This window comes from Cynocephalus volans, chromosome 2, assembly GCF_027409185.1.
Source record: "Cynocephalus volans isolate mCynVol1 chromosome 2, mCynVol1.pri, whole genome shotgun sequence".
NCBI classification, from domain to species: domain Eukaryota; kingdom Metazoa; phylum Chordata; class Mammalia; order Dermoptera; family Cynocephalidae; genus Cynocephalus; species Cynocephalus volans.
The window spans coordinates 34,635,441-35,212,156 of NC_084461.1; the positions used below are offsets into that span (position 1 = coordinate 34,635,441).

At 41.3% G+C, this 576,716-nt stretch overlaps 2 protein-coding genes and 2 pseudogenes across 7 annotated transcripts; 3 read left to right on the forward strand and 1 right to left on the reverse strand.

Moving 5' to 3' along the window:
• Positions 1 to 75,521: 75,521 nt before the first annotated feature.
• EGFLAM (EGF like, fibronectin type III and laminin G domains) lies at positions 75,522 to 251,802 on the forward strand. 4 transcript variants are annotated; one of them, XM_063083884.1, is made up of 23 exons: positions 75,522 to 75,618; positions 139,941 to 140,050; positions 141,128 to 141,211; positions 143,772 to 143,798; positions 150,409 to 150,526; positions 151,807 to 151,942; positions 169,540 to 169,706; positions 200,372 to 200,487; positions 201,081 to 201,375; positions 202,011 to 202,111; positions 203,221 to 203,321; positions 205,313 to 205,457; positions 209,186 to 209,375; positions 215,921 to 216,046; positions 217,253 to 217,496; positions 221,122 to 221,233; positions 225,103 to 225,219; positions 228,638 to 228,818; positions 236,674 to 236,752; positions 239,675 to 239,818; positions 245,728 to 245,811; positions 249,755 to 249,858; positions 250,655 to 251,802. In XM_063083884.1, the coding sequence occupies exons 1-23, from the start codon at positions 75,522 to 75,524 to the stop codon at positions 250,807 to 250,809; spliced, it is 3,033 nt and encodes a 1,010-aa protein (XP_062939954.1). In that variant the 3' UTR covers positions 250,810 to 251,802. The 4 variants fall into 4 exon arrangements, with proteins under 4 accessions (XP_062939954.1, XP_062939967.1, XP_062939975.1 ...); XM_063083897.1 differs by lacking the exon at positions 143,772 to 143,798 and adding an exon at positions 234,175 to 234,198; XM_063083905.1 differs by lacking the exon at positions 143,772 to 143,798 and adding an exon at positions 234,175 to 234,198 and having other exon boundaries at positions 221,125 to 221,233.
• On the forward strand, positions 156,463 to 156,993 carry LOC134371212 (double homeobox protein A-like; annotated as a pseudogene).
• On the forward strand, positions 172,661 to 175,130 carry LOC134369438 (cellular tumor antigen p53-like; annotated as a pseudogene).
• Positions 251,803 to 261,626: 9,824 nt separating the features above from the next.
• LIFR (LIF receptor subunit alpha) lies at positions 261,627 to 332,830 on the reverse strand. Of its 3 annotated transcripts, XR_010022387.1 has the most exons (22): positions 332,550 to 332,830; positions 308,341 to 308,528; positions 308,068 to 308,211; positions 307,014 to 307,125; positions 304,403 to 304,542; positions 299,256 to 299,419; positions 292,776 to 292,950; positions 291,471 to 291,725; positions 288,188 to 288,317; positions 287,221 to 287,390; positions 285,316 to 285,461; positions 283,964 to 284,126; positions 281,774 to 281,844; positions 279,959 to 280,172; positions 277,441 to 277,620; positions 275,324 to 275,425; positions 274,546 to 274,713; positions 271,359 to 271,520; positions 270,283 to 270,376; positions 268,517 to 268,595; positions 265,884 to 268,169; positions 261,627 to 264,704 (listed from the first exon to the last, which is right to left on the reverse strand). XR_010022387.1 is itself a non-coding variant. In XM_063083859.1 (21 exons), the coding sequence occupies exons 3-21, from the start codon at positions 308,207 to 308,209 to the stop codon at positions 267,546 to 267,548; spliced, it is 3,291 nt and encodes a 1,096-aa protein (XP_062939929.1). In that variant the 5' UTR covers positions 308,210 to 308,211; positions 308,341 to 308,528; positions 332,550 to 332,830; the 3' UTR covers positions 261,627 to 267,545. The 3 variants fall into 3 exon arrangements, 2 of the variants coding, with proteins under 2 accessions (XP_062939929.1, XP_062939938.1); XM_063083859.1 differs by having other exon boundaries at positions 261,627 to 268,169; XM_063083868.1 differs by lacking the exon at positions 308,341 to 308,528 and having other exon boundaries at positions 261,627 to 268,169.
• Between the last annotated feature and the right edge of the window lie 243,886 nt (positions 332,831 to 576,716).

The window sequence follows — 576,716 nt, forward strand, 5'->3', positions numbered from 1 at the left end:
GTGGCAACGGCACATTGACTGTTTCTTTCCTTCTAGTTTGGTGTGTTTTACATTTGTCTTTTCCTCGGGAGAGGGGAGAAGAAGGGGAACAAAAAGCACGCGGGCAGTTCTCCACCTCTGAGAACAAGCAGAAGAAAACCACAATTATGCGACTATCAAATAACAAGTCTCTGTGTTTAGTGTCATGGAAATCGCTATGTAGCACTAGATGCCCATGAACTGTCATCCTAAACAGATGCAAAAGCACATTTTCAGTGATTTATAACTAAGGGTAAAAATGCTTTCCTAAATTAATCAGGGTGTTTTTCTACTATAGAACGTTGCACGCAAAAGGATTCTTATTTTTAAAGTTCAGCTGTTTTGAATTATCTATGTTCAAATAGAAAGTTTATGTCATTTTTTGGTTAGATGTCCCTGACTTGGCTGCAATGCAGCCTGGCCTGAGAAATCGCATTTCAGGGACCCAAGGTTCCTGGGCTTAGAACAGTGACTACTCTTCAGGGGACAGTGGGGCTTCTTAGAAAGACCCCAGCCAAGAAACCCCCTTCTGGCCAAGGTCGATCCTGCACCTCATGTCTTTCTGGGGAGGGAGCAAGAGAGGGGGAGGGAAGGCTGCCACAGAAATCCAACCCTGGAAGCTGTCGCCGGGGATTACCCAGCTGAAGCCCCTTGTGACAGGTGGGTGAGCTGAGGAGTCATGGCCTCTGGAGGCTGGTTTCCAGCTCTCAGACTGAGAATCATGAGCATTTGCAGTTCTTAACTCGGGTGTTTAAAGTTTCTCCCCTTGAGAAGTCTGAGCAGGTTGTGTGCTTATAGGACATGTCACACCAACAGCACAGCCTTCGTTTTTCAGAACTCTTGTATTTTTCACATCCTGCCAACACACCCCACTTCTATACCCGTGGAGATCACACACACACAAACTGCTGATAGGAAGACTTAGTAAGGTAGGCCTAGCTTCAGGGCGTGCCTTAGGCTCTGTATGTGCCCAGACCCCTCCATGGGGCAGGCTCGGATCAGGTCCCTTTATATCCTGTCCATGGGTACCTTGGTCTCATTGTGCTTGCTGCTTCAAATCATCACCGCAATATGGGCCACGGGGAAATCTACTTCCTTACTGCTGCTTCTGTCCTGGGGTCCAGACTTGCATTTCCAACTGCCTGACGGACAGCTCCTGGGCTGTCCCCCTGAGCCCCCACTTAGCATGTCTAGAGCTGTCTGTTCCTGGAAGTGCCTCCCCTTGACTTCTTATTTCTTTTAATGTCATCACCATTCTCCTTGTGATTCCAGCTCAAAATGCCAAACTCCTCACCTTTGCCTCCTGCTTCTGTCCCAGCCCCTGGAGCCGGTCAGTCACCTGTATCTCTCACATCCGTCCTCTTCCTAACTCTACCCGTCCTCGCCCCCACGGCAAGATGTAGTGGACGAGCATGAGTTTCAGAGTCAGACGTGGGTTCAAATCCCAGCTCCATTCTTTATTTTCTATGAATGTGGACTCTTAGTTTATTCAAACCTCATCTGTAAAATGGAAACCATAGGTTTGATTTCATAAGATTGATTATGTGTTCAATGAGATAATATAGGTTAAATGCCTAGTACATGGTGGGTGTTCAGTATATAGAATTTCTCTTTCCTCCCACTCTGGCCTTGTTGTTCTCACCAGAGCTAACTGGATAACTTCTTAATTAGTCCTTGCTTCTTTGCTTTCAATCACAAGTACTGATCATATACCCACTATTACTAGGCACTGGACTAGTTACTAGGAAGAAAAACACTGAACACTAAAGTCCACAAGGACTTGCCCCCTGAAGCTTACAATGCAACAGAGAAGGAAGGTAACACTCTCTCCTTCTGGTGATTTATTCTCATTCTTCTACCTGATGGGTCTTGCTAAAGCACAGATCATATGTCATTTTTCTACTCAAGACCGTCAATGGCTGCCCATTTCCCATCTCATGAGATATTTATTCAAGCCCTTCTAAATTAATAAGGCCCTCACCTGCTTTTGCAGGATAATTCTTTTCCACCTCCTTACACATACCCTCCTTTCTGTCCAAGCAGAACTACTCACCAATCCCAATATAGTTGATACTTGTCATTTTTTAAATTACTGATGATGGTAACATCCTTTCTGTTTTGGAGAAATCCCCATGAGTGTGGGCCTTGGTCAAAGGCAGAATCCACTTTATACAGAAGCAGGAGCACAGTCTTTCTCCCCACTCCACAGATACTGGGACTCAGGCAGATGACCCAGGCTCAGCCAGTCCAAAACTTTACCCAAGATTCTGAATTTTGAGGGAGTGACACGGTGTCCAATGAAACACTCAAAGTGTGTCAACAAGACACCTTAATGAAGATATACCATTTACAGAGATATGGGCAGGGTTAAGAAAACTAACAAGAGATGGTAAAGCTTTCCCTCCCCCACCCCACCCCAGGACCAGCAATGCACTTGACATTCAGGTTCACTTATGAAAACAAATGTAGATAAAGACTTAAATACCAAAGCAAAACAAAAAATAGTGGTACTTTTCTAATTTTATCTGCAAATATCTGAGGAATCACATAAGAATGTATTCTCATGTTGCCTGGCCAAGGAGAGAAGGGCATAATTTTAGCCTGGACTGGACTTATCAATATAGGTGCATCTTCTACCAGTGACTTTAGTGCAAGCATCGGAAAGTGATCCCAGTTGCTGGCTTGGTTAGTAGACTAAAGCCACCTAATGACATTAGGTGAGATAAATCTCTTAGCATGAAGTAGAAAAAGAAGTCGAAAGACCTTGAGAGATGAAAATGCTGGACTGGATTTAGCATTTAGTCTGACCAGGGCCTATCCTCTGAGTTTCTGGAGAGGGTCAGAAGGGGCTTCACCAAGGCCTTTGGAAATAACAGTGGACAGAAAACCTGCTGGTTTAGTCCATTTATGTTGCTATAACAGAATTACCTGAGACTGGGTAATTTATAAAGGAAAGAGGTTTATTTGGCGTATGATTCCGGGACAGCTGCATCTGGCACGGGCCTCAGGCTGCTTCTACTCATGGTAGAAAGTGGCAGGCAGCCGGCGGGTACAAGCAGATCACATGGTGAGAGGAAACAGAGAGAGGAAGCAAGAGAGAGAGAGGAGGTGCCAGGGTCTTGTTAAGCAACGAGCTCTTACAGGAACTAATAGAGCGAGAACCCACTCCTTAATCCCCCCTCCCCCAGGGAGAGCATTAATCCATTCAGGAGGAATCTGCCCCCATGACTCAATCAGTTTCCAACACTGCCACATTGGAGATCAAATTTCCACATGAGTTTTGGAGGGGACAACACATCCAAACTCTATCACCTGCCATCTTCGAACGGTACTTGCATGGCTGTTTAATGCAGGCTGGGTATGCTAATGGAAGGTACTACAATTGAAATAGGTTCTCTGTTTCCAGTGGGGTTGAGAGAGCAGGTTGGAGGTAGTGGTGAGGGGCAGAGGAGAAGCACTTACCCGGTGGAGAAAAAAGGGATACGTTGCTAGTGAAAGACAGCAGGGTGGACTTGGTAATGGGATTATTTAGCTAGCAAGGACCTTTGGCAGAAGCTAATTATTTCTGAAGTCCCATGGGTCTATGGATAATTCAAGATCCTGCTTGATTTGTGCAGCTAAAAATCACTTTCAGAGTGAGAGGCTGTGGATTTGTCAAAATTTGCATAGTACCAACATATGGCCAGAAAGGAGGAACATTAAAACACCCACTGCACTCTCAATACTGGATTCCCATGAGGAAATCAGAGGCCTGAGGACTGTGGAAAGGAGAACAGTATTCACATGCGTAGACAATTCAACACCAGAGAGGCATCTGTCCATACTTGACCACTGCCTGCACTTCAGCAAAGTCGAGATGTTCAAATTATTGGGGAGGAACAGTAAATGGAGAACTTGAAGAGCTCAGTTTAACTGGTTAACATGAAAGGTTTTTTCCTTCTTGATTTCACATTTGTGTGTCCAACTAAAATGATCAATTTTAGTGACAGAATTGGGAATTTAGATCTATAAACACGGAAGTGACAGCATGTCCTCTTGATTCACAGCTTATCCACTTCGGGTGGAGTAATACACCTCTCAAGCAAAGAGGACGTGGGTCTGGGCAAATTTCACTTCTTTTAGATTGGACGCATCAGATCTCAAAAAAATTATGGTGACATATCTAGAGAACTTAGGCCACAGTCTTAGAGGCCTCTTCAATATTGATGAAAAAGTAATCCAAAGACAGTTTGCAACGGATGACTCTCCTGTTAGCAGAGTAATGAATGAAATATTATGCTTGGTTCAAGTACTCCAGTACACTGACAAGTGTGGAAAAGTCCATCCTTTTGGAAAACTGGTGGTAAAACAAACATCCCCGGCTCAGCTAATAACTGAAGTATTTTGATAAACTAAATTGAAAAACTAAATCAAAAACTTCTCTCTCAGGTTCTGGTGCCTAATTTGAAAGTTATTGGTAAGGTTTATCCAATATGATATTAAATAAATAAATAGATGCCAGATGTTGTGACCATGTGTCTGACTTAAGCTAAGCCGCAATGGCAGAAAGTAACATTAGATAGACTTCCTGGTCTAGATGATTCCTAGTCAAGATGGTGGAATAGACGGTCCCCAGTGTCACTCTCTCCCACAAATCAACTAATTTACAACTATAAAAAAGCAATGACAGCCAGGCTGGGGCTGATGGAGCTCAGGGGAAGAGGAGGAGAGACCTACAGAGTGCATGAAGGCAGGAGAATCCATGAGGAGAGAAAGAAAAAACCACTCTGACCATTTCGAATCCCCACCGCTTCCAGGCTGGAGCTGCTAAGTGCATGGAGCAGGAGCTGGCAAAAGCCACAGTTGTGCCCTTTAGACGAAGTTGCTTGGAGGCAGCAGGGGAGAAGAGGGCCTTGGTGGTTCCCAGGCCAGCAATAACACTAATAGGGTTCCCATGGACCCACATAGGATTGAGGAGCCACAACAACTGAAAAAAAGGAGCCACTCAGAGACTGGTGAATCATTGCAAGGGACCAGAGTACGGCCCATCCCATGGGAAGTGTTTGGAGCATGGGCGGTGGGGGAGATGGGCCCACTAGGGGAACACAGAGGCACAGCAAAGACAGCTGATCCCCAATCAGCATAGGACCACTCAGAGGAGACTGGTCAGGAATACAGAACTGCAGGGTATACAGTTTGATGAAAAGACTTAGGCCCAGACCAGTGTTTCTACACAATCCAGGTGTACTGGATCTCACAAGAGCCAGAAGTACCTATAAAGTCAACCATTAAACCCTGAGCTGCACAAAAGGCCTTCCCAGGGAATAAGCCACAAAGCAGCAATTTAGCTCAACCACAGAGCTCAAGTACGGATCATCACAGGAAGTTGCCCCATTTTAGAAGTAAGCAAAGGACATCAAATTAGTTCCAGTGCAGAGTTTGAGTGGTGAGAACAGCAAATAATCCAACACAGAACTGAAAGAAAAAACAAAGTACCCACAACCAAAGACAAAGTTTGATAGTAACTAGTAAAGGTCTCATTTCACCAAAGAACACCTATAACACCTAGAAGGACCGGAAGTCCCCTGGGCTACCAAGCCAGAAAGTGGGGAAGGTCAAGGGCCTCAGCCATGCCCCCTGACACCCACAACAAGTCCCGAGGGTGGGGGCTGAGGCCCTTGGCCACACCCCCCAGACACATGCAACCACCCCAGCAACAACCACTGAACCTCCAAAGGAAGTACCCCAGACTCTCCTGAGCCAGGGTGGTGGGGGGGCCTCAGGCCTCAGTCTTGCCCCCCCAACATGAGCAACCAGCCCAGCAGCAACCACTGAGCTGCCGCAGGAAGTGCCCCAGGCTCTCCTGAGCCAGGGCAGTGGGGGCCAAGGGCCTCGGCCACATCCCCCCAACATGTGCAACCAGTCTAGTGATGATCACCAAGCCACAGCAAGAAGGGCCCTGGGTTTCCAAGCTAGGGTGGTGGGAGGTGAGGGCTTTTGCCACACCCCCATAACATCTGCACCCAGCCTGGCAATAACCAAGCCACCACTGGAAACCCCCTGGTCTCCCCTGTGGGAACGTGGGGGGTGCCACAGGCCTCAATCCCACCCCTCCTCCTTCCTCTTTTTTCCATCACATTTCCTTCCCCTTTCCCTTCTCCCCCTCCCTCCCAACTTTTCTGCAGCAACATCATAGAATGTAAAAAAATAATATTAAGAAAAAAAAGAAAGTGACTGTAGATAAAGCCATAGGTGGTACATGAAGAAGTTGGGTGCCAATGAGGAAGGACTCTGCAATAGCACCTCAAGGACCTGATATGACTCATCCTCCCAGTTTTCCAAAGGTGACTGAAGACCATTTGCCATGGCAACTGGGTACTGGGAAAGATATTATTCTGACACTGACTCTAAGCTGATGAATTCTTAGAGATTCAATACAGCATTCCTGGTAAGGGGAGGAAGATATTCATGTAAATTAGTGGTACTTGAAAGATGCAGGGGTGGTGATTCTTCAAAATGAGAATAGTAATATTGTTTATCTCATAGAGATATCGTGATGGTTAAACAAGTTAATACTTGTGTATGGCAAATAATAATCACTTAACAAACATTAGCCACTATTTCCACAATTACTAATAATTCTAAACCCCATTTGACTCTGCATTGGGGTGTGCAGAAGACAAATGATCTTGAAGCATTATTACAGGTTACTTTAAGCTTAATCAGGTAGTGATAAGATTACAGGACCTGGAGAGCAGAAATTAACAGGTATTCTAGAGCTTGGATAAGAGAATGGGAAATACCCCCCACCCAAATACAAGAGCTTTCCACTCAAAATTCCCTTGGGGGTTCAATAGTCTGGGGCATGTCAGCATTTCTCCTCCAAGGTGCAAATCAGTGTACCTTGCGCCTCCTACCAAGAGGCAAAATGCTAGCCAGGCCCCTTTGGGTTTTAAATATTTGTAATGTGCTGCTCTGAACCACTTATCAGCTAATTTAACTTACAGAAAGGCCCTCAAGTAAGAGATATGTCTCTAGGTGGTCCAAACTGGACAGCAAACAGCGATACCACTCAACTTTCTGATTCAGGACATCGATGGTTCTTGAGGTTCTATGAGGAGGAGCCTCTGGCAACCCCCAATAGATCACAGCAAAGGCCCTTAGAGTCTTTGAGCAAAGTTAGACTCTTTTCAGCAAATAACTGTTCTCTTCTGAAGGCCTGCTGTAGAGCCTTGGTGGAAAATGAACTCTTGACCATGAAACACCAGGGGACCATGTTGACCTGGCTGCCCATCATAAACTAGCTCTTAACTGATCCAACTAACCATAAAGTCAGGGGTGCCCAGCAGTGTTCCACTATCAACTGCAAGTGATAGATATGAGGCAAGGCCTGAGCAGGCTCTGAAGGCTTGAGGGAGTTGTACAAGTAGGCGGCTTGTGCCACTAGCTTGCTGGACTCCTGCACCCCTCTCTGATGTCATGGGGAGTCCACTAAGACCAGGCCACTGAAGGAAAACAAGCCATTTTTTTTTTTTTTTTTTTTTTTTTTTTTTTTAGTTTTTAAAGTGACCTTTTCTTTTTTTTTTTTTTTTTTTTTAAATTTTATTTTGTCGATATACATTGTAGCTGATTATTGCTTCCCATCACCAAAACCTCCCTCCCTTCTCCCTCCCCCCCCCCCCGACAATGTCCTTTCTGTTTGCTTGTTGTATCAACTTCAAATAATTGTGGTTGTTATATCTTCTTCCCCCCCCGGTTTGTGTGTGTGTGTGTATGTGTGTGTGTGAATTTATATATTAATTTTTAGCTCCCTCCAATAAGTGAGAACATGTGGTATTTCTCTTTCTGTGCCTGACTTGTTTCACTTAATATAATTCTCTCAAGGTCCATCCATGTTGTTGCAAATGGCAGTATTTCATTCGTTTTTATAGCTGAGTAGTATTCCATTGTGTAGATGTACCACATTTTCCGTATCCACTCATCTGATGATGGGCATTTGGGCTGCTTCCAACTCTTGGCTATTGTAAAGAGTGCTGCAATGAACATTGGGGAACAGGTATACCTTCGACTTGATGATTTCCATTCCTCTGGGTATATTCCCAACAGTGGGATGGCTGGGTCGTATGGTAGATCTATTTGCAATTGTTTAAGGAACCTCCATACCATTTTCCATAGAGGCTGCACCATTTTGCAGTCCCACCAACAATGTATGAGAGTTCCTTTTTCTCCGCAGCCTCGCCAGCATTTATCGTTCACAGTCTTTTGGATTTTAGCCATCCTAACTGGGGTTAGATGGTATCTCAATGTGGTTTTGATTTGCATTTCCCGGATGCTGAGTGATGTTGAGCATTTTTTCATATGTCTGTTGGCCATTTGGATATCTTCCTTAGAGAAATGCCTACTTAGCTCTTTTGCCCATTTTTTAATTGGGTTGCTTGTTTTCTTCTTGTAAAGTTGTTTGAGTTCCTTATATATTCTGGATATTAATCCTTTGTCAGATGTATATTTTGCAAATATTTTCTCCCACTCTGTTGGTTGTCTTTTAACTCTTTTAATTGTTTCTTTTGCTGTGCAGAAGCTTTTTAGTTTGATATAATCCCATTTGTTTATTTTTCCTTTGGTTGCCCGTGCTTTTGGGGTCGTATTCATGAAGTCTGTGCCCAGTCCTATTTCCTGAAGTGTTTCTCCTATGTTTTCTTTAAGAAGTTTTATTGTCTCAGGGTGTATATTTAAATCCTTAATCCATTTTGAGTTGATTTTAGTATACGGTGAGAGGTATGGATCTAGTTTCATTCTCCTGCATATCGATATCCAGTTATCCCAGCACCACTTGCTGAAGAGGCAGTCCCTTCACCACTGAATAGGCTTGGTGCCTTTGTCAAAGATCAGATGGCAGTAAGTGTGTGGGTTGATTTCTGGATTCTCTATTCTATTCCATTGGTCAGTGTGTCTGTTTTTATGCCAGTACCATACTGTTTTGGTTATTATAGCTTTGTAGTATAGCTTAAAGTCAGGTAGTGTTATGCCTCCAGCTTTATTTTTTTTGCTCAGCATTGCTTTGGCTATTCGTGGTCTTTTATTGTTCCATATAAATGTCTGAATAGTTTTTTCCATTTCTGAGAAAAATGTCTTTGGAATTTTGATGGGGATTGCATTGAATTTGTATATCACTTTGGGTAGTATGGACATTTTCACTATGTTGATTCTTCCAATCCAAGAGCATGGAATATCTTTCCATCTTCTTGTATCCTCTCTAATTTCTCTCAGCAGTGGTTTGTAGTTCTCATTATAGAGATTTTTCACATCCTTGGTTAACTCAATTCCTAAGTATTTTATTTTTTTGGTGGCTATTGTAAATGGGCAGGCTTTCTTGATTTCTCCTTCTGCATGTTCACTATTGGAGAAAAGAAATGCTACTGATTTTTGTGTGTTGATTTTGTATCCTGCTACTGTGCTAAAATCATTTATCAATTCCAACAGTTTTTTTGTAGAGGTTTTAGGCTGTCCGATATATAGGATCATGTCATCTGCAAACAGGGACAGTTTGACTTCATCTTTTCCAATCTGGATGCCCTTTATTTCCTTCTCTTCTCTGATTGCTCTGGCTAGTACTTCCAACACTATGTTGAATAGAAGTGGTGAGAGTGGGCATCCTTGTCTAGTGCCTGTTCTTAAAGGAAAAGCTTTCAGCTTTTCCCCATTCAGGATGATATTGGCAGTGGGTTTGGCATATATGGCTTTAATTATGTTGAGATACTTTCCCTCTATACCTAACTTATAGAGGGTCTTTGTCATGAATGAGTGCTGAACTTTATCAAATGCTTTTTCAGCATCTATAGAGATGATCATATGGTCCTTGTGTTTGAGTTTATTAATATGGTGTATCACATTTATTGATTTGCGTATGTTGAACCAACCTTGCATCCCTGGGATGAATCCCACTTGATCGTGATGAATAATTTTTCGTATGTGTTGCTGTATTCTGTTTGCTAGTATTTTAGTGAGGATTTTTGCATCTATATTCATCAAGGATATCGGCCTGTAGTTTTCTTTTTTGGTTATATCTTTACCTGGTTTTGGTATCAGGATGATGTTTGCTTCATAGAATGAGTTTGGGAGATTTGCGTCCGTTTCAATCTTTTGGAATAGTTTGTAAAGAATCGGTGTCAATTCCTCTTTGAATGTTTGGTAAAATTCTGCTGTGAATCCATCTGGTCCTGGGCTTTTCTTTGTTGGGAGCCTTCTGATAACAGCTTCAATCTCCTTTATTGTTATTGGTCTGTTCAAATTTTCTACGTCTTCACGGTTCAGTTTTGGGAGCTTGTGTGTGTCCAGAAATTTATCCATTTCCTCCAGATTTTCAAATTTGTTGGCGTATAGTTGTTTATAGTAGTCTCGAATGATTCCTTGTATTTCAGATGAATCAGTTGTAATATCGCCTTTTTCATTTCTAACTTTTGTTATTTGAGTCTTCTCTCTTCTTTTTTTTGTTAGCCATGCTAATGGTTTGTCAATTTTATTTATCTTTTCAAAAAACCAACTTTTTGATTCATTGATCTTTTGAATTGTTTTTTGGTTTTCAATTTCATTCAGTTCTGCTCTGATCTTAATGATTTCTTTCCGTCTGCTAACTTTAGGATTGGATTGTTCTTGTTTTTCTAGTTCTTTAAGGTGAAGTGTTAGGTTGTTCACTTGCCATCTTTCCATTCTTCTGAAGTGAGCATTTAATGCAATAAATTTTCCCCTCAATACTGCTTTTGCAGTATCCCACAGGTTTTGGTATGATGTATCATTGTTTTCATTAGTTTCAATAAACTTTTTGATTTCCTGCTTGATTTCTTCTTGGACCCATATGTCATTAAGTAGAATGCCGTTTAATTTCCATGTGTTTGTATGGTTTCCAGAGTTTTGTTTGTTATTAATTTCTAGTTTTAATCCATTGTGGTCTGAGAAGATACATGGGATAATTCCAATTTTTTTGAATTTATTGAGACTTGATTTGTGACCTAATATGTGATCTATCCTGGAGAATGATCCATGTGCTGATGAGAAGAATGAATATTCTGAGGTTGTTGGGTGGAATGTTCTGTAGATATCTGCCAATTCTAATTGGTCTAGAGTCTTGTTTAGATCTTGTGTTTCTCTACTGATTCTTTGCCTAGATGATCTGTCTAATATTGACAGTGGAGTGTTCAGGTCCCCTGCTATTATGGTATTAGTGTCTATTACCTTCTTTAGGTCTAATAGAGTTTGTTTTATAAATCTGGCTGCTCCAACATTGGGTGCGTACATATTTATGATTGTTATGTCTTCTTGATGGATCAGTCCTTTTATCATTAAGTAGTGTCCCTCATTGTCTCTTTTTATGGTTTTTAGTTTAAAGTCTATTTTGTCAGATATAAGAATAGCCACTCCAGCTCGTTTTTCTTTTCTGTTTGCATGGTAAATCTTTTTCCATCCTTTCACTCTTAGTCTGTGTGAATCTTTATGGGTGAGGTGGGTCTCTTGTAGGCAGCATATAGTTGGGTCCTCCTTTTTGATCCAGTCAGCCAGTCTGTGTCTTTTAATTGGGGAATTTAAGCCTTTAACATTAAGAGTTGTTATTGAAAGGTGTTGATTTATTCCTAGCATTTTATTGGTTGTTTGGTTGTCTTAGGTGTCTTTTGTTCCTTGCTTTCTGATTTACTGTTTGGTTTCTTTGTTTGTTGGTTCCTTAGGTTGTAGATAGTGTTTTTGTTAGCTTGTTTTCTCTTCATGAATGCCATTTTTATTGTACTAGCGGGTTTAGATTTTTCTTAGGTTTTTATGGCAGTGGTAGTTATTTTTCAGGAACCAAACCCAGTACTCCCTTGAGGATTTCTTGTAAGGGTGGTCTTGTGGTAGTGAACTCCCGCAGTTTTTGTTTGTCTGAGAAATATACTATTTGCCCCTCATTTCGGAAGGATAGCCTTGCAGGGTAGAGTATTCTTGGCTGGCAATCTTTGTCTTTTAGTATTTTGAAAATATCATCCCATTCCTTTCTAGCTTTTAGGGTTTGTGATGAAAAGTCTGATGTTAACCTGATTGGGGCTCCCTTATAGGTGATTTGACGCTTCTCTCTTGCAGCTTTTAAGATTCTCTCTTTGTCTCTGAGTTTTGCCAATTTGACTATGACATGTCTTGGAGAAGGCCTTTTTGGGTTGAATACATTTGGAGATCGTTGAGCTTCCTGGATCTGAAGATCTGTGATTTTTCCTATACCTGGGAAGTTTTCTGCCACTATTTTGTTGAATATGTTTTCAATGGAATCTCCATTTTCCTCCCCTTCTGGAATACCCATGACTCGGATATTTGAGCGCTTGAGGTTGTCTGATATCTCTCTCAGATTTTCTTCCATGTCCTTGATTCTTTTTTCTTTCTTTTTGTCTGCTTGTGTTATTTCAAACAGCCCATCTTCAAGTTCAGAGGTTCTCTCTTCAACTTCGACAAGCCTGCTGGTTAAACTCTCCGTTGTGTTTTTTATTTCGCTGAATAACTTCTTCAGTTCAGCAAGTTCTGCTACATTTTTTTTCAGGACATTGATTTCCTTGTATATTTCCTCTTTCAGATCCTGTATACTTTTCCTCATTTCATCATGATGTCTAGCTGAGTTTTCTTGTATCTCATTCAGTTTCCTTAGAATTATCACTCGAAATTCCTTATCAGTTATTTCAAGGGCTTCTTGTTCTATAGGATCTAGAGTATGAGATTTATTAACTTTTGGTGGTGTACTTTCTTGATTTTTTGTATTTCTGGTGTCTTTTTTTTGGTGTTTATTCATTGTGGCAGGGGGTTTCACAGTCCACCGGTTTGAGACTAATGACTAACTAGGATGTTGCTGTGGTTGCCAATTTGGTATGGCTCCCATCGTGACTGCTCAGTTGGCCTCTAGTGTCTTGTGTGTGTGGTTGCCTCGGGTCTTGGGCTTCTCCGGGGATCCACCTTTCTGGTCAGCTTGTACTCTGCTGGGCTGGTGGATCACGCACCACAGGGTGTGTGATCTCTGTTGAGCTTTCACTTTCTGTACAGGACTTCTCCCCGTTCCGTGTGCTCTGGCCCAGGCTGTTAGATCGTGCAGTGGCGACCCCACCGGGTGTGTGGTTTCTGTCGAGTCTCCGCCTCCCTGGCCGCACGTCTCCCCCCTCTGTGCACACTGTGCTGGGCTGGGGTGTGTCTTCTGCACCCCTCGTCTATCAGCTGGACCTTCAAGACCCTGCTCAGCACCGCCTCGCCCAGGAAGTCTACCAGGTTTCTGCTAGGCACAGACGACCGGTCTCTCTGGGTGCCTTTGTAGCACTGTGTAGATCTTTCTCGGGTCTTGTTCACCTTTGTATCCCCCCAGTATAAACCGAGTCTAGTGCCCGCCTGCAGCCTGCTCTCCGGCAGGTTCTAGCGGACCTGGGAACTCTCCTACCACACTATTCCCAACCAGAAATTCATTAGGCTTTTTTCCAAACTGGTGGTCGCAGAGATGGTATCTGCCTCCCAGTAACAGGAAGTTTACCGGGGCCGGAGTCCAGGGTGTGGTGGAGTGACAGTCGGCCCGCCCGTATTTCCTAGCCCTCCCAACACTGGTCGGGACGCCCCACACCCCCAGCCCTGCCAGAGAACCGCGGAGGGAGTGGGAGAGGAGGCCGGCCCGCAGGGTCTGGAAAGCCCCGCGCCAGGCCAAGCAAATGGGCTCAGTGATGGCCGAGCAGGGCGGAGCTGCCCGCACCTGGGAAAATGGAGGCAGCACTGGGGCAGTGAGTGGCCTGGTGGTGCAGGCGGGAGCCGGGTGGGCAGGGATCACTCACAGAGCTGTGCCAGGGATCACTCACAGTGCTGTGCCAGGTCGGGCGCTCGCTCTGTCTCTGGTTTGTTGCCTTCCGTGTTCTCGGCGCTGCCGCCTCGGGCTGTTCAGTCGCGGCGCCGCTCGGGCGCTCCCAGGAATCTTCTTTAATGCCGGCCTGAAACCTCGAATCCTGAATAGGGCAGCTGGCCGCCTTCAGTGCGGCCCCAGCCTCCGGGATCCTGGCTGCATCCACAGCAGCCCTGGCGCCGTGTTCCCTGTTTCAAGACTCGCTTTTGCAGCTAAGAATCAGTTCTTTTCCTGCTCCACACTTCAAAGCTGTTGCCGGTAAATGAGGCAGCCTCTCCTGCCGGGGGCAAAGTGGCGTTGAGCCCCCACGACCGGCCAGCAGCAGCAGTCCTCCCTTAAGAGATGGCCAGAGGAAGGTCCACAAGTTTCCCGGCTGCCTGAGGCCCAGTGGCCACCTTTTCCACCTCAGCTACTCCGCGCCAGCCGCCGCAGCCGCCGCCATCTTGAAACCCCCCGAATTGGAAAACAAGCCATTGGTTTACAGCTGGTGTATAATGTTCAGGCCCTGGTCACATATGGATTTTGTGGCTTTTAAACCCCACATGTTGTGGCCCTGAAGGATAGTAGAGAAGGAAAGTCTTTCTGGAAGCAAAAATTAAAGCTCTGTAAACTTGTCATTCACTTCCCTGGAGGCAGAGAAGACTTGATTTGTGATGATAAACTAACTCATGAGTAGATGTTGAAGCAACTCACAAGCAGTACTTAATAACTTGTCCAGACGACTTGAGACTGAACTGTGCAAGATGGGAAGATTGGCAATGATGAGGCTGGGTATGCATCCCCTGGGTTGGCCTCAGAATGAGAAAATACTGGTCCTCCACGTTAAGGACCAAGGCGGATCCTTCCCTAGCCACTTTGATGCTTGTTTAATGGGCTTCTAAACTTAGTAACCATAGCAGCAGGTATGGAGGCGCTGCAGGTATACCCTGAGGGGATCAGGTAGTTACCCTCTACTTCTCCAGGTTGATGACACCAAACCCTTTCTGTGACAGAGGAGCTAGTGATTTGTCTTCACTGGAACATATGCTTTTCTGAATTTGCATTTGCTCCTCTTAATAGCATCTGAACGATCTTGCTTCTTCCAGTATTAGCATGAATAGACATACCGAATGACTCATGATATTCCACATTACAGTGCTTTTAGCCAAAAGGAACTCACTTCACAGTGGAAAAAGTAAATGACGGGTGCTCAAGGGACTCCAGTTGTGGTAGATGGAAGTACTCTCTACCCATTTTCAGTGTCTTTCTTTCCTAGAGGATTACACATACACAAGCTGTTAAGCCCATGCAAGGTCACGTGACTTGCTTTGGCTAATAAAGTGTGCTTGCGTGTGAATGGAAGTATGTATCTCTTTCAAGCAGGAGCTTTTGAGCCAGCGTTCGGTTTCCACATTCTACTTTTCCTGTCATGAGACCAGCAATGCTCCAGAAAGTGACTGCTCCATTTGCCTGAGTCCTGGAGTGAAGATGCCAGGATGCAGAGCTGTAACAGTCCCATGCAGAGTGAGTGAGAAAGAAACTTGGTTGCTCGTTACTGCAGTTACTTAGCCCGTGCGGACTGATACTCTCTTCTTACGATGTGTCGCATCACCCCGAAGCAGGGTGCTCCAGAGAGTGGTGAGGTGCTTATGCATATTCAGTTACAGGCAGGTGGGGCGCTGCCCTTCACGTGGACAATAAGCTCAAAACCAATGACCAGGAAGCGTATCGTGCCATTTTCCCCACAACATGATTAGAGAACAGAGGAGTAGATGTGAGGGGCTAGAACCTAAGTACAAAATTTTGCCTCCCATCTCTGCAGCTCCAGCCTCTGTTGTTTTAGAGGTTTGTGTAAACAAGGGAAGAGTATCTCCCCCAGGGGAACCAACAATGGCCACATTGAACTGGAAGCTGAATATGCCACCTGGACATGCTCAGCTCCACATCCACTGGATGAACAGGCAAAAGACGAATTGGCCAGGGTGACTGACCTGGCTATCGCACACACAAAAAAGGTTTGCTGCTCTGCAGTGGAAGTACATATGGGGATCCTGGTTCTTTCCCTCCTAGGATTCTCCTACCCTCTTCAGTGGCTTCAGTGTCCCCAGCTTCAGCTTTCCTGTTCTCCAGCCCAGAAGGCTACAGTTTTCCCCCTGATGCCTCACCTGCAGCCCACCACCGAGCTCCAGGCCGCTAGACACAAAAGTGGGGACTTATTTCAGCCAGCTCCCTTCTTCCCTCTTCCCAGAGTGTCTTCCCCACCAGTCTGTCTGCTGTCCATGGTCCAGTGCCTTCAGGTAGCTACTTTTTTCTTATTATGTTCAGATTTAATAGTTATTTTCTATGGGGCAACCATTCAAAAGAATCTTACTCTATTATTGCTGGAACCCAGGTGGAATTTTGACTGAACGAAATGGGTTGAGTAGAAATGAGCATTACCCAGATATCCTGGATGTGGAAATGCAACTTACTAAACCTTTGTCCCTTTGGGGGTGTTTTATCAATTAGATGTCTATGGGAGATTTGGGGACCAAGGAGATTAGCACAATAGTGGGAAGAAGGAAGTATGCAAATTGTGGGACACCAAAGGGAAGGTTTACACTCTGTATTTGTCTTCTTCAGTTATATAACAGAGGAAATGCCATAAAATTTGGGGGAATTTTCCACTGTGCATGTCCTAGTGGAAATGGGGATTTGACTCTTACTACAGAAGGCACAGTGGGGGCAGATATTTCTTTTCTCCACGTTTTGGAAACTGGAGTGCGCCTGTCTTAGGATCAGCTCAGAAGATATTTCTGTCCAGGATTTAAAATCTTTAAGGATCTTAAACCACAAAAACACAGGCATAGTTTGACATTATTAAAAGTGGAAGCAGCTTAGTTTAGAGTCCAGGCACCAATGGTAGCCTGCTAACCCTACTGTTCCTGTGGTGAGATCTTGGCTGTCCTTTTGACTGTCTATCTTCTCTTGATTCCTGAATATTTTCTGAGCCTGGTTTTCCAGGCTTTTCTTTCATTCTATGAGCTACCGCATAACCTTTCTTTAAAGCTCTTCTTCAAAATGTGTGGTTTCTCTTGTTTGCAATGAGGACACTGTCCGGTACATCAAACAGGATTACACTTTTCCACCATTTTCTGTGCATATAGGCCTGTGCTCATCATTTTTCTTGAAAATTACCTGTCCCTGTCAGTTTCTCACCATCCTTCCCATGCAGGACACGTTCAGCTACTTTTGTTCAGGCCCATTCCCACTCTGCCAAGTGTTGCAGGAGAGCTGGGGCTCCAAACTCCATTCTTAGACTCTCTTGCCAGCTGCCTTGTGGTTGGGCACGGCCAATGGGAGTGCTGACCAGATATTGGAAAGGGAGGCGGGGAGAAGTACACTCGTGCTGCTTCTGGGTGCAGGAGGTATTTCCCTGGTAGATTGTAACAGACCGTTCAATGCTCTGGTGTCTTGGCAGGTGCAGCACGGAGGCTCTTTCCTGCTCCCAGCACCAAAGCTCTGCGGCTTCTCCATGGTCCCAACACTAGCCGCACAGTGCCTCCTTGGCAAACCAGCTCTGTCGTGTGCTGCTTCCCATCAAGGATGTCCCAGTGGTGTGGAGCCCCTCCTCCATGGCTCACTCAAAAGTCCAGCAGCCTTTGTTTTCTTTTGCTTGAAATTGGGGTTCAGGCCAGCTGAGGATTATAATTCTCTAAGTCTTTTCTCACTGCTAACAAATGCCATTAGACATGCAGACTTCCATGTTTTGAACAAAAGTGCAACTAACAGATTATCTGTGATTCTTTTTTCATATGAAATGGGGGAAAATGACCATTTTATTCCTTTGGCTTAGAGAATGTGGGCAATCATGTTCTCAATTTCACAGTTCATTGCATGTACGTTTATTAGATTAGCACTGGTTTAGAAACGCACCATGGACCCTCCCAATAACTTGGCAGTCACTTTTTGATTGCTTTCTGGAATTGTACTGTCTTGTTCTCCCAAGACTCTGACCAAGGTTTAGTGAAGTTAAAACTGAAATGCTGCAGGCATAAATTGAATCTAGCGCAGGCAAGGCTCAAGTTATTACTTTTCTCCACCTGATTATTATTCTGTTTTTCAACAGTGCCGCATCTTGTCTTAGAGGCTCATGTTATAGAAGCAGATCCCCTTTCTAGGCTGGGAGATGAACAACAGCATATATGCCCTGGCTTGGAGGGGAGACCCATTCCATCACTATACCGAATTGAACCCAAAACACCTCAAAATTTAGCCCCAGGAAGCTTGTCTTGTGTTTGACTAAAAAAAGAATTGTCCCCTTGCTAGCTATACAAGGTGTAATTTGAAGGGTACTGGAAAGGTCCAGGCAGAAATGACATTCCCTTATCTTACGTTGCAGCTGATGCATAAATTCCACCAACAATAAGTCACTTCTTCCTTTCCATCTGGTTTTTAAATCACATATTCCTGAAAAGTTTAACACATTGATTCTGCTTTTCTGATCTTATCTAATCCCCCTTCTCTGATCAGACAGTTTTGGCTCCAGAACCTTAACCATTCTTAACCATTACCCTATTTTGCCTCCCTACTGTGGGCAATGTATAACTGAGGAACTCTGGAAACTGTCTGGTGTATAATAAGTCCTCAATCACTGGGAGTTATTACTGTTGTTATTATTATTAGATTTGTTTGCTGGCCAAATGAGTTCATAATAACGACTACTATTTATTGAACACGTACCATGCTAGGGATTATTCTAGGCCCCTGCTTTGTCATCTAATCACTGCGGCCACCCTGTGAAGCAGGTCCAGCCATCGGGGTGGGCAGGTGCTGAGCCGGGGCTAGCAGCACTGGCTCCCATCTCTCTGCTGCTGCGCTGGCCCTTCCCCTCCTAACTCTTTTCCTCTTTCCCTCTTCTCCCATCCTACGTGTCCTGTTCTCATCGCCTTTCATCCTGGGAGCCACTTTCCAGTATCAGTCGTGCTGGCAGTGGGGAGGGGAGAGTGGGGGCCCACATCCCCCATGTTAGGATCTGCCAAGTTCCAACATCATGTCCCAAACGGGTGCAAATCATAACTGTCTGGCATGTACTACAACATTTCCCAAATGCAGAAGTACGTGAAATCAGCTACATAAATTGTGAAAGGTAGTTCAGGAATTCAGTTATGCTACATCATGCATTTTGTTTTTCAAAACAAATGTGTGTATATATATGTGTATGTGTGTGTGAGAGAAAGCAAGAGAGCAAGAGAGAGAGACAGACAGACAGACAGACAGACAGAGAGACAGAGAGAGAGAGAGATCTGTGAGCACCATATAGTGGAGAGAGGCCCCTACCCCATACCAGATCATCCTTCCCACCCCTGACTCCCTGGATTTTCTAGTGAGAAATCTCTGCCTCTTTCCCTTTCTGTAGGGGCTTCCTTCACACACTTCCCATTTTCCTCCCACTCTCATCTGCCCACTTCCCCATCTCCTCTCTCTCCTTTCCTCTCTCCCTTCTTTCCCTGTCTTCCTATTGTCACTTTTCTGCTCCTTTTTGTCTCATCACTCTTTCACTGCTTCTGTCTGATGGCAAATGAAAATGGCAGACAAAAACGCCAAGTCAAAGTTAATTTCTCCCTCCTCCTAATGTTTTTTTCCCAGAGAGTCAGAACATGCATGCACATTTTTTCTCTTCTCACAAGGCTTATACATTTTAAGTTGGAAATGGTGACATGCCATAGCAAACCTTCGATAAGCAGAAGCTATTAACTGAGTTGCTCAATTATATACAAATTTTGTGCTGCCCTATTTTTAGGAGTAAGTTAAATGATAAGAAAACAAGCATAATGAGTTTTAAATGATTACCCTTGAAAAGGAAGCTATTGCTACAAAAATGCTGTATAACAAATAACCCTCAATCCCAGTGGCATAAATAATCATTTATGTGTGCTCACACAGTTGCAGGCCAGCTGAGGGACAGTGGCTGACCCAGGCAAGGCACGGTTGGGCTCTCAGCTGCAGGTTGGGTCCAGTTTTGTCCTATGAGTCTTGCCTCATCCTTGGATTAGTGGAGATTCTTGGATCATGTCCTCTTAGAGGGGAGAAAAGCCCAAGTGTGCAAGCACAATTCAAGTCTCTGTTTATATCACATCTTCTAACATCCCATTGGGCAAAGCCAGTCACATGGCCAAGCCCAAAGTCAAGGGGTGGAGAACTACACTTTGCTTCTAGTAAGTGAACTGCAAAGTCACATGACAAAGGTTGTGAATATGGAGAGGGTGAGGAACTGGGGTCATTACATTTAATCTTCCACATCCCCAGCTGCTGCATTAAAGCCAAGGACAGCCAGCATCCTTGGCTAAAACTTTGACTTTGGTGAAGGGATGCACAAGGTGCCCTCCTGAGGCTGAGGCAGTGAGCTGTGAAGGAAGCAGGCAGAGGAGCAGCTCGTGGGGATGAGACACCAAGTGAACACTCCTTACTTCCCACAGGGGTCATTTCCAGGACACTGTCTGTCTCTTTTCAAAACCTTGAGGCTGTCACTTGTCTACTTGGAGCCTCCATTTTCCATCTGTGGAATAGGCATAGGGCAGGGACGGAGAGAAGGAACTACGTGACCTCAGGACTGCCTTCGGACCTGGAGGGGGTTTTAGTTACACACACACACACACACACACACACACACACACACACACACACACACACACACACACACACACAAAGCTCAGATGGGCTCTTATGGGGCAATCCTCCTCATAAATGCAAGTTCCAGCTTATCTGTCCTCACATTCCCAATATTTCTTCCTCCCCTATTGGATAACCTCAGCTCATAACTTCATAGACAATATAGAAATAATCAAAATAAAATTCCTCATTTTCCACCAGTTCTACCAACTACTCTACTCACTTGCTCTGCCCATGGCTGACAGGAGCGTCCACACCTCACACAACCTGTGAAGGTCATGGAACTCGAGCAAGAAATAGACCTTTGTGTTATGGACGCCACTGAGATTTTGGAGTTATTTGTTATTGTGTATAACCTGGCAAAAGCTGACTAATCTATTTTCCTTTCAGTTTCTCAGACTAGTGCAGACTACAAAGGCAGCTTTGTAATTAAAAGAGTCCATGATCCAGAGTTAAAAGACTTACATTTGACATTAGATCTAACATTGAATTTGTTACCCTGGATAAATCACTGGACTTCTGGACTTCCTTCTCCTTGTTGTTCAATTGGAAATAATAAAATATCATGTTTTTACTGTTCGTTGTTGTTATTTTTATACTAGAACCATTCATAGTCATTACTACCACTTTTGCTCTCTTACTATTGAGCTCTTACCAGGCACTGGGGCTAAACATCCTCCGTGGATTGAATCTTTCTCATGATTTCACGAGATAGGTTAATTATCCCCATTTTACAGATTTGGAACTCAAGGTCTTGCAGTATCAAGTGATATTGCCACGGTCACAGAGCAAACTAGAATAGACAAGATGTTTGCTGAAGCAAGATGTGTTGGATTTAGCAAGGGTTTCAACTACACAATTAGAAAAGAGGGAAAAAGATTCAGAAATCTTGGTTTTCAAAATGGCGGCGGCTGCGGCGGCTGGCGCGGAGTAGCTGAGGTGGAAAAGGTGGCCACTGGGCCTCAGGCAGCCGGGAAACTTGTGGACCTTCCTCTGGCCATCTCTTAAGGGAGGACTGCTGCTGCTGGCCGGTCGTGGGGGCTCAACGCCACTTTGCCCCCGGCAGGAGAGGCTGCCTCATTTACAGGCAACAGCTTTGAAGTGTGGAGCAGGAAAAGAACTGATTCTTAGCTGCAAAAGCGAGTCTTGAAACAGGGAACACGGCGCCAGGGCTGCTGTGGATGCAGCCAGGATCCCGGAGGCTGGGGCCGCACTGAAGGCGGCCAGCTGCCCTATTCAGGATTCGAGGTTTCAGGCCGGCATTAAAGAAGATTCCTGGGAGCGCCCGAGCGGCGCCGCGACTGAACAGCCCGAGGCGGCAGCGCCGAGAACACGGAAGGCAACAAACCAGAGACAGAGCGAGCGCCCGACCTGGCACAGCACTGTGAGTGATCCCTGGCACAGCTCTGTTCGGGGGGTGGATGCCCACGTGGCTCCCGCCTGCACCACCAGGCCACTCACTGCCCCGGTGCTGCCTCCATTTTCCCAGGTGCGGGCAGCTCCGCCCTGCTCGCCCATCACTGAGCCCATTTGCTTGGCCTGGCACGGGGCTTTCCGGACCCTGCGGGCCGGCCTCCTCTCCCACTCCCTCCGCGGTTCTCTGGCAGGGCTGGGGGTGTGGGGCGCCCCGACCAGTGTTGGGAGGGCTAGGAAGTACGGGCGGGCCGACTGTCACTCCACCACACCCTGGACTCCACCCCGGTAAACTTCCTGTTACTGGGAGGCAGATACCATCTCTGCGACCACCAATTTGGAAAAAAGCCTAACGAATTTCTGGTTGGGAATAGTGTGGTAGGAGAGTTCCCAGGTCCGCTTGAACCTGCCGGAGAGCAGGCTGCAGGCGGGCACTAGACTCGGTTTATACTGGGGGGATACAAAGGTGAACAAGACCCGAGAAAGATCTACACAGTGCTACAAAGGCACCCAGAGAGACCGGTCGTCTGTGCCTAGCAGAAACCTGGTAGACTTCCTGGGCGAGGCGGTGCTGAGCAGGGTCTTGAAGGCCCAGCTGATAGACGAGGGGTGCAGAAGACACACCCCAGCCCAGCACAGTGTGCACAGAGGGGGGAGACGTGCGGCCAGGGAGGCGGAGACTCGACAGAAACCACACACACGGTGGGGTCGCCACTGCACGATCTAACAGCCTGGGCCAGAGCACACGGAATGGGGAGAAGTCCTGTACAGAAAGTGAAAGCTCAACAGAGATCACACACCCTGTGGTACGTGATCCACCAGCCCAGCAGAGTACAAGCTGACCAGAAAGGTGGATCCCCGGAGAAGCCCAAGACCCGAGGCAACCACACACACAAGACACTAGAGGCCAACTGAGCAGTCACGGCGGGAGCCATACCAAATTGGCAACCACAGCAACATCCTAGTTAGTCATTAGTCTCAAACCGGTGGACTGTGAAACCCCCTGCCACAATGAATAAACACCAAAAAAAAGACACCAGAAATACAAAAAATCAAGAAAGTACACCACCAAAAGTTAATAAATCTCATACTCTAGATCCTATAGAACAAGAAGCCCTTGAAATAACTGACAAGGAATTTCGAGTGATAATTCTAAGGAAACTGAATGAGATACAAGAAAACTCAGCTAGACATCATGATGAAATGAGGAAAAGTATACAGGATCTGAAAGAGGAAATATACAAGGAAATCAATGTCCTGAAAAAAAAATGTAGCAGAACTTGCTGAACTGAAGAAGTTATTCAGCGAAATAAAAAACACAACGGAGAGTTTAACCAGCAGGCTTGTCGAAGTTGAAGAGAGAACCTCTGAACTTGAAGATGGGCTGTTTGAAATAACACAAGCAGACAAAAAGAAAGAAAAAAGAATCAAGGACATGGAAGAAAATCTGAGAGAGATATCAGACAACCTCAAGCGCTCAAATATCCGAGTCATGGGTATTCCAGAAGGGGAGGAAAATGGAGATTCCATTGAAAACATATTCAACAAAATAGTGGCAGAAAACTTCCCAGGTATAGGAAAAATCACAGATCTTCAGATCCAGGAAGCTCAACGATCTCCAAACGTATTCAACCCAAAAAGGCCTTCTCCAAGACATGTCATAGTCAAATTGGCAAAACTCAGAGACAAAGAGAGAATCTTAAAAGCTGCAAGAGAGAAGCGTCAAATCACCTATAAGGGAGCCCCAATCAGGTTAACATCAGACTTTTCATCACAAACCCTAAAAGCTAGAAAGGAATGGGATGATATTTTCAAAATACTAAAAGACAAAGATTGCCAGCCAAGAATACTCTACCCTGCAAGGCTATCCTTCCGAAATGAGGGGCAAATAGTATATTTCTCAGACAAACAAAAACTGCGGGAGTTCACTACCACAAGACCACCCTTACAAGAAATCCTCAAGGGAGTACTGGGTTTGGTTCCTGAAAAATAACTACCACTGCCATAAAAACCTAAGAAAAATCTAAACCCGCTAGTACAATAAAAATGGCATTCATGAAGAGAAAACAAGCTAACAAAAACACTATCTACAACCTAAGGAACCAACAAACAAAGAAACCAAACAGTAAATCAGAAAGCAAGGAACAAAAGACACCTAAGACAACCAAACAACCAATAAAATGCTAGGAATAAATCAACACCTTTCAATAACAACTCTTAATGTTAAAGGCTTAAATTCCCCAATTAAAAGACACAGACTGGCTGACTGGATCAAAAAGCAGGACCCAACTATATGCTGCCTACAAGAGACCCACCTCACCCATAAAGATTCACACAGACTAAGAGTGAAAGGATGGAAAAAGATTTACCATGCAAACAGAAAAGAAAAACGAGCTGGAGTGGCTATTCTTATATCTGACAAAATAGACTTTAAACTAAAAACCATAAAAAGAGACAATGAGGGACACTACTTAATGATAAAAGGACTGATCCATCAAGAAGACATAACAATCATAAATATGTACGCACCCAATGTTGGAGCAGCCAGATTTATAAAACAAACTCTATTAGACCTAAAGAAGGAAATAGACACTAATACCATAATAGCAGGGGACCTGAACACTCCACTGTCAATATTAGACAGATCATCTAGGCAAAGAATCAGTAGAGAAACACAAGATCTAAACAAGACTCTAGACCAATTGGAATTGGCAGATATCTACAGAACATTCCACCCAACAACCTCAGAATATTCATTCTTCTCATCAGCACATGGATCATTCTCCAGGATAGATCACATATTAGGTCACAAATCAAGTCTCAGTAAATTCAAAAAAATTGGAATTATCCCATGTATCTTCTCAGACCACAATGGATTAAAACTAGAAATTAATAACAAACAAAACTCTGGAAACTATACAAACACATGGAAATTAAACAGCATTCTACTTAATGACATATGGGTCCAAGAAGAAATCAAGCAGGAAATCAAAAAGTTTATTGAAACTAATGAAAACAATGATACATCATACCAAAACCTGTGGGATACTGCAAAAGCAGTATTGAGGGGAAAATTTATTGCATTAAATGCTCACTTCAGAAGAATGGAAAGATGGCAAGTGAACAACCTAACACTTCACCTTAAAGAACTAGAAAAACAAGAACAATCCAATCCTAAAGTTAGCAGACGGAAAGAAATCATTAAGATCAGAGCAGAACTGAATGAAATTGAAAACCAAAAAACAATTCAAAAGATCAACGAATCAAAAAGTTGGTTTTTTGAAAAGATAAATAAAATTGACAAACCATTAGCATGGCTAACAAAAAAAAGAAGAGAGAAGACTCAAATAACAAAAATTAGAAAAGAAAAAGGCGATATTACAACTGATTCATCTGAAATACAAGGAATCATTCGAGACTACTATAAACAACTATACGCCAACAAATTTGAAAATCTGGAGGAAATGGATAAATTTCTGGACACACACAAGCTCCCAAAACTGAACCAAGAAGACGTAGAAAATTTGAACAGACCAATAACAATAAAGGAGATTGAAGCTGTTATCAGAAGGCTCCCAACAAAGAAAAGCCCAGGACCAGATGGATTCACAGCAGAATTTTACCAAACATTCAAAGAGGAATTGACACCGATTCTTTACAAACTATTCCAAAAGATTGAAAAGGACGCAAATCTCCCAAACTCATTCTATGAAGCAAACATCATCCTGATACCAAAACCAGGTAAAGATATAACCCAAAAAGAAAACTACAGGCCAATATCCTTGATGAATATAGATGCAAAAATCCTCACTAAAATACTAGCAAACAGAATACAGCAACACATACGAAAAATTATTCATCACGATCAAGTGGGATTCATCCCAGGGATGCAAGGTTGGTTCAACATACGAAAATCAATAAATGTGATACACCATATTAATAAACTCAAACACAAGGACCATATGATCATCTCTATAGATGCTGAAAAAGCATTTGATAAAGTTCAGCACTCATTCATGACAAAGACCCTCTATAAGTTAGGTATAGAGGGAAAGTATCTCAACATATTTAAAGCCATATATGACAAACCCACTGCCAATATCATCCTGAATGGGGAAAAGCTGAAAGCTTTTCCTTTAAGAACAGGCACTAGACAAGGATGCCCACTCTCACCACTCCTATTCAACATAGTGTTGGAAGTACTAGCCAGAGCAATCAGAGAAGAGAAGGAAATAAAGGGCATCCAGATTGGAAAAGATGAAGTCAAACTGTCCCTGTTTGCAGATGACATGATCCTATATATCAAACAGCCTAAAACCTCTACAAAAAAACTGTTGGAATTGATAAATGATTTCAGCACAGTAGCAGGATACAAAATCAACACACAAAAATCAGTAGCATTTCTTTTCTCCAATAGTGAACATGCAGAAGGAGAAATCAAGAAAGCCTGCCCATTTACAATAGCCACCAAAAAAATAAAATACTTAGGAACTGAGTTAACCAAGGAGGTGAAAAATCTCTATAATGAGAACTACAAACCACTACTGAGAGAAATTAGAGAGGATACAAGAAGATGGAAAGATATTCCATGCTCTTGGATTGGAAGAATCAACATAGTGAAAATGTCCATACTACCCAAAGTGATATACAAATTCAACGCAATCCCCATCAAAATTCCAAAGACATTTTTCTCAGAAATGGAAAAAACTATTCAGACATTTATATGGAACAATAAAAGACCACGAATAGCCAAAGCAATGCTCAGCAAAAAAAATAAAGCTGGAGGCATAACACTACCTGACTTTAAGCTATACTACAAAGCTATAATAACCAAAACAGTATGGTACTGGCATAAAAACAGACACACTGACCAATGGAATAGAATAGAGAATCCAGAAATCAACCCACACACTTACTGCCATCTGATCTTTGACAAAGGCACCAAGCCTATTCACTGGGGAAGGGACTGCCTCTTCAGCAAGTGGTGCTGGGATAACTGGATATCGATATGCAGGAGAATGAAACTAGATCCATACCTCTCACCGTATACTAAAATCAACTCAAAATGGATTAAAGATTTAAATATACACCCTGAGACAATAAAACTTCTTAAAGAAAACATAGGAGAAACACTTCAGGAAATAGGACTGGGCACAGACTTCATGAATACGACCCCAAAAGCACGGGCAACCAAAGGAAAAATAAACAAATGGGATTATATCAAACTAAAAAGCTTCTGCACAGCAAAAGAAACAATTAAAAGAGTTAAAAGACAACCAACAGAGTGGGAGAAAATATTTGCAAAATATACATCTGACAAAGGATTAATATCCAGAATATATAAGGAACTCAAACAACTTTACAAGAAGAAAACAAGCAACCCAATTAAAAAATGGGCAAAAGAGCTAAGCAGGCATTTCTCTAAGGAAGATATCCAAATGGCCAACAGACATATGAAAAAATGCTCAACATCACTCAGCATCCGGGAAATGCAAATCAAAACCACATTGAGATACCATCTAACCCCAGTTAGGATGGCTAAAATCCAAAAGACTATGAACGATAAATGCTGGCGAGGCTGCGAGAAAAAGGAACTCTCATACATTGTTGGTGGGACTGCAAAATGGTGCAGCCTCTATGGAAAATGGTATGGAGGTTCCTTAAACAATTGCAAATAGATCTACCATACGACCCAGCCATCCCACTGTTGGGAATATACCCAGAGGAATGGAAATCATCAAGTCGAAGGTATACCTGTTCCCCAATGTTCATCGCAGCACTCTTTACAATAGCCAAGAGTTGGAACCAGCCCAAATGCCCATCATCAGATGAGTGGATACGGAAAATGTGGTACATCTACACAATGGAATACTACTCAGCTATAAAAACGAATGAAATACTGCCATTTGCAACAACATGGATGGACCTTGAGAGAATTATATTAAGTGAAACAAGTCAGGCACAGAAAGAGAAATACCACATGTTCTCACTTATTGGAGGGAGCTAAAAATTAATATATAAATTCACACACACACATACACACACACACACACAAACCGGGGGGGGGGGGGAGAAGATATAACAACCACAATTATTTGAAGTTGATACAACAAGCAAACAGAAAGGACATTGTTGGGGGGGAGAGGGGGAGGGAGAAGGGAGGGAGGTTGTGGTGATGGGGAGCAATAATCAGCTACAATGTATATTGACAAAATAAAATTTAAAAAAAAAAAAAAGAAAAGAAAAGAGGGAAAAATAAATTTAGAGTAAATTCTAACCTGTAAATTTTAGAAATTTAATATTTTTAAGATTCATTTTCATTAATTAGAATACTGAACACAACAGTATCAAGCATAGGAGAGAACTATACTGTTTGATGGTTTCTGGATTTAAACAACACTTCTCTTGCTTTTTGCCACGAGATGGCGCCCAAGGCCAACAGGCTCTAACAAGCTACCCCTGTCCTGCCCTAAATTAATTCCATGCACAACTTTGCCAGATATGCTGGCAAACGTGCCTTACACCTTGCTCAGACCAGGGGGCCCAGCAGGATGAACTAATCAGTGTTCATTTGGTTTCCAGACGTCTGGACACCTAGACGAACACTGGGACCACATTTGGAATTTTTTCCCATAGGTTGTTAACATTTTTCCAAATCAAGTAAATTCACCTTGGAAACTTTGACTAGGTCTCTTTAGAAACTCCAGAGGTCCCCAACCAGAAATGACACACCTGCCCACCTCCAGCCAAAATGTATTATTACAAATGTTGCCATTTAATACAATAAAATACATATTTAATGTAACTGAAGCTTTTGAGTTTATTGTTACATTAAAAATCCCACTCTATTACTCAAGCATGGCCCGGGGATCCTGGGTAAAATCTGGGAGCTTATTAGAAAAGCAGAATTTCAGGATCTGCTCCTGACCCACTGGATCAGAATCACATTTAAATGAGATTTCCCACACGATACATGTCTCAGAGTTTGAGAAGCACACAAGAGCCACTGTCCCATTGGGATCTTCCTGTAAGTTAAAAAAAAAAAAAAAAAAGTGTTCCTGGTTCCACTTATACCATGTATCTAAAATAGTCAAATTCACAAAATTGAAGGATGCTGTGGGGGAGGGGAAATGGGGATGTATTAATCAACAGGAACAGGTATCAGTCAAACAAGATGACTAAGCTCTAGAGATCTTCCGTACAACATCGTACCTATAATCAACAATAATGTATGGTGCACAAAAATTTATTAAGAGGGTATATCATGTTAAGTGGTCTCACCACGGTTTTTTTTTAAAGTTATTTTCTACAGGCAGATGCAGCCACAAACTTCTGAGCATATTAGGATTTTAGCTCCCTCTAGTACTTTTGGCCAAGGGCTTTGTGCAGAGGTTTAATCTGCAAATTACACATCGACCCTGATTATTGATGGTCATATTCTACATATTCATTCTCTCTCTCTCTCTCTCCCCTCCCTCTGTCCCACCTTGTCCCTCCCTCTTTCCCTCTCTTTATATGGTATATATACCCACAGATCCACCATCACATACACACATATATTTATTCATTCAGAACACAGCAGTTTATCTTGCAAATGAGTTTGCGAAGATCACTTTTCAATTTTCAGCTACTTGGAATATTTATGTCGCATCCATTAGCCTGGTAATCAGGAGTTGGTTATATCCTGAACCCTGGGATACACACGGACGTGCTCACAAACTCACTGAAGAAGTGATGAAATGGCTTCCGCACCCGTCTCTGCCCCACTACCTCCGCATCAACCCAATGTCACTAGCAAATTACTTTCATTGCTTCGAGATCTCGTTTAAAACATAACAACAAAATATTCTTGATGGTTTCTGCTTTACTTCTCATCCTGTTCTCACAAAGCCTTTTCTGTCTGATGCCCAACGTCTGAGGAATTAGGTTAAATCCTTCAGGAAAGCCCTGAGCTGGGCCAAGCTTCCCCTTCAGTTAGTCTCAGGGGCAGTGACCTGTGCGGTTTCATGTGCCATCAACAGAGCCAAGTGTCACCTAAAAGAAGAAGGATTACAGAGGATAAAAAAGGATCTAGAGGAAAACAGAGAAGGAAGCACAGATGGGGAGACAGGAGGGGAAGGAGGAGCAGAGAGAAGGAAGTGTGAGGAAAGTGAGCAAAAGAAAAAAGAAATGCTGATGGTGCAGAACGAAAGTAAATGTTATAATAAATAATAATAACAATATTCCCCATCTCATGAAGGATTCAATCCCAAGTCCTTACGGAGGCTGTAACCTGTCCTCCACACTCCCGCCCTCAAGGATCGTGCCCGCCCCGCCCCCTCGTGGCCACGCCCACCTCGGTCCTGCACCTGCCGCAGCTGCGCCTCCTCCGGGGCTTTGCACCTGCTGCTATTTGTGCTGAAACACGCTCGCCCTGGGTATCTGCATGGCCTGCTTCCTCCCTTCGTGAGATTTCCTACTCAAAATCTCTCCTCCAGGCCGAGCCGTGGCGCAGTCGGGAGAGTGCGGCGCTGGAAGCGCAGTGACGCTCCCGCCGCGGTGTTCGGATCCTATATAGGACTGGCCGGTGCACTCACTGGCTGAGTGCCGGTCACGAAGAAGACAAAAAAAAAAAAAAAATCTCTCCTTTGACTCACCCTACATAAGACTTCGTAAACACATCTCCCCAACCACTTTTTCATTCTATTTTATTTTCCTTTTGGGCCTTATCGCCTCCTGATATCTTACATGTCTGTTTGTTTCCTTGTCTGTCTGACATGCTGGATCAGAATATCAGTTCCAGTAGAGCAGGGACTTTGGTCGCGACTGAGCCTCCAGCACTGAGGACAAAGGAGCACAGCCCAGTAAAGGGCCATGAACATTGGTGGGCTGAACTGAGGACTTGCTGTGTGCCAGGCACTCTTCTAAATGTGTTGCATATACCAACCTGTCTGATCTTTACCATGACCCTGTAAAGTGGGCTTTTTATCGAAGAGGAAACCGAGACACAGAGAGGTGAGGTAACTTGCCCAAGGTATCTTTGTTTTGATTCTTCACAGACTTTCCATTAACAAGTCTCTTTCCAGTAAACAATGCTCTAGAAAAGGGGTCGCAAACTACAGCTCATTGGCCAAATCCGGCCCACTGTCTGTTGTTGCGAAAGTTCTAGTGGAACACAGCCGTGCCCATTTGTTTATGTACTGTTTGTAGCTGTTTTTGCACTGCCACGACAGAGTTGAGAAGTTGGGACAGAAGCCATATGGTTAGCAAAGCCTAGAATATTTAGATCTGGCCCTTTACAGAAGAGGTTTGTGACTGAAGTTCTAGAAGGTAACCCAGTGTGAAAACAAAGCCAACCTCTTTGTGGTCGTCTAGCTGAAGGCAGTGGTCCAATAACTGTGTTCGAGTATGTCTTTTCTATGCATCACATTGAGAGAAAAGAACTCCAGTCTTAGACTCAATAATACGTATTCTCATCTTTGTTCTCTTCCTAATTAGCTGTGTGATTTTAGGGAATCATTTCATGTTCCTGGGTCTGTTTTCCTACATGTTAATATTAATAATGATAATAGTAATAATAATAACAGCCTTCGCTAAATTCCAGGCTCTGCACTTGGCATTTTACTGTAAGGCGAGTGTTTGATACTCTGAGTTGATCATTTGGGCTTTTCACAAATATTCTGACTCTGTCCTGCAGGCACGTGGTAGAATTGTGCATCTACACCCACTTGTACACCTATGTGCACCCCTCACATTCTCTTTACTCATCGTTCTTTCTACAGTGGCAACCAGAAATGGTCCAGAGGGTGGCTCATCTATTGGCTGGGTCTCAGAGTGCAGATGACACAGAGCAGAACCCCTGGTTGAAAACTCATGGAACATAAACATTAAATACACTTTTTTTTAAGCCACTGAGATTTGGGACTTTTGTTACTGAAGCATCAGCTAGCCTATCCTAACTAATAAGACATCAACTAAGATTCGGTTCAGCTCAAATTCTGGAGTTTTAAGAATACAGGGACCTCTTCTTATCCAGGGATAGGATCTTCATTGTTTTTGCCATAGGAAGATGTATCCTGTGATGTGGAGAGGAAGAAGTGATAGGTGACACTGTTAGCCATATCTAGGGTTTTTAGTTAGGGGACAGGGGAGAGGACAGGAGAGGGAAAAGGCTCTTTCTGAGTAAAGATAACAACTCAGTTCACTCTGTTGTTATTTCAGTTATAGTTTTATGCAATCTTATCCCCCAATATCTGCTTTTATGGCCGCTTTAAAGTTCTAACCCTGCTCATTCATTTGGATTAAGGTTCTAAAAGCTCTTATTAAAATGTCTGCATGCACACGCATTCATGGTTTTAGGAAGGGTGGTACATTAAGTTATTTGCCATCATAAATAAAAATCAATACATCACATTTTATTCCCTGGAAGTAAAATGAGTGGGGACTAAGAGAGAGACATTTTGGAAGGGGTCATACAGGAAGGCTCATATGCAGACATTCCCTGGAAATGGAGAACCCAAAGCAGCCAGGGTTCAAGATGCCTGGAGTTGAAGAAGAACTGAAAGAGAAAGAGGGAGAATGAGGAGGGAACAGAACCAAATGTTCATGACCTGAACACAATTTTAATATGTCAATTATACTCAAGATTGGCATAGGTTTTAGTTTTTAAAAAGTAAAAGAAAGATGTTGGGAATATCATCATTTTTGTCAATTCAATAAAAAAAAAATTTAACTTGGCACAAATTTTATTGGCGGGCAATAAAAATTACTGAGTAGTGAGCATGGCATGTAGTCTCCATAAGCCATTTACTTTTCCCCCTTCCTGTTGTCAGAGCACTTTCAGACTGCATGCTTCAGTCTATAGAGCAGAACATCTGATGTGTAAAATGGTCCTCTGGCTCATATTGCTAAACATTCACTACATACAGGCATTGGATGGGATTATTTTTTAAATCAGAGATTATTTTGCATTATTCTAGAATGGGCAACAGGTGTCTATTTTAAGATGAGCCATGGGTCATTCTAAGAAATGGGTGGCCTTTGTGTGACCAGCAAAGCCAAAGTCTAGTGGTAGCCACATTAAAAGTCCTGGTGTCTGAGCAGTAACCATGGGAAGGGCTACCCCTATAAGCAACAGGCACAGCAGATGTGCCCTGAGCGCCTACTCTGTGCCAGGCTTACAGACTCTTCCAGAATGTTGGCCATTGGGTCGCCATGGTGCACAGCTCCTGAGGATGAACCATCCACTTCTGTTAAGGGCTGCAGGGACACTCTTCACATAGAATACAGCATGATTGTGTGCCTAGGAGTTGTACAAAGTGGTGGCCTTCTTGGTCCCTAACCTCTTATGAGCATCTCATCTCCCACACCGTGGAGACTGACAAACTTTTATAATGCCTGGGCCAAGTTTCCAAGGCTAAGTCTTTTGGGGGTCAAGGCGGGGGTGGGGGAGGGGGTCTCACAAGAAGCTAAGCAGGTGGGAGGGGATTGAATCTGACTTTGAACTCACGTTGCATATAGGAGACAAAAAGCCTCTTGGGGTAGAATGGGGAAAAAGGGCTTTGAAAAGTGTCAGAACTCTTTCCTCTGCTGGGCAGAGCCAGATGATGAGGGGATCTTCCTGGGAAAAGTCTCAAGAGTCAGGATGATATATTTCAAGGTGCCCAAAGGAACAGGACATATGGTAACACATTATAGGAGTTTAGAGGGATAAGAGAGTTTTGTGGACTAAATGATACTATTTCTCCCAATGAGCCTTTCTTTATTTTCTTTTACTTTGAGCATATATTGCTTTTATAATCACTGTCTTAGTTCAGGGTGCTATAACAAATTGCCATAGACTGGGAGGCTTAAACAACAGAAATGTATTTCTCAGTTTTGGAGGCTGGAATTCTGAGAATAGGATGCCAGCATGATTGGGTTCTCAGTGAAGACCCTCTTCCTGGTTTGCAGACGGCTATCTTCTCATCATATCCTCACAGGGTGGAGGGCAGAGAAAGACAAAACAAGCCTTCTCCTGGCTCTTCTTATAAAGGCAATAATCTCATTCCTGTGACTCCACCCTCATGACCTAATCACCTCCCAAAGGCCCCATCTCTTAATACTGTCACATTGGGGGTTAGGATTTCTACATATAAATTTTGGGGAGATACAAACATTCAGTCTGTAACATTCAAAGAAGGCAATAGCTATTTCTTTTTGACAAAATTAACTCAAGCATGTTGAAAAAGATAGCAACATAAATACACATCATGAATATATTATTAATTATTTACATTAAGTTCCAATAATGACAGTAATTTTATATATTATAATTTAAAATAATTTATTTATATTAATATTGATGGTCCTAAGAATTAGTGAGCATGCCACAGCCTGAGACATAGTCATCTCTCTCCAGATGTGTGTCTAAGGGTGGGAGAGATTTCCGGCATCCAGACCAGCAGAACATGTGGGCTTCTTGTGTCCAGAAGTTTGGCATGTAATCTTAACATCTGTACTTTGTATATTCAATCCCTTAGTCATTATTAACTGAACTGAAAAGCACAGTTTTGATTTCCAGTACACCTCTGGTTTGAGGCAAGGTTTTTATTACGGAAATTCATTTCCCTGACCCACCAGCATTACTTTGATGTGCTCTAGTTTGAGATTTAGAGACCTAAATGCTACCCAGGTTTCTAAGCTTAAAATCTTTGAAACATTCAATATATCCATTTGAAAATGTGGATTTTCAAATGAATCAGTTTTGCCTTAGTTGTTTGAATTCCTAATACATCTTACCATGTCTGAAGCCCTGGGAAGGTGGGAGTTTTAGCCCACATTATTCTCTGGTGGGGGCAGGATTTTTTTTTTAAATATCAGTGTACACATGAAAAATGTGAAAAAATCATCATTCCATGTCTTTTCTTCCTTGTATGTTCCTCAACATTCTTTCTCCCCATTTCTATGATTCCATAACTGTGTTACTGAAGCTCTGTAAAGTGCTCGAAGATATGGTTTATAGGAAAGATGTCACATAAAATGAAGTTGCCATGTACCCAGCTGTATTATCTCAATGTGAAGCATTTGGGGCATGAGGAACACAGACTTTTCAACAGTGAATGAAAATAAAATGGACAAAATATTTTTCAATTCATTGGAAAGTGATGTCCTGTAGTACCCATGAGGTAGGAAAACGTATCTGTTTCCTCTTCAAGATGAATCAGAAATGCAAAAAAGAAATATTAGGTCTAAAATGATAGCAACTTCTAAATTTGCACCTAAAAGGAAACTTGAATTCATTCAACTTATTCATAGGTGAGAAAACTGATAGCTAGATACAGTAAAAGGCTCATTGAAGATCATCCAGGCAAGCTCAGAAGCTCTTAGCTCCCAGCCAAGTATTTGTTTCAGTAGACTGCATTGTCTTGCCTCGTCTCCAGCAAGGGTTTGCCTTCATGTGAACTCTGTCTTCTGCCAAGAAGTGTTTCACTGCTGCATCAGGATTTCGGTGCCCTCTTGACATAAACCTTAACAGACATAGGCTTCCTTCTAATCGCTATAAGTTGTATAAAGAGCATCGGAAAAAGAAACACCATTCTTTTGGCTAAACCCACATGACGAAAAACAATGAGGAACAATTGAGAAAATTAAGACATTGTATTTTAAGAAGCAGTGAAAGCTTTGATTCATGCTCATGAGCATTTCTAAGCAAATCTTCCAGTTTCCCAATTCTACATCTTCAAAAACTGAAATGGTCTCCAGTTAGATTCCATTTCAAAGTTAAAATTCCAATTTGGTGAAGTTAAGATGAAGATCTGAGTTGACTCTTGTTTTTTGATGACCTAAGTTTCTTACCCATGCCAACTTTTGCCTTTTTTATTTTTTGTGCATTAATGATGCCTTTTTTCTCCCTTGAAGTTTTAACTCCATAAAACATCGTGTTTAACTGTTCTACTTGCCACAGTCTAAACAATTCTCCAAATAAATAGTCCTGCCTAGCACAATACCTCCTCTCAGAAAGCCAGAAACACAGATATGAGGCAAACAAAGTGCGACTGTGTTAAAGTTGTTTAATAGCCGGCCAGCGTGCAGCCCACCAGCAAGGCGAGCAGAGGAGATGGGTGGGTGGACAGAAAGGCGTAGACATCCAAATAAAAAGCAACAATTTTGTCTTCAGAAGCAAAGAAAAAGAACTTCTTTTTTTTTAGAGGATACTTGGGAGAAGAATGCAAAGTGTGATTTAATACTATAGGCTCCAGCATCAGCACTCCTCAGGAAGAAAACTGTCTTATCTGGAAAAGTTAGGCAGATGAATGGCTGTTGCTATGGAGATTGTGAGCTGCCCACAGTGGAGTCTCTGTAATATTTTGGGGTGCCCATGAGAGGGGTGAGGGCATCTTACCTGTCCAGTAAGACCCAAGGAATCTCATTGGTGTGGCCAGTGAATCTTCCCATCCTTGAAATGGTTGCACATCATCTGGAGGTTAATTCTTTACTGGGATTTTGGTTGGGGGAAGGGGAATGTGGAGCTGTCTGGTAAAAATGGCCTGAAGTTAAGGAAGAGAGTTTCTAACAATAAGCCATTGATGATGAAGAATTTCAGAGATGCAGCAGAGAAGATATTAATGGAAACCATGGATGGTTTGTGAGGCGAAGCAGAATGGGATCAGATCAAGTGCCCCCATATGAATAGCATTCTGCCTTTTCATCTTTAGGTTTCTGTGGAAATGTACAGTTCCCAACTCTTGTGTGTGCAAGTCTGTTGAATGTCACTGAAAGAGATGTGCTCCCTCTCCTATTGAGTTCTAGGAAGCACTAACCGGAGGGGTGTTTTGAAATAAAACTATAACCTTTCATTTGGTAAGATTCACTTATTGAAAATGACAGTGACACTAGGCTGTAATACATTGCTGAGTGGTGTTTCAAGGGTGAAAATTGAATTCTTTAAAATTTTGAGGGTCACTCCCAAATTATGCTCTTATTTGAAGGGAAACTTAGATCTTCATTTTTCACTCATTGTTAGAGTATCTTTCCACTTTATCTGATGACAACATTCATCACACAATTCACAACCCTCCACTGGTTTCATATTTCTGATCAAGGCCCAATTTTATAAACCAGAGTTAGTGTCATTGTCTCTCTTGGCAATTTTCAAGTATGAGAGTGCATAAGTGTGCACTGAAAGCCTATGAAATTGTGAATTATTGGATCTCATGCCCAGAGATTTTGATTCAGAAGGTGTGGGACCCAGGAACCTGTATTTGTGACCAATGTTCTAGATGATTCCGATTCTGACGCAGTTGGTCCACTAGCAGCACTTTGAGAAACGCTGCCTGGCCTCAATCCCTTCCAGTCGCTTTCCCCTTCTGATCATCCTGCAAACCCTCAAATCCACCCTGCCAGATAGAACTCTCTAGGGTTCACGTACAGAGGAAACCCAAGTGCCCCAAACTTTTTAAAAAGTTCATCCCACATGGCAACAGCATCCAACGACTTGGCCAATCATTCCAACTCCAACTCTTCCATCCTTTGGAATCTCTCTAATTTCACCTGCTCTAGAATGTCTTCCAGATCAGGCAAAGTGAGAAAGAGATAATAATAGCTTTTCTTTAGGCAAATCACAATCACTTCTTTGGTCCTTTGTTTCATCAACTACAAAATGAGACAGGTGGACAAGATCAATGGTCCTCAAACTTGCTTGAGAGACAGGCTACCTAGAAGTCTTTGTGGAATTCTATAGAATATAGAACTATTTACTTCCAGAATACAAACCAGGAACAATTTTACTGAAAGAAAACTTGGCCACAACTATGACTACATGAGTAGCAGGTTGATTTTCCTAAAGATGGCCATTCTATTCTATATATCCCATCCCACATTTTCTTCTTATAATGTGACTGACATTCCTCTTACTGAGAGGTGAGCTCTATATTCCCTCCCGTTGAATCTTAAGAGGATCTTGTGACTGCTCTGATCCATAGAGTTTTGTAGAAATGATACTTTGTGACCTCCAAGGCTAGGTTATAAAAAGAACACAGCTTTCACCTGCCCCACCACCACCACCTGCAACTGCCTCTCCCAGTGCTTCTACTTGGAACCCAGTCTCCATATGATGAGGCAGCCCAGCTGAAACATGAAGCAAGCGTTCAGGAACCTGTGGCACCCAGGTGTGATGGCTGGATATGGGATGGGGAACTTTTGCTCTGCAAGCATTGGTACAATCTCTTATTGGTTGTACTTGTGCTGAGAGTTTAGTAGTTTTCCATTTATGTCCATTTAGGTGTTTTCCATATCAGGCCCGGTCATCATCATAAGGAAATTGGATTTTATTTTTAATGCAATGGGAAACTGTTGGAGGGTTTTAAGAAGAGGAAAGGCATGCCATTATTTATGTCAAAGATAACTTTGACAGGTTCATGAAGAATGGCTGGTATAGACAAACATGGAAACTGAGAGACATACAGGAGTTATTTTAGGAAATAAATTTTGATGGTTTAAACAAAAGTAGAAATATTGGATATGAAGATTAGTAGATAGATTTGGGATATATTTTGGAGGGAGAGTTGACAGGATTTGCCAGTAGATGTGTTGTGGAGGGTGGTGAGAAAGAAGGATTCTCTTAGCTTTTGATTTGATTATCTGGTTGGAAAGTAGAATGATTCACTGAGATAGTTAAGATAAAGGGAGGAGCAACTTTGGGCTGGGGAGATACAGAAATAAGTAGTTCTGTTTTGAGATCCTATTAGTCATCCAAGCAGATATATCAAATCCAGAGAAGGACACATAAGTCTGGAATTGAAGAGAGAGGTCAAGGCTAGATATGTAAATATAGGCATCATTGCATATTGGTGCTATTTAAAGCCATGGACTGGATGAGATCAGGAAAGAAGGATAGTTAGGAAAGAGAGGTGGGTAGAGGCGAAGCCCTGGATTATCTCTGGTTTTCAAAAGAGAAGTTGGAGCCAGTGTAGGGGAGAAAGAGTAATTAATATCTTTTCCTCACCCATTGCTAGGGTCATGGCTGACACTTCTATACCAAAAGACAGAGTAACAAAAGAAAAGCATAACAGATTTACTTAACCAAAGTTTTACATAACATGGGAGCCTTCAAAAATGAAGATCCACAAACCCAGGGAAAACTGTATTTTTATGCTTAGGTTCGATGAAGAACGGACAGCCACGTAGCAATATAATTGGACAAAAAGGACATGATTTAATGGTAATACACTGAGTGGGGGTGGGCGGGCACCCAGCAAGGCCTGTCTGTACAGATTCTTCGTTGGCTTCCAGGTATAGAGCAGGACACCTGTCACACGAGGGTCTTTTGACCTGCTTTCTGGGGAGGTAGGTCAGAGAACTCCTTTATGCCAGCTGTCACACAGAAAGGCAGGAGAAGGTCAGAGAGTGACCTTCCTGCTTCTGCTAGTTTTATCGATTCCCAAGGTGCCATATTTGGAGCAGTGTTTTCAAGCTCCAGCACCAGCAAAGGAGGCTGAGAAAGATGCCATTGACTTACGAGAATGAGGAGAGGCCAGCATGTCTGTATGCTCATGGGAGTCAATGAATATGGAGAAGAAATTCAGGGGAGGAAGGAAAGAACCACAGAAGCACAGTCCTTAAGAAGGTAAAGGAGGAGCAATCCTGAGCCGAAAATGAGGCTTGGTCTTTGAGAGGCACAGGGAAATCTTCTTAGTGGCCAGAGGGGAGACAGATCACATTTGTGCAGAGGCTGCAGGTTGGTTGATTTGATGTGGGAAGATGAGAGTGTTTGGCTGAGTCTTTTGCTCTAAATCCACTTGTTTGTTCTTATGTCCTTATGGAAAATCTGTTTGTAAATCTCAGTTAGTCCTTGGAGAATCAGAAGTTCAATCTGGCATAACGTGAATTGCAGTTCATTAACTCAGAGCTAAGACTGGCCCCAGATAAATGGTGAGGTAGATAATGCTTATCTTTAGAAATGCGTCCTGCCCCACTCCCTTCACCCTTTCTCCCACCTCCTCATCTCTCTGTTCAATGTTCTCAAAACCTTTGACAATTTAGGTCAAAAAAGAACACAGAAGACAAACTTCTCTATACCAAGCTGTAAGGGCTAAGTGTTACCCTTCCCAGGATTGTTGCCTTTTAGAAGATAGTTATGGGAAAAGAGAAGACAATCCCTAATACAGATTCCCAGCAGAGGAAATTGACGTATGGGGAAGATTTGCGGGGAGTGACTTTCCAAACTCAAATCCCAGTAGGGACAACATTCATCATACAATTACAGGACTGAGAAACAAAACATCAACCAAACCACTGTATGCAAATACTACTACTCACAGATGCTTTCTGTTTTATCTTTCAAGGTATTTAACTGCGACATACTGTGAACCATCCTAACAAAAGGAGGAGGAGGAGGAGGAAGGAATAGAAAGGGGGATGGGAGGGAGAAAAAAAGAAAATTATGCAGCATAGTTTACTGACTCTAGCTGGCTGCATAATAATATCTCACCAATAATTCATTTACGTATTTAGTGGCAACTCTGGTTGGAGTGTTCAAGCGTTGTAGTTATAATGTATTCTAGATCAGAAAGGACTTGTATGAAAGTTGGTTTGCTTATCACCATTAGTCACTGCACTTGTCTTAAATAATAAGGCATAAATTTCAGATAAAGCATTTATGTGTGTTATAGCAGAGACAAAGAAAAGAAATATGACTTAGCTATTTCGTAATAGGGAAAAAAAGCAAAACAATTTTAACAAAAACAATAACAACAGTAATGGCAATAGTAGCAGTGATTATACTGAGCACCCACTTTGTACCTAGCACAGTGTTAGCTAATTAATATTGTCCCATTTAATTATTCACATTTTACTTGTAGATATTTTTGTAAAGCCTGTAATTTCATTAAATAAGTACCCATAAATGTTGGAAATATTGGAAGATCAGAAATAATGTAGCCCTGCAAACTTTTAAAGGCCAAGGGACAGTGATCTTTCACAGTATGAGTGGTCAAGTCCAAAATATGTGTGATCACAGTGTTTTCCACATCAACTGGGCCTTCTCCGCTCAAGCCAAATCAAACAACATACTTGCCCTCTGTGTCTGCCTTTTTATCTCAATTTTACATCTCTGGTTTTTTCCCTAGACACTCCATTGATGGTGAATGCCATGTTTGGCGCTCTTGGCTACTGTTGGAATCCTGCCAACTTAGCCAACTGTGGAGCTCTTTTAATCCTGTTCGTGATGACAATTGTAAAGCCAGGCGACCCCACCAGTTGTTGGGCTCTTTTACCTGCCAGTAATCCTGCACTGACTGGGCCAATCGTCAAGCTAGGGCTGGGTCTGGAGCTCACAGACCCCTCAAGCCCATTCACAGACTGGGTCACAGACCCTTCACATGCCAGGCCAGGTTACCAGACCCTCCACATGCCAGGCTGGTCACCAGACCCCTTCATGCAGGTCTATGAGCTAGGTAACCGGCCAAAAGGTCCTTGGAAGCCATAAGTTGGAAAGCATGGTTGCAAAGAGCAGCGTCTGCCTACGGCAGTTGCCAGCAAAGCCAGGGAACTGCGCATGCGTACCAACTCCCCCCCTCCCATTTGTTTACTGCACCACCCCAAACTGACCCTGAGGCAAGGGAGGCCTCATTAAATTATCCTATTTTCCCAACACTGTGGAATGAAAATAGTTTATAGGTCAAACTATCTTTATAGCAGGAAGTTCTCACTCAGCATAAACCTACAGCCGGCCCCTCACTATTAGCCAGCAACCAACACTGAAGGATATTGTATTTTAGGTATGGCAGCTCTGATGCACAGACGCTGACAGCATCTGAATCACAAAACCTGCTTTTGGATCTCATCTCATCTCTGCTATTCGTTAGCTGTGCAGCCTTGGGGCAAGTTCTTAGCCTCTCTGATGCTCAATTTCCTTATTAGTAAAGTAAGGAAATTCTGTCCTTGTGAGGATCAAATCAGAGAATATATATGAACACTCATACTTTATAATTGAAGAAGATATTAAATTTGTTGATTTTTAGTACCTCTCTGTTTTGGAAGGAAGTGGACTGGCACAGAGAGAGAGAAAGAAAGTAATCAGAGGACTGAGAATTGTTTTGTACATATGGGAAACATCCGATTACTGCTTATAATGATGAATCAGTTTCAATTAAAATAATCACAATAAATAGGTAACAGTTCTCTCTCTCCACCACCCCCAGAACTTTCCAACATCTGCCCCATCAAAATTTTGTAATGAGGTAAGATTGCAGATTACAATATCACCTTCTTGGAAGAAATCCTAATTAGGGGAAAAAGAAAACAACACGGAGCTTTTGGATAATTTAAAAGTTGGACTATCAGTCCCTGAATAATTGAGAGTTGGCTGTTTCTGCAGCATTGCTGCACGCTAGTTAGTGAGCCAGCCAGTCAAGGGGACACGGAGCCAGGCATAGTGTGCCTGCCACTCTCACCAGACCCCAGACACAGGCATGGTATTTGACCATGACTTCTTAGAATCTGAGCTCTGCCACATCCAGGCCAATCTGATCTACATCTGGTGCAGTATACTCTGTGTATACTCATCATGTATGCTTCATACATGTTTAAAATCTAAGCCTGCCGTGCTCTCTAATGACTGAAGGGAAATGGGGCTACCTGTCTGCAAGCATCACTTACTTGAACCAGAATTAAAAAACGTTTCCTCAAGAGTTTCTGAAAAAGTATCAGTGGGATGGTTTTTATGCTGTGGGTTTAGAAACAAGCAATAGTATAATTTATTAATGAAATCTACATTTTATGGGAGTTTATCTGTTTTGCTCCTTTGAATTCTGAATAAGCTGGTATTTGAACTCCCATAAGAATCAGTAAAAAAATTAAAGAGCTCCCATTTTTGTATTGTTCTGGATGCTACTGCAATGGAATAAATAATGCTATCAATCAATGCTTCTGATATAAAGGCCGTTATTTTTTCCACTCTGCAGCAGAACCACATGCCGCGGGGCTCGTTAGTACAGGGCAGGTGCTAACACCATTTGAGAAGAGTGTGGCAGGGAGAACTATGTGCTTTCTGAGAATAAATAGGGCCAGCAACCATCACATGCATTTCCACACCCTTGGCCTTTCTCCTTACTCTAGGATGGAATGGGGTAGTTTTCCCAGAGGCCACTCTGGTCACCTTCCTCACCACACAGGAGGTGAGAACTTAGCCTTCGGCTGAGGGTGAAGCCAGGAGTGGGCACTTTGAATCACTCCAGATATTGGTGGTAGGCTGCAGATCGATGATTTCCTGTGAACCCAGCCCACATCCCTTGTTGGGCTCTGTCGCCACAGTATAACCAGTTAATTCTTTTCATTTATGATTTTTCAGGTTATGGGAGAGTCACCACCTTAAGAAACAGCTAAACAAGTGTTTGGATTGATTTGCTGAAGTCTGTCTTCAGGCATGCAAGAGTATAAGAAGGACTGCAGGGGGCTAGGAACAGGACAGGACACAGGGTCCAGCCATTGGAGGTGGGACAAGACACAGAGTCTGGTTATTTGAGGTGGAGCAAGGGCATTCGCTGTGGAATAATGTCTCTGGTGTTTTGATTTGGGTCTAAATGGGGACTGAAATCCTAATAACAAGGGAAGATGCCTGTTCTTAGAGTGTTGGCCCTGCTGTTTCCACAAATGTTCCTGAGGTCAGAATCACACTCTGTCTGTGAATTCGCCTATAGAAGCACTGCACATTCAGAATGTAAAAGAGTCAATGACCAAAGCACATATTTCTCCTCATTGTGAGAATGTGAAGGACAAAGCTTTAAATTCAGTCTTAAAACTGCTTGACACCCTGACCCACTCTGTCCTGTGACCTGTCACATGATATTTCTTTTAAAACATCAGGTTCTGCAAAAGTGCGGGGCAGGGCAGGAGCATCAGAGGAAGACCGTGGCAGTGGGAGGGGGGCCAAGGACAACCTTGAACATGTGGTGAAAGCCTGAACCTTTGTCCTATGGCTCAGATTTTGAAAAATGTTTTCTTGGTATAAAATGACCAAATTGGGGTAAATTCTTCTTTTGTTTTCAAAGATCATTCCTATAAAATCATTTCCTTTAAAATTCAAGCATCTAGTCCAGTGGTGACCATCTCCCTAGCCAGGATGGTGGGGGGACCTCAGGCTGTGGCCACACCCCCTTGACACCTGCAGCCAGCCCAGTGACAACCACCAAGCCACAGCAAAAAGGGCCCTGGGTTCCTGAGCAGGGATGGTGGGGGATGAGGGCTTTTTCCACACCCCCCTGACATCTGCACCCAGCTTGGCAATGACTAAGCCACCGCTGGAAGCCCCCGGTCTCCCGTGGGGGAATGAGGGGGTGCCACAGGCCTCAATCCCGCCCCTCCTTCCTCCTTCTTCCGTCCTATTTCCTCCCCTTTTCCCCTCTCCCTCTCCTTCCCCCTCCCAACTGCTCCACAATAACATCATAGAATGTAAAAAGTAATATTGATTAAATTACATTTTCTTTAAAAAAAATTTATTAATCATTGAAAAAAAATTCAAGCATCTAGAAAAGAGGCTTATTGTTTATGAAAGAATGTTTTCATTCTGGAATGTGAGATAAGCACCATTTCAGAACTTTCTTCCACTCTCTTGAGTTATGAAGTCTCCCGAGACAGACTGTGTAATTGTTCACCAAACCAGTTCCCTTTTCCTCCTGGACACACAGCTAGGCTGAATTTCCCAGCCTTCCTTGCAGGAAGGTACGACCATGAAACTGAGTTCTGGTCAATGGAATGTGGGCAGAAATGGTGCTCACCACTACTGCCATCACCACCACCAGGCCTGGCCCATAAAACCTCTTTTGCAGTCCTCTGGACTCCCTCTTTTCCTTGTCACTTGTGGGAAGCTGAAGAGCCAGAGAAGAATGGGGGGCTTTAGCCAAAGGGGTCTTTGGATAGAATTCAAGGGATCTGAGACCTTGAATGGGGAAAAATTGTATTTTTATGCTCTCTAGCAAACTGGCATTTAGTATTTCTTCAATTATGAATGAAAGTAACAAACCACAGCAGAATTAACAGTGCTTATGACTTTGACATCAATAGAAGTAACAGGTATTTTCATATCAGGTTATAATTGTTGATAAGATTACAAAATGCTGTGTAGTCATCACCACTGTGCCATTGTGGAGGTTATTTAACCTGCCTCTGGTTCTTATTGTAATGAGGAAGCACCTATATCACAATTTCTTAAGTATTTAGGTAACTGTATTCTAGTATTATTGGTTTTGCAATGCCAAGTTATTCCCTTTATGCAGTTAAATATATTATTCTGAGAGTGGTCCTTAAGCTTTACCAGACCGCCAAGTGGGTTCATAGCCCAAAAAGTTTGAGTCCCTGCCTTGGGGAAATTGGGGCCACAAGACAGAAGATTCCTGGGTTCCCGGCTGACTACTTAGTAGACTCCTCCCCCTCCCAATCCCTCCCAGTCCGTGTCTAACAGAGGCATAAGTGAGAAATAAACAGAGATTTGCAACAGCTTGTTTCAGCAGTTACTCTACTCCTGACATAATCCCATAGGAAGGTAAGTAGGGAGGAAGTTAGCATTTGTGTTGATGGTCACATTCTGAAACTCAGTTTTCTGACTCTAACTGGCAGGCGTTTAGCTGCTGGGCTTTCACCTTTGTGGTCCTCAGAGACCTCTCCCTTATGTCTCATCAAAATGAAAGCTCCTATTCCCCAACATCCTGACACTGAGTACTCCTACAGCTGTAGGAAAGTTCAGCTTGTGAAGGGACTCGCACAACTGAGCTGGTGTGTTCAAAAACAGGATGTTTAATTGTTCATAAAACGGGCATGGAGTTGTATCTGCCTACATACACCAATGCTGTGTAAAAAGACAGCTAAGCAGCTCTGACAAAGAGCACAAAATAGCACTTTATTGTTTTCCTTTCAAAGTTAATATTTCTTTCAATGCAGAAGCCATGGCATCTAAAAGATACACATTTTTTAAAAAAGATTGGTTTTAAAACTAGAAAAACATTCCGATATGACCATCTAATTTGGTAACTAAGTGAGGTAGGAGAGTGTGATTATCAGTAGCCAAGCATATGCTTCTTGTTATACATTTAGCTGGAAATTGCTTTTTTCTTTCCTTTTCTTTTCCTGATTTGTTTAACAGAACATTTTCCCATGGCTGTGTTTTAACAGGTTTGTAATTATGTTCTGAGTATTCACTTGTACATTATTGGAAAGCAATGGGTTTATAAGCCTAATTAGGTTGATAATTATAGAAATTCAAACCAATATCACATCTGTAACATATGCAATTCTTTTTAACCTAACACTATCTGTCAGTAGCTAATGCATTGATATTGTTTGACTTTTTACATAAACATGTGGGCAGACAAAATACTGTAACTAGCCTTCCAAGGTTTTCAACACTTAAGTTTCAAGGAATCACCTAACACACTTAAAATTGGCATCTTACATTTTAATTTTTAAAAAAGATTTTATTTATTGTATGAGTAGATAACATAATACATGCAATATTCAAACAGTACAAAAGAGTATCCAGTGAAAATTTCTCCCCTGTCTTCCAGAAACCTTCAGTTTTCTTCTCTGGAAGCTACCACTATTACCAGTTTCTTATACATCTTTTCAAAGTAGTCTATGTATACATAAATAAATATGTATATATTCATTTTTCTATACAAATATGATATTACTCTGTAAATACTTTTTGAAGTCCAATGCGCTATCCATTGCGCCACAGATGTAAATACTTTTTGGAATCTTTCGTTTTCAACTTAGCAGTAATATCTATATGATCTTTCCCTAGGAATACATAAAGAACTTCCTCCCTTTTCTGTACAGTATTTCATTTTATAAATGTACCATGCTCTGTTTAACCAATCCCTATTAATGGATATTTAGGTTGTTTCCAATCTCTTGCTATTACATTGTTTCAATGAGTGCTTTGCCCAATAATGTCATTTTGCACACATACAGTGTATATCTATTAACCAAATACCAAGGAGCGGAGATATGAGCATTTTTAATCTGATAGATACTATAAAGGATTACAACTGCATAATAATGTCTTTGCAATGACCAATGTTAGACTCCTTCACTGGAGAGCAATTTCCTCAAAGAACTCCAGTGATGCAAGGACCCTACAATTGCATGGCCTCTCTGGTACTAGCTGAAAGTCTATGTAGATACAACAGCCTAGACCTAAAGATGGTGAACAGAAACAAATTTCCAAGATGCAGGGGTGTTTGTGCTTAGGGTAGGGAGGTGAGAGAGGAGTGAGAGAGGTGGGGAGAGGTGGGCTAATGACATTTACAATCAAGGCCAACCCGGCAGAAGATGCCAGGAAATGCACGGGTTAGAGAAGGGGGCTACCTGGCAAAGCTCATTGTGCAATTGCAGCAAGAGAAAGAGAGAACATGGGACCTGGAATTAAAAGACCTAGATTTGAAATCTGCCTCCACCACTTACTAAAGCTGTGTGACGTTGGGTAAGCTGGGATAGCAACACTTATTTCACAAAGTTGTTGTAAGGAATGAAAAGACAATGCATGTGAAAATGCGAGGTAAACAGTAAGAACTTAACAGATGTTAGTGGAATCTTAATAAATTTAGATTTCAACATGTGTAGGCAAGGAGGAGTACTAACTACTGAAAGTACACCAGAACATCAGCTCCTCAAGAGCAGGGCTGTGTCTGGCTTATTTACCGCTATAGCCCTTGTGTTTAGAATTGTGACTGACCCTGTGTAGACACCCAATGAATATGTATTGAATGAATGAAGTTCAGGTCACATCTACAAAACGGGAGAAAAAAATGGAAATGCAGAGAGTCTGGTTAAGGCTAGAGTTTACATAGTTTATAGTTTTGGGAACTTTATGTTTATAATAATAGTTTTAACCATCATGAGGAAAACCTAACAATGTAGGTATTTTATGAAAATGTGTTGATTGAATAAACAAATGAATGCATGAATTTTCCAAAGCACTTTCAGAAATCATTTCATGAAGGGAGTGGGCTCCTCAAACCCTGGAAGAGAAACAGAAAAGAATATTTTTATTTAAAATATTTGTATTACAGTGATTTGAACTACCGACAAAGTGACTCCATATTTTATTTTTCTGTAATTTTAAAACTATATTTTGACCCATGTTTTGTTTGGAATAGGTTAAAGCATTCTAGTTCTCTGCTCTTGGCTACATGATTTTAAAGCCTGCTGTAAGTATGGAAATATATACATGAGAAGATAGTTCCTTAAGCTTCCTCACTGATCAGGCATCAGGTTTTCAAAATTAAATGAGGAAATTTGGGTTACATGATCTTGAATGCCCCTTTCTGCCATAAAATTATAGAATTTTGTGAATGAAAGCACAAAGGATCCTTATGGGACAGTGTCCACATTACACTTGGGAGAATATAGTAAACACCTCACATTTATAGAGTGTTTACTAAAGACCTGGCTTTACGTACCTTGTCTCACTTAATCCTTACAATTCCTGTAAAAGGGTTGTTAGAAATTCTGTCTGGTGTCCAGCAGCTGGAAAGGAGATCTTTCTAAGTGCATAGCATGATTCGAAGCAGCAAAGTTGCCAACAATAACGGGCTTTGTAAAAGTAATTGCTGCCCCAAATCAAAGAACTGTCTTCCACTGAGTTGAAAAGGCTATTAATCTGGGGTGGTCTTCTAACCACAAAGACATGCAGTGATCATGTCATCTTTGACTCTGAAGGACTGGGTTCTCCCTGACACGGAAGCCTGAGTGGTTACGACTTCATGGAACTGGGCTTCTTGGCTTGTCTTTTTCCCCCTCTCTAGAATCGGCCATTTCCTTAATTGGTGACACTATTTCTCCCTTCTGTTTTCTACTTCTGTTGTGAACTGGCTTAAGCAATTTAGCAGCACAGAGTTCCTAGATTCTTTTTATTAGCATTGGGTGTACACCATAGTCAGAGGTGGGTGAGTACTGCAGCTTTCCAAGCCCACAACCACACTACAGGTAATAAAAGCAAGACTCGGATAAACTCTGCTACTATACATTTATTGACAAGCAGGCATAAAGTACATGACTCAATGACTTCAGGTCTCATCCCTTTTAGATGTACCTATCACTCTCTGTTTGAATGGTATATTTGGGGCAAATACAATAATATCCTAGAGTCAGGGTTCACATAACGTTATGGTTGAATTCTACAAACCAGCAGTGGACTTAATACTATTTTGGAATCCAACCTTGAGAACTGTATTAACATGTGAAGAGATTTATATTTTTAAACCCTATTTATTCAAAGACAGGCAGTGCTTTTAACAGTATTCTAGGCCAGAGGTTGGCAAACTATGGCACGCAGGCCAAATACAGCCTCTGTCTATTTTTGTAAGTAAAGTTTTATTGGAATACAGCCATGCCAATTTATTTGCATATTGCCTATGGCTGGTTTTATGCTGTAGTGACAGAGTTGAGTGATTGTGACAGACACTGGATGGCCCACAAAGCCAAAGATACTTACCATAAGGTTCTTTAAAAAAATGTTTGTGACCCCTGCACTAGACAGTCCACGTATGTTAAGCACCATTATTTTCACCAAGGAAAACCCATTTCTAACATCCGTTATGCTAATTAGCAAAACCCCTGGTGTAGATCAGAGATAAAGATTGCTGAAGTGATTACAGTAGCTGCCTCTGAAGTGTGATCTTCTGATCATATACAAGATAACACCCCAGCAACGTGCATGTCCTGTTGGGAGCAAGATAAGACTTTCCAAAGTCTGAGTTTGTGATTAAATATTCATAATCCAGCCTCAATAGGGCAATGGTCATCTCAGAGTATTTATTAAAGCTAACACACATTTATCGAACATTGTCATTTTGAAAATTTAAAAGTGAATTTTAGGCATTATAACATTCCTTTTATTGCTTCTCAAAACCCATTTTTCCTTAATGATTAAATCAAACCTTCAGATACTCTCATATCAATAACAATATCAAGCCCAGAGTTTGAAAAGTGTGTTATCCTATTGGATCCCAATGTAATAACTAAGATAAAGCAGATTTATTATTATTCCCACTTTACAGGATGATAAAAAAAAAAAAAACAGCTAAGGCTTCAGAATATACCTAATCTTCACAGCTGCAGAAGTACAGAGTGATAAAGTGAGACTTGAATTGGAAGCTTTTCATTCACAGGGTCTTACAGTCTCTCCTCTACACCATGGTAACTTCCCAGTAACAACGACTCATTGATCAATTTTTTTGAGAAAATTTAGCAGAGTTTAACTTCCATCAATAGAAATATATTCTCTCTTCAGAAAAAAAAAAATAGCATTCTTATAGAGTCTTCTCGGCAATTTTTCAAATTAATGTTACCTCCTTGCTTTACATTTTTTATTCTTAAAATTGTGGGATTGATTACCAGGGATGGGGAAAATTTCCCAGAGGAATAAAAGGAATGAAAGTAAAGACTTGAAAATGGTTCTGTTTCATCAACTATATAAAATGGGGCCCTACAGAGTCAAAGAAGTATCTGAGGAACCACTGGACTTGACATCTCTAACAATAGCACCATATGACATGCTCAAGTGCTGGCCATAGAATCACATACTTTGGAAGAAGAAACTCATTATTAGGTCAACAAGTTCACTCCACTTCACCCTTACAATGCTTTCTTGTTCTCTCTGCTGTATCTCTTACTGCATGGAGACTTTATTATGGATTGGCCAGGGGTTACTGGAGCTCTGTGGTGTCCCCTCAGCCTTTCCTCAACAACTTTTCTTGGTGACTCTGGCCCTCAGATCTCCATAATCTGTTCCTCCCTATCCAATGGATTTATCTTGGCTGGATTTAAGCCCATAGTTTGGGATGGTGCATTTTGCTTCTTCCATCTGCAGGTTCTGAGTTGAAAATAGAAGAGCCCTTCCCTCCAAGGCAGTCCCTTCCTATACCTTGGGCTCCAGTGGGCCTCTGGGGAAGAAGCAAAAGGGGAAGATATTATAGTCAGGAGAAAGAACATTAGGATATGAGCCTGGGAAGGAAGTTAGACATCATCTCTTCAGACCCCACAGTGATTGTCTACCAGTGAATTGAATCATAAGTCATAACCAAGAGGATTCTAGTAGCAATGGAGTCATTCATTGGATATATTTAAAAAATTCTAAACAACTTTAGGCAACAACTCAACAGCATAAAGAGACAACTTACCAATGAGTTCAAATGTGAGTTCACTGGTAGATATTACAACAGTTGTCACATCAGCAGAAGTCCCACAATGTGTGTTGAGTCTGAAAGAGGTGGCTTCTCATTTCTGAACATGTAGGAATCGTCTGTGTAATTGTTCTAGTTGAAATTTTATGATGCATGGAAACAGCAGTGTCTAGGTCAGGAGCCAGACAAGAATTTCCAAAGTTTGAGTTTGTAATTAAATATTTATAATCTAGCCTCAATAGAGAAGAGGAAAAATCAATGGAATCTTGAATACTGAGTTTGGGTGAGAGGACTTATTTCTCTTTTAAAGATAATCTACTTTTCACATAATAGTAACTTCAGGGTTATATAGTGAGTCATTTAGGATGGTTAGACACATAACCTCAAAACTAGTCTATTTTTTAATCCATGTTATGTATCCATTATGAGTGTTATCCTCACTCTGGGATGCAGGATTACAGAACTGCCACTCTCTGGGACATTGTTGGTCACTGTGGCAGAGAGAACAAGAGCTTTGGAAGGGCTCCAACCAGCAGTTGAAGGCTTCAGCTCCAAAGTGACATGCGCTCTCAAATCATTTGGCTAGCACTGCTCATGCGCCCCAACTCAATCACAAGGGGCTGGTAAATGTAATTCTGTCAAATGTCTGCAAGGCAGAGAGCTGGAAATATTTGACAATTGTACTAAAGACTTTCACATGTTTGGACAGGACAAAATTTGATATGGTATATGTTCAAGATCATCCATGTTCCATGCATGCTTCTGATAATGCTAAGTTGACTTTTTAAAAGTGAACACTCAAAATAGCAAAGGCTCTACTCATTAGTTCTGTGCACTTGGATAGTGACCACTGGAATCTCCTGGGAAGCTTAAAAAAGTACTGATGCTTGAGTCCCACTCTAGAAATTCTAATTTAATTAGCCTGAACTGTTTGTGCATCTGGATTTTTCCTGAGCTCCCCAAAGTGATGCTAAAGTACACCCAGAGTAGAAAGTCACAGGTCTATTTAAGGGTCAGGATTTTAGGGTGATTTTCAACTCCATTTTCTATCTATCTGTGTGGTCTTAAACAAGTCAATTCACTTCTCTGGGTCTCAGTTTATTATCTGTAAAATTAGGGGTGGCATACAATGTCTTCTACAGATCCTTCCAGCCTTAAAAATCTCTCATAGACCACTGACTTCTATTTAGAAAACGTTTTAGAGTTCAGGTTAAAATATAAGAGCAGCCAATTACTTTGTAAATTAATCTGCTTAAGCTCCTATATTTTCAATAATGGAATAAAGGAATTACATTGGAAAGAATTTTTACCAGGTAAGTAGTTGTGTTTTTCCCCCCAAACCAAGAAGCCTGGTCAGATGTGGGGTAAAAGGCACAAAAAAAGAAGAAAACATAGTTACAAAAAAGATAAAAATTTAACTTGATCTCTTGGTTGTATGTGGACTGAGGGTGAACTTTGCTAGCCTAAAATGAAAAAACTGTATTACCTAAGGCTATTCAGATAGAAATAAATTTTAAAAAGCTACTTCCCTCAATTCTTCTTGCTGAAAATGAAAAAGTTAAAGGTTTCACAATTTCTTCACCATGTAATCCTATCTCAGTGCTGTCAGCGTCTTAATAGGGTATTGATTGGCTCACATTCCTGCTATCGTTAAAAAAGCATTATTACTCTGTTGGGCCAAACATGAAAAACTACTTTTAAAGACCTTTTTAAGGTTTTTTTTTTTTGATTTTTCAAAAGCTTCTTTGGGGCTTATTGAGCTTCTCTGGCAGCTGAAATTAACTCTACAACGCTCTTTCTCTGTTTCTGAGACAGCGAATTCATCTGAAGCCACGAGTCATCAATGACTCACCAGAGGGGAAAGATAAGGGGGCCCTTGAGATAAATTAAGGTGGTAATTAGTTACATGGACTACTGTATTTTTAGGTTCTTGCTAAGTGAGAGTATTTTTGCTACCATTGCATTGGAAACTGGTGATAATTATCAATAGTCACTTAAAATATGTGAAATTGATTCCAGTATTAAGGAGTAGAGAATAAGGAGGAAAAAAGATGGATTGTAAAAGTTAAACCAAAGTGCATAAGAGAGCATTATATTGTTTTTCAATTGTTGAAATGCCTGGCAAACCGAAACATGACAAAATCTTCATTTATGGCCCCTCTGTTTTTATTCAACGTCTATATCTCTCTTCAATTACTAAACAACAAGCATCAGAATAATTTTTATTGAATACTTAGAAAAATATTTGATGAACATACACCAAAATGTTATTGCTTTGGGTGATGGTGTAGAGCTTGGGTCTTTTTTTCTTCCTTTGGGAATCTCCGTGTTTCACCAGTTTTCCCCATTAAGCACATGTTCTTTCAGAACTGGCTTTCGTTCCTCACTGTATTCTTGAAAAAATTATTTAACCATTCTGAGCTTCATTCTGCCATTTCAAAATGAAGATACTAATAGTGTCTACCTCAAAGGATCATGGTAAATATGAGGTTAAATCACATGAAATGACTGATAATTGACCATCTTTTGACTTGTGAAAATGGCAATTTGAAATGATTCAACATAAGATTAAGTAAACATTTAGCACTATACCTGACAAATACTAAGCACTTGGGAAACATTGGCTATAAAAGAATGTTAAGGAAATACAGAAAGCACAAATTCAAAAATAGAGAAGACATAATGTAATTTTTTAAAGACAGGTTTATTGAGGTATACATATAGTACACAAGGAGTCTTCAAAAAGTTCTTGGAAAATGTATATTATGAAAAAACTATGCATGGATTTCAATTTTTTTGGTACCCAAATAAACTCATACTAATTTGTTATAACATGTCTCAACAGGATCTAGTTTGAAGCGCTAAGAAGGATTTAAGACATCAGTTTGAAACGAGCCCCTATCAGAGCCTCTATCAAGAATTCTGCTAAAATTGAAGCAAGAACAAACATAAATTTATGGTGAAGCTTGGGCGGTAAAGTCGTTGATCCTTTATGAAAAGTTTATGGATCAATGCCCCAAAGGAATCAACAGTTTACAAAAGGATAACTCATTTTAAGAAGGGATGAGACAATGTTAAAGATGAAGCATCAGTGGCAGACCATCCACATCAATTTGCAAGGAAAAAAATTAACCTTGTTCATGCCCTAATTGAAGAGGACCAACGATTAACAACAGAAACAATAGCCAACACCATAGACATCTCAACTGGTTCAGCTTACACAATTCTGACTGAAAAATAGTACTTGAGCAAACTTTCTGCTCAATGGGTGCCAAAACTGTTGCACCCAGATCAGCTGAGACAGGAGCAGAGCTTTCAGTGGAAATTTTATATAAGCAGGATCAAGATCCTGAAGCATTTCTTGGAAGAATGGTAACAGGAGATGAAATATGGCTTTACAAGTACAATTCTGAAGACAAAGCGCCATCAAGGCCATGGCTACCAGGAGGTGGAAATGGTCCAGTCAAAGCAAAAGTGGACCAGACAAGAGCAAAGGTCAAGGCAACAGTTTTTTGGGATGCTGAGGACATTTTGCTTATTGACTTTCTGGAGGGCCAAAGAATGATAACATCTGCTTATTATGAGAGTGTTTTGAGAAAGCTAGCCAAAGCGTTAGCAGAAAAATGCCCAGGAAAGCTTCACCAGAGAGTCCTTCACCAGCACAGAGTCCTTTGCCACCACTTCAATGCTTCTGCCCATTCCTCTCATCAAAGGCAATTTTGTGAAAGTTTCAATGGGAAATCATTAGGCATCCACCTTCCAGTCCTTATTTGGCTTCTTCTGATTTCTTTTTGTTTCCTAAGCTTAAAAAATCTTTACAGGGCACCCATTTTTCTTCAGTTAATAATGTAAAAAGACTGCATTGAAATGGTTAAATCCCAGAACTCTCAGTTCTTTAGGGACGGACTATCATTATTTTACAAAAAGTGTCTTGAACTTGGTGGAGCTTGCATTGAGAAATAAAGTTTGTATTTTTTGTTTTTATCTTTTAATACCATATTACTACCAACATTTTGAAGTCCCCTCATACAGTTCTATAAATTTTGACAAACACATACAATTGGGTAACCACAACCCTTCCTTAAAAACCTACTGTGCCCACTCATAATCAACTCCCCCTACCCACAGCCCCTGGCAATCACTGACCTCTTCTCTGTCCCTATAGCATTGGCTTTAATATGAATTTTTTCCCCCTTACTTTAATTACTCAAGTGTGTTCATTTGCCTCCTTCCTATGTGAACAGACACCTGCCTCTTCAGGGGCAGGAGGGAAACCTCATCCCTCTGGCCAACCAATAATTCAGTTACTTCAGGGAAAGCCCCTTTTAATTAGCTCTGAAGCATGAAGGATGCTGGGGTTCCAGGGTATGTAGGGGCAGAGGCAGGCACTTGCTGAGGTTTACTTCACTGAGTTCACAAATCTATGTGGACGGAGGCAGGAATGTACTCAGGCAGCTCATTTTGACTACTTTCCCCAGGATCAAACAGGGTTTTGAACTCTATGATTTTTTTGCGGGGGGGGGGAAACAATTTTTATTTTATTTTTAAATTAATTTTTCTCATTGTACATGTTTGTGGGGTACATGCATGTGTTGTATAATGATCCAATCAGAATAGTTAACATCTATCACCTAAACATTTATCATTTCTTTGTGGTTATAATATTCAAGATACTCTTTTCTGCCTATTTTAAAATATACAATACAATATTATTAGCCATTGTCACTCTAGAGCACCAGAACTTATTCTTCCTATCTAACTGTAACTTTGTAAATCTGTACCAGTCTATTGACCTTTCCCTGGCCCCCCCTTCTCCCCTCCTTTTCCCTGCCTCCTGTAACTGCTATTCTATTTCTTTTTTTTTTAACCTTTTTTTTGTGTGTGTCACTTCAACTTTATTTATAAATTGTAACATCCTCTTGCTTTTTTCTTTTCTTCCTTCCTTCCTTCCTTCCTTCCTTCCTTCCTTCCTTCCTTCCTTCCTTCCTTCCTTCCTTCCTTCTTCCTACTAGCATACGCATTATTACAAATTGTGATTTTTCTTTATGTTCTTTACCCGATCTATCACTCCCCAAACCCCTTCTCTCCCTCCCCCTTGTCTCTAGTATCCTTAGATATGTTCTCTTCTTCTGAAAGTTTGACATATTGTTGTAGTCCTTCCTTCCTTTCTTCATTCTTTCCTTCTTTCCTTCCTTCCAACCTCTCTCCATCCCTCCTTCCCTCTCTAGCTCCCTTCCTCCCTTCTTTCCTTTCCTTCTTAGCACCAAGTTATAAGTGAGAACATGCAGTATTTTTCTTTCCTTGTCTGGCTTATTTCACTTAACATGATTTTCTCCAGACTCACCCATGTTGCTGCAAATGGCAGAATTTCACTCTTTTTTATGGCTGAGTAGTATATATATATATACCACATTTTTCTTATCCAGTTGTCCATCAGTGGACGCTTAGGTTGGTTCCATATCTTGGCTATTGTAAATAGAGCTGCAGTGAACATGGGAGTACAGGTATCCCTTCAACATGATGATTTCCATTTCTTCGGATATATGCCCAGTAGTGGGATTGCTGGATCATATGGTAGTTCTATCTATAGTTGTTTGAGGAACTTCCATGCTGTTTTCCATAATGGCTGTGTTTACTTACAGTCCCACCAGCAGTGTAGGCGGGTTCCCCTTTCCCCACATCCTTGCCAGCATTTGTTATTCTCAGTCTTTTTAATAATGGCCCTCCTAACTGGGGTGAGATGATATCTCAGTGTGGTTTTGATTTGCATTTCTCTGATGACTAGTGATGCTGAACATTTTCTCATGTATCTGTTGGCCATCTGTATGTCTTCCTTTCAAAAATGTCTATTCAGATCCGTTGTCCATTTTCTAATTGGGTGATTTGCTTTTTTACTGTGTAGTTGTTTGAGTTCTTTATATATTCCAGATATCAATCCCTTGTCAGATGTATAGCTTGCAAATATTTTCTCCCATTCCATAGGTTGTCTTCCCACTCTGTTGATTGTTTCCCTTGCTGTGCAGAGCTTTTTAGTTTGATATAATCCCATTTATTTTTTCTTTGGTTGTTTGTGCGTTTGAAGTGTTGTTCATAAAGTCTTTGCCCAGTCCTACTTCCTGGAATGTTTCCCCAGTGTTTTCCTTTAGTAATTTTATGGTTTCAGATCTTACATTTAAGTCTTTAATCCATTTTGAGTTGATTTTGGTATAGGGTGAGAGGTACAGGTCCAGTTTAATTCTTCTGCATATGGAAGTTCAATTTTCCTAGCACCATTTATTGAAGAGGCAGTCTTTTCCCCACCGTATGTTCTTGTTGCCTTTGTCAAAGATCAGTTGGCTGTAAGTATGTGGGTTGAATCCCAGGTTTTCTATTCTGTTCCATTGATGAGTGTCTGTTTTTATGCCATTACCATGCTGTTTTGGTTACAATAGCTTTATACTATAATTTGAAGTTGGGTAGTGTTACACCTCCAGCTTTATTTCTTTTTTTGCTCGGGATTGCTTTGGCTATTTGAGGTCTTTTCTTGTTCCATATGAATGTTAGGATTGCTTTTTCTATTTCTGTGAAGAATGTCATTGGTATTTTGATGGGAATTCCATTGAATCTGTTGATGGTTTTGGGTAGAATGGACATTTTCAAGATGTTAATTCATCCCACCCAAGAGTATGGCATGTCTTTTCATCTTTTTGTATCCTCTTTAATTTCTTTAAGTAGTGTTTTGTAGTTCTCATTGCACAGATCCTTCACCTCCTTGGTTAAATTGATTCCTAGGTATTTTATTTTTTTGGTGACTATTGTAAATGGGCTTGCTTTCTTGATTTCTTTTTCTGCTAGTTTGTTACTGGAATATAAAAATGCTACTGATTTTTGGTTGTTGATTTTGTATCCTGAAACATTACTGAAATTGTTAATCAGCTCTAAGAGTTTTTTGGTAGAATCTATAGGAATTTCTATATATAGAAAATGATCATGTTGTTTGCTAACAGGGACAGTTTGATTTCATCCTTTCTATTCTGGATGCCCTTTATAAGTTCCTGTTCTTTTTTTTTTTTTAAAGGTGACTGGTAAGGGCATCTTAATATTTGATTTGGTATTGTCAGCACCACGCTCTCCCAAGTGAGCTAACCAACCATCCCTACATAGGGATCTGAACCCATGGCTTTGGTGTTATCAGCACCACATTCTCCCAAGTGAGCCTTGGGCCGGCCCTAGTTCTGTTCTTTAAAAAAGAAGCTGAAAGATTTTCCTCATTCAGGATGATATTAGTGATTGGTTTGTTATAAATGGCTATTTCTCTTAGATTTTCTTCATTTTTAAAAATTCTTTTTTCCTTTTTTTTTTTTTTTGTCTGCCTGGATTATTTCAAAAAGACCATCTTTGAAGTCTGAAATTCTTCTGCTTGCTCTAGCCTGATCTTCAAGCTTTCTGTCCTGTTTTTTTATTTCATTGAGTGAATCCTTCATTTCTAGGAGCTTTGTAAGATTCTTTTTTGAGGTGTTAATCTCTTTGTAAATTTCTTCCTTCATATCTTGGATATTTTTTTCTTGTTTCATTGTGTTCTCTAATTGATTCTTTTCTCTTTGAGTTTTCTTAAGATCAGCACTCAGAATTCCTTTTCAGGCATCTTAAGGCTTTCCTGCTCTATGGGGATCTGGTACTCGAGAATTACCATAGTCCTTTGCTGGTGTCATATCTTCTTGTTTGTTTGTAGTTCTAGTATCCTTTTGTTGAGGTTTGGTCATCTGGTAGGACATTTGTTTCTTCTGTTACTCTGGAGTGGCCTGTAAAAGGAAGTAATTCCTCCTCTATTTGTAAGTTCTGCTGGTGACTCTTCTTGTATCAATGCAGTTGAGTGTGTGGTAGGCTGCCTTTTCTCCTGTTTGATTGGTAGATGGGCCTTTCCAGGGCTCAGGCATCAGTGCATTGGGGTGGCACACAGGACCCTGCTCACCTGAGCGCCTGCTCAGTCAGTGGGCAGGCCTCTCCAGGGCTTGCATATGCACAGGCAGCTGTGTCAGGGGGCTGCCCAACTCTGTGTTTTTGCTGTTGATTAAAACATATACACCCATTTGTCAGAGGACTTGTTACATAAGGATCAATTCAAATTCCAGATCTCCAAATACAGTTTAACAAAAATCCACCCTCTGTCTCGCTCTCTTTTTAGAAAATGCACAACCTGTGCATATAGGCTAAGCCCTCCTTGCTTGGATTCTAGGGCACTTTTAGCATGATCTAGCTCAAGTTTCACGCTCTTTGAGGTAAGTTTCTTGCCTTCTTGGCATCTCTTCATCATGGTATCACTTCATATGAGTATAATTTGGCACAACATCCAACTGGATGATCTTTATAATCTTGAAATGAGAATGTCACTCCCTGTTACAAGTCTTTAATGTTCCTTCATTGTTCACAGGATGAAATTCGGGCCCCTTAGGCAAACAAACCCTTCATCATCTGACCCCATCCAAATTTGAGCAGTACAGTTAGTAAGTTTGATTTATTTGATACATACAGAACTGAGTATCATCAAGTAGAGAACCTGGAACATTTACAAACATAGGTTACTTGTTAGCTATAAAACAAATCTTAACAAATTCCAAACTGTTGGCATCACAGACAGAAGCTGTTTCACATAGTAGAAAAGGTCATAGGCTTAGAAGCCCACCTTTGTTTGAATCCTGACCACTCCTCTTACTGACCTTGGGCCAGTTACTTAACCTTTGTGTGCCTCAGTTTCCTCATTTGTGAAACTCAAAGGCTGTGGTGAAGAAAGCTGTCATTCCTCAATCATATCACACTTTCCAGGGCTTCTCTGCCTTTGCACTTGCAATTTCTGCTACTGAACATGCCTTCTCCCTGTTTGTCCATCCGGAAATGCCCATCATACTTGGAGTTTCAGAATCAAATCCTTGACTTCCTTAGGTAGCCTCTGGACTCCCTCTGCTTTTTTGAATAGACAGGAAATCCCATTTTGTAGCTTTATTGTATGAAGTTTCTGGGGTCCCTATCTTCCCACTGATCTGTAAACTCCCTGAAGTACAAATAGCATCTAACATTTAACGAGTACTTACTGAGTGCTTATTACAAGCAAAGAATCCTTCTACACTTTTTACATGTATTTATTTATATCTGTAATGACTCTATGAGCTGGATGCTACTATTTTCCTCACTTTACAGAAGAGGAGATTGAGGCAAGAAGGCTATGCTATTTACCTAAATTTACCCAGCTAGGGAGTAGTTAAGATGGAATTCCAGTCTAAAGAATCTAGCTCCAGCGTCCACATTTTTAATTATTATGCTGTATCAAGAATATGATATCATTGACTAAATAAAATTACAGGCAAATGCTTCTCAACCTAATTGTGCATATAAATCACCTGGAGGACCTTGTGAAAATGTAGATTCTGATTCAATAGGTCTAAGGTGGTACTAAGATTCTGCCTTTCTAACAAGTTCCTAGCCTTTGCTACTGGTCTGTATACCACACTTTGAGAAGCAAGGCCCTAGACTAGTGTGTCAAAGCTTTTTGTTGTTGTTTTGTCTCAAGACCCTTTTGCACTCTTAAATATTATCAAAGACACCAAAGAGCTTTTGCTTACATGGGTTATATCTGCCAATATTTACTGTATCGAAAATTAAAACAGAAATTTTAAAAATATTTTAAATATTTAATTAAACCCATATAAAAAATCACTTTAATAAAAAATAAGTATACTTTTCAAAGTAAAAGATTAGTGAGAAAAATGACATTGTTTCACATTTCTGCAAATCTCTCTAATGTCCGGTTTAATAGAAGATAGCTGCATTCTCATATCTGCTTCGTTCAATCCGTTGTGATATGACATAACATGGAGTCTCTGGAAAACTCCACTGTATACTCATGAGAGGATCTGAGCCCAAAACACAGATGACATAATATTATAAGAGTGGTTTTAACCTTAAAGACCCCCTGAAAGGTTCTCAGAGACCCCCTCCAAGAGTCCCCAGACCATACTCTGAGAATCATTGTTCTAGACCACTCTTCAGAATCCTGGGGTACCCTGAAAATTATTGTGCTCATTGCAGAATTAAGCTTTGGTGTTTTGTAAAATTTATGACCTGCCAAATTCTGTGAGGATTCACTTTCTGAATCTAGATTCTGGTTCTTTTTCCAGTTGCAAATTACATCCTCTTCTTCATATTACGATAGTGCATGAGAATGGTCTCAGCACAGATAAGAATCTCTTCTGAAAATCAACAGCCCAAAGGTGCTCCTTTGTCCATATGGAACATTTGATAAAGAAGAATGTCAAAAGGAAAAACACATTTTATTGAGTCCTTGAGTAATTAAAAAAATTTCTTTAGAATAAATCATCTCAATCTAACATATGAATTGACTTTAAGCTAGTATGGTTTTCCTTTATACATATTTACTACAATTTTCATTAAAGTTTTTGTCCAAACATTGTTCTACAATTTTTAAATTAGAAAATATAAACTGTTGGGAAAAATTTGATATATATAAATATCATACATACACTTCTCTTCCCTACTTTTTTATACCGTACTCATATGACTAGATTTCTAAGTTTTCACCACATCTACTCAGGAGAACATTTGAATAGGCTCATTTTCAGCGTCATCAGAACTTCCCTTTGAGCTCTGAAATGTCTCCTTAGAACATTGCTTCTGTTCTGGGTGGGTCTGTATCAACCTGACTCCTCCACCTGTTCATAAGGAGCGATATGCTCGTTGCCAACTTTGTTCATCATCACATTAGGGCTGGGCAGATATCACCCTGTAAGTTCAAGCCTTGAGGCTCCCTTCATGGAAAAATATCTCCTCCAGCTGTAATGCTTTCAATTCAGAGAATCATAGAATCTCAGAAGGGGTCTTTGAGGTTATCTAGACCCTTGCCACTCAAGTGTAGGCTTCAGATTAGCAGCACAGGCATCACCTGGGAGCTAGTTAGAAATGCAAAATCTCAGGAGCCAGACCTACTGAAACAGAATCTTCATTTTAATAAGCTCCCGAGAGATGAGTGTGCACATTACAGTTGAGAAATGCTGCTCCCCAGCAGCCCCCCTGATGCAGAAATCCTGTCTGCAGCTCCTTCCTTCCAGCCACCCACCAAATGCTCTTCAGCCTTCACTTCCAGCTTCAGGATGCCACTCTCTTACTCCAGAACAATGGTTCCCAGTTTTGATTGCACATTAAAAATCACTTGGGGAGCTTTTAAAAATCCCAGAGCTGAGGTCTCACCCCTGATTGATAAAATCAATCTCTGCAGATGGAGCCCAGGCATCGGTATTTTCTGAAGTTCCTCCAAGTGATTCTAAAGTGCAGCTAAGCTTTGAACTGCTGATCAAGAGCCCGTATTTGCATGTAAGGCTATCTACTTCTTTCCTTGCTTTGATTTCCTGTGAAAATGCAAATATGCCCTCAGAAAGGCAAAACTGTTATCTCTCATTTACACTTTGCTTGGAAATAGGTTGTTTTTTTTTTTTTTTTAAATCAGCATAAATAATTTATTGCAAATTCTAATATCATACACTAGTAGGCTTGACAATTCACACAGGAGTATTCTGGGATGGAGAAGCCAGGAATTCAGGAATGAGATGAAAGTGTAAGATGTGAAGGCAGAGTGCTGAGACTTCATGACTGCTGATGACCAGTTCTTGGCCAATAAGCTACCATGGGCAGGAAGGAGCTGGGCCAGGCCCTTTCTCCTGCTTCCTCATTCATGGTCCTGTGGGGTGAGAGAGATGGCGGGGGGTGGGTAAGAAGTCTATAACTGCCAGGATTTGGGGCCCTATCAGCTGAGCATCGGGTCCCCAGTCTAGACCTTGGCCTGATAGGTCTAAGAGAAATTTTGCTAACGTCATGATCTTGCTGGCCTCAAAATCTGCTGGTTGTTTTCCTCAACTCAGCAATCCCTTTGAGTAATAAGCTCTTTTGTGATATCACTGTTTAACAAACTGAAATCCGAACTTTTTTTGCTAGATATAGGAGAAAATAATTTTGTTGACACTTTATCAGTTTTTAAACTGCTACTTTTATTTGGATAGTGTGGCATTAGATTACTTGTTTAGTATTATATAAATCACTTTAACAATAATTCTGAACAGGCTAAACACATAATCAGTCAAAAATTTGGGGAGAAGAGAGAGAATGTCATTTTAAAAGGAAAGTCATATTACTACCCATAGTCTTGTTAATGTGCTATTAATAAAAACATAATGCAAAATAAACCCTTAATAATGAATACATTTGGAGATGGTAACATCTTAGATTCAAATGGGTATCATTCACATTAAAATTTAGTAATTTACAGCTTACAAACTCTCCTTTATGCATATTCATTTTGCAAACTAAATAATTTTGCAAAATAAATAAGTTTGATTAATTTAGACATTTAAGGATAAAATTCCATCACATCTTCTCCCTCCCACTCCCTGCTAGCCTCGCTTTCGAATCTGAATAAACGTATTAGAGTGTTGTTTAATAATGAATCCAACACATTAGACAGATTTATAGATGCTTTAGGGATTTGAAAAGTTGATTTTCAGTTCTTTCAACATCCCAATAGGTAATCTTTAGAGAGAATTTGCTATTAAAGTTTTACTCTTTAGACTAAGCAAGTGTTGCAGGAAGAAGGAATTCTATTTTTGGGTACCCGGAGAGGTACAAAGGTATAAAATATTTCTTTTCTTAATCTTTTATTTTGTTTTTAAATTAATTTTCTTATTGTAGTAAGAACACAAGATATCTACCTCTTAACAGATTTTGAAGTGTACACTACAGCGTTATCTGTAGGTACAATGTTGTACAGCAGGTCTCTGTGGCATATTCCTCTGGCATAACTGAAATTTTTTAAGTGTTGATTAGCATCTCCCAAATTCCTCTCTTCCCAGGCCGTGGCAACTACCATTCTATTCTCTGCTTTGATGAGTTTGACTATTTTAGATACCTCACTTAAGTGGAATCATGCAGCATTTGTCATTTGTGACTGGCTTATTTCATGTCATATACAAGATTTTCTTCAAGGCTGAATAATATTCTGTTGTATGTATGGACCACATTTTCCTTATCCATTCGTCTGCCAATGGACATTTAGGCTATTGCCACATATTGGCTGTCATGACTAGCACTGCAGTGCACACAGGAGTGCTGTTAGAGTATTTCTACTCTTCTGCATGGACCATGCAGTTTGGCTTCCCAAGAACATGTGAGAGACAAAGATAGAGAACATCTTCATAAGAGTATTTTTTCTAAGTGTGCTGTAGATTGAGGCTCCCCACCCCGCCAACCTCAGTGAAGCTTAAATCCTCCCTGTAACTGTTGAGAGTGGGAAATCCTATTACAGTAATTGAAAGGTGGGGCCTTGAAGAGGTGAGTAGGTAGTAGGACTGTGCTGTAGTGAATGGATTAAAAATGGTGGTCATAGGCGTGGTCCTGAGGGCATTAAAAGAAGAGCATATGAGAGGTTAGTGTCTCTGTGCCCTGCCATTTTCTACCATGTGAGACCCCTGGGTCCCTGTTGCCACCACCAATACCCTTACCAGATGTGTTCCCTGGACTTTGGACTTCCCGGCAATGAATTTTATTTTCTTTACAAATTACCCAGTTCCAAGTATTTTGTTATAAGCAACAAAAACAGATTAATACAAAGTGTAATTGTTTTCTTCCATTAAAATATTTGTGTTTTTAATTAAATCTCAATTTTGATATATGTATTCCACTTTTCTTACTGGCTTACATTTTCATTTAAATAACACTTTATCTTTATATTTGAATACACATAAATTGAATTTAAAGCTAACACTTTAGCTTGTGTCCATTCTATTCACAAATTAAAACACTTGGAAAAGCCACCCCATAGTGATGACTTTCCTAAAATTAAAAAAAAAAAAAAAAAATCATGAAAAAATCCCAGTCATCCCCCAGATGAATCTTTTACGTAAATTCAGATTTCTTAAAGAAGGGCACATCTGTAAAGCACCACCAACATGGACAGGTGATTTTGTTTATCTACTTGACTTATTAAAATGCTGACTAGTTAAAATTTGAAACCATGTTATGAAAGGTGTGAGCTAATTCTGTGGACTTTCTGGAATGAAGGTGACAATGATCTTCCTACACTACATCTTCCACTTCTCTTCCTTTCTCCACTCCTAATCTGTTTTCATTACTCAAGGTCTCCTCTTTGTTTTAATTTTTGTCCATATAGTTCTGTATTGCTTGGGAACGCCCAGGTGTGCACAAGCATACTAGCAAGGGTGGGGACATGTGGGTGTGCCCATGCATGTACACATACAGGGGACCTACATACATATACACATACTTTCTTATGCATTAGAAGTAAAGTCATTGTATTGCCAAGTTTGCTTTTTACCCAAATGAAAGTGGATAGCCTGCATTGTGCGTGTGTGTGTTTTTCAATGAAACCCCATGATCATAAAAGTTCTTGGGGCCAAAGAGGGATGAAAGCCTTCCCTGTCTGTTCACCACACATTCTCAGGACTGCCTGCTACATACAAGGCAACATCTCCACATTCTGAGTGTCTTCATGGGTTTCCTATCATCTGGACTCAGTGATCACTTTGGTCTATTCTTTCAGCTCTTGACACCAGAGTCTTAACAGCAGTTCCCTGGGATAAGTGGCTGGGTTCTGGACATGCTTAAGGAGGGTGTGCCTAGGGCTGCCGTGCTCGAACACGGACACAAGAATGTCTGCGCTGGGAATGATCTTGTGCTCCATCAGGTCAGCCCAGGAAACTGATGTCAGAAAGGCAATGTGACTCACCCAGGGACATATAATAAGTAATAAACAAGAAAAACAGGATACAGGAAAAGCAAGCATATTGAACAAATTAAGAAGCACTAAGCTGCAGGAAAATATGGATGGGCCAGATGTTCCCAGGAACGGCTAGGACTAAATGATGTCTCGTACCAGTTGTAGGCATATCCTGTGGGAATTTTCCTATCTAGTAGAATTCTAGGAGAATCCCCATCTAGTATTTCATTATCTTTTGGTTGATATCTTTCATTTTCCCAAACTAAAAACCTTGATTTTCCATCATTTTCAGATCATGTAGAAAGTGTCTGAAGGAAAGCTTCATTTTGGCCCCAAGTCTTCTTTTCTATCCTGTAATAATCCATGAGTTCTTCTAGAGTTTAACTCTGGAGAGGACTTAGCCTGTCTCTGTGATCAGTGTGACAGGTAGGGAACGAAATAAAGCCAGCTTTCACTGGAGGTCAGGTGTGTGGTGTGCACAGTGCCCTGGGTTATCCCATCTGATGGGCACACTCTTTGAAGTGGACATTACTACCTTCCATGCTTGGGGGGAGGAAACCAAAGCGAATTTCTCCTCATCTTTAACTGTTGATCTTCCTTAATATTGTCAATTAATCAAAAAACATGAATCTCAGCCACCTCCTCCTACTTTTGGAGAAGGAACTTCCTATCCCATTCTTATTTCTTGCCACTAGCTCTACCATGCTGACTTGCTACACAACTTCTCTTGCTAAAACCTTCCTCTCACACCCCTCCTCCCCTGGGGCTGGGCACAAACCGAGTCTCCCCCTAATCCAGCTATTTTTCAACTACTTGACACCTTTCATTTGGTGACACTCACTGATCACACCGTACTTTCGAATCCTTCAGTCCCTTCCTCCTTCCCAGTTCCTCCCTTAAGAAACACACAAATAAAAATAAAATCAAACTCATACTGAAAAACTGGCCTTTTGCTTCTTTTCATAGGTTTTTTTCTTGGCATCAGAAAATCCTCATTTACTTGCACCATCGCTGAATAACCCTGCAACTGGGCCAGCATTCCTTTGCTTCCTACGCTCACCTCCCCACACTGCCCCCCCCCCACGCCTCCCGTTTCGCCTGTCTGGATGGGCTGTGTATGTCCCGTTGGAAACAATGAGTCTGCATCTACAGTCTTCACAGAGGCAGGGAATTGCTTTTGTCCTGCCATCTTTTTGTGCCTCTCTGTGTGTGCTACATGTTGCATTTTATTTTACTTATTTATTTATTTTTGGCAATAGACTGTTGCTTTCCAACCTCAGAGTTTTTCTGAGGATAAACCTTTTATCAGACATCGTTTTGTTTTTAACAAGCGACATTTGTCTGTCCTAGGAAAAGTAAAGCAGCTCCTTCATGAAAACTGAGATTGTGAGCCCTAGGACAAATAGAGACATCAATTTATCCAACATCTTCATTTTAGGAAAAAGAAGAATAGTCTAGAGAGGGTGATGGAATCACCAAAGTCCCACTGACAATAGTGACAGGGCTAGAATTAAAGGGCAGGTCTACTCCATGGGGATTTTCTTGCTGCTGTGTTGTTCCATAAACAAGCCTTGTATTTTAAAATTGCATGCTGGCTCTCTAGATGCCCTTCAGTATAGTAAACATTTGCATGTGGCCACTTTGGGTCTCCCTGGTTTTGCTGTGTTGTGTGTGGTTTGCAGTTAGCTGGAGATCACATAACCCTGAAGAACCCCCAGCATCTTCAAGATGAATACCACAGGGTCTCCCTGCATGTTCAGGAACATGCTAGCTCCTTGCTCTCTTTCTTGCATATTTAGTCTGGTAGTGCCAGACAGAATCACATAATTTATGAGGTCTGCTTTTCATGCCAACTTCCTTGTTGGGAGTGATTGTCTCAAGCTCGTCCTTCTCTCCTTTTCCCAAGATGTTCAGGACCTGTATCTCTTCTCTTGGTTTCTGAGTCCCCATCTTTCTTCCTGTCCCACCAAGCACTCCACCTAGACTGCCCTATATACCTTTAAAATTCATTCATATTTTTTAACCCCAATAAATACATTTCTATGATTAAAACCATAGGCAGTAAAAAATAACACAAATCTAATTTCCCCCCATTCATCCCAGGCCCTCCGATCTCCTTCCCACACTCTATTAACGCTTGCACTCTGCTCTGAATCTTGTTTGGGTCACTTGGTTCCATTTCAGCACATGAAACTCTATGCCTATTATTTTTTAAATCAAAGCATAGTGCTCCATTGTATTCCATGATATATTTTGCTAGTCTCTCCTCTAGTAATAGGCATTTTATGGCTTTCAGGGGTTTGCTATTACAAACAATCCATATCCCACATTCTGAAAATTGCCCACCACCAATTTCCCCCTTTTGAATCACTAATAAACTTATACATGCTACCTGCTTAGGCCCTGGAGCTGCTATCCTAGGTGACAGCTAAATTAGCTAATAAATGAGTCCTTACCACTGTGTGAACAGGCACAGTATTACTGGGCCCTTCCTTCCTTTTCAGGAAGAATATATTTATTTTAAAAGGGACTGCCTAGATAAAAGTTCTCTAAACATCTCTCTCCCATGCTTTCTGGAATAGAAGGGCTATAAGTCATAAATAAATCACACTTTTAACCAATAGGAGTATTCCAAATGATAGAAATTCCAAGAAGACTGAGAGACCAGTAGTAAGTGAGATACTTTGGGACAGATGGGCTTTATTGTAAACACATAGGGCTTTGTCCAACACACATAATGCAGGGTGGCTATCTACTCACCTTAGGCCAGGTGAGAAGAGCAGTCCCAGCTTCAGCCTTGAACCTCAGCCTGGCTTCCAGAGGCAGAGGAGAAGATACACTACAGAAGCCGCATACTAGAAACCACATCTCTTCCCTGCAGAGATGCAGCAGCTCATATCTAAATCAGGAGGAAGCATCTAGTTGAAAAGGCTGTGAGCACTGCCTCACATCATACATAAAAATCAATTGCAGATCTAACTGTGGAAGGTAAGCAATAAAGCTTTTCAAAGAAAACATGGAATAATGTCTTGTGACCTTGGGGTAAGTTGCTAGCCATAAATAAAAGAAACTAGTCAATAGTACTACATTAAAACTGGGGTTTCTGTTCATTAAAAGTCATTGAGAGAGAAAAGACAAGACAGCATGGAGAAAATATTATCAATATAAATATTCAACCACGACAAGAACAAAATCCTCTAACTTATATCCAGAATATATAAAGAACTTCTACAAATCAATAATAAATAGGTAGACAACTCAATGGAAAAATGGGCATGAACAGTCACTTCACATGAATAGTCATTTCACAAAATAAGATTTACGATAACCAGTAAACAAGTGAAATGGTGCATGACTTCATTAGTTATCAAGGAAGTGGCAATTAAAAGCACAATGTCACATTACTGACATGCACCAAAAGGGCTAAAATGAAAAGATAAACCACACCAAATGTTGCTGAAATTTTTGAATGGCTAGAACTCGACTTTGGGGGGAGTGCCATTTGCTATAGCCTTTGGAAAATTGCTTGATGATATCTTCCAAACCTAAACGTATGCCTATCATATAACCCAGTAATTCTGCTCACAGGTATATGCAACAGAAATAAAAATGTGTCTGCCAAAGATACATACAAGAATGACCATAGCAGCATTTTGGGTTGTAGCTCCAAACTAGAAACCACTCAAATTTCCATCAGGAATAGAATGGATAAACAAATTATATGATATTTTATAATGGAATACTATACAGCAATGAACATGAATAATCATACAACTTGTTTGAATCTCTTAAACCTAACATTGAGTAAAAGAGGCTAGAAATAAATGATTGCAATACTGCATGATTCTGTTTATATATATAAAGTTCAAAACTAGGCCAAAGGTGTTAGAAGTCAGGAAAATGGCTACCTATTTGGTTGTGGGGTGTTATGATTAGGAGTAATGAAAAAGATTTTAGGGTTCTGGCATTGTTCCATTTTTTTGATCTGGGGCTTATTACATGAGTTTGTTCCATTTGTGATAATCTGTTAATTATACACTTAGAATTTATACATTTTTATATTTCATTTAAAAGTTTACATTAAAAAAAGAGAGGAGAAACATCTGGTTGCCCAACCTAGCTACAGTTCCCCAAGTCATTTCTAATCAATGGTGCTGGAAATTTATGCAGGGGATGGGAGGGCAGAGTTGGGAATACCAGGTAATTTAAGCTGGTAACTCCAGTTCTATTCCTGGCAAATCCTATTATGTAATAAGCATTAGTGAGGTTGGTGGTATATTAGTCTGCTTGGGCTGCCATAACAAAATAATATAGACTGGGTGACTGAAAACACAGAAATTAATTTTCTCAAAGTTCTGGGGGCTGGAAGTCTGAGATCAGGGTGCCAGCATGGTTGGGTTCTGGTGAGGATCCTCTTCCTGGTTTGCAGATGATGGTCACTGTTGGGAAAATAGAATAGTTTGGTCAGGGCCATCACCTTGGGTCCAATTGGGTGTGGTTTTAACACATCCTTTGTAAGCAAATTGTGTGTGGTGGGGGTAGTGCACATGCGCACCAATGTATCTTTTTAGTTTTGTTGCTATACTTGTGTTCTTGAGAGAGAGAGGAGTTTTAGTGAGGCAGGCGGATGGGTGATGGCCTCAGGCGTCGGCCTGGCACAGCCATGCTTTCCAACCTACAGCTTCCAAGGACCTTTTGGCCAGTTACCTAGCTCATAAACCTGGGTGATGGGATCTGGGGACCCAGCCTGGTGTGTGAAGGGTTTGTGACCCAGTCTGTGAATGGGCTTGAGGGGTCTGGAAGCTCCAGACCCAGCCCTAGTGCAACAATCTGCCCAGTCGGCAGGATTACCAGCAGGTAAAAGAGCCTGACAACTGGCAGGATTAAGAGAGCTCTGCAACTGGTGCTGTGAACAGGATTCCAGACATTACCCTTGGCTCCACAACTGGTGAAGTCGTGGATCCCAACAATTGGTGATGGGGGCAGAATTCTGACATTAGCCTTGCAGTGGCTACACAGTCACCTTTTTGCTGTGTTCTAACATGGTGGAGACAGAAAGAGAGGGCTCCCTCTCTCTTCCTCTTCTTATAATGCCACAGTCCGATCAGATTAGGACCCTATCCTTATGACCTCATTTAACCTTAATTACCTCCTAAAGACCCTATATCCAAATTCAGTCACATTGGGTGTTAAGCCTTTGACATATGAATTTGGGGGGGGACACAAATCAGTCCATAGCAGATGGCTATGTATTTTATAGTATATTATCATATATGTTATTATTTGTAAAACAGGGTCTTTGTCACTTGACACAACATGTTGCTTGCACTCTTATTTAAGGCTTCTTTTGTTCTGCTTTATGGAACAATTAGCTGTGCAACTGTCCTCTCTCACCACAATTGCCGTCTTCTTGAAGGCAGAAAATGTTGTACTTTCTCTAATATATTATTTCTGTTCTTAGCACAGAGCTTTACACATAATGGGATTCAATCTCAGTCAATGTTTGTTGCATATGGGGGTAAGGGGAGTGTTTACATTTTTTAGTTATCTATTTTATTTGTGTATTTTAATTAAAAGTAAATTGGAGGTTCAAATTCTCCTCATGCTTCTTCAAAAATATATACTTCTAGAGAGGAAACATGAAGAGGGCTTTGTGGGGGTGCTGGTAATATTCTACTTCTTGATCTGGGTGATAGTCATGAGTGTGTCCACCTTGCTGTAATTCATCAAGTGGTACACTTATTATTTGCATACCTTTATATGTATGTCAATTATAACATGTAACATATAGTATATCATGTATATCATATATATTTCTAGTTTAACACTATGTTGTAAGACACTATGTTGGTGAGAGTTTGTGGAAATAGTCATGCTCATATATTGCTTGCTGGAGTATAAATTAGTACAATCTCCTTGGGAGGAAATTTGGCCAAATTATTGAAATTGAAAAATCATTTACCCTTTGACTGAGCAATGGCCAGTCTAGTAATGAACCCCTGTAGTCTATTAATACATGTGCAAACTCTTATACATTCAATATCATTTACTGCAGTGTTATCTGTAATAATAAAATTGGAAACAGAACAAATAAATTACAAATCACACAATAGAATATTATTCAGCAGTTAGTAAGATGGAGGCAGATCTGTATCTGCTGACTTGGAAAGAGCTTCAGATTAAAAAATGTGTAGAAGATGTTCCTGTTTGAGTTGAATATATGTATATAATTTGCTTATATGTTCATAGAATATCTCTAGAAGGATACCCAAGAAACTGGTAATAGTGGTTGCCTCTGAGAGAGGAAGGGGTGAAAGAAAACTTATTCTTCAATATATATTCACTATATACCCTGCCTGATGCACATTTCAAATTTTATATGTACGTATAACCTCTCATCAATAATAAATTAAATCAAAAGATAAGTCTTTGCCGCTGTCTTTCTTATTCTTAGGGTCTTACCGAACATTCTATAATTGATAAGTTTGCCTTTATTTCTTCTAACAACCTCCAAATCTATGTCATGGAGCAAAGGTCAGACTCTTCTTCCATGATAATGAGGAAAGTAGGCAGGTCACTCTTCTGCTGGTGACCTTATTAATTGAGTTTAGATCTCAAGTGAATTTGAACAGATTTTTTAAAAATAAAACATTCACAGCCTCTTTGCCCTCTTTAGCTCCCCTCCTCCCAGAAGGCAGAAGCTCTTTCACTCTTGAAAGGCAAGTGTTCCATTTGTCTGCAGTCAGATTTACAAGTGCCATAAGCTGGTTGTCAAACTGGAAGGAGTGGGAACCTTGGGGGACATGATCTGAATTGCAAAGGAAGGGAGTAAGTTCTGTCTGACACATGCCCTAGATTTGAAACAAGCAAATATCACAATTTAAGATCTTATCTCAATGGCCTGAGGATCCAGAGTGTTTGGAGGCTCTCAAAAGTGAAATAGAACAGTATCATCAAAGGTAATCCTGCCCAAGGAAGAAACAAGAGGGGCCTCTGAAGAAACCAAAGCTGTTTCCCAACTCACCTCTAGACGTCTGCAAAAGATGGAAGGGAGGCACAGGGCCAGGGATGAGGAGGTAGTGCGGGCACCTGTCGAGGATATCAGCAAGAAGGCTGAAACTTGGGCTTGCAAAATTTGTGCATGTCTTTTAAAAAGCACATTCAGAGCAAAACTGGCTTAGATTAGATGATGTTGTTTTATTTGCTAATTAAGAGAAAACAAAACCTGGAACTTAGTGATTGTTTCTTCCAACCCCATTCATCTGACCAAGATCCACCATTGGCAGAGCTAGGATTAAACACCCAGATCTCCTGATCCTCAGGCCACTGCTGTGTCTGCTCTGCCTTATCTCCTTAGAAGCCTGGTCTGGGGAGCCAGACTGGCTGGATTAGGTCACAATTCTGCCTCTCGGCAGCTGCATGACTTTGGGCAAGTTACTTAGCCTTTTCATGCTTCAATTTTCTCCTCTGTAAAATGAGGAAAATACTAATAACAATACCTACCTGGTGTGGTTGTTATTGGTATTAAAAGACACTTCAAAGAAGGTCTGGTACATTTAAGATATATAATTGCTAGGCATAATATTAATGATTACTGTTACTTCCAATTTCTGCATCAAGGAGAATCATTTTTTAAGTAAGAAAGAGCGGGACCAATATGGGAGGTATCCGCATTTCAACACTTTCTTGGCTCTGGGTGCCACATTAGATCTGATATAAGAAATCACATTCCTGTAAAGAGAGCTGTTCGACAACTTCTGGACGGATGGTGAGGCAGGAACTCTCTGATACAGTGGAGTTCAAACCAGGTGGCAAAACCTACCAAGGATGCTGAGAGCGGATTTCTGCCTGGAGTGGAGATAGGGTCTAGATGGCTTCTAGGGGTCCTGATAATCCTGAGGGTCTATGACACTGCGACCTTTGAGACCAGCAGCCCTGGGGGCAGTCAAGTTGCGGGGCTTCTCCGCCTGGCTTTGTGGTTACCTTGGAAGTGAAGATCATAGTTCTTTCCGACGTTTTTGCTCCAGCTCTGTGTAAAAGGACAAGTTCTGCTGTCACAGCTAAGACTTCCAAATGCTCAAGTTGGAGCGGACTTTGAATTTACGTATGGACAGTTAGTTGCACACCTGAAAATGCCAACATATGAGGAAACATTTTTCAGCTTTGCTGACTGACAAGACTGGGCTCTTACAAACCCTCTAGCCAGGGGATACTTTATTATTAAAAGAGGAGTAGAAATCTTTGGGGGGAGGGGAACACATCCGTCAACACTGTTCCCTCCAGCTCTGCCACCCGTGGGTTAGCAGCGAAGAGCCAGGACGCCCTCAGGTGCAGGGCGGGGCGGAGCTGAGCGCGGTCCCCCCGCGGCGACAGGGGACTCCTCTGCGGGGCACTTCCTAGGGCCTTTGATCTTTCCCCAGGAACTGGCGAGGGCTGCGTTTCCCTCTTACTTTATTCTGTCTTCTTTATTTATTGTATGTATGTTCTTCTCTCGCTGGCTTGGAGGTCAGGACGCCACTATGCGACGGGACTCGTGTCCCAGGTTCTCCCCTCTTCTGCACCACCGCGAAACTTGGCAGAAGGCTCATTTTACTGACTGGGACAGCAAATTCAGAGGAGAAGGGGTCTTCCACCACCCCCCCTTTTTTTGGCTGGGGAGCCAAACGGGAACCCCGATCCTAGACCAGTGGCCAGGACCCCGCCCGGGCCCCCGGGCCATCCGCGGGTGACCCTTCCAGCGGGTCTTCTCGGTCCGCTAGGGGGCTCGAGCTTGCGTCCCTCTCCCAGGCGCCAGGCTGCACCGGGGGCTTCATCTCCTCCCCGGAGGGTCTCAAGTTGCCTTCCTTCCTGTGCCGGGAGGGGACCCCGCGGCCCCGCGCCGGGCCCTGATCTCCACCCGGCGTTTCCGTCCGCGTGGCCCGGCCTCAGCCCTCCATCTGCGCGCCTTAAATCCCATTTATCTTCTTAGCGCCCTAGACCGGCCGCCCCTGCCCCCTGTGCTTACGCGCCCACCCCATCCCCCGGCAATCCCCCAAGTGCGCTGGGTCGACGACAGCAACCTTTGAGGTGCTGGGAAAAGTCGCCGAGCAGCTGGTGAAAGCGACCTACAGGGGCGCGACCGGGGGAGGGTCCGGCCAGGGGTGGGGGAGGCGCCCCAAGATTTCAGGGTCAGGGCCGCGGCACAGGGTCCTGGACCCGCAGTCACCTAACTCCTGCCCTGCGTCCGTAGTGGTGGAAGTCGGCCCCTTTCAGGCCCCCGATCTAGGTCACCAGCGGGGAAGGGCTGAGCTGGGGGTCGCCGGAGGGGGTGAGGGGCGGGCCGTCTCCTCCCGAGGTGGGCGAGGAGTGAATTGTTTCAGGGCCTGCCCCTCTCACTTCCACTCGATTGTAATTCCATCCCTGGGCGGGTCGAGCCTCCCTCCCTCCGGCGGCCAGCCGGTCCCTCCCCGTCGCCCCCGCCCCCCGAAAAGCCCAGTCGCTCGGAGCCGGCTTCAGTCCTGCACGCCGACCTCCCGCGGCTGTCCTGCCTCCTTGGACTTCCCCGTCGTTCCTGACCTAGACCCCTCCTCTCAGCCCCCCACCTGCTCAACCCGGCCCGGGGATCCGCGGGGGCCGCGTCCCCAAGTCCCGGGAGACGCCCTTGCCCCGTGCGTCCCGGACTTGGTGAAACTTTGCAGGCGCCAGCGGCGAAATGGATTTAATCCGAGGCGTCTTGCTCCGGCTCTTACTCCTGGCTTCCAGCCTCGGACCCGGCGCTGTGGCGCTCCGAGCAGCTCTCCGAAAACCAGGTAACGCGCTCAGTCCGCCCGTGGGCACCGCGCCCGGAGCGCCCCTGTCCCGCTCCTTGGCGAGGACGCCGAGCGGGCAATGCACCACCGCTCTCTCCCCTGGCCAGCCTCAGCTTAACCGGCTTCAGCTCTAACCAGAGCTGAGAAGAGACTCGAGCCCCCCCCCCCCCACCTCCCCTTCCCCCTTCAAGCCCAGGCGGTTCCAGGGACATTTGTTTATTAAAAGAATGAACAATTTTCCAGGCACAGTAGAGGTGGTGGGCTCTGTCTTTGGCCACAGAGAGCTAAGAGTTGGGGCAGCGATCATGCCTTCTCAATTACAGGGGATTGCAACTGTGCAGAGGAGTCAAAGAGCTCCTCCTGTGTCTCTAAACATCTTCTTGAATTCATATTGTCCAGAGCCCAGCCATTTCCTGTTAAGTGTCTGAAGGTTTGCCTGGAGTCCCCTCTGCCCATCTCCGGTCCTGCCCACGCACTATGTAGGGATGTGGATTCTGCTGGTAGGATCCCCTTCGCCGGTCCTGTTTGTTCAGAAAGAAGCGCCCAGTGGCGCTCATTTTACCCTGTTTTGAGCTCCTGTCTTTGCTCTGCTGCTTTAGACAAAGATATATGCATTGCAGGCTGTTACAAAGGATTGAGGAAAACTTGAAACCACAATAACTTGCATTTCCTCTGATTTTATAGGTAAAAAGTCTTTGTGTATTTTTGTCTACTTTGATTTGACCCTTGTGAGATTATTCAAAGTAGAACATTCTAAACAGTAAAGTTCTAAAAATTGTTTTCCGAATAACGATTTTTATTCTTCTTTGCTGGGACCATATTTAGCATTCCGCAGAATCTGTTTTTTCTTAGCTTACTTTGTAAGCGAGGTTGTCTTATGGGATTAATTATATCTTGTGAACAATGGAAAACAATATAAGTTTATTTGAATGCAGTCTGCAAAACCTCACAGAAAGTGCAGTTTGTCTTCACAAATGTTTCTATAAGAAAGGCAAACCAGGGGAAATTTATTAGAGGACAAAGAAAATAATCTTGGCAGGTTCCCATATGGCTGCTTAAATATTTTGCTGCTCAAGGTTCTCTATCTGGAAATATGACTTGTTGCCTTTCAGTTCTGAGAGTCACCCTCAGTCTTTGGGCTGTATCTATTATCACCTGTGCCTTGTCACCTGCCTTGAAATTTAGGGTCATTATCATAATGTGCACCACATGTAAATTATGAGCTATTTCATTTCTGCACTGTTCAATTCATTTTGGAGATAGTAGCAGCAGTCCAAGGTAGTATTAAATTAAATTGTTTCTCTTCTTGATTGTGCACGACCGCGCACACACACACATGCACACACACACATGCACACACACACATGCACACACACACACCTTCAAGGATTTCAACGAAGGGCTTCTTTTTAACTTTCCTCCTTAAGATAACCACATCATGATCAATTGGATTTTGCAGGTTTACTCACATAAAACCATCTAGTCACAATTTTTGAACAATGCATGGTTGTATCTATAGTTCTGAAGCATGAACAGAGCATGCAATGTTCTTTTAAGGATAGATTTCAATCCATTTGAGCAGAATTTTTAAAAAATATTTTACAAAAGCCTGCTGTATAAAAGTGCTCATACGGTTCATCGTATATCCTTTCTTATTTTTTGTAGTTCCTCTCCTAAAAATATTTTCTACCTGGCTCACTCAGGGTCTCGTTCTGATATTCATGCCATGTTGGCTTCTTTGGTTTTATTGGAAGCATACATAGGATTTTGATAGCAGAAATTCTACCTTTTAAATACTTTGGCATATTAAATACATCAAATTCAAGGTAGAAAGAGTGTTTAGACTAGGTTTAGCCTAGAAGAGCTTTTCATTACTTTATAATTTTATCCAGACACTGGCTTTCAGATCGGAAAGCTGCTCAGATTAAAATGACAGCTACTTCATAAACTTCAGGGGAAATTTTCCTCCTGGGCTCATTTACATCCCTTGGAAAGACTAGTTTTTGATCCGGAAAATTGGTCCAGATTAAAAACTGAATGTGCCCTGCTTGGCTCTGATGTGAACAGCAACCAGTTAATTTATAATCTTCCCCAGACACCAGCAAATCCTGCTAGTATCCATATGGGAGCTTCTTTGTACTTGTTTTCTCACTAGAAATTGGTCTGTATGCAGCACTCTGAAGGTAGCCTGGCATGCTGGCATGCTGGAGCAGTTCTGTTTTATTTGGATAACCCTCCCCCATCTCATCTCCTCACAGTCCTAAATTTACTTTTCATAAGTACAGCTTTGATAGAGAAGTCTTAGATTCAAAGTCAACCTGAAAATTCCCCATCCCCACATACTTCTGTGAGAAAACCAAGTAGCAGCTTCTAGTATGAGTCTCATCTGGGTCCAACACAAGCAACCTCTTCCTCCACCCAAGACAGCTCATCTTCTGGCATTGAACATTAATAAAGAAATCTCTGCATTTGCCAAGACTCAGATGACAGTTTTCAAGTTAAGTCAAATTAAATCACAATAACTAACACTAATTAAGTGCGTGTTACATTGTTCTAAGAGCTTGACACATACTGATTTATTCAATCAACCCAACAGCCTTGAAAGATAGGTACTATTATTATCCCTGCTTTACTGAAGGGAAAATTGTGACTTAGAGAGGTTAAATATCTCACCCAAGGTCACACAACTAGTAAGTGGAGGAATGGGAATTTAGGCTCTGATATTAAGGCCCAAATACTGAGTCTGAGTCCGTAGCAGCCCTGTTTGCAGAGAGGTATGCAGCCTGTCTGGAGGGCATCTTCCTTCAGGCTGAGGATGAAAGCTCTCATGGGTCAGAGCCCTGGGAGCCAGATTAAAGGGTGTTATCCCTATTGTTTTGTGTGGGGAGCCAAAGATATTCTTACAGTTTTGTACGTAAGATATATCCGGGCTTCCAAAGACAGCAGAGCATGTGTGATACTGACATGGAGTTTGGGAAGCTTTGAGAAGCTAATGTCTACTGAGCTCATCCATAAGAATCAGGGGGATAGGCTTACAGGGCACTAGAACAACTTGCTTTGTCTTGGTGAACTCATAAGGATTAAGGCTTGTGGGGGGGTTGGAGGGTCCACTAGAGTACTTGGAGGTAGAAAAAGGGGCCTTTGAAGAACGGGAGGATATAGGACTCCATCATTTCGCCAGGTCTTCACGGTGTGAAAACACAATTATTTGGACATCCTTCATTCCTTTTTAGACTACAAATAAGAATCATAGATCTGGAAGGAAGTAAAGTATCCTCATTTTGCAACTTGGCTGAGGGCAATTAAGTGACTTGCCGAAGTTAACCTCAGAAGCTAAACTGGGCCTAGTCCAGTCCCCAGATCTTCCACCCTCCTGCGTGGTCTCTAGTCTAGTGCTTCTTCCTAACCCTGAGGGAAAGGAGTGTCCAGACGTCTGCTGGAATCAGCATGTGGTAAGCCACCTATGTTCCCACAGGCAGATTGGTAACACTTGTCCTTATCATTATTTTTTTTTAAGTTGGGTTTATTGAGGTATAACTTATAGACAGTAAGTTCATCCTTTTTAGCTGTACAATTTGATAAATTCTAACCAACGTATGCAGTAATGTAACCACCACCACCACACTCAAGATATATAGAACATTTCCATCACCCAGAAATATTCCCCTGTGTCCCTTTGTAGAAAATCTGCCTCCATTCAGCCCCTGGCCATGACTGATCTGATTTCCGTCCCTACAGTTTGCCATTTCCAGTGTGTCACATGTTGTGTCTACCTTCTTTCACTTAGCATAATGCTTTCAGTAAGTGCCATCTATGTTTTGTTGTGTGTTATCAGTAGCTTATTCCTTTTTTATTGCTTAGTAGTAGTTCATTGTATAGATGATAGATTGCCACGTAGTTTGTTTAATCATTCACTAGTTAAGGGATTTTTGAGTTGTTTTTGGTTTTAGGCTATTATGAATATAGCTGCTACACGCCATTATATGCAGGTCTTTGGATGGATATGTGTTTCCATTTCTCTTGGTAAATGGCAGGAGTGAGATTTACTACATCACACGGCAGTTGTATGTTGAACTTTGTAAGAAAACAGCAAACTGTTTTCCACAGTGGCTGTACTGTTTTCCAAAGTGGCTGTACCGTTTTATGCTTCTATCAGCAATGTATGAATGTTCCAGTTGCTCCAAATCCTGTACAGTACTTGGTATAGTTGATTTTTTGTTTTGGTTTTTGTTTGTTTTAGTTATTCTAATAAGTGTGTAGTGGTCTCTCTTCATAGTTTTAATTTGCATTCCCCTAATGACTAATGATATTAAACATTTTTTTCAGGTGTGTCTTTGCCATCCGAATCTTTACTTTGGCGAAATGACAATTTAAATCTTTTGCTGATTTTGTTTTAACTTGGGATGTTTATTATTGAATTTTAGTGTTCTTTGTACGTTCTGGATGCAATTCCTTTATCAGATATTTGTTTTGTAAATATCTGCTTTCAGTATATGGCTTGTCTTTTCATTTTCTTAATGCTCTCTTTCAAAAAGCAGAAGATTTAAATTTTGATAAAGTCCAATTTATTTATTTTTTAAATGGTTCATGCTGTATTTAAAAGCTTAACCCAGGGTTACAAGGATGTTCCTTAGAAGTTTTTTAGGTTTTTCAATTTAGGCCTCTGATTCATTTTGAGTTAATTTTTGTAGGGGGTGTGGGATATAGGTCAAGGTTTATCAGCTTTATTTTATAGGCACTCATGCTTGGTGTGGTGGCAGGAGGCAGTGTCTCAGAGGCAAAGTGATCTTTGGCTTAGAAGGCTTGTTGTAGCTCTCAGCCCACACTGGCTGGCACCATTAAGGGCTGCTCATATCTTTGATATGGTGCTCTCTCTATAAGGTTCTGTCAGTGTAGTTCTTGGGCCTGACCTTGCCATAGCATGTTTGGGCTTAATGCTAAGTGCTCAGGATAGTTGTAGGGGTCTTGGGCGTTGGGGAACGGGTTGGTTGCTGGGCTAAAGACCAGTGCACTGAATCCAAGAGCCTGAGATTTATTTATTTAGACAAAACTCATGGCAATAATCAACTTTCTGGCACAGAGAGAGGGGCTGGAGAACTGCAAGTGGGTCCTGCCTTGTCTTTCTTCCAGTGTGTTCAATTTGCCTGAGGTCCCAGGGTCAGTGGGAAAAGGTCAAGTCAGGGTTCAGAGTTGAAGGTTTTCCCTGGAGGATCTGAGGGTTCACGGTCATCCTTAGCAAGATGCAGGTCTCTAATATTTTCCTTTCCACTTTCCCAGCATTTCTCTATCTAAAAAAATTAGACTAAAATGAAGATCTAGGGAAATTCAGGAAACAACAACAACCACAAAACAACAACCACCACCAAAAGCCTGGAAGAGAAGAGTTAACTTGTGGACAATGCACCTTGGTGGTTGATGGTGGAGATACATGTCTGTCTAGGTGATTTCTGCTGCTGCTAGTGTGAGGCTGAATGGCTAAGGAGTCAGGGGCCAGGAGCTGAGGGTCATCCTGGTCTGCTTCCCGGTGTCACCCTGATCAACTTGGAGTGCAAAGGAGACTGATTACTTTTTCCCATATAGCTGTCATCCAAGTTCCTTTCCCAAAGTATGTAATTTGGGTGATTCATCTCTTTTGCATGTCCCTCCTGTCCCCTTTCCAGTCAACTGTACTCCATCACAGTTCTGATCCAGATTGTCTTGCTTCTTAGGGAAAAACTGGAGCTCACAAAGGCCACCAGGGATATATATATATAGGGATATATACAAGGATATATACAGAGATACATCTCCAGCATATATATCCTCAGCACCTAGCTACTAGTATTTCATGCAATTCAGGTACTATGGCAGAAACTATTTTCCTCTAATTCTTCATTTCATCAGCCTTCCTCCTCTCCTATTGATTTCTACATTGTTTACAATCCCTATAAATAATGAACCCCCTCTCTTTTTCCCCCAGTGCTCTGTACATTCAGAGAAACTTCTCTAGTAACAAAACATAGAAATGATCCCTGAAAGTATAGTCTTAAGAATTACCTCTCTCTCTCAGTCTCTTTTCTTTCTGTCTTTCCTTTGATTTTCTGTGAGAAAAAGGGACAGAGAAGTCAAGATCAGGGGTAAATGTAGTTTAACCTGAGGCATTACTTGTTTCTCAGAATTTTTTCTCCAGGAAGAATGACTTGGCCAGAAAGGAACTGAGTAGTGTTTTTTGTTTATTTTTTCTTACCCAGAGCCCAGGGCTTTAATAACATTGTAATTCTTTTGGGAATAGTTGTCCATCTGCTCATGAGCTACTACAGCCCAAAAGTGGTCCAGTGATCCTGAGCTAGATTTCTGAAAGACAGGGACTCAAGTGTCTGAGGCTGAGTAGGTGGAACCTTAGCTTCCACAGGACTATCCTGTGAATATTTTGTGTTCTCCTGCCTCCCCCACTGGGCAAGCAGTATTGTAGTTTTTCCCAGATGACGAAATGAATGATGTGATGTCTTGATTGCAGCAGAAAAATCTTTTGAGCCAGCCAAGACCTCTGCCACTTGTCTTTGCCACTGTGTGTCAAGTTGCACATTTTGGAAGTGTACCTGTGTTTCAGGCATAGAAGAAGGGAATAGGTGAGCCTAAATGGCAGTATGTAGAGGAAACCACCCAAGTTCATCTTTGATTCCATCGATTGGAGACCTGTCTTTTGAAGAAGGATGGCAGAGTGTGGCTTCAGCCTCCTGAAATGAGCTAGGAGACATTTGCCTCCTTACAGAACCCCTGGTCTCACGGTGGAAAGAGGGACTCAGGTGAGTCAAATCAAATTCTGCCAGCAGAGGGCGCACTTACCAGCGCTGGCTCTGAGCAGGTCTCCTCAACTTCCTATGTGGATAAGAAATTTTAGAGTGCATCCCAGGCATCTGCCTTTTTAAACAAGAACTTCAGGTGACTCGATGCAGCTGGTTAACAGTCTACACTTTGAGACATGCGAGTTTGGGCTCCCCCTTTACCCACCTTTCCTTGGTCCCTCCAGCTGGGTACTCTGTACTACACTGTCAGTCCCCATTTTGTTCACTGACATGAACCTGTCACTGCTAGCAGCAACACCTTGCTCTGGGCATCTTGCTGTGGGCTCATGGGTATTTTCATCAGAACAACACGTGCTTAGACTCTCAGTTGGCTGCACAAAGGAGGGAAACCCTGCAGTGGCGTTAACAAAAAGCCCTGTGGTATTCTATATAACCAACCCCTCCCCTCTACTCTCTCCCACCTTCCCTTTGCCCCACAGGGCTTGTTCTTTCAGCCTCCAAGGCTGGCTTCTCCTGGCTGAGCAGGAAGGCTTGGTTGAGAGCACACACTTTGATATGCCATGAATTTGGGCTCAGGTTCTGACACTTTTTTATTAGTTACTTGGTGACACTGGGCAGGTTATATAGGGTCTGTAAGCTTCAGTTTCCTTTTCTGTAAAAATAGGATAAGGAAAGAACCTACCATATAGGGTTGCTGGGAAGGTTAAATATGGTTGTGTGTGTACCAGGGCATTAAAAAGGATTAGAAGATTGAGGTTTGAGAGCAATATTTAAGACGTTGGGATTGTTTAATCTGGACAAGGAAAAAAACCTAATATATATATATATATATATATATATATATATATAAATAAATAAATAAATAAATAAATAAAATATATATATATATATATATATATATGTTTCCAGGCATCAGAAGTAATAAACACAGGTATTTATGATTTCATGTACTTTTCATCCTTTTCCATACATGTTGATGTGTGCTTACATGTGATTTAATTTGTATTGAGTTGTAAAATTTTGCAGATAAATTTAATTCACAAATCAGAATGACTCTGTGGTCAACCAGCCTTGATTTTTGGTTTGGAAAATGAAGCTGACAAGTGTATGGGCTTGCTTGAATGGATTACCTTTGCAAAATAATAACCTCTAGGGTGATGGACCATTTCTGCCTGGCAGTCTTGGGGAAGGTTTTGCAGAATGTGGTATGGGGAGCAGCTATTCCTGAAAGAGTATTATCCAGATTGATATGTTACTGGGAGTTAATGAAAGTCTGTGAAGCTAGAAAGCTAAGAAATGGTTCAGGTCTTGCTCAATGATGTGTAAATTGGAGTAATTCAGGAGCCACTTCCAGTGACATAGGGAGACTAGGCTCAGTCCACTTCCTACTAATGATTCTTCCATTTCTTCAGCTGCAAAAAGCCCCTACTTACCCCAGATGACTCCACCAGCATTTTGTTTCGCTTTATTTTCAGAATCAAAGGAAATAATGCAGACTAGTGCTTTGAAAGAGCTGAAGTGCTACATAAGGATAAGATATTATTATCTAACAATAGAGATAGTAATTATTATTACCTTAACCAACCAGATGAAGTAAAGATAGACTTTCTGAGGCTTTGATCTCATTTCCACTCTCTCCCTTCTCCACTCCCCTAAAGACACTTGACAATTCTTTCTTCTTCTGACTCTGCAAATCCTGAGCAATTTAAATTTTAACACTTGTATTTGCTGACAGGGCACCCAAAATCCCGAATCAGATTTAATGCAATGTTAATGCTATTTATTTTTCTTGGTGTAATAGTCTATATTAGCCATTTAATGGTTTACATTGTGCAAAAGGCATTGTATCAGCAGGCACTTTTCTGTAACATCTGGGCAGTTGGAAACATAATACTTAAATACAACCTGAGTTTAAAGCCTTCCATGGACAGATGGCTAATTTTATTGATCTAGTCTTACACTTAGGAATAGATCCCGTGATCCTTTGCTTGTAGTTCTTGGAGCGAGTAGAGAAATAAATAAAATGGGTGATGGCTGTGAATTAGGCACCTGTTATGTGGTCTGTGATTTATTTTTTAAATACTTCAGTATAAATGATGACTATGTGAATTACTTTAATCTCTACCCTAGGGGAGCTTAGTTAGCATTTGAAGTAATTCGGGCTAGAAAGCACCACTCTGACATAAGCATTTATATCTATTTTCAGCTCTTGGTGACTGAGTGGTACCAGTGGCTAAACATATGGAATTTCACTTCTGCCTTAGGCAGGAATCCACACTCCAGGGCTGGTTAGTTTTCATTTAAAGAATTTTACTATGAAGTCTTCTTTCAAAGTGGCTGCTAAAATAGTTAGAATAACGTTTTAAAAAATTCATACTAAAGGGCTTGTTAATTAGGATAAATTATGTTAGATATAATGTTTTCATTAGTGAAATATGTGATTAGCTGGAAGGACATGTACACATGTCCCTTTATGTTTGCATGGGCAGAGTAAGAGTGCAGCAAGCCAAGCAGTTAAGCTACTTTGGAGTGACTGACTAGAGAGTGTTTCTCTCATATAACAGGAGACTCATTTGCCTGGTCCCCTAGATGATTTCCTGATCTTGTCATTAGAATATTGATGTGTCTGCCTCAGCCTGCTGTAACAAACAACTCCAAATCTTGGTGGCTTGACACAAACTTATTTTTCATTTATTCTATGTCCAAAGTGGATGTTCCTGTTTGACAGCACCCCAGGGCTGCTCACCTTCAAATGTTGACTTGAAGATCTGAGTCATTTTATCTTTGATACCTCTATCTTGTAATGCCACCATCCTCAAAATGGACCTCTGTGGTGGCAGGTGAAGAGAAAGAAGACTCGTGTGAGAGATTTTATGTGTCAGATGAGAACAAGGTCTGGTGGCCCCGATTTAACTGTGAGGTCTCTGGGAGATGTAGCTCAGCTGTGTACACAGGAAGAAGATGAATCAGGTATGGCAGACTGTCTCTGGTGCAGTGCTTTGGCATTCCTGAAAGGACAAAGAAGAGACATCACATCAAATGTGTGAGAGCAGGTTGTATGACAATTTTTGTGTCTTCTTGCTCATGGATATGTGTACTGAATATGTGGCAGAATTTGGCCTGGAATTTGCTTCCATTTTAGCATACAACCTGGTTGAAAAGCAAATAGTGACCATCTATTGTTGGAGGTCACCATAATTTAACAAAAGAACCTAAAAACTTGAGCCCTCAAATTGCCTTATGTCAGTTTATAGTGGGGTCTAAAAATATGAATATGGCAAAGAGAAGATGTGCTATATGTTGCTGTATGTTTCCTAAAAAAAGTAAAATTTATCCCTTTTAAAAAGTAACACAATCACCCAGTGGATTAGAGTGAATTTCTAAGGCCCAACAACTAGAACTCTCGTTTTTCCCCCCATAATTTTCTAGAAACTTCTTCTATTTGTGACCCATAACAAAAAGGACTGTTCACAGTAGAATAATTTATTCAGTGAGAGATGATTCTTAAGATACGAAAATCGTTTTTTAGACACCACAGCCAGCTTTGACAAGGATGAAATGGTGTGGACTGATCCCAATGAAAACAAATCGATACATGTGGTTGAACCACTGTCCTTCCATAGAAATGATCTCATTTGATCTCTGTAATCCTTGCCCCAGTGGGAAGTCAGGGCATATGACTTAGCGAAAAGAAAACAGGCATAGCCAGGACACGAACCCAGGTTGTTCAACCCTTAGCCGTTGTTTCTTCCCATCAACCCAGAGATGTTTCTGCAGGTAAAGGATAGGTGTGTGATCACTGCAGTGTGCCTGAGCCTAGCTCTGCAGCCAAGAGGGACCTAGCCAATGAATCATTCTCCTAATCTAGGCTTCACTTGGAAAGGCTCCATGCATATCATGGGACATTCTGTAGAATGACCTGCGACTGTTTTCAGTCATGCTCCTTGTTGGTTGGTATGCAGGGAAACTGGCTAGTTTTGCAAAATATTTGATGACTTCAGGGCTGTTTCCAACTGAGAAGCAGCTATGGCAGCTGGAAGATAGTCCCAGAATCCTCCCAGATGTCTCCTACGGAAGATCCTTTTGGGGTCTCAGGGACCACCCAGATGACTCAGCCTGGCTTTGAAGCTTTCCATCCTTTCACTATTCAGCCATACTTTTTAGTAGCAACTGATATTTGCTAGACCTTCTGTGTGACACATTTCAAGGTTTATCATTCAAGTCTCAAGGCTCTCTGTTAGTTTCTCAAATATCTCTTTGATGTTCTAGGAGCTCTTTATTTAAATAAATAAGCCACTAGGTTGGAAAAAGAAGCATTCGTTTGATAGCTATTTAATTAAATTAAATTAATTTATCTATTTAATGTTTTGTTTTCTTTTTATTGGTTATGAATATTCATTTTAAAGTAATTGATAAGCTTTGGCCACAACCTATATACATAATACCCATCCCTTCAGCTTTGAAGAATTGTGACAAGACACCAATCAGATAGACCTGGATTTGAATTCTACCTTTAAAATTTATTGCTGTTTGATCCCAGATAGTTAGTTTCTTTATATCTTAGATTTCTCATCTGAAATTTAAGGTCCATAATAACTACCATAAGGGTTTTGTGTAGTAGTAAATGAGATAATATGACGACTGGAGATACATCTGAGAAAGTACCTAAACATTTGGTACATAATGGGCACTCCAAAGTTAGTACATATTAATTAGATTCATTATGGTTTATAGAGTTTATATAGTGGTAGAAATGGTAGTTTTTCCATATTTGATGTTATCTCAAATATTGACAACATTAACACAAGTGTGTAATTGAGCTTGGATGCCCATGAAAATGGAAATAAAAAGAATTTTATTTCCTTAATTTCATATTACAGATTCTAGGAGCTTATTTCCCCAAATGATGACTTTTGGTGTCTAGATTAGTCATAAAGTTTATATCATTTATGAAAGAACTGGAGTCAGCTTCAAGTTTAATTAAAACAGCTAACATTTGTTTTGAGCTTTGTACAAAATCAAGAGGAAAGTATCAAGCCACTGTAGCAGTAATAGATTTTAATGTAGCAAATGTATAGCAGCCTACACAAAAATAAGTGTTTTGAAGTTCGAATATTAAAAATATACCTTAGTTATTTTCTTTACTGTGGTATTAAGAGAATAAATGTAAAACATATTTCTATGAGGTCTGCTCTCTCCTTATTTTGATTCAACTATACTTTCTGCCAGAATGGTCTTCGCAAAACTCAGTTCTAATCTTGTCACTCTTGTGTTTAATATTCTTTTCTGGCTTTCTACTGTCTCCAAATTTTAAATTTTAAAGGGCATCTGAAGTCTGTCACAATATGGCCCCAACTTACTTTCCTGTCTTCTTGCTGAATACACGGCCTGTATTCCAACCAAACTAGATTATTTACTACTCCATAGACCTCGTTGCTTTTCCAATGCTGTTTGTTGTCCGCATGTTGATCTGCCCCCTTGGAATGTCCTTCTCCCATCTCTGCCTGAAGAAATACAACAACCCTTCAAAGCATGGCTCAATTGCCCCCTGCTCTGTGAGATCTTAGTGTGTCCTCTCAGCCAGAAGCCATCAACTCTTCTCCCATTTTACCTGGTATTATGTTATCGGTGTACCTGACTCATGTCTTCCATTAGATTTGTAACTATGTCAAGAAAAGCACCATGACTACTTTACTTATTATGTATCCCCTCCATTTCCTGGTGGAATGTCTTGTATGTGACTGTCCTTCACAGATAGCTATGGAATGGAAAATGATGGCCTCGTTTTGGGCAAATATGTTTTCACATCGTGTAATTAATTTGATCCTGCTCCCAGCTCCTGAATTCATTTCCTTCCTCAATACAGCACAATATGGAAAAGGTGTCACTTCCATGTGTCAACATTTTTGCTCAACCTATGCAGACATTTGAAAACCCACACTGCAGTATGATTTAGAGAAGGGAGTGCCCCAGGGAGTCAGTCTGCAGCAGTATGTAATTTAAATCCCACCTACATGCTGCCAAAGGCTATTGGAATTATGGAGTTTTAAGGAGCCTCTGATTGAGTCCATGCTGTGAAATATGTGATTTTCAATAACCAGAGAACAGGAAGAGTTTGAAGTAACGTGGGGCTGCCTCAGACCTGCTTTTTATCATGTCTTCGAGGTTAAGAAGCAAAAGCAATGCCGTTTACTCATACATCAAAAGATAGTGGGTAAGGAGGGGCTAAAATAGTCCAATGTTCTACACCCCTTCTTCTCCTCATCTGTCTTTGAAGTCAAAGGAAAATGAGGCTTGTGTGGGAATGGCATCAGAGGTATGATTAAAAAGACCAAGTTGCAGGAGAAGGGATAAAGCTAGTCCATCTCCCATAATGAGATTAGACCTTGAGGTCATAAGGAAAACAGTACTCCAGTTCTTCAACATTTTTCTTCAGTTTTATTGTGCTGACCCTGGCTTGCTTACAAAGATCAATTCTGCAATCCCTGGAAAGTAAAGCAGCCAAAAGTTAGAGTGTTTGCAAAGATTTTTTCAGTCTGTGTTGTATCAACATGCCTGATAAAATGAAAGTTGCAATGTAGCCCCATTGAAAGCAACCAATTGATTGACCCATTCATCAATTGACCACTTGATATCTATCTCTATATATGTACACACATACACAAAGTAGAGCTGGAAAAAAGCTGCATTATAATAGCAATTAAACTAATTTGCATAATAATAGCAAAATGAACTAAGTAAATGACACGATGCGGAAGTATTGGGGGATGTGTACTGATGTCTGAAATTTACTTTGAAACACATTTTATAAGAGTTAGTCGAGGAGCACAGAGCTAGATGGTGGAATAGGACTCTCCAGTGATGATCTCCCCCAGAAATATCAACTTGAACAACTATCCACACATGAAAATACCTTCACCACAGCCATGGAAAGCAAGTGAAAGATCACAGTGAGAAAAGATGCATTGAAGAGGGTAGAAAGGATAGTTTTACATTGTCTGCATCACCTCTCACCCAACTCCAGACAGCATAGTGCAGAGAGATACCATCTTCTTGAGGAAAAGAGAAGAAAGTAAGCATAGGACTTTGTCTTGGACCCCCATACTGGGCCTGTCACAATAAAACCTAGCACCAGGCAGACCCCTATGGCTCCTGACTTCAGGTTGGTATCTGCAGACTGGGTCTCTAGACCAGCCCCAGAGCCTGTAGCCCCTGTGAGATGGATTTGAGTTCCAGCCTGTGTCACTGCCAAACAACTGTAATGACATTGGGCTCCAAATAACCCACAGTGACAGGTAGGCCTCAGCAGCCATAGGCTTCAAATACACCTCAGTACTGCACCAGCCTTGGTGGCCACAGGAATCCAGCTTGGCACTGCACTGGCTGTGGTGGTCCTGGGCTCAGGGCTTTCCTTAGTGCTGCAATGGCTGCAGCAGTCATGGGCTTACGAAACAAACTGCTTAAAATAACCTGTTATAACAATAAGATGTTTTCTGTAAGCCTCACAGTAACCACAAAACAAAAACCTATAATAGATACACTAAGAACAAATGCATGGAATCAAAGCCTTCTACTAGAGAAAATCATTTAACCACAAAGGAGTTCAATAAGAGAGGAAGAAAGGAAGAAATGATCTACAAAACAACTAGAAAACAATTAACAAAATGGCAATAGTAAGTCCTTACCTATCCATAAGACATACAGTGGCTAAATGGAAACAAAACAAAACAAAACAAAAAACCAAGATCCATCTGTATGCTGCATGGTCATCCAATCTAATCACCTCTTCAAAGGCCCCCAACTTTCAATTACCATAATAGGATTTTTCACCCTCAACAGTTACAGGGGAATAAGCTTCTAATATATGAACTTAGGGGGACACAGTTTAATCAATCCACAGCAAACACAAAAACATTAGAATACTTAAGAATCAATTTAACCAAGGAGGTGAAAGATCTCTGCACTGAAACTATAAAAAACTGATGAAAGAAATTGAAGAAGACACAAATAAATGTAAGGATATACCATGTTCATGGATTGGAAAAATTAATATTGTTGAAATGTTCATACCACCCAAACTGATCTACAGATTCAATGTAATCCCTATCAAAATACCAACACAGAAATAGAAAAAACAATCCTAAAATTCACATAAAACCACAGAAGATCTCAAATAGCCAAAGCCATATTGAGTAAAAAGAAGAAAGCTGGAGGCATCACACTAACTGACTTCAAAATACACTGCAAAGTTACAGTAACTGAAACACTATGGCACAGGTATAAAAAAAAGACACATAGACAAATGGAATAGAATAGAGAGCACAGAAATAAATCCACACATTTATGGGTAACTGATTTTTGACAAAGTACCAAGAACACACAATGAGGAAAAGACAGTCTCTTCAATAAATGGTGCTGGAATAACTGAACAACCTTATGCAGAAGAATGAAATTAGACCCTTGTCTCTCACTGTGTACAAAAATCAACTCAAAATGGACTAAAGACTTAAATGTTAGAAATGAAACTGTGAAACTCCTAGAAGATAGCATAGGGAAAAGCTCTATGATATCAGTCTGGGTGATAATATTTTGGATATGACCTCAAAAGCACAGGCAACAAAAGCAAAAATAGACAAATGGGATTACATCAAACTAAAAAGTTTTTGTACAGGAAAGGAAACAATCAACAGGGTGAAGAGACAACCTACAGAATGGGAGAATATATTTGCAAACTATACATCTGTTAAGGGATTAATATCCAAAATACATACAGAACTCAAAAAACTCAAGAGCAAGAAAACAAATAACCCAATTAAAAATGGGCAAAAGATCTGAATAGACATTTCTCAAAAAAAGACATGCAGATGGCCAACAGGTATATGAAAAAATGTGCAACATCGCTAATTACCAGGGAAATGCAAAGCAAAATCACAATGAGGTATTATCTCATTCCTGTTAGAATGACTATTATTAAAAAGAAAAAAGATAAAGGTATTGGTAAGGATGTGGAAAAAAGGGAACCTTTACACACTGTTGGTGGGAATGTAAATTAATGTGATTATAGCCATTATGGAAAACAGTATGGAGGTTCCTCAAAAAGTAAAAATAGAACTACCATAGGATCCAGCAATCTTACTACTAGGTACATATCTAAAGGAAATAAAATCTGTGTGTCGAAGAGATATCTGAACTCTCATGTTTATTGCTGCATTATTCACAATAGCCAAGATACAGAATTAACCTAAGTCTTCATTAACAGATGAATGTATAAAGAAAATTAGATATATTTGCAGAATGGAATACTATTGAGCTATAAAAAAGTAGAAAATTCTGTCATTTGTGATAACATGGATGAACCTGGAGGGTGTTATGTTAAGTGAAATAAGCCAAGCATAGAAAAACAAATATGTCATGATCTCACTTATATGTGGAATCTAAATAGGTAGTAGAATGGGGGTTACCAAGGGGGGTTTGGGTGGTGGGGAGGGAAGGTTGTAGACATGCTGGGCAAAGGATACATATCTGTGGTTAGATAGGAGAAATAAGTTCAAGAGATCTGTTATACACATGGTGACTGTAGTTAATGATGATATACTGTATGGTATTCTTAAAAACTGCAAAGAGAGTGGATGTTAAGTGTTCTCACCACAAAAATAACTGTGTGAGGCAATGTTTGTTGATCAGTTAGATTAACCATTTCACAATGTATATATACTTCAAAACATCATGTTGTGCAAGATAAATACATACAATTTATGTGTTAATTTTTTAAAAAGTCTAAAAAAGAAGTAAAAACCAACAAGATTCACTGATGAATAGAAAGAGGAATAGATTGTTGGATAGATATGCAATAAAGAAAGGATAAGAAATATTAATGGTAGCATCCAAGTGGTGAGCATCTAAAATTCACTCTAAAATTCTTTTACTTTTCTATATGTTTGAATATTTTTATAATAAAGTATTATGAAAGATGAACTAAGTAGTATTAAGGAAACAAATGACTGCACATTTCTACCCATAAAGAGTGAAGTTGCAGCAGGTTCTGCTCTGCACCTGCATACGGGTGGCTTTGCTATGTTCATCCTGCTCCACACTGTGCATTTACTCTCTGTTCTTCTCTGCCCTGCCCCAGGCTGCACCTGCAAGGACCTGGCCTCACCAGGCTACATCAGCCCAGTCCTTTGCCCTCTGGCTTCTTCTGGTTCAGCCAGTGGAAGGCACTGGAAGGAGATCAGAGGACAGCAGGGGAGAGAATCTGTCCCTATCCCCCAATTCTTCCCTACTTTGGTACTGCTTCACCAGCAGCATCTGTGTTTCTCTGAAACTACAGCTCCTGGCTCTCCATGGCTTTCAGTGCTTACTGGCTCCAGGAACACTATTTCTCCAGTTGCACTTTAGCCCTAGGTGCAGTAACAGCATCTTACTGGCGCTGCTCTCTGGGTGTAGCAATATCCCCAGTGTTCCTTAAAGCTGTTCACACCTCTGTAAGAAGTCTTTTAATTAAAATCTTTTTTTAATTAAGTAAATTCTTTTTCCTGCTGGGATCCTAATTGATACCTTTGGTACTACAGCTTTGTACTATATGCCCTATTTCTACTATTTTCCTCCTTAGGCATAACTGTATGGTTTTGATTTGTATTTAGCTTGCATTCAGAACTCTCTGAGGATCAGGTCTGATTTAGCTTAAGCATGCCTGCTGTAAATTCATGGAGTAACTACAGTGTAATGGAAACCTTGATCTTTTGAGGATGAGCTTATCCTCTGGGCCCAAATCTCCTGGCCATTTGTATATGAGGATACTGAGACTGATGTATTCTTGGCTGTGTGGTGTTGAGAAATTCTGTGAATAAGTTCTAGAGATCTCTTGTACAGCATTGTACCTATAGTCAACAATATTGTATTTTACACTTAAAAATCTATTAAGAGGGTAGATCTGACCACAATCATTCTTACCACAATAAAATAAAAACAAAAATTAAAAAAATATATTGCTCCTGTCACATATATTATGCTAAGTTTTGATGAATGTATTAACTAAATTAAAAGATAAGCTAGCATTGCCAGATAAAATACAGGGTGCCAGTTGAATTTGAATCTCAGATAAACAACAAATACTTTTATTAAAAAAATGTATTGGCTCAAACAAATATTTTGTTTGTGGGACCAATAAATCATTGCATGGGACCAAAATATGCATGGGACCAATAAATACCCCCCCAAATCATTGTTTATCTGAAGTTCCAATTTAACTGGACATTCTGTTTCTGTTTACTAAATCTGGCAACCCTAATCATATCATAATCACAGTAATGTGTCATGTTATGTTTTCTTAATCTCCGTGCCCCTCATACCTGAGGGGAATAGCCATGTGTATGTGGAAGCGCCATAGGGAGGAGACTGTACATGACATTTGGGAGAATACCAATAGGAATTTGAATCTGGATTCCATCATTTACCAGCCAGGTGAAATGGGGCCAGAGAATTCACCTTCTACATGATTTACCTCTCTACTCCAATGAAATGAGTTCACTACGTAAGAAGTGCAGATTTTCTGTACGACTGACCAAATCAGTTTTACTATTCTTGATACAATGTAGCAGCTAAATAAGGTAATGTTATTTTATTATTCGCTTTATTCAAATAAAAATAATTTAAATTGGAAAAATTCTAAGAAAACAGATGTTTCTGGACACATTGAAGTGAAGGGAAGATATTTCTTCATCTCTTGAGAAAGTCCCCCTAAACCAAAACTAACCACTGAAAATCCAGTGAATTTGACCTAAAGGGAATGACCACAACAAGCTTGGACTTTCTCCCACTGCTGTTTAGGTTTAGCTTTTTGCTGATTTTTATGCTCTTGATGTTTCTTAGACTGTGTTCTGAGTTCTTGGCTATGAATATCTTGTACCTCATATTCTACTGATTAGTAGAATTGGCAATGCTTATTACTCAAAGTAAAAAGAATTAATCAGGTCACACACATGGTCATAATTTGGGTACCCCAAAAACAGAACTTAAGACAAAGATTTGAATGAAAATAGTTTATCTGAAAGGTGCAAACAAAACAAACCAAATAAGGGGAATGGGGAAGTAAGACAGGGAGTCAATGGAGGATTTCTTATCAAGCAAGTTACATGGTAGATGGTTAAAGCTTCAACCATGGGAGAAACTTCAGAATATGGTATAGAACACGAGGCTCTAGTACTCCACTGGAGGGGTGAGGGAGCCGGGGTGCTTACACCAATTTTATCAGTCACTGGGGGAGGGCTCCTGGGAGTCTGAGTGTTAACTCTCCAATACTTCCAGCCTGCCAGGTTCATAGGCAGAGAAGTTATCTCTGTCTTCTGAGAAAACACTCAGGTAAAAAGTTGCAGATCCTGGTAGCTGGAGGTGGGCTGGCCAGCCCTGAAGTGGTGAGACCTGAGGGGTTATGGCAGGCAGCAGCAGTTTGGCTGTACCCATAACTGCATAGTTTTATTTGGACACTAAAGACTAAAAGCCATTTCTCATTTTAATAGACAACCATCCCCCCTTCTCCCTGCCCCCCCCTAAAGGTTTATATATATTATGGAAAGAATAGAAGAGATGTTTGGAAACTCCAAATCCTGAATCTCAGTTCTCAGTCCCAACCTTCAATGGAATTTTCAGAGGGGGGGGGGAACCCCCAAAACAAAAACCCCCAACAAAACAAAAACAAACAAATGAACAAAAACTTCATTGCAATACAAAATACAGCCTTTTGATTGAACACCAATTCTCTAGTTGGAGATATTCAGGAAGGTCAACTGCTTGGGTTTTGGATCCGAGAACCACCACCAACCACCAAAAAGCTTTATTCTTTTGTGCTAATTTAGAAGGAAGCCAGTAGAAATTATGGTCTTCATTGCTTACATTATACCCTGTTGTTTAGAACTTGCTTCTAAGTCATCGAATATTACAATGGGGAGGAATTCACATTTACATTTAAAGGCATTGTGCCTTCACAAAACAGTAAATAGCTAACGTTTATACATTTATAGCTTGCCTGCTATGTGCCAAGGACTGGTAGTAACAGCACAGCCTCATAAGGCGGGCATCATACAATCCTAGAATTTTAGCACTAGAAGGGACCTTAGGGGTAATTGTCTAATCCTATATGGCCTAGGGAAGATACATCATGTGCCTAAGGTCATGCAGATAGTTAATGGTAGAATCTACACCAAGTCTTCTGACCTCGGGTCTAGTGCTCTGTCTGCTAGATTCACTACCTCTGTGATGCCCTGAGGTAAATAGAGACTCATGTGGTGCAGCTTCTGTGCTCATTGACTCATTCTTTCCTTTTAAATTTAGTCTTTGCTTCTACATTGAGAGGTAATGAACCCTCAGCCCAGGCTCCTAAGACAATGCCATGTCTTGAGAAACAAGTGACCTCTGAAAAGATTGTCCCTGCTCTCCAGTCACATCAGAGCTACCTTCTTGGCTCCTGTCATTAGCTCCAAACTACAGGGTCTGTGAGAGGCACCACCTTCAAAGACACAGAGACCTGCAGGTAGAGGGGCAGGGGTCAGGTGTAGATGGGAAGAGAGTGCATTTGTACAGTATCAAAATTCCCACCTGGAATTATCTCCACAGAATACTCTGAAGTGAGGTACTCGTGAAGGGGAAGTTGAGGGCAAATTGGTGTCATAGGACTGTGTCAGTGGCTTAGTTAATCACTTGGCTTGCCTCTCGTTGTTGGGGATGACCTTGAGGAATTAATCCACTATGGCAAGGTTCCAGAACACTTTTCAGAAATACAGTTTACAGTCATACCTTGGAGAGCACTGCTATGTATAGAACTGATCCTTTAGATCCAAGGTTAGCAAACTTTTTTTGTAAAGGAACAGATGGTAAATGTTTTATTTCTTTCTATTTCTATTTATTGGGTTTCTTTTGGAACTGCTCAGCTCTGCTGTTGAAGAGCAAAAGCAGTCATAGGTAATACATAATAAATGTGCATGACTGTGCTTCAATAAAACTTTATTTACAAAAACAGGGCAAGGGCCAAATTTGGCCCCTGGGCTGTGGTTGGCTGGCTCCTGCTTTACCGAGCTAGAACCCCAGTCGGCCCTGAGCCCTCAGACAGTGCACACTAGCAGGCCTGCCACTCTCCTTTGTTTGCTTTCTCTGCCATCTCCTCAAATACCACTAACATCATTAACATCCTCTTTTTGTGCTAAAAGTCTTTGGTTCCTGGAAAATAGCTCGCTTCAATTCCCAAACACCAACAATGGGTTATATAATGGTTGAAATGAATGCCGGCCATTAGAGCAAGTCCAGAGGAGTTAGCCTCTGATGATCGTGTGGATCTTGCCCTAATTGTAAATAACACTGAAAAGATAACGATATCACCCGATAAGCTCTCCATCTGATGTAGACAATAGGCAGTAAATGACTGTATCCAAAATACAAAAACAGACAGTCTTATAGACCTGATTATATCCTAGAGCCTTCTTCCGCTCATATTTTAAAAGTAATGGCAACGGCTCTGTTACAAAGAAAAAAATAAGACTCAATTGTTATCAAGAGTAAGTATTTTCATATAATTACAGCAGAAACTCTTTTATCCAGTCTAATTTGGATTAGTTAATAGAAAAAATCAGTTACGGAGATGATTTTCATATAGGATTTTAATACATCTTATTTTCAGTTAAAAAACAGCAATGGGAGGTTTATTTGGCAATGTTTGCACGTAGGGCAAAGGTTTTTTTGTTTTGTTTTGTTTTGTTTTGTTTTTTAAACGAGAGCCCACCAATTGAAGTTCTCGGTCATCCTTCAAGCATAAACTGAAACCATAGAGCATTATCTAAGTGCAGAATGCTTCTAGAGTTCTCCAGCTTTTAGAGTTGCAGCAGTTGTTTGTAGAAATCACCTTTATGGAGTTATTCTAAAGCCGTCACCTGAATTTTTGCAGAAACAGCTTTTGCTTGTTGTACTAGTATTTCATTCCTTTCCAAAATTAAAGGTCATGTGATCAAAACAACAACCCACCAGGAACATCACAACTGACTCTTGGTAAGCCCCCCACGCAGCTGGGGGTGGGAGTGGGCAATGGGAGCCGATGCACCAGGGCCATACAGAGAGGGCACCCCTTGCCAGCCCCCAGCCGTTAGTGTTAATGTGCTTGACAGAGGGAATGAAGGCTAGTGGTTTATTCAGGAAGAATGTCTTTTGCTCACAGCGATTTAGAAAGCTGTTTTGGTTTGGTTTGCTGAAAATCAATTTCCTGCCCTTCTGTTCATACCCGTGTTTTACTCAGGTAATCTCTTCAGAGTAGGCTGTACACAAGCTTCTGCCAAACCCTAATGAAATTGTCAACTAATTTTGCCTTGGTGGAGTTCCAGTCATTGAAACTCTTTCCAGTGAGTAACCTTCTGGTGATCCCTCAAACCTGCATCTTCTGTAATGACACACATATGTAAAAATTATAGTGATCAGCAAACAGAGTTTTTTAAAAACTTAAACATTTATATAGCTTTATTACATGCCAAGTGTATCTCCAGCTCTTGGAAATAACACTTATTCCTCTTAACATCTCTTTCAAGTAGGTATTCTCCATGACCATCTTGCAGATGAAAAGACTGAGCCAGAGAGAGGGATTTGAACCAAGGCGGGCTGGGCTGGAGCCGTTCTTCTTAGACTCTTTTCCTTTCTGCTTCTCTAGAGGGAGGGCTGGGAGCATGACCCAAATGAACACTCTGACACTCAAATCTTTCACATCTTACCATTCACTCCAGTAAGCACAAATGGGAGGTTCTCTGCAAAGCATATCAGGTGGTATCAGCCTGGGGGAGGTAAGGCGAGCACAGCTTCCCCAGTTAGATGAGCATGGTGTTCCTCAAGGAAGAAATGCTTGACTTGGTGGCCATAGTCGGCTTCCAGCCCAGAGTAAGGTCCTGCCAGGGAATGGGAAGCCCTGAGTAAGAGCCTACCAAATCTCTATGATCCTCAGCCATGTCACCCTGAAAGTCCAGCATACTACCTTTTAGGAATATATTGTTATTAGAAAGCTATATCAATGGATTGAATATCTGAGTTTGGGGTACTTTGCCACAAGCACCATCTTGTAACACGTTATACAGATTATAAAATAGTAAGCAAACTTCGCTTCTGAATAGTTACTTTGTACCTATGAAATGATGACCAATGTGTGAACATCCTCAGATCCAGTTTAAACAGACCAAGAAGGGATTAAACACAGCAGGCCTGGCCAGAGCCTACCACAGAGCTCTGGCAAAGTAAGGGACTTGATTGACATAGTAAATGGTATTTGTGGGCTTCAGACAAGAGATGTCTATGAAGGCAATGGTAGAAAATAGGAGATTCACAGATTATGATAATGACAACAGCCTCTATTTGTATGGTGCTTCAGAATTTCCAGACTCTTCTCTATGTTATCACTATGGCTACTGGTGTGATTATTTCTAGGTAATTGATTTCAGGGTCTGATAGACCCATTTCATAATCCTGTCTCCTAGATTTGTGACCTTGGTCAAATTTCTTAATCTTTCTAAGCCTTTGTTTGTTTTTTTTCAAGTGTAAAATGGGGATAAATCATTACCTTTTGGAGTTTTCTGAATTAAGTCATATACTGCCTGTGATGTACCTAGCATAGAGCCTGGTTTGCAGTGGGTTGAATGCAGATTTCCTTTACATATGTGAACGAACTCAGAAAGGTTAATGGGAGTGGCAGAACTAGACCCTAGTCTTCTGACTCTTAGGCTAGTAGTCTTTGTCACACATTGACTGAGGCAGAATATTTCTATTTAATGACTGGTTAGGCAAAGGCACCATTCAGTTGAAACAGACCCCCAACCAATCACAGAAATGGATACATGTTCTGAGTTGAGACTTGGAAGAGAGTATCATTCATGCCCGGAGTGGGGGCAGTGACAAATTAATGTGATTTTGCTAATCACTTATTTGTGTTTACATGTTCATTTATTCATGCAGCAATTGTTTATTTATTTAGCAAGTACCATATGCTAGATATTGTGCTAACTTCTGGGAATAAAGTGTACAAGAAACACAATAATTTCTCTAAAACTCATTAATGCTTTGGAAAATTCCAAAGATATAATGATTCCTGTTGGAAATAGAAATTAGTTTGTAATTTAACTATATTGGATTTAAATCATCTGATTACAGATTACAGAACTAATTATAAAGCTGAAAGGTACATTAGGAACTGCTTTTTCAATATAATTTCTTAATATAGATCTTTATTCATGTAGTTTTATATAAATGAAAATTCACTGCAAAGGTTAGATGGTCTGCAGATCTAAAAAAAAAAAAACTATTAAAGATAAAGATAAAGGGGCTTAAATATGTGGTAAGGCTGTTTTATCGTATTACCCAATTTTCTAGACCTCTTTTGGCACTTTCAATGTAATTAGTAAAATAGCTGTAACTTGGGGTTATGAAAGAAAGACAGTCAGTCTCAAAACTGGAAAATGGAAAAAACATATTGCTGGGAAAGAGTCTCCACTTTGATGGTATCTGCTATGTGTATTATTATTCTCACCTTCTGGTCAAGTAGAAAACCCTCATTTACAATTGTACTTTAACTAGAAAAACTAAATAATTCCATAAAACTTTATAATAACAAAGAATCTGATTGAATAGTTCACATTTAAGCTTTGAGGGTGGAGTTTTGAGCTCCTGAGGTTTCAGTTTACAAGTTGAGAAAATTTAAGGCTCTTATCAATTCTTGGGGAGATCTGGTGTTTTTCAGCTACATATTGAAGCTTAGGACAGCGTAAATGCTAATATTCTTGTGGTAAAACACTCTTAGGGTATGAGAAAGGAAAAGATGACAAATATTTGCTTTTTTTCCTTTTCAAATTCCATAATTCAGTTGTCTAGACAATATTAAATTAACCGACTGTCGGGCAACCCCTCCTTTGGTTGTGTAGACCACATGTGTGAAATTTCTTCAATATTGGGGCAGTCGTGAATGGTTGGGAGAGCACAGTGTTACAAGCAGAGGTCCTGAGTACAAGCCACCCACCTGTGTGTTCAATAACTGGGTTAGTAAAGGTCGTGTGACGAGGGTAACCCTAGGGAAACCCTCAGCAGCTCATCTCGTTATTAATCCCCGGTTCCTCCCCGGGGTTGGGAGGGGGAATAGGAGGGCTTTTTTGGTGGTCTTTAAACTCATGTCTCATGCCAAACGAACCTCTCCGACACCCACTCCTCCTCCAGACTTGCCTTTGTCTTTTATGGTACCACCTTTCTTTCAGTTTTCCAAGCTTGAACCCCTGCAGTCATCTTTAATTCCTTTTCTTTCCTCCTCTACTTGCTGGTTCTTCTTCCTTCTCAACAATGACTCTTTAATTTCCCTCCCTTGCATTTCAGTTTCCAGGTCTTATTTCAGACTCTTTTTACTTGAGGCCTGCATCAAGAGAGTCCTAACTAACTTCCTTCAGTCTTTCTGACTCCTAACCATCTGCATTAGTCAGTGTAAGGGAGTTATGCTGTAGTAACAAACGACCACGAAATCTCAGTGGCTTGAAAGAAAACGTGCTTGTAGTTGATGCTACACAGATTATAGGAATCTGATCTCTGTAGTCCCTTCACTCAGCACAGTGTGGTGTCATCACCGATTATAGGAATCTGATCTCTGTAGCATCTTCACTCAGGGACCCAAGCTCCACTACTTAGAATGTTTTCAGTTTCTGATGCAGGGGGAAGGGGGGTACAGGAGGATCTCACACTGACAAATGTTTTGTCCCCAAAGTGACACACTAACTTCCACTCACAGCCATTGGCCAGAACTAGTCACATGGCAGAAACATGTAGCCCCTCATGTGCTTGGAACAAGTGGAGAGATGAATATTGGGGAGCATTAGAGGGCTTCACCATTCCGTTCTACAACAAAGGCAAGAATTCTACAAAGAAGGCCAGGGGTCTGCCAGGAAGGTCAGGGTCCTCTAAGACAGTCCGTGGTAGTCTCCTCAAAGCACTCCTTGACTTAAAATCTTTCTGCAGTTCCTACTCTCCATCAGCCCAGAATTCAAGGATCTCTAACATTTCTGAATAGTCAATATTTATTAAACACTTCCTGTGTCAGGCCCCTGCTATGTTCTTTATATGCATTATCTTATTTCTCACAGCAATTATTCAGGTAAGCATTATTGTCCCCATTTGACAAATGAAGAAACTGAGGATTAAAATATCTTAATTTGGGTTTCTGCAAAATCAGTCCATAAGGTGAGGACTTGGATGCCAGGAAGCCCAAGGGGAAGGGAGTGTTCTAGCAGCAAGGAAGAAAGGCCAGTAATGTGATCATGAGTGAGTGGCTGCCGTGGGCAGCTGGGGCTCAGTGCAGATGCAGATCCTCTGAGACTGTGGAACAGACCTCTGCACTGCAGGCCGGGAGCTGGGCTAGTTTTCCACCAACTTCCATCTCTCTTTGGTCGAGGGTTGTTCTTGAGATGTTAACTCCTCAGCAGTTTCACCTGCTCTGCCCACAGGCCAAGCGTGGGCTGTTAGCCTCAGTATACTCCTAGGCAGAGGCCACGAAGCTGGAACAGTGCTGATAACCCAAGGGGATATGAGCATTGACAGTGTTTGCTACAGAGCCATGAAGTTATTTGCCCAAGGAATACAGTGAATAAGATTGAACCCAGTGTAGGGAAAGTGAAGATGAATGGTCAGGGTCCCTCAGGGTTTTGGAGCCTTGCCCCGCATTTGATGCAAATATGCACATGCGCCCAGGTGTTCTTGGTTATTGTCTAATGTAATTGCGCATGTGCACCCAGGTGTCCTGGGTTATCAGACAATTATAAAGGACGAGTAGCTCTTATCCACAGGGTCCCTCTCCCTGCCTCTGAGATGCACCGGGTGGGTGTGGTGTGCGGGGAGGCCACTGCTGAGGAGCTGAGGAGCTGAGGACTGAGCTCATGTCATCTGCCAATGGCTCCCGGGATCTTTCCCTATTACCTAGCTCATGGACCTGCATGTGAGGGGTCTGTGACCCAGTCTGTACAACGGGTTTGAAGGGTTTGTGGGCCCTAACCCCTAACCTGAGGATACAAATGGAAAACTTAGTGTAACTGAAATAATGAAACATTTTGGCTTTAGTTATGAGTTGCCTGAACCCTAACAGTAAAATTAGCTACGTTGGCAGGATTCCGACAATTGCCCTAGCCAGACAATTAGCGTAGTTATACTCTCAGTCTTGTTCCAAAACCCACTGTCTGTCCACGCTGACCTCTTACTACTGCTGGAGGTAGCTCCATGCGCCAGCCACAATGGATCACTGACCACTCTCCAAACCATCTTGTCCTTTCCTTTGTCCATCCTTTTGTTCATGCCCTTCCTCCTTCTATTTGGAGTTCCCTTTGCCTCTTGCCTCTTATTCAAATTCTACCCACGCTCTGCTCAGCTCACGTTGCCTCCTCCCTGAAGCCTTCTTTGACCATCAGGAATGCTGCCTCTCTCCTCTAAAACCCTACTGTAGTCAGTTATGCTCCTGTAGCACTTACCCTGACGCGTCTTGCATGACAGGGGTGCATTTACAGGTCTTCCTCTGGATTAGACTCTAGACTCCTTGAGGGCATGGACCATATTTTATTCAGTTGCTTCAAATATTTGGTGGAATAAGGCAGACAAATATGACTATAACTGTGCACACGTATCCATATGCACATGCATTTCACTTCCAGTCTGTATTGGCTGACTTTGCCAAAGGTCACACTGAAGTCTGGATTCTGGGAGGAGTGGCTTTCCATGTCTCTGCTACCTGGGCCACCACCAGCTTCTCCACTCAGCTGACTTCTGGCATCTGTGTAGCACTTGCGGTTTCCTATCCTGAGCAGAGACAGGAGGAGCTGACAGCAGGGTAGTCTCCAGCAGTTTGTGGCAGGTTGTCCTCCACACTTCATATCTGGAAATGTGTCCCTGTCATTAAAAACAGAAGTGGAAGGAAGATGGTTTGCTCAATTCTGGTGACATGACAAGGAGAATGCGATTAACCTTAAGGGAAATTGCCCAGAAACCTGATGCTCCAATCCATATGCCAAGGATTGCTAATGATTAGGAGGTGACAAGAACCTTTGGCTTTGTTTGGTTCAGGACTGGAAAAGGGAAGTGATTGTTAAGTGCTTGCACCTGATATTCAGCGTTGCGCTCTCAAAAGTCTAGGATGAGTGCCCTGCACTGAAGAAGGAAATTCCGCCTCGTTTTCCCTGGCTTTTGTGTTGCTGAAGAACACTTTTAGATTTCCATTGCATACCAGAGCTCTACATCAAGAAATAAGGGCAGAATAGACTGCCCTGGCCTCACCCGTGGAGTAGCTTTCTGTGTTTTGCACCTGTGAGGTTTTCTAACATGGTAATCCCAACCCCTCCTTGTTCACTTGCCTTTCAGCTTTGAAATGCTAAGCCAAAAGAGAAACTTCTGGCCACAGATGCTGAGTCCTTCTGAACAAAGACAGGTGACCCTCCTCCCCTGACAAATACAGAAACAGTATTATTAGTCAAATCCTTAAAAAGAATTTTATCAAATTACTTGCCTCAACAATTTCCTGCACAGCAAATCGTAAGTTATTTATGTAATGGACCAAAGAAAGGCATTTTCTGTTACCTGTTTTAAATGAGCTGCCTTTTGGTTTCATTGACTGCCCCTTTGTTCATTATGGCTAAGAGTTTGTTTGAAGAGTGGCTTTGTCGTGTTTTGCGTGTCTGTCGCCACTGCTTAAACATCTAGAAGGAAAACATTGAAAAAATCAGCTGCCCAGTTGTGCATCTCTTGCAAGTACAGACAACCTAATGGTTTGCTTTTCTCTTCCAGGTTCTGAAATCCATCCCATTTATAAATCATGTTTATTCTCCCATTTGCTGCTCTGCACTAACTCAGCACCCAGGTTGATGAGTTCGTAATTATTCCTGTGTTGAAGTCACAGAAAGATCCTACATATCATAGTGGGGTAGGACCCAACTTAAGTACACTATGCAAAGGTACATGTTGATAGTATAAGAATTTTGTATGTACATGTGTAAGCAGATTGGCTAGGACTGGGGGTGAAGAACTTTCTGGAGGAGTCAAATTCTGTGCCAGTGTTGGAAGGAAAGAACATAGTGGTATAAAGAGTCATAAATATTTATCATTATGACACTAGGTGAAATAAGTTTGAGTTTCTGTGAAGAACCATTAACAATTATTTTTTAAAAAATTTATGTTCTCTTTGTCTTTTCCTCTCACTATTGAACATAAAACAGAGCTTTCTCCTTGTGAAAAGCAGCTCCACTGGAAATCTCCTTTCTTGTTTTCTGTTTTTAGGTTGCCACTTTAATTTTTGCCTTCACGCTTCCGACTCCATGTGTTTTTCATTTCCACTTGGAAGAGTTTGAACTGCTGTTGACTAACAACTTCTAATCTAATAAGTCTTTTTATTTTTAACTTTGTAATTCATCTGGTGTTTCAGACTATGCTTTCTGATCTGGGCTGTATTGTCTTCCCGTGTGGTGTGGTGCAGAGAACTTGGGATTTGAATTAGACCTGGATTTGAGTCCCGGCTCGTTTACCAATCTCAGCTGTGGGATTTTAGACATGACCTTCAACTTTTCTGAAATTCTATTTCCTTGTTTGTAAAATAAATTAAAGGATAACAATACTTACTGCCCACAAAGTCGCAATAAGAATTAGAATCAGTCATATGCATTATATAAATTTTAAGTGGTTTCTTAAAAAAATGATCAGTGCTATAATTGTACTGGCACTGTAGGGAGATCCAGCTGCCAGGAATTCCTCCTTTAAAGTCTTCTTCAATTCCTGAAATACTTTGTGAACAGTTATCCATACGGAAAACAAGTGAAAACATATTTTTCCCTTAGCAGTTGCCCTTTACTAGTCCCCCAAAGTGTCTTTGTATGTGGTTCTTTAAGATAGAAATGGTGGAGTTGTAGGTTTTATGGAGTTATTTCCCAAGGTCAGTGCGTTATATTAGAATTGCACGGGGAGTTCATATCACCTGTGAAAGTCTTTTTTATTATGATTATTCACAAGCCATGGTGTATGTGGTTTGGTGCCTACACGTGACTTTCATTTAGGGAGCCATTTGAAGGAAAAATATTTCTCTTTAGACACTAATATCACACTGCGGGGTTAATATACTGGAATATGCATGTGTAATTGAGGCCTATTAAGGAACAGTAGATTCAGGACTCCTGTCGCACACTCGCTCCAGGTGCTCACTCACTAAACACACTTATCATTGAAGGTTCTTTCTTTTTCTTTTCTTTTTAAAATTACTCGGTCAGACTGCTATTGCTGGATAGCAAGCCACAAGAAAACTCATGACTTCTAAGAGCTATCATTTCTTCTCACCCGTGTCTCTGCAGGGTGGCTGAGGTCAGGCTGATCTAGGCTGGACTCGGCTGTCAGTGCTGTTTCAGGCTGCAGATTCTTCTGGCCTTAACTCCTTATTACAGGTTAAGCTTAGGTCTGCTCCACATATGTCTATTCTGTGACCCAGGCTGAAGGGGCAGCAGCTTCTCTTAGCAATGACAGAGGCACAAGAGTGAAACCCAAGTGTGCAAGAGCATTTCAAGCCTCTTATTGCATTGCATGTGCTATGTCTTATTGGTCAAGGCAAGAAATATCACCAAACTTAAAGACAAGGAGTGGGGAAGTGTATATTCTCTGCTTATCATGAAGCCAAAGCAAATCGTATGGGCAAGCTTAAGGTTAACGGGGCTGGGCAATATGCTCCTTCCATGTTGGACTGAGGAGACTAAATATTTTTTGATCAGTAATCTAATCTGCCCATATGGCCAAGTGCATATAGTTGAGTTCCTTTAAGTAAATACATATGTGTGGTGCGATTCTACAGTGTAAGCGTAGAAGGTCTAATGCCCCTCCACAATGGCCATGCTGAAATGACATAGAAGAGGATGGTCACAGGGTGATGCTCCTGTACAGAATCATTTCCACTGTTAAAAAAGATAGGAAAGGCTGTCAGTTTTACAGGTTTGTCTTGGTTCTAGCTATAATTCTACCATTCCTCTCCCTTTGGAGAAAGCATATTAGAATTTGAATTCAAATGACATTAATGAAAGATTCACTTAAAATCTACCTTGATTCATTTTTAAAATCAAATCACTCTTAAACTTTGGTACTTTAGGTACAATTAGTAATAAATTTCTTGCCAAAAAGCTCATGCTAATGGCCACACACCAGGGCTAAGGAGTACAACTAGATCTCACTACCCACTACCCACTAACCACTGTGTCTGGACAGTTGGCTACAGAATGAAGCTTATGGAATGTTGTAGTGACCAGGGCTTTTTAATTTACTTTTATCAGTTTTAACTTGGAATGGAAAGCATGTTTGTGGTTGTAATCAAAACAGAGATTTTTTGAAGAAATGGGTGTTTTAACATAATATATTTGAAAAAAATGTTTAAATATGTCTGATGAATAAAGTATAGATGGACAAACTGCTGAATAGGGAATGACCAAACAGGACATCCCTTTTCCTGCCTCCAGATATATGTTAGAAGAGACCCACTATTTCACTAAAGGATAGTAAATGATTAAAAATAGAAATTTGACTGAATGTTTAAATTTTAAACTGGCATGGAGAGGTGGATCCTGATGTGAACTTCACCCTTTTATACCTTTACCTCCTCTTGAAATGCACGAAATCATAAATAAGGTTATGGATTGCCAGGCAACCAGTAAGACCTGTCTTCCACATTTCTGGTAGGAAAAAATGCTTAATGTAAAGCGTAATGTATTTCATTGCTAAGCAAACCTCCTTTTTCAGTTGGTAGTGGGTTGAAAGGCCATAGCTCTATACTACCTGTGAAGGCAAATGTCACAGTGTAGGTAAGTACAAGTGGCAATCCTGAAATGCAGAGGAATATGTGTTATATATTTAGGGTTAGTGCTGTTTAAACTGCAAAATACAATCAGAAGCAAGCGCCAGAATAATTGTTAAGGCCGGCCCTTTTGGGGTTTTACCAAATCTCTTTATTCCTGGCTAAACCCAACTCTTCTGGCCATGAAATGCTTTAGAAACAATGTATAGGGGGGAAAAAAAGTGCCCATGGAGTATTGATGGGGTCAGGATTGAAAGAAGGGTGGTCTTTATCCAGTCTCTTTGTGAGAGAAGTCTAGGAGAAAGATAGAAAATGTCTTGACTTTCATTGCTTTAACTATTCTAAACCAAGTTAAAGAATTTTTCTACAGCAAGCAAGCATTAATTTCTGATGGTGATGGTGGTGCTGCTGGTGGTGGTAGAATCAACTTACTGAATACGTAGCCTAGTAAGTTGAATAGTTTAGATTCCAACTGAGGCCAATTTAACTTTGAAGTACATTCTCTTCCATCTAGACCCAGCTGCTTCATAGTGCACTCAGCTGCCTTTCACTTAAAGAGAATGGTATCTTCTTTACAGAAGAATTCCCAGTGAGGAATGTGGAAGGAATGAGGGAAATAGAAGCTCACCATTAGGCAAATACTGCAGTAATAACGGATGCAGGCAAGATTCATCAATGGATGCTAAAATTAGTGGGAAAAGTATTTGAGAGAAACAGGATAATTCATAGTACCAAAGTAGCCTCCACTCAAAGGTAGTTATTAATTATAAGGGGAAAAATAGTAACTTTATGGTAGAAAACATTGCAGATACCACCTCATCCAAGTGATCGAGGTTAACATCACAAGTAATAAGACATATGACATTGTGTATCCTTGACATGATGCACTGCAAAGGGCATGTCACTTCCGTGGTGTTTCTGCCGAAAATGTATGATCTCAATCTAATCATGAGAAAACATCATAAAGCCGAATTGAGGGATATTCTACAAAATAACTGACCAGTACTCTTCAAAAGTGTCAAAGTCATGAAAGATAAAGAAAGACTTAGGAATTGTTATAGTTTGGAGGAGATTAAGGAGATATGACAACTAAATGTAATATGAGATCCTGGATTGGATAAGGACATTAGTAGAAAACCAGGAAAATTTGAACCTATGTTAATTTCCTGGATTTTATCGTTGTATTATGATTATGTAAGATTTAATTTTAGGAGCAGATAGGTGAAGGGCATATAGAAACTCTCTATAGTATTTTTTGTAACTTTTCTATAAGTTTAAAATTATTTCAAAATAAAAAGTTTAGAAAAATAAAGATAATAGTATAGGTTAAATTAATAGAGGCTTGTATCAGTAGACAGTCATCCTTTTACCAAATAAAGGTTGTTATTTACTATTACTTATCCCCAAACATAGAAATTACTAGAATTTTTAAAATGTTTAATCTCTTGGTAATGAATTTCAAATTACATAATTTTGTTTTAGCATTAGACTATCATTTGGATATTTTATTCCTTTTGATTCTGCCCTGTGGATTTTGGAATTTTTCTATAGACTAGGCTATACCAACAATAAATCACATCAGAAATAAAAAGAAACCTTTTAAGAACACTATGTCCTAACCCAAACTTGCTCTCGGAGCATGTCCTCTGCAGTAATTACCTGGTCTTTAAAGTCATGCTTCTCAGGCAAAAAGCTAGCCAGAGTCATTCATTAGTAAGTGTGATTAGCACCAAAGGAATTCCCTTGTGGTTCCTGGACTCTCTATCCAAAAATAAGCACCAGGAGGTATTCCAACAATTTCTGGGCTCTGAAAACCTCTTGCCAAAAATTCAGAGCTATTTCTGGTCACCTCCTACCTCTGGGTCCTCAATCATCTGGTAGAGAGAAGTGGCCAAGGAGAAGACAGCCTGCAGCTGGAATCTGCTCCCCACCAATATCCCAAGGATGGTGTCTCTCTGGTGCGTTTCAGTCAGAGTCAGTGTCATTCAGCCCAAATCCACACAGCATGTAGAGGACACTGTGGGAAGAGTGGCTTTGAGAAAGACAAAGTCTTCTGGCTTGGAAAGACTCAGATGGAAAACATCTCCAATCTTGACAACGTGGATAATAGAGGAGCTGCTGTCTGCTTAGAGAAGGAGGAAGAAGATCCTCAAACATACTAGGTCTGGGACCTTTACTAGCAGTGAGCCTCTTAGATGTTTTTTCTTTTCTGTCTATATAGCAATTGGTATTATTCATGGCTTCAGTTTCAATTAACTGTAACTCCAGCCGAATCTGAGCAATATTAGAGTAATCTTTAGAGATCGTTTCCTAAGTACTCTGTTCCAGGGCTCTTTGAATAGGAGAGATGTGAAACATTCCAGCTTCTTGTACCTATTATCCCCATTTAACAGTTGAGAAAACTGAGGCACAGAAAGGTAAGGAATTACCCTTAATGATTACAGCTAGTGAGTGGTAACAGCAGTTCATGAGCCCGGGCATTATGGTCCAGGGATTGTGCTCTCGGTCACCACAGTGTGCCACCCCTGGACTATGGCTCATATTCTGCAACACAAAAGAAAGAATGTAGGCAATACTGTGCCACCTCAGGTGCCCATTACTGTGAAAAAATGATTCTTTTTCAACAGTATTCACATACCTACTTGTTATCCTTTACCTATATAGCGTGCACGTACTATGTGGCTTACCTAAAGAAGCCAAAGCCCAATAAATATTCAAAATTCAGCACACTGTGGCAAGACAAGTGAGCCTTGGCTGTGACATGCAGATTCTGACAGCCAGACTCCTAGAAAGGTGTTAGACAGGATTCACTCTATGTGTAGGTATTGAGCATCTGTTATGTGCTGGGCACTGTTTGAGGTGCTTGGGATACTTCTGCTGTCATAGAGCTTATATTCTAGAGGGAAGAGAACACTAACACAGTAACACAGGCTATTTTCACAGTAACCTGAAAATAAATACACAAATGTGTATTAGTAGTGCTGTCGAAAAACAAGAAGTACTGCCGAGTAGGGAGGATAAAGGATGCTAGGCAGGGACAGATGTGAGCTGCAGTTTTACATAGGGTGGTCAGGTTGGTCTCATGGGGAAGGTTAAAGAGTTAAAGGAGGTGAGGGAGTTAGAAATATAAAGAACAGCCATTAAACAAGTCCCAAGTTGGGAGTGTGCCTGGCATGTTCCAGGAGCATCAAGTGGACCAGGAAGGCTGGAGCTGAGAGGCAGGAGGAGAGAGAGCGGAGCTGCAAAGAGGGTTGGACTGAGCAAGGTCTTGGGTATGTTTATACTGAGTGAAGTGAGGAGCCACTGAAGGGACTTGAGGAGAGGAGTAACCTGGTTGGATTTTCTTTAAGTGAGGCTGTGGTTGCTTTGTTGGGAATAGACTTTAGGGGATTAAAAATAGAAACAGGGAAACCTGTTAGAAGGGGATTGCAGTAATCCAAGAGAGAGAAGGTGGTTACTTAGTCCAGGGTTGTAGCAGCAGAGGTGGTGAGAAGTGTCTGAATTGGGACTACATTTTGAAGATAAAGCCAACAGGATTTCCTGGCACATCAGATGTGGAATGTGAGTAAAAGAGGAAAGAGCCAAGAGTGACAGCGAGAGTTTTAGCCTCAGCAATGAGAAGGAAGGACTTTACGTGAAATTCCCATGAGGCAGGCAGTGGGTGAAGCAGGTTTGATGGTTGCTGGGAGATCAGGATCCTGGTCTGGATATGTTGTTACATTTGAGATGCTTGTTGGACATCCGTGTGTCAGGAAGGCAGCTGAATATATGAGTCTAGAGTTCAGAGGAGAAACTGTGGTCAAAGTGATGGCATTGAAAGCCAAGCGCGGATGAGATCAGCAGGGAAGGGAGTGTGGGTGCTAAGACACTAAGTCAGAGAGACAGGGAGGAACCAACTGGAGATTCTCAGAGGGAGTGGGGTTAAACCAGGAGGAAACCAGGAGAGTGTTTCCAGAGGACACCTGGAAACCAAGAGAGGAATCCGTGTCAGGAGGAGCAAGTGATCAACTCAGAAATGCTATTGACAGCTTAAGTAAGGTGAGGACAGAGAAGTGGCCATTGGAGTTAGCAGAGATAGAGGACATTGGTGCCTTTGAAGAAAGGCGTTCAGTGGTGTGGTGAGGGTGATGATCTGACCCCAGGGGCTTAAGGGAAATGGGGAGGGGAGGAATTGGAGAGCGTGGGTATAGATGACTCTGTTGGGGAGCGTTGCTGGAAAGGGGAGAGAAGAAATGAATGGTAGTTGCCAGGAGGAAAAGGGCCAGGAGAATTTGTTTTAAGACGGGAGGAATAACAATAGGTTTAAATGATTCGTAGCTCAGGTCCTTTAAATAGCAATATGACATCTTGCAGTGCTAGGGTTATCAGAGAAAACCTAATAAAATATTGCTGCTTAGGTCATGTGGCGCTTGGATGTGGGGTAGCATGGAAACAAGATAAAAATGATAGTGGAAAGGAAGAGAGATATTTGAAGAGTGGTACTTGTTAAGTTCTGTGAATTTGGGGAGAGCCAGCTATGTGTCAACCCAGTGTCTTATGCCAGGCAAGTTCATTGCCCCATGCCTGGTATACACTTGGCATTAATCTCCCTCTCCCCTAACATCCCTAAAAGTCCAGCTTAAGTTTGTGACAGGAAGGGACCAGTCTCAAGTAGGTGTATAGACCTCGTGCCATAGACTGCAGCTCTAAAGTGAGGATTTCTCCGAGATAATAGTGATGGATGTGGCATAGACTTAAGAGTCTGGCAAGCTTAATTCAAATCTCAGCTTGACCACTCTCCTGCTCTGTGACCTTGGGCAAGTCTCTGACCCTCCATTTTCTTAACAATATGGGAACAATTGCAATGGCTAACTGAGAAGGTTGTTAGAAGAATTCAATGAAAAAATAAATATAAACATAAACGTTGGCGCAAAACAAGGAATCAGTAAATTAGTTCCCTGCTCCTTTCCAAAATAGAAATTAACTTTATTTGCATTCCTTGAGTTCATTTTTTCCCAACAGTTCAGAAGCACTTCTTAACTCAGACTTTTGAAGTTTCAGACTTCATTTCTTTAAGAGATTTGTTTTTAAGATGTCTGAGAATCAAAAAAAGAACATCTGGAAGACAAGCCTTTCCTCTGCAGGTTCAAATAACTGTAAAATGGACAATATAGATTTTTCTAAAGCTTCCCTCACACCTGGTAAGAGACAAAGCCTTAGTTATTTCAGCTCCAAGGTAATTTTCTGAACAGGCTGTCAGCGTCTGTGTGAGGATTTCATGAGTAATCTGCACTCTTACTACTCCCTGGCCATCCTTATGCCCTAATAGCCTAGATTCTGCAGAGACTCAGGATCCCAGGATTTAGCGGGAGTCACATAACTCAGTCTGCCCAGCTGCTCGTGAGGCACGATCAGGGGAGGGTTGTCATCTCCAGTTCACAGAGGATGTAAGGAAAGCAATAACTAATTGTGGAAGAGCAGAGTATAGACCCCGTATCCCTGGGATTTACCCAGCACACCCTTTAAGGGACTTTATTAAAGAGAAAAATATTTCCCAAGTCTAACTTCTCTTCTCAAGTCTCCCAACAATACCATAGTGTTCTCATTAGTACTCAATCTGTGAAGGACTGAGGGGAGAGGCAGCTGAGCAGTGTTCTGCAGAGTGCTGACATACCACGAGGAAGTGACAGTTTCACGGGAGTGTACTTGGAAGCCTAGATGGTGTAGCCTACTACACACCTAGGCTAAACGGCATAGCCATTATAATCTTATGGGATCACCATTTGTCATTGACCAAAACGTCATTATGCAAAATTCTCTTGGCAGTGACCTTTCTCTTTGCATAGCTGTCCAATGAAAAAAATAATTTAACACACACACACACACACACACACACACACACACACACACACACACACAAAACCGGGGTGGGGGGGAAGATATAACAACCACAATTACTTGAAGTTGATACGACAAGCAAACAGAAAGGACATTGTTGGGGGGGGAGGGGGGGAGGGAGAAGGGAGGGAGGTTTTGGTGATGGGAAGCAATAATCAGCCACAATGTATATCGACAAAATAAAATTTAAAAAAAAAAAAAAATAAAAATAAATAATTTAAACTGCTTAGGTATTCAGGGAACCCTATGCCGAAGAGTCTACAAATTCGCTTGTCAGGATTTTCTAATATGTTTGGCCCCAGAGTTACATAGCCTCTGGCCTTGCTGCCCAGCTGGCCTGAGGGCATGGCCCCCCTCGACCTTGACTGCTGTCTGATGCTTATCTCATCTGCTCTGACTCTTGGTTCTCAGTCTGTTTTCAGCTTCGTGAGAAGGCCTGGTTATTCCATCCCCACAGTTTTGTGTGGGAAGAAATAGTTTCCCAGAAAAAAATGTTGCTAATGGACGTCCCCTTAGGAATAAATTGACTTCTTCCTCTTCTCTTCAAATAGTCCCTTTTAAAACCTTTCCCCTCTCCCAACTGCTAAATAAAAGACAAAAAGGACAGTCTCTACGATACAGAAGTGGCACAGCCAAAAAGCTCCTGGGGACATTTTAAAATCACCCAGCCCTATGTTTGTCCCTTTTATTCCTTCTTGGGGACGGGTAGCCCTGCCCACCAGTGGGCCCACCTGTGAGCACCCTTGCTACTCTTTCTCTTTTTTCTTGGTAAAGCTCTGGCCGGGTGTCTTCTGCTCATGAGACCCTCCACCTGCTAAGAGAAAAGGACCCCGGCAACTGGGTGTGGTGGAAAGGGCACCAGTTTTGGAACCAGACAGACCAGGATCAGAATCCTGGCTCTGGCATTTTTCTAGCTATGTGACCTTAGACAAGTTATTTACACTCGCTTAGGTTTCCTCATCCCAAAACTAGGATATTTAATGCTTACTTCATAGGGTTGCTGTGAAGCTTAAAAGCAAATTGTATTAGGAACCCAGAATGTAGAGTAGATGCTCAAACCAAAGGTAGCCAAAAGGAAGAAGATGATGATGATTGACTGTAAGGGAAGGAATAGGGGTCAGAGAGTTCCTCAGTGCTTCCCTCTATCAGGCCTACCTCACCCAGATGGACAGACAGAAGAGGACTGGGGGAGAAGAAAGAATCTGGAATGAAGAACCAAGATATGCCCTGGTTTGCATATCATCTGCAGGGTTGCTGTGTTGGGTTGAGCAGGTTGTGCTCTGCATGGCCCAACTGTACAACAGTGTGTGGTGTCCCTGACCACCCAGGGATTCGAAATGTGCTGGTGGTTGCTGCACAGGATTGTGCTAGAGCCAGCTCATACCTACTCACAAGAGCCAATTGTTAAATTTTCAGGGATTTTGTGAGCCAGCTGTTAGACATAAATTACCAAAAGTTAAACTATATAAACATGATCCAGTGCTCAAAACTCATCACTTACTGATCATTTACTACATTTTTGTGGTGTCTCTGTTCTTGGGATGATTTGCATTTAGTATTTGTACCGTACAAATATGTACTGCATAATAGTGTGCTACTGCACATCTCTTCCCAGCTTCATGTTCAATGATAATACAACAGTAACTTAAAATTGGACATGGTGTGAATATTTACACCACAGAAATTGGCAAGCACTAGAAATTGGGGCTTTTTAAAAACTTTTACCAGCCCACCAGTGGGTATAGACAACGTTGAGACAAGCAAACGGCAGTAAAATCATTTCAATCTTCTCTGGCCCACTGCGTGTTGAATATATTTAAGCCCATCACTGGCACTAATATGGAAAAGAAACTGAGTGAGATTTTGCTTCATCCCCAGTAGCCTGAGGTGTGGACTGCTCTGCCCACTCCCTCCCTTTCTGGGTTTGTTTGAGCCCAGTGTACCCGCAAACTGACAGGCCCACAGCCTTTGGCTGTGTATACTCTTGGAAGCTAAGGAACCACTTGGAAAACATGACCTAAAGCCTTGAGTTGAGAACACCGTGTTTGTACCATAAAGCACAAGTGAAGGTTGCAGCCCAGCCTGTGTGGCCAGGGTCAGAGGATGCTCATATTTCAGCCTTGTACTTGCTGCTTCTATTTAGTTGTACTTTTCATTTCCCTGGTACAACATCAAAAGAGGCAGACAGTCCACTTCGGGAAGGTAAATTCAATTCTTTGCAGGACAGGTAAAGTCCAACCTGCCTACACCTTAATGAATGACAATAAATCAACATTACACAGTAACACCAAATGTCGCCACAGGGCATAATGCCAGACTGCAGCATTGACTGGGACAGAGATGGCTCAAATATGCCACAGTGGGGAATTCCAAGTTGCTAATACTGCTCAGAGCCTCGAGGGTTGCCAAGTGCTTGAGGAACACACAAAGCACTGACACTGGATGGCACTTCCTCCCCAGGACAAAAGTTGATTTTAATCTTTTAAAGTGGTTGAACAGATTTGAATGACCTTTCACACATGCTTTTCTCACTCTTATTTCTCCAAATCCCCAAACTGTAATTTTTCTTTCTCTCTATTTTTGATTGTAAGCCACTGTTTTGCTCTGAGGTTGCTTTCTTCAATTAGTAAAGTGGTTAAGAGCAATGGGCTCTGGGGCCAGGCAGTTGGCGTCCAGATCCCTACTCTGTCACTTACGGGCTGTGCCGCCTGGTGCCATAGTTTCTTCATCTGTAGCATGGGAATGGAAATAACAATGGCTACTTCATCGGGTTATTGTGAGGATGAAATGAGTTATATATATCACGTACTGAGTTAAATCACTGAGACCCTGTATCTGAGCCCATAAGGGTTCAAAAAGTGTCTGTTATAATTTTCTTTAGTTATTTCCATATGAAGCTGTTCCTCCCCTGACTTTCGTACAATTTCCTTTCCTCCTTCCTGCCTTCTTCACCTTTTTACTTCCTTCTCTAGGATTATTTTTGTTTGAGTGTTATAATTTAACAACCAAAAAAGTATCAACTTTTCCTAATGCCTTAGCACAAACCCTTCTGGCTTGAATTTGCAGAGGATTTTCCCACATAGCACTGGGTTGCACATACAGTGACATGGGCCCTCCTTAAGATTTCAGTCTTGCAGGCGTTTTATCTGATATGACACTATTTAAATGAATTCAGCCAATAAACTCTTTCCTTCTCACAAGAACTGTCCATGTGTGAGAACCACTGAAGAGGGATCGTAAGCCTTGTGATGGGGCCAGCCCTGGGGAGACTTTCTGGAGGTGCTGGATGCAGGGGTGAGCATCTACCCTCCCCGTCCTTAGTTTCCTGCTGCCCTCCCACCCTCACTGTCTGGCCCCTTGCCTTTCTCTCTGCCACTTGGAACTATGGGTTGGTCACATTTCATATTCAGCAGCCACTGTTGTTTTTTTTTAATTTATTTTTTTTAAATGACAAATAAAAATTGAATGTATTTATGCTGTTCAACATGATGTTTTTGCGAAATGACTAAATCAAGCTAATTAACATGTCCTCAAATACTTATATATTTGTGGTGAGAAAACTTAGATCTACCCTCTCAGCAGTTTGTGAGTATATAACCCATGAACTATAGTCACCGTGATGTATAATATCTCTCTTGAACTTATTCCTCCTATCTAACTGAAATTTTGTAACCTTTAACCAACATCTCTCCATCCCCTGGCAACCACGATTCTACTTTCTGCTTCTATAAGTTCAACTTTCTTAGATTACACACATAAACGAGATTATGTGGTATTTGTCTTTCTGTGCATGGCTTATTTCACTTAATGTAATGGCCTCCAAGTTCATCCACGTTGTCACAGATGACAGGAGTTCCTTCTTTTTTAAGGCTGAATAGTATCCCATTTTTTATATATACCACATTTCCTTTATCCATTCATGCATTGATGGACAAACCTGTCTGGCTTTTGTATTTTTTTGTTTTTTCTGTTATTGGCAGTAGCAGCAGCAAGAATGAAATAAAGACATCTACAAAACATTGAAAAGCCCTTGCACTCCCTCCCTTCCAAGATCTTTACCAAATCACAAACTTGGAGCACAGTTGGCAATGCTAGAATTGCTAATGCTGAGAAAGGAACATAAAAAAGGCAGAGAAAGAAAAGAAAGGGATGTGTACAAAAAGTGCTTGGGCAATTGAGGAACTGAGCAACTGAGAGTAGACTCTACATCCTTAACCATGAAAAAGGGGGCAGTAGAGGGAAAATAAAGAAGAATATGGGACCTATATGTACTACTTATTTAATGAGGTGATTTAATCCAGTGATTAGTGATTGGGAAGGGAAGGGGTCTTCTAGAGTCAGAATGCCTGAGTCCACGTCCAAGCTCCATTCTAGCAAGCTCTGTGACTGTGGTCACTTAATGGCTCAAAGCCTCAGTTTTCTTGTTTATAAAATGGCAATAATAATGGTAACTTTATTCATACAATGAATAAAGTTGTATTGGTTGTTGCAATGATTAAATGCCATAATCTCTGTACAGTGTGGTTACAAGTACTGGCTTTGGAGCTGGTCTGTCCTGGTTCAAATCCTTCATCCTATACTCACCAAATGTGTGATTTTGGAAAAGTCACTCAGTCTCTTTGCACCTCAGATTTTTATCTGTAAAATAGGGATGATGATAATAACACCTAATGATGGGATTAATATATGGGATCAGTAAGAATATATCTGATGTCTAATACATGTCAGATGTTATTCTTCTGTTCTTAGTTGCAGGTACACGCGCCTTGATTTTGTAAAGTGTCCAGCATGTCACCTGACACAGTCAATACTTGGTTATTATTATCAATTATTAAGGTGCTTATTTTTCTCTCATAAAAGTAATACATGCTCTTTAAAGAAAAATTAAAATATACAGAAAAGTAGAAAGAAAAATGAATTAACTTTGCGACAACGACAATGAAACTTTTGATTTTTTCTCAGGGTTTTGTTTTGCATGCTTTTACATTGTACATGCATTCATTTCAGACTGCCTTGTTTAACCGAAACATTCCATGTGTTATTACAAATTTTTGGCAAGCATCTCTTCAGTGATAGGCCATCAAATACATATGAGGGTACTTCAAATAGTTTATGGAAAGATTTGTATCATCTATTAATTCTAATTTCTATGAACTTTTTGAAGTCCTCTTGTATACGTCATCGTAATTAACTTAAACATTCTTGCCTGAATTTATGCTGTTTTTAATTTTTTAAGTATTATAATTATATTAAGATGAATATGCTTGTGCATAAAACTTACTTTTCTTTGGGGTAGAGTGTGAGAAATACAAATACTAGGGCATATTAGTATATACTTCAGAGTCATTGTACATTGGCCAATTACTTTCCAAAAGAATTATACCAAGTAAAACCACCAATCAAAATGTATAAAATCTCTCCTTTTAAAGAATTTAGTTTTACAGGTAAGCCATGACTGTCAGGGTCATTCTTTAATTACTCATGTGTTTTGAATATTTTTCTGTGTGTATTTTAAAATTTTATCTTTTCCAGTAACTTGTCTATTTATGCCTATTGTCCATTTTGCTCTATGTACCATAAAATATTTCTATTTTGTATGGGTTCTTCATATGTTAAATGTTATTAATCTTTTGTCTGTAAATGTTTGTCCCCAGGTAGTTTAACTTTGGTTGTGGTTTTGACAGAAAGGAATTTTTTTTTTTAACATGTTAGTGAGATCTTGACCAAAGTTTATTGATAGTTGCATATTCAATGGTGGGATTCATAGATTAGTTTTCTTGGTCCCTGTTCACACATTGTTTGCAGTCTCTGAGACAGCCACAAGGGTTATGAATTGGCAGGATTCTTTTTCTTTCTTTCTTTCTTTCTTTCTTTCTTTCTTTCTTTCTTTCTTTCTTTCTTTCTTTCTTTCTCTCTCTCTTTCTCTCTTTTTCTCTTTCTCTCTTTCTTTCTTTTTGAGAAATGAGTTTTGAGGTTGGTTTCAATCTCCCATAACAAAGTTGGTCAAAGAAAATGAATGAAAGTTACATATTTAACAAGTTACACAATACATATAAAGATTATACCCTAAAAGAATTATGTAAAGTTAATGTTTTATTAAAATATTTACATCAGTGGTGCTTTGTAGACTGCTCAATAGTCTTTTCTTCTTTTGATTCTTTAAAAATATCAACAAAATTTGTAAACTTTTATCTAGATTGACCAAGAAAAAAAGAGAGAAGACAGAAATTACTAAAATCAGAAATAAGGCAGGGGCGTGGTAGAGCAATTGCTTCTTCTGTGACTCTGGAGTGGGCTTTGAGGAGAGAGACGTCCTCTTCTTTTTCCAGTTGCCACTGGTGACTCTCCTTGTGTCACTGCAGTTGGGTGTCTGGCAAGCCACCTGCACAGTAGCTGTGACTACTGCTGTCACGTCGATCTGCTTTGGAGGCAGCTGTGGCTGTGGCAGTAGCTGTGGTGGGCCAACCACAAGGAAATGGTGTTTTTGGTGTGCTCCTTGCCTGTTTCCAGGTGCAGTGAGCTGGCCCAAAAGAAAATTGTTCTATAACCTGTTTAGTTTGTGTATGATTTCTTTAAGGAAAACTTAAAAGTAATTATGCTTGGGTGGATGGTGGTAAATGGGGACAATCATTTTGTTTTGTGGCTTTACCTATGTATATTTCTCTAATTCTTCAGTCCATCTGGAGTTAAAGTTATATTGGTGTGTGGTATGAATTAAAGGCTAGAAATTGATTTTCTCTTCTAATGTGCTAACCATCTGTCTTATTGTTATTCATTGAATAATTCTTCCATTCCCCATTGATCCAATATGTCTTTCTGATCATAAATTAGGTTTTTACACATTCTAGGGCGATCTGTTCTGTTCTGTTGGTCTTCATGTCCATTCCTATGCCAATGCCATGGTGTTTTAATTATAGTTGACGGGTATTTAAGTCCACTATTTCAAGAGAAAGCCCAGCAGAGCCAGAACAATTATGTGAATGTGAGGATATGGATGATGGATACTTACCAATGCCTAATAGTTTTGCTCCCCTTTCCTATCTTTGAGCCCTGAATGGGCCACAGAGCGATTACTATGAGTTGAAAGGAGATACTCAGAGAGGTAGATGTGTTCCTTTAAGGTCTCCAAGGTATTGGGTCCCCTGGACAGGGCCAAGGTGGGCACCACCATTGTTTTCCTCTCTGACTCTAGTTTTCTGTGTTCCATATGAAACCTCACTGCCCACCAAAGGACATGGTTTTTTCTTCAGACCTTGGCAAAATGTTATTATTAATTCATAATGGTGACCTGTTGAGCTCAGGTGGGGCTGTGTAACTAGCTCTGGTCAATGAAAGGTGACTGGAAGTGACTGTGCCTCTACTGGGAGGAAGCTTGAAGAGTGAACCCATGGTTCACCATGCTCCAGCTAGAAGCTACTCTGTTAGTCTGGGACCCATGGTAGGGACAGTATGGAGGAGAGCAGCAGCCCACCCTCAGTGATTTTGTAGAATGTGTGATAAATAAATCCTTGTTGTAAACCACTGTGTTTACGGTCCTTTGTTATACAGTAGCACAACCTAGCCTATTCTGACTGATAGCAGGAGGCTAGTCAAAATATTTAACAATTGGTATAACATAAACATTTATTAATCAAAACAGATACCAGACAGGATACCATGGGGGTGCCTTGTACCAAGTCTTATCATTCCTTCTCTTTAAGGCGACTTTGCATATCTTAGATCTCATTTACTGGGTATTGCTTCTCTAGCTTAGGTTTTATAGTCCCTAGTGATTGCAGCCACTGTACTTCCTGTCTTCTCTGTTGCTGATGGCATGATTGGCACGTGCAAGAAAACAGACAGCTCTTCCTATCTTACTGTTCAGTTATGCTTATTGGCCTTCTTCAGTGAGATTATGAGTCCTGATACGCATGGCCCATGCTTATGTAATTTCTGTCCCTTCACAGGCTGTGACACCATTCATTCCACCAGTACATAAAATGCGTTTTGTGTTGTAAAAGTACATGTGTGAATTTCCCCATTATACTTTCTTAATTAATCATAACAAACCTCATTGCACCCAACTGAATAGGCCCGACACAGATGATCTGAAACCAGAAGCGTTAGAGGAAATTGGTGTCCCCCCCAACCAGAGGGAGTACTGTAGAGCCTAGTGATTGAGAGGCTGGTTTCTGAGTCCAAACCACCTGGGTTCTTGGCTGCCACCTGTGAGGTGTGTGATTGGGGCAAGTTACTTCATCTCCCTCAGCCTTAGTTTCTTCATCTGCAAATGGGATTCTTGTAAAGATTAGATGAGAAAATATGCATAAAGTGCCCAAGCACAGAATCTGGTCCTTAAAGCAATTATGGTTATTTTTATTTATTTTTATTACTAGTATAGTCTGTGGAGGCCCTGTTCCTTGCTTGGTTGATGAAATTTGGCTTGAACCCTCATTTCAGGGTGTAGAGCAATTCAAAGTTCTCTCGAAGATTTCTGACATGTAGCCTTTTACTTCTTTCTGAGTTCTGAGTCTTTGTGGCTGACTAGTTTCCATCCCTTGTCAAACTCAAACGCTAAGCTCCATGCGTCGCTGCCCGAGGGCCCAGGCTCTGGAGTTGTCCTCGGTTCATGATCTGTCTCGATCACCTTGGAATAGCTACTAAACTTCTCTGTTTCTCAGACTCCTCACCCCTCTGATAGGACAGTAATAGTGCCTACCTCATAGCTGTTGTGAAGACTGATGAATTAACACAACCAAGGCCCGTAGATCTGTAGCAGACAAATAATCAGCAGCCAATAAATTTTGGCTATTATTATTCTTCATTTCCTCATTTTTGTGATTTTGGCAATTTTGATTGGAGATTTGATATCCCCTCCATATTGCAGGCTCAATTCCATCATGTTCTGCTACCTTCCAATGCCCATGTTCTCACAGTGTGTCCCCTACTGCCCCCTGAACACCCTTGAGGCACAAGGTCCGATTCAGCTGCTCCCACTTCTGTCTTCTGGAGAATAACCTGGCCAGGTCCATTTGCCCCTCCACCTCTCGCCTTTTAAGCTTTTACTAAGAAAGGGTGGAAGGCAGGGGAAGACTTGCTGCTTTGGTCAAAGGACAGAATGAGCAGGGTATGCGGTTGATATGACTTGTCCCAGCAGTTACTGCCCCGTGGAGTAAATGTTTGTTCCCTGACACATTCCAGTGGTTATTCCATCACGTAATCCTGGAACTAATTGCAAACATCCATTTTGGAGTGGAGAGGCCTGTAGTCAAATCCTGACTTCTCCACTTTCCATGATCTTGAACATATCAAAAAATGTTTGTCCTCAGTTTCCTCATTTGAAAAGTGGGTGTAATGACACCAGCCTTGCAGAGCTGTTGAAAGTATTGAGAAGAGTAGCTTACATTTCTTGTATGCAGTTGAGAGGGCAGAGCTCTGCTGTCCAGCTGGGTGTCATCTGTTAAGTCATGAGTTACTGAGGCCCGAACTGACCAGGAGAGGAGGGTAGGCAAGAAGAGGATGGAGGTGGGGGGCGTTGGGAGGGAGCTGCGTCCTTTCACCAAGTCTTGTGCCTGACCTGGGGGTCTGTGTCTGTTAAGAAGGGGAATCTTTTTTCTTTTTGCCCAGACATGCCCTGTGGGCTTTGGGGGATAGTGGACTCTCTTTGTAAAATGCCAAACAGTATCAAGCTTAGAGATAGTGCCCATAAGTTATAGCTGTTATCATCCTTAGAAAGTTCATATGCAGAACCTTCTGTCTTTAAAGTATCCAGCTTTTTGCAAAAAGGGAGGTGGTTGGTTTCTTTTCCATTGTTAAATGATGCTTAATCTCTATTCCCCGAAAGACAGAAATTTTTAAGCCTTTTGTGGTTACAAACAAACTTATGTGGCTTATTAATTCCTAAGCTTCATGTTCTAACGCAGTGGCTTTACCAGGAGGGAGACAGAGGGGAAGCCTTGGCAAAACCTTTCTTGCTGCCATCACAGATATTGCAGAGGCCAGATGCTGGCCAGCACAAGGGAAAGGGGGAAGCTGCTTCCTCAGGCAGGTGTAGACCAGACACCAGATGTGCAGCCATATGCTGCCGCAGGCCAGGGTTGGCAGATAGAAACAGGAGAGAAACCCGATCCCAGGAATAGGAGAAAGAACCAAAGCTGCTGTCATCAATGAGTGAGCGGCTTGTTCAGTCACTGCAAATGGGCACTCAGGGAAGATACCAGCTTTCTGCTTCGATTTTCAGGGCTTGGGACAGTTGTGCTTCAGGAGGGAGACAGCCTTGCCTGGTGAAAAGGACCCTGCCTGTGGCAGGAGAGTCTCCTGCTGGGATCATGATGATGAAAGGAAAGACCCTCTTTTTTTTCTTTAGTTGTTTTATTTTGGATTAACTTTAGATTTATGGAAGAGTTATGGTTACCATATAGTGCTTCCATATATCCTTCGTTCAACCTCCTCCAAGATAAACAGATTACATTACCATGATACGTTTATCAAAACTAAGAAATTAACATTGTACAATACTATCAAAAGTATAGTTCTTAGAACTGAGCTGACCAGAGGTGGGAAAGTTGGGGGGCGGGGGGGAGGTTATCAAGAATTGGTAAAAGGCCACAAAAAATGATTACATTGTGTTATGTTGAATATACTAATTTTCCTGATTTGAGCATCACATATTGCACGCAGGTACTGATACTCAACACGGTACCCCACAGATACACATGATCAATTATGTTTCAATAAAAAAAAAAGGTAGAACATCTAAAGCTTATGTACTAAGGTTGATTATATTCCCCTAACACTAGTTTGTAATAAAGGGGACTGACGTATTTTCTTAAAAAAAAAAAATATAGTTCTTATTCAGATTCTGCCGGTTTTCCCACTAATATCCTTTTCTCTATTCCAGCATCCATTCTAGGGTACCATATTGTGGTGTTTTATTTTATTTTTTTTAATCTCCCAAATTACCTAGACCACATTGTATTTTGTTGTCATATATTCTCAGTCTCATCTAATCTGTGGCAGATGTTAAGTATTTCTTTGTCTTTCATGACCTTGACGTGTTCAAAGAGTGTTGGTCAATTATTTTGTTGAATGTCACTCAATTTAGGTTTGTGTAACACTTTCTTGTGATTAGACTGGGGCTGTGCGTTTTTGGCAGGAGTACCACAGAGGTGATGTGCCCTTCTCAACTGATCGTATTGGGAGATACAAGATACCAACTTGGCTTGTCACTGGTGGTGGTAAGCTTGACCAGTTGGTTAAAGTGGAACCTGCTAGTTTCTCCACTGTAAAGTTACTGTTTCTCGCTTTTCATACCTCTTGTTGGAAGGAAGCAAATCACTATATTTAGCCCACACTCCAGGGGAAAGGAATTAAACTCTGTTGTGGACTAACATTTATGTCCCTCCCCAAATTCATATATTGAAAGCTAAACTCCAGTGTGAAGGTGTTTGGAGGTGGGCCTGTGGGAGATAATTAGGTCATGAGGGTGGAGCCCTCATAAATGAGTTTAGTGCTCTTATAAGGAGCTGAAGAGACCAGAGTTCTCCCCTTCTGCCATGTAAGGATACAGCAAGAAGGTGCCATCTATGAGCCAGAAAGCTGGCCCTCACCAGACACTGAATCTGCCAGCACCTTGATCTTGTACATCCCAGCCTCCAGAACTATAAGAAGTACATTTCTGTTGTTTTAAAATTACCCAGTTTATGGTATTTTGTTATAGTAGCCCTAATGGACTAAAACGAGCTTCACCCACTGGAGGGAAAAATATGTCAAAGAATTTACAGACACATTAAAACCACCACAGTAAATAATGAATATTTTTGGTGAGATACTTTGAGACTATGCAAACATCCTGCTTCTCACGTCTTTCCCCACTAATGCAAGTGTTCACCCACGGATTTTGTCTACAGAAATAACCTGGTATTCTAGTGGTGATTCTCTCTTTCCTTGTAAGGACCTTTAGTGTAGTTATAATAACCCCAAAAGGTCACTCATCTAGTGGTGAGCCAGAGGAATTCTAGAGAGGGCTACCTTCTGTGAGAACAGGCCGTCTTCCTTGGGTTATTAGAGATAACTTTATAGAAGGCTGGTTGTGGACATTATGATTTCTGATCTCTGCAGTGTGCTCCTATGTGGTCATGGCTACAGGCCCATGGGGTGTGAGAATTCATATTAGGGGTAAATGTCACTTTAGCCCTTCTTCTGTGCTATTCCTTGCCTTCTTTGGGAATGTGACCTTGTTCAGTATATGTGCTGCCAAAGCGAGCACAATGTGACCTTGTTCAGAATCCTGTTTTCTTCAGCAGACTCCTAACTCCCAGGAGTCTCTGGAGTGAGGCATTCTCTTTAGACCCCCAGATGGGATGACTAGACCCCTGAGCCCAGTCTCAGCAGGTCTCTGTGTAAGACCCGTGCACCATGCACAAATCCCACACGTTGGGATGGCTCACCTCACAAAGACTGTGAGATAGAGACTGTTGCAATAAACATGAGGTTTTATTATTCCAGCATGCTGGGGTCACTTCGTCTCCAGGACAAAAGCGGCCCCCAGTTTACAATACAAGCACCTTTTATACAGTTTTTCCTGAACAGATCTTTATGACAGGATGAGCTGTTGGTTATCTGTGGCACCCTTTAGCAGGCTGGCACCCCGATAGATCTAGATCTGTGGTGCCTTTAGATTTACAGGTGAGCTTTAGCAGGCTGGTACCCCGGATAAGGAACAGCGCTTCTCTTAATCGTATATCTTCCCTGGGGTCTGGCCAGGAGGCTCTTAGATAAGGTACTAGTCAGTTCCTGGAACCGGGTGAGGGCCATTCCCTTCTTGGAATGTTTAGTGTACTTGGGCCCGCCTGCCCCTTTGTACGGCTTCTTTAGAAGCTGCTTAATAGCCCCTTAGAAGCTGCTTTACATCTCAATAGCCCCTTAAAAGCTGCTTAATACCCCCTTAGAAGCTGCTTTACTTAGAATGTCATTAGCAAGCATTTGTCACAAAACTGTGTATGCTAAAATTTATATTTTTCTACAATCCCTACATCTGGTCTGGAGCAAATGGCCTCCAGTCCCAATCAAGACTGTTCTGGTGGTGGAGAGATGACCCATGCTTGCCACCATGATTTCTTTTTCCTAGTGGTCTTTGTGACACCATAGACACCTGGAAGAGCAAATTCAGGTTTTTGGCTAATTCAGGAATGTCAGCACAGATTGATAGGAGGCTGGGTAAGGTCACAGCATTCGGGCTAGGAGGAGGACAGGGATTTGTTCAGTTAGTCATTTGGTCAATCAGGCAGCAAATGCTTATGGAATGACTACTGTGTGCCAGAGGCTGTTGTAAGTACCAAGGATAAAGGGAAACACAAAAGTCCCTGCCCTCATGGAGCTTACATTCGATGGGCTATTGGGGGTGGCATGGAGAGTCGTATCTGGACTGTGTCTGGAGTCATATCTGGAATGGATGAGATCATCTGTAAGAATGGGACTCACAGTGGGCCTCAGTCAGGAGCAGGTGCATATCAGGACTACCTGGAGAGCTTCTTCAAACTTAAGGCAACAGTGTTCTTAACCCAGACATTTAGAAATTTTTAAAATACTCCACAGAGGCATCCTCCCCAGTTGGGAACCACTGCCATTGAGATGTTCACTGAAAGGAATGTGATGTGTGTGGAAGCAACGAAAAGAGTTGGGAGTCACTGTGCAGCTGGAGAAGAGGCCCAGGGTAAAACTGATAGCCACTTCGGCTTCCTGAAATTTGGAAGTGCATGCCAGGTGGTGCATGCTGGCTATGGACACAATCAATCATGGTCTTAGTTTCGCTTCTTCACTAACTACTGTGACCTCCCACAAGATATTTATTTTCTCTTGAGTTCTAATTTCCTCGTCATTAAAATCAGAGGTTAGACTAGACCAGTGGTTCAGAAACCAGTAGCATCAGCATCTCTTGAGAACTTAGAAATGCAAATTCTTGGGCCCCATTCCTGACTTATTGAATTAGACACTCGTGGTAGGGCACAGCAATCTGACATTAAAAATCTTTCAGGTGATTCTGATGCTCTCAAAGTTTGAGAACCACTGGCTCTGACGAATTTGAAACTCCCTTCTAGCTTTAAAGCTTCTACATTGTATTCTTGTTCAGACGCTTTTGCAAGTTTCATAGTCTATGCCTCTTTGTCCTCCCCCAATTGTTAAATGATCTTAATTAAGTCCATTTCCTCTGAGGGAAATGCACATGCATGTGTGTATGCATATGTGCATATGTGTGCACGCATGTGGGTGCAAGTACTGCATGCGTGTGGGTGCAGGTACTTATGTGTATGTGCACATATGTGCGTGTGTGCTAACAGAAAGATGGTGAGTAGAGATTTCCAGCCTTCCTGTTGGCTCTCTTGGATGATGTGTTGAGAAGTGAGCTTTACTCATTGAAAGTGAGAGACCACACTGTGCAGACTCCTGCACAGAGTAGGCACTTTTAACTCTCTAGCTTAACTGGAGTTACGGGCAGAGCTGGATCTAGAAGTTGGTAGTCTAATTTGGCTTAGACTTTGTTGGCACTTTACTGGGTTGCCAAATCCTTGGTGCCATCAGTCTTTCCGGCATCTCTCTCGGTTTCCAACATCTGTCTTCCCTTGAGCTTGCTGTCTACTTCTCAACAGGAACCACTGCTAGAGGCTCTCAGCCTGATCCCTTCTGCCAGAAGTCACCTTCTGGACCAGAAATGTCCTCTGTGAGATTCCCTCACAACCCAGCTGAGCCCAATTTATGAAGCAGTGCGACCCTCAGAGGAAGACCTGCCACTAAGGCTTCTGCATCCAGCACAAGAGTTCAAATGGACACCGCATACTATTTGCATAAAAACTTACAATTCATTAAACAAGCTAGCAAACTATTAGATACAATATTTTCTCTCCTTCTACCATGACAAATATACAATATACTTTCACAATGACCTGAAAAACCAGGTTCACATTTAGATTTCTCAGATTCCTTGAATTTCCACTTTGAGAAGAGGCAACGTGGAGAGAACTGCCGCTGAGCTCTGGTCTTCCCTCCCCTTGCCCCGTCCCTCCCTGAAGGGTACTCATATGCACACGTGCGGGCACCTTAGCCCAGGTGCTAGCTCTGTCCACTGCCCATCCTGGTGAACAGCAATCCATTGGCCACCCTCTCACCTGAGGGCACACACACTGCAGCACAGTTCATTCTCAGAAGGACAGACCCAGGGATGAAGCCACTGAGGGCCAGGAAACAGGCTCGGGACTCTGCATAGGGAATTTGGAGGCTCAGATACTCAGGAAGTGGTCTGCAAGTGGCCTGTCCTCTTGGCCTGGGACTCCATGCTCCATCCTTGAGACTGTTCTGAGTGACTGTCTTCCCTCCCACCTGTAGTATTCTTCAGATACTCCCTTGTGTGGTATTTAGGGAGAGTATCACAGAATGTCAGAGTAGGAGGGACTCTAATTTAGTGATGTCTAATCCAGTCCATTGGTTAGGAAATAAGGAAACTGAGTGTTGGGAAAATAGAATAATTTAATCAGGTCCCCTCACCTTAGGGACAGTTGGGGGAGGTGTGGCACATTATTTGTAAGCAAATTGTGTGTGTCAAGCCGCGACTTGGCTGGCATCTGTCTCAGGTGGCTGAGGTGCAGCCGTACTCTCCTACCTGCAGCTTCCAAGGACCTTTTTGCTGGTTACCTTGCTCATAGACCTGTGTGTGAGGGGTCTGGGAGCTCCAGACCCAGCCCTAGGTCAACAATTGGCCCAGTCGGCAGGATTACAGGCAGGTAAAAGAGCTCCACACTGAGGCACTGTGGAGTGGTGGATTACTTTCTGGAATGCTGGTTTTCAAAGAGAAGCATGATTGTGAGGTGAGTGGTAACTGCCCCACAAAGGTAAGCTGGCAGGGCTCCGGGACTCACTTCCCACTGCTCCTCAGTGCCTGAGAGCTTCAATCCCTGGGTAACTAGAACAAATAATGTTCTGTATCGTCAACCCACATTTTCACTGCCTCCTTGAAGGCACCACCTTGAAAGTGGCTCTATGGGCACATTTTTGGGGTTACATGTTCATAGTGCTGCTTTGGTAATAATAGTTGAAGCAAGCTTCAAAAAGATGGAAATATGGTTTTTGTTTTCCTATTCAGAATTTTCTGCCTATTTTGAGTGATCTGGGCACTTTCCATCGCATCAGTGAATATAACTTGGTTCTTTCCATGAAAATCAGATAACTGAAAAGCTAGCAATGTATTTCTGTCACAGACGATATTTTTGTTTGCATTTTGCAGTGTTTTTATGAATTGGATTACAAAACTAATTGAATCAGAGATGAATTTTGCTCAGGAAGTTGAAGTATTTTATGAAATAAAATTACCATAGGAAATTGACCTAATTATTCAGAAGTTTCTGATGCAAAAGCCTAATACAGTTTTGAAAGCCCTCCAAAGAAGAGAACTCAAGAACACAGTTTCCTCATGGCAAAGAAACACACTTTTTATTGATCTGTCTCTTAAGAAGTACAGCTTTTAGCTTATAAGATCACAGTTTTAGGGTGTACTGTATAAATGTATTATACTAGTTTCAAAGGCCACGTTTCTATAAAACTAGTTTTCTATTATGTAATGTATTTTTCTGTCATTTGTAACTATGGTTGGTGAAATATGAGTGTTATTTTTGTATTTAAGTGCTTAAATCTTCTTTGGCTCACATGCAAATGGCTTATGACTTGGATTTTTTTTTAATATTGATGAAGTGCTGGTATATATATCATAACAGACAAGATCCCAGAAGACTTTGGAGTTACAACCATTATCAAAAACTTTTTGTGTCCTTGGTTTTTGGAGAGTGCAGTTTGGGCTTTACCTGCCCTATCCAAAGAATTGACTCCTGATGACTCAGAGATTACAGAGATGAGAGGAAAATCTGGAGTGGTTTCCCTCTTATCTTTCACTCTGGTAGCTGGAAGAGATCTGGAGGATTTCTTTGATCCACTTATCACAGTTAAGACCACACTCCAATGTCTCCCATCTCTGATGCTGATACCAGGCCATGTGTCCTGACTTCGCCTGGTTGTTTCTCTAGCCTGGTCAGGTCCACCACCCTTTCCTGCCAGGACTTTATCTCTAGTCCAGGGGTGGTGCCACTAGGTGGCTTACTCCTGCCTTTAGCCTACCCCCCCCCATATGCAAATGGGGAGGCTGTGGAAGTTGTGGAGAGGAAAAGTGTATCCCTTAGGATCTGAGATGGCAGATAGTTTCCAGTGCATGCACAGCTCTGAACAGCTAGTAGTGCTGCTCCAGGCACAGGGCTGAGGAGGATTCTGAGGCTTCCAGGAGGAGGAGAGGGTGGATGCAGTGTGACCCATTTGATACAGTGATGCCATTCAGTGGGATTCCAGGAGAGGCTCAGGTTGAAAACAAAGATGATGAGAGGCCCCCCTGACATCTGGGTCCATGGCTGCCCCTGTGTAGGAGAGAGCTGGGCTGGAGAAATAGATGCGGAAGCCAAGCATGTATGTGGTAGTGACTGTCAGGGACGAGGGCGTAGTGGGAGGCCGGGCAGATTCACCAAGAGCACTAATGTGAAGGTGGGCAGAGGAAGAACAGCTCACCTCGCTCCTCATGGTCTCTGCCTCCTTCAGTCAACAGACCTCAGTTTCTTCATCTGTAAAATGGGAATAATGTCTTCTCTATTGCATATTGTTGTGAGGATCTATTGAACTCTGGCAAATGTGGTGGATCGAACAAACATATTTTGAGGATCAAACATGTGAGGATCCTTCAATCCCCACTAAAATGTTTGTGAATTGGGGAAAAGAGCACTCACCAGCAGGACGAGGAAACAGAAGATAACAGCAATAAAACTTGGGAAACGAAAATGCACATGAACAAGGGGCTACAGACTCAGAAACTGAAGAAAGATGATTTCGAGGCCTGCGGCGAGGGGAGGCATTGTCTGGCCGGTGTTTGAGCAGTGCTTTAGCACTTGCAATGGTTTCACCGCTCTCCCTTCCTCTCTTTCTTTCCTCGGGTAGATCTCCCTCTTTTTAAAGAAATAAATGTGCAAGTGGTAAAGACGCTAGTGCATTGTATGGATAAACCCCAGTCCCTTTACTGATGGACAGCTGGGTTGTTTCTAGTAAGAATAAAGAAACGTGCAGATAAAATAAAAGCACAGACTTCCCTGAGGATGACACAGTATCATCAGGATGGTGGTTACCTCTGGAAGTGAGGAAGGGAGAGAAAGGATCGTGGCCTTCCAGCTGTAATTTTATTTAGCTTTATTTTATCTCTTTTTAAAAAAGGATCTGAACATTAAAATAATGTAATAATAATTGTGGCATTATATAAGTGTTAGTTATTTTGAGACAGAGGGAAGAGTCTTCCAGTCAATGTGCAGGGACAGGTGGGTGTGTGTGGAGGTAGCTCGCTTGGAGTCTGGTTCAGAATTTTCATGAGACGAGAAGCCAGGGCCCTGGTCACAGCCTGTCCTTCTCCTCCTGGATTCATGAGACCTTCCCTGGCCATCGTCCCATGAGGCCCAGTGGTGACGTCCCTAGCTTCTGCTGCTATGATGAGGAGCCCAAAGGGACATACAATCAGAATCAGAACTGTCCTAGAGAATCTGGGGCATAAAGAGTGTGGTGCTACTGCTAAGGCTGATGCTAATGTCTTTAATCCTGTCAACATCACCAATGTGGAGCCAGGGGCTAATGTCAGCATTGTGAGCAGCAGCCAATTGTCTAGCTCTTAATCCTGTTTGTGATGCCAATTGTCTAGCTACACAACCACACCAGTTGTCGGGCTCTTTTACCTGCTGGTAATCCTGCACCGACTGGGCTGATTGTTGAGCTAGGGCTGGGTCTGGAGCTCCCAGACCCCTCAAGCCCATTCACAGACTGGATCACAAACCCTTCATATGCCAGGCTGGGTCACCAGACCCCTCACACGCCAGGTTGGGTCACACGCTGGTCTATGAGCTAGGTAACCGGCCAAAAGGTCCTTGGAGCCATAGATTGAGAAGCATGGCTGTGCAGGCAGACACCTGAGGCTGACACCCACAGGCCTGCTTCACAAACTCTCTCTCTCTCTCTCTCTATCTCTCTCTTTGTCTCTCTCCCCAAAGCTCTCACTCTCTCTCTGAAGAACACAAGAATAGTAACAAAACTAAAAAAGATACACTGGGGCACATGCACACTCACTACACACACACACACACACACACACACACACACACACACACACACACACACACACTCTCTCTCTCTCTCTCTCTCTCTCTCTCTCTCTCTCTCTATTTGATTACAGAGGATGCTGAACCACACCCAACTAAACCCGAGGTGAGGACCCTGACCGAACTATTCTATTTTCCTGACAAAGAGCAAAAAAGTTTGGAAAATCCTGTTCTAGATTAAGACCAGCCATCAAAGTAGGGAGGAGCAAGGGGGCTGCATTTTCTGTGTCCTTACAGTATCAGGCCCTCCCCTGAAGATGCTGCAGTCACTGTCAACTGACAGTTCTGTGCGGCTTTGTTTATGGCACTAACAACCTCCTTCCTGGGTGCCTTCATTTTGCTATGACAGAGGATTTGTGATACAGTGTATTATTTAATGCAGGTATGTTACCTTCTGTTGTTGAGAGCTAATAGATCTGCTTCATTAATTGCAAACTATTTTTAGCCTTGCCATTAATGGAGAGAAACAGACTGCAAACATGAGACAGCACCGTTTGCTCGGACTGTCGACTAGTGCCAACTTCACGAAGTGTTATTTCGAGGATTTTTTCTTTAGTAACCAAGGAGTGTGGTTCTACCCACGCCCATGCAAATTTTGGATATAAAAATATTTTTAAAGGTAACTTTCTAAAATTGTAAAAAACAATATAAACGATTTAAAAAGCTTGCCAAATAGAAGAAAAAAAGGGGGGAAAATAGTCCTTAATCTCAGCCATCCTAATGTAATAAGTAGCCTTTTCCTCTTCCCTTCATGTTATTTGTCAAATGAATATATTATATGACTGTAATAATAGTACTGATGGCAATTGAGTATATATATATATATTTTAGTTTAACACTACACCATAATTTTGCTATAGTATGATCCAAGCCTTGTTTTTTAAATAAACTTTTTATTTTGAAATAAGTTTAGATTGATAGGAGAGTTGCAAAGGTGGTAGAGAGAATTCCTCTACACCTTTCACCCAGTTTCTCTTCATGTAACATCTTACATAACCACTATGCATTTGCCAAATCTCAAAAATTAACTAGTGATGGTCCTCACTAGTAACAGTACAATATTATCAACTAAATCACGGACTTTGGATTTTACTGGTTTTCTCACTAATGTCCTCTTTCTGCTCTAGTGTCCAGTCCAATATACTACATTGCATTTAGTTAAATCTCATTTTTTTGTATTTGTCCACCAGTCCATCCAGATGATGCACCATAACTGACCTCCTACCCTGTTTCTAAATATTTGGATTGTTCATGGTTTGTGTGTCATAAGTGGTGCCATGAAGAACATCTTCTTGCGGGTAGCCTTCTCTTCCTTTCAGATTCTTTCCTCTCAGCAGACCCTGATGACACTTCTGGGAACCCCAGGATAGGAACAGACTTATGGCTCTGGCTATCACTGCACATTGCCAAATTGTCTTCCAAAATGCCTGTGTATGTGCTCATTTACACAGCCATAAGTATGTTTTTGAAGGAAGCAAATTCATGTATTCTTGTCAGCATGAGTTACTTTCACTTAAATATTTTGGCTAGCAGTAGGTGGAAACAACATTTCAATTTTTAAAACTGTATTTCTTTGGTAACTAGCAAATCTGAATATTTCCCTATGTGTGACTAGTAGCTATACTTCTTCCTTGGTTGTCTCTTCAATATTTTATTTATTAGGGTCTGAATACTTTTTTAATCAATATGCATGAGTTTTATAATAACAATATCTCTTGGTCTGTCATTTTGCTGCAATTACTTACCCCTCGATCTGTTGTTTTGAATTTTTCGCTTGTAATTTTTGAAGAGCATGATGAAAGTTTTATGATGTAGAATCTATCACCTTTCTCTTGATTTATTTATTTTTAACCTCTTTTAAGCTAAGAAGTTCCTCTGCAAAAATTTTGATTTTAAAATTTAATTATATTTTATAATTTGATTTCCCGTATTTAACCGATTCATCTGGAATATTTTTGGTCTTTGGTCCAAATATCTGACGTGGCCACCTCTCACTCACCAGCTGCAGGTGATGCACCTCCTACTTCATGGACAGTCAAAGCCATCTGCATGTTCCCAGCTCAGGGAATGCCCCCCACCCCCATTGCCCAAGCCAGAATCCTTGGAGACATCCTGACTTCTGCTGTCCTCATCACCCACAACCACTCAACCCCAGAGCCTGGTGGTTCTCTGTGTGTGGTTCTTCCCCTGTCTTTTGGGGGAACAGTATATACGCTCCCATCTCCCCTTTGCGTCATTCCTACTTGTCTGTCAGGCACAGCCAGGTGTGTCCTTGTTATGTGCTACCAAAGTGCCCCGTGCTTCCCAACTCTAGTGCTCCTCACACCTGATTGTAATGTCCTCCTAACTTGTTTGTGGCCCCATGTCTGTCTTTATCATTAATGTGGCCTCATTAGCTGACCCAGTATCTGGTACACAGAGGGAGCTCAGAACGTATTTGTTAGGTGTGTGAAAGAGCAAATAAATTGAGTGGAAGTGCCAATAAAATAGGAGTCACAGCTAACTGTCCAAACAGGGCTTGATTTAAATATTCTCCTAGAGAATATGAAAGTAGCTTATTGGAATTCATGCTTTTTATGGTACCAAGATGTCATGGGTACTGTACATTGGCCTGTTCAACATCCATTTTGCCCTCCTTCTAGGTGTCATTACTTTAATATGAAGACTGGAAAAATAAAAACTACACTTCCCAGACTCTCCTGTAGCCAATATTCTGGATGTAAATTAGTTCCCACCAATTAGATGTACTCTTGGGAGATATGGAAGGCAGGAGCAGGGTAGAGGGCACTTTCCTGCTGCTATTTCTCCAACCAAGCAATGAAAATGAGAACTCATCATTCCAGGGTCCAGCATTAGCTTTGTGGGTGTCTGGAGGCAGTTGTGGCAGCAGTAATGGCAGTGGGGAGGGTGAAGGCAGAGGCCACCTGATGCTGGGTCACCACCATAACGTGCACTCTCCTTCTCTCTCTGTTGATCTATCTATAAAATAGAGCCAATGAAGACTCCTGAAATCCATTTCTCTAGGCTTTCTTCCAATCTCCATGGCTACCTATCTGCTTAAAATACCTAGAGTGTTTTGTATTTTTTGAACTGAACCATTGCAGACATGCAAGAGAAACAAGGACTGTGTATGTAATAAGGTTCTCCTCTAATTGACTCAAGTAGCGTGCCTGCATCAGTTGTAATTTTCCCCAGAGCACAGGGAGCAAGAAATATTCCTAAGACTAAGGATGAAGTTGTGCTAACTAGTTATTTTATGGTTCTGAGAAGGACTGATAAATCATTTCCACTCCCTTTCTTCCCACTTTCCAGCCACCTTTGAGTTGTGTTAGCATAGACCTCCTAACTTAATAATAAAGCCGATCAGTAGTATGTAGTTATACAGGGGAAGCCAAACATGAAACTACATGGAAAAAATATAAGTGAATGATGCAGATCCTTTACATTTCAAGAGTTTTTATAAATCAAGGAGAAAAAAATTAACAATCTAATTGAAAAATGTGCAAAACCCATGAATAGAGGAAGAAAAGTAGCCAAAAAAATTAAAATATTCAACTTTTTTCTTATCAAATTTGTGAAGTTTTTAAAAGACTCTTTTTTAAAAGCTGTTTTAGATTCATAACAAAATTGAGAGGAAGGTACAAAGATATCCCATGTGCCCCCTCTCTGCACACATACGTAGCCTCTCCCTTTATCAACATCCCTAACCAGAGTGGTACATTTGTTACAATTGAGAATCTACCTTGACACATCATTATCCCAGAGTCCACAGTTTCCATTAGGGTTTGTTCTTGGTGTTGTACATTCTATGGGTTTGTACAAATGTATAATGACATGTAGCCACCATTGTAGTAACATACACCATAGTTTCACTGCCCTAAAAGTCTTCTGAACTCTGTTTGTTCATCCTTCTCTACCCCCTAATCCATGGCCACCACTGATGTTTTTACTGTTCTCCATAGTCTTGCCTTTTCCAGAATGTCATACAGTTGGAATTATACAGTTTGTATCCTTTTCAGATTGTCTTTTTTCACTTAATAATAAACATTTAAATTTCTTCCATATCTTTTTATAGCTTGATAGCTCATCCTTTTTTAGTGCTGAATAATATTCCATTGTCTGGATGTACCAGAGTTTACGTATCCATTCACCTACTGGGGGACTTCTTGGTTACTCCCAGGTTTGGACAATTATAAATAAAACTGTTTTGAATATCCATGTGCAGGTTTTTGAGAAGACATAAGTTTTTGACTCCTTTTAGTAAATACCAAGGGTAAAAATGCTGGATCATATGGTAAGAATTTTAGTTAGTAAGAAACTGCCAAACTCTCTTTCAAAGCGGCTGTACCATTTTGCATTCCCACCAGTGATGTATGATAGTTTCGTTGCTGCACATCCTTGTCAGCATTTGGTGTTAGTAGTGTTGTAGATTTTGTCCATTCCAATAGGTGTGTAGTGATCTCTCATTGTTGTTTTAATTTGCATTCCCCTGATGACATATGATGTGAAGCATCATTTCATGTGATTACTTGCCATCTGTAAGTTCTTTGGCCATTTTTTATCAGGTTTTTTTTTTTTTTCCTTATTGATGAATTTTAAGATTTTTTTTTGTCTTAGTTTGTTGAGCTGCTGTAACAAAATACTGTAAACTAGGTGGCTTATGAACAACAGAAATTTATTTCTCACAGTTCTGGAGGCTGAGAAGTCCAAAACCAAGGCACTGACAGATTTGGTGTCTGGTGAAGGCCCACTTCCTGGTTTGTAGATGGTCATCTTCTCACTGTGTCCTCATATAGCAGAAGGGAAGGGAGAGCTCTCTGTGGTCTTTTTTATAGGGACACTAATCCCATTCATGAAGGTGCCACCTTATGACTTAATCACCTCCCAAAGACCCCATCTCCAAATGCCACTTCACTGGGGATAAGATTTCAACATATGAATTTTAGGGGGACACAAACATTCAGTCTACAACATTTATGTATCTTGGATAGTAGCTTTTTATGAGATATATCTTTTGCAAGTATTTTCTCCAAAGCCTGTGGCTTTTCTTTTCACTCTCTTGACAGTGTCTTTTGCAGAACAGAAATTTTTAAGTGGTAATACACAGAGCTGGTGAGGTTGTGTTACTTCTACCTGACATTCTCGTACACCACCATAATCTTCAAAATTGGTTAATTTTCTAGATGTAAGTTTGATTATATTTATGAGAAGTCTTTAAAATATTCATTCTCTTAAGTTAATGGTTTTCAACTGGGGGCACATTTGGCAATGTCTGCAGATCTTGTGTTTCACAGCTGGGTTGGGGAGTGCCACTGTCATCTAGTGGGTAGAGACCAGGGATGCTGCTCAGCAAGACAGCACCTGCTAAAAACTGTCGAGCCCAAAATATCAGTGGTGCCAAGTCTGAGGAACTGTCTTAATACAGGAATTCTGCTTTAGGACTTTACCTCCCCCCAAATAATTGAATGTTCTTAAAGATCATTCTTTTGGGCCGGCCCCGTGGCGCACTCGGGAGAGTGCAGTGCTTGGGAGCGCAGCAGCGGCGCTCCCGCCACGGGTTCGGATCCTATATAGGAATGGCCGGTGTGCTCACTGGCTGAGCGTGGTGCGGATGACAACAAGCCAAGGGTTGCGATCCCCTTACCGGTCACAAAAAGACAAAAAAAAAAAAAAAGATCATTCTTTTAATCTTTTTGGGAGCTAGTAGCTGGTAAAAATTAAAATGTATGAGGGTACTTCAAAAAGTTCATGAAAAGATTAGTATTACCTTTTAATTCTATTTTTCCATGAACTTTCTGAAGTACCCTTGTATATATCCCATAATTTTTATAGGTATCCATCCTAGAAATACCTGCACATGTACACAAAAAGGCACATAAACAGATGTTCTTTCAGCATTATTAACAGTGAAATTTTGGAAACAACATAAATGTCAATCAGTGGAGGAATGGTTAATGTACATGCGTACTCTGTACGGCAGAGTTTTTGGCTATCTGACTTCCCACTACCCTTTGCCTCTGATCCTATCCTCCTCTTGGGTGCCTTCTTTACTGTGGATAGGCTTGGTAGAAGAACAGCTTCCAGGAATCCCCTCATCATGTCATTTCCCAGTTTGGAAACCAGAAAGAATTGATCTTTCCTCTCCTGCCCCTTGGTTGAGCCAAAAGTAAATCATGTGGCCTAAGTTTGGCCAGTCAGGTGGAACTTTAAATCTTGAACCAAGGCAGAGCCAGAAAGATCACTGAAGATTAAATCCCTGAGTGGTGACAGTTGTAGGTACCTGTGGAGCATGTGGGAGCTGCTTCCTGGCCTCACAGTTCTCGCTACGTGACAGCATTGAGCCTGTATTACTTGGTCCATCAGAAAGATCTTGGGTTCTGTTGGCAAAAACATTGATGAGAGGCCCCAGCAGCAGTCCAACAAATAGAAACATTAGATCTTTGTGAATTGCAAACTATCCTAACTGATATGCTGGAGAGTTATATTCAGTAGTTAAAAAGAAAGCTCCTCAGGACATATTAGTAAGTGTAAAATCAAATTGCAGAACATTCATTCACTTAAGGAATGTTTGTTCAACTCTTATTATTTACTAGTCTCTGTACTTTGAGCGGGACAGACCTGGTTCATGGCCTCATGGATCATTATTTAAAATAGCAAAATATTGGCCACGAATTAAGTGCATAACAATTAGTGGACTGATAAACACTGTTTTTTATGGCATATATGTTATATGGAAGCATTTACAGCCATTAAAAATAATGATTTTAATGACAGTAAATATGCTGTATATACTATAAATATCTATATACTAGTAAGTAAAATAACAATTTAAAATTATGAATATATGTGAGTATATACACATAATCATTATATAGTATAGACATAACAATAATAAAGAATACAAATTTTGCACACACACACACACAGACTGAATGAAACAACCTTTAAAAAAAAAATTGCATGTGACCAAAAGGAGGTATATACCAAAATGCTGATAGGACTCGTTTCTGAATGGTAGAATTATATATATATATATTTTGGTATTTTCTAAATGTTGGCAATCTATGTATGTTGTCTTATAATTACTAAATGTATTATTTATAATCATAAAATTATTTAAGATAAGTAGATAGTAAAACAGTTGAAAATTATAAACCCCATTTTATCCTTAACCATATTTTCAAAAAGTTCCCTGATAAGAATATACTGGCTATATAAGCAAACATATCTATATAACATATATATAAAACATATACATTACTGAGTAAGTAAAAATTCATCACCTTGCTTTAATACGTTCCAGACTCCTCGAGTGGAGTCCTAAGTGTTCGGTCTGTGCTACCCTGAGGCTCCTTTTGCTGGCCCCTGACCCATGAGAAGTTAGAGAAAGAACAGAGGGCAACAGTTGGGCTGATTTCTCTCCCAGTGCCAGGCTGGGAGAGAATAGCAAAGTTCTGGTGAGGTCAGCTGAGACAGGTGTGGCATATCAGGCTGCATGTCTGGCCCGCAGATATATTTTTCAGTAATTCTGTAAGAACACGCTCTAAGATCTTGTGTGAGTATACTCAAGGTGGGACGCGTGGAGCTTCTAACACTATCTCTTTTGTTTGGGGGCAGGCAGGGTAGGGCCTCCTCTTCACATCATGCTGGGCGCATTGAACTGTACAGCTTTCAGTATCCGGTGGAAAATGCCAAGGCATCCTGGGAGCCCCATCATGGGGTACACTGTGAGTACATGGGCTCGGGATTTCTGCAGCGGGGGTGTGGGTGACTGTGCATCCTTTACATCCTTGCTTTGTCTGTATATGGCCTTCTTATATCAGCCCTCCCATATTAATAACTGCCCTATTCTCCTTCCGTAAAACTAGAAGAAATGTTTCCCTTTAAGGGTATTTTTAAGTGCCCCAAGCATCCTATCTGAATTAGGATCTATCCAGTCCTTTTTCTGTTCAGCAATGGAAAAACATAAACCAAGTAGAAGACATGGTTCCTGCTATCCAATTGCCTGTAGTCAAATTTGGAGAATAAAGCAGAAACATGGGAAATGATAGGGAATCACTGTGAAATGTTGTCAACAGCTACAAAATAATGTGAAATCTGAGTTAGTGTAGAGGGGTGGACAGGCAAAGTGAGGAAGGCACAGAGAATGTGCTCTTACCTATCAGAGGCTACAAACTGGCCTAATTTCAGTTTACTAAAATGTTTTCTTTGAACTGTGTTTTTAGAAATGAATCAACTTTCAGAAGCCAGGGCATTTCAGGTAAACATTTGGAGTTCTGAAATGTCTGGGCTGCTGGGAGAGCTGGCCACACTGAGTCCACATTCCTATGGGGCACCAAGCCCAGTGGAGCTGAGCTGCCCATTTTAGATGGGGCCTAAGCCCCTCCATAACACCCCAATCCCACCACTCACTACTGTCTCCGTGTCACCAAGGGACAATAGCCATGGATCATAGCCCTTGTCCTGTTGTCTTCTTAAGGTAGGGAAATATATTTCTAGACTCATGTAGTATCAAAAATAGAAGATGAAAGACTACCTGGGAGGGTCAAGATTCGGGGAGAAACAGGAGGAGCCGGGAGAAGCCCTGTCATCCCACCGCACTGATAGGTGCCTTCCTCCTGGCCTCTGCAGGCTTCTGAGTTTGCAACCCCGCCAGGTACTCCGATGTTTGCTCCCACAGAACTAGTGTGTGTGAGGTGAGGTGACGCACCTCAGAACCCACTGCTGGTGTCAGTGCGATCAGAACGTTTGATCACAGAGGACAAGTACGATCTGCTCTCCCCCGATGTCTGCTTCTTTTCAAGGTCTTTTACTCTGAGGTGGGCGCGGATAAAGCACTGCAGGAGCGGTCGCATAGTGTGCCTCTCAGCCAGGACTCCCCGGCCGTGGTGAGTGTCCCCTACCAGGAGTCCCCCAGAAGCACAAGGTGCTTGGGATTTCAGGGATATTCAGGCGGATTGCTAATTTGGTGTGTGTGCTGTTGTCTGTGTAATAATAACTAGTGCTTATGTTGTCCTTTAGAGTTTCCAAGTGTCTTGCATGTCACCTTACCTCTGTAACATGCCCGCTATCCTCTGGAAAGGTAGGCATCTGACAACTCCTGCTGAAAACAGCCCATCCTGGACTCAGCCCTATTTTATCATGCAAGAAAACAGCCATCTTACAGCCACCTTTTCTACCCCTTCTTTTCCTCATGAAGTTCAGTTCTGATTTTTTTTTGAAATCTCAATAAAGCTTTATAAATACATATGACACTATTGTATCTTCCCAACTGCTTGGAGATACAATGCAGAAGAAAATGATGTAATTTGAAATGTGTGTTTAAACAGTCCAAGTTGTTTATTTTTTTGGAAGCCCAGCCCCGTGTCCTGCTACTGGCCAGCTGTTGGCTCCTTGTGAATTTCTTTTCCGTTTCCTGTCAAGGTCTCTCTGAGTGAATTTTCTGCCTCAGGCATCTTCTGTTTCCTTTTCGTTCACTCTCCTCATCCTTCCCCATTTACTACTATTATCTCCAGGCTGGAGCCTTTTGAATTGCTCCACATGGAGTTGGCACCAGTGCCCATAATACTGTTATAGTGGTGCTGCTGGTAGTGGTGGTAATGTTTGTAACTCATACTTAATAAGTGCCCGCTAGGGGCAACACGTAATTTGAAACCTATTTGTCATCCAATATAAGCAGCTATTGCTTACCGGGTGTCTGTTACCTGCCAAGCACTGACCCTCATGCGTCACATTTGTTTTTCCATTTCATCTTCACAACTATGCTATGACCTCATTGTATTGACAAGGATGCCGAGACTCAGAGAGGTGAAGTGACTTTCCCTGAATCATACATTAGTAACAGCATCAGCTGTAAACCCAGGGCTCCCTGACATCTGAGTCCCTGCCCTTGCTGGTTCCACCAAAGCTCTCATGAATCAAAAAGAAGAGAAGCACGTGTTCAGCTTGGTTTTATGTCTCATGACATACTTTTAATCTCAAAATAGACTTTTGCTTAAGCACCCCTTATTAGCCTCAGAAGCCCTCAGCCCCAGCCTCTACGGTTTACTCTATCATAAGAGGGGGAGACTGGTTTGCCCCTATCTAGGAAACCACGAATTGAGATTTTCTTTCCCTTTGACAGCCCAGGAACTTTAAACAATCCCATTGACTCCACCAAGGGGCCACATTGTTCCTAGCAGTGTCCCCAGCCATCCCAGCCTTGTCTCCTTCAGGGCTCAGTGCTCTGCCTGGAACACAGTCCAGTTATTGATGTGCTGGTGATGCCTTGGAGAGAGGACAGTGCCTCTGAAATTGAGATCCTGCCTGTCACATGCAACCTGGGCTGAAAACTGGCATCCTTGTGAAGGTCACTGCAGTCCAAACATAAAACAGAGGGCTGGGAGGGAGACCAATATCCTGGGCCTCTGGCTTAGTACCTCCTGCTGCCTCCATTTACAGGTTGGGTAACTTTGGCCAAAGTCACTTAATTTGTCTAAGCCTCACCTTTTTTCCATGAGAGAGGTATAATAATTATACCATTGTGAGGTCCAAATGGAATCGTATGTGTAAAAGCCTCTGGTAAAATGTAAAAAGCCATGTAGTTGCTGGTTATCATTCCTGATGACTTTTATGTTAAATATACTCTCTCCATTATCTACATCTAGATTTTAGCTTTTGATCATCTTGCTGATTTCAACAAACTTGCATAGTGGCTACTCTATATGACCAGCGCAAGAAAACACACAGTCCCTGTTTGGGCAGCATTCATTCTTGTTGGGAAAACCACATTCACACCAATCAATTAGACAGCAACATAAGACTGGATATCATTAACGCACCTTTTAATAGATGGATGGGGTTTGAGGAGGGTGAAAAGCGAGTGGAAGATGTGGTCAGGAGGTGAAACGTGGAGCTGAGGATTGAAGCAGGGAACTGTCTGAAAAGGTAGACTTGAGGAAGAGGTGTCCCAGCTGGAGGGAGTGGCTTGCACCCAAGGAATGAGCACGCATGTGTGCATGCATTGCTGTGTGTGCATGCGTGGCTGTGTGTGCTTGTTTGGGCAGGGAGAGCTGGGGACTATATGGGATGGAGAGAGACAGTAATGACTAGACATAAAGGCAGAGTCAGCAAGAGATGGGGGGAGTCTGGTATAGCAGAATTGAAACGTGCTGCATCCAGATTCCTGCATTTCAACAAACCAGCTGGGCAACTCTGTACCATATCATTTCGTCCCACAGGGTAAGGATGTTGTGAGTATTTAATGGGGTGATGGTTGTAGAGCCCTCAGCATGAATGATACCTGGCACAGAGGACGACTTAGTAAGTGGTCAGAACCATTCATGTTGCAAAGATGTGTGTTGCTGCCTTGGCTGTACATAGCAGAAGGGGCAGCTGCTCTATGACTTTATTTCAGTCCTGCAAATTTTCTTTCACCTTCATGTTGCTTCTGTTTTTTCTCCTCTCCAGGGACAACCTGATCATCAGGCAATTTTTGTAAGTATGTCTTAGAAAAGTTAAACAACTTTTCAGGTGCATTCAGATTCCTGCATTTCAGCAACCCCTCCAGGCAACTTTACTGGGTCTCGGTTTCCTCACCAACCAAACGGGGATCCTAATAATATCTGTATCATAGGTAGTGTATCCGTGGTTCCCAAACTGATTGCCAGGGTGCTCCAGGGCTCTGCAGCAAGCTCACAGGGGCACAGTGGAATATTTCACATTTTCGAGGAAAACAGTGATGTCTGTGTGACCTACTACTACCAAGTTGTCTGGATATAACTACTTAATCTCCAGCCCAGGATTCAGGGGGTCTCTTTTCATTAAAATATTGATTTTCCTGCATCTCCCTTATATTGATTAAGGCCCAGTGGAGAGTGCTCAGTTCTGTTGTAAGCAGGGACTGCCCAGTGTACAAGGTGAAATTTTAATCATTTAGAAAGAAGCTGCTTTGATCCTTGTGTGTGCTGCTTCCTCTCACATGGCAGAGAAAGATTAAGGGGAACATCTTTAAAGGCTGAAGTAATTTAAACTCTGTTCTAAGACTAGGTAAAACAGATTGGAAAGGAGAGGATATATTTAATCTAGTGAGTAGCACTCCGGGGTAGTTCCCCAACCCCCCGCCCCCCACCTTACTCTAATGATTCTAGATTGTCTTTTCAATAAGACAGGACTGACCACCTAAAAAGAGTTGATTTGATTTTCTGGATTAAATGCCAGACAGGGGAATGGGTTGACAAATGGTTAGTCTGATTTAAATGATAAAATAACCAAAATAATCTGACCGTGAATGTGGAATTATGATGTTTTGTTTGATAATCTGCCTTCTAGAGGCTTCCAATTTGGTTAGCATTTCATACCCACCTTATCTTTTTCTTAGAAGAATATTCTGCAAAAGAACCTCCTAGGAAACAAAATAGTGAAACAAATCAGGACAATTTCGTAGTTTTTTAGAGTTAGAAAAGGATACTTAGACTGATGCTCTCCACACTTTTTGACCATGCATACCATCAGTTAACAAATATTGGAACATGCAACAATATATGTATATTTATGTATTTATAAATTATACATATGCTACTGCAGTAATATATTATGTACATTATACAACCCTGCAGGAATTTAAAGGAGGAGAGAAAACAGAAATAGGAAGTTCTTGGCATCTCCGTAGGTTGTCTTGCTCTCCCTGGGGATGCACCACCACCCTGCTTTGGAGTCCACTGATCTGGTTGACTCAGAACAGTGATTCTATTTGGGTCTTATCCAAGGTTAGAGAGAGAAGACTTAGCCAGGAATCAGAAGATTTACATCTAGTCCCTGCTCTGTCATCAGAGCAAAGGTGACCTTGGGCAAAGTCACTGTGCTTCCCTGAATCTCTCTTTGACTCTAAAATGAAGCCATGGACTAGCTATGGTTCCCACATGGGGGCACCTTTGTCCCCTAGGGGGCATTTGGAGGTATATGTGGACATTTTAATCAAGTGCTTAACAAGCATCGGGGATGCTGACTTTCCTGCAATACACAGAACAGATCCACACGAGGAAGATTTGTCCAGTCCCTGGAGCCTGTGCTGCCCATGCTGGCCCGGCTGCAGCCCGTGGAAATGCTCTCTGACATTTTGTGACCACTCGGAATAGGAATCTCTATACCTCCTCCCTCCACTCTGCTCTGCACAGCCTTCTTAAGGGCCATCGGAGAAAGGATGCTTGAGAGAAGGCACTTTTCTATCTTTCTGGTGCCTTCCATCCAGTGATGCTAGTTTGGTAGCAGAAATTGGGTCTCTTGGCTCCTAGTCCAGTGCTATTCCTGCTTCATGCTTCCTCTCAGCTGTGGTTGTCTGGACTAGTGAATAAGACAATCTCTAGCTTCATTTCTGGAAACAAAAATCTGGATCTCTAGCAGTAGAAGAAAAGAGCAGTACGTAAGAGAGTAAAGACAAGGTCTGAAATCAGGGCAGAGACTTAGTTTCAGAGCCATTCAACATGGTTTCATCAATGCAAAGTGAAAGATATTTAGTAAAGAATAGGCCCATCTTTTCCGGGGCTTCTCTAACGTGGCTACCCAGGTTGTTTTTGTGCATTGCATATAGTCATGTATTAGCACATAAACCTAGCAGTCCAGAAACCCAAAATAACAATGATTCTAACAAGATGTGCATTTAGGTTTCCCTCATGTTACTATCTATACATAACCAGTTCTGGGCTCTTCTGGTGGTTTCCTCCAGTCAGAGACCCAGGCTCCATCCATCCCCCCATTCTGTCAACCCCTTGCACCCTACTCCCCATGGCCCAAAATGGCTCACTGCCACATCCACATTCTAGGACAAGGGGAGGGAGCACACCCCTTGCTTTTAAGAGGTAACTCAGAAATTGGCCTCAGCAGCTTCACTCACATCCTATTGGACAGAATCAGGTCCCGTGCCACACCTACTTGGAAGGGAGGCTGGGAAATGGAGTCTTTGAGTGGCCATCGCCCAACTGAAATGTGAGGATTCTGTCATGAGAAAGGAGAGAATGGATACTAGGGGACATCATCCAGGTCACAGACTGTGAATGGTAGGAATGGGACTGGTGCAGTAGACATGGGAAAGGCAGCTGGACATCTGAAAACAAGGTCCTAGCCTGAGAATTAGATGTGCTCCGTCTGGGAGTCGGGTGGCTGGAAACATAAGTTGAGGCATGGTTCATCAGGGAAATTGGACCCGCTGTTGCCCCCCAGGACAGTTATATAAACTCTCTGGATCTAGTTTCACCATCTGTAAAATGTGGATAATAGGATCAACCTCTTAGGGCTGTTTGAAGATTAAATTAGGCAACGGTGTACAAAGATATTACACATTTCAAAATGCTCTACAAGTGCAAACTATTATGATTACACCAATCTTGAGATGAAAGTTTGTTGTTCCTGGTGGTCTGTGAAGAAGGCAAGAGTCTGGGGAATAGCTCACTTGGTTCACAGTTCGAGCTTTCTCTGGGCTCGGTGAAATGACCAGGCTTGCTTTCTTCTTCTATAGATGTAAATTCACTGATCGCATGACAGAACCAGTGCTGTTGAGAAGACAACAGAGGCAACATTTACAAAGGGTTTGCGTTTCAGAAAGGGCTAGACAAACACAAAGCAGAGCAGCAAAGTGCCCAACTTTACCCCCCTCCAAAAAGGTGGGAGAGGGGCCCGGGGGAGGCTGCTGAATTCACTCTGGCCTCTACTCCAAGAAAGCAATCTCTCTCACTATTTCTCACCATCTGTATAGAAATAAAGTCCAAGAGATAAACATCTTGACTTGTTTTCAAACTTTCACAAGGCAACCAAATAAAGCAAAACACTATTTTTTTCTACTTCGGAAAGAGTATATTCATCATCTTTTCTAGTTTGATACAAGGCTGAGGTGGTGGTCATAAGACATTTAAGGACAGAAATACAAAGATTTGTGGAACTGTGTGCTACTTTACTATGAACTGCAAGGGTTATTGTAAGTCAGTATAGGAGGGATTTCATTTGGAAAGAGAGATGTCAGAGGAGGAAGTGATGGTTTAATCACTGAATCCAGCCCCTGTTTTCATGGCCCCAACCACTCAGTCCCCATGACCCTCACACTGTTTTGTTTTGGTTTTTGTTTTTTGGTGGCTGGCTGGTACAGGGATCCGAACCCTTGACCTTGTTATAACACCGTGCTCTAACCAATTCAGCTGACCCACCAGCTGACCCTCACACTTTTATGCCAACTTGCCAGCATGTCAGCACATGAAAAAACACAGACTGGAAACAGTTGGCTCTGGGACGGTCACCCTCTATCTCTCAGAAGCACCCAGGCTAAAGGTAGAACTTATCTTCCATATCTAATAAAGAATTTAAGTAGTTTTTAATCTATACATGGAACTTCTACAAAGATAATTTTTCTTGGTTTTTAGTGGTTAACATTTAAATTTCTGATACGTTAACTTCCATGTTTATAGGTACAGTAATAATAAGCTGGTGTTTGGTGCTTACGATAAGTATTTTTTTGTTGATTTAAACATTACTTAATATTTTTCATACATGTATTATTCATTAGAACTCAGGCCCTTGGAATCAAACTGAGCAAGGTTCATGTCTCCACTTTGCCTTTTATGAAATATATGTCCTTGAGGAACTTGTGAACTTTTCAGATCATCAGTTTTCTTCTCTGTGAATGAAAGTAAGAGTAGTATCTACCCCACAGAGCTGAAGGAAGAATTAGATAGTGCTGTGTGTGCAAAGATCCATTGTTCCTGGAGCAGAGAAAACACGCCTTAAGTGGTAGTTAATGGTAGCTGGATTTGGTATTGGCTCATAGTTAATACCTACAGTAATCTATGTATGAAACCACATCACCACCCCATACTGCATACAGCATAAGGACTCCCCAGGAGAAAAGGAGCCTAAAGCAAAAAAGGCTGTGAGAGCATTCAGTTGGTCTGAAAGTGTGTTTCTGCTTCCTGAGAAAAGCCTGGAGAGGCAGTGGGGAGAGGAGTGAGAACACGGGTCTTGGATCCCACCTGCTGCCTCCAGTCTCTTAAGCACCCATCCTGACATGAGACCCAGGGACAGCAGACAGAACTAGGATGCGGGGATGCAGGGAAGTAAAGCAGGAGGGGGGCCATGAAAGCAGGTGCAAGTGTTCAGCCGAGACGCCTTGTGAAGCCGCATGTAGGATGGGGGGGTGGTGAGAGGGAGAGAGGGGCAAATTGGAGACAGACACCCTCCAGGAGGCATTAGAAGTAGCCCAAGTAAGGAGTCATAGGGGCCTAAGCTAGGACACTGAAGTGGGAATGGAAGGAGGGAACAGGTCTGAAAGGCGTGGTGGAGGTGGCTGGAGGGAGGTGGCACGAGGAAGCTAGCCCTCTCCCTGCAGTTCCTAACTCCAGGGCCTGGGACAGGGATACCGACGCTGTTAATCAGGGTGGACGGGTCAGTAGTAGAAGCTGGTTTCCTGATGAGATCATCTGTTAATATGGGACATGGCTTGATTTCTCCCCTTCGTTCATTCACTAGATCGTTTATTCATTCATCAAAAAGCATTGCATGAGCATTTGCTATATGTCTGCTAATACTGTGCTAAGCTTTGGGGACATTAGAGGATGAGAACTCGCTTCCTGCCCTCAGGTGGATGGGGAGAAGATGACAGATAAACAGGCACTTGCAAGATAAGATGAGTGGCCTAAGACTGAGGTGCACTGAGGACTCCAGGGAAGCAGAGAGGAGGGGCGCTAACCAGACTGGGGGCTGGGCTCAGGGGAATGAGGTAACGTCTCAGCTGAACTGAGTCATGAAGGATGGGCAGGGGTGAGCAGGCAAGAGCAGGGAGAAGGGCATTTCCCGTAGAGGGAGCGGCAGGTTCAAAGGCCCAGAGGCAAGGAATTGAGTGGCAGAAATTCGAGCCCTGCCAAGTTCCTAAGTATGACTGGAATGTGGAATGCGTGGAGGAGAGGTGGCACAGGTGATGCTAGAAGGATATGGAGGGGGACACAAAGATGCTATTCAAAGGGGATTTTAAAGTGGAAAGTGATATGCTCAGCGTTGGGATTTCGGAAGGTAACTGTAGCACAGCAGCGTGGAGTCTAGATCGCAGGTACAGGCAGCGTTGGTGACAGGGGGCATCAGAGCCCATTGCCATAATTACAAGGACTTGGACTTAGACAGCTGTAAGGATGAAATGGCACAGACATTATGATCATGCAAGATAGTTATATGTCATGCCCATTTTACAGAGGAAGAAACGGGGAATTCAGTTTCAAGGCAACAGCTGGTAATATGTGGCAGAATCAAGATTGGACTGGTTGACTCTGATGCCAGTGTCCTTTCCCCTGCAATGTGCTGCGGCTTCTCACCCAGGGGACCCAGACTCCCACTTACTGTTAGCACTGCAGTCTCAGGGACATACCCCTTTTGCCAAAACCCAAGGTGGAGCAAGTCCTCTTCAGCTGAGCCTTTTTGATCACGGCTGTTTGTTCAGGAGAAGTTCACACACACATTCGTCATCAACCCTAGTGGCTCTCAGTGGAGTTTCTGGATCAGTAGCAGCAACAGGATCACTTAGGAACATGTTAGAAATGCAGATTCTCAGGCCCTTCCCTAGACCTATTAAATCAGAAACTCCAGGGGCCAGGTTCAGCAATTTGTCTTAAGGAAGACTTTCTGGTGATTCTGATGTTGTTTAAAATTTGACAACCAAAATTTGAGTCTCTATTTTATGGGTACAAATCAGGAACTAGTCCCTTAGCATCTGCAATCTGCAGATGAAAGAACTGGGGAATACCAGTCCTGGGAAAGATCACTGCCTGCATGTCAGCAGCCTAGTACTCTGATTAAAGAATTCAGATGTTAAGAGCAACATTTGATAGTACGAATGAGTCCCAGTTCTGAGACAGTGTATAGATTCCAATCAAGGGGATCCTTCAGTCTTAGGAAATATGTTGTGGTGTTTTTCTCTTAGCAAATTTTAAAACAGGGCCAGTTCCAGACGAAGCAAAACAATCTGTGTCCCAAGCAATTTCACAGGGTCCTCAAGAAGTAAACTTCATGGAAATGATATGGTTCGCCCAGAGAGAACTTCTGATCTTTGGCACTTTTCCTGTTTGGTCATTGACAGGAGGAAGTGATCAGAGATTTGAAACCAGGCACTGAGTATCGAGTGAGCGTAGCAGCTTACAGCCAGATCGGCAAAGGGCGGCTCAGCTCTCCTCGGCATGTTACCACTCTGTCCCAAGGTAAAATAGGTTTGAATTCATTAATAATAGTAAAGTGATGGGCTGTTTTGCATTCATTCTGTCATTCAGCAGACATCAGTAAAGACTGTGGGGATTCAGTGGTAAGCCACAGCAAGTGCAGACCCTGCCCTCTCAGAACTTAGCCGGCAGGTTAAGAGACTATCTAATTAGTGTGTCATCACAGACTATGATTAGTGCCACCCACAGCACTGTGGGAACTTAAGACAGAGATGAGGAAAGTAGTCCCTGAGGAGAAGACAACCAAGTGGAGGTCTGACAGGTGAGCAGGAATTAAGAAGGTGAGGAGGGGGGGAGTGGAAGGAGAGATTATAGGCGAAGGGCACCCAGCAAATGCTCATGAGGGGGCAGCAGGCTGGACCCTGGTGCATGAAGGTGGGTGGATCGTGGTCACAGCTTGCAGGCGCTCTTTGTGGAGGAAGGAGCAATGGTAAGCAAGTGACAGCAGGGCATCGCGGTTGCATGGGGCCGTGGAGCACACAGGCCTGTGGCACTTCCTCTGCCCTGAGGCTCAGGGGTGTTTCAGAAAGTCATATCTTTGGCCTGAATGACAAAATATGCATAGGGTTTTGCTAGGAAGAAAAAAGCAGAGAAAGTCTTCCAGGCAGAAGCAACAGCATACACAAAGACTGGGAGGTACAACGAGAGTAACAGTGGGTACTTGAGGTGATGGGATCATGGGTGACCCCTACTTGTTTACACATGAGTGTGTTTCCCAAATGTCCTACCATTGCTACATGTGAGGGTGCTTAAACCAGTTCATGGAAAAATAGAACTGAAAGATAATACAAATCTTTCCATGAACTTTTTGGAGTACCCTCATATTCTGATTATCAAAGGGCAAAACACACACAAAAGAGAGTAAGTGGCCGTGATGCTAAAAAGCATGTATTTTTCCTTGTAGGTAAATATCATCTCCGACATGCTAACAGAGAGGAAAGGTTATCAGGAAGTGGGAGTGTGGTTGGAGGTTTTAAAGGGTACACACCATTGTCTGTTCCAGGGTCAGTGGCCAGGACCCAATTTAGTGGATTTCCAGCCAGGGGTCCTGGGGGAAGAAGGGAGGACCAACCCTCATTCACTCAAACCTTACATGGTGAATCCAGTTGTGGTTATTTTTTCATGTTTGTTTGGTTTGGGTGTTGAGGCTGTCTTGAGCAGAGATGTTTTGGTTATAGGAAGCACATGTGTTTTTATGTATGAAAACTCTTCAGCAGCTGAGACCACCAGCCAAGTCTAGTTGTGTTTGCTGTCCCACCCAGATTCCTGCCTGCCTCCAGCAGCACCCCAGCAGCCACATGTCATTGTGGTTTCTGATTCTGAGGTGGCCCTCTCTTGGAAACCTGGAGAGAGTGGAGGAAGCCCCCCTATTCAGTACTATTCTGTGGAATTCATCAGGTAAGCTTGTGTGTTACATTTAAAAGCCAAATATGTAGACCTCTGATATTCTGAACAGGATGTAAGGCAGGAGTGAGAGTCGTCTCTACTACATGTGTGTTTAAGAGAAGACGGAGGCTTGGAGGCCCCTGTTTATACTCAGGCCAGCACCTGTCCCCACACCACTTTGGTGGTGGGTCATCTGGTAAACCTGCCCCCCCCACCTCTTCCCCATTTTCGTCCCACAGTCAGACACTCTTCTTGGTTCTGAAAACCTTGAGGCACCATTAACAACAAGCCTGCCTGCAATTCAAGCTTGAAAATTGCCCTCCTGCTTTGTAACATTATATCTGAGTTAATATTTGATGATGACTTTTCTCAGGGGAGGGAAAAACCCTTTAAAAACAAGTACAGCCCATTGTTTCCATCACATCTATATTGCCTTGGGACAAGCATCGTGGTTTGGTTTCAACTTTTTTCTCTTATCTACCTCTCAAGTTCTTGTTATTCAGCTTATCAGAGGATAAAGAATGGTTAAAACTTCTTATGGAGCTTACAGATGTAAAAACATTGGTTCTCATTGTTACTGTATAATTTTAAGAAAAGACAGTAAAGAAAACAAAGGCAAACAAGAGGAATTGCCAGTCTAAGGTGTTTCCTCTGAGCTCTGGCTGCAGTGTGACTTTGAACTTAAGTGACGGCTGATGAAGGAATCTGGAAACAATGTCTGGAGTTGGTATTCTCGCCATTACAGGTGACTGGGCTTGTCTCAGGGCTGCTGCTTCATGGATTCTTAAAGAGGCTGGTCCAGCACCTCATTCCTGAGGCTCTCTGAGGCTGGGACAAAGGATTCTGCCAAGATTTGATTAGCTCTCTTTCTGTTTCCTGACTTCCTAGCCTATTCCTTGGGTAGTGGAAACATTTGTTTCTGCAGAGGAGAAATACTGCACTGAGTCTCTTTCATGCTTGAGCACAGAGCGTGTTTCAGGCTGGACTTGTTGAATTGCAAGTGGCAGAAGCTTGAAAGAAGACAGGGCAGTAACGTGGCTCCTGTGATTGCAAAGTCCAGTGGCGAGTCTAAACTGAGGGGAGACTAGATCTGTGTCACATCAGCGTTCTGTCTCCATCTATCTCTCTGCTTTATTGGCTTCATTTTCTGGCAGGCTTTTCCTATATGGTGGCAAAATGTTCACCAGGCGCTCAAGACCTTCAGTCTACTGGCTCCTAGTGACCCACTGGAAAGAGAGTGGCTATTTCTCCAGGGACACAACAAAGTCTTGATATTCACTCTGATTGGCCAGGCTTGGGTCCCATTCCATTCTCTGAACCAGTCACATGGCAGGAGGGAGAGATGGGGGAGGGAAGAATACACTGATTGGTCAGGTACTCGTTGTATTCCAAACTCTGGAACCACTGGTGAGTTATGCAGACATTCAGACCTGGAGGACATGGAGTGAATGTTCAAGAAGGTTGGATCCTCAAAGGAAAACTGTGGTGCAATTACTGGAAAAGGGGAGAACAGATGCTAAGAAAAAAAAAAAAGATGTCCACTGCAAATCCCCAGACCAATGCTCTTCACTAAGGATAATCCACAAACCGGCTGTTGAACATATTTGGTAGGCAAAGCCTGGGATATGCCTAGAATAGAAAAAATTCTAATCCTGGAATTCTAATTCTAATACCAGTTACATGTTCAACGCTGAAACTCCAAAAACTGCAGCTTTGTCATCTGTAAAACTTGTGGCAAAACTTACACGAATAAATTAGCCAATACCAGCAAAGCAAAATGTCATACTTAAAAATTTTGAAAAATGCAACATTTTTAGGGTAGCCTAGTAGTTCGTCTGTGTCACACCTAGCAGCAATGATAGTTATCCTGTGTGCTCAAACATGGATTTTTTAAAACTTGCTCTATGCCTAGAACATTGATAAAAGGTAGAAATTGCAGTTTCTTAACCTGGTGTGCACAACCAAATGTAGAAGATGAGGAATCATTGGATTCAGATTCAGAAGGACCGGGAAGGAGCACTGCCCCCTCTACTTGCCAGCTGTGTGACCCTGTGCAAGTCACATCTGTTCCTGAGCCTCCAGGCCTTTAGTCCCCCCATAGCAGAACCTGAGACAAGGACTTGGGTGCAGGTGGTTTATTTGGAAGCAGGAATGAGAGAGTGGGGAGAATGAAAATATACAAGGGTGTGTTACCAAAGTCACTGCTACAGGCAGTAGGGTCTTGAATGGGGCCTTGATTCCATGGAGATCTTTCTGAAGCCTGCAGAATTCCTCTCGTATCTGCTTATTAAAAAGACAGAAGACATTTGCCCACTGGATTTTGTCCTCCTCCCTTGTCTGAGGGTTACCCCTAGGGGTATAAGTTCCCCCCATTCTAGGCTCTGCTGGCATGTGGATTAAGAACAGGGATCCTGGGATACAAGGACAGTGACAGGAGCACGGTTGTAGGAGGTGAGTCTGAGCTCACATGAAACTGTCCATACCACAGCTCCTGCTGAAATCAGAAGCAGGACAAGGGGAGGCGACACGGGCCCCTGATGTGTTGATTACAAACTTCTTATCTGCAAAACGTGGGCAATAACTCTTTCCGACCTTATAGTGTTTAGTTAGGAGGATCAAGTGAAATCACATACGAGAAAGAGCTTTGTAGACATTAAGAACCTACAAAAGTGTAAGGTGTATATGGGTGTTATGCAACTATATTTAATAATTATAATCCCTTTCCAACAAAAATGTATTTTAACACTCAAAACTGTCCCTAACATAACCGTTAATATATATATACACACACATACATATATGTGTGTATATGTATGTGTGTGTATATACATATATATATACACACACATACATATATGTGTGTATATGTATGTGTGTGTATATACATATGTATATACACACACATACATATATGTGTGTATATGTATGTGTGTGTATATATATATATATATATATTTATCTATCTGTTTACCTCAACAAAATACTTTCACAATGTCCTGGAAGGCAAGCTTCAAATTTATAATTCTTAGACACCTTGGGGTTCCAAATATAACATGGTAGGATGAGAAAAGCCAGCCCTTGGTTATAGCCCCCATACTAGGAATTTTGCCTCTATCTCTTCCATAATATGTGACTTTGATCAAGTTATTCTATCTCAGAACCTCCATTTCCTCATCCATAATATCAAGTGAATGTGACCCTTATTGTAGGGTTATTACTCATATTCTTTGTAAAGTGTTTATACAGAGTAGACATAGTTGACATCAATTTGTATTTGTTTCCTTCCCGCCATGCCACTATTTCCATTTTACAAAAGAAGAAGTTGAGATTCAGTTGCTTACATTGCTTTGCCAAGGTGAATGACTGGTTGGGACAGAATTGAAATTAGAACTGAATTCTTTTGACTTTTAGCCCAATCCTTTTTTTTTTTTAAAAAAAAAAAAAAAAAAAAAAAATCCCATGGCCCTTGTGTTCATGCCCCACCTTCAGGAATGAAAGCGTGGACTCAGCCTGCCCTGAGCTCTGCTGGCTGGGGAAATAGGAAGCCTCGTCTTAGGCTGCTGTTTGTTGTTTTTCCTGAAAGAAAGTCTTTACAGTTTATTGGGGCTTTTAGTGTTTGGCTGCAAAATAAGTCCTTTTGCAAACATCTTATAACAGGTGAGTGCCTGAGGGTACGTGTTTAGAGAGAGCTTTCCTGGGCTCTAAATCAGAAACTGCAATTAGTGTGTGCTACGGTCTGAATGTTTGTGTCCCTCCAAAATTCATATTTTGAAATCCTAACCCTCAATGTGATGGTATTAGGCGGTGGGACCTTTAGGAGATGATTAGGTAATGCAGGCAAAGCCCTCCTAAATGGGATTAGTGCCCTTATAAAAGAGGCATGAAAGAGACCCCTTACCCCTTCCACCATGTGACCATGTGGGAACACAGCAAGAAGGCACCATCTATGCACCAGAAAACAGTCCTTCACCAGATACCGAAATCTACTGGTACCTTGATCTTGAACTTCCCAGACTCCAGAGCTATAAGAAATAAATTTCTGTTGTCTATAAGCTACTCAGTTTACGGTATTTTGTTATAGCAACCCAAATGGACTAAGAGATATGAAAGGCTTTTTGGGGTCTTCTGTTATTCTGTTTTCCCCCGAGAGCTTTTTTTAATATTGAATATTGAATTCTCTTTGCCTGGACACTTCCTGTGCACAGAAACACATGTGACAGGTCTCTATGTGAGCCAAAAGTTTCTTGTTACATCAAAGAGGCAAGCCTTTGGCAGGCCAAGGTTAGGAAGCTGTAGAAATCAGTTTATCCCCAGAGGTTATCCACAGATTTCAACATCTTAATGTGAAGCTCTTGCCTAAATTCTATCACTGGATTATTAGGCTCCAGTCCTTATACATCAGTTGCTCTTTTTGCTTGCTATTCAACGGGGATAATGATATCAAAGGCATTGTTAGGAGATGGTCTAACATAAACTCAGAAAAATACTTGGTGTCCTCGATGAATGCTTAGACACCAGGATTCTTTTCCAACATGGCTCAGGAAAACTCTCTAAACAAGACCATATCAACAAATGGCCAGCGCAGTTGCACAAAATTCATAGAAGATCAATTGAAAATTCTCATTCAATGTCTTCAACCAAAAACCTTACCCAGGTTATGCTACCAAACAAAAGCTTGCTTTGAAAATCAAAACTAAAGAATCAAGAATTTGGATTTGGTTTCAGATTTGGAGAGCAAGACACATACTTCAGAAAAGACCAGACCTTAGGGAGACTTTTAGACTCAAGCCAAGGCCATGAGAAAGACCACCTTGAAGAACAGACTCAAAGTAGGATAGCCAGACAGTGTCATACCAACTACAGCCCCTCTCAATCACACACCCTCATCAAGGCATTTATGAATGAATAACCCTTACCTTGGGATTGATTTCAGAGAACAAGTTGCCAAAGAAATTGGAGTTCCAGAGCTGAGAGTCCAAATTTCGTTTTAAAATAGTATATCTATATTACATGTGCAGTGAAAAAGAAAACCTGAGGAGTCCTTTGAACATGTCCAGGGATAAGGTATCTGAAATAGAGTTTAGGGTATAGAAAGTACGGAAAGCAACTTTCTTATTTCTCTGGAGCCAGAACATGGTGGACACAGAGACAAATTCAATGTACTTGATATCATCAACCTGGGCACCAAATCTCTCTCACAGTCTTCTTGGGAATCTACCCTTCTGCCAAGACTGCAAGCTAAGTTTTCTGGAGATGGTAAGCAGGACTTCAGGAGGCAGAGACTGGTACAAGAGGCACCACACAGTCCTGCTGACCCAGCCTGGTTCCTTAGTTCAGCAGACCTCAAGATGATGAAAGTAAACTTAGTAACAATAATTTTTTAATCATCACAGTAATAGTCATCCAGGCAAAAATTATCACTTGATGTTAAAATGTTAAAGTAAAAGTCTGATGAAGAAGAAGATATATATATATATCTTCTCAAAGAATCTCCTTACACATACTTATAAATCACAAAAGGAAAATTGGTAATTTTGCAGTAGAGAAATCTGGACTCTATGTTAACCAAGTGGCTGAAATTTACTTCCCCTGTAATGGCACAAACCAAAGTGAGGTGCCTCCTGATAAGGTTCACTAAGAAGGATACAGTATCTCTTCCGTAGTATTAATAATGAGGAAGCACAAAACAAACCCCAATCGAGTGACAGTCTACAAAGTAACATCCCTGTACTCTTCAACGGTGGATTGAATAACAACAGTAGGAATGGAGAAAAGGTAGGCTGACGCAGAAAATATTTAGAAAATGCCTCCTGAAGAGTTCTCTTTTAAATGCAGCATGTGCTACCATTATGTTTAAAAAAAAAAAAAAAAAGTAACACAGAGACCTGTTTGTGACTAAGATTGTGTCCATTTTCCTTGGAGAAAATGAGATTTTTTAAATTGTGGTAAAATATATATAACAAAGTTTTTAATCTTTTTAAATGGACAGTTAAGTACATTCACACTGTTGTGAAACATCCCACCATCCATCTCCAGCACCCTCTTCATTTTGCAAAATTGAAACTCTGTATCCATTAAACAGTAAGGCCCCATTTCTCCCTCCTGCAGCCACTGGCAATCACCATTCTACTGTTTGTCTCTGTAAATTTGACTCTTCTGGATACTTCATATAAGTGGGCTCATACAATATGTGTCCTTTTGTGTCTGGCTTATTTCACTCAGCATAATGTCTTCAAGGTTCATTTGTAACATATGATAGAATTTCCTTCCTTTTTAAGGCTGTACATCAGAATAATTTTCCATTGAATGGGCATATTATACATATAATATATTTATATGTATTATACAACACGTGGGTTGTTTCCACAGTTTAGCTATTGTGAATAATGCTGCCATGAACATTGGTGTACAAATATGTTTGACTCCTTTTAATTCTCTTGGTTATATACCCAGAAATGGAATTACTGGACCATATTTTTAAAAATTTTTAAATAATGTTAAAATAAATGTTATGAAGCAAAAAAAAAAAAAAAAAAGTAAATAAAACTTAACTAGCTAATAAAAGATTAACCTGAGAAATTACACTAGACCTGGGTATGAGGGTTCTCACTGCTTATTTGTTAATTTTGATGATATTTTAGTAGACTTTATGTATTTATAATGGTCTCTCTTGAGTCACAGGCTTAGGACAAGCAAATTTTTATTCTTCATTCAGCTTCTACCTCCCCCAAAATGGAGGACACGTCTGGTGGGAGCACCTGAAGGTGTGCTGCCAGTTTCCCATCAGAGAGGAGCTTGGTTTCTGGCTGAGGCAGGCTGAAAGCTTTTAGACCAGAGTAATCGTCATAATCTCCCCCTGAGTTGGCCTGGGGGCTATCATTAACTTCCATGCTAACAGTACATTTTTAATTTTTAAGCAGTGTAGAGAAGATGTGAAGAGGCAAATTCTAAGTAAGTCTCCAGGCTGTAACATATTTTGCAATATTTTAAAAACTTTTACCTGCTTTTTTGAAAGAGAAAAGCCATGCATTTGAGGTGAAGGATCTTTCTTTTCTAAAGTGATGCTGGAAATTTCTTTGTGGGCGGTATGCTTAGTGTTTATTAAAATAAGAACCAAGCATAAATATAGCTACCTATGTTTTGAAATATTTTGGCTATAAATATCTGAGAAACCTTCCTCCTTCTGCCTAAGAATTTCCCCAGGGTAAATGCCTTTCTCATAAGCAAAAAATATATACTATGGTGGCAATGAAAACCAAAGGCTTGGAGAGATGTTTCTTATCACTGATGTCCTAACTGGGGTGCCGTGCCTCTCATATGCTATCTATCAGGTTGGTTAAATGTAAAAAATAGTTTTCATTTGACTTACCTACATTTATTCTGTAGGTGTTATCAGGCACAGGTCTGACTGCCTGCCTTTGAAAACAAACCATTCAAAAATCAAGTGTTGGTGAAAATGGAAGTCAGCTTTTATTCAGGTGACTTGAAGAGAGATGCTAGGCTAACCCGTCTCTTTGGTAAACCCGAAGGCGAGTGGCAGACTAAAGCCGTCTCCAAGATTCATATTTACTGAGGGGTTTTTAAAGAGGCAATTGAGGGAATGGAATGAGGGAAATGAAAAGCAGGAGGGAGTGAGATGTGAGCCACGGGGGCTCTATGCAAGGAGCCAGGTGCAGGGTCTTGCCAAGACTCCATCTGGCTTCTGTTCCCATCTTTGCTGTTATCTCAGAGTCTGGATAGCATGGGCAAATCTGCAAGTTTGCAGCATCTGGCTGGCTGAAAAACAACTTTACATTTATGTAAATAATGTCATCTTGCCCTATATCCAAGGTTCAAAATATCAAATAACCATGGGAAAAGAGGGAACTCAGAGAAATGCATGCCAAGGAAAAAAACTGTCTTTTTAAAATTTGCCTATAGCCCAGATGGTTTTAGGTCCCAACATGGCTTCAGTCCTGCTCACTCCAACATAGGTGTCACCTGATTGGTTAAAATTGCTTCAGAGCTTTGCATCGTTAGCTCCTGGAAAGGGCAAACCAAAGCTTTCAATGACTGTTTTCAATAAAAAATCCACTACTGGCTTATTTCGAGTACATGTGAAAGTTCAAAATATTTCTGTGTAAGAATGCAGGTCAAAAAAATGTTGATCTCTAAATCTCAGCACAAGTCAATTATAGTAATAAATGAGAAGGAGCAATGCTTCCCCTCTTCTTTCTTTCACACTTTTCTGCCTAAATAATTCTCTGGTCTCTTGCACAGATGCGTTCTGTAATAAGACTTGGAAAATTCATCTTCATGCAGAGCTGCTTCTAGGCTGATTGCAATGCCTACATATTGGTTTCACTTGAGAATCTCAAGGTCATGCAACCTGGGTGGGTTTTAGAAATTATTATTCATAAATTGATATTTTTGTCAAAAGTCATCTGTCCTTCTGTCCCATCATCAAGTTACTTAATCTGCAAGCAACAAAAGATCTTAATCAGTTTCCTCACAAAAGTGACCCTGCGAAGGCTGTTATTGAAACGAAGATCAAGTCTGGGATTCAGAATGGAAGCTGAACAGATCATGGATTTTCTTTGAATAGTTCTAAGGGATGATGTGATTTGACTCATGGTCAAGGTCAAAAGCTATGAAGGTAACAGGAGTGTCTCATTCAGAATCGAGACTTACAGCCTGATTCCAATGGTGTCATCTCTGAGTTTTAAGTTTGTCCAGCTCTGAGCTGGCTCTGATCCTAGTGAAGGTGCTTGATTCCAATCCTGTTTCCTTATGTGTAAAGTAAGGCTGGACTGTGTGACACCTAAAATCCTGTGACTCTGATTGTCTATCATCGTGACATAGGTGAGGCAGTATAGACTGGTGGTTTAACACACAGGCTCTGGGCTGCACTCCCTGATGCAAACCTTGCCCCCATCACTTTTAAGCTGTGTGATCTCAGGTGGGTTATTTAACTTCTCTGTGCTTCAGACAGCAGAATGGGGATAATAATTTACTTATCTTATAGGGTTATTGTAGAATTAAATGAGTTGACACACATGAAATGCTTAGAACACTGCCTGGCCCATAATAAAGGCTCAACAGTGCAAACGAGTGCATTATGGCTTTCATGATGGGTCTTTTCTGCTTTCCTCTATAGCCAAGCTGTTTCCTGGCTACACGTTTTTATGCTTTCATTTCTCTGCCAGGATAGTTCTTCTGTCTCATTACTTATCTAGCTCTTGCTCATCCTTCAGGACTCCTCCTTAAGTGTCACTTCCTTTAGAAAGCCTTGCCTGACTACCTTCTTCCACTCCCAGACTGGGCTAGGTATACAGGTACCTGCAACATTTACCTACAGGACTCAGCATACTTATAGTTAACTATATATTCAAGATCTGTCTTCCTCTTGGAACAAGAGCAACATCTGACTTGCTGCCCTCTGTACAATACAGCACCTACCACCAAGTAAACACACGTGTGTCAAATAGGTGCTGGTGAACATCTGGACACTGTAATCATGGGACTGGATCTAGAGAATGCCAACAACCAGCTGGAACTTTGCACGAGCTGCCTGAGCTCTCTAAGCCTTACTTTGCTCAGCTATAAAATGTGGATGATAACAGTGGCTGTGTCAGAAGGGTTGTGAAGGTGAAAACACGTGTCTACACAGCACTCAGAAGGGTGGCTCATGAAGGACTTTTTTATGTTGGTTCTTTTACCCTGAGCACAGGGAAATGTATTGCCACTGTAGCAGTTATTTGTTTTTTAGTGAATAATTTAAGAAATGCTAGCCATAAGTGGTTCTGTGAATCCCTTACCACTAATATCAGAGGCCACAACAGTAGCCAACAACCTACCCCACCAACTGCAGAAATAAAAGCCAGACAAAATCCACGAATTTGCACACACATCCCCACCCCCACCACCGCCTCCCCCAGATGAAAGTTATTTATCCCTACTGTGTTTTCATCACAGAAGAACGATCAGTATGTGGCAAAGCTGCAAATAATACTCAAATGTATATCACTAACTTAAAAGTTCCCAGTGTGATTTTATTTCATATGGAATGCAAACTTGTGTTTTAGAGCTCTTCATAAGAAGTTAGTGAATTGCCAACTTTCTTCATAACATTTTTCTTCAATATATAGCAATAATTGGGCAAATGACTGCACTATTTAAAAGTTATGAAGCCTTGCATTGGTTTTCTAGCCCCCCAAAATTAGAATTGAAAATATTTTAAGAATTGATGTTGTACAATTAGTTAATTTTAGGGGGTATGAAAACAAAAGCAAAAAGAAATCCCCCTTTCTTTTCTAGAAAGTGTTTGGGAAGTGGTGCTATTTAAGTACAAACCTTTCATACCACTAGCAATAGAATTAGATGCAAGCAAGAATGGGCTTGTTTGGATGTCAGCTTAGATTTCATAGGAACAAGTGATGCTTCATGAAAAATTCCTTTTTCTTTCCTTTGGTTTCAAAATTGAAAATCTTAGAACCACCTTCCAGACTGGTGCCTGGTCCCAGTTACTTGAGGTACCCATCAGGTTGCTCCACTCAGGCTCACATGGAAGAGCTACTCTGAATGCTTTTGCAGAAATCTGACCTACAGTTCTACAAATTGATCCCTTAAAGCTTCAATCCCTTCTACCGTGAGCATTTCTTATGCAACTCTTGGCCAGACTGATGGGAGTTGACGTAGATTGAATTATTGTGTAACATCTTTGCGAGCCATTTGTAAACTGTAAGTGAAAAATGTACTCTCCAATTGCGCCCCCACTGGGACAAAGCCAGCTGAGCTTATCATTGCCCCTTTGAATTCATCTGTTTGTCATTCAGTTGGTTTAGACCAATTCATAAATAAAGAAAGAAGGCTGAAAGCCGAAGGTCAAATAATACATCCCTTTTTTATTTTTTAAAACTATGACTACTGAGTGGTTTTGAACATTTCTCTTCAATTCATTGTGGTGTTGGCAAAGCCTGCATAAAACCAAAGTGTAAAATTGACAGATAATCAGATATTCTTCTGAGCATGAGGTTTTCTCTTACCCCTGTTGTGTTCACCCTGAATAATCTATGGGATTGTGTCTCTTCTCTTAGAGCAGCTTGCTTAACCTGCAGTTTGTAGATCTCTGAGGGCTCCCTGGATAGAATTCAAGGGGTCCCTGAACTTTGGTTGGAAAAAAATTACATCCTTAGTTTAACCAACTGAAAAATGTGTCATTTTCTTCCAAAATGAATGTAGACAACACACCGTGATGGTATTAGCAATTCCTGTCACTCTGTCACCATTATTTTTAAAAATTTTTTATCACATTACAATTGTTGTACATATCCCAAAATTCCAATTATATTTGTTACTACTTTGAATTATTATAGTTATCAAATCCATTGCTAGGTTTTGCTATTTAATGTATCAATAAAGAAGTATATATATTAATGTATTATAATATTTTATCATTTTGATAATTGTTTCCAATATAATTGGTTTCGTTTGTGATCCTATGTATTTTATTTTATGCGTTTAAGAAGACTATTCTGAGAAGAGGTTCATAGACTTTATCAGAATGTCAAAATGTGGCACAAGCAAGATTAAAGACTGTTGTCTTAGGTCAGGGGTTGGCAAAATTTTCTCAAAGAATCTGATAGTAAATATTTGTGCTTTGCCAGCCATGTGAACTCTGTCCCAACTACTCAGCACTGCCATTATAGTAGGAAAGCAGCCATCGATAATACCTAAACAAATGGGCATGGTTGTGTTCCAGTAAAACTTTATTCACAAAAACTGGCAGCTGGCTGAAATTTGCAACCACTGCTTTAGGGAATAGATTGAATTCTGGAGATAATTTTAATTCAGCTCAATTATCCTTTATTGGATACCTCCTATGAGCATATATTCATACATGCATGTGTATATTGAGTATTTTATATGTGCAAAGAGTGTGCAAGAGATTGAGGAGTGAATAAGCTATAGCCCCCACCCTTGGACAGTCTACTGGGGAACACAGGTAAGTGTAGTTCACAGAAGTGAGGGTTGCAGGTAGGGGTGAGGACCAGGGGCCTAGAGGGACACAAGCTTGACATCTGACCCAGTTTTGAAGGAGTCTGGGAAGGCTTTTAACAGGAGCTAAGAAGAACACATCATAGATAACCAGGCAAAAGAGGAGGTAGGAAGCAACCTGAAACGCTTAGGCTGGAGGAGGCCAGTTAAGCGATGGCTGGTAGGCAAGAAGAAAATGTTCTTGCAATTATTTAGAGAGCCTGGATCTCTGTGTGGTGAGAGATGGGTAAGCAAGGATCAGACCTAGAAACGCCTTAGAAAAGAGCTCAGTCTTATTCTGAAGGGTGTAGGGAGCTGTGGAAAGTTTTAAGCAGGAAAGGGACTGATAGTATTTGCATTTTGGAAATATCATGCAGACACCTCAAGGAACATGGAGAAGACTAACACAAAGTTGCCATGCTTAATGAGCTCATGCCCAGGTCAGAAGACAGAAATATAAAATTACATTAGAAGGGGATACAATCAGTGTGGTAGTAGGATCAGATTCAAGGCATGGGATAGTCCAGAGGAAAGTCTAATTAATTCTGTTCCTGAGATGACGCTTAGAAGAAACAACATGACAGAAAATATTTAGGAAAGGAGCCATGAAATAATACAAGGTCCTCCAGAAAACATTAAATTGTGGAATGGTAGTTTTGATGTTGAGAGAAAGAGGCCACACATATCTGGTTGTGCTATAATTAGGCTTTTGGTCTACTCTTCAGGCCAGTAGAGGGACTGCCACTGTCAAGGTCATTCTGAATGTTCTGGTATATTCCCTAGAGGACAGTTTTCTGCTCCAACAAATTCCACTCTCAAAAGTCTTTTCCCAGCAGAATGTAACCACTTATAGCTCAGCTTCCTAGTTAATGTCTGTAACCAGCTTGAGCTTCTCACTTCACCTTGGCTCCAACTTTTCTAGAATGGGGTTCTCAAACTGTGAGTGTTCGCTCATCAGAAGAAGGTAGTGAAATCAGTTGAGAGGCTCCTGGTCAACAGTTTTTCAAAAGTAAAATACAATAGAACAGGAAAGAAAATACCAGGGGGTGTCACACATAGTGAAAATATTTTGTGAGACTTGTGTTTCAGTTGTGTGTGTGGCATTTACAGGGTCACAGTGTCCAATGTATGTTATATTGTGGATCATTCAAAAACATTGCTCTGGAGCATGATGTATCTAGAGCATGATGTATCTAGAGCATGATGTATCTAGAGCATGATGTATCTAGAGCATATTTGAAGTTTCACAGGCTTCATTTGTCACTTTCTGGACATTTGATTCAGGCACAAGTAATAGATTCCTCTCAATGGCTAATGAAACCTGTTTTCTTCATTCTTGGGATTTTGGAGCTGAAAATGCTATCTAAGATATTCTAGGGGAAAAACTTCTAGGTCAGTGTATTTCAGATTATGGGCCCCAGCCCTTAGGTGAGTGGTAAAATCGATTTGGTGGGCAGCATTTTTAAAAAAAGGAAAAGAAGAAAAGAAAGGAAAAGGAGAGAAAGAAAAGAGCAATGTGAATAAGGCAGTAAGGATAAGTACTTTTTCTTGAAACATCTCCTGCAGCTTTGTACTCGTATGTAAGTCATACCCATAGTATACATATTTGTATGCATAGGTATATTGTATGAAAATGTATTTCTTACTGTGGGTCGAGGGCAGAGACATTGAACTAAGTCCAGCCTCCTACCCTGTTTGGGAAACCACTTCTCCCCATGATATGGGCACCGGGCCTTTTCAACAGCAGGTGATCCAGAGAATTCGTGTTGAGCTTGTGATCAATTTTTAAAGTCCAGGTTTATGGTGGTGTTTTTATATGTCATACCCATCTTTTGTATATATTCAATGGTCATTCATATCAGGGACCCCCATTATTTACTCTTTTTGGATATCCCACTTGATATTCCGCATGTAGTTAGCGCTTAGTATATTCACACCCCACACAGAGCTGATGTTACAATGGTCTCTCCTCCTCCCAAGGATGCTGTGTTCTTTTTCAGTTATCCATACCCAAATACATTAAAAATCTAACTTATGTTCTTCCTGGTCCTCATGGAATTTTCCTCAGAATTCCAGTTTACACTGACCCATTTAAATACAGCTCTTAAAATATGCCGCTTTGCACTAGCCTCCTACTGATCCTTAGATGTACAACTTTTGTACAGATCCTTAGATGTATGATCTCCCCATTGAGATTTTAAACTCCCTGAGAGTGGAGCTGTGCTTATAGTGCCTTAGTGCCTCCCAGGATGTAACTTCTGTGATGCCTGGTTGATGATCATTAATCCCTTGCCACTTGACTAGCTCAAGGCAGCCACCTATGGGATTTGATGGTACCAGGAAAAATGATTGTCCATGAAGGCTGATACTGGCAATGGGCAACATGATCAAAATATCATAGGGAAGGGAATAAAACAAAGATATACCACCCTGTGTTCTGTGACTTTGGGTAAATTATTTTCCTTCAGCGTCCGTATGGGTAAAATGAGAGACTAGCGCTTTTGGGATCATGATTATCTTTGAGAATCTGATAAAAGCTAAGGGCCCTTTACTTAGAAAAATGAAATGTGCTCACATATAAAATCTTGCATATAATTTCTGAGTCTTCAGACATTTTGGCCAAATGATCTCTAAGGTTCCATGCAGCCCTGTTAACCTTGCTGGATTCTAACACTGCCAATGGTAAGTTCTTCTTCCACCCCAATAAACCAGGGAGTGAGTCTTGATTACTTGAACTGACTAATTGGGTTTTGAGTAGCCACTGCTGACCACATTATATATGCCTCTCTGGAATGCCCCTGCCCAAACGCCTTCCAAAGGTGAGCCACTGATCTCCCGAGGGGTGCCTGACCCAACCCAATCCCACCACTTGGAAAAGTGCACGCCTTGCTGGTGGCTGTCCATCTTTACCTGGGATGGCAGCCCATTGTCAGTCTCCTTCTCTCCCTCTTTCCTTTTCACTGTTGGGGAAACTGTCAGGATAGTGTTGTTGCTATGGTGATTTGACCAGCAACTTTGTAGTTAGGATAAAGTGATTTTCTTTAGTCAAAAAAGATAAAGCTATTGTTGAGGAGGACTTAAGACAATACCTTTGCCTGGTTATCTCTCTCTCTCTCAGCCTCACCTTTGCACATTTTTACCAGAGACTCTAAAAAACCTTCAAATGAAAAACACATGACAAAATCAGAGACAAAACGTTAAAGGTTTTGAACTATTGTTCAGTCTGTATGAGATTTCCTCTCTCACCCTATATAATGAAATTAAAGAGTTTTCTTTCCTGCATTGAATGAACAACAAATATAAAATCATAAAAGATTGTTGCAGATACTTGCAGGAAGCCCGGGGTGAACAACAGCACATTCTGAGAACAGATACGGGTTACTTCCTCTGTAAATATCACAAGGGAGGATTAGCAAAAGATAACAGTAGAGTTTTATCTAAAGATCACATCTTTTCTCACTTTACTTTTAGGTAACCCCTGTGGCTTTCCTCTGTGAAGTGATTTTGTTCTAATTTGAGTTTGTAAATGTGTTTCCTTCTCCTCATGAGGTTTTCTCTTTGATGATAAAGTTGGTTTACATGAACAGTCCATCTTTAGGCAAAGAACATCAGGAAAGAGAAGCCAGCCCTGCTTCACTAGTGCGCATGCCCTGTGAACTCTGCTTTTCCAAACACGTGCATTCTTAGATTTGGGCCCCACACACTCTTCCTCAGCAGGGGAGCCTGAGGCAGCAAGTATTTACCGGGCTTAAGTCCATTTGGCTTTCAACAATTCCTCCTAATGAAAAACCCGGTGAGCACATATTAAAGAAATCTGTGGTTCATCCAGGCACCTCCTTTTAGCAAAATGAGTTTGTTTCCTCACCTGGTAAGTTATCCATCGAGGAAGAACATCAAACTTTTTTGCTTCCTGCCCTTCCTTTAAATTCTGTGAGCAGATCATGTAATGAAAGAACAACTGAGAAGTGGCCATGGGGCAAACTAAAGGATAGAGAATAGCTCCCCACCCACCATCACCCCAATTTTTCATCCAATATCAAGGATCTGCTCGATCTAACCTCATTCCATCAACCCAAGTTGGCCTTACCATTTATCAGCTGTGAGACCTTGGGCAAGTTACTCACCTTTTCAGTGCCTGAGTTTCCCTGTGTGTATAAAAAAGGGGCGAGTGTTTACTGTTAGTACCTACTGCATAGGGAGTAGTGAGAAGTAAATGACTTAAGGAATTAGGACGATGCTTCGTACTTTGAAAGCACGTGGTAAGTGGTAGCTATTATTTGCTATTAACACAAAACATCCACTCCAGTGAGGCCACTCACACTGTCCCCATGCACAATCACTCCCAACTTTTATCTTGCAGTTCTTATTACACAGAATGCTCTTCTTTCTCCCCTCCAACTAGGATGGCCATATATAGCAGCACTATCCAATACGAGCACTATCCAATATGCAGCACGAGCTTATGTGAAAGTTCACGTTTTCTAATAGTGGCATTAAAAAGGTAATAAGAAACAAGTAAAATTAATTTTAATAATACATTTTAACCCTCTGTACCCAAAATACTATCATTTCAACATGTAACCAATATAAAAATTATTAATGAGATGTTTTACATTTTTTTTTAAAATCCAGTGCACATTTTACATTTACAGCACATCTCAATTCAGACTAGCCACATTTTGGGTGCTGACTAGGCAGATGGGTTAGCGGTACCACACTGGTGCTTGCAGATATAGCGGGAGCAGGCAGCAAAGGCTACTAGCTCTGTGAGTGGGTAAGTCTCCTAAATAATGGCTTACACATGCTGAGTGTTTACAGTGTGATGCTGGATACTGCTGAGAATATAATATAACTCACTCAATCTTTATGACAGTACTCTTAAGTAGGTACTTTGTTATTCCCATTTTACATATGGGAAAACTGAGACTTAAAGAAGTTGAATAGCAGCTAGTCAGTAGAAGACCCAAGACTTGAACTTGATGCTGTCCAGCTCCGGAGCTCGTACTCTTAGCCTTAGAGTTGCTTCCCAGATGGGAGCTCTAAGCAAAGGTCTGCCTACTCCATAGGGTCCTCAGAAAGACATGCGAAAATTCAGCAAATTGGCACAGTTGTACAATTTAAGAGTAAGACTGTCCACGAACAGATTCATCTTGGGTTTTCCCATGGCAATTCATGCAATTAGTCACCCTATAATACTTATATTTGTTTATTTTGCAAACAGATTGTGAATAGATGGAATCTGTACTCTCCTGACCTCTGGGGATGGGACTGCCAAAGAGAGGCTTGTTTATGAAACATCTGGAAGGCAGAGTCCTTGAAAATGAACTATGTGAGGATCTTTTCATTATAGTCAAGGCCGTGTGAGGAAAACCAAGTGGTCTTTAAACAGTGTTTAAAACTGACCCTAAAAATGATCTACTTGCTTTTATTGGTGGGGACTTACAAATGATGATTTAAAATCAGGATCACTTTCAGATAGGAAATGTTAACTCATTTTTATGAGTATTGCTTCCAGAGTTCAAATGATGTTAGTTTACACAGCTTCCCTTCCTTCCAGTGTTTCTGAAACTACTTCTTTTTTTTAATCAATAAAGGCCAGATTTTGACAAGAGTTGGACCTTAATCCATGAGCGGATCCAGATGGACTCCATGGTTATCAAGGGCCTTGAACCAGATACCAGATACCAGTTTGCAGTGAGGGCCGTGAATCTGCATGGCCCCAGTCCCCGCAGCTGGCCCAGCGACGCCATCCGAACGCTCCGTGAGTACCTCTGTGGCCTTTCTGCAGGGCAGATGCAGCAGCATTGCTGGCCTTGCTTCATGAGGACTCTCTCTGCTGGGGTTTCTTAGTACCCTGCAGAAACACCTCCTGGAATGGGGCTATCCTCAGGCTTTCCTCCTGCTTTTTTCCCAGCCCTTTGTAAGTTAGAGGGACACAGGCTTTTTCTATGTCCAGGAGGCCAGCAGAAGATTTATTTTGCATCATCCTTGGTGAGTTTAGGGTCAGTTTTCTTTCCCTATCACAGACCAGGTAGCAAAGTGATGTGCAGCCTCCCTGTCCCCCTCCCCCTCCTTTTCATCTTTTCAAAAAACGAGTTCATCTCAGAACCACAGGAGAAAAAATTAAGGCTCCCATACTCATCAGGGTTACTGTTCACCTGCAAATCAAGGATATTTAAGTAACATCAACCCCTCTGAATGATGGTCAGGAAGTATCAAAGAAGTCATTGGAGAGTTGATATATAGCTGGTGGTCCAGCTGGTGATACATGTTCTCATAGTGCCTCTGCAGGGCAGGGGAAGTGTTGGCTGGTGTTTATCAAATTACCTGGGGATTTTGTTAAAAGTCAGATTCTGATTTTGGTCTGGGGTTTAATAAGCTCCCACATGATGTCAAGATCCATACTTCAATTAGCAAGAACTTAGACCACCTTGCCAAGCCCAGCTTAGAAATCTGTGTATTTTGGGGTGTGTGTGTGAACATTTTCATAAACTCCAAACCCTATGTAGTGGGGAGATCTCAGAACTGAAATGTTGTCTCTTTTTTGTTTGAAGATTCAAATCCTTTCAGTTTTGCCAATAAATTCCTCTAGAAGAGCCCTGCTACTACTCCAGGGCCTCTTTACCCAGGAAAGGAGCCCTCAGCACTGGCAGCTGGCTTTCCATTGGCCAACACAAAGCCCTGTTTTTATTTGTTAGTGGATCTGAATAAGATCTTCCCCTCTCCTCTCAAAACACCCACACAGCCGACTTCCAAGGCCACTGCTGTTTCCAAAGGTAGAGATTCACCAGGTTCCCAAGTCCTAAGAATTTTGACTTTTTGAAAACAACTCTTACCCTATCCTTGAATGTTAGGGCTCCTTCCTTCTAATTGGGTTGTTGGGGTATACGGTGAGGCCACACCTCCAAAACACGTGCACACACATGCAACCTACAACTTTGACCACTCAGCAATTGTTTCACTCTTCTTTAGAATTTAGAAGCTATGACTTGCCAGGCACATGCCAAGGGATGAAGCTTCTTCTTTCTAGAAGAAATGTTAACAATCCTATTTCAAAGGCAGGCATCCTTTGATTCTTGCTGGATGAAATCTGTCCTATAATCTTTGGCTAAACTCTGTGATGTATAGCCAAAAATCTGAGTAATGAGCTGGGGGCTAACTGTGCTTTGAACACTTGGTTTGTCTTTTCGGTTGACAACCGAGCAGCACTGAGTGCCTACCCCCTTCCCCTGAGTTGAACTCCTCTGCTCCCAGCTTGTGAGCTGCTCCATGCTCACCTCTTTCCATCTATCCCTTAGTATCCTCTTCTCCAAGGAGTCACGAAAGTAGAAGAGAGATGAGATGTAACAACTCATGTGGACCGTGGGTGTGGGTGTGGAGACTGGAGTTGGGGAAGGACCAGTGGGTTGGGCATCTCTTGTACTTTTCTTTTTTAACTGAAACACTCATTTGGTCTTGGAGTTTCTGATCATTATACCCCCATTGCTAGATCCCAGTTTTCTGGATTAAGGGGATAAGGTATGTGAAAGTGCTTTACAGGTAACGTTTTATTATAACTGGTCTCTTATGTGAAGTAAAATTTTATAATTTCAAAGTAATTGTGTACAGGGGAGGTGGACAAAGCCATGCTAATTCAGTGAAAACTCTCAGTTATGACATATTCTTAACTAAATATAATTTTACTGCTTTTAGATTTATATGGATACTCAGAGTAACAGAAATAGAATTTATGAGATGACCTTTTTCATGAATACATAAGAATGTGCTGATTAGTATTCCATTTGCAGTTTTTCTCTTGATCACTTCTAATGTTTTAGAAAACCCTTTATTCTGGCACATGTTTATATTTCTTATTTTGGTATTGGTTTAGACTATTATTTTGCTTCCAAAACATTTATTTTTTTCTTTTTCTTTCATTTTTGGTAGCTGGCCAGTACACGGATCTGAACCCTTGGTGTTATAACGCTGTGTTCTAACCAACTGAGCTAACTGGCCAGCCCTATGTAGCTTTTCCATACATAAAATTACCTAATTACCAAATAGCGCTATCTTAATTATAATAAATTTCAAATATCAGAACTGCCATGGGAAATGGGAAATGATACTATGAGCCAGGAATTGTGTGGAGCACTTTACCTATGAAATCCACTTAATCCTCACAAAACTCTTCAAAGGGTTACCAAGATTGGTAATTGTAGAGGCAGGGTTTGACCTTGGGTTTGGCTGACTGCAAAACTACTTCCCTCGGTGTGATTGAAATTAAGAAGGTCTTTTCATCTTCTGATACAAAGTACAGGTTGAGTATCCTCTATCCAAAATGCTTGGGACCAGAAGTATTTCAGTTTTCAGATTTTGGGATATTTGTAGAATGCATATTGATTGAGCATCCCTAATCCAAAAATTCAAAATCTGAAATGCTCCAGTGAGCATTTCCTTTGAGCGTAATGTTGGCACTCAGAAAAGTTTGGATTTTGGACCATTTAGGATTTTGGATTTTCAGATTAGAGATGCTCACCCTATAGCATGAGAATGGTTAAGGTTGACACTTAGATAAAGGACAGGGGACAGTCTGTGTACGATATATGGACTAAGGAGGCTTTTACAGGACAGAATAAAACCTCTAAGAGTTTTGTTTGGTTTTTTTTTTTTTTTTTTTTTTTTGCTTTTAAAACTAGTGAGGTCTGTTCCACATACAGAAGTGTGAGTAAAACGTGTATGTGGGCTGAAAGGCAACTCATACCCATTGGTATAGCCCTGGTGGTTTACGGCCAGCAGTGCATTAGATTGGTTGCACCCAAGCCAAGCCAGCTAAATATTCTGAGCAGCACGCTGAGTGAATTTGTGAGGCCAGTACAGTGTTTTTACATATTTGGGCTTTCCCCGTTCTCACTCCTCCCACTCCCCACACCCACGTGCGTGTGCGCCTGATTCGATGCCCGCTTTGCTGCCTGAATAGCCAGCTGCAGAACAGAATGTTCAAGGAGACCCCCAGGCCCAGAGTGCCCAGCGGGAACTCCTAGATCCCACCTGGTCTGACAGTACCACCATTCCCCTGGGCTCTTCTGTAGTCTTAGGCCTAAACCCACTGTCTTTTGAAAGGAAAGAAAACACTTCGGCGCTGCTAACCCGGGAAACGTTTACTTCCCCCTGGGCCTATTGATGCCAGATCCTATCAGTGACTTAATTGCTTAATGGGGCAATTGGAAGACCTTGGTCCTGTTGTGCAGTTAGTTAATGAGAGCCAGGTCCCAGGGTGTTCGTTAACTGTTGCGCAGCTGAAATGAGAGAGAAAGATGGTTTCGATGGTGCTTTCACCAGTGTCGAGAGGTGTGTGCAGTGTCCACATCTTATCTCAGCTCCACAAAGTTACAAGCAGAATGGGAAGAAGGAAGTCAAGACGCTAGTGTCCAGGGTCTCTAAGGAGAAATAGCGTCATTTTGTGACTTTGAATAATATCAGTGCTACCCGGTATTTACTGTCATCCTCTGATGGAAGACTTTCCACACAAATCAGGGCCTGTTTTGTTTTTCTGAGGAAATACAAAAATGACCAAAGTCATGATCTCTCACTCCTTACCCCCAACCTGCTGTATTTTTTTCCTACAATAAAGAAACAGCAGCAACACTATGATTTGCTTTTGATCTTGTAAATTAGCCAGTTGGTGTGCAGCATCAGGGGCTTTGTAGGACAATATTCACCCCATCTGGTGCTCACTCACTGAACCCCAAGCTTAATCAAGAAGGTTGGAGGCAAGTAATAAAGGACATGAGCAGTAAATGATAGAAATGGCAGGAGTAAAAAAGTCATATGCCTTCTTTCTTTTTCCCAAAGACAAAGGAAATTCAATTAAAAATAACTTATATGTGAAAAAGTCCAGAGCCAGCATCCTGGGAGTAGGTAGCTGCTGGGCTCCAGGGACACCAGGCATCCACCTTGAAGCACGTATCACAGGATGTTGACATGATCCCCTGATGAGCAGGAACAACACTGACATGAACTTTTTATTTGCAAGATTCCTACTGTCCACGTGCAACCATTTTTCTAGGGAGTCAACCTAGAAGTGGTTTTGCTGAGTAGTGAGCAGCCAGCCTGCCTTCCGGGCTCCGCCATAGAGGAGCTGCACTCAGATCTCAGCATCGAACCTCCTCCCCCTGTCCCCCACCTTCCCCGCTCCCGCAAAGTCAGGAGACATCTTCAGACTTTGGGAAATTACTTCTTGAAAAGGATGTTCTATGCACCTCGCTGTCCCCACCAGTGGATGATCTGTTACTGTCCCCAGAAGAGGTTGCAAACTGGTTTAACAAAGATCCAGACAGAGCTCTCAGAATGTCAGCTGCCCCCACACCAGCTGCTGCCCCCACACCAGCGACCCCTGCCACAGCTTGGCCCATATCATACTCTGTCTCTTCCCAGAAGACTTACCATGGCAACTATGGTTGTCATCTGGGCTTCTTGCATTCAGGGACAGCCAGGTCTGTCACTTGCACATACTCCCCTGCCCTCAACAAGATGGCTTGGCACCTAGCAAAGACCTGTCTTGTGCAGCTCTGGGTCAACTCCATACCCCCACCAGGCCCCGTGTCCACACCATGGCCATCTACTAGAAGTTGTAGCACATGACACAAGTTGTGAGGTGCTGCCCACACCACGAGCGCTGTTCTGATCGCTGTGGTCTGGCCCCTCCTCGGCATCTCATTGAGTGGAAGGAAATTTGCGTGTGGAGTTTGGATGACAGAAACTCTTTGACGCAGTGTGGTGGTGCCCTGTGAGCTGCCTGAGGTCGGCTCTGACTGTACCACCGTCCACTACAACTGCACATGTAATGGCTCCTGCGCGGCAGTGTGAACCGGTGGCCCATCGTCACCATTACCACACTGGAAGACTCCAGTGGTGACCTGCTGGGATGGTGCAGCTGTGAGGTGCACGTTTGAGCCTGTCCCAGGAGAGACCGGTGCACAGAGGAAGACAGTTTCTGCAAGAAAGGGGAGCCTTGCCCCGAGCTGCCACCAACACCATTTCCTCTCCTTAGCCAAAGAAGAAACCAGTGGGTAGAGAATATTTCACCCTTCAGATCCATGGGTGTGAACACTTCCAGGTCTTCCCAGAGCTATGTGAGGCTTTGGAACTCAGTGATGCCCAGACTGGGAAGGAGCCTCAGCGGGGCTGGGGGAGTACAATTTGCTGATAAGGGGGATGACCAAAGGAGAGACATTTCCTAACCCTCTTTCAAACCAAGCCTTCATTTTACTCCTGTGTTCTCTCTTGGTCATTAGAATGAGCCATGACATTACTATACTACCTTCCCCACCCTGTTCTATTAAGTCTAATTGTGTGGTCTCGGATCCTCAGGGTTGACATAGGGAAATACAAGAGAGGTTTTGGTTTTAGCCATACTCTTATCCCTATAACTCATTTTCTTCTACAGTTTCAGAAACTTCCTCTTCCACTGAGCTGAGACAATCCCATCCTGGCTCAAATCAGTTAAATTTCCACCATAAATCTGATTCTGTGATGTTCCCACGCGTCTCCCATCCCACCCCACTTATCTCCTCTGTACCTTCCTGCGGCTCAGGCACTGCTCTGTCCAGCTGGTGTTGGTTGTGCATCTGTTTACACCCTTTGTCACGCAAGTGTCCATGTGTGAATCTGGCTTCTGCCCAGTTTTCCTTTGAGATTTGGGCCCTTGTTTTTAATTGCTCTCCCCAGAGACCAGCTCCGGTATGCTAGGGTCACGTTGTCACATATGTAGCCACAGAATAGACTTCCTTCGTCCCTAGCCGCAAGTAAGGGCTCCTGCCTAGTAACAGTGCCCCTGAGTGGATTGCAGCTGTGAGCAGAGTGGAAGCAAGTGGAGCTGGAAGCTAGTGGCATGTTCTAGGGATCAGTAGAAGCAACCAAAAAGTTCTCCAAAACCCCCATGACTTATCTTCACCCTCCTGCAGCTTCCATGCAGCCCACTGCCGCTTTTAGTCAGTGACACGAGAAGTCCCCACCAGCCCTTGATCATCTCTTTGCTGTCCCCAAACAGCTGTACCTTTAGACAGAGCAGAATCCAGCAGGCAAGTCCTGGCCTGAGGGCTAGGAAAACTCTTCTCTTACTTCTTTGCTGTGGGAACTACCCAGGGAAGTCACTTCGTCTTTCTAGGCCTGAGATTCCTCATCTCTGAAATGGGTATAGTATGGCTGGGGTAGGTCATATTTTCTACTTCTCAGGAGTGTTTTGAGGAAAGACATGTGGACAGAGTTGCATGTGCTCACTCTTCAAGATGAAGGAGACATTAATAGTAATTACTGTATAATTACTGACGGATGGTGTAACTGACATGGGTGACCACCAGCGGGTTTGTAGCTTTTTCTTTATGACTTCATGCCCTGCGCTATGTTCTTGGCACTTGAAAATGTTGGAGTGCCAGAATTCAGAAACAGAAGTGCAAGAGCAAAAACTTTCCTGACTGAGAGTGGAGGAATGAGAGAAGCCCTAAGTTAGGTCGAATGCAATCATTAGGATGGGTTTTGGTTGTGTAGAAGAGGGAAGACTTTCCCTCTACCCTCTGAGGGTTTGATAAGAGTCTATGAAATCAACTGACAGGCGGAAGATTAACAGGAGACAAGGTATACAAATTTATTACATGCATGGGCATCACATGAAAGGAAAGTGAATACCTGACAACCCAGTGGAGTGAGATGTAGAAGCTTACATACCCTCTTTGTAGGGGAGAGGGGAGGAGGGTGTAGGCAACTTAGGAGAGAGTAAATGATTTGGGGGAAAGATGAAAGGGTCTCAGAAGAATAGGTGATAGCCTGTGACAACGTCTGTCTGGGTGTGGTGTTGACCTCCAATCTCCTCTCCTGTGACAGGAGTTAATCTTCCCTGGTTGATGAGATTCCTGTGAAAGAATTCATGACAATTGTGTTCTTTTTGGAGGATCTGTCTTTAGGCAGATAGATAAGGGGAGTTCAGAGAAAGCCCCTCCCTACATTTGCTGTGCCTCAATTGCCCTCAGTTTGAAGTAGTCAGCATACCAAAGGGCGTATTGTGGGGTGGCATTTTCTAAACTCCTGTTGGTTGGTTAGTATTAAGAGACTCCAGTGATGAGACATCAAAGAATTAAAACTGCAAGGCACAGTAGTGAACTTTTGTAACAATAAAATTTCATATCTCTCGCCACTTAAGCACATCCTAGATTGAGGCAAAAATTAAAAAAAAGAAAAAAAGAAAAACCAGACAGAATTATGGTATTGTGCCTCTATAGTTATTTAAATTTGTTTTTGAGCCCCCCAAAGTTAACCATTTACTTAGGGGTCAGCAAATTTTTCTGTGGAGGCCAAGATAGTAAGTATTTTAGGACTTTCAGGCCAATTCTGTTGTCATAGCATGAAAGCAGCCATAGACAATAAATAAATATGTGACTGTGTTCCAATAAAATTTTATTTATGTACACTGAAATTTGAATTTCTCATAATTTTCATGTGTCATGAAAAAATTATTCTTTTTTAAACTTTTTTTCTAACCATCTAAAAATATACAAACCATTGTTAGCTCATGTACAAAAACAGGTGGCAGACTGGATTTGGCCTGTGGGCCATAGTTTACTGACCTCTGTACTGTATTGCTGGGAATGTTTTTCCCCCAAATTTTAAGGGATTCTCCAGGAAATTTGAGGAATCCCCTCTTTGGTAGCAGTTTCATCCAGCTTGGAAGGCATCAATTAACACATACTAATGGATAGTTCCCTTGATAGAGATCTCTGCGATTTCGTTTTCATGTGCATGTTCTTTAATAAGAGACATGGAGAGCCTGCCTCCCCGCTGCATGGGAACAGGTATGTGCTGCTCTCACAGACAGAGGAAGAGAAGCAGAAAGCTGGGGAAGAGCTTGCTTTGCTGGGCATAACTCCAGGAGCTTGGGGTATGCACATAAAATGGTGAGCTGCACGGATTTGTAAAGCTTCAGAATGTAAGAAGAAAAAGGGAACGGAAAGAGGAACAAATCATTTGTTTCACTCATAGCCTAGATAAACCTGCATCTTAAGTGGGTATTTGTGCATAAACATAACTTCAAATGTGATTTTACATTCAGGGTGCCCTCCACAGTAATCACTCTATTGATTTGCTAATGCCTCGGCGCATGTAAATCTGAGTAACTTTCATTTACACAACTTTATTGGCTCTAAAGGGAATGATTCACTTTGCTGTTTAAATACCTGCTACCTATTTAATTGCTCTTTAGAGGCCTTTGTACATCTTACGTTACCATACGTTTAGTTATAATCAGTACACCGATAATTTTCCCCCCTCTGGCTAAATAGAGAAGAAAGACTAAAGCAATAAGAAAATATAATTTTCCAGAGAAAAGGAACTTATGGTGCTCCAGTTTCTACCAGAGCATCTATAGGCTGTTGTTTTGTGGCAACAGGATGCACAGCTGTATACTATTTATCCCACTCAACAGATTTTTAAACACTAATCTATTGAGGCGATACACACACACATATATACACAAATGTCTAGTTTTCCCTTATTTTCTTATTTATTATTCATTTTGTTCTCTTTCCTTTATGCTCATAATTTCATGGTTAATCTTTTCTGTTCTTTCCTTTGGAGCACTTCTCGCTTTGACACAATTCTCCTTTGGGATTGTTTCTTAGCATCTGCATTCCTGAATCCCTTAGGTTTTTTGATGAAGGAGTAGGGCCACAATTGTGGTTTAGCCCAAAGAGAGGAGGTCTATCAAACCAGCTTACCACAGTGACAGACATACGGGAAGGACACAGTGTATGCTGACTGAGTCTGATGGATCTCATCTGCCTATCAACCAGATAGGAAACAGACATGTACAAACACGTGCAAGTAAGAAGCAAATGCAGGAGAAAACATAGTTTCCCTAATGATCTTAAGTGTCATCAGGCTCCTAAAGGGAATAGAGGCACACACTATTGGGTGATTTGAAGTGAGTTAATGAAGGGACTGTTTGCCAAAGTTCTGACAGGCATCAGGAATTCAAGCAATTAACCAGCATCTTTACTGACAGGGAGGGCCATCGGCAAGAGCTGTGACCTTTAGACGTGTGTCCTGAGACAATCTCATAGGGTAGAAGCTGAAGGAATAAATACTCTGACTCCTTTTCCTCTGTCCTTCTCTCTCCTGCTGGTGCTCCCAAAGGGCAGAACACAACTGGAAACCAGGCAGGGGAGCCACTCAGGGCACTGGCAGAATGGAGAAGGGCAAATGGTGGGTCTGGGGAACAGAAGGAAGGAACCCACCACAAGGAGGAATAGTGTCAACTCACAGAATAAGAGAATGGCACCCATTATGCAGATTCCAAAATATGGATTACCTTTTGATCTTTCACTCTTATAGATTTAGGGCACAGACATCTCATCCGTCTTTGTGTATTTAGTGTATTGCCTTGAACACAGGTGATAATGAGGCCTCACAGCCAAATTTTTGTTGACTAAGCTTCATAAACTCATCGAGCTTGAAAGGATCTGCCTCCATGTTTTGCACATGAGGAAACTGAAGCCCAGAAAGGCTCAGCAGCCTTCTCAAGGTCACTTAGTGGCAGATCCTGGACAAGATCCCAGTTTGGTGATTACTCTTCATACTTGATTCCTTAAATTAGTGGGATTCCTTTTTTCTAAAGAATCTATGGTGTTCAGAAGGCTAGAGAGGGATTCTGGGGGAGGAGAGTGAAAAAGGAAATGAAGTCAGAAAGAGAGAGTTGGTGGGGGCTGAGTAGGACCTTATAAGCCATTAGAAGCCAATGGACTTGGCTTTTTCTCAGAGAAGGATGATAGGACTGGGAGGGTTGGGGGCACTTGACCAGAGGCGTGAAAAGACTCTCAGGTTTAACAAAATCACTCTTACTAAGGGCAAGGGCAAAACCAGGGAAACTAAGAAAACTATTGCAATAATCCCAAAACAGAAATAGCTTATTTGTGGTCTCTAAATTGAAAAAGTTTATTGTGCTCAATAATGCTTATTATTAGAAAAAAAAAAATCAGGCGACCTAAAAAATATTTAAAAATCAAAATGAAATTGATCTCTAATCTCAGCATCTAGACATAACCAGTGTGGACATTTTGGTATATAGTATCCTCAGAATCTTTTTTATCCAATGATGAGATCATAGTACATATGCTTTTTCTGTACAACAAAATACTGTATTCATCTTTAAATTTGAATAAATGTAGACCTACATCATTAATTTTATGACATTGTATTCCATGGTATAGCTCTGCCACATCTATGTAACTAATTCCTCATTGAGAGACATTTACATTGTTTCACTAGTAATAAACAAAGCTGGGACTCTTGATGTGACCTTACTTATCTTTTAGTTTGTGCAAGTTTGCATTTGCCCTTCTGATGCCTCTTCGAAGCAGAGTGGGCCAGCACCGTTATTTCTTGTTTGTAGATGTGCTGACTGACGTGCACAGCCAATCAGCAAAATGGATGGTGTTCAAAACCCAAGTCTTAACCATCAGCCCATGCTGGATAATCTCTTACTAATGCATAATATTTGCATATACATTGAATATATATTTGCATATACATATGATATTTGCATATACATTTTGAGATATAAAAATATTTTTTTCAAAAGAAAAGTTATCTGCTGTAAGGATCTGTCTTTGAGTTTGGCCTTTTGTTGGAATTTTTTGGTGGCCCCAGATTCTCATTCCCACTGGGATGGAAAGCCAGAGGCCTATCTTAGAACATAGATCAGTGCTGCCATTGAACTCCAACCCTAGATCTACCATATTTAAAAATGTAACCATGTCTCCATTTTGGCCCAGTGGAATGCTGCTTGTTATTGGTCTTGAGCACGTGATCATAAAGGGATTCCAGAGGCCAACAGAGGATTCTGAGGTTCACAAACATTAAGGAATGACCAGCTGCAGCAACTCAGAAGTCAGTAGTTCACAAGTCATCCAGCAGATGGCGATAGTCCACACACTTTCAGAGCTGGAAGAGTCCTTCAGAATCAGCCTGGAGTCACCTGAAACGGTTGCGATGGGAGTGAAATAGAGAAGTTCCATTGTGTCGTGTCAGAGGGTGGACTTCTATGGTTAACTAGTCCCCACCAAATGAGAGAGGACAACTAATTCAGATTTCAGTTTTTGCAACCAAAAATAAGTTCACAAACAAAAACTGACAGTTCTTCAGTATTGCGAGGCATTTGTAACATCTTACTTTTATAATCAATGCTGTGTCCTAATGATGCAAAGAAGTGATATAATAAATTTCTTTCTAAAGTAAATGAAATAAAAAGCTGTTAAATTCAGAAAGCAATAGAACAATGAAAATTAGAAGAGTGTGAGAGATAAAAGCTACAAACAAAATTGGCAGGCCCCCACCCCCTTTTTTTCTTTGTACGTCACCACTGATTAAATTAATCTGAAAACTGTTTTGGTCTTGATGCTCAGGAAAGTAAACAGTCCAGTCTGTGAGTCTACGGTGATTATTTCACTTATTTAAGCACTCATTCACACAACTTTTTAAATGTGTATTTAATGCCCGTATATGCCAGGCAATTTCTGAATGCTGTAAACAACATAGACATTGTCCCTGCCCTCATTGAGTGTATATGTGGGACAGTCTGTCTCAGTTGGTAAGTAAATAATTTAAAAAAAGCATATATCACATTCTATTATGTAAATGCTATGATGTCTGTAATGATAAGAGGAAAAGTGAAGGGGAAGAAGGTATAGAAGATGGAAGGAGCTGCTGTTTGGGATAGGCTATCAAAGAAGCTTCTCTTAAAAAGAGAGATTTGAGCAGAATCACTTCATGTGGAGAATGCGGCAAGTGCAAAGGTCCTGGGGTGAGGGTGGGGTTGGGATACTTTAGGAACCATAAAGAGGCTCATGTGGCATGAACATGCTAAGTGAGGAGAAGAATGATAGGTAATGAGGTGAGGAAGTTAGCCAGGTGCCAGGGGCCAGATCATGCCAAACCTTGCAGGTCCTGGTGAAGACTCTGAATTTTATTCTAAGTTTCAAAGGCAAAGATTTTGAAATTTTGAGTAGCAGAATGACATGACTTGACTCACATGATTTTAAACGGGATCACTGTGGCTATAGTGTGGAAATCAACAGAAAGGAAGGGGGACCAATAGGGAGGTGATTTTGTACTGTTTTAAGGAGAACAGATATGAAAAGAGAAGGTAGAGAGCCAAATCAAAATCCTAGCATTTTGGAACTAGGGGATAGTTTAAGGACCTAGCCAGACTTCCACAGATTTCAGATAAGAAACTGAGATTCCAGACTATGTGACTAGTTCTACATCACAAAGGCACCAGGAGTGTTAGATCCACAGGACTCTCTGGCAAGTGCTCCCTGCATTTCCTACCTTGTGTCTGTTACAGAGGCCTGACTTGCATGCATGGTTGGACTCCTTTATGCAAGGGCAGTGTCGCTTCTCGCCACCTGACCCTTAACTTCTTCCACTGGCTGCTTTTTAGAGCAGTGTGAGTGTTGCTTCTATTGTTCCAAGTAGGGACTTTCCATACCAATTCCCTGAGATATTTCCCTAGTTGCAAGTCTCTACCTTTTAAGCCAGAAGTACTGGATTCCTTCTCTGGTTCATTAAGAACATTTTATTCCCATGAATACCTGCTGGGTCCTGCTGCAACCCCCAGCCAGGCTGTGAAAATCCTGTGCAATTACACAGCAGCTCATAGTGGCCTGATTGTGAACCTGATAGAGGTTAAGAAACTTTGAGGACTGGAATCCCAGATCATTCCATTGCAGTAGGCTCCCACAGAATCTTTGCTTCAGGTCTGTCTTGTGTATTTCTTAAAGGTTGCCAGAATGCTTAAGATTATTTTGGGCATAATAGGGTAGTAGTTTCCAACCAGGAGCGATTTTGCCCCCAGGAGAATATTTGGCAATGTCTGGAGACATTTTGGCTTTCACAACTGGGGGAAAGTGCTACTGGCAATTAGTAGGTAGAGACCGGGAAAGCTGCTAAATACTTACAATGCATGAGACAGTCCCCCACAGCAGAGTTATCCAGCCCAAAATGTCAACAGTGCTGAGGTTGAGAAACTCCACTCTAGGACAGAAATAAAATTAGAAAATCTAACCCCTACTCAAAATAAAATGGTAATCAGGCTGGAAAATAAGCTGGCATTCAAAAAAACACCTAAAGTGAAGTATTTCTCAAATTTTTTTGGCTACAACCCACAGTAAGTACATACAATTTACACTGTAGCCCGGTATGCACAAAAGTATACAGAAATACATGTGTGTATGTGCAAATGTCCCACAGAAATATACTCACCCTCGCTAAATGCAGAGCTTTATATTTTTATACCATTTAGTTCCATTTTTTAGGATGTGGTCATGGCCCATTGAATAATTTTTATAATCCACTAATGGGTTTGAAATCTACAGTTTGAATAATACTGAATCTAGTATGTAAGGAAATTGAGTATAGTTTCATATAAGCTATATGAAAGGCATAAAGTAAGGGTGTATTCGGTATGTAAGTCACCAAAAGTCTCAGCCACTAATTCCGCAAATGTTTATTTTTGCCAAACCCTTTTCAAAGAGAACTGAAGGTCCTTGTCCTCCAAAGGTCATGATTCATTCAGTGAAGAGACACGGTTACAACTACCTGTACAGTGATGTGCAGTATAAGGAAGGGCTCTGCAGCCCAGAGGAGGGGTGGGGTTGACTTTGTGGGTCTGGGGACTGGGAGGTGGTTTGGCAAAGGTTTCACAGCAAGGTGACTTCGAGATGGCTGGTAAAGTTTGAGTGGGATTTCCCGCTTTGGGATAGGGGATGAGGAACAAGAGAATCCAGGCACAGTGTTTTCCGGGTTGAGTGTTAAGGGAGGTCTTAGAGGATATCCACAGGCACTGTCCAGAGGCAAAAGGCACAGGGGCACTGAGGTTGTGTTGTGCCCCCGAGCTGGCCACTAGAGTGCCCCCAAAGCAGTGGCAGGAGGTTTCCACAAGGGAGTGCCCAAACCAACCGTCCCAGATCGGTTGGGATTCCGAAGAAGGAAGCACTAAACGCCATGGGGATTAAGCCAAAGCATTGATTAGGGGAACGTAAGAGAGCTGCAGCGCATCCTCACGGCAGACAGCAGAAAAGGGATGTCTTGCCTAGGGATGTCCGCAGCGAGGGTCAGAGGATGGAATTTACATGAGGGTTTAAGGGATTCGGCTCAAGGCTGGGGCCAGTTTCTTTCAGTGTTTTGGGCAACAACTTTGATACCTTTATCAGTGCCTGGGAATGTTCAAGGCTCAGGTCCAGGTTTAAGCCTGCTGGGGGAACCTGCAGCTGGCTGGGTCACAGCGGGGTCAAGGCACTGTGTGAGTTTTGGTCAGGACACAGAAAGAAAGGGGAGAACTGGAGGACCCTACAGAGGCAGAAAGGAGAAGCCCCCTGCTCCTGCACCCTGCCTCCCCTCACTTGCTGCCCTTCATTGCTCACAGGATAAGGTCTCCTCCTCAGTGTGACATTTAAAATCCTCCACTGTCCAGCCCCAGCCAGCCCCTCTTGTTTTATTGCTCCTGGCTTCGTAGTATGAACCCTCCACCCCAGCACATGGTATACCAGCTGTCCGGACTGTCTGCAGAGCCTTTTTGTGTCCTGTTCCTGCCCACCTTGCTCTGCTCAGTAAATTGCAGCTAGCTGGTATTTGCTCAAGGTGTAGGTTTCAAACCACTGCAGAAATTCTTTCATTAGAAAGCAACCCATGGTGAGCCCAGCACATAATTCCGTTTGTTATTCAGACAGCGATTCTCAGTCTTAGCATTTCATGATTTTCTCTCCAATGGAGAATGGCTTTGTGATGCTTCAATGCTTGGAAACCCTCAGCTGCGCCCCTGTTTTCTCCTCTGGCTCCATCTTGGTTTAATCAATATGCCAATACCTATTTGAAAATGAGAAAAGATCACTCTTGTTCTTATTTATTTTGGAAAGGTTTCTTGGGCACAAATTAATTTCATGACCCAGAGAGAGGCTGGCTTGCTGCTGTCACAGACTGTCGATGGAGTTTTCAATTAATCTTGGACATGATGATGGATCAGAATGAAGACTTAAGCCAGGCCTCTTTCCCTGATTTAAGACTGGCTCTACTTGCATGACCATATCACAAAGTAAGAGGGGTTTTCTTCACCGTGGGACACCGATGGGACCCTCCCTAGATTAGTTACCACCGATCTTCTCCGCCTGCAACTAAGCTGCGGTCAACTAGAGCCACGCAGGCTTTTGGAATGTGAGTTTACTTAAGACATTTGAATGTATTTTTCAATCATCGATATTTCACCCATGTGCAAAAATGATTTGAGCAAGCTTACACACATACACAAATGCACACACACCCTTAATTAAAAAGAATGATAAGATAATCAGGAACCAAATAGAGGTAGGAGACATAACGGTATCAAAGCTAGAGATGAGTCAGTCACTTAAGCCCTGGATATTACTAAACTCTGAGCTTCCTATTAACAAAGATAAAAAAGAAATCAGGGCCTTGCAGAGCTCTTAATGTCTGATTGAAGGATGCAAACATTTTTTGGTGAAAATAATTTTTTTCTGGATACAGTTATAGAAAGAAATGACCAAATGAATCATTGTACAAAGAATATTGAGCATTATAATAAGTAGTGACTTTTGTCGTGTTTTATGGAAGATAAGGAAATACTTTTGGGGTGGCTAGATTTTTACTGATCCAATACCTATTTGAAAATGAGAAAAGATCATTCTTAAAAATGAAGACTGTCAATTTGAATTGTTAATGGTGTTTCTGCAGGGATGATCTAACTTGACAGAAGGAAAACCTTAGAAAATTAGAAACATTAATGATTAACATGTTCTTTAGAATTATTCAGCAAATTGCCCATGTATATTTTAGAGACCACTACCTAATATACATTCTGCTATTGGATACCAGAGGGTTTTCTTTTAAACCGTAGTTCAAAGTGGTATTTCTAAAGTATCTCGATTCTTTTTAGCTCAGACGCTCTCTCTGAAGTGAACTCTGCCTCTGCCTTTCTGACTTGTCTATACCCAGCCAGATGCAATCAAGATAAATCACCTCCTGAACTGTATATTTCAACATCGAGTATTTCTTTACTTGCCCAAAACTTGTCTACACAGAAATCACCATCTTGAGTGCTAAAGTTTTTCTTTTTATTGTAAAAATTTTGTCAGTTTATGTCTAGGTATAGATCCCTTAGTTTTAGCTGAAACAGTAGTCCTTTCAAACTATCCTCAGATTTTGTTTTATTTTCCAGGTGTGTTTTATTTTTGTAGTTTTGATTCATATTTCTGTTTTCATCATTCTGGTAAATACCAAAGAAACATCCATAATGTCTTTGGATCTTGTTCGCTATATCTACATCCATATCTTGTTTTCTTTCATATTTTTCATCTCTTTGAAATTTTTCTCAGCACTCTGGAAGAACATCTCAAATTCATTCTCCATATCATTGATTCAAGTTTCTGCGGTATCAGTTTTGTTCCTTATTATCTTTGGTGAGAGTTTTTACTCTTAATAAAATTGGGGCTTTGTTACATTACTTTTTATTAAGAATTATTTTAAGCATAGTGAAAAATGTCAGGGACACCTACGTATCCATAAATTAGGTTTGTCAAATCTTAACAGGACCCACATTTTCTTCAGTGTTACAGAAATGCAACGTTACAGATACAGGGGCAGCCCGTGTACCCCTCCCCAACCCTACTCCCTTCCTTGCTTCTGAGAGGTGCCTGCATTTGGTATTTATGATTCCCCCTACAAGTTTTAGTCCTTTAAAACTTGATGATGTTTATTTGTAGACTATGTGGTATTGTTTTGAATGTTTTAGCATTTCTTACAAATGCTATGACATGCCAAGTATCTTTTTACAACTTATTTTTCTTCACAACCATATGTTTTTGGCATTTATGCAAGCTAAATTATAAAGTTCTAGATCATTCAGTTTCACTCCTGTATTGTGTTCCATTGTATGAATATACCATAGTTTATTCTTTTATTAATTTGATGTTAGAGATAAATAAAGCTACTACAATTTTTTTGCAATTACAAACAATGTTGCAATGAACAATCTTATATATGTTTCCTTGTGCATGTATACAGGAGCTTTTCTTGAGCATGTGCTTAGAAGTGGAATTGCTGGGTTGTAGTGCTTGCATATCTTTAGTTCTACCACCTGTTACAAAATTGTTCCTCCGAGTGTTGGCAGCTATCTCCACCCACACTGACAGTATATTCAAAATTCTTACTCTTCATCTTTGCCAACACTTGGTATTATCAGACTTTGAAATATCAATCTGATGGATGAAAAATAATAAACTATTATTGTTTTAGTCTGCACTTCCCCATTTCTAATGAGGTTAAGTGTAATTTTATAATTTTATTAGTTATCCTGTGAATTGATTATTTATATGCACTGTCCATTTTTATTTATATATACACCTATATATTAATTATATATATAGTATATAGTTATATATATACTTATTTAATAAACAGTAAATATATTAATTTTAATACTAATCCTTAGTTAATAATATGTGTTGCAAATATCCTTTTCTTGTCAGTGACTTATCTTTCATTTCACTTATGGTATCTATTATTGAATAGAAGTATTTTAATTCAATGTAGTTAAACATCTCAATTTTTTCCTTTATGATTTATGCATTCTGATTTTTGTTGTTGTTGTTGTTGATGTTTGTTTTACTGTTTCTTTTTGCCAGGTCATTAGGTGATATCTTATATTTTATTTTAAAAGATTTAAAATTTTGCGTTTCATATTTATGGTATTAATCTACCTAGGATTTACTTTTAGGTATGGAGAACATAATTTAATACTTTTTTCCATATAGATAACCAGTTTCCCCAGCACCACTTATTGAATTGTTCATCCTTTCCCCCAATGACTTGTAATGACATCTTTCTGATATATCAGATGTTCATATATTCATGGATCTGTTTCTGAGTTCTATATTCTGTCAGTTTCTTTATTTATACTTTAGTATCACAAAGTATTAATTTCTACAACCTTATAAAGTCATGATATCTGAGAGGTAATTCCAGTCCACCTTGCTCTTCCTCAAAATTGCCTTATCTTTTCTTGACCCTTTGCTCTTCTCTAGTAGAAATTTTAGAACAAGTATTTCAATTCCGTGTAAAGCCCTAATGGGATTTTAAAAATCAGAATTACATTGAATTTTTAAAGTTAGGATTATATTAAATTTATAAATTAATTTAGGAGGAATTGCCATCTTTATGATCTAGAATCATCCAATCCATGACCATGTTATATCTCATTTGTGTCTTCTTCAAAGTCTTTTAGTGTACTTTAATAATTTTTTTCCATAAAGGTCTTTTATAACTTTTGTTAAATTTATTGCCAAGTCTCTTATATGTGGAAGTCTTTTTAAATTTATTTGATCAAGCTTTTTAATATCATTGTTCAAATCTTATGTATCCTTACTAATTTTTTTGACAGCTTGATCTATCAATGACTAGGAGAAATAGAAGTTTAGAATCATTTTATACGCCTGGTGGTTCTTTTATTATTATTTAATAACCATCTTTATTATTAATAATGCTTCTCATTTTTTTCATAAGATTTACATTTTCCAATAATAATATGGGTACACTAGTTGTCTGTTATCTATTGCCTGGAATATCTATTATGTTCTTACACTTTTGATCTTTCTGTTTTTTGTTTTAGGTACTTTCTGGAAATAGCATGTAGCTCAAAATTTTAAAATCCAGTTTGATAAGCACTGTCTTTTTAAATGACAAATTTACTACATTTACAGTTATTATAATTGTTGACATGTTTTATTTATTTCTACCATCTTAATTTTGCAGTTTCTATTTACTCTGCTTTCTTCATGTTTTTTTTTTAATTGGAGGGAGAATATCTTTGTTTCCGCTCTTTTCCTATTTTCCATAGGATTGACAATATTTTCTTAGTCCCCTTTTTTCTTCTATTGGGATGGAATTATACATTCTTTTGTTTACTATGCACAAATTGTTTATTTTCAGACTTAAGTTAATCAACATCTATCACCCTGATCTCAAACAATAAAAGGATTAGCAGCTTTAATTCGAATCAATTTCTTGTCTTATATGTTACTTCTCTGTATTTTTTCCAGCTTGTTTGGTAGCCACATGTTTAGGTTTTTTTTAACTGTAATGCTTGTTTAGATTTATCCATACCTTTACAGTTCCTTTGAACACCATTCTTTGCATCTTACTCTTTCCTTCTTCATCTTATTGATATATATATATATATATATATATATATATATATATATATTTAATAAATCCTTAAAGATCTGTTAGTGATAAACTTCCTCAGGCATTGTGATCATGTCTGTTTCACTTACTGTTGAGCAATCGTTTAATTGAATATAGAATTTTGTGTTGGCAATTATTTTCTTACAGCACTTTGTCTCAAAGGAGTAAGGCAGAATAAGAGGGTGTAAGCGTCTCTAGTTTGACCACTTTGCCCATCAGAATACCTAAAAGAGAACTGAACCACGATTGGTGCCCACATGTGAAGCCACTTCAAGGACCACAGAAAACCCACAGAAACACTGGTGCTTACTCACATCACAGCGTCAGTCCTCCTGCTGTGTAGCTGAAGGTGCGCATATCTCCCTCCCCACCGGATTGTGAGCCACTGACAAGCTGCATCTCCCCTCTCTTTACCAGCTCAGTCTCCCTGTTCTAGCTCCTAGTTCCCAAATGCAGGATGTGAACTGGGCCCTCTCTTGCAGTGAGCCAATTGGAGACCATACTGTATTTGTCATTTTTGTATTACTTACCCCTCTCTCTCCTACATGATTTGACTTTCACTTTCTGCTTTTCTACTGGATCATTCCCATCGGCATACAAACATGTATTCCCTACTCACAGAAGAGGTTCCTCTTGACCCCTAATGCTCCACCTACCATCTTATTTCTCTGCTAGATTTATTGTGATGTCTATATTCACTGCACCCACTCTTTAAAAACCTCTTATTTACTCTTCGACCTACTCCAATCTGATTCCACCCCCACTACTCATGTGGAGAACACCAATGACTTCCATTTTTTCCAAACGTAAAATTATCTCATGAACCTACCACATGCCATTGAATATTTTTTTAAAATGTTTAAATGATAATGAACATTTTTATATGCCTGACTATTTTCTTTGGTTAAATTTCTAATAGAATTACATAATCAAATAACTCAAACACTTGATATATACTGCCAAATTATGAGAGAATGCTCATTTTTTAAAGCCATACTTTCCTGATACTATGGGCAATATCTTTCTGCCACTAATAGTCAGATGACAATTGCTAACAAACTCCCAGTGAAAATGACTAACGATATACTTAGCGCAACTAATAGATTAAGACTGGAGTCTTTCAGAAGACTTTTATTTTGCATTTACCATGTGCAAAGCACCCTAAAAGAAGATTTGACTCCTATAGAGAAATTCTTTCACTCACTTATCTAACAAATACATATTGAATGCCTGCTGTATGCATAACACTGAATTCCTAACATCAGCCACCATTTCAGTTGTTTAGAAATGTTATAAATGCCTGTATAAATTATACACTGCCCACCCCACCTCCAGTCCTGAAGTATTACTACAGAAGGTTGTCAGTAAATTATTATTCATTATTCTCTAAAGTTACAAAGACTCCACGCTTGACTTTTCCAGCACACCATGATGAAATGTGGCTGTAGGTTTTCCTGCTGTGTTCACAGCCACCTCTCTCATTATGCTTTGCCTCTGGATCTCCCCCATCAGCAGGCAGCAGAGAAGCAGGTGCATAACACCTTGTTTCTGTCCATCTGCTCAACTTTCCACAGCCCCATTATCTTTAGAAAGAGAGACTCTGAGGGAGAAAGATCCAGTGGCTTGTGCTTGTTTGGCTGTTTTATGTTCTTCAAAAGGCGATACCCCACAGCGGTCACACACCATTAGTGCTTCCTCTGTGTGTAGGTGCATAAAGAGAAAGAAGTCAGAGAAGCTTTGAGGTGAGGGCTCTGGAGGTCAGCTGGTGCCTGGGATGCCACTCCTGGGCTATGGTCAAATATGAGTTTCATGAAGCATGAGGAGCAGAAAAGAACAAACATAGCTGCCCATGGCTGCACTTAGTGCTGCTCTCCTCCCGCAGCCCTCCCCACCCCGCCCCATAGAAACATGCTCCTGGACTAGGAGGAGGAAATGATCCAGGCAGATTATTAGGGGGAAAGGGAGGAGGAAGGGAAACCATCAGCGTCCTCGCAGACTCCCCGAGTCCCCGTGAGGCTGGTGTGGAGCAGGCCTTCCTCCCCTAGAACCAGACGCTCACCCTGGTCTTCAGGGGCACAGCTGGCTCTTGCGACTTGCCCATGCAGCAGGCACCCAGCTGCAGTGTTGCCCAAGAGAGGGTCTAACCGAGTGGTTCACTTGCCGCCTTTTTCAGTTAGGAATGTGTTAGCCACTGCAGTTCCAGCCATCACAGCCATGCTCACTGCCCAAGAGAATGTAGAAAGAAGCGAAGCTCCTGTAGACGTCCACTTGCATCTTCTCACCCAGACTCTCATGTGATGCACCAGGATGCAGAGGAGGCTCAGAAATCCAGTGTCAAGCTTTTACAGTGTCCACAGCAGAAGAAGGTGAGAGAGGAAGGAGTTATCAGAGTTGGAATGTCTGCCTTTTGTTCTAAAATGAAGCATAGATTTTCACACCAAGGCCCCTCAGAGGTGGTTGCTCTGGATGTGGTTCTTAGGGTCAGGCGTAGATTCAGGTTCTGTCATTTTTGTCCAGGGTAGCAGGACAGACTTTACTTAAAGCATTTAGCCCAAGCTGAAGCGACTTAATGAAGAAGAGCCACTTGGAACATCAACTCTAGAGGAAGCTCTGAGTATGGATTATTTTCCAGGAAAACTCTGCAGAATGGTTTTCTTAAAATCCTGGAAAGGATTATTAATAGCCTTCTTTGTGTGGTTCTTCTTGTGTCTGGGCTTTTGCTGTTAAGAACCCAGATGAATGCTGCTCCCATATATCTTTATTATGCTTAAACTGTTCCAAAAGTTTATTCTTCCTATGCCCCATACATTTCGTAAGTTCCTACAATGTTCTAGGAGTGGGTGAAGTTTTCGTGGTACAGTGGCAACCAAAATAGATGGTGTTACTTTCCTCAAGGATTTTATACTCTGGTGGGTTACGAAATTTTCACACAAATAAACATGTAATTACAAATTCTTAAAGACATAAAAGAGGAGAGAACTATGAGAACATACAAGAAAGGAACCTGACCTTATCTGGGATTCAGTGAAGACATCTTTAAGAAAGTGATTTTGAGTAGAAATATAAAAGGATCAAAAAGGCAAAGGGATGTGCAGTGAGGGATAAGATTTCCAAGCATAGGGAAGAGCATATGCAAAGGTCCTGAGGCAGAAGAATGCGTGGTATGTCCAAAAAATTGAAAGAGGAACTGATGTGGCTGAAGAGGGTGAAAAGGAATAAATTGGTGTGAGATGAGGCTGGAGCTGACAGGGCCATGTCACATAAGGTCTTGGGGATACCTCGTAGGGACTCAGGCCACGTGTCTGACCTGTCATTACTCCATCTAACCAACCAATTTTTGAGTGTTAACAATGAAGGAGATGACCCAGTTTCTGTCTTAACTTATTGCCTTATGGGGAATCCTTTCTCTCCAACCAGTCTTATTCTGGTGGGTGTTGGAGTTTGGAAGAGACCCAGTGAACAGCACTTTTCCCCTTTGCCCACTTTTGGAGTTAGTTGAAAAATAAGACAACACAGTCAGCAGATGAAGAATCAATGCCATCCTTGTTTCTGATAAAGGCTGGGTCAGAAGACACAGCTTTCTCCAAGAGCCAAACTAGGCTTGCAAACTGCCTTCTGCACGGTCCAGACTATGGGACAGCCCACTTGAGGGAAAGTTTGGGTTGGCACAGGAGTCACACCTGCCCAGGTCACTGCTTCCCACTAGTCTAGATGGAAAGGAAAGGAGAGAGGGACAAAATTGGCCCCAAATTCCTTTTCCCTCCCCAAGGCCGCTTGGTAGGTTAGTTTCCCTCAGTTCCAAAATACTTCCACCCAGCAGCTAAATCACTGTCCCCACCTCTGTAGGGAGGGAAATGTGTTGGGCAAGAATCCAACAGTGCTTAGGGAAACTCTCTTCTCATGACTGGAACTTCAGGAGTGGGAATTAAGCCTTTCCCTCCTCATTGCCGAGAGCTGTAAGAGGGGGACTCAAAATACAACCTAGTCCTTTTGAATGAAGATGGATTCTGATAAATGACCATAGATCACATCTTCTAGGAGGCTTTTAATTTTGAGCACAATGCTACAATCCCCAAAGCATGTAACTTCCATACTGAACTAACTCCTTTTTTCTTTTTCATCCACATAAGTGAAATTCTCCAGTTGTTTCTGTTTCAAGCGTTGCTTGATGTGACAGATGCCCGTAATATGTCTAAATCAAAAATGTGAATTTTAGGGTCACAGAATATTAGTGCTGGAAAGAACCTCACAGATCATGAAATCTAATCCTGTTTCTTATTTTATTGGAAAACATGGGACCTAGAGAGATTAAGTGACTTGTTCAGGGTCACACAGCTGTTTGTGTCCTTCTCCCAATTATTTGGATTCCGTAAGCAGAGATATTTCCAACTACGTCATGTTGATACATCAGAGAAACTCACTATTATAGGAAATTTCTGATGCCTTTAAAAAAATAAAATATGGGATTTTATAAAATGAAAGTCATCCTTTTATCTCTGAACCAAAATTTGTGTTTTGTTTATTAGTTTTTCTAATAGTGGAATAACCCCTGAGCTTGTTTTGCATTCAGTCAGTGGTTTGACTATTCTGGTTCTAATAAATGTCTCCTTTTTAATGTTCTCTTTTTCCAATTAACAAAGTGCCAAGTAGAAAGCGATAAGTTATGCACTTTAATTACAATAACCCCAGGCTACTGGGAGAATTCTTATCACTGGCTTGGACTGTACATTCTGTGCTCACTTAGAAGCAGCGTTGGTAAAAACTTCATGTAAGCCGCAGATGTGAGATCTGAGGTAGTGGGGCCATCAGGAGCAAGAGCAGTGAGCTTTCATTCCAGGTTTCTTTTGAGGCGTGCTGTGCCCAGTCTTCTTTGTGCTGTTTCCTTCCTATTGAAAATGGGAAATGATTATTAGCCTGGATTATTCTGAGAGATAGGAGATAGATAGTGCTGCAGAGGGCATGGAGTGTAGCATCAGGAGTCCAGAATTCTAGATCAGCTCTGCCACTGAATGAGCTTCCTCAGGGTGTGTCACATGGACTCTCTGAGCCTCAGTTTACTCCTCTGTAAGATGAATTGGTTGTGCTAGCTAATCACTGAGATCTTTCTACATAAATTAAAATTTCTTTGACTCTAAGTACTTGCAATTCCATATTCCTTTCCCCACCCTTATTCCATATCCTTTATTTCCCCAAATTGAGTAACCTCTAGTTTCAAAGAAATGTGTTATATAAAGTATCAAAACATAAGCAAGTTTTGCAAACACTGAACAATTTTATGCATTGAATACTATATGTATTATTTTACTTGTCCAAATGGGCAAAGAATCTGGAATCATTTCCATTCTCATCACGGTATTATTTCATACCTGGAGCAATGAATTCACGGTCCTTTTCTCCAAAGAGTTGCCTTCAAGATAGAGAACTTCCCAAGTCAGGTGAAGAGGCAGTAAGAGACCTCAGCCGCCCGTACTCCATCCCCCAACTTCTCTATGTTTTAGGTTCTTACTGAAGTATCTTAGATACTTGATGCCAAAAAATCTGTATGATAGAGTGTTATGGGTATTGAACTAAGGGTCATATGGTTCTGGTTCTGGTCCAAGATCTTCCTCTGATGAGATGCATGACCTTGGTTTTAGGTCACTTCTATGGTCTCAATTTCCACATTTGTGAAATGTTAAGGTTGGATGGGGCAGTGTCCAAGGTCTCTTTCAACTCTAACCTTCTTGTTTTGACTTGGGAAAGGGACAGGATTGGTGGTAGTTTGGGAGAAATGTCTTTGGATTTGGGAAAACTGTAATGATTCCTCTTCAGCTATTCCCCCACTTAAGTAGGCATGGCCAGTTGGGCCGGGACCGACAGGGAGTCCCACCATAGCACAGCACTGTGGGAGAGTCTCTTCTACCTGGTAGAGGGTTTGGCCTTTTGTGAGAATGTGAAGTGGTAGTTAAATGAAGGAAAGGAAAGAACATTAAGAAATCTTTAATATGGCTCCTGCCCTCAAAGGGTTCACAATTGAGTTGGTAAACACAAGGGCAGCATTCCAAGGCCCTTGGAATGTAAATACAATCTTAAACATCCATTGATTTTATCGAGCTATGCAAGCTTGTTCTGAGCTCACCGTATATTCAAAGGTGGATAGCCCCATCCAGAAGATGAAGGAATGTCCTACACATCTTGATGGCTTCATACTTTGAGTCACCATTTCTTCCCAGAAGAGTCTGATGTTCTCTTTTTAAAATATCACTTGATTTTAGTCTTTTGATGGTACACATTCAGCTCTGTCCCCATAGAATGCATGCTGGCTAGAAGGATGGGCAGGCTATATATGAGCAGATAGGAGAGGGGGCAAGTTGTCAATGTGGAGAAGAGCATTAACCAAAATCTTGGGGCAAGGAAATGCAAGGTGCAGTTAGGAGACAACTAGTAGACCAGTTTGTCCATAATATGGCTTTTGAAGAGGAAAAAAAAAAAAGCTGAAAACACAATTTGGATTCAGATTATAAGTGGCATGATATAGTCAAAAGAGAGACCAAGGATAAATTCTAGCCCCATTGTTAGTCTGCATGCTTTTGAGCAAGTTATTTAATCTCTCTGAGTTTATATCTCCAGTTGGCAAAATGGAAGGAGTATTAACACCAGTTTTTGGTGAGCAGCCACCAGACAGACCTTGGCTTGGAGTTAGGTTTGTCCAGTCACAAAGTCTTCTACTTTAGGCAAATCATGTAACCTCCCTTAGCTTCAGTTTACTTATCTACATGGGAGTAATCATACTTAGCTTGCAGGATTATTGTAAGGTTTAAAAATGTATTAAGGACTTCTGGTCAAGATGGCAGAATAGACGGTCCCCAGCATCACTCTCTCCCACAAATCAACCAATTTGGAACTATAAAAAAACAATGATGGCCAAGCTGGGGCTGCTAGAGCTCAGGGGAAATGGATGAGAGACCTACAGAGTTCATGAAGGCAGGAGAAGCCATGATGAGAGAAAGAAAAAACCACTCTGGCCATTTCATGCTGTGGCCACTTTAAGGCTGGAGCTGCTGAGGGCACAGAGCAGGAGCTGGCAAAAGCCACAGCTGTGACCTTTGGATGGAGTAGCTTGGAGGCAGCAGGGAAGAAGAGGGCCTTGGTGGACCCCAGGCCAGTGAGACCAGTAACATGGTTCCCATGGACCCACATAGGAGTAAGGAGCCAGAACAACTGAGAAAAGGAGTCACTCAGAGGTGGGTGAGTCATCACAAGGGACCAGCACATGGGATGTGTTTGGAGCTCAATGGGCCCACCAGGGGAACACTGGGGCACAGCAAAGTTAGCTGACTGGCATCCCACTCAGCAAAGGACCACTCAGAGGAGACTGGTCAAGAATACAGAATTGCATGAGGTGCAGTTTGATGAAAAGACTCAGGCCCAGATCAGAGTTTCTACACAACCCAGGTGTACCAGGTCTCTGGAGAGCCAGAAGTAACTGTAAAGTCAACCATTAAAACCTGAGTTGCACAAAAAGCCTTACTTAGGGAATCAGTAGCAAAGCAGCAATTTAGCTCAACCACAGAGCTCAAGTACTAGCCACCACAGGAAGTTCTCCCATTTTAGAAGTAACAAAGGATAAAAAATTAGTTCCAGCCCAGGCACACTGCCAGTGCCTCAGGACCGCCCAGGGACCTGAGGTATGGATTTGGGCCCCGGTCCCCGATGCCACAACGAGGCACACTGCTAGCGCCTTGAGGCCCGCTTGGGGACCCGAGGCATAGATCCAGGGACCAGACTCCCACCACAACCAGGTACACTGCCAGTGCCTCGGGGCCCATCTGGGGACCTGAGGTATGGAGCTGGGGACCAGACCCCCTTCCCACAGCGCCTTGGGGCCTGCCCAGGGCCCTGAGGCATGGATCAGGGGACCAGACCCCACTCCCACAACCAGGCACACCACCAGCACCACAGAGCATGCCATAAACATCACCTCCATGTAGGTGGCCCACCACAGCTACCACAATAACCACGGCTGCTACAAAAGCGGCTAGATGCCACAACCACCACACAGATGGTCCACCAGCCACTGGAGTGCATTGACAAAGGAGAGCCACCAGCAGAGACCAGAGAAAAGAAGAAGATGTCTCTCTCCACAAAGTTCATTCCAGAGTGACAGAAGAAGCATCTGCTCTATGATAATATTGGGGGACCTGATCACACCTCTCAGCATTGGACAGATCATCTAGGCAACAAATCAACAAAGTAACCATTACTCTTTCAGAGGGAGAGAAGAAATCTAGGGTAATTAGAGGGGAGAGGGGGGAGGGAAAAGGGGATGGGGAAAGATTGGACAAGGGGCATAAAAAAGAAAAAAAATGTATTATGTATGGCACCAAACAGTGCTTGGTAAATAGGAGAGAGGGAATAGGTTTCAGTAATAATAGCAAAAGGGAAAATAAGGAGGAAAAAGAGTTGTTATTGAGATCCTTAAATTCTTGACCTAGGAGGCTAGAATTTATGCGGTAGGCAGTGGGAAGACATTGAAGATGTTCTTTCAGATAAGGAGACATAAGATAAGGAAGAGAATCTTAACACTGATGAGAATATGCATAAGAATGTCAAGAAAGCACAGGGCCAGGGAGAATACTCTGGAGGCGGAGAGCCCAACCTGCTGAAGATAAAAGTGAAGGTTTCTTCGTGCATGTGTCATATACTCCTTTTACTACCAAATGGATTTCTTCCTCTGAAATCCAACAGTTCTGAATATATGAGAGAAGCAGAGATAGAAATGGAGAGAGAGGCAGGGAGAGAGATGGAAAGACACAGAGATGAAGAGAGACAATAGGAAGGAGTGGTCCTCAGGGACTTTTGGCTCTTTGAGTGATGACATGTGGTGCACAGCTGTGCTGCATGCAGGTGGCTCGAAAGAACATGCATCCAGCTATAAATCTGTCATCAAAAGGCTTGGATTTTCAGCTGACAGGTGGGCTATTTTAAATAAAACTGTGGGGAGTCGGTGTAGAGGGGGTGAGGACAGCACCTCCCGTGTTACCCCCCTCCGTTCAGATGTGCCTGAACACCCAAGAGCAGCTCGTCCTACCCCGTTTCTGCGTCACCTGCTGAACACGTTTCTCTCTTCCTTTTCCAGGAGACCTGTAAAAATGTCAAGTGTCCCCCCTGACAGAAATGACTTTTGGCCATTTCCTTCAGCTCCATTTTCAATCTGGTTGCTATTTTGCTTAGAGGGGTGCTATGGTCTGAATGTTTATGTCCCCTGAAATTCATATGTTGAAATCCTAATCCCTAAGGTGATGGTTTTGAGAGGTGGAGCCTTTGGGAGATGATTAGATCATGAGGGTGGAACCCTTGTGAATGGGATTAGTGTTCTTATTAAAGAGGCCTGAAGGTGCTTGTTTGCCCCTCACTGTGTGAGGACACAGCTAGAAGGCACAGTCTATGTGGAAGTGAGCCCTTACCAGATACCACCAGCACTTTGATCTTGGACTTGCCAGCCTCCAGAACTGTGAGAAATAAATGTTTGTTGTTTATAAGCCTCCCAGCTTGTGATATTTTTGTTATGGCAGCCCAAATAGACTAAGGCAAGGAAGGTGAGTTTGTTTTTGTGAGAAAAGTGTTAGCTTAGCTTATTCTGAAAGCAGAATGTCTTTGAGTTCAGTTTATGTTTTTTTATATTATTTTTCTTTTTTCTTTTTCACCAGTCATCCAAACACAGTGGGCATCTAATAACTAATAAGCATCAGCAACCTACCAAAGTCATTTTCTGTTGCCAAAGGTATTGCTACCCTAAAGGCTGGTGCCTGGCATGTGCACTTTAGAGAAGGCAGCTAGTACCTGTGCCAGCCCAAACCCACTGGGAGGACACGGGAGCTCTTTGGAGTGGCACTTTGAAAGGCTGCCACTCCTGAGGGAGTGTGCCTGTGTGGAGCCTAAATCAGATCTGTTGTGGATCAGTGGCCTCTGTGGATGACAACCGAATAAAAGGCTTAATCAGATTATCCCCCAAAGGACAATGGCCTGTTTTGTCCTCTAAGAGTTTTTCTCAGCCCACCTTCCAGTTCTGAAAGATCTCATTGTGCTGCTAAATGGGTGGAAGTGGTTGGCCCCCAAGATATCATATAGGGCCCCTCTTTTTTCTGTGTCTGGGAGTGTTTATTATAATCTCCCTTTCTTGTTTTAAAGAACTTTTAATGAGCTACTTCATACATCAAAAGTACATATATATAATATGTAAAAGATAATACGAACACTCACATGTATCCAGAACCTAGCTTAAGAAATATAATATTACAGATACTGTCAAAGGCCCTTGTAAATCATACATCATTCATATCGCTCTTCTAACTTCCCTTGGATATTTTTGTGACTGTCATTGTCTTACTTTTCTCAAGAGACTAAATTACATATATATGTATGTGCATATATACATATATATATATCCCTAAATAATATATTGTTTGCCTGCTGTTGACTTTTTATAGATGGCATCAAGCTGGATGCATTCTTTTGTAACTTGCATTTTTTTTGCATGAAATCATGTGAGATTAAGCCGTGTTGATGTATTAAACACTCATTCGTTCATTTCCCCTGCTATGTAGTACTCTATTCCATTGATGTACTGTAATTCATTTATCCATTCTCTGTTGATGGACATTTGCAGAATTGCTTGTTCTTATAAATGGCAAATGTGGGATATTTTTTACTATTACAACTTCTGATGCTACGAGCCTCTTTTGCACATGCCTCTTTTCACACATACGCAGGAAGCATTTCTCTAGGTTTTGTAAGTTGGGGTGGGATTGCTGGGTATAAACATTTTCTACCTTATTAAATATTTCCAAGTGTTTTGCAAAGTGCTTGTGCCAGTTCACACATCTAATATGAGTGTATCCTTGGTAATGTTTTTTATTGCCTGACTCACATTTTTGCCAGTCTTGTAAGTATAAAATGGCAGCTCTTTCTGATTTTCATTGGCATTTCCTTGATTACTTATGGAAGGAAACATTTTTCAAATTTTTTGGTCATTGATGCTTTCTCTTCTGTGTTGAATTCTTTGTATGTTTCCAATACGTCCTGATCCATTTGGCACAGCTCTGAGCTGGGATAGAAAGTGGAGCAAAGGCCTGTGTTGACAGAGGTGTGCTGTTTTTCTTTGTGAAGGCCCCGAGGAAGCAGGGAGTGGCCGCTATGGACCCCATTATATCACTGACATGGGAGCCAGTGAGGACGATGAGGGATTTGAAGACGACTTAGATTTGGATATTTCCTTTGAGGAGGTAACAATAATCCGTGCTCTTAAAACCCAGAATGTCTTTATTTTCTGGATGAACAAGGCAGTTTAGCCAATGGACCATAAACATTTTACTTAAAACTTAAATTGGCTCATTTGCTTTTAACACTTATTTGTTTTCTCTAATTACTAGGTTCCCCATGATCGTGAGTTAGTAGTAGGAATGTACCAAGCATGCTGATATTCTGTGGACAGCCTCTGCTTGCCGACTTCACAGTCTGGCAAAAAAATATTTAGATTTCCCCCCAAGTGAAATTTTATAACAGTACCTATTATAAGAAAATGACAATTCCTCAGCAAAGTAATGTATCTTTGTAATGTTATAATAAGAATAAATGATATAATTGCAGCTTTACCACTGATTTTCTGGGAAACACAGAGCAATGTACTTAAAATCTCTGAGCCTCGGGTTCTTCATTCATAAATTGGGGTCAATACTATTTGCCCCATCTACATCCCAGGGTTTTTGGAAGTATCAACAGTGACTGTATTTTCAAGTATTAGGCAGCAACCACAAATAAGGCAGTCTAACTACCATGCTCTGTGTTCATCCTGAACCTTTTCCTTCTCTGGTTTTAGATTAAACCACTTCCTGTTACCAAAGGAGGGAATAAGAAGATGACATCTATGCCTCACCCAAAGACTGTTTCCAGACTTGTCCCCGCTACCTCAGCATCTCTCCCTACAACTGCGGTGGCTCCCACCCCAGTAGAGAAGAAGGGGAAGAATGGTGTGGCCATGATGTCACGGCTCTTTGACATGTCTTGTGATGAAACCCTCTGCTCTGCTGACAGCTTCTGTGTCAATGACTACACCTGGGGGGGCTCACGATGCCATTGCAACCTGGGCAAAGGTGGTGAGAGCTGCTCAGAAGGTAGGCCCTCGGCGGGGGTCGGGGCATGGTGGTGGGGGCCCACTGGCAGCTGGAGGGCAGTTTTCTCATCCAAACATGGTTCCTTCTTGTCCCTTTTCTAATATAAGTCTCTTCTTCCATGTACTGGTCAATAATCAGCCATGCAGGGCCAGGCAACTCTCACCGTTCCTAACTAGCCAGCAGCCCTGTTTCTACAAACGTGTAGTGCTTTCACAACAATCAGTAAATCGTCCTGATGGCACCTTGAGGAGGTGGGCTTTACTAGGATCACATCTCTACCAAAAAGTTCACCTAAAATGTGCATGAGGGTTAAGAAGGATAATACTTGGACTAAGTTATATTACACAATGGACAGCTGAAAGCAGCTGACGATGGTCGTAAAGCCATTGATCTCTGTTTGGAGAAGCAAGTACCAATCTCCAAAAATTCAGTTGTTGCCTAAGAATTTCAGAAGCTCAGGGTCTCCAAAAATGAGAATAGTAAGTGTAAAAAATGGAGAAAAGAAGATAGTTATCCAAATTTAACAAATTAGTGGGGGGGGTTTCACTTGATGGGATTCAGACAGTGATGTGTATTGATTTTTGTTTTTGAAGAAATGAGGAAACAGCATTTTGTGTTGTCTTTTTTCTTTTCAGATATTGTTATACAGTACCCTCAGTTCTTTGGACACTCCTATGTAACTTTTGAACCTCTGAAGAATGCCTATCAGGCATTTCAAATTACTCTCGAATTTAGGGTAAGAGGGATTAGTCATTTGATGAGCATTTATTGGGCATCTTAACACAGCGATGTGCTATATCCAAAGGGAAGGGGAGAGGAAGAGAGAAAGCAGGGGGAGGGGACGATCAAAGGTAAATATGACCCAGAGCCTGTCTAAACCAGTTCCCAGGATAGTAGGAGCAATGGGCACGTTCACAACATTTAAGTGTGCCAGCGACGGGAGGGTGGGTTTTGTATGTTACTGGACTACAGAAGCTGCTGGTCTGAAGGTTCTCAGTGGAAATGTTGTGGTCCTTGCAATGATGTCCACAGTAGTGGCTCCTCCCAGACCAGGATTTCAGGAGAAATATTGCATTTACCATTCCAAAATCCCTTTTACAGGGAGCCCTAATGTCTGTCTTCACTGTCATGGCTGTAGCCAAACAAACAGAAAACCTATACTGTACGTAACCCTGGCGTATTGTGAGGGCCTGTTGGACGCTCTCCAGTCTGAATCAGCTGCAGAATTCAATCAGTGACTTCAGCTTAAAGTGGTTCTTCTGGGTATCTCCAATGACACAAAAAGGTTTGGAGATCTGGAAACAAGTCCCCCTTCAGGTCATGGCCACATTATTGAGTGTCCAAGAGACATCCAGCATGACTGTCACCTGGGCTGTACTTACGGTCCTATTCTCCTGATAGAAAGAAAGAAGCAAATTCACATGCCTCCCTAGAGGGAGGGGAGTAAAAAGAATAAAGAACAAAATGGAGTGTTCTTTGGTGAGATTAGAATTTGTTGAGCATGCTCAGTGTTCTCTCTATGAGCATGGTCTTTGCACATATGGTTTTCCCGAGGCTCTGCAGGTGGATCCACAAAGCCAAGTAAAAGCAGGTCAAAGACAGGGTCACCTTCCTCTCACCTCACTGCCATTCCTCACCCACTGTTTATATTGCAGTCATTTGTTTATTGAAAATGAACTGGCACTGGATGCCTGGGAATTAATTGGAGTCCCCATGCTTGCCCGTTTGTAAAAAGGATTGCAGAGGAGAACCAGTCAAGTTTCGCATTCATGAATGTTTCCAGATGGCACTTTTATGGAAGAGAGGTGCTCATTGTTCATGTGGCTTTTGTTTGTATAATCACAGGCAGAGGCAGAGGATGGCTTACTGCTCTACTGCGGGGAGAACGAACACGGGAGGGGTGACTTCATGTCCCTGGCTATCATCCGGCGCTCTCTCCAGTTCAGGTAACTCCTGCCAAAAGCCCTGTGGATTTTTTTTTAAACTATCCTACATTGTATTTACATTTTTATAATGTGAATGAATTATATACAGGCTGGATTCCAGTAGATAAAGAAATGGAGTGTATAAAATGAGTATGGACCAGTTTACTAAATACTGGAGTATCCGGGTTTCAGGATAGCCTTTGAAACTTGAGTTTTGGAACCTCGTAATTATTCATTCGTTCAACAGCAAGTGGTTCTGGAGCTCCCACAATGTACCAGGCACTGCTGTAGATCCTGAGAATGCAGCAGTGAGCCAAAGAGTCCCTTCTCTTCTGGATCTCTAGGGAATGTGATGGGAAGGAGGCTGGGATCTCCTCCTGTTCTCCTTGTGGCAGATATGGATGGCAGCCATGGAGGGGAGGGAGGATGCTGCAGCCTCCTGAGGGTTCACAGAGGCTCTGTCCTGGTCTTCCCCTGGAGCTGTGGTGAACTCTTTGGCTTGCGTCATCTACCCCAATCATTTCTTCCCTAACACACTTTGGAAGTCACCTTTAGCTTATGTGTGCCTCTCTTGAGAGGGGAGGGGCAGAGTTTTATGGAGGGTTGAGTGTTTTAATCACACATCACCCTCGTGTAATCAATCACCTATTTGTGAATGACCAATGCACATCAGCCTTGTCCTTCTCCATAGTGCCCTGGCTAAGATACTAATGACACCATTTCACTGCTGCCTGACCTTCCACAAATGACGCAACCTCTCTAAGCCTGCGCTCCCTCATAGGGCCATTGTGAGGGTTAAATGAGTTAATCCAGAAAAGTGCTTAGAGCAGTGCCTGCCCCAGAGCAAGAACTCAATAAGCATCAACCATCATTGCTTTTTTTTTATTACTATTTTAGCATGAAAAATACTTTTGTTTAAGTTGGAGAAGACTTTGGAGCATCCCACTTGGGCTAGAAAATGGGCCCCATCCTTTGGTGAATGATGTGATTTATGGAAGTTTGATGTTAGCTACCAGGACCTGGGGCAGTGGTTCTAACCTTGTGGGAGTCTAGCACTTGGAGGATCAGGTAGACTCTCAGTAGCACTGGCAGTTATTGGCTGGTTGCACCTCTCCAACTCTGCAACTCCTGCTGAGTGGTTCTGATGTCCCCCTCTAGCTAAGGCTGTCCAGCAATGCCTCTCCACCCCATTCCACTCCATTGAGGATCATGAGAAGGTAAGAGGCCCTGAGAAGTGGGCTGCAGATAATGCAAATCATAATAAGGAAAATGCCAGCCATGATGCCTTCCCCACTGGCAATCTCAGGCTCCATGGGGAAGTGGCATGGTGGCTGGAAGTTGACTGGAAAGGACTGAACTTTTTCCTCTCAGGCATAGTGACCAGTGGCCCCCTGGGCATAGGGAGGTTGGGAGAAAACAAGAGGAATGCAGCCATCTGAGGATGCTCCTCCATTGTCCCACAGCTCGCCCCAGAGCCTGAACCTCCTATGGAAACCTCCCCTGTATTTGGGCACAGCTGAACACACATGGCAGGGCTGGCCAGCTTGCCAAAACAAGTGTGAAAACTTGAATTTTTACATTTTATTAATATCGCTGAGCCTATCATTTGAGAGTTGGGAAAGTCCCCAGAGAAATCCCAGGAAGCAGAGTGACTCATGTTCAAATCTGCTGCACTTCGAATCCACTTTAAGCATCTGGCAGTCTCTGAAAAGGAGAAGTAAGTGCCTGAGCTGCCAGACGTTTTCTCAGCTGCAGAGAAAATCAGGTTAAAGAAGTCCCTACATTGAAAGGTCCTATGGGTAGATTAAAGATAACTAGACTGAGATCGTCCCAGGGAAGAGGTGTCTAGTTCTTCCATGTATAGATTTAAATATCTCTTGATATTTGCAAACGTAGCTCTAAACAGATTGACTCTGAAAGGAGCCATCACCCTGGAAATGATGTCCATGGCATCTGAAAACATAATGAGCTGATTGATCAAAGAACCTTCCTTTTCTTTTCCTCTCCTACAGGTTTAATTGTGGAACTGGGGTTGCCATAATCATAAGTGAGACCAAAATCAAATTGGGGGGCTGGCACACGGTTATGCTTTACAGAGATGGGCTGAACGGGCTGCTACAGCTGAACAACGGCACCCCAGTGACAGGCCAGTCGCAGGTGAGTGCAAGCCTCACCCCTGCCCACCCCACCTAGCACCCACTGTAGACATCCTGAGATGTGCTCACTGCAGAGAGCTGAGACAGATCTGCAGGATCCAAGTTCTGGATGGGCCTGGTGAGGTCCATTTTTCATGGTGAACCCATGCAACTGAGCTTTGATATGTTCCTGCTTAGTCTTGCCAGTCAAGGTGGGCTTTCAGAGCACACATCCATCATGCATCTGCCCAGGAGAAGAATTGAACTTGCAAGTGTCATTGCTGTTGGGTGCACAGCACATGCTGTAGGCCTTGTGCCCAGGGACATGCTCTCTTTCCACAAGGAGATCAAGGCCAGGGGTAGAGGAAGGCCCATATTAAAAGAAGAGAACCCATTATTAACATCAAACACAAAGCTTGCTTTTAAGGCAGGGGTGTTGCAATCCTGTGGCTTTAGGAAATAGTCTTAAAAGGTTCACTTGGTTCAATATGCAGGAATAATCTGTTCATCTACCTTTTGGGGGGGCCATGATTATAGGAAGTGGTAAAATAATTTAACTGTTGGGCTCCTCAGCAAATCACCTAGGTATTCACATATTTGTTATGCTCTGGGTAATTTTAGGACTGTGTTTAGAATAAACAGTTTGAATTAGCAACCTGCCAAGGAACCAAACCTGTAATTATAATCAGGCAGATGTCCATATTCTCTGAGGAAAAATGTAGCAAGAAAGCCTTTGTGTATGTTTCTATAGCTTCCTCTCTGCCTGAGCTCCTCACTACTCTTTGCCAGCTAGACATGTTATGTAAAGGGCCATGCCTTGCTGATCCAAAAAATAAAAGAATAGAAAAAATTCTCTTTAATTTGATTTGGACCCCACTGATTCCAAAGGAACAAGAATCCAAATCTAGTAAATGTGAATCCAGTGATATTGCTTATGCCCATATTGCTAGAAAAGGAAAAGACAGGGTAAATGAACTACAGAGTCATGTAAATGCCAGAACAGTAGGCCTAACATGATAAAGTGAAGTTTGACAGGAATAAAAAAACTTTCAACTTCAGTCCAAAATACTAACATGCAGACAGAATGGAGTCGCTATAATAGAAATAACACGTGAAAATGTCTAGTGGTTTAAAGCAAGGAATTTCAATAAAGGTTAACAAACAGTGCTGTGTGTTAACTACAACAAGTTAAAGAAATTGTAGGCTGTGTTAATAGAGGCTTGGTATCTAGAAAAAGGGAGGTGACATTTCTGTTCTATTCTGGTGACTATGTGATAGCTTCCAATGACTCTAATGGTGATTCTTAATCCTTTAAGATTACATTCATATAGATGACCACATTGTAAGAGGCCCATAGACAAATTGGAGCATGTTCAAGGGGCAGTCATTCAAACAGAAAGACTACTTGAAATCCCTTCAATGATTGATTAAAGGATTATAGATTAGTTTGGAAGAGAGAAGATGAAGGTGTGGATGGTGGCTTTTCATCGTAGAGTCAAGGGAGAGTCTTGGGGAAGAAGGATTTATTCCATGGCCCCCCGATGCTGAAGCCAAATGGGGAGAGCCTCAGGGAGACCAATCTTAGCTTCACCTAATCATATAAAGGTGCATGGAGGTGCAATAGACTATCTCAGGAAACGCCTCCATGTCCTTGGGAGGGGTGTTCAGAAATAACATCTAAACCTTTTGATAGGGATATACAAGGAATCCAACATCCAATGGAAGCTTGGATTATATGATTTTTCATATTTTTTTCAATCCCAATACTTTTTGATTTTAATGAATACAGTCATCCTTTGGTATCCATAGGGGATTGGTGCCAGGACCCCCTACAGATACCCAAATCAGTGAATGCTCAAGTCCTTTTTTATATAAGATGGCGTAGTATTTGCATATAACTTGTACACATCCTCCCATATACTTTAAATCATCTCTAGATTACTTATAATACCTATTACAATGTAAATGCTATGTAAATAGTTGTCATACTTTATTTTTATTTTTTATTTTGTTATATTGTTATTTTTTATTGTTTTCTTCTTTTCAAATATTTTTGACCTGCGGGTGGTTGAATCTATGGATGTGGAACCCATGAATATGGAGGGCTGACTATACAAGAATTAATTTCAAAAAGCATGTAACTTTATGGATGCTCAGGGTGAAGTTTACCTCTCTACTACTGGGACTTGCTAAGCAAATTGTATCAGCAGGTCCACAGATGTGGCATGTTTAATAAGCTGTCTTGGGAGATAGGGATTCTATCTTAAGCCGGTTCCCCAGAAGCAGAGCTGAGATGAGGAATCCTGTGCAAGGGACGTGTTAAGAAAGTGCTCCCAAGGGAAGCTGGCAAGTGGGAGGAGATGAACATGGAGGAGGAGAAAGCCAGGCAGAGTGAGATCTCAGGCACAGTTCTTCAGAGTATGGCTTCAGCCTGGTTCCACAGGGGAGCTCTGGCATATAGATTAGACCTTGGAGTTATCCCAAACTGTTAAGGGCTGTCCTGGGGGAATGCAAACTCCAGGGCACTCCCATTTCTCTGTATAGGCAGGGACCTGAATGCAAACTTCATGAGAGGAAGGTAAAGGACACGCTCGAAGACTACTGTCTGGAATGCTGTGAAGGGCACCTCAAAGGAGCCACCCACCTCGGTGACACACTGATGCTCTAGAAAAGGATTCAGCTCTCGGGCCCCCTGCTGTGGTCCTTGATCAGGGAACAGGCCCAGAAAGGTGAAGATAGGATCCAGAAGAAGTGAATTCTGAGCATCTCGAGAAATAAGCCAAGAGGGCATTTAACTCATCTAATGAAAACAGCCACTGAGCAGTGGCTGGCAAACAATTTAATTAATCCTTAAAACCCTCGGCAGGTACTGTAAAGCTGCCTAGCTCATGCTCAGTCTGTATTTACGAAGATTCTTATCTATTCATTATAAAAGATAAAATGATGATTAGATTTTCCACTTGCTGGCAACAAAAGTTTAAAGGATAAATATTACATTTCAGGGCTTACACTCTAGACACTTTAAAAGTTCAGGCAGTGTGCCTCTTCCCAACACACTAAATGAACGAGATATTTCTGTAATAAAAAAAGAATGACCAAGGGTGCCTTAATTTTGTCCCACCTAATGTTCAACTCTGTATTTTGTAACCTCAAAACCTGCAATTCAGATTGTGGTTGGTCTAAGATTGGAAGTTTCCCTACCTCACTGTAATAACACTAGAAAAATTTTTTGTATCTGTGAGCAAATTTCAAAAAATTTTGCAACGCAATTGGTTTGGCAACTTCTCCACAGGTTTCTTGCAGAATATAGCATAAAGGTGAATAGGATTATAAAAGGGTAAACTTTAGCCCATGTAAAATTAGTATTATCACTTTTTGAGGCACAGAATGGCCCTATGACCTGTCCAAAGTACACAGTAAACTGGTGTCAGAGCTAGGAAGAGAAGTTTGTTTTGGATGCCCGGCATGGTCAACTGCCTGTTGAGTTGGTCTTGGCTCTGACTCCCTTCCTTTCCCTTGTAGACATTCCAAAATCATCCCTCATGGAAGCACAGCCCTCCGAGAAGCTCACTGAGTTTCCGGTGGTAACCATGGGTTTAATTTTCCAGTTGTGCAATGTCTTAAAGATAAACGTGATGGAAGAAAACATTGGTGCTGCAACCTACATCTTAACCACGTCCTTCATCAAAATCCATTGTGTTCTGGCTTTTGATTTTGTTTACTGAGACAGAGTGACCATCTTTCTTAAAGGGCCAGTACAGTAAAATTACCTTCCGGACGCCTCTCTATCTTGGTGGGGCTCCCAGCGCTTACTGGTTGGTCAGAGCAACAGGAACAAATCGAGGCTTTCAAGGCTGTGTGCAGTTGCTTGCTATTAATGGGAAGAGAATCGACATGAGGCCCTGGCCACTGGGAAAAGCACTCAGCGGGGCTGATGTAGGTAAGTGTCTACCCAGTGGGTTGGGGTGCTCTTGTGGGATTGCCCTTCCGGCTTGGGCCAGGGAGGTGAGCAGCAACATCAGTTGTAATCCAGGGAAGCTGGTTAATGCAGAACTTCAGGAGGGAGGTGAGCCCAAAGTGTGAGATTGGTGCTCTGCAGACATGTTGACCCTGAGTCTGAACAGCAGATATGGTCACAGTATGGTACACCACACCCTTGGTTGTGTCCTGCTGCCATCTGGGACCTCTTCGTCAAATATGGCATGATGTCACTGGACAAAGCAACAAGCAATCCAGCCCTTTCACCCTACCTCGCCAGCCCAGTGGAAAAGCCAACACAGTAATGTGAAAAGAGCTTTTGTACTCTCTGCTTCCAAGAGAAATAGTCAAATTCTAATTCTTGACCACTGTGCCAAACATTTTCTTATCTGCCTTCTCATTTACTCCTCACACTAACTCCAGGAGATAGAAATTATTATACTCATTTTATAGCAAAGAAACTGGGAGCTTATAGAAGTTAAATAACTTGTCCAAAATAGCAGGCAGAGCTGAGATTGTTTTTAAAGCACTAAGGATGTTTATTTTCTCACAGAAGACAGTAGGTAGATAATTCCAAGGTTGGTTAATTCAGTGACTGCCTTAGTCGGCTAGAGCTGCCATAACAAATTACCACAGACTGGGTGGCTTAAATGTCAGAAATACACTTTTTCATGGTTCTGGATGCTGGAAGTCTGAGATCAAGGTGTTGGCAGGGTTGGTTTCTCCTGCGGCCTCTCTCCTTGGCTGGCAGATGGCTGCTGCCTTCTCACTGTGTCCTCACATGGTCTTTCCTCTGTGTGTGCATGCCCTCTGTGTCTCTCTGTGCATCCACATTTCCTCTTCGAATAGGGGCATTGGTTAGACTGAATTAGGGCCCCACTCTTAATTTAATATTAACATTTAACATTTAACATTAATTACGTCCCTAAAAACCTTATCTCCAAATATGGTTACTTTGAGCATTGGAACGTCAACCTGTAAATTTTGGGGGACACAATTCAGTCCATAACAGTGACTCAGTGATATCAGAACTTGGGTTGGTGTCTCTGTGCATCTCTTGCTTTTCACCCACAACTCTAAGCATAATTTCCTCACACGACATTGTCTTGGTAGGACTGGTGAGTCCCTTTCCTGTGTCACTTTTCCCTCCAACTCCAAGATGTTATTTTGAAAGAAGGCAAAGTTTAACACCATAGACCCACTACCCAGACTCTATCATTAGCATTTTGCTACATTCGCTTTACCATGTATGGATCCATCCCTCCATCCATCCCTCAGCAGAGCTAGGATTCGCTCTTTATGACTCTAGGTACAGTTTTTGTTTTGTTTGATTTGTAGCTAATATTAGTTGAGAATCTACTATATGTAGGCATTGTCTAAACTACTTTAACCTTACATCTTCCCAAAATTCCCATGAAGTAGTTGCTATCATTAGCCTTAGTTTACAGAGGAGAACTAATGGTACAGAACAATAAAGTAACTTGCCCTAGGTCACACAGCTAGTAAGTGGTAGAGCCTATATGTGATCTCAGCTATTCTGCCTCCATTGCCTGCCCTTTTAACCAAATCCACTACAACAGAGGCTCCCAAATCGGCCTCAAATTGCTTTCCTCCAATTTGCTCACTCCTAAAGGTGATGCCATCGTGAAAACTACAAAAGATGAAATTTACTTAAAAGAAAAAGATTATTATCCATATGTGCTAATTCTTTCCCAGTTGATCAAAGCAAACAGTAAGCAGCAATGACGAAAACAATTATTAAAGCTCCCACTATGGTAGGACAATGTCTCCAAAATCCTTCTTGGATATCTGATGATTCAGAAGAACTAGCAGTTCCATCAGGAGTTTCATGTGATGTTTATGAGCCTGGACTCTGATGGCAGATTGCCTGGATGTGACAAAAAAGTTAACCTCTTTGCATCTCATTTTTTCCATCTATAAGTAGTACCTACCTCATAAGATTATTTTGTTTAAATGAGTTGCAGTGCATAAAAAGTAGTTAGGAGAGGGCCTTGCACATAGAAAACTCATCGTAAATATTTCCTATTATTAATATTTTAGTATTCTGACTCCACCCAGCAAGCCAGCTATAATTTATTTCTTCAGGGAAACAGCCTTGAAGGACAGATCTCAAGACTGTATGGTATCCTCTGACAGGTAGTTCAGAAATTGCAAAGTTGAGCAAGAATTGATTTCTGCCAGCTTTTTATTTATTTATTTTGGGGTAGCTGGTCAGTACAGGAACTGAACCCCCAGGACCTTGGTGTTATCAGCACCACACTCTAACCAAGTTAACTGGCCAGCCCTCTGCCAGCTTTTGAAATTCTCGTATGTGTGATACTAACTCCTCTGTTGAGCAGGTGGCACCAAAAGCACCTACCTTGCCGGCTCCAGCTCCCAGGACATAGCTATAGCACTGTTAGATTTCTCTCCAGGAACCTTAATGGCAGGTGTCATTCATGTTGCTCTGTCATTTCTTCCCATTTTCCCCTGGGGTACCCGAGCAGGCTTGTTATCTTTCTTCAGCCTCCATATTTGCTTTCTTTTAAGTTAGTTCTCCTGAAATTCAAGTTTTTGTAAGTCAAATGCAGTCTCACCATGGGGGTCATGGCTCCTCCATCTGATACCTCCAACGACATGACTTTTTCTCTATCCCACCTCCCCCACACACACCCGTTTTCACTCTTGAGAGGAACTTTCATTACTCAGCTGCTTCCATTTCATCTGTTATCTCCTTCATGAGACTGTTCCAAGCTACTGGACTCTGCAAGTCACATTCTAGAACAATCAGCAATCTCGGCAAACTTTTGCATTCTCTGGCCCAGCCTTTTCATTTATCTTTTCCATCCAAATTCTTAAACACAAACTGCCACCACTCATTTTTTCCAATCCTGTCTTGGATCTCCACACCCTGCTGAAGCAATGTCATAGAGCCAGCGTCCCAAGTTATTCCAGATTCAAGTGGTCTGCGGGGGCCAGGGGTCTCACTGTGGCTTATCAACTCTTTTACTCATTCTTTCACTCAATAGATACTTACTTGAGCACCTGCTTAGTGCTAGTCCCATTGCTGGGTGCTGGAGATAAAGTAATAAACAATCAGACAGGACCTCAGCCCAGCCCCCAAGTAGCTGCATGAGGAGGGACCAAATTAATCAAAGAGTCACACAAGTAGATATAAAATTACAATTGGGGGTTAGTGTTAAAAAGGAAAAGTGATGGTGCAGCGATAGCATATAATACAGAGATTTTGTGGTCTGTGGGTCAGGGACAGCGTTTCTGAAGAAGACAGTATGAGTGAGCGCAGGAGTCAAAAGGTGGAGAAGAGAGGGAAAGGCATTCCAGGCAGAGGAAGTGGCTTGTTCCTGTGGGAGAGGAGGGGGTGGGTACCATGATCCAGTTTGTGTTTTGAAAAGCTCCTCTGGCTGTGGACAGCTCATTGGAAGGGGTATTGAGGGGTACATGTAGACCAGCCGAGAGTCTGCTGCAGCAGTCCAGATGACAGGTGAGGATGGTCTGATCCAGGTGGTAGTGGCAGTAGATGCAGAGACTGATTTGACACATCTTTAGGCGGAAAATCGGGTAGGTCTTTGTTATGGACTGGGGGAGGGCAGGGAGGTTGCTCCTGGTCTCCTTAGCATGCTCTGCCCAATGATGTTCCACCTTCTTTTCCCTCCTTAGAAGTCTTATTTCACTTCTGCCCCTCACTTCGTTATCCCGCGTACGCTTACACAACAGCTGGCATACAGTAGGTGTCAGTAAGTTACTTTATATGTGGATGATGAGGTCCCTCCAGCTGTGTATGGGCATGACCTTGTAACCACACTGTCCTCCGTCCCGCTCTCAGAGTTGAAAGTCTTCCTCCTCTCTAAACCTAACCTGTCCATCTGTCCTCTGCACCCACCCTTCCCTGCTCCCCTGGGAACTTGCTGCTAGGATTCTCTCAATAGCCCAAGGGTTCTTGACCTTTCTGGTGCCCCAGAGCCCTCTCGCAGTCTGGAGACGCCTCTGGACCTCTTGTCAGAATGATGGTTTTAAACACAAAATAATAAACATATTATTATAAGGGGAAACAATTATACTGAAATACAGACAAAATATTTTAAAAGTTTTGATATTATGATAATAGATGTGCTTCTTTGTAAAACATGAAGGAACAGGGTTATTTAATGGTGGTGAAACAACTACCATGATTTCAAAGTAGCAACGAGTGTAAATGGCATTTCAAGATATCTGCAACAAACGGAATGCAAACAGCTGTAAGCTCTCCTGGTCACAAGTCACAAAACTGCTACTGCTAGAATGTGTTGCCTGCATTCATAGTTGAAGGAAATACCACTTCCAGTCAGTGCTTAGGGAAGCGAAGGTGTAGCATTTTCTCTCCAAGCTCACACGCGCTGCTGCAGCTAATCCCCACCTGCTGGGTCCTCTCCAGCTTGAGCAAGCACCAGGCCGTGCACGACCCTGCTCCCCTCTGGTTTGAGGACCCTGGGAGCCTCTCTCCTTTCTTTCGAGGCCTGATTCCGGCAGTGGATATTTCCGCAGTCATCTCACACTTAGGTTGAGCCAAAGTGAGCTCCTGCTCTGCTTCCCAGAGGCCAGTCCTGTGCGCAGCCCCCCACACTGCACACCTCGAGATCACCCTGGAGTCGTCTTCCACCTCCGATCTCTAGAGTGAATCTCTTCTTTCTCCTCTCCCTGGGACTCTCTCATTCCTCACATTCTCCTGTTTCCTTTGCTGTCACTCTGTCCAGTCCCTATAGGATTTCTTTCCGCTCTCCTACCCGTCACTCGTCAATCCATGTCGCGAGCCACCGCGGTCATCTCCCTGAGACACTGCTTTCATCAAGTCACAACTCTGGCTGGTTTTCATGACCTCCCTCCTCCACCTCATTCCCACCTCTTAAAGAAATAGTTACAATGTAAACTAATTTACAGTAAATAATCTAGTAATTTAATAATTTAAAGCAATTTCTTCCATGTGAAACTAAAATAACCCGAGGACCCCTCTTCTCCTTGTGGAACCAGCACTTCTTTGAGAAAAGAATCTCAACCCACAGGAATTGGTGGGGCACGGGGACCTGGTAGAGTTTGGCTAAGACCAAAGTCAGATCTCTGTGGAGACTGTGACTGCTGGGGGCACTATCCTTAGGGCTGTGGCTAAGGAGACTACGGGTCACTGTTGCCTGAACTTCCAGTGGCTGCCGGCTGGAATTTGCAGGGAGGTGAATCCAGCTGGGGTGGCAAGCCACCTGGAAGGGCTTTAGCTAAATTCTGTTATCAGTCTCCGAAGTGAATCTCTTCTCCTGGTGACACACAGGGTGCCCAGCCCTTCTTCCTCCTCTCAATGAGTCTTTACAAAAAGAAAATGTGGATCAGTCCAACCAATGCAGATGACTGATGGGGAAAGGAAAAGAGACTCAGTCCAACCAATGCAGATGACTGATGGGGAAAGGAAAAGAGACTCACCCTGCTGAGATGACACTATCAGTCCAAGGAGGGCTCTTCTTCTCACAGAGGGTTGGGCTACAAGCTCATGCAGGTGCATCATTGGAGATGGGGGAGATGGGACACAGCTGGACCCTTCGCTTCACAACCCAGTTATAGACTCTCCCCCTTTGCCTCTAGCCCCAGAAAAATTGCTTTGTACTCACCTGTGTGGTTCTGAGCCAGATTGTCGTCTGTCTAACTTATTTCTTACACACAAAGAGAAAAGACAAACCAAAGAAGAGGAAGAAAAGCAGCCCAGGAAAAGTCCATTTGTTTTCACTTCATCTGATGATCTGCATTTGAACATGACAAAGTATACCCTCTGGGGAGCCCTCTGATGTGTTTGGTAAAGAACTAACCCATCTGATGTTGAACCTTTCAGCACCTTTTACTCCAGGGCGTCCACCTTCCTGTCCCTCATAAGACTGTGACTTTGGAGGTAGAAATAGGGATTCTAGCACTGGCATGCTAAGGTGTTAGGACGCCCTCTCTCCTGCCTCCCTGCCCCAGACAGAAGAGTTGACAATTTGGGCGAGTTAATGAGCTTAGAAACAGCTGCTTAACTCCTTCAGTGCTTACCTCGCGTGTCTCCACTCTGAACCAGCAAGGCAGCAGCACTTAAGCTAATTGGGGTCACACAAATTAGAATGCTTTTAACACAAACACTCTGTTGACATTGGAGGGATTGAAATACACTCTTGTGGGAACAGAGAGATGAATTAAAGTAGAAGCAACTCAGCCATTCTGGTCAGTGGTCATAAAGTTGCCCAGCGATTTATTACTGATTTATTGTGTCCATCATGTTTATAAAAGTGTCTGTGGCTCTTCATAAAGGACAAGCCAAAATCAAATTAAAATGAAGAGAAGGCTCCTGAAAGCTGATTTGCAGCTGTGCAGAGGTGCACATCAACAGGAGTTGGGACCAAACTGTATTTATTGGGAACTCTGAGCATAATCAGCTCCATGGTGCGGGACTGGCACGCCGGCGGGCTGGCTTTGTAATTCCCATTCTGTGTTTAGGGGAATGCAGCAGTGGGATCTGTGACGAGGCCTCATGCATCAACGGCGGCACCTGCACAGCAAGCAAAGCCGACTCCTACATTTGCCTCTGTCCCCTTGGGTTTAAAGGGCGACACTGTGAAGACGGTGAGAAAGAAGCAAGTTGATGGTGGTTTCTATCTGCATGTTAATTCATGGGGATGTAATTTTTCATCAGTGTCCTTTTAGCAACACCCCATGAATTTTTATGGGATCAGTGTTGCTTTGTTGGGAGGGATGAGAGAATCTCTTTTTTACCAGGGTGAAGTGTTTCCCAGTGCCAAAGTTTTGAACCACCCAAAGATATGTTTATCTTAAGAGGCTAAGCATGGGTGGGCTCCTCGTAGCCCTCAAATAGCTTTTAAAAAGCCTGTATTTGTGTGATTTGTATCAAACTGAATTTAAACCATTTAAAGCTCATGCATTTTAGGATATTTGACAGTTTCAAAAAAAAGATTGGGAAGGTATACATAGAAACATTAACAATGTGATGGGACAAAAGTCATCTTGTTTTTTCTTTATACTGTTCTGCTTAATTATTCACTCCTCAATACTATGTATATATAGATTATGTAAATATATATATGCACATGTATATATACATGTAAACACATGCACACACAAACACACATGTGCACACAAACACACACAACTAATTACTGAAAATTTAAAGATTTTGGAAAACCATGCAGGGTTGAACATGCTTTAATTTTTTCACAATTCCAAAATTAAAAACAAAACAAAAGAAAACTGAGGCTAAGACCACAAAGCTAGTCAAATTCTTCCATGAGTGATTTAGATTTTGACCTAAGGTACCATACTGAGGGAAATTTTTGTAACATTATAAGCTTAAATCTCATGCCACCTAGAAGAGGGCGGATGAGTCAGGGTAAGCCAATGCTGTTAACATACCATCTCATATCTCAGTAGCCTTACATAATAAAAGCTGAGTCTTGCTCACATCATAAATCACTGCAGGTCATGCAGTCATCCTGTGACACAGGCCTCTGCCATCTAGTGGCTCTTCTAGGGCCTTAGAGTCCTCCGCTGACTTCTGCCTTGAATCTGCAGGTGAGAGAAGAGAGAAAGCGCATAGAGGATGGAGGGAAGTTTTAGGGGCCAGACCTGGGTGCTGTATAATTTTTTCCACCCCCGATCCACTGGCCAGATTTCAGTCACACCATCCACTAACTATAAGGCGGCTGGAAAATGTAGTTTAGGTCTGTGCCCGGGAGGAAAAGAACACAGCTATGGTTGCACAACTAGCCAGTGTCTGACACAGAGCGATTTCTAACACCATGCTTGTTTCTTCAGCCTTCACCTTGACCATTCCCCAATTCAGAGAGTCTCTGAGATCCTATGCCACAACGCCCTGGCCACTGGAGCCCCAGCATTACCTTTCCTTCATGGAGTTTGAGATCACATTTCGGCCAGACTCGGGAGATGGTGTCCTCCTGTACAGCTATGACACAGGCAGCAAAGACTTCCTGTCCATCATCATGGCAGGCGGCCACGTGGAGTTCCGCTTTGACTGTGGCTCTGGGACCGGCGTTCTCAGGTGAGGGCTGTGACCTTCTGGAACTCCCTTCCCCCAAAAGCCAAGCAGTAACCACTTTGGAAAAGGACCAAATTGCCATCCAATAGCTTACACTCTTCCTGCGCTCCCTACGTGGGTATCTTCTGAAACCTGTTCTGCTTCATACAGATGGCAGGCCTCCTATAGATACTGCTCTCGTGCCCACAACAAATAACTAGCCAGCAGGCAGCAATTCTCTGCTTGAAACTGTGGATAATGGGCTTGCTTCAGGTGAGAGTCAATAATGCCCTCAGCAGAAACTTGATGAATTGTAGCTAATCAGCACCTTACACATGGTGGGCATTCAACACATCTATGTCAACTAGTAAAAAAGTGTTAAAAAATACTTAATGAACAGAAATGTCTTTAGTGACCTCATTTTAAATTTTAACTTTCCTCTTGAACTATTCCTTTGCTGGTTATTTAGCAAGTCTCTTACCCATTCCCTGACCAATGCGGATGTAGGATGAGTGGTTTCAATAGCGGGACAGTAAATGGGTGCTTTTAAAGTTCTTGCTGGTATTTGCAGAATTGGTCTCAGTAGTCAAAACTTTGCCCCTATTATCTAGTTTGTACTATTAAGTTACTTAGCAGATCTATCGCTCCTGTACAGTGAGGCAGTATCTTTTTGAATCCCTTGGAGCCCGGGGTTGGCAGGTGCAGATGTTATTCTTGTTTGTTTATGTCTCCCTTTTCTAACTGGGTTCCTCTCATGGTAATGTTAACCTTCAAGCCAGAGGGCCACTAATCAAATGCAGACATGCTTGTTGTTCCTACATCTGTCTAATTCTTTTCTTTTGAAACTTACTAGAATGTTTTGCTCAATGGTGCCCTGCAACAGGATATCAGTTAGTCTGCTGTTTTAAAAGAAATTACAGGATGTGTTCAATCACTAGTCATACTGCTAGATTGTCATATTTAGAGAATGTGGGTGAGATGTTACAAGCATGCATTGCTCTTGACTACTGATCATTTTTCATGGCTGATGGGAGTGCTCACTGCATTCGGTTTCAACAATTCTTAAAAGGACAGTTTGTGTTTGTCCTTGTGGCTGAATTCCTACACATCAGTGACACCTCCCACCTTGGGGACTGGACAAACATTTTCGTACCTCTGGTTATGCAAAAATATCCTATATCTCAAGACAACTTTCGTGGGTATTTAATTGATTCAATTTGCATATGATTATGCAAAACAGTCTAGCAATTCACTTAGCACTATATGTCAAGTTGTGAAAGGAAGACACCTTGAATATCACCTTGCACTTTCAAATAGCTTCTTCCTGGATAAGGAATGACCAGAAAGAGCCAGGGGAGAGTCGGGGCTCATCGTCTCTCCCCTTGAACAGATTGCCCCTGCTACCCTGCCCCTCTGCAGTGGCAGCTCCTGCTGTGGGGTCACAGGCACAGAGGACCCTTAGAAGTTCAGCATTTCTCTCTTTTGTAACTCTGTGCCTATTTTTGACAAGAGGTGTTTTTAATTTTTTTAAAACATAAGTTATTATTTCCCTGCCTGTCAGGAAAGGTGACTGGAAAAAGAATTCTTGAGTATCAGGTGAAGAAAATGAGAGAGGAGTTTCCAAGGAACCAACCACCATCTGCCCCCCTGTCCTACGCTGGTGTCCCCTCAGCAGTGTAACCTGACAAGAGTCATCACTATTGGTGCTTCAGATGCCCCTTTCAAAGTTATTTATTTGAAAATCATTTCAAAGACTTCCCACCCAATTAAGAAAATTCAGTGAAAGCCTGAACTACAGGAAGTTGTGGAATTGGCCAAATCATTTTAACTTGAAAAGGATAAGGTGATCAAATTCATTATAAACTTGATTCAAAAATCGAGACACTTGGAATGAGCTCTTGATGGGTGTGATCGATTTAACTGTGCTGAGGAAGGCAGGGTATTGACAGCAGGTGACCTCTGCAAGACAAGAACATGACAACGGGGCTGTTGGTTATTGCGGAGGTAGATCACTTAAAAAAGGGCCGCTTGTTTCTTTATTGCATATTGATTTAGCTGAGGTGATTAAATTCTAATTGCCAAAGGTGAATCACAAAAGCATTTGCCAGAGCAAAAAAAATCAGATGAGGGGGAGGTGACCTTCCAATAATTGTGCCCATTGGTATTCTTCATGGTTTCCTAAAGATGATCCAGGACCGAAAAATAATTGGGAGGATCAGTAAGGGCCAGGAACGAGGCACTGTTAGAAATACAAATGCAAATAATGATACTCTTTTTGCACACCTCACTATAAAAAGTAATGTGTAAAATTCCAATAAATATTATTTAAACTTCAGGTGCTTCTACCTTGAATTAACAATTAAAATTTTAAATTAATTTTAATCCTTTTCACAATATTAGAAACCATAGAATTTGTTCCTCCCCAGCATTTTATTATGAAAAATTTTAAAGAAAAGTTGAAAGAATTGTACAGTAAACATTCTTATATCCACCAGCTATAGTATATAATTAATGTTTTGCTATATTTGCTTTATCACATATCTAGCCATCCTTATATCCATCTATTCATCCATCCATCTAGCTTTCTTTCTTCTTTTTATGTACTTCAGAAGACGTTGCAGACATCAGTACACCTAGGAATCAGTTTTTTTACATCATAGCCTATATAATTATTTTCTCTTCTTCAAAGCTTGTGCACAATTAGGATTATATTTTATCCTCATGCCACCCCTCATCAAAACCAGACTCACTGTACCCACATTTCAGGTTTGTTGTAAGAAATAAATAAAATGATAAATGCAATACCCCTACCATGAACCATGAAGGGGTTCATTAAATGTCAGCTAGTACTGCTACTGTTGCTAAGCTAGAATTATTGTTTCCCTTTTACTGAATGGATTGAGCTGCCTAAGGTTAGTATCAGTTTCATCATAGCTAGATTTATGGAAATTATCCATAACATGCTAACATATGCTCAGTTTCCTCCTATATTTTTTCTCCAGAAAAAAATAGTACCAGTAGGCTGTATATAGAAGGCTGGCTGGTTACCTCAGTTGGTTAGAACGTAGCCTTGTAACACCAACTCACGGGTTTGGATTCCCATACCAGCCAACTGCCAAAAAAAAACCAAAAACAAAACAAAACAAAAAACCCATAGATATCATGAGGGATTGGTTCATATGATTACGGAGACTGAGAAGTCCCATCGTCTGTCTCCTGCATACTGGAGGCCCAGGAAAGCTGGTGATGTAGTTGCAGTCCAAGCCCAAAGGCCTGAGAGCCAGGGGAGCCAATCCTGTAAGTCCAAGTCCAAGTTCAAAGGCTTGAGAATCAGAAGGCTGATTGTATAAGTTTGAAGACCCAAGAACTAGAAGTGCCAATGTCTAAGGGCAAGAGAAGATGGACATCCCAGCCCATTCTTTTGCAAAGAGAGCAAATTCACACTATTTTTCTTCTATTCAGACCCTTAGCAGACTGGATGATGCCCATCCTAGACATCTTTTTTACTCAGTCTGCCAAGCCAAATGCTAATCTCTTCCAGAAACATCCTTACTGACACATCCAGAAATAATGTTTGACCAGCTACCGGGGTATCCCTTAGCCCAGTCAAGTTAACACATAAAATTAACATCACATCTTCCTTCAATAGGAGTGAAGATTCCCTCACCCTAGGCCACTGGCATGAGCTGCATGTGTCTCGCACTGCGAAGAACGGTATCCTGCAGGTGGATAAGCAGAAGGTAGTAGAAGGAATGGCAGAGGTAAGAACACAGCTTTCCTCTTGATGGTTAGTGTGAACTGGGTTACTATTTTCTACTTATCTTGGTAGAAAAACAACACAGTATAGTGGTTAAGCATATGGACTCCACTGCCTGGGTTGAAATCCCAGCTCCCCAGGGGGAAAGTTACTTTTCTATACCTCAGCTATAAGTGGGGATAGTACCGGCCACATAGGGTGGTTGTAAGGATTAAGTGAGTTAATATTTAATAAGCACAGCATTTCAAAAATTTCCTTCCACCCCCTTCACTCACAGTCTCTACTTTGTTCCTCCTGGCAGTATAATGTAATAGGGAGGAACACAGACACTGTGGTAGGGCTAGTGGTATAGAGGTGTCACACCCAACAAGAGCAAATTGTAAAACCAAACTCTTGGGGTTCAAAATCTAGCTCCCCTACATACCAGTTGTGCAAGCTCATGCTAGCTGCTGGACCTCCCCAGTGTGTGTTTTCTCATCTCACCACTGTCCTCATATCAACAGGGATAATGGTGATGGTAACAGTACCTACTTCATAAAGTTGTTGTATGAATTAAAATAATTATATATGAGGGTACTTCAAAAAGTTCATGGAAAAACAGAATTAAAAGGTAATGCGAATCTTTCCATGAATTTTTTGAAGACCCCTTGTATATAAAACATTACAGTACCTGACACATGGTCAGGTCTGTGAAGTTTTAGTTATTAGAATTAGTTAATAGTGTACTATCATGGACTCAAGAACACAGAATTTCTACTCAAGTTGATAATTTTCATCCATGATTTTATTTCCAAGAGCATGTCCAAAAAAAAAAAAAAAAAAAAAGCTTTTGTAAAAGGTGGTAAGTAAGATTTCCTTTAAACTATAACCTATTTGCATTTTGTACACACACAAAATTTACAGACCCCTAAAAACAGATGGAACTTTGGATTTTCCAGTCTTAATTTTCAAGTCTTTATTTGTGCAAAGAGATTTAAAGAGATCATTGATGAATTTGGTTATACTGATAAGCTCATGGATTGGTAGAAAATAGAAAAAGAAGAAAAAGAGACCTTTGCTGGGGAAAGAGGTATTCGGTTGAGGAGGAGAAAAGAAAGAACACACATGCCGCAGGGATGGCAGTGGGGGAAGGGTCTGCTGGAACCAAAGACTTCCTCGTGAATGAGACAATCCCAAACTGAGTTCTGCTTCCAGAGGTGAGAAATCTTCACACCTAGAAAATACTCCCTATGTATAGTGGAAGGAAGGAAAAATGGAAGGAAGGAAGGAATATGGATGAAGGGAAATTGTTTTTAAAGGGAGAATGGGAGTCTTTTCTGGTATAATCCAGAGAATCCTAATAGCTGACTTTTGTCCAAAATGGAATTAGAAGTTCACAAGTATAGACCTGGCTGTATGTTGGCTTAATCATACAAATTCAAAAAAGTATTACATATCTCTCTAGACCTTACTTACAATCATCTGTAAAACTGGAACAAAAGCTTAAGATGGGAGTGTTTGTAAACAGTAGGATTAAAGTCTGATTATAAGTGAGGAACTTTTCAGGACACAGTATTTACCATTGGGATCTAAGACAATGCAGAGGTATAAACCATACCTCAGAGTTCCTATCACTCCGTGTCAGCAAATGAAAATTAATCCAACCTGGCAGAGCCAGTGCCCTCCCTTTTGGCCTTCTGAACTGAACTGTGTGTGGGTGCACGGAGCCGCCCACCCGGAAAGCCTTGGGAACATGGGGGAAGGTGTAGTTGGGCTGTGCATTTGGGGAAGTTATATGGAGGCTGCTGTGAGCCAGGAGTGGGAAGTCCCGACGCTTGATCTCAGTGAGTTGAACCTTAACCAAGTCTCCTCCCACAAGGAATTCTATTCCCCACCTGTGCACACCATGTTCAATGCATGGCCGACTGGGACAGTGCTTAGAGCTTGGAGACAGGTGGGGCAGAAATTAGAGTACACTCTGGGGGCTAACCCAGGATGTAGGCACCTAACAGCCTGTGTCCACACTAAACCTGCCCCCGCAGACTACTCAGCCGACAGAGCCAAGAAATACTAAGAGCCCGGGGTTGAGCCCAGCTATGCAAGACTCAGAGAAGGGCCAGTGCTTCTGAGGGCTTCAAAAACCCCAGCCCGGGGGTTTGCTCCGCCTTTCAAACTGCTTCTAGCTGAGCAGGAGTGGTAGATCCAAACACCAATCACCTCACTTTGGAGCAGGCCTCACTTGGTGGGGTCTCTTTGCTTCTCTCCTGCGGTCCCTTGTGCATGTGGCAACGGCAGCCTTGCCTCTTGTTAGCAGGCAGGTGGCAGGGGAGGATTCTGATGAGCAGCCAGAAGGAACCGGTTCTCACCCATTTGCTGGACACAAGCATAACTCAAGAGGTTTTTCAAAACAGCCTGCTGCTCTGAAACCACTGTGACCCTGCAGCCTTCCTCCTTTCTCTTATCATCTTATTTTAACTTTTGGGTAAGGGCAGAGACAAGGCAGAGATGCCTGTGGGTTTGTGGTGACAGTTCCTGCCTGGTTCAGTATTCTGCTGGGCCACAAGAATTCCTGAAAGCCCTTCTGCTTCTTTGATGACCTCCCAGTTGCATAAGAACCCTTGAAACTGCCGGAAGGTTATTGACCGAAGGCAGTCTGCTCTATTAATCTCATCGAGATTGCCCTGGGCTGCCTGGCTGGACCCAGCCACTGTGTGCACTCCCCTGGATAAATGGAGCATCCTTCTCTATGATCTTCCTTTCTCCTCTTCTCCACTCCCAATCCAACCCCAAATGCATTCCTCTCCCTCTGGGCAATGATCTTCCTAAAACACAGATCTCTCTCTCTCCTGCTAAAACCCATTGCTTTTTGGGTAAAGTTCAAACTCCTGACATGGCTTATAAGGCCCTGTGTGATCTGCCCCTCCTTGCCTCTGCCCTATTCTTAAATTCCCTCGAAGCTCTGACATCTTCCAGTTTCTAGAACTCTAACTCCTCTGTGACCATGTCTAGGGTAGGGCATGAGACACGTCTTCCCCCCCGCCCCCCCCCCCCCGTGTACCCATAGTACTTGTAGAGTGCCCCCAGTGCTAATCCCACCTGCTCATTTGCTTGTCTGTATTCCCCACCCATGTAAACCCCTGGAGGGCAGGCACTAGGTCTTTCTTATTTACTGTTGTTTGTCTAGCACTTAACACAGTGCCTGCGACATAGTATGTGCATAACAATAGTTATTAAATAAATGATCAAATGTTGCTACTATTTGTATCTTTTATCATAAATCAAATGAAACAATAACTTACATTACCTAAAGTATGTTCATCCCCAGAGATCTCAAATTTAGGGCTCTATTTCCCACTCACCCTACACCTCCACCAACGGTTTCCTGCAGCACTAACCTGAGATCTGGGCTGAAGGAAGAGAGAGGGAGAAGAGGGCATGGTGAACCACTCCCTGGGTCTGAAAGCTTCCACCAGAAGTGATTCATTTCTCTTTGGCTAGTATTTTATTGGCTAAATCAAGTCACATGGCCCCACCTGAGCTCAACAGGTTGGAGGCTATCTTCCTGCAGGGAGGGGTACTTCCAAAGGAGCAGTGGCAGTGATGCAGTCTGCCACATTCATTATGACACAGCTATGAGGTGGATGTGATGAGTCCTACTATACAGATGAGGAAACCGAGTCTCAGAGAGGTTAAGAAACTCACTGACATTCAAGTAGGTGTTAAGTAGCAATGCAAAACAGTGCAAAAGTCAAGCCAATGTGTAGACAGATGTCGTGATGGGTGTTGAGACTGCCTCGACCTCTTGGTTCCCCAACAGGGGATCAAAGGCTCATGTGATAGTCATAACCGTCTATTCTAAAGTTATACTATGCTTTGTCTCCAATCTGTTGGCAGGGAGGCTTCACACAGGTCAAGTGCAACACGGACATTTTTATTGGTGGAGTCCCCAATTACGATGACGTGAAGAAGAACTCAGGCGTCACCAGGCCGTTTAGTGGGAGCATCCAGAAGGTACAGGCTTCTCTTCCTTGTGTTTACTGTTCCACCCTGACTGCAGACCATAGAACTGAGGATTGCGATTAGTGACATCTGCTACACCTAGGAAAGAAGCTTTGAAACGTTTTAAAATTTTTCAAATTTTATTTTTTAATGCTCACAGCATAGTTTTCCAATCCCACTTGCTTATAACATCTGCTCCTGGGTCCAAGCCCAGCAGACAATTCCATGACTGCCACTCAGTGAAGATGAATTTCTATAGCAAATCTACCAAAATATACTAGGACTGCTGAGGGAGGCACTGGCATCAGGTGGCTGCAGACACTTCCATGACTGGGAGAGGGGGAGACTCATAGCAAGTCTTGGCTCTGCTTCTCTTGGCCTTACTCTGCAGTTTGCTCAAGATAAGAGCCAGCTCTCATCACCACCCCCCCACACTTGAGCAGTTGTTGTTCATTAATCATGTAACCAAACTCTTAAGAGCATAAGGAGCCCTTCCCTGGAAGGTTCAGAAAACAACGCTCAGTTTAAGTTACTGGCTCCACTTGGGCTGCCTGTGATCCTGGTCACGTGCACGTGACCACCGAACACTGGGAGAAAAAGGATCTGAAAAAATTCCTATTCAGTTCCTCGATGTTAGCTTCATCCTGTTTTCCTTCAGTGACACATGGAGGCATGTAGGCCACCGATTCTTTCTGGACCTGAAAAAGGATCGGTGGCCCATGTGTGAAGTGTGAGAGAGGCTAAGAGGAAGGAGAGACAGTGAAAGAAGGTTTTAGCATGAGTTGCACAGCCAGGCACTGGGAAGGGCCCCTGGGGCTGTGTCCTTCTCACCTGTATCTCAGTGTCAGGCCCATCAACATTTGCTGACTCGTGTTTTCCTTTGTTTGTGATGTCAGCAACACCTGAGTGCCAACCACTGTCCCCCATGAGTGGGATTGAACATGCTTAATTGTGTGTTTGAAATTCTCACTTAGGAAGCAAGCTGAGATGCTGAGAAGCTGCGCCCCTCTGCCCGCCCTCCTCAGGCTGTGCCCCCTTCTTACAGCACACACAACCCTTCCTCCTCACCTCCAGAAAGGCCGCCCTCCCTCCCCGTGGCTGAGTCACTGGCTGAGCTGGATCCTGCAACAGACGGTGCCATTGCTGTCTTGTCTCGAGCCCCTTTCCTCAGCTTCACAGTGCTCCTCTTGTAGTGTGAAAGGGGAGATTACAGACGGTTACTGGCTACTCTCTAGCAGCTTCTCAGATTCAGGAGTGGGGAAGTTTTCCCCCAGCTCTCCTAACGCTCTCCAAGGGCTATATAAGCCTTTGGGAACGTGGATTAATGGCAGGAAGTGCCATTGCTCACCTCTCCTAACCCCCTGGGCAGTGGGGGTTGCCCTGGGACGTGTTCTCTCTGTCTCCGAGTTCTGCAAAGCCAACAACAGTTCAAAGTAAACACACATTCTATGTCAAGGGCTGAAAAAGTTGAGTCCATTTGTTTGGGGCTGGGGAACCCAGTAACCCCTCCTCTTAAATCATCAGTTTCGCTAGAGCCACATTGCAGGTAAAAGGGAGCAAAGGAGCTCTGTAGCCCCAATAAATAAACACAGTGTTACCGACAGGCCAGGATCGGCTTGCCCTCTCTCATTAAACAAATGACCTGAAACTTCAAAAGTTGATGCAAGGATTGGAAGTTTATTCAGATTACAGGTACTCAACTAAATGTCTAACCAAGCAAACAAAGAGAAAAGAGGAGCAGTGGGGTCCAGTTTAGCCTAGTCCCAATCGGCAGGGCCAACCTATTCCATTAACAGTAATTGATAAAAGCAGTTCTCCCCACTGTTTTCAGCATAAAGAAGAAAAGTATCAACTAGATTTAAATCAGAAAAGCAAAGCATAGCTAGGAGCCCTCCAGGGTGCACCTTATACAGAAGTGGATACAATCCAGCCAAGCAGAAGAGGGCTCAGAAAATCAGAGAAAGCTAAAGAGAATAAAGCATTGCCTTGTCAGAATTTAGGCCAGGGACTGCAGGAGAGATCTACCAGCAGCAGAGACATGAGAGCAAAACAGTCCCAGTGGCCACTTGCCTCTTGCAGCTGGAGTCCTCTCTGGTGCCCAGAGCTTTCCAGTTTTTGCCAGTGATTAAATTAGGCCCTCGGATTCCAAAGTCATAGAAATGAACAATGTACCCAACAGTAAAGCAAGCAACGCTTTATTAAAAGAGGAGATAGAGTTATGCTTAAGGGGGGTAGTGACAGTAAAGCTAGCCCCCCGAGCGGAGCTGTTCAGGGTCTTTTATAGGGAAAGGAGTTAAGGGGTGGCAGGCCAGTGTCACTGGAGGTGGTCCATTCTGTTCTTCCTGGTTGCGTCATGGGCCCATGTTCAGTAGGCAGTGGTGTTTATCGTTGTCACCCCAGGAGGGTCATTGTAGTGGTCACCTTGATGCTTTGTGTGCAGGTGGGAATTCCTAAAGGGGTCTTAAGGTTAGTCTGTAACGTTTACAATTATAGTAAACAAGCCTTGGGGAGGGGTTTTGCAACTCAGTAAACATCTGTTTGCTCTCTTATCTCAGTCTGTCAGGGCAGCCCATGGGGTAATCATTTGCCCTGGGGGATCTCATGACTGAGGAGTGAAAAGGTAACAAAGTGTCCTCTGCAGGGAAAATGGAGTGAGTTTGGTTCACAGGCCCAGCCTTACTCTGTTTCAACAGCTGTGCTCAGGATGTAGTCTCAGTGTCACTTCTTATTCATTTATTAGTTTAGTGGTGGGGAAGGGGATGTGGAGAGGGAGGGAACTCAGAAATGTCGGGGATGGAGGGTAGCAGGAGTGAGTGGGACAATCGGGGAGGCCTGGGTGATGGAATTTTAGGAGACGACATGAGAATATTAGCCAAAAGCACCAGCAAGTAGGACAGCGAGCCTCTCCGGATTCCACAGCCACCTACGGCCACCGCTTCCCTCTGCTTCCTGCTCCATAACACTTGGTTTTGTCCTCCCCCTACTCAGCTTTACAGAAGCATCTCCCAACCTTGGCAGCAACTTCCCAGGTGATTCCTGGAAACTTTTGAAAGTTACTGTCGACTGGGTCAGAGCTTCTGGTTCAATTGGTCTGAGTGGGCCTAAAGTGCCCCAGGTGATTCTAAGGTGCTGCCAGGTGGAGAACCTGATCTCTGCAGCTCCTGGGACTTCTTTACAACCTTCCTGAGTGGCGAGTCTTCCAGAACCAAAGCAGGGCATTACTCTGCAGATTCTCCCGAGGACCAAATGTAATCACTTCAGCTCCTGCAGCACTTAACGAGACTATGAAAGCAGGAACTGGACTTTTAAAAAAAATTTTTACATCTCCCTCACTATGCGTAACTCAGTTAGTGTACTGAGGAGGACTTCTGAAGACTGCAAAAAATGTTTTCTCAGTTCCGGAATTCCTTAACATTTTTTCTGTCTTAAGATCATCTTGAATGACCGAACCATCCACGTGAAACATGACTTCACGTCCGGCGTGAACGTGGAGAACGCCGCCCACCCCTGCGTCGGGGCCCCCTGCGCCCATGGGGGCAGCTGCCGGCCCAGGAAGGAGGGCTATGAGTGTGACTGTCCCTTGGGCTTCGAGGGGCTGCACTGCCAGAAAGGTACACTTGGGGGTGGGTGGGGGGAGGTGTTTAAGGCCCTGATTCCTGGAGGGGGTGGAGGGAACAGCCTGTTGGGGGACCACCAGTCTTAGAAGAAGAGTTGGTAACACTGGCACAGCCATGCTGGTTATATTGATCAATGATTTCAATAACTTATTAGATGGCTAATTATACATAAGCTACTATAATAAGAATTAAATGCTGTACTACTTCTGTTAGGTTAGGTAAACAGCTTCCCCATGCCCTTCCCTGGCTCCTTCCCGGAGACTCCTCATTACCTAACCACCAAAACGTTAACCCACAGTGCAGCAGAGGTTTCCAGGACCCCTGAATCTGAGCCACTTGCACACCCTATATTGATAGATGAAGGTCTTTGCTTCATAGGCTGATAAATATTTTGACTAAATATTTGATCCCGTCTGTGCCTGCAATAAAGAGAAACCTTGCCCAAATACATAAAAATACCAGGTATGCATTAGTTGCTCCAAAGTATGCGTAACTCTCTGTATGGTGCTATTTTCTATGCTACCAAATCGCTCTGTGCCTCAGTTTTCTCAGTTGTAAAATGGGAATACTAGTAACAGTAGCATCTAACAGAGGGTTATCATGTAGACCAAATGAGGCAAAGCATATGAAGCATTTAGAAGAGTGCCTGGTAAGTGCACAACCAATACTCGTCATTGTTTTTATTGGTGAGAAAAAGAAAATCCATTAGCAGGTGCTGTGAGCTTCTCAGTCTCCATGTTGCCCTGGTCTGAAAGCTGGGCAGGTCCTAGACCATGAGTCACTGTTGGACTCACTTTCTGCACCTGCTTATGGGAGCAGAGGCCACGGTCCTGGTGTCTAGAATAGTCTGCCCACTTACATCCACCATGTTTGGCCAATGGACCTCTTGTTTCGAATGTCAGCATAGCCTCATCTTTCCAGGCACTAGTAAAAAAAAAAAGAAAACAGGTCTGAAGGAAATAGGGCAGTGAGCCTGTGAAGCAATATGCTCTTTCCCTCTTCTCTGTTTGTTTCCAGGTTTCTGATTTTTATCAGAATTAGGGCTTAGAGGAAAGCTATAAATTACACATAGATATTTTGGTGTATGAAATAGAAGTTGTTTTGTAGCAATCTTGGAAAATATGAAAGACACCAATTTGCCCATTAAAAGACTTAGTAGTATTTCTTATATTTAAATGAATTTCAAAATCTTCATGGCAAATCATGAAAAATATATTTTAACAAAGAAGAGTGGGCCGACCCCGTGGCTCACTCGGGAGAGTGCGGCGCTGGGAGCGCCGAGGCCGTGGGTTCGGACCCTATATTGGGATGGCTGGTGCGCTCACTGGCTGAGTGCGGTGCGGGAGACACCACACCACGCCAAGAGTTGCGATCCCCACACAAAAAACAGCAAACAAACAAAAAAACAGAGTAATTGATCTATTTGTGAATTATCCTGATTATAATTCTAACAGCAAATCGTTATTTAGCTAATAGGTTGTACTTGCAGAGATTTAGTTTAAGAGTAGCCCATTCATTCAGAAAATTGGGTTTGGATTTCACACATCTGCGTTTGAATTTCCTCAGTCTTCTATTTTACCACAGGCATTCAAGCTTACTCCTGCATTCTAACACTAATGGTCAATATATAAAATCTGAGTTTAAATGAACATTTAGCTTTGGGAATTAAAGGAAGAAGGAAAGGATAATTTGTGATCTTTTTAGCCCTTGTTTCCTACTTTAGAGCATTAGCCGTAACAAATATAAAGCACCCACAGCCATAACAGATATAAAGTGCTATAAAGCTTTGCAGCCGTAAGTTCAGGTTTGATGAGAAATCTCACCAGAATTAAAGGGCAGATTGCAGTGAGGGGATGGGCCTTCTGGCAAGATCTGAGGGAACAGACTGTGGCAGGGGGAACTGGAGGGTATTTAGGCTACCTTTCCTGAAAAGTAGGCTAGAACCAAGATTAAAACCCAGATGAACTGTGTTGTATCAATATCTCTGTATGCTTTGAAATTAAGATACTGCTTCTGGCAAAATGGCAGCCTTTGCAAATCCTAGGAAGGTTCATGTATCAGAGATATGGCCTGCGTTCCTTAATTTCCTCTCCCATTGTAATAACCTGAGAGGATTAAAGTGGCTCTGGGACAATTTTTCCAGGCCTCAGCAGGTACGTAGCTGTGGGCGATTACACTAGAGACTGCTGTAATATTGGGGAAGCATCTAGTCCTGTGTGAGGACTGGAAAGAAAAGAACGAAAGATGGGCAATTACATTTTTCCATAGAGATGGATGAGAACGCAGTGCAAGTTTGGATAAATTCTTAGATTGAAAGACCAAGAACGGTTGGAACCATCCTCGGTTCCAATCTTGTCTCATTTAACCAGGTGATTCTTAGCCTAATATATTTAAAAGCTGGGGAGTTTTTTGTTTTGTTTTGTTTATTTGTTTTGCCTGATAATCAAATCATGCTTCAAAAGCAGGAACTTTTCCTAGTATTGCCCACAGAGGTGAAACCAGTCCTTTTGCATGGAACAAAACGTTGTAGAAATAACCAGCACCAGCCCTCATCCCGTGCATACCAAGGGGCCACTTCTCCATGAGGAATTTAGTTTTCTACGTCCTCAGTGAGTGTCAGTTTCTCTGGCCTTGTCACAGTGTGTGGCGGGTGGATTGTACAGGGGCCTCACTGACAGATTTGATATTTGTTCTCACCTCTTGGTGGCACAGGAGCGCCGGGGCCAGAATCTCAGACAAGTCCTGGAGCAGTTCCAGGCACTCAGACTACCGTGGTGGTCTTGGGATCCCTCTTTGTCCCTTTGTCAGAGGCAGGAGCAGGAGAGCCTGAGCCCAGACAGAGGTGGAAATTAAGCTCCCACTGAGGTCCTGAAATGTTCTCAGCGTCGCAGGCTCCCTGCAGCAGTGGCAGCCTCAGAAAATCAAGTCTATCTGTCCCAAACTCAGCAACCCACCAGGCTGGAGGAGCCAGAGGTTCTTCTAACTCCCAGCCAAGACTTCAGCTACCAATCAAAATCACAAGGTGTGACTTTGCTGGTCCCCTCCCCTTCCATTTGGGGGTCTCTTACATTTAGGAATCTTGTTCCAATTCAAACCTCAGCACTCCATGCACTGCACCAATACCTACACCCCTTTCTCATCTCACCAGAGTGTACCAACAAGGCCCCCTCAAAAAACTACTCCCATCCTTAGAGGTTTCTTTTTTTTCTTCTACTCTCATCAAAACATACCCATCTTGTGTCCCAGTCCCTCAGAGTTTTTGTATCTAAGTTACTAATAAATTACAGCAGAGTTTCACAAGGTGCCTATAAGAAACTAAGTTCGGAAGAATATTCATGGCTGCTTTGCACATGTGCACACACACACATGAACACATATACATTCACATACACAAAATAGGAGGGGGGGTTCCGTGGTCACATAAGTTTGGGTAAACCTGGGTAAACAATTAAATAGCTCTCTCTTCTGTGAGACTTCTCAGAGACTTTGCTATGCTCTGAGTGTCCCAGAAGTGGGTACAGGACACAGCTGTTTTCTCCTAAGGTTCTCCCAGCCAATAGTGGACAGGTCAATTGGGAAAGGACTTTGGAGCACTGGTCCTCCCTTCCTTTCTGTTCCCTGAGGAACAGCTCGGACTCAGACCGTGCAGGATCTGGCAGGCCACTAGATGGGGGTGTTTCTCTGTAGCAGGTGGGCTGCTCAGCACGCTAGACGTTAAATAGCTATTGAGGCAAAGCCTATGCTTAGGGCACACACTGGTCAGGTATGCACAGTCCTAAAAGATCCATCTTGTCTGATCGATACTGATTTACCACACATACAACATTTAAGACATTTTATGTTGTATTTAGTAGATTCATATCATACTGCTGGGTCTGATTGGGGTAATTTTTTTTTGGTCCCAGTGTATAAAAAAATAGCTTCAGTAAATATAGGCCCTACTTTAAGAAAACTCTGTATATAAGCACACAAATTAATAAATAAAACATACAAATTATGCATGCTACAGGGAACTTTTTTCTTAGGATGGCGTATCATTAAACAATGAAAATCTGGGGAGTGTTTTAGCCTCAGTGTTAGTCTTTAGAAAGCTGAAGGGGTGATAATGATAGTATAGAAAAAGGGTTTGTTTGTTTTTGTTTCTTTACTTTGTGGCTATGGAGTCAATTTGATAAAATAAAGAATTCTGTACCAAGTAGAATTGTCCAACAAGGGAGTAGGCCGCCCCGTGGAGTTAGTGAGCTGCCCATGCTGGAGTGTTTACGGGCTGTGCTGGGTGGCCAGCCTCAAGGACACGGCTGAGAGGAGTCCTGGTGGTTGGGGAAGCTAGACTAGGATACCCACAAGTCCTCTTCGCGAAGGTCCTGGGAGTGTATAAAAGAGCCAGTTGTCCCTTCAACTCTTCATAGTCTGTTGGGAATTCCAAGTTCCTCAAATGGAAAATTTGCTTTGCCTGGGCTGTGGGACTTCTGGCTTGGAGGCTGCCATTCGTTGGGGTGTTTTCTGTGTCACCAGATGGCACAGGCTTGTAGGTATAAATGTGAGGCAATGACAAAAACACATTTCACCTAGTAAATCAGTAAGACCATAGCCACAGAGAAAAGACAATGTAGAAAAAATCAGATATAAGGGTTAGGTTAAAATATAATCATGTTTACAACATTTAAACCAACTACAAAGAGCCAGAAAGGGCTAGATGGTCACTTCCAGCTTTAATGTTTTTGGAATTAATGTTTGTCCGTATTTAGTGACAAAACTCAGTGTATCCGCACCATTTTGTATTCAGCGGTGTCATTTCTGGAGGGTGTCCTCGCCCTTTGTTAATCTCCAAATAACCAGGGCTCTGGAATCTTGAGAAGGGGGCTGGGGTGGGAATTAGGGCAGTGTTTTTCACTGTGGGGAGAAAAGAGGCAGCTGGCTGGCTTATCATTACTTTTTCACATGACGCCTAGAGCCAAGAAAAGTAATAATCATTGACAAGGTAAGTAACTCTTCTCCAAGGAGCTGTTTTTCCAGGGTTTAGAAGAAATGTGATTGTCAGTTGAAGGTGATGGATCTTCAGAAGTGTCAGACAACTCATCGTAAACATCTTGGTCCATGCCACCTCCACCCCCATCAAGCCTCCATGGGGGTGGGGAGCAGATTTGGTGCCAGTTATGCCAAAGAGAAATTTCTGGTGGTCTCTGCTGGGCTCGTATTCACATTCCTTAAGAGGCCATTCTGGACTTGCACAGGGTTTTGTGAGGGAAACAGGCTGGTTTCAAGTGATCTGCAAATAAAGTAATTGTGATTTTACAATGACTGTGGAAGTCTGACTGTCCCTGTTCTCTTTCACGCTGGCACCGGGCAGAGTGTGGGAACTACTGCCTCAATAGTAAGTACAGTAAGTCCTATGAGAGACTGTGAAAGCACTCTGGGCTTGTGCCAGGGTGGGCTCTGGCCAGGGCGCAGGCACAGTGCAGGCCAACCACATGCACAGGGGAACCGGGGTAAGTGGCAGGGGAGCTCGGACAGGCCTACCAGGGCGGTGGGAATCCTCGCTGCCAGAGCGCCCGCCCTAAGAACACACTTACCTCGCAGCTGGACCTCGGGAGCGCCTGAGCTCCTGAGCTGGGGGCTTAGCAGGCAGCTGGACGGGGCCCACCCAGACCCCCTCCGAGGCTCCATGTGCAGAGCTGATGTGTGACAGGCACTTCCTGACCATTTCAGCGAGTCCAGGGGACCAATGGCTATTGGCCACAGGCCCACGTCCACGGCCAACAACAGCAGGGATGGGCCCTGGCTGTACCTCTCACCCTGGGGGTAAGCCAAGCCCGCTAGGGGCTCCTTGGTTGTGTTTAGCTCGGAAATGACTCCTCCTTGGTCAGCTTGCATGTTCTATCCTCTCTTCCTAGCACCAGTCCCCTGAAATGAGGGGCCTGTCATCCCAGTTAAGAGCCCCTTTCACCTCCTGCATGGGTGCATTCCTGTTGCTCTTCTGCTCTCCCTTCTTCCCTCATTTTCATCTATATCCCTCTGGGTTCATTCCCTCCCCTCCTTTCTCTGCTTCTGTCCCTTTAACATTTCCCTTCCTCTTCTCCTTTCCTGGGGGCTGCCTATCTACCCGTTTCTCCTTTCTTTCCCCCCCTCTTCCTCCTTTGCACTTTCTTCACTCCTCTTCCTCCTCCCTGTGTTAACCAGAAGAGGGAGGGTGGCTGGTGTGGCCCAGAACAGGAGCCTCTCACCTCTGTCCCTGGTGGTCCTCTAGGCGGGCAGGCCCTTGTCCAGGGTTGTGCTGCTTCAAACAGTAACGAAGCAATCTCTTGGATACCTACCTCAGAAATTATCTTTTAAATTTTAATTTCTCTCTCTTTTGTTTTTTTGTTTGCTTTCTTCTTTTCTTGCTCCCTTTTTCTTTTCTTTTCTTTTTGATGAAAATGTTTTGGGAACAGGCCATGGTAACCTGCCAACATAGGAACTTGTATTTGGGTTCACTGGTTTTTTTTTTTTTTTTTCCTTCTTTTTAAAAAATTTTTTTTTTTTTTTTTAAAAGATGACCGGTAAGGGGATCTTAACCCTTGACTTGGTGTTGTCAGCACCACACTCAGCCAGTGAGCAACTGGCCATCCCTATATGGGATCCGAACCCATGGCCTTGGTGTTATCAGCACCACACTCTCCCGAGTGAGCCACGGGCCGGCCCTTAAAAATTTTTTTGTATGTTTAAAAGTTAAGTTTAAAGTCTCCCTCTGTTCACTGCATCAAATAATTATACATTTTTTCTGCTGGGTGCAGAGTCCTTTTTTCAATGTCTTCTTCGTACCAACCATATATTTTCTTGAAACTGTAGCTTATTTTATAAGCTGGTTTATTTTCTCTCATTTCGCACATTGCTTTGAATATGACATTTATTCTACCTCAGTTTCTTTAAACTGCCATTTTTGTGTCTTTCCAAAGAGGGAAGAGATATTGTTGTTATCTCTCTAGTAGAAATCCCCTAACCTCATCCCCAATTTGTGACACCCAACACAGCTAAGCTCTTCTTTTACCAACCGTGTGTAAAAGTGATTCATCAGGAAAACAAAGTGATGAGAAGTTGGGAGGAAGGAAACACATTTCTGTAATGTTGGAAAGTAAAGTGGGGCCAGGAGCCAGAATGATGGAGAGCCAGTCTGGTTCACGGTCTGCCACTCTCTTAGACACACAATCTTGGGCAAATCTTTGATGTTTTCTAAGCATCATTTTCCTCTTTTACAAAATGGGAATAACCAGCCCTTCTTTTCTCCCATATCCCTGCTGCTTCATGAGACTCTGGTGAAGGTCTTGTGAAATACCACACGGAAAGGTGATTTATAAGTGCAAGAGTCATTTATAATTCACCAATTCGTAATTCACCGTTTATAATTCACTAGTCTCTTGAGGTCATAGTTGAAGGGGTTCTGGGGCAGATTAGCTTTAAATAGAGAAATCCTAATGGGCTTTGTTTAGGGATTGTTATCTCTGCCTCCCTTGGAGAACATCTGGGGTTATTCCCAGCTGCTCCTCACATGGCCCAAGACCTGCTCTTTGGCTTCCAAGAATAATTGGGAACAGATTAATTTTCAGCACATTTCAAGGCCTTCTCAGTAGTGCCGAGGCCAGTGACAGTGACTTCCCAGGAGGGGAAGCAGGGAGAGGCCAACTCCAGGCCTTCAGGCCCGGAGGCTCTGAACCTGGCCAAGTGCATGTGCAGCCAAGAGCAAGGGGCTGACAAGTTGTTAAATGTCATATTTCCTGGAGCTGGCTTTCTTGGTATTTTCCTGCCACACGTTTAAGTGCAGGGGTCAAGAGAGCTACATCCCATCTAACCTCCATTTTCTGTTCTGTCCCAGCGATCACAGAAGCCATTGAGATCCCGCAGTTTATCGGCCGCAGTTACCTGATCTATGACAATCCAGATATCCTCAAGAGGTAATAAACTTCAACAGACACTTTCCTTATCTCCCTAGGGATAGATTTCTCAGTGTCTTTTCCAAAGCTTTTTCTTATCTTCCATGCCAACAGATAATTCTCAAAGAAGGCCTTAAGCCACAGCCTCAAGGGCAAAAAAACTCACAAAATAAACATAGAAACAAAACCAAAACTAACTGTGATAAATCAGCCTTTCAAACAACCCTGTTCCAGAGATCCAAACACTTTCTGGTCAAAGGGCCTGGAGAGAGTACTGTGACCAACCTCTGGTTACCAATATTCAGGCTTAGAGAAGCAGTGAGAATTTGGTGCTCACAAAGCTGGGGTTATGAGTGTAATTTTTTGAGCAGGGCAGCTAGTTTCATGCTGTTCTGAGGCCACTGTCTGTAGCTCTGGGGCCCACAGCTTACAGGTTCGGCTGCTCCCCCAACCAGACAGGCCCAAGCCCTTTTCCTGCTAGGTCAGTGTCTACCTCGCATCTTCTTCTGTAAAGATCTAAAGTTCTCTTCTGGCTCTGGCCAGTTCAGTGAGGGGCTTTTTAGCTCTCTGCATGTGGATACAAGAGCATGGCACAAGGGAGATGGCCAAGTCACAGCTATAGCTTTTAACTCCTGGTGGCAGAGGCTCCAGCCCTGGGCAGGTGTCTAGCTCTTGGTTTTGAATAGCCTACTTACATGGCCAGGGGGAAGACTGGCCCTTGGTAAAATCCTCGTTCCAGTGAAGCTTGTTTCTAATGCTTGAAGCTTGCCCCTTCTCTTTTTCTTAGTTCTTTGTAATTTATAGTGTGCTACCCCCTCTCTGCCTTCAGCACAATCATTCTAGAATTTTCTTTCCTCTTCAGGCTGAATGCGTCTTGACAGACTAAGGTATATCTTTAAGCTTAAAGTATCCAGCTCTTAGGGCAGAGTCTGGTGGCTTATCAAGGAACAAAAGTGGTTGAGAGAAATTCTCTTGGGGCATTATATCTCCCTGATAACTCCAAATGCATACCAGACAGACATTGCCTCACTTCTCTGATCCCAGGTTGTATTTATCTATGTTGTCTGGGTATGGGGATTAAGGTAAAATGGATTCTCAGCCAAGAGAAATCCTCTTCCTTATTCAGCCCTTTCTCCCCCAAAGATGGAAGGTCATTCAGTCCGCAGAAAGCAATGACAATGTGAAATGGCCCCAAGTCCTTAGTCCCTGGTAGTTAGTGAGAGGCTACCTGGTGGTTTGGGAGAGTAGATGGTTTGATGAGAGTAGGAGGCATAGAACCCAAAATTAGAGTAACTGTGATAGTATATGTAGGTGTGTGTGTGTGTGTGTGTGTGTGTGTGTGTGTGTGTGTGTGTGTGTGTGTATGTGTATGTGTATGTACACGTAGGTACATATGCATGTGTGTGGAACTGCAGGTAAAAGTCAAGTTCAAGGTCTGCTTCAGTTGGATGCCTTTGGTGGCAGGTGACAGAAAACTCAGCTTAACATGTCTTAAAACATGAAGGGTATTTATGATTTCATATAACAAGGAGTCCAGAGTTAGACTGGATCCTGGATCAGTCAATTCAGAGAATCAGTGTGTCATCAAGGACCCATATTTCATCCATATTTCTGCCTTATTATCCTCAGCATATTCTCCCAAGGCTACTTTCCAGCTGTCCATATGCTCATAAGATGGTTATAAAACAGGGCAATACCCAATGAAAGTAAAAGTCTTTTTTCCTCATGAGACTCTTTTTACAAGGGATAAATCTTTCTCAGAATCCTCCTGGTAAAATTCCTCTGTCTCATTAGACAAAAGTGGGTCACATGCCCACCCCTAAACCAATCACTGGCAAGAGAAATGGAAACATCTCGACTGGCTTATACCAATCAATATACCCAAAGCAAGTGGGGAAAGGAGGGAACCTGGAGCCCAGCTTTGGGAAAAGCAGGTCTCTAGGGAATGGGCCAGGGCTGGGTTGCTCTGCACGTGGCCCAGTGGACCTCATTCCTCTCTCTGGGAAGCCCAGACAAGTTGTCTCCACTGTTCACTACTGAACACACTCTACAGGTCCAGACCCAGGTGTGTGGGACAGGCCAAGGGACAGGAGCGTGGAAAAAGAAGCTTTCCAATAGTGTTATATTAGTAGCAATACTAAGTTATGTTGACTCCATTCCACCTTTGAGTCAAGGACCTTGCTCTTTTCCCTCTATCGGGTGAAATATTGATCGCATTAGTGAGGATGAATTTCTGAACTAGTCTATTTCCAAGAACTGGTAAGCTCACATAAGCATGTGAACGTATTCCCAGCCATGGCTGTAGAGCCTGGAGCCACCCTGCCTAAGCACCTTCCTTTCCTCACAACTTCCTGTTCTTCTCCACCCTGGCTCTGCCCCAACACCCCTCCAGACCATTAACCCATCAGGCCACCTTCCCTGTCTGAGATTCCACCCCCCGTCCAGTCAACTCTGTCCTATCCTACCCCCAAGGACAGTCACAGCCAGAGCTGGCCATCCACAGCCATGCTCACAGCCCACAGGGCTGCCGACTTGAGCCTCTTGGTAATTAGAAACCCACTTTCTGTTGGGGAATGAGGAACAGTTTCCCAAGGGTCTTTGAGTAGTAGGATAGGAGAGAGGAAAGACTGAGGTGTGTACAGGGTACAGCCTGGGACTGTGGTGATGGCCTTAGTCTTGCTAATCTGTGACTTAGCAAGGGCTCTCTCATAGGGGTTCGCAATACTTGGAGAGGGAGACATTGCTGCCGAGTGAGCGGTGCAGACTGTAGACCTGTGGTGTGACTCACGGTAGTGATACTATTTCTAATCTCCTGGAAGCAAGCATCTGAAATGCCAGAGTATCCTTGCACCTGGTTGCTCAGGGCTGGCAGACAAAACTGGGATTACTCAGAAACAGATGTTGGTGATTGACTCGGTGCACTTACTCGTGTATTTGTTCCAGGGTGTCAGGGTCAAGATCAAATGTGTTCATGAGGTTTAAGACAACTGCCAAGGATGGCCTGTTGATGTGGAGGGGAGACAGCCCCATGAGATCCAACAGTGATTTCGTTTCTCTGGGCCTTCGGGATGGAGCCCTTGTGTTCAGGTAACCCCCTCTCCAGCTGCCTTCAGCAGCACCTCGCGATTTTTCTCAGTCAGCTCAGATCATGCCAAAGAGAGTGATTCAACGGTGAGCCAAGCAGTCTGCTAGAATTGGCTGTAGCCTGAACCTCCAGGCTTATCTGAGGCTCCTGGTCTTTCCTTCCAGCATCCGTCTTCTAGGGCAGCTGTCAGCAGGCTAAAGGCTGCAGGCCAAATATGGCCCACAACCCACTTTTGTAAATAAAGTTTTATTGGAATACTGCCATACTCATTCATTTGTATATTGTCTATGACTGTGTTTATGCTACAGTAGCATACTTGAGCAGTTTCGATAGGCATTATATGGCAAAGCCTAAAATATTTACAATCTGGCCCTTCACAGAACAATTCTGTGACCCCCAGTCTAGTGTGTAACTGCCATATGTGCCCCACTCGCAAACTAGGAAGGAGTGGAAAGAGGACTTTGGTGCTGCCCAGCATGAAAGCCAAGCATGGAAGTGAGTGCTCAGCTTAGTACAGTATCACCAGCTCAGGGAGATCTGGAGATCTAGACTCTGGCAGCCCTGGCTTTAAATTCTGAGGCTGCTCCTTATTAGCCACAAATTAGAATATATTAGAATGCAAATTCTCAGGCTCCCCACCCCACCCCTGCCCTGCTTCTGACCTACTGAAACAGAAATACTCTGGGTTGGGGCCCAGCAATCTGCGATGTCACCGTTTCTCCAGGGGATTCTGGTGCCTGCCTAGGTTGGAAAACCCCTGCCTGATCTCCAGAACTTCTGCACCACGGGGGCAGCCATTTCTCAGGCTTTCGCTTCTTTAATCCCCTCTATGGTGACCAGCACAAGTGTTCATTAAATGATATAAAATTAATTGGAATCAAAATAGACAAAGGAGAGATAACTGAACTACGGAGACAATGAAGACTTAATTCTGGGGCTTCCGTCCATCACGTGCTGGGATTACTGACAGCCAGAATAGGATAACATAAATCTTTGCAATTAAAATAACAGTTTTGAGAGGAAATGTCACTTGAGCAACATTGCACTTGCCCTAGGTAGCAGAGCTGGCTAAGTGATTCAATCCTATGATTGTTGGGGACTTTCGAGAGATGAGTGTGGTTGAAGGTAGAGGCTGGCAGGAGAGAGGCAGCTTCTCACGGTTTCCACGCCCCCACCAGCCCCCCACCCTTATTTAACTCAGAGAGGTCAGACATGGAGCTCTTCACACCCGGGTTTCAGGCTGGCTGCCTCGAAGCCATTTTCTTGTGGTTTTCCTGTGGTTAACCTCGCCAAGGCCTCAAGTACTTGATTGTGCCCAGAAAAGGGAACTGAAACAGTAGCTCAGCCGTGGGTGGGATGGCCTGACTTCCCCCCAAGCTGCCAGCTAAAACCCACTCACCACCCACTGCAGCCCAACAGGGCAACTGGGACTGTTCAGGGTTGCTGCAGCCCCCACCAGCTCTCACGCCCAGCCCTGGAGAGCCCCCTGCCCTCCCACTCTCCTTTGGCACCTTCTAACAGCTCCACTCCATCCTGGACATACTTCTTATGTTAACATTTCTTTCTCAGATTTCTGAAAATTGGCCCTCTGTTTCTCTTCTAATCCTGGTTTCTGGTGTGTTCTGTGTAACCCAGGCCAAGGCAGACCTCTGCGCCCGTCCCTAGGCCTGCAGCTGTGTTTCCCTCATCTGGGCAGTTATTCCACCACATCCATTCACCTGATACAAATAGAAGTGCTGAGGAGGGCTGGGGACAGAGCGGAGTTGTAGTGTAGGCCGGTGGTTTGAAAATGTCAACAGTGAGTCACCAGGGAGCTTGTTCCAAAGGTAGGTTCCTGGGCCCGCCATCCTAGATTCTGATGGAGTAGGTGTGGGTGGGCACCAGGATTTGACTGGAAACAAGCACCCCAGGTGGTTTCAGGAACCACGCTGAGAAACAGAGACTGTAGCTGCTTTGGGTCAGACACGCCTGATCCCCATGGCTCTGTGATCTCATGCAAGTTACCTAACCTCTCTGAGCCTCCCCTAATTTGTAAAAGGAAAGGGTTGGTTGTGAGGACTAAATGAATTAATTCACGTAAAGAGCTTAGTGCAGGGTCTGGCATTCGTAGTTATTAGTGTTAATAATAAAAATTATTATCCTTGACTTTTCTGGGAGGAAGTTAACACAATATAACTGCTTCATAAAATTTAGTTATTGTTAGTTTTGATAAGACAGAGGCCCTGCCCTCGAGGAGCTTATATCAGTGGTGCCTAGAGAATGAACCGTTCTAGGAGCAGATGAATCATTCTTGAGGTTTTGGTGTTTGATCCAGGTCCAAAGCAAACAGAAGAAAAATCCTAAGATAATAAAATATACTCTAAACTTTTTTGACTTTCTTCATTCACCTAAATGCTGGTACTTTTGGCTAATTTAGTGCTCAAAGCCCTTCCAGAGAATAGAGCAATGAAACTCTAAAAAAAATGTGTCAGGGGCTGGCCAGTTAGCTAATTTAGTTAGGTCAAGGGTTCAGATCCCTTTATTGGCCAACTGTCCCCCCCCCCACACACAAAAAAAAGTATCATAGTTTTGGTGTAAAATTGAACAGAAAAAAGGAGATCAAAGTGCTCAGCTAAGATAAGTGTGGTTTTTGTTTTTGTTTTGCTTCCTTTTGTTTTATGATTATATGTGGGGCATAAAACCTACTGGGTGGATTTGTAAATTTCACCTCACTAGTGATTTCACCCACTAATTTTGACCTCATAACATTTTAATGCCACAGAAAGGACAGAGATCTAACATTAGTAAAGTGCTCTGTGCTACAGTTTGAAGAGATCACAGCTAAAAGTGTCACCACATGAATGTGGCTGAGTAGTTTCCTAAAGTCCTCACCTGATGGCATTTCCTGGGGCCACCTTAGTGCTCAGCCTCATAGCCTTTATTGCACACCAAGTTGAGAGGCTCAGGGTAACTCATGGTAGCCAGATTCATGAGACGTTGGTACAGAAACCAGACATGCATTCACTCATTTGTTTGTTTTTACTTTTATACTGAGGCGTAACTTATGTGCAGGCACATGTGTTCAGTGTACAGCTTGATAAATTTTAAAATATATAAACACCACATCACCACCACCCAGAAAAGAACATAATATTTCCACCACCCAAAAAGGCTCCCTCATCCCTCCTCCAGTGAAGGTAACTACTGTTCTTGGTGATTTATTATTATATAAAAGAGGGAAATATGTCAGGGTGGGTATCGACGTGTCTGGGAAGCAGGATGTTATGTGGAGGGTCTGAAATCAGATTGGGGGTGTTGGAGAGTCAGGCCATGGAGAAGCCAACCGAGTTGCCCCCCAGCCACAGTGATGGCTGGGTTACTGTCTGCTAGATTCAGTGGTGACTCCCATGAGCACATCCTGGCCTTTTGCGTGAACAGGAGCATTTTCAGGCTGGAGGACAGAAGAAAGCCCACCCTTCGTCCAGATGGGATCCACACAACTGCAAAGGTTTCCCTTCACTGGATGGCAATCATGTTCCAGTCCAGCGTCCCTGCAATTGTACCAAGGTCACCTTGATTCTGAGATCTGGGTGTTCCTGACAGTTTTGGTTACATATTTACAGTCTGTTGGTTTACTCTCACACATGGCTACTCTTCCAAGAAAGGCTTGAGGAATTTAACTCTTGATGGCAACTTTCTCCTTCTACCAGAGGAGCACTGGCAACTCCGTACACAAGATGCACTAACTGCCACATGTGTTTGGGGTGGTGGGATTATTTGGCTCCTACTATGCACCATTCTCTTTATATATGTTGTCTTACTTAACATTTCCTATGATCCTTTAGGGAAGGTATATTACCCCCATTTGACAGATGAGGAAATTAAGGCTCAGAGAGATGAAGCAAATTCCCCAAGGTCATGGAGCTAGTAAATTGCCAAGAGTGGGGCTCGAGGCAGGTCCATCAAATCCCAGTGTCTGTGCTCTTTCTTTCTCAAAACAGCCATAGACATTGATTCAGCTAAGTTTTCACCAAGAAGCACTAGCCCTGCCTCTTATTCATTCATTTATCAACAAGCTTTTGGCTACCAAATAATGAAATCTGGAAAGTCCACCTCCAGGCTGCTCTGTACAAGGAGACCCTTGATAGGGGGAGACTCATTAGAAAACAATGCATTTTTCAGGGTCAGAGTGGCAGCTTTGTCCCATGGTTTGTCGAGTCACCCCAAGTTCTATTTTTGGTTAAATGTCAGTAGGCCGTGCAACTTCTTTGAGCCTCTATTATTAAAGGAACGACCTACTGTGCTTTTTCTGGGGAAAGGCAAGCACTTTGTATTCTTGCTGTCTTCCCAGAATGACTGCATGCCAGTGCTTGGTAACTAATCCAGGTTTCCTCTCAACATTCCTATTTCTTGGGCAGTGAGGTAAAGGAGAGACACCAGCCTTACAACAGGAGGAGAGAGTTGTCCCAGGTGGAATACGTTTCCCTTCAAAAGTGTGATTCCACAGGCTCTGTTATATTATCAAGGGAAGATCTAGGCAGTAGGCTCAAGGCTAGAGTAGTCACTAACTAAATATTTGTTGAGTTGAATTAAATTAGAATAATTGGATGTATACTAGATTAAGAGGGATGTTTCTCTCTGGTAAACAACATGTTCATGTTGTCTTCTGATACCCTTAGTGTACAAGGGTATCTGGGAACTGAAATAGAAAATAGGAAGCTACGAGATGGACCTGATATCAGAATAAAATGGGGATGAGGAAGATAATACACCAAGTGCAAGTTCTACATGTTAGCTTTGTGATTTTAGGCAAATTTCCTTCATCTCTTTGGGGCTCAGTCTACTCTGAAGTTCTGATTAAAAAAACAAAAAACAAAAAACCAAAAAACCAGAAAAAAAAAAAAACCAGTGAAAACAATGTGTTAGTTTCCTAAGGCTGCTGTCACAAATTACTATAAATTGGGTAGCTTAAAACAATAGAAATGTACTTTCTCACAGTTCTGGAGGTTAGAAATCCAAAATGCAATGTGTTGCCAGGGTTGCTCCCTTCTGGAGGGCCTAAGGGAGAGTCTGCTCCATGCTGCTTGCCTAGGTTCTGGTGGTTGCTGGCAATCCTAGGTGTTCCTTGGCTCATAGATGCATCGCTCCAGTCTCTGCCTCTGTCTTCACATGGCCTTCTCTCTTGTGTGTCTCTGTCTGTGTCTAGATCTCTTCTTCTTATAAGGAGATACCAGCCATAATGGATTTACAGCCTCCCTAATCCAGTATGACTTTATCTTGACTGATTACATCTGCAAATACTCTGTTTCCAAATAAAATCACATTCTGATGTTCTGGGTGGACAAGAATTTGGGTGGGGGGGACACTATTCAACCCAGTACAACACTCTACAAACGATAAAGCCCTTCTTGTTTTTCCTGATACTATTGTACTGATGCTTCCATACATGGGGCTTAAAAAAAAAAAATCAGTCTTGATGACTTTATGCTACGTGAAATAAACCAGTCACAGAAAGGCAGATACCGTATGATTCCACTTACATGAGGTGTCTAGCATAGTCACATCCACAGAGACAGAACGCAGAAGGGTGGTTGTCAGGGGATGGGGGTAGGGAGGATTGGGGAGTTATTGTTTAATGGGTACAGAGTTTTTGTTTTGTAAGATGAAAAGAGTTCTGGAGACTGGTTGCACAACAATGAGAATGTACTTAACACTACTGAACTATACACTTAAAAATGGTTAACATGCTAAATGTTATATTACGTATATTTTACCACAGTTAACCTGGGAACTGACCACCCTTTATATCATTGCTTTGTTTTGTGTTATGGAAACCTGATTCTGAGCTCCAAAGAACTTTCGCAATGAGTATCATTTGTGCATGGGTGTCTGCCTGAGCTTCTGTTCTCTTATTCTTCTCCAACGCCTTTAGCTATAACCTGGGCAGTGGTATGGCATCCATCATGGTGAATGGCTCCTTCAACGATGGTCGGTGGCACCGAGTCAAGGCGGTTAGGTGAGTACCTACCTCAGTGTGAAACAGAGCCTGATCTAAGCAATGGGGGGATGTGGTGTCACGTTCTCTTTTAGTCCCACTATTTTACTCCCCACCCTTGCCGGGCATCCTAGTACCCTTGATCTAGGGCATTCAGGGCATTTTGCTACCAACTTCCACCTGTGCCCTTTACTACCATTGACAGGCCAGAAAGGCTGAACCTCCAAATCTTCACTGAACAGTGACCTTGTAGAGAAAAAACTTTTTGATGGCTAAACTGGAGGAGGGCCCTGCTATCTAGTGAGATGAGATTTTGAAGATGCTTCAAATCTCATTGCAGCGGCAATGGCCACTTTAAAACAAACAAACAAACAAAAAAAAACATTACCTGAACTTTAGAAGCTGTATGTGGTTCACCCAGCTCCAATTATGTACCTCCCTCTGACAGAGGTAATCACTACCGTGACTTCTGAGTAACTTTGAGTCAATCAATCCTTTGCTCTTTATTATAGTTTTACTACATATGTCCATATTCCTAACAGTATATTTTTAGAACAAATAACAGGCTCAAACTTAGAAATGTCAATACTGCATGTTAGATGAAGGTCCCAGGAGAAGATAAGCTGAATAGAGTCTCTGGTTGGAGTTCCCTGAGAACTGACCAGAACCCTTTCTGGGGAAGTCAGTGGTGAGGTCATGAGTGAGGCTTGGGACCTCAGGCTCACCATGATCAGTTTCCTGCTCAGCTCACGTGGGCTGGGATAGAATAGCCTGGCAGGGACCCTTCTCCTGGCCACTGTGCCAACCTTTGATACCCTAGAGGAAGTCTGCGAATATAGAGGCAGATCTGTGTTGCCCAAGTGGCCTAGAAATCCCTCGAGACAGAGATTTTCATGAAGTCCCAACTCTAACTTGTCGAAAAGAGAAATGTTTTCCCATAATGGATATTTACCAGCTTGGACTTCAAATTTGTTCTAGAGTATAAATCAAAATGCACAGCATCCCACCTAACTCCCAAATACTCCAAACTATGTGGCTTCTAAGTTCCTCATTTCTCTCTCATCTGTCTTTAAAAGGGCTTGCACAGAATTATCCAATGGAATATGAAATGCTAGAGTTCTTACCCCAACCACACTTGATCCCTATATCCCACCCTGGGAACACCAGGGAACAGCCTTTTCTCAGTTTCCTTGGGTAGAGACAATTGGTAGAATACTCATACATTATGCAAGGATTTTTAAGCCTTCACAGTTGTTGTGGTTTGATTATGTATATCAAGATGCACATTGGTGGGGACATCTAAGGAAACCGTGTTAAATGACTTTCCCATGACAGTACAGCTGTTTGTGGGAAGAGCCAAGATTAGAATCCTAGATCAAAGCCCTTTCTATCCTGCCCCATGATGCAGCCCCCACACAGCTAGGATTTCAGATGTTTGGGAAGGATAAGGCAGTGGAATCTTCCACCGGGAGAACTTCAGATGTCAGGGCCCTAAGCTCGGCATCATGCAGATGGCCCAGCAGACTTGATTCTCCTATAGAAGGTATTACCTCCTATTGGGATCATTGATCTCTCTTTTAGTGGGTCTTAGGTTGCAGTAGGAGCTGAACAGAAGGAGCTGAGCCCTAGAACTGGATAAGTGGGAGAGTCAAGCAGATACTGTGAATTATGAGCAGACAGGCCTAGAAGGGATGGAACAACAGATCTAAGTTGGAATTGGGTTAAGGCCATGGATATTGGCTATGGCAAGAAGGGTTGAGTGGATACCTTAGTTCTGTGTAGCAGGCTCCAGGGTCAGAGTTAGAGGATCAGTGAAAGGAGATCCTCAAGGGGAGTCCTGCTTTGTATACTGTCTTGCTCTGGGTATTCCCAGTCTTGCAGGCATTAATCCTAGCAGAAAAGAGAAAACAAATTCTCATTTATTAAACATCTCCAGGTGCCAGGTATTTTACATACTTTGTCTCAGTCAATATTCACAGACACTTAAGTTCTATAATCTTCATTTTATGGATAAAAGTGATATGATGATATTGACAATAGTAACAACACACTCCTCTACCAGTTTTTATAGAGCAAGATACGTATCAGGCACCACGCTCTGCTTTGCGTGCATAATATCTGATCTCCACGGTAGCTTTCGAAGATGGACGTAGTTATTCCCATTTCAGAGGAGGATATTGAAGCTCCACAAATTCACTTGTTCATTCATCTAATTATGAACCATCTGCCATTCGAGACACGTGACATACATCATTGAATAAAACTGCCATCTTTGTCTTGTTGGGCTTGCAACAGACAATAAGTAATAAACAGGAGGAAGAAGTACATTTTGTACTATTTTAGGAGGTATTACCACATTTAAAAAAATCTATGATGCCATTGATTATAAGACATCTTCATTTCAGCAATATAAAAAACGACAAATTCTTAGAATTGATGGAGTAGAGTAAGTAGAAAAAATGAAACATTTTAGAGTAATAATAAAGAACAAAAGAGCAGGCAGCAAGGCAAGCTGTTGCCCGTCACAGCATTCAGGTATAAGATTCTTTTTTTTTTTTAAAGATGACCGGTAAGGGGATCTTAACCCTTGACTTGCTGTTGTCAGCACCATGTTCTCCCAAGTGAACTAACCGGGCATCACTATATAGGGATCCGAACCCGTGGCCTTGGTGTTATCAGCACTGCACTCTCCCAAGTGAGCCACGGGCTGGCCCCTCATGTATGAGATTCTAAAAAAGCATTTCCAATATGGTGGGGGGCAGTGTGTGGTCCCAAGGGTGAGGACGGAACAGGAGAAAGTTCTCTGAAGCTCAGCGCTAGAAGCGTTGCTGTCCAGAAGTGAGGCCTGGGCTGCTCCCCTCCCTTCCCAGTGCTGCAGAAGCGGGCGTGTTTGCCTGAACAAGGTTCACGGGGCTGGGTGGGTTTGGAAAGCAGCTTAGAAAATAGTGAAGCCCTTGCCGCAGATGAACACCTCCCCTCGCCTGTCTTCACATCAGTCCTGGACTCTGTGGGTCCTTTAGAAACTCCTAAGCCATTTTTCTCCCTCTCGTAGATTAATCCTCTACCTACGAAAACTGCGTTGCTGGCTTCCCATTGTACTTAGGGTAACATCCAAGCTTACCATGCATCATCATATCACCATCACATGTCACCGACCCTTAGCTTCACCTTAAAGTTCCTCCCTGCGGGCCGGCCTGTGGCTCACTCGGGAGAGTGTGGTGCTGATACCACCAAGGCCACGGGTTCAGATCCCATGTAGGGATGGCTGGTTAGCTCACTTGGGAGAGTGTGATGCTGACAACACCAGTTAAGGGTTAAGATCCCCTTACCAGTCATCTTTTAACGACAACAACAACAAAAGTTCCTCCCTGGCTCAATCTCACCTTCAGGATCATTCTAAACTCCTTACCATGCCCTTCGCCGTCTGCTCCGGCTCCATCCTTTGCAGTTCTGCAGCGACCTCTCTGTGCTCGGCCTACACCGGGCCTCAGCTTTTCTCTTTAATTAAAAAAATTTCTTTCTTTCTTTATTCACTTCTTTTCTCGGCTTTTCTCTTTACCATTACTGCTCCCTGGCTCGCATCAGCCTTCCCCAGCCCCAGAACTGAGATGGACCCCTCCTCGGGCTCTCCTTCACTGACTCTCCCACAGCGGCCCCTGCCTAGACCGGGGCAGAGGCTCCTGCTACCCGACCACAGCCCCCTCGCCTTTCTCTACCGCAGCAGGGCCGCACCGTGTGTCCTTTGCCATTTGATTTTCTATCTTCCTCGATAGACCATAAACTCCTGAGGACCTGGAATTTGGTTTTTTTGGTTTTGGTTTTTGCAGCCCCATTTTTTTTTTAGCACAGTACCTGGCACATAGTAGATGCTTTAATATATTTTTATTAAAATGATGTGAATGATTGAATGAGCTACAAAAATGGTTGCGTTTTGTTTTCGGTTGTGTCTTGTTTCGTTTTACAGGGATGGGCAGTCAGGGAAGATAACTGTGGATGACTACGGAGCCAGAACCGGCAGGTCCCCCGGCATGATGCGGCAGCTGAATATCAACGGGGCTCTGTATGTGGGTAAGTGACCTTTGACCAAAGCTAAATTAGGCCATTGCTTTTTTTGGTTAATCCTGCATTTGTAACGCAGGACTGCCCACTTCACTGGATCAGTCAAATACCTGGAAATCAGGAAGCACTCCAGATATTCCGTTCTTCCCTTTTCTGAACTTCTGACTCACGGCTGAGGGGTAGGAAGGGACTCAGTCGCTTTTGTACTTTGGACCAACCCGTCAGGAAAACCATGCTTTTCTTGTTTATAGAACAGGAACCTGCTAAATATAGCTCCATGAATTCTAAGGAAGGAAGATCTGTCTTTCTGGCCCCTCTCAGAATAGAATGAGTAGTATTTCTGTAAATCCACTAGGACAGACACAAAAAAATGAAAACATACCTTTATCCATATATTTTCTAAAAGTGAAAATTACTGGAAGCACTCAACATCAGTGCATTTCTTCTGGTTTACGATGACATCATCTCTTAACTATGTACTACATTTTGTTGACGTCTTGTACAACATTTCAAAATTCAGTAGATGCTGTTTGGTTTCAAGTTGGTCAATTGAGCCACAAATCACACATGAGGTTTGTGATTTATAGCCTTTGGTGATGTATCAAATTGATCTAAGTCAACCTATTCCTTCAAGGATAATTATAAAATAGATGTGTTGTCCTGAGCAGTCAAGCCCATAGTCCTTACTGTCCTGTCAGCCAAGGGACACCTTGGCCAGTAGACACTCAAATACCTCAAAGAGAACCCCAGCCTCCCACGGCTGACCGTCCCCTTGGCTCACCCCCTCCCTCTTGCCTCCTGGCAGGTGGCATGAAGGAAATTGCTCTGCACACTAACAGACAATACATGAGAGGCCTCGTGGGCTGCATCTCACATTTCACTCTGTCCACCGATTACCACATTTCCCTCGTGGAAGATGCTGTGGATGGGAAAAACATCAATACTTGTGGAGCCAAGTAACAGCTGGCCTTGCCCAAGGGACAGAGCCTTCTAGCCTGAGAATCCTGGGGGCCCTGAGACCCTGCCTGATGCCATACCCAGAGGCCCGGGGACCAGGTGTGTTTCCTCTCATCAAGGAGAAAGTGCACCCTGATGAGAAACGGAGAACCAAGACAGGAGTCCCTAGAAAGCTGTTCCTGCTGACACTCTGTGGGCCAAACCCAACGGAATACTCTGTGTAGGAAGCATCGGACTTTGTCCACTGAATGTGTAGTGGCTGCCAGAGATCGCTCATCAATGCAAATTCCAGAGCCTGTCTGCTGTAGCTCAGTGACTGTGTTGTGATTCATAGTGCATTACAAAGCGAACATGAGAGAGACCCACAGAGCAGTATTAAAATACTTCTCTCCTTCCCTGACTCATGGTACTCTTACTGACAGCAGAATGACTGTGTGACCTTGAACTTCAAGTTTCCCACCTTTGCTCATGGATTGTTCGGATTAACTCCTTCCACTCCTCACTGTCTGGCTCAACGTGCTCTGACTATTCCATGAAAATAAAGATAGGGGGAGACTAAACCTAGACTCATAATCATAATATGACCACCCCCCAATATTTACCTATATGGGGAAATTCCTACTTTTTATAATGCAAATCTAAGAGAATGGGCCCCATGATTTTGTAGCTGTACTTTTGTATGTGTATATTTTTATAGCTGCCGACTGTCCACACAATATACTTTTGGAAGTTTGGGTGGACGACTCTGAATTCTTGCACACTTTCCTTAAAGTTTTCTCCCAATGCAGACTTGTCTGGGCTCTCTGTGGTGTCAGTGGAGTGGGATAGGTAACTTGGGTGGGCAACTTGGGGAACTGGCCATTCTCTTGTGGTAAATGTTGATGGCTCAAGGGGATGGATATAAAACTTTCTAAAATAAGCAGATTAGAATGAAGATGTGTTACTGAGATGGGTTGCTGTCAAATTTGCTTTATGAGAGGGGAAATATCTGTAGTAAACATGAATAAAGAGGATGAAGAAGGCTCGAGCTCATTTGTTCACTCAATCATTCATTCATTCATTCATGGAAGGGTTATTGATTTTGCAGAGGCTGTGTGTCCATAAATAGACACTAACATAACCAGTGCCTCTAAGGTGCTGCAGGGGGTGGGGTGGAGGGACTGCCTCCACGGTCTGAGCATCGGGGCAAGAACCAGAGAAATAGGGCTTGTTCCTTCCCTACCCTTGGCTGGGCCCCTTTGCTGTTCACACACGTGACCCTGGCGACAGGTGGCTCATTGGCAGATCCCCACGACAGGACTTGCTAAGGGAAAGGTGAGATGAATGCTCCCCCAAAGAGAGGGAAATATGATCCAAGTCACTCAAGAGCCTATAATTAGTCCCAGTTATGACACTGCTCTTGTTTGTGAAGCATTCATTCAGCAAAGATTTTTGAGCTTTGTGCAAACCCAGTTTTAAGCACATTAAAAATTCTAAAAGATGAATAAATAAACTAGAGAGGATCACCTTGTGCCTCAGCCTTCTGCCTCCCTTCTTTGGGAAACTTTGATGACCAGGATTCTTTCTACCAGAAGAATAATGGTAATAATTGCAACAACAACAGTAATTCATCCTCTCCTACACACCTCACTCTGTGAGTGCAATTTGCACCTTCTGGCCACCCTTACTTCAACACCTTTTGCTTGGAGACTGCTGGGGCCAGCTTCCCAAGCTATAAGGGAACTGCTTTTATAGCACATTTTGAATGGATTGCCTCCAGCCAAAAAAAATCATTGTGATTTTAGCAAAATATCCAGCTGAGCTGAAGCCAGAAGAGTTGTCCTGCAGATGAGTTGTTGCTCCATGCAAGTATTATTCAGAGAAAAATGTACTGACCCAGGGATGAGAGCCTGGGAGTATGTGTAGAAGGTAAAGAATATTCAGAAACACCTCCCTGCTAGGTGGGAAGCAGATCTCCATCGGCTAAGGCAACAGAGTGACACGGTGATGGATTCAGGCCAGAAAGGATTCTACAGGTGAGAGGGTGGCAGAGTAGAGGGACCCAAGAGGGGCTGATGACAGAGCATGATGAGGTGGGGGCTCAGGGCTGGAGCACAGAGTAAGAGTATGTCCCAAGCTCAGAGCAGGGCTCTTTCACCCTCTCGGTGGACAAAAACCAGAAGTGGGATGAGTTTATAGCAGAGGTGGTGGTGAGGATAAAAACTTTACCCTAAAGCTGAGGGGTTAGATCTGGGTTCTGATGGGCAGGGGAGCTGGGAAGAGCTCAGGCTGGGCTTGTGGTGTCCCAGTGTTCTCTCTAGGTGTATCTGCTATCTCTTGCCACAGTGATGCTACGTTATAACCACAAAACCTCAGTGGCGTGCCGCAGTGAGTGCCTCTGGCTTACATGCCTGGAGTGGTCAGCCTGGCTGCTCTGCTGCTCTTGGCTGGGCCTGACCGGGCAATTCTGGTCTCAGTTGGACTTGCTCACACGTGTAGGGGTTGGATGGCTTCAGCGGGGATGGTGAGGTGAATTGGGTTGGCTCCTGTGTATGTCCCTCCTCCTCCTGGGATCAATGGGCCAGTGTGAGCATGCCCTTCTCATGATAATGGACGAGGACAAGGGCACTGGAGTAAAGGGATAGGTTTGGAACTGCCACATGGCACTTCGGCCACATGCAATCTATAGTTAAAGCCTATAGATTCAAGAGATGAAGAAATAGACTCCCCCTCCAGTGGACATGGACTCCTCTCCATAGTAGAGGAAGTACTAAGTCATCTGGCAAAGGGCATAGTTATAGGGAGGGGTGAAAAATCAAGGCCATTAATGCAATCAAGCCACCACAACAAGTCACATGTTGTTGAAAGAAGTGGTGCAATAGGAGTGAGGTGGCCCCATGACAATAGTTCTGCAGGAAGCCATGGGGCCGGGGCTGTGACCTTCTCAGAGACTGGCCAGGCCAGGCCCATTGGGAGCAGTACCCGCCCCTCCGCCAGCCCCCTCTCCCATGTCCCCTCGTCCCCCCTTCCACCTGTTGCCTGACACCTGGCAGCAGTCTTGTTCAGAGAAGGAGGGACCAGCGGCGAAACCAGTGGGGAAATGGGATCTGGGTCTGACACTAGGGGAGCCTCTGTGGGGAGGGACATGTTGGAGAAGGCTGAAGAGAGGTTTGGGGAGTAGCCAGGGAGCTGGGAGGTTAAGGCAGTCCCCATCCTGTGGAGGAAGGATATAGTGAGGCATGGGTTCCTGAAAAGTTTCTGTCCCACAATTAGGATCTGAGAAAATTCCCCAGAACTTCCCACATGTTCTAAGCAAGGGTGACTGGGTGTGGGTGAGAATATTTTTGCTTTTCCTATTACAACTGGCTTTCACAACCCCACGTGTTTCCTCCAGGCCCAACCGTGGGGTTTCTCTCAGGAAGGTCTGCAGGGTCGTCTTTGTCCCCACGCTGCCCCAGGAGCCCGTGAGGCAGCTGTCTGCACCGGCGCTCCTGCTCCCTGACCGCCTCTGGTTTCCTGACCCGCAGCTCCCCGCACACCTAGCCGCCGGCATCGCTGACCGGCGCTTTCCTTCCCACTTCCCTCCGCTCCTTCCCCCTCCACCGCCTCCGCTCTTCTCCCCTTGCAGGGAGCTGCCTCCTCCCTGAGTGGGAGGACAGATCTCGGAAATGTGCCTGCAGCTGGCAGGCCCAGTGCTTTCCACTTGGAGGAAATACTGCATTTTTCACCTTTAACCCAGAAAAATATGGTTCTCAGAAAGCTTGTTTTTAGCACTGCGAGTTCCCAAAGGAAGAATAGGGAGTAGGAGGGGCCCCCAGCCAACCCCCCAACCCCAGAAGGCTGTTCTTCCAGGGAGGGAATTGCCAAGGGGCAGCCTGCAGAGGCCCAGCTGTTGGGGAAAATAAAGACAGAGAATTCCAGCTCTAAGTGGGAAGACAGTCCTTCAGGAGAAGGGTCTGGACAAAGCCTGAGCTGCTTCCATCCCCTTCCCAGCCTCTTCCAGCTCCTGCCCAGCCCAGGAATGCACAGCAGCTGCCCTTGAAGACGGAGGTCAGGGTATGGGCGCCCCTGTGACTGCCCAGACCCTTAGCTGAGAAGGGTGGAAGGTTCGCTCATCCAAGGTGGGAAAGAAATCCTCCAGGACTTTCACCTGAAAGGAGCCCAGAGGGGAGAGAGCTGCCAGCTTGAAATCAAAATCAGAATCCAAGATAGGGCTCTGCCCTGCTTTGGCCCAGGCCCACTCCCACAGTTACTTCTCAGCCTGGAGGACGGGCAGCTGTCTCCGAGCTGGGCAGTCATACAGCACCACTGAACAAAGAAGGGAAATGCAACTGAGAGGCCCTAACGTGCCAGATCTGAAGGCATCTACACTGGTGGGTCTGGTGGAAGCAACAGGCTGTCGTTAAAAAGTTCCAGACTATAGGTGGCTACATTGAGGCTGGCAAAATGACTAATCTGATTCAACAGCATGAACTGGCTTCTCAGATAGGCCCTGCAAGTAACTGTACTTGAACCTCACGTTCAAATAAATGTTCACAGATTTGATCTTAATAACAGTCCTCCACCTACGATGGCCAGAGCAGATGAGCTTGGGAAGACAGAAGCTGGCCAGAAAGACTGAGTGACTTGCCCATGGTCCCACCATGAGGACGCAGCCAAGATACTGTGCTATGGAACTTTTCTACCCCTTAGCCTGACCTTCAGTCAGGTGTGGCCTACCCAAGGGCACCAGGATTAGTAAGCAGCATTCTGGGACCTCCTCAGGTTAGCTGTCCTTGGCAGTATAGTCATGTGGGTGAAGGGGATTTGGGCAAAGTCCAGTGTCTAAGGGTCTGCTCACTAGTCTCTCATCACAGCTCTGACAAGCAAACCTTCTTCCAAAGCTCCTCTATTGCAAGGACTCTGGGCTGAGCAAATCTGAAAGCAGAAGCCAGAACCAGTGCTATTCCACCCGAGTGGGATTCAGGCCTCTCTACAGGCAATTAGGCCTGTTTAAATTCTCCCTCCTCTCCTTGGCCTTCATCTCCACAAAGAGCCTCCATAACTCAGGGGAGCTGTTGTAGACTATTCTGAGCAGCACTGTGCCCCCCTGGCCCCGGCCAAGCTGTGGGCTGCAAGAGCAGGGCAGGCCCCAGGGAAACCCTCCCTGCCCCTCCTCCTCTTCCTGCCCAGCCTTCGCTAACACATCTTTGTCCTAGAAAGTGCGTGGCTCCCAGGAGCACTTGCCCTTTCCTGGAAAGATGTGAGAGGAACACTGTGTCTCAGCATTTGGGAGGAGATCTCTGCTTTTCTATCCGTCTGTCTTGTCTCTCTGTTTTATTCAAGATCCAAATGGTGTGCAAAGGTACGGAAATGTCCCAACATGTGGTATGGCCTCCCGCAACATCCCAGTTACCTACCTGCAAGCCAGTGCCCAGCTAGGGGCTGTGGCCTCGGGACAGCCTAATACTCAGGGGCTGCAGCTCCGACTTGGCTACAAGAGGACGTGGATTGGAATGTCTCTGAGAAGGAAGGCCAGGGAGGCTCAAGGAATTTGCCGTTTATACTCATTTAACAACACAAGTAACAGGCACCAGGCCAAGGGATTAGCTAAGGAAAGCCCTGTTAGGAAGTTGGCCGAAGGAAAGCGGAGGCAGAGAAAATGGACTGTCAGACGGAGAGAGCTGTGGGAGGAGATGCCTGCAGGGTCACGAGGCCACCTCATGGTGACCTCAGGCCCTGGTGGCAGACATTCCATGTTCTCATTGAACTTGGGGTTCAAGGGCAACTGTGAGAGGTTGGGTAGGGGAGTGGGGGCACTGTCAAATAGAGTGGAAAGCAGAAAATGTGCCCACTGGTTGTCCAGGCTATTTTCACACAACCTCAGAAATGAAAGAAGCCTGGACGATCGTCTGCTCCAGCCCCTCGTCAGGGGAGGTCAAATGATTTGCCCAGGCTTGGGGGCCTTATTTGCTGAAACACGACTGTCTCTGGCCTGGGAGCCTACCCTTGGAGCTTGTTCGGAGGCTGTGGGGCTGTTGGGATGAAGGGTGGGGGAGTGAAATGATGAAATGACTTGCTGGGCCCTCACAAGCACTGCTGTAGCTGCCCCCTCTGCAGACCCTCACCCACAGATTTGTTTCACAAACATTTACGGAGGACTTGCTACTCGCAAACCAAGCCCTGGGTGAGAAGGCAGTGGGAGAAGACTTGGATCCTCAAATCAAGGTGTTGACCAAGGCTGTGTCTCACCTGAGGCTAGGCCCTCTTCAAGCTCACTGGCTGCTGGCTTCTTCACAGCCAGGAGGGGACCCTCTCTTTAGGAAGAAGGGCTCTGTCCCTCCTGTAAGCGCTCACCCGATTGGCCAGGCCCACCCGGGGTCATCTTCCTTTATATTAGAGTCAGTTGGTAAGTAACCTAATTATGGGAGTGATATCCCAACATATTCACAGTTTGGGGCAAGAATCCCATTGTATCGGGGGCAAGAATCTTGGGCCTTCTTAGACTCCTGCCTCCCACAAACCTTGCCCATTCTAACTTCCAGTCTGTCCCACCTCCATATAATACTTCACCAGAGACCAGATTCATTTTCTTAAAATGCACCTTACGTCACGGGCTATCCCAACTAAAGAATGTGCCACAGTCTGCTACTTCCTTAAACAATGAGTCAAACAAAGACTCACAGGATAAGGGGAATTTTATTCCCAGAGAGCATAAAAATATTTTAAAATTCTTATTTATAGTTCCTGAAAATTCTGTTTTCCTTGGGACCAGGGGCTCTGTAAAATGACTAAGGGCCGAGACTGGAGTACATCTGATGGTGTAGGTGCCTGGGGACTGAGGAAATTGAATCAGGTAGCTGTTCTGTCCAGGGACCACTCAGCAACAGCCCTGAGCAGCCCCGCTCCCAGCTCCTGCTGGCCACCCCTCACCTCAGAGGAAATGGCACATAGGCAGAACTCTGCATTAGCTCAAAATCTTCATTAGTCAGTTGGTTGTCAAAGACCATTTTATGGCATACATTAAGTTGGTTTGGGAGTTCTCTTGTATAAGGTGTCAATGGTTCTTAGTGTGAAATTCAAGTGTTCCTTAGTTCTAACCAAACCAACATCTAACACTCTTGCCCGACTTTCAAAGTCATCCATGGTTTAATGAAAAATATGAGCAATACAGAAGTCCAGAACACAGAGTTAATTATTCACCTGTACATTGGAATTTTATATATCCATAAAAGAAGAGTACAATAGAAATATTCTAATGATATGAAAAGATTTTCAAAGTATGTTAAAAGAATCAAGTTCCAAAATAGAAGATATGAGGGGCCTTTAAAAAGTTCATGGAAAGATTTGTATTATTTTTAGATTCCATTTTTCCATAAGCTTTTTGAAGGACCCTTATACAATATGACTCTTTTATATATGCACATATATACACACATATGAATATATGTGTACATATACACACATACATAATCATGAAGGAAACATGTCTGAAAGGATAAAAAGTTAAAAGAACTAATTCCACATTAGAAAATTATGTGATTTTTTTCCCTTGATTTTCTAGTTTTTCTTCAGTGAGTATTTTTTTGTCCACGCAGAATATCATCCCCTTTTTGGGGGCGCTGGTTTTCTCCAAGTCTGGTGAGAATGACCTTTGAGTATAATCTCTGCCCAGCTGCACGACTGGACCAGGGAGAGCCTGACAAACGGAGGCCAGTCAGAGTCCTCACTGTGGGCTGGTGACAACAGGCTCTCTCCTGACTGTGAGGCTGCAAAAGCTCACAGGAGTCAGGACCATGTGCCCGGCTAAGGGGAGAAGAAAAGTTTTGTATATGGAGAAGAGGTGGGTGTTGTTTCTGGGTGGAGGAGTCTACAGCAATGTGGCCTGAGGAATGTAGTAGGGCTTACCTACCTACAAAGTAGATGCTGACATATCAGGCAAAGATTGTCTCCCAGAGAAGCAGATTTGCAATTGGGGGAAGACAGGCAGGGACAGGAATGAATCACTTGTCATGCAACTTGTCCATGAAATTTGGAAAGATAGAGAACCTGACCCAGAGGGAATGAAAATAAATTTAAAAGTGGGAACAAGATGGGGTGGGGGCTGGATGGTGGGTAGAAGAGCTCTAACCTGTTGTCATTTCAGATATAAAGCCCATTTATCCCCCATCTGCAGTTGTCAAAGAGGTAAGAGGATGAAGGCACATTTCCTTCTAGGGAGAACGAGGTAACTGCATTCAGCACATACTTCAGCACCTACAGTGAGTGTGCGGAGGTCTAGGGATGGAGTGGCCCTAAGCCACAGGGAGGCTTCTAAGGCATGGACATTTAACAAGGACTCCCCATCTTTTCAATGAAGACTATTCCACAGGCATTCACCCTTTGTAAAATAACATTCCTAATATCCTTGGAAATATATTAAACCACTTATTTTTTTTCAAGACACATTTAAAGAATATTTATCACAAGTGCCTAAGATGTTGCAGACTGTGTTAAGCTCTGTGGCTGTGACAGTGACTGAGACCCCTGGTCAATTTCTGTGACCAAATAAAGCATTAGGATTGTGCTCAGTGCTGTGGAGAAGGGCGGGGGCTGTGAAGGCAAAGGACGGGGGCCCTCGGGAGGTTGGCAAAGGCTTCTCTGTGCCAGCAATGCTTCCACTGCAACCTGAGGCTGGCAGAAGTCACCCCAGAGAAGAAAGGCAGACTCCAGCATTTGACCCTGTGGGAACATGCTCTGGTCCACCTGGCAGGCCTCTGCAGTGCAGCTCCTTTCTGTGTGACTGAGAGATGTAATCTAAGGTGTGTCTGAACTGGTTTGAAGGCATTTTACACCTTTAAGGGGCTGGTGAGAAAGCCGAGGTGCTCCTGAGGTTTCTCAAGAGAATAGAGACACGTGTGACAATCAGACATCTAATCTGTTGGGAGCATTATGTCCTCTCTCTGTAATCCTCCCAACAGTTGTGCAAAGGCAGGCATTAAGATCCACATTGTAGGGCCGAGCCCGTGGCGCACTTGGTAGAGAGCTGCGCTGGGAGCGCGGCGACTCTCCCGCCGCGGGTTCGGATCCCATATAGGAATGACCAGTGCGCTCACTGGCTGAGTGCTGGTCACGAAAAAGACAAAAAAAAAAAAAAAAAAAAGATCCACATTGTAGAGAGGAGGAGTCAGGGTGAGAGGCAAGGTAATTTCTCCAGGGTCGCCCCTAGTACGTGTTTGCCGGATCAGAGCCGGGTCTGCTTAGCCTTGTGCAAGGCAGCAGCTGCCATGAGCGATCTGGCAAAGTGTGAAACCTGGCATCAGCCAACACGGGAAGGGAAGGGGCAACTGTGGTTAATCGAGAAAATTGGATGCTAGGTTCGTTTCTGAAGGTGGTGTGTTGTCTGTACTGGTAACTGGACAGTTTGGGACTAGAGCCCTTGTGTTCTCAACACTCCGCTTCCTCAAGGCTTCCTGACTGGCACGATCGAGTCTGAGGAAGATGTGTGCGAGGGGAGTGTGGAAGGCCCAGGAAGAGAAAGACTGGCCCCCACCCAGCTCAGTGCAGAGCAGAGGCCCGTCTGCGGCAGCGCCAAGGCTGGCTGCGGTGGGAGGGAAGGATTTAAATTTGAGCTGAAAGTTGAAAGTCTTTCTCACCTTATGAGAGGTTAACACACTGTGGTTGCATTCATTTTAACATTATTTCCATTTAACAGTTTTTATGAAAATCAGCTTCAAAAGCTTTTCTCGCCTCTTTAATCTGAGACTAATCACTAGGGATAAAATCATCTCCAGTTTAATCCCAAATCAATTCAATACATCTCTTGTTACTTCAACTTCCTTGGGTCTCACAGACTGAATACTTTTCAGTTTAGTGTTGGTCACTCGAGAGGAAGGGCAATGGGTCAAATTTATAGGCCATTCCAAATGAATTCTTATAGAGCTCTTTTGTGAAGCCCTTGAGTTTGCAAGCTAACATTTTAGTGTGATGTTGAATACTATACACTAAAAAAAAAATATTCATACATCTCTATTTTCTTTCCTCTAATAATTACATCATTCTTTTCTTTTTGATCCTTTCAAAGTTCCTGGGGTTGATGGTGCCAAACATTTTGGTTCAACAGTTCACCATCTGGGAAACAAGTTATGCATGAGAACTCCCGAAAGGACAGAATATATGAATGAGCCTTTCTAGCACTTAAATACTAACATGTGTTTCACAATTAATTTGAAATTGGTGTGCAGTTTTTTCAGGTTAAATCCAGACTCATTCATGTTTCAGTTGCTACTCTGGGTAAGTCTAAGCTATATATGACCAAGAACTTCATTTCTCCCTTTATGAACTTATACTTTAAAATTACTAAGGTTTTGCTACATCAATGACTCTATTTCTAAATTCAATAAGTTTAGATGAAATTTTGATATATTCCAAGCATCTCCAGAAATGTTTAGGCTATCCTCAGAGGAAATAAATTAAAAACCATATTCCAAGGACCAGTATTTACTTACTTAGTATTGATTTATTAATACTGGATTCCCACTATTTGATTATTTTTATGCTAACTTCTCTGTGTAAATGGAATACTGATTTACTGGAACAGATGGCAGGTTATACCAATGGCACAGAAATGTATTCAAATATTAAAAATGTAACCATAGACCTATGTGACTGCTTCATAACTAACCACTGTAATTCTTATGGGACAGAATCAAAAATACTAACATCAGCAGCAACAACAAAGCAGAAACCACTTTTCCTAAGTACTTAAAACAGCAGGGAAAAAAACAAAATAATAATGCCCAAATCTGTCAGTGTAAGATGTAAGAAAATATATTTATTTTTTCCATGACAATACTATGAGAAAATTGTTAAATACATGCATGTTTTAAAAACAGACATAAGTAATATCTTTAGAGTTAACAGCCAAGCATACTAGTTTTATATTTATGGTGACTTAGTAATAGGTTACTTATATTCTACATTCTTGCTATAATCATGTTTTCCAAATGATATGGAAACTAAATCCTGAAATTATATGATGATATAAAATGTCCAAATTTCCCTTTCTAACGGCAACATAATATCCAAATTTTCACAAGGCTGGAAATACTTCAATTGTCATCTCTGTAAGTGGAGTTGTTTTATTCCATATTAAACACAGAATTCTGTGAATCAGACTGAATCACACAAATATACTTCCATCTATAGTTTACTTCCTGTATATGTATATTTAAATGTTTCCTTATATGGCTAAACATGATTTTAGGTACAACACATCACAATTGATCATTCATGTTAAAAAAAAAAGTCTGTAGTGGTAACATTGCAAGAAATGAACAAGGGAACAGTTTCGGATCTGCAGTTTCTCCCTATTTTCTTTCAGCTACATTTATACACACCTGACCAAACAAAAATTAGTAAACAGTTACTAGTATTTATAAAAAACTGAAAATATTAACATATAACATCCCTTTTAAAAAAAACATTCATTCTACAAACAACCTTATAAAAGACAAAAACTTGTATCTGTTCACAGTATGTGTATTTTGTAAACAGTAATTCACTGTAATGCAATTTTGAAAGTAAAAAATGGTTATTTCCTAGTGCTATAAGGACCTTGATTTATGGCCAGCTAATGAAAGAGAAGAAAAGGTAGAAACTACTAGGAAAGTTGAGTATTTTTAAATGACTTATTTTATCTTTGAACATACCTTTAAGGTGGCACAATCTCAAACTTAGGATGCCTGCCTTTCTAGCCAGGCCAATCTTTTTCAAGCAACTCTGAATTGAAACGTATGTAAGAAAAAGCCATGCTCCTTTTTGAGAAAATAATAGGATAGACCAAATCTTAGGGTATCGATCACATAACACCCACCCCTCCCAAGGAACTGAATAGGGTTCTTTTTTTTTGCATTGTCTTCAACTATCCACAATGTTATTCATATTTTTCCTAAATACTGCATTAGAAGGAAAAAGCAAAATAGAAGGAACCGCTAGCTTACGATGTCTTAGAAAATGGGGGGAAGTATTTGGGATCAATTAGGGGAGGGATGTTTGAAAAATGTTTTTACAAAAACCATCACTCAGTGTTCTTTTCTATGATCAATTGCAAATATAATAATGTTAAACCTAACAGTTAATTATCCATGTTTTAATGAAAATTGTATTACCACCTAGAAATCTTTTTATCTTTTATAATACACTGCTGGAATGCTTAGGAAGAATAGTAAGTTCAGAAGGTGAAAGTTACCCATTTCAAAAGGAATAATTCTAAAGGGAAGTACATTTTAAATGTATAAGGAAATTCAATAAATTTAAGTGGGCTATTCAATCAGGTGTGCAAAGTACTTCATGCTAAGTGCAATGTAAGTCTGTGTTCTTTTTTTTTTAAGTTTTGATGGCAAAGGCAATCTCAGAAGACATATGTAATGTAATAAAGATCAATATACTTATCAATTAGACATTCGTTTTTTTCCTATTCACATCTCTTAGTTTTTAGGGTATTCTGTTCCAGCAACCAAAAAGTAATGTAAGTTATCATTGCTTTGTATTTGGTTAATGTTCAATTTGTTATAGTTTACTTATTATAACTTTTGGATTTATTGATTCTATGGTTCTTCACCTAGGCACTTACACACAAAAACACTGAGAGGGCTTCAGCCTTAAAACACTACTTTCAGTTTTCACAAAAATGTTAAGACAAAAGCACTAATTAAAAAGGAACAGAAATCTAACCACCCTAGCGAAGTAATAGGTTTAAGTATTAATAGCCCTGGTACATAATCCATGAATATATAAATAAACCAAATTCAAACCAAGTAATTTCAATGAAATTCTAAGGCTGTGTCTAAAAGATGCATGTTCTATAAGTTTGGCCAGAAATCGTTTTCTTCTGATGAAAATTTTCTTCTGGATATAAAAGACAAGACGGGTATGACACCATGAAACTATGTTTCAGGAAAATACCAGTTTAAAATAAATGCTTTGAGGAAATATTTCATCAAGAAAATGAGTACTTATATTAACCAATTAAGCTCACAGATCAATGTATAATTTGTTTGCCAGAACACATTCTGCTTGGTACAAACATGTTCCTACCAAAAAAAGAGAAACTATGATCACTTAAAAATTATGGAGAAATAAGTATCCAGTGATGTAGAAGCATGAGTCTTTCCCATGTTTTCACTCAGACTGTGGAGCCACTTCTATACTGGATTTGAGTCTTTAAGCCGGTAGTCTCAGATGTACACAGGCTACATCTTGGTCTGTACCACCCTTCAGAAAAATTGTCTTGAATTTGCAACACTCTGGGATGAGACTCAATCCATGAATAGTTATTAAACTTTCACTGTGTCTAGTTTTTGTAGCTAATGATCCTACATTTTACTCTAGACATGCCCAATTTAATACTTTCAAAATAAGAAGAAAAGTGCCTTTTTATAAAAGGTATACAATTTTATACTTTTTATAACATAGTTCAAAATAGAAAACAGCAAAAATTACCTTACAGCAAACAAACAAAAAAAGTTTTATCAGAGTATGTGCCTCATCAGTGGAAAACTTTGAGATAACATTTTTTTTTAATATTGACATATTAAGGAGTACTGTGATTTTAAAATACCATAAAATGGATTTCAAATTCCCTTTGGAAGAAAACATTCCCTAGTTTCCTTCACTAAACTACATGTAATTATCCAAATACAGAAAGGACTGTTATGTTCTTTAAATGTGGACAGTATGAAGACAATTAAGAAATTACAGCACTAATTTCTAACAAGAATAAAATTTACATGAAGTTTTGAGAATGTGACTTTTTACCAGTTTCTGAGAGTGCAACAGAACTAGATGTTCTAAATGCAATCCTTCAGATCCATGAGCCGTGGAAGTAATGCTGGTATGGAAAATGAGGCTGATACTTCCTCCTTTAAACTTTTCAATGAATGGCTGCTTCTGTTTCTAAGCTGCAGGAACAAAGCACCTCTATCACATAAGCACATAAACACAACTCAACTATCCAGATGCTCAGGGCCACAATCTCAAATCCAAGGCTCTATAGGTTCAACAAATGGATGACTTATATCGCATGTGTGTGCTAATCCATGCAATACATAACTCACAAGGTCTACCTAGTGTCAAAAACCTAGCTAAGTCTTTAAGAATATTTTTATATTAAATATTGTTCATATAAAATAGCCACTCACAAAAGAAATGCAGTCATAATGACCCCCAGAATCTCATTCCTCACAAGGGAAGCTTGATTTGAAATTGGCTTATAAGTAAATTGGCTTTTAAGAGAGGTGACAATGTGCTGGCTGTCTTCAATTCAAAGGGCAAAGACAAGGAAAGCTGCTTAGGCCTCAGACCTAAAGCACAATCTTCTAAGCATACAGCAAGTTATACAGAGTGTGCCCAGACTAGTAGAGCAGTACTCTGCTTCTCATTAACTGAATGATCCTTGTGTATGGAACTCCAGAGGTAGGAGAGAGGTGAACAGCACTCTGAACTTCTTTCATACAGGAAAAGCAGTGAAGTTTGTACAGAATGAAATGACTCAAGAGCCCCAGTGATATTCACCATCAGCCAAACAAATAGGTTATTATATAGGTTACAAAGGTCACTGAATCCAGGTGGTCACAGTTGAAATGCATGTACGAGGGTACTTCAAAAAGTTCACGGAAAAATAGAATTGAAAGATAATCTGAATCTTTCTATGCACTTTTTGAAGTAGCCTCATATATTGATGACAGAGATAAAACAGTCTCTTCTGGCCTTTTCCTGTTACCTCAGGTTAGTGTAGCTTAGATTAATAAGCTTTTACCTTAGCCAACACTTATGCTTGTCTTAAAGCAATAAAGAATGCGACTGTTAAGTTCTAATGGGGAATGAGGTGGCATGAGCTGAGGGTAAGCAGAGTATGGTACCAAGCTTTGGAGGGGACAGAAGGCAGCTCCAGGACGAAGTGTCTGGAGCATCTAAGAGAAGGAGCCAAAGAGAATTAAAAAGGAAGACAAAAGAAGAGAATTCTGTTTAGGGATGGCTCTGGTTTGATATGTTTTTCATTATTGAAAATTACTATGAGCTATTATATTGTTTAAATATACTATGTGTGCACATAATTAATTGTATTTCATTCCACATACCTATATATCATGAAGCTCAGGAATTCAGTTGAATCCTAGCGGTTAAAATCAGGGTTCATACACAGAGTACATAAACAGATCTTGTCCATTGTTACCCTACGGTTTTTTTCCACATAATTTTTAAGAAGATACATTATGAGCTAGAAAAAAATAATTGATTATTTGCAAATACATTACAGAACCTCAGATGATAAAAAACAAGCATTTGTTAACTTATTCAGATATTTCAAATTTTCAAGTACTTTTGCCTTAACTATCAAAAGACAAAATACATAGACAACCTGAGGGCAGGGAAAATACAGGATACACTTTTTAGTTATTATTCTGCTTTTCAAAGAACCACAATCACCCTAGACATCACTTACGAGAAACAAGGGTGGGCAGAGGATGCTGCAATGAAGACAACTGCACTGCACAGCTCACCCGGCAAATGCTGCACCTGTACTACAGGTGTGCCCATTGATTTGAATCAGTTTAATGACAGAGGAAATAGCCCTTGAGTAACTGTTCTTATAAGAAGCATTATCTCTTTAGTTCTATATTTGAAAATTTGAGGACTGGATCAGAGTCGGGACTGATGATCATTTAAGAAGGAGGAAGTGCTAAGACTCACAAGCAGGAGGAACACCAGCAAGGAGGTGGCAAAGGTCACTGCCAGGACTACGGGCTCAATAATACGGTCTTTGCAGGAGGCACTAAAGCCAATTAAAACTACATGGATAATTAATGCTGCTAGATATTGCTTAGTAGTCATCTGACATAGTAAATCACTGGGAGTATAAGCTTATAAATAATATTGAATTTGCTCATATAAAGCTGACACTGTATCACAAAATAAAATGAATTTAAAAATAAAACTTGGATCTACAGGTTTAGAAATTTAAATTTCAAATATTAGGGCAACCAACTGCAATAATGGAAGCTAGCATAAAAGCTAAAAAATAATGGAAAAGTTTGAAAAACCTACAAAGCAAGGAAACACAATTCTGATTGAGGCTGGTCAGTGTCACACTCATTTTCCAAGTTTGTACCCCTGAGACAACTGTTTGATAACCATTATACAGTAGGCACAGAAATCAGCATATTTTATCAAACAAAACACTAAATAGCTGTTGCTACATTAAAAATTATATTAATTTTTGTAAATGCTATGGATAGAGGAGGAGAATCTTAAACATTTTAAAATCTGTGCTTGGTTTTCATCTAGAATGGAGTAAATGTCAGGAAAATAAACATCATTTGTCACTCTGACAATTTTCTTCCTTGCCCGCAAATCCATTTGCAGTTCCATAAAGCATACATACAAGAAAACCATTAACAACAGAATGGAAAACAGTGACTGTGGGATTTGTTTCGCATTTATGTACTAGACAATATTAAGCTTGAAATGCTTCTAGAAGGTAGAGCACTTGAGAATTCTTTGGCTCGATCACAAATGGCTCCAAATCTTGAATTTTGTGGACTGAGGATTCTGAGTCACTATACTTTGGCTTTTAGATTATGTTAAAAGCACTTTAACACTTTTAGTGTAACTCGCACGTAGTGAAGTCCACCTCACTAACAATACTTCACAGGATCCCTCCAAGAATGCTTAGTGCTGACATGGTCACACTAGCAATAAGAGCTTATTGAGATGGCAGACTGAAGTGACAGGGTGACATGTTAATCATTTGGTTTGTTCTGGAAAAAGTTTGTAAAGGACCACCCTCCTCCATTAGATTTAGGAGAGTCTTCATCTTTAGGAGGAATCAAAAATTGTCGGGAGTTAATGGAGCATGGACTTCCAAATGAGACAACTTCACTGTTGCTGTCTGTGGATCTAGGAGAGTCTGGAGACACTAAATTCCAAGTATTTACATTGGCCTGAGGTCTGTACCCTGCAGTTTCATCTACGTCACCTCCTGCAGCTATATCTTCTACAGTAGAACTGATGGGGAGGTGCAGCTGTGGCTTATAGCCTGCTCCTCCTACTGGGTCATTTTCTTGTTCTTCCTCTGGTTTTGCTTGTGGCTGATACATTGATTGAATATCAATGTAGATGACTTGTGAAGTCCCTACAGCTTCATCCACTACTGGGTTCGGTATTTCTTCCTCAATGATTGGTGGACAATAGGACACAACCACATGGTTTTCAGGTTCTGCATCAGAGCTATCTTCAGGACGCTCAGCTACTGGGGAAATTATTTCTGTATCTTCTATTTTAGGAACAGTTGATCGAGTTTCCAGAACCTCAACATTATTTGGGGTACAAGGATTCATTTCCAATGTTTTAAGAGCACTGCTTCCCTGGAAATAAATTTAAAAACAGTGATTAAGAATAGCACTAAATGCTATTGCAATGCTCCTCTTGCAAAAAGGGGCATATTTTATACTTTTTTCACAAACATTTGCCTCTACTACTCTGCAGTACACACAAAGTCACGTTTTTCCTCCACACTGGTATTTTCCTTGCTATTAATAGTATTAGGAAAACAGACCAAGGTATAAGCAATTTAAGATTAATAATTTTAGAAACTCAGCAGATGTTGAAGCAAGCCATTTTCTCAATACTGTTTTTATTTAGGATTTACATCTTAAAAACTTTTCACGAAAGATGAAAAAAAGAAGATAAATGTAAGAAAATGAAAGATTACCTCACAGACACTCTTTTGAAACTGTAATGCTTTACAATTTTCTGGATTTGGAATATCAGGGTAGAAGGTTTCTTTAATCCTTTAAATAAAGAACAATTAAATAAATTTAATAATTACAAGATTATTAACTAAATAGCAAATAATAAATCATTAGGCTTATCTGATGTTTCATATAAATACTTTAATGAACATTTGAGATAAAAATGGAAGATCTTTACTGTGTGATCATTCACTACAGCTTTCTACACAATGCACAGAGAGGTTCCAATTTGAAAACTATTAACTGTAATTCTATTTCTAGAACTACAATACCTTATGTATCTCATGAAAATGAAAAGTAATTAAGATAGTAATTGTGCTATCAAGCCCAAAATAAAATACAGGCATTGTTCATATAACCAGAATTTTCAACTGCAAACTGGATTAAGCATGATCAATTACTTAGGGAACATATTTGGGTTATGCAGTTCTCTGCTCATAACAGGATCTGGACTATGCAAGGAACAGCTGTGGCGCTATGCAACTGCTTTACTGAGGAGGTTAAAAAACAATGAGTGATAAAGGTGATAACCGTGCGTTCTGAGTATGTTACCTGCTGTGCTAAGAAAAAGAAAGGCTGTTTCTTGAGCAAAAACTACATGCAAACAAAAATGAGATTTTTCTAAGTTGGTGTCATATCATATGTTTATATTTACAGCTATTAAAAAGAACTTTATTATTTTTCCTACAGGAAAAATAACTTTGTTAACATGAGTCTAAAATACTCTAATTTCTAAATTCCCTTCTTACCCTGTTTTTTTTTTTTTTTTTTTTTTTATATTCAAATAGTTCTCTTTAAAATGTGATACTCAGTAATGGTTACCAAAATAGGCTATTCTATAGTTCTACAACTATTACTATTTTATTAGCCAGGATTGCTAGAATACATTATCTTCTGTGTCACAAATGGTGACATTTTTAAGGCCAGTGAGGACCTGTGTATGAATAATGGCAGCCCAGGATGGCTCCTCCCAGTTGGCCTGACCATACTGCACACACTCGGTGCTCTCTCCCACTTCACCCGGCCACATGGCTCTTCTGGCTCTGTCCAGAAGGTTGAGCTCTTTGCAACTGCAGGACTCTCTCTGAAGCTATTCTCTCTGTCTGGAATATTCTTTTCCCTCTCCTTACCCTTTAGGACTCTCCCACAGAGCAGCCTTGGCTGACCACCTCCCATGACATGGTCCCCTGTTAGTCTCCTCATGGCCCCTGGTTCCCTTCCTTCCTGGTACCCACTCACACTCTGCAAACACAGATTTATTGGACGCTTATGGTTTAATGTCCCTCTTCCCCTTTATGCTGTGAGTCTATAAGGACCATGCTTATTCTGTTTGCCATTTTCATATATGTTGAATAAATGAATAAATGACCAAAAATGACTAGATTTTCTAAATAGGTCACTAAGTGAGATCTTAATCATTAAATTACATTTAATCTTACAGACAGCTATTGCCATATTAATACCTGTAAATAAATTTTTTTGGTACAACTGCTACTTTAACTTATTAATAAAAATAGTAGGGAAAATTTACACTTTTACTCTTAGTTTTAAAACTTTTAAATAATATGTCATGTTCTTGCTTAATTTTAAATTCAACATTAATTCTGACTAAAACAAATACTTTTTACTAACTCATTATAATTTAAAAGATGTACTTATTAGTGCATAAACTAAATAATCATGCCCTTAAGAACAAAACTGCAAGAGTAAACACAGTTACCATTACCATTCTCGCTTCCGATAGCATAGGATACTTGTTACCACTCCAACAATGACAGCCACTGCCACTGGGATGAGAATGGCAATAATTAATCCCACAGCTGAAAAGAGAATGTTGCAAATATTAAAATCACCATTTTTGATATAAAGTATGAATAAATTTATATTAGAATATATGTAGATTGGTAGATTATTGGGGGGAAAAAACAAAATTAACAGCTCCAGGACACTAAAAAACTTGCTAATATTATACTAATGATTTTTATACTATATTTAAATTCTTTGAAGTGGGATTTCTCAACCTCGGCACTTTCGAAAATTTAGGCCAGATATGTTTCTTCCTTGGGGGTAGGGATGGGGCTGTCCTGTGCACTGTAGGAGATTGAGCAGTACCTCAGGCCTCTAACCACTAGATACCAGTAGTACCCCCCAGTTATGACAACCAAAAATGTGCCAGTGCCAAGTGCCTCCCACTCCCACCACCACTGAGAATCACTGCTTTAGAGAATCATATCCTCATAGATTATGTATGAGTGTGTGTATGTGATCATTCATTCATTCACTCATTCATTCATTTATCTGGCCAGTGGCTTTTTATTTGAGAGCTGTGCATGAACTCCAACTCAAGGGTAGAAGATAAGCCCGTGATCCAGTTAAAGACAGTCAAGGACATCACTCTTTTCTTTCATCTCAAATATATGAGTGTTGTGCTGCACACAATTTTTTTGGAATATTTCTTTCACTTTTCCCTGGATATGTTAAAAATCACAAAACAGCTGGAGTAAAACATTTTAAACAGGTTGATCATTATACAACTTGAACATGAATTTAGACCTCTAGACTTCAGATATATCTAATTCATGAATTTCTTGGGTAGCCATTTGGAAATAGATTCAAATAACTGACAAGAAAAAAATGAATTCATCTCATAGGCTTTTAACACTGACCTCTACACACCACAAAGATGCAACAAAATGTAAAATTAAAAATAAAAGGGGGGTGATGAGAAGTTCCCACATAAACCAGAAATTGCTAGAAACACTATGCATTAAGAAAGCACCTCAACAGCAATATTTAACTTACAATTTTCCTTTGTCACCACAAACATGCTCTTCTCTGGGCCCATTCCTCCATCTGTGTAGGCTCGCAACACCAGGTGGTAACTTGTTTTACCTTGAAGATCAGCAATTCTCAGTGTCTTCTGGGATATGTCAGTAATATTCTTAACCTTTACATCGGAACGACCTATTTTTAAAATGAAAAATATTATTACTAATCCCTGTACCATTTTAATCATACGGTTACTTATACCTGTGACACTGACTGCCCTTTCAGGTGAGTCTGGCTGCTGAACACCCCCTGCCAAGGTCTCTGGAGCCAGCCAGAGCCACACTCAAGTTCCACCACTGCCAGCCAACAGTCATGTTTAAACCACTCTCAACTTGGGTATCTCTAACTATGAAGTAGAATATCACAACTTACCTCACAGGGCTGTGTGAAGTTTTCATACATATCCCCTAGAATAATGCTTGGCATATAGCTGGCAATCAATAAAAGTCACTTGCCTTTCTGTTACTAAGAGCATGAAAAACCACCACAACCCAAGCCCGATCCTGCCTATGAGTCAGAGGGAGAGACTGCAGGGAGCAGAGGGCAATTCAATAGAGACGACTTCAAACCACTCAGAAAACAAAACAAATCAGTGCTTTGGGAATTCTCAAATGAGAGACGAATGAGGAAGCCTGTGAATCAACTTCAAAAGAAAGTGTGAAGAATTGTTTACACTATTATTTTTAAAAATCTTAACCAAAATTATGCAAGATGATAATTTAAAAAATAAATAGCACTAAATGACTAATAACAAAAACTAGCAGTTCCCTACCAGCCCCTCCCCTTATCTCTACAATCACTTCATGTTATCAGTTTCTTTGGAAATTTACCTCCATATTTCAACATAGCAAACTTAGATAGCTAGTTGACTTTTAAATTTTAGACCTCATCTACTCCTGTAAGGGTAGATGAAGATTTAGCTCTTTTCACACTACCACTACCCTTTCTGCCCTGCCACAGCACTCATATAGAAACATCAGAACATCTGGTGAATTCAGTGTTTACTATGCTCACAGAAATATGGGTTACTGCTAAGACAAATTGCTTGGTATAATCATGTTTCCTTTCTTTTTCTCCTGTTATAATCATGTTTCCTTTCTTTTTCTCCTGTTATAATTGCTTTTTTCCCTCCTTTGCTTGATTTTCTATGTGCCACTTCCTAATTTTCTATGTCCCACATCCTCCAATGAATACTCAATACAATTTTCCACGTGGTGAAACACACCGAACTCCCAGTTCCACACCTTCTCCCTCCCCTGCCTTCTGCAGCGCACTGGAAGCGTCGCAGGCTGCCACCCTCCTAAACTCCCTCTCTACTTGAGTATCTCTAACTATGAAGTAGAGATCACAACTCACCTCACAGGGATGTGTGAAGTTCTCATACGTATCTTCTGGAATAATGCCTGGCATATAGCTGGCAACCAATAAAGTCACTTGCCTTTCTGTTACTAAGAGCATGAAAAACCACCACAACCCAAGCCGGACCCGCCTATGACTGGTTCTCTAAGTGTCTGAAGTCGTCTCTCCTGCGCTGCCCTCTGCTCTGCTGCTTCCTGCGTCGTCCTCACTCGCTGCATCTCCCCATTTTGATGCACTCCTCTAGTAGCTTCCTCAGAAAAGCAGCACAGGGGAAGGAAATACTTGCAGCCTTGTGTATCTAAAAATGTCATCATTCTACTCTCATATTGGTTGACAGACCGGCAGAGCACAGAATTTTAGGTTGAACTTCATTTTCCCTGAGTATTTTGAAGACACGGCTGTGGTATCTGCTAGTGTCTGGAGCGCTGCTGGAAAGCCTGCCGCCATCCTTACTCCTGACCTGTTTCTCTCTGATTGTTTCTAGGGCTTTCTCTTCATACATTAGGCACTCTGAAAATTCATGACACACCGTGGCACAGATTCTTTTTCTATTTATTTTACTGTTTACTTAATGGATCCTTTTACTCTATATACTCAGGTCCCTCAGTTCAGGGAGATTTTCTTCAATCAACCCCCTTTATTCAGCCCAGATTCATCCTAACCATTTGCCTCCAATACCTGGTCCTGCAAGATGAATCAAATCACTTTTCAATGATACTTGACTGACCACTTTGTTTAAGTCATTTGCCCTACTTCCATCCCCCAATTTTGGACTCCTCTTTTTTGGTGTTGTCTTGCCTCTTTTGCTCTCTTTCTCCTGGTGGCTTTATGGTTTTTTTTTCTCCTTTAACTTTAGTGACCAGTCCACCATGTCTAACTGAAAGCCAGGTGTTAGAATTTTAACTGGTTTAAGAGGAAATTTTCTGAGCATCTGAGGAACATAACACTAGATTCTGGATGTTTGTCGAATTTGGTTTTTAGGGTTTCCCTCATCCAGGCAACTGTGAAGATTCAAGAAATGCAGAACTCAGTGCCCTGGGGAGAGGTGCACACTTCATGCGGCTGCTCTGTGGAGTGACTTAGATAATGCCCAATCAGCATCTCCACGCAGCGCTGCTGTTCACTACTTGGCAGCCAGGCATTAAATAATTAAAAAGGCTTCTTTCCAGAGAGGCCATGAAGGGAAATGAAAGCCCTCAAATTGAAAGATGATATGCTGTATTATGCAGCTATGAATATGAAACATCCAACTCCCCACATAAATATAATTTGAAAAGTCAGAAATCTGTATAAACAGTTTTGAATTTTTAAATTTGAGAATTCGCTAAGGTCTTTGGACATACACTTACCAAGTGTCAAGGACTGACTGTACTTTTTAAGATTTAATGGATATGCACATTCTCAATCAAGTCAATTAAGCTTCCCAGCTCATTAAGGCCGTGGCTAAGGAAGAGGCTAACTTGCTGATGGCTCTTTGGCAGATAACAAGGGAGGCTCAGTGGAGACTATGAAGCCATTCTTTGGATTCCTGAGTTTTTCTCCTCCACTATCGTAAGTACAAAGGCTTCAGGATAAATGATTTAAATGACTTCTGAAAGACTGCACATGTCATTTATTACATACTAAAATCTTAAAACTCTCATTCATATTACAACTGTGTTTTCACTTTACTAATTTTCAGACAGCTTTGGAAACCAGTTATTAAACTACCCCGCAGCATTTTCTTTCTTCTTCTTTTCTTTCTTTTGTGGTTAACGAGACACTTCTAAATACCCTACACTCAGGCTATTAATTCACCTACCTGATTCCAAACCTCTCATTTTAGATGTGTCTCTCTCTCCTTTTTCAAAGTAAAATAAATATCCTCTTAAAAAGCCTCTAAGCTCTTCCACAGGAATATCTTCCCATTTTACTAATATTGAATCTGCAGAAGTATCCTCAACAGTAAAATTTGGTGCAACAAGTGGAGCTGTAAAAGGAAAAAGGCAATTGCTGAAGGAAAGTTTATTAACCCAGAGTAAGACCACGTTTCATGAGATTGCTAGCCTCAATAACAGCTGTCCTTGGAAGTAAACCTTTATTCTCTATTTAATCATAAAATTTCAGAGATAGTATTATAAACACTCTTACCATGAAGCTTATACATTAATAGCCTTAGACCAAAAAAATATTTTTAGAAACTAAAGTAGAACTTACGATGCAACTTTTAGACAAGACATGTATCTAGGGGAGCAACCAATGACTACTCAAACAGACTTCATTTATATTTCCTATCTTTACTGATAATCCCGGCTAAGTTAATAGTTTTTAAAACTTGTATAAGTGCAAATTAAATATTTCTGACATCCGAGTTAAGATTTAATTTTCTCAATGACAATAGTAAAATTGTGAAATATAAAAATTAAACAAATGGATTAAGAATAAGTAAAATAATTTTAAATTTATTGTACGAATTATTTTACCTTCCTTGAGCTAAACATCTTAATTCAATCTATTTTTAGAACTCTACTATTATTTTCAATTTATAATTTTTCATGTTACCTTGAATCCTAAAAAATAATCTTACCCACTTAACTTACCCAATTCTTCTATATATCCAATTATGTAACGTAATAATTGATAACCTTGATTTCTGCACCCATACAGGAAAAAATTATATCTTACACCTGGTCGAAACTGATCTGTAGAATGAACACAAATCAGTAAACTTCCATAAATACACACACACACACACACACTAAACCATGTTTTATATATAACACATATATATAACTATGAATATTTATTTTAGAAATATCAAATTTATAATAACTTTCTCCAAAATTTCCAAAGCTAATTTTAAATAGATGTCTTCCTCTTATAAAACACTACATTTGAATTTTCAAAATTGGTAAATATTCAGAGTGAAAACTGACTAAACAAAAACTGAACAATTCACTTCAATTGTAATAAAAGTTTAATATTATAAGATAACATCGCCTTGAAGAGAAAAAAGGTGATCAAGGATTACATTTTGTTCCTGAAAATCAAATAATGCCGACTTGTTTCCAGAATTCATCCACGGTTAGTTTACTAACCCATTTCAGGTCCCCATCATGTCTCTATAAATCCCTTCCGTACATAGTGTTATGTCTGGGTTAGAAAGAAACCACTGCTCTCTCTGTGCTCCAAGAAGCAGAACTAAAAGTTCCCCTCTACCTTGAAGCTGCAGTGTTAAAGGAACTGGGCCTTACTTAGAGTGTTCTTTGCAGCACTGCGTTAAGTGCCCTTGGGTGAGTTAACTCCACAAGACAGTCAAGGGAAGTACCTTAACTTCATTTCAAGAAGTCCTTTTAAAATGCCTCCCCAGTACAATGCAGTGTGTGAAAGTGAGGGAACAAGAGATGCACAAAACAAGGCTGCTGGCATGGAGGTGCTGGCAGAGCACTGGGAAGACAGATGAGCAAAGGTGATCGTATGACAATGTGTTACACTAGGGGAGCATATCAGATGCTGTGGAACCTTAAATGAGAGACCAAGTGAGCCTGAGAAGATCAGAGAAAGCCACCATTAAGACCTGTGGACAGTGCCTTGTCATCAGTGGTAGTCTAGGAAGAAGACAATGCCTGGGGGGGAAATGGCAGCATATGGGATTGCATTTAATTTGTGGAATGCAATTATTATAGTGTAGTTAAAGCATTAGTTCTCCAATCATGTGCCCACAGAGCTTGTGAGTCTTGTAAGATTACAAAACTAAACCCTGTAAGGTTTGAGTTTTCCGTTAATATTTACCTAGTACTTGCCAGCACAGAGCAAACACTTAAGGAAAAATACTGCATGAAGAAAAGTTAAAATTGAGACAAGTCTATCCAGTTTTTCTTTGGATTGTATGATTTTAGAGACCGACCATCTCACTTTTGAGCACGCAGACAACTGGTGTTCTACAGGTTCAAGGAATCCCATGTGGACAAGCACGACACACCCTCAGCAGCTACTCAGAAGGAATGATGATACTGGAAAGAGAGCTCTAATTCCAGAGGACGAGGCTGCAGGTTATCGAGTCTTCGGTGGCTAAACTTCTCAGCACATCAGCAGTGCACCCAACGAGGCTCATGGCTCATCAGCAGTCAAAGCCCCCACCCACACTGTGCCCACTCCCACACGGATGCCCCTGGCCTGCCTCAGGGAAAGTGGTAATGGGTGCAAGTCCTTCACGTCCAGTCTCTTCCCCAACCTCAGTGACTTGGGCCGTGGGCAAAAGGCCAAGGAATGATGAGGGAGACCATACTGCGTACTATTTTGTAGTCTTTTTTCATGAGCATCTCCTCATGTTGTTAAATCTTTGACAGAATTTTTAATGCTACTTATTAACACTCCATATTACAGGTGTACCATCATTTACTCATTTCCTTGTTCCCAATTTGAGTTGTTTTCAAATTTTCACAATTATAAACAATGCTGTGAACAATTATAGATGTAAATCTGTGTTGTTCTGTGATTAGTTCTTAGAATAAATTTCTGGACAAGTAATTAGATCAAAGGGTTTGAATCCTTTCACACACATACTACCACAAACCACCTTCTAGGAAAGTTAAACCAACTCACACCCACCCAGTGGGAAAGGAGAATGATCACTTCAATGTACCCAGTCACAACTGTGTTGCTTTTTAAAAATATTTTTGAAAAACTTTAATTAAGAGACACTAGTTCATCTTACCAGACTCTATTAAAGCTTCAGTGCTGTTGGAAGGAACTTTCTTCCAGTCCATTAGGCAGGGTTTGGACTGAGATGAGTTGCACCATTTAATCACGTAGTCACAAGTCACATTGGGGTTGTGATACCACCTGAGGAGAATCCCCTTTCCCATCCCAACAGCATGCTCTGTTTTAAGATCATCTTCAACAAGAAAGAAATAGATTTTACTGGCGTTAAAAACAATAAGGCGAACCTCAAGAAAATGGGCAAGAGTTATAAAAATTACTTTGCTGCACAGAAATTATAAAATAGTGTTCAAACTAGATAAACCTTAAGCAAAGGTTATAAGTTTTGTTGTGTTATTTTTATCGTAACAGCTATTGCAACTGCCTGTACACACCAATTGACACAGCAGCTGAAAAAATATAATAAAACAAGCACCTAGGACCAGGTAACGACATGCTAGGGCCAGGACACGAGGATCAAGGGCCAGGAAGGATGGGGCTGAGGGAATAGGGATGGAGATGAGGGCACTGGAGGGGACATGGCAATGCACAGTGATGGCGGAGGCGGAGGCTGGGGAAGGTAGCCATGGACAGTCTGAAGCATCCCCTGTTCCTCCTCCATTGCAAACACCAGCTCCTTGAGAACAGGCGGCCAGGCAAAGGGCTTGCAGACCAGGCTTGGAACAGATGCAAGGGAAGGATGAACCAGCCCCTTCTCTTTCTTTCAAGGAAGACCGCTACCCCAGAGCTGGGCTTGAGGGGATTCTGGCTCAGCAGGAGCAGGGTGGGGACAGGGTGAGGACAAGCTGTTGAGATGCAGATGCTGGGGAGATGGCGGTGTGGGCACTGGTGGGGGGTGCCGGGGAGTCTCTACCGCACCCCATGGGATACCAGGGGCAAGGTGCAGAGGCTGGGGCGAGGAGACAGGAGTGGGGCTGTAGTGAGGTTCTGTGCCCCATCCTGCCAGATCTCAGCCTGGGTGACAAGTGAAGCCTGATGCTGGGGGTGAAGAATTGGGGTGAAGATTAGGGCAATGTGGTCAAAAGGGAGAAGGAAATTTCACACAGTAATAAGAGAAGTAATTTCTATAAATAATTTAAGGATTCAGTAAAAGCCATAGAAAGGTTTCTTGAACAAAATTTGCATTCATAAAGCAGTTATTATTGAACACCAGATGACATTATGGCTTAGAATACAGAGGACTTTGAACATAACAGCCTTTTGACTCAATGTGATTAAAAACCCACAATGTAAACCTGAACTGAGGCTGCAGAGACTCCAACTTGGGAAATCCTCAAGGAATGATGATTTGTTTTGGGGCTTCAGTAATTGTCTGAAAGCTGATGACTAGACCATTATTATTCCTGTAAATTATCATCTTCTGAGGTATACATGGAAAAGGTAGGATTATAGTTCTTGAATTAAAAGACAACACAGCTACTGCATATCATTGCAAGAGCAATGAAATACATTATCTGTATCAGCAAGATTATCTTATGGATGAAGTTCACCATCTCTTTCTATTTTTTATTTTTGCTTGGCCAAACTGGAGAGCCATTAGTGTGCCTTCCTCTAACCCCTGGCTCGCTGTGCAGGCCACACAGTGCACTGGGGGCCACTCCAGCATGGACGCCATCTGGGCTCTGGCCAGCACTCTGCTTCTCTGAAATGTACCGTGCTTTCCTACATCTTCCCCCTAATCCTCCTAAGGCCAACTCAGACGGAACAAAGGATCAGCTAAGTAATAAGCAATAGGAAACTGCCTCAAGCAAGAGTTGAAAAGATACTCAGAGAACCCTAACTAGACCAATCTTTCTTCCTCTAGGACTGGGTAGTTATTGTCCCATATTGGGACAGGACAGCAGCGGGGAACAGGAAATGACTTGAAAGAGGAATTAACTGGAAGAGGTGGAAGTGGTTATTTAAAACTCATGACTCAAAAAGCTGTCATTGTAGATGCTAAGGAGTAATGTACTAGTCACTGGTAATCCATGAAATTTAAAGGCATGCACTAAATAATTTTAAAGTTCCAGTTATTTTTTAAAAGCCTATATTGAAGATCTAATTTAGACTTTAGAAAAACTTTCTTATCAATAAAGAATTCCTATTAGTAAAGAATTGCTATTAACAAAGCTGCAGATTAAAATGAGTATTTTTTTCCCACCTAATAGTTTGTAAAACAGCCCAGCTAATATAGCATACTCATTGTCTTAGAGAGAAATTCAAAAATGATATTTGAATAAACTGTTAAAATATTTCCTCCTAAGAGTACTATCCACCATCATAACTCTACAAGATTATGCGATAAAGTAACTGGGTACAGTAGTTATTATATATATCAGTGTACATGGTTTGGGTCAATAATAATGACTGTTCTCTCAATGAATATTAGACATTAACCTGCTTGTCTTCCTCATATATCAGCAGCAGCAGAGTACATGAGAAGAATGCTGACATTATATAAGTGCAAGTAACATCAAAATTTTTCACTTTAATTTCCTGTTCTTATATACTAAATTATCTTAAGTACTCACCATTTGGAATTTCCATACTAGCTATTTTAGAAGGTGGGGATGAGCCAACAGAATTTTTTGCCACCACACTGATGATGTAGTCATTTCTATCAAGTTCTATTTCTGCTTTGTGCTGAGGATCAGGGATCTCAGAAAGAGACTGTGTTTCCTCATCTGATGAACATGATACATTATAGGAAAGTATTTTTCCATTAGCTTCGTTCATAGGTAAAGGCTATGAAAAACAGAAAAATAAATTCTGTTATAAAAACTTGCAAAAAGTGACTGCGACTAGGCAAGGCCATCAAGTCTACGCTGGATGCTACTTAACAATAACAATTGCCAGAGTTTATAGGGCAACGTTTGGGATCTGCTGATCCAGACTGATGTTGATACCAACACTGCTCCAGCAGGTCTCTGAGACTCTCCAATGGCCTACTCCAGTGGCAGGCATTAGTCCCAAAACATATAGGCTTTGAGTGACACTCCTGACCCGTCACTCCTTGAACTGTCCCCCTCCCCTGGTTTCCATAATACTATTTTCTTTGGTCTTCCTGCCCCGTGACCTTCCCAGTCTCTTCTGCTGGGTCCTCTCCCTTTGCCAGCTCTTTACATGCTACCACCTGGGGATCCACGCTTGGTCCTCTTTTCATCCTGCATGTTCCCCCTGAGTGACCCCATTTAAGTGCTACTCAAAGCTGTGTCTTTCGCTCTGACTTCTCCCTGAGCTCCAGAGCCTTACATTAAACGACCATACCTACTGGGCTCTACCTGAATATACTTCAGTGGCACATGTTTGAAAGACCCAGTATGTCCACAACAACATAATTTTCCACTCAAACATGGTCTTCTTTGGCAAATGGCCACACCATAAACCTAGTCACTGATGTCAGAATATGAATCACTTCGATATTTTTAGTCCTTGGTTAAATCTTCATCTAGTCTGAATGATATTCCAAATTACTGTAGTACTACTACATTGAAGTACTTCGTGTAATTGTTTGCTATATTATCATGAAATCAGACAGACAACTGAGAGTAGCCAGGGGGTTTTCTAAGCAAGAGTCAGAGTGAATGCGACAACCAGATACAAACCTCCCCAATGCAACAGATTCACACTGACCTCACACAAATGCGTCACTTTACTCAAAGCTGTACTGATGTCAAATTTTTATAAAAATAAAATTATGTTTTACTTTCAATTACAAAATTCACTACTTAAAGGAAACCTATTATCACTACTCTTACAAAATCTAATGTAGAAAATAACTTCATATTTTTGGTATTCATAAAACAAATATTAAAAAATATAGCAACAAAAAATGCCATAGTAAAGAAAAACTAACAAAATACAATGCAATTCATATTTTATCTGAAAATGTTACAAAACCATACAAAACTTTATAATTGGCATATTATAATGCAATGTATTTAAGGGAAACAAATTAAACATAAAGTATATAAAAAGTTAGTTTCCTGTTCGCAGAAGAAAAATCTAATAAACATTTGGGAGTCTCACTTGTAATTTCTGCCTGTGTTTCTAACTAAAATGAGGGGGATGGAATTCATGAAATCCTCAGGTCTTTTATAGGCCCCATAAATTCAAACTAAAGAATGCTCAGATCTGAGACAGAAGATCTTCACTCAAATGACTGTGGTGAACTAAGAGTGATGAGGAATTTGGGGGTTTTTAGGAGCCAGGGTAGATTCTCAGCAGTACTGAAAACCAAACCAGTGTGGGAAGCCTTGGCTCCTTATAACCAAAGTACTATATGTAAGTCAAGCAGTTTAGCATAAGAAAGTCATTTAAATGTTAAGGAAAAATGAGATATTTACCTTCCAATAGATTATTAAATTTTTTCCATCAGAACTCCACTCTCTCCAAGTATCTGGCCCCTTTGAAGGAACTAGGAAGGAGATTTAGAAGTTAGTATTTGAAAATGCATATGTCAACGATATCAACAATTGGGACAGTGGTGCTTGACATATTTTTCTAGGGTATTTGGAATTCTCAATAAAATGTGAAGCAGTTCAGAGCCTTCCACTTAGAAAATGAAGCAATGGAAAAGCTAAGCTCTCAACTTCTGCAGAACACAAGGCCCCTTAAAACCCCCTGAGGCTCTCCCTGACTGGTCCTAGGTGCCTCTCTGCCTCTCTTCTTCCCATCCCCCTTTTCTCACGTTGGCTCTGGCCACACACTGGCTTTAGACATGCCAAGGACACCTGTCGCAGGCTCTCTGCATTTTCTGTGTTCTCTTCCTCTGCCTAGCACTCTCTGCCCTTAGATAAACCAGGGGCTTGCTTCCTTACCTCCTTCATAGCTCAGCTCAAATATTACTCATTAGCGAGGTCTTTTCTACCTGTCCAATTTAAAATGACAATTCCCTTCACCCCTTCATTACCCAGCTTTCATTTCCTAGCCCCCTTTCTATGCCTTATTTTTCTCTGTGGCACTCATCAGTCCCTGAGATACTATATATGCATATATATACATATTTATTTATTTTTTAAGTTTATTTCTAATCCTGTATCCTATAAACTTCACAGGCAGAGATCTGATTGATTTACCACTATGTCCATGGTGACTGGAACAATTCCTGACACATAATGCATACTCAGTAAATATCTGTTAAGTGAATTAATGCCTTCATGCCAATGAGGTGTAAATAAGATGTTTCCTCTTGGCAACAACAGCTCATTAACTGAAGGAAAAAGCTCCTGTGGCAGCCAGTCTCCACAATGACCAATGATTCCCACACCTCCTGATATTCATGCCTCTGTGTGGTCCCATACTGCATCAGGGTTGGCCCCGACTCTGTCAGTATGACCAACTGGCTACAGCAGATGTGATGGTATGTTACTTCTGATTTTAGATCATAAAAGGTATTGTGGATTCTGTCTTGCTCTCTCTTCAATCACAGCTCTGGGAGGACCTGGCTCCCATGTCATGAGGATATTCAAGCAGCCCTTAAGGAGGCCTCAGGGTGAAGAACTGAGGCCTCCTGCCAATAATCACATGAGTGAACCACCTTGAAATGCATCCTCTACCCCAATGAAGCCTGCAGTTCCCACCCACACTCTGAGTGCAGCCTCATGAGAGACTCCAAGCCAGAGGCACCTAACTAAGCTGCTACTGAATTTCTTGACACAGAGAAACTGTGAGATAATAAATGTTTGCTGTATTAAGCTACGGAGTTTTAGGGTAATTTGTTGCACAGGAATAGATAACTAATTCAATCCCTTTCTGGACTCATGCACAGGTTTCATTCTTGATGATACAAATAATTCTTATATTGCAAAGCTCCCTCATCTCTATTCTTCCATGTGGAGAGGCAAAATCTACATTAACATCTATCACTTTTTGTTTTACTGTTTGCTAAATTTTTTTGAAGAAGTTTTATATTTCCTATATTATAAAGTACAAATAAAGCTTTTGCTATCTTTTTTAAAAGCTGACATCTAATTATTCAAGGACAGAATACCATTCTGTCTCTGGAAATTATTATATTCAGAAAATCAGTTACCTGATTTTATACCTATTTTGACCTAGGTACACTACAGAAACTAAAGTTCAAGACATTTTGGCCACATTATTTTTCAGGCCTAGCTCACAAATACAAATTCTAACAAATTCTCTTTAATAATTGTTTTCAAGCAAATGGCAATCTGAGTTAGGGGCATTATTAAAATTCCAGGAAAAGAAGAGTGAGAGAAAAGTCACCCAATAATCTTACTACCATTTCAAGTCTGGTTTCCTATGCGTCGCTTTAACACAGTTGCAATCACATGGGAGACAGGAAGCCCAGTCCTTTCATGCAACTTATGCCAAACACTTTTCTGTATTATCACAACATTTTTAAAACCATCATTTAAAATGTATGTGTGATATTTTATTAGCAGATACTACACAATTTATCTAAGCATTCCCCTACTTCTAAGCACCTTGATAACATTTTCTTTAAAACAAAGTTGTAAAACTTCAGGATACACAGTAATAATTAGCCATAAATCACTTTGTTAACTTACTGGCTTCTGTGGTTAAATGTTGTTTTTCATTGCTCCATTTGCTCCATTTCCAGAAAGTTTCAGTAGAACAACGAATCCGAAAAGCATACATAGTATATGGATTTAACTTGCCCACAGCAGTGAGATAACCTGAATTTTCTACTCCTTTGATAGTGACATTCCGCTATTAGAAAACAAATAAATATGTGTGTGTGTATATATATATATGTATATGCCATGTGTGTATGAATATATGTGCGCGCACACGCGCGCGCGCACACACACACACACACACACACACACATTTTTTGGAGTAAGAAAGCCTTCACAGTTGTAACATTTATGTCCACATGAGTCTGCACATATAAGACCAAAGGAAGTTCATCCACTATAATATTTTAATTCTTATATACATGCCAAGTCAGTGGTTATGCTCTGTAATAGCAATAAAAAATTGGGGTGTCTTTTAAATCCAAATATTGGATCTAAGTAATAATGGTCAATTAAATTATGCAGAGGATGATAAAATTTTGATAATCAGTCAATGGCTAATGATGATGTAATAAACCTTAACATAATTTAATTTCAGAAGACTTTGAGGATTAAATATTTCGTTCAGATGATATTTGGAAGTTTCTTGGAGGCAGGCATCATCTTTCATGCATTTTTGTTAATATGTCATTAGAACCTCTAGTATGGTGCTGAACTTGTGGTAAATATTTAACAAATACTTACTTTAACTAAATAAAATGAAGCAATTTTAGACAAATTTGAGGATCTGCGTGTTTCAGGAAAGTCTCAGAGCTCCTAATTACTTATTACAAAGAACCTTTCAAACATTTTGTAGTTTGACTGATTTTTCTAGAAATCAATAAATTTGAAATGAATATTCAGGTACAATTTCATTTGTTTTAGACCTACCACAAATTACAAGATGGTGTGGTATAAAAGTCAACTTAAATATTTAAAATGCATTAAAAAGTCATGTTTTGACTTACAATTACCGATTATAACTTGCTCCCACTGCTGCACTTCATGGAGCCAATTAATCCATTAACCGATGCTAAAGTACAGCAAAAACTGCCCATTCGTTCACAAATTTACTGAGTACCAGCTGTGTGCCAGGTACTTACTATACTGGACCTGGGAACATTCTGAGTAGTAAAAGTCAAATTTACATTCTATATGTCTAGTATTATGATTGTTTTCAAATGCTAAGTGTAATGCTGTTATTACATTGATATATGATGTCTTTCTTGGTTCTTAGCAAATCTCTATAATAAATAATCTGAGAGCTTACACATCAATTTTCTAGATTCTTTTTGAAAACTGTTTTATCCAAAATACAAAGTTTATAGAAGAATCTTACTCACCAATTCTTGTACTGAATTAGTTTTACTAATTTCAATTTGACATAAAAGATTAATCTTTGCAAAGTTGCCTGATAAATGCCAAGAAAGTATAACAGCTGTTGCATTAATATCCTTCACTTTGAATGAAGTAGGAGCATGGAGATAAACTGTAAATATAATTTATAAAGATTAATTACTTTAAACATTTATTTTAAAGTGAAAAGCTATCTTCTAGTATGACAAACAAGACTAAAAGAAAACAAAAAACAATGAGGTATCATTAGTGATTATAAGCAATATTCTACCCAGTATTCGTGGAACCCACAAACCTCCTGACATCATGCCAACATGTTTTAAAAACCAATCACACTCAAGGTTCTTCAATTGGTACTGGGAATACTAAAAGGAACTAAGATCACATTCCGTACCCTTTAAGGAATCTACTTGGGGAATGACAAACAAAACTGAAAGAAAATTAATAAGAGTTTATATGCTAAGTTCTAAATGCACGGTACAGATCTTAACTGCTCCAGGAATTTAAATGGAAGCATGGTAGGGGGAAAATCTTACAGTGAAGATGAAACTTAAGATGAGCTTTGAAGGAAGAATCAGACTAAAACTGGCAAAACGGATATAGAAAAGCAGTTCATGTTGGGATCTTGGCAAGAACCAGGGTACAGTGCAGCAAACTGCACATCACATTGGGAATAGAGCTTATACCAACTTGCTTGGTGGGAAAGAATCCCATGGGAAATAAGATTGAAATGGCAGAGGGCAGACCGATGCACAAAAACGCTACCACTCAAGAGACACATGGAGCTGTTTTGACCCTAAGAAAAATCAAGAAATGTCAAAAGTAACAGGAAGGAATAACAATGAAAGTGACTTATTTTTACAAAGAAGGCAAAAGGGTGACCTGCTAATTATTTGCCAGGATGTATGAAAATGCACTTGGTTTTAGCCCCTCCCCCCATAAGAGTCTCCTTGCCATTGCTCTGTTGTGTTACAGAGCCTGGCATGCAATTCATGCACACAGATTGACCATGGTAATGAATGCCAAAAAGATCAACCACAGTTTATTTCTATTTTGAACTATATATTAATAGGGTTGGTAAAAATCCAGAAATCATCAGCAAGAAAAGGAAACAAACTATTGATACATACAACTTGGATGGCTCTCAAGGACATTATTCTTAGTAAAAAATGCCAACCTCAAAATGTTACACACTATACGATTTCATTTATACATCATTCTCAAAATGACAAAACAATACAAAGAAAAAATTAGTTGTTGCCAAGGGAGAGATGGGTGTGTGTGTGTGTGTGTGTGTGTGTGGATGATAAAGGGCCAACATGACATTTGTATTTGTTCTAGCAGTTCTGTGTCTTGATTGTGATGGTGGTTACATGAATCTATACGTAAGATAAACTGCACAAAACTACACACACACACAAAAGCACATGAAAAACTGAGTAGAGTCAGTAGTCTTATTAACAGTATTGCACTGGTGTCAAGCTCCTGGTTTTGTAACCATTGTTACATAAGATGTCATCACTGGGGAAAGCCAAGGGAAGAGTTCACAAATCTCTAATTTCTTTTTTTTTTTAGCAACTACCAGTGAGTCTACAATTATTTCAAAATAAAAGTTGGGCAAAAACAATTTCGAAAATAAAACTATTAGACAAAGTCACTTACAGTTTCTACGTAAATGACCAATTCAAATTTTTATTTAAGTTCAACATAATGGTAAAACTCGAAATTATACATTTTAAACCTTCTAAAATAAAATTTTAAAAATTAACATAAAGTAACTATAAAGAAAATAAGCAGTAAAAAGATATCCCCAGAAGCACTTTTCATTAATCTCAAGACATTTCACCACTTCTAAAGCTATTTTTAAGACCCCAGTTTACATAGCAGCTTACCTTTTTCAGTTATGTTAACTAAAATTGTTGATTCTGATTGACCCAGAAGATTGCGAGCATTCAAAGTAAAATTATATATTTCTTGACTTGGAAGCATTTGAAAAAATAGCTGATAGCTTTCATTTGTAGGCACTTCAACTCTTTTAGATCTAACATATTTTCCTGAAAAACTGAAATAAAAGAAAAATAATTTTCAAAACAGCAAGAGATATATATTGGAGGAAAAACACAAATAGGCAAATTTCTCATAATGAATCTTTATGTCTACACTCATAAGTGGGAACTAAAAAATAAATAAACAACCACAATAATATGCTGAACTTTCAGAAGGAGAGAACAGAACTGTGGTTAACAGAGGCAGGAAAGAGTAAGGAGGGTTAGGGACGAAGTGGGTAATGGACATAAAGAATAATTATGTTTTGTAATGACGAATATGCTAATAATTCTGATTTGATCATCACATATTCTACACAAACACTGATAGCTAACTATGTCCCCCCAAATATGCATAATCGATTGTCTCAATAAAAATTTTTTCAAAATTAAAAAGTTTATATTTCTAATTAAAGACATATTCTTTAGGAAATGTCTTTCATAGAGACATTTATGATATATGTATCTTTCATAAATATATATATATGAAAAATATATGTATAAAAGAAAATACACATAATACAGAAAAATATATATATAAAAGAAAATACACATAATACAGAAAACAGGAGAAAATAGCCAAAAACCCACTAATCATAGTTTCTGTTCATATTTGAGGTTCTTCCTCCTAGACTTTTTTAAAGAGACATAAAATCGAATCTACATGTGGTTAAACTACAGTATTTATAGTATATACAATTTTACACAGCATATTCGGTTTTATAGCTCACTCATAATATAAATAATGTCGCGCATTTCACATGTACTTCCAATGCACTCCCTGCCATCTGACATCCCTTCTTGTTATAATCACCTTTCAAATAAAGTGTAACTTGTTCCACGTGGGCCCATCAATGCTGTTGGTCTTCCTGGATTCCAACTACATATAATCTCTTTTAAATCATGTGTCTCACAATTCAGTTTTTGAGGAATATCAGGCGGATCTAATAGGAAGAAGAAAAAAAAACGTAGTTATGATTATGTATATGTTCCCTGAAAATGTAATGTTTTATGAATGCCAATATTTTGCACAATTTCCTTAAAAATGAAGAATTTACTGTTTACATTTTACTTTTGAACAATGCAGGAATTATCATTCTATCTATAACATGCTTTGTCAGAGTTCATATTACATTAGAAGTGACCAATTAAAATATACTGAAAAGTAACTCTTAGCACATTTGGAAATTCAGATTGAGAGATTGTCACTTTTTTTCCTTAAATACTATTTCAGAGTCTACCAAATCTCTTGAAAAAATCTGTGTCCAATAAGTTAAGTCAGAAAATCTACAGGTTAAAGGTACTATTGGGTTGGCCAGTTTGCTCAGTTGGTTACAGCACTGTGCATCCAAGGTCAAGGATTTGGACCCCCGTACTGGCCAGCCACCAAAAAAATTATCATCTATCATCTATATATTGTGATTTAAAAAGAAGTAACAAATAGTTTAAAAGTCAGTATAAATCATATTACAAGTTTCAGAATTCTTAAATACATTATAAGGACTATTATTTACAAAGTAACTCTTGGCATAATTCTGCATCTCCCTATATTCAAACTGACTACTGCTCTTTTATTGTTTTTTCTTCTCTTTATTGAAACTATTCTCTTTGGCTTTGTAGGGGCAGGACTAGAAAAAGAAAAAAGTTGTTCATTGTTTTGTGAGACCTTTAAAGTGACAGATGAAAATGCTGCAGTCTGACACTGCTTATTATAGAAATTGGTATTTCTGTAATCATGTTAAACCAAACATATATAAAAACTGGTATCTATAAATGTCATATTTATCCAAACTGTCACTTTAGGAAAGTTAAAAAACAAAACAAAATTATATACATGTTAAAAAACTCTGTAAAATATTTTTTTCAACTGAATTTTCAAAACAGACTTTAGTCTATCAACCAAAACTTGGAAAATTTCACATACCTTCCGCAGAGATAAGAATACCATTCTTCAGTGATATTTCAGGTAATATTAAGAGATAAGAATACCATTCTTCAGTGATATTTTAGGTAATTTAAGGTAATTAATTTACACGAAAGCTTAACAATTCAATAATTAAACTAACACTGATGTATTTATTTTGAAAATTATTTTACATCTAAGGCCAAACTGTCATTTTATTAAACTCACATACCAAAAATATGTAATATATTTAAAATGCTGATGATTTTAGGATTTGGCAGATATATTAAGTTCAAATACTTAAAATCCAAATAACAGGAGCACCCTAGAAAGAAATGGGAGGCGAGACTGACAGAAGAGGAAAAAATATGAGGACGGTATTTGAAATGTACTGATTTTCTTTTAAAAATATTAACTTAAAAAAGAATCAGCCGAAGCTAGGTAAAAGCTAGATATAAAACAACTGTATTTTTATATAAGAACAAATAGAAAATGCAGTTTAAAAAACAAAACCATTTTTAATAGCACCAGAAAACTTCAAGCACCTAGGAATAAGTTCACCAAAAGATATATAAGACCTCCTATCCCTAAGATAAGTCAAAGAAGACCTAAGTAAATGAAAAGATATACCATGCTCATGGCTTGGGAGACTCAATATTTTAAGAATGTGATTCTCCAAATTGATCTATAGATTTAATGTTATCACAATCAAAATTCTTTTTAGTCTTTTCAATAAATGGTGGATTAACAGGATATCCATAAGGGAAAGAAAATAAATGCATCTTGATCCCTAACCCACACCATAACCTGCTCTTGTAAGTTTCTAAAGAGTTCCCTTAAATATTACTGCTGCTCTGAGTTGAAAAATAGTCAACAATTTCAACCTCTAAATGTTACAAATGAAGGTTAAATTATGAATTAAATTGGTTTGTTCTAGTACTATGATAATAGAACATTGTCTGAAATAGTAGAAACAGAAACAGTACATATTCTCATTTTTTAAGTATTAATTTTTTCTTTCATACTTCTAAGTGGACAGCTCCCTTTTTAGTATGACTTATGAAGCGACTTTACTACGTATACCACTGATTCTCAGTAGACTCCAGGATCATTCGTGAAACGTGTTGCAAGTAATTTCCTAAAATCCCATTAAGAAAGAAAATATAATTTTCTAAAATTTAAATTTGAACATAACCTCACTTTCACTTGAATTCCAAAACGCATTATTGAGAAGACAAAAAGAGAGTAAGGTTACAGGCATCGAGCTGGGAAGTGCACCTAATCTTGGTTATTCCCTTGGGAGGATATCAACATCTAAATGTAATTCATCACAAGTTACTGTAGTAGTAACAAAGAGACTGAGAGAAGCTGATCGAGTCCACAGCTGAGAATCATGAAAAAGCAAAAGAAAAATCACTAAGCAATCAAAAGAATTATCATAAAATCCACTGACTCCATCTCACACACTCTATTCATGAGACCCTTAGACCAAATCCAGAGGCTTTTAATTCAGAATGCAGGGAGGAAGAAAAACTCTCAACTCATAACATAATTACCTGTGGACATCTGACTACAGGCAGGTCAGTCTGCCAACACAACTTTTGGAAATATCATGGAATTTTGGACTGTAGTCATAATCATGTTAATAAAGATGCCCCTGCATGACAGTGCATACATTACAGACAAAACACAGTGTAAGTTTTCTTCTCAGCCATGTCCTCCAAGAATCCTGTTCACCTCAACTATATTATTTAAAAGTCAGGGAAGACATTATGCTGTTGAAAGACTTTGTGTAAAATCATTATAATTTCTTTAATTTAGGTACTTTAAAAAGGTATCCTTTAGGTGGTAACTTAAATTAAATAAAATAATTCCTAAACAATGTAGGATTAAGAAATATTATATACTAATTATCTTTGACTCAACAAAGCTGTTAACTAAAAATGTAAAATAAACATGAGCAGCTGGATATTTCAAATCTTATTACAAAACCTACAAGTTCTACAGATAGAGATATGTAGGAAACGAGCTTAGGACTCGTATTAAAATAAGCAAAAATTCTAGTGCCTTTACATATAATTTATATTAAAGAACAAAGAAATGAGAAAGAAACAAAACACCTCCCAAAGAGTAAAGGGTAACAAGGAGGTCCAAAACAGGTTAATAGAAACTCTCTTTAAAATTATATACTTACATCCTACAAAAATAACTGTTCCTAAGATGCTGTCCTGTGTTGAGAAAACCACATTTGTTCCACTACTTGCAGAAACAGAAATATTATGGATCCTGATTGCCACATTTTCCCCATCAAGATGGATAAGGGGACAATCCGTTTGGCCAATCTGTGCTGATACCACTTTTTCTTTACTCACACAACAAAATGTTATATCTGAGCCTACAAGTATCACTTTGTCTTGAGGAAAAACCTCAGTCTGAGAATCAGGAGTCCCTAGAAAGAACAAAGGGAATTATAAATATTTTAGAAGTCTTTTACATGAAATATCCTCCATAATAAGACTTTTTTTTCATATTATGATTTTTAAAATAACCCAGTATATACAAAACATATTGTCAGGTGCTTTGTAATAATGGTGGCCCAAAGATAAAATACGTCCCCAGGTTTGAAAGGAGTAAGATATGCACAAGACATAAAATAAGTGTGTGGGGTTTTATTCATTTATGAAGGGGTGATTGTGAGGGAGCGGAACAGGTCAACATTTATACATCTAATGTCACAGGTTAATGTCTAAAAATTCTAAAGTTTCAAATTCAGTGGGCTTACATACACAGAGGAAAAATCCACAACAAAAAAATCACTGACTAAACAATTCCATTCTTTTTATTCTATACATTTAGAGCAGATTTTTTACTTTCCATCAGCCTAAATATATGTTCAAGTACCCCACATCCTAAAAAATCAATTTTCTTTAATCCAGTCTTCATTCCTCTGACTCATTTCTCCATATTGTCAAAAGTAAAGTCTACCTACAATAATTCCCAGCCTTTTCCAGGACTTCATTTCAACAGTTTTCCAGGCCCTCCCCCACACTGCCAACATTCTACCTGCACATGAGTTTTACCTAAAGAACAGCTGATTTTTGGTATGCTGCAGATCCCCATGTTCCCTGCAATAACTCTGCACAGCCTACGGGGTCTGATCTATGGACCAGTAATTTGGAACCATTTTTTTCATAATATAGATTTGATTTCATTATCACCTACATATAATTTTTCAATGTTATTCAATGCCTACCACAGTGATTTTCAAACCTGGATGTTTATCCAATCACTCAAGAAGTTCTTTAAAAATACAGGTTCCTGAAGCCTATCTCAGAATTCTTAAATAAAAATGTCCTGGAATGGTAGGTTTGGAAGTTCTCCAGGTGACCCTCATGCAACCACCTGGGGTACAGAGAAGTGAAAGCTTAAACTGAACCTTACTCTTGAGTAAGACTAATCTAATTTATTTGAAAGAAAAATTCTTTAAATATAAGCTTACAAGAAATGTTCTTCACTGGGCTCCAGTCACTCCACTCTTTGCGACCAGAGAAATGAAGACTATCAATGTAGCATCTAATCCCCACATAATGAGTGGCACACTCCAAGGGCAGGTCTGAGGCCCAGCTCCAGTGATGAACTGTATCTTTACCATTCAGAGTTGTGTTGTGGGTCTTCTAAAAATGAACACAAACACAAAATTCTATTTCCAAGTAATGAGGTATTCTGCTTTCCTTTAGGATTAAAAAAACACAATAGACTGTATATAATCATCAGCTAATTTAAAGGTTTGTCCTTTTGAAAAACGTTATCAATTTTCTATAAGGTATAACAGGAAAGTTACAGTAACTATAATCATGATTCACTTATGTTTACTTCAACTTTAAGCCCTACTGCATTAACATACAAGATGCTGATATTCATCAAAACATTCAATACTATGCACAAAAAATATACCACTGCCTAATGATCTCCATTTTTCATGGAAAAAAAATAATAGGTTTGTATCTCTAAGAGCTGAAGTCAAGGAGAAAAGAAGCATTTCAACAAAATAAATTATTTTAGACTAGATTTGTTTTTTATAAAAGCATTCTATATTTTAATTTTATTTTTAAACATACAACTTATAATAATATAAAATATTAATTTCAATTGGAAGAAATGGGCAAGATTTCAATCAAATTTTGAGGATCTCTAAATGATACCTTGGGACTTCTAGTTTAAAGACAATGGATTAAACAAATGTATTTCTTTCTCCTGTACCACCTGAACTCCATCTAAAACAAGAATAAATAGATTTTTTCAAAAGGCATAAATGCACAAGAACAAAAACAGGAGACGAAGCAACACCACTGAGATTTTGGAAGCTAGAAAGCAGATGGACGACGGTAACTGACTAGAAGATCTGAGAAAGCTGAATCTTAAGCCTCCAATGGGAAAGCCAAGAAACCACCTGATTTCTATCACAGAAACACCGAATGGCTCAGCGAGTGTCTGTACCAGATTCCCCTGAGGAATGCAGGGTGAAGGTGTGTACAAAGCAAGAAGCCTGCCTGAAAGTTGTGTGAAGATATGTTAGACACCCGGTCCCTCCCCCAGTGCTATCAAAGGACAACCTTTGTTCACCTAAGCAAAAGAATGGAGATTTATGCTCTGGAAAAGTAAAACTGAACAACTCTAGATTGAGGGATCTCAGGAAGAGGTGAGGATGGGGAATATATTCCAAAACCAGGGGGATTGCTACCCTATGCCTTCTTCCCCTAGTCAGTACCTAGAATACTGGTAGCCAGATTCACACTCGCCCGGCAGAAGAGTAAACAAACTTTTCTGAGGCATATGAATGGGTCAAGTTAAAATACCTAAAATAACATTAGGAGTCTGCCAACTAAATAGCCCATCGTAATCGCCCTATCTTGGGAAGTCCCCAGTCAACAAGTCCTATCCAGGCAAACCAAAGTTTCGATCAGATTTTTTTTTAAGAACCCTTCACTTAAATATGAATAGCAATCAAGATGACCAGAAAGCATATAAAAAAATTCTAATATGAAAGTCAAAAATCAAAATAAAAAGAAAAAACAACTTGAAGAAATAGAGTGTGTAGGAAGGAAAAAAACTTTAAATTACTTATATCCTTAGAGATAAGAAAAGATATTGCATCCATGAAACAAGATCTGGATACATTAAAAAAAAAAAAAAAGAAAGAAAAAGAAAAAAGAACAGCAATACTTAAAAAAAAAGGATCTCTTGTAAATTAAAAAATATAAAAAATAGAAATTCAGTATCAGGACTACAAAATCAAGTTTAGGAAAAACTTCTCAGAAAATAGAGCAAAAGACAAGCGGAAAACAGGAAAGATAAGGCAATTAGAGGACCAGTCTAGAAGGTACAATTTCTGAACAACAGAAGTTCAAAGAAAAAAGGAGAAAATAGAGAAGAGGAAACCAAAGAAATAAAATGAGAAAAGTTTCCAAGCTGAAGGACATGTGTCTCTAGACTGTTCAGCACAATAAATGAAGATAGATCCACAATAAGAAAAAACAGAGAAATACCTTCAAACTGTTGGGAAAATTTTCCGACCCATAATTCTATACCCAGTTAACTAGTAATCATGCATAAGGGCAGAATACAGACATTTTCAGAAATGCCATGTCTCAATGCATTCACCTGGCAGCATTTTATACTCCCACCATTAATGTATGAATTAATTCAAAATGGATTAAAGATTTAAGTATAAAACCTTAAACTATAAAACTCCTAGAAGAAAACATAGGGGAAACACTTCAGGATGTAGAACCGGGCAAAGAGTTTATGAATAAGACCCCCAAAGCACAAGCAACAAAAGAAAAAACAGACAAATGGGATTATATCACACCAAAAAGCTTCTGCACAGCAAAGGAAACAATCAACAGAGTAAAAAGACAACCTATGGAATGGGAGAAAATATTCACCAACTATATATCTGAAAGGGATTAACATCCAGAGTATACAAGGAACTCAAACAACTTCACTATAGAAAACCAAACAATCCAATTAAAAAATGGGCAAAGGAGCTGAATAGACATTTTTTCAAAGGAAGACACACATATGTGTATGTCTCTTTCACATACCTATTGGTACATGAAAAAAATGCTCAAAATCACTAGTCATCAGGGAAATGCAAATCAAAACCACACTGAGATATCATCTCACCCCAGTTAGACTGGCTATAATCAAAAAGACAGAGAATAACAAATGCTGGTGAGGATGTGGAGAAAAGGGGACTCTTCTACACTGTTGGTGGGACAGTAAATTAGTACAGCCATGATGGAAAATAGTACGAAGGTTTCTCAAACAACTACAGATAGAACTACCATACAATCCAGCAATCCCACTTCTGGGTATATATCCAAAGGAATGGAAATCATCATATTGATGGGATACCTGCACTCCCATGTTCACTGCAGCTCTATTTACAGTAGCCCAGAGATGTAACCAACCTAAATGTCCATCGATGGACAACTGGATAAAGAAAATGTATATATACACAACGGAATACTACTCAGCCATAAAAAAGAATGAAATTCTGCCATTTGCAGCAATATGGATGAGCTTGGAGAAAATTATGTTAAGTGAAATAAGCCAGGCACAGAAAGAGAAATACTCCATCTCCTCACTCATAAGTGGCAGGGAGGGCGGGAGGGAGGGAGGAAGAAAAGACCAACCACAATAAAACGCTGAACTTTCAGAAGGAGAGAACAGACCTGTAGTTGCTAGAGGTGGGAAAGGGGGAGAGGGAAGGGGGTTAGGAAGTACCTGGGTAAGGGACACAAGGAATAATTATGATTTGTAATGATGAACAAGCTAATAATATTGATTTGATCATCACATACTGTACACAAATACTGATAGTAAACTCTGCACCCCATAAATAAGTCTCATCAAAATAAATAAATAAATAAATGAAAGTCCCAGTTGTCTGCATCTTCTCAATACTAGTAATTGACAGGCTTTTTTATTTTTCAACAATTAAATTTAAAAATAAGTTATATCTCTGCACACTAGCTATTATAGACTGCAGAGAGTATCTACAGTAGCAAATAGCTACTAGGATATATGCTTCTCCCAAAAAGAGGAAATGAGAGGAAGACAGGAGATTTAGAAGAGGATGCATCACAAGAAAAAGGACTAAGGGATACCCTGGATGATGACAGGGACCCCTGGACCATAGCTTCCAAATGAAGGTGCTGAAAGACACTGAGGCCTGTCTTGAATGGGTTTTGGATATACCTAGGTATCAATCCCTTCAAAACTAGGGTTGCTTGGTAAGGGCTGAGGCTGCTGGAGCCCCTGGGACACCCATGGCTACAAGCAGCCTCAGGTATTTCTTACACTCTGTACTATACAAACATTATCCGTGTGAGCCCTTATGTGGAAAAGGTTGGGAAGCCTGTCGCAACGCACATAGAGATAAAAATGATAAAATTCAATTCACCAAGATAATACTGATAAAATACCTCATATATTTGAAATTTTCAAGATTTCCACAACCTGGAGAGAATTTAGGATGAAATTAACAAAGCAGATAAATAAAACTAAAAAAACAAGACAGTATGAGGGCATTAAAAAAAGTTCATGGAAAAACAGAATTAAAAGATCATACAAATCTTTCCATGAACTTTTTGAAGACCCCTCATACAAGAAGTTGTACAAGAAAAAAAAAAAGTTGTGAATAGTGTTTATATAACCATAATACAAACAATGAGTACTGTTCTATCAACAATCATAATACAACCACACTGGAAGGAGATAAGAAATTGGGGGTTGGGGGAGGAAGCACACAAGCAGGAGCTGGCAGGTGAGAGAAGACTAAATTCTCTATTGTGGGAACTTGATAAAGCATCGCTCAATACTGAAGAAAAAAAAGGAAAACAAGAAATAGTAACATAGCATGCTATTTGGAAATAATGAAAGAGCCAGCTAGAAGAGTTTCAATAGGTTGTTTCCCGGGAAAGACCAATGGGAGTGTATGCTGGGTAGGAGGGGGGGTGCTTCACTCCCACCCTGGTCTGTGCAGTGCTCGGCTTCCACAGCTGTCTGCAGAGGCTGCAGGTGGGCAGATGCCTTAGAGGTGAAACACTAATGCCTGCTGTTCTTGATTTTAAACTATTACAAAGTGATAGAATTGTAATCTGTCACAAAATGACTAATTATAAGGAATTCTGACTTAAATACTGATATTAATAACATATTATTATAAATAAAAATGTCATGCTGTACTGTGGACCTGCAGCATTTTCCTTCTTTTACTTCACTGTTTTAAATTACTTTGTTCTTTCCCTGTTTTCCCTGCCTCTTGGTATTATTTCCTCATACAAAGATTTTTCCCATAAGTAAGAAATTACTATCTTGCCATTACCAATTTGCATCATGGGGTAATAAGTTATATGGTTTTAGAATAACAGTTCCTTTCATTCATGTCTGATTTCACCCACATTTCAAAGAGTAGTCCTCTTATTCTAGCATCCTCTAATTAGTTCCTCCTTAAGTTACTTTAAAAATTTTTTAAAAAGCCTCAAAGGTAGTAATGATAAATAATATTTGCTCAGCAACTTTACAGATATCATACCACTTACTTTTTGAACCCTAAAGTACATATTATCACATTTCAAATGAGAAAAACGAGGTTTTGAGAAGTCGCCCTAAGTAAGTTGTAGCCCAGAAGACAAAATGTGAGGCCACAATGAAAAGTTAAGCAACATGATTTTAAATAAGTAACAGTTTCAACACATCAGAGCTAGAGCTGCACATTAGAGTGACACACAAGGATCAACAGAAGACAGAGCATTTTAGGCTGTAATAATTAGGATGGGCTTTAAAATAAAGGGTAGGATTTAACCTGGGTCTTGAAATGTAGGTTCAATTGGGATAGGTGAAAAGGACGGGAGGGCATTTTATGAAAAACTATCCTTTTATAAAATATAAATTGTAGTGGTTAAGAGCACAGACTCTAAAACCAAAGTGCCTGGGTTCGAATCCTGGCTCCACCACTTAATGTCTTCCTGTGCCTCTGTGTCTTCATCTGTGACATGGGGATACCAATAATACTCTCATGGAACTGTTGCAAGGATAAAAACAATTAACATACAAAGAGTTTTAGAACAGTGTCAGGAAAAGCGGAGGCACTAGAGACATGCTAACTACAATCATGACTGTTATTTTAGGAATGAAATACATGGGTTGTAAAAGAAAAAATAAGACTAACTACGAAATACAGAATAATCCTATTTATTATCTTTACTATGTTATCTATATACTTAGGAAAATAAATTGTAAAGTCATGAGATGGTCTTTTAATTCTTGTTTATAACTAAGCATATTCCAAATCTACTGAGGAGGAAAAGAATAAAAGGCTAAGAAGGGGGATTTCCATGTACAAGCTGTCAAACTTTTCATACCTATTTGTCATTACCCTCTAGATTAAGAGTAAACTAAATGTATATCATAAGGAAACCATTCATAAACAGGTTTTTAAAAAAATCATGTACTAAATATAAGAACATTATTTCAGATTCTGGTAAATTCAAACTTATAGATGTACATAAAATTTCTTAACAATTACCATGGCTAAGTATGTTTCTAAATATTTATTTTTATGTATAGTATTAGACAAAGATAAAATAACAGACTAAATTAAATGTCCCTTTCATTCCATTTTATGTAAAAACATGCATATAAAAATCTAGACAGGAATACACAAAGATAATGCTTTCTGGGTTCAAGTGGTAGAATCATGGATTATTCCTCCCTTAATTTCCTAAACTTTCTATAATGGTTACATATTATTTTAATAATGTACAAGTGATTTTTTAATCACAGCATATAAATTTTACTGAACCCTGTAAGATATCTACTTCCTGAATAATCCAAAATGTTTAAAATGTTTAAAAAAATTACTCAGTTTCTTTAATGTTGCAGAAAAAAATCTATTTTTCTTCAGACTTACTAATTTTACGAGCTCCATACTCTCTTTACGTAGGATTTTGATTTCCCAGATGACATTTGAATGACGTGGAAAAACAGAACCCTTGTCATTCCACTTTAGGTATAATGTAGAGGTTGAGAAATCAGCAGACAAACTCAAGACCTCTGGAGTATCTGGAATTAAGGCTTTAAAAAAGGAAATCAAAAGAGAAAACTTAGTAAAATAAGTAATGATTTTTCACACTGTAATTCCATTAATCAACTAACTTTAAATTCTATTCCTTCCTGATCAAAAGTAAATAATCAAGAATTAAAAGCAAACTCTTTTACTAAAAAAAGAGAATATATGTATTTATTTGTACAGGCAGCTCCCAATGATTTACCAGGAAAATTTGAGAAAATTATTTATCAGCTGGCTGTTTCAAAGCCATAATACATTTTCTAATACAAACAGCAACTGGATTCTCTCAATACTCTAGTGTCATCTGGTCTGGGACCTACAAGCAGGCAACATCAGAGAGAAGACAAAGAGCTTCCTTTGTATGGCTGTAGGTTGGACCTAAGAAAATGACAAAATATGGAAAGCTTGCTTTGGTAAATCTTTCTACTTGTTCTCTGCGGCCTTCTTGCTCATTTCCTGGTGTCAAAGCTCCTCATGCTAAGGAAAGTTACCCTCTTGAGAACTGCTACAAGGTGGTGACAGGTATCATTAAATACCTGGTTACAGATATCATTAAATAGCAGCAAGACTGTTGCAATGACGAAGGCATTGAGTTAGGAAGCCAATAAGTTACTGTGCAGACGTAGCAGGATGTAATAAATACATCAGAAAGGTTAGTTTGGCAGTGTCATGCAACACAGTCTGCAAGGGACAGAGATACAAGATAAGGTGATTAACTGGAGAAATCCTGGCTGGAGTAATAAGAACATGGATCATGATACCATACATGCAAAAGAAAGGACAAATCTGATGGACATTTCAAAGAAATAACTGGATCAAAGAAATGAAGGATTAGCTCTAGCAAGAAAGACAAACCACCACTTGTCTCAAGTTTCTAGCCCAGAAAGCAGCATCAGGAAAGAGTGTGCAGAGATGCAGACTGGCTGTGGACGACCAAGTGTCAGGGGAAGAAGACTGAGTGGAGTGCTCTGCAGACAGCTGCATGGGAAGGGTGACAAGTCAGAGCCATAGATGCAGGCTCACAGGGAACCTGCTGACTGAAGGTGAAGGAAGGGACGCGATGCACACATAAAACACCAAAGCTAATTCAGGGACTGACAACGGACGATCACACCTTCAAGAAACCAGAGAATGCCAACAAGAATTCAGAGAGGGAATGGCATAGAAGCAGAAGGAAACCAGAGAAAATCCAGGATCACTGAAATAAAGAGAAATGGGTTGTCATCTGGGCCAAATAAGACAGAGTTCACAGAGGAAGGCTGAGAAAAGACCACTTAACATGGGTAAGTATACCATCAACATTTGAGAAGGAAGTCTGAGAGAATAGTGGCCTCTGAAACTATTATAAAGAGAAAAGCTATGCTCAAGGGTTCGGCATCTCACAGGGAGAAACTGGTACACTAAAAAAAAAGATAGAAAGGCTAATGTATCCCCAAATATCATCAAGTCTCCCTATCATAAGGAATGAGTAAGTTATTAAAAATATTGGATCAGTGGAAAACAAGGTGTGAGCATATTCCATTCTATGAAATGTAGGCTTTCTGATTTGAGGGGCAGAGAGACTTGTACTCTCTTGCACGTTTCTTCTTCAGATGGCGGTAAAGTGAAGGTAAGTTAAAAGAAATACAGACACACACCCTTTCTTGCCTCATTTCTATCTTAGTTATTCCCCATGAAGCTAAAGTCATGGTAAGCACAAAACTGCAAGAGTGTATACGGGGTGTAAGATAGCTGAATATGCTAAATAACAAAGATGGCAGCACAAACCAATATAAATATAAGTTCTTAAAAATAGATTACCTAAAGCATGCTAAACACAGGGCTCTACACTGGATTTATGCAAAATGTTTAGGGCTTTACAGGACACAGAGCTTGTGGATTTAAAGTCTAAATCATACAACTAAGTCAAGAGCTAGACCTCTATATAAGGACAGTGGAGGATGCTTTACAGGAGAAGTTTGAAGTGAGAAGCTACTTGTAAAAGAAGGAAAAATGCAGACAAATGAGAAGCAAGAAGTTGATTTAGTGCCAGGAGAGCAAAAGTTCAAGGTGCCAGTGTGACCAGAAAAGAGCAGGAGGCTTCCAAGAACATAGTTCTTCTTTCATATGATTCACAATGTAGTAACTTAAAAATTATAAAACATGGCAGTATTTTACTAAAGCAACACTAATCTACTAAAATGCTTCCCTCCCTGAAAAGCCCACATAATTTACATTTTATCTAAATAGCAGTGGGCTAGGTTTCAAAACACAAGTCATAACCAATATTTCAAGCTGAAGACAGTAATAGCCATATTTACAAACGAAAGGATTAAAGAAAAATACACTTTGTTGCCTTCCTTTTCCTCACAGAATACAGGGGAGTTTCCCCTAAGCTCCCATGAACTGTCATCTGCATTTCTTTTGAGCTAAAATAGACTTCGGAGAGCTTAGAGAAAATTATGTTAAGTGAAATAAGCCAGGCACACAGGGAAAAAATATTGCATGTTCTCACTCTTAAGTGGGAGTAAGAGAGAAAGAAGGAAAGAAAGACCACAGTGGAGCATTGGACGTGGAGCGTTAGAGAACAGACCTAGAGTTGTTGGGGAGGGGGTTGGGGAGAGATTGGATGGGGCATACAGGGAATAATTGCAATTTGTAGTGGTGGCCATGCTGACAGTATTGATCTGATCATCACATCTTGGGCACAGGTGCTGATGGTTAGCTTTGTGCTCCATGAATATGTACATTCAATAAAAAAATAAAATAGACACGTGATAACGTTAATTTGCTTTCTAGAAACTTAGAACTTTCCAGATAGGAAAGGAATTTAATGATAGTTTTGTTTATTTTTTTAAAGCTAGTACAGCTTTACCCATATAACCTACGAACTATTCCTTCCTTAGAACATCAGGAGATAGGAGTCTTCCTAACTTTTTGATAGGATCACATTATTCAACCTGACTCAGAGCCATCCAAATTTTCAGATTATTTTAAGAAACTTAGATATTAAAAGTCTTACGACTTTTTTTTGTGTTTGCCCTTGATAAATACAAATTTATTGTGTGTGTTTGTACAAAATCTTGTTTAATTGATGTGTATACTTTTCAAAGTATCTTCAGATCTGGAGAAAACTTAATTTTTCATATTTCTATTTAGTAGTAAATTGTCAAAGAACCCAGATCCTCTAATGGACATTTCAGAGCTTCCCCTGCAACCAGTAGGTGCTCAAAGATTTGCTGCTGCATCCATCTCCCTTTCTTATATTCACCCAATTTGCTTTTCAATTTTCTTATCCTGATACTGTCACTCTAATCATGTTCAGGCCCATTATTATTAAAAATGCTACCAATAAGTTACATGATATGTAAAAACAATAAACTGTTAATCCACTGAGTCACACAGAGTCTGTCTTGATTTGCCTTTCTAATTTTTTCTAACACTGTCATCTTCAAGTAACTTCCCAGACAAGAACTTTGGATACTTACTGAAATAATCAGACAACACAAACTGGCTCTCCTACACTCCTGGGGATTTAAAAAACCTAGAATAAAATTGTTAGATTCCTCACACTTTACTACAAAATAATTTCAGATGGATGAAAGATTAAAATCAGACATGACGGCAAAACCAAAAACTCATAAGAAAAAAAGCAAGAGATTCTATTACATAAAAATGAAAATTTACAGTGTGAAAAATATCACAGCATATAAAAACCTATAAACTCAGAAAAATATTTGCAGCAAATATGACAGAATTAATACCACAAAATAGCTCTTATGAACAAATGAGAAAAGCATGTTATCTTTTACAGCAAGATATTAAAAATAATATAGATTTATATAAATACAACTTGAAAATCTATCATATGTCTTCTGTTAAGCAGGTTGTAAAGTAACATGAACCTTATTGTTTAAATGTATATGCATAGAAAATATATTTAACTGTTCACAGTATTTCTCTGTGGTACTGGAATCATGGCTAATCTGCATAAAATATTCTCACATGGATCTCACCTATAACTATATAAAGAAAGGAACAAAACGGTTCATCTCTCATTATCGTGAAAGATGGCCCTAACTAGCACTTTACACAGACAACATTTCAGCTAAAAGGTGAGACAGACTACATGCTCCTGGACAGCATGTTTTGTTATTATCCTTTCAAAATCTGTGCTGTCTCAGTCACAAACCACTCCAAACATGCATTCTGTCCATAAAACTGGACAAATCACCAAATTAATTATATTTTCTTTCCCTTTCTTCAAACTCAGTTGTCATTACGATGGTGTCCCATCACAGCTGTCAAGAGTTGACAAACCCACTTGCCCCACCAGTAAGAGTGAAGACACTGCTTGGGTTTTTGAAGCCTCGTTGCACAGCAAAATTGCCATCTGTCAGCCTGGGTTTGTTTTGTGCTTCCAATCTGCTTGTAGCATATGCCCTAGACATTCAGTCAACAAACGTGTAATAAATGCCTGCTATGTGCACAGTGCTCTGCTAAGTGCTCTGTGTAGAAGACAAAGTCCCTGGCCTCGAGGAACCTATTTAACTGTGGAGGAGACACACAGAAAATACCTAATTACACAATGGATTATTAATTTAACTGTGAGAAATGCCACAAATGAAAAGAGTAGCTTGCCTAAGAGTACATTAAGAAAGGAAAAGATTCTCCTCTGAGAGGAGGTGGTTGAAAACTACATCCCAGAGCATGAAGCATCTGAGAAACTCTGGAGGGTGTGAATGAATCAAGGAGGAAAAGAGGCCTAAGGAAAGAGCTGAGGGAAGGACCTTGAGTGCTGGGATGTCTGTCTTGAGTGACTAGGAGAAGACAAGTTTCCTTCCCTCCTGCGTTGGCTGTGGCCTCCAATCCACAGTAAGGCTGCTGGCTAAAGGACATATTAGTGAAACAAGTGAAATTCAAAGAATGCCAAGCTTCTGCCAATGTGAAAGTACCACAACACTGACAACAGCACTGATCTATTTAAAAATCAGTTTTCAAATACTTACAAATGTCTTTCTCATTCAGTATAAATTTACTTTTAAAACTTCCAAAATCATGTAGAGAATTTATCATTATTTCATGATTACCAGGTGAAAGAGCTGGGATTTTAATATTTGTTTTTTCTGATCGATAACAAGAATGGGACCTGAAATATAAGAGATCAATTTTAATTAGCAGATAAAATTAACAGTGCAATTTTCACAAAAACTTGATCAACACAAAATACACTGGAAGATACTTTCTGCTCTTTTGAATACAAAAGCATGATAAGTTGTACTGCAGTTTAAGACTGAAACAAAAGGGTTAATGGTACTTTTATCAATGCAGTGGTAGTAAAAATAAACAGATTGTACCAGAAAGTAGAGTAAACATAGATGATTCCTTCCAGAAATTTAGGATTCTAGCAAGCCATTCAAAAGTCCCACCTCAACCTTCCCTTTGCAGCCTCACCTCCCACTGCACATGCTCTGCCCCTTCAGCCCCCAACTCTTGGTCCTCATACTAAGATGGTGCTCTCAAAAAAATGGATACTAACAAAAGAAAGGAAACTGGTTACTTGTGGGCCCTGCAAACATGCCCTCAGCTTGCCCATTCCTCTGCCGGGGCTCACAGTTTACTTTGAACGAAACTTCCTCATCATTTCGGCTTTCAAAATGCTTCCAGAGTTCCCCATGCAGTATCTCTCAGACAAAATGATATTCTGCTCTCTGGTTCCACAGTCCTTTCTATCTCTATAGAACCCATTTACATTCTTTTTATTGTTATTCAAGTACATTCCTAGCTTCCCATGAAAAATTTAATTGGAGCAAATGGCCTTTCCCTGCCTCACACAGCACCAACACAGGCCTCTTTACATTCTTCTCTTAGGACTTCGGGCTTGAGTGGTCTGGCTCACCTCCTTCTCAAACCCATACGGTGAGGACTCTTTTTGTGCCAACAACAGGACACCACCTGAATTCTCTAAATCATGTAATTTCAAACATTCTGGCCATTGCACCTAATATTCTTTTGGGATGGAATGTCCTTCTGTCCGTTTTCTGCTGATAAAACTGAGTATGGCCACTCCACAATCAAAACTCTTCTGACAGCCCCCCTGGATTTCCATACTTCTTGATCTCCCCTCTTTTAGCCCTTCATGTAAAACTTCCATCAGCACATAACCCACAGCACTGTTATTATTTGGTTATTGAGAACTTCTGCAGAGCCAAAACTAACTTCCTCCCAGAGTGGCCTGTGGTGTGCATCTGTGCTATTTATGGGGTTTTTCAGGCTCTCCCCTTCTGGACCCACAGTAGGACAGCCTTCTCTGCCCCTCTGAAGCAAGACATGGCCATGGAGTTTTATTTGGCCACAGAAATGTGACAGTCACATTTATCAGTTCAGGATGAAAGCTCTAAAAGCCAGCACAGGCTGTGTCCCCTCTCCTTCCCCTGTCACCACACCTTTTAATTCCTAGGGCCCTAGCTGGGAAAAACACAGATCAGAGATTCCAGCTGACCTGACAGACACAGAACAAAGCAGAAAATAACCCTTTATTTTCTCAAGCAAGAAATAAGGAAATAAGACTTGAGAATTGTTTCTGCAACACAACCTAGCTCATACTGACTGATAAATTACTCCAATGCTTAGAATAATGATAAATAAATTTACACTGAATGGGGAAAAATCTGATTGTATTTAAATACACATTTATGTCTATTTACATTAGGACCATTCCTCCATTAGGACCACTCCTCAGGAAACTGGGATGTGGCGGGCTTGAACTCCTCCGACTTTGCTAAGCAACTCAGCCTCCTCCTGGGATTAAGGAGAAGCAATGGGAATTGCTCAGGCCTGCAGGTAGCCCAAAGGCCTCCACTCTAGGCTTAGGAGCTTCTAGCCCAGTCCAAGATTACTTGAAAGGGTAAGTAACAGAGCTTGCCACCTGCCTCCCAATAGGCACCTAATAACATGCACCCAGTGTTTATCGGGCATGTTGCCATCCAGCTAGAACATACTTCCCAGCATCTTATACAACTAGATTTAGCCATCTGACCAGGTTCTCTGGTCAGTGAGAGGTAAGCAGAGGTGTTGTGTGGTCATTCTTCTTCCTTCTTGCCTCTTAGAGCACAGACACAATGGATGCTCCAAAAACATCACCTTGAACCATGAGATCACATGCTAACAATGGCAGAGTAGCATAACAGAGGGACCTGTTCTCTCATAGACATAAACAACCATGTCAACCCTAAGCCTACCTCCAAACCTTTTACATGAGAGCAAATGCCTGTCTGTTGAGCCATTACTGACATTTTCTGTTAGGCACAGTCAAACTTAAACCTAACTGATATATGTAGACACTGATTTGGGGTAGGCAAGTAAAACTTCTCCAGAGCAGATCAGTGCACTGAAGGTATGCTCCATACTCCCTATTCATATAATAAAAGAATAAAAGTTTTAGCTAGGAGAAGAGTTTGTTACCTTCTTGATTGATATAAGATTCAGAATTTTTACAAAACAGAGAGCTAAGAGTTGAAATTTCATTTAAAAATTTCCAGAATAAAATCTTTACATTCTAAAATTAAAGATAAAGAACCTCTAGGCGGTAGCTGTGAGTTAATCAAAGCATTCCATTACCTGTTTTCAATACAAACTTCATAAATAGTGCCATGGCCTGTTCCAGAGGGTGCTTTCCACGAACAGTCCCACACTTGTAAATTGTTAGTTATGCACTTCAAGTCATGAGCCCCTGCAGAAGAACAAACAACACACACACAACACAGAAGATGCTTAGTAACTCAACTGCATTGTAGAAGGTCACCCAGGCAAGCCGTTTTCTGTCGTAAACACATGCATGTGTGTCTGCAGAGGGCCCACATTCCTGGTGAAGAGATGACACTGCAGTCATGGGAGGTGACTGATTTTATATTTCTTTTTGAAACCTTGCTTAAGAAAAGCTAAAGGGTAAACTGATAAAAGTGGGCCAACTGCTAGACCACTTTGGGGTTAGGCTTCCATCAAAAATTCCACTCTAGGCAACTAAGACAAATGGAGGGAGTGACTGAATGTATAGATTCAATGGTGGGACCAAGAAAGGGTCTGGGGGGGCTTCTAACACCCTTTGAATCTCCAACAGCCCCTTTTGCCCCCCCCAAAAATGTAAATTCTACATAAAAACTGCATGTCTTTCACATCTACAAACACAGCTTCTAAACATGTGTAGCCAGCAAACAACATATTAAAAACATATACAGATTTCACTTACATGACACTCTAAAAAGGTAAAATTATAGAGATGGAAAATAGCGGTTTTGGTGGGGGGTAGGCTGGGAAGGCCTGACTACAGAGGAGCACAGGGAATTTTCTGGAGTGTTGGGACTGTTCCATATATCCTGATTGTGCTAGTGGTTACATGCACTGTCAAAACTCATAAAACTATATCCAAAAAGGGTAAATTTTATTGTATGTAAATTGTACCTTAAGTTTTAAAAACAGTAAAAGAATATTTTGAACTATTTTTAAGAGTCTTTTTAAAAGAAACTAAAAGTGCATAGAAAAAAGATTATTACAGAGAAATGGATTTTAACCACCGAAAACCTGAAGGGTTCAAATAAAGAAACAAGATTGCTTTATAATCAAAATGGAAATAAAATTGCAATATGTCCATTCTCTGTAAGTCTGATGTACTCACCCTTTTTCTGACTATTTACTTGATTCATTAGATACAGAAGAACAAATGTTGATAACAGCCACCGGAAATTTGAAATAGTCTTCATTCTTATATCGTCCACCACCCCGAATGATCGTCTCAAACATAAGTAAATGTCCATCATCCCTGCAATGTAGTCAATCCCAGATTAGGAAAAAAATTGCAAATGGTGTTCAAATTGCTCTGAAGACATACTTTATACCATGCACACAAACACTGAAAAGGGATACTGACAGATACTTAAACATACTGTACCTTAATAACTTTGGAGACACTCAAACTCAAGCTGCCCTGGCTTTAGGAGACATAAACAACTGGACACAACTGTTGCCTCAGATATCCACTACAGGGTCAATTTTCAAATGATGGGATTCAAGTTCAAGATTATAACTGAGGGCATGCTTATCAAGTCTCCAGTCCAACTATTAGTGTAAAGAAAAGCACTGCATAAAAGGGAAGTTTTGACAATTTTAAATCATACATATTTTTTTTCAATAGATATTTTTATTTTCAATAGAACATATTAACTTCTACAATCACTTATTCATGATAAGTAATACTGGTTTTCTTTTCCATATATGCTGTGATATAAAGTTTCTATTTCATATTAATTTAAATAATTTAAAGAGAAACAAATTAGGGGTAGCAGATTTGACAAAAATACTGATGATGATACACAAATGACTGCAACTTAAACACTTTAACAACTATAACGGGAAAGGGGCCATTAGTAGATGAGACTTCAGCACATTTCTGCTGAACGCTGAAGCCTCTAGAAGAGCAGCGACTGACTTTGGTGGGGTGGGAGGTGGGGGTTGCAATGGAGGAAGGTGTGTTAAGCTTGAGAGCTCCTGAGACAGCTGCCAGCAGCACTTGGGGACAGCCCACAAAAAGCCAGGTCCTTGGCCAGGCCCTGTAGACCCAGCACTGGGCAAGACAAAGTCCCTGCCTACAAGGAGCTTAGACTTGAGTTTGGACAGACAAACACATAAACAAATTAAGAAATTTAAGATCCTGATATATGCTTTTAAAGCTACAATAAGCCAATGTGGTGAGAGTGTGAGGGAGTGAAGGTCTGTTCCTTGGCTGAGACTTTCCTGATGAGAAGGAGATCGCCATGCCTAATGGGGAAAGAGCGCTACAAACAGCAGCAAGGCCCTAAGACAAGGCTTGAAGGACAAGAAGCAGGGATGAACGGAGAGAGACGAATGAGACGGAGAGGTGATTGGTCAGGTCACAGAGGGCCTCTCGGCCATCAGAGGGAAGTGGAGTCTAATGTGGTAGAGACGAGAAGCCACTGTAGTGAAGTTTTTCTGGGGTGCAGATCAGATCATGGATCTTCATGTAGCTGCTAGGTGGTGGACAGCCTCTAGAGGAGGAGAGTGGGGGTGAAAAACCACAGTCCAGATGAGCTTGTCAGAGTGAGGACTAGGGTTCTAAGAGTGGAAATGGGAAGGCAGTCAGACTCGGGACCTGTTCTAGTGATGGAGGGTCTTAACTGATGTTTTACAGGAGGACAGTGCAGTGGTTGAAAGCAGAGACTGCATGTGAATCCCAGCTAGTGCACTCACTGTATGACCCCAGACACATTCAGCTTCCTCATCTTAAAGTGGGGATGACAACTGTATTTTCTTCTTAAATGTGTTGTGAGAATCAAGTGAGTAACATGTGTAAAGCTCCTGGAACAGTGCTAAGCACGTGGTAAGAGCTACACCTGCACTTTGTGCACAGTGTGAGGTGCAGGGAGAGGAGAGGAAGCAAGATGACTACGAGAGCTGGTAGCCAACCTACGGTGGATCGATGGTGGTGCCATTTAAATCCCCTCTGGGTACATGAAGAAGGGAGCAATGAGCAATGCAGCTGAAACTAAAGAATTCAAGGATCTGTTTACAGAAGTCAACCTTGATATGCTTCCACTCCCCACTCCAAACAGAGGCATTTTCCCTACAGAACTTAAAAAGATTGGCTGAGTAGAACCAGAGTAGCGAACGCAGACACGGGTGCCAAAGGGCAGGCTTTCCACATCAGACATTTAGGGACTCTTCAGAGAAATGATATTCCCCTGATCTCTTCCTAGAGTGCAGCCTGCCAGCTGACACTGCACTGAAAACTCGTTGTCAGACCCAATATTGCCTCATTTTATACTGATTCAGACAACCAGGGATCACAAAATATATAAGCAAAGACTAAAATATGAAATGGAAATTTAGGATAAACAGGATAACTGAACGGAAAATAAAAATTACTCCCAGAGGAAATAGGGATAATATAGGAAACAGGAAAACTTAAAACAAAAAAGAAAAAAAAAACACCCAATAACCTCTAAATAGTATTCTCAGAGCAAATATAGAACAGCCATAAAAACAAGAAGAGGATGCAATAAAAAAGGAATAATAGGAAATAAAAATAGCCCTTAGGAGTTAAATACATTGGCTAATATTAAAAATTAAAAAAACAGAAGACATTGAGCAGTTTCAGAAAAAACAAAAGACAAAAATAGACAATGTGAGGAGAGATGAGAAACAGCGAATTGATAAAGGAAAGGAGATCCAGCATCTAAATAACTGAAGCCCAGCAAGAGAATTCAAAAACTATTCTTTTTAATAAGAGCAGATAGCAAGATCTCTTCTTGACTATTGTTGAGGAATGTCAAAACACAGGACACGAATCCCAAATTGTTTAAATAATTATAACCAAAACATACAGAAGGCACAAGCACACATATCAAAAGTGTTCAATTATTTTCTGGATGAATAAATAACTTCCTAGTCAATTCCAGTGTCATTGAGCTTACTTACTACAATGAAAATGTATTCATGGAATGTCTAAAATGCCAGTTGCTAAAGTTATAGAATTACAAAGCTGTACAGGAATAACTGAATAAAGGAGACCACACACAACCCGAAAACGTAAATCCTGACTAAAATAATCACAAACCATACACACTGACTAGCTAACCGTTATATTGAAACGAAATAGTCCCTCACTACAAGTTCAGTTTTTCTAGAAAAGAGACACATGCCCTACTGCCACGCAAGGAAGAAGTGGCAAGAGGGGGGACGCGCGGTGGTGGTGGGGGGGCATCCCAGGAAGGGGTGCCAGATTTAGACCTAATCTTGACTTCATTACTAATTAGCAGTATGACTGGGGGTAAATCACTTAATCCCTCCTGGCTTCAGCTTCGACCACTGTGGCACACAGGCAAGCTCTACTGAGGATCCATCTAAGCGCCTCCCCAAGGCTAAGCTGTAATATTCCATTCCTGCTGGCAGACAGCGGCTGGCGAGCACAAAGTTAGCGCCTTCCACAGCCACGGATCAATAACTCTACAGAGGAGGTCAGCAAGCAGTAGGATGGCGGTGCTCAGGAACAGAAGGGTCAATGGCAGTGTCACTGAAGCCTGCTTAACTTAAAATAAGCAGGATTGTAACACTTTCTTTTGTCATTACATTTACATAGGATATCCTGAGCAAGTCATTTGAGAGATATAATATTATGCATATAACACATCCGACTCCCCAACCACGCAAAACTTTCACGTGGACTTATTTGCAGGCCAGAACAACACATGAACAGTCTTCCAGTGCACTTTCAGAGACAAAAGCATGCTTGTGAAACTTTTCTCTGCTTACCTCTCATAGAAACTTTGCCAGGAATTACTTTTTTTCCCCACCAATGCCCTATTCCTTAGAGGGGAACACATTTTTACAGAATTTCAGGAGCTAGCTTTCAAAATTAGGATAGCTGTCTCATTGCAGCACAGGGTGCGAATGCAAACCCCTAGGGGCAAACCAGGTAACAATTGCGTGCAAAGGCCTTGCTTGGTCAAATTTTCTGATTTTTTTCAAGCCAACATTGAAGTCTGGGATTTTATATGAAACATCCAAATCTGTAAATGAAAGCAACTAATCCATATTTGTAAAACATTCTAAGGGCCAAAGAAAATACACCTCAGACTGTATCCTGTCCGAGGGCCACCAGTTTGTGTCCTATAGGATATAAATATTTTAAAGGATTCAAAAATGTCAATAAACCCTTCTGTTTAAGAAAAGCCATCATGCAGAATGTTAAGCTGGTTTGTTTTTGTACATATGTGCTGACCTCAATCTGAGGACATCACGACACATAGGTGGAACCTGAACCTGGGGCCCCATATGGCAAAGCTCCAGTCCTGTCAACAACGTGACCCCCAAGCTGTAAGTCGCCTCATGTGAAAATGGAGTTTTCACACAGGTACTTTGACTTCTTTTTTCCTCAGCTTGGACAACTGTGGTTCCAGTGTACATGAGGTTTCGGACCTTTCTGTTGAGGATAATTAGAAAAAAGAGTTGACAAGAGAAAGTAAAGCTAGAGGCCAGAAACTCTAGTCCCAGTATGTTTAGTTTGTGTCTGTTTCTCCTTTTTTCTATTTTTTTCTTGGGGGAGGGATAGATAGGTAGAGAGGGAGGGACAACGTGACAGGGAGTGGGTTGGCATGTCCTGCGGGTGGCACTGAGGTGCCCAGCCCTGTCTGCTGATAGAGGGCCTTGGGAAACACCTGCTCAGTCAGGGTGGAAGGAATAGATTACCCAAAGCACCTTTTATTTCAAGGATCTATCTTTTTGCCACCATAATGAGATCACTCCCTTCACAAAAGAAATTAAACACTGAGCTGGAATGCTGGAGAGAGAGAAGCCTCTGAGCTACGCGAAGGCAAGGTAAACGTGTAAGCATGACACAAGAAGATGGTGGGAGTTTGTCCAATATTGCTGACTTATATTCTTCTCAGTGTCCCTTTCTTTATTGTTTCCTATGAGGAAACATAAAAAATTGTTTAAAACCTCTGACCAGCAACTATTTTCCTAATTGCATTTCTCTCCCACAAGATCTTAAGTTCCTCAAGTACAATCAGCTCCCTTTAAAAAAGGCTTTTTGGGAACATAAACTTTGCAGTTAGGTAGAATCTATTGTGTTATTAAGGTGAAGTGTAGGGAATTCAAGTAAAATGAGAGAAATACCTATGAAAAACACAAACTTGGCTGGACTGGAAAGTTCCATTTAGGAAGGGAGGTAAACTAGACTGCATAGGGAAACGTTATGGTTTTTTAGAAAAGATGTACACAAAATTAACAATATATATAAACTGCAAAAATCCAGTCCTCAAAGAGCCCACCAGGTTCCCAGCACAACAAATCTGAATAGATTTATACCAAGGTACATCACGGAGAATATCAAAATAACTGTATAAAAGAAGCTCTTAAAAGCTCCCAGGGAGGAGAGGTCACATGCACGGGCTCACCCATATGCACGGGCTCACCCATATGCACAGGTTCAGGAACAGGGACAGCACCAGAATAGTTCACTGGCGTCAAGACTCTGTGACATGCCATTTGAGTGTGGACAACCTCCTCCCACCCCCCACCCCCCGCAACACAGGGACGGTGACAGGACTTATCTCCAGAATGTGTTATGGGTGTATGGGAGACACTGGGTGTGTGTTCTATCAATGTTCTTGGGGGACACATCAGACTTTCTTAGCACTGAAAGCTAAAAGGAACACCATCCAAAGTAAAGTAAAAAGTATTTAGACACTTGATTTCTATACTCAAATTATTAATTGAGAGGATAAATAAAATACATTTTACTAGGATACACAAGATCTCAAAAGATATACCTCCCACTCACCCATTCTCTAGAGGCTATTGGAGGACATCACTCACCAAAATGAGGTAGAAAACAAAAAACATGAGAAAATATATGATCTGTGAAACAGGAGTTTGATCCCAGGAAAGAAGCCCTGTGTCCTGCCCCTTATCTCATTCCAGGTCACACTGAAATGGACACTGTTCTCCAAGCTGCCAAACCCTTCAGGACTCCTTACACCAGCACATATGTCCTTCTGGTTAATTCTCTCTGCACCCCTTGCTGCACCTCCTCAAGACAGCTGTGAAACTCCTGGCAGGAGGCAGGAGGAGCTTGTCATCACCTCCAAGAGTTCCCAGAAGGTTGATGTCCCTTCTGCTCTCACAGCACTTTAATTACCTCTCTGTGGCACGGGTTGCCGAATCTATGGCCATGGGCCAAATTCCACCCATCTCCTGATTTTGTAAAGTCTTCCTAGAACAGAGCCACGCCCATTGTTTACATATTGCTTCTGGCTGCTTTCCCACTACCACGTTAGCGTTGAGTAGCTGTGACAAAGATGGTATAGCCCTCAAAGCCTAAAATATTTATTACCTGGCCCTTTACAGAAAGAAAGAGCTTGCTGACCCCTGCTCTACTGCTTCACTTCCCAGTCTTAATAATTCTCCCAGCAGACTGTCAGATCCTTGAAAACAAATGCATCTCTGAGTTCACTGAAACTGCCAGTGTCCAAGCAGTGCCCGGCACAGAGCAGACACCAAAAACTCTAGGCTGGCTGGTGGACAGCTGGATGAATAAATACCGAGGCACAAATGACTACATGTCCACACAGCATACCTTCACTGTACGCTAACCCAAGTAATGCCAAGACAGAGAAGATAGGCTAGAGCTTTGGTTCCCAGACTGTGCACTGAGACACCCTAACGCACCAGAGCAAACTAACAGAGAGCTATCACAGGATATTTTAAATTTCTGAAGAAAACAAAGTGACACCTGTCCAACACTCAAAGCTCAAGGTAGTTCACAGTTTCAGCATATGGTCACATTCCTTTTGGTGTGTCCTATCTTTGGTGAAGGGGGAAATTGCTGGGATAAAACAAAAGTAGCCCTCAAAAAGTAATGTGGAAACAAGAATGAGGGTGGTGGTGCCCAGTCTGTTTCCAAAGCTTGAGGAGCTACATACTGCCCTGTATGTTCATATATCTCATCAGTAATTGTGGCTTTTAAACAAGGAAATAAAAATATTATTTTTCCCTTTAAGTTGATATGCATCATTTTTTCTAACTGCTACTAAATCACTAGGTCAGAAATACTTATTAAATTGTCTGGAACTAAGTTCTTCATAAAAAGAACTGTTAGCTAATTCTTTTGACTGGAGACACTGTAAAAAACACTAATAAAACACCATACGTGCTGTGAACTGAGAAAGTTTGGGAACCTGAGTTAGAGGATAGCTCAGGATTACATTATATCATACTTTAATCTGCATTCTGCATGATTAATATCAAAATTTAACATTTGCTATGTTACAAAAACATATCTATCACTGTGAATACTACATGATATCCATTCCCCAAAAGAACATTTTGGTTTATGATTTAAATAGAATATGTTTGTCAGTGTTTTCCTAATTTCTTTGCATTTCCTGGTAACATACTTTAATATACTGTCTTCCAGATTTTTTGTTTTTCAGGATCCTTCACATCAGTTTTGATAATCTTCAGTGTAGTGAGGATTTCCCTGTTTATTCAAGAGTTCATCCATTATCAACATCAGCATTTCAAAACAAGTTTGAATCCACTTCTCCCATACTTAAAAATCAGCCGAAGGCTCCGCACTGCTTCAACATCAAGTTCCAGTTCCATGTGAAAGACAAAGCCCTTCAAGTTGGCCACCAACCATCCTACTCCACCCCACAGCAATTCCCTAAATACTCCACACTCCTACTGGTCTCAATGCCTCCCCCAAACCACTGCCGCTATGAAATGTCCCTTGTAATGTCCCCTATACCTTCAATTATTCCTATCCTTCAGGACTTGCTGGAAGTTTTACCACACTGAAGAGTAGTATCTCATCACTCATCTCTCACTGCAACTAGGCTGTAAGAGTGATCGGCATGTAACAGGACTTCAGTAAAAATTAATAAACATCTATCAAACAAATGACCTTGTTTCTCCTTTCTATTACAGAAGTGTAACAATCTATTATTAAACAACCTGAAGAGTATTCCTCCAGGAGATCTTTAACATGCAATAAAGCATGATAAAAGCCCACCTTCAAAAAGAATCAGGCATATCTCCATTTCCCTACTCTCTCACCAGTACCAAGGATTATATATTTGTTAAAACATCTCTCCCACTGTTGGGCCATAAATGGCATTTCCCTGATTACGTAGTCAGAATATCTTTTCATATGTTTACTGCTAATTTGCAATCATTTATTTGTAAACTGCTTAATCCATCTCGTTCATTTTTCAAATCGGGCATTAATCTTTTCTTTACTGCTTAATAAAAGAAAATGTTATATGCATATTAATTTTGCTATATACATTGCAAATATATTTCCCAGTTGCTTCCATTCCAGTGAGGCTTCTGTTTCACTTTCATTAAATCAGATTTCTTAACTTTGTCCTTTAAGGTCTCTGAGCATAAAGGTCTTTCTCATGCCAAGATTATACAAACTGTCACCTATGTTGCCTTCAAGTACATTTAAGACTTAATATTTTAAGATTTAATCCATATATAATTAACATTAGTGTATACTATGAGTCAGGGACCTAGCATTTTTTCCCTGTTTAAATGGTTACCACTTATCCCAACACCATTTATTAAATAACTCCTTCCTTGCCACCCTGACTTGAGATGTCATTAAGACACAATTCCTTCCAGACTTCCTTGGTGAGGCTCCCTTAGCCCGTTATTCTTTTTACCCTACAGTCCCTCGTCGAACAGTATTATCTATTCTTGCAGCTTTAACCATTACTTGTATGCTGATGGCTTCCAAATCTGTACTCCCAGGATTGGCCTCTTCCCAGTTAGAGACTATCCCTTTACTGGACAATTTCTTGCTTCTCTACATAAATCCATTAATGTGAGGTCCCTTCAGGAATGACAAAATATTTTGATGCTACAGATCCACTTGGATATTTCACACATTCCTCAAAAACTCCACATATACAAAATTAAACTCACTTTCCCCTCTAAACCTGCTCTCTTGTACACATGGCATCAGTCTCTTCTGGGTCACCCAAGTGGCACGGTTCACACCTCCTTCTTCCTTCTCCCTCCCACCTACTCACCAATTTACCTCCAAAACATGCCTTGACTCTCTTCTGCCCTGTCCTGTACCCCTATTTCCATTTCCACATTCTTGCTCCACCCTCATCACCTCTAGCAGAGGTCATTTAAATCACTACTTAACTGGTCTCACACAATCCATCTTACATAGTGAGTTGCATGGCTTTAAATAGCATCTATATCTCTAACCCTTATCATTCTTTCAAGCTCCAGGTCAAACGTCAGGAGACTGTCCCACCAACAGCTCAGACATCATGCCTAAACTCAATTCCAAACTTCTCTGCAGGCCCCTTCCACCTTCTCTGACCCTGTCCTGAGGGCATCTCTGCTCTTGGCGCTGACCAACACTTCCAGACAGTGAGGGATGGTGCTCTGTTCATGCTCCCATTGCACTTTGGTCGTTTCCACTTCGGGCATTTATCATGTCATACCAGGTATTATGGAGATTATTCTCTCCCTTCCTTCCACCCTCTTTTCCCATTAATTATAAGCTCCCTAACAGCAGGTCTTTATTTTCATAACATCCTTGCATCTAAGAGTGCTTTAAACCCACTATATATATATACATATATATATATATATATATATGTATGTATGTATATATATATATTCCAGATTCATTTGGTGACTTGAGCGAATTATCCAAATGGAGTCCTTCATAAGGACTTACAGTATTTTGATGCCACCAAGTTGTTTTTTTATTCTAAAGAATAAGTTGAACAGTATGCTTTTGAATGCACCTGTTTGCTATAGAAAAATTTATGAGTAAAATGAGTCAATATTGCCTCAAACTGCTGGAGTTGTTTTGTTTTGTTTTTAAATACATGGGCTAAAACTATCCCTAAAGCCCTATCTAAATTCTAGGAGGGGAAAATTACCAATTATGTAATAATATTATGGAGTTAAAATGCTGATCTTAGCTAACTCTACCATGTAATATAGAATTCACAAATATTTTTCAGATATAATTCATTGTTTATGTATTGTTTATTAAGGGGCAGGTGCTTTTCTAAGTTATTTTAAATGCAACACTGGATTTAATTCCCGTAACAATCCTACGAGGTCAGTATCGTTATGCTTCCTCTTTTTATAACAACGAAACTGAGGCATAGAAAGGTCACACAGCTAGTAAGGGGCAGAGCTAGGACCTGAATCTAGCTCTGACTACAAATGTCAGCTCTAAACCATTACGCTAAACTGTAAAATGCAGAAAAGAAAACTCACTGAACCGGAGTCAGGAGTCCTGGGCTCTAGCCCTTAGTCTACCACTGAATAGGTAGCGGACTTCAGACAAATCACCTAACATCTTGGGTCTTAGCTCTCAAATTAAACAATTATGACCCAGGGTGAGCTTTCCTTACTTTAAGTGTCATAAGAAACTTTTGTTTTTACGACAGTTTGTTACCTCTAGGAACTGCTAGATGTAGAATGTGATCAGGAATGCTGCTCTCTCCCCACCCTGCTCGGGTTACTATTGTTACTGGGGGAAATACCACCTGCTTTACCAAGCACTTCCAATCATCACATCATGACAAAGATCAGTCTATGTTCAAGGAACAAAACAGAAAATAACTGCCATCTTACTGTTCTCCTTCCAACTCTAGGTACACTTTTAATTGGTTAAGGTCTCAACCCAACAGGTGCAACTCAAACACACTCCAAGGGCCAGCCAGATGAAGTGAGGGAAGCTGGACACGTGAAATGCAATGGCAGACAGCCTCTAGCTAGCTCCTCATGTCTGCATTACACCACTAGGAACAGAGGTCCAGTGTTGTCACAGATCTTCCAGTTTTTCAAAAAAGGCCAGAAATCCAGGTTGTTGCTTTTGGGGATTTTTTTTTTTAAATGTGAAATCTTATTTTTAAATGCTGGCAACTAATTCCAATTTTTTAAAAAAACACTCTGTGGGCCAAACAAAACACATTCACAGTCCAAATACAGTTCTTAGGGCGCCAGTTAATAACCTGTCTCAAAATGGACTGGCATTAAAAAATTCTTATCTTGCTGCTGAAATAATCTTAAAATCTGAAGTGTGTTATAAATCTCAATGCACAGATATTGAGCAAAATGTGCCTGAATGTTTTAACATTCTTTGGGGCCAAAATCTGAATCTTTCCACTCCAAAACAATTCTATTTTTTTTTCTTTATGACATTATTTAATCCCAGATCTCAAAATCCTAAGATTCATCTTACATTATAAGTGCCTCTCAAAAAAAAAAAGAAAGAACTAAAATCTAAAATAAAACCTTTAGCTTCAGACCATGATCTATGATGTCTTCTGAGCAGGTGGAACACAGTACTTTACCTTAGGTTCACTACATAAGAGTGGAGCAGACAGTGAGAAACAGAACGAAACCAGAAATAACTGATATTTGGCAAAACTATTTCAGAAAGGGGCATTCTTTGCAAGAAAGCAGATTCTACAGACCAGAGACTTGGGAGCTGGATATCGATCCTGGAGAAGATTAGTGAAGGTGTTAAGAAAGGAATCCTCGAAGAGGATCACCAGCAAGCCAGTGCACATGAGCCCAGCCTCACGCCATACTGACAACCTACTGAGCTGGGAAAGCAAGGGTACAAACACACAAAATGTATCTGAGTTTGAACAAGATCTTTTCCACTATGTGAAAGATGCTTAAGAGCAAGATGAACAAGATCAGGCTGTATGAATAGAGAGTGAAGGCACTGCTGTCACCCCATGATCTGCCCTACTCAAAAAGAGTGCCAATTAATGGATGATGTCAACCTGGACAAAAGTGATAGAGACAGATGTGACAGAGTTCTGTTTTTCTTGACATTTTCATTAATAGATTAGATGAAGATATAGGAATCACATTAATCTAATCTGTGGATGAAAAAAATGGGCAAAATAGCAAATATATGGTATGTAATAATGAAGATTATAACAAATAAATCCAGTAAGTCAATCCAGCAGAATAAATTCAGCATGCATAATTTCAAGGTCCAAAATGAAATGATGATGATGATTATAACAGCACACAGAAAATGAACAAATACAAATTGGAGGAAATATGATCTAGCAACATGTGGAAAAACTACATACACACAAAAAAGGCTGACAAACTGGGCCAATATTGTAATGTGGCTGCCACAATAATAATGAGAAGAGGGACAACTCTGTCTCCACACTTTATCAGATAAGCACTGTCTAAAATTCTGTTCTCCAGAGGTATTAAAATGGGAAAATTCATTTTTAGTCTGAAAAATTCATAACTAGATAATCTAACATTAAGGTATTGTTGATATGAAACATAAGCCACTATTATTAGTTTTATTACTCCCCAAATCATTATAAATTCTTGCTTCTATGTAAGTCTTACTCTAAGTATTCCCTTTGCCTCTCCCACAGGTGCAACCTACTCCCGTTTTCACAATATCACCCACACTTAGGAACTGCTTGAGAGTTTAGTGACTTGAGGGTATGGTGTCAATAAACTTGTTTGAGAGCTTTCAACCCGCAGAAGTCTTTTTAACTATTTAAGTTTAATCAGATGCTTCATAAAGAGGACATGGTGGAATGCGCATGAGGGGCAATTTAAGTCATTACTGCTGCCTGTGTCACTGCCTCGACTTCATTAGGGAAATACAGACGGACCTCCAGAGTCGGGCCTGGCTGGGGCCTCTTCCCCTTACCATGCACTGCTGCAATGCTCCTAAGTGGTCCTGGCATTTCCAACTCCTCTGTGGCACAGATGTCACTCTCACATGCCTGAAATCTTCTGCAGCTGTCCCTGGCCAACAGGAAAGGCTCCAACTTGAACATGGCATGAGGCTCAATGTTGTTCTGCACCAGCCTAAATCCCCAGTCCCATCTCTGCCCACCTGCTCACAATGCCCCTGTGCTCGAGTCCCACCAAAAGTGCTAGGCTCTGTCATCCCTCTGTGTCATCCTCTACCCAGAATACCCTTCCCACTCTATTCTTCCTTGCCTGTTTAATAAATGTTAACTCTCCTTCAAATCTCAGTTCACACTGTTCCAGATCCAATCTTCCCCAGGGTTCACTCAGGTGACGCATATGCTTCTGTTATTACCTACCACAGAGCCATGGTTTATATAACTATCTTTCTTACCAAACTGAGCACAATAAAGATTTTTTTCTGTGAGATAAATATGACAGTGTGAATATACTTAATACATACAAATGGATAAAAAAGATGCTAAAGCAAGATGGATACCTCCAACAGAAATAAAAATATGCAACTCACACACTAAGAAACATAAATGGGCAATAAACGTAAAAATGATATGAAATCATATTTCCACTACCGATTGGAAAAGATTAATAAGAACAATGCTTAGTACTACCCAGGACAAGGTGGAGGAACTGCAACCCAACCTGTAGTTGTGTAAGGTGACAATGCCACATTCTCCAAGGAGGGCCAAGAGCTCTACCTGCATTCTCACAACCCTCCAAGGTGGTTTGGTATGTTTACCATCTCATTCATGAGGAAAAAGAGAGCTTGAGTGACTTGCCCAAAGTTTCATGGCCTGTAAGGAGCAAAGCCAGAATTTGAACCCAGGCTTGTGATTGTGACTCCAGAGTCTGAACGGTGGGCCATTATGTTTGATGTCTTTCTAATCAAAAGCCTTTTTGACTCAATAGCAATAATAATAATGATGATAAACCAAGGTTGCAAGCGATCACTGAGAGCTTACTATGTGCTAGGCTCTGTGTCAAGCATTTCATGCGCAATTTATAATCCACTTCTAGAAATTTTCCTCAGGAGTGATTAGATACAATTGCAAAAATGTGCACTGAATGCAATCTTTAAGGATTTCTTTTAAATGAAAAGAAATAACCTGAATATCCATCAGTTTGGGACTGATGAGGACACCTCCACATGCTACTAACCCACTTCTCTCTTTTTGTACTCTTACTAATTTCTTGATCATGTTAATTTAAATAAAATCTATATGTAGTGATTTTTAAATTTATCCTACTGACCTTTGACTTCTCTTTAGATGTACATACAACTTCTCATCTGCAAGTCTCACAGGTAATCTTAAACTTCACATGTCCAGAACTGATTCTTGACTCATAACCCTTCTAAACTTGTCTTTCCCCTAGTCTTCATCTTCTCAAGAAATAGCACCAGTATTTATTCAAGCAAAAAACCTCACCATCATCCTTGATTCATCTCTCCTTCACCATCAGCCGCTCCCCGCTCCCCAAGTACTACGAACTACACCTGCAAACACATTCTGAAGCCAAACACTGCCCATCATCCCTACTGCCACTCTCCAAGTTAGTGTACCAACCTCTCTTGCCTAAATTGCCATGGAAGCCTCCAAAGTGGCCCTCCTGTTTCCATCCATTCTGCACAAAGCAGCTAAAGTAACCTTTCAAAAGTATCCATCAGATCATGCCACACCCCAGTTTCAAACTGTCCAATGGACCCTCATTATAAACACACTCCACTCTGATCCTGCTGAGCCCTGCTTCCCCTTCCACACTCTTCACATGCACCTCCTTCCGCCACTGGCTTCCAGCCACCGCGGCCTCCTTCCGTTCCTCTCACACACCAAGCTTGGCTCCCACTCAGGGCCTATGCATGTATCATTCCTACTGCATGGGGCCTTCTTCCCCAGCTCGAGTCATAGCAGGTCCTGTTCATCATTCAAGTCTGGGGTAACATTTGCTTCCTTGGGAGGGGTAACATTTGCTTCCTCGGGAAAGCCTTTCCTCACCACCCTAGAAAGGAAGACAACCCCCTGTCTGCCTCCGCCCAAATCCCGCAACACACTACTCACTCTTCATCCCAGTATCCTATTTTATTTCCTTCAGAGCGTTCATTAATATCTGGAGTTATCTATGCATACATGATTTCTTGTTTATTGCCCATCCCTCCCCAGCTAGAAGGAAGCTCCATGACAGCAAAGACCTCCTCTCTCTTCTTCAGCACTACATGCCCCAGCAGCTAGGAAAACTGCCTGGCACACAAAAAGTGTGCAGTAAATAACCGTTAAAAAATTGAATAAATGGATGAATTAATAAATGGAATATAATGCATAATTATGCACCATGGAATATGATTAATGTAAGTTTACAATTGGGTTACAAGAAAATATGTACATATGCTCCAACCACAGTTTAACATATTTGGAGATGTAGATATAAACATATGTATGCATATGCATAGAAATTAGTCTAGAAAGATGTACAACAGGATGTTATCTGGCGTTATCTCTGAGTGGTAAGATAGTTTTGTATGTTTATGTATATAGTCTCTGAACTTAATTTTCAAAACAAGCATATTTACTTTTATAATTTAAAAAAATCTACTTATATTTTTCAAAAAATAAAAATCCAATATAAAAACGAATAACAAAATAATTTGCAAAATAAAAAATAACAGCTAACAAGATGAAAAATATATTATTTTCTAGTGGAACAAAAAGGTGGAACTAAATGATACAAACTATATCAAAGGTCTTACAATTATCTAGTTGCTTTGACTCAATACCTATTTTAAGGAAAGAATCTGAAACTTATTGGAAAAGGAAACAACAAAAAAAGGAGTTTTATGCCTAAATATATTTACTGCAGCCTTAATTATGTGAAAACAATGTAAATGTTCAAATTATGGTTCATCCATACAATGGATTGTTACACAGCCTTCAGTACAAACTAAAGAATTTTTAGTAACATGAGGAAACATCTTGTATGTTAAAAGAATAGATGGAGAACAAAATTGAATTTCCAGTATGACTCTGATTATATGAAAAGAAAAAAGGAGGGAAAAGATGGGCAAGGAAATGTTATACAACATAGTTTCAAACTGGTAACTTGCAGACCATACCTTTAGGTGTATTTTGTTTGAACAATATGCTTTAAACAAACAAAAACCCTTGAATTATTTGCCAATATTCCAAAATACAGCATTTAAAAATCAAAATCCACAAGCTCTGCAAATACTTGTTCCACATCCCACAGGGCAACAATCAGCTGTAGGTAACAGCAGTCATTCCTGCAGAAGATCATATCCTCTGGAGGTTTTCACAGCTCTCACCTGTCCATATCAGTCCCAAACTGAGACAAGTTTCAGTTGCCATTTACCATCTACCTTGTTGCTGTTGTCTGTCTTGTAGTAAAGAAGAAAGTGAAATATTTCTGATTGTCTTTATCAATCATAAAGCATAAAGACAAAACGCAGATCCACTTCGGCAATTTATGTGGCCTCTATTGTCACTGTGAGCATCTGAGTTTCTGATGCTAGCAGTCAGCCCTGGAATGCATGAGCACAGCACTCCCAACTTTGACTATTTGTAAGTGAGCCGAAAAGTTCCAAAACAGAGTCACCTGCAATTTTATAGACGCTGGCCTTCGGGAAAGGGTGAGTTGGCTAAGTCCTAAGTCTAGCCAACAGTGTCTGCACGTCAACACAGCTTGGTCGCCGTCCACTTGCCATCTCATGCTCAACATATCTCATTAAGAGAGAGTACTTCTTTGCGAAAAGTGACACCCCCCCCCCCAAAAAAAACCTAACCTGCTGGTTCCAATGGGGGTAGGGGGAGTAAAGTGGGCCATGGAAAGCAATGCTGAAGACAGAAAAATGTGAGATAAATAAAGAATAAATGTCAATTTGGCTGGTGGCTCCAACCTGTTATGCAACTTGACCTCCCATGAATTCTACACATCACAGGAAAAAATGATTTGTAAAACTGTCTTCTTTTATTTGACTGTATGAGGAAAATAAAATGCAAGGTCAGTATTTGTCATAAAGGTTCCAGGACATATCTTATGACTACTGAGGGTCTACTTTATATCAAAAAAATTACAACTGTTGTCATCTTAAAAAAGTTGTCCCACATAGAACCAATTAGAAAACTACTATAGTTTTATATACTGTCAAATGGAAACATTATTTTAAACTACACACTTTATTGCCCTTAACTTTCAGTAAGATGATGTGCTGGAATTTCTCAAGTGGGATATCCATGTATTCCAGGCACCCATTCTCAATAATTTTACAAAAGATAATCTTGAAAGGGCATGAGGTCTTAAGGTAATGAAGGAGTGTCCTTCACAGAAGATACACAGTAACAATTTTAAGCCTATTAGCCTAGAATATTCTCACACATGTATAAGTCATTGCTAAATCATCTGTGAATGTCAACAAAGTGAAATAACCTAGTCTGTTCCTCACAATTTGTTGAATAAGCAAGAGGCAATATTTGTGTTCACTGAAAAGAAACGCCACAACAAAATTTCTTTTAGAATTGCAGGAGAGGAAATGAAGACTACTTGATTGTTAACTGTGGTCACCAGCAATTTACTGAGTGGGCCTCCTGGCTTTGACCTGTACTGGTCACTTCCCGTATGTCATTTCAGGGTCAGAGGCATGTCTGTCCCAGGCACTGCTGTATATCTGATGCCTACCTGGTGCCTGGCAAAGAAAAGGCACTGAATAGTTACTGAATGAATGAATCACAATTTGATATAAGCTACAAAACAAAATTATTCTGCTTAGAAATCCTATATTAGGAATGTGGTCTTCATCATCATATCAGATTAGTGAGGTCAAGCTGCCATTTATCAAATACTTACTACCTACAGGCACCTTGAGCTGGATATTATGATTCCCATTTTACAGATTAGGAAAACACAGAACTTGCTCAAGTTCACACAACCAGTAAAATGGGAAATGGAATCTGATCCTAGTCCCTTTACTATAATGACATGCTTTACATGTTGGAAATTCAGCAAAGGAAAAAGAATAAGTCGGCCGTATTTTCAACACACAAAGTTCACTTAACATTTGGCCCATAATCTTCCTACATAACATTTACCTACATACACAAACCCACACCTCCAAAAACAAACAAAAAACTTAAATCAACTTACACGCACTGTTTTGCAATCTGCTTTTTCAGTTTACACATTTTAAGTATATTTCCATATCAATAAATAATCCCCTATATCATGGTTAATGAAGAAAAGGTATTCTACTACATGTATATACCTCAATTCATTTAATCAATCTCCCTATTATAAACAAAATCATAAAAATTTTCGCAAATTAGAATGCGAAGGTGAGTTTTCCCCAAACTTCAGAGAGTCCCCCTCCCAATTGTGACACACTGCACAAAGTGGACTTCCCACCCAGTGAAGAATCACTGTGCGAAGGAGAAAGCTACTGACGGGGAGTGTGGTGTACACACTCACCACTACGGCGAGAACCATTGCTACAGACTGGACTCTGAATACATGCTTGATTTATTTATTTTTCCCTAGTTTATATTCCCAGTGGTGGAAATGCCTGACTAAGGGATAGGGCACATTTTTGAGGCTTTTGATGAGTAATACAAAATTGCCCTCCTGGAAAGTTATAACAATTGAAACACCCACCAGTAGCATTTGAAAGTGACAATTTTCAAAACCCTCCAGTTGGAAAGATTTGTTTTTAGACAATCAAATCCCTCTGTGGACATAAGTTTTAAAAACAGGGAAACTATTGATAAAACACAGCAAGAAAAACGGCAAACAATTCAGACACCAAATGTTAGATTTTAAAGTTTATATGTTTTCAAATACAAGACTGAACTGAACAGAATGACTATTAGAAAATATAGTGACACTGGACTCCAAAATGTGCCAAACTAGTAAGTAGAACACTGTACCTTCACTTGCCTGTCTGGCTTAAAAGTTTGGGTTTTAATAGAAACATGCTCTATTTTTTAATAAGAAACTCATGAAATTGTGTATTCTTTCAAATTTGATAAGCACTATCTTATAGCTAATATGGCGATCTAAAGTTCTTGAAATTCTTTTAGATATCCATTTATTCAACAAATGTCTGAATGCCTATTATGGGCTGGACACTGTTCTAATGCTGGGGACACAGCAGTGAACCCCACAAAGTTCCTGCCCTCAAGGGTTCTAGAGGGGAGTTCAGAACCCTGCAGTGAAGAGTCAGCAAATCATGGTTACCATGCCAGCAGGAACTACTGGATTCTTAGGCAAATTATAACACCTCTGGGTCTCAGTTTCTTTATCTATATACTTAAGAGGTTGACCAGATGATCTGAGGGTCTTTCTAGCTCTCAAATTCTATACTTTCTTTGGTTTTGTTTGAATGCTTAATCTTCTATTACTCACAAGAGTTTTGTTAAGCTCTATATAGTTCTTCTACTATAAAATCAGAACCCAGCTCTCTGAAAAAAAGTTTTACATCTCCAGTAAAACTTTGGTGAACCAGGCTCCTTCAAAGAATAAACATAAGACAAAGTTCCAGTTAGATGAAGATTTATGATCCCAATTTTACCTACATCTTTTCAGAGGTTTTATAAAATGTTTTCACCTCCATCACTTTTGTACTGTGATATAAACACAAGGCATGAAGCATGGCATGGCAGTGAGTGCCTGGGGACACGGTACCAGCTGTTTCCATGCAGCAGGTTTGGAGACCCACTGCCATGCCATGTGCCTTAGTGTTTACAGTGGCACTCAGGTGCCCTCAGGGGTTGCAACCTGAAGTCCTGGTGGCAAATTCTCACCTCTCTCCAACTTACCCCTAGCCCCAACTGAACAGGCACACACAATCCTATCTATAGCCTTAAAGTCACTGCCCTATTAGCATTTCTAATAATAGAAATGGGAACCACTACTTCTGTCACCACTTATTATTTTCCACCAGACATTCCTGCCACCACCATTTCAATTGTCCTCGGATCCAGGGTCTCCTTAGAGAAGTCTGCTTTGGGGGATAGTTAAAGGAAGGCATAGCAAGGGGCCTCAGTATCCCAAGGGACCCTCTAGGGAAGAGCCACGCACACACTTTCAGGAAGTAATATCGCCTCCTGGTGGCCTTTCAGGATACTGCCACTTAATAACATTCTCAACTCTAGGCATACATAGTGATTCCAACTCTTCTCCTGTACCTGCTTTATAAACCAGAAGAATGAGTAAAAGCCAATATTTTCTCACCTTTGTGTAAAAAGTACATAAAAAATTCACCCACCAGAAGTTTTTCCTCTACTTCCAATATAAAACTATAAAACAGTATCTAATAAACATAAGCTCTGCTCACTTGAGCAACGATAGGAAGAAAGATGTGTCATTTGAGACAATGTAAGACAAGTTCAAAACTCCTACATTTCTGTAGTTCACAAAAGGAAGTGTAAAATAATTGGTAAAAGTACTTTAACTCAAGCATTAAGCCTCTAAATTGACTGCCACCAGTTACGTACTTCTGCTGTTTGCCTAAAGAGCTTTCACTGCAAATACCACAACAAAAGAACAAGGCTACTTTCCTTAAGACTGAGGTGTTAAAGAATCCATCCTTTACACAGAGCTTGCACAGAACTTATGAGAGAAAGTTGGAAGACAAAATTATCTTACTTGGAAACAACTTATTATATTCAGGTATCAGCCAATTAGTATTGGAAATTAAAAAAAATTAAAAACCCTCATTCTGCAAGATCACAAAACTCCTGATATTGAACAGGAGCCCCAAAGTCACAGTCAAGAGGAAAACAACAGATTCTTTTAGACATCTATAACAACTGCTTGGCATAAAACTCATTTCCTAAGCTTTCAATTAACATAAAGGGACATATATTTAGAATGACAAAGAGATTAGAAGTTCGGAAGAGGAAATGCCACAACTTCCTGATATTCCCTAAAATAGAGCATGCACATATTCCTCCTGTGAGAATAAAAGTACCTGCAAAGAGAACAAATAATTTTATCTGTTCATTGGTCTGTCATCTGCCCAGAAGAATTAAAACATTCAATACACTAAAAAGACATCTTTGAAATTCTACATTTAAGCAATGGCTACTCCACTGAAATCAAAGATGAAAATACTGACTACACTTCTCTGAAATCACTACAATTTACTGAAAAAGGTAAATGTGTTTTTAAGGTTTCACACTTGAATTTCATGGAAGAACAATCAAGTGCAACTGACTTAATGCAATCATTTGAGAGTGTGTGTTAACAATAAAACAGTTTTGGTAATGGCAAGGGCCAAGAGTCAAGCCTGAAAACGCAAACAAAAGCCTCCCGAATCTAAGGATTTTGCCCCAAATCAAGCAAGATTATTTCTTGAGCTCTCTAATTAAATATTCATTAATTCAACAGCAATTCACAGCCCACTCTGTGACTGGGATGTGGCAGGGAGAAAGCAGATCTGTTCCTGCCCTCCTGGAGCTTCTGGCCCATGGAGGAACTCAAACATCCACTTTTGTAAACACTTCTTGACATGTGCAACAAAAAGGGCCCCAATCCCAGCACTCTCCTGCCCTCCTGCCTGCCGTGACTCCCCTTCCCCTTAATCACCAACTCCAGCCACAGGGGAGGTCTTCTTCATTCCCAAAGGCACACAAGGCTCAGTCCAGCTTCAGGGCCTTGGCACTTGCGCTCCCCCCAGCCTGTGACACTCTTCCTCCAGATCTCCCAGATCACTGGCTTCTTCCCCCTCATTCGACTCTGGGCTCACACCTCTCCACCCCAGAGAGAAATCTCAGGCCACTCAGTCTAAAACAGCAGCCCCTACTCTGTCCCTGCCTACCACTGCAACTCTGTTTTGTAACTTTCCCAGTACAGTACGTATATTATCTGATATTACCTCCTTTATTGCTTCTTTGCTTTTTATCCATCTCCCCCACTAAAATGATAACTCATTATAACTATCCTGTGCATTGCCATATCCTAGTCCCTAGAAAGCTGGCTGGAATATTACCAGGTAAATAAATACTTATTTAAGAAGAACATATATAGACAATGTTAGCAGTTTTGCACCATAATGACAGGTACCAAATAACAAAGGAAAAAGAGAACACCTTAAATGTCAAAAGATTTGCTTGATCGATTAAAAAATAAATAAATAAACAGATTTTAAAAGATCATAGCTTACACTAGACCTAAAAAAAATAAGCACAATGGAAGTACTACAGCTCAACATTGGTTAATATTCAAACTTTATAATGTATCAAGCTCAATTTCTAGCACTAGCATTACTACTACAATTTATTCTCTTCCAAAAGCATGGTAAGAAGAGACTCCCATTTTTCATTTAAAAAAAGGCAAGAGCCAAATATTTTTAAAAAGCATCCTTCCCCTAAAGAGCTGTTAATAAACACTCTCCCAAACTGTACTTTGCAACCATATTATAATACCATTAAAATATGAGGTATTGGTGAGAATCTAGAGAAGTCAGGAATTTTAGTGCCTAATGGCAAACAATTTTAATGAAACACAAACTGCCCTCATTTTCAATTTAATCAAAAGTATGAGCCTTCTTTGTTCAAAAATATTTAAACTCTTAAGAATGTTTTCTTATAGATTATTCTTAAAATTTTGTATCTACTCCTTTCTTTTGGTAAAACAAAGAGCTAAGTTGTTACTCAAGGAATATGCCTTTAGTTACTGACCATCACAGACAGCCCACACTTCACAGCAAAGATGTCACAGATCCTTATGGATCATTCTGAAGTTATACAAAAGCAAAAAGTTTCCACTGGGGGAGGCAGTATTTATTTCCTGGAACGTGATATGAAGAAGCAAGTTACTACTGCCTTTGGGACTTTGGGAATAACTGAAATCCACTTAAAAACCTCAAAAGCTAATGCTTTACAATAATTTTATAGCAAAATATTAGAAACAATCTACATATATCTCAATAAAGAAGAGGCTGAGTAAATTATGGTTCATCATTAATGGAGCACTCAGCAGCTGTTAGAGAATGAGACAGCTCTCTTAGCTACTGATAAGAGACTGCCAGGATTTAGTACTCTGAGAGGGGAAGCTGGTGCAGAATGGCATATACAATGTGTCCTCATTTGTTGAAAGACAAATGAAAAGAACACATACAAAATGTTTATGTGATCATTAGGCTCTATCTGGAAAGATATGCACAAGGAGCCAGTAACCATGGATTGTGGGGAGAAGTGGGTGCTGTGGGACATGGTAGGAGACTTTATATCTATTGAATCTTCCCTAGTGTGAATGGGTTGTCTGTCCCACAAATTAATACGAGAAATGTTGAAATGAGCATAATTTATACTATCACCAACATATTCCTTGAGGATGCCCAATCAGACGCAAAACTTGTCAAAAAACACAAAAGTTTTGTTCCCTTCAACAGCACTGTCCCTGATTTTCATTTCCCAGAGGAGAATCCTAGTCTCCACTAATCAGAGAGACACGCTTGTGATCTCACCTATTAAAAAGCAAAGAAGCCTCAATTCAATTCTTGGAGAGGAAAGAGCTGCTTGGCTCACCTTGAAAACATATCTCATATTTAAATTGAGCTTGTAACTCCCCAATTAAGCCTCCAAATGAACGGTTTCCACCTGGCTATAAAAAAAAGTCGAGGTAAGAAACAAGAGGACAGTCCTATGTTTTTAAAAACACAGACTATACTTAGGTTTCCTTCCCTCTGCTTAGGCTTAGACAAGGAACCCTCTGATATTAGTGAAATACGATTTCAGATTTCTGGCAAAATAATCACTTCAGGGGAGAGGCAAGCATCATTTGCACTGCACAAACACTTTAATTTTTCATTTGTGGGGGAGGGAGGTTTGCTTTAAGTTTAATTTCAGCACCATTTTTGGACCCTTGACTAAATCAAATTAATTATACTCCAAGCAAATACTGCTTAATTAAAGACACATCTGAAATTGAAGACAAACGTATCAGAAGACAAACCTTAAACTGAAACTTTTCTCTTGAAAAACGTATCTTAAAAAACACACATACAAAGAAATGCAAAGAACTCATTTCCATATAAATGCCATTATAACATTATAACGCCATTCTAACAGTGCACGTGTTATATCAATATTTGCATAAAACACACACAAAGAAAAAAGAACACAAGATACCCAACTGCAAATAAAAGACCTTAAATATTTTTGGTAAGCTAATGTGGTGACCAGAATCTTATTTTTTAAGCCCACACCTAAGTACACAACACTTGATGTGCAGAGTTTTCTGTTGGTTATAACTCAATGATTCTAGCTTTGTGCTTTTAGACAACACATCAGAAATGGCATCTTTCACGAAGCCGAACTTTGATAGCCAACATCTTAACTTCGGGCTTAACCAGTAGAGCTCCTTTGGAGGTAACACATTAAAATTACAGGTAAGTCGAACGCACTATAAATACAGAAAAGACAAGGAACTAGTTTAAAGAGGAGTTGAGGTACGCACAGGAGCACGAAATGACTCGGCAGGTCACATCTCCAAAGGAAACAAACGTTAAAGCTCCTTTCCATCCCCCAGGTAATCTCTGGCCTCAGATCTCACTGTCCTACGTTGGGCACAAGTCCGCAGCGTGGTGGGTGTCAGGGACCATCGGGACCTAAGAGTGACCCAAGGGCACACGGGGAACGGCACCACCCAGAGCAGCACCCCCTTCCCCGGGTCACTCCCAGACCCCAAGACAGGGCCGGCCCGAGCGCTGCCCGCCCCCCGCCTCCCCGGGCCGCCGGGCGCTCGCGGCGACGCGCCCACGGGACCCCGCTCCGAACCTTGCTCCCACTCCCCGCGCCGCGCCCACCCGCCGCGGGCACTCACGGGCCGCTCCCGCGCCGCTATCTCGCCATCCCCCGCCGTCGGCTCAGCCGTCTGGGCCGCCGCCCTGGGGCTACCCGGAGTCCGCAGCCGCCCGGGGGCTGCAGCCGCCAAGGAGGGGGGGCGGGCACAACCCGCCGCCGCCGTCTCGCCTCCCCCGTCCCAGCGCCGGGCTGCTCGAGGCGGCCACGGGCGAGGGGCGGCCCGCTGCCCTGTGCGAACGCCGGGAGCTGCCGCGGCCGCCACAGCCTCCCGGAGGCAACGGTAACGGCCCCGGCCGAGACACTCCAGCCGGGACTGCGGCGCGCGGGGGCGGCGCCTGCACGCCGCTCGGCGGGGGGCTCGGAGGCCCCGGCCCCGCCCCCAGCCCCGCCCCACCGCCCGCGCCCCGCGCGCCCCCGCCGGAAGCCGCCCGCGCGCCCGCCGCCCTCCCACCCCCCACCCCGGCCGAGCCGCGCGCGCGCCCGGCGCGCGCCCGCGGGGCCGCCCGTGGGAGTCGAGGCTGCGGGGCTGGGCGCCGGGGGGTGGTGACTCTACAGAGACCCCGATCGCGAGGCCAGTCTCGGAAGGTCGGGGAAGAGCGGGCGAGAGCAGAGCGGCCGAGCCTGTGCCGATCCTCAGGAAAGGACGGCCGAGCGCGCGGCGGCCCTGCGGGGAGGAGAGCGGCTCCCCAAACGCTGTCAGTGTGCGTGCAAACATGGCATCGAGGAGAGGAAAACGTGGGGCCGCGTCCCCGCTGCCTCTGTAAATGCTCGCGGAGACCAGTCTCTGCGCCTGGGGCTGGGTGGCGGGCGCGATTGCTTACATTTTAGATGATACGAGTTACTTAGACTGCCCCCAGACCGAGGCGCTGACCCTCACCTCACCTTCCTCCTCCCCGTGCACGGCTCCCTCAGCCCGAGAGGGCCCGTGGGGCATTCTGAGAATATCCTGGAGCCACCTAGTCTTGCCTTCAAGGCGTGGTGGGCTTATTTGTGTGAAGAAGAAACGGATCCCTTAATGGGGTGAGATTTTTCCTCCGTGCATTGTTCCCATTTCCGCAGTTTCACTTGGCCTCGGTTTTCTTCCAGAATAATGCACCAGATGAAATTAGCTGGAGAGCGTTGGATGGCGCGGAATCATGGTTTGAAGATGTTTACGCTCTATGCCGGACGCGTTTGATGTGTTCTCTTAGGCACAATTAATTTTGCAAAATTCAGAAATGTGCCAGAGAGAGCCCCGGGCACGCAGAGTCAGAGTCCTCGGGTTCTGCGGACGCACCTTCAGCAGGAAACCGGCCTTTTTGTTTCATGTGTGATTTATTTGATGCACCATTTAGAGACCACTGGATGAAATTCCAAAGCAATTTATAAATTGGCAAAGTGAAGATTATTTTCTAAAATAACTTTTCTTTATTGATAATGTAACTCTAAAATGAGCAACAAAACACCTGAAAGTACATTGAAAAATAGTCTCCCTATACGAAAATATGTGTTTCACAGCAAGATGTGGTCCCTACTAGCATCCTGAGAGCCGACTTTATCCATGTGGGTATTTTGAACACTACAACTAAATGCTTCCTGTTATCCCTAAGACCTTGTTTGGAGAACATGTTTCTATTATGTGTACTTGGAACCCCGTTGAAGATGTACAACATTGCTTTTTTTTCTAACCTCCATTCTCGAGTCCTTGATGGTTTGGGAAACTTATCATTAGTCACATTGGAGAATCTCTGTAACTGTCTTTTCCATTAGGCACAGTACCTAAGGCCCGCAATACTTTGAGGGTCCCACAAAAGCATTCTAATTTCCTTCTAATAATAAGAAAAAAATAAACATTTGTGTTTAAGAAAGTATTTTTATATATATTAATAAATTTGTCTTTGTACTAATGCAATCTTAACATGTGATTTAAAAAAATTATTTAATGGAGGAAGGAGCTCAATGAAGGCAGAAATGCCTAGGGCCCAAGAAATCATGATGCACCCCTATTGCCTGGGGTTGAAAAATAACTTTTCATGAAAAAAAAATTCAGTTTTAAGCACATTACATTAAATGGCCTTTTAAAAAACATACATATAGGGAGAGAGAGAGAGAGAGAGAAGGAAGGAGAGACATTTGGGGTAATAATAATGGCTGGCATCTATTGGAAAAACAACATGTGTCTGGCATTATGCATTACCTCTTTTAATCCTCACAACACATCTGTGAAATAGGTACTGTTCTTACACCTAGAGGCTGATGCAGGTTTTGTGGGGCCAGAAATTTGTGCAATTTGGGTGGTCCTCTTAGAGAAAAACAAAAACAGAACAAATATAGCATGCCCAAGCTGCTCCAGCACCACCCAAAACCAGGGAAGGAAAGTCCAAGTGGAAAGAGACCACAGTCTCAGCTGATTAGGGTTAAATTATCTTACTTTTGCAAACTGTCCAAAAACCTAAGACCATGTGAATATATTGCTATGGTTTCTGCCAGGGCCTTAGATAGGGACCTAGGAAAGATGCTTGGAAGCTTGTGATTTCTGAGCTTCACAGAGAACTGCCTCTGACATATATCCATTTTACAGGTAAGAAACTTAGGAATTTGCTACAGCTTCTGAGAAACACCATATTACCCACACCATTCTGAGATATGGTTTGGTAAGTTGTGGTATACACACTTTTTCATGAAAAATAATGGATTTTATATTTCCACAACAAAGCAAGGACTTTAAAAATACGTTAGCAATATTTGGTTTATGACCAGGCCATAACCCAGTTTGCTGCACTGGATATGGTTCTGCTCTTCTGTCAACAGTAAATTTTTCTTATCTATTGTATAAAAATATGAATTTACCAGTATGGATTCTTAAAGGAATTTCAGCTCAATTTCAAGTGCCATGGACTGACACCATTTTTATCTCCCATGTCATAGACTATGTTGTAAATATTGTTTTATATATTTACTTTTTGCAATTTCATGAGATGTTGCAAAATAAGTATCAGACAATAATTTGTTTTGTTCGAGGTTTATATTGTATAATGCAAAGAGCCTGACCATAACATTTTTCCATAAATGTTTGTCAAACAGATAAAATAATGCAATAGAAAAGATCATATAATTAGAAGTAAAAGTAAAGGTTATGTAATAGCCTAAAATTGAATGGGAATGAAGCAGCAAAATGTTGAACTGTAAGTACTTGCTGGATAAGCAGAAATGGCTTTTTAGTTAATTATTTTGTGTTCAAGATTTGTGTTCTTCTTCCCAGCTATTGGCTATTCTCCTGTTTCCTGTTTTGTTCACGTCTTTCTTTTCTTTCTTTCTTTTTTCTTTTTGTAAATGAGACTTCATTTGAAATGCTTAAATATAAAATAATATTTAAGTGAAACAAAAATCATACTCTAACCTGTAATGAAAGTTCCGGAAATGAAAGGCTTTGTTCTTCGCAAGTATCAATCAAAAAGCACTGAACTTGAGATGATGGTGGTTTTGTTATTAAATTACCTACATCTTGGCCCTTAAAAAGGCTTCTCTTGATGTGTGTTCTAATATGTACAGTGTTTATCAATCAGCAGGACAAAATGTGGCTGTATTCCTGGAAGAAATTTTGAAACTGAATGAAAATCTACAAATTAAGCATAGTTATTAACCAGTGAATGGTTGAAATGAGTGAAACTGTTCTTCATTTTAAGCCTGACTGATAAATGTAGATTTAAATTCGTTTATTTTAGAGCACAGTTTTGGACAAGATTCAAAACTTTAATTAGATCCCTGTAACAAGAAGACATATGAGAGTAATCAGCTAATTTTCTCTAGATTTTATGTCCTTTACCCAAAGTGGTTTGGAATGCTATTTAAGGGGCATGAAAAATGTGATAAACACCATGAAAGGTAGTACCTACCCAAGATTTTGTTTAGAATATTCTCTTTCAGATAAAATTATTTCAGGGCTGGTATGTAAAATATTTTGGTAAATTATTATATCCCTAGCATGGCCCCAACAGGATTGCATTTTGTTTGTCTTTTGTTTATTTATATTGTGCCTTATTCCAAAAGGGACTGAAGGTAGTTTACAATGAAAGACGAATATAAATAAAAAAAAAAAAAAAAAAGGTGGAAAAAACTGGCAGAGACAAACAACAGTATTTGAGCACAAAGCTTAGCTCCAAGCTTCCTCAAGCAGTGAAATAGGGGAAATGGAGGTTTTCGTAACTCTCATTGTCAAGTGGAAGGAATCATACTATTTCATTTAGGAGAAAGTCTTTCCTGGCCCAAGCTCTGAGAGGTACTCGCATTTGTCATAAGGGTCCTTATGTGAGGGATATTCAAAAGTTTAAGTTAAGAGGGACACTATACAACAACAGTTTTGGCTATCTTTTGGTGGCAGGCAGAGCTAATATATTTTTTCTGGCAAATAACTTTGAAATTGCTGTTATTGAAAGTAAATAGACTCCGACAGTTATTCTTTTAGCACTGCCCTTTGATGTCAAGCCAAAATTGTAATAGCAAATCTTGGTTTTTCCCAGTTTCATTTTCTATAAAGAAAGCGCTACTTCATAGGGTCGTGCACAGAACAAAATGAGTTAATTTCTATAAAATTAATATATTGTTGTATGTCAAATTTGCTACCGTTCACCTCAGGCATGGTGTGTCTGTATATTTTTTCCTGCCCTCCTGGAAGCTGTCTTTTATTATAGACCACCTCCAATCCCTTTTGGAAGAATGCATGGCATATGTTCTGGACACAAAGTAAACAAGGAACATTACCCTCATTACGATTTCTGTGAATGTTATCCTCATCACAATTTCTACTACACCTCCCCAAATCGATCAAAGCAGGTAAGTGAGACTTTGGGGTAGGGGTAGTATGAGATGGTTATAACATTCAGTTGTCTTTAGAGGGTAAAGCTTAGAGGATTCTGAGGACAATAGCCTTTGTTCCCTTGGCTTCTCTTGTAGTGTTTGCCATCACCTCCTGCCCTCTATGCTTCACTTAATTGTTTGATTTGAGGAACACTGAGTAAGGGCACTTTCCCCCAATAGACATTTAGTTAACTCCCTGAGACTTGTCACCTTCAGGAATCTTGTTAAATTTCTTACACTCCTGGGAGGTGAAATGCCTCAAGCTGTTAAAGCTAACTCCCTGCGAGTACCAGAAATGTGGGGAGAGCCACAGAGAGGAGGGCGGTGGACAGCCCTAGCAAACCCTCTTTCTGGAGTGGACCCTGCCTGTCTGTTCCCCCTGCTCTGCCCCTCTCTGTGCCTCCCATCTTCTTTGTCTGCCTCTGTCTCCATCGATACCTCACTTCTCAGCTCATGGTCCTCTATCCTTTTACCTCTTACCTTACCCAGCGCTCTCTCTCCCAGCTGTATTCTTTATCTGTTGTCCAGAGTTATTTAGGCTCAAAGCAAAACATTAACATTGATGCTACCTTATTTCTTATAGTCCATCATAGTCCTAGAATCCTGTACTAATATTCTCAGTTGAGCTAATGGATCCCACAAAAGAGCCATTTAGTCCATTCTCAGTGGTGATACTAAGCCCATTATTTAATCTGTTCCTGCAGCTACTGCACTCAGTGCATTGCCAGAGGCATCTTGTGCAGATAGAAAAAGAAGCCAAAAGATTAAGGGATTGAGCTGAGGTCCAGCCAGAGATAGTGGAGTGGTTCGAAATAAGACCCCAGTTCCCTAAATCCTTGAATATATTATTTTAACTAATGCACTTAATCCACAGCCTTCAATATTCTGTACAAAACCAAAAAAATCTAAAACTATGAGAGAGTGAGTTTTTGTTTCCAGTTTTTGACTGTGAAGAATTTTCAATGGTTATGAATTTGCCAACAGGCATAATTCAAGGTCTCTGAAACACAGAATAGCTAAAAAATAACGTCAGTTAAATAATTAATTTAAATAACAGTAGTGCCCCAGGGTTTCCTTCAGGTACCCAATCTGGTACACCACCTGGGTCTCATATCGGAAAACAAAGGTGGCCATCACTATGGCAGCTCTGGTCAACAGGGACATTTCTGTTGATGGTTTCCCCACTGGAACAGAAGGTAACTGAGGACACCACTCTCAAAGGGAAAGTCTGTTGCTCGAAATTTCTTTTCTGTGACATGACCAGGAAATCTTGGGTTTCTGACTGTTTTGTTTAATCACAGAATGTTATTATGCTCAAAGAGCTGTCAGAAACCTTGATGCTATCTAAATCAAGATTCCATCTAGTTCAAACTCGAGGGCACATAGAATCCCATTCTACCCTCTAGGTGGGCCTCACCTGGGCTACAGCATTTAGTCTAGTCTTGCTGGAGTTTTTTCTTAACTCTAGGAAAGAGAAACATAGTTGTGCAGATGACCCTCAGGTTGGGAAATTAATATTAATTGGTGATTAACATGAATAGTCCTTGTACTGGGCACTTTCTTTGTGTTATAGGTATTAGTCTTATTTTACAGATGAGAGACCAAAGCTCAAAGAAGTAAAATAAAGATTTGAACACACCAGTCTGCTTAATTCCAAAGTTATTATAATTTATGATGATTTAGAAGATGTTGGCTAAAAGTAGGGCTCAGAATACATCATCACTAGATAACAGCAGTGAACATTTATTGAGCACTCAGTGTGCCAGGTGCTGTGTTCCAATTCATCCCATCTGCCCCACAACCCTGTGAATTATAGGAGGGGTTATCATCTCCATTTACAAATGAGGCAAGAGGTTAAGTAACTTGCCAGAGGCCACACAGCTATTGACAACTGTTCATTCAAACCACTGTGTCTGGCTCCAAAGCTTTCACTCCTAATTATTGGACTCTATGTTCCACTATTAGTGCTGGCCACTAACCCTCCTGCCACCTCTGGTTTCAGGAGCTTTACTAGGATCTCACCTACAATCTGTTGCCTTTATAGGCAAGGCTTTGACAAAATTGGGTTTGACTGAGCACTATGCAAGGGCTTTTCCCAACCTGAAGGACATGCTCTGAATTCTTCTCTCTCCTTAATCCAGCATTCTCCTCTCTGTGTCTCTGTTGGCCTGCATCTAACTTTTTCTTTTGTACATTCCTGTTTCACATTTTATTGCTTATTGAGATGGATGACTTGCTGTTGCTTCTGGGTGGTGTTTCAGTTCAGTATTGCGTCTCTGTAGAGCTTGCCTGCCCCCTTCCTTGGGCTGCTGTCCTCTGCATTGTGACCCCGGGATTGGATTGTCACACTGCCATTTACCCCTGGTGGGTTACTCCTTTCCTCAACTTGAAAGTGTCTTTAAATTCAAAACCACCACCAGCCAGAAGCATCCCCCAACACTTCCATTACATTTAGAGAGTATTCTTTTTGCTTATGCCTTAGAACATCTTTTACACAGAGCAGTTTAGTAAGGAGTTTGTTAGAATTATATTAGAGTTATATTCAGTTATTGAGCCCTGGATTTTCAATACTTTTGTTCATCTTTAGGAAATAAAAATTTTCAGTTGAAGAACAAAGCATATCAGTATTTCACTAATATAATTTTCAGTATAACAGATCTCAATAAAGATTGTTCAATGAAGATTTCTTTCTCCAAGTGGTAGAAATGCAACCCTTAGTAATGTAGGCAAAAAAGGGAAGGGGAGAAAATCATGAAAGAGAGTGGAAAGTCCCACGTGGCTATGGGGCTATCAGGGGAGGGTCAATTCCTACATGAAGGGAAGTGTGAAGAGCAGAGAATGCTTTTCTATACCCACACAAGGTATGAAATGAGATGCTGTGTATGCGACAGCATAAAGTGGGATAAACATGTACCTCTGTCATCATTATTAGGTTTTTAAATTCAATGTGCAACAAATATTTATTGAGTATTTACTACATACAAATGCTAAGGATACAGCAGTGAGCAGGGCAGATGAAGCCCTTACTCTCATGAAGCTTACACTATAAGAAGACTCTTACAAAACATGGTCAGAATGTACTTTATTAGCCTAAGTTACAGAAAAAAAAAAAAAAAAGAGAGAAGGGGAGGAGAGAGGGGGGAAGAGAGAAAGAGAGAGAGAGATAGACTGCATTATAATAAATGTTTTCTGTTGTTCCGACTTTCATTTTTTGTTCCTGTCATAGCACTAAGTAAAGTTTTAGATCTAAATACTTAAAGCCTGAATATTTGATTTTTCAATGACCCAGGGTTAATTATAGCTCATAAAAGTATTGGAAATTAATGTATAATATTCAGCCTAAAAGATATAAGAAATGTATTGTTCCTTTGATTTTAAGCCCCTTTTAATGGCTAAAAGTTAAAATAAAGTTTGCAGACATATACGTTGGTTTAAAATATTTTCTTCACTTTAGATATTTTCTAACTGCTTTTCAAGGGATGGGGAACATAAAGAATCTTTTCTCCCCTAGCCACTAACATAATAATAGATCTACATGTTAACAGTTTCTTTGTTCTCAGATTCCCCCCCCCCCCCCCGCCGCTTTTTAAATTTTTTTGTATCTCTATACTCTGTTTCACTATTTTCCAAAGGTACTGAAAAATTAATCAGAGTTTTATGAAAAAAAAAAAAAAGGAGCTCCTTAGTCAAAAAAGGTTGAGTAACACTGAATTAAATAAACCCAAACAGCTTTATAAATTATAGGCCTTTTTAGAACCCTTAGTTCCTTGTGGACCTTCAATGATAATATGATAGGATGTGATGTGGTAATATAACACGACATCACATAACATAATATATGGGAGGATACTTCCCATTCTCCCTTCTTTTAGTAACAATATCATGACTGTCCTTTGAGGAGCCACCCTCCTCATTCTTAGTCCCTGAACTTTGGTGGATCTGTTTCCCAATACTTGGCATTAGAAGTTGTATGACCAGTGATGAGCTGATGAATGTTTAATGACCAATTTTCCAAAGAAAAGTGTCCTTGATCTGTAGCATTTGCCAATTTCCATAGTGTAAATACTCCCACCATGGCCAGTTTCAACCTACCAAGGTGAAATCACTGAATGTGGAGTTGGGAAGAGAGGCACACGATCAGCTCCTGGGAGCCTTTAGCACATCATATCAGATATGACTCAAACAAATGAATCAGACCATTTATCTCCCTGGGGCCATGAATCCTTCCAGACCAGCTCTTTAGGCCTGATTCCTTAATTATTTTTAGAACTGTCACGGAAGAGGCACCGTCTTGCACTGGGTTTGCTGATGAGGAGGAATTGAAACCAGTTCTGATGATCTACTTGTCATGTGGTCTGTCTGGAAAGAGCCTAGCTGCCAATGCAGTCACCTCAGAGAAGAGGAGAGCTGAGAGATGGAGAGAGACCCAATTTTGGGATCACAATATGAGTCCCTGGCTCTGGTCCAGCCTGAACCTCTGGACACTGCGATTACATGAGCCAGTAAATCCTCTCTCTCTCTCTCTCTCTCTCTCTCTCTCTTCTTTTCCCTCTCTTGTCCTTTCTTTGCTTGTTTATTAATTTTTCCTTTATTAAAACTGTTTGAATTGTGTTTTGTTTTATTGAAAGAATCTGATCATGCTATTCTCTATTTCAAAGAGCCTCTCATGAGACTAGTATTCCCTGGAACAACTTGGGAACTGCTGTTCTAGCTCATTTTTCACCACACATTTCACAGGGTACTGGACTCTCTGAGGAACACCCTCTTCTCTATCTTTACTTAGAAACCTGAATTGGTAACTGTCTTCTAAATATCTGAGATGACTGTTGTCAAGACTCTTCAGACTCAGCATATTCAATATTGAACTCTTATTCTCTGCTGAAAGCATACTCCTCTTAAGTCCCTAATTTTCATTAACTCATTCATAAAGTTTGTGCCTGACCAGGAATGTACCAGTGAAGAAGACAATGTTTCTGCTCTCATGGAGCCCTATCCTGGAGAGAGAAACAGATAACACATAAATGCGTAGGTAAATAATATATCCATATCAACTTGAAATAAGTGCTTTGGAAAAAAATTAAATGGGTTGAAGAAACAGAGAGTGAGAGGGGTTGCTATTCTAAGTAGGGTAGTTGGAGGAGGCCTCCCTGAGAAGTTTTTGAGCAGAGAGGCCTAAACGAAATGACAGAAGGAGCCAGGTGAATATCCAGGGGACCAATAGGCAGGTGGCTGGCATGTTCCAGAATTGCAAGGAAGACACAGTGGCTAGAGCACAGGAATCTTGAGGAAGTCAGAGAGGTATCTGGGGGCCAAATTAGGTGGAATGTTGTAGGTGTGATAAGGACTTTCCATTTTCTTCTGTGCATGATGGGAGGCGTTGGAGCATGGATCCCTCTGACTTATGTGTGGAGAATTGATTGTAGGGCTCAAGAAGAGACGCAGGGAAGCCATTGATAGGTCTTCTGCAGTTGTCCATGGGGACACGGGACCATGTTCAGGGACCATGATGGCATAAACCACAGACTTCTAGCTGCCCTGGGTGGGCATCATTCTGACTTGTCCCTCCCCTTCACCCGCTGCAATCCTACAGAGATGCCCAGCTGTGGCTTTTGTTTCCACAGTGCATCTTACAGCCATTGCAAGCAGGTTGAGTCTCCCAGGATGCAGATGCTAAGACAGAGATTAGTGTTGAGAAGGTTTATTAGGAAGTTCTCTTGAAATAATAGCCTGTCAAAGAGAAGGAAGGAAGCAAGATTGAGCAGAGAAAGAAGTTCAACTGTGATGCAGGGAGTTCTGAAGCTGGGATGACCCTTCAGAGCTGTCCTGAGCTGTAGTGAGGGGTAGGGGACTTTATAGCCCTGATCTGTGATTGATGCCACTGTCCCAGGAAAAGGGCATGGCCTTGGGTGAAGGAGGTTGACAGCTGAAGTCTTTCTGTTGGGGGCATTCCCAGTGGCTTGGATAATACCTTTATTCCTGAAAGGGAAGTCTGGGCACCATATCACATCCACCCCACCATCCCTTTTTACATTCGTCACTGGAACTACCCTCATTCAATTTCTCATCCCTCCTGCTTAGACTATAGCCCACCATATCTCCAGAATTATACTCCAAAGTAAAAATCAAACTACTCTTTATTGCCTACAGAATAACATTTAGACTCCTTAGCACAGCATTCAGAACCTTCTAAGAGCCAAACATCACCTCCTGGCTGCTTGTCATACTACCTGGGCACACAAACCTCTTTGACACACCCTAAAATCCACCCTGTTGCGTGAATCTAAAATGCTTTCCTCCTATTCTATCTATCAAAATCCTATTCTTCAAGGCTAGCTCAAATTCTGCCTTTCTCTTTCCACAGAACCTCTATGCTAGTACTCATTTCATTCTGCTTAGGGCGAGTTGCAGATTTGTTAGCTGAGTAAGAGCAGCAACGAAGTCATCATCATTTTATCCCCCTTAGTCCCTAACTGCTTGTAACATAGCAGACTCCCAATTAATGTTGGTTGACTTGACCTATGTTACCTTTTGTCAATGGCTAGATGATATCCTGAGGTGGCAATATAGCAGAGGGGTTAAGAGCAAGGATTCTGGAGCTATACAATCTGGATTCAAATTTGCCTGCACCATTTAATACGTTCAAAACCATGAGAAAGCTAAACATGTTGTACCTCAACTTGCCCATCTGTAAAATGAAGACGGTAACATCCAGTTCATAGGGTTATGGTCAGGATTAAATGAATCAATATAAATAGAGCATTTAAACCAGTGGCTACCACTTAATAAGCATTTATAAGTGTTGGCTCATAATAGTACCTAGAGATTATTAAAGGACCTGCCTGTGTCATTAGCCCCCATGGTGGCCTATGTTCATCAATAGAGCCACAGGGGAGAGTGCTGCTTTTGCTGAGACCCATGAAGGGGGCTTCATACAGCTTTTCTTTAGGAAAATATGTTAATAAAGCTCTTGTTTTCCTCTTATGAGCATTTCTTTAGTGAGTGAGAATATTCTTGCAAAACATTCTGGAATTCTATGCTTTCCTGGGGCCCTTTCAGTCTGAACTCATACCTGGCGTTATAATGAAGATTATTCACTTTTCAAATGTTGAAAGAATGACAACAACAACAAAAAACCCAAGCACAAAGCTTCATATTTGTAAGTGAATAGATTCACAGGCACTTTTGAACTGAAAAAGCCCTTGGAGATCACCTAGTGCAGGAGACAAGAAAACAAGGAGATTAAGTGACTTGCATAATTCACACAAAATTATCCAAATTATTAAAGGACAAAGTTACTCAATAACGTTACCCAGTTTTTGCCAAAAGATGCTTTTTCCTTCAGTATAATTCAGACAAAAGTATATCTAACTCACTAAATCTCCACAGAACAAAAAAAGGAAATCTTGTTTATTCTTAAGACTTATTGTTTTATTTAAAAATTCTCCTAGATTTGGCACAATATCTATTAGTCTCACAATTACCTTTTCTCATGAGGACAAATATTATTCATTCAGTTATGTATTCATTCATTTACTCAAAAGACATTTGTGGAGTGTCTTTTATGTACCAAGCACTGAACTAAAAATTGGAAACCTTAAAAAACGAATAAGCCCTAGTGTTCTGAGACTGGCCCACGTCTGTAGAATCTGAGTATCTGCTAAGTAGCTTAAATCCCAGCAACTTCAGAGCGTGGGTTCAGGTGAGGAATCATCTTATCAGCCAAAGGTTAGATATTGTTAGTCACAAAATCAATGAAAGGATTCAGAGCCAAGTTACCATATATACAATCAACTACAATTAAGTGAGAATGGTGCTCTAAAAATGAGATAATATGTGGTAGTCTCCTCTCTCTCTCCCTTGTCTCCACTGATTGAGCTCTACAAAATCCAAGACCAAAAAAAGATGGTATTACAAATTTTGTAGCACAGCTTTATGTTATTAAAACATAGTATTAATGTAGATGTTATCATGTTTTTATGGGATATTAATAAGTGTTAGGTGAAAAAAATTTCAAGGTCAAATAAATTTGGAAAATTCTGAGATAAAACAACCTTAAAATGATTTCTTTTAATGCTCTTCCTTTTCTGAACCTTTAACATGCTAATATGCATCATGAATCTCTAGGAGGGGAATAAAGCATTTAACCTGTCAAACTAATTAAATATAATTAAAACAAAACAAATGACAAATTTTTTTTAAAAATTAAAAAAAAAAAAAGAAACAAAAAATAACCTAAGTTGAACTAACTTGCCTCTGGAAGCCCTTGTTTGCGGGGGATTGACCATGAATACTTCCAAACCCAAGGTTAATTCAGGAAGTTACTATAGTTCACCATGCATCAGGTATTGCTTTTTTCTAATAAAAAATGTTTCCTACTATAGCTTAAGCCCATCTTATTTTTTTATGTTATTATGGAGAAAAATGAATCAAAATTATCTGTGTAAGATTCTTATCTTTACTTGAAAATCATTCTTAAAGCCTTCCTCATCTTGTGTGCTGCCACACGCTTCTCCAGACCTCATGACAGACATCTCTAATCTATCCCAGCACTCTTTCCATTCGGATCTGAAAGGAGTACAGAATCCTTCTCAATGCTATGCTTTGGGCAGTAGTTTCCAATCCATGAGATCTGGCCTGCTAGATTGAAATGACTTTGCCATCATTGTTAACAGTAGCTACCCCTTACAATGTGACTACTATGTGCCAAGCATTTTGTGAGGCCTTTTACTTAGAATCTCTCATTTCATCTCCATTAAAAAACTTTTTTTATTAGCATATTCATTGTTACAATCGTACTTATTCTTTATGCCCCTTATCCAATCACTCCCCTTCCCCCTCCCTCTCTCCCTTCATCTCCATTTTAACTGCTATCACAGTGGTCTAAGTCACCCTCTTCTCTCACCCAAACTATTGTGATCACCTCCAAACCAGTCATATCCCTTTCTTGTGTGCTAAGAAACAATTCAAAATACCACATCTGGTCTACAAGACCTGCAAGATTTTGCCCCTGCTACCTCCTCAGTTTCTACTCCTGTCACTTAGCTGTAGTCCAGATGTTGATCCACAGCTGGATTTGCAGATTTGAAAGCTCAGCCTTATTTGTCACTAGAAGAGAATAAAAACCCAGGGAATTGAATCATACTAATCATCTCACAAGAGATTAATGTGTAATGCACAATGCCAATTTATTAATTTAAAATGAGAAGTGGAGTAATCAGACAAACCAGATGTTTGCGTTGCTTGTCTGTGTCCTCTTTCTGGAAGCTATAAAAAGTAGCCATTGAGAGCTGGTGGGCTAGAATCAGACTGCTGGAGGGTGAATCCTGACTCTGCTTACTAACTGGATGATCTTGGGCCAGTGGATCAGTGTGCCTTTCAGTGTCTATTTCCTTATCAGTAAAATGGGAATAATAATAAACATACCTCCCTGGGTGGTTGTGATGAGGAGTGAGAGAACACACTTGTTACATATTGCTTGGAACAGAAGTTGATGCATAGTAAGCACTCAAGAAATATTAGCCACTGTTCTTAGAATGGAAATCTACTTAAAGAACTAAATATCAGAGCAAAGGGAATTAAATAATGGTAAACAGAATCTTTTTGCATGCTTGTTAACCTTGTAAGTTACTATTTACATATTCATCCATTCGATAGTTACTGCCACCTAAATAATTTCAGACATTACCAGATTCACTAGTAAATAATGCAAATTCATTAATGCAAATGTTCTCATTCTTGATCTGGGTGCTAGATACACATTGGTTGTCAAAATAAATAAATGTAAATAAATAAATAAATAAATGTAAATAATTTATTTAAATATAAATGTAAATAAATGCAAATTCACAAATCAACCTGTATTTTTGCACTTACCTGATTCTGTCACTGTTCCCACTCCATTCTCCAACCCTCTCCTTATCTACAGATTAAAATGCTTGAAAAACCCATTACTTACAGCACTGCCTGGCCCTGCCATCTGGTCTCTCCCCCCCTCCCCTTTGCACACTCTGTTTCAGCCACACTCACTGTCCCTTTTCCTTACACATGCCAAGCTCCTTCCCTCCTCAGACTTCCCTCATGCTGTTTCATCTGCTTGGAATTTCTCACACCCAACTCTTGGCCTGCCTCATGTCTCCTTGGTCTCAGAGAAGCCTCCCAGACCTCCTCTCCCCCCAGACTGATTAGATTCCTTCATTGTACTTACCATAATTGTAATTAAATAATGATTGTTTACTGTGTTCCTTCCCAGTAAAATCAAGGACAAGAACCCTTCTTTTTTGTTCAGCACTGAATCCCTAGTACCCTGCATATATGTAGGTACTCAATCGATAGTTGCTGAATGAATGAATTTTATCTTCTCAACAACCCATATTTTCTTTAATGGAAAGTCAAGGCTTTGAGCTGTCAAGTGATGCACCCCAGTCACAAGGTCATATGGGGCAGAGCAAGGTTCAAACTCAGGCCTTTCTGACTCCTAACCAGTGCCCTTTGTCACTCCACATTGCTGCTACGTGGTTTCTGCAAGCTTCATGCCTGGCTACACACACCATTGGTCTCCTTAGCTTAAACTGTACTTCTCATCCTCATGGTCACAATCTTTTCATTTCTGAGCTCTGGACTTTTTCTTTCATTCTTAAACCTATTTAAACCTTCCCTATCACATCTATACACACCGTTTTACTGCTCTAGCCGTAATATGCTACATTTCATCCTATCAAGCATCTTTTCTCCCCTACAACCCTGCAATTCCACTCTCAGATATACGAGTATACCCAACAGAAATGTGTGCATGTGATCACCCAAAGGCGTGCACTGGAATTGTCATAGCAGTGCTATTCATCATAACCCCAAACTGGAAACTATCCACATGTCCACCCAAGTAGAAGAGATCAACTGTTTTGTATTCACACAATGGTATATTATATAACAATGAGAATAAGTGGTCTACAGATTTACACAACAATATGAATGAATCTCACAAATGAATGAATCCCACGATGTTGGGGGAAAGAAGTCAAGGACATTCTAAGGGACTCCATTTATAAAAAGTTCAAAAACTGGTGAAACTAATGAACAGTATTAACAGTCAGGAAAGTGGCTACTCTTGGAAGAGTAGTGATTGGATGGTGGAGGGCTTTCAGGGTACTGAAAATGTTCTCTTTCTTGACCTGGGTGCTAGTTACAGAACAGTTTGTATGTTTGTTTCTGACTACTTCAATTTAGATGCCAGTGTGGAATCTATGCCTCTGTCTGATGTGCTGGTCATGCACTATTTGCCCAGATGGGAGCTTCCTGTACATGTAAAGAGCCCACTCTGAATTGTTTAAAGTCAAAATTGTGACAAAATGTAAGCAACGAAGGACTGGCTGCTATGAACAGTCAGGGATCCCCTGGTGGCTGTGCTGAGTCCAGGGGTAGCCATCTCAGTGTGCTGTGGTTCGGGGCACAGATAAACAAACACATATTTGTGCAGTGTGTTGATCTAGAAAATGCACTGGGTGCCATGCCTCTTGCATGTCTTTTCTGCTGTCAGCAGGATCCAGTGACTCCCACCTATAGGTTTATCCATGTTCCAGGTTCTGGTAACAATTCTGTCCTTAGGAGAAATTTAAAAAATGGATTTGGATAACTGAGATGACCCAGTCTTAAGTTAGTTTAGCTCAGACACTTGGATTGGTAGGTCTAGAAAGGAACCTTGTTAAGCCTGTCCTTTTCATCTTTCTGGGTTGGTTTTATCCCTCTGTCACTGGGTTTGCACTTTGATGGAGAGGGAAGGTGCAGAGGAAGGTGAAGCGGGGAAGGGATGTCATAATGCTGTGGGAAGAGAACAACTTTGAAATCACACACCTCGGTCCACATCCCAACGCCATGGTTTAATCAGCTGTGTGACCTGGTTAAGTTTCTCTCTGAGCCTTCCTTTCCTCATCTCTGCAGTAGGGATAAGAGAATCAAATTTAAAGTTGTGAACATCAAAGACCATCCTGCTGGTCTAAAGCTCATCTCTTATCTATTATTACAATAATCTGCTAACTGTTGTCTCTAAGGCATCATCTCTTATCTCTTATTACGATAATCTGCCAACTGTTGTTTCTGCTTCCAATTTGCTCCCCTGTAGTCTATTATCAACATCACATCCAGAACAATCCTGTCTATTTATTTATTTTATTTTATTTTATTTTTGCAAGAACAAGAAAATAGTCTTTATTGTGATACTTTGGGATTGCATGTTATCATAGGGGAGTCTAATCTATCATGGATGATACGTTGTCCCTTAGAGTTACTGTTTCACTTGTGAGTTTTTATGAATACATCTATCATTCATAGCAAAAATGGACATTGAGCACCATCTTTTAGACAGTTCCCAGACATTATTTATTAGTTTGACAGCTAATGACGTCAAATTTGGCAATAACCTTTCTCTCATTTTTGACCCTTCCAAGTTTGAAGCTGCCATAGTGGTACGTGTGTCTTAACAATGCTGGGAGATGGACAGAGAACAGTTCTGAGGTGTGTTCCACAGGGACCATAGTATTACCTCTTCTGTTCTTGACTGCACTTCTAGACACAAAGTAGGCATTTAATAAATAACTGAGGCTCTTGTCAAATGCAGACTCTCATCAAGCCCTCTGGGGTGGGACCTGAATTTGGCATTTCCAATAAACTGCCAGGTGATATGGATGTTCTTGGTTGATGGAGCACACTTGGAGTAGCAGATCGTAAACAGCGACATATACCCTCATTGGCTGTTAATGGCGCACTTGTCAGTTTTGGAGGCTGGGAAGTCCAGAGTCCAGGGAACACAACTGATGAGGGCCTTCTTGGTGGTGACTCTCTACAGCAGCTCAGGGTGTCACATGGTGAGAATGGTCTGAGCAAGAGCAGGCAAACCCATCCTGTTTAAAAATGTAACTTGGATGGTTTCGTCTTTGCTTAAAACTGGATCATGCCTGACAGTTTCCCTCAAATAAGAACCAGAGTTGTTGTAATGATCTAAAACAGGGTTTCTAAACCTCAGCACTTTTGGCATTGGGAGCTTCATAATTTTTGGTTGAGTGGGGTTGTCCTGTGCATTGTAGGATCTTTAGCAGCATCCCTGGCTTCTACCCACTAAATGCTAGTAGCACCACCAGCCCCCACTTGTGACAACCAAAAATGTCTCCAGACACTGCCAAATGTTCCCTGGGGAGCAAATTGACCCAGTTGAGAACCACTAGCCTAAAAGGGCTTAAACAATTTTCTCACCTCTATCCCTAGCCCACTTCCTGTCTCATCTCCTTCTATTGCACCCCTCACTCATGCTGATCCAGCCATCTAGGCTCCTTGCTGTTCTTTGAACACACCAGGTGTGCTCCTGCCTCACAACTCCTGTACTTGCTACTTCCTCTACCACGATGTTCTTCCTCCAGGTATCCACATGGTTCACTCCCCCACCTCCTTCAAGGATTTGCCCACAAGTCACCTTCTCAGTGAGCCTTTTTCTGCCCCCCTATTTAAACTTTTAACTCTCAACATGCCCTATCTCTCTACCATGCTTTATTTTTTTCTCGAGAGGGCTTCTTCTCCTCTGATCTAGTATAACATTTATTTTGTTCGTTGTCTGTCTCCTCTGTGAGAATGTAAGATCCAAGGGGGCAAGGATATTGTTTTCTTCACTGCTGTGTCCCCTGTGGCTAGACTAATAGTCCCTGGCATATAGTAGGTGTTCAATAAAAATTTGTTGAATACATGGGTTAATAAATTTTATAGTCCAGTTCAGTGGGTGACAGGCATGTAGGAGACAATCAATGAGTATTAGTTCCCTGTTGCTCACTCCTCTGTGATCAAGCCACTGTTGTTACTGGATTGCTTCAGGACTTAATCACTGTACTTCTTCTGTCTTCCTGCTGTCCTTCTAACCTCCACCCCCAAACCCCAAGATTAGGGTCTACTCCCTAACCCCAGATGATGCCATGGCTTTGGTTGACTAGTGCTCTTGGTTCTGACTACCTCCGTCCTTCCCATTGCTTCATGGTCATGCTTAACCCACCTGCAAGGACATTCACCTGCTCATATGTTCCCCCTAACATCCCAGTGCAAATGACCTGCCTGGATTGCCATCTCCCTGTCTGCAGACTCTCCAGATGCTGTGACCTTCTGCTACCTCCCCTTTCCCCCCTCTGGGCCTGCACACCATCTCCATCCCTACCCTCCTACCAGCAACACCCCCGCCCCCCACTGCCCCAGAGGCAGAGGCAGGTCTGGTCTCCAATTCTAACATGATTTACTCATATCCCCAACTCTACCACTTCCTTCTGTCAAGACCTTGGAAAAGTGTAGAGAGATTACATCTTCCTTTTCTCTGTTTATCCACCAAGAAACCTGAAATTATGGCAGGCCCATCTTTCCATAAAAGGCTTGCCTGAATGTTCTTGCTTCCACTTGACTGTAATGAGAGCCAGCACTTGGAGCCAGAGAAACATGACACCACTCAATAAGCAAACAACTGTAAATGCCAAGCGTCAACATGCCGCTAGAGCCTCGAGTGAAAGAAGGCCCGGAGTCCGGGCTGGTCATCATTTTTAATGTGTTAATGTGACATGAGACAGTTTCCTTGGCAGGTATCACAGTAGTGTCAGCTGGGACTTATCTGGATACAGTAGTTAGTTGCCTGTGATAAGAAAAGATCAAGTAACCAAGTACATATTATTTCTACCTCAGGTTTTCTTATATGCCTGGTGGGAGGAGGAGATTGGGGCAAGATCCAGATACATCCAAAGCACAAACTTTTGAAAATTAGTAAAGCAACACTCTGAAAACTAAATTTTTAACTAGAAATAAATCTATGGAAACAATCCCAAAGTGCTCACATAAGCAAAACCATTGATTGCTCCATAGAGAATTTGTCTGAGATAAAATTGAAGATCATTTATCAAGCTGTCAGTAAAATCAATGATTTGAACAGATACTAATGACATAAACAGATACTTGTTATAAGAATTTCATGAAAAGCTCAAGGGGTTCAAAGACAACCATTTGAAAAGACTCTATATCTGGTTTTTGGTCACCTGGCCATGGTACACAGCCACCTCATTCTCTTCCCTCTTTTCCCTGCCCATTCTGTCTTCTAACAGTTTTCCTACAAGCTACCAAAGGAAGAGGCTGAACAGATAAGCCCTACATGCCCTTGAACTTTTAGTTCCTGAATGCAGGATGACAGTCATCTATCACCTTCACCCGGCCAGTAGGATGGAAGGCGCCGGGCAGGAGTCTGGCTTCCTGGTTGGCTCTAATGTTTTCTACAATGGTTTGAAAAAGATACACTTGTTACCACGTCAGCCCTGCAGAGGATGAAATGTGAAGTGAGAAAGGGCAGAAATTGCTCAATCTGCATGATCATGCAAGTGGTATATGAGTTATATGCATCAAAGTTATTTCTCTGCACTATCAGATGTTGAAATCCTGAGTGCCAAAGCTGTCATCCACAACTGACTAGACAGAGTTTAATCATCTTCCTAAATAAACCACATTTGATTAATTGTGCTCCACTTTATATTTTGAGTATTAACACATAAAAGAAGCTATTATTTTTTTATTAAAAAAAGCCATTAAAAAAAAAGCCCGTCATTTTTGGAATTTCCCAAGTCCTCAGTAAAATGATCAAATATCTAGGTCTTGGCAGAGCTCCAGGTTGTCTCAGGAATGACTCTGCAGTGCTTCAGTGAATGGTGCCATAATGCAAAACATGTTGATCTTATGCTGAGCCATTAGTAAATGAGCATTTATTGAACACTTGCTGTGTACAAAGCACTAGACTAATGTAGCATACAAGCAAAAATACTAGAGATGAAGCCTAGTTCTTCCATGGGCAACAAACAGAGGAAGATTTCTTCAGGTAAAAAGAACAGGGCAATGGAGAAACAATTTTACTTATAAACTTCTTTACCCTAAAATTGTCCTGTGCTAATAAATAAGTGAAAATATGAGCTACAAATAGAGCACAGAATAATCCAAAACCTTTTTCCTTAAAGACACTTGATAAGGAGCATGTTGGTTGAAAATCATGAGTCAATAGAAATCATGATAAAAACGGAATTGCTTTTCTTTGTTATACTTTGAGAACTCTTTGTAGCAAATGGCTCTGATTCTGACCTTTAGTAATTGGCTTAAAGGGACAAGAAGTTGCCAGCCTTTTCCCCCTTAACCTTTAGGCATCTACAGAAAATCTAACTTCCATGAAAACCAAATAATTGTCAATTTAAAGCAAGGTTAATAGGTATGTAGGTTCAACACATCTATTGGAAAAATTTTATTAATAGACAACCTTGAAGGAGAAAACACAGGTTTGTATGACTGCAATTGGACCTAACTGTAGTCTGCAATATTTAATTCCTTTGATATTTTCCCAAAAAGGAGTAGAGATAGATCGTTTCCTTCAAGCATTTAGGAATAAAATTGCTCATTTTATTCATATTAAAGAAAACCCCTTTGGAATAAAAAAAAAAAAAAAAAACCAGTGTGTGAGCTTCCTTCCCTGTCAGATTGCTAATCAGAAGTGTTGTCAAGTCTGCGGTGGGGGTATTGACTTTTCCTTGTAACTCCCTTTCTGCTGCCAATAGTGACCCTGTTTCCCTCTGGGGAACCTCTGCAATTCACATCGCTGTAACCTCATCTCTTTCTCCAGAGATGAGCATATGACCCAGTCCTGGTCAAATGGAGCATTGCTGGCCCCAATGATTGGGTCAAAGATTGCCCTTGACCCAAGATGGACCAGTGAGACCAGTTTGGGGATTACTAACACGATGGTCACCATCTTGCTCTGCATGGGAGTGTCTGCCCAAGAGTGGTGCTAACACAGAGGGAAGCAGAGCTGAGAGATGAAAAGCAATGGATGCTTGAAGCCATTTTTGTGTATTTAGATCCAGCTGTAAGGGAAGCATTGATTCCAGCTGACAGGCACCCTTCCCTCTTCTTCCCTCCCTGCTCCCTACTTCCCTGGTCATTCCCTACTCTGCTGGTAGGACTTCCACTGATCCCACTTTGCCAAACCTTTCTGGTGCAAATCACCTGCCTATATTGCCCCTTCACCTGTCCCCAGACTGTTCAGGTAGTACCTTGCCCACCTGGTCTTCCTTCCATGAGAACCTGAACACCTTCCTCGTCCTGCCAGCTTATTCATAGTATCCTGCACTCTCGGACACCTCCTTAAAGGCAGGTCTTGTCTCCACTTCTAACATGTTCTGCCCACTCAGAAGTTTCATTCTCTTACAAAACATGGATGTTTTAGTTCTGTAACCAATAAATTTGTTTTCCTTAAGGGAATTTGAGTTAGATTTCTGTAACTTCCAACCGAAATAGCACTTGATCCTTATTGGTAACAGAACTTAATCTTTTAAAACAGATTGATTTTTTTTTAAAAAAGCCAAGAGTCACTTAGAGCCAGCCTTTATGAATAAGATAAGCATGCAATCATGAAAGTACCATTTTGTGCATAAAATATTTTGCACTAAAAGATAATGAAATATAATGGATATAAACTAAAATGTAATGAAACAGATCCCATACATACCTCCAGCAATTCGAAAGATGACCCTCCAAGATAACCTTCTTAAACTGAAATGGAATTTACTTAAATGCATGTTATCATATGACTGTTAACCAAATGAATGGATTTAGAGCAATATTCCCCAAGGTGTGGTTGACAGACCACCTGCATTGGTAATATCTGGTTTAAAATTCAGATTCCTTGGGCACTTCAGGCCCACTGAATCAATCTCTGGGAATTGAGCTGGGAATGTTCATTTCTGACAAAATTCCAGGTAATTTCTAAGCACCATTGCTTTAAGTCATGTTTCACTTAGTTCACCTTCAAGTGTTACTGTCCTAACCTAAAGAGTAATTCTAAGAACATCACATCATGTAGATGATTGAAACAAAATGAGTGTACCTATAAAAATGCAGTATCGGTTCAGGTAATTTAGAAATGCTTAGAGGATGGGATGTTTTAGACAGCTTAGACTAAATTAGCTGTGGTAACAATGACTCAAAATATTAATGGCTTACAACTTCAAAGGTTTAATTTTTACATATTTATATTTCCATTGTAGGACATTCCAGAACTCTGAGATGTCAAAAGAAACTCTCTCTGGAACATGGCTGGTCCTGTAGCAGAGGGTAAAAGTATAGGTGGACTACAGCTAGCTCTTAAAGTGTCTGCTCAGAAGTGACACATGGTACCTACAGCCACATTACATTGGCCAAAGCAGGTCACATGACCACTCTTGTGTTCAGTGGAACAGGGAAGGATAATACGTCTACAGAAAAAGGATACTACAGGAACGAGCTGCAAACATTTTGAACAGAAATGTAATCTACCATTTAGCACATTTAATAAAGTAGGTTAAGTGCTTTGGAATCTCTGGTCAGATAGGTTTAGGAACTGCTGGATGCTATACCCATCTCTAAGGTATACAATGAAACCAGCATATTAAAGGCTCTCAGAATTCCTGGAATGGAAAAAATCAAAATTGCTCAACACCATGTTTCCAAGCTTTGTTTCCATGGAACACTTCTCAAACACCATCTCACATACCTTAACAATCTGAGGTGCACTAACCAAAGAAGTCATTTGTTTTATAGACAAAATAATATTTTTTTCTTCTACTCTAAATCATATATGTGGAATATTCCTAGTAGAATATTGCATGATAAACTCTGTGTAGCTTCAAGCTATTCATACGTTAAAAAAAAAATTCTTTTATTCTGCTAGGTCATTAAAAAACCTGAGGAACTCTATGCAAATATCTTTAATATCATTCTAAGTCGTTACAGACTGTTGAAATTTAATAGTGTTAATGGAGAGGAGAGTACATAAGAGGTGAATAGAATAAGCCGGTTCTTCCAGGTAGAGAAGTGTTCCAGAGTAGATTTTACTTTTAAATCCTTCTCATTACCATGTTTGGAATTAGGCAATTCCTGTAAATTGAAGCAATGCCCTTTTTTTTTTTCCCCATTTATGGGAACCTGTCATTTTAAAAGTTCATAAGCAGTTTTATAGTTATAAATTAGCATAGAAGTACTCAAGTCTATGAGAGTCATCACTGGGGAAGCTCCTTTGCTGCTTTTTCTCTGTCTCTACCCAAATGCATCCTTGCCCCTCCTCCACCTGGGTGCTCACGATGGACAATAGTTATGCTGCTGAGTAAGTGAAGATTCTTGTTTCTCAAAGTCTTTATGGCTCGAGCACACCACAAACAGAGGTGGCTGTGGTCATCTCCCTATTCTTCCAGTTTTAAGTCATTGGTGGGATCTTCTTTTTGAAAACCCACCCTCTCTTCTCTGACACTCACCTCTCCTTTATCACTGTCTCTCAGTCAAAATTTCCCTGGCTCCTCCTAGATCTACTCCATAAATAATGGGGTTCCTACAATTTCTGATCTTGGCACTCTTCTCAACTCACTCTCTACATCTGCCAGGGCGAATTATTCCACTCTCTGGCTTTGTGCCCCACCTGTATATGTCTCCACCTCACATTGCTCCTGAGCTGCGACAGCATTCTAATTGCCAGTAGGTCATCTCCACCTGTTGCCTCACCAGCTGTCTCAAAAGTAGTGGATTCCACACAAAGCTCTTCATTTTTCCCCACACCTGCTCTTCTTGTATTCCCTATTTCCATCCATTGTTTGGCCACCTATTCAGCTTCTAATGGGGCATTATCTCTGGCCCCTTCATTTCTATCACCCTGAAGCTCCAACGCATGCCCACATTCAACCTGTGCAACCTCAGAAATATGAGACTTGAGACTTTCTTCTCTACCTCCACGCATGACCTTTGTTCAGATCCTGATTGCCACTCTCTTGGATTCTGAGAGTGTGGGGTAGTGGTGAGGAGGATGGATCTGGCCCCAGACTGCTTGGGATGGAATTCTGACGCTACCACTTCTTGTGGAGTGGCCCAGCCACATTATTCAACCCTCTCTGCATCTTTGTTTCCAAATCTATATAAAAAAATAGAATCATTACCATATCTACCACATGGTGTAGTTGTGAGGATTACTTCAGTAAATATATGCAAAATGCCTGGCATACAGTATGCACATAAGAAATGGCAATTATTAGTTTTATAACAACTTTTTAGCTGAATTCCCTGGTACTACCATTAGAATCATCTTCCTAAGAAACAAATCCTATCAGGTCACTCCTTAGCTTCTGCTGGCTTTCTACCACTTAACGACTGAAGTTCAACTTTCTAGCAAGACATTTAGCACCCTTTAAAAATATGTTCCAGAGCTACCTTTCTGACTTATTTCTGGTTGCCTGTTCTTTATATACTGAGTCTACACTCTGGGCCATGCTAAACCTCTCACCATTCCTCTTACACTCCATGCCCTTCCATAGTTCTGTGCCTTTGCATTTACTGTTTCAGTGCTAGTCAGCTTTCTTAAGGTGTGCTGCTATAACAACCATGTCTCAGTGGTCTTCAGTGACACAGGTTTATTTCTTGCTTGCATTAAACATTGGCTGTGGGTTGGCTTCAGCTCTACTCTTAGAGTCTTCTTTATTCTGGGACTGAAGCTGACTGAATAGCCCCTTTCTGGAAATGGCTTTTTCATGTGGCAGTGGGAAAAGAGTAATATTGGAATGTGGGGATGGATCTTAAAGGTTTTCCTCACAAGTAGCACAAAACATTTCTACTCACATTTTATTGGCCAAAGCAAGCTACATGGCCAAGCCTGACCAGAATTGGGGCAGGGAAATATAAACCTGTAACAGGGAGATGGAGCAAATAATTAGAAACAATAATATCATCTCCCACCATTTCTTATATGGTATTTGAAATGCTATCACATGTTCCTCCTCCTCCCCAGTCTTCCAAACCTTCAAAGCTTTGTTATCACCTTCTTCATGAAGTGTTTCTGTTGCCACCAGGCAGAGCTAGCTCATTTCTCTGCACTCTTTCAGGACTGTCGCCCCACTTCTAATAAAGAGCATATCACACTGCACTGAGTATCTGTATACACCCCCAAAACCCCTTGTGGGCAGAGACCACTTCTTGATTTCTCTATCCCTAGTTCCAAGCATCTCAGAATATATTAACAAGAGTGAATGGCCATTTATTAGTCAGGGTTGGGAAAGCTTTTCTGCTAATATGCAGTGGTCAGTGGCCGAGTGACTCCTTCATTCAGGCAGAAAGGAGGCATGAAGACCAGTGAGAAAGCCAGTTTCTTTTTTTCCCCATACCCACAAATCCTTATGTCATTTTCTTATTTTGCCCTCAGTCCACTGGAAAGTTACTATTTATGCATATAGCCTTATAGCCTTGGGAACTTATATATATAATATTCAAATGAAAACAGATTATGCCCATATACTATTTGTTAAAACTTTGCTTCAAATCAGGTGATCTATTAAAAAGACAAGACAGGCAAAATTATTTCAATGAACCATCAGTAAGTCTCATCTTTGGTAACCTTTTTGGAAGATACTAAATCAAATTGCCAAGATGTTTGGTTTTGTCTCCTAAGTGTTGCAAATTCACCCCTGTTGGCTCCTCACGGGCACTGCCTTATCTGCATCTTTGCTGCTTGGTTTTCCTCTGCCCAGAGGCCCTCCTGTCCCTTCCTGAGTCCCCTCCAATCAACAAAAGCTTCTCGCCAAGCACCACCTTCCTTCCGAACACTCTGACACCCTCTCCTCACCATTCTCCAACAGAGTTTAATTCTGTCCCAGTATAACTTTTTATCATTGTGTCTGTGTGATTACATTGCATTGTAATTATTCGTTTATCTGTCTATTCCCTCTCAATGGACGAAGAGTCCTTTGAGAGCAGGCACTGTGGTGTCTAATTCCTCTCTATTCTCAGAGCAGAGTGCCTTGCATATACATAAGGTGCTCAGTTAATGCTTGTTACAATAAGCTGCTGTTGAATAGAAGGCAAAAATGATTTATAAATTCTGTGATCAGTAATATGGTATAAGTTAAACACTTTTTAAATCTAATGTTCTAATGTGCTAATATTTTCATGATTCATAGAAAATGGAGTGTTTCTAGTATTAACCATGTTTTGTGTCAATTAATGTGAATTTTAACTTTCATATATAATCTTCATGCAAGAATTTTTTGGAAATTAACCAATTCTTATGAAAACTTTTTAGTATGTTAAAAAGTGAATGCTTATACCAAAAGCCCAGGCTACGAAAGCAAAAACAAATAAATGCAACTACATACAACTAAGAAGTTTCTGCATAGCAAAGGAAACAACAGCATGAAAAGGCAACCTATAGACTGGTGAAAAATATTTGCAAAGTACACATCTGATTAGGAGTTAATACCCCAAATTAATAAAGAACTCTTATAACTCAATAGCAGAAAAATGAATAACCTGGTTTAAAAAATGGGCAAAGGACCTGAACAGACATTTCTCCAAAGAAGACATAAAAAAGGTCAACAGGTTTATAAAAAGGTTCTCAGCATCACTAATCATCAGGGAAATGCAAATTAAAACCACTATGAGATATCACACACCCATTAGGATAACTATTATCAAAAAGACAAGAGATAAAAAATGAACTACCGTATGATCCAGCAATTTCTCTTCTGGGTATATATGCAAAAGAGATGAAATAACCACCTTGTAAAGATATCTGCATTCCCATATTCATTGCAGCATTACTCACAATAGCCAAGATACGGAAACAACCTAAATGTCTTTTAACAGATGAATGGATAAAGAAAATGTGATAAATATATGAGGGCACTTCAAAAAGTTCATGGAAAGATTCATATTATCTTTTAATTCTATTTTCCCATGAGTTTTTTGAAGCACCCTTGTGTGTATTCACATATATATATAATGTAATCTTACTCAACCCTAAAAAAGAAGGAGATCCTGCCATTTGCTACAGCATGAAAAGAGCTAAAGGACATTATGCTAAATGAAATAAGCCAGACACAGAAAGAAAAATATTGCATGAGATCACTTACATGTAGAATCTAAAAAGAAGTCAAATACACAGAGATAGAAAATAAAACAGTAGTTACCACTGTTTTATTAAGTGGTGGTGGAAGGAAATAGGGAGATGTAGGTCAAAGGATAAAAAGTAGCAGATATATAGAATGAATAAGTCTAGACATGTAATGTACAACACGAGGACTATAGTTAATAAAATTGTATTATATTAAGAATTTTTGATAAATTAGTAGACTTTAGCTGCTCTGGTAACACACACAAAAGTATGTGAGATGACAGATATATTAATTTGCTTCACAATAGTAACCATTTTACAAGCTTTATGTAACTCATAACATCATGTTGTAAACCTCAAATATGCACAATAAAATTTATTGTAAAGAAAAGAGTGAAAAAGAAAATGCCTTTAAAAGAAATATTCTTCATAGGATATTATATGGGTAAAGAAAAATGAGAAGATACCATAAGTCTTTTTATTTTCTTTTCCACAGAAAACAAAAGTGAAAGTTTCATTCAGACACAAAACTAAAGAAATAAAGAGAATTTGTTATGTGTGCCTTAGAAAAACAGTACAACATGTTAACTTGACCTGGTCTTCTAAAAGAAAAGAAGCCAAGTGCAAATTATATTTATCTAATTAGCTCAAAAACGAAAATTTCAGTTTTGGTCACTGTAATACATGTTATGTAAGAGATCATGAGTGTGAGAGGGAAAGAGGGCAAAAGAGGTTGTAATTAAAGTAAATCTTCCCAGAACCCAGGCCTGCATCAGGAACGTGGCCAGCATAAGCAAGGCTACTGACTTTTGCCAGGGTCATGTTTGGAGGTTACTTTATCATAGCCCTTGCTTAAAAAACATAATTTGAGCATAGAAGGGCTCCCAACATTCAATGATCTCCATGTGCTTCCCATTAGGGTCAGAAGAAGAAATGCTGTGGTGGCTTCTGCAAATGAAATGGAAATGGAGATTTTCAGATCTCTTTCCAACTTGGAAAAAAGGCTGGATGCCAACGTGGACATCAGGAAGGCCTAGATACTTGTAAAGCACAGGGACACACAGTCACACAGTCACATATGAACCATGTGAATGGCTACCTAGTTGCTTATCTCCTTCCTTTGTGGGGGAAAGCATCTAGCTCAGCTCAAAATGTCTATTTCAACCTAAATAACATAATAGTTTTTAAAACATAATGCAATATGTCAGTGAGTTCCTTTGCTAGCTAAGCTATTATGGATTTGGAAGCCACCAGAAATGGCTTGTCAAATTTTCTCTTATTCATTCAATCCCCACCAAGAGAGCATGATTGATCACCCACATCAGTCAATCTTCTTCCCTATTTCCAGTGTGCAACCAGGATAGCATGAAGCAGGTAAGCCAAGTGTAGCATCACTGTTAGTTACTTCTCCGATATCCACTTCCCAGTTTTTCCTCTCTAAACCTTGTCCAGCTAAATAATCACTTTCTCAGCCACTGAGGCAAAAGTAGGTATATGCCTGGGAGTTCTGGTAAAGCTTTAGATTTCTTGTTAAAAGAAGACAGAGACACCTCTGTTTTTAAAGCAGATGTGATGTCTGAACTATGAGCAAATATCTTGGGACATCTTGGAACATGAGGCACTAAGGTTGGCACAGCAGAAAGATAGAATACCCAGGGTCCCTCATGGCATTACAAACTATAAACAATGCCAGCAACCATTGAACCTTGGCTTTCTGTAGTGTGTGAAAATAATACCCTATTTGTTGAAGCCATTGCTGTTTGGGTTTTCTGTTACTTGCAGCCAAACACATTCCTCACTGATACATTAAGTCTGTTGATAGAAGCTCAATTAAGGCTACCCAGAGGAAAGCCAGTCTTGGGCAATTGTTATTAGAGGGATAATAGTTTGGAGGAGGTAGAGGTATTCAGATTTTCCTCCCTTTTCCAAATGTTCCCTCATCACCCCCTTCTCATCCAATTTTGGGCCAGCCTTAGAAAATGGAATTAAAATCTTTCATTTAAAAACATCAGTCCTGTTACATGCCATACCAACATTATGACTTATTCCTTTGACTCATGAAGTTTCTTCCAAAACTAAAAATCATTACCAATCATTACCCTGCCTATGTTAAGTTTTCAGTGAAGTTTGTAACTTAAGAGATCTGGTCAGTTGAAAATAAAAAAACCTCACCCTTATTTAGTATCTTTTGTAAAAGAAAATAACAACTCTACTACACCAGGTTTACCTCTCCTGGTCCCTATTATGAAAATCCTACCTTCGAATTCCAGGGTACAGGGTCCACCCTTTATCACTCAGGAAGAAGACTCAGAAACAAGAATTTCATGGGGATTCCATAGTTATCTTCTGCAAATTGTGTTTTTATATGATATTCACTTTCATCTTCCAAGTGCTAACATGCAGGTTCCTTTAGGTAGAGCTCATATTTCTGTTAAAACAAAAAACAAAACAAAAACCCTCCTCACTGGAAACATCTGATTGATGGGCCACATTATGGATCCTTGCAGCTGGAGCATAGCCAGACCCAAGGCCTATGCAAACCTACAATTACACTAGATCCATCCCCTCAAAGCCATTTTCTGTCCTGGCTCCAATTTTAGGTTTCGCACATTGTTGCATGTCATTCTGCTTTAAAATTCTCAAATAGTATTCAGAAAAATGGGTACAAATGGTCGTTTGCCTATCTTCCTTTAAATCTCCTATCTGGAAAAGTGTCCACCAAAGAATTTAAAAATGAAACAAATTCATAACCACCATCAACTGAGATACTTACTATGTGCCAAGAATTACGCTAAGCACTCTACATACATCATCACCTTTGTTAACCCTCACCAGTCTATGAGGTAGATATTAGTCTCCTGATATTAAGTCCTTCACTTATTCATTTAGTGAGTTTTATGAGCAGCCACAGGGCTAGACCCTGGGAATGCAGTAGTGAAAAAAATAGACCTTACGTCCCCCAGTCTCGCCTTCCACTCACAGACATCTCGTGGAGTCTAGTGGGGGAAGAGACATCAGTGTCTCACACACAGTGAGTGTAAAGAAAGAGAAATTGAGCAGCATAAAACAGGGGCCCTAAGCTAGACAGGGACAGGAGGAAACACCTCACCAAGAAAAAGATGTTTAAGCCTAAACATTAAGAGCTATTCAGGCAAAGGTGGAGGTGGGACTGGTAACGGGGGTGAAAATCATTCCAGATGGATGAGACAAGATGCTGTTGGACAGCACAGGGGCAACAAAGTGTCAGGTAGCACTTCTGAAGGACTGGAACAAAAGGCCACTATTTCTGGGGCCAAGAGAAGTAGAGAGATAAGATTGGTGAGACAGGAAGGGACCGGATCTTATGGGCCGTTTTTGAGACTTCCTCCTAAAGGCAGTGCAAGGCCATTAAAGATGACGGTGATGGTTGTTATTGTTTTAGGTAAGTGTGTGGGGGTGGGGGATGAATAGAGAGAAAAATGATCAGATTTAAACCCAGATTCAGAGAATTAAGTAACTTTGCCCAAAGTCATTTTAAAGCTGGAATTTGAACCCAGTGTGCTTGACTCCCAGCCTTTGTTCTTAACCCATAAATCTCTACCATCTTCTAGTTTTACCAGCTTCATTCTAGACATAGTACTTTATCCCTATCAAATCCATAAAAGGATCATTCATAAGCACGTGTATCTAGTGTTTGCTATGGACCTGGGTCCACGTTAGACGCAGGGATTTGAAGGCACTGGCCTGGAGATATGCCCTGCTTTCTGTTCCTTCTCAGTGGCTGCTGTAGAATTTGGAATCTGTATTTCTGACCCCATCCATTATACATGTCCTGTGGCCCATTTTATTTTTGACCTATAGCAACATTATATCAGAGCGAAAGTGAACTGTAGCTGGGGGTTGTGAGAGAGAATCATTCTCCCGCTAGCAAAATCTCCATTATCCTATTTAATGCCAACTGTATTAACATGTGATGTGGGTACCCAGTTGCAGATGAATAGGCTGAAGTTCCGAAGGTCAAGCCACTTATCCAAGTTCACACAGGTGGAAAGTTCTAGACTGGGAGGCCAGATCTGTTCTCTGGGAAACCAAACTCTCAGAGCTACACAGCCAAGCAGGTTCTCTCTGATCAGGTGCTCTCTCCCAGCAAGGCGGAAAGAGAGAAGAGGAGAGGGGAACACTGGAGGGAAACGATTTTAATATGAAGAACACGTATGCAGGATAATACGAGATGTGCAATCATTCCCCATGGCTTTAAATATTTTTCACTTAACTCATTGTTAAAAAGCCCCACAAAAGTCAATGCTACAGAGAAAGGAAGTGAATTTTCAGTTCTGACTAAATCCTGTTTTTCTTCCCTATTTTTTTTTTTTTAGGTAAATGCTGCATCTAGTTAGAGTTGTTAGTAGGATATCTGATTTTTGCACAGACAAATAAGTAAGGAAAAAAATAATTCCCATTTCTTTGTGTCCTTGCCAGCATTTGTTATTCTCAGTCTTTTTGATAACATCCAGCCTAACTGTTGTGAGGACAGACCTAGGGTTACTTGGGACAGGGCGTGGGGATGGCGGTGGGATGTGTGAATGGGAGAGGGGAATTGGGGAGAGGTTGGGTGGGAGACATGGGAAATAATTGCAATTTGAGGTGTTGGGCATGCTGATAGCATTGATTTGCTTGCTACAACTTGGACATAGGTGCTAACCGTCATTTCTTGTACCATGAATATGTATAATCAATAAAAGATATTAAAACAAACAAAAATATTTATAAAATTCAAAATTGATATTTGTTTAGGTCTTTGAGTGACTTTTAAAAAAGGCCTTAGATCTCTGTGGATTAATCAGGCACCTCCCAGATCTTGTCTTTTCAATGGTCATGGAAAGAATGGCTCCTACTTGGATAAAAGGCATATTAAGATCTGAACTTGAGAATTTACCTGAAAATCTTACTTGAGAATTTACCTGAAAATCTTTTTTAGAACTAGGTTTGCTCTAAAAAGATTTATGAAATACTCTGAGTTCTTCATTTTTTCCCCCCAAATCATCTATCTGTAGGTTAGCAATGCATTTATGCATTCTACCTATCAGAATAAAATGGATCAAATCATGCATTTATTTCTTAGTATTCATTGTACTTTTATATTGAGGAGCTCTATGATACTGATTTCATTTTTAAAAATTATATTATTTGCGATACTGCCTACTTTAAGTGTAGTGCTAACCCTTCCCCATTTTTTTTTACAAGTATTCACCTTGTTAGATCATGTTTAAACAAGAAATAGTTATACTTCAAAGAACCATGAATATTAAAGTGAGTGTTCCTTAGCTGTAAAAAAAGAATAAAATGGATCAAAGTAATTTTGCTTATTAAAGATAATTGGACTTTACGACAGTCAGCTCTCAAATAAATGAAATTAGATCTGAAATTATATGGTCAAAACCAGTTCCTGAAAATGCTATAAAATAAAAATCTGGTGTCATTAAATCCAAAAAATGGGAGGAGGGTTAAGAATAGGATTTGAAAACCTTATTTCATTAAATAATAGTATATGGAAAGTACTGAAATGGAATTATAGCATTATTAAAATTTCATTCACAAATTAGAGTAGGAATATCAAGGGGTCAGAAGGCAAAGAAGAGAAAGTGAGTGAGTGAGTGAGTGAGTGAGTGAGTGAGTGTGTGTGTGTGTGTGTGTGTGTGTGTGTGTGTGTTTCCTTTCTCCCTCTCCTGTGTCCTCAGGCAGGAAGTAGTCCCAGTATTTAAAAAGGAGTCCCTGGAGAAAGGAAAAAGCCCTTAGCTAAATCTCTCACATCAATATGAAAACCTGGGATAGCTAGAGTTGTGAGGGTATGGGAGTGGCAAAATCTCTACTTTTAGTTTAGAAACTCTCTTATCTTACTTGGAACTAGGCGCTTTACATATTTATCTCATTTAATTCTCACAAGCCCAGGAGGTAGATCACATATTGATTATTTCCACTTAACTGATCATTCTTCCAAGTCACAATTCATTAAGTAGTTTATCAGCAGGATCTAGAATTAGCCTCAAATCTTTTCTGTTATTTTTTCTGTCTTTCCTAAACATAGAAATATAGTCTTTAATCATTCACCTTCTATCAATAAATTATTTCCACCCCTTACTACCAGCAGCCAAACAAACAAAAAAACAATAAACTATTTCCACATGAGAATAGATTGCATCTCTTGACTATGATAAGTAGAGACAGATCCTATAGGGAAGCAGTTTTGTAAGCTGGGCACTTTGAGGAAGGATTGGCCAAATAGCCAGAAGATGACACAGGCACAGGAAGGTACAGGGATGTGAGAGAGGAATGAAAGTGGGGAGGTGGGAAAAGATATTGTAATTTTTTCCTTGGATGCTAGAGACCCAGGTATCATTGTAAATGTCATGTGGGTGTCTCCTTTGACACACTGCCTCTATATTCTGTGCCTGGCATAACATATGCAGGTAAAGCAGTGTCCTGTTATCTTATATGAAACTGTGAACCTCCATATAATTGATACTTCAAAGAGCAAATACTCTTTTAATAATGATAGTAAATAATAATAATAACAACTATCATTTATAAAGTGTTTATTACATATGTACCACCATCATCACCATTGTCATCAAAATTCATTGACATTTATTGAGTCCTCACTAGGTGCCAGACACTATTCTAAGCTCTTTGCATGTATCACTTCATTTAATTCTTACAACTACTCAATCAGGTAGATACCATATTGTTCTACTGTTGCAGAAGAGGAAATACTAAGGCATAGGCAGGAAAGTAACTTGTCCAAGGACATAGGATCCAAACCCAGGGATTTGACACCAGTGACTGCAAACGGCTTATATGTTTCATTCCAAAGATTTTTATTGACTCCCTACTGTATGCTAGGCTCTGTAAGGAAGCAGTGAAGGCGATGCTAAGCAAAAGTTGACATAATTCTCATTTTGTGGAACTTACAGTCTAGCAAAGAGACTGCAGTCAAATGGTGACATAAACAAGTGTATAATTGTAATCATGCTGAGGATTCTGAAGGACAGGCTTGCGGCACTATGACAGTATCTGTCCAGGGGACCTGCCCTAATTTCATTTTGTCTTCACGACAGCCCTCTTCCTATTTTATACATGGGAGAGCAGAAGAAGGCTTAGGGAGAGGAAAACAATTAAGGCACTTGGCTGAAGACAATCTACTCAGATCTTCCCAAGTTATGAATCAATTATTTTACTAGGGGGCATGTCACATTTTAGTTGCCATTAGCAAATCATTTAGCTTGGAAGCCTAAGTGGTAATTATGTGCACATTAAGAGTTCCAGAACACTGATTTTACTTTAGTACAACTCACACTTTTTCAGATGCAAAGATTTCCTACTGCTTTTATAGCAGAGACCAGGCATTTAGCCGACCACTCACAGGGCCATGCCAGCAAGAGATACTCAGCCAGGGAGTCCACACCATGCTTTGGACTTAAAGTTATGCTTTAACTTTTCATCTGTTTTGTGGAATGTAGAATTTGGCTTAATGACTGTGTTTATTTCTGTTCAAAGCACTGGAAATAAAAGGTTTGTGCAGATGTTTTAAGGACATCATATAGACTATTCACAAACTTTTGTGGTCAGTTTAGCCACTGTAGTCTGGACCAATGACTCATTCTAAACTGAGTTTTGTTGCTTCTTAAAATATTGTCTTAGTCTTGTCCTCAGGAAAGTTGATGTGTTCATCATAAACATTGCTAGGTGGGGGATGGGGATAAGATTATGTGAAATATTCTGTGTGACAGAAGTTTGTTTCAACTTTCCTCGTTATTCCTAAGACTACATTTGACCCAAGGAACATTTTAATCTGGAAGACACCTTAAATTGAAGTTCTGGTCACAACCCTGAATTCTATGAAGGAGAAAGCAGAGTGTCTGAGAGGCTGAGTGATATAACCAACATCTTGAGCTTGTTGGTGACACAGATGTGCTTAGAATGAACTTCAGGCTCCTGAAAATGACAATCTATAGCTTCTTAACTCCACTCCAGGCTGACTCTTGGACTTCAACTCTTAGTTTCTTTTGATCTTATTGTTTCCTCTCTTACAGTATGAAACTGTATCAGTCTATTTCTGTTCCTTATAACAGAAATACCTGAAACTGGGTAATTTGTAAAGAAACAATATTTATTGCTTACAGTTTCAGAGGCCGGGAAGTCCGAAGTCCAGGGAATGCATCTGATGAAGGCCTTCTTTGGTGGTGGCTTTATAGCAATGCAGGGTGTCACATGGTGAGAGTGGTGGAGTAGAGAGAGAGAGAGCTCCTCATGCACCCTCCTTTTAAAACCCTCAGAGCCATGCCCACAACCACCATTAAACCATCAACTTATCAATCCATTTACTAGAGCATGTTCCTCACAATCCAATCACCTCTTCAAAGCCACACCTTTCAATGACCACAATAGGATTTTCTACCCTCTTAACACTGTCACAGTGGGGACCAGGCCTCCAACACATTAAATTTGTGGGTACACAATTCAATCCGTAATACATACCTTAAATGTGGTGCCACAATCATCTAAAATGGCATGTACTAGCCTACTAATATGGTCTTGTAGTTATCACCAAATAAAGCATTAGTTATGCAACTCTACTCTGTTTTCTAGAAGTGTAGAATTTTGAACAGAAAACTTTCAACAGAGGGAAATATAAAAAACTATAGACAAGAAACATTAAATAGCTTCATAAATTAAAGAAATTTTACAAGACACTAACATCATGTGATAAGCAGCATATGTGCATATTTGATGGCAAGAAATGTGACAGACATGGGAGTGGCTATTTCAGCAGTGGGGTCAGGGAAAATAGTTTCTTTTCTAATTAATCAGGGAAGATTTGAGGGGAGTGGGAGAATGTTAAATGTGAAGGTGGGAGGAAAGTTTATGAATTCTATAAGAATGGGGGATCTGATATAGGTAAAAACTTAAATCTGTGCTGTCCAACATGACAGCCACTTTCCCCAAGGGGCTATTTAAGTTTAAATTATTAAAATGAAATAGAACTAAAAAATTCAGTACTCCTGTCACACGAATCACATTTTAAGTGTGCAATAGCTACATGAAGCTATTGACTATTGTACTGGACCACACAAATGGAGAACATTTTCATCATTGCGGGAAGTTCTTTTGGACAATGCTGACATAGAAGATGCATCAGAGGGCCGGCCTGTGGCTCACTTGGGAGAGTGTGGTGCTGACAACACCAAGTCGAGGGTTAAGATCCCCTTACAGGTCATCTTTAAAAAAAAAAGAAGAAGATGCATCAGAGAAGGGGTGGGGGGATGGTTGAATGGATAGATGGGAGAGGAGCATAAGGTAATTGCTTTGGACTAAATGTCTGTGTTCCCCAAAATTCATATGTTGAAATACTAACCCCCAATGGGATAGCATTTGGAGGTGGGGCTTTTGTGAGGTGATTAAGTCATAAGGGTGGAGTCCTTATGAATGGGATTAGTGTCCTTATAAAAGAGACCCCAGAGAGCTCCCTTGGTCTGTGTACCATGTGAGGTCACACCAAGAAGGTGCCATCTATGAACCAGAAGGTGGTCCTTCACCAGGCACTGAATCTGACTCCTTGATTTTGGACTTCCCAGTGTCCAGAACTGTGAGAAATAAGTGTTGTTGTTTAAGCCACCTAGTCTATGGTATTTTTGTTATAGCAGCCCAATCAGACAAAGACAAATTTTTACCAAGAAAAGAATGCACTAGATAATGGGAAGTAAGTGAGATGGGATACACTGAAGTGATCCACGGAAAAATCCAGAATTGTGTTAGATCTTGTACTCAAGGCATTGGCTAGTTGCTATAAAACTTTTGCACAAATTTTAAAAATGGTGCCTCTCTGAGCAGAAGCATCCCTGGGGTTTTGGCTACTAGACAGGCCTTTGTGCAAAGAAAAATATGTACCTTCCTCAAACCAATGTAGACAGTAAAAAGGTCAGTCTAGGACCTGGGGAAAGAAGAGGGAGAAAGGGATAAATAGGTGGAGCACGGGATTTTTAGGGCAGTGAAACTATTCGGTATGATATTGTAATGGTACATATGTCATCACACATTTGTCCAGACTCATAGAATGTACAACACAAAGAGTGAACTTTACTGTATACTATGGACTTTAGTTTTTAAGTCTATCAATATGGACTCAATTGTAACAAACATACCACACTAGTGCAAGATGATAATAATAGAGGAAACTAGGAGTGGGATGAAAGGAAGTGGGCTGGGGTATATGGAACTCTCTTTACTTTCTGCAAACTTAAAACTGCTCTAAGAAATAAAGTCTACTAACTAAAAAGGGAACTGGTTTAACTATTTCTCATAAAATGATTTTGGGCACTCTAAAAGTCTTCATTTTCACATAAACAATGACATGAAAATAAAACACTATTCTAGTTTCAGCTGATAATCTAATGTAATTGTATATGCTTATATAAATATTTGTCATGTTAAAAAAACCCAAAACAGTCACTTTCCTCCAGGTGTGCACAGCAGTGTCAGGCACTCTTCTGGGTGGGCATTGTGCAAGCTGGATTTTTATCCCCACTTGCTCCCTTCCTCGGGTGTCTTTGTGCAGTGCACAAACCCGGGGATGACTGGATGGATAGATGGGAGAGGAGCATAAGGTAATTGCGTTGGACTAAATTTCTGTGTTCCCCAAAATTCATATGTTGAAATACTAACCCCCAATGGGATGGCATTTGGAGGTGGGGCCTTTAACCAGTGACCTTGCTGGGACCCCATCCACTGTGGGACTCCAAATGAGGGCTGGTGTAGTTACAGTAACTGAGGACAAAGGAGGACCATCTCTGTGGGGTGCCAAGGACTGACTCGAGAAAGAGTCTGGTTGAGAATATATCATAGTAAATCATATGAGAAATACTGTTCCATAGGAAAGAGTGAGATCCAATGTCTAACCCTGAGACATCCTCAGAGATAGCATGAAATTGGGATGGAAAGATATCTAAAGAGACATGGGACATAAAGCCAAGAAGGAAGGAAGCAAACCCCAGCAATATCGTACCTAGAAGGCGATGTCTGGGCAGCAGCAGCTCTCTTTCTTTCTGACCTGGGATTGGGAGTTGAGAGTTGTCTTGGCAAGTGCAGTTCTGCAGAGTGAAGAACCTGGTGCTTTGCGGGAGAGACAAGTTCCAGGAAAGAGGTTTAAGATTTAGGGAAGTTCACACTTGAAGGGTATATACACATGGGTGGCACAGTCCAGGGGCTGGAAGGAAAGAGGAGAAGGGAATCCATCTCAACAATGACTGGAATGCATCAGCTGTGCAAAACAAAACTCCTGGGAAAAGCAAGCTGTGTCTGGGATTGTGGTTTAAGGAACTAGTAATGGGATAAAAAAACTTTCACTTCCAGGCCAGTAGCATGAGCCCAACCCAGGTTAGGAGTTAGCAGTATGCTTCAGATGTCAGTATAAAAGGAACTGATGAGGCCAGTCTAACCTTCTAGTATTAGAGTAATCCTGAAAAGAACCACCTGCCACAACAGGTAATCTTAGCTACCTGCTTCACAGAATGACCGGGAAGGGAAGCTGAATTGTGACACCGGCTCATTCTTAGCTATGAAGGGAGTCTCTTCAGAAAAGGACTGAAGCAATGTGGAAAATTCCTACCCGTGCTTCCTTAAGCTTGATCTCTGACCACCTGCATCCGAGTCACCCTGTGATTCTTATGAACAAAGTTGACTGCCCCCGGGTCCACTCTATACCATGGAAATCTATATCTTTAGGGATGGGGCCTGAGAACTACATTTTAATCAGCTTCCTAAGAGATTCTTCTGCACACTGGAGTTTGAGGATTATGAATGCAGATCAGTGGTTCTCAAACTTCAGTGTGCATCAGAATCACCTGGAAGGCTTGTTAGCACACAGATTACTGGGCCCCACCTCCAGTTTCTAATTCCGTATCTGGAGTGGGGCCTGAGATTTACATTTCTAACAAGTTCCCAGGTCACACAGCTGGACTAGGGACCATACTTTAAGAAGACCACACTTTCTCCATCCTGTCTGGAGAAAATTTCTCTTTACCTGGCCATTTATTAAAAGCTCAGAAAGTATAAAATCCTACTTATCATTCATCCACATAATTGAACTAGCTTCTACCACCCTGTTATTCAGATGACTAACACCCATGACCTCTTTTTCACCTTGTTAGATAACTCATAGTTTTAAATTGACAATAAGAAAAGGGATTTCACCTGGCCAGCCCTAATCTTGTATATTGTTCTGGTTCCAAATGTTTATATTACCATCAGCCCTGTTCTTTTCTCATGTTTGACGGTGAACCGCTCAACTGTGTGTTACCTTGGACTTCAAAAAATAAAGTCAGCCCCTTTCTTTGCTTGCCCTAAAAGATACCATGCACAAAATACTTACCAAAAAAAAAAAAAAAAAAGAGAGAGAGAGAGAGAGAAACTTTAAAAATATTCTAAAATTCAGAAAGTGTTATTTTTGGGGGAGCCTTTCTGGGACAGGATGTCTCCATCGCCAGCTAGAGGAAACCCAGCTTTTGATAAACACTATTTTGCCTTTTTCAGATCAAAGGGAGCCATTTATTGAAGGAAAGGATGGAAGTATTTGATGAGGCCCTTCTGCAGACTCCCCGTAAACAGGATAAACCCTATCAATGAAAGTGTACAGGCAGCCAGGCCACGGTCCCCAGGAACAATGGAGAGACCAGAACAGTGGGAGACGAGGAAAGAGCCTCAGTCCTGACAAGATTGTTCTGCCAAGAGAATGGCCGTAAACAGGATTAGCTGTAATGAGATTATCAACTCAGGACCTGGAGGCCCAAGAGCTGCAGAGTTCAATGTGGCATAAAGAAAAGACACAGAAATATCTTGCAGGGTGAGAGGTGACAAAGCAGGGCCACAGTCTTCCCTTCATAGCTCCACGTTAGCCTAGGGGCGCCATCTTTCCTGGGGGAAAAATTAGTCTCTGTAATAGCAGATATTGCTTTGCAGGAGTCGAGGAACGAGTGAATGACACACTAAAGTTGTGTTTCTCAATCAGGAGGCATTGGCAATGTCTGGAGACATTTTCAGTTGTCACAACTGGGTGTGTGTGTGCTACTGGCATCTAAAGGCAGAGGCCGCAGATAGTGCTTAACATCCTAAAATGCACAGGACAGTCTTGCACACCAAGGAATCATCCGGCCCCAAATGCAGAGACAGAACTACTGCATGGGAGGGGTGAAGAGGGTCCACAGAGGACTGGACGAGCTGGATGCTGACCATGGCAGAGGGTGGGGAGGGGAGGGCAAGCACTGCTGGGACCTCAGTCTGGAGGGAGTTAGGTTATCACTCCCTAGAAGGTGGAAATTGGTTCTTGGGTGGGGCTGGAGGAAGTGAAAACACTTAAGTTTATGTATAAAATGCAGCTATATGTACAGTTCATAAACACTTCTGTGGTGTTAAAATATCACGGGAAGTAGTGAGGCCATTAGGGGAAAAAAGTCTAAAAGGCTCCTTCCTTAGGGAGGTGATAGTGAAAAAAAGGGAGGGAAACACCGGTCTGGATTAGAGTCCAGATCCACCCACTTTCTCCAGCTGCATCCAGAATTCACATGGCAGGATCTTCCTAAGACACAGATTGTGGCAGGGACTCCAAGGGTTTCTTATTGCCTTTGGGATGAAGTGTAAATGCCCTTGGATTTTAAGGCACACTTTCAGTCTTGCCCCTTCCATACCCCACCCAGCATTCTTCGTGTCAGCGGCAGTGAACCCCTTCTATGCTGCTCCCAACCACCAAGCCCCTTCCTCTCCTGCCTGGAACACCCTCTCCTGCCCCTGCTCCCCTCCTTAGCTCTCCCATGAGGTCACCCAACTCCATCAGCACTAGGCTGCCACTTGTCTGTGCTCCTATCACAGCATCGTTCCCACTCTGCTGTAATAATTCACTTAGGCATCCATCGGGAACTCTTGGGCAGGTGTCTACGCCTAGCACAAGGCCTGGTGCACCCTGGACCCACAGCAAATACTTGTCAAAAGCATGAGAGAATTTGTGCTCATTGTCTGTTTCATCCTCTCACCTCCCTCTGTGATGGTTATGCTGATCCCTGCCTTATAGACAAGAGCCTGGACTTCCCGGATCAGGGCTATGACCTGCTTGCACGTCCCCTTCGAGATTCTAACCCTCGCCTAGACCTATGGCCAGAAAGGAGAGAATGCGCAGACTTCCCCAGGAGCTGTGCTTCCTGCAGAAAGCGCATAACTTAGAAATTGGTCACAGGAAAACAGAGTAAGGAAAGAAAGGGAGTCAGGAATAAGTGTTTTATAAATACGAGACCTTTCCATTCTGCTTTCTAGAAGATCCACCAAGGGTGGTGCTTAGACCTTCAGGAAACACAGTTTGAAAACCATTGCCTGAAACTCCTAGAGCTAAGATAAGCATTTGTGATAAAATGGTCCCAAATTTGACTTCAAGTGCTCTGGCACCATTACTAAGCGTCACCAGCTCAGACAGAAGCCATAGGCTAGAAAAAAGATGAGATGGAAGTCCCCAGTGCACAGGCAGAACCATGGAGCTGGAGACTGGAGGGAAGGATCACTGACTCCTTGGTATCAGGGGCAGCTTTAGAACCCTTTTTATGGTCTTTTTAGTGCCTTGAACAGAGTAGGTGCGTAAGAATTAAATTAAATAATTAACTAATTAATTAGTTAAAACTGTTTCCTCCAGCATCAAACTTCTGGAAAGAACTTTCCTTTTGCTTTCACTTCCTTTGCTATTAACTATTTGGGTTCTGCCCTCGTCATATGACTGGAATGTCTCTTTAGCAAGTCGTCTGACTTCTGCATTGCCACACCCACTGGCCTATTCTCAAGTCACCTCACCTCCCTCAGTCTCTGCGGCATTCAGCACCGTGAGCACCCTCATTCATTTAACAGTTGCTTCCTTGGTTTCCATATCACTAAGTTCTCATGGTTCTTTTTCAACTTTCTTGAATATTACTTTCAGCCTCCCTTGCTGGCACCTGTTCCTCTTTTAGTCCACTGAAAGCAGATTATTGCTCAAATTTCTCTTCCTTCCTCTCCACTCCTTTTTCAAGCTCTACCTTAAAAATCTTGCCGATGGTCTCAGCTATGACTTCTATGAGGATGACTTTCAAATTCAAGACTCAAGCCCTGATGCCTTTTCTGATCAATTAGGGCCTGGTGCTCTAAATTGCAGGTGGAAGCTGCGTGCCAGGCCACCCTTTAACAAAGTGGCCAGCAGTCCTGGGTTGATGCTGGAAGCAAACATTAGTCTAGTGCAGTAGACAAGGACAGAGGTAGGATGGGGAACACAGGGACAAAGTTGACCTTAGAGGGGTGCTATGGACTGAATGCTTGTGTTCCCCCCAAAATTCTTAAGTTGAAACCCTACCCCCTAATGTGATGGTATGAGGAAGTGGGGTCTTTGGGAGGTTATTAGGATTAGATGAGGTCATGAGGGTAGAGCCCTTATGAATAGGATTAGTGTCCTTCTAAAGATCTGAGAGAGCATGCTTCCTCTCTCATGTGAGAATACACCGAGAAGACTGATGAGCCAGAAAGCAGACCTCACCAGACACCTTATCTGCCAGTGCCTCGATCTTGGACTTTCCTGCACCCAGAACTATGAGAAATAAAAAGTTGTCATTCAAGCCACCCAGTCTATGGTGTTTTGTTATAGCAGCCTGAGCTGACTAAGACAAAGGACCCATCTACCAGGACACATATTTGAAGGACTGGGGCAAAGATGGGAAGAGGGAGAGATGCCAGGTGCAGGCAGGTCTGGTGTCAGTTCAGGATTTCTCTCCTGGTCCCTGAGTTCTCACCATGGCATGGCTCTTGCATGTGTTAATTACTCCTTTTAGGGTCAGGAACAATACATACATACTGATGTCCAGACTGTATTTCCATGAAGCTTTGCCAGATCCTTCCACTGGGACCTCCTGGCTCCTTCCTCCAGACTCACTTGACTGTTGTTCTCCAGGGTTCTGCACTTGGCTCACTTCTTTGCTCTTCCGTTTTCACTTTGCTGTGTGATCTCATCAACTCGTGTGCCTTGAGATCCTATTTTTAGGTTGACAATTCCCAAATATACATCTCCAGCCTAAACCCCACACCTGTAAATCTACATATAGAGTCCATAAGAACCTAAAAACCAACTTGCCCTAAACTGAAGCCATCCCTTTCTCCTCCAGCCTGACTCTGCTCTGCCCTCGTGTTCTCTCTGCTGGACAACGATACACCATCCATCCAGTCATCCAAGCCAGAAACTGCGGGCCGTCTTCACCTCATCTACCTTCCCCCATCTGTGAGTCAACGTTGCCTCTTAATCATCTGTAAATTTGTTCACTTTCCCTTTTCCACTGCCAAGTTCTTGGTTATCCTTCATCATTGCTCACCTGGATATTCCAGTAGTTTCCTAACATGTCACTTGTGTCCAGTTTTATAACTTCCCAACCAATCCTCCACCCATTCTATAATTTTCTTTTCAAAATAGGAAGCTGATGATCTTACTCCATGGTTCAATGACTTCTCAGTGCCCACTACCAGGTAAAGTTTAAACACATTGCTTGGCACTCAACCCCCTTCCTTACTTGTCCCCCTCCTTCCCTATCTAGGCTTATTTACAGGCATTTTCCTGGTGGCACCTCATGCTTCAGCTATAACTAATGGCTATCCCCTGAACAGACCATGCGGTTTCATAATTCCACGCCTTTGAGCATGTGTGTCCACTACCTGGAATGTCCCTTCCCTTTATCGTGGTGGACAAATCCTTCAAAACACGTTTTCCTGCATCATCTTCTCTTCGAAGGCTTCTCTAACCTTTCTTGTTTCTCTGTGCCCCTTCCCTCCTGCATCTCGTGTACATCCCGTGATCTAGCACCAGCAGACTGAATCATAATTCCTTGTTTAGGCTTTCCTCTTTCCACTAAATTCTGAGCAGGGGCTCTGTTTTATGGTTTCTCTCTCCTCAGTGTCTAGCACAGTGCTTTTACATCTGTGTTCCTTGGAATACTAGCTTGGTGAATTATTGAAAGATATCCTTCAAAGGAGAATCTATGGTCCAATATGTTTGGGAAGAACAGCATGTTCATAATACACAGGAGCTGGGGGAGGTCTTTCGGCAGAAACCTGCTTGATCTGGTTTAACTCCTTCCCTCCAAATCCCAGGCCAGGAAAAGAGCCTGGAGCAGACCCTTACAATACCTGTGCAAGAGACAGAGGTGGAGTAGTGCCCAGGCAAAGGGTGATGTGGGCAGCAGAGAAGGTGATCACCAGACTCCAGGGGCTCTGGAAGCATTTCTGGAGGACGTGATCTCCCTCATTCGGTAGGATAGCTAACTTAACCCTCAGGAAGGAAACTCTCTGGTATCCTACTATCTCCAGTGGGTGAACTTCAGGATTGGATGTAAATTATCAAAAGGTTTGCTATGCAAAGAAGGTCCAGTCTTTCAGGATGTTCTCTTCTCAAGTTCATTCCTGTGGTCAGACTCAACTTTGACCTGGCCTGGCCTGCAGGTGAATCACACCCTTCAACTCACTTGACACCATCTACCTGTTATGCTATTTGTGCTTATTTTCCTTGATGTGTCCTAATGGTTTCCAGTCCTGATACTTAAGGCTTCCTGAGGGCAGGCACTGGTTATTTATACTGTTCTCTCACGGACTCTAGAAGTCCCAGGCACATAGTGGGCACTCATCAGATGTTTACTGAATGCAGTAGGCATAAGCATAATTTAAAACTTCCCATTTGCTTTGAAGCAGCAGAGATGCAAATGTGGTAACCCAGAGCCTGAGCTCAGTACTTGAAGATCCTGTGGAGCATCTTTTATAGCTGCTGAGTCAGTGTTGGGTGGCAGGGGGTGGGGTGGGGTGGGGTGGGCTGGGGGGAGGGGGGGGGCGGGGAAGGGCAGACACTTTCCTCACTGCTCTTACCCAGAAAAAAGTAAGTTATCTAGTTTCTATTTAACTTCCAGACCTGTTGGCAAGAGAAAGGGACAGGGCAGCATCTCTGACTTATTTATCCAGCACATTCCCCCAAAGAGAGCCAGTTATTTTAAAGACATTGGACTTTATTTCCAGTTTTGCACAGAGGCAGCAACACATAGGGATTACGGGCAAGCACTGTGTTCAGTGCATGAACTGAAAACCTGGCTTCACCATTTGCTGGTTTTGTGACTCTGAGCAAATTACTTGACCTCCCTGTGCCTCAGTTTTCTCACCTGTAAAATGGGGTGATAATCATAGCGCCTACCTGTTATGAGGTATTCTTATAAGTATTAAATGAGTTACTATTCATGTAGGAAAGTATTATTTATAAGAGTGCCTGGCATGTAACAAGTGCTATATAAGTGTTTATGAAATCAATTAATCAATATTTGTTTCTATGTGGGGACAGATTCAGGATGAGACAATAGATAATGGCCAGATAGCACAAACTATCTGTAGTGCCAGCACCTACTATTTAAGAATAGTAATAAAAGCTACCACTTCTATTATCTGATTCCATCCTCAAAACAGACTACAAAGCAGGTATTATTTCCATGTTTTATACAAAAAACAGGCTCAGAGGCTAACATGCTCAGTGCTTCACAGCTACATTTAGGTGATGGAGCCAGGCATCAAATTCAAGTCTGTCCCAATGCCAAGCTCAACCCCTTCCCATCAAGTGACACTTTCACTCAAATTTGGTTTAGAGGCAACCTGGTACATCCTCATGACTTACTGGTTGGGAAGTGGTTCACAAACCACTTAAATCACATATCCAACCTATGTGTTCAGAATTAATTAGTATTTTTATTAGAAAAGTTGAAACCTATCATGTGACACTTTTTTCCCTACATACTACAATAAATAGCAAGTCTCTTTCCTCCTTCCCCTTCTCCGTCCCCACCAGCCCCATCTCCCAAACTCTTAGATAACATTCCAAAAACCGCCTGTGGGGCTGGCTGGTTGCTCTCTTGGTCAGAGCGTGATGCTGATGACACCAAGGTCCAGGATTCGATCCCTGTGCAGGCCAGCTGCCAAAACAAACAAACAAAATATGGAAATATTCACAATATATAGAAATGAGGTCATACTTTACATACTCTTTGATGTCTTCCTTTGATTATTTAACATTTATCTAAACTGTTTGAAACCTAAACACTCGTACTCTTAGAATCTTCTTGCACTTATTGGGACGTTTTGGATGGAAGTCTGCTGACAGCTGACAGCGCGGCATCCCTGCCTGTATAACCAGAGCCACGGTCTCACTGCCTCCCGTTCTCATTTGAGGGGCCCTTATCATGTTTGTGCATCTGTCACCTCCACAGATCAGAGCAGGGGCCTGTGGCTGAATTTTTTTTTTTTTGTCTTTCTCACCTGTCAGGGCTTTCTCTTGAAACAGGGACTTCAACATTCAACATAGCTTTCCCAAGCCCCCCACTTCTACTATGCTCTCTCTCTTGCTCTGACACACACAGACACACACACACAGAGCTTTTCTTTCACCCAATCCTGTGGAAAGTTCCTGTATGTTCTTACTTCTTGCAGGATAAAGACTCACATGAGGGGAGTTGAGCCGTGGGCCGGCACTCACAGCTGATGCATGTTGGCCATAGCACATTAGAGCCGGAGGTCCCAGAGACCACCTACTCCCTTCATCATTTGACAGATGAGGAAACAATGCTCAGAGGATTGCTACCTTTCCATGAATCTCTCTGCAGGCCAGTGGTAGAACTAGGATTGTTGAAAACAGATAAGGTCAGGTGCATAGGGTTCCAAGTAGGAGTATAGATGACTGGTGTTGTAAACTTGGAATTAATTTAGAGGATTATGATGATATGCATCATATTTTTCAACCCACCACTCAAAATATGGGATTGTGAATTAATTATACCTCTATCTCTTGAGAGGATGCTTCTTTAGAAATTATCGATGCACTTTTAAACATTTAAAAAATATAGACAAATGAGGTCATACTTACATAGTGATCTAAACTTCATTGCTCACTTCCCCAATGCACAGATGAGTAAAAGGGGGCAGAAAGAGAGAAAGAGAGTCAGCTGCTCACACCACCACTCAATAAGAATCTCCTGGATGTCTGGCTGGGCTCCTGTGAGCTCTACTTGGTTGAATTTCTATTCAGCATTATTACTGAGAAGTTATTGTTAAGAACAAGCTCTTTGGGTTTCCTGCTTATCTCTAAGCTGAAGAAAATGTGTTTTTTTCTGTTTGCTTTTCCATGCTTCAGCTTCCATGACCTTAAAAAAAAAAGTACATGAAAGTTGAGCTGGTCTAAAAGCAGCCTGTTTGCAACCTGATATGAGACCTGGAACATGACCAGCTTAGCCTTGGTGTAGGGTTCTCTAAACACATTTCAACAATTTTTCCAAGTGGCAATTGGTTTATTTCCATTGAAACACTTGAAGATGCTGAATTAAGTGTACATTTCCAAAAAAAAAAAAAAAAGAGGACATTTCCTAAACTATCGAAAGAGCAGTGATAAAATGGTAGTTGTATATGTCAGAAAGGGAAATAAAGAGCTTATGGAATTTTTCTTACTTTGAAGCTTAAACACCATTTAGTATTCCGTGTATTTAGCCACATGTGTTTTTAAGGTTGGAACTGGTTAATGCAACATTCTCATAGTTTCTAGTTTTTATTAAAATTGATGTTTAATGGGCCAGATAAACTCTAACATCACTTTGTGCTTTAAAGTTTGTGCTTCTCTATAAAAGGGAAAGCGGTGAATTATGTAAACCAGCTCTGGAAAATATTTCAGCATTGCTTTTTGTTTGTTTCAAAGAATCTACTATACATATGTTTTTAAAAATTGTATTATTCATTGTTTTACAAAAAAATCCATAACTCCCTTCATCGGTGTAGACATAATGAGTGGTCTCTCTGTATGAGAATATCATGGAAAAGCACAGATGAGATGATGGTGCCTTTTGAGCCTAAGTGATGGAATTACGTGATTTATATTGTGGAGTCAGAACTAATCTCATAGGCTTTTGAAATTGCTGCGTCTCATCCTTCCCAACCTCCCTTTCCTCTTTTATCTAAGGAGGGAGAGTGAGGTAGGTAAGTAACTCTAGATTTATGAGCATGGAAGGAAATGGAGTATAACTTTTAAGGCCCTACTTTAATACCTATGACTAATGAAACATTAATTATAGTGTTAAATAAATCTTGAGGAGATTTCAAAGCAAAGCCTGCTCTTTTTCGTTTCATTGATTTAATATCCAGGGAGTCCCATCCTATTAAAGACAGATCCTTCTCACTGTCTGTCCTCAAAACTCCCATCCAAATATGACATCTCAGTCCTTCAAATGTGGCACTCAAGTCCCCTCCCAACCCTTTTACATGCTGCCTCACAAGGTTGCCTCCACCAGCCCCAGTCAAAGTTCAGTCAACATCTCTCCTCTTCTCAAAGTCTCTGCAACCATACTGTACCTCCTAGATGCCCGGCACTGCTTCTTAATCCAGAGCCTCAGTAGGATGTACTAAGTTCTCCCCACCACCCCGCTGCTGGGCCACAGGCACAATTACTACCTTTAGAGTTTTCGTGCTGCCTGGGCCCAAATCACCATCTCCACTGATGTCTTCCCCAGCACAGCCATTCTTGTGCTTTACCAGTTCTCACAGAACCAGACCCTTACCACCAGATTCTCCATCAGAGCTTCTGCTGTTATTTGGCAATGTCTGGACACATTTTTCGTTGTCACAACTTGGAGAGGTGAACGCTACTGGCATCTAGTAGGTAGAAGGCAGGGATACCCCTAAACAAGGTACGAGGTACAGGACAACCCCTACAACAAAGCATTATCCAGCCCCCAAATTCAGTGGTGCCCAGGCTGAAAACCCTGCCATAAGATATAGCAGAGGCCTTTATTGACTTTTTGCACCTTTGGCAGAAAGACAAAAATGAAACAAATCAAAGCCCAATCTGTCCTCCAGGCACACACCTGGAACCCTGTGTTCTCCTCGCCACTTCTCAGGTCAGGATTGGAGAAAACCAGCCTCTCCAATCTCCATGTGATCCTTCTCTCACCTGGGCAGGGGCTGGGGCAGAGAGGCTGCATCTGGGCAGAAGAATCCATTCATGCCAGAGATTCTCAACCATGGATGCACATCAGATTCATGACATTTAACATTTTTTGAATATTTAAAATAAAGATATTCAGTATTCAAACCAAATTGGCTTGGGATGGAGCCTGGGTGATATTTTTAAAAATTCTCCAGGTGATACTAACATGTAGCTAGAGCTAATAACCTCCCTGGACTGGCTACCTGCTCAATGGGGGGTGAGAACAGAACTGTAGGAAATTATTCTTTCAAAACCTTTTTAGTATTATAGGATGTCCAACCTTCCAACAAGAGGGAAATCTTTTAACTGTGTGCTCGGTCTAAGTCATCTGGCCAAATACAGATTATTTGGTGCTTTTTGTGCAGGTCTTTCTCTATCTTGAACTGGGGCTTAGTTTTAATAATATAGAATCTTTAATATTCATCAAAATCAGGAAAAGAAGGCAAATCAAAGACTGAAAGCCATCCTCATAATGAAGTACTCTATGCTAGTACCTATTTGTCTTAGAAAAAAATGCTTCTTTCCTCTTTTAAAAAGATAAAATAATCCTAAATTAAAGCTTTAAGATGAATTATGGCTTTTGAAAAATAATGGGACAGTATCATAAATCATAAACATTGTCTATGAAATATGACCATTCTAATTCTGTGCATTTCCTCCCTATTTCAATACAATGGAGTCTTTACAAGCCAAATTAATCTAGCATTAACCATGGAATCATTACCCTGCTTTTACTGATGAAACTGATAAAACAAAAATGCTTTTCAATGCTCAAGAATCTTGTTAAATTCTCTAACTTAAGTGAATCATATCTAATTTTTGTTTCTTTCTTTTTTGATTCTTTTGCCTCACACTTGGCATTCTGTAGTAGAATAATCATGGGATCCGAAATTGAGAAGCCTGACTTTAGTCCAGGCCTTAGCACTGCTTTGTAAGGTCAGTTAGCTTCTCTGGGCTCCTGCTCCATCAGCAAAGCGAAGGCCTCACCAGGCGATGTGGAAGAACCCTTCCACTTTAAGGAACTCGCAAGAAGGTAGATTATAGATTTGACAACCCTCAGTAAAATGAAATGCCTGGTTTTTCATCCTTGCATATAGTGTGGGAACATGTAATATATTAAATATGGTATATATTTCAATTAACAAACATTTACTGAGCACTCTGTCTGCAAAAGAAACAGGATAATACTATGGAGAAATGGAATAAATAGAAATTGTATCTCCAATATTTTACTATAAAAAAAGATGATAATTTAGTTGTGGATTTCAACAGTTACAGCGGATAAAAATATTCAGAAGTGCCAGTTGGTATTTAATGAAATCAATGAACATTTATTGGACACCTGCTGGATGAGTAAGATCCCAGCCTAATAAGTATCACAGATAACAGTGCTGATATGTTTAGGGAAAAGTTGAAACTTTTTCTTCCTTTATATAAACTACAGTAACACACTACATTAAAACTTCAGTTACCAGTGTATTTGAAATATTGTTCTTCTTTTCTAAGGAGGGCCTCCAAATTATGTAAACTCAGACCTCATAAAACCTGGCTTTGCCCCTAGTAGGGAAAATTAAGGAACAGAACATGGAGGCAAAGCCCACCAATGGTCGACTTCCCGAGTTTACAATTTGGCTGCTGATGGGGTCTCTTTATATTGTTTCTATGCTGGGTCAGTTGGAGGTTGTGGGTGATCTTTTTTTTTTTTTAAAAGACAAACTTTAATTGTTCAAAGCTATTTCTTGACCGATTCACATGCACCTTAACCAGAAACATGGCAGCAACACAGTGCAGGAGGTGGGTAAGGCCTAGGTCAAAGCTAGGAAGATGGAAGTCAGTCAAGAGCACCACTCTGACCACCAGATCACCTTGTGGGCAACTAGCTGGATGGACTGACCCAGCTCACCAAAAGAGCGTCTGGTTGACCCAAAAAGTTTGAAAAGGGAGAGAAAGAGTAAAAAGGTATAGGAAGAACAGCTACATAATTTGGAGGGCCCAGTGCAAAATGAAAATGTGGGTTCTTTGTTCAGAAAAATGTTAAGAATTTCAGGGCAATGACAGCAGAGCATAAAACTATGAGTGGGGCCCTTTTAAGCGTGGAGACTTGTTTGGCTCCACAGGTCGCATGCCCTTGAAGTCAGCCCTGGGGACAGGAGAAATTTAGGCAAAGGGTACTCACATTTACTGGGCATGTACTATATTGCAGACAGTGCAAAACACATTAACAACTCATTTTATCTTCATTACAACTCTGGGAGAGATATATTGTTAACATTTCACAGATGAGAAAAAGTCTTGAAAAGACCCATGGTAGTATGTTCATGTGTGCTAAAGTGCAGGGGGAAGGGGGGTGGAGAGCAGGAAGGAACCAGAAGTCATTGCCCAAAGAACGTTCAGAACCAGGAACATTTGGGTGTCTATCATTAAGCTCGTTTAACACAGCCAAGATGTCAAAATGATTTGATTACTATTTTTGTGAGCTACAATTGAGGCAGTGAAGAGGAAATTGAATACACCATTGTCTTTTACCATTTCCTTGAACCATTTGGCTCTGTGCTTCTGCAGGGAGGTTGTCATTCCAACCAAAACAGACATATCTGGAAGCTTCTAGACTCTCAGTTTTTGAATTTAGTTTCTCTGGTTGTCACAGGGTTAAATGATTACTGCTTTATTTGCAATTTATTTATGTTAAAAGTGAAATGTCAAGTTGACACAAGGTGAAATAAAGGACTCTCTGTAAACATACAAATAAATACAAGTTTTCTCTGCCAAAAATATCCAAACACACCAGACCAGAGACAAGAAATCTCTCCTCAGCTCAAACTATGCCATTTTTCCACATGGCCTCTTCAACAGATGAAAGGATATCCTAAAATTCAAAACCAAACTCAATCAAATACTAATTAAAGGTCGTTCCTTAGTGGATACCAAGTTAAGGGAGATTTGCCACTTTCCTGGCTTATTTGAACACTGTGACACCCACATTACAAACTGAGGCAAAAAAAAAATCTAGTAAGGAATTGCAGTTTTCTGGTGTTTTGTCAACAGTCTTCAGAGTCACTTGAACACTATCATATTTTCACTCATGCTTGTCTGTAAAGCATAATTAAGAATCCTTTTATAAAAGAATAAATTACTTTATTTACTTGACTACTGACAAACCCACACATGCTTATACATGAGCTTCAAACATCTCGATGATCTTAGCCTGTATGATGTTTAGTAATGAGAGTAGCTGTAGGACTTGCACACCCCTGGATCCTAGATGACAGATGTGTGACTTTTAAAGAACATGTGGGTCTGGCATTATTGATTGTCACCACGGAGACCTGGTCTTACATCAAGACAAGGAACAAACTTACAATGTGCCTGTGCCAATTCAGTGGCCCTTGAAACTGGTAGAACAGGTTTGGTGCTTACTTTGATCTATGCACATGAAAATCAGAGCTCCTATTGAGATGAGGGTTTATGGAATCATGGTTCTGGCATCTTTTCTGAGAAGGGAGGAGATAGAAACTGGCATCTTTTCTTTCACCCATTCCACCCTATATAAAAGTAGCAAGCAAGCTTATTGTTATTACATTGTTCTGTGTTAGGAAACTGTCCCTCATCAGTACAGAAATAGCATGCATGACATGTTTAGTGACACGAAAGCCTGGTCCTAAATCAGGAGGAGGAGTTTAGGTTTTAACATTGCCCGGTCAGTAACTGTGATGTGCTTGGGGCTACTCGATGAATAACATACAGCTGAAATCTTGTTCCTAATTCCAGAGGTAGGGAAAACTCTGCATATCTTAAGCAAATGGCACAATATATAAATAAAACCTAATACACCAGTAAATTTTGAATCAATTTATTAGGATATACATAGTAGAAAGGTCAGTTTGCTGCCTTACCTACAGGAAGGAAATCTCTTGAAGAATATTCTATATTGATCTTGCAAAAAAGGAGTCCATAAGAAATGTCACTACCCATAAATGTCATGGCCAGGGTGTAGCACTCAGAGCAGCTGACTCCTGCTGTAGTGATGCACAAAGCCTGGAGCCACTTGGCTGGGTTCAAACCTCATCTCCATTGGTTTCTAATTATGCTAACCTCTCAGCAGCAGTTTCCTCATCTGTAAAATGGGGACATTAATATCATCCTCTGCAGGCATTGCTAGTTTGCTACCCTGTAGCTGTGCTCTTTCTTCCTTCTAACAGCACCATGATTTTGTCCAGTTCAGTGATATTTCCAGTTAGAAACACTCATTTCTCAGACTCCAATAGAGGAGCCTTGTGACCCTCTTCTGGCAAATGAAATATAAGCAGATGTCATTGGGTGGGACTGTTCCAGTGGAGACAGATTCAACTGGCACATGCTTTTGCTCTTCCTGTTCCTCTGCCTGGAATGTGATATGGTACCCAGCAGTGGAGCAGCCATTGAGGAGTGACATCATGCACTAACAGTGAAGAAGTAGGATTAAGCAGCATTGCTCCTTGAGCAGCTGCAAGCACAACAAACTGCCCGTCTCTGGATTCCTTGTTTTATGAGAAAAGAAAAAAGAAAAAAAAAGTAAGAGCCCTATTAAGTTAAGCCACATGCAGCTAAATGCAACTGTAACTGATACCATACCTGACTTACAAGGTCAGTGTCAAGAATTTATGAGATGTAGAGTGCTTAGCACACAGCCAGGCACAAAGTATTCAGTAACAGTTATTTATACTGACTGACCTACAGGAGAGAACCATCAGCAGAGGAACGCTGGGGTCACCTCCATCCTTAGAGATGTGATTCCCTGCAAAGGGGGGCACCTCTCCTCCACCTGACTGCTCTGAACTGGCTGGCGCAGCTGGCCTGGCCTCTTGGCTGCTCTCTGCTCACAGCATTTCCCCTGCCACAGCCTCAGGATACATGGGAAACCCTGTCTCCTTGGCTACTGTGGACACCTCCTGTCATTTATTTTGCCCCCTTGTTGCCCCAGGAGTGGTGCCACATCCAAAGTCATTCTCAGATTTGTGGGCCCAATACAGTTTTAAATCTCATTAAAATTCTTGCCGGCTTTGTTTTAACTGTACCTGATAGGGGATACTAGTGACACTCTTAAAGGAACCAGATGTGGTACCTGGCATAGGTTCATGGCCCAAGAATTTATCTAAAAATTGAATTTACTGTCTAACGTTTCCCCTAATAACTTCCACACCCAAAGAGTCAAGAATGGCAGTGTTCCTAGGAATGGCTAGATTGTTCTAACACTAGCAGTACTAACATATGTGGTAGTAGCATCTCAAAGGCACCACGAATAGAACGTATGTGATAAATGTGGTATGGACTCCTGCTTGCTGCTTTCCCCACAGTTTCAAGATGATGTGTTTACAAGTTGAAGTAAACTCACACTGCTGTCCAGACTATTAATTTGGTTCACAACATTATTTTGTCCCTTTAGAGACATAGACCTATTTGTCTACGTCTGAGTTTGATCTCCTTTTCTTTTATTAACAGCTGCATTAAAGTATAATTAACATACAATAAAATGCATTGGTTTAAGGTATACAATTTGGTAAGCTGCAACATATATACCTTTGAAACTATGTGCCCCTTTGTAATCCTTCCCTCCTGCCCCTTTCCATTGGCTCCCAAGTCCCACCCCCAGCATCCACTTATCTAGTTTCTCTCACTACTTAGCAGCATCTACTGAGTAGTATAGTATGTGTTCACTTTTTGTCTGGATTCTGTCATTCAGCAAATTATTTTGAGATTCATTTATGTTTGCCTGTATCAATAGTCCATTTATTTTATTGCTGCAAACTATTTCACTGCATGTATATACTATAGTTTGTTTATCTATTTAACTGTTAAAGAACATTTGAGTTGTTTCTAGTTTTTGCCTTTTTCAGGTATGAATATTTGTGTACAAGTCTTTGTATGGACATATGCTTTTATTTCTATTGGGTAAATATCTAATGGTGGAATAGTTGGATCATATGGTTAATGTATGTTTATCTCTTTAAGAAACTGCCAGACTATTTTCCAAAGTGGTTGTACCATTTTGCATTCCCAGGAAAGTATATGGGAATTCCAGTTTCTCCAACTTACTTTGGACTTTCTAGTCTTTTCCTCTGACCTATTTGTCTGTCTTCACACCAACACCACATTGTCTTGATCACAGTAGCTTTGTAAGTCTTGAAATCCATTGTTAGTCACCCAACTTTGTTCTTTTTCAAAGTAATTTTAATTTTGGATTTAATTGCTCTTCTTTTTTAAGTTTCTCAAGTTGAAAGCTGAGATCATTGATTTGAGACTTTTCTTCTTTTCCAATACAGGTGTTTTTATGTTATAAAAATTCCTCTCATGTAGTAGTTTCCCTCAAATTTGACAAGCTATTTTAAATTTTTTATTCAGTTCAAAATAGTTTTCAGTGCTTTTGATTTCTTCTTCCACCCATGTATTTTTTAGATGTGTGTTATATAGTTTCCAAATATTTAGGGGATTTTCCAAAGGTGTTCTGTTACTGATATTTAATTTTAATTTAGTTTAATTTAATTTCATATGATCATAGAATATACTACTCATTGAGAGTTGTTTTATAGCCAGAATATAGTTTAACTTGGGTAAATATTCTGTGTGCACTTGAAAAAAATGTGTATTTTTCTGTTGTTAGGTGGAGTGTTCTACAAATGTCACTTAGGCTAAGTTGGTTGATAGTGTTATTGAAGTCTTCTTGAAGTCTTCTGTTTACTAGTTTTATCAATTTTGGAGAGAGAGATGCTGAAATCTCTGGCTAATTGTGGGTTTGTCTGTTTCTCCTTGCAGGTCTATCATTTTTTGCTTTGTGTATTTTGAAGCTCTCTTATTAGGTGCATAAAAACTTAAGATTGTTATGTCTTCCTGGTGAATTGACCCCTTTGTCATTATAAAATGAGCCTCTTTGTCCCAGGAAATAATCATTTTTCTAAATCTGCCTTGTCTGATATTAATATAACCACCCCCGCTTTCTTCTGATTAATGTTAGTGTGGTACGTCTTTTTCCATTCATTTACTTTTAACCAATTTGTGTCTTTCTATTTACAGTGGGTTTTGTGTAGAAATGCTACTCTTTTACACAATCTGACAGTCTCTACCTTTTAATTAAGGTGTTTGCAACATTTGTATTTTAGATCATTACTAATATGGTTGGGTTTAAATCACTCCTCTTACTATTTGTTTTCTATTTGTCTTATCTGTTCTTTGCTCCCTCTCTCCTTGTTCTGTCTTCTTTGGGTTTGAGTATTTTTTATGATTGCATCTTATCTTCTTTCTTGGTCAGTTAGCTAAAACTCTTTGTTTTGTTATTTTGCTGGTTTCTTTAGGGTTAATAGTCTGCATCTTTATCTTATCACAGTCCCTCTTAAAGATATAATGCTACTTCATGAACAGTATAGAAATCTTACATTAGTTCCTTTCTCCCCTCTCATCCTTTGTGCTACTGTTGCCATACATTTACTTTTCCATGTTACAAACCCTAGACTACATTGTTCCATTTTTGGTTAAATAATCTATTATCTTTCAAAATAATTTAAGTAATAAAAATACTTACCTATTTACCCACATAGTTACCATTTCCAGTTCTCTTGATTTTTTTATGTAGATGCATATTTCCATCTGGCATAATTTTCCTTCTGCCCTCAGTACTTCTGTTAACACTTCTGGTAGTGAAATTCTGGTCTGATGTGGATGCATTCTTTCAACTTTTGCATGTTTGAAAAAGTCTTTATTTCACCTTCATATTAGAAAAATAATTTTGCTATTGACAGTTTTTGTCTTTCAGAACTTCAGTGTGTTGTTCCACTGTCTTCTTGCTTACGTTTTTTTTCTACAGGAAACTTGCTGACATCCTTATCTTTGTTAGTATATCTTTTCTCCACTGGCTGCTTTTAAGATTTTCTCATTACCACTGGTTTAGAGTAATTTGATTATGATAAGTTGTAATGTGGTTTTTATCATTGTTCTTGTGCTTGGGGATCATTGGTTTTCTTGAATTTGTGGGTTATCGTTCTCATCAACAGAAATTTTTGGCCATTTTTTCTTCAATATTTTTCAGTATTAGTTATTTGTTGCTGTGCAACAAATTATTCCAAAAATTAGCAACTGAAAACAATACACATTTATTATCTTACACTTTCTGCCGGCCAGGATCTGGACACAACTTAGTGGGGTGCCTCTGGCTTTGGGTCTCTCATGAGGCTGCAATCAAGGTATTGACCAGAGAACCAGTTATCTAAGGGCTTGACTGGATGAGATCCACTTCCAAACTCACTTCTGTAGCTGTCGGCAGACCTCAGAATATCCGTTTCCAAGCTCACACATGTGCTTTTTGGCAGCCTTAGTTCCTTGCCACATAGACCTCTCGACAGGACTACCTCACAACATGGTATCTGGCTTCCCCAGAGAAAAGAGATCCAAAAGAAAGTGAGAGAAAACACTCAAAATGGAAACCAGAGTCTTTGTAATACAATCTTGGAAGTCATATTTCATCACATCTGCCCTATTTTCCTCATCAGAAGTGAGTCAATAAAAATCAGCCCATACTCAAGAGGCAGAAATTAAAGAAGAGCATGAATAGCAGGAGGCAAGGATCACTGTGGGAGTCGTCTTAGAGGCTGCCTACTGCTTTGGGAACCCTCCTTTGGGAACTCCAGTTACACATGTATTAGGCCACTTGAAGTAGTCACAGCTTATGAGTGCTCAGTTTTGTTTTTCTAATTTGCTTTTTCCTCTGTATTTTAGAACAATTTGGTTAATTTCTCTTGCTATGCCTTCAAATTCATTAATCTTTTCTTCTAAAATATCTAATTAGCTATTAATCCAATCCAATGTACATATATATTTTTTAATCTCAGATATTATATTTTTCATCTTTGAAAGTTCAAATTGGGTCTTTATTATATCCTCCATGTCGCTACTTACCTTTTCAAATGGATGCAATAGAGTTACGATAACTGTTTTAATGTCCTTTGCTGTTGATTCTAACACCTGTGTCATTCTGGGTCAATTTGATTAATTTTTCTACTCATACTTTCCTGCTTCTTGGTAATTTTTTGTTGAATGTGAGACACTGTGAATTTTACCTTGTTGGATGCTGGATATTTTTGTATTCCTATAAAGTTTATTTTAGTTTGTTATGGGACAGAGTTGATTTACTTGGAAACAGTTGGATCCTTTTGAATATATTTTTAAGATTTGTTAGGTGGGAATGGAACAGTGTTCAATGTTAAATAATTAGGGCTAATTATTGCCTACTACTGAGGCAAGACCCATTGTGTATTTTACCCGATTCCCCCTGAATCATGAGGATATTCAGTCTATATTGTGAGAACAGCCATTATTTCTTGCCTTGTGTGAGAGCTGAACACCATCACCTCTTACCCTTTTGGGTGTTTTTTTCCCTGGCCTCCAGTGGTTCTTCACATGCCTGCACTTAGCAGTTGAATACGTACTCAAAGGGGTATTCTTTCTGGAATTTCCTCTCTGTGGATCTCTCTCCTCTTTAGTATTCTGTCCTGAGAACTCTAGTCACCTTGGTCTTCCCATCTTTCAGATCCATCTCCTCAACTCAGGGCTTCCTTTGGGTCTCCCTTCCCTGTACCAGGGCCTGTAAATTGTCTCTAAGCAGTGAGCTGAAACTCATTTGTTTGTTTCCTGTCTTGCAGAGACTGCTATCCTTTGCTGCCTGATGTTCAGTGTCTTGAACACCATTTTTTGTGTGTGGGTTGTTTCAGGAGTGAAGGTAGTTCTGATCCTTTTTACTCCATCTTGGCTGGAAACAAAAGCCTGATCTCCAGGCAAAATATTTTGAGGGGACACCAGCAACATTGCTGAAGAGGCATGCCAAATGTCTATTCTTTCTATACTTTATAATGGATAGGGATAGTGGAGTGTTGCTTATAACAAGTGCTTGAAGATGTGGAAGCGGCTTTGGAACTGGGTATTGAGGAGAAGCTGGAAGAATTTGGAGGAACAGGCCAGGAAAAACCTAGATGCTGGTGAGAGTTTAGAAGACAAGAAAACCAGGGAAAATTTGGAACATCTTAGAAACTGGTTAAAAGATGGTGACCAGAATGCTCACAGAAATATGGACTGAAAAGACCATTCTAAAGAGGTCTCAGAAATAAGAAGAAGTTTACTGGAAACTGGAGCAAAGATCACCATTGCTATGAATTTGCAAGGACTTGGCTGCATTCTGTTCATGCCCAAAAGTTTTATGGAATGTAGAACTTCAAGGTGCTGACCCAGGGTATTTGGTGGAAGAAATTTCTAACAAGAAAAGCATTCAGGAAGCTGCATGCTACAAACTCATAACGTTCTACTCTGGGTTAAGGCAAAAAAGGCATGAAGTAAAAGCAGAACCTATAATTGAAAAGAAAGCAGAGGGCAAAAAGTTGGAAATTTCTCAGCCTGGCCACTTAAAGAGTAAGAGTCAATTCGACAGAAGAAACTAAAGATGTAGCTCAGGGACTGTTTGCTAAGGAGATGAGTACAGATGAAAGAGATCAAGAGAAGGGAAAAAAGACCTTGGAAGCATTTCAGAGATCTTCGAGGATGCCCCTTCCATCACAGACCCAGAGGCCTAGGGAGACAGAATGGTCTTGGGGAATAGGCCAGAGGTACCCTCCATGGGCTTGCTGCCCAGGGCCACCTCAGGATGCTGCTCCCCACACTGGCATCTGGTTGCTGTGGCTGCTCCAGCAGTGGCTAAATTGGACCCAGGTGTGGCTGGACCTGCAGCTTTGGAAAATACAAGCTGGAAGCCTTGGTGGCATCCACACATTGTTAGGTCTGCAGGCTCATAGAATGCCAGAGCAGTGGAAGTTGGGCAGCCTGCACCCCAATTTCAAAGGAAATATGGAAAAGCCTGGGGATCCAGGAAGAGATCTGTCACAGGAGCAGAGTCAATGCAGACAGCCTCCACTAAAGTGGTGCTGAGCAGAAATGTGGTGTTGGACTTGCAGCAGAGAAACCCCATCAGTGCCATGCCAAGTGAAGCCACAGGAGCAGGACTGCCATGGAGACCCCAGAATTGTAGAGCTACCAGTGTGCATGTCAGCCTGGGAGAGCTGATGCATGGCCTCAGACCAGGAAAGCCATAGGAGTGGAGCAGCCCAAGGACTTGGAGGCACAACCCCCACACCAGCAGAGGACATTGATAAGGCACATGATTTGCCAGCTTTGAAATTTGATGCCTGCCTTGCTGGGCTTTAGACTTGTTTTGTACCTGTTGCACCTTTCTTTTGGCCTGTTTCTTCCTTTTTGAATGGGAATATGTATCCTATATTTGTCCCACCATTGTATCTTAGAAGTAGATGTTTTGATTTCACAGATGGAACCTTGAGATTTTGGATTTTTGAGCTGGGAAAAGTTAAGACTTTGGGGTTATAGGGATACAATGAATGCATTTGTATGTGAAAAGGAAATGAATTTTAGGGGGGTCAGGGGAAGAATGCAGTGGATCGAGTGTCCCTTGAAACTTAATTCCCACTGTAACTGTTGAGGGTGGGAAATCCTATTATGAAAATTGAAAGGTGGGGCCTTGAAGAGGTTATTAGATTGTGAGGACCATGCCCTAGTTCATGGCTTTAAAAAGAGAGCACATCAGAGTGTCTCTCTCTTTGCTCTGCCATTCTGCCATGTGTCACTATCACCACCAACAAGGCCTCACCAGGTGTGTTCCCTGGACTTTGGACTTCCCAGCCTCTGAAACCGTAAGCAATAAATATTATTTCTTTATAAATTACCCAGCTTCAGGTATTTTGTTATAAGCAACAGAAACAGACTAAAACAGGGATAAAGGAGAAATCTTAGTGTGTATGGAGACATATACAGGGAAGAAGGAAGGGAATTCTCCAAGTTTAGATGCCAATTTTCACAACCCCACCCATATATTATTTCTCTAAAAATCATCTTTCATGCCATTGTTGGATTTCTGTTATAGGCTGTCCACTCATGGCTTTGAGGTCCCACAGATACTCATATCTTTTGCTTAGAATCTGTAGCTGAGTTAAGGCCAGATTCTGGCTGCAAGTGTCTCAGATGATAATCTCTCTTGGCTCATATCTACAAGGTTAAATTAAGAGACTGATTCATGTCTAGTAGTTAAACCAAACCATTTGGTACTGTTCACCAGTGGCCATTAATATGTCAGTGGCATTCTGTATAAACGCTATTTTCTAGTTGTGAAAAGAATACTGATCAGTTTGCCTGTACCAGAATCCAATTAACTTTCTCTCTTCTCATCTAATTTTTTAAATGCAATCATGTTAATGTGAATTTTAATAATGATTTATGGTAAGAACATTCCTTTACCTACTCATGTAACTAGGTAACTTCTTTTTGAGGTCAAAGTGCAGCAAAAGCTGCTCTGCCTATAATTCTTATTCTTTTCTATTTCCTGTTATAATATTTCTGTAATAATTTTAATCCTCTACTTTTAATCATGTTTAACTGCTCCCCAATCTCAGGCTGACTTCGTGAACTCTTAATGTCAGACTTCACAAAGCATGTTTCCTGGAAATGCTGTTCTTCATTAGCCAGGAAGGACAGGAAATGTTCGTGTCAGCGCTCTGAGAACCATCGTCTCTTATGGCCAGAGAGAGAGAGTTCACACCAAGTTATGCAACCCAGAGGTTCCTCAAATGCTTCAGGAAGGGCCAAGGGACAGTATCAGCTTAAAACCAGCTTGGACATTTCCGAAGTGGGGAAAGAGCCTTGATAAGCGCATCTGATTAGATATATTTCTGACTGGAATTTGTTATGAGCTCTGACATGGGTCTTAGTAGTACACTGTCTCCACAATCCACATAGATAAATACCAAATAATTACCAGAAAAATAATGTTGCAGTGTGGGAAATGGCACTCTCCCAGTCTGAAGGAGCCAATTTGCATTCCAAAGCCCCTACTGGAGTAGAGAAGCAGACGCTGGGAGAAGCAGATGGAACAGTCTTGAGATCAGAGGAAGCGTCTTGGACCTTCAGGAATCTGAGGCAGTCAGTATTGCCGTGGTTAAGAGCACAGGTTCGGTGGTTCAAACCTCAATTCTGCTACACTCTAGCTGTATGAACTTGGGCAAGTTACTCAACTTCTCCGTGACTGTAAAATGGAGAAATGATGGTATCTATCTCATAGGATTGTTGTCCTGTGACAACTCAGTTAAAATGAATTAATTCATGGAAACACTTAGACCAGGTCCTGGTGTTAGCTACTGTTGGGAAAATAGGATAATTTAATCAGGCTCCCTTGGCTTAGGTATGGTTAGGGGTGGTGCAGTGCATTCTTTGTAAGCAAATCATGTGTGTGGGTGGAGTTATTGCACATGCATGGTGCTGCCACCTTGGCTGGCATCTGCCTTGGGCATCTGCTGCCTGCGCGGCCATGCTTTCCAACCTATGGCTTCCAAGGACCTTTTTGGCCTGTTCCCTAGCTCATAGACCTGCATATGAGGGGTCTGATGACCCAGCCTGGCAGGTGAAGGGTTTATGACCCAGTCCAGACAACTGGCTTGAGGGGTCTGTGAGCTCCAGACCCAGCCCTTGCTCAACAATTGGCATCACGAACAGGATTACGGGTAGGTAAAATAGTGTGACAATTGGCCCAGTGGGCAGGATTGTGGGCAGGTAAAAGAGCTCGACAGCTATTATTATTATTATTACTATTGAGAGGTTTAACCAGGGGCTAGATCTGCGTTGTCCAATATGGTAGCCACTAGGCATATGTAGCTATTAAATGCTTCAAGTGTAGCTAATGTGACAGAATAATTGAATTTTAGGTTTTATTTAATTTTAATTAATTTCAACCTAAAACAATACTTGATTCAGTTATTGCAATAATTTTAAGTATGAGAACAATTAGAGAATGTGAATTTACTCTTTCAGTTGTAAATTCTGTGATATCTAAATACAGATCAAGTACTTCTGATAAAAATTTAGGATCCAGATTTTGAAGATAAAGTACAAGAAAAAAAAGCTACAAAATATCTCCTTAAGTTTTAAAAATATTAATAGCCTGTTGAAATAATAATGTTTTGAATATTTGGGTTAAATAAAATACATTAAAATTAATTTCCCCTCTTTCCTTTCACTTTTTTAATATGACTACTTAAAAATTTAAAATTAGAGATGTGGCTTACATTGTACTGGCCAGTTCCGGGCTAGATTATGAGGAACCTTATTTGCTATGCATTTGGGCTTTATCCTAAGAGCAACGGGAAGAAACAGGGGAAGAAACATGACTTAATTTACATATTACATATCTATATATCAGAACATTTATGCTTTCAACCATGTGGGAAATGGATTTGAGGGAAAAAAGCCCAAAACTAGAGAGATCAATTAGTTGCAGAATTGGAGGCAAGAGGAAATCATGTTCTGAATTGTGGATGGCCATGTGTGGGAAGGAAGGTATTGCAGCAGTAGATGCCCTCAGTAAGGCAGGGCAAGGGGAGTCCACGCCAACTCTTGGGCATGTGGTTCAAGGAGCTGGGTAGATTTCCTGAGAAGGAGGCTAGCGGATGAGACGCAGAATGTAATTTGTGTCAAATTAAGTTCCTTTAACAAAACCATCCCTGATTCCTTCAGCTTGGAGTTGAGAAAATAGAATAATTTAGTCAGACCTTTTTGCCTTAGGTCAGGTTAGGGGTGGTGCAGCATTCTTTGTAAGCAAGTTGTGTGGGGGAGGAGTTCGTGGGCAAGCGCGGAGCTGCCCCCTTGGCTGGTGTCTGCCTCAGGCGGCCACCCCGGCCTGCCTTGCTCTCACACCTACAACTCCAAGGACTTTTGGCTGGTTACCTAGCTCATAGACCTGCGTGTGAAGGGGTCTGGTGATGCAGTCTAGTGTGTGAGGGGTCTGGGGATCCAGCCTGGCATGTGAAGGGTTTGTGACCCAGTCTGGATAATGGGCTTGAGGGGTCTGTGAGCTCCAGACCCAGCCCTAGCTCGACAATTGGCCTAGTCGGCAGGATTACAGGCAGGTAAGAGAGTGCAACACTTGGTTAGTCAGATTACAGAGGCTTCCATAGCAAAATATTGCTTAGGAACTATTGGCTGGTCTATTCTTTAACAAATCTGCTCCTTCATTAAGAAACACTAGATGAAGTTGAGAAACTCTCTCTCTATTTCTCCTTTTAAAACAACAACAACATGCAAACCACACATATCCCAATATTGTCACTACCATCTGGTGAATATAGTTAACAGTCCTCCTCACTTTGTACTTCAAGGGCTTCCAGAATTCAAGGGGATAATTTTTAAAATGAGGATGAGAGGGAAGGCCATTTGCAGTCATTGCTCCATAAGGAAGCAACATGGTTCCACGGGAAGAACACAGGCTTGGAATCCAGACACACCTGCCCTGGAGCCTGGCTCTGCCACTTTCCAATTCTAAGTCCTGGCACATGAAAGGCTCACAATCAATATTTGTTGAACAGATGAACTTTGCTTAACTCCGCTGATCCTCGGTTTCCTGATCTGTCTAAATGACGTGATTATTTCCACTGTGAAAAGCTGTTATGTGGATGAGATAATCTTGCATACAGAGTGTCTGCCATTTAATTGATGCTTATGAAATGATAGCGTGTGTCATTACACTTTGTAATAAAATAAAAGCAGAGGGCGAAACTATTTGTGGCACCTTCTGAATACTGCACATGGCCTATTTTGCCTTAAGGCTACCATTTTGTGTATTTCCAGCGCAATGTGGACATGGCTGGCATCTATCTCCTAAATCCTGAGGCGATCCTAAACCCAAAACTTCTGTTGTGAGCATTAACCTTCAGCCTTTTCTCCACCAAATCTCTAAGCAGGGCTGTTACCACTCACAACATCACCTTTGTTAATTAATTTCCTTCTTTTCCCAGTACTCTTTCTTCTCTGTGCCCCTTGGGGAAGAAATTATAGACACTCAAAATGCTAAAAAGAGAGAACAGGAGGGATGTGAGCCTGAACAAAGGTCTCGGATTACCCGAATACTGATTAACGTTGGCAGTTCTTGAAATGGCAGCTGACGCTCACTCTTGTGTACCAGCCGAAAAGATCTCCCTTCCATCTGTCCTCAGTTCCACTCTGAGTGTATAGCAGCGTTTTCCAAGTTCGTCTTTTTATCATTGCTTAAACAAATATTTATATATGAAGTAAGAAAAGCAGCCAATTGCTCTTCTCTCTAAGAACAATGCCACTCTTCTCAAACTTTTTGCAAGGAACTAACACTTTCACCACTGGGCTGAAAAGAGAACACGGAAGAGCCACTGAACAGTGTGAGGTGGGCTGGGTGGCGGTGCTGAAGAAACGGCCAAGAAAGACCGGGACACTTGGTGTGATGTTCCCAGAGAAAGGCCCTGAGACTTTCATCCATTAACCAGTATTTGCAAAGTGGCTCCAGTGCATCCTCCTGTGTCTCATCCCACTGGAAGATATGATCCTTCTCCCAAGTGCCTTGTCATTGACCAAGAGGAACAAAACACACCCTTGAAATAAACAGAAATCAACCGAGCACTTAACTGCACGATATTGACTGTAGTGAAGAAGCGTTTCCAGGAAGGGGAGTAAATGGGGCTGATGATGCTGAAAAGGTCTACTGGAGAAGACAGAGGTTAAGCCAGGCTATGAAGGATGACTAAGACTTCCGTAAAAGAAGGAATGAAGGAGGGGCATTGGAAAGTGAAAGTGTGTGTGTGCAGGAAGGAAGATTCAAAGGCAAGGAGGTGCTGATAAGTAAGATACATGCAATTCACTAAAAAACTTCCACTTCACACCGTGTCCCCCCTTCCTCTGCTGCATTTCTCTCTTCCATCAAGCACCACCTAACAATTCTCTTTTGCTAACTTTAGATTCTCTTTTCTTATATCTTGTACCCACCACTCTGACTAATGTAAAACTTAAAATCATTTCTAATGTTTCACACGTGGAAGTCTTAGCTTCCAAAAAGGAGCACAAGATTCTCGTGAGGTCCCAGCACAAGTAGTATTTACATTCAAGGCTGAATGTAAATACTACTTAACGATTGAAGATGAATTAATTTCCCTCAATTGCGAGTCTCTGAGAAGACCAGAGAGTTTCACAACTGAATTTTAAAGAGAAGATGGGAGGGGGTGCAAAATGTTGGTAACAACTACAGAAGAATCCTTGGGGGAGACTAAAGCCTTGAAATTATAGGGTACATTCATTAACTAGCATTGAAGAGATCCATTTTGTCTTTCTTTTGCTTTCTTCCTTTCTCTCTCCCGCTCTCTCTTTCCAGCATTTTCCACAAATGGGTTCATTCATAAAGAGAAAGGCAAGCTTTGACTACAACACCTTCACAAAATGGAGGCCTTTGAAAACACTGGTCTGGACTGAGGCACAGGTCCCTCCTCCCCATCCCTAAATTCGTCCCTATAATTTGTTCAGCTTGATTCCACCCTGAATGTCAAGCGGTTGGCACCCATAGCCCCTTCTGGACCGTGAAGGGAAGGCCTCCTTCCTCTCCTCTCTCAGAGGCTTGGAGGTGGCTGGCCTGCTGCCTGGCTGTGCCAGAAAGTGGCATGACCACCAGCGCTACTGCGGTCAGCACAGGAAGAAAATCTCAGGCATTCACAGCTAAACTATGATTTGAGAAATGCTGGCGACTGAGGGTTGGCAGGGGAAAGGAGCAAGAATAGATGCAGAAATGCACTCTCTGACTCTGCCTCTCCCCCAAACAGGCTCTAAAAGAACCATAGAAAGGATCACAATGTTCACGGCTGGGCTTGGCACAATCTTCGCACCAGAGCAAGGGGCCAGTGAGGGCTCCATGAGGGGTTCCTTCAAGGTCTTTCTGAGGGTCACGTGGGGATTCTCAAGGGCTCCCCCCCATCTAAGCAGCACTCTTTTTGCCCCCAGAAAAGTCCCCATGGAGCCCAGGATTTTCTGGTCCAGTTCAAAATTCCAGATGGCTCTTCACTGGGGACAACATGGCAGTTCTGTCCCCATGATTTCAGCTCTTCAAGCACATCAGCACGTGCTGGTGAGACCCTCGGATCTTTATCACCCAGTTGAGCAGGAAATCTATCCATGTTGGTTGGATTTTTTTTCTTTCAATTGGTCCTTTTCACAGTGGAACCAAAGTAGATCACTGGTACACATGCCTGGCCTCTCAGTAACCAAACTAACTTCTTTTGTCCCAACTCACTGCCTTGTTTAGGCCCCAAAGACCTACAAAATGGATGTATCAGAGGTTCCTCCATTCTGCTTATCTTTTCTTTAAAACAAACAGGCCGGGACATGGTCAAACATCTGTAGCAAAAGATTGAACGCCAGAATCAGGGTCCTGTGTTCTATGCTCCTTAGTTATTTTTGTTCACTTAAGAGGTCGGAAAAAGCACAGGAGACCCACAGAATGTGAAAACTAAAGGTGGCAGCTGAAATTAGCATCTGGAGGAGCAGCTCGGCAGGCCGGCCCCCACCGGGCAGAGCATTTAAAAGGAGTTGAGGCTGCTCTAACCAATCTGAAGAAAGCCTGGGGAGGGGCAGGTGAAAGGAAGCAAGTCCTCCTGTCTTCAGGGCTCAGCTGCACCTGTTCTCTAGCTAAGGAGAATGGGAGGGGGCTTGTTTGTATAAAGGGGATTCAGTGTCAATAACTGGTTTTTCCTCTAGAAAGACTGACATTTGAAGAAAATCCTTTGGCAGGCTGGTCGCAATCTCGTTTGTCCCAGAGCGATAGAGATCTTGGTTGTAAATATGCAAGGCATAATGAAAAGATTACAGCTTGGTGGCTGGGGTGCAAATTGGCCCGGGCTGTTTACTGCTTGAGGAATGCCTTCCCCCATCCCTCTCTCCCAGTGCAGTCCCACACACAGAGGAGAACCTGGGAAGACACATACCCTTTCACGTCCCATTTCCCCACTTCCCACTGCTGGCTCTGATGTGGACCCGCCCGGTAGAAGTGAGGGTCCACACCTGGGCAGGAAGGGCAAGGCGGAAGGAGGGCAGAGAAGGAAACCTCATCCAGGACTGACTGGCCTGGTGGGGACCTGGTCTGCTCTGGATGATTTTGGGCTCAAACAGAGTGGGTTGCTGTTGGACTAACCTTGACTTTGAGGCTGCTTCACCGATCTCTGAGAAATAAGAGGAGGCAGTACTGAACTATTCTGGTATCCACTCTGGCCTGGATTGCTTCCTTGGGCCAGGCCACATCGGTTCTAGAAGAGGGTGATCAAACGTGTGATTAAGTCTCAGGGTTGGAATTCTGGCCTTGTCATTTATGAGCTCTGGGTCCCTGGGCAAGTGGCTTGGGCTGTTTCCCCACACCCACTTTCTCTGTCTTACCCAGGTGCATTGTGAGGACAAAATGAGCCAGTGAACATAAAATATCATGCCTGGGACCCAGAAGTTGCTTAGTCCACAGAGGCCATGATTAGAATGTCTGACCCAGGGCTGGCAGGGAATGGGGAACAGCCCTTCACTGCACTATTCATAAAGTTCACCTAACACCCCTCTCCTGGCTCTGCTCTGCTGAAGCCACGGGCGTTCGTTCTTCCATCAGCCTGGGCCTGCTGCTACCTGCTGCCACTCTCACGCCAAGTCTTGATGTTCATGCACCTCCCTCCATGGGCAGCTTAGAATGTTTAATCCTTCTCTCCCCACATCTCCCGCCTTGTCACTTTCCTCAGAGGAAACAGCACAGGATAAAACACACTGGAATGAGGTGGGAGCGTTTCCTCCTTCATCCAATTCAAAGTTATGTTTTAGAACTTCGAATGTCAAATCACCTGGCCTACATTGGTGAGGCAATTGGCAGATGGATGCTTAGCTTGTTTCCATGAGAACCAGGTCTAGAAGTGAGTCTCCTAGCTATGAAAGAAATAGAAAGGAAAATGATTCTATCGGGGCAGAGTGTAGGGAAACCATAAGGCATAGTACAGTATCCAGAGCAAGCAACGTTTGGGGATGGTCGCCACCCCTAAGCCATGAGGGGCAGGTGAGGGGCTGCGGGCTGCTGCTGCAACCTGCAGTTGAGGGATGCAGCCAGCCCAGGGCAACCTTACAAGAGAGGAGGGAAGGGGATGAATACTCCAGCCTTACCCTCCTCCTCCCTCAGATCTGCCGATGCTCCCCACGGGCTGATTCCGACAGGAGCTGGAAGGCATCGGACCCAAGTGGTCATCCCTACTTCTCAGCCTTCCCTTCCAGGGCAGAAAGCAGGTGGAGCAGGGTGAATGGCACATCAGGCCAGCAGAAGAGAAGCAGGCAGTGTGGAGGGAAAGAAAATCCGTTATACATAAAAGGACTGGAGTGACCTTGGTAAATGCCAACTCTGGATGCCCATATCAGTGAGCCCTAACCTATAACCTACTAATTCCTACTATTTCTCTCCTGTTCTCTCTCTGGCAAAATATCAAATTTCCACCACATGATTTATTGTTTAAAGACGCTATAAATTGTCTAGGAATGTATTAGGAAATTTGCAAATAATAAATAATTAAACTAAAGTAATCCCAACAAACAAAGCAGAGGGGCAGCAATATCCGAAAGATTGCAACAGTGAAGCGACCAAGGTCACTGTGAGCAGAGAGCCCACTGTAATATTTTTCCACATCACTCATCTCCCTCCAGAAAGCTGGGGTATGTAAAGTACACGTGCCCCCAGCACCCCACTTTTTGTAATGCCCTGTCCGTGAAGGAAGTGGACCCCACACTCCCAGCCTCTTGTGCTTTCCTGACCAGTTCAGTTACTCTTTGCAGCCACTGTCAAGCCAATCAGACTCACCGATGACAATGTTTTTCTCCTCCTTGTCATCACCAAAACTTTTTTGTCCTGTTTCTCAAGACCTAGAGACGGTGTACTTTTAGAAAACCATTGAGCTAATTTGTAAACAAGATTTTAGGGCCAATAGTGCTTTCTGGAATACCTTTTTTTATTTTTGATTGGTTATGAATATTCAGGCCTTTTCCTATCTTCCTACTCAAGCCTTGTAATTCTCAGTTTTCTGTCTATTGGGTTAGCAATAAGAAGAATGAACTTTTCTCTGGCCTCATTTGGTCACTGTGTTGACTGAAATCCTTGCATGGAAGCTTCTCTAGTTGTGTTCCCTGGAAACAGACCCTGAGTCAGAGACTTGCATGCAGAAGGCTTATGGGGGAGTGTCTTAGGAGAGACACCTGTAAGGACCCGAGGAAGGCAGGACTGGGTAGAGGAGCAAACGGGTCCACGATGCAGCAGCAGCAGAAGCCCCCGCCATCCCGATGGGAAGCTCTGGAGCTGGGGATGTCCTGATTGAGGCAAACATGACAGCCTCTGCATCCTCACATCAGCCAGTCGTTGGCCACTGGCTATCTCTAGGAGAGAGTGTAACCTCAGGTGAAGTCATTCTCTGTAGCCAAGAACAATTCCCAGCGAACCCTGGAGCTATGAACCATGGCAGCAGGCAGTCCCAGCAGCTGTGACATGAGTGAGTACATTGCTCCTGCGGATGGGACCTCGATCGAGCACCACAGCGTCCGTTCATCCACACAGATCCACTTGTCCCTAACGGTAATTTTGTCCTGTGTGAAAACCTCTTCTCAGGGTTCCTGTTGGTCTTGTTTCTTGTAAAAACTTAGCAGCACTAGTGGGTGGGATGAGCCACCGCCTTGCTGCTGCAGTTGGTTTCACGCTCCTAACTGATGCTCACTGTTCTAATCCTCCACGGTGCATCCTGGGTTTCTCTCACCCTCAGCCAGCACTTCTGCTGGGCTTTGCAAGGGCTGATTTAGCTACTGATGCTGCTGAGTGACCATCTAACCTGGCAGCAACAGATAGTGATGGGTCCCCAATATGGTAGCCTCACTGAAGAAGACCAACCACTTCTAACCAAACAGTAGCAAGTCAATTCCTTTGACTCTTTTCAATCCTAGAAGGAGGAGTCATTTATCCTGACTAGCACTGATCCACATTCCAGGTGTGGGTTTGCCTTTTCTGCCTGCAGGGCCTTGGCTGGGGTATCTGTTGGCACTCCCATGCCCGAATTTAGTGGCATATGGACATGTATAGTGGCCGTAGCCTGAAAAAGACTTGGTGAGTAGGGCCTTAAAACCCTCAGGGATGAGGTTCTAGGCACCCCACCAGGCTAGCCATCTAGACCAGTTCCATGTATTTTGTTATAAGCAACAGAAACTGATGAATACAGGTGGCTTTCTGGAAACAGTTAAATGTACTTTATTAAACAATGTAGCAGGAAGAAAAGTGATGGTCCTCAACCACCTTCAAGTTCTGGGTACTTATAGCTCATTAGCCCCCCTCAGACACGGAGTTCATTATGAAAATGACATTAGCATTTGATAGAAGGACTTTGGTTCAAGACAAAGATCTAGAAAGATCTGTGAAACTTCTTTGTGGTAGTTAGTCTCCAAGATGACCCCAGTAGCTTTGCCTTCTGGTCTCCATGATCTTGTGTATTCTCTCCCACAGTGAATAGGGCTGACATGCATCACCAACAGGACATTGTACAAATGAGGTGTATTACTTTCGTGGCTGGGTCATAAAAGACATTGTAGCTTCTGCCTTGCTCTCTCTTGGATCACTTGATTAGGGGTCAGCCATCTGCTCTGTTATGGGGACTCTCATAGCAGTCCTATAACCCCCAAAGAAAAATTCCAACTGAGAGTGGGGGCAGGCACCTGTGGGGTTATGGCTTTATTCCATAGAAGAATTTTGGAAACCTCTAAACTCAACCCTTTCCATGGCCAGGTCTCACTCACAGTGAATGGATTAAAAATGGTAGTGTGTCTGTTGGCACTCCCATGCCAAAATTTGGTGGCATATAGACATGTATAGCAGCCATAGCCTGAAAATGACTTGGTGACCAGGGCCTTAAAACCCTCAGGGATAAGGTTCTAGGCACCCCACCAGGCTAGCCATCTAGACCAGACCCCCTAATCCATTCACTATGGCATGGTTCTAATCACCTCTTCAAGGGTGCCCCTTTCAATTACCATAAAGGGACAGGGTAAAAAGGGATTTCCACTGTCACAGTGGGGAATAAATTTTGGGGGGATATCTGTCCACAGCATTCTATCCCTGGTCCCCCAAAACTCATGTCCTTTTCATGTACAAATTCATTCATTTCATCCCCATAGTCTTAACTTGTTGCAACTCAAAAGTCCAGAGTCTCAAGGTCCCATCTGTGAAATCAAAACAAATTATCTACTTCCAAGATACAGTGGTGGAACAAGCATAGGGCACATATTTCCATTCAAAAAGAGAGAAATCAGTCAAAAGAAAGGGGTAACAGGTCCTGAGCGAGTCTGAAAACCAGCAGGGCTGTCATTAAATCTCAAAGCTGGTGAATCACGTACCTTGACACCATATTCCCTGTTCTCTGCATGCTGGTATGGGGGTTGGGACCCCAAACCCTCAGGAAGCTCTGCTTCTATGGCTCTCCTGGTCTGAGGCTATGCTTCAGCTCTCCCAGGCTGGCATTGCACACTGGTAGTTCTACAGATCTGGGTCTCCAGGGTGGACTGTCTCTCACAGCTCCACTAGGCATGCTGCTGATGGGGTTTCTCTGCTGCAGCTCCAACCCCATGTTTCTACTTGGCATTGCTCTAGTGAAGGCTGTCTGTGGTGACTCTGCTCTTGTGACAGATTTCTTTCTGGGTCCCCAGGCTTTTCCATACATCCTTTAAAATTGGGGTGGAGGCTTCACAGCTTTGGCCTTCTATGAGCCTGCAGACCTAACACCATGTGGATGCCACCAAGGCTTCTGGCTTATGTTTCTCAAAGGTAAATGGGGCCAATTTAGTCACCACTGGAGCAGCCAAAGCAGCTGGGGTGCTGATGGAGCAGCATCGTGGGGTGGCCCTGGGCAGCCATCCAGTGAAGAGTGCCTCAGGCCTTTTCTCCAAGACCATTCTGTCTCCCTAGGCCTCTGGGTCTGTGATGGAAGTGGCAGCCTCCAAGATCTCTGAAATGCCTTCAAGGTCTTTTTCCCCTTCTCTTGATAATCTCTTTCTTCTGTATAATCTCCTTAACAAACAGTCGCTGGGCTACACCACTGAATCATTCTCCTGAAAATGTTCTTTGCTTCTCTACCACATGACCAGGCTGAAAATTTTCCAAATCTTTTTGTTCTGCTTTCCTTTTAATTATAAATTCTGGGTTTATGTCATGCCTTAGCTGCTATAGCTTAGCATAGGCTGTTGCAAGTAGCCATGCAGCTTCCTGAATGTTTTGCTGCTTAGAAATTTCTTCTGCCAAATATCCTGGGTCAGCATCTTGAAGTTCCACATTCCGTAAAGCTTTTGGGCATGAACAAAATGCAGCCAAGGGTGCATTCATAGCAAGGGTGATTTTTGCCCCAGTTTCCAATAAACTCCTTATTTCTCTCTGAGAGCTCTTTAGAGTGGTCTTTACAGTCCGTATCCCAGAAGGATTCTGGTCACCACCATTTAACCAGTCTCTAAAACATTCCAAACTTTCCCTGGTTTTCTTGTCTTCTAAATTTTCACCAGCATCTAGGCCTTTTCTAGCCTGTTCCTCCAAATTCTTCCAGCCTCTCCTCAACATCCAGTTCCAAAGCTGCTTCCACATTTTCAAGTATTTGTTATAAGCGACACCCTGCTTCTCTGGTCCAGAGTCCAAAGTCCAGGGAACATATCTGGTGAGCGTCTTCTTTGGTGGTGGCTTTACAGCAGTGCTGGGGTCTCACATGGCAGAAAATGGCAGAGCAGAAAAAGAGAGAGACTCTCGTGTGCTCTCCTTTTCAAGCCCTCAGAACCATGCTCCTGACCACTATTATTAATTCATTCACTAGGGCATGGTACTGCAATCTCATCACCTCTTCAAGGCCCCACCTTTCAATTACTATAATGGGATATCCTACCCTCTTCACACTGTCACAGTGGGGACTAATTTTTAGGGGGACATTAATCCACAGCACCACCGATCAATGCAATAATCTAGTGTAGCAGATTATGCCACGATTTAAAACTGTGTCATTTCTTACCCTAGAAATAGTAGGGAAGAATCATGTCACCGTGCTAAAAGAGCATGTGCCATGAAATTGCATTTCCTCTGATTGGAGTCTTCTCACATTTTAAATCTTACATGTCACCATCTTGGAGACCTTTCTGATTATTTTGCACTTTTATTCAGGACAAGTTATCTAAATTTATGATTGATAATTATACTCATAAACAATTATTAAGCTCTGCTAGCCAGCACTCTTAAGGTAGACAGCTAAACTTGGCCTGTGGGGCATTGCAGAGACAGAAAAATACATGGTTCCTGCTCTTAAAGACATTGGTATCTTGTGAGAGAAAGAGCACAAACCCATTATGAGCCCATAAGAACTTCAGAGATGTATAAACCAAATAGGAAACTTCCACGGAATAAAGTCTCAGCAAAGCTCACTCTGGCTTCTCTCTCTTAACAAATGCTTTTCTAACCTAGAAACATACCTGATTTGAAAATAGAAGAGCAAATAGGACTGCAAGAGAGGGGAGGAGGGGCAGTCCTTACTGCTTGTCACCTTAGTGGCCTGTAGGAGTCAACACCAGCTATAAATAGAATGTTGCTTCCAAGACGCCCTCTCTACCCACCAGATCACACCACATCCCCTTGACTGAGGGATGCCCTTTTGCTGAAGGCTATAATTCACTTCCATGACTACCAGGAAGGCCATAACAAACACATTTCTACCAACAGGAGCTGCATTTATTTGGATGATAGAAAATCAGTATCCTTTATTTTGTGGAGCTGTGTGCAGTTGGTGTAGAAGCATTGTACTCAGTTCTGATAGGAAAAAGCTATGTGACCAGAACTTAGTTTATAGGCTGGGCTTGTTGTCAAAAGGAATGGGATTGTTCATTTATTCACTCATTGATTCAAGAAACAAATTTACTGCTCATGGAGGTATTTGGTTAGGCAAAGAGAATGCAGAGCTTAACAGAATAAATAAGTGAAGTACAGTGCCTGTCTTGAGAAATTCAAACAGACAGGCAAACAGAGAAATACAACACAAATGGATGAACCTTATAATAGAAATACGAACTGAGCTATGGGAGAAAATGTTAGATTATGATAGGTAAAGATGAGGAAGAAAGTGTGCTCTAAGCAAAGGAGACACTTTTTCTAAGACACAGAAACCAGAAAGAACACGATTTGTTCAGTTAATTGCTAGCTATAGCTGGAGTTTAGAGAGTTTGTGGGGAAGGAGTAAGAGATGAGGTCAGACACAAGTCTAGTGAGCACAGCTTTGGTAAGCCCTAGGAGCCTGGGGGCTGAAATTTATTCTGAAGGTAACTGAGAGCTTCTGAAGGACCTTGAGGAGAGTGTAGTGATTAGAATTGCTTAAAAAATCACTCTGGGAACAGCAAAGGAGGATGACAATGGATCGGAATGGATCCCCAGGGAACTCCCACATTTATGGGGGAAGCAGAGCCAACAGAAAGATGTAGAAGGAGCAGCCAGAGAATTAAGAGGAAATCCAAGAGAGCATGGTTTTGTGGGCGAGAAGGAGAGTGTCTCAAGAAGTAGGGAGAGACAAGCATGTCCAAGGCCATAGACAGGGTCCAAAAAGCAAGGATCAAAATGTGTCCTGGGCTGAGTGACCAGGAAGGAGCCTGAGCGCTTCACGGGAGCACGTGCTGTGAAGGGGGCGAGGTGGACTGCAGTGACAGGGCATGGGAGGCAGGAAGAGGAGACGGCACGTGCTGCCTCTCCTAAAGTCCCGGCTCTGCAGGAATGAAGGTGTCTCATTAGAGGAAAATACGCACTTCAGGGGTTTAGTTTTAGTTTTTTTTTTTTTTTTTTTTTTTTAAGACAGGGAGATTTAAAGACATTTCGATGTGAGTGGAAGTCACAGGAAAGAGTGTGGGTGATGAAAGGAGCAAAGCCCTGAAGGTGTGGGAAGGAAGGGATTTGGAGCAGGGCGTGGAGGGCTTTGCCTGAGTCTGCAGGGACACCTCTTCCACTGTCACATGGGAGCCAGGGAAAGACGCTGCAGGTGCACACAAGGGTACAGGCTGGCTAGTGCCCAAAGTCAGCTGTTTTCCTTCTGACACTTCTCACATTGTCTGTGAATGAGGGGTACAGTGCGGGCCGGGTATGCAGGGCAGGTGTTGGGGGGCCCAAAGACAGTGAGACAGGCAGGAGAGTTTGAACTAGGCACTGTGGAGAAAGAGAGAACGAGGCTGTCTAGGGAAACCTGGAAGAATTCTTGTGTTGTCGAGGGCTCCCCTACTCAACATGAAAAGAAAGAGGAAGTCTGATTCTGCTAGATTCTGTGAAGTTGGACAAAGTGGGTAAATTCCCAGGCTTTCTTCTTCCTTGTAGAAGTTATCTCTGAGGTTCCTGCAGTTTTAATTCTCAATTCTGTTTCTTTTCTACTCCCTTAAAAAAAAGTAACAGAAATAACTATACATCAGCTAACTGGCAGTGTGTCATAACTGAGAGGAGATGGCTCTTCCTCTCTATGTGCCTGAAAAAACAAAGTGACTCAGCTTCGGGTGTATTAATTAGAGTCCGGTTTACTTCCATGAAAATAGAGCCGATTGTACCATCTTTATATATTTAAACCTTTAGTGACAAAAGCTCTTGGAACACAGCCAGAGTAAAGTGCTGGTGAGGCTCTTCCTCCACTACAAACACTTGTTTTCTGAACACATGACCTAGTTCCACTGAATTCAATAGGCATTTGTGAAGCACCATCAATGCATCTATAACTATCTTGTAAAATGTAGATTAAATGTTCCAATTTTGTTTGGGGGCACAAATAACCACTGTGTATTATTTTGTACTGCATTTGTGCAAAATTTTACAATTCTTAAAAGTTTAATTTTGACCATTCTTTCTTCCATGGTTTAAACATACACACAAACCCCCAAGGCCTCCTTTAGCTGCTACTGAAGTGAGGGCGAGAGGTTTGGAGATGAAATCAGTGCATGCAAACAGAGAACAAAATAATAAACGCAGCCCCCAAACCAATTATTTCTCAGAAACAGAGCCTGCATCTTTTTGCCTTGCTTTTATTTATGAAAACATGGAATCCCCGGGCTTAATGAGAGGGCCATTGTCACCGAGAGCTCAGGGAACTGCCACAGCTATTACTCTTGCATTTGGAAGCCCAGATCCCCAGCATGGTGGGAAGCAGTGACAAGTAGCACTTGCTCATGTTATTTACAGTAAGGGGAGGAGGGTTGGTGGCCGGGGCGTGCATCAGGGAGCCGTGGTGCTGCCTCCAAACCACCGGCAGGCTTGGAGATGTTGCTCTTCTGCTCTTCTCGTTCTGGGGACCTGGGTTCTATTGTTTGGGGCCCATTATTTTTCACAATATTTTCGAATATATTAGCAGGTACACTACCTATCACTTATCTATTCATTTGCTGAGTTTACTGTCTCCCTATAAAACTTTAAGCATCAAGAAGATGGGATTAGGTCTCTTTTTTTCCTCCTGTTTCCCCAGTACTCAGAACAATGCCTGGCACAAGTAGGTGCTCAATAAGTATGTCCTGAATTAATTAAATGAAAAGTTAATTTCAAGATCTCAGGTTTAGGGCCGAGCCCGTGGCGCACTCGGGAGAGTGCAGCGCTGGGAGCGCGGCGACGCTCCCACCGCAGGTTCGGATCCTATATAGGAATGGCCGGTGCGCTCGCTGGCTGAGTGCCAGTCACGAAAAAGACAAAAAAAAAAAAAAAAAAAAAAAAATCTCAGGTTTATTCTTTTTCCACAATCATGCATTCCCAGAGGTGGGAAGAACATGAGGATGGGTGGAGGCCTTGATTTCTGAGCATTTGAAAACTGTGAAGTTCCCAGTTCAGATGGTGAAATGAAGCTTGGTGTGATCATTGCTATAACTTCTGCCTCTTCCAAAGGACATCGCAGATACCTGTGGTGCTGGCTGTCCATGTCACTCTCATGGTACTATCAGTAGTGTCACAGGGTCTCACATTTGCAGGCCAAGATCTAGGCCAGTTTTCCCCATAACAGAGTCTTTTTAGTTACTTTTTTTTTTTTTTTTAACAAGTTTTATTTTCCACTTTATTTTTAAGTTCGTTAACAGAGCTTAGCCCATGGAATCCATACATATTTCCAAAATCAAACCATGATAACTCATTAGAATAATCACATGCCATATTTTTCAAATGAGATACTTAGATATTGAAATGGGAAGCTATTAATAATTACATGGGACAGAAAGCATAAATTGGGACTATCCTGGAAAAACCAGGGTGAATATATGAGTACTCAGTAAGGAACTGATTTATAGGATTTTTACAAACATGAGGTTCGTGGAGAGAAAAATAATTTAAAATAGCAGGAAGAAGCCTACAAAGATTCTTTATTTTTTTTTGCCATTGGGCATAGTTTTTCATAAATTATCCCAAGTTGGATAGACCAATCCTCACCCACTGTTGGGAACCTATTTTGACCTTAACAAGCTCCTTGATATTGACATTCACACTTTCTTTCCATGTGTATCACATATGCTGCGTGTGAAGACTTCCAAATGCCAGCAACCATCAGTTCAGAACAGGCTTTGTTTTTCCTGAGCTAAATAACTCCAAGGCATCAGCTTCCCTCTTATCTTGTTTTTCTATCTTTTAATCAGACATGTTGAGATCCTTTGTACCTTTTCCAAGGTTCTCTCTGGGTCCCACTAATATTCGATACCCAGAATCATGACTAATACTGTAGGAAGGACCCAGCTAACACTGTTTCTGCTGTGCCATCGCTGTGAAAACTACCTTGCAAAAACTTGATATTCAAACTGCTATTACAGGTCAACATTTAGCCAGAATCATTCTTCTAAGAATTTAAAACACATTCGGACCACCTGTGAAGCCTCTACCTTGCCATAAACTTGCAGAAGCAGCTTTTCTTAAACAATCTCTTAGTACTGAGCTACCACAAAGACCTCCAGTTTATCTTGTCTAAATATTAGACAATCTCCAATTTCTAATTTTGTGATTGTGGAGTGCTCCTTTCACAAGTGCTTTGGTGTGTACAAAGCACTTAGTGGGCATGCACTTGTGGTGTTGAGACTGTGGGCATTGCCTTGTGCTGGGGCAAACAGCACGCAAAGGGCACGCTTAGCGAGAACACCACCCCGCTGTTTGAATGCATGCATTGTGTTGTCCTGGACTTTTGCTCGGCGGACCCAGGTGCACTGACTCGAATAGTGACAGGGCCTGATGAGCCCCTTATTGGCAAATGCAACTCCCTCATGTTCCAGATGACAGGACTAGACAGCAGCTTCTTCCTGTCTGGACAGGTCTTCGTGAAGATGGAGCAATGACAGTCTCCAGACATCACTTTTAGTTTTAGCAAATTCTGTGTCTTTCATCTCTTATGATTTCTTCCAAAATGTCAGCACTATTCCTATCTCCAAGATCTCTTTCAACTCAATTGAAAGAGAAATTGGTTGTAGTTTGAATAAAGCACTAAGAAAAATGTGTTTAAGATCTCTTTAAACTGAAGTCATTTTCTAAGCATACCACATTTTTACTCAAGCTTAAACAAGCTGCTGAAGATTGAATCTTACCTCCTTTCACAAAGTAGATGGATTCCAGAAAGGTTTGAAGAGCGTTAACTATCTCCAAAGGCCAAGAAGAATTTGTTATTTAAAAAACCCTACAGAAATTTTTTCATAAAAGAATTTCTGTTCCTACTCTTATCACTTTCTTTTCTTTCTGTCTTTAATGTTTTGTAAATTATATTTTCAGATATCAGTCGGTGCAGAGTGAAGAATATTTTTATTGTTTCTAAGTCTGGAGATTATACTCAAATATAAAAGGACATGGCAGTGTTTCTTTTTTCTTCATAGACCTTCCTCACAAGAAGTTTTTCTTCCTCCCTACCTGCCATCCCCTCGCATTCTTGATGCAAATGGAGGGGTGACTTTTTCAGATGGCAAGATGGTTATTTCAAAACCAGTGCATTGATGATCGTTTTCATTGTGTGACTGTCCTCCCACACAAACTCAAGGTACATGTCAATCCTTTCATTGACCAATAGCTTATTGCAGACAGTAGGAATGACCCCAGATGTGGTCAGAAATAGAAGCTCAGAATTAAAAATCTATGGGATGTGCCCTCCCTTTGTAGAGTTTTTAAATGGGGTCAGGAAGAAACAGGCTTCATACTTGATGGGAATGTCATCTCAAGGAACCCAACCCCTCAGAATGGTGCCTCTTCATTTTACATTCTTAGTACTGTATTCACAGACCTGGTCCAGGAAGCCTCCCCAGCTTGAGTGATTTGGAGCCATGGGGACTTCCGTGTTTGCCTCGAAGCCAAATTGCATTTCTTTCCTTCCTTCTTTTCCCTTCCTTCTCTCCTTCCTCCCTCCCTCCCTTACTCCCTTCCTTCCATTTCTTTTTTCCTTCTCTCATTCTTTGCATTTTTTTTGAAGACAAAATTGTGGTGCTGGACAGTGAATAGAAGGGAACTACCGGCCCTGGGAAAGCTTCTGGTGATGTGGCAACATGAGAACTCGCCAAATTCAGGGGAGGCCAGCTGACACCAAAGCAATGGATTGGTTCCTTTTACTTTCTCTAGAATAAAAATACCTAAAATGCAGAGAACAGATCCCTTTTATATGAGAGGCAATACTTAGAAGATAGTGGGAGGTTGACAAATAAAGTTGAAGTTTTATAGCATTTTTTGCTCGTCTCCCAAGATCCCATACACCAATTCGACCTTCCTGATTTGGGTTTGGGGATCCGTGGAGTTCAAGGAAACTAGGCTAAGCTAATCAGTGTATTCATACTCCTCTCTATGGGATCATGAGGGGTGAGCATGCGACTTAAGCTAGTCCAAGCAGAGTGATTCTTAGGACTTTTGTTGGGAATGCTGGGACAATGATGCTTTCTTTACTCTGACGTGAACGAGGATGCACATATTGTCCCAGGAGTTGCTAGCAGCCATTTTGTGACCAAAAGAACCATAGGGTAAAGCCAAGTTCATGGGAAGGAAAGCAGAGAGACAGAAAGAAACCCAGTTGGGTGTTTGTTTGTTTGTTTTACATCTTTGAGCCATTGGGTTGAACCTCATTTGACATCAGACCTACAGTTTTTTGGGTTGTATTGAGTGAATAAATTCCTTTTATTGTTTAAGTCGAAATGAGTTGGAGTTTTTGATATATATAACCCAAAGATTACGAATTTAGATAAGCCACAACTTTGACTAAAGGCACCCATGCGTTTGTATGTTGGGGGTTGGGGGTGTGGCACACATGCAAAAAGAGCACTTGGTCTGTGCATGCTGCATTATTACTCTCTTTGGAGGACACAGGGTGCAAGATGTCCCCTTAATTTGGTAGTCTAATTATCAAACATAATCAATCCATATGAAACTACTAGAAAATAATATATAGATGGCATTTGGTGGTACAAAATGCAAGGTTTTCAAAGAGGGGGGATCAATGAAAGAAGGTGAGGGGCTTCCTGGGGGAGATGAGATTTGGGCCAGTCCATGTAGGAGGTAGTTAGGTGAAGGAGAGAGAATTGAGAGAAGCAATGAGAGCCAAGAGGCTGTGGACTCGAAGGCATCTTTAAAGTATTGTCATCCCTAAAGCCACGACCCCTGTCTGTTTGACTTTATATAGTATTCAGCCTAGTTTCTGGTGATGCAATAATAATAAACTGAAACTGACCTTCTTTGCTAAGAAAACCAATATAAGTTCCCTTTGGGTGTGCTTTATCACTCTCCCATATGCAAAAAATGAGGTGAAATTCAGCTGTCTAGTCTCCTTGCTCTCAGTTCCCTGCATAATTTCTGCCTCTGAGTTACAGGAAATTTCTCAAAAGCCATTTAGAGACAGATTGTAATATAATGCTCTTGAACATTCCACTCTAGCAATCGATAAAGGCAGCACTCACTGCAGAAATAATCAAACACAGGATGGAATCTAATATGCACAGAGCCAAAATTTTAACTGGGCCCAAGAAGCTCTATGACTCTGCTCAAAGCTGTGGCCTCGTTAGTCTTCCTGTCTTTGTCTTATATTTTTATATACTTTTAAGGCCAACTTTTTGAAGTAGCTTACAGTGATTTTATTCTATTTTAGTTGTTCAAGGTTGCAGGGAAGGTTGAATCTACATAAAAATAAGCATGCTGGCAACCAACAGAGAATATGTTATTCTAGGAAGAAATAAAAGGGAGAATGTGACCCTAGATCCCCTTACTTTCCTCACTCCCCTTCTGACTCTTTAAGGAAGATGCCTGAATGCTCAGGGCCAGTTTGTGCCAAGCAAGTCAGAATCGCTTTCTTGGGAAGATAAGCTTCCCTAGTAAAAAGACATCCTGCACCATACTGAATCACTGTAGAGTGGGAGAGGGGAGATAGTGTGGGAGCGGCATTTACATCCTATAATCTGGATTAGGAGCAAGATGAAAAACAGTGTTTCTCATTCTTTCTCTCCTCACCACGATTATACCCACTTTTCCTTTCTGAAACCATTCTCTGTGGATATGTCTCCTGATCAACAGATCAAAATTCTGAGCTTGTGCTTAGAAACCACTTTTGGAGATGTTTAATGCATCTTAAATAATAATGAGTCATAAACAATGCAGCATTTTCTGCACATCAAGAAAAGCATTCTCTCTACCATAGCTGTTTTAGAAAATGTGAAGGAATTCATACTATAGTAGCTAAAGAAATATGAGCCTTCAACTATTCTACAGCTCTTGGCAGCATTCATAGGAATGGTGGGTAAAGGGATTTGGGTGTTAACTTTAAAAGAAAATTGGTGTCACTATGACTTATTAAATGGATGTTACTCTTCCCCTAATCCTACTCATTCCTACCACTTACATACTCACATAATTATAGAATAGGACACGGACAGTGAATTCAGATCCCTACGTATCTGAGCTAGGGTTAGGGAAGCTCAAAAAAGTATAATATAATGATAATAACAAAGTTAACACCTCTGGGAGTGGGTTCATGGAGAAGTGTAATTTGCCCCAGGTTATTGAAAGGCTGGTGTCTCATCAGAAATACTGAAGACATTAAAGTCTCAGGAGTGGTCCTGATAAGGACCCCTCATAAATCCTTACCACGGTTAATCAGGAATACTCCGCAGAATGCAACAGATTACTACTTAGCAATAAAAAGGAATTAACTATTGATACTCAGAACTACATTGACAAATCTCAAAATAATTATGCTCAATGAAGCCAGACAAGAGTATATACTGTATAATTTCATTTATATAAGTTTCCAGAAAATTCAGACTAATCTATCCTGACAGTAAGCAGAACAGTGGTTGTCTGGGGGAGGGAGCAGGTGTGGGTAGAAGTGGGAGGGAGAGACTACAATGCGCAGGAGGAAACTTTCCTCCTTGAATTACATGTTCATTATAGTAATTGTGGTGATAGTTTCACAGGTATATTCATATGTAAAACTTATCAAATTGTATACTTTGAATGTGTCCTTTATTGTATTCATATGTCAATTGCACCTCAATAAAGCTATTTTTAAAATTCAGAATTAGAACAAATAAATAACAGGAGGAAGAATTGATCAAGACAGACAAATAGGCAACTAATTGAATATGTCTCTTAGGGTCAGTCGGGACACTTTTATGAGTGTACACTCCCTTTCAGTTTCAACTTAGTGCCTCTAAAATATGTTCTTGTTCTGCTACTTTTCTTTGTATCTCTAGAAAAGAACTATACCTAAACTGCACTAAGTAGTTTATATTATAACCCTTTTTACTAACCAATTTCCAAATATGAGGACATTCTCTCTTATTTTTTGGATATATCTTCATCATCTATGCATCATCATCCACATATCAATAATATCTTTTTTCTTGATACTTAGTGTTCTTTTTTGGTTGTTAAAAGAATTTTGATGGCAGAGATTTTCCAACTCTTAGTTGTCAAATACATGTAACTATGGGAAGATAAAAGAGTATCCAGACAATTGACTTGGTTTTTCTTTTTTCTTTTTTCTTTTTTTGTCTTTTTTTTTTTTCGTGACCGGTAAGGGGATTGCAACCCTTGGCTTGGTGTCGTCCGCACCGCGCGCTCAGCCAGTGAGAGCGCCGGCCATCCCTATATAGGATCCGAGCCCGCGGCGGGAGCACCACTGCGCTCCCAGCGCCGCACTCTCCCGAGTGAGCCATGGGGTCGGCCCTGACTTGGTTTTTCTAATAAACAAAAGATATGTAACAAGCAAATGCAATGAGGAACTTGATGAGGTCCTTGTTCAGTCAAATCAACTATAAATAGGCTTTTGTGGGACAACTGGGGACATTCACATGTAAGTGTGTAGGAGATTATATTAAGGAATTTCGTGAGTGGGAAAATGGCATATGGCTACACATGAACATACCCAGAATGTTTAGCATGTCTATGAAAGTGTGAGACGAGATAGACTGAGGTCTGGGATTTGCTTGAAGATACTTCAGCAGGGAAACATGAGGGAAAAGTGGAGCAACTGTGCCCAAACTCTTGATGAATGTTGAATTTGTGTGACAGCATATGGGGTTCGGTATATTATTATTTCTACGTTTGTATGTATTTACACTTTTTCATAATTAAGAAAATTAAAACTTTGTTAAAGTACTTGACATGTATTAAAGGGGGGGATATATAATCTTTATTTGTCAATTAAATATTTTAAAAAATAAAAAGGGAGAAGGTAAGTATGAGAGGTGACGGATTTGTTAATCAGCTTGATTTAATCATTTTAGTCATCAGGGCCAGTTTGTGTCAAGCAAGTCAGAACTGCTTTCTTGGGAAGATAAGCTTTTCTAGTAAAAAGACATCCTGCACCATACCGAATCGCCACAGAGCGGGGGGTGGGAGATAGTGTGGGAACGGCATTTACATCCTATATCAAAACATCATGCTGTATATCACAAATACATACAATTTTTGTCAGTTACACTTTAAGAAAGCTGGGGTAAAATATTTAATTTAATTTAATTTTTAAAAAGGGGAGAGGAGAATAAGTCATAATGATCACCAGAAAGGAAAGAAAAGGAAAGAACTGACTAGCAAATTAGATGATAGGGTGGGGATGTGTGGGGAGCTACCTCAGATATATTTCCAGAAATGACCTAGCCTGACTGAGTGACCTTGGAGGAAAGTGCCTGGCCTGCCAGGTGTGTGTGCGGGGGAGCACGTCAACGGCCTTTTCTGCAGCCCAGTGGATGGGTGGAGCTGTTCAAGGGCCCAGTATACCCATCACGTGTCTTTAGGGGCTGTGATGGTTCTGTCCCTTTCCAGCTACTGCTGGATCAGATGCCAGGCAGGCAGCACCCATGTTCTGCTCCTGTCCCCTGTGAGGTTTACTTTACAGGAGACATTTAGTCTCAGAAACACTGCAGTCTTCCCTGACATTTTTGAAGCTGGAAATCCATCTCTTTGTGTTGGGGCTCTTTATTCTTTGTGGTCCCCTTGCCTATAGCACCACAGAGAAGAACAAGGCGACAGAAAAAAGTGGGATGACCCCAAATAAGCTCGCCCTCTACATTTACAGGGTGAACCGTGACTTTTCTCAAGACCCACAAATTATAGGGAGGCAAAGGGTGGAAAAATCCAGAAACAACAAGAACAAAAAAGAAAAATAACCATACCACCCATAAAAAACATGCCAGTGGGAGGGGAAGATGCTTATAATTCTAGAGGCTTTCAAATGTATTTATTTAGATCATTCATTTGTGAAACAATACCCAGAAATTTCAGGTAGCTCTTCTAAACAAAAGAACCCCTAATATTTGCTTCTGGTTAGCATGTAAAAACTCAAACATTTGACATAGGCTCAGAAGAAAGCTCTCTATAAGACAGACTTCAGATGCAGTGTGCCTACCACATGCTTTCTTATCTAGCTGTCAAACTAGGAGCCAAATCCAGACTTACCAAGGACTGGGAACATGCTCAGGAGATGCTTTTCCTACCTATGTCAAGGACAAACTTCCTCTACAACAGCCACACACACACACACAAAAAGAAGTAAAGATCATTATTCAAAGCATGACACTGCTAAGATTTTCTGACTGACCTGAGCCCCCCAAAGAAATACTGATTGGGACTATCTGGATTTCACAATGTTATCAGTCGTCAACAGACTTTGCCTTCCCCCTTGAAAGTGCTTCCAATTGTTTCAGTGGCTAACACAACCTAAATCAACACTGGATATAGCAAAGAAAACAAACCACTTATAAACGTTCCCACACCTGCCAAAACTGGAAAGCTATAAATAGGGGGGTAGCAAACACTGCTCAAAAATATTTCTCAGGGAGAAAACAGGCAGAAAAGAGTGAATAATTTCCAAAGAAGTAAAGTATTTTTTTGAAAAGTTAGTTCATTTTGCAACTTGGAATTTCTGTGGCCATAAGGAAGTGAGGAAAACATAACAGCCTTGTTAAAATAATTCCTGCACCCATAAGAAAGCTAAAATGTTGTCAGTTTGATTTAAGCAATTACATTGCACACAATATTGATACAGTGTTTCATTCTTCTTTGTTATTCCTCTTATTACTTCCGAGAAAGGCAGTGTTTATTCAATATCATTAACCCTTTTGTATCTTCAAAAAGATAGGCTCTTTTTTCCTAAGAAATTCCAAGTTTTGGAATTTGTTTGTCAAGGTCATTTAACAACTGAACCATAGCTCAGATTCAAATCCACAGTGTTAGTTCTGGTATTGAGTCACACAACTCTCTCTTTAATCATTCACTTTGTTCTTAGTTGTTTTTCAAGCATTGAACTCTATTGTTAAGTGTTCACTGTGATCTAAGGAACAGAAAGAAGTCTTCGGAGTTGAATAATCTTAAGTTTAAATCTTGCTTCTTGCATTACCCACTGTGTGACCCAGAGCAAGGCCTGAAACTCTGCCTGCCTTGGCTATTCCAGAAGGGTACCATGTGGTTCCCTGCTTAGAACCTTATGATTAGTTGATCCAGCAACTGATTCAATAATTGGAAATGAATCTGTTTAGGAAAAAAGTCTGAAGGGATAGAATCCTGTCTGTGGTGTGCAGAATACTATCACACCATATAATTTGCTCTTCTGTAAATTGAAAATTAAATGAAATAGTGTATGTGAAGTACTTAACATAATGTTTGGCAATAGCAAGTAGTCAATAAATGCTGTAGTCATTTTTAATAATAATAAATATTGTCTAATCAGAATTACAGATTGATCATTTACTAGATTAAAAGAACTTCATTTATATGTACATATATGAATATAAAATAACAATAAATGCCCCGCATATATAAGTGAGACCATTCTTCCAATGGCTGTTTGATCCAAGAACATTGTCGGAGAAGCCATGAGTGTCATTGTCCTCTCCTGCAGCACAGCCTGGCCACCCCACTCCAGAACAGATGCTTTGTTCATTCCCTTGCCAATTTCCTTCCTTCTGTTGTAATGTGAAGCATTCGTTTTTGGTTTCCGACCCTGTGAAGAAGCGGAGCACAGGGTCAAGAGTACTCAGAACCTGGGATTGAATCCGGTGGTGGCCCTGGCCTTTTATAAGCAAAGCCTGTACCTTGCTGAGGTCACGGAAGGACTCGTCACTGTATAAAGTGCTTCTCACAGTCTAGAAGAAATTCAGCAGGATGACAACCCCCAGCACGTTGTCGAGTTGTTGCATTACTTTTGAAGGGCATTTTTAGAAACAAGTTGTGGCTTAATTTATGTAAGAAATAGGTATTGTATGTGGTCCACCTACCTATATGTATACACACTACATATGTGTAGTTTTGAATATTGTTTTTCATCCTTTCTGTGTCAAGGTCAATAAGTCCTAGAAAAGCATGGCTGGAAGGCTTTGCTGTTGCTGCAACATACTGCTCTCGTGGGGGAGATGGTAAAAAGGTGTGTTGATCTGGGACCGCCGATGCTAAGATGGGATAACAGGCAAGGACTGAAGAGGGGGAATGCCTGTGAGAGACAATGTGTGAGGAGCTGGTGCAGCTGAGAGAGCCATCAGACTGCAGTGCCAACTCAGTGCTGAGTTGGAAGGAAAAGGGAAAGAGGAAAGAAGATTGGGTGACAGTGTCTGAGACAGCCCTGCAGCCTGAAGAGGTTCATGCAGACTACAGGGAGCCCTTAGTGAAAGTCAGCCATCAGATGAGGCCCGTGTCACCCAGGAACAGGCAGGCCAGCCTTGGTGTCCCTGCTGTATACATATAGTCAGTCACTGGCTGGGAACAGCCTGTGGAAAGAGTGAGATTAGTGCTAACAACAAGATGGATCTCAGATTCCAGCAGCTGGGGGCAATTTTGCTCCCTGTTGTTGTACGTCTGTGAAGTGCTTTCTCATGACCACCCAGGACAGCTGGTTGCTAACTGTACCAGGATCTCTTATAGAGAGAGACCTCAGGCAGCTGTCTGTGGAAGTGAGAGAGTTTGTCTTTGGAAAACAGGAGTCTATCCCTCCTCAGATCCCCTGGACACATACGTGTGTGCACACACAGGTTATGGACACATACACACATGTGTACATGTACATCACACTATGGGCACACACACACACACACACACACACAAACACACACACACACAATGGGAGACCTGTGTATTCTGAAAGGCTCAGACACCTTTCTACAAAACAGGGTGTGTTGAAGAAAGTCTCCCAGTTCTATGGGCGTGCGCTGGCATGGGACCACTCTGTCATGTTGACCTGGTTAGTCTCACCAGCTCCTAAGCAGAGGGTTTCGTTTGCATTTCCCCTGGACAGGAAAAATGTCTTAGCAGTTGGGTTGGCTGAGGAATTAAGGAGGAGAACGGAGAGGAAGAAAAGCAGAGAACAGCAGAGTGAGAGAAAGCCACAAGTTTCTGATTCATGTTACAGGCCTGAGTCCTGCCCTGTGCCTGAAGCAGAGTGACGGCCAGCAGAGCCCTCATCAGCACAAATTCCCCGCAAAGGAGGCAGTGTTGGCATTTTCAGGGCAGGAAACTTTCTCTATTAGTTACAGTAGTTAAGGAAATGAAATGGCTCTGGGGAGGTTGGTGGGGTCTTAGTGGAGCAGCTTCCGTGTTTGGTCCTTTTGGCCCTGAAGCCCATGCTAGTGGTGGCACCCTCCAGGGGTGATGCCAAGCAGAGCAGAAGGACAGACCTTCCCCGGAGGTAGAAGCTGGATACAGCGAGGAGCCAGGCTGGGCTGGCGCAGGGCCTGTTCCAGGGATGTTTGAGGAGGACCTTGCAATTCATTCGACAAACCTTGACAACCTACTAATCTTCACAGCAGGCATGTGAATATAACTCATTGTGAGCTAAAATAGAGGTCATCCTTGCCCACATGGGAATACATTTTGGTTGGGGAGATTGATATTAATAAACAATCTAACTAAGTGTCAAATTACAACTCAGCAAGTGCTCTGATGGGAGAGGTCCATGGGTGCCATGGAAAGATACGACGGGGAGTTTTGGTCTATTCCAGCAAGCCGGAAAGGATCCCCCAAATCAGTGACGCCTAGCTGAGATCTGAAGCCTTAGACAAACTAGCCTGCACAGAGGGGAGGAGAGGGTGGTGCGGACAGGGAAAGTCCTTGGGTGGGGGCGCAATGTGCCTCGGAGACTGGAGCACAGAGGGCAGGAGGCCAGCAGAGCACAGCCCCACAAGAAGCTGCAGGTGCAGGAGGACCAGATTAGGGTCCATGGGCCATTTCAGGCTCTTCATCTTTCTCCCAGGAGCAATAGGAGGCTATTGAAGGGCTTTAAAGTGGAGAGTGAAATGATGAGATTTGCATTCTGGAAAAAATCATTCTAGTTGCAGAGTGGAGCTGAATTGGAGGCAGGGAGCAACTGAATGTGGGCAGACTGGTTAGGGCAAGAGATAGTGGTGCCACTGGCCAGGGCAGGGGACGGAGGGGAGGAGATGGATTCAAGAGAGACTTAGGGGACAAAGTTGAAATGACTCGGTAATGACTTAGATGTGGGCTGAGATAGGCCTGGCTCCTGGGTTTCTCTGGCTTGCACATCTGGCTGGGTGGGAACGCCTTCAATGACAGCAGAGACACTGCAGAAGGACCAGGTGTGGGAGGTCGGAAATGTTCCTTTGAGACATCCAGGAAGAAATATAAAGTTGGCAATTGTATACGTGGCTCTAGTTTCGGACAGCCAGGCTGAGGAGGTGGCCTGTGTTGCATCCCACTGCATCATCTTGGGTAGGGGAGATGAGTCAGTGGGGCCTGGGCATGATGGTGTTTGCCGCTCCTGGCCCCTCTCTTCAGAGCAACGAGTGCAGCTTCCTGTCCTAGGTACTTGAGTTAAGCTGCTCAGGGGTTTCTGACTCTGAATAAACAGGGCTTGAAAGAACCCAGTCAACAACGGCTCAGAGGGACCTAGGAGGGGGCTCAGGAGCCCTTGACAAAAGGAAGTTCTGAGGTCTGATATTTGTCCTTCATACCCAGAGTTGAGATATGCACAGTCTAACAGCACACTATTGACCTTCACTGTGATTTGGTTTCCTGGGAATCTAGAAAAGCACAGTGTGTTCCTGGGCATGAACACAGTGTTATCTTTGGCTTGGCCCGAGGCACCCCCAGGCCACAGCACAGTCCAGATGGTGCTCCTGCCACCTGGAGGACAGAAGCGGAGATGGAGGCTGGTCCTCCTGCCTGTCTCAGCCATGGAGCAGGGATACAGAGGATCCTTGGGGAGGAAAATGAGAGACTATTTTCCCCAAGAAGTTGTACACATCAGCATCAACAGGTTTACCAAGGATTTTGGGAAGTCAGATATGGGCACTGATATATTCCTTAAGAGCCTGGGGTATAAGTGGACCACTTTTTCCCATAGAACTCCTCTGGGTGTTGCTATCAGAAAGGGAATAACGGATGGATGGGCCACAGGTCTGTCTGACTTGTCTGTTTTCATCTGTTCTTAAATGTTGTTGGCAGGTAATCTACTCTTACACCAGGGGACAGGACAGACTTCACCCCTGAATGAGGTAAGGAACTGGGACGGTGCCTCAGCTCCTGCTTCTCCTGCAGGGGATCTGTCCTCTGCATGAGAGTGAATTTTCATCTGCTCTAGAGTTGAGCAGGGAAGACCCTGCCCCCGTGGACAAGACCTGAGGTTTTCCTGCTTTGCCCATGACTGAGTGGGGAAGTTTTATTCTGCAGCATAGTTTTAGAGCATTCATTTGGCCTTGCCACTAAGCCTTGCCTTCTAATATCAGCTTTATCAGTACTAAAGGTGGTATTTTTAATCTGCATCTGCTCAGCTCCTATGCCTATGTTGAGCAAGGAACAGGATTGTTGCTTATTGGACCCTTAAATTCCAACCTATACAAAAAACTATCTATGACACAAAGCTTTGGGGATCTTTCTGCGCTTAAAAGTGTGAAATATCCTCAGTTAGTTAAGAAAATTTAGCTGCTTGAGAGAATTGAGCATAACCTTCCAATGCCATATCTAATCTGATCTGGTACAAGTATGTAGTAGATCCTTTTTTCCATCAATAAGTGGGAATTAGTCATATAGGCATTACAACACAGGAGAAACTGAGACCAAACAAGCAAGCAAACAAACACACCCAAAACTGTCTTTGTGCCTTTCTCTGGACTCATGGACTGGCCACGCAGGACTGTTTTCCATCTGCCCCTTCAAATTCATTCCCAACTTTCTTTCCTCTGTCCTGAGCCCCAGGAGGCTGGCCTGTGTCATCAATGGACTTCTGTTGGGTTCAGCCAATGGGAGGTGTTAGGAAGAGGTCAGAGGTGGGAGAGAGAGGTGTCAGGGCATTTTTGACTCCCTGCTCTGCTGGGCTGTGGTGGTGCTTTTTGTCTACTGAGGGCCAACTGCTATCAGAAGATTCCTCTCCTACATTTATGGCTCTTACTAGATTCCAGGAATTCCAATTTCTCTCCTTCCCCTTCAAGCCTAGGGGTGGTCATGGCTACCCACTGTCATCAGTCCCTCGATGCCTCACCATCCCTTCTGGTTCTGTACCCCTGTCCATATCTCTGCAAATAGTCCCTTTTAAAATGCTTTTTGGTACCACTTTGAATGCACTCTCTGTTTTCTGTTGAAATACTGTCAGAAATACTCACTACCAAAAATGGCTTAAAAGACATCTGAATTTCAGTCTAGATTCTTTGCTGTGTTCACAAATTCTCTGCACTGGGACCTGGTGTTCAGTAACCAGTTACTCCTGGAGAGATGTCTGAGATACTCTGCCCCTCGCATGCATAACTCCATGAATAGACACGCTGGCTGGCTGGCGCCTGTCAGTCCACGGGCAGGGAGAATATTTCAGCTTTGTGAATATCTGTGCATTAGAAACACCTGCAGCTCCATGTGACTGAGAACTTTTGGCTCTAGAAAGTTTCAAGTCCAGTTAAATTTAGAGATAAAAAGGTTATTAATGTGATTATAAATTTTACAGTGCCTTTTGCATTCCACTCAATAGCAATTGGAAATAAAAAGTAACGTTATTATGATTAACCACTTGTATTTGAAAAGCAAAGACATTTTTATTAGCCCACTTTCCCCCATACAAGAAAAAAGATTGAGAAAGAATGGCATGGAGCATGCTGAATATTTCTCTAGCAAGAATAAGAAAAAAATGTTATGTTTTTATGCCCTCCTGAACTTGGCACCATAAGCTATGGAGCAAAGCTTGTCTCCTTATTTGATTGGAAACTCTTTTACTCTTCACTATGTGCAAAAATAAATGACTAGTTTGGATCAAGTAAGGTATTCATTAGTCTTAGTCCCTGAGGTAGCTAATTTGCTTTCATAGTGTTTGTTGAGTATCTTTGAGTTAGGCAGGAGTGAGAGCTACAGGATAATTGCCTTTATTGGATACTTTCCAGTTGGTCTTCAAAGTGGAGGAGTTTGGCTTTGCTGATTCTGGAAAAATAGAGAATAATGCATTTAACTACAGTTTATTGAGCCCATTTTATGAGGTAGATGCTATTCTAGGCATTTTAAATATATAATCTCCCAATATTCCACAATGATGCAAAGGGTTACCATCGTCCCCATTTTACAGTGAAGAAACTGAGGCTTAGAGAAGAATATTTGGAGAAAAGTTATTTCTCCAAGAAGACAGAGCTAACGAATGTTGGTCAGGATCTGGACCCAGGTCAAAAACCTCTAAACCTCTGAAACATTTCTTTCAGTCTGCCATTTTGGTCCCTTTTTCATGGGCAAAGATATGGTTTGATCTTTGTGACAAACTAGCTGTGTGGCTTTTTCTTTACTACTCTGGGCTTCACTTCCTTCATTTGTAAAACGAAGAGGCAGGGCTGAAAGAAATTTAAGATCTAAGATTATGTGGTATTCATGTTTATATAAAAATATTCCCTGATAATAGATTGTATCAGTCAGGATTCAGAAGAAACTCAAGTTATTTAAGCAGAAATAAATTTAATACAGCCCTTTAGGTGCTTATAAAGGTCACAGAAAGGACTGGAGGATCCAGTGCTGGGGTAATCTGCCAGAAATGATTCCCAGGACTACCCTGCTGGTGAGCAGACTGGAGTGTGGGACCGCTAGACCAAGGGCAGTGTGTTAAAACAGAACAATGTGGGCTTAGAGTCGAATGACCTTGGGAACAACTTCAACTTCCCTGCTGATGAGTTGCACAATGGACATAACCTCTCTGAGCCTTAATTTCTTCAGCCATAATCTCAGATAACAAATGTGAAAATAGCTAGGATACTGCTTAGCACATAGTGGGTCAATTAAGTTTGTCCCCTCCCTCTCAAGCATTGCTATATGCTATATGCTTGAGAATAGAGAAAAAATGTGCAGACTGGAACAATGAGAAATCATGAGGAAGAGTGAAGATGGAGTCAGAGGTTAGAGGGGTTTCCTAAAAAAAAGAAAAGAAAAGGGTAGTTAAACAAACTTGATTCCTGTAGGCAAGAGGGGTTGATGGCAGTTTTTGGATAGGGAAGTGACATGAGAAATTTGGTGCTTTGGCAAGATAAATATTGTAGCCATATTCAAGAAGCAAGTTGTTCTCACAATGGTTAATAAGAGACGAATGCCTGTGCCAGCCTCTTTAAAAGAATGTTCCTTCCGTTTTCATGGAAAATGCCCTTTGGGAAGTCACTGAAGTAGACTGTAGTCCTTATTTAGTGGGAAACATTTAATTGAAACAATACCTCTTACTGTTAAGCTTAAAAGTCAATTGTATCCTCATAATAGGTGTCAGTATGGTGGGCCTAGGACGTATCCCCCTGAGTTGCAGGCAGAGAGCTGGGAAGTAGAGTGGTTATGGTAGGACAGAGCTGATTTAACTCCAATCACATTGTGTCCCCGAAAGATTCATGCCTGGGAAGACAGCCAGAGAACAGCAAGATACACCAACCAAGAAGGCTCAGAGCACACCCCATCCCACAACTATGTGGTAATTGAAAAGATGAGAAAACAGTTGAGATCCTCTAGTCTGCCCAGGAATGAGTTTAGGGCTGAGAAGTCATGCAACATTTTAGTAACATGGTAATTGCAAAGTCACTACGGATCTCAAATGATTACAACTTGTGATCTCAGACACAGAAAAAACTTTGTAATACCTTCCAATTTTTGTGAAATTTTAGAACTAAAATCTACTTTGTAGTGTATCTAGTAGTTGCTTAATGTAGGTGCTGTATGAATTTTGAGTGAATGGCTCATGTCATCCAAAGCCCTCATTTTTTAATGAGGTAACTGTTTTAGTCCGTTTTGTGTTGCTATAACAGAATTACCTGAGACTGGGTAATTTATAAAGAGAGGTTTATTTGGCTTACGATTCTGGGACAGCTGCATCTGGCACGGGCCTCAGGCTGCTTCTACTCATGGTGGAAAGAGGCAGGCAGCCGGCAGGTACAAGCAGATCACATGGCGAGGGGAAGCAAGAGAGCGAGAGAGAGAGGATGTGCCAGAGTCCTTTAAACAATCAGGTCTCGTGAGAACTAATAGAGCGAGAACTCACTCACTATCCCTCCTCCCCCAGGGAGAGCATTAATCCATTCCTGAGTGATCCACCCCATGACTCAATCAGTTTCCAACACTGCCACATTGGAGATCAAATTTCCACATGAGTTTTGGAGGGGACAACACATCCAGACTCCATCAGTAACCAAAGCCCAGAGCGTTAAGTAATTGGCCCAAGGTCAATTGGCAGAGCTAGGACCAGAACTCAAGTCTCCTGACTTTCGATTTAATGTTTTATTCCTTGCTCCATATTGCTCTCAGCCCCTGTTTCCAAATGGGTGGGCATGCATCATGGTGTTGTATATTGAGAGGTGTGTAGCCATTCTGTTTCTGGGATCAAACACAGGCCATCATAGTCATCTTCCCGAGTCTCTTGAGGTTCTTGGGACCCAGAGGTCTCTATGATAACATACCAGAGGGGAAACACCACTTCTACAGTGCACCCAAGAGAGCATACCAGGAACATGGCTTGTACAGCCAAGCCAAAGGCCAAGTTCTAGGGCAAGGACTAGCTCAACATGCATGGATTTCTTCTAAACTCTAATGGCTTCTGAAAGTATTAAGCACTTCCTCTGGTTCCAAAACATGAACACCATGGAAGCAAAGTGGGGTCATGAAACCGGACTGATAAATTTAACACACCTACAGGGGACCAAGAGAAAGAAAAGAAGAAAGAGAGAGAGGATACAAAATAAGGACAAGAGTGGGGAGACAGTAAATAGATGCATGTATCAATAAAGCTGGCCACACCCTCCACTAGGAATCTGAAAGTTGGGCTCTAATTCTGGAGCTCAGAAGCTGTTTTGAGTTTCTTTTCATAGTTTCTGGCATCTAATCCTTACCAAGGATTCCCATGGGGAAATTGCTACTCTCTCAACTCAGCGAGGGCTATTGACAAAGACCAATTCTCTCTATTCCTCCCTGTAGGTAAAGGGTGACTCATGTGAGGCTGAGGGAGAAAGCCCAACATCTAAGAGTTAAGACTCCCCGCCCGCCACTAGACCAACAATCTGTCACAGCAGCTGCTCCTTGCCAGTGGCAGCATCTTGCCAGAGTTCCCATAGTAGCGACAGATGCTTCACAGAGGGTGGCCCTCGGCGGTAAAGTCCTACAGGAGTGATTCCTCTCAGAGACAGTAGACTCTCCTCCTGTGACCATGGAAACAATGTTAGCATTTACTTAAATGCTTTAAAAAGACAGTTTCAGGGTCTCTCAGCTCTTCCGGTAGTTTCTGTGCTCTTCGGCAGATGGAAGATGGCATGCGACTCTCTCAGCACCACCTCTGGAGGCCAACTCCCAGCAAGTCTCTGGAACCCCTTGACCAGCAATTCCACATTTTAAAAAATAAACCTTAGAGAACAACATCTCTATGTTCACAGGGAGACCTGACAAGGCTATTCATTAAAGCATTGTTTGTAAGGGAAAAAACTTGGAAACAACTTAAATGCCCATCCATAGGAGATGATATGAATACATGCTGCTGTGGGAAAATTAGCCATGGAAACATTTGGGGAAGAGGGCTTGAGCTAGAGCAAGAAGCAAGAGCCTAAGGCTTGAGCTGAAAACATGCTCGATGTGCTTGAATGAGAGCAAGCAGGTCGGTGTGACTGGAGTGGAGTATTTGGGGGAGGGGAGAGTATAAGAAATCAGGCCAGAGAGGTAACCAGTTGTTAGACCATAAGGAGCCTTGAAGTTGCTGTTGGCACGTTCTGACCAGGGAGTCTGTGGCATGAGGCCTAAACTTAAGGCCCAATATGGTGTGCTGCCTCAACGTCTGGGGGAAAGTAGGAAGGCCTCATATGGCCTAACACATGTTCCTTGCTCCACTCTGCTCCCACAGAAAAGGTTCCCTAGCCAAACAATCCTCTTCTCAAATGGAACAGGTACAATTCCTGCTCATCCCTGAGAAGCGGGTTTCAATCCCCTGCAAATAACCAATCACATCCTCCTGTGGGAACCAGGGGGCACCACACCCTCTTGATGCTATAAAGCCTGCCTTCCACAGTACCTGATCGTTCACTCTACTCCCAAGTGCAACCCCATGTGACTGTGTGTGGTGTGCCGTGTACTCCTCCCCCAGGCTGTGAGGATGCATGACTAGTAAACTGTCATCAATATCATCTGGCCAGTGTTGGGTGCTGTGTGTTTGACCATCAGCCATGCTCATAACTCTATGGTGGGAATCCCTCCCTCACCAACCGAGGGAGTAGGAGGTGACAGAAGTCACATGATCTGATTTATGCTTTAAATTGATGCTGGCTGCTATTAAGAATGAACTATAAAGAGATAACAAAAACAAGAAAGCCAGGTATGGATAGGGTTGTGGCATCATTCAGACATGAATTGGCTTAGACGAGGGTGAAAGTCATGGGAGATGTATTTGGCTGGGTTTGGGATGCACTGTGAAGGTGGAGCTGGCAAGATTTGCTCAGAAATAGAATACGGATGTGAAAGAGAGAGAAGAGTCAGTGCTTTTGGCCTGATGAGTGGGAGCCATTTTTCCATCTGGGGAAAACGGGGGGAACGCGTGTCTTACACAAGTTGTTACACAAATAAGAATAAAAGGGAACGAGTGTATGTCATTTTGTTGCGTATATGGTCTTGATGCCAAATCCAGCACAAGAAGACAAAATTGTCTCTAGACCAGTTTCACTTAGTACAATCAGATTTAGTTTTAAAATTTTTGATGCACTTTTCTATAAAGTTAAAAACAAGACGTGTATACCTTGTTGTCAGTGCCACTCAGCAAAGAACAGAAGTCCTGGTCAATTCAGTAAGACTGGGAAGGAAGGAGAACAAATTGTCATTATTTTTCAGTTACAGTACCATGAACAAATGCATAGAAAACCTAAGAAAGTCAGTAATCTATTAAAACTTATAAAGGAGTTCAGCAAGGTTGTTAGATATAAAAACAATATGCAAAACTCAACAGTGTTTTTATAAACAAGCAATAACCCAGAAAACAGAATATAAAATACCATTCAAAGTATCAACAAAAACTATAAGGTATGTAGACATTAACCCAACAACAAAGAAAACACATGATCTTTACAGGGAAAAAAATTAAAACTATTAAAGCACATACCAGAAAACCTAAATAAATGGAACATTAAATACCATATTTATAGCTTGCTTTAAACTCAATGTAATTACAATCAAAATCCCAGAAGGATTTTTAACATGAAAAGCTGATTCTCAGATTTATGTGGAAAAACAAATATTCTCAAAGAGTTAAGGCAAAAGCAAAAATATCTATCTATCTATCTATCTATCTATCTATCTATCTATCTATCTATCTATCTATCTATCTATCTACCTATCTATCTATCTATCTATCTGTCTACCTATCTATCTATCTACCTATCATCTATCTATCTATATATCTTTATATATATATATATATATCTCAGATATTAGGGCAAATTACAAATGAAGAAAACGATTACTGATAAAACTAACAGAAATAGATGACTGGGAGAAGATATGACAACAACTAAAACACAAGTAATTAAGTTTTAAAACATGTAAAGAAAGTTTTGTGATTCAGTTAAGCCAATATTAAAAGTAATTTAGTTAAGTCAATATTAAAGTTCAAAGCAGGAAATGTGGGGAGAATAATCTCCCCTATAAGACAATAAGACAAATTAGGAAGCCATAGTTATAAAACCAGCAAAGTTAGGAAACAGTAAGAAAAATAAATGGGCAAAGGTATGAACAAGCAAATCACAGGAGGAAAACCCAAATGACTGATAATTATATGAAGAATGCTTTACTTCTCTGGTGATCAGATGAACATAAATTAAAACAAAAATAATACAGCACTTAATACATAGAGATTGGTAAAAATTAGAAGGTCTTAAAATAACAAGTACTAATGAGGATATGTGTAGTTGACATCCTCATACACGCTGGGGGAAGTTTGAAGAGCTGCAGCCTTTGTAGAAAGCAACCTGGCAACACATAGTGAAATTTAAGAATGCATACCCACTGTGACCCAACAATCTTGCTCCTGGGTGAATAATTCAAAGAAATTCAATATCAGTGGGTACAAAGACATATTCAAGGATGCTCATCCCAGGTTGTTTGTGGTAGCAAAGGTTTGGAGACAAGTGTCTGTGGATAAGGGAAATCAGTAAGGAAAATGTGTGATATGATAAAATCATATGAGGCCATTGCACATAATGAACAAAATTTACACATAGCAACATGGACAGACCACACAACATAGTGTGGAGGGAAAAATATGAAATTAAAAGATTGATAGCAAGTATGTAAATCAAAAACATCAGCAATAAATCACATTATTTTTCAAAGATATATGTCTAAATAAATGTAGAGAAAACAGATTGCAAAGACAGACTAAGTAGACTATAGTGAGGGCACACAGGAGAGGAGAGATATGGCAGATGAAGGGGAAAAAACATATAAATAAGAGGGGCCTTACCTGGACTAACATCGATGATGGATCATGAAGAGAAGAGATATAATAACTCGAGTCTGCCCACCTGACGGCTAAAGCAAAGAAAGGAAAAGAAACAGAAAGTGTGCTGAGAAGCCCTTCTGGCTGATTTCTGTCTCTTGTGTGCTGAAACCTGTGTCACTTCAGAAATGAGTGAATCCATTAGTTAGGCTCCAGTCAAAGAAAAGGTGTCTTCCATAGCACAGCTGCTTCACTTGTTAAGCCTCAGTTTCCCTGCCTATAAATAAGAGTCCCCACCTTCCAGGTGTGATAGGTAGATTAAAGAGCTGACTATAGACGTCCCCACATAGTCTCTGGTTCAGAGTAAGTGCTCAGTACCCAGCAGCCACTGTTGTTTGGAAACAAAGAAATGTCAGAACTTGACAAAATCTGAGAGGTGAATGAGTGAACTCATTTCATGAATGCAGGACTGGATGACCAGAGGCATGATGTGACTTGCCTACAGTCCAGAGATGAGGGCAAGAACTGAAATGAGACCACAGCTCACCTCAGTCTGTGTCCAGCTTTGTCCACCACCACTAGTTGTCTTCTCAGGCTCGAGAAGATATACACAAACTCATTTTTCTGGGACTAAAAGGAATTTTTATTCATGACCTTGAAATCCATCTGACTGTCAATATTTCTGGCCAATGGAGCACTGTGAAAGGAATAAAAAATTCAGAAAATAGAAAAGGCTATTTATCCACATCAGCTCTTTTTAAGGGATTTATTGCTGTTTCCAAATCATTGCTGATGCTTGTCCAACATTATGAGGAAAAGTACCTACAGAGGTAGGAAGAAAAAATCATGAAGCAGATAAGTATAGATCAGGGTATATGTGATGGTTAATTTTATGTGTCAAGTTGACTGGGCCACAGGATGCCCAGATATCTGGTTACATATTATTTCTAGGTGTGTCTGTGAGGGTGTCCAGAAGAGAATAGCATTTGAATTCGTGGACTGCGTAAGGCAGAAGGCCCTCCCCAATGTGGGTAGAAATCATCCAATCTATTGAGGGCTTGAATAGAACGAAAAGGGAGAAGATTGAATTCACTTTCTACTTAACTATATGAGCTGGGACATCAGTCTTCTTCTGCCATCAGCATTCCTGGTTCTCAGGCCTTCAGATGTGGACTGGAGTCTACTCCACTGGCTCTCTGGCTCTCAGGCCTTTTAACTATACCACTGGCTCTCCTGGGTCTCCAGCTAACAGATGGCAGATGGTGGGACTTCTCAGACTCCATAATTTCCTGACGATACCTTATAATAAATCTCTTTAAATGTTGGTTATGTTGGTTCCATTTTCTGGAGAACTCTGACTAACTCAGTGTACTAAGCTAGATCAGCAGGCTATGGACAGTACCTCAAAGGCCATCATTTTGAGACCCCGCAAAGTAGGTGAAAAAGAGAAGTTGAAATCCAGGGCTCTCCTGAAGAATGCCTTTATTTCTTGTCTCTAAAAGCACTTGCAGAGGCTAGCAAGCTGCTGCCAACAGTGGGAAGCCTGCCACATTGGTGGAACACTGCTGTTCCTGTGAAGGACTCAGCACCATGAACCATTCTGAACACACGAGAATAGCCACCAAGGTCATGCAAAATCTGGGGACCCAGCCAAGATTAGAACATTAGCTTCAGCCACGATGTTAAATGTAATAAGAGTTTATATGGGGGTTAACATCAAAATGGAATAGTTTATGAGAATTCAGAAGCCAAAAATTTTTTGAAAACCCAAAGCCAAAATCTTCATGATGCCCTAGTTTAAGTGGCATTATTATTGAACTAGATAGATTCCTGACTTTCTGGCTTACTTTTCTGCTTTCTCCTTCAGCTATTTTCTATTTTTTTTTTTTTTTCCCTCACACAGAACTGTAGAGCTTTTTGGTACTTGCTTTGTAATCCAGTGCATATGTTTCCAGCTTCAGGGGCAAAGAATTGTAGCATGTTTGGTTTTTCCTCTACTGCATGCCAGAAGAAAATCAAACATATTCTGCTCTCTGTCTGTTACACTGTCTTCCTATTTAATTTCTTTCTGTGAACTTTGACTTCTGTTGGAAATCCATTTTAACTCTTTCAACAGAAATGAATACGCAGAAAGATGTTCAATCTTTGTGGGATGACAGTAAATCATTAACTCTGTGTATACTCAAATGCCAAGCAAAGTTTTCCCCAAAATCGCTCCTTGGAAAAAGGCCATCATTTCATTTTTATACTCTCCAACTAGAGAGTGTTTTCTTTACTATTTTATTTTGGAAAACAATGTTTTGCAGGAAAGGCACATTATCATGAAACACGCTCAATCAGAAGTGGTGAACTTGAATAAATATTTAATTATTCCTTCACTTGGGTGAATGACCTCACATTTTCAAGGATAGATGTTGATAGAGTTTGGATGCATTGTCCCCCCAAAGCTCATGTGGAAATCTGATCCCCAATGTGGCAGCGTTGGGAGCTGTTTGGGTCATGGTTGCGGATCCCTCATTAATGGATTAATGCTCTCCCTGGGGGTGGGGGGGTGGGTGGTGAGTGAGTTCTCGTTCTCAGTTCCCACAAGAGCTAGTTCTTTAAAAGACACTGGCACCTTCTCTCTCTCTCTCTCTCTCTCTCCCCCCTCCGCCAGCCATATGATCTGCTTGTACCCAAGGGCTGACCTTCTGTTTTCCACCATGAGTAGAAGCAGCCTGAGGCCAGTGCCAGATGCAGCTGTCCCAGAATCATAAGCCAAATAACCTCTGTTCTTTATAAATTATCCAGTCTCAGGTGTTCTGTTATAGCAACACAAAAATGGACTAATACAGGTGTTGATGTAAACAAGCCTTTTAAATGTTGCTTTTTAAAGTATTATAGTTAGTGGTTGCATAGTAAACGTTGAGAATATGCAACTGCAGGAAGAAAGGGAGAAAACTGTCTTCATGCTATGCTGTGTAATAAAATTGAAATATGATAAAGGAAAAACATGTCTATAGTAACATATCTTTATATGAAATAAAAAATAATATACTTCTACAAAATGATATTAATATATCAATTTTATAACTATGTACATATAAAATATTTAAAAATATATGTAATTAAATTAACAAATTAATAATTTTTTAAATTAAACGATTGATTATTTTTAGCAAGGGGAAGGGGAGTATTTATTTGGAAAATGAAAGTGTCTCATATTTGGCATTGCCTTGTACTAGAGCGTATATGGTGGATACATAGACAGTGGTTGAATCCTAACTGAGGTTACAGGGGAAAGAACAATGAACACATTCACTACAAATTGTTTTCTTTCCTCACTGTTATCAAGAAAATGTATTTACTTAACAGTCTTAGTCTTGATTCCAGATCTTTAGTAAATGATGGTTCTGCTCTACTTACGAGCATGCTAGTTTGTAAAACAAGCACTGTGCATCTTATACATGAAAATGAGTGTTTGGAATGCGACTTCAAAAGTAGCCACTTCAGGAGATTCTATACATTTATTCAAAGAATGTGCCAGTCACGGGCCAAAGCTGCTTGGGAACGCCTCTTGGAGGACTGCCTTCAGAGTCAGTTCAAGGGCCAAATGACAGAGCCAGGCTCCACACTTTATAGATGGTCTTTTTGTTGTTTTGTTTTTTAACTCCAAATGGCTATATTCATGCCATTTACCAGGTTGGCCTCTGGATGACTTTTGGCTCTTTCCAGAAATCATTAAATTCATTCCCTTCCACTGGCTCCCATCCCCCACTCCACCCCAAAGGATGAGGATTTGGCACAGAGCAGGACTCTCAGAAAAATGCTCTGCAGGCTCCGAAGACAATTCCACAAGAAGAGTTCCAAATGGTTAGAGGAAAAACAACACAATTAGTTTAAGTATATGACCTCCCAATGAGAATGTGCTGAAGAGAGACAACATTCCTTTGGGTTTCTTAGTTCTGGGAGATTTATTTTAAAAAATCATTTCTATTTCTATTTTGTGTTTGAAATTTACAAGCCTTACATTTCATACCAGGTAGCCAGTTTTAGCAAATACTTTCGTGTGCTTTCTACTTTAATCAAAATAGAAAACCTTAAGACTTTTTTTTTTTTTGAGACTAAGCCTATAAACAAAAGTACAATTTACAAACCTGCGATGCATATTGGCAAGAATCAATGAAGTAAAATGAACATTCAAAGTCGTATTCTTAGCAAAACAGTAATACCATCGTCCCAAGTAACAATGCTGAACATCAGAGCACAGGCAAGCTCTTGGTGCACTATAGGAGTAACAGATCATTATCTTTGGTTATTCATTTGCAGAGGGTCTGATAGCTAATGTTATATGGATTTGTCTCATTTGTAGGCCTGGTTTATACATCTTTCCTCTTATATTTTGGCTCTGGCACCTTATATTCTGTCTATATGTCATCTTCAGATTTTATTCTTTGTTGGACAGCTATTTTGTTATGAATTCATTACTCCTCATGTTTTGACATGTTTTAACTCTTTCAATCAACTAGGGTATTATTTAGTAAGTTCACTGAGGCAGTAAATTCCCTAGTAGCTTGCCCTTTAAACATTGTCAAGTAGCCAACTCATGAGTTGATAGGAAAAATTTGATAAATGCAGACATAATGCAACCAAAACCAGTTAAGAAATAAGTTACTTTAGGGATTTAAAAAGAGAAAATGAGTCCAGGGAAATTTGCCAGTTCTCTTGGCCAGAACTTAAAAATTAGGGAATGAAGGAAAATAAATTAGACTTTACATATTTGGATTTCAGAAGAGCATTTGATTTAGTAATTTTATGGTTAGATTAATTCAAGCTGGGATGACTATTTGAAGACTATAATGCTTGATTCTAATATGATACTTGTTAGCTTTACATTTCCCATTACCTCTAGAGAATGTGTATCTACAAATGCAAATTCTCAAATTAGGAGAAGTCCTTCCACTGTGCAAAATTGTAGGACACTTTTTCCAGGAATTTATCCCAGAGGAAAACCCAACATAAACAAAAACAATTTACATTTGCCCACATTCGCGCATTTCTCTGCATTCTGCCAGACATTTTTTAGATATTCTCAAATCAATTCCACCTTCCCGCCTTTGGCCTCTCACTGCAACAGTACCAAACATCGATATAGTGTTTACAATTCCAAAGGCATTACTTGTGGATTGGTGGGTCAGATCTGCACAACCATTTTGTGGGTTTAGATATGCTTCTCCACCTGAATGTAAGCTCCAGGAGGGAGGGACTACTACTGTATCCTTAGAATGCTGGAAAGTTCCTGCTACATGGAAGATGTCAGTAACCATTTGTTGAATTCTGTACATGAGGAAATTCAGAGACCTACAGAGGAGTAATGATGATTCTTTTGATCAGCTCTCTGAAATCATCAGACCGCTTTCCTATTTATTCTGTGATCACAGAGTCCCGTATATTATGAGGACACTACCTTCCTCTTTTGTAATAATTGAACATCATAAATACACACACGCACACATATAGTTTTCATTGTTTCTTGATTTTTACTTAAGCCTCTCTCTGAGCTATGAAATCATGAGTTTAGTGTGCTAGTTATAGTGTAATTTTTCCTATTACACATAAAAATAAATTAAAAGTTTAAAGTGTAATTTAAAAAGTAGATAAAAACGTTGTCTGGGTACCACCAAAAAATCATTTCACATTTTACAAGTTGCTGTGCCTACTACATTTGGGGCAACACTGTTATACCAGATCCTTGTAATAACCCCATGGGTGGGGCCCCATGAGCTAAGCGAAACAGGCACTGTTAGCTTCAATTTAGCAGTGAATAATGGAGGGGATGGCCACAGGGGCAGGCACACAACTAATAAGTGGTAGATTTAAGGCTACAGCCCTCAAGTCTCCTCACTGCCAGTTTCATGTCTTCTACTATCTTCTACTCTGCCCCAGCATTCCTGCAGACTTCTACAGGTAAGCTGGCATGTGCTCTCTCTTAGGATGGCTGCCTATGCTGAGTGTCTACCTTAGAACTGTTTGGAAAGAATCTTGCAAGGATGAAATGAGGACAAAGGAGTCACTTTAAGTAGGCCTTAATTTGTCATTGTATTCAAGGGAGGAAATACATAATAAAAAGTTGTTGGTGAAAACTGTGTCTAATTGGTAATAATGAGCAAAGGGTGGAAAGGATAGAGAGTTGGACCGTGAAGGGGAAAAAATTAGAAATTGGCTTAGAAAAACATGCTCCCTGGAGGCGTATTTGCATGTATGCTAAAGCGCTAAAGCACGCAAGGCTTGTTTAGCACAATGATATTAACAGCTGTTAAAGTAGGTGAGCATATCAACTACGGACCAGGTGTGTTGCCTGCATTAGCTCTTGTATTTCTCATGGCACCTACTAGGTTTCTTGCTTAGAGTAACCTGCTTAGGATCACATACCTGAGAGAGGGCAAAACCAGACTTTGAACAGGGTTTTTCTCTCTCTCCCAGGGTGCATATTCTTGCCTTCTCCTCTCCACTGCTCTGCAGATATTAGCTCAGTGGTGATGAGGGACTTGCATTAATCTTCAGTGTAAGTCTACATTGCAGTCAGATGAGTTTATACCAGTAGGTAAAAGCCTATATGTGGCCTATAGGCCAGTTGAGATGGGCAGTTCTGAGATGTAGTCATGGACTTGCAGTCCATATTCATCTGAGATCTAGCCTAAGCCTTGGACGACTATGGGGCAACTACAGAATCTGTGTTTTACACCATCCTACCTTGAGGGGACCTAGGGGTCCATCCTGAACTGTGCGGTAAACTTCCGAAGTTGCCTACAGTGCCCATGAAATCTTTAGGACTGGTCTGGATGAATAGAGTGACCCAAGGTCAGGTGGCTAAAGTCCAAAACAAGACCTTCTGAGGCTGCCGTAATCTTAGCCCATATATTTTAAGGTGACTTGGAATGATCTTGCTACTGGGATCAAGGAAGGATTATAAGAAATGCAGAAAGCTGTCCTCCCATCTATTATTCTGCTGGCTGACAGCTCTCTGTACTTCATACAGCTCTGCACACTCCTATGACATTTAGCTTGTATTCTGATAGACTGTGCATGGTGAGAATAGATGGCCCAAAGAGCAAGAGAGGTATTTTTTTCCTAATTCATCCCGTCTTAAATCTTCTAGCAGACTACATATGAGAAGATGTTATCAATCTACATTTTTATTTATTTATACTTTTGTTTTTGCATTTTTTTAAATCTAGATTTTTAAAAAACCACTTAATATTTTAAAGCAAAGAGAGCAACAAAATCTCTTTGGCAATGCAACCCAGTTCACATACCTTAGGGTCAGGAAGTCTGGACAAGTCTAAACAAAACTGCTTTTGCAATTTCAGTCCATTGCTCGATAGCTCTCACAATGAAGAACAATATCACATTCTGAAGGGCCAGAGAAGCTCCAATTGACCACTTGTGGAAGAAATGGAGGTAAGTTAGGACCTCCAGGACTCACAAAAGGTTGGTGGATTTGTATGGCCAGGAAGAAACATCTCAGAGCAGTTCAATGTACAGAGCTGGACATACACAGATTCTGTATGGAGAGAAGGATGCAGATGGTGTATTCAGAAGGAATTCAAGTCCTGCCTGTGTCTTTTCAGACAATATCTCCTTAGAAAAGCTAAGCTTGTAAGTAGGTGCTCATTTCTGAAATTTTCTTACATTTATGCATCACATCAGAGTGTTCTTTAATGGTCATTTAGTTATTTTTAAAAATTTTCTACTTCTAGTTTTTTCTTTTTAACTTAAAAAAAAAAAAGGCCAACTCTTCCTATGGGGAGTTCAGTGGTTCTAACTCAGAAGCTATGGGTCTAAAGCATTATGGTTCACCTGATTGCAGCCTACCCACTCTGTAAGTGAAGTGCTTAGAAGGAACTATGAACCTTGATCTTCTGACTTCTGCTATAAAATGAAATCCAAAATCATAATCCTTTATCAAAGAATTAGTAACTAAAATGGACCTCAAGACCCCCTTGACCACCCAGACTGTGAGAAGATATTCAAGGAAAAAAGGTACCAATCGATGTCAGCAGTGCTTGCTTGATTTCACATGAGGGATTCTGACAACCATGCTCCCCTGTCTCTCCTCTCCCTTGGAATACCACGGTGGCTCTTGAACTCTCCTTGGTGGTTCTGACATTCTCCTGCTATAAGCCACCATTGCTTATCCCCGCTCCCTGCTGGTGGCTTAACTCAGTTGCTGCAGCTGCGATTACTTAGGTAGATGCTACAGTTGGACCTTGTTGCCATGTCTGTATCAGCTCCACTCCTCCCATTTCTGTGGGGTCCTTTTTCACTCTCCCCCTCATGGTGGCAAAGTATGGCTCCTTTGCTGCTGTTTCACTGAGATGTAGACAGGAGAAGGGAGATGGCAGGAAAGGAATGAAGAGGCATCAGGTTGTCACCCATCAGTGTCACGGATCTGGATGGGCTCCTCAGTGGCTCTTCTACTGTCCCAATTTCGGGTGTGTCTGTGATGGACCATAGACTTTCCATGCTTTTATAAACCTCTTGTCCTCTTGAGGGATTTGGAAAAAGTTCCCTTGGCTGTATGGGACATTATACACAATATGAAACTGCCAGCATGATGCCTGGGCACACTTTCTCTCCTCTGTCTACTCCACATTGAGTTATTGCTTCCCTTTGGGAGGTAGGTATATCCATTCCCTGCCTTCTTGGTCATGTCAAACTAATAGTCCAAGCATCCAGCCCTTTTTACCTATCTTCAAATCTCCATTTCTCCATTACCGTCTCTCCCAGGGGTCTATAAGATTCTTAGAGAATAGGACACGCAAAAGCCTACTATGGGCCTTGACAGTTTCTAAAATAGGTGTGTGGATTAATTCCTCACTTCAACCCATGATGCTTAATCTATAATGGAAATAATGTTATAACAAGAGTAAAAGCCACCACTCTTCATAGTTTATACATAGAGTGGAAAGCACCATATGAAACTTGCCCAACCTTCTGCCATGACTATCCATTTCCAGGCAAGCCCAGCCTTCTCTGGCCACCAGCCATACCTGGGAGCTTTTACAGTCTTCTGTATTGTGGGCAACTAGTGAGTTTCTGTTCTTGAATTGTTGGTGACAAACCTATTGTGTCACTCCAGGAGATCTCCCTTCTCACTTTGGAGATGTTCTTTGTTGTAATGTGGGTCTATCCTCCTGACTTTCCTTTATGAAACTACATTGCTTTCAGCATTTTCTGAGCCTATAGCTGGTGACTCCAATCTACTTCAAAAGACACTGCTTGCTATTCTCAAGAACTCTCCACTTCTGAATTCATCTCTGCCATCTGGAACCTCTTTAGAGTGCCTCTCTTCTTGGTTGAGACCCCGTTGAAATGAAGACAGCCAAAATCCACCTTTCCTATGAGTAAATCTGACCTCCATCTTGGCTTCTCTTGTACTGTCCCCTTTCTGCTGTCATCCAGAAGATTGGGTGTGGACAAACAGGAAAAAAAAAATGATGGCCAAAACCACCACTTCAAAGCGCGCGCACACACACACACACACACACACACACACACGATGCTTCATTGTGTGACAGTGGCTGGCAGCAATCTTTAACTTTCAAGAATTGGTGGAAGCTCTTTAATTAGGAACATTTAAAACCAGAAGAGATTCAACATCAAAAGGAAATAACAACTCTTTAAGCTTATATGAGTCCTTTTACAGTCCTGAAAGGACTTCATGCGTATGTTCACATTTATTCATTGATTTTTTTAACCTTTCATTATGGTAATTTTTAAAAATATACAAAATTGAGAGAGCAGTATACAGAATCCTTATGAACCCAACATCCAGTTTCAATAATTAGCAACTCATTGTCAATCCAGTTTCTCTATAAAACACAAAATTGCAGCTATTATATCATTTTGTCCATAAATATTTCTATATACCTATACCTAACGGATAAAGAATCTTTAAAAATTACATCTAAAAACATGTGAAATAATTCCTTAATGTCATAAAATACCCAAGTATGTTTAAATTTCCCCCAATTGCTTTATGAAATTGTTTTTATAGCTGGTTTGATGAAATCAGGATTTAAAAATGTCACCCACTGTTTTTTGTCACTGTGTCTCAAGTCTGGTAATCTACAGTTCCCTCCCTTTTTTCATTTGTCTTTGCAATTTATTTGATGAAGACACCATGCTATTTATTCTGCAGAGTTTCTCATTGTCTGGACTTTGCTAATTTCATCTGTGTGGCATTGTATAAGCTGTTCCTCTGACCCCTTATTTCCTGTAAACTGAAGATTGGATCTAGAGGTATGGTCTAATTCAGGTTCCATTTCTTTTTTACGAACACTTTATATGGTGCTGTGTACTTTCTTCAGGAGGAATATCACTGTTGTCTCTTTTTGAGATGTTAGCAGCGGTCATTTATTCTTAAAAACTATGTGCACCCAAATTTTTTCTGAGATGGCATTATGCATATTTTAAAATATCTATTAAAAACATTTCCAAGTTGTGTTGTGGTCTTAGCCCATCTTTGTTTCCATTAGTTATATAACATTCTTTCTTTTAAGCATCAGCTTCTAAAATTCTTATCAATTATGTAGCATCATTTCTTCTGCGATTAGGTGGTCACTAATTATTGTCATCCTTCCTTCCTCCACCCCCTGCCACCCCCCTACACTCCACTTCCCCTGGAAAGGGAATATGAATGTCTTGGTGGTTCATTTAGTATTGTCCCGCATTTTACAGAAGTTTCCTCTATCTGTCCCATAGTGCCTTATTTCCTAGGCCATTAAATTTGCCTTCATTTTCTTTCTCATTTTTATTTTTGCCCGTAGTATTCACAGCACATGTGAATGTCCTCTCCAAAGTTCATGTTGAAACTTAATCCCCATTTTAATAATATTAAGAGGGTGGGAGATCTGACTATGGTATTTGAAGGTGGGACCTTTAAGAAGTGATTGGATCATAAGGGCTGAGTCCTCATTAATGGATTAATCTACTAATGGATTAATGGGGTAATGGGTTAACATGGGAGCAGCCTGGTAACTGTATAAGGAGAAGCAGCAGCACATGAACATACTCAGCCCTCTTGCCATGTGATTCCCTGAACCACTTTGGGACTCTGCAAAGACCCCATCAAGAAGAAGGTCCTAACCAGATGTGCCCTCTCAATCCCCGATTTCCTAGTCTCCAAAACTATAAGAAATAAATTTTGTTTCTTTATAAATTACCCAGTTTAATGCATTCTGTTATAAGCGACAGAAAACTAACATAACATGCATATGTTTCATAGCTTAGCTGCAGATAGCTACCATCCCACGAGCTGGAGGTCTTGCCTTTTGTCTGTCTCCGTTTTCTTTTCTAATCCAGGCAATGCTGACCACTCCCTTCTCACTGAAACTTCCTTCCTTTTCCAGGCACCTCTCTCTCCTGGCTCACCTCCTGTCACCCTGTTACTCCTTTCCGGTCTTTTCTGCAGTTGTCTCTTCTTCTGCGCATTTCTGAAATGTGAATGTTGCCCAGGTCCTTGTCTATGGCCCTCTTCTCCTTTCACGGGATGCTGAGCCCTCTCACCTGCCTGCTTGGCTTCACCCACCAACACAGGATGATGACTTCCAATCCAGACCTCCAGTCAAGGCTTCTCTTCTCAGCACTAGGTTTATGTAGCCAACTGTTTATTAGAATCACTCCCAGGCAATTCCTCCTCAACAGGTGTGAACACGACCCATCACTTCTTATTTCCAGCCTACCACCCCCATCCCTGCCTCATTCTCTAGCTCAGTGGCTTACACCATTATCAGCCACAGCCATCACATCAGAAACTGTGCTCCTCCTGGATTCTTTCCTCTTCCATCAGGTCTGGTCAGCCACCATGCATGCCGACTGTCTCCTATTTATGCTTTCTCATACTTGTCCCCCTTGGCCATTTCCAGCATCTCATTATTGCCCAATTTGCCTTCCCGCTTCCCAAATTCTGCCCCTTCCATCCGTTTTTCACACTGCTGCCAGAATAGTCTTTCTGACAACACAAATCTGTGTTAGATCACTTTTCCATATAAAGTCCAAACTCCTCAATACAGCAGTCTTCATTCAACCTTTGGCCACTGCCTCTCTAGCCCACACTATGCACATCCCAAAGATCATATGAAGCAACATATGTTAAATTACTAATATAGAGCCTGGCTCAATATATAGCAACTATGTTCAATTTCTGGCCTGGATATTTGCTCTTCCTCTAATTCCAGATGCCATCTCTTGCCATTGGGTCTTTGCACCTATCTCCCATCCTTGCCATCTCCTCCTTCGCTTTTTCTATCTTGATAGTGCCTACTTATCTTTTAAGCCTGAGCTTAAACCTATTTCCTTCGGGGAGCCTTTTTTGAAATCTTGTGTGATTAAACACCTCTTCTCGGTGCTCCTGAAGGGCCCTCTGTTGCCTCTGTCGCCTCTGTCATGGCCCCTATTTTAGTATTGGTTTGCTTGCCTTGTAGACTAAAAGCAATGGGTGGTGGGTCTTGAGGTTCATTTTTATTTCCCCAATATCAGACACAGTGTTTGGCCCATTGTGAGTGTTCAATAAAGACAAAAATGAATGAAATCCAGTAATTCCTGCCTCTACACTTTCATGGTCAGTTCAGGCCTTCAGCATCTCTGCTTAGACAATGACCTTAATGATTTCCACACTGATTTTTCTGACTTCGGTCTCCACCCCAGTTAATTCGTCTCCCAGCTCTGAACCTACCATTTTCCTCCTTAAAGGTCCACCACTCCTCAGTTTTGATATGACTCCTCAATTGGGCAGGTGCCTATTGAAAGTTGGGATTGTTGTATCATGCATATCAATGGTGTGGAGGCAGAAAATTGGTTGAGAAATACTAGCCTATAAGATAAAGCCCAAATTCCTCAGCATGGTTCCAAAATGCCACAGATTTGATTTTCCTTTCTGACCTCCAAGCAGCCTGGAATCCAGCCATTCCAGACTTTGACCTGAACCACAATGCCCCGGGCTCTCCTGCATTTGAAGGCACTTTACGAAGCCTTGAATGTCTCAATTCTCATCCATCTACGAAAAGATGCATCTACAAAACCACCTCCTCTGTGAAGCCTTCCCCATGTTCCCCACCATGTTACAAGTCCTGTCACTCCTCCACTTAAAGTCCAGACTCCTCTGAGTGACTAAATTTTATATTTATGTAATTCTGAGTCATATAATAGAGTGCGGTATTAATGTCATTCTCTCCCTCACTAGCGTATAGGATCCTTAATGAGGACAGAAGCCATGTACCTATTTTTTTTTTTTTGCAGCATTAGCCTTGCCCACTCCCTTCTCTAGCCCCAAGCACCTAGCTCGCTTCTTGACTATCAATATTTGCAGATGCAATTTGCATTTTTCTCAGTAAAAGCGATTCTTCTACTATAGCCCACAATGACTGGAATTCACTATTTCCTCCATCTGTGAATATTGACTCCTAAAGTCTCTTGCTTCTCTTTTTCTTCCCACAATGGGCCCTTGGCCTTATCTTGCTTTGAATCCCCCAATTCTTCATGCTTCCTTCCAATAGAACTTTCCTCTGCTGGGAAAGACACATGCTCTCCCAATCCCTTCTGGAAGTACCATCCTCATAGCAGGCTCAAGACTTGCTTCATCACATTCATGTCTGTGCCTCAGGTGCCACACCTGTTTCCTGTAAGAGGCCAGTCACACCTTGCTTTTGTGTTTCTGCCTCTCACCCCCACCTGAACCCTTCATCATCTCTTTTTTAGATCTTCAGTCTTTAAAAATGCTAATCCTTCATCCACTCCTGCACCATCTTCTCAAGAGTGGGAAGTAGATTCTTCTTCTCTGATCGAAAAACCTTGCTCCAAAGGAAGCCCCAGCTCTAGCATTCCAGCCTCCTTCACCAGGACCCAAGTGTCATTGCTGCCCTTAATCACATTTGTTTTATTGCATCCATAAAACGATAAAATGTTTCAGTCCACACAATATGCAAACAGTTGACTACAGCCAACGACAACTCATAAAGATAAAAATTTATTCCAAAGCTATTGATGAGGTGGGTTTGGGCTACAGAAGACATTGCTCCCATGGTTTTCTTTTCCTCTCTCCTACTTCCTAAGAGTGGCTCTCTTACCTTGACTTTTTCCAATTTGCTTTCCCATCACGCTTCCTCTCCATTTGGATTCTAAGTGGTCCTTCCTTTCCCTTTCATTCTCTTTACATTTGCTTCAACCTTGCACATGCCAGTCTGCACTGGTGGGGTTTGCTCTGGGCTCTTCTCTGCGTGATGACTATAGATTGGTGTGGTCCTGTGGCTGCTGTCACATTTGCAGAGGGACTACAGCATGGAGGTTAGTGTCCTGGCTTGGGCATCAGGCTGCATGGAGTGCTCTGCCCCTTTCTAGCTGTGTAATCACTGGAAAGTCATTTGACATCCTTGGGACCCAATTTCCTCACCTGTAAAGCAGGAATAATAGGAGTATCTAGCTCACAGTGAACATTAGTGTTAGCTGTCATCATTAGCAATGGTTTGGGCTCCAACCAGGCTTATGGAACCTGGGTCTTTCCCCTGCATTTGCATAACCATATTGGTTCTTATTCACCCCTCCCCCACCATTTTTTAAATGTGGGAGGCAAGCCATGTCTTTGGCAAAGAAAAAAATAGTAGACTGTACATCTCTCCTTGCCTCGAACCATTTAAACCACAAAGCCAGAGGTCTGTGAGGTTTCTGGGCCTAAACATAAGCTCTGAAGTCACCCAGGATGCCTTTGGAATTTGTGCCTGGTGCGGTACGAGCCCTGGGGGTGTGGTGGGCTACCATAGTTCCCATGAGCAGCAGGACTGGGGTGGGGAGACCCAGAACTCTCCTCCCTCTGTGAGCTGTCATCAGTTCCCTGGGATAAATGGAGCTCTAACTTTCAGGGGAACCCCAGAAGCCACTAAAGCCTTCAGGGCTGGGTCCAGAATAAGCCCAAAGCTGGGCCAACAATCTCATTCAGCCAATTTCCAAAGATCAGGACTCTGGGTCTCAGGACAGGATGAAGAAACTTCAGAGCATTGGGTGACCTAAGCACTGTTAACTGTGTGACTCCAAGAAAGTTGCTTTCCCTCTCAGCTTGGTTTTCTGATCAGTGGAGGAGAGGGCTGGACCTGTGAGGAGAAGGAATTAGTTGATTGTTAGGGTCTCTTACATGATAAACATTTTGTGATTCTATGAAGCAGTTCTTCCTCAGCCAGGCCAGTCACAAGCCCATAGGCACAGGCATCCACAGCCTTCCTGCATTTCCAATACAGCAATGACTTCAAATATTTTGTCTAATTCTTAAAGTGCATGAACAATAATTGCATCCGAGGATACTGCCAATTCAAGAGTGGCCTCTGCTCATGGAGAACAAGGTTGCTTCTGCTTGCTTGTGTTCAGGTAGCCCCCTGGGGCTAGATAAAACTGCTGTGGTCCCATCCACACCTTCTTCCGTAGTGGTTGGCCGTGCCCAGCCAAGGAGCAAAATCTTTCATTTATTTAAATAGCACTTACACAGCACTTAATAATATGCCAAGCACTATTCTAAGACTATGCAAATATCAACTCATTTAGTGCTCATAACCATACGAGATGGGAATTTTTATTATCCCCATTTTGCAGATAAGAAACTGAGGCACAGAGAAGTGGAGTAACTGGCCTAAGTCACATAGCTGGTGAGGAGCCCAGCCGGCAGTCCTGCTCTCAACCCTGCACTAAGCTGTTCCCAGCAGCACCAGGCACATGGGGAGCAGTGAATATTGCTGGACACATGGGGACCAGCTCATGGCCCACCTTTCTTCCCAGTTCTGCTGTCCACAATTCCTAAGGATCCATCACTGAGACAGGACACTCTTAGCAGGTCTTCAAGCTTGGGTTTCCAAGTGGCTGTGGTGCAGTGGCAGTTGTTCTATTCTTACAGTCACAACAGCTGGGTCACATCCCCACTCTACCTTTCATTGGTTCTGTGGCTTCAGATACCCGTCACCTGCCTCTAGTAGTTCATTTTAAAATGAGGCTGTTACTTCCTGCTCAGCAACAGAGTGAAAAATCAAATGAGATCACAGATGGTGAAGCCCCTCGAAAATTCTAAAGTGAGATAGAAACTAAGGGATATGGTTGGCATCTAGCAGCTTACCTCTTATAATCGTTTATTACATATTTGTTGATTGACCTTAGACAAGAGCATAATGACATGTGGACACATCTAGTAGGCAATGGTAGCCCAGCCAGGTTAGCAATAGCAGAAACTCAAAACCGTTATTTCCCAAAGCCCATGTACCTTTAACACCATCTGTTCTAAACAGGCACATTTTCCTCAAAGAAGCTCAGAAGCCTGAAGCCCTGGAATGCACGTGTCGATCATGTGGAGCCAGGTGATGAGTTGGTCCAAACTGCAGGCCTGGGCTCCAGAGACAGGCAGAAGGCAGCACCGCTGTGTGGGATTTGGAGGGAGGTCTGTGTCTAATGAAGGCAGTAATTCCCTCAAGCTGGCCTGTGCGCTTGGGAACAAGACCAGACTGGTACCAGCTAGAGCCAAGTTGTAGCAAAATTGAAATAAGAGATGTTAAATACCTACCTCTTCTACCCTCGAGAACAGAAATGTGAAATAAGGAAGCCCTGATTCCGCCCCTAGCCGGATGCCAGGCCATTCCAGGTGGTCCCTGCTCATTGCACAGGTGAGCTCTCCTGCCCCGGTCCAGTCTGAGCAGACTTCAGTTCAAGCCCTGCTTAGCTCTACTGACTTGAAAGAATTAGTGAGCTTATGAAGGGCCGCAGTATCCCCTTTCCAATGAAAAAATTTTTAAATAAAATGAAATAAACAGGTCCTACTGGCTTAGAGGAATCCCTGGGAGCTTCCAGGAACCAACATTCCCTGACTCCAATCCATTTTGAGGAAGGCAGCCTAGCCTGTGTGACATAGAGGTGGCTTGTTTGGACGCCATCTGGTCTGTGTAAAGTTAGCAGGACGGGCTATTGGGTCAGCAAGGGCAAATGAGAAACTGTCTGTGGCCAGGGAGGAAAAGCCCCACCACATACATTCAAGGAAGAGAAAGTGAGGGCTTGAGGTGAGAAATGCAGAGTTCAGCATCATTCAATCCCCCAACTATTTTTATAGGGGGGTTGAAAGCAAAAAAATTTACCAAAAACTCCCCACAGGCCCCAACAAAGCCACAGTGTGTTCCCGTTTACCACCAGGCTGCTCATCGCACCCTGTGCCTTTTTACAGTCAGGCTGTAAACTCAGCCAATGAAAGATGCTTCTAGAAACAAAGGCAAGCAGGGATCATATTACCTTCCTCCTCTGCCCGCCTCTGCAGGATGAGGGGGGCAAAAGATGGCTCAACCTTGCGCATTAATTAACATTTTGGCTTCCTTTCACATACTCAGCACCAGAGATAAACGATAAATAAACTGGTAATTGGAAGTCATGAAGGGAAGCTTCCAAGCAGGCCGTGGGCTGTGCTGGGTCGGACCCCCTCCCCTTAAGCTGAGTCTGCAAACTGAGGCTGGGTTAGGGTTGCTCTCACCCCTCCAAGGGACACAGCAGTGCTCTACCCACCCAGCCCAAAGCCAGGGGGCTGCAGCTCTGGGAAGATGGTGTTTGGTGTGTAAAATGATGGAAACGCTGAATTCTAACCCAGAGCCCAACTGTGGGAAGGGAATCGCAGGCTGCTCAGGCTGCTTGCTCCCTCACCTTGCCCTTGCTCCCCAGCACAAACCTCTCCCTGCATTCTCCTTCCTGTTTATTTTATGGACCTTCCTCCTGAGCCTCAAAGTTCAGCTCAGCTCCCCCTCGCCTTCCCCACCTTCTCACTGTCCCTGTGAACCCGCAGTATTCGCTCCCCACTCCAGCCTTGAAACTCCGAGTGCATGGCTCTCATTTGAGATCACCTTACATGTCCCTGGTTGTCTTGTTTGTTACTTACATCTTACTGCGAGGGAAAAAGATTTGCTTCAAAATGCTTCTGACCTCCTCCCCTCCCTGTGCCATCCACGGAGGCAGCTACTTAAGAGAATGTCTCATTAATGTATCTGCCACAGCCTATAAGATATCAATTTTTTTTTTTTTGAAGTTGAGTATCTTCTCAACAAAATGTTAGCTGTCTGCATTCTCTCCCTCTCTCAAGGCCATGTTTGGGTTGTTATATCCCCGACTCTCTCTGCCCCTACCCAGCCAGCACCCGACTCTCACTTCCTTGTCCGCCTCATTCTTTGCCTCTTTAATGCATCTAGTCTCACAGGTTCTAGCAGGTGTCAGGGTCCTAAAGGGTCTTCTCTCCACCTCTCCACCAACTACATGGATCTGGTCATCCACAGCTGCTTCAGATAACTATTTTCTGTGTGTACAAATTTTGTTTCTTTTGGAAGACTGTATGGTAGTGGTTGTCAATCTACCACACACATAAGAATCATTTGGACATTCATTAAAACATGGATCCCACCGCCACCCACAGAATTTCTAAGAGGTCGTCCATGGATCTGGAATCAGGCCCAGGAACCTGAGTTGGAGAACAGTCCTCTGAGAAAATCGCTCTCAAGCTGCCCTATGTAGACAGATTTTAAACTGCTTCTGTGTCATGCACAGTGTCAGAGCTGAGCATGGGGACGTGGCTGTTCCACAAAGACTTACCAGCTGACTGGTTAAAAGGCAGGATTCTCATCTAAGCTGGTCTTCCGGGCCAGCCTATCTTCCACTACAGAGTTAAGAACTTTCACCTGAGCCCCCACATATTAATGACCTCCACAAAGCACATCAGGAAAATCCCTCAAATTCCAAGCTAATTGACAGAGATTCCGGGGATAGTTAGTAAATACTTCTCCCTTCTCTACTGAGAAACAGCAAGAACAATAGTTTGGCTTTCAGCCCATCCAACAAATATCACTTCACCAGGGTTCTTTGTAACTTTTCAGCCTTTTACTAAAATATTTGTGAGAATAGTTTCTCTGAAATAAAATTCAAAGCCTAATAGAGAAGATTTTACAATACGTGGAGGCAGATGTTTTGGGTTAATTTGACACAGCTGAAAGAATTTTCACACTTGCAAAAATATCAAAGTTCATTTTTGGCCTCCAGAGAGCTGAAATACAAACCCTAATGAATTTTCAAACTCTAATGAATTTGGCACAAACACCATTTCTCATAAACATTGGGATTTTGGCAAGACTAAAAAAAATGGAGTATGCTAACATACTAAAAGATTTCATAATTGCTGAATGCTGGAATTAAAGCAAAGCTAGACATTATCGAGTCCAGTCCTAACTTTTAGAGTTAAGGAAGCTAAGCCTTTGTCTTACACTCCTAACTGTTGGGAAAAATAGGAAAATGCCAAGGCCCCTCAGATGTTCAGAACCTTGCTGAGCATTTGCTGTAAATATCCTCAGGTGTTCCTTGTTACTACTTAATGTAAGTTGTGTATGGGCACCCACGTGTCCAGGGTTGTGGGCTTAAGTATAAAAGACTAACAGCTCCGCTCCACAGTGCTGCTCAGAACTCTCAGAGAAGCCACTAGGACAGTTGCTCCTAGATCTGAATAAAACCCATTCATTTTTCTATACCTACGGCTCCCAGAACCTTTTTTCTTCTATTACCTAGTCACAGACCTACACGTGGAGGGTTTGTAACCCAATCTGTGCAACAGACTTGAGGGGTCTGTAAGCCTTATTAGCTTTACACTAACAAAACAACAATAAAGACCACAGTTCCCAAAGGCTACTTTATTCCAGGTGTAAGAGTTAAGCAAAATACAAATGGAGGAGACAGAGGACAATGTAATTTAAAGTACTGTAGTAGGGCCAGATGTTCTATGAATGTGAGGAGTTCATAGAGAATGTGATGGAGCAGAAAGAATGCTAGGTTGGGAGACAGAGATACAGGTTCAATATCCTATCTCGGCCACGGAGAAACTTCAAGCCTTGGGCAAGTCATGACTCGGAGCATTAGTGTCTTCATCTGCAAAACTGAGGTGGTGACATGGGTTGTTTTCAGAATGAAGTGGGGCGATGTATGTCATACAATGTATTATAAAGTCTCAAATTCTGTGTTGTTTTGATACAGCAATATGCATGGAGATTGCATATAGATGGTCTGCTTAAAGTTAAGTCTTTGTGTCCCTTTTCTTCTACCTAACCACCAAAGTCTAAATCCGTTTTTTTAATCTCAGTCCTTTATGACTTTTTTGCCTTCTGTAGTCCCAACCCTGCCTCAAAGCACGCCCTGTGGCCAAGTGGGCCCATTTCCAGTCCGGATTCAGGAGCAGAAGTATGATCCTGCATCTTCCAGTTCTGTCTCCCAGAAATACACAGTTCCCCAACCTCCAATGGTTCCTTGGAGTTTATCAAACTACTGAAGGGAATAGAGTAGAATAGAAAGGAATGGAAGTGAACCTTGTAAAAGTGAATTCAACCCCTCCCCTCCCAAACTCTCTCTCTGTTAACGAGAAGACCAACTAAGATGGTCTCATCTGATGAGATACAGGTAAGAAAGGTGAGTTCTACCTATTGCCAGAGAACAGGTGGGAAAGTTTTTTTATTTAAAAAAAACCCCTGGGCTCTGCCCAGGTCTATTGTCTATTTTTCCTGTGGAAAATGGTCCTCTTTCTTTCAGGAGGAAGTGAATATAGGTCTTCCACATGGCTGGATGGCACTGATTCACTACAAGGTTTTTTTTTTTTACTAACTGTCATTATGGGCAAAATTATTATTATTTCTCTCTGGTGGCTCTGAGGTTTTTCTAAGAGCCATGATGAAGAGACTTCTTGAAAAGGAAGACAGCAACTGAGAGCAATTGTTTTTCCAATTTGCTTTTCTTGTCCAGTCTAGAAGCTGTGGCTCTTGCCACATTTTTATCTGCAGGTCTGAGTTGATTCTCCCTAAAAGGCAGAGTCTCAATTAAACATCACCATGACACAGACAGAGCTCAGTCACCAAACACTGAATATGTCCGAGTCAAAGATGCTACAAAGTGTATAGATGCCAACAAGTTTAATCAGCTTTTCAGGCTGTACTATATTTACCATAGCAAGGGCCAGGTATCAGGGTATGGTCTCTCCTTTGAAATCTCAGGTCTTGGCCTGTGGGGTAAACTTCCTCTTTTTTTGGAGTACATGGAATGTTCTGGAATGTCATGGGATGCCCTGCATGCTGGCATTCCTCTTGGACTCCTTAGGATGAAGTCGTCCTTCTGTCCCTAAGGAGCAGCCTCCACACTTTCCCCTAATCTCCCACTTTCTCTACCCACAGAAGAACGAGGCTGCATTAGGAAAGAAAGACTAAGACACTATCTGAAAACACATTAGCACACATTTTTATTTTACACGAGAGACATTCAGGCTCCACTAGAAGAGAGGAGAATGACGCCTGAAGAAAATAGTTTTGGCTACTCTGTGTAATGACCAGAGCCGTATATGTCTTCATAATAACAATGGATATTTGTACAGCATGTCGAGTTTACAAAATACTTCTCACAGGCATTCTCTCATTTGAATGTCACAGTGAGGAGACTGCTACCTTCACTTTGGAGATGAGGAAACTGAAGCTCAGACATGTGTCTTCAGATCTAGTGCTCTTTGCCTCCTGCCCGCCACTCCAATCCTCAGCAATTGCAGTAGAAATCTACCGGGGCAGGCAGCTGATATATATGGGTCACAGCACTGTGAAGCAAAGACAAAAACCTTGCACCTCTCTATTTCAGGCAGGGGCTGGATATTTCCTGTACATTTTTCTCACTGAATTCCCCCAACTCAGACTTCATGGGTTCAAATCCCAGCTCCAACACTTGTTAACATTATGGACTTTTAGGCAAATTATATGCTCAGTGTGTGCCTCAGTTTCCTCACAGGTAAAATGAGGATAATGATATGCCCTCCTTATGGGGTTATTATGAAGTTTGAATGAGGTGACCCATTAACACATGAACCTGTGCTGAAGAAGAATTCTGCATACCACTGTTATTTCCCCTCATTTTGCACACAAGGGAGGAATGCTTATAAAGATTAAGTGCGAGTGCTGCTGAGATTAGAACCTAAGTTTGGCTCCAAAGACCTTACTTTTTTGCTGCCTTCGAGTGCCTTTTTCTTTTGTACTCTGCTCTTTTCCCTCCTCCTGGACCCTTCCTCCTCAGCAGGTAGCCTGTTGCCCTGCACGTGTTCCGATCCTAGGCTGCCTGCATTGGAATTTTCTGAGATCTGTGCCGTATGGAACAAATCAAAATTCCTGGAGCTAAAGACATTTTTACAAGCCTTTCCACAAGCAGCCCAGGTGATTCACTCACACCCTGACAGAGGTCAAGAGCCTGTGACTCAGACTGACAACTGCAGCAGTGGTTACTACCCCAGCCTACCCCACCCTCTCCATTTCCCCCTTCACACAGCAAGGGCCCCAAGTCTATCTTGCTGTATACACCCCTCTCCTACACACCCCCCATCTGCTATTCCCTGATCAGGAATGCACAAAATATGCCAGCTCACTGTGAGGCTCCTGGTCATTCCAATCCACTTTGAATAATGGCTTATTGAAGTCGTGGCTTGCTTTGCCTCAGAGTCAGGTAGACTCAAGTCACAGCAGTGCTGGGCAACATCCATTCCATGCACATCACCTGCCGTGCACAATGATGCAGCAACTATCCACCTAGAAAATCTCAAACCATACCAGGGTCAAGCCTGCAAAAATGAGACAACACAGAGCAGAGCCATTGTGGAGCTCTTAATCCTGTCCCGACTACGCCAATTGTGGATCCACGGCTAATGTCTTTAATCCTATTGCCAATTGTAGCGCTCTTAATCCTGTTTGTGACGCCAATTGTAAAGCTACTCGGCCACGCCAGTTGTCGGGCTCTTTTACCTGCCGTAATCCTGCACTGACTGGGCTGATTGTTGAGCTAGGGCTGGGTCTGGAGCTCCCAGATCCCTGAAGCCCTTTCACAGACTGGGTCACAAACCCTTCACATGCCAGGCTGGGTCACCAGACCCCTTCATGCAGGTCCATGAGCTAGGCAACCGGCCAAAAGGTCCTTGGAACCATAGGTTGGAAAGCATGGCCACACAGGGCGGATGCCCGAGACAGACACCCACCCGCCTGCTTCACTAAAACTCTCTCTACTCTCTCTTTCTCTGTCTCTCTCTCTCTCTCTGAGTCTCTCTCAAGAACACAAGAATAGCAACAAAACTAAAAAGATACATTGGCACACATGAGCACTAACTCCACACATACACCATTTGCTTACAATGGATGCACTAAAACCACACCCAATGGGACCCCAGGGGAGGGCACTGACCAAATTATTCTATTTTCCCAACAGCCAGGCAAACACAAAAGAGCAGAAACTAAATCAGCATGTTGTTGTTGCTGTTGTTTTTTTTACAAAGATGCAGCATGTAATGAATGACAGCTTAGTGATAGCAACAGGAAGTACCATTCTAAATGGATCAACAACTGAATTTCTGTACTTGGCTGAGAAAATGTCAGAGCACGGTAGAGTTTCTTACACACAAATGCTCACTGTTCCTATACCATCTTATCTATGTTATTTTTTTTCTTGTTTTTTATGAGCATATACTTATTTTTTTATTTTTACTTATTTTAAAAAATTTTAAAAAATTTATCAGTGAGAAAATTATATTAAGTGAAATAAACCAGGCACAGAAAGAGAAATACCGCATGTTCTCACTTATTTGTGGGAGCTAATTAAAATAAAGGGGGTGCTGGGGGTGGGGGGGAGAAAAAAAAAAGACACAACAATCACAACAATTCCTTGAACTTGTTAAGAGAAGTGAACAGATGTGATGTTGATGAGGGAGGGGGGAGAGGGAGGGAGGAAAAGGAGGAATTGGTAAAGGGACATGAAATCAGTATTTGTGTTAGAGTTTTAGCTTATCTCACATGCAGAGCAGATTCCTTCCAGAGAGGAGGCTGGTGTCGTTTAGTATTTGCTTTCATTTAATCCAGCTTTGCAAATAATTGTCAACCACCCCCACCCCCAATTGATGAGTTCACCAAGAAACTTTAACCAGATGCCCTCTGAGTCTGCTAAGACTGAACCTCAGAATGTAACTCCAAGGCAAACAACATTTCTGGTTTTCTTATCACGATTTTTATTTTTGCCCACATTTCTCCTTAAATTGGACTTAATCTCTGGTTATGTAAACAGCTAAAGATATCTTAATTCCTGAGAGAATATCAGAGATCTGTGCTGAGTGGAGAAAGGAGTTGGGGCGGGGGGACAAATGGAAGGAAAACAAGCATTAATTATTAAATGCTTAGAAGATTTTAAAAATCATATACCACTTGGCACTTTCCATCTCCACAGTACTCTATCCCCATTAAAGGTAAGGAGCGCCTGGTCTTCTACCATGACAAATTTGCTTAATTATATTTTCTCTCTCCTAAAGTGGGAAGGGTTTAAAAACATGCCTCCTATGGGTGGCCACCTTTGCTCCCCATGGAGATGCTGTTGCCCTATCTAGCGCTTTGACTCAATAAAACGTCTTATTTCAGAAACGTGAAGTGCTTATTTGGAAGCACTTAACAAAAGGCAATATGCAAATACATGTGAATCACATGCAAATCTGTTGTGCAGTTCAGAATCCCGGGAATGCTTTTATACTAGGACAGAAACACCATTCTCAACTTTATTTTGCTTGCTGGGGCTTGGAGCAGGGGAGAAGTTCAGAGACTGGGTGTTGAAGGACAGACAGGATGACAGAAGTAAAGAGTTCTTGATGTGCCTCACCCTCCACCAGAGAGTAGGCCTGGATTTACCCACCACATTTTCTATATCACTGAATTTCCAGAGCAGGTTTGATGTTACTGTTATAATTTACTGTCACCCAACAATCTGGGTAATGGCTGTTCTGATTTGGGACTTGGAAATCCAGTTGCTGCAGTCATAGGTGTCGTCTTCGTGCCACTAAGATCCCAGGTGGGGACAACCCAAGTGGTGCTTCACAGCCCCTCCTAGATGTTGGGCAATTACCCAGAGTCAGAGGCCAAATCATCCTCAGATACCATTTGGCCCAACATCCTCATTTGACAGTTGGGCAAACGGAGGCCCAGTGGCCCATGTCATGATGACATGACAATTAGTTGGTGGCTCCATAGAAGTAAGAACTTGGGCCCTGTGAATTTTAGTCCAGGAATAGAGAAGATAGAAGCACATTTTCTGAAGACTTTATAATCTTATAAATAATAATATAATACAATAATATAATAATATAATCTTATAAAGCTAATAGTGGAGGACGGGGTCCATGTGGTCTGACCTCGAGCTCTGAAATGATATGTAACTTGGATCAGCCACTTAGTTGATGTGTGGACTTGGGAATTTACCTAACCTTGCTTAACCTCAGCCCTCATCTTTAAAGCAGAGAGGGAAATAGTGCCTACTTCATGGGGTTGTGTAAGTATTAAAGGAGATAATGCACAGAACCTGGCACAGACAAAATGCTTAATAAATGTTGGCTATTGTTATCACTCCAGTACAGACATCCAAGGGCTTGAATAGCCTGCCAAGAAATCAGTCCTGAGGGGGCCTGTCCTTAAGCCAAACCTCCTCCCTGCCAGCTCCTCTCTTCCAGGCCTGGGCCCCCATGCTGCCCAAGTCCTCCCCTCCCCTTCCAAGTAAGAGACAATCATGACCATTTTAGTATCCAGAACCATGCATGGATCTTTCCAGTGGAGTAGGAGGTTATTCACTAGAAATGAAGTTGCAAAAGGGGTAAAGGGAATTGGGAAAGAAATGAGAATGGGAAGGGAAAGGAGATCTATTAATGGGATTCCTTTCCTCTGTTACCGCAATACGAGATCATGCAATAAAGCCTTTATAAGCACAGGGGATGTGAAGGACAATCACCAGCACACCATTCCTCCACAGAAGTCACGCTGGTAGCAAAATGAATGTCTGTTACTTTCCTCTTACCTCACATAAGTCATAGGACACTGTGGGTTAGTGCACGAGTTTGTTCTTTTCCCCCATGACCAGTGAAACCATGTCCCGTAAAAGTTGGTTTAGGTGGCATTCTAACCACGGAGTCTCTGCTTGGTACTGTACAAAGATAATTAATATTTATAAAGATGACCCTGATTCAACAAAGAAAGATCAAATAACGATCAATATAGTTTTCATGGGAAATACATTTGATCACATCTGAGTCTCTGAAAATTGGTCATACATCTTTAGTGTGTATTAAACAGAACATCTCATTTTCTGGCCACATTGGAAAATACAAATCACTCTCTCTTAACTCCAGAGCTGCAATTTCCTTTTGAGTTTTGATTTATCTTCTTGCAAAATATGTGACTAAAAGGATAACAGGATAAATTTTTCCCTAGATGATTTGTTTTGCAGAGTGTATCCCTGATACTGGACACCTGCCGGCAGTTGGATATCCTGGATGCTGGCAGTCTGAGGTTCTGACATTGGATTTCAAACCCCAAAGCCCAGTGGACCTTCCTCTTGGTTGCAGAGAAGTCACCATCTTCTTCTTCTTCTTCTTCTTCTTTTTTTTTTTCTGGACACTGTAGCTGACCCCCAGAGATGAGAACAAACAGAATGTATTCTGTCTTTCCCAAGACTGCTGCATCAGCATATATTTTCCATTTAAAGCTTTTGAGTATTTGACTTATACATTTATGAACACCCCCAGTGGGCTGTTATGGTTTGGTTTAGTCCCCAAGAAAACTGGCATTAAAATAGACCTTTTCCCAGCAATAATAATCTCATTTATGATAAATTATTCTATTCTCAGTACCTTTGAGACACATGAGAGCTTTTATGTAATAAAGAAGCCATTTACTTCCAAATATTCTAATGCATGTTTCCATATTTTTCTCATTTTTAATGCAAGGGCCATTGACAGTATTGTAAGAGAATGTCTTTTAAAAGCAAATTTACGGCAGATGTTGCAGTGGGATGGATGGCAGTGTGTGTCACTACAGAGCTATACTGCTGAAAGGAACAGGGCAGAGACATTCTAATTCTCATTTATGTGCATAAAAGAGTAACCTCTACAGAGAAAGAGGCTGTTATTGGGGAAATTGATAAGATATAGGAGACCTGGCTTCAATGCGGGCTCCATCCTTTGATTTACTGCGTGTACTTAGTTATTGCTGTGTCTCGTATGCAAACTCTGAAATGTAGAGGTGTGGGGGACAGACATTGGAAAAGGCCATTGACAACTACTGGGGAAAAGAGAGTAAATCAGAGCCTTATGTATTAACTGGAAAGACAGGCTCTTTCAAAATGGCAAAGAATCATGTAGAATGGCTTTTGCCAGAAGTTTGGCTATTTTCATTTCCTAAGCATTCATTTTCAGAGCTGCTCACTGGATGGATGTCTTCTATCTGAAAAGCCACCATGATGGTGGTTCTTGATTGGGAAGGTGGTAGCAGGGTCTGGAAGAGGGGACAGTGTCAGAATCAAAATACATATGTCCTTGGTTCTGTGATGTTAACTTATGCTGACTCTTGGGGCAAAAAAGCTTTTTGAGAAACCTCCCCAGGTCTGTGTTTCTGATATGCTTCTTGACTGAGAGCCACTGCATTAGCACAAGGATGAACTTCAACCTCAATCATATGTCCTTACAAGAGACATGAAAATGTGTACTTGACATGAACAGAACAGCACTTCTAGAATAAGAAGCCTACTCTTCATGGATATCTTACATTCTTTTAATAAAATGCTCTGTGCATTTTATGGACATTAACACTGTCCATGTGTAAGAGAAAGTCATTGTCAGTGGGTCAAGCTGGCCCAAAGTCACCCTCCGGATAAACCATGAAATGGTGGGGTGAAGTCTTTAAAATCTATAAAACTGGTTTTCGTCTGTACAGATGGACTGTTTTGGCTTTGGGGATGTTGCCTAACTTACTCTAAATATGGCAGCTAGTTCTCCCCAGTCCTTTCCAAGAGCATGGAAAAGGGAAAACAAATATAACAACGTAAGTATGCAGGGATACACCAGTGTGAAGATGATTTCACGAAAACCAAAGCTAGAAGGAAAGAGTAACACGTGCGTTGCCCTCCTGCTGTGGGCCAGGCACTGTGTTATATGTTTACACTACTGGAATGGAGACCTCTAACAGGGAATGAGATGGGGATAAGGGAAAGATGACCAGGAGAAAAGCCAGACTCAAAAGGGAATCCATTTTGCATTTTCCAACCTTGAGATTTCAAAAAGTGAGCAAGGATTTTATCACTAGTAAAATCTAGTATTTGCTGCACCTTTACAGAGTGTCCCTTAGTGTACTGTTTTACACTAGTCAGCTCGTCTAACCCTATGAAAAACCCTATTAGGCAGGCATTATTATTACACTGTGGTACAGGTTTAAAAACCAAGCCTTGGGGAGTTTAAATAACTTGTTAGATTTTCACAACTGCTGAGCGATGGAGCTGGGCTTGAAGCTGAAGAGTCTGGTCTTCCCAGGTAGACTGTGCTCTGTGCTGTTCAACAGCTCAAAATGCTCCACAGGCTTCCTAACGCAGAGAGTTTGGAGAAAAGACAAGGGATTGGGATGGGTCCCAATCCAATTACTTGGTGTTATTTTCAGAACAGTCTGGGAGCTGGGACCACAAGGAAGGTAGATGAAGACAGGTAGCTGGGAGTTGAAAGTTCACGTTTGGGTGGCTGGGCAAGAAATCCCAGTATGATGTAGCTATCGAGAGTGTGCCTGGGTGTGAATCCCAGCTAGACCACTTACTCATTGTGAATTCATGGACACAGTTTCTCCAGCTATAAAATGTGAAGTGGGTCCATACGCGGAGCTGCCTCAAAGAGTTGTGAGAATTCAATGAGACGTATGGAAAGTGCTCAGGAAGTACACGTGGTGAGCCCAGCCATAAATACAGCATTGGTGTTATTACAGTAGAGGAGTTTTAGCAGAAGCTCTGAAGTCTGGCTCCCACCACCCACGTTGCTGCCTATCCCCCACAAGTACAGTGTGCAGAGTGCATGAAATGTCGAAGAAATCGTGAGCAAGCCAACTTTGCCCTAAGGGAGAAAGAAGAGCTGGGAAGGAAAAATGTCGTGACCTTGGCCTCCTTCCTCTGGAGGTGAGAGGGTGCTGAGATCCCCGAGGACATCTCCTGGATACTTACCAGTGTACGATGCTGGGGTCAGTTGGACCTCCCTTTGTTCATAGTAAAGACAGAGCACGTTTCTGGAGAGGAGGACTCTGCCCCAGGAGACCACACTGTGGGCACTGCACCAGTGGTCTGGCATGGTAGGGAGGCCTGGCAACATACCCAAGAACCACCTGTCCCAGATGCCAGGTGGGCTGGAACAGCACGAAGGGTACATGCAGGATTGGAGAGCCTCTGCTCATTGTGACAAAGGAGTGGCATGGCCACTGCAGGTCACAGAGGATGGGGAACACAGGCAGGTTCTTGGGGCTTCTTGAGTAGAAACTTCTCCTATTTGCAGTTCATCTAACCCCACTGCCCTGTCTTTAGAAGGGATGTTTGGAGGCCAAAGATAGTTGAGGGTGGTTTTCCTAGATTTGGTGCCTCTCCTAGGAGGTCCTTCTCTGAAAGTCAGGCCAAGATTCACTGGGAAGTGAATTTTATTATGGCCAGTGGGAGTCTAGGGAGCCATCAGAAAGAGAGCACTGGGCTGTTTCATGGCACCATGAAAGAGTCAGGTCAGGTTCATCTTGGGTTGGAACTAAGGAAAAAGGGAGTTTGGGGTCAGACCTTTGGAAGGTGGTCTCCCCTTTCTTCCTGTTTCTCAATCACAGATCAGATGTTACAGACAGCCTAGACTCTGAGCAGAGGAAAGCAGGCCCCTGGATTTACTGGCAAGAACTATAACATCCCACGGAAGAAGAGATTCTGTATCACAACAGGGAGTCGCAAATTAGTCAAAGACTTGGAATGGTTTCCTGATAAATGAAATGTAATCAATTATAGTGACTTCTTTTGGGGATTTTATTATCTTGTTCCTTCCTCTTTATTTACTTTGGATGGCCACTTGGGCCAAGTGTGAAGTTGTTGATCTCACCCCAACAGCCCAGAATACATGAGCACATCTGCAGCTGGACACAGCACTCAACGACCAGATGTAGAGTGTGGTGCTAAGTGAACCAAACAGCTAAAGAGACAGGATCTGGCAACAATGTAGCCATTAGAAAGTGATTTTTTTTTTTTAATGACATTTAAAAAAAGAGATAGGACAACACTAAATGTTGAAGCAACTACAAGTCTACTGTGTGGCTGGTGGGAATGTCCATACATACAAGCACTTTAGAAAGCTGTTTGGCAGTATCTCCTAAGGTTGAACGTATGAATACCTTATGTCCCAGCAATTTCACTGCTATGAATATATCTGACAGCAATATATACACATGTGCACCAGGAGATATGTACAAGAATGCTCATAGCCCCACTATTCAAAAAGCCAATAAACAGGCACCTCTTTTGCACAGCTTCAAAATCCTCTTGGCCTCACCTTTGCTACAGCAACTAATTTCATGCAGGCTTTGGTTTCTTGCAAGTGCAATCAGCAATGCCTTGCCTAGAGCCTGCACCATGCACATCTGACTTCTTACAATGCAGCTTCTCTGACTTGGGATTCCCCAGAAAAACTCATGCACATGCAACCTGGACGAACAGGAAAATTTACACTGGTAAACAATTGCTGTTGACCAATGGGGGACAGGAGCCAATGGACGATGGAAAAATGTTTCCACTTTCTGTTCCCTTTGGTGAGCAGTTCTGAAATGCATGGCTCAGAAGATGCTGGCAGGCTCAAGCACCATTGACTGCAGTGGCGGGTAACTTAATAACACACTCATATTTAGGCTTTCCTTCTATTCCCATTTCACTCTCCCTATCCTGTATGACTGCTTCCTGGGAAAACACTTCCAAATAAACTGTCGGGCATACTTTTGTCTCTTGCTTTCCTTTTGAGAGAACCCAAGCTAAGATAGCTCAAATTTGGAAACAACCCAGCAGTAGAAGGAATAAATAAAATGCAAAATATTTGTAGAAAGAAATGTTGAATTCAACTGTTCAAAAAATGAATGAATCTCACAAATATAATAATGTTAAATTAAAGAAGCTAGACAACATAATATATACTCTACATTTCATTTATATGAAGCTCAAAAGCAGGCAAAAAAATCATAGTGTTAGAAGTCAGGAGAATGGTTACCTTTGGGAAGGAAGAAGGGGGTAGAGACAGAGAGAGGTTATGAGGGGAGCTTTTAAGTGTATTGTGAACATTCTATTTCTTGAACTGGATAGTATTGTTAGATTGTGTTCTCTTTGTGATAATCCATTGAGCTGAGCTTTTCAGTTTTGCACAATTATGTGGTAGTTCAATTAAACATGTTTTAAATTAGCTTAAAATCAAGAGATCATGGTGACTGACCATTTTCCCTTGCTCAACCACAATTGCAAGCTTGCTTGAGAGAGAACACCACACCACTTATATGCATAGTCCATTGCAGGGTATGCAAACTCCAGCTCCTTCCCTAGCCAGGCAGGTGCCATAGGTAAGTGAAGATGGCCCAGGGGGCTATGTTTTTCTAAACAGGGTAGGTCTTCCTCAGTTCCAGCTGGTGGTGTGCTGATAAACTGGCACTCCAAAAAAACAAGCAAGTGAGCAATTGAAAGAGGGAGGGAGAAAGAAGGAAGGAAGGAAGGAAGAGAGGGTGGAAGGGAGGGAAGGGAAGAGAATGCAAGGAGAAATGAAAGCCATGATGTACAGTGTTTACCAATTCCTGTGGTGTAAATAATTTCACTGTGGCTGATTTTAAGCCAATTGTTTACCAAGTGGCTGACACTGTTTCTGAACCTCTTATAATGGGCTGACCAACTATAAGAGGTCACTGACCCCAGCATCCCAGCTACTCTAGCTAATAGCTGCTATGCGTGAAAATGGTCACAGTGTCCCCATCTTGAAATTTTTCAAGAGAAGCAAGAAATCTGGATTTTCATGTGAAAACTCCTGATCTTTAAATCATATAGACTAATTCAAATTTTTCAAAAACACTTAAACAAACCAAGAAAAAAAAATCCTGCTGGATTTGGACTATAAGATGCCAGTTTTTGACCTCTGTTCTACAGACGAAACTTTTCAGGGAGAGTCTCTCAGCTTCACTGATGAAGCGTAGCTTTTTGCATACATGGAATGAAGGACTTCACGTGCATGACTGTATGGTGCAGTGAACTGAGTCTTAACTGGTATATTAGTCCATTTCTGTTGCTTATAACAAAATACCGGAAACTGGGTGACTTATAAAGAAACACGAAATTTATTGCTTACAGTTTATGAGGCTGGGAAATCCAAAGTCCATCTGGTGTTGGTAACAGTGACCCAGGGGTCTCACATTGCAAGATGGTGGAAGCAGAGAGAGCAGAGAGGGCAAGAGAGAGAGACAGACTCTTTGTGCTTCCCTTTTAAAGCCCTCAGAACCATGCCCCTGACCACCATTTTTAACCCATTCACTAGGGCGTGGTCCTACAATCTAATCACCTGTCCAAGCCTCCACCTTTCTATTACCATAATAGGATTTCCCACCCTCTAAAAGTCACAGTGGGGGCTAAGTTTCTAATACATAAAACTTGGGGGACACAATTCAAGCTTCAGTGAGTTTTGGGGGGACATATCAACTACAACTGGGGATTAGGTAAATTACTTACCTGTGCCTCAGTTTCCCCATATGTATTAGGATATCTTCTGAAGAAGTTCCCCTCCTTTCAGAACTTCTAGGATTATGTAAGGATCACAAAGCATGTCAGGCAATTCTTTTAGGACTGGGCAAACTGTGCAGCATGGCAGGGAGGATTCAGGGGTGCTGGGTCACTGGACAGAGATTCCCAGTTTGAAGATGGCTGCTTTTTCTCTTTCTACTCTCTTCATTCATCAAAGAGAAGCTGCGACTTTACCCCAAGCCGTTGTTCTGATGAAGTCCACTAGCCTCCTGGAGAAGTCCAGTCCTGATGCTTCGTAGTCCTCGGACTTCTTGATTTCTGGAGGAGAACAGGTCCACTTTGTTGAAAGGAAACATAGCATAGCAGGAAGACTTCGGTCCTGGAGTTTGTTAGACCTGGGCTTGTGGTGTGGCTCTGCTACTCGTTAACTAGGAATTTCAACCTCCCTTTCCTCACAGGAGTTCCTGTCTCACAGGGATTGTGACAAGAAGTATCAACTGTTCCAAGCATCTCCTACAGTCTCTGGCATGTAGTGTCAAACGATTGTTAATTACCATTATCCTCATTGTGATTTATCAAGGCATCTAAATAGAGAGGGGCTGGAGGGCCAACATCTCAGATATTCATTAAAATTTGATCTTATGTCTCCTTGTATTAAATTTGGTCCCCTTAACTCTGTTATTTTAGAGATTCAGCCAGTGTTCATATTTCTGCAAGATCCAGACAAGTCTGGACATGGAGATTTCCATCTAATCCAAATTTGTGGGGTCAGGAATGCTCCCAGAGAGATGCTGCTATGTATTCTGCTGGAGAAAATTCACATACCAAGAGAAAAAATTCAAACTTTGAATATGTGAGGAGGCAATTAGGTAGCTTAATCTGTGCTGTTAATTAATTTAAAAATAATATGTATAAGTTCCCTAAAGACAGAACAGGTAACTATATATATCAGTGTCTGAGGTGAAAGGAAGAATCAGTAATACCGATCTCGTTTTTACTTAAAAATTTGATATTTTGCTCATAGTTTGTATTAATTTTGATTTTTAAAATTTTGCATTAAAATCTTATTTACTTTGATTACAGGAGTCCCCGCCACTTATGTACAGGGGATACATTCCAAGACCCCAGTGGCTGCCTGAAACTGCGGCTGGTACCAAACCCTATCTGTACCATGCACGAGTTTCTTCTTACTTCTTCATGGTTACACGGGTAGAAGATTTGTTCTTACTGTAGATATCAGCAACCTCAACACATGACTTTTTTTCTTTCCTTGTGAAATTGAGAACTTCCACCTTTTCACTTAAAGGAAGCACTTTAAAGTTTCTCTTTGGCATATCCATATTGCCAACATCACTGCTCTTGCACTTTGGGGCCATTATTAACTAAAACGAGGGTCACTTGAGCACAAGCACTGCGACAGATGATCTGATAACTGTGAGGGCTATGAATGGAGGGGGAGAGGGAGCGTCCACACTCTGGACAGAGTGGGAAGGTGTGAGATTTTATCACGCTACTCAGAACCGCACACAATTTAAAACTTATGAATTGCTTGTTTCTAGAATTTTCCATTTAATATTTTTGGAGCATGGTTGCCCACGGGTAACCGAAATCGAGGCAAGCACAGCCGCAGGGAGAGGAGACTACTGGGCAACATCTCTCAGCACCTTTAGTCTTGCACTTGTCTGTCTCAGCCGAGACCCGGCTCTGCTCAGTCCTGAGTGTGCCCTAAACAGCAGCCTCTTAGTGCACGTTTTTTATCATTTCTAGTAGGATTCAACAAAGAATATGACTCAAGTATCCTCACATTGGTAGGTTTTGCAGTGAAGAAAGCCTAGTTGTACTTTTAATCTGGGTGTAATAAATAGCTTGATACATACCAGATTTCTCTGATGCTTTGTTTCTTTGATTTTAAAATAAGAATAATCACATTAGTACTTTTCTTTTTTGCAAGGCTTGAATACCTAAATGCTTTCTAAAAGTTACATGAAAATATTTATTTTAACCACTGAGTTTTTCAGCATCGCCTATAAGTACAAGGAATATTAGTAAGAGCCCTTGGTAGCAAACAACAGAATTCACTGTAACTACCTCGGTTGTATTCACCAGACTACATTGGTTGTTAACAGCATACCTGGGAGGGCTACATAGTTAGGCTTGGAGGCTACTCAGCTAGGCTCAATACTCTAATTATTGCTCCAGGAGAGACTCTGCTGTCTCAGCATAGCAGGGGAAGTGCCACTGAAACCACCACAGCCTCTGCCTCTGCACACCAAGTGTCTCTCTGTCACCCTCAGCAGCATTCTTCCACTCAGCACGCCTTACTCTGCACGGCTCTCTTCCAAATCGAAGCCCTCAAGAGTAAATCTGAGAAGGCCGGGCCCATGCCCATGTCCAGCTGCAAAGGAATTTGGAAAAGTGAGTTTCTGGCTCCTTCCTGCGAAAGTGGGATTCATAAATCTAGAAATCTTCAAACAGAGGAAGGGTACTGAAAAAGTGCCGGGCAGCTAGATGGCATGACGCATGTCAACTGCAATGGGTGGCTTTGGAGGCTCAGGCAGATCCACGGACATGTGTGTAAACACGGGAACAAGGGACTCAATGTACCTTGGAGAATCACCTCCCTCTTCCCTGAAAGCACATTCAGTCTGGAAGCTACCCCTTCTCCCTGCCCCTCCTGGGAGAGAATTTGGAAGCAAAAGTGTTTGTGAGAACTCAGGCTGAGATACTCACTCCTGGTGTCCCTATCATTTACTTAAACCCTTAGATTTCCCCCATTTCCTTACCGTAATCTGGTAATAACGTGACCGCCCTGCCCCACGGGATGCTCTCTGGGCTCATTAAGTCTGGAAATGCTTGGGAAATGCATCTGCTGAGGCCTGCAGCCAACTGTCATCATTATCATCAGTTTACAGATACTCTTCCAGGCAGCAAAATATTCTCAAGTTCTAAAATCCTGGCCCTCGCCCATCCCTTTCCTTAATCTTACCTAGGCTGGCTAGTTTCTCTGCGTAGGTCACCAAAACTCAAAATTTATGTCCTGTCTCTCTCTTTTATAGATTACCAGGGCCTAGGGCATCAGCACGGGGAGGTGTGCTGTGCAATGAAGCAGTGAATTCCCTGAGAACATTTCGTCCTCTGCACTGATCTAGCTTGAGTGGTCTGCAGATTTTCTCCTACTTCAGCTTGAGACCAGTGTGCTGGACTGAGAGGCAAGGACTTCTCACTGGTGCAGCTATTTCTCTTAATATGGACTTCTTGTGCCTTGCTCCTCTTAAACATACAAGGATGGCTGCCTCATTGTGTGTGTGTGTTGTGTGTGTGCGCGCGCACGCGTGCGTTGCTCCTTTTATACTGTGAATTGATTGATGCTGGGGATAAGGACTCATCTCTGTCTCCCCCCAACAATGCCTCAAAAAGGAGAAGGAGGCAGTTAATTAATGCTTTCTGAAATAACTTCTATTTTTATGCTCTAATCTTCTTTTGCTTGCTCCTTCCTTCTTTCCTTCCTCTCTTCCTCCCTTTTTACCCCTTTTCTTCCTTCCCCTTCCCTCTCTCCAGTCTGTCTCTTTTTCTCATTCTGCCTCACACCCTGATCTTTCTCTACCATCTCCAATATTGTGTGACTTTTCATCTTCACTGCTTCTTTTGCTATGATTTGAATCCAGGTCACTAGAATAAGTGTACCCTTCATTTCTGTGTAGGCTATACAGGTTGACTGTTTTATAGATTCAGGCATTTGGTGGGGCATCATATGAAGGCAATTTTTCTGTATAACTTAGCACGGTCTCACATACAGTTGTGCAAGTTGTGCGCTGCACATAGGCCCCAGCCATGTGAGCAAATAGGGACAGAAATCTAGCCCATGCTCCTCTATCCAAGCTGTTTGCCCTGGGCCAGGGCTGCATCCACTGAAGGAAAGGGCATGCTCCTGTAATTTGGGGACTAAGCAAATTACAAAATCTCAGTCCTATCCACAAATTAAGCACAAGCAAATAGGCACTGCATAATTGCTTACCATTTCACACTACCTCAAGTTGTATGTAACATTTGAAACTACATATGTTTTAGATGCAGATGGCCTCCAACAGTGCACATTCCAAAATACCTTTTACAGGCGAGCTGATGACCTAAAATCATACTAATGCAAATCCATCCCTTCACATTTCATAATAAATTAGTTGGTTTTTAGAGAAACCGTGTAATTGGCAGTGATTATATCTTAAGGGTGACATCACAATTCCCTATTTAACCAATGATACTGATCAATAGTGTTTATTGCGAAGGAAAGAAACCCCTATTTTCCTGTACTACTACCTAAACAAACAAACACAATAATCCCAAGTAAGAAGTTATTTGGAAAGATTATATAACTTGAAGGAGGCTGGTACTCAAAGAATAGCAGGTTTAATTAGGGGAAAAGAAGGAGGTGATGGAAACATCCATGAGGATGCTTGAAGACTCCACACACATGAAGTTCTGGCAAACTTCAGAAGATAGCAACATTAGTTCTTTGTTAACCTAGTTTTATTCCAAACCCCAGGGTAGTTAAATATCTAGAACTCTTCTTAGTTTTATAAGACTTAATACAGCTTGTCGCTTGGCTCACAAACAGGACCAAGGAAGGAGAAGGAATAACATTTTCTAATGAGGTAAATAGGCAAGAATTGGAAGACAGTAGGGAGGATTAAAGTGCATGTCTCACCACGTGTGAGAAAGAAATCAGCTGGCTGGAATGAATGAGGTGGAAGCCCTGCGTGCATGTGCTCTTCATCAAGTTTGCAGGAGGAAGACCACGTGAGGCCTGAAGAGCGTGTGGAAATGGGAGGAGCACAGGTGTCATGTGCTGAAACTCGTGTTCTTGTGAGGATCCTTCCGGCTGCTGTGTTTGCTAGGAATCAAGAGTGGAATGTGAGCAGTAGACCAGGGTGGTGGCAGAGGAGGTGGTGAGAGGTGGTCATATTCTGGATCTATTTTAAAGGGAGAATCATCAAAATGAGTTGACGGTGAGTGGCACCTTCAGTCAGTGGATTGACTAACTACAGAAGACCAGAGAGTAGAGGGTAAGAGGAAGTTCCTTGGTGGGGGTATACGGAAAATGTAGAAGTTGAGTGCTCTAAACTCGGACGTGTTGCCCTGTCCTGACATAACTGCAGCAGGGTGGATGCAGAGAGTTGCTGGGCTCTGGACCTAGACTCAGCCACTTGCATGGTGGGAGACAATGCTTACTTCTCTAGTGTTTCACTCAACAAATCGGCATTGAGTGCTTACTCAGTCGAGTACCAGGAACAATGCTGAATCCTGGGAAGAGAGACAAGCTAATGAATGAAGTTGCTGACTCATGGTTCTAACTTCCAGATCACTCATGGATGTGAGGATAGTTTCCCACTGCCCTGTACTTTTTCAGTTCCATTCCATTTTTCTCATGCCAGTTCCTCTTGTAAAAATGATTTCCTTTCCCTGAGGCCTGTTTTCACCTATCAAAGTTCCAGCTTCTTTATAAAGCCTCCTTGATTTTCTACCTTCAATCTTCAAAGTCCTTTATTGACACCTTTCCTGTAATACGCATTGCACTAGACTATGCTTTTTATATCCCTGACTTACCTTTCTTACTAAACTGCCAGTTGCTTGAGCGTGAATCTTGCTGCTCTTACACCAGGGCCATAGCACCCAGCTCATAGTTGATAGTCAGGAGGGGACAAAAGAGAGAATGAATACATTTTCCTGAGGGACAGAAGGCAATGGGAGGAGAGCAAAGGGCCAAGGCTTAGCCCGTTTGACAGGGACAGAAAAAGAGAACTCAGAGGAAAAGACAGAGAAGGAGTAGTCATGGAAAGAACAGATACAGAAGGAAACCATGTAAAGGAAGGGAAGAGAGGAAACAAGTCAACGGAGAGGTCACAAAGGGGACTCTGCAAGGACAGGGGTGCTGGATATCACAGACGGGACGCTTGTGTTCAGGCGGTGGAATCTGCAGGATAGAGGCCAATTTGTAGGTCTGACAAGGGGAAGCAGTGAATGTGGCTGGGCTCACTTAAGCTGTAATAATTTTCTCTCTTCTGTATATATCTGTAGGACTTTTTCATCAGTCACCCGGGACATCTCTATTTCTCAGGCTCAGTGCAGGAAACAGAAACCATTCTAAATATTTCAAATGGGAAGGGCTGAAGGAGCAGAAATCAGAAGGTAGCCAGTGGAGTTAGGCTTCAGGGCCAAATCATTGGCATCCAGAGGACAGGTTGCTGCTGCTGGTGCCATCACTGTGCTGCTGCCCCAGGATGCTGGGAGCAGGGGTCAGCTGTTGCAACACTCACCTCTGTCAGAGCCCACAGTCATAGAGGACAGCCTGTGCCTCAGGTCTGCCCTCCAGATCCCACACCAGGGCCGCTCCCTGGCCACACCAAATTCTAATGCAGAGCTCCAGCTGCGAGGAAGCCTTGGGAGGGTCGTGTCCAGCTTCCCAGTCTTTGCAAGCAGGACAAACATGTAGCAGAACTCCTAAGTGTCAGCAGAGGGGAGAGGGCTGCTGCCATGTCACCTTCCTCTGATGGAGGCTGGGCACGCCCAGGGGCTGCCAACAGGAAGGGACCTCTCCATGAAGCCTTTTCTGAGTCCTTCCCCAACTTCAGAATTCATCACTCCCTTCTTTGCAGTGTCATAGCTCTTTTCTTAAATATGCTATTCATTACATGATCCGTGTTTTATTTTTAATTAAGTGCATGTTGTTTTTCGCCCCTAGAATACTCATTTCCCAGAACACATAAAGGCTTTGAACAGAGTTTAGTCACAGAAAGTGCTCTAATATTGTCATTATTATTATTGTCTTAATTTATCTCTTTCCTAAATCCTAACAATTCTGTGGGTGCTGAGTAAGTGAGTGGATCCTCAGCGCTGCGTCTCAGTCCACGGTTACTCCTGGGCCCCTCCCCACACTCCCCCACTGTCTTAGTCCGTTTGAGCTGCTGTAACAAAATACCATAACCTGGTGGCTTATAAACAGCAGAAATGTATTTCTCACACTTCTGGAGGCTGGAAGTACTAGATGAGGGTGTCAGCATAGTCAGGTTCTGGTGAGGGTCTTTTTCCAGGTTGCAGGCAGCTAACTTCGTGGGTATCCTCACATAGGGAAAAGAGGGTAAGAGAGCTCTCTGGAGTCCCTCTTATAAGGGCACTAATCTCACCCATGGGGACTCCATTCTCATGATCTAACTACCTCCCAAAGCCCACTTCCTAATACCATCACATTGGGGGGTAGGATTTCAACATATGAATTTTGGAGGGACACAAACTCTCAGTCCATTGCACCAATACGCACATACACCACACCCTCACCTGCACCACACACTCAGAGACTGCCTTGGCACCATTCTTCCTGTCCCCAGGTACACAGTTTTGGGAAAATAAAAGGGAGAACCTCTTTACAAAATGTGGGGACATTTGTTTTAATGAAATAAGATGTTTAATTGTCTCTGGGTGACCAAAATGTTATCTGACTACACTGACTCCAGGGAGTGTGAGTGACTGTCACTGGGGAGCTGGCTCATTAGGTGGGATTTGTACCCACACCATGGGTGTCTTACTCTCTATTTTGGGAAATGTTGCCAAAGATTAATGAGGGATTTATTAAAATCAACATCCATTCCTGTGTCCCATGCGAGACCTGGATTTGCTTGCCAATACTTCTCAGATTAGTTCATGGTTGAGTTGCTGTAACACACATTTATAAAAGCAAATACTTTATACTGAAAAGTATGTGGATACCATGAATAGTATGAAAAATTATACTATGAAGTTTCAATTATAGTGATACGGGCATTCTTTTCTTTAACTTCATGTGCAACTGGCTAAGATAGTCTTCCACACAGTTAGTAAAGCAAAGAGAGAGGACATCAGGGAGCAGGATCAGCTTTTGGGTTTTGGTGCCAGGAACTTTGCCCAGCTGCTCTTACAATGGAAGCAGCACAGGGTTTTGTGCACTTAAAGTACCGCAAAGGTATGTTCTTAGTGTGATAGGATGCATAATAAAAATACACTGGACAGCTGAAGTTGGAGGCAATATCAGACAATCTGACCATTCTTTCTGTGCAAAGTATCCGATTTGCTGGTGTGGAAGTTGAGTGCCAGCTGGAAGTGGCCATCTGTTGTATCTGAGGGCTCTTGACATCCAGTCCTGAGAATTGACAAATCTAGGCCACAAGCAAGTTCATGGGAAAGGCTGCCTAATGAAGAGGGTTTTGCCCTTGGGGAAGAGACTCTCTATGAGTGGAGAAGGAAGCCCCATGGCCGCGTTGAGGGCAGGCAGTAGTGAGGTCCAGCCAGCTCCAGGGAATCCCCACCAGCAGCCTGCTTTTTCTACCCATCCCCTTCCCATTGCAGCACCCCTCATTTGTCCTCTCAGTGCAAAGCAAATGCCCGAGAGTCACTTGGCTTCTTCATTCCCTTGTTTCCACCTGAGTTTGAAGTTCCTCCAGGGCCTTTCTGCAGCGGGCATTCATCCCCATGGCTGAAAAGGAGCACAGCTCCACGGCAACCATGTGGCATCAGTGCCAGGGACACTAAGGAGTGTATAGAACGGAGAGAAGTTCCTGCCTCTGAGACCACAGTCCCATGGCAACCCACCAGGATGTCTCTGCTCAGAGCTGGCCTCATCTGGCAGAACTCTCTGTTAGTATTGTCTTGAATTATTCATCAGCTCGTGCAGAGGAATAAAAGACAGAGTCATTCATCTGCTCCAGAACTGACTGTTCTACTCTTTGACCTCACGACTCTTAAAATTCACCATGAGCATCCCGGACTCGCCAGTGTGCTTTGGAAAAGGACAGGAAAGGGCCCCGTCATCTTTCCCCTAGAGACTGCCCCATCCTGCTGAGCAGTGTGTCTGGCTCCTTGGTCCTTCAGGCTGTGCTTTGTTCCTCTTTCTTGCTATTTATTAGAAGGACAGGCAGTATCCCAGAGCTCCTGATGAATGACCTTCACATCTTGATAAGTACCAGGGGCTGGGACAAATTCTCTGTCTTAATCCTAGGGCCACACTCAGCCTCCAAGGCTTCCCTTCCAACAAGCTCCACACTGCTGGTCCTGGGCAGCCCTGGTTCACATAAGAACATAAATGGGAGAAACAAAAGAGACTTCCTCCCATTGCCACTGAAATTACACCTCCTTTACTTTCATCTCAAGCCCCTGAATTCTACTTTGCCAAGGAAATAGAATCCACTAGGCAGAAGCTCTCTTTTCCTCCCTCTGCCTCTATACTTACCTAAAGTGACACACATTGTTTTCACAGCATCACCTTTCTCTGTCTCTCTTCCTGACTCTTTTCTGACTCCTTCCTCTTAAAATATTACCGTCTCTAGCTATGCTCTGTATCTTCTCCCATTGCCTAAAACCCTGCTCCTTCACTAATGCTCTGCTCACCTGTGTTCCATCCTCGCACAGAGAGGCAGTACAGTGTGATAACTGGAAGCCGATGGCCTGTGAATGAGTGCTGGTCTGGTCACCTGCCAGCTGTGTGACCTGAAGCAGTCGCAGGCTGCCCTTAGCAGTGTGGTGGATATTAGCAACCTCTGGCGATCAGAGTTAGAGCAGTCCCTGACAACCTCACTAACAGGTGTATGTTACCATGACAGCGAGTATTAGATTATATTCTGCTATAAGCAGTACATTCATTGGCAAGCAGGCACAAGACTGTCACCCCAAATCTGTTTTTGTAAGTTTGGGTTTGCCCTGCTCTGTCCTCAAGCACTCCAACAAGCACATTGTACGTAAGAGTCACTTCCAAGGAAACAGAACTATATTCTGGCAGCAGGACCAGCCAGGCAAGATTGGGGAGAGAAGGGATTTGGGAAACACGTCCAACTCCGGGGTGCAGATTCCCAATTAGTAGACTTCAAATACTAACTACCTACCCCAGGTCTAAAGTTACACACATACAAACGTTACACTGAAGTTTATGCTAAAATATTTTAAAGTAAATTATCATACAATGTAACAGTAAATGACTTAACATCTCAGTGTCTCTCTCTTCTCATTCTGTAAAATGGCAATAATAACGGTATTACCTCATAAGGATGTTGGGAGGATTAAGTGAGTTAATTAACATGAAACATTTCAGATATAGCTCAGCAATAAAATTTGTTTTTACTACTATCTTTCTCTGGACTGCTCATTCCTACAGAATTCTGCCTTAGACCTTAGGTACCTTTCCAGCAATTTACACCCTCTTTGCTGCTAAACTTCTTCGAAGACTTAAGCTTTACTCTGTGTCTCCACTTAACTCTGTACCAATTTCCCACTTCATTATACATTTTCACCATAATTTTGTATTTAATTCCTCAAATATTTGTTAAACTACTAACTGGGCATCCTGTGCAAGGTGCTGGGAGAGATTTCGAAATATATTTTATACAATGCAACTTTTTAAGGGGTTTATGGTAGAATGAGAGAAAAGAATGCACACCTGTGAATTCCTTGAAGGTCGGGGCCTTGTCTTAAAATGTGGTTATAAATTAGTGACAGGACTGTTCATACATCACATGTGGAAAGGACTCACTACCCTCAGTACAACAAGCATAACATCTTAGTATTCCTAAGAGTAGTGATGTTCTAAAAATAGGGGAAATGAAAGAGTACTGACGTCTCTCAAATCAAGAGTGTTTTGTGTTTGATGTAAGATTCTTTTACATATCTTAAGATCCAAAGAAAAGCAAAATCTAATCAAATGGCCACTTTGAGCAGAAGTTGAAATTTTCCTTGAGGAGCAGAAGAGTTATTTATTGTCTAACCTGAATGTAAAGACTGTGGTTGAGGGATACCACTTCTGAGCGTTTTCAACAGTGAGCAGCAGGTAAGAGTCTGTTTGGTATCTGGGCCAAAATCTCTGATGCTGAGCTACCTCCAGTAAGTTGAGAAAGCAACCTAAAAACTTCCATGGGAAGAATTTGATAGGATGATCTAAATTCCCTAATTATGTATCTCAGAAAGAGGTAGAATTGGGTGTAGAAATGTTTGAGTATCAAAAAATAGTATTAATACTATCGTGGTAGGAATTTGTGCACATTTGGTATTTTAGGCATGTTAATTATAAATAGGTCAGTCTTGAAATTTCAATTTAAAATCTTAAGTGAATAACTAATTTAGACTTTTGATTTTAAGTAGGAGTCTTACTAGGTTTTACCTAATGTTGGAAAATCTAAGAAAATCCTTAAGCTTCATCACATTTATAAGGTTGTGACTTAACTTTTTAAGAGGTTATTTAAAAGGTTGTTTGAGGATGATTTTGTTAAAGCAGGCAATTGAGTTATTTTAAAAGGAAATCAAATATATTAAATTTGTATATGCAGTTTAAAATGTTTAAAGTCTAACTGAATTTGTAAGTGATACAAAATATTAGTTTAAAGACTTCAAAATTTGATTTTTCAAGTTTGTTAGACTTGCAGATTTTATTTTGTTTATAAGCAGAACTTAAAATCTTACAATTAAAAACTTGGGTTTTAAATATGCAACTTTGATAAATTGAACTTTAAGGAAACAAACAAAAACAAACAAAAAACTAATCCCTGGGATGATTTTTTTTAAACACAAAACTTCCCTTGAGGCAGTTAAAGCAAATAAACAACCGTTTTATATTCCCACTGTGGAATACCTAGGCTTTGCCCTCTGAATCCTTATAATACTATTTTGGTCATTTCTCTAACAAGACAATGAGCTCATTGTGGCATAGAGTGTGTCACCTATTTCTACTGTATCCCCAGGGGAAGACACACAGTAGATGTGACTCTGGACAGGTCACATCGCCCCTGTAGCCTCTGGCATCTGAAAAGCAGGGGTTGGGCCATCCTGCCAGTGAAGGACTGTGTCTGTCTTGTCGCTGCTGGGTTCCAATGGCCCAGACCTGTGCACACAAGTACCTACTCTATTTGTCATCACAGCAGGGATGTTAACATATGTCTGGAGCCTCTGGAAAATTCCACGATACACTTCAGAGAGTGCATGACATAAAAAATGTCTTAGTATCATTATGAAAATGACTTTGACCTGGTTGACCTCAGACATTGCTGTGAGGACCAGTGGTGCAGTGATACCCTCCCACCATAAAGGCAAGTTTAGGTTTCATCAAGGGACTGAAGAGGTTATTATTTTAGCTTCAAGATGGAGATATGACTTCACATTGTCATGCTTTTTCTCTGGCCTGCAGAGCCTTGGAGACCACATAGCTGTGGCTGCCTGAGAACTCCTTCCATTCCCACGTGTCCTGTTTGTTGTTGCCCACACGGTGTCTCTGTAGGTCTCAGATCATCTCTCCCACCTGCCTCCTTCCTTCCAGGCCAGCGACCAAGGCAATACTCAAGGATACAGCCTGTCTTCTTGAAAATTGGGCACAACATGTAAAATCACTTCTGAAGTAGCTGGAAAACTGACTTCTGAAGGGACTGGCTTTTGCTTAAACCCAAAGAAATCAGTGTACCTTGTGCCAAGACAGCATTTGCTGGCAAGCATCCTAAGCATGCAGCCAGACTCTGAGAAGCCACAGGAGAGGAGGACGAAGGCTGAGCAGGCAGCACTAGCACAGGGTCAATGAGGTCAAGGAGTGGGGTGAACAGTCACCACCAACAGGGGAATTTAGAGGCCCATCCATGCCTGGGGACCTGAGGAATGGGGAATCCTGAATTCTGTGTTCAGAGTCTTCTAGAGCTCTAGACAGTGAACGATAATAGGATAATGAGATAGGGTGACCCCCACTTTCATAGCATATGCAATTCACTTCTGTGAAACTGCTTGCTGTGTGAAAAGATAGATTAATTAAGTTTAAATGGTGTTTGAATTGCTTAAAAATGTTATTGTTTAAAAATCCCTCTTGGCTCTTTAGCCCCCCCCTTGATAGAAGTCAAAAGCTAAATATTAGTCTGCTTTTGCTGTTTCCCGCCTATGCTGTCTCTGACTGATAAAACCAAGAGCAGTATCCAGATGTATCTAGACAACCTAAGGAGGAAACCGCCCCGTGAAAGCTTTTGCCATCCCTAAGTGATTAACTGGCTTGTTTCAGCTTCTGTTATCAGCTTGCACTAGGCCACCCCAAACCTTCTCCTCACGCCAGGAGGGTATGTATGTATGCGTGTAACTATATGATAACTATAAGTGTGTGACTATTTGATAATTTTAACTGTGTGACTAATGTAAAAATGTACCTTTAAAAATCTCTCTAAGCTTCAATTCAGGGCTGCTTCCTTCCAAGACTTTCTTGGAGGAACAGTCACTGGCCAGCTGATAAAAACCCCCCTTTCAATTTTCAATTGGGTATTCTGGTTCCTTTTCCATGTGGCAGCGTCACAACAATATTCCATGCATTCTCCACATTGTGTCACACATTTTTATCACACTGCATCTTTTCATTTAAATGTTACCAAGATTTTAGCATTCCAGAGGGTCTGATTAGCTACCTGACTGCCACATCTCACTCCACCATCCTGTTTCTATTGTAGGGTAATGACAGCTAAAGGAAAAACTGCAGGGTCCAATGCAGAGTCAAGGATATACCATTGTAGTCCATCAGAAGGTCAGTTTGAGCAAGTACTATGGAGCCTGAAGTGTTTGTACTCAGGGTTCATCTGCTTCTTGGAAAGCCAGACAAGATACCTTGGCCATAAAGCATGGACAGCCCAGAGATGACTTGGGCCACAATCCTGCCCCCAGGCAAATTGCAGAGAGTGCTGGCATCTCCTCTCTTACCCCCTTCCCTTTCTTCCCAGACAGAAATCTACAAAATGCTTTGTTCTGAGACTTCCTAACATTTTTTTGAAAATATATGTATCCTCCTCACATATTTTTAAATTAACATATAAAAGTTTTATTGTAAGTTTAGATAATTAAAAAGGATATAATGTCTGGCACATTGACTTTTTAAATTGTTAAATCACTCAATTAGATGTATTAAATTTATTCTATACACCTTCATCTATTCAAAAAGCATGTGAACAAGCTCTTTTTTAACAGTCAGAAAATTTTCATCATTTATTTTCTCCTTGAAGTTATATTTCATGCTATGTTACCCACAAAAAAATTTTATCTTACTATGATATGTTTTAAGCTTGATAATCTTTTATTGACCACCATATTATAATTTTGGCAGCAAAAATATATACTAAAATTAAAATTTTACATATCTACATTTCTAGGTTGAATATTTATTATGATTATCATTAATACAAAATTGAAGAAGTTTGATTTATCAAAGAAGATTGATTTATCATTACAATTTATATTGGTACACAAAGGGGTGAAATGATATAATTACAATTTAAAATTTTAGAGTATTCATTAAACATAAAAAGGAAACTAGCCTTTTTTTAAAGATTAGTTTTATTATTTATTATTATTTATTATTATTGAAATAAGACGATATTTTGTAGAAACTACCAGCAAAAAGAAGAGATGTAATTGGGCCACTAAATCTCCAGAAAGGTTGAAGCAAACAGGAGACTTGTACCCAAATTAAAAAATAAATGGATTTACAATACATAATCATCTTTTGGAAAAACTGAAGGAAATGGTTCCCCCATGAGTTTGAGTAAATATTTGAGAAGATACCCCCATATAGCTTGCTTTAATTTGAAACTAAAACCTTAATATTTTACTTCCTCCTAGTTGAAATCAATACAAAATATGTACTTGAGACACAGGCATTAATATTTCCAGTTGACCCTTTATTTGGTGCCCTGGAGGGTTTTCTTCGGAGGACTGTGCCCCATAGTGAGATTAGCATGCGTGACAGACAGACGTCCCTTTTGAAAAGTGCCACTGGGCCATTACAAAAGGTCAGGTGGGGAACAAGAACTAGCATGACTCTCAACATGTGTCCACAGGGTAGTTAGTTTCAGGAAATAGCACATATGGAGACTAAGATCTGAGATGTGGTTCATGGGAAATTACCCATGCCTGTGTCCTCTTTGATAAGATTCTATATGCCCCTAACAGCGGGTTGTTCTGGGCCACACTGTCTATCATCAATCCTTTGACTTCACTTACCCCAATATCCATTTCCTGCAAGCCAAAAGATCTAAAGCTCCCCATTTCAACAGGCCGACCAGAGCAGACTCCTTCAAGTTCCTGGTACATTCTTCTTCCTCTGTCCCTGCCTTCAGTCTCCCAGGCATAGTTCTCATTCTCAGGGACCTCAGACCTTGGCTTCTGATTGTCACACAGTAAGATGCACATGCCAATGACCTGAGTCCTTCTGGGTGTAACATTTGCAATTGGGAGTGAACAATATCTAAAGTTGGTGCTTCAGAAAGGTGAGTCCTTTCTGCTTTCTTTCCCACCTCTTCAAGTCTCGTCAGTGTCTCAAGATTGCTATATGCAATAAGCTGCAAATGCCTGAGGCACCAACCAGAAATGCCTCCCAAGTACGACTTCACTTCGCTGGGCAGAGTTAACCCGGCCCCACAGCTCAGAGGACTCTCCATAGCCTAGTTTGTGGAGGGAGAGATGGAAGAAGAGGAACAGGGCTTCTCAATGGTGGTCATGATAAAAGTGTAGAATTGGAGGATGCTGGATGCCTCTACAGGTGAGCAACTGGAGTACCAGAGCCAAGAACCCCACTGATGTTCACCCCTGCTCCCCTGTTCTCACCTCCAACTTATTCCTGCCACTTCGGAACTGCCGGAGCAGAACAGAAGAACTGGACTTGGAAAGAGGGAAGGAAGAAGGTGGTAGCTTTTCAGTCTTCAGCTCTGCTTCCCAGGACAGAGGGTGAAGAAAAGGCAATGGCCTCAGCAATATCTCTACAACAACAAGATTCCCTTGGCATCAGCTTGCTGTTTTTCCCAAACTTCTGCCATCCCATCTCCCCACACTGCTTCTTCCCTCTCCCCTGCCCAGCTCTCACTGGAGGTATTTTTAGGCCGAGGGGCCTCCCCTGCTGGCAGCCAGAGAAGAGGAACGCCCAAGCACCTGGATCCCCTGCGGTTACCTTGACTCATGAATCCAGGGGTTCCTCCTCCTTCAAGCCTCAGCCTGACGATTCGAGAAGTGTCAAGAACTTTCTGGAAGTAGAGCCAGCTGACTCATTTGATCTGGAATGAGTGATCTGTAGAATAATTCTGTAGCTATAAAAGAATGTAGTCATTTATAATTTTATCAACTTGTAGTTTATAGCCTGCTTAATAAGGCCATTAGCTATATTGTAGCATGTTATGCTTAACAAAATCTTAAATTTGTGGACTAATAAGACATTACTGTGTATTGAATATGATGTCGGTATTATTATCCTCATTTTATACATGAGAAATAAGTAGTTTTCCCAAATTTACAAAGTCTAGAGACTGAGAGGTGACTCTGGGACAAAGTCACAGAAGAAAAAAGTCACAAAGAGTGGCTTTGTGCCACTCATAGTTTACCCATTCGTGCTTGATCAACCCATAGCAAGGTTTTCCTTCTGCTAATGGGGTTTCTTCCACCCTTCTAACAGTTAAAGGGATAATGAAAGAGTTATACACTAACAATTATGTATATGTTTCTCACTTTCAAGGCTAAAAACTTCTTGAGAGCAGAATCCTGGTCTGGTCTGATTCATCTTTGTGTCCCCAAGAGTATCTGACACCAAAGTATCCCATATTGTGCCCTGTAGGTAGCAGGTACTTGATATATATTTCATATTTGTGAATAAGTGGGCAAATATCCCCTTTTTATGAAATAGATTATGTCTTAATTATCAAGCATCATTCCCCAATTCTCCATATACTTAACGTGTTCTGATATATAGTGTCTAGCCACATGTAGCAATTTTCAGGAATATACTCTTTGATAACTCTGGGTTATCTATAAAGCAGATCTATGGAAATCAAATCAAAACAACAAAATGCAAACCATGTCATATTACTAAATCCCAGGTGTTCTTACCCTAGTGCCATATTGTTTGTTTACCGACTAAAAGAACATAAAAGCACATGGTGTAACCATTTGATACCTTCTTGGGTAAATTACATTCACTGAGTTTTTAAACCCTGAGTTCCCAACAAATTGAATATGTGGGAGTAAGCAGGAATTACTAAATTGAGATAAGAGAATAGGGAAGGCTAGATAGGTAGAATATTCTGGTCACTGAAGAATGTGAGGTTCAGTGCCTGTTTTCAATATGTCTGTAATTTCCTGGGGTTGATTAAACATATAGAAATTATAACTAAAAAGACCCATACTGGTGTCCAGGTTCAAATAAGTCCTTGGTCTGGTCCTGGGCAGGAAGGTTGCAGAAGGAGTTGAGCTCTGACCTGGTCCTTGAAAACTGTCTGGAATTTTGGGAGGAAATGGTAGGTCCATTAAAGAGGGTTAAGGGTTAAGCACCTGGAAGGAGTTCAGAATCGGGGAGATTGTAACATCACATAGGTGAAATTTTCCCACCGCCACACACCTATCTCTGTGCTGGTCTGAGTCTTGGCTGTCCTCTCACATTTCCTCCCTTTGCTGAACTCTCTCTTCCCACTGCTGGTTGTTTCTCAGTTATACTGGAAGAGGGTATAGATTAGCTGTCTATGGCAGAGACTGCTGGTCAACATAGTATCTGTTCTCCTTTTCTTTCATGGATATAAAACTAAGCCATTGGCCACTGGGATAGAAACAAAAGTGTGTGCACCTTCTGGAAAATGTCCTTAAAGGGAAGTGGTTATACCTCACCATCTCTTCTCTGCAGACGGAAATGCAGATGGTGAGGGAGAAGTGGTTGCGAGGATAACAGAGCCATAGGCTTTTCAAAGCACGAGTCCTGCCAACAGGGAGTGCTTGGGCAGCCCTGAATTATCCCCAGACTTCTTCTTATGTAAGAAAGAAAAAAGCCATTGTTAATTTTTTGTACTGCTTGAATCTTTTATTTGTTTGTCTGTCTTTTGCAGAGTGTAAAATTTATGCTACAATTGGAGCCAAGGTCACACAAGAAACATTAGTTTGGGTAAGTTAACAAAAGGCAAAATGATCATGCTACTTAGAAATTTTTAAAATGCAAATAAAAAAACCATGAGATGCCATTTTTGTCTGTTAAATTCTAAAAATGAAAGGGAAACAATAAAACTCGATGAAAAAGCTTCGGGGAGACAGGTGGGCTCATGACAGTATCATGAATAGGTATGTCTTCTAGAAAACACTAGCCGTTTAACTCACTTCCCTCAAATATGTTTCTAAACTATTAGCCAGTGATCTAATTCTTGAAAAATTGGAAAATATAGTCAGTGAACTCAAAAGTAAAAATTTATAAAGATAATGATAGCAGAGTTATTTTTACAGTGGAAGACCAAACTCCCTAATGTGGTACTACAGCAGAAGGGGAAGTGATGACATAATAAACTGATGGAGAGGGTCATTTAAAATAACATATGACAAATACCATGAAATAACTTGCAAACATACTTGTAAAATAATGTTAAATAGAAAAACACTTTAGGAAGCTGAATGTACATTGGGATGGTCAAAGTCTGGCTGTTTGCCCGGTCTTGTGCCTTTTGTCCCATTTCACCCATCCACGTGGCATCCAGTGAGAGCTGAGTGTTCCAGACCCATTCATTGCAAATTCCTGGTCTTTCCCTATGTTGTGTGACCCCTGAAGAAACATTCTCTTCTTCTTTTTTAACCTTACTGTTTCTTGAATTTTGGGCTTTGGGTTTTACAAGATGGTTTTGGAGGAACATCTCAGGTAGACAAAGGGGCTTCTAAAAATCTTCAGGTGTTCCACAGCAGCCCAACGTGCCCTAGACAGAGAGAGGTTGGTCACAAAAAGAATTATGGATGTGGCTTTGGAGCATGTGCGTGGATTTAAGTGAAAATAACAGAAGGCCTGTATTTTAAAGAGAGTCTTAGTGAAGAAAAAAAGGCCTAGCCAGATTGGAGTAAAAGGGTCTGAGATTCCACAAATTACAAAATGGCTTTTGGGTCCCCACATTTTTTTGAGGAAGAAGCAGGCTCAAAAAGCTATTCACCTGCCAACACAAGTCATTTTTAATGGAAAATGTGGAAAAGAAAGGTTGTCTCAGAAGGCAAACCAAGAGCCTAGGAGAGGAGCCAAGACCACGGAGAGCAATGGCTGGGGAGCTGCTCCAGGCAGCTGGGCTGGATCCTGATCTCAGAGCAGGGACCTGGAGCGTGGGTGGGCAGGATTCCAGAATTCTTGTGAATTGGTGACTGCTATGTGTCTGTCTTTAATTCCCTTTTTTAATGGAAGCATTTATTGCCATTTCCTGGTCCTGTATCACCATTGTTTGTTGAGTGTGTGAAGAGCATAAATCTTGTCTCTTTAGTTTACAGATCTCTGAATCCAGAGGAGCCATAGCCAAGGAACGTCACCTGTGAGACTCACCCTCATCTGGACTTGATAGAAATCACAGGATCCTGGACCTTGAGCCTGATGTTATCGTTGAGTATGACTTGCAGGGGTCCTGGAGGGAGGAAGTATATTTTGCGTAAGAAAAGACTGTGATTAACTAGAATTAGAGGGAAAACTGTGGTCTACTTTTGCAGTAATGGCCACCAGTGATTCATGCCCTCAGACAGCCCCTTCCCAAGTTGACTCTGAGCTTGACCATGGGACTGACTGTGGCTGCCAATGGGACACTGGCAGATGTAAAGCAAGCACAGGCTTGAGGAGATGCTTGTGGATGCTTGCCCTCTCTCACTGCCTCCATGGATCGCTTCCTCCCAATATGAACAAGCCCAGGCTGACCTTTTGAGGGTGAGAGACCACGTGGAGAAAGGCCCTAAACTGTCCCAGCCATCCCACCTGAGGTTTCTAAGCCCAACTGGTTTGGACTAAAAGAAATACTAGTTGTCCCATAGAATCATTTTCTTGTGTTAAGCCATTAAGTTGTAAGGTGTTTTTTTATATAGCAATAGCTAAACAATATGAGGAAACTCAAACAGGGGTAAATGCAGCAGATGGACGGTGGAGGAAGTGACATTGAGGTAGAGAAATCTCTGGAAAGACTGGACCCAGGTGTGTGGGCAGTTTCCCAAGGCAAGCTAAAGCAGTTCACTGAGGGAGACCATACTGTGGTCAAGGGGGAGCCAGGAAGAAGAAAATGCCAGAAGTCAAGTCCCATGGGAAAGTCGAAGATGGAAACTAAAGCATGAGCAATAAGTTTAGAAGTTTGTGGGATCAAGAAGCAGCAAAGTGGTGGGAGGAATGAATAGATTAGGACAAGTTATTCAGAAATAAAGCTTTGAGCAAGAGAAAGCAGTATGTTCTTTTATGAAGTGATTAATAGGTAATTAGCTGGTGTGTAGTGGAAATATTCAATCTGAATCTGTGTGGGTGTGAGCCTGAAATCTGTTTTGTTAACAAGCTCTCCTGACAATTGTAATGCTAACTTCTTTGCAGTGATCAACCAATCCACATATCAAGAGGTATTGGAAGGGGAAAACTTTATCAAGTCACCACAGTTCCTGTGATACCATTTCTCCAAGGCAATGGGACTCAGTCACCTCAATCACCTCAAACATAACCAAGGAAGATCAGTTTCCCAAACCTAGGTGCACATTATAATCATCTGGAAAACCTAAAAAGAAAGAAAGAAAGAAAAATAAAAAAAGACAACCTGCTGCACAGAAATTAAATATGAATCTTTGGGAGTGGTGTTTAGGTATTTTAAAAGCTTTAAAAAAAAAAAAAAACCTTCAAAAAAAGGTTTTTAAAAGCTTCCCAAGTTTCTGAGAAGTGAGTATTAAATTCAAAATCTCTCTGAGTCTCCTAATTTTTATATATTTTGTGATTGATCTAAATACTCTTAACCTCAAAGATCAGTGTTAAGACTTGGTGACTAATGGCTATTTCTGAGTCAAAAATGAAATATCACTTATTTTTATGACGTAATAAAAGCTCCAACTCAGACCCTATGAATCAGCAAATATAATCATTTGAACAAAGCTTGAAGTCAAGTTATCTAGGAAAATATATTTTGCTCAAGTTGTCACACAGGATTTCAAGATTTTGGTAGGAATGTTTAAACTACTAAATAAAAAAAGGAAGGAAAAAGTCAGGTAATTACATGAGCAAAGCCAGCCTGGTATCTGAGACAAGGAGTAGTCGGGAGCTGTGACAAACTGGACTGGGGCTGGGGGAAGGACATTTGTACCAGCCAAGTATAAAAAGTCTTGAAGTCCAATTTAGCCTACAGGCAGCCAGTTTATGAACCTCTGAGTCATAATAGAAATGATTATAATAAAAGAGTAACCTAAGTACAGAATTATAATAGGTAAGGGGTCAGGAAATGTTTTAAAGAAGGGATGACCATGAAAACATTTTGAAAGCTGGGGATTTTTTTTTTTTATATTGAATTTGTCTGTTTCTCTTGCTTATAACAGAATACCTGAAACTGGTAATAAAATGAAATTTATTTCTTACTGTTTTGGAGGCTGGGAAGTCCAAGGTCCAAGGAACACATACAGTGAAGGCCTTTATCTTGGCGGTACTCTCCATAGCAACGTAGGGTGACACTTGGTGAGAATGGGCTGAGCAAGAGAGAGCTAATTTTCTCACATACTCTCCTTATAAAGCCATCAGAACCATGTCCATTACTCCACGAATGGGTCAATCCACTCACAAAGGCACAGTCTTCATAATCTAATCACCTCTTGAAGGCCCCACTTTTCAAGTACCATAATTGGATTTCCCACCCTCTTAACATTCTTACAATGGCATTCAAATTTCCATTACATGAAGTTTTGAGGGACACATTTAACCCATAGCAGACATCTTTAAACTTAACTTTCAAATTTAAAAAAATTTTCATTTTGAAATGATTTCACTTACAAACATGTTACAAAAAATAGTACAAAGGCTTCCCTGTATACTCTTCACCAAGATACTCCAAATTTGAACATTTAACCTGACCTCCGTACAATGATTAAAATCAGGAAATTTTCTGATTTCTATTATTATCTAATGTATAGATTTTATTCAAATATCACCAATTGTCCTGTTAATGTCCTTTTTCTACTTCTGGACCTAATCCAGGATCACATTTTGCATTTGGTTTTTGTCTCAGTTTCATTCATGTCATTCATGACTTTGACGTTTTTGAAGAATGTTGGTTGGTTATTTGGTAGAATGGCCCTCAATTTTTTGACTGATGTTTGCTCATTATTTAAATTCAGGTTATGTATTTTTGGAACAAATATCACAGAGTGATGCTGTATCCATCTTTATGCCAGAGACATATGATGATAATTTGGACCAGTATAGTCATGAAAACTTGGATCACTAAATTATGGTGGTGCCTGCCATATTTCTCTATTGTAATGATACTATTTTTTATTGTGATTAATATGGAATTTGTGGGGAAATATTTTGAAATTATGTGAATATTCTGTTTCTCATCACACTTTTGTAAACTAATTTTACCATTTATTGATGAATCTTTCCTGAAACAATTACTGTAGTGTTTGCCAAATGGTGATTTTCTAGCTCTGTTATTCCTCTTGCATTTATTAGTTAGAACTCTACTGTACCTTTCCTTCTCCCCCATTTACTTATTTATTATTTATTTATATATTTGTTTATTTGTTGTTTTTGGTTTTCTGTTTGCTTGTTTATATCACCATAGTCTCATGGATTTTTACTTTATTTCGTAAGTTATAATCCATTACTAGCATTATTTATTTTGCTCAAATTGTCCCAAGTTTGACTACTGGCAGTTCAAGTAGGCTTCTGTGTCCTTTTGACATATTCCCAATATATATATTTTTAGTACTTTCCTATTTTTGGCATCACAAGACATTTCATGCCCATCTTGTACTTTCCTTGTCTCAGACCTAGAAATAGCTGTTTTCTCCAAGGAACCCTAATAACTTTTATTGAAGAATTGTGTTCAGACACAATTAGTTCAATTGTGTTTCAGGGAAATTAGTGTGTTGATTTATACTGGGTGTCATTGCTCCTATGCTTTCTCTGCAGATAGAGCTAAGAAATACATGTGTGAACACATATGCATACTTCTGTTACTATATGTATCTATAAATGAAAAACCATGTGTTTGTATTGATACCTCCAATTTTAATCCAACACCGCAGAGTTCATTCTAGCCTTCCCTCTTTCCTTATTTATAACTTCTTTCTCTGGCCATGAGAAACCTGGCTTGCATTTTTCACGATATATTAACTTATTTGCTCAATCCTAAGATACACATGAAGTGGTTTTAGACAGTCCATTCCTTTGACTACCCACCACCTATATACACTCATCTCATACATGCATTTTCAAAAATTTTCATACCTATATAAAATATACTCACTTTGTCACCAAAAATAGGCAACCAAAGTATCATCCAATTACTACATCTGGCTCCAAGTCCAGGACTTCTGGGTGAGATGAAAACTTCTTATTTCAGTCTGGATGTAGCTCTTCATGGTTAGGCAAACTATGACTATAGCAAATTTGTCAATTGCCAACACATTCAATATCCAATAGTAGACAAAGAACAAAAGTGACTGCAATAAAAGATGTCTCAATTATGAGAGAATCGGGAAAACACAGATACACACATGAACACAGACACAGGATATTAGTACAAACAAAACATCATTCCCCTGGATGGATATGTGACTTGGGGATGGGAGCATAACTTAAATAGTCCAGTCCGTGTACATCTTGGGGCTGATTACACTCTGACAGTGAGGGAGTAACTCTGTCAATCTGGCAGCCTCTGATTTTCTTTTTTGGGAGACTCTTCTTTGTTCATTAGCCTCGATGGCCATATCTGGAGAAGTTTCCCTTTCCAGAAGCTATATAATTTCAGCATCCCCTTTTCTGTGTGTGTGACTTCAAAGAACCTGAGATCGCCTTAGGGCTTGAGCAGTCAGAGATTGTGTTTGTCCAGGATTGGGATTTCTTTAGCAACAGAACCCCATTTACAAACTTGGTTATTATCAGGATATTTGACTAGTCACTTCCATGGGTTAGAAACCATAGACAGAGAGCCTGTCTCTGGTCATTGCATTTGAGTCTAGGAATTTCAACTGTCTAACAACAAGCCTCTGTTATATTATCATTCCCTAAGGCCTTAGTGTAATGATTGCTACTTTTATCTTGGCTGCTTCTTCTGGAAAGTTTCTGACAGTAACTTGGAATATGATGATTTGCTCCCTGCTTCAGGTTCTATCACAGCTGCACTTGTTTGCTTTGTCAGGTGCAGACTATTTAGTAGGAAGTATTTGGGAGTGGCCTGAGGGGTTAAGCTTGTTTGTTGCCCCAATCTTACCTCCTGTCTTCAGTTATATGAACCTTAACTTGGAATAGAGTATTGGGTCTTTGCAACACTGCTAGATTTCAATCATTTTTGATTGCTGTTCACACCAAGAGAGAGTCTTCCTAAGCAAGGTTATACTTTCTTCCTTCTCTGCTTTCAGATGGGTTACTTTATCTTAAAATAGTGTCTTTATTGCAGGACATTACCATAATCCAAAATCCTGAATTTTTCCTACCATTTTCCCTGATACACATTGCAGGCATAAGGCCTGAGTCCCAACAGGCCACTACTCTTTACCTAGTTACCTCTGTTCAGACTAGCCCACATTTTAGGGTATTTTATTCCATACCACTCCTGGAACCAAATTCTGTATCAATTAGAGAGTTCTTTGGCTGTAAGAAATGGAAGACCTGGTTTAAATAAGCTTAATAAATAAATAAATTTATTAGCTTTTAGAGCTTGAAGTTGAGAGATAAGGCAAGTTTCAAAGTCAGCCCACTTCTGAGTGGGATTCATTCAGCCACGCCCTTCTTGTCATGCCTCCTTCATCCTCATGCTCTTTCTGTCCTGGTGGCAGAATAGCTCCAACAGTTTCTGTCCTTACATCCTCATGTTCTGATTCTGAGAGGAGGAGCAGAGGGGGAAATAACCCACTTTGATACCAACATTGCATAGCAGAGTCCCAAGATTTATCTGATTGGACTGTTTAGGTTACATGGACACCATAAACCAATGGGAAATTGAATATCTTTGGCTTGAGCCAACCAGTGCCCATCCCATGGGTGGTGTGTGGGAATGGTTGACATCTAATTGAAAACAGAGTGCTGTTAGAAAAGGAAAAGTGTATTCTGGTTGGCAACTAGCAATATTCATTATCCTCTGTTATCAGACTTTTAAAAATAGCTTCATACTATCTTTTAAAAAAATAACATTAACCTGTATCTGAAATTGTTTTATCTATATGTCTCTCTTTGAAGAATCTAAAGCTCCATGAGAACAGGAACCTTATCTGTTTATTCACTTGACTTGTAGTGCAATGCCTGGGATTCAATAAATATTTGCTGAATGAATGAATGGATGGATGGATGGATGGATGGATGGATGGATACATTGTGTTTATCCTGAATCTCTGAGACCTTTCAGAATAATGTCACAAACCTCCAGGGCATGAATACTTCATATGAGATGCTTGTGTTTAAAGCTTCACAGCTGGTCAGTGGACAGCCAAAACCTGAACTCAGCTTGCAAACTCCACATGTAGTTCATGTCCAACTTTCCCAAGCTGCTCAGATGAGTTAAAAAAACAGCCCTCAGAGTCTTAGCACAGCTGTGTTCAGAATACATGTTAGAAAAGTACATAAAACATTCTGACAGCTAGTATCCAAATAGTAATATGGAATATTAACAAGCATCTGATACTGGCATGAACTGAATATTTGCTTTTCTGATCTGGAGCTATCAACATGCTTCCAGTTAAAATCATGTCCTGCCTAATTGTATATGAAAGAGTGAAATTGATCTGTTGCCAGTCTAGTTTCTCATTTCACTATGACAATAATATAAGGCACGTTATACTTCTGCCTATTGCGTGGTGACTCTGTTGAAAATAAATCCTTTTTATCTGATAGTCTAATGCAAAGCAAAGACATGATCAATAGAGAAGGGCAATAACATTAACTCATTGTCTACCATGAACTAGGTACTTCATTCATTCATGCATTCATTTACATCTGTTCATTTGTATCCATTCATTGGATATTTATTAAGTACCTTTTACATGGCAGGCATCACGCTAGGGGCTGGGTATACAGCATTTAGTGCAGGCTAGGAAGACATTGTAGCACATCAATTAAGATAATGAACTCTGAAGTCAGAATCCTAAGCTCAAATGTGACTTTGCTGTAGCCTGTGAAATCCTGGGCATGCACGGTTAACTTATCTGTGTCCCATCTTCTTCATCTTGTGGAATTGTTCTTTATCTCACATACAGTTATTTTGTGAGGCTTAAGTGAAATAATATAATTGTTGCACTTGCTGTATCTAGTATAGTGTCGGACACATGGTAGTTACTCAATTAAATGTTATTTATATTACCAGATGGTCCCTATCCTCAAGTTGCTTACCATAAAGTAAGCAGACATAAGACTTGACACTTAATTTTTCCCCAGATTCTCTGAGATGTGTTTTCTCTCCCATTTTATAAGCAAGGAAACTGAGGTTTTCAATAGTTCATTCAAGGCCTCAATTTTTTTTTTTTTAAAGATGACTGGTAAGGGGATCTTAACCCTTGACATGGTGTTGTCAGCACCACGCTCACCCAGTGAGCCAACCGGCCATCCCTATATGGGATCCAAACCCATGGCCTTGGTGTTATCAGCAATACACTCTCCTGAGTGAGCCACGGGCCAGCCCTCAAGGCCTCAATTAATGAGCAAATGAGCCAGGATTAAAATCCAAAGATACCTGAGTCTGAAGCCCACGTTCTCACCAATTATCTGGATGAGAAATTGAAAGACATGGGTTCTAGTCCTGATTTTAGACCAGTTTCTCTCAACCCTGGAGAACTTTTATGAAGCACCAAATGCCAGGACCCTGTTCCAATTCACTTAAATTGGAATATCAAGCTCAAGATCCAGGCACTGTGCATTTTCAAAATCTCTTCAGCACAATAAAACATTGAACTTTCTAAAGGAGAGAACAGAATAGTTACTGGAGGTGGGAAAGAGGGAGTGGGAGGGAGGGTTAAGGAGTAATTGAGTAAGGGACACAAGGAATAATTATGATTTGTAATGATGAACATGCTAATAACATTGATTTGATCATCACCTATTGCACACAAATACTGATAGTCAACTCTGTACCCCATAAATATGTATAATCAATTATGTTTCAATTAAAAAAAAAATCTCCCCAGGAGATTCTAATGGGAAGCCAGGGTTAAGAATCACTGCTCAAGACCCTTCCAACTTTAACAGTCTGATACTTCCATATACAACAGAGATTGTCAGAATAAGGCCTCTGCCAGTAGAAGCAGAGATGTTCCAGTGTCTTCCTCCACTTGGGCTCCAAGGTCACCACTGTGTACTTGAGGGGAAAGGCCAGTGCAGGTTGTGCTCCCTCTGTCAAAGGCCATTCCCATTGGGTTATAGGACACACTAGAGTGTCCACATGGCACACCCATCACGACTGCTTGTGAAGGAGAGTGGCAGGAGTCCAGTCTCACTCCTCAATATTGGGTTGACAAATCAACAGGATCCTTCACACGTTGGGGAAGGAGCAGCTTGGGAAATGTCCCAAACAAAGGCAGCTGTTCCTTGTTTCTGAAGAGGATGCCAATAACATTTTGTTCCTTGGAGTTCTCAAGAATGAATATGTGTGTATAGCTAAAAAACCAAACAAAACCCATAAGGATAATTATCATACTAGTCAATATGTCATATAGACACTTATTTAAGTTCATTAAATAATAAAATGTAATCTGGTCTATACTCTACATGGACTTTATGTAGAGATATTCAACAAAGGAAGAACAGTTCATCAGCCACTGGATGCCCTCTGGGATATTTCAGTCACTCAGGGTTCAAAGCTTCTGCAGTTCCTTAAATTGGGATCAGGTCAGGAACTCATCCCAGAGTGCGGTCCACATAAATCTAAACTACCCACTCTCTGATTTGCTCCTGCATACTATTTCTATGCAATACATGGTCAGGTATTACTCTCCCTATTTTACAGAGTTGGAAACTGAGGCTCAAAAAGGTTAAGTAACTACACTCAAGCATACACCTCTGGATTCTAAATTCCTGAGTTATTCAATTGAGCTAGGAGGAAATTATGCTACCCACGCACACCATAGCCTAAAAACCAACCAACCAACCAAATGAAAGCACAGACATTCTGTTAGAAACATCAGTAATGGCTTCTGATGATTTATTACTGATATGTTATGGCTTTAACTACTTCACTCGCTCACTGGAATCTGAGAAGAATGTGCATGGGGCTGGAGGGTGGGGCCCAGATTCTGGCTGGATCAGCTCGTCCTCATTGTTTGTTGCCCCCACCCAGCCTCAAGCAGCCGGCAGTGCTGAGCCTTCAGGAGCCCAGCTTCTGTACAGCCTGTGGCCCCAATAACACTCATTTAGAGGTAAAATGAGAAAATTGCCATCCATGAAAGACAATTGAGAAAAAGCAATTCTAGAGAGAGATGGGTATGAGAGTTCTCTAGACGAGCTCTGTCCAGTAGGAATTAATGCAAGCCACATGCATACTTGTAAATGTTCCAGTAGTCACATTAAAAAGAGTCAAAATAAACTTTAATAATGTATTTTATTTAGCCCAGTCTATCCAAAATATTTCAACATTCAATAAATAAAACACTAGTTAATGAGATAGTTCACATTCTTCTTTTTTTGGGTGGGTGGGATACTAAGTCTTCAAAATCTGGTGTGTACTTTATACTTGTAGCATGTCTCAATTCCAACTGCCACATTTCAAGTGCTCAGTTGCCACATGTGCTTCCTGTCTCTTCCTTCTCTTCCTGAGACTGTTGTCTGGCAGCAGGAGTGAGCTCAGCCCAAGTGCAGGGAAGGCCAGATTTATTAGTCCATTTCTGTTACTTATAACAAAATACCTGGAACTGGGTAATTTATAAAGAAATGAAATTCATTTCTTACAGTTTTGGAGGCTGAGAAGTCCCAAGTCCAGGGAACACACCTGGTGAGGTCTTTCTTCTGGGTGGCAACTCTTCACAGCAACACAGGGTATCATCTCACCACAGAAAAATGGCATGTGCAAGATTGCATTAATCTACTCATTTGTCCTCCTATTAAAGCCATCAGAACCATGCCTATTACACCACAGATGGATCAATCCATTCACAAGGACACAGTCCTCACAATCTAATCACCTCTTAAAAGGTTCCATCTTTCGAACAACAAAATAGGATTTCCCACCCTCTAAACACTGTTACAGTGGAGATTAAGTTTCCAACACATGAACTTTGGGGGGACACATATAACCCATAGCATCAGAAGTGCTGGGAGTGAACACTCTAGAAGAGACCCTCAATCAATGAGGGATAGGAGGTGATGGGTAAATATCCCAGTTCCCTTGCCCCTCATTGAATCAATTCTGAAACATGTTCCACACAGTCTCTCAGGGTATCCCCAATGGGATCAGGTTTCAGCTGCCCTCAGCAGTAACCCATTCATTTATGCATTCTATATTGCCTTTCCTCCCCATGCACAAAAACCACAGTGTACAAAGACCTCTCTCCCTGCAATATTTGCTCAGGTAAAGGAAATATTGAGTTTGACTTTGTAGGGAGTGCTCATCGAATGGATTGTTCTCCCATCCACTGACTTCTGTATGACTTTCCCATTGGCTCTCTCTTCCCTATACCTCAATAATACCTCAGGCAGACCCCTTACCTTCCAGTCACTGTCACATATCATGCATGTCTCATTTTCAGGTATTAAAAAGTCCAGCTCATTTAACCCCAGACTTCTCTCTCTCATGTATTTCAAAGCTCCTCTCCTCTCCCATTTCAGGTCTGACCCGGGCTCAGATACTTGCATAGGGAAGGGAGAAGGTATTGGCTGGTTCATTATTCACCCTGTAACATCCTCTCCCCACTTACTCTGCTGCTTGCAAGTTTTTCAGAACCAGGGCAAGGGGAATGAGAGAGGTATGGAAGTGAAAAGCTTTATTTGATGAGCACTGTTGCAGTACAGTCTTGGTGACATCTACATGGCAATACTGGCTTTTTCTTTTACCTGCTTCTTTCTGTTGTGTCTTTGAGGACCTCCTTGCAAGGAACAACTCCCCGAGGACAGTCATGTCCCCTGGCCGACCACTCAAGATCTCCTCAGCTCCTACATGACAGTTTATACACGTCTCTTTCTACTGAGTTGTCTGGTTGCTGCAGGCAGAACCCAGTGGGGATAGGGTCCTTTCAAGTCAGCCAGAGCCTGGCTTTCACTTGAAGTGTCCTTCTTGACCCATGGATGACACCATCCTCACCCTATGAAGGTAGAAGTACTATTTGCTTTCCCTTCAGCTCTCTCTCTTAACCCTACCATTGGTGGTACTTCCATCAGCCTTTCCCTTGTGGGTTTTTGCAGGATCTATGCCCTCCTAACTCTGGAGAGCAGAGCTAAACTTTCCTGAGAATTCTCTCTGATTCCATGGCAGCATTGGGTTTCCATAAGCAACCAGTTTGGGGGTAGATGGGCAAGATTTAGATGTATTTTTCCCTGCTGGACAACACCTCCACATCCCATCCACTCTCGCTTCCCATCACACACCTGACTTGAGTAGGAGAAGGGAAGGAGATATTCTGTGTTCAGAGAAATCCTCCCTTTCTAATTATTATTGCCCCTTGCTGTGGGTCAAAAGTATCCCCTAAAAGTTCATGTATTAGAAACTTGATATCCGTTGTAACAGTGTTAGCAGGGTGGGAAATCCAAATTATGGTTTGAGAGGTGAGGGCTTTAAAAGGTGATTACATTGTGATGACTGTGCCTTGGTAAACTGAGTGAGCCATCCATGGAGTAATGGGCATGATTCTGATGGCTTTAAAAGAAGAGCAAGTGAGAAGGTTAGCTCTCTTGCTCAGCCCATTCTTGCCATGACATATCCTGCATTGCTGTAGAGAGTCACCACTGGACAGAAGGCCCTTGCCAGATGTCCCTGGACTCTGGACTTCTCAACCTCTGAACCTGTAAGAAATAAATCTCATTTCTTTATAAATTACCCAGTTTCAGGTATTATGTTATAAGCAACAGGAAATGGACTAATATACCCTTTTTATGTCTGGGTGAAAGTGGGTGTTGCTCTGTGGGTTATAAAAGTGGTTCTAACCTCTTTGCAAGCCCTGCTGATGGTCTAACATCCACCATCTTCAGCTTTAGAGCTTAAATTGAGACCAGGACCCATTCTACATAACATCCTGTGACAGAAGTAAGAGAGATGGCCACCTCCCCAGGCTGGCTTAAATGCAGTCCTGCTTAGACACACTGCGAGTAAGCAAATTACCTCAAGATCTCGTCCAACATTCGGTTTTAATATTCACAAACTTAATCTGTTTTCTCCAACCAGAAGATAATAGTTACATTGCTTTAAAAATGGGAAAAATACTTGTCTTTAGGCATATGGAAAAAAAATAAGCCAGGTATAATACAGAAAAGTGATTTAAGAACCCTTAGCTCCACTAATATACAAGCCATTTAACAACAGAGAAGTCTTAACAAAAGTGGCACTAAAGTATAAGCGTTTGAAAGCAGCCCTCCTCTCCTCCTCCACTAGTGCTTAGCAGCAAGAAATTTGAAATGAATTAAGTTGAATTCCGACACTAAATGATTTCCATCTCCACCTCGGTGGAGGGAAGGGGAGAGAAGTACCATGAGGGTGTATTTTTAAATGCCTCATGAAACCTCAAATTCAAAGAAATCCAAGTCCCTCCCCGTCTGATCTATACTCATATATATATGTGGGATCTGTAAGCTGTCTTTCTGTGTCATTTCATTTCATCTTACAGAGCATCTGTGTGAATCATCATAAAACTACATGACCGAACACTGATAAGTACATGACTTGTAGCTGGAAGAGAACAGGACTTTAGTTCCCCTGAGCTGTCTTACTCAGCCAGAGATTTTCTGTCACTGTGCAGCCAAGAGGATCTGAGTTTCTGTCTTCGTGCAAGACTCAGGCATGGTTACCACCAAGACTCAGAGGAGCAGCAGCTGCAGCTTTCCCAGAATCCCTGCGCACAGCGGGCTCCTGCCTGGACAAGGGGAGGAGCCTTTTCCAGAGCTGGCAGAGCCCTGGCCTCCCTCACCCCCATGGGCACTCAGCCCTCCCAGAGCCACATCCTTTTAAGCAAACATGATGGCAGGATGCCCAGGCTTATAAGGACAACTTTCTTTCCTTCCGCTCTCACATGACATCAGTTGGTGCAGGAAGTGCCAAAGTACAGGAGGTTGGCTTAATAACTGTGATTTAGTCTTTTCCCTCAAAATAAAAAGAATGCGCCTTCAAATTAGAACATGTTCCTTGAATAATATTTAACAAATATTTATGAAATGGCAGTTCTAGTCATGAAACCCAAGTCAGTATCTTCCTTCCAAAATCTTTCCATGCATTAGCTCACTGGGGCTGGCGTTGCTGAGGGGGTAGATTGCACTAATATTGTTACCCCTGTTTAAAGCCATGAAAGTGGAGAGTTCTGACTGGAATTTGCCCCTGGTGACATAGCCAGTACTTTCAATTTCAGGACTGAAAGCTGTAGTTCCTCACCCCCAGAGTCTTACTGCCTTAGTTGAGGAGAGAAATGCTATGTATCTTTTTTCAAAGAATGGTTTATTATTTTTCTGATTATAGAAGTAATTTGTGTTTATCAAAGAAAATTGGATAAATACAGAAAGCACAGGAAGAAAAGAAACATCACCCATAATCCCAGATAGTCAAGATGATGTTAACATTTGGCTGTGTAGTCTCATATGTACTTGTTTCTTCAAAAATGGTTTCATACTATGCATACTATTTTTAATGAAGTTTCTCGCAGTTTCTTTCCATTATAAAAGTGATACATGATTGTTATAGAAAAGAGAAGAAAACACAATCAGAAAGATCATTAAAAACATCCTGTAATCCCACCCACCAAGAGATAACCATTATAAAGTCATTTCATTGATTTTGACATTTAGGCAGCTCATCAAGTTGCAACATGCCTCTAAGGCAAGGGTAAGAAACCAATACCCTACCCTTATCCTCCTTTAGAATTTAAGCTGATGTGCCTGGATTGTCTCTTTTTTTGTTTCCCTATTCATTAATACAGGCAAGAGTTTTCAATTACCTTCTCAACAATATTTTCAGGATCAATAATATGACATCGGTCAGGAATTTTAAACATTCTAAGAGAGATGTACACTTTCCAGGAGCCACACTCATTCAGTTTGGGTTTCTCCTTGCCAGGCCAGACCACAAGGAATTGGGGCCACATGAAAATAGTGGAAGGTGGTTTGGCTGGAAATGCACAATCCAGCTTTATCTAGGCCAGAGAACGAAAGGAGCTGACAAAGCCCATGAGAGGGTAGAAGCTCGTCATTCCTCTGCTGAGTCAAAATCATCCAAGCTACATCCAAGTGCAGGTGCTAAAGGCTTTGGGACAGTGGATGGCTCTCTTTTCTAGGGCGTTTGTTTTGACTTTTCTTTGAAAAAAAAAATTTTTTTTTTCTGTATCTTTAAAATACCTTCAAAATGGTGGTGGGTATGGGGAATGGTTCACCATTTCATTTAATATCTTGATGATATGGCTATCTTTGCATAAACTGAGTAGACACAATGGCTTAATCAGCCAAATGGGCAGCACTGAATTTGGGAGATGAAAGTGTTCTAATGCTACAGAATGTGAAGTCTCAACAGCAGCTCATAAGATAGCTGAGTTTTTGGTGATTGCTGCAAAGAGACTCAGGTGTGTGCAACCTGACTAAATAAGACAGAACAAACCAGTCAAACAGAGGAAAACATTAAGTGCACTCCTGATATATGGCAACCCACTGTTAGCTCATGCTGTCCTCACACCACAAGCTCCCAAAGCCTGCTCTTCCTCCTGCTGCGTGTCCCATGTGCACGCAGCAAATGGCATCCCCAGCTACACAGCTGCCCCTAAGCCTCTTCACTCTTTCTCATTTGTCATAACTAATTAATTATCAAGTCCTGCTGATTGCACTTCCTAAATATTTCTCAAATGCTCTACTTTTTCCATGTCCCCATTGACCAGCATGATTCAGGCCATAGTCACCTCTCACCTGGTCCACTGCTGTGGACTCCTCATTGGTTATTCTGTTTCTAATCTTGTCCCCCAACCAAAGGTAATCCTTTAGAAACACAAATCTGGCAGTGTTACTCCTCCACTGGAAAACTTTCCAATGATTCCCCATAGTTCTTTAATTAAAGAGTAATATCCGTGCAGTAAAAATCACTCTTTTGAAGGTATGGTTCAAACACACAGTCGTGTAACCACCACACATTAAAAATACAGAACAGTTCTTTTTGATGATTAAAAATAAAGCTGTTATACATATTCACATGGTTTTTTTATGTAAATGTAAGTTTTCATTTCACTTGGGCAAATACCTAGGAGTGGTATTTCTGTGTTGTATGGTAAGTACACATTTAACTTTATAAGAAACTGCCAAACTGTTTTTGAAAGTAGCTGTACCATGTTGCTTCCTCTGTTGGTAGCTAAAGTCCAGATTCCTTCTTGGGTCTTCCAGGGCCCTCCACCTCTGCCTCCTGCCTGTCTTCCCATCCGCAGCCCTCTCCATGTCCACACTATGTCACCCAACCACACTCAAGTTCTTTCGCTCCTGTGCACAACCTCTTACTAATCTCCAGGACATCCCACATACCATGTCTTCTGCCCATTCTACTTTTGCACTCTGTCAATAACTTCTTTACCTGACCAACACATTGGCTTAAACATCTCCTCAGCCAGGAATGTTTCTCCAAACCTAAATTAGATGCCCCCATGTACTTCCCTTATTCATTCATTCAACAAATTTTTGATGAATAAGAACAGGGTCTAGGCTGTGTTCCAGAACTGGAGATATAGCAGCGAACAAAACAGACAAAAGCCCAGGCTCTCATGGGCTCACATTCTAATGGAGGAGACGGGCAGTTAGCAATAACAGCAACAACAAAACACATGTGTGCTCAAACGTCAGGTGGTGACAAGTGCTATAAAAATAAAGCAGAGTCATGGGCGAGACTAGAGAAGGACTTGGAGCTATTTTAGATTAGGACAGTCGGAGAACACCGGAAGGGAGTAGTCCTGCAAGTATCTGGGAAAAGACTATTCCAGGCAGAGTGAACAGAAAAGACAAAGATGTTCAGACAGAAAAGAGGTTGGCGTGTAAGGAAGTAGCTTGGAGGCTGCAGCAACACAGTGAGCCAGGGAGCGGCGAGAGCGCGAGGCCAGCCAGGGGCCAGGGCAGGATCACAAGTGGCGTCTACAGCGCGCTCCGCCCCCAGCACAGCTTATCTCACCTGGCTGCAGTGTTACTCCTTCCCGTGTTGTTTGTCTTTCCGTCTCTACTCTGTGCTCTTTGAGGCCCACATCTGTGTTTATTCTGCTCATTACTGATTTCAAGCATTTGTCACAGTGTCAGCTACATAGTTGATTCTTAATATATATTTGAATGAATGAGCGAGTAAATGGAATAACTCAACAACATTGTCCCTTGATTGAATGACAAATCCCTGAGAAGGTGACATGAACCCGTATTACCGATGGAGAAAAGGAGGCTCAGATTGCTTAAATGACTTTCGCAAAGGGAGAGGTGGGGAGCATGGCTGGAATTCAGATTCTGCTGATCAAAGCTCCCTCTCACAATACAGGCAATTCTGAGCCAACAGGTAAGGTAACAGTCTCCAATATCCAAATGTCTTTCAGTTCATCCTCCTTCTCTGTCCCTCTGCCGACCTTGAATTTGGAATAATATCTGCTATGGACTTAGTGTCTGTGTCCCTCCATAATTCATATGTTGAAATCCTACCCCCAAATGTAATGGCCTTAGGAAGTAACATCTTTGGGATGTAATTAGGATTAGATGAGGTCACGAGGGTGGAGCTCTCATAAATGGGGTTCGTGCCTTTATAAGCGTCTAAGAGAGTATACTCCCTGCTTCCACCATGTGAGGACACAAGGAGAGGTCGGCAGTCTGCAGCCCAGAAGAGAGCCCTCACCAGAACCAACCATACTGGCACCCTGACCTCAGGCTTCCAGACTTCAGAACTGTGAGAAAGAAATTTCTGTTACTTTACAAGCCACCCAGTCTATCGCACTTTGTTCTAGCAGCCAAAATGGACTAAGACAATATCTCTGAACCATCCCTTAGGGCAGTGGTTGGGAGGAAAAAAAGCAACCCAGGAGCCCACAAATGTTTTTTATTTGACCCACAGAATGATTTTAAAAACTGGGAAACATCATCTTTTAAAAAGTCAAAATTTATGGCTTGTATGAAATATTTGAAGATGTGGCAATGCTGGGTTCATAGTGTCTCATGGAAAAACCCACTGAGTTGAGTAGTTACTGTCCTGATATAGAGGGTACCCACTCCATTTGCCACAGCCCTCAACACTCTTTGGTGCTTTTACCTGCTCCAATTCACCAGTTTAGGTCACTTCCCTGCAGGGTGATAAAATGTGGTTTAGTGCCCTGCAGCAAATGTGTTCAGGATCCCTGGTTTAGGGGCTTTGGTGGACTGGTTAGGGGCCAGTTCACCTGTGTATTCTACTTCTCTTTCGGGCACACACAGGTGGCTGAATTAGAATGGAATGACTATCTAGAGCAGCCTAGAAATCAGAAGTTAGGAAACAAAGGTGATGACCCACAGCACTGGATGCAGCAGTGCTATGGGACTTCGCCTCTATAAGAGGGCAGCAGACAAGACAGTGGTGAAGGCTGCATCCCTCCACCCGGCTCAGGATACAGGCCTTAGGATCTTACCTGCACATAAGCCCCCCATGGTTTGCAGTGCCAGCTCTTGAGCCCCTGCTTCTCCCTGGGTGACTTAGCATTCTAGCTGTCGTACACAGTCTAGGTTACTGTTCTATCCAAGTTGCTTATTGAAGACACCTACATGTATCAGTACTGATGCAAGAGTTGCCTGGCTTTGGAGAACTCTGGAAGAGAGCTAGAAGAAAATTTCCATGCCAGGTTATGTAATCCAGGATCTACCACAAAGCCTGCCTGGCATACAAGTCCCTGAATAAATACTTTTAGAAGATGAATGAACTTTGTGCAAGTTACCTATCCTCCTGCTTCATCTGTAAAGTGAGAGGTTTTCACTTAGTTAATCTTTAAGACCTTACAGAGCTCCATAACTTTGTGGTTCTATGGGCTTCTAGGCAGTTACATGCAAAGTAGAGGCAAGCCATAAATACCAGGGGCCCATCTATTTCCTGGAAAGTGATCAAAACAGCACAGTAAAACAGATTTTAATGATGGTAGAAAAAGATTCAGGAAGGTTCTGATTTTTCACTGCTGAGTTGAGATAATGCCATTAGTCATAGCTGTATTTCTCAGCATTGATGTTAGAGCGGATAGATCAAGAGTTTACATTTTGCATATGAGTGGAGTTTATTTGGCAAAAGTGAATACATCAAAAATTTGCCTCCAGGACTCAAGAAACACAGCTGTAATGGGTGTGATATACAGGTAAGGCCAAACTGCATGGGAGGCTGGCAACTGGGCCTGCCTGGCTGGTATAATTTAAAGAGCACCCACAGGCCCCTGGCCCAATAATTTTCTTCTGTTAGCCTGTCTCAGTGCCTACAGTCTTCATCATTAGTCACACCTCTGAGTTAAGGCCTGGAAGGATGGTCTCCAGATGCTCCAATATGCAGAGAGACTATAAATCAAAGCGGTTGCATTCATTACCATGTTCAGAGAATAATTTTCTCAACTAATAATAATGACACTTGCAATCTATTATTGAGCAGTAACCCTGTACCAAGCACTTTCCATGTTGCCATGTGCTTTTTATTACATTTCATTCACACAAACACCTATGTGGTGGGTACTGTATTTATCTCTGTTTACAGAGATCACATAATCCTAAGTAGATTCAAACCCAGATCTGCTGATTTCTAAATCCTACTTTCTTTTTTTAAAGGAATAACTCACACACTGTGAAATCTAGAATCTCCAAAGTACAGTTAAATGAATGTTTACATATGCATACCCTCATACAACCAGCACTTCATCAAGATATGGAACATGTCCATCACCCCAGGAGACTCCCTCGTGTCCCCTCCCCCACAACAAGAACACAGCACTGAAGCTTAACTTTCTGGCTATGTGAAGGGAAGAAGTAGCTCAGGCAAGCTCAGGAAGAAAGAAAACAGTCCAAGACAAAGAATATGGGGAGTGTGCAGGGTGAGGAGGCACCATGAGGGTGCTGCTTCTTGGAAGAGACAAGGGCTTGTCCTGAGGTGCCACTGGCCCCCGAAGCACATTCAGCCACTGCCCAGGTAGCTGAGACAACCTGCAGCATCTCCGAAGCCACCGCAGCAGTGTGAGGATCGAGTGTGCAGAGATCGGTGCAGAAGCGCAGAGCCTGCATATCAAGCAGTGCCGGTCTCTCCCACTGCCGGGAATCCCAGTCTCTAACAAGAAACAGAATGCTGACAAATGAAAAGGAGATGTGTTTGCTGGCACGGAGTCCAGAGGAGGAAGACAGGCCAAGCCTGGGATCCCACAGGAAGTTTCGAACCCACTTTCTAATTCTTAGTTTAGCTATCATCAACTCTTTCCAGATCCAACCTTGTGTTTTTACTTTGCTAAGTTTAAATCGAGCTACTCCTGATTGTCATTCCTTCTGCCCTGCCATTCAGGCTGCTGGTTTGGAATTGGATAACCTCTCCAGGCTTCCACACCATACTGCATTCACTGCGTTCTCTTCAGGAAAGCTTTTCTGCAAGCTGTCAAATGTTGACTGGCTGCTTATATTTGATTAGTTTATCAGTTCTTTAAATATGTTTAAATATGTATATCCTTCTATCTACAGATCTGAGTCCTAGAGGGTTGACAGGCTTAGGAGACACGCCTCAGAGAAACCCTGTGACTTGCACTGCAGGACAAGACAAGATCAAAAGCTGCCCTACATACATAGTATGTATGTACCGCTGATGGGAAGAGAGGAAGAAAAATAGAATAAGTTGAGAGAAGAGTGAGAAGATGTAGTTCAGACTCTCAGGTAATGGTAGGGAGTCTATATAGCACAAGCAAAATGGACTTTGGAAGAATTAATGATATGTTAATTGTTGACAGTAACCAGACAGCTGAATGCTGCCAAACATCTGCAGCAATAGGTGCCTACGGAAAAATAAACACTAAAGATCACAAATATTGAATTTTCTGCTCTGTGATGTCCAGCTACATTGTAACAAATTATTTCAAAACTCACTTTTGTAACATCTGTCTCTGTCTCTGGACTGTACATGTCACAAGAGAAGTGACTGTGCTGGTGTTCACCTTTCTCCATCAGTAGGCGCAGTACAGGGTGCATGGTATTTACATAACAAATGTTTATCAGGTGAATGGGTTTATCATAATAAGTTAACATTTGCATAGCACCTACATCCGGTATCTCATTTAACCCTCACAACAAACCTTTGAAGTAGGTCCCATTTCCCCCATTTTACAGTTGAGGACACTGAGGAAAAGAGAAGTCAGGAGACTTGCTGAAGGTCACAGGCATAACTGGGACTCCAGTCCAGGCAATCTAGTGCCAGAACTCACATTTGTATCCACTATACTATACTGTCTGTGAATGTATCAACGCGTAAATGAGTGAATGAATGAATACATCCAAGTAGTTTACTGGCTCTGGCCTTTAGGATCACTTAATTGCAATATGAGGATGTTGGACTAGAATCACCGTTCCTGAACTCTTCCTAAACTTTACCATAAGCTCCTTTAACTAATTTAATTACGTCACTAGATTATCATCAGGTGCTCTCTATTTACAAGTCAAAACTTTCTGGTGTACAGGAAAGGTTGAGGCTAGTGGCTGTATACTCTCTAGTATGCCCTTGCATTTCTGTTTCTGCCACTTGAGTTTATTATTCTCAACCCCGTTTGTGTCTTTTTTGCTTATTATAATAATGTTATTTAATTCAATATTATTTAAGTGTACAGAGTATGAATATAAAAAGAAGTAGAGCTGTTGTTTCTACGAAAACTAAATTGACAAAGTAGTAGATATGCAAGGATAGATTCTTGGCTAGATGTCCGAAATATTTTAAAGCATAGTGAATTTCTGAAAAGCTAAATTAAATGCTTTGGAAATATTTGGTTAAAGTAAGTCATTAAAAAAAAAATGTTTCCAATAACGTGTGGATGAGACAACTGTAAAAAATTGTAGAACATCTTGAAAGAGTTTTCACTCCAATAGCTTTTCTAGTAGTTTCAGTTTCTCACAAAGGCAATGCACTTAGTGATGTTATGAGCAAGAGAGAGACAATGAAAAACTCCAAACAGTGAACCTATTCTCACAGAAATCCCTTTGGACCAATCTCCAACTTTAAGGGACTGAATATCCACTTATAGATAAATGTAAGATAAAACAGAACATTTTAGGCAAATGCTATGGATTGATTAAAGTGTGTCCCCCAAAGTTCATATATTAGAAGCCTAAATCCCCACTGTAACTGTCGAAGGTGGGAAATCCTATTATGGTAATGGAAAGGTAGGGCCTTGAAGAGATGATGAGATGGTAGGATTGTGCCTTAGTGAATGCATTATTAATAGTGGTCAGGGGTGTAGTTCTGAGGGCTTTAAAAGGAGAGCATGTGGGAGGTTAGTCTCTCTCTCTGCTCTGCATTTCTGCCATGCGAAACCCCTGGGTCACTGTCACCACCACCAAGACCCTCATCAAATGTGTTATTTCGACTTTGTACTTCCCAGCCTCTGAAACTGTAAGCAATAAATTTCATTTTCTTTATAAATCACCCAGTTCCAGATATTTTGTAATAAGCAACAGAAATGAACTAATACAAGAAGTATTACCATTTTCTATGATTCTTCTATTAAGCAACATTTCAGTGGCTGCAAGTGGGTTGCAAGAAACGTCTTTGATGTCTTATGTTTCATTGAAAAGTTTGTGTACTTTGCATTAATGTCTGTGGCAGACATTAATACCGTTCACCAGATATTTCTAGCTCTTCTGGGCATAGAGTAGGATTGCCCTATGCTACTTCTCTATGAAGATAGGTGGGTCTGTATGATTGGCCAATGAAGTGTGACATGTGACATTTCCAGGTGGATGTACTAAGATGTAGTCCATGATTTACTCTAGTTGTCTTTTCTTCCACTAAGGCAAAAGGCAAAGTTCTGAATAAAGGCTGCTCCATCAGTCGGGATCCTAGAATAAGGGTAACTTCGAACCCAGCCCCCAGCTGCCCCCATGGTCATGCAGCATAAATGAGAAATAAGCTTTGTGATTTTAAGTCACTGGAATTGGGATTTTTTTGTTATAGAGCATACATAATCCATGATATTTTTGTAGTTGTTTACGTACATGTATCTCCTACCCCCACCCAACAAGCCCCCAAATTTTAAGATACAGTTATCACTCCAGAAAGACACACAACATTTATCTGGTGTCTTTGTGTACTACCCACACTTTTTCCCCCAGTGTGAAAAGCACAGATGTTCTCTCGGGTCCCTTCAAATGCTACCATTATGTCATGCTATGTATGAGGAGAGAACAGGCACCATGAAGTTTGTGCCTATGTCACTTAACTGCACCAAATAAAATTAAATTAATTTAATTGGAGAGCTGTTATATCTGATTGTGGAGCAATTGATTAGATTGCTATAGAGTCAATCTGATTTGGTCGTCAGTGTTTCAGCTGTCTTAAAGAGGGAATCAGATTGCACAGTGACCCAACTGATTGTTTTGGCAATTGTCCTACCAACTGTTGGCCATTTAGCCAGAGCCACAGTTTGACCTTAAGACAGGATGTGAAATTAATTTGCTCGAATGCTAAATTCAAGCTTTTCTTTCTGTAAGCTGCTATGTGTCAAGTACTGTCATATAATGACTAATACTTATCAGCTGTAAATATTTATAATTTACAATCTTCCCTGTATACATGCTACACCAAGAGGTCTAAATATTTTATGATGCTATAAACTTTGGGTCAAGTTTAAATTTTAAACTCTGTACAGACCTTTACTTCCCCGAAGAGCTTCATTCCAACATTCCTTAGGATCAAAAACTGATCATTCCTTGCCTTTAATGACAACTGATTCTGATTCCATTGTTCAAAATGAAACTACTTACAATGGTGGACAAATGGACTGTAGACTCCAGGAGACCGATGACTTGTCTATTCTACTCACTACTGTGTTCACTCAAAGCCTGAGCTTGTTGTAGGTACTGGGATGCTTATATTACCTGTAGATAATGAATGAATAAATGAATGAACAATTAACTAATAATTAAGAAGCACAAATATTCCTTTATATCAGTTATTTTCCAGAAGTGAAGGAAGTCATGAATATACGAATATATGGAGCAATGTAACTTCATGATTAAGTGCTTTGGCTTTGGAATTAGTTTAGTCTGAATTTGATTTCTGATTTTTTACTATTATTGCAGATTGCATGTTCCAAAGATGATCACAACGATATTTCCCATTCTACACACTCTTTCACAGTATGAACTTGCCACTTCCTCCCCCCAGCATGAGATAGTCAATGTCTCCACTCTGTTGAATCTGGGAGAACCTAGTGACTGGTTTGAGCAATACAATTCAGCAGAAGCGATGATGCATCAGCTATAGACATAGCCCCTAATTAACCTGGGAACTTATGCTTCTTGCCTCTTAGAAGCCTGCTACCCAGTAAAAATCAGAATCCTATGAGATATGAAGGTTCTGGTTGGATTACTGGATGGGTGAGGAAAACACAGAGAAAAGATATATTTTGAGGGAGAATAGGATGGATTCATTATCAAACAGGTTAAATTTGCTTTGTCTTTGAGACACACAATTGTAGTAGGGAGTTGGCTATATAGAAACTCAGAAGAGCAATGTCTTAGTCCACCTTGCATTGCTGTAACAGAATACCACAGGCTGGGTAATTTATACTAAAAAAAGAAATGTACTTCTTACAGTTCTGGAGGCTGGGAAGTTCAAGACCAGGCAGACACACCTGGTGAGGGCTTCATGCTGCATCATAACATGGCAGAGGGTGTCACTTGGTGAGAGGGCAACAGTGTGCCTGTGTGTCAGCTCAGGTCTCTCTTCCTCTTCTTATAAAGCCACCAGCCCCATTGCAGAGACCCCACCTGATGATTTTATCTAATCCTAATTACTTCCCAAAGGCCCCACCTCCAATCAACATATGAATTTGGGGATTAAGTGTCCAACACATGAAATCTGGGGGAAACATTCAAATCATAACAGGCAAGGTGCACTGGAGATACAGACTTGGGTGACAACAGCAAACAGATGGTAACTGGAGACATGGACATGAGTGAGATTTTCTAGAAAAAGCATATAGGATGAGGAAGAAAGGAGGCTTGGGGCATAAACACATAAACCTAAGGAAAGGGCAGAGGAAGAAGGACCACAAAAGATATTGAGAAGAGAATGCCCATAGAGGTTGGTGGAAAACCAGGAGAGTTCTGTATCACAGAAGCCAACAGAAGGGGCTTCAAGAAAAAGGGCAGAATCACCTTGCAATGGGGTATCTGACAAAGACTCCCCCATCTCCAGCCTCAGTGGTCTCTGCCCACTTAGGCCTGAGCTCTTCCCAACTTTGCAATAGACCAGGTTATTTTCAAGTCATATGCAATGAAATGTCAAATGCTGCTGCAATGACAGAGGAGTTGAGGATAGATCTACTTGAAAAGGTCAAAAAGCTCATCTCCATTTTCAGACTCCTAGGGTTTGGATCTAAACGAAGTTTCACCAGTTAGATGCACTAACTTGAGATTTGGAAAGTGAAATTGAGCAATCTTTCTGCAACTTCTGGCTGTTTCCATGCTCACTGATAATATATGTAAGGAAGTGGTCACTCAGTTCTACTCCTAGAGAGCTACTAACCAAAAATGTCCTGATTATCAAGGACATCAAAAGCCAAATCAAGAAACCTGAAATGCCTTTTAAAAAGACAGCATGGGTTTAATGTAACAAATGCTACCAAATTGAAGTTTTTAGAGCAGGACATGCAATATGAAGATACAGGCTCCAGAGTATCATCTGCATTAAATTCAAGTAACAGGCCCAGTCAGGTCATGAAACATGTCAGTTTGCCCTTACTCGCTCACTAAATGGAGAGTTGAATTATGTAGAAGCAAGGTGGATAGCAGGTATGTTTGAAGGACAGGGTTTCTACCCAGCTCCAAATGATGTCGCAGGGCTTTGGGTTGTGGAGATGCTAAAGTAACAGGTAGACTTGTGAGAGAACAGCAGACAGACACCCAAGAAGTCAAACCAAACAGATGGCTGAGTAGGTTCAGCAGACAGTGATTGCTGCCAGGAGCTAAATGACTATGCTTGCTTGTAAGGTGTATTAGTTACTTCTGATTAATATCAGGCTTTTCAGCTGCTATCATTGGTGACAATTTTATAAAGAAGTCTGGAATTTGCAAAGCCTTTCTCATTTAATATCTCTGTTCCACAACTTTCTCCTGAGGGAGGTAGGAAAAGGAATTAATAATCCTCATTTCTTCTTGGGCTAAATTGAGGCAAGGCAGGGTTTAAGAATTTCCTAAGGTCATAGGCAGAAGCAATCTTAAGATTTACATAAGTTGCTAAATAAGCCTGAGGATACCTCCCAAATACACAATTGTTTACACACTTAAAGGACCCTTATCTCATTTCATTCTTGTCATAGCTCTGTAAAGAAAACAAGGCAAGTGTTCACTCCCATTGTACAGATGAGAAAACAGGCTCTGGGCAGTTTGACTTCAGCAGTTCAGATCACTAGAAACAGCAGAGCAAAAGGAGAACCCTGCTCTTCTCTCCCACCAAAAGAACTCTGTCTTTTGGTGGATTCTGGGGATTGAGATTAAGGGGAATACGACTTGACTTTCAAAATTGGAAACTTCACAGTTAATGAGCAATTCATAATTCATGGAAAAGAATCAAAAGACACATTCTTAGATAGCCTGGGATGTCAGGGTGAAGAGAAACATTCAGCGCCTTTCTAACCAAGCTGTAGAAGTAGCAGCTCATTGGATATGCTAGAGAAAATGCTATTATGCAAATCTAATACTATAGGTAATGGTTCAGCATTGACTGTTACCAATGCCAGTTCAGATACCTACATTTCTTTGTAACCCAAGTTTTCTAAGACGTGCACGAGGAAGGCCTGGGAGGGCAAGAAGACCACAGGTGTTCACGAGAAAATGGCCAATGGTACCATGTTTTACCATTCTGAGGGTCTCCCTGCTTCCTCTGCTGAAACTGAAATACAATCAGCACAGCTATAAAGTACATGCAATCAATTTTCATTGCTTTTCCTTTGGCCTCTACCAGAGACCAGAGTTTTGGCATCTTTATAGTGTCATTAATTTCAGTTATATTCTGAACACAGAATAAGGAGGTCTTCAGGGCTATGGGTGAATGACAGTGTTTAGACGAGTCCAATTAAGTTTCTCATGTTTGGAGAATCTTGGGAAGACAAATAAATCACTGGAGCTTTCATTATGAAAACCGCCATTTGGCAGTGGAGACGCTCAGCCTGGGAAAGTGATAAAGGTTTGTGCTGGGAGGCAGGCTGCGGCTGGCGGGTCATACCCGTCCCAGAGGAGCACTCAACTCATGGAATGACCGGCACCCAGGATCCAGTTCAACTCTCACTGTGCATGTCACTCTTCTTCCTGTCCCCAACCCCGCTTTCCAGTTTTTTTCTTGGAAAAGGTATGAACTGAAGATGCTTTTCTCACTCTCATTCTTCAGACAGGGTCACGGAGAGGTGGCAGTACCCAGAGGCGACAGGGCTGTGGCTGGTGCAACCAAATCAGCTGTTTGACACCCAGGGCCTCCCACTTACAGGCCAGGCTTCTACCAGGAGCCTAAGGGGTTTTCTGGTCCTTTTGGAATTCTCCCCTGAAGGAGTAACTATCCTCCTTTGTCCCTCATTCCTGTTCCCTCCCTTCATCTCAATAGCATCTGTGAATGTTTATGACCATCTCAGGAGTCATTAGGAAGACCAAAGAAACTAATTATTAAATGGCAGTAAGGAGTTACTGTTAATTGTGCTAGGTTTGTTAATGCCTTGGTAGTTAGGTACATTTAAAAAAAAATTCATAGAAGTTGGAGCTGTATCTTGAAGCATTTGCAGATGAAATGGCATGATGTCTGAATGTGCTTTTAAAATACTTCAGATAAAAAAGGAGGGGTGAGGTAAATCAGCCAGGGTCCTGTCAGGAGACAGAAACCATACCATTTATTTTAACAGAGAATTTAACACAAAGGATTATTAATCAGGTTACTGAAAATCTAAAAGAGAAAACTAAAATATCATGGAAGTAGCAGCTGCAGGAAGCCCTAGTATTGGGGGAACAAAGAAAAGAGACTGGAACTATCAAAACTTAGGAGCTTGGAGGACGGGCCCCACCAGGTGAAACACAGACCTGTGAGAAAAGCATTAATGTCTCTGAGCTCAGAGCTGGGCTCCGAAGGCCCAGGGCCTAGACTTCCCGTGTGCTCTGGCCCCCTGGGGAAGGTGTCTTTGAGGAGAGCAATGAGGTTGGTTATGTGAGTGTTAGAAACACTGCCAACTGGACACGACTGCTGCACTGGAAAGGGACTGCAGCTGACAGAGAAGAATCATTGCTGGAGTGGTGTTAACAGGAAACCAGGGAAAGAAGCAAGTCCCCTCCCCCTTGACCACCCCTCAACCTCCCTCTAGCACCCACCGTTGGTGGAATCCAACCGGGAACCAGTTGGCAAAGAGGAAATGAGGTTTGAAGAGCTGCAGCCCCAGCATGACAGAGAGAACATAGAAGGGTGGGTCTGGAGCTAATTGCCTACCAATGGCATGAGGGGACAGTCACAACGAGATGGACAAAGAGAGGTTAGCTGTTGAAACTAGGTGATGCATGTGCGAGGGTTCACTGCTATTCTTTCTACTTTTGTGTGAGTTTGAAAATTTTCCATAATATGACGTTAAAATAAAAAGGGAGCTGACAGGCTCACTTTGAAAAGAACATCATTTAAATTGTTGGTGTTATTATTATTATTATTAATACATCAAAAATATCAAAATAATTTTAATGAAAATAATTTTTAAAAAACCTATTTACAATCCTGCCATTAAAAAATTCAGATTTGCTTTTTCTTTCTTTCTTTCTTTTTTTTAAAATAGCATTTTAAAGATTTGCTTAACAAGAATCTCAAACTCCAGGGGTAACTGGCCATTTCAGCAGACTGAGGGTTCTGTCATATATATACATACATACATATTGCCTTGGGTTGAATGTCCTCCAAAACTTAGTCCCCACTGTGACAGTGTAAAGAGGGTGGGAAATCCTATTATGGTAATTGAAAGGTGGAGCCTTTAAGAGGTGATTAGATTGTAGGACCATGCAGTAGTGAATGGATTAATAACAGTGGTCAGGTGTGTGGTTCTGAGGGCTTTAAAAGAAGATCATGTGAGAGTCTCTCTGCTCTGCTGCTTTCTGCCATGTGAGACCCCTGCATTGCTGTAAAGCCACCACGAAAGAAGACCCTCACCACATGTATTCCCTGGACTTTGGATTTCCCAGCCTCTGAAACTGTGAGCAAAAAATTTTGTTTCCTTATAAATTACTCAGTTCCAGGTATTTTGCTATAAGCAACAGAAATGGACTAATACACATATACATAAGTACATATTTTTAAAATTTATATATGTGTGTATATATATGTTCCCTTTATATATACAAGGGTACTTCAAACAGTCCATGCAAAAAAAGAATGAAAAGATAATACAAATCTTTCCACAAACTTTCTGAAGACCCTTCATATATTCCTTTTATATAAGAATTCATGTTATGTATATTCCTAATACATATTTTAGTATTATCTCTCTCCATATTTCTCTTTTCCATTTCTTTCATCTTGCTTACTCCTTTTGAACTCCCTCCAGTTAGTTCATGGACATAACATAGTCCACAGAGTTCAGTGGAATCATGAAGAAAGACTATTACTGGAAATGGCCAGTTAGCCCAAATTGTGCTCTCTGTGCCTCTGAGGCCAAGGTGGGGCATTTCATTCTTCTTTCCTGGCTACAGGCTGCCTCTCAGGCCCAACATGGAAATGGTTATAAAATGGATTGGGGAGCAACTGGAAGAAACTGAATAATTCCATGCAAACTCCTGCACCCCTAGAAAGACAAAGCGAAAGTCCTAGAGGCAGTGGCTTGCTTATGTCTTTATTAAGAAAGTACAGCATTGAAATGAAGACAGATATATCGATATGTGGCCTGGTTTAACATTTTCCTCATTTGCTAATGTATTAACTGTTCTTCCATTCAACATATCTGGGGAATATAAGGCTATTTCAAAGCTAGCTGTAGTTTGAGCAATGATCCTAAAAAAATGTTAGAATTAATCTTAAGTGGAAAAGTTCTCTTTGTTTGAGAAAATATTTTATTGGATTTTTTAAAGTTAATCAGAGATAAAATCCAGGGCAATTTCATGAGGGAAGGAGGAAGAAAAGTAAAAGATAGATGGATTTTCATGAGCAAGTGGTAGAAATGTGGATATGGGAGTTGGGGCTGAGAGTAGAGCTGGAGGGTTTGGCAGACTTATGACTCCGAGTAGAAGAGATGGTGTGGCAGGCAAGATAGATGGGGTGTGGCTTCTAGAAAGAGAGAAAGAACAAGCGGGAATACGTGGCATCCCAGGGACTGATTTGGGTGATAGTCAGTGAAAACTTTGCTGTGGTGGGGAAAAAGTAGTAAATGTCTAGGGACACTCATATCTGCTAGTCAATATGAATTTATTTATTATTTTTATTTGCTAAACAAGGCAATCCTACATGTTTGATGTTGAGTATAAACGGTTAGTATGACAGTAAAACAATAAGGAACTCATAGTCTAGTGAAGGTTGCAGACAAACAGGTAATAGCAATGTGATGTGATCCATGCCATGGCAGGATAAGCACTAGATGCCCTGGGTTGCACAGAAGAAGGGTACCTAACTTGCTCTTGAGAAGAAGAGACACCTAATTGAGTCCTAAAAGTTTATTATGAGTTATCCAGATAAACGATGGGGAGATACGTTGAGTAGAGTGTTGATGCAGGCAGAAGAAACAGATATGTAAAGACCCCAGAGTTAAGAGAATATCTAATTAGGAATAGATGTCACACATTGATGTGTGATGAGTACAATTTAAAACAGAGTAAAGAGTGTACAAGTCAGAGGTACAGGTGGCTGGAACAGGTAATGCTGGATGAGTAGAGTCTTACATGACATGCTAGGAACTTTAGAGTCTCCTGAGGACAATGGATACCTATCAAAGAGGAGTAATTAGATCAGCTTAATGTTTTGTAAGGAGTGCCCTTGCTGGAATGTGGAGAATGGGTTAGAGGAGCAAGACTGGAGGCAAGGAGAAAAGTCAAGATTCTGAAGCAGGAATGCAGGCAAAAGTGGATGGTAACCTGAACGAAGGGAATGGAAAGGGATGCAAAGTACTGAAGGGGTCTGAGAGATAGGAAGGAGATGGAATTATCAGGACCTGAACATGGGTTGGAGGTGGAGCAACGAGGAAGAAAGAACAGTTAAAATTGACTCCCACATTCCTTGTTTGTGAGATCAGGAAAGTAGATGATGTTCTCATTTACTGAGAGAAAATACAGGAAAAATCTGGAGGGAGAAGATACTGAAATTGTTTTCAGACTCTGAGTGTGAAGATCCTGAGGGCCATCCAAGTCGAGGTGTCCGATAAGCAGTTGGGTATATGGTCCTAGAGCTCAGGTTTCGAAGGATCTGAGATGAAGATATAGATTGAAAGGTATCTTTTGGTTTTCATAATTGTATTTGTTTTTAGTTCCACAAAGATATATACACCTATTTGCATTGTAACAAATTTACACAGTACACATCTCTTGATGTGTATCTCTCAAATACCCTCTCCCCTCCTACTTCCTCCCTAAAGGTAACTGCTACTATGCTTTTCACCTATATATAGGTGAAACTTTTACAAAATGCACCTACAGAAGCATGTTTTGTTTGTGAGTTGTTTGTTAACCTGAAAGGTATTTGACTGCCTTAGGTCAGGTTCCCCAAGAAATAGACTCTGGGTTTGAAGATTTGTACGCAGGAGATTTAATGATGGAAATGAATTCTTGGACAGCATCTGTAAGGGAGTGAAGGAGGCAGAGTTAAGCAGAAGAACAAGTTGAACTGTGATCCAAATACAGCTGATGTCTCAGCCAATCTTATGGGGTTGACCCAAGTTGAAGTAAGGGGGCTGTGCCCTCATATCCTCACATTAAGCACTCATTGAACATGAGCTACACTTGAGGAGGAGTCATACTTCAGAAAATATGACTCCCCTCAGCAGAGAGCAATTCCTAGCAAGGTACTCTGCTGTGATCCTCCAGTAGCCAGTGCTCATGGCAGCTGGAGAATCTGGAGGATCTGGAAGGTGTGCCACAGCATCCACACACAGCGTACACATACAGTTCTGAGACTTGCTTTTAAATCTAAACATCTGTCCTGGAGAACTATTCCTTTTAGTAGTTCAAGTGACCTTATTGTTTTTGACTGCTACATAGTATTCCAGAGGATGATGTTTAATCATTCTCTTTTTGATGAATTTCCAAGTTGTTTCCAACTTTTTAGTGTGAGAAACAATATTGTAGGTCAAATGGACTTCCAGCTTCTGGTAATGATGGAAAAAGTTCCTGGAGGGTGCCCTTTCCCCTCTTCTCTTAAAAACAATGATAAAATCCAGATATAATTCAAAATCAACTACCTGACATCACTGGAGCATGAACAGAAACAGATAGATTCTTGTGGGGAGTAAAGACTTAAAGAAGAGCAGCACTATGATGTAAAGTCTCCATTTCTGCAACTTTTAGTTTGGGATTAATGTGGCTCATTTGGCATTTAGCAGCCTGGTAGTGAAAGCACTGATAGAAAAATCCACAGTATTTCTGGTCAGTAGAATCAGAAACCTGAAGCTAAGAAACTGCTACTGAAGTGAGTAGAAAAATCCTGGAACTGAAGAGAAAGGAGACAAAGAAAGGACCCCTAAATTCTGTCTGCCCATATCTTAGATGGACCTCTGAGCCTCACATGCCTGGAACAGAATAAAGCAACTCAGCTAAGCAAATGATTTGAATCAAGACCAGAGCTGTTGCCCAAAGAAACAGAGTTTGCACTTCAAGCCCAGACAAGAAAATTGTCTGATAAAGCAAATAAAACAACACACATTAGAGAAAAATAACAGAAATCAGAATCTTCACAACCTCATATTCATAATATACAGGATACAATCCAAAATAACTTGACATATGAAGGATCAAGTAAAGGAAGCACATTCCCAAAAGAGAAAAGAAAGTCAACCATGTCTGATCCTGAGATGAATCTAGCAGATGTTGAACCTAGAAGAAAGGGTGTTAAAGCAGCTATGTTAACTATCCTGTACTACCTGAAGAAAAATATGCTGTTACTGAATGAAAATATAGGCAGACTCAGCAGAGATATTTAAATAATAAAAACAACCAAATAGAAATTCTAGAACTGAAAAATACAATATATGAAAATTTAAAATTATTGGACAAGAAGTAAATCAATGGAATTATCTAAGGAGATGAACAAAGAGAAGAAAGATTTTAAAATACGAACAATGGAACTCTCAAATAATATCAAATAGTTCTACATAGAGGTAGTCCCAACAAGAGACTAGGGCAGAAAAAATATTTGAAGTATTAATGGCCAAAATTTCTCTGAATTTGTTGAAAGGCAGAAATTTACAGATTCAAGATGCTTTATCAGCCCCAATTAGAATAAACATGAAGATGCTAGCATTGAAACACATCGTAATTAAGTCATTGAGCCAAAGATAAAGAATAAACCTTGAAAGAAAAATGACCCATTACATACAAAGGAACAGAATTTAGTTAAGAACTTAATTCTCATCAGGATTCATGGAAACCAGAAGAGAGTGGAATAGCATCTTTAAAGTGCTGGAAGAAAAAGAAAAAGAAAAAAACAAAGAACTCTCAACCCAGAATACCTCACCCAGCAAAAATATCCTTCAAATACAAAGGTACGATAAAACAATTTCTGATAAAAGAGAACTAAGAGAATTTATTGCCAGCAGATCAACACTGTAAGAAATGCTAATAGGCTCAAGATTCTATCTGGGAATTTGGATTTTCAGAAAAGAATTAAGAGCATCAAAAATGGTAAAAGTAACTGGGGAAATGCAAAAGGTTATTTTTTCTTCTTCCTCTTAATTTTTAAGATAAATCTGTTTAAAGAAAAAAGTATGACATTATCTTATGAGATTTATAATATATGTAATACATATAACAACTGTCACACAAAAGGTAGAGCAGGGGTAGATATAGCTCTATATATTTGCAAGTTTTCCATATTTTATACAGTGTTATAATGTTGCCCTGTTAACTGTGAAAAGTTAAGAATAAATATTGCAGTCACTAGTGAAACATTAAAAGAAAGTGCAAGGAAGCATGGGAAAAAAGCCAATAATAAAATTGAAAAAAATTTTAAATATTTGAGTAATTTTTAAAGGCAATCAAAGAAGAACAAAGGCTAAAAAAAAAAAAAAGAGGAGACAAGTAAAAAAGAAACAATAAAATAATAGACCAACCCAAACATATCAATAATTACATTAAATATGAATGGATTAAACAATTCAATCAAAAGGTAGTGATTGATGTAAGGGACTTTGAAAACAACTGTTTACAAGAGACACACTTTAAATCTAAAGATGCAGATAGGCTCAAAGTAAGTAGATGGAAAAAAAACATACTGTACAAATAGAAAGCATAAGAAGGCTAGAGTGGCTTTATGAGTATCAGACAAAATAGATTTCAAGATGTGAGTGGAATTGTTCTCCCCCAAAAGATATGTTGAAGTCCTAACCCCTGGTACCCATGAATGTGACTTATCTGGAAATAGGATCTTTGCTGATGTAATCAAATTTAGATGAGGTCATAGTGGATTAGGCTGGACCCTAATCAAATGACCAGTGTCCTTATAAGAAGGAAATTTGGACAGAGAGACACAGAGATACACAGGGAGAAGAAGGTTATGTGATGATGAAGCCAGAAATTGGAAGGCAAAGTCACATCTACCAGACAAGGAACACCAAGGATAGCAGGTAACCACCAGAAGCTGGAAGGTGCAAGGAAGGATTTTCCCCTAGAGCCTTTGGAGGAAAAATGGCCTTGCTGATACCTTGATTTTGGACTTCTGTCCTCCAGAACTGAAAGAGAATCAAAGAGAATTCATTTCTGTTGGCTTAAACCACACCGCTTGTGTACTTTTTAATGGCAGCCCTAAAATGAATACACAAAATAAAAAGTATTATCAGAGATAAAGAGGGGCATTTCAGCAGGAAGACATAAAAATCATAAATATGTATGCAATTAACAAGAGTTTTAAAATACACGAGGTAAGGACAGAGATAATTACAGGGAGAAATGGACAATTCCACATTTTAGAGATTTTATAAATCTTTTCTCAGCAATTAATAGAATAGACCAAAAAAAAAAAAATCAGCAAAATATAGATCTGAAAAAAGCACTACCAACCACATAAATACATAAAGAAAAAAAAAAGAGTTGTTAGCCTTGGAAAATTCTTTTCTGCTTTCTGCAATTTTCCTCAATTACAGTCTTGGTCTTTCTTCTGATTGACAACATATTTACCCAATTTCCCCCTAAAATATGTGGTTGCAAATGTCTTTAATTTGCTTTAAAAAATACCTTTCATCTTATATCATGTATGCACTATTATTTTTTTTAATCTTTCTTCTTGGTCAATCATTTTAAAGTCCTTTTTTTTTTTTAAACAATGTATATCTTCCAGAATTCTTTCTATTCTTTTCAAAATTCATAATTTTTTTGTAACTTTCTGGTTTTCTTAAAATAATAATAGCAAACACGTCTAAGTGCTCCAAATACATTGAGCCTTTTAATCATTTACCACAACATTATGAAGTAGGTACTATTATTATTCCCATTTCAAAGATGAGGACATCAAAGCACAAAGAAGTTAAGAAACTTTCCCCAAGTTACACAGCCAGTAAATGGTGCAGCCAGATTCTAACCAGGCAGTTGGGTCCCAGTGTCTGTGCTCTTAACCATGGGTTATAGAGTCTGCTTCCCTAGATGGCCAAATGAAATATATCCTTTCCTTTTTATAACTTTCTTTTTATTTCCTTTTTATTGACTTTCTCATTTCAAAGTTTGTGATGATTCTGTCCATTATATTATTCTTCATCAAATTACTTCTTGCTAAGTCCTTTCTCACCATGAAAAGTTTTTTCTTTCTAAGCCTCCTGTGGTAGACTGAAAAATGGCTCTCCAAAAGATATCTATGTCTGAGTCCCCGGAACCTGTGAATGTGATTTTATATGGCAAAGTCTTTGCAGATGTAATTAAGTTGAGACTCTTGAGATGGGAAGATTATCTTGGATTATCTAGGCAAGCCCTAAATACAATCACATGTATCCTTAAGAGAGTGGTAGAGGGAGATTTGACACACACAGAAGGAGAAACAACATGAAGGTGAGGCAGAGAGAGCTCTGGCAATGCTGACCTTGAAGTTTGGAGTGACTCAGCCACAAGCCAAGGAAAGTCAGCAGCTACCAGAAGCTGGAAAAGGAAAGAAACATATTCGCCCCTAGAACCTTCAGAGGAAGTGTGGCTACAACGATGCTATCCAGTGTCAGTGTTGGTTTCTACCTGGTGATACTGATTTCAGACTCCTGCCCTCCAGAACTGTGAGAAAACAAATGTCTGATGTTTTAAGCCACAAAATTTGTGGTAATTTGTTATAGCAACCACAGGAAACTAATATACTCCCCCCTCTCTCAGGTACCCTGTTTAAACCCTTTCTTTGTTGCCTTTTTTGCATGTAGGAGAGGAATCATTTTACTCTTTCATTAAAAAAAAATATTTATTATAAGCCTACTGTGTGCTAGGCTTTGGGAATAAACATATGAAATAGGGTCTTTATTCTGAAAGAGCTTGGGTGAGTGTTGGGCAGTGCTGGACAGGGTAATTGCAAACAAAATACAATCAAGTACGTATTATGAGACTGAGAAAGGCTATAGGGTCACACAAGAGGAATATGAACTTGAGAGAACTAAGGGTGGCTTCCTCAAGGAGGTGACATTTAAGCTGAGACTTGCACAGGAAGTGAGAATGAGCCAGGCAAGGAATGGTGTTCCAGGCAGAGGGAACAGCACGTGTGAAAGCAGTGATTAGTTCATCTCTCAGGTCCTTTGAATCTCAGGACACCCTTTTTTCCTTCAACTAATTTGTAAGACTCACAAAATACTTTTTTTTTTCTATACCATGTGCTTGGTAGTACTTTAAACATGTTTATTAATAATCTAAAATAAAGGGTAACTAATAATCTGAAATAACCAGTTTCCTTGTTTTCTCTTCCTTACAATATTCTTTGGTAGCTCGGCAGCTGAGAGTTGGAGATGGGAGATCTAGCTCCCATTTCCTTCTCACACATGCCCACATTCATAAAGTGGCCTCCCCACAATTCATGAGTTTCTTGATAGAACACATGAGACATAATTAACATGAACAGGTTTGCAAACCTATAAAGCATGGCCAGAATGGATGCCTCTCTTACTTTCACCCACCCCCTGCATAGGACCTCAGAAACTGACTCAATTTTCAATGTCTCCAAAGACCCAGGAAAGCCACTGGATGGTTTTTCCACCTCCATTTAAAAGCTCTTAGCCACCTCTAACACCAGCATGATCTCACCATTCTGCTAGATTGTTAACTCATTGTGGGCAAGAATTGACTCCTGTATCTCACTTGTATCTGGCCTTGGCTCTTGTATCTTGAGCTAGAAACTGCACATAGAAGATTGAAAAAAAAAATGTGTATCAATAGCTGTTTTCTGTTTTTCTTGCCTTTATGAGAGGCCATACTTAAGGTGCATATTCTGCACAGCTCTTAGCTAACGGGGGTTCTTTACCAATGTCTACTAAGATATTTGAAGGTGTTTGTTCTCTGCCACCAACATCACTACAATCATGTGATTTGTGCTGCATTTAAAAAACAACAACAAAAATTTGGATACTGTGTTTTGTGTGAGCTTTGAACTTGCTAGACAACTTTGAAGGTCAGAGGAAATGTTTGATAATAAGAGATCAAGAATTAGAATATATTTTAAAACTTTCTTTCAAAATTGGAGGCAGTAGGGAGGAATACAGAAGTTTAGGAAATGGTCAACTGCATATACAAGATGGTGTCCTGTCAGGGTACAGCTGACTATATAGAGCCAGCCCCCTTTTTCCTCCTCCATTTAACAAATATTTGGTTGGCTGAGTTATACAGCTTCCAGTTCTGCTTCAGAAGGTCTTTGTTTATCTTTACAAGGACAATTAAGTGGCAGGAATGTGTAATATAGGAAAGCACTGCCAAAACAAACAGCTCTCTTAAAATGCTATGTAGAAGTGGCTATTGTTGCTGGTCCTTCTGCAAGAGTCAGAAACCACTTGCTAAGAGCTTAATTCCATTTCTCTGCAGACAGGCTGATCCTATTGCAGAAGAGGGGCCATGTGGTCTACTGGTTAGAGAGAAGTCCTGGAAGCCAGAATGGGCCCACGTTTTACAACATAGCTGAGCAACTGACTCACTCTGTAACCTAAGGTTGCATTGCTTAACCTCATGGGACTTGTTGTCCATCCAACTGGGAAATTTGGTCAGATGTGAGGTCTGACTGAAAACCATTTGTGGTGCAGATGAGTCTCACAAGACTCCACGAAAGTTCAGGCGGGTGAGAATATTCTACAAAGGGCAGGGAATCCTTTCTACTGCATTGATGATAGATACATTTAGTCTCTGTTTCCATCTGGCCTCAGTCAATAAGCACATTTCTTTGAAAAATGTATCTTGCTTGGATCAAGATCCCCAGCTCGCTGTCAAACAGTGACTGTTTAGCAGGGCTAGAATGCTGCGGTATCCGATGTCTTCCTTGCTACAAGGATCTGCAGGGACTTAGCTTCACTTCAGCGCTGCTGATACAGGAGTGAGCAGAAGGCAAATGAGGAGAAAGCCATTCTACTGGTCTCCAAAGGGGAGATGTTTATATAAAACACATGCACCAGAACATACAGATGATTGATTGAAAAGTGGTAAGTTGAAGTAAATAAATAAATATCTTTAAAAACTGTACAAGGCACTTTCCAATAAACAAACAAACAAACAAACAAACAAACAAACAAATAAATAAATAAATTAGTGGTAAGTTAAAAGAGAAAACGATTTGAGGGAATATTTATCCTCACAGGAAATTGACAATTGACATTGCCTTTGGGTTTTGGAGGACACTTAAAGGTGTCCCAGGGATGGTGGCTTCAGATGCAGGGTCTGGAATTTATACTATTTTGATAGTGCAGAATTGGCCTTTGAAGGTTAGGCTTCTGATAAAATCCACAAAAGTCCAGACTGGCAATACGTAGTTTACTGTAAGCCATCAAGGGAGTTTCCAAAAAGACTGGAGAACTGATTATTGTGCTTGAATTGACTCTTTTATCTCCAAGGCCAATAATAGTTGGTTTGTGTTTAAAATACCTTTTAGCTAGACTAGCCCTAAACAGGTCAAAGGAGAATTGTTTGGGGGAAAATAGACAATTAGGTGGGGAGCAGAAATAACAAGACAGACATGGCTGTTTGCTGTGTAACTGTTGTTCACAAACTCATAGACACCAGCTGACAGAATTGAACATATTTATCTCTTCATCGTATGACAGATGAAAACTGTCATTTCTATGAGCATCCAAAAAGACACTCAGTATCCACGTGAAGTCTGTCTTCTGGTTGGTGATTCTGGACAGATTTGCAGAATCTGGCTCAATGTTTGAAGCCACAGATGCCCATTATATGAGGAGTATCAGTTCTACCATTACTTCCAAAGAATCAGGAAGAAAACATTTCTTGCATCCTGGGATGAATGAGATTAATGGATTGATAAGAATTAAAATAAGAATATGAGGATCAACTCAGAGTAAGCCCAAAGAATAAATCCTTAATAGTAGTCTTTTGAGCTTAACTTACTTGAGTAGAGAGATTGGGATGGCATTAGAGGACTTACTAAAACCCTGCACTCACATGATTGACAACCACCTGTCATTCACTCACTCATTAGCAAGCATTCATTTATCGCCACCCACTTGCATAGCACTGTTATAAGCACTGCACAGGATCCGAACATGATAGGCAGCATGGCAATGTGAAATACACAATATTTGAGCACATAAAGAAAATATCTATGATGCACGACTATATAAACATGTGAAGTTAGTAATTCAGAGCAATAGTTATGAGCATTTTGATTAAAAGAGAGATCTCTCGGGCCGAGCCCGTGGCGCACTCGGTAGAGTGCTGCGCTGGGAGCGCGGCGACGCTCCCGCCGCGGGTTCGGATCCTATATAGGAATGACCGGTGCACTCACTGGCTGAGTGCCGGTCACGAAAAAAAAAAAAAAAAAACGACAAAAAAAAAAAGAGAGATCTCTCTTACTTAAGTGAGATTGAACTGTAATGGATAAGAAGAGAAAAGGAGTATTCATAGCAAAAAGAAGGGCATAAATAAGAGACCAGAGGCTGAGAATGCAAGGTAAATTGTGAAGATAGTGAGTTTTTTATACAGGAGGATCCATTTAAGGGAATGTAGAATATAGGATTAGTAAAAAGCCTTAAACGATAGACTTTCTACTATAGGTAGTGGGAATAACTGAGTGTTTGAGTCACTCATTTATTGATTCATTCAATAACCATTGCTGGAGTACATTATAGGTGAGAGTGCCTTTGCTTGTCTTTGGAAATGTAAGGAAAACAAGAATTTGACCCTGCCTTCAAGGCATTTACATTTAAGTGGGGAAATATTACATAAACAAATAATTTTCAAAAAGTGCTAAAGGAGAGATAAACCTTGGACTGAAGATAACAGTAACTTTTAAAGTCTAAAAATCTTTTAAAGTTGAGTTGTTTGTCACAGCGCATACACTGGTCAGCAATTATGAAATTGCTTTTAGTATATTCTAGGATTGAACAAGTAAGTATATTGAGGGTAATGGGGCCAGGTTTCTCACTGTCGAAGAAGAATATGTTGGATTAGAATTGGAAGTATCAGTATGAACTCATGGTTTATGTTATATCTATATAGATATATACTTATCTGTTTTATAGCTACTTGGGTTTTCTAACTAAAGCAAAACAGAAAGAATATATATTACTTCTATGTCTATATATTTTCCTTCTATATGTATAAATAAATATATGTTTTTACTTCTATATCTGTATACATACGTTATATCTATATATGGTATAGACATATGTATAAATGTGTTTATACATACATCTATTTCTTATGTTCATTGAGAAGATATAGAAGCAATGACACCCCAGTAGTAATGAGTATATCTAGTGTTCAGAGCGTGGTTGATAAATACCACCCCATTCCCCACTGAAAGAAACCAGGGTCACTTGGAGAAATGGCTGATTTCATGTCTAGAGCAGGGAAAGTTCAAGATGAGCCTGGGATAAATTCTTGTGCAATAAATTAAGGATATTCTTAAAGAATGAAGTTACAGGAGGAAGTTTGAAAGGGCTCCCACTGCCAATTCTAGGATAATTTGAGCATCAAAATTAATAATATTTACAGATTACTTACTGAATAAAATGGGAATCCATAAGTTCATAATGGTATGACTGAATGAATAAATGGGGGAGGATCAAAGTTTCTTGCTTTACAGTATGTCATAAAATAAATATAGAAGGAATGAAAGAGTTTTAAAATTTTAATTTAAAAACATCCTTGTAGTAATTTATTCAGCATAATAAATAATAATAAATGCTAAAACTAGTGGGCAAATTTTAATGAGATGGTATATCTACATAGTCTTAAAATATCTGCTCATGAAATACTTGTTAATGACAAAGGGAAATGGTAAATTTATTTATTTATTTATTTTTGTGCCTTTTTTGTGACCGGTAAGGGGATCGCAACCCTTGGCTTGGTGTCGCCCGCACACCGGCCATCCCTATATAGGATCCGAACCCGTGGCAGGAGCGCCACTGTGCTCCCAAGCGCCGCACTCTCCCGAGTGTGCCACGGGGCCGGCCCGGAAATGGTAAATTTAAATGGGAGAATCAGGCAAACACATCCTGAACTTTGTAATCCAATTTAACCTAACCAGTAACGTGCCAAACTGATACCATGTGCCTACTGATATGATACACTAGGAGGGACAGAGATATATCTGTGATGCTCCTGAAAAAATACTTAAGCTCATTCTCCTCATGAGCAAACACTATAGACACCTGTATCAGACGTTCCTCTTCGGTACTCCCAGATTACTCTGTGCACATCTTTAGTATTGCATTTATTATATGCACTACAAATATGCATTTATTCGGTCTGCTTCTTCCTGGACTGAGATTCTTAAGAGTCAGGAAGAGAGTATTATTTACTTTTGTACCTCTAAGTATATTGCTTTCCTATGCAGGACTCAACAATCATATTTATTATCTGTATTTCAAATACTTATTTGCACGGCATTCTCCCTTGCTGTAGTAAGGAAAACCAATAGTGGCTTAAACACAAACTTCCAGAAAGTTAAGTCTAGAAATAAGCAGTTGCAAGCTAGATCAGCAGTTCAGTGATGTTATGGCACTGGTGATCATCTCTATGACAGGACTTTCCCTTGATTTCAAGAGGGCTGATGCAGCTTCATGGGCTCATGCAACAGGGCATCAAGAAATAGGAAGTAGGTGGTTGGTTCATGCCTTTTATCAGAAGGAAAATCCTTCCCCAAATCCCCAGCAGACTTGCCCTTAAGTTTCATTCATATGTTCACTCCTAGACAAATTTCAGATCATTCCTCTGGCTGGACACATTACTGCCGGAACAAAATTGGGGTTCTGTTAACAAGAAAGAAGGGGGGATCTACTGAGTGGGCAGCCTTTGTTCTTGCTGTACTTCTCCACAAGACTGAAAATTCTTTAATGGCAGAAACTGATTCTTACTCATTTTCCTTTTGTACCTCTGGAGTATAGCATAACACCTGACAATAGGTGCTCAATAAATGTTTATTGAATGAATAAAAATGACCAAACATGGAATAATATTTTTAAAATAACAAGCAGGGAAAAGTAACAAAGTATCAGAATTGTACAGAGCCTTATGATCTTAGACGCTGGCCACTAATCCTTAATTCCCTTCACGCAAGATAACTAGAAGTATGAAGTCATAAAGGGTTTTCACGTTTGGGATGGTTAATCTGGCATAAGGTGGGAAGCAGGAAGTGTGCAGGCAGAGAAGCTGGTCTATCTGTTGAGATGCTTTATATTTTAAAATATCAACAGTTGGGCGGACCCCGTGGTGCACTCAGGAGAGTGCGGCGCTGGGAGCGCAGCGACGCTCCCGCGTGGGTTCGGATCCTATATGGGGATGGCCGGTGCACTCACTGGCTGAGCGCGGTGCGAGCGACACCAAGCCAAGGGTTGTGATCCCCTTACTGGTCACAAAAAAGACAAAATAAACAAATAAAATAAAATAAAATAAAATATCAACAGTTGAAATTGCTCATAACAAGGAATGTGTAGGAAGGGCAGGCTCCATGTTCTGCACAAGAGGAAGGTCTCCAGAGACTCTGCTGTCACATCCAGATGCCACACATCCAGAGGAGGAAAGGAGAGGGGAAGTCACTCCCAAAAGGCCAATAGGAGATGTCCCCTCACAACTCTTTGGACAGAATTGTGTCACATGCCCTTTCTTAAGCCAATCACTGGAAAGGGGAGTGGGATTTGTTGACTGATTTCAATGAACCGTTCAGGCTGGGATGGATGCTGGGGAGAAAATCTGTACAGCTGCTGGTCCGATTTAGGAGTTATTGACACATTGTAGGTTAAGAAGTTTCAAAGCCTGAACTTTCTTTGTTTACTGTGAAAGTAGGATGTAAGCGATATTTTGAAAAGAGAATGGTCACCAATTGAATATGGGGGATCTATAGAAACAACAGAAAGAGGGGGAGCCACTTACTGACTGCCTATTTCCAGAAACTTGGAAACTGTTCCCAGACTCAAAGTTCAGTTGTGGTTAACAGCGAACAAACAAACAAAACCCAGCAGAATGCAGAACTTAGAGCACTTTATTATGTGGTAAGATAGGGGTAAGGTCAGCTAGGAACACATGCAATAAATGTTGGGGTTTTTTGTTTTTGTTTTTGTTTTGGCAGCTGGCTGATACAGGGATCGAATCACTTCATGTCCTAGAAGTTTGAAAAAGTGATAAAGGAGAATAGTTTTTCTGCCCCTCATTTTGATCCATCGTGACAAACTCCTTAGTTAAGAAAACAGCAACTAGGAAGAAAATGGCAACTTAAGCTTTTGGGAAAGCAGAGAGGAACAGCATTAGCTCAGTCAGATGTGAGCTTTCAACACTAGGGCAGATTGTCAACATTCAGGAAAAAATAGAAGATTGGGAGACCCTACGAAGACATTCTGACTACGATTCCACCTGGTGCTGATGGCCCAGGATTGGGAGCGTTGGCCACAGGAAGTTAGGTGGTTACCCAAGGAAATTTCTGATAACCCCAAATTTTAAAAAGATACCCCTTAAAAGACAGAGGAGTAGTCATCCTCACATGGTGGACAAAATCTTGGCCCTGGAGTCAGATGAAACTAGGCGTAAATCCTGACAATGACTCTTAGTAGCTGTGTGGCCTTAGACAAGTTACATAGCTGCTCTGTGCCTTCATTCCTCGTCTTTAAGCTGTGTGTGAGAAGTCCTCCTTTACAGGGTTGTTGTAGAATGAAAAAGATGATGTACATAGTGCACAAGAGCATGGCGCCTGGCACAAGGTAAGTGTTCCGTGTTTATGTAATATTTGTTGCTGTTTTAGAAACAACAACCAAAAGGTGATTATTTTCACCTTTTAAAATATTTTTTTAAGAAAGGGAGAGGAATTAGGAAAAAAAAAACAAGAACATTTTCCATAACTCCATTTTCCAGATAAGTTTCCTTGTCACACTTGGAGAATTCAACCAAGAGATAAAAACAACAAAGGAAAAACTAAAATCTCCTGCCCCCACCAGGCCTGCTCCAGCTGCTCTACCCAAATGTAACCACTGCTCAGTGTCTTATGATTACTTCCAGAAAAACATTCCATAAAAAGTTTTATTTTTAATTAAATGCTAAATAAGATGCACAAAAGAAATTAGAGGTCAGTCAAATAGAGTGTGTGGTGTAATATAAATTGGCAACAGAATCAGAAGAGCACACATTTAATTTTCTCTCTCTCTTTTCCCTTCCACTCTCCCTCTTTTCTTTCCTCCTTTTCTCCCCATTTCTTCCCTTCATTCTTTTTCTTTTTCCCCTGTCAAGTAGGAGACTGAAACTCACTGGCCTGAGAGACCTGAAGATCCAGCCAGGAGAAGAGCTAGCCTGGGTACCCGGCAGATCGAAATGAAATCAAGCTTGAGGGCCATGGTGAATTTTATCTCAGGGAACTGGGGGGATCCAGGGATGAAATGACAGAAACACTGCTTATTGTGTTTGAGGAACTTTGGTGGTGGAAGAAAACCAGATCACGAATTTCAAAAAGTGGATCAATGTGGATGCCCCAAATAATAGTCACTGCAGTATGGAATTTGAGCTGTCTTCTGCAATGGGTTACTAAAGAAGATGTGAGTGACTTGAAAGGGAGATTGAGAGAGCCACAGTGGACTGGGCCAACCTCATTCTCTTTTCTGACAGGTTTACTAGAGTAAGATATGTTGTAGACACAGTGGGTCTGGATTTTATTAGGATCTGAACTTTATTAGACAAAGTTTCTAATAATATCCTTGTAGGAAAGTGGGGAATATGGTGTGTGGGGCAGAGAGATTCATGTGGCTTACTAATTAGCTGAACCACTAGAGGCAAAGGAATGGTCCACATCAACCTGCAGTGAGATCTGGAAGGTGGTGTCCAGAGAAACAACATCTGCCTCATTCTACTCAAAAAGAACATGGTTGGCAAGAGACTTTACCATTACCTGACATTCCTTTTTTTTTTAAGAGAAAATATGTTAATATTTCATGTGTAAATGAAAATTAACTTAAAAAAATTAATATCCTTTTGCTCTCTCCCCATCTTTTTCAAGATAAACTCCAATCATCTAAGGTCCTTGTGCTGGATTGGTTCCCAAAACAGCTAAAATTATTCACCCTTTCCTATACGTACAGTTGGCCCTCTGTATCTGCAGGTTCTGCATCTGTGGAGTCATCCAACCATGAATCGAAAATGTTCAAAAATAAAAAATAACAATACAACAATAAAAAGTAATACAAATAAAAAACAATACAGTATAACTTATTTACATAGTATTTACATTGTACTAGTATTATAAGTAATCTAGAGATGATTTAAAGTATACAGGAGGATGTGTGTAGGTTATATGTAAATACTACATCATTTTATATAAGGGACTTGGTATGAGTGGGGGTCCTGGAGCCAATCTCACATAAGTACTGAGGAACAACTATACAGCCTTTTCAACAAGACCTAGCAGCATCTCCCATCAAGGGGTCATCTATATCCCTGTTCTTTGAATCTGAGGTGGTCTTGTGACTAGCTGTGGTCAATAAAATGTGGTAGAGTGATGGCCCACCAGTTCCAAACCTAGGCCTTAAGTGGCCATGTGTGTTTCCCCTCTCTCTGGCAGTATTGCATGACAAGCTCAGGCTAGCATGCTGTATGATGAGAAACACATCACCTTGACACCCAACTGACAGTTAGCGAACCGCCAGCATGCAAGTGAGGCCATCCACAACCAGCCAGCCCCCAATCTGCCCCCACGAACAAGCCCAGTGGTGATCAGACAGGCCCGGGCCAGCTCAGAAGAACTTTGCAGCTGACTAGTTGACTTGTGAGTAATAATAAAGGCTTATTGTCTAAAGTCACTGGGTTTTGGAGGTGGTTTGTTATGTAGCAAAAAGCCAGTTGTTACAGCCCACACACACCTATCCTGCTTCATCTTGGTCTTGCTACTCTGGCACTCCTATTTCATGCTCCAGCCATGCTGTGAACAAACTCTGTGTCAGCTACTCCATAGCCCGGCAAATGTAAAACCTCCTCTTGCTCTACCCACCCGCCTCCCTCACTTATCCGTCTTCATCTGGTGAGTTCCTATTTATCCCTTGAGACTCATCTCAGGTACCTCCTGTGCCTGAGCTCCCTGTCCCTAAACCTGTTCCCACCCCCAGCTGACTGCCTCTCCATGGCCAATGGCGCTTATCTGTGCCTTTGTCATAGCACTTACCCTAGGTCACAGTCAGCTGTTTACTCAGCTTTCTAGTCTTGTTTCACTATGAACTTGAAAGTAGAAATCTCGTCCTCTGTTATTCCAACAGTTAGTGCAATTCCTCAAAAGTAGTCAGTGCTCTCTAAATGTTTGCTGAATGATATGAGTTAAATATTTTTTTTTTTTAAAGAGTATATTTAGTCTTGAAGAAAGAAGATACAAAGGGGTTGGCAGATTTGATAAATATACCATTAACTTGGGAATAGCCACAGGTTATCAATTAGCTCTTCATTGGTTCAGGGTAAATAGTCAATACATATTAGCTCCTTCAGACATTTACCCTTCGCAGGTAACATGCTTTGCTCAAAGCAGCTTTCACTGCTGATGAAAATTGTTTTGTGTGTAAAGGTTGGTCTGAGAGAACTGTGTACACCCACATGAAGTCCTTCTTTTGGATGGGAGCTAAGCTCATGCATTATAAAGTCTGAAAAGCTATCTTTCATCCACAATTGAGTTATTGATTCTATAATTTTTTAAAAAAAATCAGAGGCAATCCTAGATACAATATAATGAATGCATGGACAGCAGTTACTGGTCGCCCCAAGGAAAAGATATCAAAGCAATATAATCATGTTCTTTCAAATAACTTTTTAAAGGGTTGTCATATGGAAGAGAAACGTACTCTCTATGGTTCTAAAAGGCAGAGCCCAGATCAATGGAGGTAAAATTCAGACAGATAAATGTATGGATTTCCTAATCCTTAGATGTGTTTTTTTAAAATGGAGTAAACAGCTCCTGAGAAACAGTGTTTTCTTGTCCCTGGAGATGTCCAAAGAGAGACTGCCTAACAACATATCAGCAAAGTAGCAAGAACATTTCATGCTATGGGAACAGATGGAGTCCTCTCTAGTTTGCTATTCATCAAAAGATGGCTCTATTTGGGAATTACAGCATACTGCTTCCCACAAGCTATCTGCACCTATCACAACTACCTGCCCAATCATGGTAAAGATGTGTGATAATACCTGCCTAACTCCAAAGACTTTCTTTTCATGCAAACAGCAGGTTTGCCTCCATCATATTTGCTAGGCAACCTCACTCTCTGGCCAGAGTTGACCAACCGAGGAGTTAACACCAGCCTGAATTTCAAGAATGGAAACTTGGATACTGCAGGGGGACTGCCTGCTGGCGTGCCCATAGAGCAATACAGGAAGCTGCTCTGCGGAGAAATATGGTCATAACCACCGACTGAGCAACTACTATACTCCAGGCACTATTCTAGGCATGAGCAAGTCTGCAGGAAACAAACCAGGTAAAATCCTTGAGTTCATGAAACTCACATTTAGTAGGAGCCAAGATGATTGGCAGAGAGAGAGCAAAAGAACCTGGCCTGGGCCTCGTGACAAGCCCCTGGGAGCTGCCTTTGGGTTCTGTGAGACCCTAATGGTTCTCCCATAAACTTCCTGCTCTGCTTATGCCGAATGGAGTTGGTTTCTGTAATGTGCAACCCCAAGGTCTTAACTACGACCCCATATGAAACGCACCAACTCAGCATCCCTTCTCTTCACAACCATTTTGGAGCAGGGGAAGGAGGGAACCTTTTTAAGATCAACAGGTCAGAAGCGAGAGGAAGAGGATGAGCAAATTGTTCTCACCTTCATTCTGTATATCAGTTCTCTGATTTAGGGTCTCCAGGTTTTTAGTTCCCCTAATAAGGAAAGCCGAGAGAAGCTGTTTCCCCAGATATTCAGGATGGCAGAGCAAAGGTTATATGTTAGGCAGAGATTTATGTTCTCTACTGCATCCAGGTATTATTATTATTTAATATTTCTACATAACTGCGTGATAAGCAAGGAAGTGCATTCTCCACCCAGGCTTACAATAATAAATAAAATCATTCTGAAACAAAAAGAAGAAGGGGGAAAAAAAAGCTCTTCCCCCAAGAGCTTAGAGGGGAGAGGCAAGTGGAACAATGCAGGACAGAGATGTGACCTGAGATGAGTCCAGGAAGTTTTAAATAGACCGTGTCAGAGCGTGGTCGGGTTTCCAGGGGCTTTTTGGGAGAGCACCGGGAGAACTATTTGGATGGGGACCGAGTGAGTGTGCCCAACAGTAGGGGACAGGTCCTAGGACAGTGTGTGCTGTACCCTGTCCTCCAAGGAGTCTCTGTTCCTTGGGCTTTCAGTTTTGGAATCTTCAACTTATTAAGTTAGGGGATAGGAGAGAGATAAAAAAAAAATTTTTTTTTTAAACACCTTACCATTTTGCCAAATCTGCTTTTATTTTAATGACTTCTAGAGTGAGATTCAGATCTTTCCATTTTCTACTTGCTGATTAATTTCCTGTTGACTCTGAAGGTAATTGAAAACCTTTTGGATGAAGCAGAAATGGCCTTAATGCAAATAATTCTTGGTAATGGGCTTGAGTGACTTGGGGCCAGCCTTTGGGGGCTGCCTCCAAGCTCCAGGTGGGTGGGTGGTTTTTGGCACATGTTAATCTTTAATGTGTCCATTTGTAAACATGTTCAAAATAAAATCATTCTTTTCCTTCTTTCAGTGTCCACCTCATGTTCATCTCTGGAGGCCCAGCGCTGGTGTAAGCTGTGGAAGCTCTGTCTGCCCACATGCTCCTACCCAGCCCCTTTCTTTGACCTTTCCCATCTTTCTTGACATTTTCCTCTCTCTCCGCATGTTCAGATTTCTGAAGTAGGATGCATTACACCCTGCTATCGATATCTGTTGGAAAGAAAATATTTTGTGTTAGTCATGTACAATTGAGTGTGAATTTAAGTCAGGTTACTGTTACTACGGGCACTCACACATTAACCATTGCATTTGAAGGGTAGGGAGGTTTAAGGAAAAAAGCAGTGGGCTGGTTGTTCAAATATTCCACCCTAGTTCTGGTTCTGCTGCTAAATGGCTGAGTTTCCTGGGCCATCAAAAAAAGAAAGAAAAAAATTCTGTAACGTGGAGGTTTAACTACATAATGTCTAAAGCTCCTTCCTGGTCTTAAAGTAATGAAATTCTAGTCCCAACAACAGAGGGTATATTTGAGGAGAACTGAAGCCTCCCCAGGTCTCGGAGCCAATTGCAATGTTTTCTGTCTCTTCACCTAGATGCTGAGAGATTTTAAAGCACCTGCCAGCAACTACGATCCATCATCCCAGCTTTTCTTCTTGGGGAGAATTCCTGCCAGGATTATATGCAAGGAAAGACATTCTTTGTTCTGGGTAGTTATCCACACCTAAAATTCCTAATATTGTTACCAAACCCAAGTCTGGCTGCCCGCCACCAAACAGAAACAAAAGACTCGAGAGTCAAATGTTGGTGAAAAGGGAAGGCAGCTTTGTTCAGGACTGGCAACCTGAAGGAGGCATTAGGCTAAGCTATCTCAAAGCTTCAGATTTACTGAGGAGTTTCCAAGGAGAAGGAACTGGGGACTGAAAAGCAGGAGAGGGATGGGTAAGGGCCAGTTGCAAATTCTCACCAAGGATCCATCTGGTTTCTGTTCTCATCCTTGACATTATCTTAGGGTCCTACAGAATTTTAATTTGTTTCTCAGAACTCTGCAAGCCTCAAAGAAAAAATGTTAGTTTTGCAAGGTCCTGATTAGTTTTCAATAGCCTTGTTTTTCTACTTAGCAAGGAAGATAAGAAAGTCAGGGGATGGGAAGAAAGAGAGGAGAAAATAACTGTGTCTTTTAAAATTCCCTACAGCCCAGGAGGTTTTAGTTCCCAACATGGCTTCAGTCCTGCTCACTCCAACAATATTAACTTCCCGACACTCACCTAATACAATGTGACCACTGACAAATAAGTTTAAGACTAAGAAATGTAAAAACACACAGGCTTTAAGCCTCGACCAAATCCCTTTTTGTGAAATTGCCGGCCCTCTTGTGCTCAGATGGGTGCTGTCTGCACAGCTGCATAGCATGGGCTGCCTGAGGAGCTTTTAAATGTCCTGTGCCCAGCCACATGCCAGATCAGGGACATCAGGCTTTCTTCCTGCAGTAGGACTGGACAGCAATACTCTGAAAAGCCCCTGTACTTCCAGTTTTCACCAGAACTGAGGATCCCTTTAGGATATTTGTGAGACCCAAGGAACATTGAAGGTGAAGCCCTCTCATGTAATCCCTGCCCAGATGAAGGAGTTTCTTTGCCTTGGCTTTCTTCTTTTTCTCAGAATCTGTATAGATTAAGCAGTCTCCATCTTATTGCTGTTTCCCTGGGGAAATCAAACTTTGTACCTTCTATTGCAACTTCATTTACCTTGAGCAGCCTTCTATTGCAACTTCATTTACCTTGAGCAGCCTCCCGGGTTTCCCAGGCCCCTCAGACTCTAGGATAGTACTGTTCTTTAATATGTTAAATTAATTTCTTTAAGCCTAGCATTTGATCAATATATGTGAGGATTCCCGGGGGACCTACATTTCCATTGACATCTCTTCCTGCTTCCCCTATCTTTTCCTCTCGACTTGCTGTGTGACCTGCTGCAACCTTCGTGTCTTCCTTGTTATTTTCTCCAGGGCCAACTCCATTCCTGTTCCTTCCTTCCCTCAAAGCACCCCTCACAAAAGGTTGTGTGGGCAACTGACTTTTATGGACAGTTTAGTGCTGATGAAGGATTATTACCACACACGACAGCACAGGCATCACCTTAAAACTGAACATCAGACATCACCATCCTCACATCTGGCAGCCATGGAAGTTTCCAGCCATGTAAAATTATTTTTTACATTTTGGGCCACATCCACTCTAGAGACGTTTTCATCGTTTCTCTAGCTGTTAGGCTCCGTTCCTCCAAATTCCTGACAATTGTTGTCTGCAGGGAAATTCAGCTTTCCACATCCTAGGCTAAACACGCCTTTGGCTGACTTTGACACATCCCTCCACTCACTCGCTCGGCTAAACAGAAGGCCAAAAGCACAAAGGGAGACACAAAGGTTAACATGAAGTTATCCCTTTAGCCTGGTCACCCTTTCAAGCACAGCCACCCTCCTGGGTCAGCGCTCTCATCTGTCTGCCCTCCTGGTTCTTATATGCCCGTTCTAGCCTGAAATCAATTCCTTGATTTAACAATCGATGCAAGACCCCATAGCACCAGACCACCCACTGTGTGATGTCTCTGCTGGGTGCTGGTGGGGGCAGCAGAACTGCAAGCACCAAAGCTGGGAGGGGCCCAAGGACAGTCCAGCTCCTCCTCTTAGAGCTGGATAAAATCAAGACCAGCCTTGCATCAGCTGGGAGGGTGGAATGGTTCATGGTGAGAGTTCAGGCCTCCCACTTCACATCCAGAAGCACAGCGTTGTGACCTTGGGCAAGTTACTTAACTTCTCTGAGGCTAATAATAGAACCTGGTTCATCAAGCTGATGGAATAAAAGAACTAATGCATGCAAAGTACGTGGAATAGGGTCTGGTACATTGTACATGCTCAATCTTATTATGACTCACGACCCCCACAGCCAGTTAGGAAAAATCAGATAGAGAACTCAAGCCTTTTGGCTTCTGTTCCCCTGTGCCTCTTATTCTGTCAATCTATAAAGGATAACACATAGGTGAGCCTACAAGAACTTGCCATCTAGCTGGATAAACAAAACCAATGCACCTGAAAAAATCAGGGGCAACCATTAAGGAATGAATGATGGAATAAAACAGTGATTCTTAAGCTTAGGTACATCTCAGCATTGCCTGAGGAATTTTTCAAAATCCTGATCCCCAGGCCATATCCCAGATCAATTAACTCAGAATCCCTAGGGGTGGGGTCCATGCCTCAATATGTTTTAAATCTCCCCAGGTAATTTCATTATGCAGCCAAGGAAGAAAATCACTGGCTGGGGCGCCCATGACACCTCAAAGGGCAATCTCTGTTCAAAGAGGTGATGTAATTTGCTCCCAATGACTACAAGCACTTTGGAAGGCCTAAACTTGACCACATCTTTATGACTCCTCACCCAGTCATTGTCTTTTTAAAGTTGTCATTGCTTAGACATTTCTTATGTGCCAGGCTGGACACTTCTTATGCATTACCTCACTGATCTAACACAATAACTCTGTGAGGCCAGTCCTATAATTAGCCCCATTTTACTGATGCAGAAACTAAGGCTGGGCGGGATGAAGTCATTCGGCCAAGGTGACGCAGTTGAAACGCGGTGGATCTAGGACTCAACACAGGCCTTCTGCCTAGAACCCACAGAACCGGACTGTGAGCCCATTTCACTGCTCTGCCCCCTCAGGTATCCTTTCTCAGAAATGTTCCTCTCACCTGCCACCCATAATCTGAGGGCAGAACACTCCCCAACCTCTCACCACCACCACCACCACCGCCACCGTCTCCGGCAACATGATCCAAACTCCAACGCTGGTTATTTTTGTAGAACACAAATTTTTGCTTTGCTTCAATCTTCCCACCTTAAAAGAAGTAAACTGACCCCTTTCTCTGCCATAAAACTTCTTGCAGCCATTTTCTTGGTAATTTCCACTGTTAGTTTCTTTTCTAGTTCTGGCTACTCTTGAACCTGGACTGCTAAATTCCCAGCCTCCTTGGGAGCCACCCAGTCTTCTCCCACTTAAAGATACTCAGCATAGTATAGGGAAAGCATTGTCCTTGCCAGCTGTGTGTCTATGCCCAGTCTTCCAGAGCACTGTTATTCTGCTCTCAAGAGACTTCCTCAGGAGGGAAGGAAGGAAGGAAAGGAAGAAAGGAAGAAAAGAAAGAAAGAACCTCAAAAATATGTTGAACTTTCAGAAGGAGAGAACAAAGCTAAGGATACTAGAGATGGGGGGGAGAGAGGGGGAGGGTTTGGGGAGTAATAGGTTGGGTAAAGGGCATAAAGAAAAATCACCATTTGTAATAATGAATTTGCTAATAATAAATAAAAAAAATTTTAAAAAGAGTCTTTCTCAAAGGAATTTGCATTTCATTCCCCTTCTATAGCCAAACTTCTTATTATGGGTATATTAATTTCTATTGCTGTATAACAATATTATCAGAAATGTATTAGCTTAAAACAACACACATTTCTTACCTCATAGTTTCCACGGTCAGGAGTCTAGGAACAACATAGTGGGGTCCTCTGCTTAGGGTCTCACATGGCTGTATCAAGGAGTTGGTTGGGATTGTGGTCTCATCTGAGGCTCATCTGAGGCTCATCTGAGGAAGGACCCACATCTGAGCTCAGTCAGTTTGCGGGCAGCACCCAATTCTTGCAGCTGCAGGATAGAGGACTTCAGCTTCCTTTTGGCTGTGGCCTGGGACTGTCCTGAGCTCATGCCACACCACACTCTCTGTAGGCATCTCACAGTGTGGTGGCCTTCTTCTTTAAAGACAACAAAGAAGGGACTCTCCTTACAAGGCAAGAGTTACCATTGTATAAAATGTGATCACTACCATAATCACAGTCTAATTACCTTTGCTGCATTCTATTGATTAGAAGCAAGCCACAGTCTACCCACACTCAAAGGAGGGGATAAGGGCACTAATCCCAGGAAGCAAAGATCGGGAGGCCACCTTAGAGTTTCCTTCTCAATAGGTTATGGACACCCCCTGCTGCTCCTTCTGACTGTTTTCTCTTTTTTCCCCACCTCCACTTCCCACTTCTCAGTCTTTGCCCAGGTTGCCCCAAATTTGGAATGCAAAGGGAAGTGAAGATTATTCTCCTGCAATCCTTACCTAAGGACAGGGAGAGGCATTTGAAGAGAAGCCCTTCATTGTCAGTTAAAGTAATACAATTTGGGGATGTAACCCAGGGCAAGGAAGGGCTGAATCACCCCCCTTAACAAAAAAAGGGTTTATGCACGATTTTGACTGAAGTAGAGTCAAATGTATGTGAGTAGGAGGAATATGAGTTTTTCATGCACATCAAAGAGATTTATTATAAGGAATTAGCTCACATGATTATGGAGACTGGCACATCCCAAAACTGCAATGTGGGCCGGCAAGCTGGAGGCCCAGGAAAGGCGATGGTGCACATGAAGTCTGAAAGCAGTCTGCAGGAGAATTCCCTGTTGCTTAGGAGACCAGTCCTTTTGTTCTATTCAGGCCTTTAAGGGATTGAATGAGGCCCACGAGGCCCACCCACATTATAGTGGGAAATGTGCTTACTCAAAATTCACCAATTTAAATGTTAACCTCATTCAAAAATATCCTCCAAGTTGATACATAAAAGTAATCATCACAGACCCCCTGCCAAAACTGAAGAAGCTTCTTTGTGGAACCTCCATAAATCACCCTTCACGCCCTCATCCACAAACACACATGCACACACGTGCACATTCACAGACTGAGGTGGTGGAGGTTTGCATGTAGGGTGGTACAAGAGAGCAAGCTGCCTAACTCATCAGCCCCTCCCACGCCCTGAGCAGCTGCAAGACTTTACAGAATCCTGAAGAGCCCTTTCAGGCACTGCATATTAACTTTGTGAAAGCTGAGAGAGGTTGGGATGGAAAAAAAAAAGAAAAAAAAAAAAAGAGAAAGTGGAAGAATGTCTCCCTCCATCCAGCACAGGACATGGCAGCAGCTGTTTAGCAGATTACTGGGCCACGAAGCACCTATGTGCAAACAATAACCAAGCCAGAAGAGGTTGTTCTTCCCTACTTTCCATGCCTCAGTGAGAGCAGAAAAGAAGAGGCCACCAGTGAGGTGTCAGCACGACAGGGGCTGGCCACCCTGCCCAAGCACAGCTCCTGGCTCCAGCTCAAGCCCTGGTCTGGCTCCTGCCAGGTTTCCTCGCCCAACTCCATCCATTCTCCAATTACACTCACGCTTATGTGTCCACTTAGAACTCCTTTTTGTCCTGTATATATCTAAGTTAGATGTACATTATAGTCATTTTTCCTTTTTTGTTAGATTACAGGCAACCCGCCTTCAGTGATGGTGTAGGCTCTTTAATATGTACCTACAAAGGCCAAGCAAGGATGGTCCTGCTTCCCAGGTGCATTCAAAAAGGTCCGGACCAAGAAAGTATTATTAAAAGCACAGATTTTGCCAGAAAGGATGTTGGTAATGTGTTACAATAACTTCTTTGTCTGATTTTATACACACACACACACACACACACACACACACATATTCTAAAAATGATATAGATGATTTATACAGATATAAATGATTTTTTTAGAAAAAAATCAATTACTTCTTTTCCATTTCTTTGTTGGGATATATCCAAACTATAATAAAAGAAACTTAGGACACTTGGAAGATAATTTAGAGCTGAGTAGACTTGTAGTGATTTAAAAAAGCCCAGTTCTCCTGGGAAGCTCAGTCCCAGAGAAATAACATAATTTGTCCATGCCCAAAAAACTAGTTAGTTGTAGAGCTGAGTTTTTAACACAAGTCTTGACTCCTGTGATACACGGTAAACATTATTCAGGTTTTCTTGGCTTATTTTAATTCAGGAAAGCCATCATTTTCACAAAAACAATATTACATGCAAATGGGACTTTCCAGTGTTTGCTGATGGGTTGGAAAATACTTAGATTCTCACTGAAACCGAACTTTTCTGCTCATCATGTGAGCCATGGAACTGTCAGTGCCCTTACCAGGCACCAAGCAGGAGAGAGGATTCTGCTGGTGCTGTCTGATCCCTTAGGTCAGCCCCAATTGTCCCAATCTTTAGGGATTTGCAACACCTGACATTTTATTGGATTATACAATAGTCATACCCTCTCCACCCAATCTCCCATCAAAATGTAATTAGGCACATCAAAATGAGTCTCTTTAAAAGGAAATTCAGTGAACCTTCTTGAAACAAATAAGGCTACGCTTCTGGTGTTGAAAGTTAACAAAGGCCCTCACATCCCCTCCCTCCAGGAAAATTAATAAAACATGAGGATTTTTAGGAATTGCTGGAAGTATGACACCCACTCTTCCAGATTTCCTGGAAGAATACTGATTTCTTTCTGACAAATAAGATTATTAAGCACACAATGAAAATTTGATTGGATTTTTAGACCTTTGCAAATGTTTCACATTTATCAAACTGTTCACGAGAAAAAAATAACCCTGTGTTGGCCCTTGTGTCCTGATGGTTTGTTTGGAAATGGAGGGGTTTTCAGAAAATATAAAGATAAGAAAGCAGCCTGAGCATCCCTGTGCAGGTCTGGGCTTGGGCTCCTCCAGCCCTGCCACCCAAGCCCCAGTCACAGATGGCAGGACGAACATTTCCACTCTACTTGACACACTTGCATGGGGGGCATCCTTTCTTCCCCCAAAGCAAATTTCATATTGCATGTTGCAGAAGATGCATCTGACTTATTTTCCCCTCTGAGGGTTATGAGATGACCTACTGTAGGCTGCAAATTCAACTGAGTCATGAATGCTGTATTGCCAGTCGTGCTCATTCAGTCATATTAAACATTCAGAAGTTCCATGAGACCCCCAACCCTGCAAAAGCGACTTGACTGCAGGGCCCAGACCAGATCAGCAGCAGAGGCGGTTTCACTGCTGTGCACTGTTCTTCACTCGCAGCCCTCCAGCCAGCATCTCCTTCGCCCCTTCCTGTCCTTCCCTCTCTCTTTCCACCCCTGCATTTCTGAGCTGATCATATCTGAGTTTAAATGTGCAGCATGATTTACTCTCTTCCTCATGGCTGCTGCCAGTTCCTGGCTGCAGGAACAAGGATTTCACCAACACTCCTTAGCTGCAGCATCCTGTGTTCCCAGCCTTTCTTCCTGTCACCTTCTGATTCGTTTCCTGTGAGCAGTGCCCCCTTCTTGGGAGCGTTAATTAACCGTGATGCTTTTTTATCAGAATTCTAGAAAAGTGATATGGGTATGACTCATACTTCTGCTGTTTAAAGCAGTATTTACTGTGTGGAGTGAGGCAGATGCGTTTTTCTGCTGCATGCTTGCTGTATGGATTTATGACCTCCTGTAAGCATTCTGGGAAAGAGAGAAAAAACCACACACATCAGCTCCATTCTTAATGAGGTTTTGCCATATCACTAAAACTCTTAAGAGTGAAAACATATGGGATGCAATATCTTTAGATGATCTCATAAATGTCTTTATTTAGGAATACAGCAGATTTCTAGTTTTAAGAATAAAGTTAACCCTACCCTTAGAAGTTACCTTCTACCACTCTTTGCTTGATAAGATAAAATGGTGATTTTTATATTCTGATTTGTATCTATCTAAGGGATTTTACAATCTATACAATCATGAGCGGTGTTAAATAAACTATGTAAATTTATGTGGATCGGGGTCTAAATTAATTCAGGCCAAAATAAATCAAATTGTAGCTAGACCATTATTTAATTAAAAATTGAGAATATGACTCATGGCACTTGAGTTTACCAATGTTTACTGCCAAAAGAAGCATCTCTACGACAGAGATAAATGTAGGAAGGGCTGATAGATTCCTCAGGGTGAAAAGAGATAGAGGTATTGAGATAGACATGTTATGTATATATATATATACACACTCTCTCTATATAAAATATATACTTTTTTGGCAAATTTTTTCAAACTTGATTTTTCCTATTTTGACTTCTTATGTATTTATTTTTACAAGGTATTTTCTCCCTTCTGTCTATTTTCTGGACTACGTTCTCAGACTTGCAACCTCAGTGGCATTCCTATTTGTGTCTCAGGTGCTGTGCAAGTTTGCACGTTTATGAAGCTTCCTTCCTGGAATATATGCAGATGATCTTTCACCTGGCTGAGGCTCCTTTTCTGTTTTTTGTCCTTCACAAAGACTGGCAGCCACCGTCAGGGCTACCCTTAGGTGTGAAGAGGATTTCAGGGGAGGGTGGGTGAGGTAGGAACGTGTCTGGACCCAGCCAGGACACACGGGCAGACTAATGTGTGTGTTCTTACAGAGATATTAGGGCAGAATTTGAAACCCAGATTCCCCTGGGCACGAAGCCTTGGTGATCACAGATCTGGATCTGACTCCCAGGCTCCAAACAGATCAGGTAGAAGGAAGGTGTGGTCCTGTCAAGACACCCAGGAAGTAAAGTTTGTGTCCTAGGGCTCTCTTCTCACTCCTCACAGTCCACCTGCCCCACCCTACCCGCTACTGGCTCCTCCCTGGGGTTCTCTCAGAACAGTGCCATTTTGCAATGGATTTGTCTTCCAACTTTTCCAATTAAAACCTTTGCATCACATTTGTATTTTAAAGAGAGTCTTCAATGCCTTAAAGCAAAGAAGTCAGTAATTTGGGAGCTTCAGCCAATAGGTCCCCTGGTGTCCTCCAGACCACACAGGGCTTCTCAGACCTGTGCCACCCCCTCCCCACAACCAGGTCTTCTATTCCTCCACAACAAGCTGGCTCCCAGAACTGCAGGGATGGAGAAAGGGGGTTCCATTCCCCACTGAGCTGGTAAACATTGGGGTTCTCAGGGAAGGCCCGGGGTTGGGATTTCCTCATACCCTGTCCTTGTTCAGGCGACCAGGCAGGAGCTGGTGCAAACCCCTTAATTCTCCAATATGAGCTTGAGTCTTTCTTCCAAAATTCTAGGACAACTTTTAGGAGACTCACAGAGAAACACGATATTTAGGATCAAGTTTAAGATTCCCCCCAGAATTTCCCTCAAGAGTAGCCAAAGCACATGGTCAGGAAACCTCTTTCACTGCCAGCTGTGATCAGCCAGGCAAGGGGGAGAGGGGACAGTTCCTAAAACAACAGAGGCCGGAGTCTTGGCAAGTGGATCTCACCTCCTGTCAGTTGATCTGATGACCCTCCTTTTTTTTGTCGCTTTTTTTGTGTTTGTTTTGCTTTTTATACCTCTTGTCCTTTTTTCTTTCTTGCTTTTTAAAATACCTCTTTTCTTTGTTTTTTCCAATTTATTTTTTTATTGAAAGATAATTGATTATACATATTTATGGGGGACAAAGTTGACTTTCAACAGTTGTGTACAAGGTGTAATGGTCAGATCAGGATAGTTAGCTTACTCATCACAACAATACTTAATCATTCTTTGTGTCCGTTAATAATATGTTGAACTTTTAGAAGGAGAGACCGGAACAGTGGTTACTAGTGATGATCCTAATTCTTGAAGGGAGCCGCAGGAGCTGAGGTCTGCCTTGACTTCCTTGCTGTCCTCCCACAGAAGGCGGCCACCGGGAGCGGAGGAAGGCCCGTGCGCTGGCCTACAGCGCCACCTAGCAAAACCAGAGGGTACTCAGGAAATAAGGAGCTGGGAGGTTCGGGGGGTTAGTTTTTTTCCACAACCAGAAAAGGGGGTTTCCATTTCATTCACAGAGTTCTGGGAAGTGGAATTTGTGTAAAACCTTTCTTGCTCATGATGAAAAACATTTATTCACCTCTAATGAGGGAAGTTGGCCCAAAGGCAATTGTAATCAAAACTCACAAGGACAAGTATTTAGTTCTCTAAACCTGTTTTTATTTTTCCTAGGAACAGCTGTGACTGTGCAGTTTTTGCTTCAGGAAGAACTTGATTCTACCTTAAGTTAAAGATTTTGAAACTGACAGAGTTACTATTTCTCTTCTTCTTTTTTTTCCTTTTCTTCTTGTCTTCCCTAGATCAGATTTACCTCTAGATTATGCTTTCATGTCCTGAAGGGAACAGAGGCTCACTAAGGACACGAGCTGCTTCCACAACCTCAGTCCTGCGAGGAGACACTCAATATAGATGCTGAAACTGCAGCAGGCCCGAAACATAATGGAGGCCCTGCCCGGAAAGCTGGAGCAGCCCTTCCATCGGAAAGGTATAACTGTGCGTGGAAAACAGACACTCAAGATTGTTTCTAGGCCTGGCCGGTTAGCTCAGTTAGAGTGCAGTATTGATAACACTAAGACCAAGGGTTCAGATCACCGTACCAGCCAGTCACCAAAAAAGAAAAAATAATAGGATGTATTTAAACTTTCAGACGAAAGCTGGTCTGATGGCCATATTGGAAACAGACAGTCTCTGCCTTTGAAGGGGTTACTATGAGCTCTGCATCCAAGCCTGGGTTCAATACTTGCCTCTCTGTTACTTACTCACTGTGTACCTCAGTTCTCTATTCAGTGAGGATAATTCTAGTACCGAATTCATAGGGCTTTTGTGCAGATTAAATGAGATAAACTATGTAAAGTTCTTAGAATAAGGCCTGGCACATGGCAGGCACTTAATAAATGTTAACTAGTATCTAATCATCCTAGAATTTAAAGGAACAAACCCAAGTTTCCTTACATCCTAATAAACCAGTCATGGCCTTTGGTCCTATCTAAAGCAGTCTTAGTTAATTAGTTTAGCAATTGTGCCTTTGTAGCAACCCTCAATAGCAATTTCTTTTGAATACCTCCACATTGGCAGCAGAAACAGGAGCAGGTAATCAACTTTTGGAAATTCTTTTAGAAGCATACAAAAAAAGTTTGAAAGCCACTGTTCTGTCTCTAATGAATGCTCATTTAATGCAGTTGACCAATTGACAATCGAGGTCGTTTCTTTTCACTTGCCTTTATGATTGTTCTCCAAACCCCAGTGCCATCTCTAGTTGATTCAGTGAATTTTCCTGCATGTTCCTATGGTAATAAAGCTTTTTTCACTTTTTATGTATCAGATTTAAATTTCTTGAGTGTAAGGATCTTGCCTCGCCATTTTATTCCCTCAAGCAACTAGAAAACTGTATGTAATTCTGTATTAAACACCTAGACCGTTTGAAAAGTGATGCCTTTTCTGAACCATATTAATAGGACCAAGAGTCAGATATTATTAATCAATTGAATTGACACTACAATCACATGAAAGCAAGCCTTACCTTTTGGAGCATCTCTTAAAGGTCACTCTCTGTGTATTGTCATTGCTCTGGTCATTATCGGCCATTATTTTCTTCAGTCAATGCCTCAGAAGAATCAAATTACAACACAATGTTATGAACAGCCTGTTTCTTAGGAGGTGGCATACTGATGACTTCTCCCACAAGCTGAGTGCCCGAAGAATTTACCAGAGAGCCTTTAACATGGTGAGCAGTGCCAGTGAAACAGCTCTTAATCCTTAGAAGATGTGAGATACAAATCAACACACAAGACTTAGGGCTGAAGCCAAAGTGCGGTGCTTTGCTGATCTCCATTGACCAAGATAGATGGGGCTGTGCTCAGGTGGCAGAAACAAATGGCCTGACAAGTTTCATATGTCTAGCATATCCAGGTGTCACATGGTTTTTTTATTTAGACCTGCATTAAAAACACCAGGAATATTAATTCGATCTAAGAGTAGAGTATTCTACACTCTATTTTTCATGCTCTTCCTGCATCCATATTTGTAAAATCACACATTCTTATCTGAACTGGATCTAGTCATTGTTCTGAAAAATTCTTACAAAAGTTTTATGGATAGGAAGACATGGATAGATGTCCTAAGTACAAAAGGCTTTTTAAAAATTGCTATATTATATAACATTTGTTCCCAGGTCTAGTTGTATGTTTTGTACCCAGAAATAAAATCCTCACCAGTTTGCACAGATGTACTCATGTAATAGCAATAGCAGTCCCTGAGATCTCTGGTAACAACTCCTTGTAATTGAAAACTCTGCTCACGGCAATTTGAGCACAGACTCTCCTTTCACATCACTACGAGGGTATTTCAAAAAGTTCGTGGAAATATTTGTATTATTTTTAATTCTATTTTTCTATGAACGTTTTGAAGTATCCTTGCATTAAAGCTGGGAAAGAACCACTGGCTTTATGTACCTCCATACCAACCAACCCCTTGCCTCTGATATGCCACAATGATCTAATGAAGTCTAATGCTGTACAAATAATCTATGTGGCTGCAAAATGGGACTAAGTATATAAGCACATATACTTGAAGATACATGACCTTATAATATATTCAATATAATTTCAATGGAAATTCCCATGGGCTCTTGGGAGAACTTTGCAAGCTGATCTCAAATGCATATAAAAGAGCAAAGGACCGAGAGTAGAAAAGACACTCAAAAGGAAGGAGAACCATATGGGAGAAATTGCCAGCCAGATATTAAAATTATTCTAGGGCTATAACAATTAAGACTGTGTGGTATTGGTGGAAAAACATGTAGATGGGCCACTGCAATAGAACATAGAACCCAGAAACAGAGAAAACAGGTTTTTCTAGAGGTGACATTGCAGATGATTATTCATATGGAAGTATAAATATTTTTAATAGTGAGTATGGAGAAAAGGATTACCCATATGTTTAAAAGATGAAATTGGACCTCTGATACCACACAAAAAAGCCAACTTCTAGTGCAGTAAAGACTTAAATGTACACGTATAATTTAAAAATTCATTAAAGATTCATATAGGGGAATAATTTTCTGACTTTCTGGTTTGTAAATATATGCTATAAATGAAATACATGCTATAAAATATATGCTATAAATGAAATAATTTTAAAAATGAGATCAACCTCATTAAAATTAAAAGTTTATATTTTTTAGAAGATACCACAATGAAAGTAAAACAGTTAAGTTAAAAACTGGAAGAAGGTTCTCCTAACCTAAAGGATTAATCTCCAGAATATACAAAGAACTCCATAAATCAATAAGAAAAAAATCCAACTAGTAAGTAGGCAAAAATGCTAAATGTGTATTTCACTGAAGAAGAGAAAGAAATGGCCAAAAATACATGGAAAATGCTCGATCTTATTAGAAATTAGGGAAAAAAATTAGAACCACAATGACCAGATACCATCTTACACTCATCACATCCACAAGAAGGATCTTGACAATACCAGATGTTACTGAATGTGCGTAGCAATGGTTACAACACTTTGGAAAATAATTTGGCACCATCTAGTAAATTAAAAAGTAGCTGAAATCTCTGATTCAGTAATTGCACCCCTAGGCATATTCTCTAGAGAAACTCTTGCACTGTGTAATAGGGGGCATATAAAAGAATGTTTATAGCCGTACTGTTTATAATTTTTTTTTAAAAAAACCCAAAACAGACTAAATGTTGATAAACAATAGAATGGTTAAATAAATTGTGGTGTACTCACAATGAACACATCAGGAATAAATCAAAATGCTACACACAGCGTAGAAGGAATTCAGAAAGGAAATGTCCAGTGAAAAGGCAAGTGGTAGAACAGATGCAGAATGGCTCCATTTATATAACATTCAAGAACATGCAAAACTAAACGATATAAATATAAGAGGTAAAATTATAGAAGAAAGCAAAGGATGATTAGTACAGAACTCCAGGAAGCAGTTACCTCTGATGGGAGAGGGGCGGGCAGGGTCAGGAGAGAGCACTTTGAAGCTTTCCAGCAGAACAGTCAGGCTCTTTCTTAGGGTGGGCGGGTGGTAGGGGATGTCTGTTTAACCTCCCCACCCCCCCATATTTTAAGCTCTTTGTTTTGAAATAATTTCAGCTCACACAGAAACTTCAAAAAGAGTACAATGAATTCCTGGGTGCCTTCATCCAGCTTTCCCCCGTGCTGTCATCTTACGTAAGGACAGTTCAATTGTCAAAACCAGGAAATTGACACTGAACTCAACTGCAGACCTTATGCAGAGTTCAGTGATTTTACGTGTACTCTTTGCATGTGTGTGTATGTAGTTCTCTGGCCTTTTATCACATGTATAGATTCTTGTAATTGCCACCACAATCAGAATATGGAACTAGGGAACTAGTCCATCATCACAAAAAAGTGACCTCCCTCCCTGCAACCCTAACCTCTGCCAACTACTTATTAGTTTTTATCCCTATAATTTTGTTACCCTATACCTATTTTTAAATGTTCTTTAGTATCTATTTGATTTTTTTTTTTTGAAAAACAACTAGGGTTCAGAAGGGGAAAGTGTGTAGGACACGTGAAGGTGCTCCCCACACCCACCATTAGCTCTCATGGTGAAATTTCCCTGGCGTACTGAACCCAATTCACCTCCCTCACCCCCTCCTCGGGTACCAAAGCTAAAGAAGTGTTCTCCTCTCCATAGGATCATCTTAGAATGGGAAGACCACCCTGTCTTCCCACCCACTTTACCTCAGGCCTCCGCAGTGGGGTAGCAACTTATTACAGTCTCTTTTTCAGAGGGTGACATTAGCCCAGCATGGGGAAACATACTAAACAATTTAGACACAGGTGGAAGAGTTACAGACACACTGATGGGCACTTGGTCTTGGCTTGTCCAAGCCTGCCGCCTAAGTCATGTTTTGCACTTTCCATCCCTTTCTCCCCCAGGCTGGTTAGATCCCTAGCAGATCGGCCTGTTTAGGTCAAAACCAAATGATCCAATTCACCTGGACTCCAGTCTAGTTGCCTGCCTCACCTGGAAACCTGTTCTTTAATGAGCTCCTTTTCCTGCATCCAGCCTCCTGGGGATAAAGCCTTCCTATACTCTAAGCCTTTTTATTTAAAAAACAAACAAAACTGTTTCTTATTTGGGCCCTTATATTCCCTTTGATGCTTACTGCATCTTTCAAACTTGGTTCAAAACAATCTCCACTCTCCTCCCCTCTTTTTATTTTGTTCCCTGCTTCTCCTCTTTTCCTAGCTGAGGTGTGTTTTCTTCGTTTCCATTTCACAGTGCCCAACCAGGCATGTGTAGGCAGACCCTGTTTTCGCCACAATTAATCAATTCTTGGAATCTTCCTCATAGAGGGAATCATGTTTCCTTCTAAGAACCATGCCAGAATTGGGAGTTGCATTCCTGAAGAAACTCAACCACAATTAAATGAGTTTATTGAAGTGTATTCCTCAGGATAGTAGCATGTGATTTGAAAAAGGGTCTGTGGACAAATAAATCTGAGTGACAATGGATTTAACAAAGTTAATGCCAAACCCTGCCCTGTAAGATGTGCAGATCTTTTCTGGGTGACCCGAGCATCTTCTTTTTTGGAGGGGAGATTTCTATGGGTAGGCATCCTGAGTGTAGAATGTTCACTGAATTAAAGCATAAATACAAAAGTAATCTATCATTTTGGGTTTTTTGGGTGTGTGTGTGTGTGTGTGTGTGTGTGTGTGTGTGTGTATTTGGTGGCTGGCTGGTAGGGGGGGATCTGAACCCTTAAAACCATGCACTAACCAACTGAGCTAACTGGCCAGCCATGTATTGTATTTTAAAAAGCAAGGTTAAAAGAGCTGAAGGCCCTATTCTCCAACTCCTATAACATGACACAAACACACTCTCTGTACTGAATCAGTTTCTATTTGCTTTCAATCCTCCCTCCACCCTGCTGCCTCCCCCAGGAGCTGAGCTGTGAGAATGGGCTCCCTTGCTCTTCGTCCTGTCTTTCTCCAGTGTTGGTTTCAAGAGTACTTCCCAATAAATCTCCCGCATCCATCTAGAGCCTGCTCTTCAGAGGACTCAACTCGTGACAAGAGTCAAGTAACTCTACAGATCTTCTTATGAGAAGGAGCCACCTCTTCCTCTCTGCCATTTCCAGTTTTCCTGAGGCAATTAGTTGAAACTCCTTTGATATATTCTTTGCATATCTGCAGGGGAAAAAAACACTTATATTGCTACTTTTTGATTATTCTGTTTTAGGTGTTTACCATCAATTTTCCTTTATAGACACTGCGGATATTGCTGTTTTGCACACTCATGCACATGCACATGTGCACAAGAAAGGCACACACAGAGAGAGAGAGAGAGAGAGAGAGAGAGAGAGAGAGAGAGAGAGAGAGAGAGAGAGAGAACACTTACCCCTCTCCTGGTAAATTAGAACTAATACTCAGTAAACATATTATTATGACTACCCGTAAACGATAAGGAAAGCTCAGAAATATAATGTAATAACATTGCTTTTTTTCCCTTGCATTTTCTTTCACTGAAGTTAATATTTATCTTACTTTTCCATTTGCTCAATTTTCTATGTATCTATCACTAATTTATTTTCAAACACTCCCACTGCAAATCTTCTCTTGATCTATTCAAACAAATTAAGTACTCAATTTTATCTTCTTGAAGTTATCTCTTCTAGGGCCTTCTGGATTGCAATTATTTCGAAGAATTAATTTCTAGGACAGTCTCCTGTTTTCTTGGAATCTCCCTATCATGTTAATTTGGGGATTTCCTTTACACATTTCTTGCACTGGATCTCTTGTTTTCCTTTTTCTTGGTTTACTTCCTTGTTCTGGAGGAGCACACCCTCCAGTAGTTTTCTTAAAAAGAGTGCATGGGAGATAGATTTTTTGAGATCTTGTTGGTCTGAAAAATAGCTTATTTTAACTTTGTACTTGGTTGATTTAGGAAAGCAGTGGGTCTATTGCCTCCTTCTCCTTTAAGCAGATGTCTTTAGTAAAATCTCTTCCCCCTTTTATTGTTTCTCTATATCTTTAAGTTCCCTTAGTAGAAAAAGCCCTGAATAGAGACTTCAATTCACAAGTGAAACATGTCCTCAGGCTTAGCAATGTATTCACATGCTGTAGCCAAATATCAATTTAGATAATATGAGGGACTAATTATTTTTTAAAGCTAAGTTCATTATTACTTCATAAGTTTAGATATCTCGTTTCATATATTTTCATTTCTCAAATTAGACTACACTTCATTATATGGATATTAATGAAGAATTTAAAATTCCCTCCTGAAATACAGAGGTCTTGGTAATCCTATAAAAAGCACAAAAGGCTAAAGAAATGCCAAAGTAAAAGTTTTCATATTAGAATAATTACATAGAAAAATAGGTGTAGCAGATGTTGCTGCATTTTATTTATTTATGTACATAGACATATATGGGTTGATACATTTCTGCCTATATGTACATACATTATACAGACAGCTAATCCAGCCATATTATTAAAAAAATCAAAGCATTCTAAAAGTATACAATGAAATGTTTTTTCTCCACCCAGTTTCCTAGCTCTTAGGAAACCATTACTCGTTTTCTGTGTTTCTTTCTAGAGATGTTTAATACACATTCAGAATTATTAGGAAACACATTGGTAATCTGAAGGGAGTTTAATGAATAAATTATTCCAAAAGGTGTGGACAAAGCAAAAGAATATGGCATGGAGTGGTTAAGCCTCCAGGGGCTAACAGCAGCAGGAAGGCTTTCCTGGGCCTAAAGAGGTAAGGTGAAGGAGAGAAAGTACTAGAACCTGAGAGTGCAGTTGGTGAGGGCTGCCCGGCATGAGCATTAGCCCTTGATAGAGGGTCAGAGCCACCCCAACCCTGGGCCAGGAGGCAGAGTCAAGGGATTAAATACCCCTGGTCCAATCTTGAATGTGGCTCACCCATTGGCTGAACCCATCTGGAAACCAGAGGACAAAGAAAGCAATACCCCTTAAAGTAATCAGTCAGAGCTCTCCAGACAAATAGAACCAATATGTGGATATATTCATGTGTGCACACACGTGTGCACATAAAGAGAGAGTTTTAAGGAATTGGCTCACATAATATGCGTGTTGGCAACTCCGAAATCTGAAGGGCAAGCCAGCAGATTGAGATTCAGGTAAGAGCTGCTGTTGGAGTCTTTAAGTCCAAAGGCTAGAAACTCAGCAGAATTTTAGTGTTGTAGTCTGGAGGCAGAAATCTTCCTTTTTCAGGATTTTAAGGCCTTCAAAACTGATTGGATGAGGCCCACCCACATTATGGAAGGTAATCTTTTTTACTCAAAATCAGCTTATTTAAATGTTAGCCACCTTTAAAAAATACCTTCACAGTAACATCTAGGCGGTTGTTTGACGTAGCCAGTTGACTTAGCCAATTGACACATTAACCATCATGTGCATTACATAGAATTCATCTGCTCAGAGTGTACAGATAGAGAATGGTGAGGAAGGAATCCAGAGAAGCAAACAGAACAATGAGTTCAATTTATATATCACTTTTTTTCTTTTATACCCAAACAGTAACATGCTATACACAGCATTTTATACCTTGCTTTATTCGCATTTTATATTTTAGAGATATTTTTATATTAGTATGTAGTTTCCTCTGGCTTCTTTTTTCTAAGGTATAGTATTTCATTTTGTAGATGCACAATGATTTATTTAACCAGTTCACTACTTATAAACATCTGATTCCCTTCCCTGGTGTTTTGCAATTACAAGTGATGCTGCAGCAAATACTACTGACTGCATCATTTGCATCTGTGCAAGGATGACAAATTTCCCAAAGTATAATTGCTTGGGAAATGAGGATAATCATATTGTCAAATTGCCCACCACAGGAACTTACCAATTTATAATCTTTTTAAATTTTTTCAATTTACACTCTTAAGCAAAATATACAAAATGTCTATATCCTCACATCTAGCCAACATGAAATGTTATTGAACTTCTGGATATTTGTCAATCAGAGAGCTAAAACGTGGTATTTTGTAGTATTTCTGCATTTTAAGTAATATAAACATAAACTTACTGCATCAAGAATCTTAATAGCAAAATACTTTGCAATACTTATCTGCAAAATGTGATGGTAATATGTCCAAATCTTATGGGATTTTGTGAGGATTATTGCATGTAAATTGCTTAGCATGATGTCTGACACATGGTAAGCACTCAATACTTGTTAGCTATTTAGATATTTGATACCCAAAAGAATGAAACCATGGCAATCTTGCCCTCCAAAAGAAAATAAAAAATAAAAATCACTTTAGTAGGAAAACTAGGTTAAAAAATGTATGCTTATTAAGAGTATTAAAGGGAATATGTTTCTAGATTTTTCACATAAAATATACAAAGGATATTGCTTTACACATTCTTTTAGTTTAAAACAATATGCAATAAAAATGCAGCCAGTGTCCCATTGTGTATCAACCCTTGTTTGGGCCCTAGCTCTTTCTTTTAAGTGTTCAAATGTTGCAGGCATTCAGTTGTCGGCAGACTGCCAGTTCCCCCCAGAACAAAGGAGAAGCCACATCACTGACCTAGCACTGTCTCTAGTGCTGCCAGACTGTGAGGTGTGAGAATTCTTCTTATGACTTCATGTCTAAGGGTGTGGTGGTGATGGTGTTTAAGGAGCACTGGCAGGTGGCGGGGCCCTAAGTGACCCGTGGGAAACAGGGCCACACACCTGGCCCTCCTCTGCCGAGATCCCAGGTGCCAAGAGCAGGGATCACCCTGGAGTCTCTTTGTGTTAGTGCCTGTTTTTAAAAGGATTTGGGCTGAGTTTCCTCTTTCTCTGCCTCATTTTCAATGACTTTCTATAGAAAATCTGGCCTGCTACTAACATTCCTATTATAAAGGAACTTTTTTCCATTTACAGCAGCACTTGCCTAAAAAAATCAAAACCAACAGTTGTGTTTGAACATGACCAGTTCGAAACACCTGAGGCTGAGATGGCACCATCAGCTTTCCTGGGCCTGACTGAAGACGTGTTCTGACCAAAGAATAGCAGGTCTTGTTTTCACCGACTTTGCACAGACCTATGGACTCCTTCTGTCCTAAGCCCAGTCTGGCTTTCAGTGTTTAATTAGCATGATTGACACAAGCCACCTCCCTCCTGCTGTTTTCTCTTTAAAAGAGCAGACTTTCCCCCTCAGAGAACCCCTCATAGAATTTCCTCACTGGCATTTGGTAAGTTAATAGACACAGCTTTGAGACTGTCTAGCTCTGGTGGTCTTCGTTATTCCTTGTCACCACAGTCTCCATTCCGTACATTGGCTGCCCTGACCACTTCTTCCTCGGCCATAATTTTTCTCTAGATTATAAACAGCATCTTTCCTAAGCACACATTTTGGTGTTTCTCATAAAACTTAGGATCTGGGCAGAGGAGGTCCAGAAATGGCTCTTTAACAAAAAAACAAACAAACAAACAAAAAAAGCTATCTAACAAACAGCAAATCCCAGCAATTTGAAAATGACATATTTTAAAGATGAAGAAACTGGGGGTTGGAAATGTTGACATGTGCTCAGAGGCAAAGCTGGCTTTCAACCCAGCAGTTTCCTTTACAGAGACATGGAAATTGGAGATACATTAAAGTAATTGAGCCGATCACAGGGTAGCGTGAAGAAGTTCGAGGAACGCACCAAGTGGATAGTGGCTGAGCATGAGCGTCCTGCTGGTGCTTCCTGGCCAGCTCTCTCTCTCTCACAGCCATTTCTGCAGTGGCTGCTGCCTGGCGCTGTGGAGCAGCTGAGACTGCAGGGATAGACTCTCATTACCTGCTGGGGGAAAGTGGGAATCCATGTCTTTGGGAAAGCACCTCAGTGATGCCAAAGGTGCCAATCATACTGGGCCCAGATAGGGCCGGACGTGAGCTCTACAGGCAACTGCATCTGCCACTCAACACCATCACCCCTTCTGTGCCACCAAAGCACATTCCTTTCTGGCAGAAGGACGGGTCTGCTCTATGTCTCAGACATGAGGCAGTGTGGCTGGTTCTGCTCAGGAAGCTCACCCTGCCTTCTTGGGTGATCCCTTTAAGTGGGACCTCTCCTGCTCTCTCTTGCCCCAGATCTTGCAAAGATCTATGCTTCAGCTGTGTACCGTGTCTCCAGAAAGCCCTCAGAGATAGCCCCAGGAGGATGTTCTAAACTTTGTTTTTGCCCCAAGATACCCAAGGGATGGGACACACTACCATGAGTGGCACTGGCTTAGTGAAGTGGGGTGTCCTGGCAGACCAGAAGCCTGGAGAGAAACTGCATGTGTGGTTAACAGCCTCCCCGCCCCAGAATATCGTGACTGTGGCTCTTCTCTTGTGTCTCCACATTTCTCTCCTCCATCCCCTCCATAGAACGGGGGGAATGAACATAAGCAGGGAAGAGGGGACACTGTAATGTCCAGTGTTCACCAAAGGAGTGTCCACAAAACACTGGTCATGTACAATATGGTTTCAAGGTGAGACTGGGATTAATATTCTTAACTTTTAAAAATTTTGAAATAATCACAAACTTACAGAAAAGTTTCAGGTACAGAAGAAAGAATAAGTTTATTTCTGAACCATTTGAGAGTAAGTTGAAAATTTGGAATCCCCTTACCACTCTATCCTTTAGTGTGTTTCCTGTAAACAAGGGCATTTCCCTACATAACTAAATACAACCACCGAAATCAGGATATTGACATCAATGCTTTACTATCTTCTAATTATCAGATCCTATTCAGGTATCACCAGTCATCCCAATAATGCCTTTTATAGCCAAAGGATCCAGTTCAGAATCATGTGCTGCATTTTTTTTTGTCATGTCTGTAGTCCCCTTTAAGTCTGCAACAGTTCTTCAATTTCTGCTTGATTTTCACAACCTCAACTCTTTTGAGGATTATAGGCCAGTTATTTTCTAGAATAACCCTCAGCTTGGGTGTATTTGATGTTTCCTAATTATTAGGTTCAGATTTTGCATGTTTGCCAATGCTATCATAGAAGTGATGCTGTATTCTCACTAATCCTATCAGTGAGACAAACATTCATTACTGATGTCTGCCAGGTTCCTCTGCTGTAAAGTTTTCTCATTTGTAATTAATAAAGCCAAATAATTTTAGGAGTCACATCAGTAAAATGGCAGACTATTGTCCAATGCTTGTCTCCCCCACAAAAACAACAAAAGAATAAATTAAATAGACAACTACATGCCAATTAAAATTGCTCAAGGAGAGTTCTGGAGTACAGCAAAGAAGCAGTAGAAACCCAGTGGAGGACAAAAACCAAGGGTGATCTCATAGGAAAGCATTGAAAACATTTTATCCATCTCTCAGTCTGGGGGATCTTGACATCAAGAGAAATCCCTCTTGAAGAGTTTCTCCCATGGAAAAAAGAGAGGAGGAGGATACCAGCAGCCTTTGTTACCATCATAGAAACTTGCAGACGTTGCCATTGAGGACCCCCCCCAGTCTTTACCAATGCTGACAGAGCTGCCTGGTGTCCACACCACTGCACTCCCCCTGAAGAAGGAGACACCATGCATCCCCTCAGTGGAGCCTGAGCCACTTCAGTGCCATCCCATCCCAGAGGTAGAAGCTGATACTATATTCCACCCTACCACAAAGGCCCAAGAGCCACTGCAGTAACTTTGTGCCCTCACACCAGACCCAAGCTCCAAAAGGGATTTCCTCAGCTAGAACATCTCTCTGCCGGGGAAAAGGAGAACAGGGAGACCCCACCTGCACCCTATAGCCTTTGCCAACAAAGACCCTCACTCTCTACTGACACTGTCCTCACCTGTTGGAGCTGCACAGAGACTGAGCCTCTGTGTCCTTCCTGAATCTGGAGCCACTGCACTCCACCCAGCCAGTGTCCCAGCACCCATACACAGGTGAAAGTCTTTCCCCAGTGAAGCCAATCCACAAGTCTAGAAGAGATGACCACTCCCTCAAATGCACAGATATTAATGCAAGGCCACAAGGAAGTCAAAAAAATCAGGGAAACATGATACCACCAAATAGCAACAACAACAACAACAACAACAACAACATCAACAACAACAACAACAACAACAACAACAACAAAGAAAAACAGTACTTTTCTAGCAACTGACCCTGAAGAAACAGATATCTATGACTTGTCTAAAAAGGAATTCAAAATAATTTTTTAAAGGAAACTCAGTGAGATACAGAAAATACAGATAGACAAGTCAGTGAAATCAGGAAAGCAACATATGAACAAAAATAGATATTCAACAAAGGGATAAAAATCATTAAAAAAAAAAAAAAAAGAGCCAAACAGAAATCGTGGAACTGAAGAACGTAATTAATCAAATGAAAAAATGCAATAGATAACTTCCACAGTAGACTTGATCAAGCAGAGGAAGGAATCTGTGAACTCAAAGACAGGTCTTTTAAATTATCTAGTTTTAAAAGAAAAAAGAATAGAAAGTAGCATACAGAACACATGAGACACCATTAAGTGACCACCATATGAGGTAGTTCCAGAAGGAGAAAAGAGAGAGAAAGGGCATAAAACTTATTTAAAGAAATAATTGCTGAAAACTTTCCAAATCTTGAGAGAAATATGGATATCCAGATTCATAAGACTCAAAGTCCCCCAAACAGTTTTGACCCAAAGATGACTTTACTGAGACACCTTATAATCAAATTGTTAAAAGTCAAAAACTTGTATGTGACAAGTCACACCACCCACCTTCCTTCAGTCCCCTCACATAAGGCCATCAAGAGATTTCTCAGCAGAAACCCCACATTTGCACTTAGCATTGCTCTAATGGAGGCTGTCTGCCATGACTCCACCCCCATGACAGATCTCTTACTGGTCCCCAGGCTTTTCTATACATCCTTTGAAATCAGTGTGATGCCTCCACAGCTCTGGCATTCTGTAAGCCTGCTGACTTAACAATGGATACCACCACAGCTTCTGGCTTGCATCTTCTGAAGATGTGGGTTTAGCCGTACCTGGGGCCAATTTAGCCACAGCTGGAGCGGCTGGAGTGGCCAGGGTGTGTGGAACAGCATCCTGAGGTGGCCCTGGGCCCCAAGCCCATGAATGGTGCCCTGGGCTTGCTCCTTTTAACCATGCTGTCTCTCTAGATTTCTGACCTGTGATGAGAGAGGCAGCTTTGAAGATCTCTGAAATGCCTTCAAGGTCTTTTCCCCACTCTCTTGCTAACTTCTTCCTTCTGTTTTGATCACCTTCACAAATGGTCACTGGGATACACCCATGATTTTCTCTACTGAACATACTTTTTTACTCTTTACTCAGCCAGGCTGAGAGTTTTCTAATTTTTTCCTCTCTGCTTCCCTTTTAATTATAAATTACAGCTTTACATTATGCCTTTGCTGCCATAACTAGGTGTAGGCTGTTAGAAATATCCATGCAGCTGCCTGAATGCTTTCCTGCTTAAAATTTCTTCTGCCAAATATTCTGGTTCATAATGCTTAAGTTCTGCATTTTTTAAAGCCTGTGGCATCGACATAATTCACCCAAGTTCTTTGTCTGTTCATAACAAGGGTGACTTTTGCCCCAGTTTCCAATAACCTCTTTCTCATTTCCACCCAAGACTACCTCAGAATTGGCCTTCACTGTTCATATTTCTATCAGTCTTTAAGACATCCCAAACTTTCCCTGGTCATTTGTTTTCTAAGCCCTCACCAGAATCTAGACTTTTTCTAGCCTGCTCCTCCACATTCTTCCAGTCTCTGCCCATTACCCAGTTCCAAAGCTGCTTTCACATTTTTAGGTATTTGTCATTAGCAACACCCCACTTCTAGTGTTAATTTTCTGTATTAGTCTTTTTCTTTTGCTTATAACAGAATATGTGAAACTAGGTAAATTATAAAAAAATGAAATTTATTTTTTACAGAGTCAGAGACTGGGAGATCCAAAGTCCAGGGAACACATCTGATAAGGCCTTGTTCTTGGTGATGTCTCTCTATAGTGACACAGTGTGTCACAGGGCAAATGGCTGAGCAAGAGAAAGGTAACCTCCCCATTTATTCTCCTTTGAAAGCCATCAGAACCACACCCATTACTACCCATGAAACTATCAACCTATTACTCCATGAATGGATCGATCTATTCACTAGGGTGTGATCCTTGGATACAATCACCTTTCAAAGGCCCCACTTTTCAAATACCATAATTGGATTCCCCACCCTTATAACACTGTCATAATGGAGATTAATTTTCCAATGAGTTTTTTGGGGGACATTCAATCTACAGCATTCTACACCTGGCTCCCCAAAACTCATGTCCGTTTCACATACAAACATATTCATTTCATCCCCATAGTCTTAAGTTGTTTCAGCTCTGAGCAGAACGTAAAGACCCCTTGTTTTGAATTTATTTAAATAGAATCAAACTATTCCACCTAAAGAGAGCAGTTAAAGTGATATGTTCAGTGCCAAGTTTTTTAAATTAATGCCTCTGTGGTTTACACATTTGGATAACCATCTCCATCGCCTCATAGAAAATTACTTGTTGTGGTGATTTGAAACAGTTGTAAATTGTGTCTTATCAAGAAACAATTTAATAGCAATTTATACATTATGCTTCTTTGATATATAATATTGATCCTGATAATAATATTGGATTTTTTAAAGGAATCCTTATCTTTTAGAGATGCAAACTGAAATATTTACAGATGAAATGATAGGATGTTTCAGCTTTGCTTCCAGATCATCCAATGGAATGAAGAAAAGTAGATAGACATTTAGATGGTAAAATATTGGCCAGGAGTAAATAACTGTTTGAACTGAGTGATGACTACGTGGGGTTCCTTATACTATTCTTCATTAATTCTGTATATGTTAGAAATTTTCCATAATAAAAAGTTTTTGCAAAATAAGATTGGATTCCTGAGATAAGAATTTGGGGGAGTAGTATTAGTTTTCATCATCATTGTTTTGAATGGATTGAATAAAGTTCATCCCTCTGGTGGGTAGCACAATAAGAAGTAATGAAATCAAACTTGGGCACAGACTAAGGGCCTTCAGTCTGCATATCTTTATCCTCTGCTCACCATAAGTCCTAGGACATGGCTCCCTCCGGATGTCTTGGTTATGGTAGGTGGAGGTTGCTCTCACCCCTGAGTCACATGTTTTCTGACTTTAGTGGTGAGACCAATTTGGGAGAAGTCAATTGTGTAAGAAGGAATACATCAATTTTTAAAATAGATTATTCAAAAAGAGCTTATTCCAAAGATTTCATGTTTTTGTCTAAAGCAATTATACGCTTCAGCAAAAGCCTTAGCTGAAGGTTGACAGGAGCTTTCTAAACTCATTTATTTCTTCAAAACAAACAAACAAACAAAAAACAAAAAACAAAAAACAAACAAACAAACAAACAAACAAACAAACAAACAAACAAACAAAGATGCCCCAAATCAGATGCATTTCCAGATGAAAAACTCATCAAAATGTTGGTACTTTAACATTTAATTTCATTGATTAATTTGAAAACTTGGTAATATAATAAAAGTTGTTTCAGGTTTTGTGCTGATTTTATGTCTTTTTAAATGTCAAAAGAGATTGAATTTATCTTTCCATGCTGGGAAATGTCAGTATTCGAACAATACCTTTCTTTCCTTTTATCTAATGGGGTTTGTTTTTGTTCATTGTAGTTGGGGTAGAGTAGAAGGTGCAAGAGGGTATGAGAGAGAGAATGAAAAATTAGACAGGGGCTAGATCTTTAAATGGCAAATTTCCATCTATTTTAAGATAAATTTTTAATCATCCACACACCAGTGCCCAACCACTCTCCAATATGTCCTTTTTCTGCAGAAGCCAACTCAATTTCCTTTAGTCTTTCCTATTTCATAAATTAGCAGTTGTTAAACAATATCTACCCTCACCTACCACAGGTAGGTCACGGATCATCTTTTCAGGCAGCCTTAGGAGCGACATCAACACAGGGCAGATGTCCTACATGCAGGATCCGGGGACCAAGAGAAATATTCTCAACTGGAGATTTATACTGGAAGTTGGAATAGATTTGATTCATTTTTAGAAAATATTAATTCCCTTCCTTCTTCACCTGGAGGATGAGTATACTTCCCTACCCCATTGACTTTGGGCTTGGCCAGTTATCTTTTTTTTTTTTTTTGGCCAACAAAATATAAGTAGACCTGGTAAGAGGAGAAGCTTTACATGTGTTTGTGTGATTTGGCTTCTCTCAGGTGTCTTTGATCTGTCACGGGAAGAAAATGCCCTGGGTAACTGTTGATCAAAAAGAATGTGAAGACACATAGAACACACCTGAACCCAATCCAAACTGTGAAGCAAGCCCAGGTGACCTGTAGCCTGAAGTAGAGTTGCCCCAAATGATTCATAGACTTGTGAGCAAAAAAATTATAAAAGCTTGTTGTTGCAAGCCACTGAACTTTGCAGTGGTACTATGACTTAAATGTTTTTGTCCTCTCCAAAATGTATGTGTTGGAAACTTAATCCTCAATGCAATAGTGTTGAGAAGTAGGGCCTTTTAGCGGTGTTTAGGTCATGACAGTTCCACCCTCATGAATGGATTAATACTGCTATACAAAGGGCTTATGGGACTGGACTCTCTGTCTTCTGCAATTCTGCCATATGAGGACACAAAGTTCCTCCTTTCCGTAGGACATAGCAACAAGGCACCATTTGGGAACCAAAGGTCAAACCTGTGAGCAGCTTGATCTTGGACTTCCCAACTTCCAGTACTGTGAGAAATAAATTTTTGTTCTTTTTAAATTACTCAGTCTCAGGTATTTTGTTATAGCATTATAAAGTGTACTAAAATAGGTGGTTTGTTATGCAACAGTATTACGTTAATAGTTGACTAACATAGAAATCACCTATACACACAAGGAAATTGACACATGAGAGCGGATGCATTTTCTACAAAGACTGCATAAAGCAGTGACTCAATTATTTTTAGGGTTATGGACTGTGATGGACTGAATGTGCCCCTCCTCACCAATTCATATATGGAAGTCCTAACCCCTAAGATGATGATATTAGGAAGTGGGGCCTTTGGGAGGAGATTAGCTCTTGACAGTGGAGCCCTCATGGATGAGATTAGTGCCCTTATTAGAGAGAGAACTCCCTCCTTTATCCATCATGTAAGGACACAGCAAGAAAATGGCCATCTGTGAACCAGGAAGTGAGTCCTTACTAGACATTGAATCTGCTGATACCTTAGTCTTGGACTTCCCAGTCCCCAGGACTGTAAGAAATAAATATGTGTTAAAGCCACTCAGTCTATGGCATTTTTGTTATAGCAGCTCAAATGGACAAAGACATGGGCTTAAAAATCCAATAAATGCCTTGATCAAATTCTTTTCCAGAATAGCTTCCTTGCATCCCCCCTGCCTCTCGCCAGGTCTCAGTGTGAGTCAGTCCGCCTGAGTGGCAGCATCTAAATTACGTCTGAAACACTAGATGCAAGGACATTTGGAATATGTAGCTTTTTAGCTTTCCAGCCTCTGAAACCTAGGAGGGGAGGAGCTTGTGATCAACTTGAGTGAGCCAATCTACTCTTTCTAACATATCACCATGTAAGTAGATGAGGAGAAGTTTAGGGAGGAAAATGAGAAGATGAAGCTGGAAAGAATTAGGAGAATCTGATGTCATAGAAATTATGACAAGAAAGAATATGAGGAGGAAACAAATGATTAATTATTTAGATAAATGTTGCAGAGGAATGCCATGTAAGCATGTAAAGCATCTGGTGAATTTGACATTAATCATGTCCTTAGAGACAAGAACAGGAGCTGCTTCATTGCAATGGTGAAAAGATGACAAGGTAGAGACCACGAGTCCTAGAATACTCCTTCCAGAACCTCAGTTGAGAAAAGTGGGCGAAGGACGTGGTTACCATTGTGTAACAGTGAACCATTCTCAGTAAGAGGTTGGTAAACTCCGGCTGCCATGGATTGACTAGAAACAGTCTCAATAGACCCCTCTTTGTCGTTTTGTTCCATTAACCTCTCCTTGTTCCCTGAACCAAGCGGTCATCTTCTTGGGCCTCCCAAGTCTTCTTGTGACTCAGCAGAGTGACTCTCAGATTCTCTTTGCATTTTCTTCTTGTTGAGTTATCATAGCCCACAGCGTGGGAAATTTCCCTGAAACTGCTGCCGCTGCTGTCTCTGTGCTCCACTTTTCTCCTCGCCCTTGTTACTTACTCCCTGGCAAGGTCCGTCTCTCTCACTCACCTTCTTTGTCCTACAATTCATATTAATTTTTACATTGTACTCACAGTTCTCAGGCCTTACAGTTTTCTAAGTCAAACCATTCTCGGCTTCATGATTTTGGTAGATACTGCTAATAATCTCCCAATATGCATCTTCTATTCTACCTTTTAGTAAAAGAACCTCCATAATGTACCTGAGCCCAGCTAGAGACTAATTTCTTGGCTTCTTGAGCAGTTAGCTATGACCGTGTGATTGGTCTGAACCAAAGAACCTCTCGCTCCCCGCTTCCTTCTGGCTGGAGACAGGTGATGTCCTGCTGGAGCAATCTTGGGAGCCATATATTGAGCACGTTGGAGCTGCCCTTCCTGCCCAGACCGCTCACCTTCAGACTGTTAAATGGGAGGGAGATAAGTTTAGGTTTTAGGGAAGCCACTGTATTTGCTTTTAGGTTTGAGTGGAGTTAGGACATGCCACCTCCAAAATATGACAGTTTGACATAAGGATCATTTTGAGCTGAAGACACTTGAAAATCAACAGATGCAGAAAGAGTTCTCTATCCTCCCTTTATCTGCTTATAAGCAGGGCATAAATTTCCCTCGAGGAAGGTGTCCCCCTCCCCTAAACAAGGAGAAGGAGAGCTACTCTTATTAATGGAGATGGGGAGTTGGCACAGAGATGAATTTGTATAAACAAACCTTATGAAAATACCCTTATCAACAATTAGTTCCCCCGTATGTTACCTAGTCACTTCCCCATGATTTATCATCCCTCCAACTCCAAACTTTCTTTTGTTAACGTGTGTGTGTGTGTGTGTGTGTGTGTGTGTGTGTGTGTGCTGCTGAGTCTACCCATTTCTCTGAGTTTCACTTCTTTCCTGTGGGAACTCATGTGCATGTAAATATCAGTGAAAATTGCATGCCTTTTCTCCTGCTGACCTGTCTTTTGTTGGTTTAATTCACAGGCCCCCACATACAGAGAATGAGGGTAGAGGAAAAATTTTTCTCCCCACAGACTGTACTTTAAATAATACAATGGTCACAAGGCATATTGCTCTCCTTGGTTACAATGGCCATGTGCTCCAGCTGCCACTTAACATCCAGGACTGGCTTTACAATGACCATTGCATCTTTCTGGTACAACCTCCACAATTTGTTCCCTGCCTATTATTAGTGTCCTCTGACCAGAACAACATCTAAAGATGTTTCTAATTTATATCTCTTGACATTAAAAGATTTTTGGGCAAAAATGAACAGTACCTGGTAGGATGCTACTGGAAACTTAGTTGCCTCGGAAACAATATATTCTCCACGATCTCCTTGCATTTGAGTTAGTTAACTTGCAACAAATCCAGGCTCTATCACTTAAAACTGCTTAAACTTTCTGTGTCTCAGTTATAAAATGAGGATAATAATTGTACTTGTCTCCAAAAGTTATTATGACAATAGTTTTAAGTGAAATTATTTAGAGGTTTACATTATTATAAGTACACAGTTAAATATCCTACTTTTGCAAATTTTAGGACAAACTAAGTCCATGTGAGCCAGTGCCTGGGTCTCTCTATGGATCTTGGAAAAGTTCACATCATTAGCTTCACAGTAAATCCATCTCTGCCTACTCACAGGGTCATTAGAGTACATACGACATGTACTCAGGGCCACTAGCCATAAGGTCATTTTATGCTTATTACAAAAAGATGACTCCTCCAGACTGACACATGGCTTAGGACTTGGCCATTGGAGCAAGGGGTAGATTTCAGCCCTCACTATTCCTCCTGGCTGGGTGCCTTTGGCATTGCAAAAACTTGGAGCAAGCTCACCAGCCAGCAGGGCAGAGATGAGTGGGATTCAAATGTGAGTCTCCTTTTCTTGCCAAGTTGTGTGTCTCAGCACACAGCTGCATGAACCCGAGAATAGGGAATTTTTGACTTCACATGTAGTCTCTGTCTCTCTGCCAAGACCTGCACCCTCTTTTTGCTAATGTGCACAGAGATGCCTTAGAGTTGGTGGGTGGCCCTGCATATTAAATCAGCGCATGGAGCAGCTCTGATCACTGGTGCATAATAAGCACTTTGCAAACATAAATGTTCCTGCTTTGGGCCCCCCTTTCTTTCCTACCTGTATAACATTTTCCTTACTTGCTCAATCTTGTATAACTCGTGGTCATTAAAAAAGTTAATCTGTATATTTTCAAGGAAGCAGTTGGAAATCTAAGTTGCTCCAGAGAATTGCCTTACCAGTGTGTCCCTGTGCTTTATGAGGGCTCCACATAAGACAACATCTTTGGGGATTTTGCCAGGTTCCTTGGCTATCTACATTGGTGTGTTGTTACGAAGATTCTTTGCTTGGCCAAATTTTAGTCAACCTGCTGAACTTTCACCCAGGCCCATCTATGTACTTCCTTGTAAAATCCAGTTTTAGAAAAGAACATTTCTAGGTCAGTTTAGCAAGACCCCCCCCCCCCCGCTATCTGTTCATCCTGGATATTTGATAAGGTTCCTTATCCTCCATCATCACCCAGGTGATGTCTGATCACTCTGGCTTGTCTTCAGCAAGAATCCTGTTAGGGTGGATTAGTGAGAAGTCCTCTTACCCTCGATGTTTCCCCTTAGTAATTTTCCATCCACTGCTCCCCACACTGCTTCTTGGCTATAAATTCCCACTAGCCCATGCTGTATTCTGAATTAAACCCAATCTCTTTCCCCAACTGCAAAATCCTACTGGTCCTGAATAAGGTCTTTCTCACCATGCTTTAATAAATATGAGTAAATAATTTTTTAACTAATGGTGGGAAGAAATTTTGGGTCACGCCACCCAGGGAATGCCCAGAGCTCATGTTAGGCAAAGCTATGGCAGAGGGCTGTGCCTGCCCAGTCTCAGCGTCTGGGGGTGAGGGTGAGGGTGGCCAGGTATCAGTGCCTTCTAATGTGTGACTTTAGCTCCACGGTGCAAAGACTTGAAGCAAATTCCTTAAGTGACCTGTTCTCTACAAAGCAGCCACTAGGGGGCTCTTTATGGTCTCTCTCTCTCTCTCTCTCTCTCTCTCTCTCTCTCTCTCTCCCCCCACCCGCCCACTTTCACTGCTGCTTGCCCCGCCGTGAGCTGAAAGGTTTCATGAGCCACTTCAGACCTTTTCCAGGCCAGCTGAGGGTTTGAGAAAGATGGTTATATCTTACGGGTTGGGTTAGGGTTGGAAGTTGGACAGTAGGCCTGCAGAGGCCTCACTCACCCCACACACATCACCTCTACTGAGTGAGTTATCTTGAGGCAAAGGAGCTTCTGAGATGCACAATTTCTCCATCAAAGTAGAAGCACATTTTGGTTGTATAAAAGCTGACTAATTTATACTCCCACCAAACAGCATTTGAGAATCAACTATCGACCCCCACCCTCATCAACACTGGACATGATCACGCTTGCAAATTTTTCCAGTGTGATGGATTAAAAATACACATTGAGCAAATTTTCTTGTTTCTAGTTAGCTGAAAACATTTTGTCTGTTCGTATCCTGTCAACAGTTTTTGCCCTTTATGGACATTTTAAAACAATGGTCTTTAATCCAAAGTCTCGCTATACAAAGGAAATATGTTTTTCATTGAGCCCTTTCCTACCAGAATATCCGACCACTGTGGCCCAGTCCTCATTCTCTTCCAAACAAAATGTGCTTGTCTGCTTGGGAAGACGATGGTCACTCTGTGTGAGTTCTCAGTGTGTCCACACTTTTGTGTCTGAGCCTGTAGATATATTAGTTCTGTGTAATTTCGATTAAAAGGCAGACCCGGTTTGCTTATTTGCTTTGGGCAGCAAAATGTGTACTGCTCAATAAGTGCTGCAACTGACAAAGCAATGAATAAATCCAATACATGATTCTGACCACAGCTAATGTGTACAACAGGGAATCTGGCTAACATTTATGCTATGAGGAAAAATAAGCACTAAAGCAGAGAACTGCCCTCTGCTGGTTAAAAAAGCTTATTAGCATCACTTCATAGTCCATAGCAACTTATAGCTCCCACTTAAGGATTTTTAAGTCTCAACTCTGGTTTCAGATGATCTGAGGATTTCTTTTGTACTTAAAACAAAACTTGGTTTTCAGATTATAGTTCTTTTCAAAGAAATATGTGATCACTGAAGAAAATTTAGCAATGTCTTCAAAAGTATAAAAAATAAATTAAAATGATTTATAACCTTACCATTTAGAGATGACCACAAATAACATATTTTATACTTCCTTCTAGTCTATATTTATAAGCACACATATATTTTCTTCCAAAATTAGAACCATAAGTCTATATCTTGCTCTTTTCACTTGTCATTGGCATTTTCCTATCACTAAATACTCTCCAAACACCTGATTTTTAGTGGCTTAATGATAGCCTATTATGAAGAGATGTCATAATTTATTAGCAAATTTCCTTTGGTGCCTAGACAATGTGCTCACTGGTTCTGCCTACTGTTTCCTCTTCTTGGGCACATGAGGTGCTCGCATTTCCCAGCCTCCCTTGCGGTTTCATTGGGGCCATGTGACTGAGCCCCAGCCAATGGAACACGGGTGAAAATGACTGTCCCAGGCCTTAGAAATAACTCATGCCATCCTGCAGCCCTCTCTGCTTTTACTGCAGTGACTTTGGAGGCTGCGTGTTCCAGATGGCATGGCTACAACGTGGAAGCAGCCTGGATTCTTGAGTCACCACTTGGCAGAGGAAAGACCATCTGATTGGCATCAGGCTAGGATGTGAATGGGAAACAAACACTATGTGTCACTGCACCTAACTCCATGGTGCCTTAAGTAAATCGATCTAATGAAAGACCTGCAAATTGTTTACAACCTTCCACTACTGTAAGTAAATAGCAACATTTTGGTTATTTCCAATTATATTGCTATAATAAATAATAAGTGTTTGGGTGGGTTTTTTCCCCCCTATTTTAAATAAGCAAATACTATTTTCTTTATATTTTTGTATAATGTTGTATTTTTATACAGAGATTTATTCTTTAGGGAACAAACAAACAAACATTGAGAGAGTGTGGAGAGAGACCAGCAGAATTGTCTGCTGATGATCCTGAAAGTGTGTCAGGCAATAGCCTATCTTGGGACAAGGTCTCCTTCTTACTCATGGGAGGGTCTGTGCCAACCCAGTCCCCTATGAGTTAAGGGCTTTCTTTCCTCCAGCTCTGTGAATCTAATTTCTAAAACTGTTGCCAGGTTCTAGGAGCTAGCATTCTCAGATTGCACAACCTGTGTCTTAAGTCAGACTATTTGGCACCTAAAGTCTATGTTACATGAAGCCCACTGTTGATAGCTCAGCCCTTTAAACACATACAACATTTTAAATCAGTTTCTCTCTCTCTCTCTCTCTCTCTTACACACACACACACACACACACACACACACACACACTTTTGTTAACCAGAGTTATTTTTTTCAATTTTAATTTTTTGACCAAGTAATATATTTATACGGGTAAAAATTCAAAAGATAGGAAAAGGTAGAATTAAAACTCTTCTCTCCATCCCTTAGCCACCCAGGGACTTCCCTAGAGGAAACTAATCTTGTTTCTTCTGTATCCTTAGAGATATTTTATTCTTTTCTACTCTCTTTTTTTCTCCCACAAATGGTAGCATGCTTTATGAACTGCCAAACTTTTTCCCATTGCCTATAGAACTTAGTGCAAAATCATCATGTGACATTCAATGACTTTCATTATATCTGGCTCCAAACCTTGTTTACAAAGAATGTTCTACTTCCTTCCAACAGATAAGTCTCCTTCCATTCAGTCAGGCCTGGGAACTGCCTCTCCAATAAACTCTGTGTTTTCCTTTGCACAGGTCTTTCTCTCAGCCTGGAATGCCACCACATAGCCTAGAAGCCAGTCAAAGATTCTGGAGTCTTCTTTGGCTCTGGCAACCAGTGTAACTTCCACCTGCCTTGAACTGGGAAGAGAGTGGCTTACCTTCCTTCAGGCCCTGACAAGATTACATTGCGGCTGATGGACCCTCCCTCTTGTTTCCCTGCAGCTCAGAAACCCATTCAGAAGTTAATCATACCAGCACTTTTCCTGGAGACATGCTGAGTTGAACAGTGCTGAGGAAAGGGATGGTAAAAGGGATGTCTTTTTCCAACAAAGTATTTTAACAAGTGAGATTGCTGTTCCCATGAGAAAATTAGCCCCCCTTGTCAGGGGGAAGATCCCCTCTCAGACATGTCCTCTTGTGGTGTTTACATAATTCTGTAGCTTTCTCTATTCTCTTTCCTACGTACTTAATTTTACTTTCTCACAGCTCTTAACCCCATCCCCTACAGTCAAAATCATCGCTCTTTCAAATTCCTGTAGGAGCATGTTGCCTGGGCTTTCCCCTCAGTGCTTATCACATGTGGCTTTTATTGTCACACTCCATAATTGGACGTGAACTCCTTGAGGATTAAGGCTCAAGTTGTTCTCTGAATTAACACGATGCCTTATGTATACATGTTTCATAAGTATTTATTGATTATAAATTGAACATAAAATCCAACATAAATAACAAATGAGGCTTCTTCTCTAATAGCATATTCTTTGACTTCAAAAATTATTATTTTTGAGAAGTAAAAATACCCATGATAAAAAGCCAATCTGCACAGACAGGTCTTAAATAAAAAGCACAAGCCTCTTTTACCCTCCACCGTCCATTCTTAGACCCTCTCCACAAGAATAACTCCGGTTACCAATTTCTTGTAATCCTACCCAGAACATTCTTATGTATACAGCCCATAAATATTAAGAAATTAAATAGATGGGATGGATATACTGTATATACATTTCTGACTCGTGCTTTTTTCATTCACTTATATATCTTGGACATATTTCCATAGCAGCACGTACATATAGCCTTCTTTCTTTTGAAAAGATGAATCATAATTTTCAGTCTCTTATTGGTAATCTTTAGGTTGTTAATAGTTTTTTGCTATTACAAACAATGTTGTTCTAATGAGCATCTGTGTGTGTGTGTCTGTGTATAAGTTCGCAAGTATAAATGTTTGTAAGCCTAAATTTCCAATCAAGTAGAATACTCTTTACCTTATTTTTCTTTATAAGAATTGGGAAGATTTTCAGAAGAAATTGCCTATTATCTTCTTTTTTTAAAACATTTACATCTTCATCTCTAGGCATCATATTCCAGTAATTTCTGGAAAGACAAGTTCTTAAGATCTTTGGTACAAGAGCTAAGAAAATTGATTTAATAACATTTCTCTTTTCTTTGTGTGTGCCATCTTATTCTCTCTTAACTTGGTTGTTTTATATTGAATTTGAACAAACATTTCTCTCTGGCCTGTTCCCTACATTCTTCCCTTGGGAGTATAGAAATTACCTGAGTATTATTCTGAAGTGACTAAGCATCATATCATAATATTTGGTAATGGACAAAATAATTGCCATTATGTTAGAATTGGATAAAAGAGGCTACATTTAAGAAGCTGACAAAATTGAATATGAAAGTGAGGGTCCACAGGAAGTTTTAATTTCAATCTAGATAGAATTAATTTAAGCACAAATGGAATCACAAAGATAAAGATACAGTTTATCGTAACTACCTCACATAAATTTTGTGTTTAGCATTTGAACAAAGTTCTGAGAAAGTCCAAGAACAAGTTTAACTCCTCCTCCTTTTTGCTTAAAACTCTTTCTTTTGTATTATACTACTACTAATGTTTATAAATCTTTACTCTAAAGTTATGCTTAGCCATAAAGATTTACATCACATGATTTTAATAGGATTTTTAAAATCAATATCCATATTTAAGTCTAAACTAAATATATTCCAATCTTTTGAAAAACTGGGTTGTATCCAAAAGAATGTTTTATTGAAGAGGAAACCTAGTAGAGGAAAAAGTTCACACTATTTCCCCCTGATAACCTAGTCACCTAGAAGATCTAATTACAACTATAGGGAGTGCTATTTCCAGTCATAGCTATGTAGCTCCATTAAACTGACCTTCCTGCATATAAAAATAAAAAACACTACAATAAATATTTTTTTAAAAAATCAAAAACACTTAAAGGCAATGGAGAGTGACCTGAAGCAGTCGTACTGTGAAGGTGAATCAATACTTGGCAGAAGGGAAAGGCATGGAGTGAGTTTCCCACATTTTATGGCTCTTAGCCTGAGACTAGCTCAAGTCTGTGTGATGCAGGGAAGCTAAATTTCTGTTAGAAAACACATGATCCTTCTGGTTTGAAGAACCAGAGGTCAGAGCTCAGGACAACTATGGCCTTTAGAAAGTAAGGGGAGAAATCACAAAAAGGAGAGCACTAGAGACGAAGAAGTTTAAATTATGTTTCTAAACTCTATGCCAATTACTGAGTGATTTATGAATCATGCTTGTGCAAGGCAAACCCAAAGCAGCCCAGTTAAGGCAAAAAGCAAACAAACAAACAAAAACCTGAATTCAGATCTGAGCTGCTACTTACTACAAACAATATCAAGTTTCCAGTTTGAGTCTAACCATACTAACTGCCCATCTCAAAAGAAAATAAATATCAGAGTAATAAAACAGAATCCATGGTCTTTATAACATAATATTTACAATGTCCAGGTTGCACTCCAAAATTACTTGACAATCCAAAAATAGACAAATAAATAAACCAGAAAAGTTTGATCTATTCTCATAACAAAAACAATCAATGAAGAATGACTTCAAGATGACCTAAATGTTGGAATAACAAAGCAATGCTTTAAAAGCCAAGATTATAACAACTATGCTCAATGAGATAATGGAAAATATGCCCATAATGATTGAAAGAATAGGGACTATCAGTAGAGAAATAAAAACACATGTATTTTAAAAAAACAAACTGAAATTCTAGAATACAATATTTATGATAAAAAATTTACTAGATGGATTTAATAGCAGAGGAATCAGTAAACTTAAAGAAGTTCAAGAGAAATTGTCTAATCTAAAGAACACAGAGAAAAAAAGATCAAAAAATAGAGCCTCATAGCACTTGGGACTAATATCACAAGGGGTCTAACATATTTGCAGTTGAATTCACAAAAAAATATGAGAAAGATAATGAGGCAGAAAAAACATTTGAAGATACACTGGTTGAAAAATTTTCAAATTTGGTAAAAGACATAAAATTATAAATTCAACAAGATCAGCAAAAGTCAAGCAGGATGAATAATAATAATTTTTGAACCTCTAGGTACATCAAGATCAAACTATTGACAACCAAATACAAATAGAAAATATTGAAAGCAACCAGGGAATAATCATACGTTTTTAACTTTAACTACTGCCCTCATATATACAAGTACAGGAGAATGAAGATTCAAATAACGGCCTAATTCTCATTAGATGCAATGGAGGCCAGAAAACTATGGAACACATCTTTAATTTGTTGAAAGAAAAAAACTGTCAACCCATAAATCTATATTCAGCAAAAATATTGCTCAAGGATGAAGTAAAATAAAGATATTTTCAGGTAAAAGAAAACTAAGATAATATATCTCCGACAGATCTTCACTAAAATAAATGATACAGGAAGTTCTTTCAGGCTTAGAAAAATGGTAATAGATGGAAACTTAGATCATTGGAAAGGGTTTAAGAACATTGGGAGAGATAAATATGTGGGTAAATATAAAAGACTGGTTTTGATCTTAATTTCTTCAAAATACATATCACATTATGGGTTTTATCTTGTCTATAGATGTGATATACTTTACAAGTATAGTGTAAAGGACGGAGTATGTGGTTCAATGGTACAATCTCAAGCAGACAGTGGAAATTAAGGCTGTATATTGTAATCCATAGAGAAAACTAAAACATCCTGCAAAGAGGAATAACAAAGAAAAGGCAAATTAAAATGAAATTCTAAATAATATTCGAATAACCCAAAAGAAGAAAGAAAAGGAGGAACAGAAGAACAAAACCAGAAAGAACAAAACTGAAAACATATAGTAATATTGATACCAGAGGAGAGGGTCTGGGGAAGTATGATGGCCACCCTCAACCCACCCCATCCTCTACCAGGTTCTTGACTCTGCCACAGGAAAGAACTCAAGAGCAGAGTCACAGTAGAAAGCAAAAACAAGTTTATTGCAAAGAGTAAGAAATACATATTCTACAGACAAAGTGTGGGCTGGCTCAAGAGTGAGTACAGCCATAGCGAGTTTAATACAAAGGTAAGAAATACATGCTTCACAGACAAAGTGCAGGCTAGCTTAAGAGAGTAAGCAACAGCTGGATAAAAGCAAGTTTAACACAAAAAATAAAGTATATACACCTCACAGGCAGGTGTGGGCTGACTCTAGAAAGAATGAGCAGCAGCCCCCCTTCTTTCTGGATTCTACTTTTATAGTTTGGCTATCTATACATATTCATACTATCTAATGAATATTCAACCGGGGGGGGGTTGGTTCCCAGTTATCTAACAGGTTTGTGCATGCTCAATTGGTCTCCTTTATAGCAATTCATTGGTCACATTCCAACATATGCTCCAAATACACTGAAAATATCCCAGATGCTTTTTAGTACCTCTAGTGGGAGGTCATTCAAAGGATAAACTCCTTTTTAGTAAGCATGCTCCACCACTGAAGTACATAAGCCTGCCTCCTGCTGTCTCAATCTCCACCTGTTGGTACCAAAAATAGGTGCAACAAGCAGCAGTAGCTCAGGACTCAGAGGAGGGGCTTGAGTCCTAGGGGAGTGGCTTGAAACCCAATCCCAGGGAAACTTAGCACCTCCTATCCCAAACTAGTAGGCTCAACACAAGCATATCAATAATAGCCATACATGCAAGTTTATTAAACACTCCCTCTCAAATTAAAATGCAGAGATTATCAGAATACTTTTTTTAAAGTCCCAACTATATATGGTTTGCAAGAGATGCAGTTTCAATATCAATACAACTACTGTGTAGACTTATTTTGGATCAACTTTAATCAAATAATTTCAAGTCTTAAAAGTTTCATTTAATCCTACCCAAAGTATCTCCTCCCCTCACTGTATTAATGTTCTGTCCTTTAGCTTAACGGCTACACTCAAATTTAAGTCCTATAACCATAGGCCAAGAGAATAAAAGCAACTATCTCAACAAACACACATTCACCATTTTTTCTAAAGCCCATGAGGAGAAAAGTAAAAGATCCATAAAAGTTCTACCCACTGTCTGGTTTCTGGTGATTCTGGAAAAAGATGTGAGCACAACTACAACATCCAGGAAAGGGTAGAACATGCAAAATCAGTCGGTCAATTTCCTAATAATATCTAGCTAAAGCAAGTCACTCCTTTAGAATCATTAGGAATGGTGTTATCCCTCACTTAAATTCACTGAACAAATTTTGAGAGAAAAACAAATTGTTAAATATAAGGAATCCCCTGAAATTATAAAATGAGGAAGTTCCATGTGGTTTTCTTACATTCAGCATCTTGGTTTGTCATTGCTGCGTCCCTTTTTTGGATGTTTAGAAGTGATAGATATCTCTTAACTAATCAAACTTTATAACAAATTTTAGATTAAAAACTTTCTGGAAGGCCTATTTAGTTTTTCACAGCACAAAGACATGTTAAAAAAATAACATTTTGATTTCCATTAAGTTTTCTTAGAAATAATGCCAATATCACCACCAATCGTAATCACAGAAGCAAGCTTTAAGGACTAAAAGTGAATCTTTAAGATGTCAAATGTGATAATATGCTAGCAAAATACAGAATTCTTTTAATGAGAGTAATTGTAAACCATCATCCACTGCTTAGTTGATGAAGCCACTTTCTTCACAAATTTTCCAATTCCTTCAAACTCTATCAGTTTGGTAACCAAATACTGCCAAACATGTAATTATAGATATTTATATATTTGCAGTAGTTGAACAAATAGAATTATAATTCTATTCTACAATTTACATAGCTGATTTCATATATTCTAGGGTACTTCAAAAAACTCATGGAAAGGTTCATATTGTCTTTTTTTCTGTATATTTTATATATAATCCAATTACTGGATAACACACACACACACAGGTCCTGACAGCTGCAGGACTTTCATTCCTCTGAGAAGTTGGATGTGGTAGGGGCACATTCCACTCATGTCCCTATAACAGTTACACACATGACACTTTCTGAGGGAAGATGGAATATGAGGGAGGATGAATCAAGGATCATTCCCAGGTTCTTAGATTTGACTCCAGTGTCTAGAGGACACTAAATTAAGGTTGGATCGTTAATTTAACGAAGGTTAAAGATTGCAATATTCACTTAATATAAGAGAATGAAGTGAGGAAAAATAAAGAGCTTGAACTTGGACATATTGATTTTGAAGGACAAATAAATTGGGCTGAAACTCACTTGAAAGAATTGCAAGAGAAAGAAAGATTCAAGGTCCATCAGTGCGCAAGTGAGCACTGAAAGCACACATGGATGTGATCATTCAGAAGACTGTGTGGATTAAGAGAAGAATGTCAAGAATGGGGCCCCGGGACATGCTAACATCTAAGGGGCAAGTGGAGAACAAGAAGCCCAAGAAGATGATGGAATGGAAGTCAGGGAAATGGAGGAAGAGTGGAGAGAGTTTTGCTACTGAAATCAAAAGGAAGAGAGATCCTCAAGGGGGAACGTTAAATGGAGCAGACTAAACACGTGCTTTTGCAACACAATCTTGTCAATGCTAAGCAAGGATGGAGATTTCAACTCTCAGCTTAATAAGCCATTGCTATTTTTCATCTTTTTTATTTCAGGAATTTTCAGGCCAATTTTAAAAACTAACTTTTGGAATAACACCTGTGTGTCAGTTTCCTAGGGCTGGCATAACAAATTATCACACACTTGGTGGCTTGAAACAACAGAAATTTATTGTCTTACAGTTCTGAGGCCAGAAGTCTCAAATCAAGACATTGGCAGTGTTGGTTCCTTCTTAGGGCTCAGAGAGAGAATCTGCACTGGGTCTGTCTCCTAGCTTCTGGTGGTTGTCAGCAGTGCTTGGTGTTCCTTGGTTTGAGGTAGAATACTCCAATTTCTCTCCCTATAGTCACAAGACATTCTCCCTGAGTGTCTGCGTCCAAATTTCCCTCTTATAAGCACAGCAGTCACTGGATTTATCTAATATGACCTCATCTTAACTTGATTAACTCTGCAAAAGCATTATTTCCAAATAAGGTCATATTTTGAGGATTTTTTGGGTGAATACGAATTTTTGGAGGACACTTCAATTGAGTACACCCACCCCTAGGGTAGGGTCACAAATTTACAGGTGCGGCTGGCTGGTTAGCTCAGTTGGTTAGAGCACAGCCTTGTAACACCAAGGTCAAGGGTTCAGATCCCCATGCCAACCCCCGCCAAAAAAAAAAAAAAAAAAAAAAGGAGGAAAAAATAATAATAAAATTTGAGAAGCAATTATCTAGACCTTTAAAAACAAAACAAATTTATTGGTGCTACAAAACTAGACTATAGATAATGGAATAAACTTAAGAAATTAGAGTGGTACAGAGCTAGCCAGTTAGCTCAGCTGGTTAGAGCGTGGTGCTGACAACACCGAGGTCCAGGGTTTGATCCCTGCACCAGTCAGCTGCCAAAAAAATAGAGAAAGAAAGAAAAAAAAATTAGAGTGGTGCAAAAATAGATGAATTTTATACGGGCACAAAATTTTCACACTTCAGTCTCCTTCAATCACAGTAGGAGCCCAAAGTAAGTAAAGACTCACTTTATAGAAATTCTTCATACTAGGTATTTATCTGACATTTCATCTGCTGTAAGAGAGATGGAAACAGTTTCTATAAAAAAGAATTTTTTCTTTCTTTCTTTCTTTTTTTTTTTTTTTTTACTCGATACGGAATAAGAAAACCTTTCTAAGCCTTGGGGATT

Excerpts from the sequence above, each read along its gene's own strand:
- EGFLAM (XM_063083884.1), top strand. The coding sequence starts at position 75,522 with ATGGATTTAATCCGAGGCGTCTTGCTCCGGCTCTTACTCCTGGCTTCC. Across the intron at positions 150,527-151,806 it reads TGTTACCACTCTGTCCCAAG|ATTCCTGCCTGCCTCCAGCA; the intron begins GTAAAATAGGTT and ends TGTCCCACCCAG. Across the intron at positions 225,220-228,637 it reads TTAGTGGGAGCATCCAGAAG|ATCATCTTGAATGACCGAAC; the intron begins GTACAGGCTTCT and ends TTCTGTCTTAAG.
- LIFR (XM_063083868.1), bottom strand. The coding sequence starts at position 308,209 with ATGATGGACATTTACTTATGTTTGAGACGATCATTCGGGGTGGTGGAC. Across the intron at positions 277,621-279,958 it reads TAGTATGGAAATTCCAAATG|ATGATCTTAAAACAGAGCAT; the intron begins GTGAGTACTTAA and ends TTCTTGTTGAAG. Across the intron at positions 268,596-270,282 it reads TGCTATCGGAAGCGAGAATG|GATTAAAGAAACCTTCTACC; the intron begins GTAATGGTAACT and ends CTTTATTTAAAG.